Here is a 459,887-nt window from a genome sequence, read left to right on the forward strand (position 1 = left end):
TATCCATTTCCATCTATTGCTGTTGAAAGGAACACTCAGCGGAACGAGGACGAGGACGACGACGACGACGACGACCATCCCAGGCTGGCGTATCAATCAGGATTTAACAAGCAAATTTATGCACTTGAGATACACGAGCGGACGGGCGGGCCCTGGGCCCCCGGGGGCTATGCTGCTATGTGTGTGCTGCTCTTCATTTTGCATTGTGTTTTGCATATTTGAATAGTTTTTATTTACTTGAACTCACAATTGCACTTTTGCCATTACTTTGGCTATTATACTGACGCTTTTACCATGTGAGCCGTCAGCAGCAAACATTGCAGTCCCGTACACTCCCATCTGCATTGGTGTGTGTGTGTGTGCGAGTATCTGTGTGCTTTCATTATTTATGCATAGGTACTGTGCTGGGCTCTCGACTGCTGGCTGTTGGTTGTTGGCTGTTGGCTGTATCTTAGCTCGGCTCAGATACTCTCAGATGCTTTACTCCTCCACTGTCTTATGGGTGCTCTCCTTTGCTTTGCATATTTTAAGGGACAACACTGTATCGCTGAGTGGGTGGGCGTGGGCTCTCACCTGTCTGAGTGGGTGTGTTAGTGCGTATTATCCTTGATGTCATTTATCCCTTTTTTACATACTAAAACAAAGGGGACCCTTCGAGTTTGAGCCATTTAAGTATTTTGTATCCCTTTTCGGTTTCTCATGTCTTCAATTGTGCAACATAGTTTCGAAAGTAGCGTAATTCCTGCACCTTCTATGGACGCCATAAAATATACAATTCTGAAATACCAGTACACTGCATAAGCTTTTATTTCAGGACAAGAAAGCCTAAGGTGGACCAAGATAACACTTCCGCTCAGAGAGAAGATCAACGGCATTAGAAATATGTTCCTTAGATGGGACGGGTTTCTTTGCTTGAACGCCGTGTGGCCTGTGTGGCATTCTTCTGATTCTTCCGCAGAAGCTGCTTGGCTGCCGTGGACTTCGGCTTGGCCTTAGACTTCGGTTTGGCCTTCGACTTCGGTTTGGCCTTGGACTTCGGTTTGGCCATGATCTTGTCCTCGTCGACCATTTCTATTTCGCTCAGCTGAGCTACCAACATACCGGTAGCAAAAGCCAAGACCGATGACCCTCCTCCAGCGAGGCGAGCCGGCACATAATTATCCTGTGGGGGCAATACTTAGATAAAGGTAGGCCCCACCAAAAGGCAGCTCTTAACAAACCTCCTCGAACAGCGACTTCTCCTCGGGGCTGAGAGCCTGCCAGGCATTGGAGGCTTCGTTGACCAATTCCATAGCAGGGACGTCTTTGTCGGCGCAGCCATTCCGGTACTCTCTCAGAAAGTTCAAATGGGTGCAACGGGTTACGAACATGGTGCCGCCAGAACCCAAATTGAATGCGAAGGTGCCGAAGTGATCAAAATAAACGAATCGAAAACTATCTATGTATAAAAATCTGGTTATTTGTATATTAATTTTGCCTTTTGTTGTGTAGGTTGTGTTTGATTTTGTTTATGAAAAGTTTTGGTTCCAACTAACAGAACGATTCGAATGGCATTGATACATGGCCTACTTCCATCGGTAAACGGAGGCAGGTAATGCAAAGGTGCTTAACAAATGTCTGCTGTATCTGCGAACGATTGAAATTGGAGCAAATGTAGATAAATTTTGCATTATGTGGTTGCACAATATTGTCGCAATTAAAAATGTCTCCCCAGTGGAATCTATTAAATTTCTATAAGCATTTACTTAAACCTTACACTACTCTCATAACTCAGGAGGAGACGCTCCGTGCGACAGCACCCGTTCCGTTGCCCCCGCTAATTGCATCCAGCTAGAACTTTTTTAATTAAAAGAAGCAGCATCAGTAGCAGCAGCCAGAGCCCCTGACAAACGCCTCGCTAAAGCGCCAACAAATCTTGGTTAATGTCGGCCAGCTCGTGTCCTGGACTGAGGCTGAGACTGAGGCCACAGACCGCCATGACAAATACACAAACCATTTTGCTTTACACTTTACATTTTCTAAGCAATTTATACAACGTACCTTACCGTACGGATAGGTATGTGGGAGTGGGAGTGGGAGTGGGTGCTGCTGCACTTGACTGTTATCTTCCTTAATTGCGATTCTCGCCCGAGCCCAGGCGAAAGGTGGAAAAAAATTGTTTATTGTTGCAACGGTAGCGGCAGCAGCAGAAGCAGCAATGGCAAAAAGTTAATTGAGTTTACTTTGCCCCCGAGGCAAAAACGTTGACAAAGTTGTAGAAAATACAGCCCACTGTAGCCGGCTGAAGAGCAAAACTCGGTTCATTTATATGACAAAGCGATTACGACAAAAAACAACAAAAAAACAGGGGAGAACCGCTGCAGCGCAAATTGCAGGTTGGGCCCAGAGCCTAATGATATTGGAAATTACATTTGCCGTCGATTGTTCGATACGGTTAAGGGCAGCTGCCAATTAATTCGATTGTTGCAATCCCAGTCCCCGCACCAACATTCGCGTAACACTTGACGTCTCGTTTGAGCAAACACATTGCTTGCACTCTTTCCTCATCGCCCCCTAATTGGCAAATATGTATGTATGTATGTACTTGTTTCCAGCATGTTCACTTTTATTCTGGCTGTAATTTTAACTTTGACTGCATTGGGGGCTCCCCTTTTTTGGGCAGTCAATAAGCGGAAGCTAAAAGGCAAACTATTCGATTTGGCTGAGGGTGGAAAGATAACTTTCAAGTGGTTTTTATTGGGCAAAATGCTACCAAAAGGAAAATTTGAATACCAAATCGATTTGATTTTATTTCAAACAAAACGTGTAATCCGGGCATAGGCTTGGCTGATGCTTGGATATAATTTCTCTAATATTTTTTGGTAAATATTCATGGAATCCCACTGATTGGCTGGTAATGAAAGTTTATTAAAAAACTTGGTCCTCCCTTGCCTCGAATATGCTGTTAGCCCGTACCTATCGAGGGCGCCATTTCTGATTTCGATGGTAGGCAAAGAAAAATGTATAAAACGCAATTGATTGCAGCTTTCCTAAGGTATTCCAGTCGAAGGAATTTGCCCAGAAAATATATGAAATATGCATTCTAATGAAGCCTCTGCCGGGGACTGCCTGCCGGTGTCGACGGCTAAAATGAAGTCAACTTTGTAAAAAGGCAGCACCCAGGATACCATCCTGTGGTGTCTGCGGGGTTCGGTTCGATGGCGATGATGTGGGCCAAGTGGGGGTGGGCAGCGAAAGGGGCGCAGTTACTGCATATGGTCAAATTGGTTTCGATTCAATCGATTCGGTCAATGAAACAGCTTGAGAAATTCAATTAGTTGTGTGCTTCAACGGTCATGGCTATGACGTACGTCCCCCCCACTGTATTTTCCCCACCTGCCCTTCTATGTGGAATTTATTTGCTTGATACTCAGGAAAATCAGCAGAACAACAAATTTATACGGAACAACATTCCCTGCAGGAATCGTTTAGGATTTTTTCATATCTACTACTAATTCCATGCGTTTACCCTAATTAGTAAAAATATTTGTGTAATTTTGAATGCATGTTTAGCTTTTTTAAACAGTTTTCAATCAGTACGCGATCGGTTCGGCGGTACGCGTCGATCGTAATGCGGCAGCGCCCCTCGGTTGGTTGTGCGGTGGGAGGGCTGCGTTTCTAGCTGGGATCCACGCATAACAGGCTTCATCTTCATGCAACAAGCATGGGCCATTTGATGGTGAACTCATTCCATAACAATGTCTAATGTAGCAAACAAAATTTACAGACCAATGACCTATGTCTCAACACAAACACAAGCAAAACAGTTACAGTGATTTTAAAATCTGTTGCGGTCCCTGCTTAAAATTATATTATCCCGCAGTACCCAACGCATGAGGCAAGGCATAAACCATGTTTGCATATGTATTAGTAGCGAAAGTTCTTCAAAATCACAGCCCAAACAATGGCTTAGGCAACGGATAAAGAACAAGAAACAAAACACAACTCCGATGCCGATGACTACGAGAGCAACAGTCTTGTCAAGTAAATCCACTAAACCGCTAGCCGTCTCTGTCTCTCTATCTCTGGCCTCCTCTATCTCTCTCTCACTCACTCTAGTTCAATCTGTCGTACTCCCGTCTTCATCTTACATTGTGTTTATCTTGCTCCTAGTCCTACACCTCCTTTATTTTCCAGCTAGATTGCTATTATTGTGGGTACTCGTACTTTTACTTTTTGGGGATTTGCCCGATGGGCGCTGCCGGCTACGGATACAACATTTTATTGTTTTTATATGCTGTAACGGTATTGCTCAAGAAGCCATGGAGTAATTTATGTAGCGAGAAGCACTACTGACACTTGGACGACACTCAGCTGAGATAAAGAGGATAACAAATTGCGCTCATGCAACAGATTTCCATGCAAAGGGACAGGCGCCCACTACTACCACACACACACACACACACACACACGCACACACTCCACAGATGACAGCTGAGCGAAAGAGAGAGTGAGTGGTAGTGGCAGTAAGCATGAGAAATTTGAGCGAGAGCTTGCGCAAGTTTTGGTCTTGAGTGAGTTAGAGGCAGTGCCCACTGAGGAAAGGATATTTCATCCAAAAAACATTATGAGACATAAATAAACTCTTGGAATTGCCTTATATTTCATATCAGTCACATAGCTTATAGTCTCAGTTTTTCAGCTTTTTCCCAGCCGCTCAGCGTTGATTATTTGAAATGCCGCCATTCCCCGAACAGCTGTGCGCAAGCTCTACCCAAAAAAAATGCTAACCCACCACACAACGGCGCTCCAGAGACTGAGACACAGAGCGAGCTAGGGAGAGAGCGAAAGCAACGAGTGATTGTGCTGGCTGTGTGGGCCAGGACTCTGCCGCTCTCTCGTGACAGCCAGCCAGCTGTGGTGAACTCTCACCGTGTGTGTGTTGGGTTCAGTAGCGAATGGCCAAGGTGCGAACAAATCAACACGGTTTGCACACTCCACGCTGTGTGGCATCAAAATAAATCGCAAAAAATTACCAAATCGCGGCTTAAATGTGTGAAATCTGGCCAGACAACAGCCCGAGACTGTAGCCCAATCAAGGGAATCGAACAAAAGTCGAGAGTCCTTGAGAATACCGCGTGTTCCGCGTGTTTGTGCATAGAAAATTACGGCATCAGGACATACGCCAAAAATCGCGTCCTACGTTACGCTTTGCTTAGGTGTGTGTGTGCACATGAACGAACATCTGTGTGTCTGTGTCGCTGCGTGTGTGTCTGTGTGCGTGAGTTTTGAGTGAGAGCGTAGCGCGTGGAGGAGAGTTGTGTGAGCGAGATTTTTGTGTGGGTGCAACGTGCTCGTGTGGCGCGTAGCCAAATAAATTCAATTTCTATAACCGCAAAACCAAGCAAATCATAGCAAATCGAATAAACATCGGGCAGAAATGAATCAGTAGAAGGCCGTTGAATACAAAATTGTCTAAAAAGTACCCGCTCGCACTCGAACTGAAACTCGCACTCAAATTCGGACTCGGACTCAACCGCCGCGGCCGCGCAGCTGTCAGAATGTTAGCATGTGGCGTCGACGCCGTCGTCGACGTTGACTAACGTTCGTTTAGTGGCACTATCCACGTGACATGTCTGGTGCATGCATAATTTAAGCGGCGTTTCAGTGGGACGCCCAGAAGCAGGCTATGAAATATGCCCACACCACCCAGCCCCAGCCACAGCCATAGCCACAGCCAGCAAGAAGGCCAACTTAATTACTTAACTTAATTTCGTGTAAACGTGGCCAAACCAGTACCAGCAACAACAACAACAATCTGAAGCCAGAGCAAGGCGCACACTTTCGCTAGAAACTGCTCGAGTGCTTCAATGGGTCGTCGTCATCGTCGTCCTTCCCGCCGCTGTCTTGTTTCATTGTTTCAAGGCTGTAACTGTAAACGCGTCGCGACCAGCAGGTTATCTCTCTCTGCAAGACCCCCCCATTACACTGTGTGAAGAGAATTCATGCTAACAATCGTGGCAAGTGGCACTTGGCTGGCAGCGCGCACGTGCAACGCCACGTGGAAAGTGAAAACACTCGAAAGTGACTTTTGAGCACATCAAGCTGACTACTGAAGCGTTGGCAACGAAGACTGTAACTACGACTGACTGCGATATCCTCACACGGCCAACGTGTCAGTCCTGCCCAACCCCACCTGGCCACCCACCACCCACCACCCACCACCCACCTAGCCACCCACTCATCACCTACAAAGCACACAATCCTCTAGCTGAGCCACCACCGCCCACCCAACCACCAAACCAAACGAACGAGCACCCACCTGACCTAACCGCTAACTGGCACCTGCACACGTGCGGGCCCCAACGCGCTACAATAGTACGAGTATCTGTACCCACAGCAGCAGCAGCAGGAGCGGATAGTGCGACAAACAAAGAGGTGAGTCGACAGACAGTCAGCTGTTCACACAGCCAGCATATCGATATAAATCGTAAGGGGTGGGGGGGGGATCCGGTTTGGCTGGAGTGTCTCTAGAGACTTGTGTATCTAAAACACAGTGGGATTGAGAATTAATAGCATAATAATACAAGCAGGATAGCGGATAGCGGATATTCGATATTCATTCAGACATAAAGGTATCCATCCGCTTACTTTTGTACACTAAGGAAATGCATATCTGATCAAATTCCATCTTATGCCCCAGAAATTCCTATGATAGCCAAGAGTCTTGAAGTTGATGTAATCGTTTTGGAATCATCAAATAATATGTTGAAAATTATGAAATAATGTCAGTTGGCCCATATATATGTCTTTCCAGACAAACCTCTCGACAAAAAACAGAAATCTACTTGCATTTCCCCTGGCCTGGTCACGGTTTTTATGGTCCCACTGTGTTTACCCGACAGAGACACCGGACAGACCAGAATTGCACGCTTTAAAATACCAAATATATGACAGAGTCATATGCACGATGGCATATTTTATGGCCAACCAGCAATGGGACGTGGTCGGGGACGGGGACGGGGACGGGGACCGTGGGAATGGGAACATGGGAACAGACCTCCCCAGTGCCATGCGGTGGTCCGTGTGGGATGGCTGTGGCTTTTGGGTTGTGGGTGTCCTGCTATTCATTTCCGCTTCCGAGTGCTACGTCCGCTTCCCATTGTTATGCTAGTCGTCGCCCAGGCCCAGGCCGAGCTCCAGCAAAAGCAACAGCCACCAGTTCCTGTCCGTGTCCCTGTCCCTGTCCCAGTCAAGATCCATCTTCATTATATGAGCGGGCGCGGGCGCAGTTTTTCTCCGTTTTTTTGTTCCCTCCCCCCCCCCAACTGCTCCAAGGATGGATGCTTGCGGTTGCCTGCACTTGCCAGCGGCAGCAGAACGAGACTCTGTCGAGTTGAGATGAGATGAGCTGAGACATCTGCGTCATCAGTTGGGGCATCCGTTGTGGATCCCTGACTGCCGGCTGCTGGCTGCTGGGATCCAGCACTCGTGGCATTTCTTCAGCTTCACTTCACTCGAGCTGCTGCGTCTTGGTGGGTTCTCTGGCTCTCGGGCTACACCACACCACACCACTCTCTCTGACTCTGCCACTGCCTCAGCCTCTGCCGACCCGAAATGTCATGTCTTGCTGTCAAATCAAATCAACTGTCGTGGCTGGGGCTGTCTGCCTCGCTGGTTTGCCATTCAACGACCACTTGTTAGTCCGTAATTTTCGCTCATACCCAAACACATACACATCTCAACTTCCCCCCTCACACACACACACACAGATGTACTAAACACATATGTATGCGCGTCAAACACAGAATCAGCCACAGAGACAGAAAACGCTTACGCTTCTTGCTTGACTGGGCCTGTGCCTGGGCCTGGGCCTGGGCCTGGGCCCCTCCTCAGCATTTGAAGCTGTCCCTGAAGCAGCTTCTAACCTCGCTTGCCACATCCCATCCACCCGCCAACCCCCCCGCCAACCCACTATGCTGTCTGTCCACCCCCTTCCTGCTGCTGTCGAGGTTCTGTTGCTTGTCGTGGCTTTTGTCATTTGTTGAATCTTCGCGAACTTTGCCTTAGTCATTCAGGGCATTCGTTTCTATACCCACGGCATTCGTAGACTTCAAGGGTATATGGTTTTTGTGCACATCCTGAAACTGTGATTTATACGATCAAGAGGTAAAGGCATCTGCCGGAATGTTTCGATTGATCTCAGATCAAAACGATTTGGGCTGCAGCTTTCTTGTCAAAAGTTTTAGGTATCGTTTAGTCGGAATCTAATTTGGTTTTTCCTTGTCTATTTTTTGTCGAGTGCCCATGTATTTGTCTGTTTTTTCCCCCGTGCATTTTTGTTTTTGGTTGGTATTTTTCAACGAGTTTTTCCAAGCTCAGCCGACTCATGGTTTTCTTTGTTTTGATGTGGATTCGCTCTCTCTCGTCTCCGTGCTCAACATTTGCCTTTTACTTTCCCACCGTGTCCGTATCCGTATCCGTGTCCGTGCCCTAGTGTCTGTGTGTGTTCGTGTGTGTGCGGGTGTATCTGTGTGCGTGGGCCCTTTAGGAAACTCACCACAGTTCACAGCTGAAGCTCCGGCTCGACTCATCCCGTCCCGTGTGGTGCATGCATGGTAAATTGAATTCTGATTTCTTGCTTAAGCATTTCGCTCTGTTTGCAACTCGATAATGTGACATGCAGCTGCTGACCCGGCTAATGTCCTTCCCGGACGACACCCTTCAACTCGCCGATCCGATCCCGATCCCTGTCGAGTCGAGTCGAGTCCAGGTCCTTTTTGCACTCGAACAGTGTGATTAGTGTGTCATTCGGTGCACGTGACTGGAATTCAATTTGCATGCTCTTACTTTTTTGCTGGCAGAGCAGCTCATTTGCAAACAATTCCAATGACAGTTTTATGCATAAATTTTCATCATCGTCATCTCGGGAGAGCGACTCGAAATGTATGCCCCCTGGCATGGAGGAGCTCAACAATTGACGTGACGACAGGGCCGTCGGGTGGGGGGCGCAGTGAGCGGACGTATCGAATGAATGCATTCGTGCCAGTGGCGATAGGAACGTGTGCGGGGGCGGGGGCGGGCGGCGTTGTCTCTGTCGTTGTCTGTCGCCAGTCAGCCAGTCAGCCAGTCAGCCAGCCGCCTTTTTGCGCCTACAAAAGGCTTACAAATATTGTCAGGCGCCTGGTATCTGTATTGTCTCTGGCTGTATCCACCCGCCTGCCTTTCTGCTTGTGTGCGTGTGTGTGTGTGTGTGTGTGTGTGGCGTCTCCTGTTGCGCGATGTTCCCAGTATCCGCTTGGGTGCCTCCATCCAGACTGCTGGCAGCTCAATGCAACAAGCGATTCAAGCGATTGTTCCTCTGCCTCTCACAGTCTGCCTTCAGCCGGAGTTCAGTGTCGGTTCGAATTGAATTTTATGTGGGTCACCTTCTTCCTTCTCCCATCTGCCATAGACCGAAAAAGTTTTCGCTGCGTTTGCCCAACCGACCCCGACATTTCAATTGCGGTTTCATATCAATTCGATTTTGATGGCACCCACACACACACACACACTGCCAAGACGTTGTCATCGTTGCCACAATAGTGATAGTTCCACCCCCCGCCCAGAAGCAGAAGCAGAACCAGAACCAGCAACGACACCAGCAACAACCACAAACAACAACAAAAAGAAAAGTAATAACAATATGCTGGTGTCGTTGGTAATATGGCAGCAATTTTCCCGGACTGCACTTGGTGGCAACAACGACGCCGACATTGACGATGGCTTAACCATGCCCTGGCAAAAGGTATAACGATTGCTAAACGATGTTTGCCACATAGTTAGGAAAGCTTACTTCTATTCCATACTTCTTAATCGGAAATAAGTCTTTTATCTGTAAAACCATCCGGTCAGAACTTGGCACAGATTCTTCCTTTTCCCTTAACGTGTATGGGAAGAGTTATTAAGAGTATATTTCCCTTCGATCTCCAAAATCTAGCCTGTCTTTCTTGTTGCAAATTGAGTTAAGTGCCAGGCCACATGCAATGTGGGGCTGGCAAATGGCCTGAGCTTCATATTTGAGTTGTTGCCGTTGCGGCCTGACTCTGACTCCCTGTAAGTGGGTCATATTATTATTTAGACTCTTTTTCTATTTTTTTTTTTTTTTTGGGTGTTGGCGGCACTTGAGTCTAGGCTGACAGGCCAGGCTGTCGCTCACAATTGCCTGACAGCTGGGCATGGGACTTGATGGCAGCGATTCGCTCTGCAAATACTCGTACTCGTATCAATAGAAATCGTTTGCAGAAGACCAGTAACTAGACCCCCCTGCTGACGTCATTGCACACTGTTAATTAACTCGCATTGAATGTGGGCAAAAGTGTTGATAAATGGAACACACAGGCACATACTATACATGTGTGGATGTGTATAAAGAACCATTTACTGAGCGACATTACCTGCCAATGGGGGGGCCATTGAGAGCCCCACAATGGGACACATGCATCTTTGATGGGGTAAAAATTGAGAGCAGTACAAAATTATACAGCATTTAAGCGATCCATTCTGTTATCCCATACAAGAAATGCAGCAGGAAAATATTTAAATTATTAAAGCACAATTATACGATAATTGCTCGCAATTTTTATATAAGTATTATAGAGTATATTGATCAAACAGCAGTGCTTCGAAAATGTGAGATTACAGAACTGTTTGCAACCGTAGAGCGCTGCTCATGAAGGAATTTTCCAACATTTGTCATGCTAGTTTTTGAATGAGTGTTAATCTTCATCTTCATCTCATTCAATAATTGGAAGAGGATCGACTTTTTCTGAACCAATCTTCCATATTTTGATTCGAGTTTTCAAATATTGTTCATATCAATAAAAACTGTAGACTAATTGCCTTGGGTGTCACATTTTTGTGGCATTTTATACGGCTTTGACCGATTAGCGATACTGGAACTAAAAGATATCGCCTGGATATTGATTGCACAGTGCCTTAATCAACTTGCTCGTCATCTTTCGACTATCTTAGGCCGCCACTAGTTCATAAAGACTGTATAAATAAACAGCTCTGCTCGAAAAGAAACGAAATTTACATTTTTATGCCATTTCTTTTGTGGCTCGCTCCATTGTGCGGGGTCTCATAATGCGCTCCTCACGGATACCCTTCTATTCCCCCGGGGTTCCCCCAACCCCGCCTGCTGCCAATGATGAGGCGCCCGCTGCGTTTTAGCATTTTGGCGCAACTTTTTGTTGCCCAGCTTCCCATTCAGCGGCGTCCCAGTGGGGCAACGACGACGCCAGCCGTATCAGCCAGCAACAGCCTTCGCAGCTCATTATACGGCGGCATGCTGCAGCTTCGCCTTCGTCTCGGTTGCCCCCTCAGAGAGACAGAGAGGGAGGCAGAGTGGAGAGTGGCATTTTCCCAGTTGCCAGTTTGGAGCTCCCCGGCTCTAGCTTCCCGGCTCAGTGTGTTTTGTGAACCGATGCTGCAAAGTATGCAACAAATTTGGTTAACTTTTTGCTAGTGTTAACTTTTTAAACGCTTCCGAGGGCTTCGCTTCTCCTGTCATCATTGTCGAAAGTTGAACTTATGTTTTGCATAACAATTTGGCTCTCGAGGTAAGTTTTCCACGGGGTGCTGAGTGCGGGGACTGCGTGTCACTTGGATCAATCATCAGGAACACTACGATCCACTTGTGGGGGATCCACTTGTTCTTGTTGTGGGACTTTTGTGTAATGGACTCGTCAAGTACCCCGAGGCAGTGCAAACAAACAAGCAAACAACTCAAAGGCGGGGGAATCACGCAACGGCTTTTCATCGCTAATCAGTTGCAGTGCGTGCGGTGGTCATGACCCCTGAACCCGGCCTGCCCCAGACGCCTGTCAAAACAATCTAACCGCTGGCTTGTCAATTTGGTTTTGGTTTTTCGGAAATTTTACTTGTTTCAGCCGCCCCAGGCATGGATTTCGAAAAGTTTCTCCCTTTCGCCCCCCACACACTCTTTCTGGTGGCTCCGCCGTCCCGCGTTGCCCCCCCCTGGCTCCACGTCGGGGGTCATTTCGCTTAACAATAGGATATTGCGAACAATTTCCGTTGCGCGGCCGGATGTAATGGTAATCAATTGATTGTTTTATTGTAAATTAATTGTGGGCATGCACATGAGCAACATTCATTGTTGTTGTTGCTGTTGTTGTTGTTGTTCCTCCCGTTGATATGGTTGCTATTATGGCTTCGTCCTTGTATTCATTGTTTATTGTTTTTACGCAATTGTTTGGCAGTTGTTGGCCCCAACCTGTCCCCTTCCCAATTTCCCATTTTCGAGCTCCTGTTTTGCTGCCGCTCCTGCCGCTGTTGATTTAAAACAACCAAAATGCGAAATGAGTTTTGCGAAACGGAAATTGTATTTTTGGTTAGCAAGCGAAACGCTTTTGTTATTTGGTCTCTCGGTTTTCGCTTGATTCAAGTTTTTGTTTAGAGAGGTAGCCCCCAGCTAGATTACTTTTCTGTGAGTTTATCGGGAATTGTACGGACGGACAGTGGCGGTCTGATAAACAGCCCATCAATTGAAATCATAGATGGAGGCAGTGCGAGGAGCAGGGAGGAAAGCTAGAGAGAGCGAGAGTGAGAGTGAGAGTGAGTGAAGTGAAAGTGAAAGTCACTCAAGGATGAGACCATGAGATATGAAAAGCATAAAGAAATGAGGAACAACTTCGGTAAGAGATGGTCAATGAATGAAAGAGGTTCCATTGTACATTCACGCCTGACTGCCAATCCGTTTGGGGGAAACTCTTTGGAAAGAGCTAATATTTTTGTTCCATTACAAAAATTGTGCCCTCGACTGTACGCTGTGTAAACATCTGATCTGCCACATTTATCTTAATTATGAGCAAATCATTCCTTGGCCACTCCCACAACCCTTTCACTCGCCTTTCACTTTCACTTCAAGTGCGCCGGCTGATTAACAAGCCGCATCTTAGCCAAGTTAATGAGTGCACGACTTAGTGGGCTCATCTCTCAGACAGTTAATAGGCCAAAAGAGAAAAGTTATTGAAAAACTTTACTCTACTTGACTTCATTTCTGGCAGCCTCTCGTCTGGGGCCGGGTGCAAGTGCGTGCGTGTGTGTGCTCAAGACAAATGACAGAGACGTTGCCAAAAACTTTGGCCATAAAACAGACATTGAGCCGCCCTGGCTGTCTGTCTGGCTGTCTGCTTGTCTGCCTCACGTTGCTGGTGACAATCTGTTTGGATTTTTTCTGCCGCTGTTGCGGCATCGCCTCATCATCATTAACTCATCAATGTCAAAGTTGATCAAAGAGGCTGCGGCTGGGCTGAGACCAAACCAGATTTAGCGTAAAATTAACACAATCTAACGTGCGCTGATGGGAGCTCCTGCTGATTCTTACTACTGCTCTCCCACTTTCCTCTCTTGCTGCTTATTGGAAAATCAATTTTCTGCCTGCCAGTCAGTGGGTCCTGTCACGGGGGCTGCTGACTGACGACATTGATGCTGTCTCTTCGCCGTGTACCGTCCTGGGGATTGTCCCAGACTGTGTCTGTGACTGTGTCACGGCTGAATCAATTATATGCCTGGCTTCTCTCTCCGCCCAAACTCCGATATTTGCTGCCCTTGATTGTTAATTAAATGAAGCGATTTATTGCATTTTGTTTGCCTGCCTAATGCTGCATGCCATCGATAATTTCGCGATTACATTCGGGGCTTAGCGCCATTATTCGTTTAGCTATTTTTATGGCAGACACTGTTTGGACAGCTCTATCCACAGGTACTCTGCCCCACGAACAGACATATGTATGTACTCTGTACTCGTATATTCCTGAATAGTTTAGTTCAGTTTTTGCCACAGTTGCAGCTGCACTAGTCGGGTGTCGGGAGTCGGATGGCCGCCGCAATGTTTGTCATTGCTCTTGTTGTGTTTATTTTTCAGCTGGATTTACACGGTATACATTTAGATATATATATTTCGAATAGATACAGTGAGGATCAAAATATTAATCGAATTACGCATGCCCCCCCTTGCTATTCTGAGTTTTGATTTGTGTATCTATGACAGGCTCACACGCACATGTTCGTTATTTTGTTGGATTGGTTAGTCTTTTCTTTTTTCTCTACTTTTCGGCATGATTCTATCGACAGCCAAATGGCATTGTGCATTATTCGACACACATTTCTACTCCACTTACAGTTTTGTCACGCACTGCCTGGCCATATGGTATATTTTTGCACGCAACTGCATCGCTTTGCCAATGCATAATATTTGCCATCGATTTTTTAGCTTTATTGTTTTACTTGTCAGACAGAAAAAGCCACACAGACAGTAACAATAGAAGCAAAGCAGCAACAGAATGTTGCAACAACTTCACTTGCCATGCAGGCGGCGTTTTGTGTTTGCATTCCCCATCGAAATCGGGGTATTCTGTGTGCATTTGAGTGTAACCCGAACATTTTGATTGCTCTTTTGGGCTCGGCGGTGGGAGGGGAGGGCGATCCTCCACTGACTGGAGTGTTCTTTCCTCGGATGTGTCAATATTTTGCCATTGTATTTAATTGGTATTGAAGAGCCTTAAGCAAAATTCGATGCGGGCCAATTGCCCAAAAATGTCACTGCTAGTCTTTGTTGTACAGCAAAAAGAGTAATTTTTAATCCGATCTGCTCGTAGAATACATGGGCATTTATTTATTAAAATAATTAACTTGTCATTTATTGCCGTTGAGCAAATAATTCTCATGTCTTTGAGGCATTGCATTGCGTTGCGGGAAGCCAGAAAGCAAATGCACAAAAGCAATCATTTTTCATTCGCATTTGCTTTTGTGACAACAGTTGCGTTTTACATAAAGTGAGAATATTTAAAAAGAGTCATTGAAGATTAAATGTGGCTTAAACCATGAGGGAAGCCTTATCGCATCTCAGAAGCTGGCAGTCCTTTGAGATATTTGACATGCGGTAAATTACAGAATTAAATGTGTACCATCGAAATATTATTTCTACAACGGTTTTATTGTATTGTTACAAGGCCTTGCCTTCCAAGACAGGCTCTCATCTGTCCCATCCGTAATTAATCCAAAACGCATGCCCCACTTGAGCCGATCAACTCTCGAATCGAATTGAATTTGTTATTACAAATGCAAATGCTACACATCAATTTTTAATTAAAAACTAAACAGCCAGAAAATCTCCTTTTGCTAATTGCGGTCTGTATGTGCCTCTGTATTAGTTATGGATATCCGCTTAGCTGTTTCTATGTACAGACGAACGTCATTAGCAGCCTCTGCCCCAAGACGACGACGATGATGACGATGACGATGATGCCCAATAATATACGTCATAATGAGTTGGAATATCGAGCTGCTTAAGCCATGGGGCCGCAAATTGGTCGAGTGAGGACGCTGCCACAACAGCTGGCAGCTGGCCATGTCTGCTGATTAGTGCCCCATGATGGCAGTCAGTCATCAGCTGCCCCGGCAACGGAGGCTGGTCGTCGTTCCCCTCCTGTTTTTGGCGCAATTGACGTCAGCTTTGTTTTAATGCTAATTAATTAAATTCATTCAAATTAACAGGGGGAATGGCATGAAGGGGACTCCCTCTCGCTCGCTCGCTCTCTATCTCTCTCTCTCTCTCTCTCTCTCTCTCTCTGGTTTTGGCCAAGGCATTAATTACCAATTTTTGTGCTTTGTTGTGTTTTGCGATTTGCGCTTTGGGGTCTGGGTTCTGGAGTCCGTTCTGCTCTCAGTGCTGGCTGGCAGTGGAATAGAAAAAAAGTGATTAACATTTGGCGTTCGAGCTGCTTAATGAGGGGCAACAGTTGGGGCCAGCAACAGTAGCAACAGCAGCGGAAGGGACTCATATTTCGCTGGTAATTCATTTAAATGAAATGCACTCAACCTGAAATGCAGCAAAAGTGGAAAGGAAAGGAAAGGAAGCCGATTAGCGGTTGAACTGAAATGCGTTCGTAATTGGTCAGAAAGGAGTCCTGGTCGAGGCGGGGCCCTGATGGGATTTTGTGGTCATTAAACTTTAGTTGAAGTTTAGCACTTTGGAGAGTAGTGCATCCCCCGGCCTGCCCCACCACTGCCCAACCCCTGCCCCACCATTGGCATTCAGTCAGTTGTGTTCATCTGTTAGGTGGCAAAGTTAATGAGATTAGGATGCGCTGGCTGACTGGCTGACTGGCTGGAAGACCTAGCCGAGCGCCTCTCAACGGTTTTGAGGTCTGTCCGGGACTGGCCACAAGCCCAAAGAAGGAGCACGGGTTGGGCAACCCCTTAATCATCATCAGTGCATAAATCAATTGTATTAATAAATTAACAGACGTTGCCTGTTCGGGGTCCACGGCTCAACGAGTAGCATGCGGTGAGGAGGCTCCTGGCTACTGGCTCCATCTTGCCTCAATGGCCCCCGGCAACGGTTCGCTTGTAATATCTCAATTAATTATTTGTATGCGGTCAATGTGTCTGTGTGTGTGTGTGTGTGTGCAAGAGAGAGTATTCGTGTAGAAGCGGATATGCGGCCATGCTGCCATAATGTTGCCTGCCACATTTTAATTACTCATTAATGTGTGCACACCGCCTGCCTGCCCCAAAAAGTTGTAACGAACTAACGTTTTGTTCTCTGCGGTTTTACAAATGTGATAACATCAACTGTAAACAAAACAAAAACAAATTAAACAGATGCAAAACCTGTGAAAAGTGCGAAAACGAATTGGAGGTACCCTGCTTCTGAGGTGGAATACCTATGGAGAAGCTTGTAAGAGCCTCTCAAGTATTTAATGGAATATCAAGTTAAGTAAGATATTTCCCCATAGGGAAATCTTTCCACTAGAATCGAAGGTAAATGCCGATTTGGCCCCATAGAGTATCCCATTAGATCGAAACCTCAAACGGGGAAGCATTCAAATTTAACCCATTCAAACCTTTAGCCGGAAAGCGAATATATTTTGCAAAAAATAAACATTAAGCCAATGACCAAACCGGCCAGAGGCTATATCAAACCTAGGCCGCAATGCCCGAGGGTATAATACTATTTAAATATGTTTTTAACTTTTACTGCCACTCTGGGGCTGGCCAACAACAACTGATGTTAAGCAAATATACGCCAAAAAGAAATTACAATAAATTAAATAATTAATGTAACTCGTTGTTGGACATTTTAAGGGCTGGGGTCAGGGCAGGGCCAGGGAATGGAGGTGTTATGTGAACTGCATGTTAATTAATAGTGACAGGAGAACACAATGCGAACAACGACATGGAAACTAATTAAAATTTATACACCAATAAAGCAATTTGATCAATAAAGACACCGCAATGCCGCACACACAGCATAACAATGGGCAAATACATATTTGTATCCTGTGGTCAAGGACTCTGCTCTCGCCTGCTCTGGCTCTCCTCAATGGAATGTCGAATGCGCTAAGGCTAATGCATGGCAAGCATTTCAAGTATTCCATCTGTGAGTGTGCGGCGGCGGCGGCGTCCAGAATTATGCAAAGGCAAACAAGTTGAGAGGGAAATGGAGTGGGGAATGGGGAGTGGGGAATGAGGAGTGCTCCTCCTACGGGCAACATATCCTCCGTGTATTCGATGTACTGTACACATGCCCGGGACTGCCAAGGCACTTCATTATTTTTTAACACACTTTTTTAATGATTTTTCATTTTCCGTTGCCGTGGCCAGACACAAATAGTTTGTGGCTCGGGTGCAAAATGTACGAGTATGTACGTGTATATGAGTATTCTCTTTTTTATACATTTTTTTTTTTTGGTTTTTTGCTGTTAAGTTTTGGAGCCCGACCGCTCGAACCGCCACTGTTTGTTTGCATTGGTAATGAGTTTACTTTGGCTGTAAGTTGCGCAAACAGACCGCCGGCTCACCTCGGCCTGGCTCTGGGACCGCACCCACAGAGAGCACGAGAGAGAGAGAGAAAGCCCCAAAAATGGCTATGGGGCATACGGACGGACTTTCGAGGGGGATGTGGAGGGCGGCCCAGAACTTGTGCATTAAACTTTCGTTTTATTGTAAACTTCTGTCAACAAAAATCTTTTGCGCCCGCACAAATACTCGTACTCCGGCACGCAAATTCGTGTGTGTGTGTGTGTGTGTGTGTGTGCCACATGTGTTTTTAGTTATTTGGTTGTTCCTGCAAATTGCTTTGCGGTGTGTGCAGCTCTCTTTCTCCCTCTCTAACTTTGATAAATATAAAAATTTTAATTAGTACTAAAAAATAAAAAGTCCAATGTTCAAACATGAAGCAAAACTCGTGTCCTGTCCTGTCCCATCCCGTAAAGTCCTTTGCAGGCTCCGTAGTTTCCGTTTCAGGGGTATATTGGACAAGTTCAGGTGCAAAAATAAATAAATTAAATAAAAACCAAGTATTACCATGTATTTCGGACTCACTTTTGGAGGATTATTGGGTTGCTTCTGCAGTACGGGGTATCTTCTAGTCCCGTGTTTCTGTTTCGCATTTAATGACCGCTCGTGTGAGTCAGCGAAATTTCCGCTATGGCTCGCGGCCCTTTAAAGTGGGCTTTAAAAAATAAAGGTGAAATAAATCAGGGCAGCACGGTTGATGTTGTTTGGCTTATCAAACAAAAAAAAGGTGAAACACAGAACATCGTGATGTGGCATGGTCAGGTCCGCGCCATCTCGATAAGCCTCGGGCGCCGGAACATAAATCACTTTACAAAGGAGAGCCGGCAATCTGCATCTATTTGATGCTCGAGACGTCCCTGATGCGGATATCAATTCATTAAATGATGCGAAACTCAATGAAATTAGCGAGTGGTGGCTTTGGCCCGGCGGAGAGTCGGTGTTGACAAGCCATCGCTAAGTAGACCATTACCAGGACACTCCAGGACGCTCAAAGGACTTCAAACAGTGCTCGGCCATAATGCCGGCCCACAGAGGGTCGGCCGAGGTCGGTTCGGGGCAAAGGCGACTATGAAAACAAAATCCGCCACTAAGTAGCGGGTACTTATGACATAATAGCTTTCTCCCAAACAGTGGTTCAAAAGCGAAACTTTTTCGTTGAATGGCAACATTTGTCGTTCTATAAATAACTTTTTCTTTGGAAAAAATCAATTTTTTATTGACAAAAAAAAAGGAACTGTGAATTGGCAAGGGAAAATGATATATTCTATAATTAACATATGATTTACATCTGAATATTAATTTGTTTGCTAATTGGCCAGATGGTCAATAGACGAAGAAAAAACTACAGACAAATAACTAAAGCCAACAAAGAATGATATATTGATGGATTGTTTTAATTGGCAGTCAGTGCAGAGGAGGAACTAAGCCGCTTTGAATTATATTTTATGATTATTTAATTGTTTCTCACTTTAGAGGGAATAATGCTCAGACGATGCTACAGATAGAATACAGATGTTATTCCTGTAGATTCTTTCCTTAGATTAATCCCATGGGAATAGGACAAGGACTAATGCAATTCTTAGAATAGAATCCATTCCGGTCTATTATTCAGTGTGGAAGGTGATGGTTGACGATGGTCTGCCCACCACTGTGCCCGTCAAGACACGTTTCAAGTGAATGCCGGGCCATGTCATCATTCACCTCACCTGTGCGCCTGCTTCCTTGTGTTGTTTTTCCTTTTAGCCATATTAATGTATAGTATGTGCTTCTGTGTGTGATTTGGAACATTTTAGGTAAATTAAAAAATAACATTATTATTATTTTGATAGCACGCTTTTTGGGGAGGGCGGATGTGGCAGCGGCTCTTTGCTTGGCCGAAACAAGAATAATAACCTTAAACGATTCTTGTGAATTGAAAATTATTTAGAGTCGCTAATTTTGCTAAAAGCAAAGACCACCTACGAGCCCAAGGCCACAGAACTTCACAGGAGGAAAGGGCCAAACACTTGGCCCTGTTTGATCTGCGTTAGCGTGTCCATGTGTCTGAATATTTCCAATCAGAGTCCGGCCATATATCATCATCAATTGTAGTCGAGAGGCTTGAGAGGCTTGAGAGGCTGGCTGGTGGTCTTGGTCATTGACTTTGATGCCCTTTCGCCCCCAGAATGCTGTTAACCCCAGACCCCGTCTGTAAATCCGGGGCGTTGAGCTGACAGTGACAAAGCAAATGTCAAATTAATTTGATGCCTTACTTAAGGCCCAACACCTACTCCTCTATCTCCATCACCATCTCCATCACCACCTCCATCTCCACCTTCATCCGGCATGGAGCATGCAGACAGGTGCCGGACACAATTCACGGCACACGAGGGGGAAAGTGTAACTTCAAAAGGCACAAAGTGTCAAGCTATTTAACACGAAGTCGGAGAAGGAAACGTGGCTCACATCCAGAGACAGAAGCAGAGACAGTCGTCATCCAGGCTGCTGGTCACCTGGAATGCTGACTGTCAATTTCATTTACGTTTTCAATCGATTTATTGTGCCCGACCACAGTCCGGCCGGGAACACGCCCCACATACACACACACACACACACACACACACACACACACACACACCACACTGGACTCGGCAGCAGACACTCAAAGGCAATATTGGTCAGATTTTTGACAGCTCAAATTGAATTTGCCTTTTGCTGCTGCCTTTTTGGCTGCGCCAGGAGTCAGGAAAAAAAAAACAGAGAATTGTTGTTTGCCTCCACCACCTCCAAAAGGGGCAGGCACCGCACGAGGGTGTGGCCGGCTGTCAAGGTGTGAACACATTTGGCTTTTGTTTGCCGCCTGCCACACGACGCAGCAACGATTTGTCTCGCTTTTTTGATCGATTGTTTATCTCGCCACCCGGTCCCTGGGGGGAGGTGTCCTGGAGTCCCGGCAATCGCCTGACCGCACACATATTTGTCATACTTTTATTGTGCCTCCGTGGGGGAGGACTTGTTTGCTTCTCAAGAAATCTGAAAATCAAGAAAAACTCGACACGCATATTCCCATATGCCCTTGCACCTGGGACGGGTATTACTTATAGACGGCATATTCTAGCAGAAATTCACTATTTATTTACTTAATTAATTAAAAAGTATCTGCTTATAATGGACCAAGACAGGAGGGGGGAACGAAATAAGGCAGTGTTTAAAAATTTAATAATTGCCATATTTTCAAGGGATATCTGGGGGGATATGGTGTGGCAGAGGGAATTTTAGTAGTAGTAGTAGGAGGGACAGATTTTTATTTATTTATTTATTTATTACTATATGATTTCTTCTTTATTTTTTTTATATTGTAAACTTGCATTATTTTATTATCCGTTCTTCCTTCTTGATTGTCATCTTCTTGTCTAGGGCAAGTATCGATATATCGAGTACAGTGGAGTTTCTTATAATACAATCGATAAGTAAATCTTAAACTATTATTCATATCTTACAATATAAATATCAATATATACTTGATTCTCAATATATCCTGAATCGATTTATTCGATCTTTAAAAAAAAATTGAATTAAATAGAAAGAAAACACATAATTTTTCATATTTTACTGCTGAGGAATCTCTGATTACTGCTGTCAAATATTAGCTTAGTTTTTTAAAAATTAAAAAACACTCGGACTCCGTGGAGCAGGCAGGAACACATCAAAACACTGTTGGCAATTTTTGTCTTCATACAAGAAGAGAAAGTCGGCTGCTTGTGACTTTTCCAAGCAAATATATAATCTAAAAGTTTGCCACAATAAAACATCGATTCGCAAGAAATATAATTATTCGTAAGAATCGATTATTACGATACAGACATCGATTACACAGATTAAACTTACATCAAATTCGTAATCAGCGACCCCAAAAACTACCGAGTATCGAGTTTCAAGCAACTCTGAAAAATTTGTTCAAACAAGTTTCCACCATATTTCGACCATGTTGGGTTTTTAAGGTTAGAAAAAAAAACCAGACGTGATGGAACAAATCTGACCTTGGATTCGTGCAAAATACATAGATATATGATACTACTCGGCGAATGTTTGCCCTCGCTTGTTTTTACTTTGCGATCTCCTTTCATGGTTGGGAATTCTCCAGGGTTCGATCGTGTTTGCTTTTTCTAGGGATCGCACACACGATTTCCCTTTGGAACTCCTGAGGTCTCATTCCCGACACTTGACAAAACATTAAAAAACTCATATTTCATGGCTATTTATTTATTTAGCTATGTTTCAATGCGATTATGTTGTCTGCCACATAGCAGGGTATATACGATGTTCAATGTTTATTGAGATTAGATTCGATTATTGGCCGCTTTGAGTTCCTTTGTTGTCAGCAGCGCCAGCTTGGCGAGGCATAAATTCCATGGTGTAGCGCAGGTAGACCTCGGATAGATGGATGAACTCGGACCAGAAGTCGTCCTTGGTGTACGGCAGCTCGAAGCAGGCGATGAAGCCAGCCATTAGCTTGTTGGCCTGGCTCTTGACCATAATGGCGGCATCCCGGTTGACAGTGTCGGCCTCCATACTCGCTGCGAAGCGGCACAGCAGGCGAATGCAGTCCACGGCCTGGACGTTGCGCAGCAGCAGGAGCTTGCTGACGGGCATCTTGAGGAGCTGCTCGAAGGCCGCAAGCGCCTCGTCGTAGTTCTTGTAGCCGATGGTCAGGCATTTGATCAGCTTGTTGATTTCGCCCACAAACTGCCTCTCCACCCGCAGGGAGCTGCCCTCATGGTGCACCTTACGCATGTAGGCCAGTTCGATTTCCCTCAGAGTGGTCGCTGGAGCGGCGACGGCAGCGGCGGCTCCGCTGGTGGAAGGAGCAGTAGATGGGGCCGTGGCCGTGGCCGTGGCCGGAGCTGTGGCCGGGGCCGGGGCCGGGGCCACCGCCTGTGATGTATTTTCGGCGCCTGGATGCATCACCTGCCAGACATAGTTGATAATGTCAGTGTCGTTGCCGCCCACGAGCCGCTCGGTCATTAATATTGCCAAGCGAAAATCCTCGTAGTCCAGGGCTTCCTTGGTGACATATTTTTTCTTTTGTTCATCGTCGTAGGGCCAGATCTTGCGATAGCTAATTTTCTTGCAATCGTTGGTGCAAATAAACATGACGACTGCAATCTGCTCGTCCTTCCTAATGAGCCTGCCCGGCCATGGCATGTATCCGCGGTATTCCGCAAACACAATGTCTTCCACCTCGAATTTACCTGCCAAGAGAGCGTCATCCATCTTTGTAAGTGCCAACTGAACGAATGAATGCCACCAAAATCGTACAAACTGCACTTGACTAGTAGCAGAAAATGAATCAAGGACTGTGTTGGTGTGGTGGCCGATTAGAATGAGATGAAACCAGTGCCTGTCTAGTGATGCTACGTACCTCAATAGAAAACGATGTTTAAAAGCAAAAGAAACCTCGAGAGTTTTAATTTTTTCAAATCGGACAAAAAAAAACACCAAGAACATAAGCGTCACTGCAACTTTTTTTTTCCTCTTGATACGAACATTTGCAACACTATTTTTTCGATGAACCAAACCGATTTTTCTAATCGAAACTTTTTTCCTCTTGCTACGAACATTTGCAACACTATTTTTTCGATGAACCAAACCGACTTTTCTAATCGATTTGGAACTTTACAAATTTTTAATGAATTATGTCTATTTTTTTGGACAAGGTTTTCCTTCAAGGCTCAGAAAAAGTCAGAGAAAAAATAATTTCCTGTTTTTCATAATTATTGCATTAATTAGGCGTCGTTTAAGGTTCAGTCTATGGATAAACAGCCAAGGTAAACATCCTAAAATCGAAGCTTATAATTATTGTATTGTTCGGTACCTCTGGACCAGTGTTGGTTTTACTCTCCTCGGAATACGTTCCCTTTTTTTTTACAAAAATACCAAAATTGTCACCGAACGATATACCGATAAGAAATATCGACGAAAATGCACATCACTAGTGGCTAATGAACGGCACTGCCATTGTGGCTTTTCCACCAGCAAAAGAGCACAGCTATAGAGGCCTTGTGCAAGCCCGCACAGGTTAGAGGGAGTCCAAGCTAATGTCTGAAGGAATGCCAATTACGAATGTCAATTTCATGCACATGCAAATAAATTTTGCGTAAGCCTTTTCGCTTATGTGGGAGTGGGTGTGGGTGTGGCTGTGGCTGTTTGTGTGTGGAGCATGCGTTTTTTTATTTTATTTGTTTTTGGTTGCCATGGTTACGGCATGGGGGATGCGAATCATCTGAAGATACAAACAGTCCGTGGAATCTGCATTCAACAAGGTACAAAATGCGCATAGAAATCTTCAATCAGTCTGTGCCTGGAAGCGGCAAGTGGCATGACGCAAACGCCAGCGGCAATCTGAGAGCCGAAGAGTCCTAGCATTTAAGCTAGAATTAGCCTAAGAATTTATAAACTGCACCCTATATGACGCCTAATTAATGCACCTAGATATACGAATTTTTCAGAGTTTTTAATGTCTTAATTTCAATAAAAATACCAAAATTTATAGCAAAAAATTACCAATTTTAAATTTTCATTTGACGAGGTGTAGCATATTTAAATTATACGAAAAAACGCAAGCTTACCTCCGAAAAAATCATTCAAAAAATACCTATTTTTCTTCGCACAAAAATACATAATTCATTAAAAAATGTGGGAACCCCAAATCTATCGGAAAAAGTGGATCTGGTGTGGGATAGCTGATATAAACGTTGATTTTTCCCTAATTTCCTTCTATTAATTCTCTTAATTTTATTTCAGCTTAAAGACAACTTCCTTGAATGCTGATTTGGTAAGTCTCGCAACTCATTTGAATAGCGTTTCAAGTTTTTTATGGCCTTAAGTACACGCCACAGAAGTCCCTCCATAAATCTGTACTTTTATGTAAAATTTTAAATGTCATTATTCCCCGTTCGGAGAGGAGTGCTAGGCGGCAGGGGAAATGTCTTTTTAGTGGACTCTTTGTTTGTGCTATAAATGCCGGCGTTTTAATGTGGTGGTCGCGTCCTAGCTGCTGGCCGCCATAATGGGGCACACACATTGGGCAAATGGCCATGCAACATGTGGTGGCGTCGGCTACTTGTGGCATCTTCCTGTCCCTCTTCTAATTTGATTTATATTTATAAAGTTGAAATCATTTACTTTCGATTGCCGGGGTAATAATAAAGCGTCGTTACATTTAAATAATGACCAAGTCGAGCGTCGGTTAATGGTTATGAAAATTCAATTATAACCCCAGCCGCAGGATGATGGTCGTCTCCTTAATTCGCAACATCTTTCCCCACTCACCACTCGCCACTTGGCAGTGTGCCCCTAGACCGCCTCCCACCCCACTCAAGGAGGCACGGCACATAAAACACGTGGCAAGATTAATTGTAGCCGGCTGTCGTACATTACAATGCGTATACGCGCTGTTGTACATGTGTAAATAAGGGACAAGAGAACCACCACAGCAGTAGCACTGTTCCTTGCCGACTGCCCTGCTCTGACTACTGGGTGTCCTTGCGGCACTGGCGACTGCTTTTTTGGTCATCATATTTAATTCAAGCATAAATTTTTGCACGCATATAAAAAAGGAGCCCGGGACAGAAGGAAGTAAAAAAGAATTAATACGTTTCGTTTAATTTATGTGGCCAGAGGGTGGGCCCTGTCCTGCCCTGCCAGGGGTAGGCATGAAAAATAACCCGAGCTGGACGCAAACCAATGAGCCACAAACGACCGTGACAGAACGGGCCGGCAGTGTTGCGACGAGGACGATGGGGATGAGGATGAGGATGAGGACGATGATGATGATGATAGCCACTGCTGTTTTCTCGTCACCCTTTTTGCCCTGGTCCTGGTCCTGGCTCTGTTGCTGGCCCTGGCCCTAGTCCTGTCTCCGACTCTGTGCTGCTCCTGACCCTGTCCCTCCGGGCACCATTTGGCTGCCTTTTGTTATTCCAGTGTTCGGGGTAATTACCAATGTATGCGAGGCGGGGGACAGGTGTCCGCGCAGCCTCGGCGCCGCTTTTAATTTGTCATAATTTTGCCATAGACTATCGCACACCGTACACCGCTACCGACTAATTAGCTAGGCCAGACCACCCACCAAAACCGAGCTATTAAACACTCACCAGCCTCGGCGTTCTCCATGGCGCAGCGCTCAAGTCTTGACGAACAACTGATCGGCCGACTTGTAGTCGCGGCTGTCGATACTGCAAGTGGAATATAACTCCTGCTTATAGTTTAAAAAACAATTGCGTTTTCTCAGAAACATAATAGAGGGGGACTTTGTTTACTTACTTGGGTTTCAATCGGTTGAATGCGATCCGAAGGAGGGGGCATGAGCTGTTGCTGACTGTTGACGACTGCCGGCGTCAGCAGTCTCTTGTTTAATCATCACTACCCAAAACCGACGACATAAACCATAATCTCGATGATAAACTCAACACTGAGCGAAAACCACTTAATTTTTCAGCCAATAAACCCAAAACACCGACAGCTCCAACAGCTCCAGCAGCAACACCAAACAGAGACGCCGCAGAGCAACTCTCAGCAGAAATGGAACGAGCAACTTGCCTCCACATTCACATCATCAACTGCTGCAACCGTAGAACCGAAACCACATAAATCAATGTCTGAGGGCGGGCTGGTGGCCAGAATTTCTAGGGACTGGCACCCAACTCTCTACGGATTCCGAGCCATTTCCTTTGGCTGTGACAGAAATTGCAAAATATTTGATTTGTTCTTATTTAATTTGAGCATTTTCGGGGGCCGCACGCACGCATTTGCCAAAGGCAGACGAGAGCAGAGTCCCCAAAAACCGCAGCCCACACACATAGGTAGATGGATACATGTGGATACATGTGGATACTCCTCCATTGATTGGCATAAGATTGCCAGCAGAGGACAGGCCGGAGGGCAGAGGCAAGCCATAGTCAAAGCCCCCTCCAACCGTAGCCACATCCGAGTGCGTTGTGCAGTTTTCGAGTGATGTCAGGCCTACCCTTAGACGTCATCATTGATGCCTGATGAATGGGGGCCGGTCGGCGGGAAGGGGCGGCCGAGGCGAGGGATAGAGGCTGCTGCTTTTGGCCATCAACGAAGCTCTGGCCATGTTCATGTTCAATTAGTGCAACGGCACTGCACTTTGTCCATATAAAATGCCTGCGAGTCTAATTAATTACTACACGAGTCAGATACAGATACAGATACAGATACATTGGGGGAGAGAGAGAGAGTAAAGGGAAGGGATCTGTCGGGCCAGACCGCAGCCTGTCATCCATCTGTCTATCCTTGTATCCTCTGACTGATTTCAATGGACCCCAACAGCAGCAGCATTATTAGGCCATGTCCATGTCCGGCATTGGTTTCTGTCGCCCCCGCCCACAGCTAATAGCGAAATAGTATCCACAAGGCCCCCTAAAATGTAGAGCGGATCAAATTTTGTATTTTGACTAGCGGCTAAATATTTGCCATTGTATTTTATGTGTATTGTACATGTCGTTGGCTGCGATTATAATCAAGCGGCTGCTGTGGGGCTGCTGTGGGGCTGCTGCCCGGACTGGCAGCTGTTGAAAAGGAAATGCATACCCTGCCATCACAGCCGTGATGCATGCCTCTTCCCAATCAATTTCAGTGGCACCAAACGGGGAGAGGCGTACCGAAAGCCCGGATACTCTCTGGCAGATCGTTCGTCGCACCGGCACTGGAGTCTGCGGCCAAAAGATATACCCTTTTGCAGAGTTACAGAGTAGATAAAGTAGAAAATTGTTGCAGCCAATTTGCATATTGAATTACATTCATTGTTGATGCTTGCGTGCGTTTAATCCGGCAGTACCTCTGGCAGTACCCCTAGGAACCTTCGGAAAAGGGCTTGAAGGGGGGGGGGGGGGGGGGGGGGGCGGTGGGAGGGCCTTTCATGTCAAACAAAAACCGCCGTCATATGGGGGGGGGGGGGGGGGGGGGGGGGGTGTGTGTGTGGAAGGCTGCGACTGGGTGCTGGCAAAGAGTTGTCATTGTCCCCTTTAGTTATTTATATTTTTACAACATTTTCTCCCCCGTGTTATATTTTTTTTGACGCTTCTGAGTGACGCTGACAATGCTGGCAATTGGCAGCCGCCACATGCCACATGCCACATGCCAAGGCAGCGGCCATAAAATATTCAGTTATGGCAACAAAGGACTACAAAATACGAGTACTCTCCTGCCCTCTGGAATATTACTCATCTCTCGTCAGACCGATGTACTCTCCCACGCAAAAATGTTGCCCCTTCTACTTCTGGCCTCAATTTGGCATGCAAATAAATTGGCTGAAAATGCAAGTAACTATTGTTGGAGTAAGTCGCTGGGTGGCTGGGTGTTGGGTTTCCCCCGGGAATTTTTGATGCTTACTGCACTGAGTAGAATTAAATGAAAGGGCGTTGGGGTTGCCGGAGGGGGGGCGCCAGAGCCCTATTAAAACCTGGAAAATATTACCAAAATATATGGAATCGCTCTCGTAATTGGGCTCTATAGAAATTGGGTCTTACATTAGTGGCGGATCATTATTTGTATTGTTATGGAGGACTCTTGTTATTTCTGGCAATTTTTGGTATTTGTGAAAAATTCAGGGAAATATAGTTTAAAATTTACTGGAAAATAAATACTTTCCGTTTGAAATAGTCGAGAAATTAATAATAAATAAAATCAAATAATAAAGTAATGATCACCTTTTTCCAGTTTATTATTTAATTAGGAACTTGGGACCCTGTGAATCCGAAGAATATACCAAATTGTCTTCCGTTCTCCTAATCCTTTTAGTCCCTGATTTATAGCCGCACCTAATTCCATTGCATAGAGTACTTATCCCATGAGCATTGCTCCACATATCCATTAAAAAGGCCAAACTTTGGCAGCACGAAGCGAAATCTTTCGACTGCAAATGGAATTACATCAAGTTGTTGGCTGGGCCCAACTTTTGCTCGGGTGATAATCAAGCCAATTTGCCAATGAGCAGAATGCTAAAACAATTAAGATTCAATTTGGAAGTTCTTCAAGCTGCACATTTCCTGGCGCTCCTCCGCTCGCCGGCCGGAGTGACAATTTGAGCCCGGGCCAAGAAGCAGGGTCGATTCGGGTTAAGACCATTTGGCCAAAAAAAGGCATTACAAGGATTTAATTTAAAAGTTTGCAACACTTGGCCGGCCAGGGGGAGGCCAGGGAGAGGTGCTTTGTGTGGCAGATGGGGCAATTAAAGCATGGGGCATGCAGCAAATGAAATTTTTAACTTAATATAGAAAACGATTCGGTGAATGAATTGCCTTTTTGGCCAGCCATATTTCTTCTCATTTTTTGTTCCGTTTTGTAATTTGAGTTGCAGCAAAGAGAGGAGTGCTGCTGCCACTGCCACTGCCACTGCCACTGCCACTGCCACTGCCACTTCTGCTGAGAAAAGTTAGTTTTTCGGGGATGAAGCACATTAATTAGAAGCTGCCACGCTCGGCAGACACGCGTCCAGGTGCCTAAAAAGTTGCCCAACGTGCAACATGCTTCGTGGAAAGAGCAAAACTTTCTCGGTTTGTGTTGCGTTTGAGTTTGACTTGAAGTTGAAGTTGAAGTTGATTTTTCTATATATACATATGTACCTACTTATGCTACCTGCTGCATCCCACACACACATACGATATCCGTACGCTTTTTGTTGTTGTGGAATTGCCTGGGAGAGGTTGCTTTTAATTAGGGCCCGCCGTCATGCGCCATGCACTTAAGTCCTTCGAAGGAGTACGAGTATCGGGAGCAGTGGCAGTGGCAGTGGCAGTGGCAGTGGCAGGAGTGGCAGTGCCCTCAGTATCAGCCAGCATCATTAGCAGTCGCTGCCTGACTGCCGACAAGGTGTTAACTTTTAAACGTAACATTTAATTTTCGCTAAAAGCGCAGAAATAAAACATATGCACACACAGGGGTGGCTCCCATTTGTAGGGGAGGTGGTAGTGGGGGGGGGGCAGCCCTGTTATAAATAACGTAATCTTCACGCACGTAATTCAAATGTGGCGGATGGGCGTGTCTGGCCGTCGTTGCGTCTCATTTAGCGCACGTAACCAAATAATGACCCCAAATGATGCTCCTGCCTGATGACCCACGCGGCGTATACATAACGCTCGCAGAGGGGCCGAAACCGGAGCAGGTCTCCCCTTACGACTAGCAGATACCCCCTGAATGGGTTCAGTGTTTCTGGTGCAATCTGTCGATCGCATATTCCAGCTGTTGTCTAAAAATCCTCCCACAATAAGTCGCAGGGGAAAATGGTTTACTTTGTTCTTCTTTTAATGACGATCTGAGAACTATTATTCTTGGCTTATAAGAAGTTTAAGGTACCTCTAGATTGGAGTTCTATACGCTTAAAATTGTGTTTACCTAAAGATTACTATCTAAAGACTTGAAGTTTTGTAAAAAGGCAATGGTTTCACTTAAATTTTGACATTAATATGCTATAATTTGATATAAAAATCTCTCGATTGTAGCGAGTGTGCAAGGGGGCTTGCCGCCTTAAAAATTCAATATATTTCATATTTGAATGAAATTTCCTCCTGATTTTCTACCAAATAAATTGTTTTATATTTAGCCTTATTAAAAATAATTTTTTTTTAAATTTATTCTTCCTAATTTGGTATTTTAAACCAGAATTTTTGATTTAAATATGGTTGTTTTTCTCTGAGTGTAGTCTCGAGTTCTATATATTTAAAACTATGATTATTTTTGCGTTGGCTTAGCTTCCAGATATTCCTATTTTTCAAGGCCTGTCCCATACCTGTCCTCAAACACAGCATACCCCTTTGGAGCCCCTTCGGATACCCTGTACAAAAAAGTAAACTGCGTGCGTATTGTAAATAAAATAAAATGTAACGAAACGAAGCGAAATGTTTTATCAACGTGCCGGAGCGCACTAAACACAGTACCCCCGTCCCCCGCCGGACTCACACCACCCAGGAGCATCCTGGAGCCAGAGCAGAGCTGTCCATCTGACAGATGGTTGCGCTGACCAGAGTGGAGGCTTGCGGTAGCCCCCCCCCCCCCCCACCCCTCTATCAGAGGCCTTTGTCTCTCTCCCTGTTGCTGATTATCGCTTCTCGTTCATGTGATATTTGTTGTTGTAATTGTTTTGGGAGAGGGAAGGACGGAACGGCGCGTTAGATACTCGCACTCGGACAGCAGAGGAACAGGAAGATAGATTGCAATTGCCACAGGCCATTACCGAATGCGGGCGAAGGGCGGCGGGGAGTGGGGAGTGGGGAGCAGAAAATTTCTTGTCATTAAATTAAAAATAAACGACAATATTTTATGCGCCTATAAATATGCAGCACGGCACACACAAAACGCCTGTCTCGTAACAGGGAAAGCGAGCAGCTGTTGGAATTTATTTATGCGATTTCTTGCCGTAGTAGTTACTACGTTTTAATGTGGGGGGGAAGTACCCCCCTCTGCTACACAGGTGTCTGTGTGTGTGGAAGGAGTTTACACGGGCTCGAGAGTGGGATAGAAAAGATAGAAAGATGCCTAAGCCGATGTAAGAAGAATTTATATCTGCTAGATGCATCCAAGGATACGCTCTCGGGCACGGCCCAGGCTCTGGAGTCGTAAATTATGATTAGGCAATTGGCAGAAGGCTTAGCAAATTGACATTTTGCAATTGCATCTCAAAGATACACACATGCACGTGCGCTTCCCGCAGATTATTTTGTACATAAACCTTTTAAATATTAAAATATGTTTTCTCTGCACATTACACTGGTGTTCATCTATGATTTAATTCGACTTAGATACTTTTGTATCTCAAAGATATTTTTGTATACAAAAGTCCTTTTCTCTGCAGAAAATGTCGTTCATTGCTGTAACTTTTTCGTCTCAAATATGATTGCATCTCTAAGATACTTTTTTGTGTTATGATTAGCCCCAAAGATACATTCAAATAGTATACCTGCAGAACAGTAGATATATTTTTAGATTGTAGATACTTTTACATCTAGACAATACGTTCGCATTCGTATCTTGCAGATACATTTCTTTGCCTGAATAATTTTGAATACCATCGATGGCTGAAAAGTATCTCCACATATTATATACATATTTGTGTATTTTTCTCATCTGAGTATCTTACAGATACTTACTAACCTAGTCACTGCTTGGCTTGCAAGATACTCGCTTAAATCCTACAGTCTGCATCTCCATCTTCCATTTTCGTAGATATTTTTGCAAGACTTCTCTGCATCCGACAGATACACCACAAACTTACATCGCACAGATACACATGTGCGAGTGTGCTGGCCTGCAGATACTTTTGCGGGCTTCTGCCGCTCCGCCCATTGATAAAATCCAATAAATAAAGCTCAAAAGTAAAATAAATCTTCTCATGGGTCTTTACAATGCAATCCTAATCCTACGCCTCCGCCTCCATCTGCTCCTCCCCCTGCTCCTGGTATCTCCAGTCGGGCATTCTTGAAGGGTTTCAGCTCCTCGTCCGGCAGCTGCAGCTGCTGCTGCTCCCGCGGCTCGTTCCACGGCTGGGTCACGGCTGTGCCCCAAATCAAATAGATCACATTGCCGGCGAAGAGGACGCCGGCCGCCAGGCTGAAGACCAGCTGCCACTCGCTGCGCTGCGTGGCGTCCGTCACCAGCACGCCGACGACGAGGGGCGTGCAGAGGGCCACCAGGTTGGTGAAGGTGCTCAGGATGCCGGCGAGGATGCCGGCATGGTTGGGCGACAGGTCAATCGTGTTCAGCTCGCTGCCGATGGTCGCCGCACTGCTGACGCCCACGCTCAGCGTGACGAGGAGCAGGGCCAGCGACTTCTGGTCCACGCCCACGAACCCCAGGGCCAGCATTATGGAGGCGGGCGCCCACAGGGCGATGCTGTTGTACGTCTTTCGCAGGGCCGTCAGGCTGAGGCACTTGTACTGCAGCAGGGTGTCCGCCACGATCAGGTACACGTAGCACATGGCCCACATCAGCAGGAAGGGCAGGGCCGAGAACACAGCATTGCTCTGCATCTCGAGGCGCAGGACCCCGCTGAGGTAGGCCGGCAGCTCGGCCTGCATGGTGGCCAGGCCCCAGGTGTCGGCGCAGCGGGCACACAGGAGCGCGTAGAACGGCGCCGAGGTGAAGATGCCCCGCCAGGGAATGGCGCGCCGTCGCTCTCTCTTCTTGGAGCTCATCTGCATCTGCAGATCACCCATGATGTACTCCTTCTCGGCCTGGCCAATGAAGCGGGTCTCGCTGGCCCGGTTGGCGCCCAGCAGCAGCCACAGCAGGCACCAGCAGAGGGCCAGGCCCGAGGAGGCATAGCTGATGCCCGGCCAGCCCAGCGGCGAGCTGGCTATCGTCCCGGCCGCGTACATGGCCAGGACATTGCCGCAGTCGAAGCCCGTGTAGGCGAAGGCCCCCAGCCGCGTCCGCTCCGCCTCCGGCGCCCAGTTGGCCAGATGCTGGTGGATGCAGGGCCACGTCACCTGGCACAGGCCCTGGAGCAGCCGGATCAGGCAGAACGCCTGCCACCCCGCCGCATAGATGCTGTGCGGCGTGGCGGCACTGAGCAGCGCCGAGCCCAGGGTGCCCCACAAGAGCACGGCCTTCGAGCCGAACCGCTTGCACAGGTAGCCGGCGGGGAACTGGGCCAGCGTGGAGCCCCAGTAGAAGCTCGACAGGATGTAGGACTTCTCGGACTCCGTCCAGTTGTAGTGCTGCAAGAGGGAGACCGCACTGTGAGGGGGCTGTCAACGGTGGCTGCTTCGCTTACCCACGGGCGTGTCCTCATTGATCGATGTGGCATTGGTCATGGCCACCACGGTGACGCCCACATTCAGCTGAAGGATTGTGTTGGCCGCCAGTCCGATGAAGAGCAGCGCGGCCTGCAGATGCCGCAGTCCAAGGCGTGGCACTGTCCACGGGATGAACGATTAATAAAGGGGATTCACTGGACTCTCTCCCTCTCTCTCTCTCTCTCTCTCTGTCACTCACCCTTTTCGAGATCCTCCTCCATGGCAGTTCCTGATTTAAATGTGATTCTGATTCTTATTCTGTTGGCAGTTCTTTGGCATTTGGCTAGCCCTTTGGAAGCTGAAAAGGTACAGAGCTATGAGATTTGGTGGCTTATCTGCAGTTGGGGCTTAAACGGCAATTATTTCTGGGATTGAGATCATTTTTATGGCCCATTACGATAGCTGGGAATATCATATATGGGTAATGGCAAATATTAAAGGTAATAAAAACCGATTTACATATACTTTCATTACGATATTGTTTGCTAAAATATACAGTAGAATTCGGTTATACCGATTCTGCTTATAGCGACGAAAGTTCGATGATTTGGTTGGTTTCCATACAAACTTATATGAAAGGTACTCCAAAAAAATTCAGCAAAAAAATTGTCCCGGCAAGAGTTCTGAAAAATCAGCTACCGATTTCAAAAGAAGAACTATCTAAATATTTTCTTATTCACAAAAGTGTGGCGATTAGGGAGGAACCTTCCGAAGACAACATTGTTAAAAATATATTAGATGACGGACAGGACTTTATACAACTTTTTATGAAAAAAAACATGTTATTGAAATCAATTTAGAAAAAAAAAAATTTTGTTGACTAAAAAATTAATTTGTTTTATTTTAAAACCTCTTACAAACTTAGCAAACATAAAATAAATTTAAAAAAAATTAATTTTTTTGCTTCTTTTGGTTAGAGCGTCTTCCGGGTATAAGTCGGTCCCTTGATTGTCCATTATAAACGGATTCTACTGTAATTTCATTGTCAGAGAGAAAGAATTGTCCATAGAAAAACTCTCTTTTGTTGAATCAATTTTAGAGCTCTATTTAAACGGATTTTACAGATCCAAACTTGAGCTTTCTTGAGGTTTAAAATCAAAAAAATACACCAAAAATATAATATTGGTATTTTATGGTCATATTTTCCCTTATTATTATCTGCTATAAGAAAGCTGATTCAATATCATAGCTCTTCCACAAAGTCTCTCCTACATATTCAATTGTCTTAAAATAAACCCCGAAAAATTAAACAAAATCGGCTAATGTTATATTTTTTAACTTTTGCTAACCCAAGAAAATTTTCCTAATTTTTAAGCATTAAATTAGAAAAACTATCAATATTTTTTGGTTTAAATCAAAACCATTTTTAAGAGTTATCAATGCATAATATTTAAAAATTAATCACATTCAAATATTGCCTCAGGTTATGCTGGAATCGGCTTTTCAATGTTTGGCCGGGAAAACCTTTTATTTTTTGTCACATGGGAATAAATTGGTTTTTTTTTTTGCATTATCTAGGATTAGAATTGGGATAAATAGGACTTAAAAGTTAGGTATATTTTCAGAAGAGAAAAGCCGCTTTATTTTGTAATTTTTTCACTTTAAATTTGTACGATTTTGGAGTGCCACATTATGGAAATTCCCATGGAAAAGTTTTGGTTTCCACTATGAGATGTGGTGAGAGAATTTTCCATAGAAATACTCTCATCGAATCGTTTTTGGAACCATTTGAAGCTATTTCTATATGGATTTGCAAGATCAAAACTGTTTCTTGAGGTTTTCAACTCATTTGAATGCGATTTAAGGCATTATATCTATCAGAAAAAGATTCAATCTTGTGTTCAAGTGGATACTTTTACTGAGGACACAATTCTCCTTCGTTCTGTTCGTTCTCGATCAACAAATCAATTGAAGTTCCCGTTTATTGAAGTCATGACCCAAACAAAGTTCGTACAAATCGTGAATGGCGATCACTTAAGATTCTGGAGTCATCAGTTCTTGTGAACAAAGTATGAATATTTCTCCACTTAAAAACTGCTGAAGTGGACAATTTTTGTCGAGAAACAATGCCACATTCCAGTGCAACAATAAACCCTGCATCTGGTTGGTTTATGAAAAAAACTCCCACAATTTTTTGTTGATCTAAACATATTCCATGTTCTATGGGGGAGCTTGGCAGGGGGTTTGCTGGAGCGGAACATTGTCGAAGGCCGAGCGATTTAATGAACATTTCTGGGCTCAGTTGAGGTCATCCGTGGGGACAGACATATCCTAATCAGACTGACGATGGCGGAGGCAGCCGTCCGTATTTGCACATTTTTTGCTGGCACAAAAATTCCACTGCAGAACTGGGGAGGAGATTTTCGATGTTGCACAAGGACACAAAAACAGACAATGGGAGGAGCCCTTCCTTCGGATATTACTGCCATGAAAATTATCTTGTTTGTTTGTTATTTTTTTTTTTGTTGGATATGTTTTTGGGTTTGGTATTTCCAGAAATTTTTGGTTCTGTTTGCCCCAGCAGGCCTGGGCTCTGAATCTGGCTTTGACTCTGGCTTTGGGTCCCGTCTGGGGCTCTGTTCCGTTCGGTTCCTCCTCCTCGATAATACGCAACGCAGCAGCAACAAAAAAATACAGAGAGGAGGAATAAACCAAACGGGAGAGAGCGGGAGAGAGCGGGAGACCAGGAGAGAGTGAATCTGAATACAAATCTCGGCATTTACAATTGTATCTGTGCGGCTAACAAGATACTTTTCAGTTCGAGAGTGCACACACGCCCACCCATCCGCCCACTCTTTTTCAATTGTTCTAATAGTTGGCAACGTGTGGAGGCGCCCCAAAAGGAGGGGAGTGGGCGCTTCATTTGTCCACCTTTGACGAAAATAGTAACAGATTCGAGCGACTAGCGACTAGCGACTACCGACTGGCAGAATGATCTATATTCTGATTGAAATTCGAACAGAAAAAGATAAAGATACAACCGACAGAACTTTTATTTCCAGGCCTCGATGGTTGCCAAAGTATTTTATCGCCAGAGACATTATCGCTTTTGCTTTAGTTTTGAAGTATTTTTTTTTTCTTATCTCGATGGAAATTGTTTAATAGATAAACCATAAAATACATGTATATTGAGGAGTCTGTGAAAGTTGAAGACTTTGTGGATGGTTTGGACTTGGGAATAACCTGCCAAGGAAGACAGAAATTAAGGAACTGAAAGCTCTTAGTCCTCAAATATTCCCTATTATAAAATGGGTTTGATATATTCCTAATTATGTCTTTGGCAAAAGCCATTAAAGATATAACGTCTTAGAACCAGACTTTTTCTTACACAAAATATTTTACAAAAATAACTAAAAACGGTAAAAAACTTTAACTTTATCTTGGTATATCTCCACTTATAGCCTTTGTTTGGTCACAAATTAAAAATCTTATGAAAGGCCAGACATTTCCCTTTGAAAATCATCAATTTTTGTGGATTTTAGAGCTGCAGATTCCCAGTGAAAATTATGAGATACCACAAGGCGGTGTTTTGAATGTTTTTGGGTTAAGTTTCCAGATTCAAAGTATCTACAATCTAATTTTTGGTGTGGTGCCAACTGCAATCCGAAAGATACATTTAATTGCCTTGTGTAATTATTTTGTATTTAATTTTTATAAATAAATGATGACAATTTTGTGTCATTCTGAGCATTACCCTGTTCTAATCTCAATGGAATTTCATGGACACATGGACAAGGGGTATATTTATGACTGTATAAAATTTGAATGGAATATCTCGAGCCAAGCTATATATAGCCTTACGAAAGCCCAAGAAAACGGCAAAAAAAGGTTGACTAACAGACTCCGATCTGTGGCTTTTCCTCTGGCAATGACGAATGCAGCATACCCCTAACACCTGTTGAATACCCTGTAGAAAAAACAATCAATTCAATGGCTTGTGTCCTTGGTTGTGTGCGTGTGTGTGTGCGTGTGTGTGTGTGGGGGTTTTATGAGTAAAAGGCCCATTCTTTTTGGGTGCCCATTGTGCAAATATTTGCACATTCGAATAGTTTTGTTTGCATTTTAGTTCACATTTTGCAAATTACTCTCAGCCCGAAAACCCCTCCCCACCCCCCTTCTTTTGGCCAAAAGCAGAGTGGGTTTGGGGGTGGGGGGAGGGGAGGGGAGGGCAGATCCCCAACGATCTTTGAGGGCTCTTACATATGTACGAGTATTTTGTTGAGTATTTTGTACGAAATTTATTAAAAACAAATCGGATACAATGCCATTGAGATTTAGATATTTTGTTTCTTGGTTTCGTTTTAAATCAGAAAATAAATTTCGGCACACGCACACACACACACAGAGAGATACTCCGACAACATTGTTGATTAAGTTATAAATAAATTGTATTCAGATTCAGATTCACTTGTTTCCCATAGTTAAAAGATTCAGAATCAGATTCATAAATTCACAGAACATTCGTTCCACTGTTTGCAGCACCACGTTGTACGTACACTTTGTTATTTCGATACAATGTAGAGGTGTATTACAATGTTTTGTTGTTTTTTTTTTATTTTCTATTAATAACGATTTTTAATTTAGTTTTACTTTGCCTCTGGCTGGCGCGCTGCTCGCGATCGCACGTTCTGTTTGTGTTTGCGCGCTTCGGGCGAATGTGAGTGTGCGAATGGATTCAGTTCTACCACCCGTAATTGCCAGCGAATCAATTCGAGTCGCCGTCGTGAGGCGCGTCACGCGTGAGGCCCTACAAAAGCAAGATAAAATTGTCTGCTTTGGGCTTAAACGGTTTCTCTTATCGCAAATTACTGTCTTATGTTGGGACTATATGTTTTCTTAACCTTAAAATGTGGTAAACTTTTCACAAAATGCCGCATTTTCTCGATTTGTTTTTGATACTGAAGAAATTTAAATTCAAAACAAACCGCCATATACATTCCTCACTGACACAAGATCACTGCTATACCACTCGCACAACAGATGATCACGAGAGCGTGATGTAGCGTGAGAGAGCATGTCTCTCGCAAAACTCATCCAACGACACGCAAAGCTGAGCGCCCACTCAAAAAACAGCCATAACATCAATAATATATTGTTTTTTTAAATATTTGATATTTTTCCAACAAAAACATCGATATTAAAAGATATTTAGCTCTCACTCGGTGACGCTCTCTGCCACCTTTCAATGTAAGTTTTAGGTAAAGCACATAGGGTATAGAAACTTCCATACTCAATACCCTGCAACCGGCAAATATAAAGTTTCTACTCAAAGAGAGCAATTGATCGAAACTCACAATTGACACGTAAAAATGAGGAGAGAGCGTCTTCAACATTTTGAAGCTCCAGCAACATTTCGACGGCCTTGCCGCCCGCCCCGAAAATCGTGATCGTGAATGAAACATCGGCCGCGAGCAATGAAACAACAAAATACTGTCGATTGCTATTCTGAATTCAGAAAAGTGCGTTAATATACCCCACAAAAAGAAACAACGTGATCGTGAATGAAACATCGGCCCCGCTATCGATATATCCCCACAACAACAACGAGCGGCGTTTTTGACGGTTGAGTTTCTGGTGTGTGTGCGTGTTTCCGTGGAAAACAAAAACAAAACAGCCGCGAAAAGTGTTCAATTGGATTGAAATTGATTTCATTTTCATTTGAAAATCCCCGTAAACGCATGTGCCCGCTAAACCCGCGACAGCCGTGAAAGATCAGCCAAAAGGGCAAAAATTACTTAGTAGTTGATAGATCGCGAAACGCAAAAGCGCGTCAACAATTACAGTTAAACTAGAAGGGTCGCGTCGTCGTCGCCGCCGCCACTCTGCCCCGCCGCCGCCAACAAAACGACGTCATTTTATCATATTTGTGTGAGTGCTTAAATTGTTTAAACAAACACACAAGCAACAAAAGCCGCTGGGCAATAATTCCTCGTGCGTGTTCAACTCTGAAATTGAAATTTAAATACGTATGAAAGAAGGCAGTTATAAAAAAGGGCAACAGCAACAAATTAAATAAAGCTGTGTGTGAAATCGTGTGCAAAGGAAAGAAGTGTGAAAGGAAGAAGAGATCGTGTGAGGAGCGAAAGAGGCAAGATTGGCAAAGAATACGGCATAAGGAAGAAAAGGAAGAGTGCGATAGGAAGCGTGCTCGGTGAATTTTGGTCTAAGGGTTGGTCTGAGAGGGGAACAGTGCGAAAGGAAGCCATAGCGGGGCAGGGTGTAAAAAAAGGAAATTAGAATGAACGCCACATAAGGAGCTAGGGAGAACAAAGCTGCCATCGATAAGAAAGCAGTGTTAGGGAAGATTTCTGCCATAAGCTTCAAGCAGTGCAAAACGAGTCCGGGTGTGGGAAGGGTACCAAGGAAAGCAGTGTGAACACCGAAAGTAAGAAATAAAGGAAAAGAATATAACAAAAAGTGCGTTGGATACAAAAATGTGCTCATAGCCCAGAAGTGATCTCAAAGAATTTGAAAGAATCCCATAAAAAAGCCACAAAAACAGAGAGCACAAAAACTTTTTACCGCCAAATGCAGGCCGTGCGCTCATAAAAAAACTCAATTATAATTTAATAACAGTTCAATTTGAGTTTTACGTCAGTGCAGTGAGTGTCGAGTCCCCCTTGCACACGCACGACGCCCCTGTGCAATTTATGTCATTTCGGCAACATTTCCTTGTCGGTCGCTTTTCGGTAGGTTTTTTTCCGTGTGTCCACTGGTATTTTTCGCGGCGTATTGTCTCTGGTAAAAAGTTGCACGCTGTGGTGCGGATAGCAGTGGGGTGTTGTGCTGGTCACCTGGTCAGGAAGTCCGCCTTTTAGTGGAACACGCGCTATCCATCGCATTGTCCAAGGAAAATGGAAAGAGACTGCCAGTGTGTGGCGTTATTCGTTTTTTTGTATTTCTAATTGTACTCGTTTTAGAGGGAATGTGTGCTCCTTGATACCCTGCATGCACTTTGGTTTTACATCCCTTGCCACGCCTCCTATTGCTGCCTCAACTTGCGAAGAACATGTGGGGAAAGATCTACCAATAAGCCACACGAACTGCAAAGCCCTTTGTGCCATTCATTCATAGAGAAAATGATGAAGAAATAAAAGAATCTGAATAGCAGGGTATCCCAAAGTCCGCGCGTGTTTGTGTTAAAGTGTGTTCTAGCCAAAATATCATTTTTCGCCCCTCTTTCAGTCCCCACATTGTGAAGCGTCTTTTTATGAACGTGTCCCCAAATATCGAAAGTGAATGAAATACAAAAATATCAAAAGAAAACAAAAAACCAACAACTCGGATCTTTACAACTGAACGGCGGAGTGCACGGATTTAACCCGCTCCCCAGAGCCATAACAGCAATCAATTTGTAAGTTTTATATTTATCTTTTCATTTTAAACTGCTTTTGTTTTCGGAATACTCATTTGTATTTATCATAACTGCTCTTTTGCCTGCTTCCCTTTTTGGTTTTTGCCTGTTGTTTACCTGTTGCCTGTACTCCTATTTTTATACCCCTCCCCCTCTGGCACACACACACACACGCACATCATCTTACGCTCTCCTCGCTCTGTTTCTGTATCTGTCTCTCTTCCACTCTGTCTGCAGCTCCTGCTCTCATTGTTGAACGGTTATTTCATGCATTGCGCTTTGTGTTGTTGTTTTTAACATTTATTTTGTTTTCGGTTTCGTCTGCCCCGTACACACACATGCACCCACACACTCATGGCATTTACTTTATGTTGTTGTTTTTTTTTCTTATTGTGCAATTCTACATTGGATTTACCTTAGCCCTCGGATCATCATCTTGAACCGAAGGCGTGTTTGTATAGGGTGAGATTTTTCCGCTCTCTCGAGTCGCCGCTCTCATTATCGAACACTCGGGCATGACAATGCATGGGACTATCGGCACGAAGGCTTCACCTTGTAAAAATACACCGCGTTGCGGGCCCTGAATCCTCTCTCACTCTTGCTCTTCCCTCTTTTCCTCTGTGTTTTTTTTTTTCGTTTTTCGTTTTCGTTTGTTCCACTTTTATTGCCGTCGCTTCCTTTTTGCATAATTTCGCTGACTCATTGGCATGCTCAGTGTAATTTTCATATTTTTTCGGTTACTGCGCGATCTCCTCTCTCCCTCGTTCTCTCACTCACTCTATGAACTGCTTTGCTTTGGTTTTGTGGTTTCGACCACACACGCACGCACACACGTGCAGGCCACACCACACACACACCTGACTCTGACTTTTTGTGGCTGTGCTTTTCCGTGTAGGTTTTTCATTTTGTTGACATTTTGCCTGTGGCTTTGGACCCGGCTCTCGGGGCTCTCGGCACCGCAGCAGAACGGCACCTGCTCAGGCCTTTTCAGGGTCAACTGGGAGCTGGGAGCACGGAGGCCGACCCAACCCGAGCAACCCCAGAGAATTCTGTTTAATATTGTGTTGGTGGCTGCTAATGAGTGCACTGTGTGTGTGTGTAGTTCAATTAGGGAAATGAGGAGTGGAAATGTTGCAAGTGGCAAGTACTGAAAGATTTATTGGCTCTCGCTTTAAGGGAATTTATTTAGCCTTACCCTTTCTTTGTGCTGCACTCCCCACCCTCGCTTCCAGGAACCTCCGCCCCTGCTCATGCACACAAATGGCACTCATTTGGAGGTACTTCAATCCTCGTGTTCGCCTTTTCTTCATAATAAAAGTAACTAGATTTAAGCACTTGTGTGTGTGTGTGTGTGTGTGTGGGTGTCGTACAACAAGCGCCGTTATTTTAGATACAAAACGACTCATTTAGAGGGAGTGAAAGAGAGAGAGAGGGAGAGCTGTGGATGAGGTGGCGTTTTGCAGGGCGACGCATCGTCGGGGCCAGACGTAATTTGCAAACAAAAAGCCATTAAAATATCAAATTAGCGTCTGGCTTCAGGGGGCCTCTCCGTATACGGATTTAGTTGAAGTCTCCAATTGTCGTTGACGCCGCCGGTTGCTCTCAGCCGCCGTCCCCCTACAGCCTCCCGCAGTAGGCCCGCCTACTGCTCCTCCCCCTTCCCGTTATTGTGCAAAATCGAAAGTAAATGAAATGTGGCACCCACCCGCATGTGTGTTCCGATTCTGTCATCAATTTGTTGATTAACAGTTGTTAGTGTCCCCTGCCTGGCCGTGCCCCCCTTCAAGCCCCCCAAGTCCATCAACTGAGATTCTGATAAAAGTCGCGTGCACATCGTAGTTATCAGTGCGCTCTGCTCTGCAGTTCCCGTTCCCTTTAGTTTCGCTTATCAGCCATTAAGTGAAATTGTTTCTGGTCCGCGAGCAAAACTTTCGTATCCTATAAGTGAGGGGAGTAGTGGGGGGTATATGCGGTGATCGGCAGATCAATAGGGTTATGTTCTAGCGAAAAAAAACCAAAACCAAACTAAAAAACCAAAGGTTATACAAAACTCTAAAGATCTCTTGAAAATGATCGAGATAAGATGATTTTTGCTAGAGATCAGAAATAAGAGGTATGAGCCTGTAACAGAAACAGAATGCTATCACTTTTTTGTACAAAAAAAATGGTTTAATAACATTAATTTTTGATTTGTATGATATAAATTTAAAATAAAAATGAATTTTTAATATTTTATATATAAATAAAAATTTAAGAGCTATTTCTGATATTAGTAAAAATAAATATGATCTCTTTGATATTAATAAGAAAAAAAAATAAATATTATTTCTGATATTAATAAAAATAAAAAAATAATATTGTTTCTGATATTAGTAAAAATCAAAAATAAATATTGTTTCTGATATTAATAAAAATAATATAAATAATATTATTTCTGAAATTAGTACAAATAAAAAATAAATGTTATATCTGATATAAATATAATTATTTGAAATTAAATTGTATATCATAATTTTGATTATACAAATAATACGACTTCCTACGGTCCCTTTAACAGTTCTGACTGCAACGGTACCGATTTTAACCGATTACAGGGTATCTTCGAGTAGAGACTATCAAATGCAAAAGCTTCTAGTGGCTTGCTACAGTGCGTTGTTGCTGCTGCTCTTGATAACTGAATTTACATGCCGCATATCATTCCATTTGTTTCACTGTCAAGGCTGTGTGCAATAAGCTGAAATTTGAAACACGTTTTACCTGAAAATAAAACCAAAAACTGAGTCACTGGGTTGAAAGAACTTCGTCGTCGTCGATGCCGTCGTCGGTTCCAGTTGTTGGGGATGATGATGATGATGCGAGTACAAAATGGTTACCCGCCGAATGCAAACGAGGCCCGGCAATCAAATCATTAAAAGCAAATTTATGACGGTCGTCGCACACACACGAAAACCCCTTGCAAACTGTTCTAAAAGTAAAGCTTGACTGCTACCGCCGCTGCTGCGGCTGCGGAGTTATCGCGATCAATGGATCTTTTGGAGTAGCAGAAAAAAAAAACACGCACACGCAGGCAGAACAGAGAGACAGACAAACAGACAGATAGAGCGGGAGAGAGAGACGCATATCGTGCTCCATATTTGGATAAGCCCTCTGTTCTCTGTTCGCTCTCTTGTTCTCCCTCTCTTTCGTTCTTCCTTTTGCCGACTGATCTGGAGCCACGCTTGCGGATCGGCCTGTGTGCTGTTTGTGGTGTAGCCTTCCCCTTCCTTCGCTAGTTATACCAATTAAACAACTGCGGTAGCGGATTGTGTTTTTAAAAAGTTTTTATTTTACTTCGAACTTCACTGATATAGATTTAAGTAGAGGGTCACAAAGGAATTCCGGGCCAAGGGATTGCGCGATCTTAATATTTAGCTAGACTTTGCGGTGTCGCTGCTGGATCAAGACTGATTTGAACTTTCTGATCTTTGCATCGTTGATCCCTTTCGGGAATCGTTTTTCTATAAACATTTCAATTGATTTCGCCATCCCGAGTATTAGATTTCGTCATCCAAAGAGAGAACTGTAAAAGGCCTAAAGTGCAGGATCTGCAGAAAGCCGGGAGTGAGATTGTTTATGAGAAGCCGGGTGTGGGCAAACATTGGTTTTCCATTTAGGCGAGTGTCAAAGAATGGGATTGCGGCGGGGGCGCTTGAGATTGTACATCTTAGAAATCAATTAGGCGGAGGCCCAAGATTGAAATTGTTTTCGTTTTGGAAAACCAAAGATTGTTTACAACTCGTATAAGAGCTCAATGGAATTGGGTACGTTAACTCCCCCCATTCTTAAATGTTTCGTCCCGATACATTTTGAAGTTCTGATAGAGCTCTAATTTCTTCTGACAGTATTTGAATGTTGCTTTCCACTATTTCTTCTGACGGTATTCTTATTGATTTAATAAGTACAAATTTGGTTAATTTATAGCAGAAGTAAAATAACATTAACAATATCAAAATGATTAAAAATAATGTTGTTAATGGTAAGGCCGTATTACCTAATGTTATAAGGGGATTTAAAATATTAACATTATCAAAAGAAAATTGCTTATCATTTGATTGTATATAATCAACTAATTCAAAATCGCTATATCTATGATGCGATATATATTTTAGAATTTTACCCTTATCATTTATGTGGCTTATATTATTTATTACAATTGTGTTGTTGAATATAAGGAGATACGATCCTAACAAAGTAGTATTGTCTACGATATTTTTGCCTGAAACTAATATGGCACCATCCTGAATGATGTCTATTTCTTTGTTTTTTTTCCCTTTTTTTAGTGCAGTTGGCTTTAAAGCCATTAAGTAAATTGGTGAAACAGGTACTCTTTAAATTTATTTGTGCGTAATTGTTAAAAGTTTCACTTTTAAAATTATTCATTAAATAGTATTTCTCCTTACATTCACAAACTTTTTCACTTATAACTAACATTCCATCATTTTGTGAGATGGCTCTTGCATGGTAAAACTTGCAAATATCTTTAATTTGAGGATATTTTATGTAAATGATTATTAAATCTGCATTTCGAATTATTTTAACCGTTGCAATGTCCAACAGATCAGACAGTTCAACATTATGTTTTTCATGCTTATAAATGTCCTCTATTTCGTTTTTATTTAAAATTTTTGTATTGAAAATGTTTACTTTTAAGAGGGTTATGGTATCAACTAAATTTAGTAGGTCAAAAGTTATTAATTTTAAACGATGCTTTCTCAGTATCGTTTCTTCATTGAAGATGACATTCTTTAATGAATTTGATAGCAATTCAATTTCTTTGAAAAATTTGGAATTTATTACAAATTGTTTATTATTATTTTCAGTTAATTCATTTACTTTATTTTGTATTTTCAAAAAGTCGTCATGATCAGGGCTGCCTGCTATCCATTTCCAAATGGTACCTAATTCATTTATTCCCCTTTCTTTCCGTTTTGGAACTAATTCTGAAATCATTAATTTTAATAGACTTAAGTCCATTGATATTTCCCACTCATCGTCTGAATTAATTGATTTGTTGACATATTTGGATTCTTTATCAATTATCTCTCTATAAAAACTCAAATTAGTAATATGGAAAAGTTCAGCGTATGTTTCATAAGTGTAAACGTCTCTGTCGTCTTTGAGCAATAGATAGTCACTATGCGTATAGTCAATTACTTCCGCAGTCGTCAATATAACAAAAGTCAGTATTAGTATATTCGCATACATTTTCTGGAAAAAATATTTAATATTTGATGTTATCTTTATGTATAATTCTGTTTCTATTGTTGATTATAATTTTATTCGGTCGATTTTCCTTAACTACCTGCTTTTTGTATCGGGATTGAAGTTTATTTCTTTCCCCGAATTTCTTTTCATAGACTACTTCTCCTATTTTATAATCTTTTTCTCTTCTATCTTTGTTATGTATCTTAAGCATTTTGGTCTGAGCTTCCTTAAGTAATATTGGATTATGTTTGTGTTCTATTTTGTTATACAATATGTCATATGGCATTTGATTGGTCGTTGAATGTATCGTCAGGTTATATTTCAGTGCCGCCCTTATTATTATTTCTGAATAATCTGTTAGATTTAGTTCATCCTTGATGCACCGCGCTATTTCTGTTAGTGTGGAATGTACCCTTTCTACCTGACCATTTGAGGTGCTGTGTCTGGGATCAGCATAATAAATAGTTAAGTTACTTCTTTGTATGAATGATCTAAATTGTGCTGAAGTAAAGCTTGGTTCGTTGTCAGTCATTAATGATGTTGCTAACGGAAAGTGTTGTAAAATTTCCATTACCTTATTTTCAATGTTTAATTTACTTTGAATTTCCTTGACCACCAAGTATTTGGAATAAGAATCTATACAAGTTATGAATGTTAGGTTTTGGGCATAGTATATGTCTAAGTGTAATTGATCTCCTTCTTTTGCTGGAATGGGAGCTTCCCCAATTGGAATTTTTACAGGGTGTCTCCGATATTTGTTTTTGTTACAGATCTCACAATTTTTTATATATTCTTTTAATTTTTTGTGCAGGTTTGGCCAATAATACAGCTTAGTTATTTGTTTGTAATTTTCGTCTAGTCCTCTATGGGCTCTGCAATGTGTTTCTTCTATAATTATAGCTTTATCTTCTGAATTTACTACATCTTGGAGGAACTTTCTTGTGAAGAGAAATTTATTTATGAAGTTTTCCTTTAGCTTATTTTGGATAAGGTATAAATCTTCTAAAGTGCAGTGTATTCCTGTGGTTAAGTGAGGCTGAATAAATTCTTTTAAAATGATTAGCAGATTGTCAACCGTATCAAATTCAATAATATGTCGGGTATTTTCATAAACTCTTACTAACTCATGAACTGTGAATCTCCCTTGCGCTAATAGTAGCTGCTGTTTAAATTGGTTTAGAGGCTTGCTAGTCTCTTGAATGACGTTTTCGAAACTACTCTCTGCTGAATGCTGAGTATTTATGTCTGATTCTGATTCTGTCTGGTCGACATCACTATCTGTCATATGATTTATTTTAATCCGAGATAACGCGTCCGCTACTACGTTAGTTGAGCCTGGCTTATAAATGATTTTTGGTGTGAAACTTTCTATGAAGTAATACCAACGTTTCATTTCAACATTTGGATTTTTTTGCGACATTGCAAAGGACAAAGGTTGGTGATCTGTATGTATTTCAATTCCACTCACTCCGTATAAATAATTTCGCAAATTTTTTAATGCCCATACAATAGCTAATAATTCTTTTTTATTAGTAGCATATAATTGCTCGGTTTTACTTAAAGTTTTAGAAATAAATGTTATGGGATTCCCATCTTGCGACAAAACTGCACCTATTGCTATGTCCGATGCATCTGTGGTTAATGTGAATTTTTTATTGTAATCTGGTTGTACTAATTCAATATGTGCTATTAAACTGTCCTTTAAATTATTAAATGCTCCAATTGCTGGTTCATCCAGCTGTATTAATGCTTTCTTGGATGCCCTTCGTGAAACTTTCCCATTTACTCCGCTCAGATATTTTGTTAAAGGTTTGGCAATTGTGGCATAATTTCGGACAAATTTTCTGTAATACCCTGTTAGTCCTAAGAAGCTACGTAGCTCTCTGATATTTTTAGGAATTGGATAGTTTTGTATTGTGGAGATTTTGTCTGGATCTGTTTTAATGATATTTTGGGAAACAATGTATCCCAGAAATTTGGTTTCCAATTGAAAGAATTTAGACTTTTCAAGTGAAATTTTCATGTTAGCGTTTTGCAATATCTGAATTATATGAATTAGATCTTTATAATGTTGTTCTATAGTTTTTGAAAATATTATTATATCGTCCATATAAACGTGACAAGTTTTCCCAACTTGTTCTCTAAGTATATCGTCCATTGCCCTTTGGAAAATTCTGGGAGCGTTCGTCAATCCCATAGGCATTCTTAGAAATTCATATTTGCCGTTATTTATGGAAAAAGATGTTTTTTCAATATCTGATTCCCTCATTAAAATCTGATAGAAACCTGACTCTAAGTCAATGGCCGAGAAATATTTCGCTTTACCTAAATTGGCAAGGATTACTGAAGGATCTTGCATAGGGTATCTATCCGGTATAGTGTTTTCATTAAGTTTCTTAAAGTCTATTACTAATCTATGCTTAGGAGTTCCGTCCTCATTTACTCCCTTCTTTGGTACTACTATTACCGGTGAATTATATGGGCTTTTACTAGGTCTGATTATACCTTCATCTAACATTTTACTTATTTCGTTATTAACGAAATCGTTAACCGAATAAGCGTATGGATACTGCTTGCCATATACCGGTCTATCGTGTTCAGTGTTAATCTCTCCTTTTATATCCGTTCTGAACGGTAACTGTAAATTTATATTGGCATGGTCTTCTTCGATGATAGATACCATTTTCTCTCTGAGATTTTCTAAATTGTCCTCTTTGTAGGTTATTGTGTTATACAATTTCATTTTTTTCAATTCAGAATTTGCATAATTTTGAATGTCGGATATTTCTACGACGGCGCGTTCAGGATTTTTGCATCCCAAACTTTTAAATTGTTTATTGTCGGATAATTCAACGACGGCGTGTTCAGGATTCTTTAATCCCAAACTATTCGAACTTTTAGTGTCGGATAATTCAACGACGGCGTGCTCAGGATATTTTAATCCCAAACTATTAAAACTTTGGATGTCGGATAATTCAACGACGGCGGGCTCAGGATATTTGAATCCCAAACTATTGACGGATAATTCTTCGTCGGCGTGCTCAGGATTTTTTGATCCCAAGCTATATAAACTTCCTTCTACCTTTACTGAATCGCTTTTCATTTCTTTTTCTTCTTCAAAATATTTTTTTATTATATATTCCTTCAACGGAAGGATGGTTTTTCCTTCTATAAAGGTTAATTTGTTTAAAGAAAGGACCTCGTCATATATTAGTTTCTCCTCATTGTCTTTATAACTTAAAGTCCCCTTTCCTGTATCAATAACCGCTCCGATTTTCTTTAATAGGTTAAATCCTATTAGTAAATCTGCCTCCATTCCATCTATTTCATAAAACACTTGCTTTGTGTTGAAAATTGTTATATTATGGAAATATTTAATTATTGAAAACCCATTCACTGTAGCAACTTTCTTATAGATTGGTAATTCATTTTTATTGTCGTAAATTCCTTTTTTTATATAACAGGAAGTTGCTCCCGTATCTATCAAAACTTTTAATTCTCTGTTTATTTTTTTGTCTACTCTTTTTAGGTAGGGCAGACCTACTTCGGGGGCTGATCTAAAAAATGATCCTCCTCAATGTTATTTATCCTCATTGCTTTATTAGCCGGTTGTTCCGACATTTCGTTTAGTTTTCGTTTCTGCGCTGGATTGTCGTTAGACTGATTATTCGGGACTACGTTTGCCCTAAAATGCTGGGCTTGGCTATAATTGTTATTATTTCTCCTAAAATAACCGTTAGTATTCTCCCGATAATTTCTATTGTTATTATTTCCCCTGAATTGATTGCTGTTCTGTCGGTTCCGGATTTGTATAGATTCGTCTACCTCCATTGGTTCTGGGGCCTGATTTTGTTGTCTATTACCCAAGAAATAGGGTTGTCCCCAAGACATGTTATTCCTCTGCAAATCCCTTTTTTGGTCGAATGGTGAACTGTTAGTCCTAGGTTGTCGTTGGTTGAATCTTAAGGTATTAAAATTATTATTCCCTGAATTTCTGGGACCGCTGAATTGGTAGGCAAATTGGGCCCGAATGTTATTAGATTGCAATTCCTGTACCTTTGCTAAGGCATTCGGTAAATCTGGGGGATTCAATGAAAATAGGATTTCAGCAATGCCGCCGTTTAGGCCAGTGACAAAAATGCGTAAGGCATTGTCTCTAATTTTTTTATTTGATTCCTTGGTGATCTCACTGTCCTTTCCGTGAGTCATTATTGTCTTATTTATTAACAAGGTCATTTTCTTGTTAACCTCGTTATAGAAATCTATAATTGAAAGGTTCCCTTGTCGGAGAACGCTTAATTCCTGTTCTATTATGTAAATAGGTCTCTTGTCACTGTAAACAAAGTCAAGCCGTGAAAGTATGGCATCAAAATTTAGAACTGTCCCGTGGTTGGTCAGTGCGTCATGTGCTGGTCCTGTTATTTTGTTTCTCAAAATTGTTAATGCAATATAATATTGCTTACTTCCTTTCTTATATAACTTCACTGCAGTTTCTGCAGCTTCCCTCCATCCTACATATTGGTTTAATCCACCATTAAAAATTGGTAGGGATTCTATTACCTTCAATGTGGTGTCGTCTCTTATTGTCTCGTCTATTGTTTCTGCCTGATAATCCGATACCTGATCGGATTTAGTTTCTATTTGTTGTTTTAAATTTACAATTTGCTCTTGTACTTGTGAAATTTGAAGTGCTATCAATTGTTTGACCAGATCTGCTGTGAGATCGGTCCTTGCTTGAGAGTTAATCATTTTTAGTTTTTCAAAATCTAAAGTTAGCTGATCCACTTTTAATTTTTCTTATATGTTAGTTTTTATAATCTTATATATCCTAATTGAACTTATATATTTATTAATACAACTCTTGCTCACGAAATATCCGGTAGGGGTCGTCCTTCTTAGTTTGGCAGATCTTCGAACGGGTCTTCCTTCTTAAATTTCTTTGCTCAGCTGGGTCTTCTGGGGGTCTTCCTTCTTTGGCTTCGCTGATCGTTTCACTTTCTTTGTATTTTGGTTTTGTCGGTTTTGTTGGTTTTGTTTTTTTAAAAACTTTGGGTTTCTTTGGTTTTTTTTGTATTTACGAATTGCCTTGATTAGCTTTTTGTTTTATTTGTATTTTGCGTTGTATTTGTATTTGTATTTGTATTTGTATTTGTATTTGTATTTGTATTTGTTTTTGCACACCCTAAGCTCCGGTTTGTTTCCTTTTTATCTCACTTTTTTTTATCTATATCACACAGTCACTCCGCGTTTTTAATTTTGAAGGATTTATTCCATTAATTAATTGTCCTTCGGGTTTCGGCACGACGCAACACTTTTATCATTCGGTGCTTTTTAGACAACGTCGCCCCACGTTGGGCGCCAATTAAACAACTGCGGTAGCGGATTGTGTTTTTAAAAAGTTTTTATTTTACTTCGAACTTCACTGATATAGATTTAAGTAGAGGGTCACAAAGGAATTCCGGGCCAAGGGATTGCGCGATCTTAATATTTAGCTAGACTTTGCGGTGTCGCTGCTGGATCAAGACTGATTTGAACTTTCTGATCTTTGCATCGTTGATCCCTTTCGGGAATCGTTTTTCTATAAACATTTCAATTGATTTCGCCATCCCGAGTATTAGATTTCGTCATCCAAAGAGAGAACTGTAAAAGGCCTAAAGTGCAGGATCTGCAGAAAGCCGGGAGTGAGATTGTTTATGAGAAGCCGGGTGTGGGCAAACATTGGTTTTCCATTTAGGCGAGTGTCAAAGAATGGGATTGCGGCGGGGGCGCTTGAGATTGTACATCTTAGAAATCAATTAGGCGGAGGCCCAAGATTGAAATTGTTTTCGTTTTGGAAAACCAAAGATTGTTTACAACTCGTATAAGAGCTCAATGGAATTGGGTACGTTAACTTACCCGCGAAACGCGTTTCATAAATTATCAAGTTGAATGCCCAGTTTCGAAAATTCAACCGGGCCCGCCTGACCTTGAGCGCACAATTTTCGGTGTTTTTGCTTTTGCTTTTGCTTTTGTGGTGTGTATCTACAGATATGTACATGTTCACACATACAGTCGAGCTTCGCTAATTGCGACTACCATTTGTCGCTTAACAAATTCGGAGAATTTTAAACACCACATTTCACACTTGATTTGAAATGTTTTACTTTTTAGGAAGCCAGCAGTGGAAAAACACGCCACCAAACCGAGGTCTATGCGATAGGAAAGCCATAGAAAAAGAAAATTGCCTTAGAAAACTGAGAGAACACGCTATAGAAAGAGTTACATATAATATCTAAAAAAAAAAAGATTATACTTTCATGCATTACCGAGAGATCTATCTATCTATATCTCTTCTAGAGTTATGCCTGTTCTAATGCCTCAAATTTCTACTCAATTCCATCCCCTACAAGGCTTCACTGTACTCGTCTGATGTTTGATTGCTTTGAGCTTCGTTTTGTTCTCTTCTGGTTTCTTCATTTTCCTTCCACGCTCTGTGCTTCGAGGCCTGGCAACTATCTCGATCTCCCTCGCTCTCTCTCTCGCCTATGGCCAATGCCAGGGGTAGGGGACTTGGCATCCAAAAAACAACAAAAAGACCTTTAGGCACAAGTGCGCAAAGTCTTTTCGCTTTGGTTAATTAACGCAGCCATACAAATTAACTAACGCACATGCGTAACCCAACGACAAACTACAATTTGGCGCTCCATGGCTGGCGGAGATTGTCCGCTTCCATAATGATTAATGATGATGCTCCCCCCGCTCCATTATGGCTTTACTCTTTGAACTTGGCTCTAACGAAAAGTGCGTGTTGGGTAAATGAAACCGGTTCGGGCCCTTGAATTTGGCAATCCAAAATAAATGAAGGAAAAATGAGCATACCTCTAGTCAAAAAAAACCACAAAAAAACGGTGGGAAAGGGAAGGTCAAGTTGATTAGGATTGATGGTAGATGTACCTCTAACCAAACTACATCTGTATCTGTATCTATAGCGTGTGGGAAACACTGTGGGAAGACAAGTTATGGAATTCTCTTTCCAGAAGAGAAGACAAGAAATTAATTTTGTAATTTCTTGGAATTACGTTTTGAAAATACTACAGTATAAAGTACTATTTTTATTGTAAGAAATAATGCAATAGATTCACGTTTATACAAATTGTCCAATCTTATAGAAAATTTATTAATTTATCGGATACAATTATTTTTCGTTTAAAAAACGCGGAAAAAGCTCTTGAAACAGCTGTAAACTGTACATCATACACATATCTCCCTGAAGACGATTTTTTTAAACAAAATTTTAAAATTTCAAAAAAAATTTTTAAATATTTTTTTATTAACATTTGTATTACTTTTTATTAACATATATTTTTGTTATTGTATATTTTAAAGCGGGTTTGAATCGGTTTTAAATCGAGTGCAAATTGGTGTTAATGGGTTTTCAAAAATTAAAATGTTAATGAAAAAAAGTTTTTACTAAAGATAATTTTTTGTTCGTTTTTGTTTTTATTTTTTTAAATTTTCTTATATTTCATAAGAGATTACGAAGCAGTTATTAATCGGATATGAATAGGGTGTAAAATGGGTGTTAATGGTTAAAAAAAATAATAATTTTGCGAGAAAAAACTCAATATATTATCTAAATTTTAGAATGATGCCCCCTCCCTAAGATTTCACACTCTCTCCTAATGTTTATAAAGTTTTCCAATTAATTTCGACCTGCTATATATTCTAACTCAATTTCACAGCAGAAACTTTTCCATTATATTGAGAAAAACAATTTTTATTGATTTTTCCGCTGTGGAAAATCGTAAAACATGAAAGCTAATCAATATACGCCCGCACTGCTAAAAATGGAATAAAAATCATATAGGAAAATACCCAGACAGAGAGCGGGAGAGAGAGAGAGAGAGAGAGTGAAGCATCATCATTATCTGCCTCATTTGGGGGATTGGTGGAGGGTACGCATTCCCCCTAAATATTTATTGATATTCGGACATGATCGATCAGTTTTTGTTTGGGTTTCGTGTGCGCTCGCTTTTGTGGGAGAGTGTAAAATTGAGGCAATTTGTTAAGGTGTTGATGGGTGCATGCAAATGAACTGCTGCCACACGAGGATGATGATGATTGGGGCCTGTCACATTATGAGGCCTTGTGTGTGTGTGTGGCATGCCCCCACATGCCATAGAGAAGATTTGCCGCATAATAGACCGCTCAAATGGCCCACAAAATGATGGACACATCAATTGAGTCTCACCCGCTATGCTATGAGGCGATCTTTGTGTCCCACCCACCCCCTACCCCCTTCCACCATGGCGGGATTCACTCTTTAAATTGTATTTATTATTTTTTATCAGACTGCACGTATATGTCAAACATAAGCTTTGACAACTTAAATACCGCACGAGACACACAGATACATAGATACAAAGATACAATGCGCTGTGTGTACGTGTCTGTGTTTGCCGTTTGATTGATAAGAAAGTGAGGCAGTGACAGCTGTTCCGAGGACACGGCTGCCGCCGCATGGCAATGCTTCCACTTCTTTTTTTCTTCGGCGGCCAAACGAGTCGTGAGGAAGGGTTGAACTCTCATGTGTGTGCGTGTGTGTGTGTGTGTGTGTGTGTGTGTGTGTGTGTCTGTGTGTTGTGTACGCAATTAGGGTTGCATTTGCCGGTTTAACCGGGCCCTGGGACGGGTGTCAATGTCAAGGGGCGACTGCCAGGGGCAGGAGAAGAAGTGTCAAGAGTCCGTGTGAGATATGGAGGACCTTTGGGAATAAAGTATCCTTTATGCATTCAAACGCATCGTGGAGTCTTCGCAATAAAAACCCAAAACTCTCTGGCGGGATTTGGGTTTTTTGTGGCATTTGCAACAGATTGTCCAAATAATCCCTAAGCAAATGGATACATCGGTTAAAGAAAAGGAAATGAAATCACAAAAGTATATTTATTTTTGGGCTATAATGTCTATAAATGGGAATTTTACATTATTATAGGTAAAACGAACAAGAACAAGCATTAATACGATTTTCGAGAGGAATTACAGTCCCTTATGGTGTGGAGTTTTCGAAAAAACATGTTTTATTATTTTAGCACTAGCTTAAAGTACAGTTTTAGATTTTTAAATCGAGTTTTAGTCGTGTTTTTTTAGATGCGGCTCGCAGATGAGATCTCATAGAGGTCTCGGAAGTAGCAGTTTTGGTTCGGTTTTTTATGTTTTTGCCATAATTTGACCCGTTCTTTGTGAAATCACTCAGAACACACATAGTTTTACCAATTTTATGACATATTTCATTATTAATGGACCCACTTCCTTCGAGGATTTTATTGTCGACTTTTCATTCTTTGAAAAGGACTAACCACAACCCAAACTTTTCAAATTCACTGTTTTCTTTGGCTTGTGCCGGAAATATTGGTGCCTAAAGTGCACATTTTAGTGTGTCGTATTCAAGTGTCGGGGAGTGTATTTATGTATACGTGTTAGAGAAGGACAGCAGACTCTGGCGGCTCCTGTTCTTGCGCTTTTTGTTTATTGCAATTGTCTTATCTCTTGATCTTCGTTTCATCAACGAAGCATATTGCTCCTCTCACGCACTAAAAGCCCACGCAATGGCTTCGTTCTTTTGTTCTCTCAGCAGCAGCAACAACAACCATGCGAACGCAGAGGAGTTTCACTTTGTTGTTGCTGTTTTCTGTCACCCGATCGTCGTTTCAGGAGCTTCGGCTGCTGCTCGCATGCATTTGCTTGCCATTCAATCGCTCTCGAAGCAACAAAAACAACTGCCTGACGCGACTCTCGCTGCCAAGCTTCGCTCTCAGCAGAAAACGAACCAAGGAAGACTGGAACACAACGGGACTCTGCTTTAACGCGTGTTTTTTGTCTTTATTTGGATATTCGACACTGCGTGGATTGTGGGAATTACCTAAAATAATCATTAAATTGAAGCCAAAGCACTTGGATATCTTAAAGCACTTTCATCTGAAAATATATGTATGCAAGGAGCGCTCTATCGGGCAATCGATTTGATTACACTCTCAGGGACCCCTCGCGCCCCGCCTCTAATCAACTCTTTTGTGCACACATCCATCAGTATAATAATCAAACAAAACAAAAACAAAAACAAAAACAACTTTGGATAAACAAATGGAAATCATTCGATAAATAAACACTAAAATGCATTCTCCTGTTCAAACACGATATCCCCCTTCTGTACATACAAATAATACATATAAAAGTACATATATATATGTATATAGTATATAGAATATTTATTCTATTTTATGCGCTTGCTGTTGTTGTGGCTGTGTTCTACATTCTTTTTTATTCCTTTTTTTGGTTCGTTTATTATTTCATTTATTTATTTTCCTCCCACCATATAACGTATGTATGTATGTATTCGTTTCGTACTACTTTTGACTCTCTCTATCCCACTACCCCACTATTGTTGCTGTCTCTGTCTACTGCATATCTCTGTCTCTGTCTCTGTCCTCCTCAGTCTGTTGTTTGTTTTTGCACCCTGTCTCTGGGCCGTCTGCCGTCCTGCCTGGCAGTCTGTGCGCTATTTCGAAATGTTTTCTAAACATTTATACAATAATTTTTAATGCCATTTTTCACAATCAAAAATATTTTCTATAAATATATGCACTAAAGCACACACGGAGACTCTATAAATATCTGCGCTGCTGCCGCACTGCTGCTTGGATAAACTTTTATTTTATGGATATTTTTCCCACTTTCCATTTTTCCCCATTTTCCCCATTAAAGTGCATTTTTCACCTAATTTTCCTGTGGCGGCGGCGGCGGCGGCGGCTCGTGTCACACACACACACACACAAACACACAAACACGCAGTTTTCCTAAACAAAAACTTTTCCCATAAAAAGTCAAAGTCTTTTCCTGTTTCTGTCTGTCTATCTATCAATCCCCTGTTTCTCTCTCTATCTATCCCCCTGTTTCTATCTCTATCTTCTGTCTGTTGCTAGCTTTGCCATGATCATGCCTGGCATTATCAATATATACTATATATATAGTACGTGTATGTGTATATATATATAACCCCGATCTATCCCGAAGATATATTGATATAAACAATAACCTGTTGTCTCATATCGGAATTGTTTTTCTGTTCTCTTTCTCGACTCTTGCAGGCACCACCCCCGCAACCACAGCACCGCCGCCACCGCCGCGTACGTGGGTCGTGTGCAGTGCGAAAGAAAGTCTCTCTCTATTTAGTAGCCTCTTCGACAGCGCCTAAGATATACAGAAGATACAGATATACGTATCCGTAGTGTTTGTGTAGTATTTGTATTTGAGAAATAATCAAAAAGATATAAAGTCTTATTTGTTGAGACCGAATGTGACACCCGAGAGAAATCTTAATCCCCGAGCCTTTGGGCGAATGTCAAATGCAAATTTATTAGAGTGCAATCTCCCCTCGACTCTCCCGCTCTCCCTGACCGGCGAAATTAATATCTTTGTAGGCTATAAATTTCACATAAATAACACCCGAATCGAAAGGAAAACGGAAATCCAGAATACATCTATAAATAAACCCATTCGGACCAGAGTGTTTTCTATTTTAAGTTGTTTCCTAATTTCCATTTGTGTGTCCGTGCCCGTGCCCGTACCCGTACCCGTACCCGTACCCGTACCCGTACCCGTACCCGTACCCGTGCTCTTGTGCTTCGATTTTCCGGTAGTAGAGTAATCGTTTATCGTTTATCGTTGTTATCGAGCAGCAACAATCGTTTATCGCGGCAGCGCCAGCGCTGAAAGCGGCCCCACATGCGTGGGCTCCTCTAAATTGGGTGAGTAAATCATCTCTGGCAAAAGTCTTATCACATAAAACGCTATACACAACACACACTCGTGTTCACGGATATATCGGATGTTCCCTTTTATTTTAAGGGGGGTGGGGTGGGTTATGGGGGCCTAAATCGTCTCATAAATTCATCCATGCATTTCCTAGAGCTTCCTTTCAGCCACTGCTTTGTGGCAGTTATTAAAAAATATTTCTTGTTTGCTCAGCGCATACAGTGCCGATCGGAGTTGTAAGGCAGTTGAGCGTAGGAAACGCAAATAAATATGCATAAATATTTCAATTAAAACTGGAAACAGAGTGAGGCGTGAGGACTACAGTGAGGCGTCCTTTTGCAAGATAGTTATCTCTGAAGATAGCTACGAAAATCAGTGCACCTTTCATCGATTCTCTTTTTGTACTCTTTCGTTGTGAGATATATATATTATTATATATTATTATTATATATATTATTACTTTTTATTATCTCATTTTTTAATTTGTTTCAAATTAAGTTTTTAATTATAAAATAATTATCCACTTAATTAACTTTTTTTTTTAAACTAAAAATGTAATTTCGATTTTTTTTTTGTAATTTATTTGAAATTAATATTGGTATCATTTAATTTATTCGAAATTAAATTTTGTCTTCTTAAACTTATCCTTAATTACATTTTGTATTTATTTATTTTTTTCATTTTTAATTTTTTTTATATTTATTTTAAGTTAATTATTTTTTTAAATTTAATCTAAAATAAATTTTTTATTTATTTTTAATTTTATTCAAAATTAAATTAATTTTTAAAAATTTTTCTAAATTTATTCATTTTAATTTTCTTTAAAATTAATTTGAAAATTTTTTTGGAACAATTTTTTTTCCACATTTTTTGTTTTGAATATTATTTTTCCTTATTATTTCCACATTTTTTTAGAATAATTTTATTATTTTAAAAAATGTTTACTTATTAAATTAAAATTTTTCGTTATGTTAAATTATTTTAATTTAAAATTTGTAATAACAAATTTTGTTTTGTATTCTCTAGTCTATTATACTTTTTTAATATATAATTTACCTAATTAACACATTTTTTAATATCATTTTATTAGGTATGCTTTATTCCCATTCCCATTCTGTCTGTATTTTTGTCGTAAGTGAATAATGGACTAGATCTGATTGAACACTGACTCAAGTAGATATCTATCCACTCCTATAGCCATGAAACGCAGTTTAGAATTCAAAAGTTTCGCCTTCGTTGGCCATGCAAAAGTGCGTTGACGTTCACTTGGCTTCCTCCACTCGACTCTTTATATGCTCGTATTTTGTTCCATCTTTTTTCATTTGATTCCTGCACTGCATATCATTTATACGCAGACGTCAGACCGACAGACAGTTCGACCTCCTTTGCATGCTAAGCAGAGGTTGTCTGCTGCCTGCTTCTGGAATTTAAAGAGGTGGTTCGTTCCGTGCAAGCTGCTTGCTTAGCGACACCCACATCGTTATTACCACTCTCCAAGAGGCCCTCTCTCTGTCTCTGGCCCTGTCCTTGTCCCTTGTCTATGGCCATGGAATGGGGCAACAGCTGCTGGCTGCACTTGAAGTTTGTCTTACAATTGCAATTTCAATTGCATTTCGGTGGTTGCGTGAGCTCCCTGTCAAAATGTGCTTGTAATTGACTTTGTGGGGAGGCAACGCAATGTTGCAGCGACTGGGAGTACAAGTAAATGGAGATTCCTTTCCTTTAAAAGATAAAGAGTTGAAAGATGACCCAGGAAATGGAAACTTGGGAGAGTTTTGAATAGGGAATTGGTAGGGAATTAGGGAAAAAGAGGCAGAATGAATCTCAAATAAACGGAAACATGACAATGGAGATTGTTTACTCCTAAGAGAGTTCTTCTTTAACTACTTTTAACTATATGATCTGTTTAATAGTGTTCTATAGCTCTTCTATAGGCCATCCCGGGACACTGGCGGATTGCCAGTCACGTCTCAGGACTGTCAATCCCTCACAATAACTTCTGCAGGAGCTGTCGTGATAAATAAAAGAGGAGGAATCGGTCCTCCATTTCTTCTGGCACTGCCCGACCCTGGAAAATCCTAGACTTCGGCTTCTGGGAGCCCCTTTTCTCACCGACAAACCAGGGATCTTGCCGAAATTCATTCAAGTCTCCGCTTGGGACTGTCCTTAATCTGCACTAGTTGGCTCTCCCCGGTCTAGGCAGTGAGAAGGGGCACCACAATGGACCTTTAACAGGTGCGAGAGGGCTAGCTGGAGGTTCATCCCCTCTCCCCAGCTACCGCCATAATCAATCCCAGGTTTCCTTGATTATTCCAGGGAAATGTTAAGTTTATTCTTTGTTTTTTTTCTGCGGAACTATTTATGGAAATTCTATAAGCTTTTCCGAGTAGTAATTGATTGAAACATACTCTTGGATCGATTAAAGTCAGGTCTTAAATTAATTTTAGGAAATGTGTATTATCTATGCTTCCTGGAATCTTTTTAGCTGTGAAAACTCCAGAGCTCCAACTGCTTCATAGGAATAAATATCCAGTTGATTGTTTAGCTTGAAATTAAACAAAAATTCATGATGCATAATTCTCTGACATAATCATAAAATGCCACTCAATCATCCGTCCACTTCGCGATGCAGCAAACGTTTCAAATTTCATTTCAGTGGAAATTTTAGCTGCAAAACAGTTCCCCCCCCCCCCCCCCCCCATAAAAAAACGCAGATCTCTATGTATATGTATCTATATGCTCATGTATCTTGTAGCTTGATACCATTTTTATGTATTTATTTATTTGTTTTTGCTTTCAAATGCACTTCAACGCAAACGCAAAAAAAAACCCCCGAGGCGGAACCCGAAGAAAAAAAACCAACAACAACAACAGAAACCACAAGAATTTTGTCGCTCTGTCAACAAAGTTTTTGTTGTGTTTTTTGGTTTTTTATTTTTTGTTTTTTGTTTTTTGTGGCCACTGTGGCTTTTGGTTTGTTGTTTTTGCTGCTTTTCTGGCTAAAAATCTGACGCGATATTTATATGTATTTATTTTTCTGGAGCAACAGAAAAACTTTAGTCGAATGAATTTTTGGCGAGTTTTGCTGCAACAGCAGCATCTCATGGATCGGATCTGTGCTCCCACGCGGCTCCCGTTTCCCCATTGCGATGGCACTACTTGGAACAGCCCTCTCGAGTGTGGCACAGGGACTGGAACTAGAGCCATGGGAAATGTGTGGAGTCGAGGGGCAGGGAAGGAGTTTCGGGGCACTAGAACTATGGAAATGTGTGGGGAAAGGGGAAGGGGCAGGGGGGGGGGGGGTCTGTCAGCGGTTCTAAGTGCATTTGGACATTAGCCCCCAAAACGAGACGAAAATCTCACTCGGACTGGCTTTTGCTCTGCCTTTTTCCTAGGCAATTTGCCTTAAAATTTATTTCAATTGCTCTTAAACGAAATAAACTGTTGTACTGCTCCGCCGCTCCACACGTTGTGGGTGTCAGCGACAACGAGACGACATCATCACCTTAGAACAAGTCATTAGAAATGCGGTGGTTGCCGGCCCGCCCACGCACGCACCAGGCCAAGCATTGGGCCAATTTGCCCCCAGAGTTTATATGAATATGAAATATTAATGTACACACGAGTGCGGCATGCAGACATGCAACGAGTGAAGCGCTTACATAGGGAATAAGGAAACACTCAAAGCCTCTCCCGAGCACAAAATATTACATTGATTTATGGTCTAGGGGATGGAAGAACTACTAGCACCACGGTTTTGTCTACATTCGCAGATGATTCTCGGTTTTACCTTTGGGATACTGCTAAAAAATATATAGCTGATTTAATATTTTCAAGCGTATTTATTGATATATTCAAATATTTTCCATATCTTTTTTGGTGTAGAAATCAAACGCAGGTTTCTAAATCGATAAAATTTTGTTTCTAAGCGAATTTGAAAGCAGTTTAAATGATAAATTATCGATACAAAGCTATAAAATTGCATTAAAATCGATTTATTATCGATAAAATCAATAACCGTTAATCTATAACATCGATAAAATATTAATTACTTTATAAAAATTAGTTGAAGTTAATTTAAAAATAATCGAAACGATAAATTATCGATAAAAAGGTACAAATTTCGATACAAATCGCGTAATTATCGATAACAGCTATAATTGGAGTTTTGCGTTATTTAAATTTTACGAATTTAAACAAAACTTTAAGTAGGAACGAATCGTGTAAGTTTGGTAGACAATTTGGTCGATACTTATCGAAAAATTCGATATTAAAAAATTCGATTATAAATCGATTAATTTTCGATAATTATTTCAATTAACGCATCATTCCACCCTGCACTTTTTGTATAAAATAAAATAAACTAATGTTCCAGGCCACTTGGCTGGTTGGTTCCACCAAATGCGGCACCACTGTGCACTTATGTAAGTGCTAATGCCACTTGGCAGCTGCTGCTCCCAAAAAACTATCGGCAATAAAATCAGTAAACTTTTATGCAACAAATTAGCAGAACAGCCGCTGTCCCTCCGTCCCCACGGCCTGCTGCAAAGAGTGCGGCCACGGCCACCTGTTGGGTGGCGTCTCCTTGGTCCAACACTTGGCCCGTAAGGATATCATTAAATTTCACTTAAGCCGTTCCTCGAGTAGGAGCCCCCGAAAAACTCCACAGACAACGACAACAGCGCGACGACAAGGAGCTTCAGCAGCAGTTGGCGCTGCGGTGGGGGGGGGGAACGGAGGCTGTGGCAACGAGGCAACGTCCAAGTTGCAAAATCTCCAGATGGAGCGTCGAGCAAGTGCCAAAAAAGTGGTTTGGTTTTCGTCTTTGTTTCGCTTTTGCCTCCTGCCTGCACCCGTGCCCCACCCCGCCGTCCCCCGCCCCCCTCTCTCCGTGTGCCTCGCGTCTGTGTCTGGGTGCCTCCTTGTGCTGCGTGCGAGTTGTTGCACTTTGCGCTTTCGACCCACATTTGTCTTTGGTTTGCATTTTTGTCGAGGATTGGCATCCATCCGCCTGCCTCCATCTGCCCCGCCGTCTGGCGTGTCTCCGTCCCCTCGCAGTGTGTGTGTGTGTCTGTGTGTGTGTTTGTTGCGCATTTCCTTGTACAATTTTCCTTCTTGTTGTTTTTGTTGTGGCATGGAATTTGGCTCTTTTATGCATTGCATTCAATCTTGGTGCTGTGTTAGCCGCTTCTTCATGGGATGTGTTGCATGCGGCATGCTGCTGCTGCTGCTGCTGCTGCTGCTGTTGTTGTGGTTGCTGCATCTTGGAGTCGCTTGTGTACTGTTGCATCTCCTCGAGGAGCTATATTACGGCTGTTGTTGCTTGTGGGGCGCCTCTCTGGCCCTGGCTTGAATATTTCTGTTCTGCGGTTGCTCCTGGCCATAAACTGATGCTCATGTTGCCTCATCCACTGCTCTTGTTGCTGCTGTCTGCCTGCCTGCCTGCCTGCCTGCCTGCCTGTCCTTCCTGTGTGGCAGGCAGGACTCTCTACTCTACTCAGTGGCACTTTTAAATGAAGTTTAAGCTCTTTCTTCTTCTCTTTCTTTCCATAATGCACTGCCTTTCGGTCAAGGAGTCTGTGCCACTGTGTGTGTTGCATGTGGGGGGCTAAAAGTGTTGCCGGAAAATGCCAAAAATCTCATCCCAAATATTCCTGACATGTTTAAACCAAAATCCTTAGATTGTGGAATAGTTTGCCGTTCTTTAAGCTCCGGCTATAAGGGAATTTTTCCTCGATATTTGATATATTTCCTTTCTTCATTGCAACATTTTGTTGCATCTGGCATTTATTTGGTATTTTTTTTTTGATTTTTTACTTTTAATTAAATTTATTTCATTTTATTTAAATTTTTTTTTTTTTTTTTTTGCAAATAAATGAAATTTCTAGCGACGGGCCGACGGGTTTTTTCTCAGAGAGATCATTTCTTGGTCTGCTGACAAGATTTCAATTTGACTTATGGCCGCCCGTCGCCTAACACGATGGAAACCGTGTCCCCTCCGCCCCTCCTTCCCTCCGTCCGTCCCTCCGTCCGTCCGTCCTCTCGTCGTCTGTCGTCGCATTTCCCTACGAGAGCTATCGTATCTGACGGATTGCCTAGCATGCAGGCGATGGCACAGCTAACACATGTTTTAGCTAAATAATTGAGATTGTTGGCATTGCATGCGCCCCAAGACCCAGTCCGCAGTCTCCAATCCCCAATCCCCAATCCCCACCAAGTATCTTTCGATTATCTGGCATTCTTCTCATCCTCTCGGATGTCATCCAAAATTGGGCATCATGCCAGCCAGCCAGCCAGCCAGCCAGCAGCCAGGCGCAGGGCCACTTTCTTCACTTTCTTTCTCCTTCCCTGCTGTCTCCTTGCACTCTACTGCGGTTTCTTCCATGACGAAGCGAGAGATGTGTACGAAATCAAATATGTTCATAATTTGTTCAAATAAACAGCAAAATTCATAGTACGATAAATATTTACACGCACAAACAGACGACAGAAGGCGGGCTACTGTTGGAAGTGGCTTCGGTTTGGTTGTGTCTTTGGATACCCTTGCAGAGGAGGGCACTATTATTTGAAGGAGAAGCTGGAAATTCGTAAAAAAGTCAGTTTGTTGCCCTGTAAACTATGGAGCAGTGGAAAAGTCACCTTGGCTGATGGGTTATTTGTGGTTTCTGATTTTGTAGGACTCTCAATGCTCTGGTCTTGAAATCGAAGTCCTTCTCCCCCTTTCTTTTTCGATTTCCTTCTCCGTTGTTATCCTTAAAAAATAAATAATAAATAAATAAATAATAAATAAATAAATAATAAATAAATAATAAATAAATAATAAATAATAAATAAATAAATAATAAATAAATAAATAATAAATAAATAATAAATAAATAATAGATAAATAATAAATAAAAATAATTAAAATAAATAGTAAATAAAATAACAAATAAAATAACTAAATAACAAATAAAATAAATAAATAACAAATAAAATAAATAAATAACAAATAAAATAAATAAATAACAAATAAAATAAATAAATAACAAATAAAATAAATAATAAATAAAATAAATAATAAATAAAATAAATAATAAATAAAATAAATAATAAATAAAATAAATAATAAATAAAATAAATAATAAATAAATAATTAATGAATAAATAAAATAAATAAAGTACGATTGTTAGCGTATAGAATATTCGCTTCAAACCTACATAGATTCTTGGAACCTATCGGTATTTTTTTTCTCTGATTTTTTTTTGTTTAGTTGTGGGTTGAAGTTTTTTCTATGTTTATCTCTGTCTCTGCACTTAAGCAGACAATGAACCGGCGCTAAGAAGGCATCAGAATGATGATGACATCAGCTGTCCGTCGGTCACCCACGTAGCATATGCTGTCCCTCTCTCTCCCTCTAGCCAGTGGCTTTCCCTGTCACACCCGTAATCGTAGGACAGATTTTTATCAATTTCATAAATTATGATTCCAGGCAACTTTGTTGCCCCGCTCATTAGGTCGTAAAAATCAATAAAACATCAGGCGCACAGATTTTAAGTGTGCCATTTAGCAGCGAAAGATTGAAGTGAAAGAGAGTGAGAAAGATATAGCGAATGTTTTAGATAAAGATGGTTATACTATGTGCATGTGTGCGTGTGTGTGTGTTGCATGGTCTTTTTGTTTGCTGTTTGGCCCACAACAAGCGGGGCTAAGGTGAATAACAACAAATTAGATAAGCGATTTATTAGCCAGAGCGAGAGATACGAGATACGAGGCACAGAACCAGACACACGATTACAGAACTAGCAGATACATTTGTATCTATGGGTGTGTGTGCTATGCAAATTACCTTTTGCCGACATACAGAGATTTCTGTTTGCCGAGAGTTTTGTAATTTACTGTAAAGAGTCGTGTGAATAAATTTGTTGCTTTTGCTCGTTTGATTATGTTTTCGTGAATCATCTTATCGGAGCAGCCATGAATGGACGGTTGGAGGCCATGTGAATGGGAATCTATTTTTGGGCATAGATACTGCAGGGAAAGCACTTGGGGAAGGAATCACTAAAAAAGGCAGATTATAATGGGAACGGAATGGGCCAACATAATTAATTTATAATTATTATAATTAATTTATAATTTATAATGACTCTATAAAATAGAACCCCAGGAATTTTCTTGGATTTATTGTGAGATTTTAATACAAATTATTTGTATTAGCATTGTGTTGACGTTTATTTATTTCTTAAAGTTTTTAATTGTGTTTGGGCCTAAGAATTTGTCCATCATTTCTTTTTATATCCACTTTAAACTGGTTTAAAGTCTTTAAAACATTTTAATGATCGTAACGGGAGTGTAGGGACTATAATTTGTATAGTAAAAAATTATGAAATACAAATTTTATTTATGATTTGTATTTTTAATATCAGAAATAATTCATAGTTTTATTTATTAAATTTTTATATTAAAAACTGAAATATGTTTTTATTTTCAAATTTAAAAAAACGATTTTAATATAAAAATTAAATAGTACAGCCGAACTTTTCTATTACGAAATTCCATACAACGAAGTTTTCTATATATTGAATTTATTTCCAGAACACTGCAATGTTCTATGTTCCTGCAAACAATTCTATACTAAGAGTTTTCGGTATTACGTTTCGGTTTTCGGTATTACGTTTCGGTTTTCGGTATTACGTTTCGGTTTTCGGTATTACGTTTCCCCTTGAGATTCGTTGTATGGAAGTTAGACTGCAGTTATAAGACCATTTATTAAAAAAAAAAAAATGCTTTTATTATTGGTTTATCTTGCTCTGGGATACCTCTTGTAAAAATAGGTCACTTTTTTTTCCTTGATTTTTTTTCTTATATTTTTTATTTCTGATTTGCGACTTTGAATTGGATTGGAATAGCTTGAAATTGTATTGTAAAATTCTTGGAACCTACATAATATATGATTCAAATATGACTTAAATATACTAGATGATGATGGTTTCTTTTTTTAATCTCCCGAAAAGTACTTAAAAATACACGCATGTATCTTTTAATCCAATCAATCGATTCTGCTTACTTATTTACATTCCTGCTTTAATTTATTTAGTCTGAATTTTTTTTTCTCATCAGTTTCTCTTTTATCACATTAATTTGTGCTGTGTTGTGTTTGCTTTCGCTTAAAAAAGAATGTTTCAGCCTCCAACTTTTGTATATTTACACGTTTCGAATAAGGAGAGAGAGATAGAGAGAGATAGAGAGAGAGAGAGAGGGAATCGAGTACAAGACCGAATGAACAAAGGAAAATAAACAGTGCTGTGTAAATAAGGTCAGAAAATGTACAAAAAGTTTGCCAATTGCTGATGCTGCTGCCGCTGGAAGCGGAAGTATCTCTGATCTCTCTCGGGTTCTGTCTGCCTCTGCCCGCTCTATTTCTGTCCCTTTCTTCTCTTTCCTTAAACCATAAAGTACTTAGTTTTATAAAATAGTTTTAGGATATCCTTTATTTGTGCCCGTATCCAAAAAAAAAAAACCATCAAAAAACATTGTTCTCCTTTGCTCTTATTATTTTTCGTTTTAGGTAAATTTTGTTCTTGTTTTGTGGTTGGTCTAGGGCCCCCACCCCAGACACACTTGTTAGCATGAATATGAGTCAAGCTGTAAGTCCATACAAAATTCTCATATTTATTATTGTAACTATTGTAGAACAAGAAAAGCCTATAAAATGAACAACAGTTGAAAACACATCTGCATACACATGTATAATTTCTGGAAAATATGTCTAGTGAAGGGTATCTGAAAGTCGTTAAGTCAGAAATTCGCAGGGAATATCCAAACAAAGACAGAAACTATGCAGCAAAGCGGAGTCCCGTTGCGTTCCGTTCTTCCTTGGTTCGTTTTCTGCTGAGAGCGAAGCTTGGCAGCGAGAGTCGCGTCAGGCAGTTGTTTTTGTTGCTGAGCGAGCGATTGAATGGCAAGCAAAGGCATGCGAGCAGCAGCCGAAGCTGAAGTACAGAAAGCAGCACCAACAAAGTGAAACTCCGCTGCGCTCGCATGGTTGTTGCTGCTGCTGCTGCTGCTGAGAGAGCGATGCAAGAAATTGCCGAGAGAGCAAGAGAACGAAGCCATTGCGAGGGCTTTTAGTGCGTGAGAGGAGCAATGCTTGCTGATGAAACGAAGATCAAGAGATAAGACTGCACGGCGCGGAGCAGCCTTTTGCTTTTAGAATTATGCAAAAAGAGAGGGGAAGATGCTGGAAAAGAGTAAAGCAGACAGCGTGCCGCCGTGTTCTAAGGCGTCAAACGAATGCAGATTTTCCGTGTACAGCCTTTTAGTTCCTTTTAGTGCTACTCCTGTGTAGATTTAAGAGCCGTCCGAAACTCGAGTGTCAATGCAAACAATTTTACAAATGCACAAAAATGTACAAATAGTTTTAAACATTTGTTTGGCAGACAAAACAGAACAAAACAACAAAAAAAAATGGGTATATAAATGTTATTGGTTCCGTCTGGGTAGCCGTCTGTTCGCTTTTCCCCTAAAATGTCCGAATGATTTTCATGGCAAAAGTCTCGTCAAATGTTGGCTGCTGCCAGCCTCGGAGCGAGAGAGAGAGAGAGAGAGAGAGGTAGAGATATGCTAGAGATATTTGTATTTTATTTCGATTTGATTTTGCTTTCCCTGTTGTTGCTGCCTCTGCTCCTGCCTGCCTGCTGCTGCAATTGAATTGCAAATATTTGCGCTACAATTTCTCAGCGTGCCATAGATAAATAAATGAATTTTCGATTGTATTTTATTAACAGTAAATAAAGTTTCAATTTCTCACACACCAGCGCACACACCAGCAGACTCTCTGTGTTCATTAGATGAAATGCGCCTGCCGAAAACCCAAAAGAATTCCCTGTATTTTCTGGCTATATCTTTTGTGCATTCCCCAAAAACTAAAGAAACTAACGAATCTCCCTTGGAATCTTTGACTTGAAAAGTTCTTCTGGCTAAAAATACAACATACATACATATTTACGATTTGATTTCATTTTCATGTTTCTCTCGGGACAACATTTTTAGGGTGCCCCCCCCCCCCCCCCCCCCCCCCCCCCCCCCCCCCCCCCTGTCGGTCATAAGTCAATAGTTGGCGACGTTTTAATGGGGCTCCTTGATCGTCGTGTAAGTCCATTTTCAGCGCTAATGAAATATTATGAATGATGTAGACGCCGCCCCCCGCCCGATCTCCCTAGAAATTAAATCAAAATATATATAATTCATGTGGGGTTTACGACTTGTCCGGCATGTCCCTATGCCTCCTCCGAATAATTGGTGTTGCATTTGCACGTTTTATGACCCTCCTCACATTTTTAATGTACAAACAACTTTTATGGTCGCTGGTCCGTCCGGTAATGTTTTATTAATTGAATTTAGAGAACAGGGTCCCGCAATTCCACATAGATTCATCACGAAATAAAGAAATGAAAGAAAGTTTTTCAAGTTGTGAATCATTCTATGAATGATGCCACTTTATGGCACGATATCGTGACATCAATCTTGTGGCACGCGGCATGCTGTCTCTGTCTCGGTCTCTGTTTCCGTCTGCTTTTCTATTTCCCATCTCCCTCACTTCATGTGTTCTTAATCAAGTATGAAGCAAAGAGTCTTAGATGAATGCATTTCCACGGAAAAGATGGAATCATTCACTCGTGAGCGATACCACCGGTCCACTAGCAACACATTCGCCTTTCGCTTAGGGGAAATATTTAGGGAAAATTCACATCCCGAAAATGTATTTCAAATGCTTTCTATCTTACAAAAACAATTTAATAAATAAATTAATAAAAAAAAACATAATTAAGAAAATGTAATACATAAAATTTAAAATTAACAAAATGTTATAAAAAAAATTTAAATTAATATAATGTTATAAAAAAATTAAAACACACAGGAAAAAGCAAAAATTGAAACAGTTCAAATGAAAAAACTAAAAATGTCACCAAAATATTTAATAATAATAAAATAAAATATTAATTAAATAAAAAAAGTAATATATTATTAATTAAATAAAATAAAATATTAATTTAAAAAAAATAATAATACAAAAAATTAAAATTAGACAAAATTAATAAATGGGAATATAAATTCACACATTAATTAATTTTGTATTAAAAATAAATGCAAATTGGAATGTGGGACTCCATTTAGTGGAAGTTTTTGCATGGAAAATACACAAAAATCTGCTCAAAGAAGCGGAAACAGAAATGAATTTTGCTCATGTTACGAATTTGTTGATGAAGATAAATGTTTTCCGCTAAGATCTAAGATCACGCACGAAATAAATGTCACTTTGAGGCCATTATAAATTTGTCTCTTAATCAAAACTATTTCCCACCTACTTAAATGGACCCGAAGATGAATTTTGGGGTGCCCGAAAGGTGCCTGAATAAAGATTTTGATTTCGATTTGAATGGGTTTTTATTTTTGCAAATCACCGGAAACGGCAGGCGAATTTATGGCTCTTCTTGTGGCATGTAGCATGTAGCTGTTGGGTGTCGGTGGTTTTGTGTGGCGTGTATAAACAATGCAACAACTTGTATATTTTTAGTGGCATAATTATGGCCCAGATTTATGGCCAAGAGCCGACAGCCATACTCTGCTGGGGGGAATGGAAAACCATAATATTTTGGCTAATCTGAACGGGATGGCAAGATTAATGTGGCTAACACAAAGTGGCTAATGTCTGGCTGGGGATGGCTTTTTTTTTATTTTAATTTTTTCATTTTTGAACCCATTTAACAAATCAAAGAGGCGCCGCTTGAAATACAAATAATAATATGCCATATGTTTTATGAGATGTGGGAAATTGGCATGGAGATGGTACAGTGCGGTTGATAGCGAGAAGATAGAGAAGGTCGTATATATTTAAAAAATATATTGGTTTATATGTATTCCCAATTGGGTCTTATTCGATATGTTGTCATTATCAGAACTAAATAAAGCTATAAGAGCGTAAGCTACAGCGAATAGTGTACAGCGATTAAGATACATCGAGTAAGATACAGCGATAAAGATACAGCGAGTAGGATACAGCGAGCTAGATGTAGAGTATAAGCGTATAAGATACACGTTTTGCACAGAAAAGTAGACACAGCTACAGCGATTGATGCAGATAAAGCGATTAAGTAACGAGTAATATACAGCGAGTAAGCTACAAAAAGTAATATACCCGAATACGCTAAAAATAAGTTCTCCACAACGAATTTTCTACAACGAGTTCTCTACAACGAGTTCTCTACAACGAGTTCTCTACAACGAGTTCTCTACAACGAGTTCTCTACAACGAGTTCTCTACAACGAGTTCTCTACAACGAGTTCTCTACAACGAGTTCTCTGCAACGAGTTATCTACAACGAGTTCTCTACAACGAGTTCTCTACAATGAGGTCTCTACAATGAGTTCTCTACAACGAGTTCTCTACAACGAGTTCTCTACAACGAGTAAATAACTTTGAGTAAGCTACAGCGTTTACCCTAGAGCGAGTAAGCGAAAGAGACTAAACTTAACCCACAGCAAGGAAATTACGGGCGATTACAACGATTACTGCAGCGAGTAAGCAACAAGGCGTAGGTGACAACGGCGAGTAAACTACAGCGATTACTCTGCAACGAGTGACCTACAACGAATACACTACAACGAGTACTCTACGGGGTAACTATTTCACTGATCGGTTGTTAACCTTTTTATGGAATAAAGCTACTATAATACGATATAGAATCGGTCAATCATCCTGGTCAATCCTAAAATACAATTATTCCTTCCTATAAAATCCTATCCGTTGCTAAGGAAACGTATCTCTTCATCCGTATATATGTACATGCATATTTTAGGAACGCACTGTAAAGATACACATCAAGATACAACAAGATGCAGACACCGCATCATAGATACAATAAAATATATTTAATACTTAATATTTTAGTCGCATGTTATTTGTCCACTTGATCTCTCTCACACTTGTTGCTCATAAAAAATGCCTTTTAAATAGCTCTCACGGATATCTAAACATTTCGTTTGTGCCACCCCCACCCCCTTGCTTGCCACCGCTCGGGGCAGGCAGCCTTCTGGTCCGTTCTTTTTGTTCTTTTCTTGCGTGGGCCGAGTGTTGGGGCTGTTCGCTTCGGTTGGAGCGTGGCCAAGTTATGCACTTCTTGACGCCGAAAAACCAAAAATAAATCTTGCGCCGTAAAAACGGAAACAAAACAAAGCAAAAATCGAGAATAGAGAATCGAGCATGGGATAGAGATACTGTATCTGGAAAGAGCTTAATTAATTTACGTGAAATTTTGATGATGTATTAAACGGCGTGGAACCGTGTATTCGGATGCATGTCTGGGCCATCAATTAGCCAATATTTTGAGCGGCAAATAATTCAAGATATTTTCTGACAGGCGGAATGAGGCCCCAGAATGAGGCGCCACTCCCTCCCTCTCTGGGCATGAAGCCTTGTCCATTTAGCCTTTGAAAGGCTCACGTTTGACCCACTGCAGGGGGTGTCTCCCCCCCCTCTCTGTGTCTGTCTGTGTGGCAATTTGTATGCAAGACTTGTGTGCCTGCCTCCTTTTACTGCAGCACGTTGGAGTCTTGCTGGCTAAACGATTGCTGCTCTCGAGTGCAATCTGTTTAAAGAGCGAGAGAGAGAGACAGAGAGAGAGAGAGAGAGAGATCTGTCTTTGGGCGTCCTGGGGGTGTCCTAGTGCGGCTGCTAATTGTGTTTGCGGCAGCCACAATTAGCCCTCGAATGTATGCTACGCCAAAAACTAATTTCCACATCAATGCATTTTTAATCAAAAAGCTCTCACTCACTCTCGCGTTGCAAGTGGCACGCTCCACACTCCACACTCCACTCGCCTGAAAGAGTTGCAAAAATAAAAATGTAATGCTATTAGCTCCACTCCCCTCTCTGGCCACCGCCCGCCGCCCGCCGCCCTCCTGCCACAAGAATAAGCAAGTTTCGGGGGCAAGGGAATCGCGTGTAAATATTTTCGCACAACTGCAGTCGGAGCGTGTAATGTATTTAGCTGCTGCTACGTGCCACAACTGCCACAAGTCGAGTTAGTTTTCGCCCTCGCCCCCCCACAGCCACACAGCCACACAGCCACACAGCCAGCAATCGCAATTTGAAGTTATAATTTATTTAAGCATCCATTAAGGAGCACATATTGATGATCCCCCACAGACGACGGTGGGGGAGGCGCCTCCTTTCTCCTCCTTTCTCCTCCTTTGAGGCGAAAGCTGAGTGCAATTCGACAAACGCCCGGGCAATTACTTTTGAGTTATTTGGCTTAATAGAAATTCAGCGAGCGTGCGGTGTTTGTCTTGTTCCAGCCATTACCTGTGGCCTGTGCCACATGCCCCATGCCCCATGCCACATGCCCCATGCCGGAGTGGCATCCACTTTGATTTTCATAAGTAAATGTTGGACTCTGTGCCGCTTTGCCTAGTCCTGAGACCCAACCAACTTGTCTCCAGAGCAAACTCGCAGAGAGCGGCAGGGGGGCCTCTCGGGAGGGGACTCCAAAGAACGAGCGACAGTCTGGGGACCTTTGGGGATCGATTATGAATTATTTGAGTTGGCCAGAAACAGAAAATGACTTATGAGGCACCCGCACAATGGACGGTGCCACAATGGCCGCCACGACACACGTTATCAATTGTTGCACACCGGGTTACGGGGGGGTGGCGGAGGAGCAGGAGTATCCTTTTGACACTAATAAATTGTAGCCGCAGGACAACAACAACAGCAGCAGCAGCAGCAGAAGAAAGCGAAGAAAAACCCCATGAAAATTAATTTTCTTCGCATTCTTTTGGGCCGTGATTTATTTCCACAATTTCCTTGATGGTTTTTCAATTTCAAAAAACCTCTATTCATATTTTTTTGTATAATTTATGTGCGACAAAAAATAAAATAAAACCCAATTTAACCTTTAACCTTTTTGTGTTTTGTATCTTTTTGCAGGTAAGTTTCCACTACGACGAAAAAGAAAACGTAAGTTCCATAATTTATTTATTAATTACCTCTCAAGGGGGGTTCGGTTAGGGGGGGGGGAACCTTTTAAATAATTAATAAATTCGCTACGTAATCGATTTTCATATAAATTGAGATTTATTTACGAGAGAAATTGCTAATCCCCAGTTGAGCATTTTTATGCCCGCCACAAAGGCCACTCATGAGCAAGGGGAGGGGAGAGAGGGGAAGGGGGAGGGGGTGGTCATGATGGGAACACAAGGACCCCGTCTTCCCTCCCTCCCTCCCTCTGCAGACCAACTATTTAGACAGTTGATTAATCGACAAACGCCATTATGTTTCCTAATGTCTTTTCCTTGAGAGAACTCCTCCTCCTCCACCTCCACCACCTCCTCCTCCTCCTGCTGGTGGTCTACGTGTGTGTCTGCCTCCTTTTGTTGCGTTGTTTTTGTGCGGTCGAGAGGGCAACCGATGCCCAATTAGGTCGTTGCTCAAAGTGTCATCAATAGGCCGCACAAATTGCAAATTGCAAATTAATTGCCACACAAATTTCTGGAGCGCCTCTTTCTCTGCCACAAAAGGGGATAAACAAAGAGGATCGATGGCCCATTGGATATCCTTACTCTTTGAGGGGCTGCAACACCGGTATCTCCTAATTATCTGCCACTAATTGTTGCCATTCTTTTGGGCACCACTTCAAAGCGTTTTCCATTGTGATTTAAGCAGAGTTGCATGCCTGTCATAAATCTCTCTTTCGCCCCCTCTTTTGGCAGCGACAAAGGCAGAGGCCTGGGGCAGGGGCGGGGGCAGGCGATGGGGCAGGGGCAGGGGCAGGGACTGGGTGTTGTGCTCAATCAACGCGTCACGGCGTGGCAGCGATCATAGCAGGAGACACACTCTATCCGACGTATACGTATCGTACGAGTATGATTGCTGATAATTTAAATGACACTCGAGAGGGTGGATGGAGGAGTTTTTTTTTTTGCATGTGCCACATGTGGTATTCCACCGGGAATTCGATAGAAATGTGGGCCATTCGATGGGGGGAAATTCAATTTTGGTGGCCATAGAATAATGCACTTTTCATTCTTAGGTCTGTGTGGAACAGGGGAACCAGAACATTGGTAATGGAACAGACATACTCGTATTATGGAAAAAAGATATGAGCCTCAGGGGAGCAGTGATAATGAGTCAGTATAGATGGGGCACCTTCAATATTGCACCACAATTGCGAGTGTTCCATTTCCATTGTACGCTGTTTCCAATATATTATTCCACTATAAGAAATGCAGAGCAGTGGTACCGGAACATGGGTAATGGAACAGAAATACTATGGAAAAAAGATATGTGTGTTGGACCCTAATGAACGCTCTTCAGTTTTTCACTACAATTGCAAATGTTCCATTTCCATTCCCATTCCGTCTGCAGTGAGTCAATATTTTAGCCATTCTAAGAATAGTGGAACAGTTTGGAAATGGAACATGCATAGCTGAACAGACACAGTGGAACATATTGTATTATGGAACGAAGAGAATGTACCAGAGTACCAGTGGATCGATCATAATGGATCAGTATTAATGGAGGAGCCTCCTCAATGTAGCACTACAAATGGGGATGTTCCATTCCCAGCCTACCATTTTTTACAGCGAGTCATTATTTCCATTATTTGTATCAATGTTGAACGGTGGAATGGGAACACGTGTAATAAAACAGCTTTATAGAGCAGACAATAGGCCATATATTATGGAACAAAGATAATGCACGAGTGTCAGTGGATTAGTACGAATGGCCATCTTTCAATGTTCCACTACCATTGCAAATGTTCCATTTCCCTTTGGAACAGTTTCAATAATGGTACAATTTCTACAGCGAGTCAATATCTACATTATTTGAACAGTGTGGAACGTTGGAATTGAAACACTCGTAATGGAACAGCTATAATTAAACAGACAGCAGACAACAGAGCAGAGCAATGTAATAGTGTTAGTGGAACGGTGAGACTTGGTCAGTATCCATGGAACAGTGAAATGTAACATTCACGGGTAAACAATGGAAGGAGGCCACTCAAGGGCTTCCTTTTTAATTGGAACATTGGAAGTGGAACATTAAAAAATCTGCAAACTTGTTGCAAAAATGTAAAAAACATAAATTTGCATTTTCAAGTACCAAATTTTGTTCCTTTCTTGTTTTTTTTTTTGGGTTACTCACCTGGCAACCCTCTTCAGTGGTCACCCACCCCACCCCCCGCTGCAACCCTCTCTCTTCCCGCTATCCATTGCAATCTCCTCGTCGCCTTTCCCTGCCACTTTCTTACGCTCTCCGCTGCCATTCCGCTGCTGCTCATCTCTTCTCCGTCTTGCACTCAATTATGAAAAGAAATTATTAAGTGCGAGCTGCGCTAAATTAGCGCGCAATTGAGTGTGGCCAGGGTTGACAGGGTGCTTTCCCAGGGGGAGCGCGAGAGGGAGGCAGGGGGGTGGTGCAGCCTCGACTCTTGGCGGGTGCAACGGCAACGTCTTCTTTGTGGTCTGCCAGCCTGTGGCCTGCTGCCTGTTGCCTCATAATTTCTGCCACATTTCTAGGCAGCATGCCTCCCTGCCTGCCTGCCTGCCTGCCACACGTTCTACAAAGTATGAGACAGGGCATGCCTGGGGGTCGGGGCGGTCGGAGGGGACTCTTGGGGCATGTTATAAATGGCGCATATTTTGTGCATTTCATTTGCGTGATTTGCCAGCCCGAAATGTGTAGCATTTTCCATGCAAGACAGAGAAAACAGAGAGGGATAGAGACACGTTCTATCTCGGATGAAGGGAAGATGGACTGCCTGACTGCCAGGCAACAACAGGTTGCATGGTGGCCGCATAGCTGCTTAGTTTGTGGATGCCGCCTGCCTGGACGCCTGCCAAAAGGCCTGCAACCTCATCGCTGCTGCCCTTTTTTTTTTTTGTCGGTTATCAGAGCGCGCCAAGATGGATGTTTAATTGACCGCAAATAGAAACTATAAATTATGGCAGCGTTGCTAATCAGAAAATTGCTTTAATGAGCTACGAGATTCTGAGGCGAGTCTCGGGCGAGTGCCACGCCTTTTGGGGCACTCATTAGTCACTCGGCGACTGGGGCAGGGCCAGAGCCAGCCACTCTGTAGATGTGTTTTCTCCTCCCACCAGCAGAACGAAACATCGAAAGTCGCTGAGCAAATAAACAAAAGCCAGACGCAGACGGAAATCCATCAGGCCTGCCTGCCCATCCATCCAGAGATCTCACGCGATGGCGAGGGGTCCTCTACCCTCTCCCGAATGCAAACATCAGCTAAATATTTATGCACGGAGCGGAGCAAAAGATCAGCCCGCCAACCGCTGGCAGATCATCCGATCATCCGATATTCAGATTCCACAGATCTTTCGGATTGTCTATAAGATATTCGACTGTTGTTTTGGTAACCTTTGAATGTTGTTCTGTTCTTGGGGGCAAACCGAATTGAGATTGGGATTTGGTTTTTATTATTTTTGGGGGGCTTTCTCTCTCTCTCTCTCTCTTGCCCTCTTTCCATTCCATTCCGTTCCGTGGCTGTGTTCCGTGTGTGTTCATTATGCGAATCAGCAGACCAAATCACTGACAAATCTGAACGCCAGCAGCACAACATCATCATCGAAACAGAGCACAGAAATAGTACTAGTCGATCGAATCAAAGAAAAAGCAATACTACGGTGGGGACTTATTTTCTTTCAGAGAAAAATATAGGAGGAAAATTCCAGGTAGAAGGTTGTGATTGCTCTCGATGGAAGCAGAAATATGATCTAATCAATGGTCTTAGAGATCAGGAGACACCTTTGAGCCGCCCCTTAGAGATTCCCTAAGCTAAGCCACTCTGTGAAGGAGAGATTGATCCCCCCTGAGGGGCAGGGACTCCTTCTTAAGCCAGTAAACGCTTTATTCTTAGAGTTTTCTGTGCGAGATGGAGCAAAATTAAGGACAGCCACGGCGATCCCTTCAAGCTTTCATTAAAACTCTTTGTGCCTTTCGAAACGAATAAATCCGTTCGATTATGGGTAATTTCCACAGCGTGTCAACGTTTCAATCAATTAAGGTCTTGGGAACAGTGAAATGAAACGAGAGAACAGTGGAAAAAGAGCATAAGGGGTGTTTTATTAGGTTTTAACTGTAGTTGCCACAGATAACCGACTAGTGAAACAGTGGAATTGGATCATAACTGTGTTTTATTAGGTTGCGTGTGTAATTTCCACAGAAAACCGACTAGTGGAACAGTGGAAATGGTTCATGAGTGTTGTTTTTATATTGTAGGTGTAATTTCCACAGAAAACCGACTAGTGGAACAGTGGAAATGGATCATGAGTGTTGTTTTTATATTGTAGGTGTAATTTCCACAGATAACCAACCTATGAAACAGTGGAAATGGGACAACAAAAGGCGGAACGGTGGAACTGGAACACCAAAATCAGATTTCCTTACCTTCCTTGTTGTGGGCGGGACCGTGGAAATGAAACGTCTCCGATTGCCTTTCCCAAATGACATTGTTTATTCTTTTTTTTTTGCGGCCTTCTTAGATGGCTTTCCCTCGCCGTCGATCGCGTGTTGCAAGTGCCACTGGTGCCGCACTAGTGCAGCGTCGCACTAACCCACAAAGGCAGTCACTCAAAAGTGACACGGATACGCGCTAAGTGCCTCCAATTGCTGTCGATCGTCGGTCGAGTCAGTGATCTCAATTCATAGCCGTCACGGACAGAGTATTCGCTGGCTCTGCCCTTCCTCCGCCGGAATTGAATTATGAGAAATTTGTGTGTCCCCGTCCGGGTGGAGGCGTGTTAATTACGTTCCGTGTCGCATGCAGGCGGACAGGACAAGTTTAAAGCGTTCAACCTGTGCTCCACAGATGCGGGATCTCTAGCCCCAACTTTCAGAACTTTTCCTGCGTGGGGCCTCTACTCGTGTGTGTGTGTGTGGCGTGAGTTTTTCACATTGTTTGGCATTTTATGAGCGTGAAATTAAATTAATTAAAACTACACGACGCGACGTCTCGTCTCGACACACACCCTGCCACACCATGCCACACCATGTTCTGGTGGGAGGACGGAGAGGATGAGCTGCTTCTGCTGCTGTCGGAGGCGTGTCAGACGTTGCAGCAAGCGAGAGATTGTTTGTGTTTGTGCCCCGTGTCCTGATTTTCTCCATTATTGTGTGCGTGCGTCGAGGAGTGGCAGCAGCCAGTCAGGGATTGCAGTATCCACTTACCTGCTGCTGTAGACCAGGCTAATACCTGCATTAGGCAAGTGCCTTTCGTTCTCTCGAAAATGTGGATTTATATATTGAAAAACGGGGGGGAAAAAAAACCACGCGGTTCTGACTCTATGAAATTGGATTTCGCAATCAATTCGCTCGCTCGCTGTTGCCATAAACTAATTTCCAGCTAACTGAGTCCCCCCACACCTTTTAATACCGAAAAGCTGGCTTTATTCATTTCATGGATATTCTCATATTTCCCATATTTCCCATGCAGCCCAGAGCCCAGACAAGCGAAAGCGCTTTCAACTGCAAATGAACCGGATTAGATTTCAGCTTAAAACCAGAAAAATAAAGAAAAGAAACGAGCAAAGGACAGCAGAGTCGGCCAGAGGATACCCTCTAATAAAAATGCCACTGTTCCATTAGCAGAACATTCGTGTGTGCGAATTGGAACGGGGGGAATAATGGAACATACTGGATTTAGCTGTTTTCAAATAGTTTTTGCGTCGAAAAATGTTGGCATTGAATCTGCGAAGGAGATTCTTTGCTGCTAAGCTACTCTGTGAGAGAAAAAGAGGAAGAATGAGAGGGAGAGAGAGCGTACGAGTCATGGGGGACTATGACATAGGTGGAAAGAATAACACGTGTGGATTATAAGAAGGTTGCAACAGTACAGAGCAGATTATTCATTTCAATGCAATAAATTATATATATATATATCCGGGGTATTCCGTATTTAGTTGTCCATCCCAGAATATTCCAATCTCTTCTTTTATTTGGAACAAAATTTGTATTTCTTTGTGAATTTTATTCGTTTATAATGAATTTCTTTGAGTTGGTAGAGAATATCCTTAACTATCCATACCCCAAAGCTGAGTTTTCAGTCTAGAAAAATAAAGATGGTAAATGGTTTTCCAGATGAACAATTTTTAAAAGTTTCAGCCACTAGATCGGCCATAATTTCGATACTTCTATAGGTTTTCATCATAGAAAATCCCCCGAATCGTTTGAGGCCGTTCGTTTAAGGGAAATTTGTACACCCCGTTCCCGCATGGTTATTACAGGGTATAAAAACATATGTGGCCAGCCATTCAGCTAATTGCAGGCATCCCAAGCACCGGAGTGATATCTGTGAGATCTGTGTGGATGTAAGGACTTAGCTGGTTGGCTTTTCGGGTCACAGCCAGACAGACGCTTACACCTTACACCAACACACACACGCATGCACGGATACACGGATACACGGATACACAGATACACAGATACACCGATGCAGATACAGATGCATGCATGTCAAAGGTGCAACAGCTAAAACATTGACCATTCAACATGTTAGCAGCGGCTTAACTTGTTGCACGGAGAGAGAACATCAGAGCAGAGCAGAGCAGCAGCTAATCTCGTCTGTCCGTCTCTGTCTCTGTCTGTCTCTGTCTGTGGATGCAACTGTTACGAGCAGGCGGCGCACACCTGCATTTGACCATTTGACTTGTGGCTTATGGGATAGACCGACCGCCGACCTTATGTCTGGGCGGATGACAGGAACAAAAAAAGAACTTAAAGCTTGCTCATAATTTATGTAGCACCTGAATGTGCAGCACGTTAAACACGTTTTCTGTCAATTTAATTTGTAATTAGTCACGGCTCTCATTTAAAAGCCTCACCTCTGGGCCTGGCCCAAAGAGAGTTTTCGCTTCTTGGCCTCGTAATTGAAATTGGCAGCTGGTAAAACCAGCAAGACCCGAGACCCGGGTGGAAGCTCCGCCGGCTACTTGCACGTGATTTCATTGCTAATTATTTTGTGTGTGGTGTGCGGTGTGCGGCTTGGTCGACCAACCGAAAAGTGTCATCATCCATCTAGCCCCATGGCCCTGATGGGACAGACCGAATCCTACGTGCCTCACAAATTCACTTAGAGCTGTCTCCGGCTCTTCGGCTCCTATTAATAGCCGCATGCTAATCAGACATTAAACATCCAATCCCAATCCCAATACTCCCCCTTCTCTTAGACAACAAATTTACATTTGACGGCAGGTAAATGCATAATTTCCTTATTTGCTTACATCTTCTTAAGAAAGAGATGACTCAAGCCTCAGTGCTGTTCTACCACTCTCGCTCTCTCTTTGATCAGAGCCTAAGCTTAGGCTTTGATTAATTATGGGAAAAACCCTGAGAAACGATCGAAAAAGGCATCGCGTCAGCATTATACGACCTTGGTAGACCTTAAGTTTCCTTTCCTTCCTTCCATTTGATCGTTTGTTTGTGATTTTAACACGAAAATATTCCCAGTGTTTGATCGTGTGTTGAGAGAGGATCATACTCGTCCGTGCGAGGCGATAAAAGCTCTTCTTCTTGATGTCAACCACGCGAGAGAGACAGAGAGGTTTATGTCTGTTCATCCTTGTCATTTGCTCATTTTTGCGCTCAGAGAGGAGGCAAAGGTGTGGGTGTCTTGTCCAACGTGAATTTAGTAATTAGGTGGCGACGCGTCGTCACCACATTATCTCTCTGCCTGCAGACGAGCAGAACGCAGAACGTTTGCCATCTCCTTCTAGCGCTTGTCTCTCTGACAGCCGATTGGTTGGACCCTCCCCATGTCATCCTGCTCGTGCCTGCTTGGTGAGAGAGTGCCTACTGGGAGAGGAAGCTTACGCTCAGAGAGGATCGTAAACAAAAGCTGTGGCCGAACGACGAGTGCGAGGGCGAGTGAGAGGGAGATGTTTGCCCACGAATTGCGTTGTGTTAACAAATTTGCTAAGGAAAAAGGCTGCACAGGGGATTGGAAGTCACCAAGAAATTGTTTGTTTGCTTTTATTTGGTTGGTTTAGAGGAAATCCGACAGAAACCCGACAATTTCCAACAAAAACATTAATTTCTTTGAAGGTATCGGACTTAGATTCATTAATGTTTTTGAATGTAATCTTTATTTACATTATTTGGTGTGACAAAATTTGTTTCTCCAAGAAAATGTCGACCACTATTAAAATGTTATGTTTTCTTTGAAGAAACCTCCCAGACATGTCTCTTTTTTGGGGTTTTTTTACGGCTGTTTTGACCCCCACAAAAAGCAGAAGCCCATAAATTTGCACATGTTTAAGATGTGAGCAAAAATTCCCATGAATAAAAAGAAAAACTTTAAAAAAGACTTTGTATATTATATAATTTCATTCAGGCTTAGTGGCCCCGTAGTGGCAGTAGTTGCATGCAAGTGTGTGTGCTTGTGGTTGGGTTTGCCGGCCGGCAGTCGATAGCCGACAGCCGACAGCCGGTTAAGCTGTCCGACAAGTTTTTCCACTCGCCATTTCAGGCATGGGCTCATCATTACCATCTGTAAGCCCTCCGATCAGCTGTGTGCCGTTCGCTTGGGGTCTCCACTGGAACACTGGAATCTCTACAAAACAGTTTTATGGCGGGAGACACACGTTTCGCGGCCGGGGTGGGGTGGGGGGGGGGGGGGCTTATGCGGCTAAAGGGGACCAGTCAGTCAGTCCCAGTGCCCAATGAGAGACGTTTTTGAAGTCATTAATTTGACGATGCTAAATGAGAATTTATGTGTCTACTGCAGGCCTGGGCCAAGGCAATTTCTCATGCACAAACATTTTTCAACGCCTGACAGACAGAGCCAAAACAGCAGACCGAAAGACAAGACCAAAACTCGTTCTTCTCTGCCCCCCTCTCTCTCTCTCTCTCTGTCTCTGTCTCCTTCGGTGGCACAGATGTCATTAACACACGCTGCCCGGCATGACCAAAAAAACCACAAAAAATTAAACAAGAGAACCAAAAACAGAGGCAAATGAGAGGCTGGGGGCCGAGAGACCCTCATTACCCGGGCTTAGCAAATTTATTAATAACCGAGTCCGAGTTTGTTGCTCGCTCGTCTACTACGTAAAAGGATTTCTCAAATCCCCCTCCCAAAAATGGTGTATCTTAAAGATGTACCAAAGTACAGTGCGTGCCAGAGTTGTAGAGTCGAACATTTCTATAACGAAGTTTTCTATATGACAAATTTATTTCCAGAACACTGCCATTCTACATTCTACAAAAAAGGAATATTCGAAAACGAATACTGCGAATTTTCCATAAAACGAACTCGTTAATATCTATCAGGTAAAGCCCCAACGATAGTTCGGATCTATGTACTACATCTTGCTGAATGTATACGGATTATCACCGCAATATTCCAATAATCAGTAAATATAATTCCATTTCGAAGATGAATAATTTTCGAGAAATATTTATCGCTTTTCAAGCTCTTAGATCCGATAGTCTTATAGTTTTGTCATGTACTTTAGTTGCGTACCACACGGCGAACGATTTATGTGTGTTCGAATGCCTTAAACAGTTTTCGTTATTCATTTCTAGAACAATTCGCTGCTGGATGAAATCCCAATTTGGCAGAGTTTGAAGAGCACTTGATCCGATCATTCCATTCCTTACAATTTGCTGCTGCGATTGTTTTACCGACGGCTGCTATTCTTTGTGGCTGCGCATTCAATTTCACACCGAAATGAAGCTCATTTATTGACAGTCAAGGCATGAAATAACAGAGCGAGAGAGAGCAAGAAAAAACAACGAAAACAACAAAAAGGCTTCAATTCAATTCTTGGGCTTTGTTTGCGATTCTTGATGGTGCGCGAACGCGCCTCTTGGGCTGCCTTTTGTTTTTGCTTTTTCCATGGGACTTTTTTCGTCCGTCGTCTTTGTCTTCGACTGCGGCTTCACTTCGGCTTTGGGCTGCGGCTGCGTCTTCACTTCGGCTTTGGGCTGCGGCTGCGTCTTCACTTCGGCTTTGGGCTGCGACTGCGGCTTCACTTCGGCTTTGGGCTGCGACTGCGGCTTCAGTTCGGCTTTTGGCTGCGACTGCGGCTTCAGTTCGGCTTTTGGCTGCGTCTTCGCTTTAGCTTCGATGTCTTCGGTTTTTTGCTTTTGCTCTCGCCTTTTGGGTTGACAGACAGCTTCAATCTTCGGCTACGGCTTCGTCTTCATTTTTTTCCTTTGCCTTTTTTTTTTTTCTTTGTCTCTCATTGTATTTGCTGGTTTCTTTTGCCTTTTGGGTTGACAGCTCAATTGCTTTGGTCTGGTGCGCAGTCGTAGCCGCAGTTCAAGGCCGCCCCTTGCACACTCTTTTTTTTGCGTGTAAAAATAGGGAGGGGTGTTCTCTGGAGGAGGGGCAGGAGGAAAAAACAGAAAAAGTTTCATCTGAATGGAGAGAACGTGTGTGTGTGTGTGTGTGTGTGTGTGGTGGCCATTTGTTTAGCTCCCATTTTTGCTTTTGTTTGCCATCTGTTCGGGTTTTTTTTGTTTAGAGTGGCACAATATTTATTCGTGTACCCTTTACAGAGAGGGTATTCCATAAAAGCAACCATAGGAGCATGCCATGTTCTTCCACCCATCGAATAAATGTATCTGCAGGCAGCACGGCACAACTTGCCACCAAAAGTGGAAGGAATCCATCAGGCAGCAGCCAGCCAGAGAGGGCGAGGGTGGCAAGGGGGGGGAGAGGGCCTTGTTGAAAGAAGAGTCGGAAGAAGTTATTACTCCAAATATCATCAGGTGTTTTCATTTAATTTGCGAAAAATGTTTGTCTGCCGTCAGTCAGTCGTTGCTACGAATGGGGCTGCACCCAGCAGCCAGCACACAGAGTGCCACATGTGGCAGATAAAAGTGATTGAAAGTGCTGCCCAGACAGCAGCAGAAGGAGGAGGGAGGAGCCAAAGGAGCTGCCGCAGCTGCTGGGGAAAAAAGGTGAAATCACATCAAAACGAAGGATAGTTTTTCCCCTCCCCGTGCTCCACCCTGCTACCCCCCTGCTCCCCCCCTGCTCCTAGTATTATTCATAAGCCAAATTAAGAGTCGCTTCCAGGTGGAAAACCAGGCTTAACGTTGCAATTGTTCCAACGGATGGTGCCACATCCAAGGCGGCAGTCATTGGATCTTTGTGCTGCATGCAACCTGATTGGAAAATCTGTTGTGCGTTGACATTTTTAATTACAACAGCCACGTGTTTGGGGGGGGGGGGGGGGGGGGGGGGAGGGGCTGCCACTCGGTCGCTAAATGATGAATGGATGGTGGGCGCTGCAGCATGGCTTTGAATTTCGTATGCAGCATGCACCAAGCACCATTGCTGGAGGAGGCTTTGCCCCAAAGCTAGGCGAAAGTAGCAGCATTACACGCCCACTGGCACTCCCCCCTTCCCCCCCTTGCGCTTGGATCAGAATGCTGAAAGGCAAAAACCGTCGAGAAAGAGCGGGAGAGAAGGGCACGCACACACAGAGCGAAAGAGGCTTTTCTCGCCCAGCCCCCCCCACCCGCCCCACGGAAGGGGCACCCTGATGCATCTTCGGATTCGGGGGAGCGGCTTTCTGGGCGGCTTTTCTGCTTTTGTGCTGCTTTCAACACTAATGCAATTTGATGCGGCACAAAACCACACGCATGCACACTTGCAACACTTGCAACACATGCAACACATGCTAGACTCTCAACAAAGCCGCCACCACATCCTCGTGGGGCAAATCCTTAACAGAAAAGGATTTTCCACACACTTGCTCGGCACTGTGCGGCGTGTTGCATAGTTTTAGGCGTTGCAGGGGCACCCGGCAACATGGCAGCTCTGAGCCCCGCTCTAGCCCGGGGCGGTCTCTGTTCTTATCATTCTTATCATTCATCCGTTCAATAGATCCCTGCCGAACGTTTGCCACCGTCAACACAAAATTTATGCAAATGCCGAGCATTTCGCTTTTCAATTTCTGTCGACACCTCCCACAGGGCCGCGTCTTCCTTCTGTGTGTTGCAACAAGTCCTGCCCCTGCCCCTGCCTCTGCCCCTGCCTCTGCCCCTGCCTCTGCCCCTGCCTCTGCCCCTGCCCCTGCAACTTCTTGGCGTGTTTTCCCAGCGCATTAAGAGCCATCCGCCAGCCAGAGTTCTTCCTTTTTTCCTTTTTTTTTGTGATTGAAATATGGGGCGTCCTGACCCCTGGCCCCACTCTCTATTTACTTTCACTTGTCATGCACAAATCTGCACAATTTCTTGGCTGGATTTCGTTATTGTTGCCCCTTGCCCCTTGCCCTCTGGCCGTGCCTCTTCTTGGTGTCGCAAATCTAAACGATTTGAGCTTTTTAATGCGATTTGCGTCTGTGTACGATGCAGTCTTCCTCCTCCCCGGAGTCCTTGGAGCCCCCACAGATACTTGATAAAAAAGATAGAACGAAGGAAATGGCTGCTGGATATACATTCTGTATGTGTAGTTTGTCTGTGGCCAATCGATCGATGGGACTGTGGCAAATCTGTTGACTGTGCCCCATCCATATCTGCATTCGAGAAAACTTGAACTTCTTATTGGCCAAATATTTGGCCCAAGAGTTTTGCTGGTGGACGAAACGCCCAGGGGAATGCTTGCAACAGACGGGGGGGAAATGTTTCCGAGATCTCAAAGACTTTAACAGCTAGATTAAACGGTTTTTTGGGGACAGACTTGTGTGATTTGCCATTCTATGGCAGCCACAATTTTGAGGGTACAGGAAAACAGCAAATTGAGAATCATAGAGAATGAGCACATCCACTAGATTGCCAAATCTGATCCAAATCGGTTCAATATTACAGACAGACTGAGGAAAGGACCTGCCGTTTGGCTATTTGAACACCTGGCTTTCGCGCAATATTAATGCCAGAGCAACGCATCGTTCAATAATCAGATCAAGTTTCTATATATAATTCCCTGCTCTGTTTATATTTAAAATTGAGTTCTGCGTGCTCCGGTTTTCGCCACTTTTTGCTATCGTTAGTGTTTTATTCCTAAATTGTTGTCCGATGTTTAATTTGATCAAAAATTATACGATACAAAAAAGAAGACGAAAAATTCGCGACCATCCGCCATCCATTTCGGGGATGGTCCGTAAGGAATTGCCGTTCCGAATATTTCCCAGTTAGTCCACCAGCCATTTTGGATGTTCCTAAACCACACGTTTCGATGCGATAGGCATCAACTGTTTTTCACGGATGGTGGATGGTGCCAGTGTTAATCGGAGTTTCACATCTGTCAAAAAAATCCCACCATTCCCCCTATCTGCCACCTATTGCCAACTATTGATATCGATAATTTATCTGTCATCGGAAATTCGCAATTTGTTGTTCTTTAAATTTTATTAAATATATTTACAATATATTTGAAACATTTACAAATGTGTTTATATTTTGTTAATTTATTCATTTATTATGTGGCGCAATAAATAAATTTCACGAGGAACATACGAGAGACACTTTCCTAGAGAGAATTTGTTAAAGAAAGTCTGAGGCAGAGGAGGAACATCGATAGGGCAAATACGCAGGGTTGCTGGGGATCGATAACTGATTATCGCGGCAGTCACTTTGAATATATTTTTACTCCCGTATGTATTTATGCCCAAAGTTCAATTCCTTTTTGTAATCAGAAGCTCATTGGCAACTGGGTTGAAATCGTAAGAATCTTACGATTTGCCAAAACCGGAGCACGCACTTTTTGCGTTTTTGCGTTTTGCGATAACCAGAGCAGGGCTAATAGATTAGTATCACATAATAAGGTGTGGGAGGGGTGCGGTGTGGTTGAGGGAGGTGTTGGTAATTGGGAGAAGGGATTGATGATGGAGGGGTGGTAGCGACTGCCTTATACCTGGTGGAATATGTGAGCCGCAATTCAGAACATTTCACCTGGTTTAGTATTTGTTTAAGTAGCTTTTTTTTTTTTTTTTTAATATTTAATACTGTTTCAAGATTTTGCCACAAGGCGGACCGAGCGGATGTTCCTTTCTGGTTGAAGGATGGTAGAACGATTAATCTTCTCTTAGTCTACCCTGCCGATCGAGATGGGATCCAAGTATCGACAGGCCGGGTCAAGGGCTAAAAGGGGGCTAAACTTTAATAACGACACGCTATGGATAGATATGGAATGTATCTATGGAAAGAGGCGCCGTCGGGACATCTGGGTCTTACCATCTGGCAGTTCCGTCCCCGAGGGACATGGAAATGTTTTCCATTCTCGAATGAAACAAAAGTTTGCTTAATTAATCATTGAATTACAAAAGATTGAATGATTGAGTGAGTGACTGATTTATTGTTTTGAAAGATGCCATCGATTATGCAAATTTTGATTGATTGATTGATTGAATGAATGATAATTGCACTCATGACCAGGGGTTCAATGCTCCAGCCGCCCAGCCGAATGCAAGTGAGTGACTCAGCGGCAGAGGCAGCCACCTGCTCATTAACTTGCCACCTCATTGTATCTGGGAGTCTGTGCCGTATCTGTATCTGTATCTGTATCTGTATCTGTATCTGTGTATATGTGATATCAGTGCCAGGGGCGCATCAGGGGATAAATGTTCGCTTGATTTGCTTCACGATTGCCGTCACAGCTGTTGCAGTTGCAGTTGCAGTGCCAGTGGCAGTGCCAGTGGCTGTGGCAGTGGCAGTTGCACTGCCTGCAGGTGTGCACAGATGCCGCGCATGCCCAGTGAAGCGACGACGGCGGCGGCGACAAATGCCATGAACTTGTTGCAGTTGCGGCTGGCTGTTGCAACAGCCTCATTAATCATTGTTTTTGGGCCGCCCCCTGGGGCCTAATTGTGCATGCAACAGCAGTGCAGCGGCCGTTGTGGCAGCAACAGTCTCGCTCTCATTCGCTCCCATATTACATTTATTATCCTGCTCGAATGCTGTGCGCTGCATGCCACAAAGCTGGACAAATTAACGCGTGGGCGGGTGGCAGGGCACCTCAAGCGAGACGAGGTCATGCCTCAATGTGGCAAGTGAGAGAGAGAGAGAGAGAGCTCGGACATTTATTACAAGTGTAGTTGCCAATGTTCATGTGGCTGCCACATGTGTGTGGCATTACGCCATTCGCCATTCCATTCTTTTCTCCTTTTCCAATCGCCCATTCCTTTTTGGTCCGTGTGTCGCGTGTCGGCATTAAAAAGGCGGCAACATTGTTGAATGTTGAATGTTGCATGCCTGAAACGTCAGGGGCAACGTCAATTTCCGTTTGTTGTCGTCATTAAAACGCAAGCCCCAACGCACGCTCCGCTGCACTTTGCCGCTACTTTTGTGATAATGATGATGACGTCCAAGACGAAGACGACGACGGCGATGGCGACAACTGGTTGCAACAACGAGAGCGGCAATGCCAGCAGCGACCAAGGAAACGAGGCACATGGTTTATATAGCCTTGAAAACCCATCGTCGAGGGCAAGGATATATGAGATTTGGTCAAATTTAGACCGATTTTGAGACGGATATATTGTTTATTCTATGATCTAGGCACAGGCCAACAACAACAACAAAAAAACCCCTCATCAACGAAGGGCGATTCGAGCATTTGATGCGGTCATGCACACGACATGTATATTGTTTTTTTTTTTGTTTTTTTCTATTCCCGAGCATTCTCTTTTCAAGGATTCCCTTGTGCATATCAATCCGAACCCGTTGGAAACAAGGACATGCCCATGGACGTGCATTTTCTGACTTTGACTTTGAACTACAAACGAATCTATTTTATTTTATATCATTATCCTATAATATAATAATGTTTATTTTATTGAAAACGAATATTTAAGGAATAATTGAGAACTAATTTTAAGTTTAAAATATTGAATAAAACCGTTTTCTGTTATGTTAAAGTGTACTTATTATTATGATCAAATGTGTATAAAGCCTGATTAATACCCTGGGCTTTACCCGGCTAAATCGGAAATAATTCTATGGCAAAAATGTTTGGTACTTATTTAGATATAGATGTAGAACAGTTTCTTCTCGCCTTTACATATTTTTATCTTAGGGGTGCTTCATTTGCTGCTTTTTTAATAAATATATCTAAGGGAAAAAGTATAGAAGAAGAAGAATTATGGGAGAAGAATTATATAAGAAGAATCTTTAAAGAGAAAAATCTATGTGAAGAATGGCATCCTAGACGAAGAATCACAGTAGAAGATTTCTGGTGGAAGAAATATAGAAGAAGAAAAATAAAAGAAGAAATGTGGGGCATTATTTTAGAAAAAGAAATGTACATGAAATGCTATTGGTAGAATGGAAAATGGAAATGGAGTAGAATAGTTGTAGAAGAAGAATTGTAGAAGAAGAAATGAAATCGAGAAATTGTTGGAAAATAAATGTAGTTAAAGAAATTGAGAAAAATCTTTGAAAAGGAATCTATAAGAAGAATTGTAGAGCAGTATTTAAAAAAAAAAGAATCATAGAAGATTTGTGGTGGAGGGAATTTTACATAAGAGAAGTGAAAGAATAAATGTAGGGAATAATTTTATAGGAAGAAGAATTGTTTTAGAAGAATTTCTGTTGTTGAAATGGAGTAAAATAGTTGTAGAGAAATAACTGAAGAGGAGGAATTGTTAAAGAAGTGTTGTAAAAGGACAAATGGAGAAGAAGAACTACAGAATAAAGATTGCAGAAATGTTGAAGAATTAATATTTAATTTATTTAATTAACATCTGCTAATAATGGAACTTAGTTACAAAAGGAGGAAAGGAGGATTTTAGGTGATTATAAATATTACATGCTATTAGCTTAAGGAATACTTCAGGGGATAAGATATATAGACAATTGAATGAAGAAGAACTACAGAATAAAGATTGCAGAAATGTTGAAGAATTAATATTTAATTTATTTAATTAACATCTGCTAATAATGGAACTTAGTTACAAAAGGAGGAAAGGAGGATTTTAGGTGATTATAAATATTACATGCTATTAGCTTAAGGAATACTTCAGGGGATAAGATATATAGACAATGAATTGTAGAAAAATCTTCTCCACAATTTAAAAGAAGAAATCTACTCCGAAATTAAGAAAGAAATAAATCTAGTCAGAATGTTCGCCCAATGGCAATTCTTTTGTACTTATTTCCCTTCTCTAGTCTAGATCTATCTTTAAAAAACAATTTTAATACCCTCTGTCAGTCGTAGACAGACACGACAACGTCTAGAACATGAGCAGCAAATACCAAAGGCTACATGCAACATGCAACGTGCAACAACTTGAGAGCGGAAAGTGAACATAATTCTGAAATGGTGTATTCTATTAATTAGTTTGGCCAGTGCTTGGGGTTGGGCCTGGGCCTGGGCCGCATGTAAATGACACTTTGGTAGCACTTAAAGCAATTTGCTGTGAAATGCGTAAACAAACTGACAGATGGATATCTGACAGGCGGAAGAGGGGGGGAGAAGCGGGGAAACCGAACGGGAGTGGACAGAAATATAAATACTTTGGTTATGAATTCTTTAAGAGGTGCCCGACGGATGCTTCGCGGCTGGTAATCGATGCCCCATTGACAGGTGGAAAATAGGTGCCACAGACCACCCACAGAGTGAGAGAGAGAGAGGGGTGGGGGGGGGGGGGGGGGGGGGGTGTGTAATGCGATAGGAAATTTGTTTGCTTTTAAATGTTTTTAACAAATGGCGGAGAATGAAGGGAAACCAAGGAGGAGGAAGGGGCTTCTCTGGTTGAAGGAAATCAAGGCCGGAAATTGAAATATTATTATGTGTCTCTGCCTCTGTGTGTGTGTGTGTGTGTTTGTGTGGCATGCAACTACTTTTATGACATGCACTCCTCCCTCTTCCGACACAATGTTGCATGCAGTCCTTTGGCTGGAAAATGCCAAAGTTTTGACAACATTTGCCACTTTGTCATGCCATTTTAATTTTCAACCTTTTCCGCTCTGTCTCCCTTTTTATCGCTCTCCTTTTCTTGCCCCATCTTTCTATATGTCTTTCTTGGCTGATTTTTCGGATTCAACTTTGTATTTGTTGTTGCTTTTATTCGGTATTTTGTGGAATCAAAGGGTGATATGGTATTCGTGCCACAGATCCCTGAATTTTAAGATAGGATAGGATATCCACTTTGCTAGGATTTAAACTGGAAAAATTATGCATCTTTTAAACAAAATATGATAGGGATGATCTATGGAATACTGATTATGCACAAAAATCGAGATCCATTTCAAGATCTTCGCTTTGGCATGATTAAATGGTGGCATTACAAAAAAAATCCCTTTTTTAAATTTAAATTTTAAAATTTCTTGTTTATTATTAATTAAAAAAAAAATAAAAAATTTGGTTTTTATTTTTTATATTATTTTTATTTTTAATTTGTTATTATTTTTTAATTTTTTAAATTTGTTTTATATATTTTAAAATATATTTTTTTTTATTTTGTTTTTCATATGATTAAAAGTAAAATAAAGGTTTTAATAATACAAATCAGAAACAAATTTTAATTTTTTTTTAACTAATCCTTACAAACAATAAACAAAATTTAGTTGTTAAAAATAAAAAATGTTCTACTTACTAAAAGACGGTAAAAAGTGAAATTGATTTAATGGCAACCAAAACTAAGATTTAAATGAAAATTATTTTTTTTTTTAAATCAAATTAAATTTATTAAATACCAACATTTTTTCAAATATAAACTTAAATTTAAATAAATTAAAAAAACCCTTTTCAAAGTGATATTTTTGTGGTCATCGACACATCCAGATTGAGAAGGAAAATCCCCCAAGGAAAGCAAATTTATTACCGCTTAAAAGATAAATATTTAACAGGGTATCTTTCAGTCGGTTCTAGGGGACCTAGCATGCCCTCTGGTGTTTTTTTTTGTGCTCGTATTATGACAAAGTCGAAAAGTTTTTATTGCTTGGGAAAAGCGCGAAGGCAGAGAGAAATAGTAGAGAGAGAGAGAGTGAGAGAGGGGGAGAGGGGGAGAGGATGTGCAGTGAGTGGACTGAGCGGAAGAGAGTGGCATAGTGAAGTGGTAGACAGCGGAAGAGGGAGAGGCGGAGGGAGGGCGGGTGCAGGGGCGTGGGTGGGGCTAGGCTATGATTTATTTGGCGCCCCAAAACGAAACGAAACGAAATGCAGCGCGCAACGAAATGAAGCCATCAAAAACGTTGACATCGTTACGCAAAAGCGGAAATGACAATGATGATGGGCGCCAAATGAAACGATGGCCTTGCCACGCCTGGGCTCCATGCTCCACCCCCAGCCCCCTCGAGCAGGACGAGCAGGGCATTTTGCTTCAATGAAATGCAATGCGGTCGTGATTTGTATGGAGAGGGTCCGCGTCTGGGTCTGGGCCTGGGTCCGTGTCCGGGTGCACGGAGAGGATGTGCAGGCAAACGATTCCTGTGTTGGCTGCCATTAAAACGCGTGAAATTGAAAAGGCGAAAAATTGCAATGCCAACAGTAAAACGGGCGGAAGGGGGGAGTGGGGGAAAATGTGGGCCAAATGTCAGTGCAGGTTGCATGGCAAATGGTGTGAAACGGAGAAGGGGAGGGGGCACAAAGGAGAAGGGATATCATCAGCAGCAGCAGCAGCTGTTGCATTGATTTGGTTATCAGCCCGGGCGCCATCTTATTGTTGCAAGTCAGAAAAGAATGTTGCCACAACGAAGGACGGGTGGGGGGAGTGGAGAGTGGAGAGTGGAAGTGTAAATGTGTGCTTGCTTGAGCGGACATACATTGTTCAGGGATTTGTGTGCGATTAAAGGGAAAATGTCCGCTAAAAAGAGCATTAAAGTAGGCTAGAACCTAAAGGGTTCTCTCTGGATTAAGTTTTTTTTCTATGTTTATTCTTATTCTATTATTCCACTGCATTCAAATGGGCAATGTTGATGGAAAATCAATGGCATGTCCCTCTTCAGAGTGAACGAAAATCACTCAAGCAGTGACTTAGTCTCCTTATTTGTTTTTGTATTTGTTTTTTGCAAATACTTCGGTCGATCACAGTCAGCCAAAGCTCTTTCGTGTTCGTGCCCGAGAGATCATCTGACGCAGTCAAAAGCTCGGCTTCTTGTCTCTCTATCTCTCTCATCTGCATACAACTTTGTTTGTGTTGCTATTGCGGCTCAACCGAAAACAAAGAGAACACACCCAAAGAGAACAAAGAAGTTCGGCTGATTGAGAGATCGGTTGTGCTCGTTTTTCTTCCGTGTTCTAACAGTGAGAGACAGTGAGCAGTTACGCCCGATTCTGTTAGGCCCGATTCTGTTAAGCCTTTGCCAATGTTAATTCTCTGTTAAACCACTTACCATGCAGTATATACTGCACTGGGTTGTGGTGTTAATCGAATGTTAAAATGTTAGAAGTCTGTCTGCCTGCTATATTCTGTTACTTGAATGCCTCTTTCCTTATATGTATGTTATCTTCTGCTTCTTACTCTTCTGCTCTTCTCCTCTTATCCTCTTGATCTATTAACATTATTCTCTATCCTTAACCTAACCTATCATACTTCTCTACACACACACACACACACACATTCTATATACACACATAATCCGTATCGAAGAAGAAAAAAAAAAAAAACAACACTAACCTCTATGTGCATTCTCTCTGTTTATCTATTTACACAGGTAGCGACCATGATGTCCTGCCCCCTTCCTATGCAATTACCGATACCGATTCCTTCACTACACAAAACAGAATTTGCATCGGTTCATATTGGAGTTAAGGTAAGTCTCTATCATGTCACACCCCCCCTCCCTTCGCTTCCCTTCCTTCCCTTTCCTAACTCTTACTCTGAAATCTATCATCCTGTGATCCTTTATTCGAACTCTTTTTCTGTTTGCTCGCTCGATTATTAAATAGTAAATTAAGCGAAAACAAATGCGAAAATCATGCAAATGGCAAAAAGTCAACAAGTGGGGGGGGGCGTGGGTGATGGGGCACAAATGCTAAATGTAAATGTTGCCAGCAACAAACTGGGGCACAAACACACACACACACACACCGAGAAGGATGCTGTTGAGAAACCGGGGGGTTTTCGCCACATCCGTCCATTGTTGACATTATTTCAAAACATCTACACATAGACCCATGGACCGATGGACTCCTTACCCCCGCCCCCACACCCGCACCCGCACCCGCCCCCGCCCCCGCAGGCGACACAGCACAAGCCAGCAGATATTTACGTAAAATAATGTGTGCCACTAAATCAAATTGTCCGCCCCTTCGCAGCCCCTTCGTCCTCCCCCTCATTTGACTACAACTTTAATACGAAGTGATCACATTTTAATGATACCAAAATGCACTCTTGAAGGAATAATGATGTCAAGATGGTCGTGGGTTCAACAAGAAAACAAAAAAAACGAAAAGGAAAAATGGAAAAGGGAACAACGGACGTACAAAACATTTCTACGGATTGTGTCACGTTTCTTTTTTTTGATAAATTCCACAGCATACACGTATATATCATGATTTTGGTTCGTTTTTTGTTGGGAGTCCTGTTTAAATGCCAGGACATAAATCTATTTTTGAATGAAAGCCACTCGCTGGCAGGATGCGTGTGGGCCATGGCGTATGCGCAATATTTTCCAAGGGATATTTTTGGGAGTGCTCTGTTCCGTTGTTTTGTTATCTGTGAAGGAAACTGTGCTTATTGTTTGCATAATGGACGCTCGTTAGCGGGAGGGTGTGTGTGTGTGTGTGTGTGTGTGTGTGTGTGTGCATCCTGAGAGGGTAGCTCTTTCTCCAATACCGTGAAGGGGGGCTATTTTTGCAATTGAATAAAGAATTACTCGCAGAGCCCCCCTTGAACACAGCAAAGGGACGCAGAGAAGGCTTAACCAATATAAATGCGCTTTTAATATGGGGCATACGGAATGTCCCCCCGACTGCTGTCGCCGCCTGCTGCTCCTTTTTGTCACTTGGGCGTTTTAATAAATGATATCCTGCAGCGGCCCTTTGTGCCAAGGATGCTCCTCCTGCATTCAGGGATAATTGAAATTTCTGTTCCCTTCACACAGAAATCGGAGTTTGCAATTTTTGCTTTGTGGGTGGCCTGACAGACGTTAACTTATTGCACTCACTGTGAAAGAACTTTTCTGCGAACCACCCAACCCGCCCCCCTGCCGCCCACCGCGGAAATGCCGTCGGCATTTGTCGCAACATTTCAATGAAGAATGCAAACAAATTTCCAAATAATTAAGGTCGGAATGCGGCCGCAGAAGCGAGAGACAAACAAATTCAACAAACAATTAATTCCGACTCATCGAACGGCAATTAAAATGATTTTTCGCAAATTTTATTATCCATCCAGTTGAAGGGTTAATGAGCGGCCAATAAATTGTGATTTATGTCGGGCGACAAAAAAATGACACTGCCACTGCCACAGCCACTGCCACTGTGAGAGCTTAAGCGCCTCTCTGCCTCCCTCCCTCCGCACCGCCCACTCTCAATTGTGAATCCAACCCCCATCGGTCCGGGGGAATATCCGTGATCTGCCGACGCGACTAATTAACGCAAATCACAGCACGCAAAGCAGTCAACGGGCCGGAGTCCTGCTGCTGCCATGGAAAGTGATAACCAGTTCATAAAAAAGCAGCAAAAAACAGAGAAAAAAGAAGAAGCCGGGCTGGAGGGTGGGAAAAGTATATTTAATAATAAAAACGGAAGACAACAAAAAATGGCCTGAAATTAAACGAGCTGCCAGGAAGGAGCCCCCCCTGACTGCTGTTAAACCCAATTTCCTGCCCCCGAAAGGTAGAACCCCTTACACTTGACCGCGCGGCATAAATCATGGGGCAGTGGCACGGCTGCCATAGGGGGAGGGGGGGACACTGTCTTCGTAGGCCATAAAAAAAACGGCGCTTAAAAATTGACCGTGCTCAGGTGAGGCGGCAGAAAAATATTTAATAACAAAGGAAATATAGAAGACAATGAAAAAAAAAATCGACATTTTATGGGGGTAGCCAGTCTTCGTGGGGTTGTGTTGGGTGATGGAATATTTAAGAATTTAATTTTGTTTAGACAGCCACAATTTGTCGATAAATGTTTTACAGGTGTAAAAAACAAACACCTAAAATGTACTGGAAAAGTATTTTGTGAGAATTATGCACCTCTAATGCTCCTGTTCTAGCGTTTTTGTTGCTGCATTTCGCTGCGAGAGCAGTGCAGTCGCCTCAACTAGCCTCGATTCTCTCACGCAACAAAATTCTCTTGCAATTGCTTGGCAGCCTTTGCTTGTATCGCTTCTCTCAGCAGAAACAACAACAACAATGCGAGCTCAGGCGAGATTAACTTTTGGTTGCTGTTGTTTTCTGTACCCCGATCGTCACTTCACGAGCCTCGGCTGCTGCTCGCACGCATTGCATACTCGTAAATTTACACTTTTCAGCAAGAACAACAGCTATGCAAGCGCAGGCAAGGTAAACTTATTGTTGTTTTCCGATCGTCATTTCAATTTACGAGCCGAGCCTCTCGCACGAGCCTACTCGCACGCATTCCATCCACCTATCCCTCCATCTGCAAAAACAGAAACAACTGGGAGAGCAGGCAAGGTGAATTTTTTTTGTCGTTTTTGTCATTTCAATTCACGAGCCTCTCGCATTGACCATTCCATGCAGCTAAGGCTCTCTCAGCAACAACACCAACAATGGGAGAGCAGGCAAGGTGAATTTTTTTGTTGTTTTCTGCACCTCGATCGTCATTTTACGAGCCTCGGCTGCTGCTCGCACGCATTGCATACTCGTACATACTCCGTCCAGCTGTGGCTCTCTCGGCAACAAAAATCAATCTCGCCCTCAGGCCTCGCTCCCAGCTGAAAGCAAATACGAACCAATGAATAAAGGAACGGGACTCTATTCTGCTGCGTAGTTTCTGTCTTTGTTTTGAAACTCTCGTCTGCAATCTGCAATATTCATGATTTGTTCTTTTAATGCACTGCAAACACTTTGAACCCAAGCGCTTTAATCATGTTCGTGCGTGTCCACCTGCGCTCTTCATTTGATCATAACACAGTAATCAATGTTTCTATCAATACTTGGCAACCTCTTCAATCGCCTTTCAATCTGCTTTACCTACTTGCACCTATTTACAGTGTATGATGCAGCAAACTCCTCTTTATTTACAGTTCCGTCACCGACAAATAAGAATTTGATTTAGATTCCATGGTAATCCGTTTCATTCCATGGATTTGCTTGTAGTTTTACAGCGGGAAAAACAACGCTTGACGTCCAACGGGACATGGACTCGGTTCAAAGGCCTTCGAGCTTAAGGACTTCCGCCATCCGCCTGTCCAGCAGGCCACTCAGCGTGTGCTCTACTATTCTCTTTGCCGGATGGGAAGGGCGATGATGAGGTCGCCACCACACCAATCCCCATGGCAACAGCAACAGCAGCAGCAGCAGCAGCACTGTACCGTGCATTGCACCCCTCCGTCTGTGGTCAGGGGCAGGGGGGAGAGATAGAGAGAGCTGTGCTTCCGTTTCAGCCATCTCAGAGGATGATTCTTTGCCTTGGACTGTCTTTAGCCTGCTGGACTACCTTTATCTGCTTCTCCTCAGACCTCTTCTTGGAATACCTTTATCCCGCCCCCGTCCTTCTCCTCAGACATTTTCCTGGAGCTGAAGCTGAAGCTCCTGCGCATACATTCGCATTTGTTTTTCTCATGCTACTTATTAATAATTTAAGCTGCGCCTCACTCCGGGCCAAGAGACAGAGGACAGCACAGCACGACGGAACGCATTGTTTGCCCAGAAATGTTTGTCTGTCTGAGGATGCTGTGTATCCTCTTTTCACAAAGGATTGCGCTTCAGTTACATTCGGGCGTTTTTCGGGCGTTGTGTTAAGCGCTCATATCTTCCCCTTTCCCCCCACAGGTTGTTGTTTTTTTTTTTTTACTTTTTTTTTATTTCCACTCAAATTGTTTTATTTGCAACGCACACACACACACACAGATACAGATACAAACACCCCCAGACGTCTTGGCTTTATTACGGTGATTTTTCTTGAACGCATTTCGTGCTGCGAAAGGATCTCCGGGCATTTCCACCTTTTGTAATTTTTATGATATTATTTCGCTGCCGTCGCCGTCGCCGTCGCCGTTGCTTTACCTCAACTTTTGATATGCGTTCGTTCTTTCGCTTTTCCTCCATTCTTTATTATTGTAATTCATATTAAAAGAGCAAAAAAAAAACAAGCGAGAAAGAGAACCAAGTAGTTATTCGTCTCGTCTCGTGTTCGTCTCATTCCACTCAATGTTTGCCTTTGTGGAAAGACCAAGAGGGAGGGGGAGAGAGAGAGAGAGAACGAAACCTTTTCAAGGAATTAAAAGAAAAGAAAAGAAAAGCATATAAAAGCCAGCGCGGATCGGATCCATGACCGAATATCCGTGCCGCCGCAATGCACATTAAGCACACAACAGAGCACCACGCACCACGCACCGAAACCCCACAGCAAGGACATTCAGATTCAGGACCTTTTGTTGTGTCCCCTCGACTCCTGATTTGATTCCTGGCTTTGTTCGGGCTGGCTCCCTAACAAGCGTTAAAAATTATAGTTATTAAGTGGGATTGTGTGTGTGTGTGTGTGTGTGTGTGTGTGTGTGTGTGGCTCGTAAGACGCGTATGGGTAATTTGCTGAAGGCTACCAAAGGACTTTTGCCACTCTTGCCACACACATTAGGCACACGCATCTCTTCTTTTAAAATCAAAATTGCGTCGAGCCATTAGGAGGCAACTGAAACAGCAACAGCAACAACAACAGCAACAACAAAGGACCGGGCCAACAGAGGCTAATTATTCCCCCGTTTACGGCCGCCGGCGAACACAAAACAATCGTTAAACGAGAAATATTATACGAGTGTGTACTATGTGGCATACAACATAGCATGCTTTTGTGCGTGTCCAAACTACTGCGGCACGCAACCCAAAAAAGAGAGAAGAAAAGGCTGGCTTTTTTCGAGCGAAACCTATGCAACAGATACCCTAGGATTTATACGAATTATAATCGAATGGAATGACACTTATAGAAAAAAAGAAACATTTAAGAAATATTGTAAAATAAATAATCGGGATTTAAATAAAAAAATATATAAATTAAATAAAAAAATATATCAAATAACTATTATAATTATTTGAACTATTTTTTTTATTTAATAAAGCAATAAAATAATATAATAATAAAACATAAAACCTTAATAAATAATAAATAAAATACATTAATAATAAAACAAATAACAAAATAAATACGGCTCATATTTAATCCAATTATAACACACCTAAAAACGTAAAGTAATGTATTAAAGTTGTAGGAAATATTAAATGAATAATATTATTTAATACTATTAATATATTTTATTATGATTTTTAATATGAAATATATTTTATTATTATTTGTAATATGAAATATATTTTATTCTTATTTTTAATATAAAATATATTTTATCATTATTTTTAATATGAAATATATTTTGTTATTATTATTATTTTTATTTTTAATATGAAATATATTCAATTTTAATACATGAAAAATATTCAAATTAAAAATCAAAAAATGTTTCAATAATCTGTCAATAAAAAATAAATAGTTTTGCCGTTGGAAACCTCACAAAAATGAAGGATACTTGCATTCTCGGCATTGCCCAACATTTCTCATCTCCCATTCAAAGTATCCCCTCTTCAATGGGGCGAAAACTGAAGAAGAAAAGCTGGCCAAGAGCGGGCCAAATACAAACAGTTAACAAGCTGCTTGTTGCTTCTTGGCATAAGTCAATTCTGGTGGGGAGGGTGGGGTGTCAGCAGGGAACACGGCAAGGGGCAAGGGGCAAGGACAACGAGGAAAACTATCCGCAACAGACAGACGGACAGCGGAACAAGAGTCCTGTGTAGAAATCGAAAAGGGATACACATTAATTTCAATTAAGGCATTGCGGAACGCCCCAACGCTACTTGAAGGACTATCTCCTAGTATTTGTTGTCCTGCTGCGTCCTTGTCGCTTGTTCCTTGTTGCTTGTTCCTTGAATGCTTTACATTTGCTTTACTATTTTCGTCGTGGACGTGGGACGTCCGATATGTGTGTTTGAGACACAGAAAGAGCAGCGACCATTATTTATTATAGTTGGGCACAAAAGGACAACAAGGATACAGCACAATGGACTGTTGCTCTCTCTCGTATGTCGTGTGTCGCAGAAACGCAAGAAATTACACGAAATGATGCAATTCCCAGGTGTCTCGTTAAAATTTCACAAGATGAAAGAAAAACGAAACGAAACCCACGAGGAAACTGATTTGCGAGCAACCCCACTACGGGGGGGTGGAAAACTACTTGAAAAAGCCGCGAGCACTGCTTATGAAAGGAATAGAGTCTTTCATTAATATTTGTCGGAACCCTTAGCGTTCGTTTCTTCTAGAACATCTGAAACGCTGGAAATTCCTTCCGGCAGGCAATCCCTTAAATTGCCTTTCCAATTAGATAGTTTTTCAAGTTTGCAGAACTTAGGAAAACTTTTATTGTGTATGACAATTTTTCACAGCACAGAATTCTCACAAAAAAAAAAAAAGAAAAAAATAAAACTAAGGGAAAGTGGAAAACTTTTCGCTGATTAGTTGGGAACTTGCTCTACTTTAAAAATTACAATTTAGATTAAAGTATTTCCACCATTCAGCTGGTTCCCATGCAGAATGCAGTGCCCCATAAATGGTTCCCGTATCTCCAACGTATCGAAACTTTTAGGACTAAAAAATATTAAAAAAAAAACAAGTAGCTAAATGCAAAATAAATAAACTGAATAAGACAAAAAACGATAATACATAAAAAAATATAAATATAACTAAAAATTAAAAAATAAGAATAAATATAAAATAAAATTTTTAAGTAAGAAAATAAATTTTAAAAAATGAAATAAACATACAAAACAAAATTAAAAAAATATAAATGTAAATGATAGAAATACAAAATATTTTTAAATAAAAAATATATAAAAATAAAAAATATATATATATGTATATGTATATGTATATATATATATATATATATATATAAAATGAAAAATATATAGTAAAACAAAAATAAAATATAAAAATAGCCAAAATAAAAATGTAAAATACAAAATTAAATAAAAAAAGTAATGAAATAAATAAAACATAAAAAAAGAAAATAAGTTTTAAAAATAGTAAAAAAAAAATAAAAGCAATATATATCTATAAAAATATGTATCGAAAAAATTTAAAAAATATACATATGAAAGAAAACTTTTCTTAGAAAAGTGATAACAGAAATAAGTAAATGAATATAAATTCGAAAAATGTGAGAAATTCGTCAGTGAGAAATGCAGCCTTGATTAAAGATTAGACCCCTTGGAAGATGGAAAATCTAGCGATTATTATCGTGAATTCTGTATTGCTTGTTGATGCCAAAAGAAAACTTTAAGCTGCAGTGCAAACAAGCCAATTATTGTGGTCTTAAAAGGTAAAGAAAGTGGGAGTAAAAGTGAGGGAAAGTGGAGGGGGAGGAGGAGCGTCACAGCTGCGGGCACTGGAGAGCAAATCGGCTTTAACCCTAACAACAGGGCCCCGAAGATGGCTACCAAGACAACGGCCGCACACATCCTTTGGGGGGGGGGGGGGGGGGGCAAAACAACATTTTGTTGTTGACTTTGGCTTTACAGTTCAATATTTATTCTCGCGATTTTCACGCCGTGTGCGGCAGAAAGATTGCTTTCCCTGGTGCTCCGGTGGCAACCCTGGCAACGAACAAGAAGCGGAAGAAAGGAGAGCCCATGTGGACAGAGCAAACAAAGCGGACACATGCATTAGTCGGACTTAAATGTTGTCAGTGGGGGGATGGGGATGGGCATGGGGATCCTTCCATACTCTCCAAATATCTGCCACTTTCTGTCTATCTGTCTGTCTGTGTGTGTGTGCCTTTGTTGGCGATGCGAGAGTTTGGTGCTTGTCGTCAGGTGTGTGCGCGACACGCCAAAAAACGAAGGAAAACTTGTTGACCAAACTGGAAGATAAACACACAGACACACAGACAGGCAGAAAGACAAACACACGGGGCAGTGGCACAAGGAGGTGGCAGGGGGAACTGAAACTTTTGGCAAGCAAAAGTGTTGGGCCAGGACAAACACATCTGTCCGTCTGTCCGTCTGCCCGTCTGTCGTGTCCGCCCGACTGCCCAAATAAGCATTATGAAATTTGCAAAAACTTTCCAATTGAAAGCGAAACTAAAGGAAGTGACGGGAAAACCCAACCAGAGCGTTGAGTGGGAAAGTTTTTTGGCTGCACCTCCCCCAGCCCTGCCTCCACGAAGGTGTGTGTGTGTGCGGCACCTTGAGACAAAAAGCCGCTCCGGTGGCGCTCTGGCTTTCGGGCTCTGCGATTTATTTGCATGTGTGCCTATAAATTTGTAATAAAAACTGCAAACGACCGCAAGGGCTGTCTGCGGGCATCCCTAATACAGTCATCAGCGCGACAAAAGGGGTGCCGCGCCGCCCAGAATCGACCCTGGTCCTGTCTTCGGCTGGCTTTTGTTGTAACTCATTTGACATTATTATGTGAACTTTTTATGGCCTCTAAGGCTCGACACGAGCACTCGCCTTCAAGTGGTGTGCGTGTGCGTGGAGATAGAGCCCCTTCCTAGGCATATGCGCCGTGGAGAGCCGCACATCAATAAATTTCCATGTGTTGCTCGGCTCTTTTTTTGGGGGGGGAGGACTCTTCCTGTCAGGGACCCGGCACAAAGCTTTGGGTAATTATTATTTTGGTTTATGTGTGGCGTCGTCTTTAGAATTCTCTTTATTACGCATCGAAGGTGTCTCTCCCCCCCTCCCACCTCCCACCTCCCACCTCCCCCCCGTCGCTGCAACATAAAATGTTTACTCGAGATACGTGCCGTGGGAGGATATCCCTCTGGTGGAGTGCCACCGGCACAGGCCTCGAGAGTAGGCCAAGGAATCATAATTTTTATGGCGCGACGAATAGTTAATGCGCTTCTCATGTCTCCAGGACTCTCTCTCTCCCGATCTCTCTCTCTCTCTCTGTGGTTATGGCCATTCCCAGGCGCTGATTGGACTAGTTATCCTTACGAGTGTCCCCTGCCGCTGGAGTAAGCCAGGCCGCAAATCTAATCTTGTGGCGAATAAAGGCTTAAAGGTCGCCAACGAAGGAGTGGCCGGGAGTGGGAGTGGGAGTGGCACTGGTTGATGGCTAACTGACATCAAAGTGTGGCCACCACAATAAAACGAATAGCGAAAGTCATAATGCAGTGTAGCATGGTGCAACCAGGTGGGTGTGGCGCACCGTGGATGTCATGGGGTGGACTGAGAAATATACATATAAATACTTTATAGGGAGGAAATATGCTTAAAAGCATATAATTCCGTTCCAAATTATGTGGATCGCATTCGAAATTATGTGGATTCCATTGGTCATATTGTGGATCCTATTCTGCATTTCATGGATCTCGTTTCAAATGAGATGGATACGATTTTAGAGTATGTGGATGCCATTGGGCATATTGTGGATCCTATTCTGAATTTCATGGATCTCGTTTCAAATGAGGTGGATACGATTTTAGAGTATGTGGATGCCATTGGGCATATTGTGGATCCTATTCTGAATTTCATGGGTGGGTTACTATTTTAAAGCATGTGGTTCCCATTCTAAATTATGTGTATTCTGTATGCCGATTCTGTGGATGCAGTTCCAATTAATGTGAATCTGGCAGTGTATTCGGTTCCCCATTCTGTGGATCCCGCACGAACTGCTGTAGATTCCATTCAAAATGAGGAGTATCATATTCCCCATTCCTTTGGATCCCATTTAAATATATGTGGATAAATTCTCTGGAGAAAATGGAACAAAATATCTTTTAAAATATTAGAAATATCTACACACAAGCGCTTTTCAGTCAGTCGTCTCTCATCCACAGGCAATGCTGTGTAGGAAACGTAGGAAAGGAATCGAAGCACACGTGCCTCGACACCAAGATACTCGTATGCAGCTCTTCATGTGGATAATATCTATGAGAAAAGCCTCCCTATGATAGAGTCCCACGAGCTAATGGACAAGGGGTAGTGCGCTCTCCTTGTGCACTAATTGCCAGGCATGAAAACCCACCCTTTTATTGCTAAGCTAATCCGTGTGAGAGAAAGGGAGGGAAAGAGTGAATCAATCTTTAGTTCCAAGAGAAAGATTATTCAAATCGACAGAATGAATCGTGGAACTGGAAGAACATCTTATTCCTTAAATTATTTCCAATTTTTTGGCATACAAAATATCATTGTTCCAATAAAAAGCCCCCCTCGAAATCGAGCCCAATCCGTGGAACTCTTTTTTAGGCTTTTCATCCCACTGTACCCCTACCCTTTGCCCTACCCCCTCCCGCTCCCATTTGGGGCTTACAATCCGCGGTAATACGAAACATAAAACTCAAAATCATAAAAAACGCAAAAGCAAGGACAATAAGAGCCTGGCCCCATCCAGGACTCCAGGATTCGCATTCGCATAGAAAGCAAATACAAATATTGACATTGGATATGCGATTGGTTGGGCTTTGAGCGGCGGCTTGGCGGTGGGGGCAGGTGCCCCATCATGTGGTTGCCGAAGGGCTTCTCGTAATGCCGTAAATGTGTGCGTGTGTGTGTGTGTGCGTGTGTGTGTGTGTGCACTTAAGGAAGTTGGCGGCTGGCGCCCAAAGGATTTTTGTACCTTTACGATGCCAATATAAATTTGTATTTACATTGCAATAATACTCGTAAAATGGGAGGAACTCAGAGGACATCCCCCCAGCCCCCCAGCCCCCCAACCCCATGGCTACTTGCAACAGCGCGGCACAATTTCTGATTTATGACACTAAAAGTGCACTCAAAGTAGCAGCAAAGGCAAGGGGCAAGGGGCAAGGGGCAAGAGGCAGGCAGCATCTCGTTCTGGCAGCAATATGGGCGACGTTTTTTAATTCCACAGATAACAAAGCACTTGTGGCCTAAAGCCGGCTACGCCCTCGACCTCGCCCACGCCCACGCCCACGCCATCGAGATAGCAGCGGATAGAAAATGGAGCAATAAGCCAGGCGGCAGGGCTTCTAAGCACAAAGAGGCGCCACCCCCAGGGGCAGATAAAAATCAAAACTTAAGCGCCATGGATCGATGCAGCAGCCGCACAGAGAGTGCAGCAAAGGCAGCAGCAGCAGCCGGAGTGGCCGTGGCAGCAACAGGCGCTGCTGCGATAACAATTTCTAATAAAACCGCATGACAGCCATTTGCCACACACACACACACACACACACATGTGGCAGAGAGAGCGAGAGCGAGAGAGAGGGAGAGGGAGAGGGGATTATTGCAGCATTGAGAGTTTTCCTATTTGGCCATAAAGTGGCATTATGCATGGCTCTGGCGGCTCTCCGTGGGCCCCATCGATAGACCCCCTTAGAAATTGGCAAATATTTACGGCCTTCCAGCCGCACAGTCGCAGCGGCACACATGGCGTATACTTGATGTGGCGCAACGATTATATAATTGCTTAATTACTCAAAACTCTTGTAAAAAAAAAAGTTGTGCCGCCTCTCGAGTGCTTGCAGCCGCAGAAAATTAACCATAATATTCAAAAGAAAATAACTTTTCCCTCGAGCAACTTTCTCTCTCTCTCTCTCTCTCTGGCTGTCTCTGCCAGAAATCGGAATGGGGATAGGGTTTTCCTTTTTCCTTATTTATTTTTCGTTTTTTGCTTTTTTTCTGTGAAAAATCAGTGCCAGAAATCGGCGTGAAATACTTGACGGGCCCTCAAGAGGGCAGGGAAAAAATTGGAGTTTTCTCCGGAAACTTTTCACGGCAGAAGGAGTCTCGCGAAAAGGGGGAAAAATGGAAAAATCTCTGGCATCATTCTTATTGCTTATTGTATATGAACTTTGTTGAATGGCAATAGGAAATGAGTGGGCCAGGGGGGCGGGGCAAGGATATTACGAGTATCTGCACGGGCCACGACCCACGACCCACTTTTTTTTTTTGCCTATTTTCCAACTCTTTGTTGCGGGCCCCCGTTTGCAATTTGTCTTAAGTGGCCGCCCACCACCGAAACCAACCCCCAACCCCACCCCCACCCCCACCCCCGGCTCGCGGGGCACCCTCGGGGCCCGCGTTGCGTGTGCCTCAAGAAAAAGTGTGAAAAAAGCGTAGGCAAATGCCATAAAGTATGCAAAGCATTTGCATTTAGCATTCAACAAGAGACAACACACAAAATGAAGTGCGAAGCGGTCGAAGCCGCGACAAATTTTCCAACAAAAAAACCAGAGAAAGGAAAGCCGAAGGACTGAAAAAAAAAAAAAGTGGAAAAAGGGTTGCTTTTTCGGGCTTTTGCTCTTCCGTTGGCTTTTGTGCTGACAAATTCAGGCGTGATAAGTTTTATGTGCGCTTATTTGACTGTTTTTAAATAGACCCAGGACGCGACAGGACCCCAGCAGGAGGGTGGGGGGGGGGGGGGGGGGGGGGGGGGGGGGGGGGCAAGGAGTTCGTGTTTAGGCCTCGACCAAAAGTTAAATAATTGATGTTGACAATCAACAAAGCAAATAAAGTAAAATAAGTAGAAGGCGTCGCGGAGGCAGGCCACGGCCACCCTATTATCCCGGAGTGTCCTCACTTCTGTGAGAATTAATAAAGGCATTTTCAAGTTAAATTTAATTAAATTTATTTATGACAAGCATCGCCGAATCCAACCACCGAAAAAAGTGCAGAGATTCCCAAAGCCCCACAACCAGAGAAAAAAAAGCAATGAAATTTTTATATTTAATTTCAAAAATAATACTATTGAAAATATGTAAAAAAAAATATATTTCGTGCCTAAAAAATCAATATATTTCTTTTTTATATAAATGAATTTCATATTTAAAGTAATGATTTCCATATTTTGATTTAATATATTTCATATATAAATTGTAATTTTTATATTTATTTTTATATTATATTTTTATTGTAATTAAGTTATTTCATATTTTGATTAAATATATTTCATATTTAAAGCAATAAATATATTTTGTTTATAAATTAAACATTTTATTACAAATTTTTATATTTTGTATTAAAATTAAATATTTTGATTAAATTTTGTTTATTTTTTTATTTAAAAAGTTTCCATATTTAGATTAAATATATTTTATATTTACCTTAATATTCCCTACAAATGTAATATATTTTATTTATTTTAAAATGTTTAAACATGCGTTTAAAATTTTTTTTAACTTCAATATTTTTTTTAATTCCTTATTTATTTGATTATGTGTTTATTTAAGTATGATTGAGTTGGGTTTTTTTTAGTATGCCTATTTTCTCCTAGTGTACAGCCACATAAATATTAAAATCTTATTAACCGGGCCCTCCACGTATCTGCAACAGGAGCGAAGGATACAAAGATACAAAGATACAAATACAAATCCAAAGCAGGGGGAAAAACGTATAAGATAAAAATGTGTCAATTGGGAAATCTATTTTGCGGATTTGGGCCAGAGCCGCACCACTCAATCAAAGGCTGAGACACGGCCTGAAATCACACATGGCCGGGGTGGGGGCACAGGACACACCTGAGCAGATGCCTGCCCGAGGAGGCAGCTCCCGGCTCCTCTGCCTCCACGCATATTTAAGTAAAAGTTTGCCGCCAACGTCCTCGTCGTCGCCGTCGTCGTCGCTGTTGTCCACATATAAATAAAACATTTGCGGCCTGCGGACCGAGAACCAAGCATCGAGGATGAAATGGGAGATGGATGACCCATTGGCGCAAGATGACAGGCGGCAGTCGGCAGTCGGCAAGAGTAAGCCAAGGGGCAGCAACGGCAGCAGCAGGCCGGATGCAAGATACAGGAAAATCCCTTTACGATCCCCGAACGGAAGTGCGTACAAAATGTTACAACGTTCCCCGTCCCACCCCCAGAGACTCCTTGCAGACCTGCGGAGGTGTGGAGTGGGGCGATGTCCTGCTCTCTCCTGCTCCTGGCCCTGTCTCTGTGTGCGCTTGGTCAAGCAGATATTCCACGGCATCGAAATCTCCGCCTCAAACGCTTTTAAGACAACAGCCAAAGAAGGCCCGCCCAGGCCAGGCCAGGCCAAGGCTAAAGCTATAGTTAAGGCTAAGACGGGTGTCCCCCTTCGCCCCCGTCGCTCCCCTGTTCGATGCTCCAAGGACATGGACCGATTCGGCCGTGCAGCGGGCAAATTGAAATTGAAATTGGAAGAAGCGAAACGAAATGAATTCTGGTGGCGCTAACTGGCCATCCAGCTGATGGCTTCCTGCTGGGGCTGGAACCTGTCCCTCCTGCTCTCCTGGCCGCGGAACGGTGGAACGGGGTGGCGTGGGTCCCGGCTCCCGGCTCCCGGCTCCCGGACGAACGCATTTGCTGGTGGCATAATTGGCGCTTATTTCCTGGACAGATGACGACCTCGACGTCTCTCTCTCTCTCTCTCTCTCTCTCTGTCTTCTGTTGCGCCTGTCGCTTTTATTGGTCACTGGAGGATGAAAGGCTCTGCCCCGTCCCCGTCCCCCATAGAGGGGGGGGGGGGGGGGGGGGGGGGGGGGGGGTCGGTTCGCTGCACTGTGATTGACAGCTGGCACAAAAGTTTGCTTTGCTCTGGGAACAGATTATGTATAAATCTCAATAAATTTCAATAACCAACAAAAGTTGTTCTGTACCGTTCCTGCCTTTGGCTTTGGCTTTGAAAACTTTTTATTTTCCAGTACGAATTCTCCTTCCTGCTCCTCTGGCCTTTGTATTGATGTTTTTATACCCTTTCCAGAGGAGAGGTGCAAGTGCTAGGCTTTGAAAGAAGCTAAAAAGAAGAGGTTTTTGGGTTTTGGCTTCCTTCTTTTCCAAGGGACACTGCCCCACAAATTGCATTCACATTCGGTAGATACGAGAAAATCGAAAATGCAGAGCTATAAGGCATGATTATATCTATAGGATGCCAGAATCTGGCTGCGATCGGTTGAATATTATGGCCAGAATAGCCAGAAGAAAACACTTGTGAAAACCTTCGCTCACTTTTGATACCAGAACAACGCGATTTCGAGCGCCTACTTTGGTATGGATTCAAGCAGACATAAACTGCAGAGAACCCCTATCAGTCAGTACGGTAGCCTCATTGTGACCCCTTTATCAGTCAATACCGCATCCCTAGCTTATATTAATAATCCCTGAATGCACGGTCACACTAGAAAAACACCGAATATACGGCCACTTGAGAAGAGCATGGAGATCGGGGATCCTGAATGGCGCTTCATCAAAGAACGGAAGTCCTGCCCGTAGAAATAAGCCTACAAAACATCTAAGAAGTAACTTTGTTTCACTCTCACAGTTTTTCACATATTTTTGTTGAATTTTTCTTGCAGTGTAGCCAAGTCTTCGGCTCGCAAAAGCCTTCATCGGGTTCTTTTTTCTCTCTTTATTTTTTATGTCCCACAAAGTTGTTCTTTCTCCTTTTAATGCCTCTATTGATGCACTCAGGTCTTAGTCCCCATTTCACTCTCTCTTTCTCCCTTTCTCTCCCTTTTTTTCTCTCTCTCTCTCTGCGTGTGTGTGTGTGTGTGTGTAACTTTATCAAATGAAGCGTATTAGGGCTAAAACTTTTAATTGGTCAAATGGCTGACATATTGTGCGCTTAAGTGACTTACACACACACACACACACACGCACGCAGGCAGCTCCTTATGGGTGCACGTGTGTGTGTGTGTGTGTGTGTGTGTGGGGCCAAAGTTGACTTTTGACGAGTCAAACAAACTAGTTTTAAGCGGATTTTCGAGATGTTATGACAGGCAGCTCCTCAAAGTATGCAGCACTTTTTCGACCGGCAAAAAGGATTACAATTTTTGCTTTATATCGTTAAATCTACAAATAATCATCCCATTGAGTCCCGAAATTAGTGAAGGAATGTGACGAGTTTTTCCCGCCCACTGAGCGTAAAATATATGCAAGGACAAGAAGGAGTGTTTTTATTTTTTGATAAAATATGCTTAAAATGAGATAAGCAGCAGCGGCAGCGGCATCAGAAATCCCATTGGTGACTACAGGACCATCCACACGGAGAAGGAGACAAATGCACGAACGCACACACATACACAGAGGGACACACACACACACACACACACACACACACTCGCGTAGATAAACAAACACGAGAGGAGGAATGGCGGGACTCGTGTTGGTCCAGCATGCCAGGGATTCAATTTCTCAAAAGGAATTTTTAAGCAAGGAGAGAACCAAAGCCAGAGCCAGAGCCATGGCACAGTGTGGCAGACAACAGAACAGATTTGTCTGGAGGGCGGTGGCGGTGGCGGTGGCGGGGCAGAGACACAGATAGAGAGGCAGTGGCAGTGGCAGTGGCAGTGGCAATGCCAAGAAGCGAAAACTCAAGTTGAAAGGCAGGGAAAAGGTTGCTGGGAGCAAATGCAAGTAAATTACAATTTAAGTGAATTTTTCATGGTGTCGAAAGCAGAAGTGTTAGCCCTTTTTCTCCGAGCCACAGAGAGCCAGAGCAAAGATAAAGGCCAAAAACCAAGTTGAAACAGAGACGAAAGATACCTCGGCTGAGAGAGAGCCAAAAGATTTGTTTGGTGCAAATTGAATGAAAGTGGCAGAAAAAATGTTGCTAAATTATGCAGCAGCGTGGCAGCAGCAGCAGCGGTGGCAGCGGTGGCAGTGGCAGCAGCAGCATCCTTGATGGATCAGATAAGTTAATTTGCTCGCATAAAAGGCAAAGGCAAAAGGGCGACGCGTAGATGCTGTCAACTTTAAGCAGAAATGCGATAGTTTTCCGCAAGAATCCACAAAGTTTTCCCTTACTTTTCAAGGGTATGTGTGGCAGGCAGGGCATGTGTGTGTGGCAACAACGTTGTCTGTGCGCTTTAAAGCTAATAGCAGCCACTTCATTTGTGTCACTCGATGGCACTTCACACGTGACAACAGCAGCCGAAGCAACCGAAGCAGCCGAAGCAGACACTGCAGCAAAAAGACGCACGCACAAGTGCCTCAAGTGGCATCGGATAACGCTCGGCAGCAGGAGACGGAGGTATGCCACATAGTGGGGTCGACAAGTTTACAAAAATCTTCAAAATAAATACAGCCACGTGGGATTTGCATTAGCAGCTCCTGTTGCTGCCGCTCCTGTGGCGCGTCTCCTTCTAATGCCATCAACATATGCAAAAAAGTAACAAATTATATGGCACATTTAACCTTCGTGCCGTTAGGGGACTGACTGTACACGGACTGTGAATGTGCTGGCTGGATGGCTGGCTGGCTGGCTGGATGGCAGTCACGCCCTCTCGTGGCTGTGCCAGATGGAGAGCTTGTTGGGAGACCTGACACTGTATTTGATCTAATCTCTGATGCACACGAGTAATTGAGCATGCTAAGCTCTCTGGGAGAGGGACTTGTTAAGATTTACGAAATTCTGATAGATATTCTGGCCAAGAAGTGGTCCGAAGAGAGAGAATAGAAGGACCCGAAGGTGCACTCGTAGACGGATCGAACTTTGGTGATTGGCTGCATAAATTTCCCCTAACCGAATGGACACATGACACGAATAAACGGCCATTAACCAACAAAGATTCCAGAGATGTTTGACAATGAAATCACAAATATAAATCCACATTTTAAAAATCTTCAAATTTTTTCAATGCGATTGGAATAATACGAAGTGATGTAACACATTCAAAATTATTCGAAAAGTTGTATTCCAAAGATACAAAATTATTGAAATGTCTAAAAATGATTCGAAATCTTCTAGAAGCTAAAAATTCGAAATGATTCGAGGTATGAAAAATGATTTGAGGAGAAAAAGATACTGAGAACTGTAGCGTGGTACATACGGAATGAAAATATTCCTAAAGTCTTTAAAGTACGATCTGTTAAAGATGAAATCTCCAGAGTGAAAGCAAAGGATCGGGTCAAACTCCTGGATCATAGACCCATTGATTCGTCGGATTCAAAACGATTCGTATAATTTCAATGATTTGAAGTATCCAAAAGTATTGAAAGAGTTCGAAATGACTCGAAAGATCAAAATGATTCGAAGGAGGACAAATAATTTGAAATAACTCGAATGATTACAATTATTCCAAGAAAAATAATTCATGGAAATATTTATGTTCAAAAATGATTCGAAATAATTAAAAATGGCGAAAATTCGAAATGAATCAAAAATGTTTAAAGGAAAAAATGATTAAAATGATTCCAATTAATTTGAAGAATAACAAAAAAAGTTCGAATGAATCGAAATGATTGTAAGATGCAAAAATATTCGAATAATTTCCGTAATTTGAAGTATCCAAATATTAAAAAAATTCGAAGTGATTCGAAGGATGAACAATAATTCGAAATGAGTCGAATGATTCGAAGGTTCGAAAATGCTAAAGTATCATAGTTCAACGCTTTTGAATTCCAACACCTCCTGCTAGCCAGATTATTGACTAATGATAATAATTTTAAAGTCGGATGGAAATATATTTGCTTTGTTTAAAATGCTTCAAAGGTATCGGAAATGCTTCCGTATCAAATTTGCAGGTTTCTTTTGCAATGCAAACTCCTGTCAATCAGCTCTCCCGATTATTGATTAATGTTCGTTTGTTTAATTTGAATGCCGGGCCACGATTTAGAGCCGCTTTAGCCGTGGTAATTGGCCAATCAATGCCCAAAACGACGTCCAGTCAAACGCTATCGAGCTGTCAATTACTCAAAGTATTTCTCATTGGCAGGGCGATAATTTTGGATGACATTCGAATCGCGGGATTTATGATGATATTATATATATATGTGTGTGTGTGTGTGTGTGTGTTTTGCCATGTAAAAACCAATTGGTTGTTGCATGCAACAGCGGGTGTCAGTCTGTAATTTGTTTAAACGAAATTCGCTTTAAATGCAGACCGGGAAAAGTGTGGCCCCAGGGCTGGGACGGCGAGGGGGAGGGGGGAGGGGGGGTGGGGTGGGGCAGTGTCATGAAATTAACACTTCTCGACCTAATTTGATATTCATGCATTTCTCATGAGAGAGCGAGCGAGAGAGCCAGCGATGATGACGCTGTCGGATCGAGTCAAAAGAAAAACTTTATCCCTGGAAGTGTGGAGGAAACTTGCTCGCTGGCTGGCTGGCTGCAACGAAAAGTGTGAAAATTCCCCAGTTCCCTTTGGTAATGCTCCGTCGTATCCTTGGGTATCCTTTGGCCACCTCCCACCTCCCACAGTTAATTTTTTGTTGTTTTTTGACTCAAGTCTCTTTAATGATAAAAGCCAACAAAGGCCCGACGCTACTGTGGGGCTTAGACCCGGGGTCCCCGGCCGAGACGTAGGCCTGCCGCCTCGTGTTCCCGTTGTAAGCCTTTTCACGGCCTCTCGTTCAACATTTCCTTTGCATATAATTAAGAGCCCAGTGCAAAAGTTGCTTCCCGCCTGCCAATTTTTGTTTGAGTTCTCTCTCTTTTTTTTTGCACACAGGAAAAGTCTGTTGTAATTTCAGGCCACAACATATTACGGGGGTGGTGGGGTGGGGCTTTAAGCTGTTTTAATGCCCATCATTGGCTCTTGGCTGCCGCAGCAGTCGGGATGCATTGCGTGTAAGCCTTTTAAGCCTCACTTCTGGCTGTGTCCTTGGGCCTAAGCCTCCGCCTGCGCCTCCGCCTGCGCCTCCGCCTGCGCCTCCGCCTCCCTTTGACCATTTCAATTGTTTTTCAATAATTTATGCTCACAAATCTCTCGCCCCCCTACCCCCCCTCTCGATTTTCCTTCAATTTGTATGGCATTTTCTCATGAGATTTTCCAATTTTCATGGATAAATGGGTGGGGAGTGGCGAGTGGGGAGTGGGGAGTGGAGGGCCTTCCGCCTTCAGGGCTATTAGTGGTAATTCTTTATGCATGTGTGTGCGTGTGTGCTTTGTTCTACCCTCCTTTTGTGCTTCTTCATTTTAATTTGCATTCTCTGGAAGGAGGGGGTGGAGAGGGAGGGGTGGAGGGATGAGAAGTTTGTCACGATTCAATCAGTGGGCTGTTTTTCCCCTGTTTTTCCTTTCTTTAATAAATAAATACAAGTACAAAATTACATTTGGGATCCCCCCGAGGGGCCCAGGCGAAATCCACTCAATAAACCAACTCTCACCTTTCCCCTCGCCCTCGCCCCTCTCACAAGGATTCAAGGATGCTCATACGAGCATGTGCAAAAGGAAAATGAGAGTTGAAAAAATGTGATTTGAATTTTGTTGGCCTTCTCTTCCTTGGAGGCTTTTGCTTTTCTCTTGATTTTTGGCCAATTTGCAAATTTGCACAAAGGGGTGGTAAGTGCCACAAAGAGAGGCAAACAGAGGGATAGAGAGTGCCTGACAAGCGGCAAAGCAAATAAACAGTTAATGCTTTTATGCAAATTTATGCCATTAACACAAATAAGCAGCCCCCCCATCCCAGGCCACTCCCATTTCGAAATTTGAAAACAATTTGTCACTCAAAAGTCACCACCACACCCCCCCACCCTGCCACACACACACACGTGTCCATGTGTCCTGAGACAAACAAAAGGCAAAAAATCAAAGCCCAAAAAAATGACAAGTGCAGAAGTAAAACGAAAAACGAAAAACGAAAAAGTCAGAGAGCCACAAGAAGGTATATCACTGAAACCCCAATGATAATGAAGATGCCTAGTCAGAGGCAGAGACAGTGGCAGAGACAGGGGGAGGGGGAGGGGGAGGTGGAGGGGATGCCCAGCAGCAACATTGCCAAAAATCAAAGTCACTGAAAATTAAAAGTAATTTGTTTGCTAAAACACCCAAGACATTAGGCTGCTGCAGGGGTTGTATGGCGGGGGAGGGGGAGGGGGAGGGGGAGGGTGAACCCCAAATTGAAATGTGAAACTCATGCCAAGTGGCAAGTGGCAAGTGGCAAGTGGCGGCAAGAGACAGCGACGAATCAACCAAGTGTGGCAGTTATAAATAGAGACCGTGGCGTAGTGGCAGAAACAGAAAATAAATTGAAAATAATGCTCGAATACAATGTGGGGGCAGGTGAATAGGCACGAAGGAAGCAGGCCCTGTCCTTGAGGACAACTTTGGCAAGTTTGAGATCTAAAGAAGGAGATCGGTTTGGGGATGTTGATGGTGAGAGGATGAGAAGCGCAGATTGAGAGCACTTAAAGCATTTAAAGAGCACGAAAGACTTTCCATGTGTATATGGAGATGGCAGAGTCCATAAATGAGACTGGGCTTGATCTGGGATGGTCCTTCTGCCTGTCGAAAATGGGCTGTGGAAATGTCCAATGATAGACAGCCTTAAGTTATACATTTTTGCCTAGAAAAATGTGCTAGAAAAGAACTAGAAAGTTTAACCAGCCTTCAATTCCGCAGTTGGGATCCAATTATTCCTTGGATGAACCTTCTACCCGGCTCTTTCAAGGGACGATTGCTGAAGGCTGTGTTTTTGCACTCTCTGCCCCCAAGATTCAGTTGCGATCTCCGCTTTTTGAAATGAAAGCTGCTCTAAACCGTGTTTCCTTCTGCTTTGTAGATCTAATTATTCCGTAAATGAAGCCTTTGGGTTCAGAATGGACTACAACTCCCTGTAACACATTGTATACAGTGTTGATTCCCATTCATATGTTTAAATATCGTGTGTCTTGCAGCTGCGCCCCTCGGTTGGTTGGGAGGTTCATGATTTGGGAACAAAGGCACTTGCTGTCGTTTGGGCCAGTCATTGCCCTTCTTAGACCTAAATACTATATATTTTGCCCCATTAGTACAATCAAAGGTCATTCTGCATAAATACATAAATGCCAATATTCTTAGCAGTTTTTGAGGAATTCAAAATGAATATAAAGTGATTTTATTTCTCTTTGTTTCCGCTTTAAAAGTGTCCCCCAAATGTTGTTGCTAAACAAATGCCCGTGACTGTGTGGCCGACTGCAAAGCACAGTGGCATCCTCTCTCTCTTTCTGTCTCGCAATCTCCTGCTCGTCTGTGTGTGTGTGTGTTTGTGTGTGCGTGTTGGAGAGATGATTTCTCGCTGCCAGCCCAAAAGTATGCAATGAACAAAAACGCATTAATAATTGAGGAGCTTTGGGGTGCTGCCACTTGGCTGTTTGCCACTTGTGCCCCCCCCTCACCCTCACCTTCACCCTCCCCCTGCCCCACATACACAAACATATATATATATGCGAAAATTACATTTAAATAACATTTTGATCTTTTATTTAAAGATTTAAAGATGGTGATTAAATTTTGTTTGTTTTTCCATTTGTTTTTCCAGGTGAGTTCTGCTTTCGGATATTCATTCATGTGCCCCACATATTTGTAAGTACCATATATGCAGATACATATAGTAGATATAGATATAGATATAGATGGAGTTTTTGTTGGAGTATAAATCAGAAGCGAAAAATTATGATAAATTATTATTTATGATTGTGAAAGCAGCGAAAATGGAGAGTGAAAAATATTGAAATATGAAATCTATTTTCATTAGGCGCCGCTGAAGGCCTGGCGCTGTGGCCCAAAAATTTCACTTCCCCTTATTTATTTATTATGCTAAAAACTTTCCCTGATTTCTCCGCCGGCGGAAACTTTTTCGGAGGAGTATGCCGTGCAACTTTATTATTAGCATGTCAGAAGACAACAGAACCAAAGGCTGGCGGGGGGCGCCCCCTCGCCCGTTTCCCCGTTCCCCCGATATGCGATTAAATTTGAATACTTGGGGCAAAAATTCTTTCTCTCGGTCGTTTGGTGGCTCCTCGGACTAAGAAGCATTTCAATTAAAATTCCCAAAATGGCAAAAGCTGCTGAACGGAGGACGACACAAATTGCATATCGACCACAGAACAAACGAACAAACAGAATCGGACTCCAAGCCCGAGACACCGACACGGTAGGACTTTTGGTTAAATGCTTTTGTGGCTACCCCCAAGAGGAGTCAAGAGGCAAGAACTCAAAAATGCAGTCCCCAAACTGGTTTATATTGCAACCGCAATAGCAGCAGCAGCAACAGCTTGTGGCAGGGGCAGCAGCATACCTTTCGGATTGGCAAAGACAGACCAGACCAGACCAGACCAGGCCAGGCCTCATCCTCCTCCTCCTCCTCCTCCTCCCTTTTTGCTGACTTGTTTCTGGCCAAGTCTCGAGTCTGAACTTGGCCAAAAGCTGCCAACGTGTTGCGTCGGCGCAGCGCTTGTTTTTGCTCATTGTTTGACTTTGAAATTTGAATGCGCCCCGCCGGAACACAGTGACCGTCGACTGTTTAGCCACACAGCCAGCTAGCCAGCTAGCCAGCCCAGAATGCCTGGGCTGCCTGGGCTGCCTGGGAGAATTCTGCTGCTGTCGCTGCTTCATTAGGGTCAATAAACCAACTGCAAATGCAGCTGCAGCCGCGGCAGCACTGTCTATAAGATACATATATACAGTATATACAGTATCTTTGTCTATGACTGTTGTGTGGCCATGATCGTGACGTTGATTTCCGCACAATGGCAGTTGTGTGCTGCATGCCCCAGCCAACGACTCAACGACTCAACGACTCAGCGACTTCAAACGAGAATTTATTTACGATGATGAAAAGTTTCATGTGCGAGAATCAAATTAAGATGGGACCTTGTTTTATGGGCTTGCTCCCTCGACATGAAATATTAATTGAAAATTAAAGAGATTTTGAAAGATTTCTCGTGTCTTTCGCTTCATTAATTCCGAGTACATTTGTGCCACATTGCAATGGGAATTGTGCTCTGGGATCTCTCGGTTTTAAGTCTAGAATAATTCAACAGTCCTGTTCTTCTGGAGGACTTTATGGGGATTTTTCCTACTATTATTGCCCCTCTCTGCCTCGATCTTCTGCGGAGAAGCTTTTGAGACAGAAATCTATTTAAATTATTGCTTCCCATCGCTCCCACATCTCCCACAGGCCGCATTGATGCTCGACTCGACTCGAGAGTATCTACGAGATTTGCTTAAACAATATTCATGTCGTGTGCCTGATGTAGCAGATTGATGCTCTACTTGACTCTTGCCAATACCGTATATACTGTTTTATTTATATTTTTTTCTTTTATTTATTTATTATATTTTTTTTAACTATTTATTTTTTATAAATTTATTTTTTTATATATTTTAGTTATTTATTTTTTATTTATTTAATTTGTATATTTATTTTTTTTATTTAGTTTTTATTTTTGTCAAATTTTCATACGTTTATTTTTTATTTATTTATTTTGTACTTATCTAATTTTTATATATTTATTTTTTATTTATATTTTATTTATTTGTTTTTTTTTTATTATTATTGATATCAAACAATATTATGGATAGTATTCAATATATTCCTTATTGATGCATGCTGTTAAAAACTCGAGAATCTATTCCGCTGTAAATGTAAAGAAATATAAAGCCCATTTCCATTTCTGAGCCATTTCTGAGGCATTTCCTCTTAGATTAGAGAGCATTTTCACGGCTTATTCCACGCCCGAAACTAACAAGTGAAAACCCATGGCCTTTGCGGCTTTTAAAACCTGGAAAACTCGATGATTTTTTCCCCTCAGTCACCGCCCCTCCGCCCGCCAGAGAGGCTCCCACCAGACAAGACACATCAGACGCCGTCGATGATGGTGACGCCCGTCTAACCAGTCGGCCACTCCACTGCTGCTGGTCTGCTTTTTGTCAGACATTGTCTGATTTTTGTTACAAATTTAGTTGCAATTCATGGGAAATGTTACGCGACGGCAAAGACAACCAACCAGCGGACGTGGAACGACAAGTGTTGTAATTTTTTCTCATGCCCAGCCCCATGGCATGCATCGGCAAAAAGCGGATCAGTCATCAGCGGCAGACAGTGGCCAAAATGGTCAATGTACTCGTGAGGCTGGTTTGACTTGTCTGGCGAGGAGGAGTCACTGCCGGCACTGCACCCAGAGTGCGTTAGAATCTGCATTCCTGTGAGGCCATTCAAATGCTGTGGCAGCCAGCAAGTCTGCGCATCAGTCGCTGGTTTCTTGGCTGCTGCGCTGATTTGCCGCCGGAAGTTCGTGCCATTTGCTGTGGCACCTCCACCTCCACCGCCAGGCCAGTGCCCCATCCCGCAACCACTGGATGCCACTCTTCTACGCCTCCTCAACTCTCCTACGGGGCTGTTGGCTAACAGCCGAGGGAAAGCTTTACAGCGCTAACAGTGCCGCCTGCCCCAGCCCGGTAGGGGCACGCATCCTTCTTTCGAAGACTGTTGCGGCGGGAGCTTTTTGCCCCCGCCTCGTATAACAGTTTGTGGCGTCTCTCGGCGGCGTCGGTGGCAGCAGCGTGTTTCCTAAAACCGGTTTCTTCTCGCACACACCAGTTGCGCATTTATTATGCATGAAGGAGGAACCGCTGCTCTGTGGCATGCCACCACTGCCACTCGGCTCCTTCTTCCTGTTGCTTCTTTCGCTCTCGCCCTCTCTCGCTCTCTCGCTCTGTCGCTTGTTGTTGTTTCTTTGGTGTGTGCCAAGTCTCGTCTGTGGTCTCTTTCTGGCTTCGATTGCGATCAGTTTCTGTTTCTGTTTTTGTCTCAGGCTCTGACGCTGGTCTCTGGCTCTGACGCTGGTCTCTGGCTCTGACGCTGGTCTCTGACGCTGGTCTGTGGCTCTTCTGGCTGTTGCTTGGCTCGTTAAACCTTGGCCTTGAGGCCCTTAAATGGCGCGCTATCATCGACGAAACAAAAAAAAAAGCCAAAGGAGAATTATTGCAGTTGCCAGTTGCCAGAACAGGCTTTTGGCCTGGCTCCTCATTATCTGCACTCCGTTTCTGGCATGAAACCAAAAATCTTGGCCTGGCCTTCGCTTTCATTGTCCGTGTCTGGCTTTTGCACTTTTCTGCCTCTGCCTCTGCCTCGGCTGCTGCCACTTCTAGCCTCTCTCTCGCTTTTGATTTCATTCAAATTCAGAAAGTTTCGGCCCTCGAAACATTGCCGGCTCATTAGCCGTTAGTTTCGTTTTAAGCCAAACAAAAAGCAAACGTACACCGTCGCTGTAAAACTCAATTTGCGGCGGGGGGGGCTTGTTGCAAGCCCTATAAATCACAATTTAAGCAGTTGCAAGCCGCAAGGAGGCAGCCAGCATCCGTCCTCCGTCTGGGCCATATAATTCCTTCCAATCAGCCAGCAGCAGTCGAGGAGCAGCTACGCCGAAGGTCGCCAAAGGTAAACCACGGCTACAGCGCAGAGCGTCTTATTATCTTCGTCCATTGTTGCCGTGCTTGCCTTTGTTGCATGCCCCTGCCCCTGCCCCTGCCACCCGCCCGCTCTTGTTTGCTGTTGCCAAATCATATTCTACAACGACTTTCGGCTGAGAGTACATTTTTGGGCTTCTTTTGTGGCTCGTCGGGATGTTGCTTTCCTCCAAATTGAAATTAAAATCTGTTAAAACCCTTTTTGGCCCCAAGGATTGGAGCCTTTGTTCTAGGCAGCCAAATCCCCCAGGAAGTTGCACTTGGCATTTGTTCTTGCCACAATTGTGTTGTTGTGCTGCTGCCTTGGGGGCCAGGCGCCACTCCATTTGCTTTGATTATAACTGGTAATCGAGGGCGCTACGAGGATATCAAAGATTACACCCAGACAAAAAATATTTAGAATTTGTTTAAAAAAAATGTATAAAAATTTTAATTTGTGATTAAATGATTTTACTTAAATGCATAGGGGAGTACAATTTTTTTAAATGATTTATTAAATAAATATAAAAAAATGTTATGAAAAAAACAAAATATTATTTTTGAGCTTAAAAATAAATATATTTTATATTAACATTAATATATTAGGCTCCAGATTTAATAGAAAAGTTAAAACTTAAATAAAATATAAATTAATTCCCAATTTTCGTATACGAAAATTTAATTTTTAAAAATTAAATACAAAAATTTAAGAAGGTACTTATTCGGCTTTTAAAAGAAGAAAAACCATTCTAAAAAATTAATTTCAAGGATTTTATAATTTAGATGAAATATGGTCCGTATTTATTTTTATATTTTATTGTATTCTCCTATGTTTATTTTATTTATTACTTATTTATTTAATTTATTACTGATTTATTTATTTTATTACTTATTTATTTATTTTATTACTTATTTATTTAATTTATTACTTATTTATTTATTTTATTACTTATTTATTTATTTTATTACTTATTTATTTAATTTATTACTTATTTATATACTTTTTTTTAAATCAAAGCTAATTTAATTTATTTTCTCTATTTTTTTATATTTTTTAACCGTTAATTTAACTTTAAGATGGGTTTTTTTTTACCATGCCCTTTTTTGCCGAGTGTAGTGTTCCTCGAAGGAACTGAATTCTTAGAGGATTCCCACAAAACCACAAAAGAACGGAACGTACGTTTTTGGGGACATTAAATCGCACATGTATCCCCGTATGCCGGTATCCCCGTGCCCCGGTATCCCCGTGTCCCGGTATCCCCGTATCAGTGGCATCTGCCTGAAGGACATCTCTTCAAAGGTTAATCCTCCTAAACGAAATGTGCTGTGCTTAGGCATTCGACTCCATTCAAGCTGCACTGGCTCTGCCCCCCCCACCCCCCACCCTCTCTCTGCTGGCTCAAATTAGGCATATAACAAGTTTCCTTTTGATGGCCAGGGCTCTTCAAGAAGGACTTCCTCTGCCAAAAAAAAAAAAAGAAGAAGAAAAAATCCCTAAGAAGTGGAACGAACGAACGAACGGAGCCCAAAAGAATGGAATGGAATGGAATGGCATGGAATACTTCTGTCAAGTGGCAAACATAATGCTTTCTGGCCAAATCACGCTAATGAAAAGCTCAGGGCGACATCAATAGGTGGGTCAGGACAGGGCCCAGCAAGGACTCCTCGTAGCAGGCGAGTGGCGAGGTAAATAAACTTAAAAAGTGCCACTCGATAAGGGGGTGGATGGGCGGGTCAGTCAGTCAGTGTGCCAGGATATGCCAAGTAGTTGTCGCCTGGCCGGAGTCCTTTTCAGGATTGCGTGCTGTGACCCAATCCGCTTAGCGAGCATTTCTGGGCATGGCTGTTGCTGTTGCTGTTGTTGCCTGCCGTTGTTGCCTGCTCTCCTTATTGGTTGTAAGTGGTTACAACGTGATTATGCTTCATTACGCGACAACGTCCAGGGACGTCTCCTGTGACTCCTCGACTCCTTGACTCTCGATCCCCGTCTCGGACTGGTGGCAATCATAACGAGCTTTATGCGCCCCATTAGCGTCGCGCTTGCCGGCGATAATAGCAAAAGCACTTCCACCTAATGGACGACGTGCCCTGCCTGCCATTGCCTGCCATGGCCTGCCATTGCCTGATGCCTCGATTGATGCAATTGTGGAATATATTTCCCCACCGCACACCCCACAGCCCCCTTGGTTTTTCTTTTATTCTGCTGCATATGGCCGCACCCGCAACGCACACACAGATACTTGCAGTCGATTCTCTCTCTATCTCTCTCTCGGTGGCAATGGCAGCACCGATACGACGGCGGAATCTCAAAAATGCAGACCTCAGACTCTTGAAATTCTGCATCCTCTGGCAGTGCCCCATGGCAGTGTGGCAGTGGCAGTGGCAGGCTGTGGCTCAGACGGCTGCTGCTGCTGCTGATGATGAAGCTGTTGTGGTCGCTGCAGTGCCTCATCTCCTGTTGCTGCTTCTGCTCTCTCTCTCTCTTTCGATGCCACAAAATGCCTGTCGCTGGGCAAAGTTGCCAAACTTGTTTCATTTGCGGTCCAAATATAATTGCGACGGCGTCGGGACTCCGATTCACGTTTTATTTTTTCTTCCAGCCCCAGCCCCACAGCCCCCCACGCACCCCCTGGCTCTCCCTTGCTCCCTTTTGGCTCCCTTTTCCGCTTGGATGTTGGCTGCCCTTTTTGGCTGGAATTTCGTTATTGAAAATGTTTCATGAGATTGGATTGAATTTGGGTTTGGGCTTCGCTGGGAATCGAAATCGAAATCAGAGCACCTGAAATGCAATGCACTGGGTCAAGGGTGGCGGTGGCAAGCAGCCAAATGAGGCATCAATGAGGCAGCAGCCAAAACAAAAATGTCAAGGGTGCGGAGGGGGTCTCCTCCACCGCCAAAAGAATAACGTTCAGACAGCGCGGGGGTTCATGGTCAACTGAATGCATGGCGTTGCATCTTCATGTTGCATGCTCCAGTGAACTGTAGCACAAGATTAGCGGCGCTGTGCAATTATCTTGTTGAAGATGCCATGACACGATCGGGGTAGAATCTATGCAGATCGTCGGGCAGATCGTCGGGCAGATGATGGGTTCTCAAGGGAAAAGTGCATTTGCCTCCGCCCCCCATTCGGTGGGGCAATAAATTCCAGTTAAAATACACCGAAAGACAGGCCCCGGCACTCGCTATAATTCTATTGCCATGTGTCTTGTGGGGTTTGGGACTGGGACTGGGACTGGGGGCCAAGGCGACAAATTCCAGCCGCGACTTATGGCCAGAAGCAGCAGCAGCAGCAGGCGAAAGGAATGCCACGAGGAGCGGCGAGGGGCAGCCAGTCAGCCAAGTTAAGCTCAAGACAAAGTCATGGCCCGAAGAAGACCTGAAGATGGTAGAAGGCACCAGCACAGACCCTGGTCAGAGGCTTGCAACTTGCATCCATCTTTGTGTGTGTGTGTGTGTGTGTGTGTGCGGAGTTGCATGCAATTTTGCCGTTTATGCCATTTGCAATAAGAACAAGCGACGGCGGGAACCAACGACCAAGAGAGGCAGATAAAAATAGCTAGAAAATAAGGCAAAAACTTCCACTAAGAAGAAGGTTCGAGTCTCAAAATAATCAGACTAAAAGATACCCTGGAAAAGTGATTGCAACCTCTCGCTCGCTTGTGCTCTCTCTCTCTCTCTCTCTCGCTCTCTCTCTCTGTCCCAGTGTGGCTTAGCAGTAAAGTTTGTGGGAAATAAATTTACAAATTAAAAAAAAAAAAAAATAATTAACAAAATTTTAGAATAAAATATAAAAAAATATACACTAATATTTAAAAAAAAATATAAAATGAATATAAAAATTTTACAAATTTTTAAAAAAAATATACAAATATTACAAAAATCAAATAAAAATAAAAATACATAATTTCAAAAAAATCAAATAATGCACTTTTTTATGTCGTTTATTATCCCGCGTTTATTATTATTATACCGTAACTATTAAAACTATTTAATTATTAAAATGTTTTATTAAATTTGTAATAATTTGGTACCAATAATAATAATAAATCTAATTAAAATATAAACAAATAAATGAAATTAAAAAATATTCCAAATCTAATAATAAAGAAATGAAAACAAAACTTATAAAAACAAAGAGAAAATACAATTAAAATTAAAAAATATAATTAAAAAATTAAAAAATATAATTAAAAAATTAAAAAATATAATTAAAAAATAAAAAAATATAATTAAAAAATTAAAAAAAAAAAAAATTATAGTAAGAAGGAACCTTTGTATTTAGCTTATTCTGTGTGTCATAATTGAATGCAATTTTGATGCGATTGCTGTTAATTTTTTGAAGAAAGATAGACCATAGACCATAGCCAGCTTTATTTGTGGCATTTATATCTGAAGTATCTTGTATGATATATCCATCCCCTATCCCTTAAGTGCCTTCGATCTGTGAAACGTGGCAGACTCCTCTTTAAAATGGGAATACCCTTTACTTGCTGCTGCCTCAGCCTCTGCCTCAGCCTCTGTTGCTGCTGTTGCCGAAGAAATATTCGAGTGAATTAAAATGTGGCAAGTTGACTGTTTCGTGCTTTGTGTTGTTGCTTCGTTGGCTCCCTCTCCATCGCCCTCGCCCTCTCCCTGTCCCTGTCCCTCCTGGTCCGTTCTTTCGTTCATTCGTTGGTGGGTCGCCAGATTCGCTTGGCTTGGCTCTTGGCTCTCGACTTGGACTTGGAGTCGCGACTCCGACTCCGACTGCGACTGCGACTAGTAAATGCTGTTACCGCATATTTCTCTCCTAAAAAACATTGCAAGTTGAAGTTGAATGTCGTCTGCGGCACCATGGCGGGGTTGTTGCTTGTTGCTTGTTGCACTTGAATTGCCAAAGTCAACGGCACTGCGAGATGGGGGAGGGGGAGAGAGGGACTGGCTCTGTGGATCCACTGTCTCGCTGCTGCTGGGTCCAGGTCCAGAGCCAGCGACAACGTAGCCGAGATTGAGATTCATTGCCTGTTGCATGCCTGAGCCGTTCGACTAACTGCCGCTGTTGCTGCCCCACAACGCTGCCTCTCACGTTGGCTAGCAAAATTATGCGCACATGCACATAAAGATACAATACTTATATACAGATATATGTGCTTATAGATACAGACATATATATATATACATATATATATATAGGTACTTCTCCGTCTGTGTCTGGAGTGGCATGAAAACTGCATTCTGCTGCTTGCTTGTGTGTGGCTGTACTTGGTCAACTTGTTGCCGGCAACATTGTTGCCATCCAGTATTTTGGAGCCCATCCTATGCCCCTCCTCGATCCCGGGACCAGAATTATCAGATTGCATAGCCAATTGAACAGAGTTTTATATGCACTTTGGCCATTTTTGGCCAACATTTTTTCTTTTTACAGCTTAATCAATATTTAGGCCTCCTGCTCTGAGTTTTTATGCTTTTTAGGCGTTTTTTATGCTCTTTGCAGGTAAGCTGCGTTTTACATTTCTTTTATGTGGCTGTTGTTGTTGTTGTTGCTTCCACTACCAACAACAAAAACAAAGGCAAAGAGATCGGTAGGGCGGGGGGTGCGGGGGGCACAGAACAAACGGAAAATCATTTAACGAGCCAGGATTAGATTGGAACGGAGGCGCATATTGTTTTATATATCGAACCTCGAACCCTAACAGCCCCATGCCACATGCCCCATGCCCCGTGCCCCCGTGCCCCCGTGGAAAGTTGCCAACAAATTGCGCGTAAATCCCATAAACCGTTTACAACTACAACAGCTCGTCGGCGTCATCGATGACGATGCCATAGCTTTGGAGCTCTCTCATGTTGATGCAACAATAACAAAGCGATTTTTATGCACAGACTCGCTCTGTCTCTCTCTCTCTCTCTCTCGCGACAGTTTTAATGCTACTAAAAAGCGAGAATGGTGGCGTGGAGGGGGGTGGGGGGGGGGGGGGGAGGCTGACAAAGCTAAAACCATACCGTACCGTACCTCACGGTTTACGGACTAAACTCAAGGATAAAGGTTCTTAAAAACACAACAACAACAAAAGCGGGATAAACAGAAATTGCCGCTAAATGAAATTTATTTTTATTAGTGAAAAACTCATGGCCCCCGCTCTCTAACCGATTTGCATGGCGAAGTGCATTTAGGGGATTTTTTTTTCCACGTGAGCGAGTGTTTTTTTATGTCAATCCTGATTGTGAGCTTTAATTTCAAGTGGAGGATATGCCCCAAAAAATAGTAATTTTATCATTTAATATTTTATCAACTAAATGGTAGATAAAACAGGATAGGTTTATGCCTATAAAAAGGGATTTTTGCATATTATCATTAATAAATATTACTACCGCTTCCTGCGACTGTTCTCCTCATTACCAAAAATATCAAGATGTGCTCGAGTCTCTTCAAAAACAATCTTTGGGGGACCCCTCTAGACATTGGGGGTGGAGACTGCGTCTCATGAAGATTTACTCTCCTGAAAACCGTAGGATTTGCCCAGGAAAGCCTCTTTTTCTCCTCAAACTTCATTCTGGTCTCTCAGTCTTATTAGTACTAGGCATTACTTTCTCCCTCTTCGTTTTCGACTCTGTATTTTCAACTACCTCTGAACATAATTTTTGCCCTTATTACAATACATATTTTATTTGTTTTCCTTTGACACTTGTGCTTCAATCTTAAATGTGGAGACTATTGGCTTTTCTCTGACCTAAATTTGGCCATGGCAGCTATTTGAGACTATAATCTCTCCCACTGTGTCAGAGTAAATGCCTCAGTCAGTTCGAGTACTTATTTAACATGTAATTTTTACTTTAAATTTGAACTGAACTTTGTTAAACTTTAAACAATAAACGATACAAACCAGTAGGAATTTGTTTCATAAAGATTAACGTGCCTCAACACTACGATATCCGGCAAACATTTTTTTAATTTAATTTAATTTGTTTATTTTATTTAAATATCGCCCATTTCTATTTTTTATTTCTTTTACTGGAAGATTGAAAGTCTACGGATATTATAGGAGTATTTGGGATAAAATACTAACACTGTAGTTGTACATACAAATATGTTAGTTATTTAGCACGTTGTTTAATGTAGAAGCTAGTGTTCCTAGTGTTAGATTTGAATTAAATAGAAGCGACACACTTGAAACCAAATATTGAGGTTTTGGCGCAAATTTTGGCCATGAAAAGAAACTATTCTTGGTTATAGTTTAACGGTGTTTTTTTTTCTTTCTGTTATGTCAAAAATATTAGCTGTGTTGTGAAACGGTTTTGTGGAAAAAATAATATAGTTTAAAAAAAATATATAGATTTTTCAAAATTTTTTTAATGAGCGTATATTTAAAAATTGTTTTGTATTTTTAAAAAATAGGTTTCGTATATTTCAAATTTTTTAATTAGTGCACATATATTTTATTTAATTTCATAATTTCTTTAAAAGGTGTATACCGTAATGTGTGCTGAAAAGAACTAAATATATTATTTTAGAATTACATATTATTAATTGGGAGTGCGGTTTCTCTACCTTTGTTTTAGAAGTCTTTTGTAGGACTCTTTAGAAATTAAATGAAAGCATATTTACCTTAAGTGGTTAAAAAACTATGTATTATATATCCATTAATACCACTATTAACAATCAAAATCGGGAATCTTTTGAATAAAATCTTGTTTTTCAGCAGAAAAATCTCTGGTTTTTGGTAACTGCCCTTTAATATATCAGTAGAAATGGTCTAGAAAACCTTCAGTCATAAAAAGTCTCCTTTTTTTTCCCTAAAAGAAAGTAAAATCATAAATCGTAAATGTTTACCCTTAGCTTTATTGCCATTAAAATCCACCCAAGCGAACCGGCGAATATTCCCGGTCTCAACTCCAGCCGCAAGCGACCGTCAAAGTTTCATTAACATGTTTATTCCCATTTGATTAGTTCAATTAAAGCTTCGAGCGAGAACTTTGACGACACAAGTTGTGGGCTGTGGGTTCTAGAAGGGAGTTCTCGGGGGGAGTTCTGGAGCTGATTATGGGGCCCATCAAGTCCTAGCGGAACAACAAGTTGATAATGTCTTAACTGTTGCTCCTTCCACGCGTCCTGTGAGGCTTAACAGAAAGCTCTAGCCGAAGGAGCTTTCGCTTAACAGCCACTGTAAAAAAAACTACCCCTCTTAGCATACGGAGCGTACTACCCCTTACAACAAAGTTCTGCTACAGCTGTTGTATACACCCCTCCGTGAGGGGGTGGGTGGGCCACCCACTCGCACACTCGCACACACCCACAGACACACTCATAGACAATGGCCATTCGCATACCTACGCACAAATTTGCACCTTGGCGTCATGCGCGCTGCCCGCATTCGGAGTCTCGTGTTTCGCCGACCATCGGCACTCGGCCCAGTGACGTTCGGCAGCAGGGCGCCCTCGTGCTCGTGGCTGGTGGCTGGTGGCTGGTGGCTCGTGCGTTTTCCGTACTTCGGCATTTGGGCAGCGGGCTGCTGCCTCTGCCGCTGTTGCTGCTGCGACCGCCTCTATTGGGGATTGGGGGTGGTGGCCACGATGATGCTCACCTGAAAGCAGCCGACGAAGCTCTCGTTCCTTGTCGTGTGTTTCGTGTGTGTGTGTGTGCGTGTGCCACCCCATTTCCACCCCCCTGGCGCGCATTTCCGAAGCAGGTGTAACAATTATTATTTTCTCGTTGATTTTGCCATCGCTGCCCGCCTGACGTCGTCGTCGTCGTCGTTTTGCCTTTTTTCGCTTTTCCAACCCCTGCGCCTCCACTTTTTGTGGCCCCTTGCTACCTCCCCCCCTCCCCCTTCCCCTCCCCCGCCTAGCGCTTTCGCTCTTTCTCTCTCTCTCATTCTCTGTCCCTCAATCTCTTGCTCTTGTGCACCCTTAGCGGGCAGCGGACTCGCTCGCACCACCTGGAGGAGGGGGCGCGCACGCATGGCGCATGCATTTGCTATCTCACATGGGGGAGCCCACCTATGTGTGTGTCCGAGTGTATCTGTGGGTGTGTGTGTGTGTGTGTGTGTGTGTGTGTGCCAGTAATGTTACTGCAACAATAGCCATTACAACAGCAGCAGGAACAGAAGCAGAAGCAGCAGCAGCACAGGTTGTGTGTCCTCTCGTGTGATTTGGCACGAAGGTGAAAGCATAAGCATCCATGCCGCCCCCCACTCAAGCCACGATCCTCGAAAGTCTTATACTCTAATACTTATACGAGTATAACAGCGCTATAGGAAACTCGTTGAATACGAATCATCCATGAACATTCTGAGAATAATGACCGAAAGGCAATTGATAATTGCGCGCACCTGAGGAAGAGGGAAAGGGGGAGAGAGAGACCAAGATCAAGATCAAGCCAGGCCTAAAACCAACCAAGAATGTGTCCGAAGCGAAACAGCAGAGAAGAAGAATCAAAGAAGAGGCAACACTGAAATCAGAAACCGGCAGGTAACCAAACAACAGCTGAGAGCGAGAGCCAGTGCGAGAGCGAGAGCGGCAGAGGGAGTGAGAGCCAAAGGCAGGGGCACAGTGTTCTACGTGCTGCTCCGAAGGCATTCCTCCGCTTTTCGGAGTCGCTGCCCGCAGGAGAAATGCTGCCGATGCCGATGTCGATGTCGATGCCGATGCCGAAGTCGAAGCCGACGCCACGGGGCCGAGAGCATCCCCGGGTGGGTTCGGGGCGGACGACGACTCGGTTTGGTCGGTTCTTCGGTCGGTCGGTCGGTCGGTCGGTGTCGTTGTCGTTGTCGGTCGGGCGTCCGGTTCTCTGGGCCTTTCCACTGTTGCTTTATTTTGGTTAACACGCGTCGCTGCCGCTGCTGCTGCCTCGGCTGGCGTCGACGCAACAGATTCAATCTGACGGAGGCAGCGACGTTGCGCTGCTGCCGCTGCCGCTACCGCTGCTGCTGCTGCTGCTGCTCTTGCTGCTGCTGCTGACGACGACTCCGAAACAAAAAGGTATATTACCTTAGAATGCCAGTCGTTCTTACTTCAGTCTTCGTACAGTCTTTGCTTTAACCCGTTCCAACTCTGTCCGCCGTTCGTTCGTACGCTCTCGCTAGCAGCAGGCCCCGTTGTGCGCTCCATAGGAACTCACACACCATACACTACAGTAGAACAGCAACAGCAGCAGCAGCAGCGGTCGCTTCTTCGTCTGTGTTCCACCACCACCACCACCACCACACCATCATCATCATCATTATTATCATCATCAGCAGCAGTAGCCGGGAGTCGAAGTAGCCGTAACCGTAGCCGTATCTCCTCTGTTGCCGTCGCAGTCGCCGTCGTCGTCGTCGCAGCCAGCGCATCCACTACTACATTCACATTCATAACATCACAAACCAACCACCACCTCCGCTACCGTTGACGTTGCCGCCGCTGCCACCATCATCATCTCTTCTACTTCTACCACCACCACCACCACCGCTGCCGCCGCCGCCGCCGCCGTCGCCGCCGACGACAAGAACAAGAACAACAGTAACAGCAGTAGCAGCAGCAGCAGCACCCACTCACACGCACGCACACAATCGGGCGCACGGGAGTCTCTCCTCTCCACTCACTCACGAAAATTTCAATATCCAAATCAAAGTCGAGTTCAAATCGAAAACAGCCGCAACACCAGCAACAACGTACATCGCACACAGCACGCGGATAATGATAAAAAGAAAATAGCGAACGCCGCCGATACGCCGATACGCCAAGACCCAAAAAAAAAACACCTCCAAGTCCAAATCCAAATCCAAATCCAAGTCTAAGACCAGCACCCAGTCGACGATATCCGGATCAGTCAGTAGTAGCATCCCCAACGAAATAGTCAGCCAATTTAAACCCCGGAAACGAAACGCGTAACTCTCGAACAAGACGCTCAACTCGATGCTAAAAAGCTAAAACAATCAGTTTCAACAATTTAAACAATTATTAAAACAGTTCTTGCCGGTCTTCAATCTTTCGCTCGCCTCTCGCCCTCCTCTCGTTCCGTGGAGTAGTTTTCACTTTTTTGCGCGTGTGACTTAAAACTTTCAACCAAAATTAAAACACAAAAAAAAACTCTTCGTATCTGAAATCTGAATCTTCAGTGTATATTCTCGCACCTCGCTCTACTACACTACACAACAACAACAAATGTAAGCAAAAAAGAAAAAACAAAAAACAAAAAACAAAAAAACAAAAAATGAGTAAAGAAAAAACCAAAATTATTAAAAAGAAATATTTTGTGCTCACAAACACACACACACACACACACGCACACACTCGTAAAGAAGAAATGTTGAAAATAACAATAAAACGAAACCAGAAAGAATAAAAAGCCAAAGCCAAAGCCAAAGCCAAAGAATTGCCAAGCAAAAGTTCGTTGCTCGAGACTGTCTTGCTCTCTCCCTCTCACCTCGAGTCCGATCCCCATTAATGATATTCTCATCATTTCTTATACGCCACTCACTCCTCCTCTCTTTCTCTCTCTGCTTCTGCTTCTGCTTCTCTGTTGGTCTGGCAATAGGCCCGACTGAGCATATAGCCGGCAAAACACACACGGCAGGGCCCAGAGCCAGGGCCAACAAAGAAACACGTTTTCGGTGAACGAAGAGAACGTGAAGCAAAACACGATAACGAAACAAAACCACAAAAAAGAAACAAAAATACACAAAAAACAGGCAAAAAACAAAAAAAAAAAAAGAGCACACGTAGCGCGTCGTCGGGGGCGCTCTTCCTTGAGAGCCCAGAGCCCAGAGGCCAGAACCCGATGCCATAAAACCTTATGGGCCAACGTTCCAATAGGCCGCACAGAGCCAGAGCCACTGACTCTCTCGGCCACTTGTCGCTGGCTCTTTTGGCTTTGCCTCTAAGTACGCTTCCGAATAATTCCCGTAGTTTATTTTTATTGTTGTAATTACACGTCTCTCCACGGGTCGCTCCGCTGGGGAGAGCGCGCGGGGGCAGTGGGGGGGTGGGGGGGCAAGGAGCCCAAGAATTTCAGCCCACGCGGCATTTCTCGCACGGCGAAACTCTTCTTTCTGGCCGCTTGGCAACGCCGCTGTCTGTCTGCCTGCCCCCGGAGTTGCTTCTATTTTTTTTTTTGCGCCAGCCAAAAGTGTGACTCAATTACAACAGCAACAAAAATACAAAAAAAAAAATATATGGAAACCGGTAAAGGTAAAGAAATTTTTGTGCGTGTGTTAATCAAAGAGAAAGAGAAACAGGAGAGAGAGGGAAAGAGAACGCTGTGCTGTGCTCTAATCTGTTCAATTCTTTCACAAAAACAAAAAAACAAAAAAAAAAACGTGTTTTATTCCCCAAAATAAAAAATAAAATCACCCAAAAACACTTGAAGCTCACACATAAAAAAAACACACTCACACACACACACACAAGAGCCAGGGCACAAAATATTCCAAAACGCGAAATATTGCAACCTTTTTGTTTTGCTTTTGTTCCAGAGCCATAATTACAAGATCCGCCACAACAACAACAACAACAAACAACAACAATAAACAGCATAACAATCTCCAATAACAGATAAACGAATAAATACAAAAAAATCGCCAAGCAAATCAAAATAAATATAAAAAAAAAACCGCAACAAAAAACTCGAAAACTGAAAAAAGAAAAATTTAACAAACCATCACTTCATCTCCTACTTGAACGACTCTCTGACTCGACACTCGATTGGTAATAAGAGCAAATTATTATTAAATATTCATGCCCATTGTGTCTCCCCCTCCCCCCCCCCCCCCCGTTTTGTGTTTTGTTTCTTATTTTGTGCATTTTATAATTGTTCGTTATTTAATTGTTGCCCATTTTACTTTTTTTTTTTGTTTTTTGTTTGTGAGTCATTTTGGGTTTTTTGAATTGGCAAAAATAAAAGGAAAAACACTCGAAAATTCGGGGCATAAATTGGATCAAAATTGATTTGGACAGCTTTTCATTTCGAAATGGAGTTCATTTAATTTATATTTGTTAAACGTATTTCCTCGCATCAAATTTAATCACACTTTAAAAAATTTCTGTCGTTTCTTTGGCCGGAAGCAGAAATAGAAAACAGAAAACTGACAAACAGCCAAAGGAAATAAATCAGCTTAAAGAAAAGTAAAAGGCCCAAAAGCGAAAAGAATCTCTTGGTATTTTTCTAAAAGCCCCAAAGTACCCCTTCCCGAACCCCCGACCCCCGACCCATCGCTACCCCACCATCAAAGCATTACAGAACAAAAAAAAAAAAATAAATAACGGCACAAAATAAGAAACAAAACGCAAGAGAGAAAAAAGTGGCAAATTGTTGCTAGAATCAGAAGAATTTCCCATAAAAACCAGAGAGAGAGAGCAGTATTTAAAAAAAGTATATAAAAAATTGAAGATTTGCAAAAGATATTTACAAAAAAAAAAACAAAAACAAAAAGATCCTGTTGAGACAAACAAAAAAATAATTGTGAATTTTATATAAATTTATATATCCATATATCTATATAAATATATATATTTACGTGTGTGTTTGGTTGTTAATTTTGAGCGTAATTTAAAAGTGGTGCCAGGGGGGAAAATCAATTAGGAAAAGGTGATAAGCAGGTCAAAGGGTAAACAGAACAGAGAGAGGCCACCCGCTCCCCCCAAGGAAAGGTTGTTGAATTGAAAATTAAGTATAGATGTATTTACAAGAAGCGAAATAGCGACATATCAGCATCAAAGAAAGCTAAACGAAAGGAAAACCAAGGGAAAAGGAAAAGCAATCGGCAAGCAAAAGATGAGGAGAATCAAACAGAGGAAGTAGAAATCAAAAGAAATAGCTAAATAAATATTGATATTACAGAAATAGCAGCCCCAGAAGACCCCAATCCCCCCCCCGCCTGCAGAACATAAGTGTCTAAGGGATAAAGGATACAAGACAGTCAATTTGTAAACCATAAGCAAGCAGCGTCAATCAGAGAACTCTCACAGCACCAGAGGGAGAGTACCAAGCAATCAATCAAACAATCAAATCAAATCAAATCACAAGAAGAGATTTTTATCCTAGAATTCCTAGCATATTTAAGGGTTAAGGGTTAAGGGCTAAGAGGGGGTAAGTTTTAAAGGGATCGCCGGGTCAAATCAAATGCCTCGATCGACAAGAGTACGCGTTTTGACAATCACACGAAATTAGCGTATTTCATATATACACATCGGATCGGATATATGTACCCCATATATATGATCAATATATATATATATCTATATCTATATACATTTTCTACAACTGTATCTGTAGGATACTATATTTATAAAGAACTTTTATGCTAGCTTTAGCACAATCTAATCAAATCGAATCGATCTAACGATCCAACCTCGTGCGAAACCTTTTACTATATACTACGACAATCTCTCTCCCTCAAACAATCAATCTAACAATCAATCTTAACAATCTCCGAAGAACGGTTTTCATAACTTTATAGATCTCTAAAACCCCACACAAACAAATAATCGAAACCTCCTCCAGTAGTGATATACGATATAGGAAAACACACACACACCCACACACACACACACACACAAACAATTTGTACTAGAAGATACATACGCTTAAGATACGCTCAAAATCCAATCGAAAACCGTAGATGCATAGCAAAAGTTGTTAGCGTTTATTTCTCTGGTGTGTCCTGTTGTCCGGCACGGGGATTCTCTCACTCGAATCGTAGCAACAATTTGCGTAAGGCTTTAGGAAACCAATTGGCATTCAAATAAAAACCAAATATATATCAAATATATACAATATATACAATATATATATATATCTAATCATATTTAAACAGAAACAAAAAAGTAACACCAGAGCTCATATCCAATCCCTACACATCCTGTGCTAAGAGTCCTGTCCCAAAAGCCTCAAGAAATTACCAAAAAAAAAAATAAACACAACAACAAATCATCAAAAAAACTAATCGAAACGGGCCAAGAAAATTAATTAAACAAACAAACAAACAAACAACAACAACAAAGAAAAGTGCACAAAAAACCAAAAAAACAGAATCAGCCGAGATATTTTTTAATCAAGATTTGTTGCCAATAAAATCTGTCATCATTGCCGCGTTAACAGAAACCACGGCGTCAGCAGCGATTGCAGCGCTAAGTATCAGCAGCAGCTCTCAAGCATCGCTAGCCGTTAACGCCTCCACGACCACGCCCCTAGCGAACGCACCGCCGGTGGCACCTCCATCAGCGACTGCGTCAGCGTCTCCAGCAGCAGCAGCAGCGGCAGTTGGAGTCCCTGCCACCACACCGGCAGCAGCAGCAGCAGCAGCAGCAGTGTCGCCGCTAACGGTAAAGAGCGAAATCGCCACATCCGATTCAGCAGCCGAGTCCGAGTCCTCCCCTATACAAGATTTAATCATGGTAAGCGCCGCCCAAAATCAAATCCAAATCAAAATCAAAATCAAGAATCCAAGAAACAAATCCGAAAGAATACCAAAAGAATACCGCAAAATTAATACCAAGAAAAAGAAAAAAAAATACCAATATAGAAAGTGAAAATCTCTGAGAGACGCAAGACGTTTTGAGTTTGTCCTTAAAGCCATACCATACCATGCCCCATGCACCACATGGGATTTGCTCAGTCTATGAATAACTAAATATACTATATATAACCATCCATCCATCCATATATAAAGATACCACTGCAAAATACTGCAAAATTAATAATACCGAATTGTACAGTTTATGCAAAAAGCCAACTACTTGCTATATTCCTCTAGTCTTAACCAAGTTTTTCTTTTTTTGGTTGGTTACATCTCTCACTCTCTCTATCTCTCTCTCACTCTGCTGATGTCTTTACTATAATCTCTCTCCCTCTCTCTGTTCCTCTTCGAAAGACGGTGTCAATGGTTTTGGGATCTTAATTTTAAGTTTTGAATATTGTAAAATACTTGCTTTTGATTGGTTTTTTTTGTGGGTCGTGGGTTTAAGAACTAGTTTAAGTTTTGTTTTAATGATCTCTCTCTCTCTCTCTTTCGTGCCTTTCTTCTGTAAATAGTTTTTAGTTTTATGTTCTGTTGCCAGCCCAAAAGCCATTGACATTCAAACGATGCTAAAAGCTGAAACTTTCTCGACTTCTACTCAAGAATTCTTACAGTCTCTCTCTCTCTCTCTCTCTCCCTGTCTCTCTTTATGTCTATCTCTCACTACTGTTCTACTGTTCCAATTGTAGATTTATCTATCCACTCGTAGCGCTCGCTAAACTCGCTATCCACTGCCAAACCTCGAATCACTTCCTGTAGTCTCTCTCTCTCTCTCTCTCTCTCTCTCTCCCCTTCTCTCTTACTCGCTCTCTCTTGTTACCCCCTCCCTGCCCACAGAAACCATTTATAATTTTAACAGAAATCTTAGGTAACCTCCGACCTCGTTCGCGCCACCAAACCACAGAAAATACTAAAAAAATACTGACTGAAACGAGGAACAAATATTTTCAGTTCATTTTTTGTGTTTTTTGTAGAAATGAAATTTTGTTTGCTTTTGAGTCCATGAATTTTTTGTGTTTTTGCCAATTCAAAAAATAAAAACTGAAAACCAGAAAAATACCAAACAAAAATACCAAACAAAAAATACCACAAATAATCTGAATAGAGCAAAAACCCTTCACACCACGCACAGCAAATGCAATTGTTGCACGCACCGCCGTCCACGCATCCGCATCCACATCCGCATCTGCAGCATCCGGCGGCAGCCGCGACTGCAGCAGCCACCTATCAGGCCTACCCCACGCCGGCCATGCAGACCAGCATCGTTGCCGTCCACCAGCAGCACCAACAGCAGCAGCAGCAGCACCAGCAGCAGCAGCACCAGCAGCAGGCGGCCGTCTTCCATCAGCAGGTGGCGGTGGCCCAGGCCCAGGCCCAAGCCCAAGCCCAAGCCCAAGCCCAAGCGCAGCATCAACAGCAGCTCCAGCAGCAGTACCACTACCAGGCACAGGCCCAAGCCCAGGCACAGGCACAGGCACAGGCCATGCTGCAGACGTACATGCAACTGCAGGTGAACAACGTGAGTGTGGCCGCTGCACCGGCCACGCCCACCAAGTACCAGGCCGGGACCCAGGCTGTGGGGGCGGCAGCGGCAGCGGCAGCGCCACAGTTCTTTGCGGCGCCGAGCACGCCGCTCACGATCATACCGGCTGGGGCGGCGGCAGTGGCCGCCTCGGCGATGTTTGCCACGGCCGCCACGCCCACGTCCGCAGCAACGACACCGACCAACAATGTAAATAATACAGTTAATCTATCAGCCGTAACTAGAACTACTACCACTACTACTAAGCAGCCGCCTGCGGCTGCGGCTGCTGGCATCTGGGGCGCCGGCCTCGGCCTTGGCCCCGGCCCCGGCCGCGGCGGTGGTGCGCCCGTGCCCGTGCCCGTGCCCGTGCCCCTGCCCCTGCTCTCGCTGCTGGGGCCGGGACCACTGCAGGCATCGCCATCGGCGGGCGGGGCCGTGGGCCGTGGCGCCACGGGATGCAGCAGCGCCAGCAGCGCCAGCAGCGGCTGCAGTTCTGCATCTTCTGATTGTTCTATGCCATCGCCAACTTCACTACACTTATCTTCTCCTAAAAAGGTTTGTGTGTTCACTAAAAAAAAAACCAAAACTAAGAAAAGAAAATGATCTCTCACTCCCTCTCTTTGGGAGTCTTTTTTTTCCCGCCAGTCATTTTCGTATCAAAGAAAAAGTAGCATTACTCTCTCTCTCTCTGTCTCTCTTTCCCTCACTCTGTATCTGTATCTATATCTATATCTATTTCTTACTATATCTTGTATCTTTCTATCTGGAACTGAAGCTTTTGCCTGCCATCCATATTTGTTGTAAATGCTGTAGATACATTTCTTCCATCATTCCATCCGTAGATACATTGCTGTTGTTCTTGCTGTTGTTGTTGTTGTAATTTGTTGTACATTTCTCTCGCCCCTGCCACACCCCCCGCCCCTTTTTGTTAATTACTGATATCCGAGACGTATCTTTAAGTGCGGATACCGTTAAGCTAGTGTCTAAGATATACGCCACTTACCAGTAGATTTTATAATTATATATTTATTCATCACATAATAAATGCCACACCCATCCCATTCGTCCTCCTCGAAGGAGGAGTCGATTAAACGCCAATTAAATGAAATTATATATGAATATTCGAATACCGTGGATCCTTCTTCAGGCTGGATTCCTTCTTTCTGGCCCCACGCGCCACGTCCTTCGGGTTCAATGGCTCGTAGTAAAATATTGTGCAACCTCGTGGCATACCAATGAGTCTTTGCCTCTGCCTCTGCCTCTGTCTCTGTCTCTGCCTCTGCTTGTGCCTCCCTTTTTTGTATCGGGCCTGTACGTATTCTGAGGGATTTTGAGGGTCTAAAAGCAGGACTTTGTTGCACCAAAAACGTACTGCGGGGTTTATTATGCCGCATTTTATCAGTCATAACTATCGCGCGTTCCAGGGGGCGAGCATTAACCGCCATTGTTTGGCTAGCACTTACGCTTTGTCCTGCCCGAGGACTCCTCCATGCCTCCTACTGCTGCTGCTCCTGCTGCTCCTGCTGCTGGCCACATGTGTCGGACCATATTGATTAGTTGGCGTTGAAAATGTCACTGCAATTTGTTGGCCGTCGACCAGAGACCAAAGAGAGACAGAGAGGAGAGCGGGAGAACTGCAGGCGCCAGAAGGCGAGCAAAAAGTGTGGCAGCTCCTGCCTTGTTTTTTTTTTTTCCTGTTTCTGGCCCCGACTCGGAGTCGTAGTCGTAGTCGGACTAGTTTTTAGTTGTATTTCCCCAGTTGTGTGGTCGCGGCGGTGTCCTCCACGTGTGATGTATTGTGCCCCCAAACCCCCCCCCCCACCACGTATATCCTGTGTTTCATGTGTCCTGCGCGTGTGTGTGTGGGGGTTTCTGCTTTGTTTGTGGAACGCAATCGGACGGGCGGCCACATTTAGTATCGATTTATCCGCTGCCCCAGACAGCTGCACGAGTGTTAGACGCTGCAATTACCCCCCGTATTAATGTTTAAACTGTACTTAAATGACTCTATTATGGCCCTGCCACACACTCCTTCCCCCCTCCACCCCACCATTGACGTTAAATTATCTGTAATTGATTTTGTTTAACATACGCCCCGCCGCGCCTACATTTGGCACCCCCGCCCATGGCACATCCATTAGCCCCGATTTGCCTCAGTAAAATGTTGATTTTTGCATTATTTTTGTGGAATATTTCTGCCATCCATTAAATGCATTCGGACATGGAAATATTCCCACATTTCTGTGTGTAATTATAATTGTTATTGAGGTATTTCCTTGTTTGCTTCAACAAAATACCACAGACACAAAAATTGCAATTGTAATGCGCTGTGAAAAATCATATTTAAATTTATTAATAAAACAGCAGCAGGTGGTGGCGTGGGGGGGGGGGGGGGGGGCGCTCCCTTTCCGGAACATGTGTATTTTTTGTCAACAGGCAACTGCCTAAGCAAATACCGGATGAAATAGAGCCTCCCACACTCCGGTGGATCCTTGGGGGGGGGGATACAAACAACCGCCAAAGGTGCTAATAAAGCCCCCGCAAAACCGCAGATAAATAAGGATATTGACAGAGCCACAGAGTGAGACATAAAAGATTCAACGCGGAGCGCGGAGGGTAAATAGAAAATGTTTTCAAATTAGGAAAATCTGCGTCGAGGAAAAAGCAATTCAAATAAACATATTAGCGGTGGCGGTGGCGGTGGTGGGGCATTGGGGGACGGGGCGTCCGCCTTTGAAGTGTCGTCTGCGTGGGGCACAGAGTGGGAGTTCTAATAAGCCGGGATTCTCCGCTCTCGGGCCAACTTACAGGCGCACAAATAAATAAAGTTTTTAAATTTGAAAAAATTCATCAAACTTTCAAGCCAGCGTCCAAGTCAAACAAACAAGCGCCACTAGAAACCGAGGGGGTCAGGGGTCAACAAAATAATAATATAAAAAATATTACATTAATCCGTAATCGAAAAACTTGAACACGGATACGGATACGGATACGGACCGGGACCGGGACCGGACCCGGACATGGGGAGCCAACACGGCGGCAAAGTTTTGCCCCTTCGCGCCCTGGAAATTTTTTTGTTTTTGTATATTAAGCGATTTACAAAAAAAAAAAAAAGAAAGTGTTTTCCTTGCACAGAATTTTCAATTATTTTCGGGGTCCGGCAATAAAACAATTTGAAATTTAAATGCAGGCCGGAGACCTGCCAGGAGGAAAAAGTATGTCAAGAAATGGGACAAGCAATATGTTGTCCCCCCCCCTCAAAAAAAGAACAAGAGCAGGGGTGTAGAGGGGTGTAGAGGGGGGTGGCAGCGGGGGAGAGCTGCCATCAAACTGAGATGAGAAAATAAAATTCAATAAACTCTTGTTAAGCACGGAGCAGAAGCGACAGCAGGGACAGCAGGGTAGGTGGGTGTTGGGGGGCAGCAGGACACAGCAAGGACAACGTTTTAAATATTGACAGCTCCCAAAAGGAGCCTTCCTGCCACTCGATGACGAGGCTGTCGAGTAAATAGATAAATCAACCCTAGAGACATGTACACCGAGCACACATTTTTGCATTGATCAAATGATGCTTTCGATGGGGGACCAGGCATTGTGATGGTCGCAGTCTTACCCTGCTTCAGAGAAATATGCCCCATTCGCAGACCTTCTCTCGGAGGCATAAATCTCGCAGCCATCCAGGCAGTCGATGGACCTGCTAGTGTATGCAATGCTTCGCCTTTTACCGGCTCGATGGGTCCTTGTCTTGGGGATTATGAATTTGCTTCATTCTTTTCGAATCGATTTCCATAGCATACTTTTTGGGGCCACAGAAGTCTGTCCCTCTGTAGGTCTGGGGCTCTCACAATTGCGCTAATCAGACAGGACTTGGATCTCCGATTTCCTTGGCTTGCGTTTCGATGAGGATGTGGTGACTCAACCCCAGCCCCCCCCCCCCCCAGCCCCCGCCACCCCCCGCGGTGTCTGCCTGTCGCTGACAAACAAATTAAAAAGTTATGACTAAAAACGTTTCTCGCCCGCTGCCCGGCAAATGAAATGAAATGCTGTACGTGCACCCTCCACCCCGCTCCGCTCCACCCCGCTCCGGCGCGGCGGCTCCGCTCTGCTTTCTGTTCTGTGCTCGAGAAAATGCCGTTGGCTAAATTTAAATTGCTTTTGTTGCGCTTTTGTAGTTGGCTGCACTTGCGATGTTCCTTCAGAGGCTTTCCATCTCCTGCTCCCCCCGCCTCCCCCTCCTGTTGCTGCCGCTGATGATGATTTTCCTTTTTGCGCGCAAGTTTTCTTTGTTGTTTGCACAAATAGTTTTTTGTCGCCTGCCCGCCTGCCCGCCCGCCCGCTGGACGATTTTCCTTTTTGAATAGCAGGCGGCGCGTGAACAGAAAAAAAAAAACAAAATGGAAGAAGATTTTCCAAAACTAAATCACAGCAAAAGAAGCAAAAGAAATGCACGGAGTACTCGTAAGTTTTTGCAGTTAAACGTCCGGGGCTAAGCGCATTAAATCCGAAAGTTCCGCCTCCTCCTCCGCCTCCTCCTCCGCCTCCGCCTCCTCCTCCTTTTTTTTTCGCGGACAGAACTTTGGAAATCATTAAAAGCTTAAACGAGAGTGAGAGAACCACCGAGAGCCAGAGCTCAGGAGTATGAATATGAATATGAATATGAATATGAATATTGAATGTGTGGCTGACGGCAGGAAGGACTCCCTGACTGACTGACTGGCAAGCCATTAAAACCAAACACGCTGTGCGGCTAGGGCACCCCCTTCAGCCCCCCTTCCCCCCCTGAGCCAACTTATGGGGTTGTAACTTTGGCTTTTACGAGCACACAAAATGTTTGCCCTCCAGTGCACTAATCCGGCATGAGCACACGTGGAGTCCTGGGCGGGCACTCACTCAAACTCAAACTAGAAACGACAGAAAACTAACTTATTAATATGCAATGCACACTTTGTTGCTGTATTAATTGCAATATTAAATTTCCACTAATACTCGCTTAGCAGAAGGTCTAGTCGTGCCACACACAATCCACTCTGCCACTGCCACTGCCACTGCCACACTCTGCCGTCTACCCCGTAACAAAAAAGTTGTGCCGCAACTTTTGGCGGAGTAAAAGTGAGTTGAAAAACACCTAGAAACCAAGTAATTATTACATGTTTACGTGCGCCAGGGTCCGTCGTACACCCATGCCCCATGCCCCATGCCCCATGCCCCGTACCGTGTCCTGTCTGTGTGTCTGTGCTTCATTCGGCATGCGGCACGAGTGCGCTGAAAAGCGATACTAATGTGAAGTTTCGCCTGCTGCCTGCTGCCTGCTGGCTGCCACGAAATGAACTCAATTTGCTACGTTTTGCATTACCAACCCCCACTCCCTCCGCCCGCACCACTGCCGCAAAAGCTGGCGCGCGGACATCATTTCCATATGCGGCAGGTCCTCCCGTGCAGCGTTTCGGTTTCGCTTGCCCGCAGCTTGATGTGTGTGGCGGAGGAAAATGCTGCGTCTGGCAGCTGGAAATTGCACTGAACAAATGCACCCACCAAAAAAAAAGGAAGCATATAAATAAATGCTTAAAAGGTGTGCATCAGTGAGCCGCAGGAGCAAACGAGAGTCAGAGCCAGAAACAGAACCAGAGCCAGAGCCAGTGCCAGTGCCTGCCATCGATGCCACACATAATGTGGGCGCGAGTTTTGAAGTTAACCAAAAACGCACACACACTCCCCCCTCCCTGCCCGCCACACTCTTTGGGAGGAAAAGCACTGAAATTTAAATATTTCGACTTGGATTTAAGGACTTTATGGAATTTGCTGCGCGAGGCGAAAAAGTGAAAAGAAACGTTTTTTCACTTCGATTTTTTAGAAGTATTTTTCGCTTTGAAAATAAACATATTTTATTTCCCAAATAAATATATTTTATATTTAATTATTCAAATGATTACATTTATTCTATATTTAAATTAAAGATACATATTTTATATTCAAAATAAATATATTTTTTTTATATTAAATAATTATTTTTATATATAAATTAAATAATTTGATAGAAATATATTTGGTGGATTAATTTCATACATAAAATAAATATATTTGATTTTTCAATGATTCAAAATTCAATTATAAATATGAATATAATCTATATAGAAATAAAATATTTTCTATATTTGAAAGAAATATTTTCTAAATTTAAATGAAGTATTTTCTATATTTCAATTAAATATTTTCTATATTTATATAAAATATTTTCTTATTTAAATAGAATATTTCATATTTAAAATGAATATATTTATTATTTTATCAAAATATATTTATATCTAAATTAAATATATTTCATATTTAAATCATATATATTTCATTGTTCAATAATTAAATATTTGATTATTAAAATGAATATATTTTATATTTTGATTAAATATATTTTATACTTAAACGAAATATTTTTTTGCATAAAATTAATAAATACATTATCTTAAATTAAAAATTTCTGCATCGGAATTAAATCATTTTATACATTTATTTTAATTTTAATATATGTATTTCCCACAAATTGAATATGTTATATTTATTTTAAGGTGTTTTATATTAAGATTAAATCTTGTTTAATACATTTATGTTTGAATCAAAGTGACTGCCATTTAATTCCACTATTTCTGATTCAAATCTAAATATGGATGTGCCTCATTTTTCCCTCAGTGCACAGACACTGCCACTGCCACTGGCACTGCCACTGGCACTCGCACTCGCTCTGTGGCAAGCAATCTGTGCGGCCGGGAGTCGAGTGGAGTGGAGTCGAGTGCAGGTGATTTCATTAACTAGAGTTTGAGCAAATAGCGAGCAGGAGGCATCCTTTTTTGGGCGAGTGGTAAAATTAATTTGTTGAAAATAAGTTTGTGGCGGGTGAAAAGTTTCCATCTTTCATGCGTTGGCCGGGCGAAGGATGATGAAGGACGACGATGGGAGTCCTTGTTCTGCCTTGAAGGCTGATTAATATCTGCACAGACACAGACACAGGCAGAGGCAGAGGCAGAGAGACACCCCTTTCTGTCCCTCGCTCTCTTGTCTAATTATTATTATAAGAGGCGACTGACGACTGAAGACAGAATATGTGTGTCGCGGTGCCTGAATTATGCAGAAACTTTTATGCACTCCTCCTCGTTCCTTGCCGCTGGGCCTCTGAGAGGCATAGAATATTTTATGGGCAGCATAAACACATGCTAATCACTAATTTGTGGCAACACTCTGATGAGGCAGGCAGGCACCGGCTCTTGATTAAATGCAGGCCCCAACAATTGTCACCTTTTTGTCGGGGGAATCAACATGGAATTTTCCGCTAAATGCAAATGCCGGAGAGACGCAGACTTTTGATGAGTTGTGCAATTTCCAGCAGGAAAATAGAAAACAAAAAAAATGCCAAAAGCCATTGTCGCCTTTTTGCCTTTTAAGCGATTTTCCCCTCCCCCTGACCGACTGCGGAAAAGCCAAGGACTGCTCTTGATTGTCTGTGTAAATGCGGTGCCAATTTTTTATGCTCATAAATGCAGACATCAGGCCAGAGAGAAGGACGCCCAGGACGCCCGGGCGCCACTTTCAAGTCAAGTTCATTGTATTTGCAAGGACCTGCCCCCTGCCCCCGGCCCCCGGCCCCCCTCCTGGCATATTTTCTTGCTGTTTCATCATTTTCATCAACAGACATTTGCCTCATACGTTCGTGCCACGTTCCGTTTGCTCCTTTATTCATTCGTTTCGTCACTCGACGAAAAAAAACCTTTGGCCCGAGTTCACTCCACGCTCTCTGTGTCCTTTTGTCCAGGTTCTCCTGCCTCAAAAACGTTAACAGTATTTTCCAGCAGCATTTTCGAGACAGTTTGTCATAATTCCAGGGAATCTCCTACGAAGCTTCCTGCTGCTCCTCCTCCTCCGCCTCCTCCTCCCCCTCCGCCTCCTCCTGCTGCTTTTTTCTTGGACTTTTCAGTCGACGTTCTCTGACGTTTTATTGTGTCAACATGACAAATCGTCAAGTGTCAGCAGGGGGGCAGGGCGGGACAGTGCCAGGGGTCTTTCTTTATTTAATTTCTTAGGACTTTAATGGGTTAAATGGCCATACCCCTGACTCTCAATTTATGACGTGCACCTTTTATTTATTTACATTTTTTTTTTCTATCCCAAAATTGTTTCAGTTCCGATCAGCCCGGGCCATAAATTCCCTACTTTTTGTGGCTATGCAAATTTATGAGTATTCTCATTTCGATCAATTTACTTGCTGCCCTTGCAGTAGGCCGGCATCTGCCCCATTCCATCCATCAGATATGTATATGTGACTGGACTTGTATTTATGCCCTTTACAGACAGAGAGAGAGAAATAAGGAGAGCTTCGAAAAATTTATTCATTGAAGTTTTTACAGTCAACTAGACACACCTCCTCAATGCGGTTAGCTCGGGCCATCATCTCTCTCTAGGTCTCTCTCTTTCTCTTTCTCTTTCTCTGTCTCTGTAATCATTCATACTTCATCAAGTTGAACCCCGGACTATGGTTCTATGGCTCCTCCATTCAGCATTCAGCAGCATTCGGAATACAGCTTTTCTGGTCTCCTTGTGCTGTGCGCCTTTTGGCTTCATTGCTATGCAAACTGCTCCCAATGGCCACGTTTAATGGTCAAGTGTGTAAAATTGCATAGCAAATCGTTGCCCCCAGGATGGGGGGGGGGGGGGGGAAACGCCCCCTCGTAGATAAACATCTTTGCCATCTGTTTTTTTTCTTTCGGTTTTTTGTTCCTGTGGTTCCTTGCTTGAAGTGATTTACCACTTGGGCGACGAATACGGATAGTGTATCTGTTTTGGGGTCCACAAATTAGCTGGCAAATTGTTTCTGGGCTCTCGATCAAGGCCATAAATGTTGGATATGGAATATTGAGACATTCGGAACCAGAAACTGTGCCATCAATCAATTTGGCCGGGGCTCTCTCTTATGGTTGATTTCATTATAATTTCGATTTGCATAGCCGAGAGTCCCCTGCCACACTGGTCGCCGGGGACTACTCTGCTCTCTGCTCTCCGTCTCGGGAGTGTATCAATTTTGGACCCAGAACCTCCTCGCATTTCATTAGCCTGTCAACATTTGTGTTGGCTCTGCAGCTGCCCAAAGTCTTTGACACTTCAGCCTGCGGCGTTTGCCCCCCAGAATTGTAGTTGCCATAGATGCCACACCACCACCCTCCTCCTCCTCCTCCTCCTCCAATTGTTGCTTTTGTATGCCTTAAATAGTTTAACTGCTTAGCGGGGTGGCTGGGCGGGGGGTGGGGAGTCCTGGTTGCTATGCAAATCAATTCTCTGCCACTCTGTCTGTGCCTTGTATTTGCCCGCTGCTCGTCTCGTCCTCTCTCTATGGGAAACACAAGTTCATTAGGCGACTCATCAACGGCAGCAGCCATCCATCCATCTGGCTGCTGTTTAGCCAACTTTATGCTTAGGCCCAGGCCCAGGCCTAGGCCCAGGCGGCTTTTGAACTTTGATACCCCTCCTCTGCAGGAGAGGGGGGGGGAGCGGTCCTTTGTTGTTGTGTTGTGCCTGTCGCTCGGTTAATTTGTTTTAATTGCCATAAACTGCTGCTGGAGTTGCTGCCGCCTTCTGATTTGATATTCATGTAAATTTTAAAGGCGCTTAAAGCACACACAATGGCAGGTCCTGGCCCCCTTCCAGGTAGCACATCCTTTTTCTGAACAAAAGAAAATAAAGGGAAATCATAAATTTTGCCCAGCAGCCATAAAAATGTAGAAAAACCCAAAAGCAAATATGCAATACGTATAGGATTTTTTTTTTCTGTTTTTTGTGCTTTTGCTATCGATATGGCCAAAATCTAAAGCCAAGGAGGAGGTGGAGGAGTCCTAGACAAAAGGGAACACAAGAATCCAAGGCACGTGGTGCACAAACGGGCGAACATATAGACTTATCTGCAAAAATGTTATTAAGGGGACATGCAACAGATTTTTTTTGTTGGTCGGTGCCCCAGGGCCAGACAACAGCCAACAACAGGCAGCCAATTAGGCCAATACCAAAATCGGTGGGGACCCCCGCTCTTTCGGTGTATCTGTGGCGGGAAAACTGGTTAACTGTTGCTGCCACTTGGCAGGCAGCCAGCCAGCCAGACATGGCCTTTATGGCAGTTTAATAGGCAGCTAGCTAGAAGGGGGGGTGCTGTGAGGAGGGTGCTGTGAGGGGGGGTGATAGATAGGCAAACGCATTAAGCAAATCGTAAATGTTCCAAGTTTCTTCTATTTTTTTTTTTCGGCGCATTGCTTTCTCGAACACCACTTAACGCAAATTATGTTGATATAGCCAAGGACCCACCAAAGAGAGAGAGGGAGAGAGGGATATAGAGAGGGTGTGTGGGTGTGGAGGAGTGCAAGGAACTTTCTTTCTTGCCAAAACCCCAAAGAAAAGCACACACTCGCACACTGGCAGACACTTTTCCATAACTTGTTGTTGTTCTTTCCTCCACCCCCTCCACCCCCTCCACTGCCCAACGCAAAGTCGTTGAGCGTTAAAAGCAAACCCCGAAAATGTTGTGCAACTTTTTGTGGCACAGTGCGTTGTGTGTTGTTAGAACAAGTTAATGTAAAAGTATTTTTATGCTTTGAAAAACATTTGCCAAGCCAAAAATTATAAAGAAAATAATGAACGAAGAAGAAGCTCGAAGGAGAGGGAGAAAGGAAAACAAAACAGAACAAAAAAAAAAGGGAAAGTAGAAAATAGGCAAAGAAATCTTGCGGCTGTGTTGTTGTTGCATAAATAAAATCAAACAAAAAAAAAAAAAAAAGATGAAGCAAGAACAAACCCACTCTCTGTTCCACCCTCTCTGCCACCCCCTCCCGCTCTCTCCTGATCCACATCATCAATGTCAGCGAAATGCTGCGTGGGGGTCGGGGGTCGGTGGTCGGGGGTCGGGGGTCATCATCGTCATGGATCAGGCCCGCCGTCGCAGTCTCCTGTAATTTTGTTATAGGCACCAACGGCACGGCACGTGTATGTGTGCGCCGCAACCTGCGCTGTGTCGTTGCCACAAGATAAATGTCTATTTAAATTGTCCCATGCTTCGGCGGCAGATACCCTGCGTCTGCCGTCTGCCGTCTGCCGTGTCCTTTGTATCGACGATTCCAATGCGGCACAGGGGATGGGATGTCAATGGCAATGCCACTTGACGGTCTATCCATGCCCCACCACTCTCCACCCTCCACTCTCCACTCTCCACTCTCTCTCTCTCTAGTTAAATCTTTATTGTTATCATAATTTGCTTTTATCCGTGCTCGAAGCTTGTCGCTTGGGCAGGTTGCCGTTACCTAACCCAAGAGGCTGGTGGGAGGGTGGGGAGGGGAGGGGAGAACAGAAACGGAGACCCACATTTTTATCGTAATTGTTTTTCATGAACATTTTTCTCTCTGTCCGCCCGAAAGAAACGGAAAGCGTGCAAAAGCCGGACAGAAATGGAGAATGGAGCTGTGCGGAGGCTTGTTTACCATTTTCTGTTGTTGTTGTTGTTTTCCCTGCTTTTCTCTCTGCTTTTCTCACTGGTTTTCCGCTTGCTATGCAAATCAATAAAGCTGATAATTGAGATTTCTTTGACAAGATTTCGGGTGTCACAATGACAGACAATAATGAAGGAGAACGAGGGCTCCTGTTGATACAGGATACAGGGCTACCGTGGCACTGGGGAATTATTAAAAATTATCAGAAACCCCGACGCCATTTCTAGCGACATTCAATTTATAATTAGATTGGCAAATTGAGGACCGAGGACCGAGGACCCAGGACCTTGAAAAGTGATATGCCATTGGGGGGGGGAGGGGTGGGGAGGGCAGGCAATTTCCTGCCATCATTAAAAGATTTTCAAAATGTAAATCTATATCATAGAATAATTATATTGCTCATTAAATGATTTTTATTACAATTATAAATATTTTGTCTAGATTTATTTTTATTATATTTTGTTTGTGTATACCTCCCTCTCTCTCTGTCTGTCTCTCTCTCTCTCTCTAATTAGTAATTGTCGTATGAGATTTGATATGTGTGTGCCTCTCTAGATATTCCCCCAGAGATTGTTGTACTTGTAAACGTAATTCCATTGTCTATTGTCGAAATGTCTAGAGATCTAAGCCCCGTTTCCGTGGCATTGAGAACCGCAATAAAATGTCTAACCGATTTCTTTCGTTTCCATTTTATTTGCAGGTAAGGATCGATGAACAATTTATATATAAGCTGAACTATTTGGTAAGCGTTTTATAGCACACACACACACACACACACACACACAGAAATTTCAATTCAATTCCAATTTGTCACGAGAAAGAAAACCCATCTCGCAGGACCCTTTTTTATAGAGTGGAGTGGGATCCCTGGGTTCATAAAAAAATCTCACTTCATTTGGCATTTGCGACGGACGGTGGGAGGCAGCAACAATTGTGTGCCATAATTGAATTTTAAATAAACCTGCCACACAGAGCGGGTAGAGTGTGGCACGCACACGTAGCGGCAGCGGCAACGGCACCGGAGTCGTGTCTGGGTATCCTATTTTCCTTTGGCACTTGTCTACGTTTTTTAACTGTAAATAAATTTCATCGAATTGTAGCTTCAACGACAGCCAGACAGGACCAGACAGGACTCCTTCTTGGGTGGTTGGGTTGGGTGACTCCTCCTCCTCCTCCTCGTCGTGTGGGTAGTGTTTGCCGCATCCGGCGCCGTAAAGTATGCAATTTTATTTCTATGCGACTGGCACTTACCTGGCTGCTCTGCCGCTCTGCTGCCATAAAATATTTAAGTTTACCAAACGGAGGCTCCTCCTAAGATGATCCTGGAGTCTGGCTTTGACCACACACACCGAGTCCTGGCAGTCCTTACGTGTCTGGGCAGTTTAATATTTGCTTTGCCATTGTCAGAGACCTCGGACCTCGGCCCTGCATCTGTGGTATTTGTCCAGCCCTTGACTCTGGCAACCTACTCCAGGGCTCTGATTACCCCTCTCTCTCTCTCCCTCTCTCTCCCTCCCTCCCTCCCTCTCTCAGCAAATATAATTAAGTCAACAAACATCCATCGAAGAGTATCTTTCTATCTTTTATAGCCAGAGAGAGATGCATATGCATTTTATTTAAGAGTTCAATAAGCAAACCCTGACAGCCATTAGGTAATTAATTTAACACTTGGCCACTAATTGGCTTCCAATTACCAATCGAATCAAATAAAACAAAGAAGCAGAGACCAGAGACTGCCACAGAGAGTGAAAAAGTGAGAATATCAGTGAAGCAATCCGACAGATACTATTACGAATCGATTGGATAGGAGTCAAAGAGTCATTAGAGCCATTTGTGGCACATTCAGGGGGCAGCCATGGCAATAGTTCAGTTGCTGCTTGCCTCAAAATCGCTTCAATGAACTGGTCAAATGTGGAAAAAGGTCCTGACAGCAGCGGCAGCGGCAGCGGCAGCAGGAGAAAGGACTGCCCAGTGAACCAGCTCGAAATTAATGTGCCACGTAAAAAGGGTAATTTCTGAGGCCACGTCAAAGGTCCCCCCGTCCTGACTTGTTGCGTGCCCTCTTGACCCCACTCCCCCCACTCCACCCTTCAAAGTGAAGTCAAGTGCAAAGGAAAGTAAAATATTTTCTTAATAAAAACTGACGAAAAAGTCTTGAAAAAAGATAAAGGAAACTTCAGATACTCTAGGCCCCTGCCACCCCTATATCTACGTGTCCTTTGGGTTGGCCAGTCCTTCCGTGAGAATCAAGGTAGCCGCCCTGCAAAAGGGTATCCCAGAGAAACTTCTGCAAACCTCCTCATTAGCGGGAAGGGGGCGGGGGGCGATGGGGATGTCCCGGCCTGGGCCGTAAAGGATAGCTGGCTGGAGATGCGTTTGGCGCCCGCCTTTGGCATTAAACTCATTAACGGTAATTGCAACCTTTTCTTTCTTTCTTTCGTTCGCGACGCCTCGCGTCTCTCATTTTTAAAACGCAATTTTGTTAATTAATTTTCGCACATGCCGCCAACCGCCGCCCGCCGCCCGGCTGCTGTCTGCCAGCAGCAAGGATGTCTCCCTCTCGTTAGCACTAGCATTAGTCGATGATTTGGCTTTTGAATATGTTGTCAATCAGCGAGCGAGTGGAAGAGTGGAAGAGTGGAAGAGCCTTGGCCCCTCCCTCATCTATCCTCAGCCCCAGCCTCTGCCACACGCCACACGCCACTTGTAGCTGGCTTTTCGGCGCTTTTCAATTACAGCGGAAAAAACATTGAAGATGCGATGGGGTTCGTTGCGGCTGTGGGATAACGCGGAATCAAAAGGCAGCCCAGGAACAGCCAGGAACAGCCAGGAACAGCCAGGAATCCGCCTCCTGTTGCTGACACTGATGATGATTGTCGCCGGGAGGGAAAGACGGGGAGGGCGCAAGAGAGAGCACTCTCCTCTCACATTACCCACGACTGTCTGTGTGCCTGTGTGTGGGTGTGTGGGTGTATGTGGGTGTGTGCGGAGGCACACAATTTGTCTTGCGGCCAAATGTTCTATTATCAGTGGCAGAAGAGCCCCTGAAAAGCGAAAAATAATATCCTCACTTGCAGGGGAGCCCCCAGATGGAGATGGAGATGGAGATGGAGACGGAGACGGAGATAGCGAAAGAGCCCCTCAAGGCAGTTAACTGAATTTGAGTGAAAAACGAAAGGAAAAACTCTGTGCCAGAGCCAGAGCCACACCAGTAGGAGCAGCTTAAGGAGCTTCTGTGATTTATAAGCATGTGCTCTCGGGCTAACCTTTCACTGCCGCACGGCCGCACCCCTCCAGCGTGGTCAGGCGTGGCCAGCAGACCCCTTTTCATGGGTCATTGCAGTGCAGACACAGACACATAGACGCAGAGACACAGAGACGCAGAGACACATAGACACAGAGAATGCTGTCACTGTTGTTGTAATCAAGTTAATTGCAGGGAAAGGAGACAGAGGAGGCAGGGGGAGGCGCGTAAAAAAACAGAGAGCGAGTAATTATGAGTAATTGCTATTAATATAATAAAGCCAGGGAGACCCAGGGAGAGCCATGGAGACCCAGGGATAGCTAGCCAGAGGACGACATATTCATAGCGCCCAAAGGCACGCAACAGAAAATACCAAAAAAACAAAGCGAAAAAACAGGCAGGGGGAAAATGAAAAATTCTACTAAAAAAAAAAAAAAAAAATCTCATTCCTAGGGAAATTATCTAAAGGGAAAAATCTCTAAGCCAGATACCCTGTACTAGGCTTAGAGCGAGGAATACTTTTTTGTCATAATTTTAATTAATTTTTATTAGACATCAAATAAGTAATTATTTTTTTTTAATTTTTATAATTAAGAATTTGATTTAAAAATAATTTTTTCAGTTTGGTTACAAAAAAAATTGTAATAAGGATAAATCCTGTTTCAGGATTTTGTTTAAGATTTTTTAAGATCGTAAATTTGATTTGAGTCCTAAAAGTATGCTACGAAAAGCGCATTGCTCTCCCATTAATAGGTGTGCGAAGGCCAGGTGTTCCAAGAGCCAAATTTTGTTTGGTTTGCCTCTAAAAATGATCCAAACTCAATGGGGTTTTTGAAAGCAACAAGTTCTAGGCAAAAACTTAATTCTCGTTGTGGGATACAGACAATTTCGTTGCACAGAAAGATATAGATAGATCATTTGTACCCTTAAAAGGGCTGCAGTTTGTGGATATTTAAAATACATTTCATTAGAGACATTATACCCTGGTACTTGGGTATTAGCAGGTATGCCAGAAATAACAGAAAAAAAAGCAAGGAAAATTATTCACAGAACGGAACAAAATACATTTGATTATAATCTACGTCAACAGCAGCAGCAACAAGCAACAACAACGAGGGTTGTTAGCCATAGACAAAGCTCGAAAATTGATATTAATTTTTCCGCTTCTCCTGTTTTTTGTCCGTGCCTTGGAATGTCCATAAAAAAATGTACCTAGAACAAAAGGAGGCACAAAATGTTATGAGCCATTTGAGCGCCTTCTTATCGGTGAAACGCCTCTCGGCGTCCCAGAAACCGCAGCCGCAGCCCCAACGCGCCGCAATGTGTTGCCTTGGCATTAATTTTTGCTATTTAACAGGAGCGTAAGAGCAGGGAAGAGGAGCGGAGAGGAGGAGAAAAAAATATCAAATTAATTAGTGAAGCTTTTGTGGCGGGGCACAGGCAAAAACAATGGCTGTGGAGCGAACAATTTGGATAAATGAAAAACCTATTTTCGGACAGCTTAAAGCGACAGGCAAACAAGGGTCTAACAAGGAACGGACCAGTGCAGGCGGGAGCCGGCCAATGGGCCAAAACTAAATGGGCCATGACCAATTGGAGAGCAATTTGTTAGGGCCAAGAATGAGAGTGGTTTTTGTGTGTGGTCTACGAAGACTAAGAAGGGTAACTGCAATTCGATTTATGGTTTCGCCTGGCCCCAATCTCAGCCACATAATTATATGCAATAATTAAGCAGTCTATGGGCCTTCCATGCGGGAAAGAGAGAGGCCAACGAGATGCCATTTATCAATCTGACATTGATAGAGTCTTTCGGGGCTAGATTCGGGGATATATGGGCCCTGTTTTAGTCCTCGATGAAGCCCTAATGAGTGACAAATGCAAAATACAATAAATGTTGTGTCTGGAGGATACCCTTTCCAAAGGGAGGGGTCTCCTTGCAGCCTCCTTACAGGTGTTCAACGAGCCAAAAGGAGAGACCTCTTTGCCAAGACACTCATCAAATGCACAATACCCGCTGCGCCACGAAGGGCATCGCGCTGGCTGTCTCTCATTGGCCCCGAGGACATGTTGTGCCGCACAAAACAAACTTCATTTGTGGCCAGGACTCTGGCCAGACTTTTGTCCTTGCTGCTGCCGCTGCTGCTTGTTTCTGCTTGACTTTTGCTTAAACGCTTCAACGACTTAATTATATTCTGCGTAATTGTCTCTAAATCACAATACAACAACAGCAGTCGGTTGTCCTGCTGTCCACTGGCTGTGGCAGATATTCTCGTAATTAGATTGTGCCACAGCGCACAAAAGTATGCAACACATTAATACGCTTTGTTGCCAGAGCCATGGCTGGAGGGGCAGCGGAATATTATTTAACTGCTGCACGCGGCACGTTTATAAGCCAAAAGGGACAACTATTTCAGGGGAAACCAACTCCCCCCCCCCCCCCCCCCGCCCTCACAACCCAAAACAAGGCAAAGAACAAAACCAAAACCCAACCCAAAAAGAAAAGAAAAGAAAACGAAAGAAATGAACAGAACAGAACAGAAGAGAGGAGAAAGTGCTGCAGTCAAAGTTTTTAAGTGTTTATTTCAATTATTGTTTGGCTGCCCCCTTCCGTGGCCCCTTGTTGTTGTTTTTTTTTTTGGGTGGGGAGACAGAGACACGCGGGGGCAATTTCATTTGCCGCATTTTGTGCCGGGGCAGCAAGCGTAAGGGTAATGGCAAGGCTAAGGGAAAACAATAACAAAAACTAGTTAAGAAATGCAAAAGTTTTTAGCGTGAAAGTTCGCCAGTCTCGGTGCAACGCCCCCTCCCCCTCCCCCTCCCTTTCCCCTGAGTCCTCTCTGCCCCTCTCAATGTTGCAACGCAGCGGAGCGCAGAGCTTGGCTTTGTTTTCATTTTCATTCACGTGCAGTTACTCAATTTCGGTGCTTAACGACGAAAGAGTAGCGGAAAAACAGTTGGAGAACAATGCAACTGGGAAAAGCCGGGGAGCACACCCCCCGTCCCTCCAGCGATCCGGCGGAGCCAGGAGCAATACCCTCACTCCTCTTTGATTCACTGGCAATGCTCCTGGAGGTGCTTTGCCCTCTTTCTGTGGAGGTCCTGTGCCAAACGAAGCTCCTGCTGGAGCTGCTCGGCCGTACCCTGCTTTGCTCCGAGGCACTCCTCTCGCACATTGACGCCTTGCCATAATTTCATTTTACACTTTACCCTCCTCCCCCTGCCATTAGTTGGCAACTAAAACAAGAGGGGACAGGTATATGCTACGACTAAAAGGTACCCTCTACTCGGGAATTGTCTAAGAAAATCGGCCTTTCAATGGGAGAAACTAAGATTTTAATTAAAGGGGAACCTACAGCCCAGTGAAAAATGCCTGAAATTTGTAATATTTACATTTAGATTTATTTAATAAATTTAATTAAAATTTTAATTTAAATATGAAATATAAATTAAACATAATACATATATAAATTAAGTTTAATTTAAATATATTTCAATTACATTTTTTTGTTATTTATTATATTTTTATTTATGTTGCATTTATTTATTTTTTATTTTACTTATTATTTATATTTATTTTTGTTTATTATTTATTTATTTATTACGTATTCATTTTTTAAAATTTTATTTATTATTTATATTTATTTTAATTTATTATGTATTTATTTAAATTGAAAATAGGTGTATGTATTTTCCACAAATTAAATATATTATTTTTTTAAGTTTTAAATATTTCGATTAAAAATTAAATTTTATTTGTATATATTTTTATTGGTTTTCTTATATATTTTTTTTATTATTATAAATTGAATATTTTATTTATTTTATTGTATATTGAATATGTTATTTTATTTTTTATTATTTTTTTATAATATTTTTATTATTTTTATTATTTTTTTTTTAATCAAAATAAATTCTATTGAATTTAATTGAAATACTGTTGAGTTTTCCCTCTCCTACGACACTCCTCTCTGTGTGTGTTGCTCTTCTCAAACTCCTATACCCCCATGTTGCAACCAAGAATCAATGTATATACTTCCTCATTAAAAGAGTATACCCCCCTTAGCCCCCCACAGTTGCTCTTTGACGCGCTCGTGCGGGGCAGTTTCTAGCTCGTTGACAGTTTTTGCTACTTTTGGCTTTGGCAGCGGCAGCGTCAGCGTCAGCGGCAACATTGTTGCTGGCAACACTTTAAGAAGCAGCAAAAGCAAAAGTCTGTGCCCCATTTTGCCGCCTGCCTTGTGCCGCCTCTGCGGCATGTTTAGTGTTGCGTGTCGCCATATTGTTTGCTTTATGTCACACAGAAATGCTCGTGTACTGCGGGACGGTACCGTCCTCTGGTTTATTTGCTCCGTCCGACTGCCACACACATATATATTTTACTCTCAGGTAATTGCGGTTTTTATTTCACAAAAATAATAATAGCTGCACCTTTGGGGGTGGCTCCGGGGGCCTGGCTAAGGGATGGAAGGATGGATGGATGCCAGTGCTGCCTTGGTGGATGGACAGGCTGTCGGAAGTTGTCAGCCAGAGGGATCCAGAGCGCGCACTAAAGTGTGCTACAAGCCATTGTGCGGCCATCTTAAAGCCACACACACACACACACAGAGACAGAGGGAGAGGGAGAGAGGGAGAGAATACATGTGTATTCCGAAGCCACTTTAAAGCGCCACGTGAAGCATATGCTGCATGAGTGGCAAGTGAACGCTAATAAGACACACACACACACACAGCGAGAGAGAGGGAGGGAGAGGGAGAGGGAGAGCAGCGGCAAGAGGCAAGAGGCAGACAGCCTGGCTGTGTATGGGTGTGGGTGTGCAGCATAAACCCTGTTAACACACTTAACAACAAACAAAGCTACAAGCAACGCCTGAACGGACACACGCCCCAGACACGAGCGAGGCAGGCGAGGCATGCGAGGCATGCGAGGCATGGGGCATGGGGCATGCGAGGCTGAGGCTGAGGCAGAACTTTAATGCTCATTGCCTGGCCCGACGACTGGCTTTGGCTGCCCTGGCCTGGCACTATGCCAAATTTAAATGAACTGGGTCGACGCCACCGCCAAGGACTCCACTCCACTGCCGCCCCTCTCCTCTCCCCTCTCCCCACTGCACGCCCCCGCATTCCCAGTCGAATGCTGGGAAGGTTTGAGAATTTGCATGGATCTTAATTACATAATATCCGCCCGAAAGTGAAGCAAGAAATACACCGAATTCCCCCCAGAGGGAACTTCTCTCTGTCTGCTATCTGCCCGCAATATCCCGTTTTAGAAACAATAGTTCATTTGTGTGTGTGCCACACCCGCATGGCACCACCGATTGACCAGCGTTGTCTGTGGTCGGATGAGGTCTGTGTGTGGCAAGACGCGAGCAGGAGAGGCGGAGGGGGAAGAGACTCTCTGTAGGTGTGGAACGATCAACGCTTGGATGCGTAGTGCTGCTAAAAATGTTAATACAAATCATTGGGGAAATCAAAAATGGCGGCAGTACACGAACCCACCCACCCCCCTACCTCCCTCCCTGCCAGAGTGCAGGCAAAGATTTTTCATAGGCAAAAGGCAACCTTCCAGCTGCTGCCTGCTGCTGGCCGTGCAATTTGCAAGGGTTTCCCAAGTGGCCATCCCTTTCTCACCCCCCCCCCCCCCCCCCCCCCCCCCCCCCCTCTCTGTCTCTGTTTGTTGTCAGCCGCTTCCTATTGCAGTCGAAAGAAACGGCAGCCAAATCATTAGCATAAACGTGAAGCCCGAAGCCGGCGAAAAGTAGCAAATCCATTAAGCACCCGAGAAGAGGGAGGCTCTGCCCTCGGGCCGCCCAGCATTCAGGACTCGCTGCTTTTGGCAACTCTTTAAAGATTTATGAAGCGTCAAATATTTATTATGCTCGCTTTTGCAATATAAGGCAGACGAGCACGCAAGCCGCCTCTCTCATCTCTCGCGGCACGGAAGAAAATAGTCCAAGGCGCCGAGGAGGCATTCAACCCGGAGACCAAGGGAGAAGGACACTCCAGATCCAGCTCCAGCTCCAGCTCCAGCTCCTTCCCCGCTAAGCCTTTGCTCTCGTTGGGGCTGCTGGCTGGAACACTTTTTGAAATTGCAAAGCGGCGCAAATAAACAAAAAAACACATAAAAAGTAGGCAAACGCCGAGACGCGGGCCCCAAGAAAAACAGGGCCAAAAGCGGGCACACGGCACACAGTCGCAGCGTCATAATAAAAATAAAATAAAAACCCAGGACCCAGGACCCAGAGATGTGAAATGAAATGAATGGGGGGGGTGGTGGGTGGGTGGGTGTGTGGGTGGAGCAGGTTTGGGGGCCAACAGCAACAAATAGTCGGCGGAAAGGCCTGGTCCTGAGGAAAAAACAAAATCAATGCGAAAGCCAGCCGAGTTTTTCCTCTCTCTCTCTCTGGGAGCACTTTTACTTTTCTTGTGCACCCCCCCCCCGCCCCGCCACACACTTGGGGGAGGGGGGTGGGAGGGTGAGCACACACTTCAACCCTTTCAGCGAGTGGCGGTTGCTGCCCCACTCTGGAATGATGATATATGCGGCTTCAAATATGAAAAATCTTTGCCTCTGTTTATAGCAGAGGCACCTGTATGCCTGTGTGTATGTGTGTGTGTGCCCCGTCGTTTGTTTAAGTGTTGAAATATGTCAAACATCGGCGAAACCATTTAATTTGACTGCCGCCTCGCGGAGCGTCGCGTCTGTCGCCTTTGTGCCAAATGCTTGGCATATTTTTAGGCGCACACAACATTTCTGACTAATGATGGTAAGCGTGTGTCTGTGTGTGTGCCCCTCTCTGTGGCAACTAATGAGGCGCATAAATTCTACACACAAAAATCTCTCCCTTTTCTCCAGAAACAAATGTTGCAAATTTTATGAGCTCAGCAGATACACGCATACGCTCTAAGGGGGTGGGTGGGGGTTAAGGTGGGTTGGGGAAGGGGAAGGGGCCTGTGTCTAAGCCATTCAAGCAGTTAGAGACAATTTAATTAACGCATTTTAGCTGCCTCTTGTGCCATCCCAGTCGTCTGTCGTCTGTCGTCTGTTTGTCATTTGTCAACACTGGCACACAGTCGTAGCCAAAGCTAAAGCTGTACCGCAAGGACTTGGCTAGTTAAAGCTGGAAAACCCGAGTCGATATCTGTGGCACATCAAAGGAAAGCAGCGGAAGAGCAGAGGAGTCTTTCAGCTGGGCCCCCACAAGAGGGAGCAGAGGGGGGGAGGCACTGGGATTCCTCCAGCAGCGATCTATCGCGCATCAAAGGTGCACTGTCGAAATACAAGTCACGCTCCAATTTGCATGCCTCCGCCTCCTCGCCCGCAGATGGGGAGCCAGGCCAAAGGAAAACAGAAACTAGAAAATGGTGCGGCATGCCCCGGCCTAACCGCAATTTGGTCAGGTCCAACTCAATTTTCGTTACGAAAACTGCATCCATATGCCAGGAATTGTGGGCCGCCAGCCACCAGCCGCCAGCCGCCCCTTCCATTTGCTGTTAGACATAACTTTTTCGACGGTGGGCGGCCTCTCCTGCCGCAAAAAAGAAAAGAACAAAAAATGACCAAAAAAATAGCCTCGATGGCTCCGCTTCTCAGGCGCTTCAAATTTAATTAAACATGCACACGTGAGCAAATGCAAATAAATAAAAACTTGATGGCTTTTGGCCAGCACCAGAAGCAGAACGAGAACGAGGCGGGCAGTGGAGCTGTGGGGCATGGGGCATGGGGCATGGGGCATGCGTGCGTCTCAGCATTGAGCATTGAGCGTGGTGTTTGGTGGTCGGGAATTGCATGCAGATTGGTGGTGGCGGAACACAGGTGGAGAGTGGAGGCCATGGCGTGCTCATAAGTTTTAAATTCTAGCAAAGGCACAGCGGGCTGGGGGTGGCGGGGGGCTGGGGCTGGTGCCAAATAGAAATAAATAGAGAGCCCCCCGGAGTCTGGCCGAAACCTCTGTTTTTTTTTGTTTTTTTTCACCGGCTTTTCGGTTAGTTTTCTGCCGCCGTCGCTGCTGGGGCGCAACACGTTTTAAATTGAACGGCTTTTCTCGCTTTTCATTCTACTATTTGTATATGGTTTTTCCTGGTCTACTTTTTATGCCATGTGGAAGAATGATTTATGCAGTGGCGGATGGCTGATGCACTGCAACATCGTCATCGGGCGGCGCCAGTAAAACATTTTAATTGAAATGCACTTAAGGACTTAAGGACTCTCTCTCTCCCTCTCTCTCTCTCTCTCTCTCTCTCTCTGTGTCCTGTAAAACATATTTTAATTACTAGAACATCAAACGGTAGTGAGATTTGTTCACAAACAAATATTCCAGCAGATTTGCATATGAAATCCCCTCAAAAAACATCAGCGGCAGCGCTGATCCTCTGATGGAGGATCCTCCCCCCCACTGCAGGTCGCTGCTAAATTCTGAACAGAGACGAAATCATATGCAAGCATGCAACATGCAAAATTTATGACGAGCATAATAAAATAGAACCAAAAAACAATTTAACTTTTAGGACACACATGGAAAAGGGTCAGGCCATGTCCTGACCAAAGGCAGTCAGCCATGTAAATCCTGCCTGCCCGTCTGGCTGCTGCGGGATTTTTGTTAAAAACTGCATAATTCATTTGCAGAATGGCTTTCTTCTCCTCTGGAAGGAGCGGAGCGGAACAGGCGACAATCATAGCCAAAGCCACAGAAGAGCGATGGCTCCGGCTCCGGCTCCGACTCCGACCATGTCCTCTCGTATATGTATATTTCATTTAAAATTTACAAGTTAACAATATTAAATATTAACAGTTATTTATGCATTTTTCGGCACAAATCAAAAATTTACATACGGGGACGAAAAGTTGCTGCAGTTTCCATCTCTCGAGATGAATGCCATGCCCGTGCCCCACCGTCCCCCGCCCCACCGCCCCCTACCCCACCCCATTGTATTTGCCTTTTGCCACATTTTATTCGAGTTGCATGCCACACACACACACACACACACACACACACACGGCGATTGTTGATTTAAATAATTCGCTTTTGGCTTTTGTGAGAGGGAGAAAACATTTTTGGCATATTATGTGTGTGCTTTGTCCGGTTTTGTTCGCATTTTCAGCATTGTTTGACTATGAATTTTTGTTTATTTGTTAAACAATATAAACAATAGTCAAACAACAAATCAATTTTAATTTATGCAAAACTTGAGTTGACTTTTCTCCGATTCAGAGCGAAATTCCAAGCCACAACTCGCCACAAAATTATATTTTAACATTTTTTTGTTGCTGTTGTTTTCCTGCCTGCAAGCAGGACAGACGGAGGCATGCCTCTAATGCGCCCTCAAATATTTACTAATTTTAGCAGGGGTGGGGGGGGGGGGTAGAGGTGCCCAAAAGTTGCAGACAAATTTTCAATGTCTATAAAACAAAAACTTTTGCATTAGAGAGGAGCCAAAAGGAGGAGCCGCCGCCGCCGCCGCCGCTGCTCAAATATGCAAATGAGTTGAGATCTCCGCAAAACTTGCCCCTTGCCCCCTTGCCCCCCCCCGGCCCATGGCCCTGTAAAGTGCCCTCCCCCCTCCCCGCCGACAACAAAAGCATTAGCCTAAAAAGTGCATGGCAGGGACTCCTCTTCGGGCTCTGGTTGCGGCTTCTGCTGCGGCGGCAGGGCCTGGACCTGGGCTTGAGCCTGGCGTGAAACATTTGTTTGCCCAACCCCTCCCCCCCCACCCCCCTCTCCCCAGTCGAGGAGGAGTGAAGAATAAATGGAGTGTGTGACTGGCAAGTGGCTGGGCCCTGGGCCCTGGGTCCTGGCCAAACATCAGGATTACATTTACACAGCATCACAGAGGGTGGGGGGACGGATAGATCTAGCTTTTGGTAATACGACGATGGTGCCTCTCCTGGCTGCACTCCTGGCGGGTGTCCCTTCAGTCTGCTAGCCGCGAAAATGCCAACAAATCATTGCCAGGACAAGCAGCCTTGCAACAGCGAGGCAACGACGAGCCAGGCAGCTGGCCATCATCGGGGGCCGGCAGAGCCACCGACCGACCGACCGAACAACAACATCATCATCATTCAGTCCAGTCCAGTCCAGTCTGTGCCTAAGCCGCATTTTGTGGATTCAGATGTTGCACGGCCTGGGCCTGGGCCTGGACCTGGACCTCAACACTAACACAAGCGAACGCGCATGGAGCGCCGGTCGAGTGCGGCATGCAGCACAGCACGTCCGCTACCTGCAACAAACGAGGCGGTTGCCAGCAAAGTGATTTCTGGTTTAATGTTTTTTAATGTTGCTCATGTTGCAGGCACATCCAGAATGCGGCTCCTCCAGGGGCTACTCCAGCAGCTCCTGCAGGTCCTGCGGCTCCTGTGGCTCCTGCTGTTGACGCTGATGATATTGTTGCTGTCGACAGCAGCGGTTGCTTTGGTCAGGCTCTCTTTCCCTCTCCCGCTCTTCAGCGATGACCGCCCTGTCGTCAAGTCAAAAAAGGAGACAGGAGCCGGCAGGCAGGAGCCAGGGCGGAAGTGGGTGTCCGTTGCACCTCTGCAAAGACCATGGCTAATTTTTCGCTTTGTGTGTGTGTGTCTGTGTGTGTGAGAGAGAGTCCATTAGCATTTGACAAAGTTGTCCAGTGGTTGCCCCACTCCTTGCCACATTTCCGCTCTGTCTGTGTGCGTGCGTGTGTGTTGCGGCTGTGTTGCCGAATTTGACACAACATTTGTCAAACCACAAAATGGCTGCCGCAACTGCCGTTACTTTCATTATGCAAAAGGGGTCAGAGGTCGAAACAGACAGAAACAAACAATGTGCACGGCTGTCGGATGCCAAAACCTTTTAATGACATTTCGTGTGGATCCAAGCCAGGTTTTCTGTGAGCACATCATCATATCACAGCTCTCCCTCTCTCTGAAATTGTTTTCAGTCTCTCATTAGGAATCTATCAGGCATATTTCTGACTGCACTGATCCGATGCCCACGCGGCGTATGCGTAATATCGTTCTGCTTGCGGTTGACCAGGGCCAAAAATTGTATTTTCACGAAAATTGTTGCCAAATGCAATTGTCACAACGTGATTTGGCCCCCCCCCCCCCCCCCCCCCCCCCCCCCCCCTTCCCCCAGCAAACAGAAACTGATGACAGGAGGACAGGAAGAGGAAATCAATTAGTGGGAAACATATTTGGCAGGGCGCTAAAAGCCTTGACGGATGATGATCGATAAATTAGCGGAGGGCCCAGCAGCAGCAGCAGCCTGCGGCAGAGGAAATTATTTATTTATAAGTTAACGCTTGACCGAGCATCCCCCCCCCCCCGCTCCCCCCCCCCCCCCCGCTCTCTCTCTATCACTCTGCTTTCTGATAAATACTTAATGATTGTGATTTTATTTTAGCAACAATTAGCAGCTTATGGCATACGTGTTTTTATTGATTTCCATATGCATATGGATTAGTGAATGTTTTCCTTTTTGCATCCCGCTTTGTTTCAATATTTGCGCCGTAAAGTAGGCAATATTTCTATGCAAATTCGCGGGCATGTGTGTGTGTGTGTGTGTGAGGTCATAATTAATAATTTAATTGCTTCTGTTTATCTCTTAATTAAAAGGGATTTATTTGACCATTACACAAAACACACACACACAGACAGACACAAAGATTCGTACAAATCGCAAGCACTCTGCTTTTTATCGCTTTTGCTAATTAAGTTCCATAATTAATGGCATTTAATGCGGTTTTGTGTCCATCAAATACACGATACAATACGGCATATATTGACAATCAATTGAGACATTGCCCCCTGCCCCTTGCAACAAACTGCCTCTCTGCCTATTGACCACAGAAAGTGATTAGGGCTTGGCTTAATTAGATTTGATTGCTCAAAAGATTGAAAGACAAAAACACTGAGGATTCCAATAGAGCGGACAAATTCCGAAAATTCGAAATTCCACAATCCCAAAATCCCACAAACGAACTGCTAATCAAATTGTCTTACGATTTCGTTTTCTCGATTTATTTACAGGTGAGTTATCCGCCAGACGATGATGATGGCCAAATGCCGCTTCAATTAGTAAGTAGAAAGCGGCCTCGAAACGCACTTCACAGGCTCCTGTGTGTGTGTGTCCTGTGGGCCCTTAAGTATGCCGCACTAATTTAATTTCCCAGGCATATTTCTGCCCTGCCTTCGCGTGTCTTTTCTGCCCATTTGGCACAAAACTTAATTAGCCGCGAAAACAATGGCCCAGCCTGGTGGGGGGCCTGCTCTGCGCCTCTCTTTGGCTAATTTTCATAATTGTTATTATAGAAATTCAGGCAGCCATAAACAAAAGGTTAGTTACTCGCCTAATGACTTGAAGTGGACTACAGGGCTCCTCCAGCCCGCCGCCCCCTGCCCGCTGCCCGCTGATAAACATGTAAATGCGCTTATCATCCTGTGGGGGAACGGTGGTGGTGGTGGGGGGGGGGGGGGTAAAAGTTTTCCACCTCTCTATCAGAAACCGAGGCTCGCATTCATAACCCGAAAAACTCCACTCAATGCGAAAATGATAGCCAAACGCAAAAGTTCACAACTTTTCAACTATTTGCCAGAGCAACCCCCAAATGGGGGGCGTGGTTGGGGGGGTGGTGGTTGGGGCATGGCAAACAACCCAGCACTAATTACGCTGTGGCGTTGATTTTTATGTGCCCCGCCGCGGCCAGAGCCAAACACTAAACGCTTTCAAAGGCCCATCTTAAAGGGGCGCCTGTGTGTGTGTGTATGTGTGTGTGTGGCAACATCCTACGGCCTACAAAGTTGCACGTTGAACTTTACAACTTTTGCGATACTTCTTGGCCGTTGTTTCAGTTGTTGTTTGTTTGCTGGTCGCTGGCACACAACTTTCTGGAGCCCATGTCCTGTGTGTCCTCCAACCGGACGCCTTTCAATTATTAATGCCACTCTGCCACTGCCACTACCACTGCCACTGCTGCCACTGTGCAGTGTAGTTTAATTAATTAATTTGACAAAAGTTTTCAACTGAACTTGAGAGCTATTTTTCTGGCCAGAAAGCCGAGCAGGCTTTAAGGAAATCCGCCTTTAAATAGCTGAATGGAAAGCAGAGAAAAGGCAAATCAAAAATTAATTGTTATTTGGATTCGAGTATTTTTGATTCGAATTCTAGGGTTTCTTTTACGATTCCCGTCCTGGGCTTCATGTGGCATGTGGCGTGTGGCGTGTGTGTGTCTGGCATTTGTTTTGTGCAGCAGCCTTATGAATATTCCAGCAAATGAACTTTTCATTAAGTGCTGCTCTCTGCCTTTGAGACTGCAGAAACGTCAATTGCAGCAAACACAAAGCACCCAAAACACAAGGCATTTTGGACTATATTTTGCTCGAATTTCAGGCCTCGTTGTGAACGCATTCCTGATGGAAAAATTCCTTTGCCGATGGTCTCGAAGATTACGAATTTAATTAACAATCTCCAGGGCCGGGCCCACCTTTTGCTGGTCTCCGGTCTGGTCCCGAATCGAAGTTGCAGGAACAACAAAAGGGCCTGCCGCATGACCTCAAAAATGTGTTTATGCCACACTTCCGCCGCCTCTGTACGCGCATGAGTTGGCTATAATTAAAAATGCTATTACTGCCAACTTCATATAAATTTTTAATTAGTAATTTTTGCTATTTTGCTACTTTGTTGCCAGTGTGGCACGCCCACGCCCACGGCCACCCTTCCATCCATCCCCGTCCTTTGTTGCTGCCTGCTGGAACTTTTTAAATTAGCACTTTGTTAAACACCCTGACGAAAAAGGTAGCAGCATCCCACATAAATTGTTTTTTAAAAGGATTTTGTCCATTGCCCCCCCCCACAGTCCCTTTGGGTTTTTTTTTGTTTCTTTTGGTGGCAGAAACGCGTGCCACGGCAGCTGCTCGCACGCATTAAGCTCTGACGCGGCATCTGTCATAAATTTTTTAGATAACAACAAAAAGCAAGAGCCACAGAGAGAAACATGCAACAAGCAGCAGCAGCAGCAGCAGCAGGAGGAGGGGGGAGTCCTGGGCTCCTGGTAATTATTAGATTTTATGCAGCGCCACCGTGGCAGTGACTCTGCCTCTTGCGGCCATAAAGAGCGGCGCAAATATTGACAATTATGGCCTATAATTCTGACACCCATCGCAAGGACATCGGCCAAAGGGTGAACAATTTAAATTAAAATGTGTGGCACACACACACACGCACACACGTGTGGCACGAGTGTGTGTTGAGATACTTTATGATTCAGCAGATACTTTTTCTCGTTTTTCTGCATTTTAATTAAAATTAACTTCATTTTTATTACGCATCAAAGAGGAGGGGGGCGTGGCGGTTGGAGGGGGGGGGGGGGGGATGCCTAAGCAGGTGGGGTGTATTTTTCCTACAATTTTTACAATTAAATAAAGATTTTATTATCATATGCCCGTTGGCTTTTAATGTTTCCACATCTTTAGTATCCATGTGCCTCTGCTTTGTGCCTGTGCCTGTGTGTGTGTGCCTGTGTGCCTGTGTGTGCCTGTGTGTGTGTGTAAATATTTAAGCTGCAAGCAGATACAATTTACTGTAGGTGTCGCGTCGGCATATTTTAAAAGCTTTTTGTTACACGAACGCGTTTACTTAGCCGCACAAGCACAAAGAGGCAAGGCGGCAACGAGGCAAGGAGTAGGAGGCAAGGAGCAAGCGAGCGAGAGCATAGATAGACCCTTCATATACATATGCAAATTTATGTGACATTGTGGCAAGCACGCGCTCACACTGGCTCTGGCTTGAGGCTGTCTCTGTCTCTCCCGCCCCAAGGAATTTCCGGTGGCTTTTGTTTTCTAGCTGACGCTGCAGCTCCCCCTGCTCCTCCCCCCCCCACCCTTCTGGGGCCCACCAAAATGTATGCAAAGCTTTGTTTAAAGTGTCAGACATGTGCATATACACACACATGGCTGGGTGTGTGTGTGTGTGTGTGTGTGTGTTGGCAATTTAATGGCCCGCGACCTGCTCTCGAGCTGGAGCTGAAGCTGGAGCTGTGAGACCCCCACCGTTTATGCATATTTAATAGTTGCTATTTTTGCTAAGTGCTTGAAATTATCATCGGGACAGGTGCTGCCAGGAGCTGCCAGGAGCTGCCAGGAGCAGCCAGCCGTCGTCAAATCTGTTGGCTAAGCCTTAAAAGAACACTGAAGATTCCTTTGCCTTGCCGGGGATTCCGAAACGAGAACCGAACTAATTAAATGTCTGCCTCGACCTTTTGCTAGGTGTCAAGGCACAGCCCCGCCCCCCTCCCCCCCCGCTGCCCTTTCTAGGCGTCAAAAGGATGTGGCGGCTGATGGCGCTGCTGACTCCTGCCTGACAAGTTACACAATTAGCAGAGGAAAACCAGAAAGTTGCTCTCAAACATTTCAATGGATGCTCCGCCAAAAATTGTGCCCACAAAAACTTTTGTTGGCCAACAAAATTCGGCTGCTGTTAATGCTGGATCCCGGCATCCTGGGAGGATCTCTGGGAGGATGCTAATGAATTGCTCGCCTAGATTTATGCCATGAAAATTCAAAGGTAAATAGCCAGCCGTCGCTCCACTCCGCAAAACCCTCTCTGACAGGCAGCATAATAGAAGTCCTGACAGACGACGGCGGCGGGGGGCGTGGAAACTTTAATCAAGCGATCCTTTTGTTTGCCAGGAGCCACCGGGAGAGTGGAGAGTGGAGAGCGGAGAGTGGAGAGTGGAGAGCAGAGAGCGGAGCCTCCTCCCGCCGCGAGTTTGAATCAAGTTTGCATCAATTTCAATATTCCCACTGTTTTCATTTAATTTCAGCAACTTAAAACTTAATTGTGTGCTTCCTGCCGGCTGGCAGTCCTCCTCCACTCTGCCTCGCTGCCCCTCCTCCACTCCGCCCCTCTGCCTTTTATCAAACAGCCACCTCTGACTCTCTAGGCGTCCCGGCCCCGCCTCTTGCTGCGTTTAAATTTGCAAAAATTAAAGCAAGCAGCGCGTGGCAGGACCCCTCTCTGGCTCGCAACAGGTTGCCACACAAACTCAGAGATTGGATGCCACGTCTGCCAGTGGGCTCCCGGGTCTTGTAATTTCCCGCACAGTGGAACGACAACGGCAATGATAGTTTCTCCAGGCCCCTCTTCCCCCTCTGCCCCCTCCTTGCCGCCCGCCAGAACTTCAGTTATGAATGGCCATCGGAGGAGGTGATGGTGCTGCCGCCGCTGCTGTTTGGAAAAACATGGCAGGCGACCCCCAGCTTCATCATTTAAAAGCGCATTAAAAACTTTTTAGATTAATTTCCACCGCAGCCTTTTTTTCGCCTTTTACTTACTGTTTCCTGCCACTAATAATCCTGCCTGCTGCTGGTTTTGTTCCCGCTTAATGTGGCAGATTTTAATCCGAAAATTGCTGCAATTTAAAACGAACCACATGAAAATCTAGGAAATATGCTTCACAATTGCTCCTCCGGTGGCTAATACGTTTTTCGTGTACCCATTGTTGCTCCTGGCAGCAGCAGGCAGGACTCTGGATGGGTTAGGATTCGCCTCCGGGGCCATCCAGGCACTGCTTCGTGTTCGGATTCCCCATATATTCGGTTTATTCATGAGCTGACATGCAAAGCATGGAGCAAGGAGTACCACCCACAGATCCATATCCAGCTCCAGCTCCATCTCCAGCTGCTGCACTGGCAATTCAATAGCTTTTACCTTTTCAATACACATTTTGCCAAATCATCAATACATTTTTTTCTTTTTTTCCATCGAAAATGCATGCAGCTCCCAGGAGCAAAAGCAGAGAGATGATATACAAACAGCCCTTACCCCTCCCCCTCCCCCTCCCCCTCCCCCCGAACTATGGATAGAATGGGGTTCGAGGCGGACAATGTTTGCTCTACTCTGCTCTGTCCTTCCCCTGCCTCCTCCTGACGCTTTCACAAATCATTTTCAATAAATTTATCCGCAATTTTCAGAGCCTTTGGCTCCACCTTGTTGTCGCTCAAATTCGATTCCCAGCAGAATTCTTTTTTCATAATTTTCCCTTCCAAAGAATGCAGAAGGAGGTGGCTGACTGGCCTGGCCTGGCCTCTCCTGGCCTCTCCTGGCCTGGCTCTAATCCCGTCCACTGACTGGCAAGCCGTGTGTGATTTTATTTAAGCTCCACCTCGATTGCTTTTCAACGATTTCCCCTCTAAGACGATCGCGGGGAAGGGTGGAGGGGTGGTTATTCATTTCCTTGGCCTTGGCTGAAGGGGTTCCTTCCTGTCCGACCTTTCTGGCCACAAATTATACGCAATTAAGCAAATTTGTCTAGCCCGAAAAAAAAAATCAAAGCTTCCTTTTTGGTCACTGATTAAGAACCCGTTGGCCAGGAATCCTATGAAAACAAATTGCAAAGCAAAAGGAAAAAAAAAACAACATAAATAAAAACGAAAATCAAGAACAATAACAATGCAAGGGGCACGTGGGGCGGGGCACGGGGGGGCGTGGGGGAGCGTCATGTAAATAAATGCAAAAGATACGGAAAGACGACTAGGAAATGGCGTTGGGGGAGGGGTAGGGGGAGGGCTGTGGGTTCATTTAACTTACGGCGCGTTTCCGATTTACCGCAAATTTGAAAACCAACAAACAGCCAAAAATTCGCCCCCAAGGCAAAAACCCAAACAAGTAAATACGAATGAAAGACCGAAAAGGTAGAAAAAACAACAACGAGGAAAAACTGCGACGAAAATGTGAAAATCCCAGTCACTGGATAAATTGTAAAATTCAATTTTCGACCCCTTTTTTCGCTCTCTCTCTCACACTCTCTCTCTCTCTCTGTGGCTCTCCTCTGGTTAACACTTTTAACTTTGATTTATGCATAAATTTCCACTTCACTTTGCACATGGCCCAAAGTCCTCCCCCTTCGTCGCGTTTCGCCCTTTTGGTGCCTTGATTTGTTGATTTCTAACAAATATTTGTAAGCTTTTCCGATAAAAGTGAAGTGAAAATATGAAAGAAAGGGCGCGCAAGGGCGCGGAAGGGGGGGGGACAAGCGATGACTGTCACTCGACTGTCCGTCCATCCATCAATGAATCATTTCGTTGTACCTTTTCCTACTCGGTGTTCAATATTTTTGGTTTTCCGCCACGCCAGATCCTCGGCTTGTGTCATCCGTCACATCCATTCACAGCGTCCGACAAAAGTTATTGTCGACTCGCATTCGTTAGTGTCCAGGGGGGGGGAGGGGGGGAGGCAGCACTTCCGGTTCACTCCCCAGACAGGCAGGGATGAAAGTTTCTCCACTCTCACCATTCAGGGGCCATCCAGCGGTCCATCCATGGCTCCATCCATGGCTCCATTCATCGCTCCATCCATCGCTCTAGTTAAGCGATTATCGTTCTCGATTTAATATCAATTTAAGTTTTTCATAAATTTCATCATCGAATGCCAGGCTCTGGGAATTATTCATGACCCGTCTGTCAGCCTTTCACAAGCCCCGTCAACAGCCATCAACCATCAATGGCAGGGCTGTTGCTCCCACATTACCTCGTATTTTTAATGGCCATTATAAATAATAAACAGTGCGAGAGAACGATGTGTTTTTCTAGCCAAATGATATGTGATATGTGACGCAAGAAGAAGCCTTCCACTGCCACTGCCACTGCCACCAAAAAAAAAAAGAAAAGCAGACCTTTTCTGGCTCTCTTTATTTTGGTTTGGTTTTTGCGGGGGCGCGGCTTAAAAACATTAATAAACCGGAAGAGCAGCACAGCACGAGCTCAAAAGCGGAAATGGGGCAGCAAAAAAAGGAGGAAAAAGCAGGAAAAAAGAAAAAAACACATCCATATATCGTCCACTGTCCTGCTGCTCCTGCTGCCAGGTTGTCGCGGGAGTCGCGGGGAGTCGAGGGGCGTCGCGGGAGTTTTCTGTGTGTTTATCTGTGCGCGAAAATGCATTTTTGCATACAACATAACCGCAACAGATGCGGTCGCTTCAATATAAATGCAGTTACAAATGGCACAGTTCGTACTCCCCCCCCCCTACCGACCCCTCTGTGCCCCCCGTGCCCCTCCTTTCTCTGCCTTTATATGTGTGCGTGTGCTGCGGTCATTACAACGAATTGCGTTCACAATTTCAGAGCTCTATGGCAAAACCCCCGCCCCGCCCCGCCCCGCCCCGCCCCGCCCCGCACCGCCCCGCCCCGCCCATTTTTATGGGCCCATGTCTGCTCCCACCGTCTGTCTGTCTGTCTGTCTCTCTCGTTTTTTCTTTCCGACTTTTTGGCCTGGTCATTTCCGGTTTTTGTTTCTGTCGACCATTATGCGCCCTGTTGTCGCTCATCGGAAGGACAGAGGGGCCTATGGCAGGGACTAGCTGCTGCATTTATAAATGCATATGACAGAAGCCACCGCAAAGGCAGCAGAGGGGCCGCGGAGGGGCCGCGGAGGGGCAGGGGGGAGGGCACAGGATGCACTGATGGGCACACACAAATAACGCTAATTATGGGACTTATGCTGGCGAGGCACCTTTAAAGCGGATTTCTTGTTAAATGCATTTTAACCCCCCGCACCACGCCCCCCCCGCGCCACGCCCCGCCCAAAATTGAAAGCAGCTTTCCATCGCTCACACGCAGAGAGGGAATCCTGCCGATGAGGAGCAGCAGGACAAACACAATCAAAGTGTTTCATCCAGGCTAATGAAGAGCAAATGCAAATGGGTCTCTCCTCTCCGGCAGCAGCTCTTTCTCTCTGTCTGTCTGTCTTTCTGTGGCTCATTAATGCGCATAATCAAAGCGGCAGTGCAGCAGCAGGATGCAGCACGGAGGACTTGCACAGAGGCTGGAGCATATTTGTCACATGATTACCGTATCAAATAACACACACACATACAGACAGAGACAGAGAGAGAGCCACATAGTGGTCGCTGGCAGGATTACACGACACCGAGACATTTCTGGTTAAGCAGGGAGCACCGTCTGTCATGACGGAAAATCCGCGTACCATAACGTGGGAAGGAGGGCCACCACCTCCTCTGGCCACCACAAGCACCATAATTTGGCACTATCCCCACAGTCGACTGGCAGTGGCACCAAAAAGAAGCGTCCAACCATTCCATTCACTCATCCTCATGCATCCTGCCACACAGACGGCAGGCCAGGCGGGCAGGCAGGCAGGCAGGCAGGCAGGCAGGCAGGCAGAGAGGCAGCCAGTCCGAACAGGGACAAAGGCTGCCCGCAAGCGTGTGGCAATAGACAATGTCTATGCATATTTGTCATATGTGCAGCACCGAGCTCGTTGTGGCTCCTGCCTCCTGCCTCATGCCTCCTGCCTCATGCTGAAATTGAAACTGTTTAGTGCTGGATGCTGTTGCTGTTTCTGGCCTGCTGTCTCTGGCAGATAATTTGCTAGAAAACCCATTTTCCGCTTGCTTTTCTGTGTGGCAACCTTTGGGGCGCCTCGAGAGTGTGTCAAAGCAGCACTTGCTCCCTTCGCCGAGTATTGATAGGTTCAAGGCGAATGGATGCGAGAATCTTTGCTGTTTTGCTCCCGGTTTTAAGCTGTGCCGCACATGGTCGCTCTTTCTCCGTGTTTTCTGGTGATTTCGCGCTTTCAAAAACCTCTTAGGCCGAGTGCCACATCGAGAACATCCCAACATCCCAAAACAAGGCCCAAATGTGGCCAGCAACCAGAAGCGGCATCAATGGGAATACAGCACTTAACGGCATCGTTTCGACGGCTTAAGTAGTCGTAGTCGTAGTCCTAGGACTAGTCGGAGGGAAACACAGAAGGAGAGAAGAGAGAGAGAGAGAGAGGGAGGAGGAGAGCGGCTTAGTGGAGAGGCACAGTCACGGTCTGCCTGTGGCTGTGCCTGTGCCGTTTGCCATATTCCATATTCATAATTGCTAATGGAATATGCTGCGACAACCACGAGAAGGAGCGGCAGAAGGAGCGTCACGAGGGGCAGCAGGAGGAAAAGATGATGACTCTGACGCTGACGAAGAGTAGCAGACAGACAGAGAGGGAGAGAGAAAGAGAGAGAGAGAGAGAGAGAGAGAGTCTTAGCAGCATCATCATCATGATGATGGCGATTACGGCCGCCCACTACAAAGTGTAGCCCCCCCCTCCCCCCTCCCACACCCATCTGCCCAGCAGGCGCTCTGCGGAGATATTCCTGTGAGAAATTAATTTGCAACTTGCGAGACATTCGGCTCTGGCGTCTATTTACGTTGTATATATTACGTATACGCCACCGCCGCTTGGAGGCACAGCTGGCACCGCCCCCTGCCCCCTTGCCCCCTCGCTGCTATTCCTCTCTAAAAAAGAAAAACTGGGCTAATTTCTAGTCACCCGTCACCTGCAGCAATTTTCACTTTAGTTTTTGTTTTTTTTTTCCCTGCTGTGTTTTTTATTTTTTTTTTTTTTTGGTGGAGCTGCAAAGTTTTTGGTGTTCTAGGAAGCTCGCGCTCTTTGTTAATTGGTTCAGTCACCTGTCTCTTGATCTGCCAGTCAAGCGTGCACGACCCAGAGAGTCACACCATCAGCACCGAACCGAAGGCAAACCACCATTCAGGCCGGACGGACGGTCGGGCGGGGCAGGAAGGAAGGAAGGAAGGAAGCCAAGCCAGGGCCGGGCCGGGCCGGGCCGTGTCACCTGGGCACTCCAACAAAAAATGCCGTAGCCGCTTGCTCAATGAACGTTTTAGATTACAATAGGCCAGGCCCCAGGCACCGAGCCCCCAGTCCCCAGCCCAGGGTGGATCGGGGACCTCACATTAGCTTGGGGAGGAGGTGGGTTCTCGACCGCAAAGTTAGCGCTTCGCTCCGCTCCGCTCCGCTCCACTCCGTCCGTCGTTAACTTAATTGGCCATCACCACCCACTTTGCGGGTTTTTATGACGATGGCGATGGCGATGGCGACGGTGACCCGAACCCGAACTCGAGACCGAAAGCACAAGAACAACTTTTGCCTGTTGGCCCGGTGGTCCTTGGTGGTCCTTGGTGGTCCGTCCTGTCGACGCGCGTTTGCCTGTCACATTTTTTGACATTTTTATTCTATACTTTTTTCGTTGTTGTTGGTTGTTGCTTCTATTTTCTATTACGGGTTTTTTTTTCTCTCTCTCACTCTCTCTCTCTGTTGTGTTGCGGTTGTCACCTGGCCGGCCGCCACCTGTCCCCCCCCCCCCCCCCCCCTTTCCAGTGGTGCCCCCCTTCTGTATAATATTTGTGGCATTGCCTACTTTTTAGCGCCGTCTCATCGTTTATGACCGCTCTGGGACACGGGGACACGGACTAGACTTTGGACTTGGCATTCCGTTTGCGGGGGGGGGGGGGGGGGGGATGTCCTGTCGTTTACGCTCGGTTTGGCTCGGCTTTCTCTATATATTTTTTGTGTGATTAATAGGTGTGTTAATGGATGTCATTTTGATGTTTCCGCCAGACGCATATCTATCTCTCTCTCTCTCTCTCTCTCTCTCTCTCTCTCTTTGGCTACTTTGTTGGGCGGCGGGGGGGGGAGGGATTTTGTGTTTAATTTGAGCATTTCTGGCTAATTTTTAAGGCTCGTCATTAAATGTAGATAATTTTTTATGCTTTTCCTCCATTTGGCCATTTTGGGTGGCGGCCCCCATTCCCATTCATTTACCAATTCTATGCCTAGGTTTATGGAGCAGCAGCGTCGTAAAAGCGAGAATGTAACGAGCCAGCGTCACGACTGTTGCAAGGGTCACGGGCCACGGGGCACGGGGCACACGGACGAACGACCAGCGGAACCGATGGCCACGATGGTCATCGTTTCTGAAGGAAGAGACAGACGCCACCGAAGCGGTTGTTAAAGCCTTTTATTTGCTGTCGTAGACAAATCGTTTGGGCATGGCCTTGCTCTCTCTCTCTCTCTCTCTCTCTCTCTCTGTCTCTGTCTCTGTCTCTCTTTTTTTAATTAGAATTTTGTAAAGTGCTTTCAAAGCCTTGGAAAAAGAGTAGAAAATATTAAAGATACCCGCAAAAAGGGGATACACGGCATACCCTTGAGCACCCTCTATGGGGGTGGGGAGGGGGTTGGATGGGCATTAAAAAAAAGAGTGCTCTCTCCTTAAACAAAAAATATGTTCGGCGTTTGCTGAACACGGCATAAAATGCAACATGTTTCGCCTCCCATCTGCAACGCCCCCGAATGCTGTTTTTATGGCCACAAAGAGCGCGAGAGAGAGGGAGGGGGGAGGGGTGGGGGTATGTTGCAGCAGGCGGCGCAGTAATCGATATGTAAACATGCGAGCTTGCGTTTCCCCCACTCGCTGCCACGCTGCCTCGCTGCCCCAATGAATGTTGAATGGAGAAAGAAGTGGCGGCACGAGCGGTGACAGCAGAGTGGCGGCAGGGGCGTCAGGGGCGGCGGGGGCGGGGCTGTGTGTATAAATTTAGAAGCAAACACGACAACAAACCGAAAAAAAAAACAGAGACAGAGAGAGAGGGCGAGGGCGAGGGCGAGAGCCAGCAACAAGCTGCAATCGCTGCGTTGTGGCATGCAACATGTTTTTATATATAAATCAATTACTTACCAAACATGAAGCGCGCACCACGATGAATGGAGGAGGCATGCCATGGATTTATGGCCCTGAAGGAGGCCACTCCGTCCGTCCATCCATCCATGTGTGTGTGTGTGTGTGTGTGCGTGTGTGTGTGTGTGCGGCAGGCAGGTCCATTAAAGTTATTCAAATTGTTTTGCAATTTGATTAAATCCGAGTGCCGAGATTCCAGATTCCACAACTAACTTCGTTATGGGATTGCGCCCTTTGTCCCACATCCATCCGCCGCCCTTCCGCCGCCCTTTCATTGCCCACAAAGCCACAGTCCTTCCCTTAAGCCCCGTGCCGCATATCCCATCGATATGGCTGCGGCACAAATTTAACAACCAAAATCGAATTATCCCCGACGCGAATATTAATTGAGATTTGCGCCAGAAATTAGAAACAACAAAAAACAAAACACCAAAAGCAAAAACAGCAAAAGCAAAAGCAAGAAAATTAAAATTGACGCGATTTTGGGAGAATCCCAGAGAAAATCCCCTGGAAAAACCCTCCGCCACCAACCCAGCTTTCACGGCAGCAAATTTGTCAACGGGAAAATATTTTGGGCCAGGAATTGATATAAATGCCTGGCCCGGGGGGAGGAGCAGGTCCTGCGCAAATAATGCGCTAAATAAATTGCGAAAAATTACATAAAATATTTAAGCGCATTCAAGTGTAGCGCTATAAAAAATGGCGGGGCATTAAGAGATTTTTTTGTTTTGTTTTTTTGCTGGCAAATGGCTAAAGGGGGGGTGGAGTGACTCCAAGGTGGAGTGACGGCGTGTCAGACACGGCAATAGACAGCCCCCAACCCCCCATCCGCCGAAGGCTCGAATAGAACAAGGAGCCACGTGGCCGTGTGGCAGGAGCAACAAATTATGTGTGTGTATAAGCAAATAGCTGCTGAATATTAGACATTTGAGAATTGGCATAGCAAATGCTGGTCCTTCATTGACTTGCAACCCCTCAAGCAGCAGCAACAATGCTGCCCCGCCCGCCCGCCCGCCCGCCTGCCTGCCACCTGCCATGCAAATGTGAGACGCGTGTCCTGGGGGCAAGTCAAAACGAAATGGAACTTCCATTCTCCCCTTTTTTAAAGTCCAATGGCGGCAGACAAAACCGAAAATACTTGCTTCCGCCGCCTCTCAGACGCTTTTAATGCATTTTTTATTGGACTGCCGCGCACAAAACGACAAGCAAATAGAGAAGGCCATAAAAATAAATAAGGCACACAACATGTAGCCAGCCAGTGGGCGGGGACGGGGGGCAGGGGCTGGGGCTGGTCATATTAACAGCAGCAAAACGTATCCTCCGGCAGCAGGGACCCGGGGAAAGCGCGAGCGCAGCATATTTTTGCTATTGCCCAAGTGTCCAGCCGCCATAAATTTCAATGCTATTGAATTTTGTATGAACCCTCTCGGAGCCCAGGTCAAGCTGGCAGAAGGATCTATATGGTCCTCCCACTACGTGCTGTGTTGCTGGTGCTTTAAAAAGGTATAATTTATTTTAAAAGAACCCCTCAACACCCTCCAATCCAGTCCCAGTCCCAGTCCCAGTCCCAGGCCCAGTCCCTGTGCGCTCTCAGAATCAATATACCGGCAAGATTTATGCCGCCCGGTAATCGTTGCTAAGGTCAGGACCAGAATCTGACTTGGCTCATTAGAAATGCCAAACGGCAAATGCCTGTCATTTGCATATACAGACTCCTCCACTCTCAGCCAGCCAGGGTTGCCAGCCCCAACTCTTTAAGCGAGTATGTATTACAGGCGAGTGAATATCTTAATAGAGAGACTCTGGCTACGACTCCAGAGGTACGCCGCAGAGTCGCGTGGCACACAGGCAGCAAATAAAAAATTGCCAAAACTTTCGGCCGTGCGGAAAGTGAGACACATGAATGGGGGGTGGGGGGGGGAATCGGGGAAGGTGCTCCAAGGGCGGGGGGAAGGGGGGTAAAAAGAATATCAATGAAATTGTCATACACAAGTAAATGCCTCGAGATAAAAAACGTAGACAGACACTCCACGAAAGGGAAGGCCGGGCAGGACGATAATGGTTTGCGTATACTCTTGGATACCCTTGTCCTTGGACAGGCCCTTCCCCGGGCATAAATTGGATGAAAGGACTTTACAAAGGCCCTGCTTCAAACTGCTCCAATTGATCCAAGACTTATGCTTCGACCATTGCCAGCCAGAAAAAGTGGCAAAGAGAATCCCCGAGAATCCCAAAACAACATGCATGTCGTGTGCACTAATGTGGGTTTATTTTCCCGCTTTTGGATCCTTCCCGCTGTGGCTGCTTCTCCGAGACCTTCCCCGTTTTATGGCCCTGAAAGTTCCCTCTACATCTCGTTGTCAAATCCCTGTTCAATGCCTGCCATACCCACTTGCAGGGTGAAAACGTTTGCCTACCTTTTGAGCTTGTGGCACTTTTTCTACTGCATTTGCTGCTCAAGAACGTGGCAGGAGGGGGGGGGCAGTCGTAGTCAGAGACAGACACACAGATACAGATACGGATACTCGGGTGAACACATGTTTTGAATAATTTATGCGGGCGGAAGGGCGGTTGGTCGGTGGGGCGAGTGAAATGTGCCCGCCAGGAGTTCTACTGCTGCTCCATGGCTCTCTGCCACCCCGCCCCCCACTCGTGCCACTAGGCCAGGCAAAGTTTTTTGCACTCACACAGGCGGGAGTGTGTGTGTGTGTGTGTGTGTGTGTGTGTGTGGGAAAGAAAGAAGGCAGCAAAAAAAAAAAGGTGATAAATGCATAAGCAGGAAAAGTTTTGCGCCTCTTTTCGTCTTTGCCTTTCGATTTCGCTTTTGCACTGAGTGCCGTTTGCCGTTTGAGCAGACAAGGGGAGGAGAGAGGGGGGAGTGGGGGAGAGGGGTGGTGGGGGGGAGAGACAGAGAGAGTAGTACTAATAGCGAAATTGCTACAAATCGTTTTGGCCAAACTTGCGCAAGTTTGTCTTCCCCTTCCTCACACACACACACACACACACAGACTGGCACACACACACACGTGCCGCAAAGAGGAAGCAATTTTTTCTCGCCTTTCGACATTCTAATTTAGACTCGCTTCAAATATTTATGCAAACAAATTGAAATAAAAAGAGTTCCTCTCCGCCCCACTCCCCCCACACTACTCTCCCCCTCTCTTTGTCTCTTCGTGGAAGCAATAAAAGCCAGAGCCAGAGCCAGAGCCAGAGCCAGAGCGTAAATATTTAGTGGTATATGAAATAACCTCTGCTCCCCCGCCCACTCGAGATACTTAGAGAGTATCTCTATGTGTGTACCTCTAGATACATTTCATATTAAACTTGAGCTTCTCTCCGCTGCTGGTTGACTCTTTCTTGTTGCTGTGGTTTCTCTGGGGCTCCTTGATTGTGGCAGGAACCGCAGCTGTTACACTTTGGCGGCATTTTCATATAATTTATTGCCTTCAGCCTTCAGCCAGCAGCCAGCAGGTGGGTTGCCCGCCGCTTGAGTAGGGTTCGAGTGGGTGGGGGCCCATGTCTATGGCTGGTAGCGCGGCCGCAGCTACAAGTTGCGTTTATCAACTGACAACTAGCTAACAAATAGGGCGACTGGAGTGGAGTGGGGCGGGGCCCCTCTAATTTGAGCCTTCTAATTAGAATTTATTGGATTTTCTAGGACTCGAAATGCTTTAAAGACCCCCCCACCGGGGCGGACTTAAAGCCTTACTTCATCGGTGGAAATATCCAGCAGCAGCTGCTGAAATAATTGTTATTTCAAAAGGGGTGGTTGGGGGTGGGTGAGGCTGTTGTGGGGGGGAGCAACCGGAGATTGCCGCTTTGTTATGGCTGCAGTTTTCCGCTGTTGTTATTTTTACCTACATGTGCAATTTTTTGCACCAAGGATGATGCCATCATGCCACACAGAAGGCCCCCATCGTCAGCAGCAGGCAGGCAGGCAGGCAGGCAGGCAGGCAGGCAGGAGCATCGCATCATCATCAATGCTGGCAAGCGGCGGTGGAGGAGTGACGGAGGAGTGGTGCAGTGCAAGTGGAACGAGAGAGGACTCATCGACAGTCGATAGTCGTCGTCGACATCAATGAACCGATCCGATCCGGTGAACCAGCGGAAATATTGAGTCGTATCTGTGTCGCGAGCTGTACACACACACACACGTCACACACACACAGAGAGACAAAACGAAAAGCCTTTAATCGACAGCAACATATTCGATTTTAATATTCATATGCCGTCGTCATAAATTTCATGACAACGGCAAAGGCAAAGCGAGCAGAACAGAACAGAACAGAACAGAGAGCCGTGCAATATATGAGGGCATTGATAGGACTATCCACCGCCTGGTCTCCTCCCCCCCGCCTCCACCATCGACAGAGAGAGAGAGAGAGAGAGAGAGAGAGCCCCGTTCGTGGGTGAATTAAAGCTGGAGGATGACTCACACGCACAAATCACGAGCAACTCGTTACTTGAGCGACATATAATTTGGGTTTTGTTGTCCTTTTTTCCCCTAAGAAGGGAACGTGCTGTGGCCTTGTGTCCAGGCAACTCTCTGAGCTCTCGCTCTGTCTCGACTAAGCCTCTTTTTTTTGTAATAATACCCAAAGCCCTTTTTGACTTGATAATCACATGGGTTTGCATATCATTTGCCCTGGCTCTGTCCTCTGTCCCCTCTCAATTACGCACATATCTCGGTCTGTGGGTCTCTCGGTCTGTGGGTCTCTGGGATGCCTTTTAAAGCGTCTTCGAGGAGATGCCACATGCGGGGGAATTAAACAACAAACCACCCCAAAGAGAAGGCCAGAAGCAGCCGCAAGAGTGGGACATTTGCCCAGGGATGGATGGATGGACGGACGGGCGGGCGGGCGGCAGACTACGCATTGCTCATTACAACAGCAACAACAATCAAGGAGAAGTAGAAGTAGATGAAGGGCCAGAACCAGTACCGAACAGAGGTTCTCTTCTGGTTCTCTTCTGATGACGCCTGACACCCTTTGCTTCCGTCTCCGTCGCCGGGGCTCCGGGGCTCCGGGTCTCTCTGTGTCCGTGGCGCACTTCAAAAACTTAACCGTTAGGCATATGCGTGATTATCTTTCCACTGGCAGCAACAACAACAACAGCCAGTGGGAGAGTGAGAGGCAGCAGCAACCCTTAGTGTGGCAGAGGCACTGGCAGTGGGGGCATGGGGGTACCGGGGCCCTTCAACAATTGCGCGCTGACCCAGTTACCCGGCAACAAAGGCGGAAGCAAAAGGAAACGTGCTGAAAGCGAGAGACGAGAGGAGACAAGGCGCGGAGAGCAGGGTATGAAAAGGCACATGTCATCATAGAAATCAGTGAGTGCCGGCCAGCAGCTCTCCTCCTCTGTGGCACTGGCCAGGCCCTCGGCTATGGAACGTTGCTTATGAAAAAAAAAAAACAACGGAAAGGAAAGAAAGGGGGGGAAGGGGGCATACAGAGAAGTCAGAGACAGAGAAGGTGGGTGGTGGGTGGTGGGAAAATTCATTAAAATGGCACAGAGGCGAGACAACAATGAAACGGTCCACTTGGGTCCGCACCGGGCGGACAGTAGCCAGTGGCCCAGTGGCTTATCGGCCAGGCCAGACCAGGCCATATGTGCCACACACACACACCCACCCACCAAGAGAGAGGGAGAGAGAGAGAGAGAGGGATGGAGATGGGTGCGGATGGACATCCAGTTAGTAATCAAATATTTAGCATACTTTTTAGAAAGCATATTAAAATAACATTTCCGGCCAGCTTGGCAAAAAGGAAGGCAAATCGTCGCAAAGTCCCATCCGGCGAGGCAGCAGGAGAGGGCATTAGCCGGAGTCCATGAACCGTGTAATGCACACTCTCACACCCACACACACACCTACACAAGAGAGAGAGAGAGGCGAAATCCCAGTGGCATGTGGAACAGCCGGCACTTGGGGAGCGTTAATGTGCCATAACGAATGCATTAGAGACTTGTACTAAGTAAGCGCCGTTAGTTAGTTAGTTCCACTGAAAGGGTTGCCCCAGCGAGCCACGTGGCGGTGGGGCTGGGGAAGCAGGGTATTTAAAATTTAATTACCCACCACAGTAATCCAGCCAACCAGCCCACTGCTCCTCCTCCTCCTCGTCCTCCTCCTCCTCCTCCTCCTCCTCCTCTGGCCTCAAATGAAATCCAATATGCTGTCCAGAAGAAGGCACAGAAAAAATGTGCTCTGCTCTGAAGGGGAAAACATATGTTGCTGCCGCTGCCGCTTCTGCTACTGTTGTACAATGCCACACGGAACAACAATGAACAGCAGCTTCCCCACTGATATCATTACTCAGCCGCCCCCAAAACACACGCACACACACACACACACGCACACACACACACACTCGGAACACGGAGAGCTTCCTTTCTTCTTTTGGGCTATCGAGGTCTTTTTCCGTTGTTGTTGTGATATTATCAAGTGAAGTGCTCCTGCGGTTAACATATTTACTCTCCCTGTCTGGTTCTCCCTCTTTCTGAGGGATGGAGGGACCCTTGGCCCTCAGTTTTAAAGGTATTTTGGGGATGGAGTATCGAGTATCATATCCTTCTACCCATACCTGTCACTTTGGGTGATAATAAGAGCCTCGCAAGTAGCCCTCAACACGAATATATACCATGATCACTGATCAGCTGAAAACAGAATAAAAAGCCAAGCCCTACTGATCTCCCGATATGCCTCGCAGCTGATAGGCTCTACTGAACCCAAAGGATTCGTAATTATGATGATCAGAAGAAGAGTGAGAGTGAATTATTTAGGTTAGATGGTTGGTTTACTGTTCCGAACACGTCTTTAATCAACTGATGCGCCATTTAGAATGATCCATCCATGATCCATGATCCATCCATCCATGATCGATCTACATACTTTTTCATCTGGCCGTATCTTTGATATTTTCCTGGAGTGGCCGTACATTTATGCGTTCTTAATCTAAGCTATTGGCTGATATAGGTTGTAATGGGTGATGGGGGTTATCCTACCACATGATCCATTGACAGATCGATGAGAATAAGCAGAGTAAATCGAGTAATTACGACAATCACAGGAACATGATCTATGCTCTGCTGATCTGCTGATCTGCTGATCATGATGCCTGATAGAGGCATTCCATTCCATTCATAGAGGGGCAGAGCGTCTTTGGAGCAGAAAAGCACAATCGAATGCTTCCTCTTGTGTCAGCAATAATCTGTATTATTATTTAACGGCATTTGCTAGCTCTGGAAACCGCACGATAGCTGCCTCTGCCACAGGCAGGGTATCTGCCACATCTAGTATAATGCCTCGTGGCTCTCATATCTGTTGCTGTTGCTGCCTTTGTCTATTGCACACCCTCTCTTTCTATGCTTATTTCTGTGTGTGTGTGTGCCTTTTGGCTTTTCTTATTATTCCTATTACCACATTCTGTTGCTGTTGTTTTTGTATCTAAGCTAATTCCTTTATGTGCCGTGTGGCGTGTGGTTGTGTGGCGTGTGGCTGTGTATTTGCACAGGGGAGCATATAAAACGTGCAGCCACATAAAAATAAAACCCAAACAACAAACAACAAAACAACAAAAGCAAAAAGCAGCAGCAGCGTAAAGCAGAAAAAGCCAAAAGCGCGCAACGGATGATAAGCCAAGTGGCAAGAATTCAAGCGTAGTCAGCATTGATAGCTGATGGAGTGGAGCTGCCTCTAACTGGGGCGCGGGGCGCGGGGCGCGGGGGGGTGCGGCATAAAGGTGCCTACTTCACACAAAATTACCCTTTTCAATTTGTGTGTGCAGAAAGGGGGGGGAAAGTGGGGGAGAGAGCCAGAACTCGTTTATTGACTTTTTGTCATTGCCGCTAATGCATAGCAGGAGGAGGAGGAGGAGGGGGAGGAGGAACAGTACCAGGAACTGAACAAACAGACATATGTAGAGTCTCCTCCCTCTCAGCCAGACACATCCTGTGCTCAGTCCTGCCAGAGGATAATACAGTCAGAAGTAGCTGTGAGGGAGGGGGGAGCAGCTTTATTTTTATGGGACGCATTACGTTTAATGTTTGGCTTACTCTCTCTCTCTCTCTATCTCTATCTCTCTCTCTCGAAGCCACAGCCTCTGATTCCCAGACATTTCTATAGCTCCTGGCTGCCGGCTGCTCTTTCGGTGAGTGCCGTAATTAAGTGTCACATGTAATTACAATACACTCATGTGCTTTGTAATTAGAGTTTAGCGCAGCCAAAAAAGGACACCCCCCATGCGGAACTTTTTCGCAAAAAGCTAATTCCAATGAAAATGAATACATAGCCCTCCACATGCCGGTGCAGAATTTCGAATCGGGGACAAGGAGATTTAAGTTCGAGCGCAGCCTGGAACGGACGGATTCAGTGGACACTGAATGGCTAAGCAAACCGGAAACCGCGAAGCGGAATGATTCGGACCGACGATGATGGGGGGGATTATTATAACTATAATTTACTGCCACTGTCTGTTGACTCTCGACTGTTGACTCTCGACTGAAGCCCCAAGAACCGCAAGCCCCTAAAAAGCAAAGGCAATGCAAATGTCGCCCCCACTTGAGGGCGGTGGGGTTTGCGCTCTGTAATTTATTTAATCTGCGTAAATAGCCCTAATACAAATATTTATATTGTTCTCTCTCTCTTATTTTTCTCTTTTTATGTACGTATATAATGTATACCTTCATCTACTACAAAACTACAAAACTACAAAACTACAAAACTACACAACCACTACCAATAAAAAATAAAACCAACTGCCTACTGAACTGCTGTATAAAACCATCTGTAATCAATCTTGAAATCTGTGCCTCTGCCTGTGCCTCTGCCACCTGCCAACTGCCACCTGCCACCTGCCACCTTGCTCTTGCCACATCTGCCACATCTGCATCTGTATCCTCTACTCTACTGTTAACTGTCTCCACCGAAACGCAACGCGCAGCGCGGAAGCGACGAACTTTTGAGTCAAGCAGCAGTCATGGCGCCCGCTTCCGACAATAACAATCAGGACCTGGCCACAAAGAAGGCCAAGCTGGAACCGAGCACCGTGCTGGCCGGCGGAATTGGTAAGTCTTCGCTCTCTCTCTCTCTCTCTCTCTCTCTATCTTTCTTTTCCATAACTATCATACTTTGTATCTGTGTGCGCTCTCTCTCTCTCTCTATCTCCATCTCTGTCTTTGCTTAAGTGCGGCTATAGTTTTGTTGGCCTTAAACTTGGCCACAAAGTCGCCTGCTATTCGCCTGAAGGCACTTTGTGGCCTATGGCCAATTAACCTACTAATTAGCATGGAAAACAAGCCAACGTATGCTGTTGCCCAGCAAATTATTAAGGAGGGTGCGACGGTAAAAACAGAAAAAATAAAACGTGGAAGTGTACAGGACACCGATGACTGACCACGCCACGCACTGTGTTGTGTGTCGGCACATTAATTAGCCGCACACACACACACACACACACACACACACGAGTGCTAGGGGGTGTTACAACCCCTGGAAGCACTCTCTGCATATTGCCATACCGCAAAGTAATAAAGCTAATCAAAAACCGCACACCAAAACCCGGCCAAAACCGTAACCCAACGCGGGCCAAAGCGAAAGCAAAACCAGTAGAATGAACCACACATTAGGCAAATATTTGACAGGTTCCCACTCGCTCGCCCGCTCGCCCGCTCGCTCGCTCACTCGCTGGCTCACTCGCTCACCCGCTGAATGTCTCTCGCTGGTTCACTGGCTGAATGGTTTGTCGGTTCGTTGGCTGGGATGTTGCAAGGAAAAATCCGCTGAACCACAAAATGATTGCCACTGCAAACAAATCAATGGGCAACAATTTCCGGCTGAAATTCAAAAGTAATCGTCGACTCCCCCCGGTCCCCGCCCCCGCCCCCGCCTATCGATTGTTGTTGTTTTGTTGGAGGCGAATTTAATTAACGCCATAACGCAGTGCAGGAGATTCTTTTTGGAAAGGGGGGGGATTTTTGAAAATTCTTTTGAAATTTCGCTGTAATTAACGTGTGGCATGGCCCCGCCCCCGCCCCCGCCATCGCCCCACAAAGGCATCGGATCGACACAGCGGTCGTCAAAGGCCATAGAGAAGGTCCCGAGAATTAGCCATTAGCCGTATGGCACTTCTGGCTTTACCCCCCCCCCCCCCCCCCCCCCTCGTCAGACAGTCAAAGCTCACACACACACACACACGCAATGGAGTGGCAATGAGCGAAAGGAAAGGAGTGAAAATGGCAATCGACACTCGGGCGGGATGAAAAATAAACGCAGAAAGCAGAAGCATAATATTTATTTATTACTTTACAAAGGACTTTTCTATTAATTAAAAAGCAACAAGCAGACAGTCCCCCCCCCCCCCCCCCCATCCTTCACCCCATCACACACACAGCCATGGACAGAGGAGAGTTCACCTTTCACCCTTGTCGCCTCGTCCATTGTTCGATGTCCGCAGACGAGGCGGCTGGCGCTGACCCAACGGCATTTTGGTGGCCAGTTCATGCATACGCAGGCCCCCCCCCCACACGCTTGACACCAGCCACCTGCGGCCATTTTAATTTTCCACGCAAAGTTCTTGTGCAAACACACGCCCACCCACGCACCGAGAGAGCGAGACGGGGCGATTTCCGTCCTGCTCCATTAAAGTCGCGGCCAGCTTAAAGAGTGAGCCAGGCAGGGGCGGGGGCGGGGGCGGGGAACGAAGCATAAAGGCAGTGGAGAGCTGAAATCCCAATGAATTCATTCATGTGGTCGCTGCCTGTATGGAAACCACTTAAAGACCTGCTCCTTCCCGCTCCTTCCAGCTCCCTCGCTCTCCGCCCACTCTGCTTCGATGCCGAAAAAAATAACAAAAGGAATTGCTAAATAAATGTATAAGGACACTTTTATTGCACTGCAAGCGAGCCGATACATGTGGCAGGAGGCGAAGGAGATCCCAAGGAAAGGACGAGCGGGATAACAACAAAAGGCAGACAAGTAAATAGCAAAAATCCAAAGAGCAACAATGAGCATTGTTCTCTCTTTGTGGAGGCCTGTGCCTGGCCGGGTCCTTGGACAAACACACGCACAGGAATTGGCCCAAAACTGTCATGTCCCTGCCTATTGACTGCCCCCAGTGTCCTTTCGTGTGTGTGTGTGTGTGTGTGTGTGTGTGTGCCAATACATCGATACACCGCGAACACTCCACACTCCAAGGTACCTGCTACATGCCACATAGCGGCAGCAGGACATGCAACAAATTTTTCACGTAAATGTAATAAAAACACTTTGGCATGTGCAATGCGGGGCAGCCGAGGCGCCACGCCCACCCACTTCAAGCGGAGAGGAGTGGGGTCCTGGGCTGAAGCACACTTGTAGTAAGTGGAGCCCCTCACCCCCTCTTCCCCCACTTGGGCAAATGCAAAAGTGCGCCGTGGGATTTTCGGGGGTCGGCTAATAAATAGTTTCATTTGATTTATTTGATTTTTTATTATTTGGAATATTTTATGCAAGCCCTACGAGGCCCCAGGGAGTCGCAGCGGCAGCTAATTTGTGGCGCCCAAAGCCCTTCGAAGTCTAGACCTAGACCCCGGCTCCGACCCCGGCTCCGACCCCAGACCGACCCCAGGAGCCGTGGCATGGCCGGGTCGCGTGTCCATGCCATATGCAATACGCTCCGTGTCCTGCCGTTTCGTTTCGTGTCGTAGGTGAAAGCGTGGCCAGAGCCGTGTGTTTTTCCTTTGTTGTCGCCTCGCCCTGCGTGTGTGGTGGCGGCTATTGCTGTTTCAGTTGCTTGTTTATTGTTACAGCTCTCACACATGCATCGTCCTTCTCCGCCTCCCTCCTCTCCGGCGATCCTCCTCCTCCACTGTTTGTACAGTCCACCAACATTTGTTTGTTTATTGACCGATTTTGGGGGCTTAACGGTCAACACACACACACACACACACACCCATTGTTAAAGGCGGAGAAAGGAGCAAGAGAGAGTCCTACCGCTGCAGCTGTTGCCTGTCCGTGCGTGAGGATGGTACTGTATTTTTTCGGTTGATTTTAGCATTGCTAATTCCTCCGCCAGACAAACGGATAGACACGGCTCGGAAAATATGCTGAAAAAATAACTTAAAATTACTCTTAACCAGCCATCCATCCGGCTGCCGGAACTACTCCCTTAAGCCCTCAAATCCTGGCTCTTCAATCGATTTAAAGCTCAAGGACTCCGCTCGGAGGGACTCTGGGACTCTCCGGCTCCGGACTCTGTCATCTGTCATCGGCGGCCAATCCCCTTGGACTGGTCAAACACTTAAACGCTTTTATTGCCATAACCAATAAGGCTACAGTTTGGCAGACACCGAATCGGTGTCCTCCTGCCTTGTCTCGGATATCATTCGCACGTCTGCCGCTCCTGCTATGCGTTGCGTGTAAATATTTTCCCAGTCAATAAAATAATATTGTCATAATTTTTTTTTTGCTGCTCGTGGAACGACGCGGTCTGTATCAATATTGAGACAGCATTGAAAGGAGGATAAAAATCCGAACCAGACCGTGAGGCAAACAACAATTGTCCACTGCCGCCGGCCCCCCGGATTGTGGCCTTCCCGCATCCACGTGTGTGCTATTTATGGCCGCCACTGTACGTGAGTGCGGTTAGTTGAGAGAGAGAGAGAGTCCCTGGCTTGACTTTCGACTTGACTCCAAGACCTGATCCCGGATCCATGCCGGATACAGTGGATATTTGTGTGCACTTTAATTAAGCATACGCACCGTTGACGGCCCTCTCGCTCTCTCGCCATCCTTTGCCGAGTAATTATAATGCACAAATGGAGTGGAAAAGTTCTGCAAAGGCTAACAAAACTTAAGCACTTGCCAGAGTCGGGCCATGCTCCGAGTGTGTGCTCATAATTTATACAATTGATATACTTCATGGAGAGCCACTGCCACTGCCAGCTCTAGTTACAGACTCCTGCTCCGCCTCGGCAGCCTCCTTGCCCCAGTTACAGGCACAGACACAGTCGCAGTCGCAGTCTGCTGACATGGAGACTGCACGCTAAAAGGCAATGCAGCTGCCTGTCGAGTGCCCAAGACTCCTGTGGAAAGGAGCCCCCACCACCACCACCCCCTTATTTTCGTAATTGAAATGCAATTAAAATTTGTAAACGTCCCACTCTGCGTACATTGACTCTTGGCAAGGTCTCCCCCAAGCCCCCCCCCCCCCCCTTTCGTTCGGCCTACAAACATTTTTTAATGAATTACATTTCTTGCGGGTGTTAGACTCGAGCTGGGCCTGGGCCAAAGAAAATCGTTATTTTCAATTATGCCACAGGACCTGTCTGGCAGAAGAAAAAAAAGGAAGAACGAGGGAGAGGGGGGGGGGGGTGTAAAATGCAAAACACAAACACAGCCGCTGGCATTGAGTTACGAAAAAATTTGTGCCATGATTGATTATGTGTGGGCGGCAAATGTTGAAATTAAAGACAAGGAAGGACTCACCCCCCCTGCCAAAAGCAAATATCATTAAGTCCTTAAGCATACACAGACAGAGACAGAGACAGGGGGAGAGAGGGGGGGGGCACAGAGAGAAGTTTGTGGAACAATTTAAAATTTATGATGTGTGAGCCTGTAAAAATCTAATTTACTGTCGCATAATTAAAGACGCAAGGGGATGGCATGTATTTATTCAAATTATATATTCAACTGTTGACACACCCAAAAGGCAAAAGTTTCATCTGTCGTGGGGTGGGGAGGAGATGGTGGGGGGAGGGAAACACTGGCCTGGCGTCACGTCACGTCACGCGCGCGCTCTCTCTCTCTCTCTCTCTTTCCTTCTCTCTCATTAAATCATTAAATGCCGCCATGTAAGCATAAATTTAATTGTTATTAACAATCAGCACTTATTTTGACTCCTCCACACGGGAAGGCGGGAGGCGTGGCACTTTTCTTTCTGGCCTGGCCTTTTGTTCAACTCTACCGCTCTACCGCTCTCCCGCTCTCCCCTGTGTCTTTTCCATTCATTTTCATATACAAATTTGTACGTTTCGGGTTTCTGTTTGCTTTATGAATTTAAATTGTCATTAATTAACTTTTGTGCGCATCGAATGGGGCCTGAATGGGGGGCCGGGAGGTTGGAATTATTACACATACGCGTGGAGGTCATGGAGGTCCTGCCGACCATCCGTTATGGGCCCCAGCATCGTCCTGCGAACTCAATTACAGTTTGCAAACTTTTCAATTAGCTATAAATAGTTTATTTATGTGTATGTTTTTTTTTGTTTTTGTTTTCCTGCAACTCATGCAACACGAAGTGGCCGGTGTGTGTGTGTTTAATTGAAAAGTGCTGCCTCAAACGCTTTTCACTCTCACTCCCTGTCCGTCCGTCTGTCCGTCTGTGGGTGTGAGGCTCATTAATACTGTTGAGCCCAACCCCCCCCCCCCCCCCCACATCCTTGCAGCTCATTTCAACGCGCAGCGGAGCGGATGATTGCTATTCATGGCCCGATCATACCATATATCCAGGGTAGGGACATTGACAGGACAGCAAGCATCATTATCGCATGCAAATTTTTTCGTATCGCTCCTGCAGTTAATGTATCTTTTTGCTTGTTGATTTAGCAACATGCAACGCGCACGAGTCTGATAATTACTTTGATGTTAATTCATTGTCCAAGAAGCACCTGACCTTTACCCCCGCTCTCTCCCCAACCCCCGCTGGTTCCCTGTCCCTCGCACGTTTTTCTTTGGGTTTTTTAACTCGATGTTAATTAAAAAGCAGCAATGGCCATAACTGGCGTAACAAATCCAGCCGCAGGCCCAGCAGCCACCCACCAAAAACAGAACCAGAAACAGAATGATTCAAATTGCACTTTTTCGCCCTTTTTTTCCGCCTGTTTGTTTGTTAGACTGCAGCTTGCACGGGTGCCAGTGCCACTGGCTGTGGCAGGCACTGTGGCAGGGACTGTGGCAGGCAGTAGCTGTGTGCTCCGAGGGCTTGTTGGCTATGTTTCCGGCCGTCGTCAACTCGTCGCCATCTTCCTTTCCAATTATGCCCCTGCCGCCCGGCCGCTGTCTGCCTTTGTGGCAGTGCCCCAAGGCGTCTGCTGCGCTTTCTGCCCGGCACCGGGTTCACTGCAGTTCGAGTCCCGTTCTCTGTGTTCTCTCTCTCTGTTCGGTTGTCGATTTGCACAGACATTTCTTTTCTCGTTGTCACACCATCAAGCAGCGTTTGTTGCGATTTGAAACAAATCTACCAATGCCCCAGCAGCAGCGGCAGAAAATCATAAAAAATATAGGAAAGTGGTGGAAGGGGGGTGAGGGCGAGGGCGAGGGAGAGCCAAAAACCAAATTGAGTTGTTGATGGGCGAACGTCAAAAAATCCACAAATTCTGGCAGTTGTTGCTGTTTTTTTTTTTGTTTTTTTTCTGTTCCGTTACGTTACGTTCCGTGCCCGGCGACAACGTCATCATGAATGATAGATACTTTTACATATTTTCGCTGTCGATGGTTTTTCCGGCAAACTGCCCAACGGCACTTGATTTGTTGTTTGTCTTCTGCAGAACATTTCCGCCGTCCCCCCTCCCCCTGTAGGAGTGCACACTGTACAGGTTTATTTAGTTTTCGATTTTCGCCTGTTTTTTAGGGGTCCGTTATTTATGGCGGAGCCGCTTTCATCGCCCGTTTTTGCCTATTGATTTTTAATAAATTTTTGAGCTGCCGAAAGGACTCAAACGAGACCGCACGGGGGTGTGGGGGGTGGTGGGGGGGGATGGCCTGGATGGTTGCATAATTTCGTTTCAACTTCATTTCCGTTTCGAACTAATCAAAAAGTGTAATTTCCGATTAGTTGTATTCAAAGGCGGAGGCGAGTTCTGCGAGTGACCCGACGACCCGACGACCCGACCTGACCAGAGTGCAGGTCGATCCTCTCGAAAGTTGGCTCGACTTTTCCTCCAGCCTGCCGCAAAATGGCAGTGGGAGAGTCCTTTTCATTGGCCAACAGGTTCTGCTGTGGCCCGGTATAACAAATCGGAACATTGACCTGGCCTGGCCCCCGGCGTCTGTGATTGAAAGTGGAAGGGAATTGGCCGGATAATGACCCTTTTACTTTATGAGTTACGGCCGGACTTCGGGGGGCTCCGAGGGCTCCGGGGGCTCCGGGGGCTCCTCGATTTATCTCAATCCTCGGCATTCCTAGCATACTTATGCGGGCAAACGAGTCGCATTCAAGCACTCGATTGTCGTGCCTTAAATTGGGGAATAATTTCGGGGCAATTAAAACGGCAGATGGACCGGCACTCACCGCTATCTCGGCGTCCCCATGTGCTGGTGTTTTGGCTTGTTTAGCAAATATCCCAGAGAGAAAGCAGCGCAGAGGTGACTGCATTTCATTTGCATATAAACACCCCGAAAACGAGTCTGCAGGTGCATGCGGCGTTGCAGGTGCAGTTGCCACAACACACACAAAATAAAAAGCGAAATAACGAAACGAAACAAAACGAAACGAAACCAAACACATTAACAGGTGTTGACTAAGCGCCGCCCGAAACGAGACCCCCGCCAGAGCCAGAGGGACAGAAAGACGGACAGATTCCAGTCCGGTCCTGAGAGGGGGGAGGGGGAGGGGTAGGGGTAGGGGTAGGGGATGTGCTTTGGTGGCTTATAAAGAGTGCCAAAATTTGTTTGCTTTTGTTTATAAAAATTTAAGGCACTTTTGGACAGGTGCCTGCCGGGGATGCAGGATGCAGGGAAATCCCAGAAATGTTGCAGGGCCAAAAGGCAGCACCGGCAGCACCAGCAGCAGCAGCAGCCTAAAATCCCATTTGTGCCCCCAGTCGGGGGGCCTTGGTGTTGCTTTATTTATGCAAAAATAACAAACAAGCAAAAGAGAGGAGCAGCCAGAGAGAGAGAGCGAGAGAGAGAGAGAGAGAGACGGAGCGACAGCCGACAGAAGGGCCCAAATGGCGGGGCGAGTGGCTAAAAGCCTCAAACGTTGTCTGTGCTGCTGCCGGACATTGTCGCCGTGTTGCCTGCTGGATTATTCACAGCCGTTGAAAGTGTGCAATGAATGAATTTATGGGTTCTCCTTCTGCCACTCCCCTGCTCGCCCCTCGGAGGGGTTTAACTGTGCAACTGTGCAAAATGCATACAAATGTGGCAACGTTTGGGCATGTTATCAACATTTTTATTTGCATCTGCTGTGTCTCTTTGTTGCCACTGCGAAACCCCTCCCTCCCCTTCCTACCGAAAAACAAACAAAAAAAAATAAACAAATTAAGTGAAGCGCGGAAGCGGAAGCGGAAGTGCAGACAGCGATGGCCATTAAGTGAACCCAGAGAGCCAGCAGGGCAAAGGGAATTGCCAAGAGAGTGGAGTCTCTGGTCTGTGGCAGGGATTGTCAACTGTTTAATATTGCACTTTGCTTACAAAATGCTCACCTTTCGTTGTGTTCTTTTCCCTCTTTTTTTTCTTTGCAGCCAAGGCCTCGAAAGTCATCCACTTGCGGAACATTCCAAACGAGTCCGGCGAATCGGATGTGATCGCTCTGGGCGTACCGTTCGGTCGCGTCACAAACGTCCTCGTGCTGAAGGGCAAGAACCAGGCGTTCATCGAGATGGCCGACGAGATGGCCGCCACATCGATGGTGTCCTGCTACACAGTGAATCCTCCACAGATGCGTGGACGCATGGTCTACGTCCAGTTCTCCAATCATCGCGAGCTCAAAACGGATCAGAGTCACAATGTGAGTATCCCCTTGTGCTGGAGATCGACGATCCTCGATCCTCGATCCTCGATCCTTCCAAAAAAAACCTCTTACTTGTAGCTTTGTTTCACTCTCCCGCCTTCTAAATATCTGTTTGTATTTCGGTTCTATAGTTCTGCCGGTCTTAAGTGTTATTAATGTGGCAATTAAGTTTTGGGTCTAAAGAAATCTGCGATTTATATGCAAATTCTGAAACGGGACGGCACCGAATGTGATATGGGACCCGTGCCCGTGCCCGTGCCCGTGCCCTTGCCCGTGCCCGTGCGGTCGACCGAACCTCTCTGATTAATTACAGTTTCTGGGCAACTTAATTCCCATCCAGCCAGAAAGGAGAGCCCAGAGGATTCCCATCATAAATGCCCAGAGATCCACAGAACTACGGGTATCTGTGTATGTCTCTGTGACCCACTGTTTGTTTGTGTTTGTGTTTGTGGGTGGGGGAGGGGAATGGGGAGGGGGAGGGGGAGAGGATTCTAAACCAATTTCTAATTTTAATTTCGTAAGCCACAAAGTCACTGACTGAAGTTTAAAAAGCTTTCAAATAAATACACATGGCCGCACAAACACACACACAGATACATAGATACACAGATACAGAGATACAGACACACACACGTGCCTGACAAAAGCAGTAAAATGCATAGTTTTTGGGGTTTTTGTGGGCAAAACCCCCACCCCGCCCAACGCCCCCCGCCCGAATGGAAACCACACGCATACCAAAGCAAAGCGACAAACGAAACAGGACTCTCATACACGGACAGAGAGGATATGCCAGCCAGCTGCTTAGCTCAAAGTCAAAAGCATATTTTGATTACTTAAATGAAAGTGGGTGGGTGGGGGGGCCCAAAGCGGTGTTGTCACCTTTCGAGGGGGGGTAGTGGGGGGTAGTGGCACCAGGTGGCACCCCCCATCCTTTTGATGGCTTTGTTGGTGTGCCCGCAAAGCAAACTACTTAAAAAGAGATCGTCGGCCGAAAAAAAAAAAGGTTAAGAGGCTGCAGCAGCGTGTGGCAAGGCAGGCCGAGAGCCCCTGGAGAGCCTTAGGAGTAGGTGGCAGCCACAATGGGGCAGGCCTCGAACAACAGCTAGACCAACACAATACAGTTACATTTCACTGATTACCTTTTGGCTGTGGTCCCCCCTGTGTGTGTGAGTGGGCAGATTTCTCTCTCTTGTTAACTACTAATCCTAGTAAAAGGCCTTGTTACCCCAACCCCAAGCCCAGGGCAGCCCCCCGCCTCGCCACCTCCCCCGCAGACAAGTCAGACGAGTGGAAAAGTCAACGCCGCTTCCCATAGTGCTTGTTGTTGCTGCTGCTCTAGTGGAAAATCTCTTAAAATGCATGAGAGGGAGCACAGAGGTTTAATCTTGTGTGGCAAGAGCCTGTCGCTGTCGCTGTCGCTGCCTGCCAACATATTTATACAATTTCTCATTTCATTCAACTCCCCTCCATTGTGGAACATGTCTTGTGTCTTGTGTGCTGGTTTTTTCCCCCCCCCCGTGCTGATGGTGTAACAGATTCTTTCTTTTGCTTTCGGCCCTCTCTCGCATCTTAGCAACTGTCTTCATTGGCTCCCCCGCGCGCCACACCGCACCGCAGCGCACCGCCTGTCTTCTAGTTGTTGTCGTCGTGTGCCCCACCTGGTGGCAGGAGCATTCGCCCGATTGTTTGGCGACTCTTGACTGTTCCTTTATTTTGCCGCTTGCGTCATATTTCGCTGCTTGTCATTCGTTTGGTGTCTGCCGGTCTCCGGCTGCAATGTGCAGGGCTTCAGATAAGATGCTTGGAGAAATTGAAGAAAACTGTACGGCAAAGCGAACAACCTGGAGAGGCAATGCTTTTTAATTCGCTCGTTAGTTGTAGATTCCCGCCCAAAGATCCTAGATACCGCCCTTGGCCACAAGGATTTGCCTGCTTTAAATTTATGTAGCAGCAGGAGCAGTGGAAATGTTGTGCCTCCACACAGAGGGACACAGAGAGAGAGAGAGACAAATCCAATGCATGGCCTTAAGGGATTTTAACCCCAGCAGAAGAGCAAGGAGCACCGATGGGGGGGGGGGGGGGGGGGGGGAAACGAAACACGCACCTGAAGGCAAAGCTTCGACGACAGCAGCAACAGCAAATCAGCAATACAGGATTTCCAAATCATCTCCTTCCTTGCCACACGCACACACATAAACATAAACATAGATACACACACACACACAGACACACACACAGAGGGAGAGAGAGCATAGCACAGCACATGTGAGATTTCAACGGCTGAGTGATTGCACGGTATAGAAAATAAAACAAATGGGAACCGAGGACGGGATTGGAATTGGAATGGAAAACCAAGCAACAGGAATGAAAAATCCTGCAGCGCCTTGGCCCCCCCGCCCCCTCCCACTCACACACACACACACACTCTGACATTTATGTTGGCAATTTGGCAGTCAACCGGCAATGGTGGTGCTGCTGCTGCTGCCTGCCTGCCTGCCTGCCTGCCACTGTGGCAGCCACTTCTGCTGCTGCTGCGTAACAGGATTCTAATATGTCATGTCTTTGGGATGTCCTTTCACCTTTGCCACGACAGCAGTGGCAGTACTCCTCCTCGGTACTCCCACCTTGGGCTTTTCCTCTGTCTCTATTCTCCTTGATGTCTCTTTTCTGTGTGTAGCATCTTAGTCCGCCCTTCGCTGCTGCGGCGAACCTTGACTAAGATTCGCAGGAGCATGGCAGCGTGGCAGCGTGGCAGCGTGGCAGCATGGCAGTGTGGCAGCCCCGAAATGAAGATAAATGCACTGTGGCAAGTTCACGCGGCTACGACCACAACGAGCAACGAGCTGCCCGCAAAAACCCAAGAGCTACTCCGACCCCACAACCTCCAAACCCCAAACCCCAACCTCCGACCGACCCCAAAGGTCCGCCCCAGCGTTTCCTGTATCTGTATCTCTGTCTGGCTGTGTGTCTGTCTGTGTGTATTGTTTAGTGGGTTTCAAATTTGACATGTGATTGTTTTGTCCCTGTTGCTGTCTCTGGGCTCTGGTCTCTGGGCTCTGGGTGTGCTGCCACATCTGTTGCCGCCTTTTCCCTGGGTCTACGCGTGAGACGGGCCCAGGGATTGTTGGGTAATTTTGATAAATTAATTTTTGAGCTTCTGGCCTCTCTTTGAGGGAAAAAAGGGTTGACAGGCACTTGGGGAAATGGGACACCCAGAAGCCCAGATTGGGACACAGTATTAGATTGAAACAAAGTCCCGAGTCTCCTGTGCAACATTTGGCCTGCGCCTAAAAGGATTCATTAGATTTGCCCACAACTGATTAATCGTCCTTCGGCTGTCTCCCCGAATGGCCGTCGAATGCTGGAGCGCGCGTTCAAGTGCGAACAGTGAATGCAGGTAATCATCCTAATTGGCACTTGCCACAGTCCACTGCCACACGCACAATCTCCCAGAGAAGTGCAGTTCCCCAAAGGTGTGTCCTGTGCAGGCCCCAGTCCCGGCCGTGTCCTGGCTGTGGCAGCTGCTCGTTTCGCCCCTGGTTTTAGGGGGCTTGGGGCTTTGCCTTGTAATTAAATTAAATTGCCGGCTACAGAGTGCAGCATTTTACTGTGAAATTCTAGTGTTCAAACAGAACAGGAATAACATAAACAAATGGCGAATCGCAAATGAAAGGCGCCAAGAAAAAATCCAGTGATGGACATTCGGGTGCGACAGCAATTGTCAATTAATGGATGGCATATCCGATCCGACTACGAAGGGGCAAAATTAGGATGGAACACGTGGGTGGGATTAGTTTTCGCCACAATTGACATTTGTGGGTGGAAAAGGGAGGCGGAGGGGCCCGAGTTGGAGGCCAAACTAATACAAATGTCAAGCGATTAAGCCACAAAAGGGATCAAACTGATTAGCAAAGGCTTATCACAGCCACAGAGAGAGAGAGAGGGAGAGAGAGAACGAATGTCCTGTCTACACGAGTGTATGGGGAATATAGGATATTTAGTTGCAGGCGCCATTTGATTTGGTGTTAATAATATGAGCTCCCCCGATGGCTCAGGGCTCAGCGGAGACGGAGAAGGAGACGGAGACCTCAATGTTTTATTTAATTTGCTGCCTGCCTGCCTGCCTGCCTGTCGTCCTGACAGCCCGTCGTCGTCGTCGTTGTCGAAGCCGAAGCTGATACTGAGGCTTATAGGGACTTTTCCTTTTGGCCCGCTATTTGTCTAACTCTCAGGCGTGTGCAGTTAAAGGATTTCGACGGGGCAAATAACTTCACATATGCCAAAGCAGCTCGTATCTGTGTATCTGTGTATCTGTGTATCTGTGCGCTCGTTGTTTATTTTTCTATGCGTGGCTGGTGTTTTTCTTTGCTGTTTTCCCCATTTTATTTTCACGTTTACTTTTGCGCCTCCATCCTCAAAGGAGGCACTCGCAGCAGCAGCAGCAGGAGCAGCAGCAGTAGAAGTAAGCTAATCTTATTGTTTTCCCAACAACAGAAGGAGCAACAGCATTCCGCGTATGTGGCGGAGGCAGCCAGGCAGCCAGGCAGCCAGGCCTCCCCGCTGATCCTTTGAGTTATGCGGAGGATGCAGGAGCTGTATTTGCTTATACTTGTAGCTTGTAGCAGGCGAAAGCTTTTTGCCATTTTGATTGGTGACGTGTTGAAAATGGATTTAAATTACATTGTTTCACACACTCGCGTGTCGTGCCGCGGAGTACCTTGGAGTATCTTGGAGTATCTTGGAGTATCTTGGAGTATCTTGGAGTATCTTGGAGTACGTGAGCGGAGGGCCCGACAACTGTGTGGGAAATGGGTCCTCCCTCTCTCTCTCTCTGTGTGAGGCTTCATGCACGGACTTTTCCTACAGTTAGAATGTCAATGTTTTCATTGAATTGATTAGTTTTCTATTACGGTTTGCCCCAAAATGCATGTTTGCCTTTTTCCCGTTTCCCGTTTCCCTTTTCCTTTCTTTGTTTTTCTATGCCCCCCGTGTAGTAATATTTACTTTGTTTTTGGGCAAGGCAGCGGATTTTCCTGCTTTGCGTATTTATTTATGGACCTGGCTCTGGCTTTGGCTTTGGCTCTGAGTCCCTCTCGAAGCCAAAAAGGCTTTTAACACATTTTACGTGGTTTCTATTTTCGTTTGCCTTTTGCATAAATAAGACAAATATTGTTTTGTTTTCACTGTAACCGCTTCATGCACTTTGCACAAGTTTCAGCCAAGCTCCCTTCTGGCTTTGGTATCCTCTCCTCCGCCCGCCCTCCTCACCTCTCATCTCCTCCGCTTTTGACCATAAAAACCACGCAGCATCAGCAGAAAGGGGCAGAAGGGGGAAGGGGGAAGGGGGGAGGGACTGTTGGGGCAAGCAGATAAACGACTCGCTCTGTCGTTGGTGGGCAACCGCAGCAAAGTAATACATAATCCAGAGCTCAGCTTTAAAACTTAACTACAGAACAGAACCACCTCATAACTTGTCGGAGTACGAGTGTTGCCAAAAAAAGTTTACACTTTTGCAGCTTTACGCTCGTGGTTCTGGCCACGAAAAGGCCAGCAGCTCCTTGGCGAACTTGCCACGCATGCAGTGGCAGTGGCAGTGGCAGTGGCACTGCAGTGGTTGCAGCAGGAAGCTGTGGCTGCTTCACTTCTTAACTTGGCCCACAGCACTTAAGCCCGGCCAAGTGCTCGCTTGACTGAGAGGCGACGACGACGACGACGACGACGATACTTGTGCCCTCGCCCCCAAAAGGGCTCTGTGCTTCATGCAGTTTAAAGTGTGCCGCCGCCGACTCTGCCTCCTCTGCCTCCTCTCGAGGAGAGCCCAAGATGCTGAGGCGGCACTCAGTGTGACATTGCAATGAAAATAAACTTTGAGCCCCAAAAAAAAAAAGAAAAGGGGGGCGGGAAAAGGGGGAAACAAAAATATTTATGCAAAACTTCGGGCGAAAGGCACCTTCGATATTCTTTGGCGCCTGTCCTCCGCCGCCAAGCCATTCGCTGGCTTTATTTCTTATGCAAAAAAAAAAGGAAAGGCACCGTCGACAAAGTGTCACATCAGAATCGTAGAACAATTGCTGCGAAAAGTTTTGCTCTGCGAATATTTCGAATAGTCTTGGAGTTTTCTATATTTTGTTCGGGTTCGGATTGGTTGCCAATAGCTCTGCCACTCGGCGGGGGGGATGTGAATGTACCTCTGTAGTTTTCGGACGGACATACATATGTCTCCTTTGTGTGGATTTTCCCACCGGCAACGGGCTGCGATGCGATCGATAAATGTGCTTATCAGTTGCCTGATACTTTTAGCTTATCAAAGCATTTTGGTTTATCAAATGCCGCATTATCGCACGGAAGGATGGCGGCGGCGCGGCTTCTCGGTCATATTAAATTATAACAATGTGGTGGTGGTGTGTGTGTGCCTGTGTGGTTGCTTGTCCATGGGTATTGGTATTAGTTGGTGTTTGAATACATATCTAATCAATGCCACATTCCACGCACACTACGAACACCGACAATGCCAGGAGGAAACACACAATTGACTCATTAACAGGCAAAACCGCGACAAGCAAAGACCGACGCAAACACACAGATACATAATCATACTCCACACACGCACACACACACACACACACACACACACACACACACACACAGACGGGTACCGATTTGCTTTGTTTAATGATGTTGCTGGTTGTGGTTGCCACCAGCCCCCCCAGACCACCAACCCCCAGCCCTAGTCCTGTGCCTGTTTTGGACTCCAGTCCGCAAATGCTGTCAGATAATTAGAATACCTTCGACCAACACTACTCGTACACCCAGAGAAAACTGGGGCCGTGATAGTGAAATATTTAACATAGTTAAAAAAAATATATATTTCGCAAAAATTTATTTTAAATTTTTTTATACTTCTATTAAATGTTTTCCGTATTTTCTAATAAAATCCAAATTTTTGCATATAAAAACGGAATATTTTATTTGCAATATATGTTTGGTTGTACGGCCATTTTTCTCTGAGTGTATGCATGCCTCTGACTCGGATGGCGGTTATTATAAAGCCATAAATAGCTACAAACTGTCTGGAAGTTTGACCATTCTCCCAGCCCCAGGATGGGGGGGGGGGGGGCCAGCCCCAGTGCCAGTTCAAGTTCCATTCTCCGTCCTTTGGTGAATGTTGTGTTTGTCGTCAATGGAGGAAGGCTATGGCTATGCACAATTATCGGAGTACTTAAACGCCTGGCAATTGCCCACTTGACAGCTAGTTAATGTTAACCAAGTTTAAACCAAGGGCCAAAAGGAAAGCGCACACACAGACGAGTGGGAGTGGGAGTGCGAGTGGGAGTGGGTGATGGAAAGCAAGAAATAGATGGGCAAAACGCTTCTCAACAATTACATTACAATTTTTACACAATCAACGTCATCGTCATCATAATAATCAGGCAAAGTGAAGTATCAAATTACAGCAGCAGGAACGGCAGGAGCAGCGGCAGACTCCAACGCCAGCCCCGGGACTGACTGGTCTCCCACAGGCATCTCGAGGAGGAGGAAAGGCAATCGAAGATGAAGAAGCCGCATCATCGTTGCCTCAGGGGCAGAGGCAGGGGCAGGGGCAGGGGCTAGGGCTATACATTCCACATACGACACGATACAACGATACGGCGTGTCTAGCCACGCACACAGGGCAAAGAACATGCCACAGCACAGCGTACAGCACTCTGGCAATTCTAATCAATTTTTATTATTTTTACAAACTTTGGCAGGGCCATAGCCCACAGCCAGAAGCAGGCCCACACAGGCAGGGGCCACAGCCAGAGCCAGAGCTAGTCCTTGTCTTTTATCTAGGAGGATAGCAGCAACAAATAGCACGCCTGGGGAGGATTGACGATGGCAATGGCGACCAGAGAGGTTTCTCTCCACTTTCCGGGCTTTCCTCCTGTTGCTGCTGACAAACGCACAAAAAAAAACAAAAAAAAAAAAAAAACGCGTCGCAAAGGACGAACGATAAGGCTCGATGGGGTGGGTGGTTGGGCAGGTGGGCGGTCGAATGTGTTTACGTTATGATTTTCGGAATCAAAATTCAGCACGAATAGGAATAAATTTACTTCCGAATGTCATTAAATTGTTTTCCGATAGAACGTGTATATTTCCACGCAAGAAGTTTTTCTCTTTTGCTTCCTAAGAGCCTCGTCTGGCAGCCACCCATCACTGCGTCTCCTTCATCATCCTCGTCAGCGGCAGACTCCTGTCTCCACCTCCGTCCCCCCACAGAGCTTCCTTTTATTATTACGATACTTGATATTATTGATTTTGATTGAGATTTATGTGGGCTTGGGTCCCTCCTTCCTGTATGCTTCGCTCGCTTCCTTCAAACCATCGTTTAGCATATTCCTGGCTGTGTCCTGGCTGTGTCCTGGTTGTGTTCTTCCCTTCTACAAGTACAAGCCTTCAAAAAAAAAAAGAAAAAAAAGAGGAAAACTTGTCGGTTGCTGCATAAATTTTGTGCAATGCAAGTTCTCCTTCTGCTCTCTCCCTTTCGCTCCTTTGATTAATGCGCAAAATTTTTGGCGCCTTTAACTAATAAAAGTTTTCCGGGTAGTAAATTGACTCAACATCTTTATCATCTTGGTTCGTTGTTCTTCCTTCTGCTTTCAGAACTCGGTGGGGCAGAGCGACTACCGCATCCAGTCGCCGGCCGGCGGCTCTCCGCTGCCCCTGTGCGCGGCCAATGCCACCAGCAACAATGCCAACAACTCCGGCGACAGCAACAGCAGTGCCGTGGGCATCTTGCAGAACAACACCAGTGCGGTGAATGCCGGGAACAACACGAACGCGGCCAATGCCGCCGGCGGCCCCAACACCGTGCTCCGGGTGATTGTCGAGTCGCTGATGTATCCGGTCTCGCTGGACATATTGCATCAGATATTCCAGCGGTACGGCAAGGTGCTGAAGATCGTCACCTTCACCAAAAACAATTCATTCCAGGTGAGTGGTCCTCCCCCTCCAGAGGAGTTGCCGGGACTCACACGCCCTCCCTTACGTTCCCGTTTAGGCCCTCATCCAATATCCGGACGCCAACTCCGCCCAGCACGCCAAGTCCCTGCTGGACGGACAGAACATCTACAACGGGTGCTGCACGCTCCGCATCGACAACAGCAAGCTGACGGCCCTCAACGTGAAGTACAACAACGACAAGTCGCGCGACTTCACGAATCCGGCGCTGCCGCCGGGCGAGCCGGGCGTCGACCTGATGCCCACCGCTGGCGGCCTGATGAACACCAACGATCTGCTGCTGATCGCCGCCCGCCAGCGGCCCTCCCTAACAGGTGATAAAATAGGTAACACGAACGGAACATTTTCCCGATTTTCTATCATTTATGTTTTCCTAAGAGCTTCACACACACACACAGAAACACTGTATACACACACACACACACACACTAGATATCTATGCTTTGTTTCAGTCTTTTTTCTGGCTTTACACTCGCTATCGATTCGTCTCTAGACCGTAGCGCTTAAGTGGCATGCAACAACATTGCACAGCACAGCCTTGGACTACCCGTACTAACGGCCGATCTCTATCTTTGTCTTGCAGTCAATGGATTGGGTGCTCCTGGTGTCCTGCCACCGTTCGCCCTGGGCCTGGGCACACAGCTCACCGGCGGCTACAGCAACGCCCTGCCCAATCTGGCCGCCTTCTCGCTGGCCAACAGCGGGGCCCTGCAGACCACCGCACCGGCCATGCGCGGCTACTCGAATGTATTGCTCGTCTCGAATTTAAATGAGGAGGTGAGTCGCAACAGTCTGCGTTCTTTTCGATAGATCTAGTCTACCTTTAAGTAGTCCCGAACCGCTGCCAGGGCTCTCCTTTGGGTGCTCCCTTCCCCCCTACCCCCTACCCCCTACCCCCTCCCCCCTCCAACCTACTCTCTTTCACACTGAAATATGATATATTTATGCGTAAAGTCTTTCAATTAGTTTGCCTTTCATGTTTGCGTAAATACCATTCCTTTTTTTGTGTGTGTTTTTTTTTCTAGAATTTTTTCCAAATTTGTCGCATATTTTATTTGCATTTTAATTTTAAAATCCTTTGACATTTTTTCCGCGTCTTTTATCGGTTAAGCAAATACCAATAGTGCGCGGCAGAGTGCGTTTATTTGATTTCTCGCATTTCACACAAATTTTAATATTAACTTTTAAATAAATAAAAAATATATCAAATATATATTAAAATGTATGCAGTCCTGCTTTGGGCCAGAGAGACTCTTTTTCGGCTCTTTATTTTCGCTCTCTCTCTCTCTCTCTGGTCCAAGGCCTGATCTGATCTTGATTCATTCTGTAATCTGTATTTTGTCATTGATTTCTCTACTGTTTATCGTTTACTTTTGTTTGTATTTTTATTTGTAATACACCTAAAACGAATCTCTCGCTAACTGACGACAAAACTCTCTATTTTCTCTTTTTTCTCTGTAGATGGTCACGCCTGATGCTCTCTTTACCCTCTTTGGTACGTCTGCACATAAAAACAAAACAAAAAAACCAAAACCAAAAAAAAAAAAAAAGAACCGCAATACTTTATTAATTTTTATGTTTCCGCTGTCTTGTGGGCGCAGGGGGGCAGAGATGGATATACCTACATACGTACTCGTAGAACTCGCTCCAAAGTATCTCTTAGCTCTCTCTCTCACTCTATCTCTCTCTCCCTCTGCCTTTGTAGCCCTCTACCACCTCTGACTCTATCTCTAGCCGTACCAATATGCCTGCGCCAACACACAACGTGTCCCCCATATATTTACACTCCTTGAACAATTTATAAGTAGTTTACTTGATTATTCATTGAATTTACACTGTACTACGGACCGAGAGTCGAGTCTGCCCAAAGGCCAAAAAAAAAAAAGAAAACCAAAAATTCACAGTGGCTGCTGCTCTCCTGGTCTCTCTCTCTCTGTTTCCGCTTCCGTTTGGCATTTACGCCATTTACGTGCAATCAGCAAAAGTGCCATGAATTATTTATATGTGTGGGAGCATGGGAGGAGCAGGCGGATGAGCAGAAGGGAGGCTGGTGGTGGACAGGGGCAACAAAGCAATAGCTGACAAAAAAAAAGTGCGAAGAGCGGAACATGCAACGGTGGCACATAAAATGCATCTGCCAGCGGAGGTGTCCCCCGCATGCTTCTGCAGTACTCCCCCACCGCTCGTCTCAGAGAGCGATCGAAACAATCTAGGAATAGGGTTAGCCGAGAGCCAATAATCTCCCCCAGGAGTTGCACGATTGTGTTCCTCGATCAGGCCATAAAGCCCATTTGAGTGGGGTTTCGGGGGTGGGGCGGGTGCCTGCACTGTGCCAGTATTTATTGTATTGCCAAATGGAAAGCGACCGGCTAAAGCCACCAACAAATGGCTTTCTAATAGCTTTTTGCCAGCTGCAGGGGCCAGCAAATCCATCTGGCTCCAGCAGCTCGAAATTGAAATAGTTGTGGGTCCAGTTGGAAGTCCCTCTGACGTTTAGCCAGTCATAAGTTCTGCTTACATATTGTAAAACAATGAAAATACCATTCCGCTCCAACGTCATATACATATATTAAAAACGGAACAGTGAAAGGGGAATTCCGACCCATGCTTCTGGCAAAAGGCAACAAGTGAAACCGCACTCGGGGCTAGGAGCGGCACCCACTCGGGCTCCTTCTGCACCACTTGTGCATCCGCTTGTTGCTTCTACGACACACGCTCTTCCTCCTGGCTGTGTCTGTGTCTGTGTCCGTGCCTGTGCCTGTGTAAAATTACATGAATTAAGTGTGTGCTCGTGGCTTGGGCTCTCTCCGCTCTACGCTCGCCCCATTGTTGGGCTGCGGCCCAGGGGGCCCCGGGGCCCGAGTGTGGGCTAAAATGCATGCACAAAACACATGCTTTAACATGTGCTCATCCTGCCACACACACTGCCGCACTGCCGCACTGCCGCACTGGCAGCACAAAAGATTGAGTGCGGAAGTGCATAGCTATAAAAATGTCCATTTATTTAGTTATCATTGCGCTTGTTGCTGTCGCCATTGTAGCTCTGTGTCTCTCTCTGTGTGTGTGTGTGTGGTCTGTCCTGCTCTTCCTTCTACCTTCCACCTTCCACCTTCTCCTATATATACGTACATATATCCTCCTTTTATTCCACACACAATCGCAGTGTGTTGTAGTTTTTGCTGACTTTTACAATTGAAATAAAATTTACTTGTGAGTTTTCGTAGTCGGTTCGGCTGCTTCCTTGGCTGGCTACGAGTCGGAGGGTTCTGGGATTCTGGAGCTCCTCTGTCTCTTTGCTGGTTTTTGCCTCGTCTGTTGTCTGTTGTCTGTCGTCTGTCGTCTGTTTGCCAAATGAATTTAACTAACTTTGTAAAGTTAATGGGGTTTGCTGTTTGGATTGCTGTGTCCCTCCCTCCCTCGGTCTTGTGGGTGTGTGCGATGTGGCTGGTTTTATTATTTTACAGGATTTCCACTTGACTTTTCACTTGCGCCTGGCTCTGGCTCTGGCTGTGGCTCAGCATTCGTCCGTTATGTACTTGATTTAATTACCAAAATACATCGATTGTGCAAGTTTTTGTTGAATGTGTTCGTATCTGGGGGCCATCTCTCTCTCTCTCTGCAGCCGAGTGTGGCGCATAATTGCAGCATAATGGATTTTGTTGCCGCAACAGAAACAAGAACCCAACCTCCAGCCCTCGCACAATGCCACAGTTCTCTGGTGTATTTTTCGAGTGTGTGTGTGTGTGTGTGTGTGTATGCACAATGCCAGGACTCTCTGTGGAGGGGGAAGAAGCAGCAACAATGTTAAGTCTCTCCCTCTCCCTCTCCTTCTCTCTCTGGCTCTCTCTGTGACTACCTTTGTCTCTGGTGACACAAAACGGTTTGTTTGTGGCAACACACACACACACACACACACACACACATACACTCACCCATACAGAGACACACATGTGAATGCGGCTCTCATCCTTCGAGAGGAGCCTTTGTTTGCATGCAAATGCATTTAATTTGAGTTTAAATACCCAAATATAAACTTTTGCCAAACAAACGCAACCACACCGCATGAGTCCAGGAGGGCAGAAGGGTCAGGGGGCGGGTCAGTGGGGGCTGCAGCCAGGCACTGGCTCGGTCCAGGACTGGGGTGCAGTAATCGGTCGTTGGTTTAAGCCGATTGCCTTAACCTGGCCCTCGTTTGCCTTTGATTTATATTTACGACGCACAAATTGCATTGCATTCTGTCAGCAGCTTGGCAGGGGAGCCGAGGATGGGGCGGAGAGGGGGGCCTTATCGCTCGGAGTAAGCAAAAATTTGCCAAACGTATTAATTGCTTAAAAAGTGTCCGTTGTTTGTCGATTCGGGGGTTTGGGGTCTGGCGCAGACAGTCCTTGCGGGGCGGGACTTAGGGCAACTGAGCCACAGGAAAGCCGATCAGCAGACTGCTTAGTAGGGTGCAACAGCAGGGGCTCTCCAGCAGGAGCTCTCCAGCATCCTGTGGCAGCTGCCAGTGCACTGCTAATAAAGCTTAGATTGCTGATTAAACGCTCCAAAGGAGGAGGAGCAACAGCTCCAGCAACAGCTCCAGCAACAGCAGCAGAAAAAGAAGAAGCTAAAGTAAGATACATCATACGCACCGTTGCACAGCCAGAACGAGAGCGAGAAGAACGATAGAGGGCATGTCAGAGATGTCGATAAGTTGAACGTTAAGCGTATTATTATTGGCCTTCTTTCCAGCCAAGGCGAGAGCCAACGAAGTGCCAATAGATTTAGATAAACTTGTTCGCCAGCCAGCGTGTAATTGACGGCATCTGCCCCGGCCCCCAGACAGGAGTGGGCCAGGACTCGGGCAGGAGTCGGGCAATCAGCCAAATGGCAAGCTAAAATTTTATGTAATAACCTTTGAATTTCCAAGTAGCTAAGCAGACACGGGACAGACAGTGGCACAGACACTTAAGAGGCGGGTTGTACGACAAACAAGCGACTGGCAAGTGGAGAGCGGCAAGTGGCAAGCGGCATAGCGGCAAATGGCAAATGGCAAACGGCTGCTTTTGTTATGTTAATGGCAACACGCAGGAGGGACACGTAACAACAATTTCCACATGTGAGGCCGAGGCACGGCCAAGGCGGAGGTGGCAAATTTTGCACTTCAAACATGCCCCAAGCTCAAAGGCGCTAAGCATTATGGGGGAGGGGGGGGGGGCATGGGGCAGGGCCATTGTGCGGTTCGCTGCTTGCTCACCTGAAAGCTGTTTGCATGCCAAATAATAAGAGTGCCACGCACCGCCCGGGACAAACAAGGCACTTCAAACGGCAGCGCGTTTAGATTGATCTAGCCATCAGTGGCACACAACAAAAAAAAAAGGCACACACGGAAAACCCAGGAAAAGTTTGGCCCCGAAAACCCTTTCGGCAGACAGACATTTTATTAGTTTTGACAGCGCTTTGTTGCCTACGCAGGAGAGGACGGAGGACTCAATCGAGACCAGGCCCAGGTCCAGGCCCAGGCCCAGGACCCAGGGGCTCTCTGGGGCATGCTCTTTAGACACTTGACACATGCCGCTTAGGCTGTCAAGCATTCAATAAAGTCCCTTCCTCACTCAAGAACCACCCAAACACACACACACACACACACATCCATTCCGATTCGATCTGGAGATCTGGGAGGATGGGATTGGGTTGGATTTGGACTGGGGAGTCTCTCCAGTTTTTGCATAACAATAAAAGAAAACTTAATCAGTCTGGGAAACAGGGCACACAGCCACACAGCCATCGACATATGTTCTGGCTTCTGTAATCCGCTTACGTAATTGTAATGGCGTGATAAAAATTTATATGATTGCCGAAAATATGGCGGAAACGTGTTTAATTGAATTTTTATGCGTTTAGCGAGTGAGTCCTTGCTGCGTGATTTCCTGTGTGTGCGCCAAATAATTTCATCAAATTTTATGCGCTACATGTTGCGGCAGAAATGCAATTTGATAGAGTGCCCGCCCGACTGCCCGACCACCCGCCCGCCCGCCCTCCGGTACAAACGGAATATCAATGCTTTTCCCATCAGCCGGCAAATCGTTTTAGTTGCGAAAAGGTGACAAACAGCCGACGTGATTAAATGGAAGAAACCGCACGGAATTTAAATTTAATTTCTGCCATTAGATAGATAGATAGATAGATACGGGATACGGGATACGGGATAGATGCGAAGGATAAAGTGGGAGAGAGTAATCATATCCCCATCGATCTCTGGGCGGCCACAAAACTTTATAGACTCTCGGGCTAATGTGCCAGCACCAGCACCAGCCGCATATTTCTTCATCTAGAATATGCTCAAACACACGACTAATGGGCCATCTGGGAGTCGGCGTCGCTGTCTGCATACGTTAGTGTCGCGCAGCCGAAAAAAAACGCCCGAGAAGGAATAAAAAAACGGCAGAAACCTCGAGGCAGCCGCAATGCCAGTGCAAATATAGCCGATAATAAATTATTATCAAGTCTGTCGGATGCCGTTTGTGGCGCTCCTGCCGGCTCTGCTCTGCCGCCGGGTGGTTTCGGTTCGAGGCACTTTGCATGGCAACCGGCAGCTTCTCATACGCCCCGTTGGACGTCAAGTTATGCTGGTGACTGGTGCAGCAGCAGCAGCATCAACAGCGAGAGGAAATGGGGGAGAAGGAGAACGAAGACCTGGCATTCAATACGCTCCACTGCCAATACCTGCATATAGCACTAGGTCCCAGGTCTGGCCTGCCTTTCTTATTGCCAGCAATTGTTGCTATGAAATTTTCTGGCAAAACGAAATTTTTCGGTGTTTGGCATAAGTCAAGTTAGCAGTTTACGCTGCAGAGGATGCCCTGCCACAGGAGCTGTGAGTCAGGTAGCCAGTCGTCTGTATAAAATGGATTTACTGCCAACTGTTGAACTGTGTGTCCTGCTGCTCGCTGCTCGCTGCTGGCTCCTGCTCCTCCCGGGCACACTATTTACGAGTGCGAGTACTACCTGCATTTCCATTGCTACTTTTGTAACTTGTTAGCGCACCGCTCGCTTCGCTACGCTTCGACTGGCTGCCGGGCTGCCTGGCTGCCTGGCTGCCGGGCTGCCCCTCACTTTTATGGCCACATTGCTTCCCAAGTTTTAACTTCCTTCTTTTTTCATGTTTTCGTGTGGATCGGACTACTGCGAGTAGTTGAAAATTTACTTTGCGCATTATTCGATTTGTTGTCTTGGGCAGCGGCAGATGGATCGGGGGCAGGTCCTGCACTTTACATTGTTTGCTTTGGGGCTGCCCTTGCGACCCCTGGCCGAACCCTGGCAACTATTTTTTATGCTTGATGGCAATTTGCGCTCTGCTTCAAATTTGCCGCTGATTGGCTCCACATGGTTGAAGGGGCCCCAGAGGGTTGCGGAGCACCCAAGGGCCAATGGACCGACCTTCGGGCAGCTGTCAAAGCAAAAGTCCAATGACCAATCCCAGGAATAACAAGGGCCACCCACCACTGCCTCTGCCACTGCCTCTGCCTCTGCATCCCCAAATACTTAAATTCTTAAAGTACGTGTCCGACTCTTAATGGAGCTCCGACTCGGGGCTCCTGCCTCTCCGAGCTCCCCCGCATATTGCACAGTTTTGTGGCTTAAGTAAGGTCGTAAAATACAATTCAATAACGCGTTGGACTGCGCCGAAAAGGGGCAACTTCTTGTTGCATGCACACCTTTTGCCTGACAGCGCTGTAAAATCTGTGGCATGCAGCGGCCTTAAAACGGGATACGGGATACGGGCACTGGCACGGGCCGTGGAAGATGAAGCCGGAGACGATGGCTGAAACTGCAGCTCTCTGGCTGGGAGTCGGGAGTCGGTATTGAAGCTCGTAAAAAAGAGCGGAGCAAACTTATTGAGCTAGTTATGAGTTTCCTCGTACATGATACTAACGGCTTCGCCCACGGCAATAATGCGAGTGCTCCTGCCCGTCTGCCAGCCACAGACGCGGCGGAAGGAGCGGGAAGGAGGGGTGGGAAGGGGCCAGGGATAGTGCCAGCGGATATCTTCCTGTATATGTTATGGCTTTTTGGTGGCGTGTAAAACTTTTGCCGCGGCCGCAAGCTGTCCGAAAAAGCACTCCTTCCACAGCAGGAGGAGCCGTCTCCTTTCATTGTGGTGGGGGGCTGAAGGCAGTTTATGCGAGTAGGGGGGTCCCTCAGCAAGGACACTTGAATCATGATGTCAACCATAAAGAATTTGTCATTAGTTGTGTCCCCATCCAGCAGCAGCAGCTACAATCTCTCTCCACCTCTTGACATTCAAATACTGGCAAGACACTCGTTTAGTTTTAGCGGCAATGCAATGAAATTAGATCCGAGATCCGAGATCCGAGATCCGAGATACTTGTGTACCCAGCCAAGCTAATAATCATCCTGAAATGCTCTTCCGCAGGTGTATACGGCGATGTGCAACGTGTAAAGATTTTGTACAACAAAAAGGACTCGGCACTCATACAGATGGCGGAGCCCCAGCAAGCATACTTAGGTAAGTCCACACTCAAACACACACACACACACACACACACACCACCTCACAAAAAAGAACGAAATGAAAGTAATGAAAAATCTGAATCCGATTCTGAATCTGAATCTGAACCATCCTCGACCCAGAAGCTGTGGAAAAGGGTAGGGATGGTGGATGGTGGATGGTGCTGCTGGGAAAAGAGCAACTGCAATTTGCAGCTTGTTTAAAATGAAAATTCCAGCAACATGAAATTCCAAACGGGGGTGCATTCCTTTGGCAACCGTAACCGTTGGGGCTGATGATGATGCTGCTGCTGCTGCCATTTCCTGGAAATGCAGCAAACAAAATGTATTAATAATAAAAATTGTTAAAGCGAAAGAGCTGGCACAAGAGGATGCCCACAAAGAGCCGCAGCCAGAGTCAGAGCTGGAGTCGGAGCCGAAGCCGAAGCCGAAGCCGGAGCTGCCTCTGAAGCCACACGGCCATCGGCCATCGGCCATTGGAGGAGGACGAGAGCGATGGCTGGCCGGGCGCATAAATGAAATTTTATAAGCGCTTTATTACCAGCGTGCGCCTGTACGGTGGGCAACACCTGGTCCACATCCGCATCCAGGCCAGGAGCTGGACCCCATGGCGAGACCCCGAAGGCAACAAAGGATCTTCGCCTGTGTTCGGGCTGCTCGGCGAAACATGCCAATCATTTTATTGCATTTATTTGTGTGCACTTTGCCATTGTCAGGCGTCTGGCGGGTGGCTGCTGCTGGCTGGCCATTCTGTATTCGCATTAAGCGAAATGAAAGTCCTCCTCCTCTCGCATCGCGATGCGTTAAGAGCAACCAACCGACGTGCCAAATTCCACTTTATTACAAAAACAGAAGCAGCAGGAGCGGCAGGAGCGGCAGGAGCACCTAGGGGCAGTGGCAGTGGCAGTGGCAAGGCGATTGAAAGTGCCGGGCGATGACAGTGCGCTGACAGCGACACCTTTCTTTTTCAGTTTCGATTTGGTTTTATTCCATTTAACACGCCGCATCACCCTCTCGGTCTCTCTCCCCGCGACTCATTGTTCTTCTGTCTTTCGTTTGTTCGTTTGTTTTATTTATTCATTGGAAAAATAACTCAAAAGCCGTCAAAGTGCCCACTGGGGCCCCCACTTCGCTCTTTTGAATTGAAAATAACTGAGGCGGTTGGCCAGGACAACCAATCTTCGTTATCCCAGGCTGCTGTTGAGCACTTAAAGTGCTCTAATTAAGGCAATAATAAGGTGAAACAGGGCCAGTGTCGGCCGGCATTAGCTGCTTATGCTCGATGAAGGCTTATGAGCCAGGAGCAGGCTCAAACGGACAGACAGACGGACGGACAGAGAGCCATAAGCTGCTTTGGGCCCACAAAAGAATGCAATGTCAACTGCAGGACTCCCAATACGCCATACGCTCACTGGCATTAATCGCTCGCACACATGTAATTTATCAATGATATTTTCTGTCACGACTCGGATGTCGCTGCTGCCTGCCGCCTGCAACATGCAACCTGCTGCCTGCCGCCTCCTGCTGTTAATAAAGTTTAAATAAATTTAATCTTCTCAATAAATGCAATGCGCGATCGCAGCGACGGAAATTGCCAGCAAATTGCACGGCCAGAAAAACGTAAGCTACTGCATAATGAATGCCAACAACTGTTTATTGATTTAAATGGAAATAAAATAAGTGAATGGGCGGGCGGCTGTCAAGGGATCGAATCGGAGCATCCCAGCCAGCAACCGGATGCCACGGACACCGCCACAGGCAGCTACCCGGCGGCCCTTAGGGTACGGCATTCCTCGACCCACGAGAACCGCAAACTATTTTTGCCAGCTTGTCGCCAACTGCTCATCCCCCCATCCCCCCATCCACCATCCCCCATCCCCTTCTCCTCCTCCTCCTCCTCCTCTGCGTGCCGTGTATATTCAATGTTGCGTTAAAAATATGCTTTGTGCTGTACTCAATTAAATTTTTAATTATCATTATGCAAACATGCACATCCGACGCATATTCTGTGGCCCCCCCCCCCCCCCCCCACACCATGCCTCGCCCCTGCTCCGTCCCCATGCCTCCCTTGTGGCGCATTCCTTGGCTCACAGCTCAAACGCATTCCCCCCCCCTTTCAGGGTTTCTTTCTTAATTATTTGTGCATGAATTTTCAGAGGAATAGAGAGAGGGCTAATAAGCAGCAGGTCGCTTGAAAATGCATTGCAAAATGTGGGCTATTTCTGCCTTTGTGCTACTCGGCGTATGCGTAATGTTAATTAAATTTGTGTCAAAATTTGACGGAATGCAAAACCACATGCAACAGAATGCCACCGGCTGCCACTGATAAAACTACGAAGCAAGCAGAAAATTCCAGCAATGCCTGCGATGCCGGAAAAAATGTTTAGCGGCCAAAACCAGAGCCAGTCAACTGTTTGACCAAACAAGCAAATTATTGTACTAAACTAGGAGGAGGTCCCAGTCCACCCGTCCACCCGTCCACCCGTCCCCCAGGTCTGGAACACACACACACACGTGGAGAAATTGGAGCCCGAGGGCATGGGAAAATATTAATGGGTGTGCGGCAGCATATAGACTACTAATGTGGCCGCCAGGTCTGCCAAATGGCAAACACTTCCGCTCGGCTCTGCTGTGCCGTGCCGTGGCTCCTGGACACCAGGTAGCAGTCTGGAAGGGAACGGAGGATGGCGATGGGGGATGGAGAGTGCGCACTTATGCACTCATAAAATATTAACAAATTCATTCGTTACTTTGCCCAAAACTCTCGCCAACTCCAACAAACAAAGACGATTACCGACAGCCCAGGAAACGGGAGCTGGGGAGCAGGGAACTCGAGGCATGAGAATCAGGGAACAGCAGCTGTCCAGGGTCACCCGCCCACACCCACACCCACTCATGCATAGGAAAGTGTCTCGTAAGGTGCTGTGCGTTATGCCATGAGAAGTGTGTGCGGGGGGGGGGTTTGAGCCTGTCCTGGTTTCTGGGGTATGTGGCAGTCCAGTCCCCACAAAATACGGCTACAATTGCACACTCAGCATACGAATTACAGCGTAAAGGCGCAAAAAACTTTTTGTAAGTGAAGTCAACAGCAAAATGGGAGACGACAGGGGAGGAGAAATGGACAGGAGTGGAGGCCAGAACGATATGGAATGGACACGGAGACACAACTCGGCCGAAACAAAGTGCGACAGCAATCAGAAGGCAAAGACAGGGGCAAAAATAGACTAAAACACACAATGAAAAAACAATAAGCATGGGAAAGGACCAAGGACCAAGGACCAAGGACCTCATCTCCACACCGAAACCCAAGCCTCGACCAGTCTGAGGTGTGTGTGGGTGTGTACTGGGAATCGGACCTCAAATGAAAGTAGAGAAGGAAGCGGGCTGGTAAGGGAAGGGAGGGGAAGGGAGACCCCCTGAAATGGCTGCTGGGCGGGATTAAGTTTTTGCGCAACTTATTACAAACTATGTTCCATACGATAGACACAGTCGCCCACAAATTTATTGGCACACTCCCAGCAGCTGTCGTCTGGTGTCTGGTGTCTGCCTGCGTGATTCCATGATTCCATGCCTGTCTGTGCCTCCTGCCTACTGCCTGGATGGGCGCTTGCTCTTTCCATTCCGCTCTCGTATTGGGGAATTTTGCGTAAATAAATTTGCAGCTTCTGTTATTCCGTACAAATTACTACCAAATATTTTGCATAAGCGTACGCATAAAGGCATTTACAATAAAAGCAAACAAACACGCGCACACACACACGCACACCCATGCAGACATATGTTGGCAACATTCTATGGCCATATATATAATGGTCCATTACGCATACGCCATGTGGAATCTCGGGTGTCTGTCTGTCTGACTGGCTGGCTGGTTGGTTGCTGCCCTGGAAATACGAGTAGAGTTTTGTGAAAGTTTTGGCAGAACTCTGGGCCCTGGGCTCTGGGCCCTGGGCTCTGGGGCTGGAATCCTGTGTGGCGTGGCGCCCCCCTGCCTGTTTGACAATGCTAAGTGACTGTTTGAATGACTTGGCGCCCGGCACTCGTTCGGCTCGGTCGGTCGGTGCTCACAATTAATTACGGCGAGGGGAAACGACTCTGAGAGGATGTTTTGCATAGTTTACGAGCCAGAGATAATAAAGTGTCTGGCAAGTGCAGGGCTATAGATCATAGTCAAGACATTGCCGGACATTAATCGTTCAAATCATGAAAGTTACAATTGAGTTGTCTCCCAGACCAGGCACAAAGCAGCCGATAGCCGACAGCCGACAGCCCACAGCCGACAGGACACAGCCAGTTCCCCAACTCCCCGAACCGTAAAATCCTGCCTCACCTGAGCCGCCGCATTTGCCTCCGCCTCCTGCTTCCGGAGCAACTCCGTCGCCGACTCCTCGGGGTTGTCCCAAGTGTATGGATGCTTAAAAGTCTTAAACCAAGAACTTCATGCATAAACCAGAGCAGAGACCCTCTCCGAGCTCTCGCTCTCTCACTCCATTCACGAGTCATTTCACTTACTTTTTGGGGCCCATTGTGCTCGGAAGGGAGGGGGCACTGTGCTCAGCTGTGCGTGTGCACTCCTTTTGCTCCTTTGTTTTTGCAAGTTAATAATGGTTTGTTGTTGCTGTTGTTGTTGCTGCTGTTGCTGCTGGTCAGCCCCGTAATTAAAAGTTTAAGATACTTTTTGAGTTGGGCCCAGTTCCGGAACCCCCAGACCCAGACCCAGGCCCATCCAAAGCCAAAGCCAAAGCCAGCAGCAGCAGCAGCTGCAACACTTTGAGGCTCGTAGGCAAAGTTGCGGCGGCTCGTCTTTGCCCCCCCTCTTGGGGCAAGTGTCTCGCCTGCACATTAATCTTTATTACAAGTGTTTGTCATACAACGACAAGGACAACGGCAAAGGAAAAAGAGTGTTTAGGTCGCATATGAGGACCGGGGGGGCCCAGCCTTTGTCACTGCTGCTTCCGTCGCTCATTTTACAATTTATTATATTCCTGGGCCTTTTTTTTTGTAAAATCACTTAATCCATTAGGCGAACAATAAACGGCTGAGTAAGCATATTACTTTACAATAAAACAGAGGGCTGCCAACCCCATTACACCCACCCCCCCCCCTGCCCCACACCCCCCGTCTCGTGACAACTGCTCCTCGAATGATAAAATGCCATATAATTTATTAATATAATGCACTGAAAATGAAATTGAGAAAAAGAGATCGCCTTGGACACTTGCGTGGACAAAGCCCTTGCGTGATGCGGCACAAAACAGGGGAACAGAGCGGGTAGGGGCAGGGGTACGAGTGGGGGTGGGGGCAGGGGCAGGACAGAGTCTGAACAGAAATTAAATAAAAAAAAGTAATCGAAATTGAAATCGAAAACGGAATGGAAATGGAGATGGAAATTGAACTGTATTTAAGTACGGCTCTGGCCTCTGGCCTCTGGCCTCTGGCCTCTGGCTCTGGCATTGCACATGCAGTTGGTTCGGGGCCCCAGGTGTTATGAGAAAACAGTCCCCGGGTCCAACATCCGATGGGAGCTGGTGGCTGGTGGAAGATGGCGCACTGGCACTGCTCAAGCGAACTTTTTGTTTGGTAATACTTTTACGGCCAAACAAGCACATTACATTTCTGCTTGTATAAATCACCAAAGGCAGACGACAACGACATTGATAAAGTTGCAGTTACATTTCAGAACCCAGAACCCAGAACCGAGTACCCAGAACCAACTACGAATATGTAAATATTTGCCAGCACTTATTGCTGACTTTGTTCAGCTTCGACGAGTCTTCGGCGTCTGTATCCACCGGTGGGTGGTTGGGGGGAGGCGCCAGAAAACAATTTTATGGCTTGTGGCACAGCATATAAATTGCATTTGCAGGCACGGATACAGACACAGACACACAGTTGCAGATACAGATACACACTCCAATAATTTGACGAGCATATGGCCAGCAAAAAGAAAAATATAATACAACTTGAGCCCTAAACTTGTGTGCACTCATTTTAACGTGTTTTCTTTGTGTGCTCCTTTTGTTACAGCCATGTCTCACCTTGATAAATTACGTTTATGGGGCAGGCCGATACGTGTCATGGCCAGCAAACACCAGGCCGTGCAGCTGCCGAAGGAGGGACAGCCGGACGCTGGCTTGACACGTGACTACTCGCAGAATCCGCTGCACCGCTTCAAGAAGCCCGGCAGCAAGAACTACCAGAACATCTATCCGCCATCGGCGACACTGCATTTAAGTAACATTCCGTAAGTATCGCTCCGAATCGTTTAAAGATGCCCCACAGCTGGAGGTGCTGCCCGTTCGTTCCTTTTCGTTTCCGTCCTGCGGCATCGTCAATGAGGCGTTGGCAGGCGCTCTATGGCGCGGCACGACACTGCCTGATAGGATAACAGACACGGTGTGAGCCCGAACCCAAACCCGGACCCGGCCCGGGCACGACAAGGCAATTACAATTACCGCTATGAGCAACAGCCCGGGCTCTGGCTCGGGCTGGCGCCCCGCAACGCCTTGTCTGCCAAATATGACAAAGCGCCCTGCCAGGCCAGGCCATTGTGTGTGCCTCTGGTTGGGATGGGGATGGGTCCGCTCTCTCTTCTGCCAGAATTTATGAGGCAGCTTCAGCGGGGGGAACACCGCCTGCCGAGACGATATCAATGAACGGGCCGCACAGCAGGCAGGCCCATGCATGGGTGCTGCAAAAGGCTCATACATAAATCGATACCAGTTAATTTTAAACCGAATCTAACCTATCACTCCCGCTCCCCACAGCTCATCCTGCTCCGAGGATGACATCAAAGAAGCCTTCACCTCAAACACTTTCGAAGTCAAAGCATTCAAGTTTTTCCCGTAAGTAATTGTGATTGTAATTGGCATCGACTCCTGGCGACACGAGACTAACCCCCCCTACCCTCTGCGCTTACAGCAAGGACCGCAAAATGGCGCTGCTGCAGCTGTCGTCCGTGGAGGAGGCCGTCCTGGCACTAATCAAAATGCACAACCACCAGCTGTCCGAGTCCAACCATTTGCGCGTGAGCTTCTCCAAGTCGAACATCTAGAATCCGATTCGAGGTCAGGTTTACTGAACCTGACTGGGTGCCGGCAGCAGCTATGTGCACCACCAACACCACCAACACCACCACCACCACCACCACCAGCTACAAGTCTATTGGCAGCAACAGATACAATCTATTATTCGTAGTACAAGAAGGATGCACGCCCACTTCAACTGAGGATTAAGCACCGTACCCAATCCAATCCAATCCAATCCAAACCCAGCCCAGCCCAGCCCCGTGCACCCCGAACCCAGAACCCGGAACCCATTCGAATAGAATCAATCGAGCCCCATCCAACCCAACAAAACCCAACAAACCGATCAACCAGCGGCAACAATCGATGTATGAGCTATACCAACAGGAAACAGATGAGCATATACAATACTCTTAACTAGGATCTGTCCACTGTGTGTTCCGCAATCGTTACAATCGAATGGAATGGAATGGAATGGAATCGAATGAAGCAGGACGAAACCAAGAGTAATCTTAACTAAATTTCTAACGAAATCAAAATCAAAACACGAAGCATGAGAGCAAGAAAACAAGAAAACAAAATGCTAAACGTTAAATAAATAAAGTATAAACTGAAATTATATATGAGGATATAGCATTTCAACTTACGGCGCACGCAAACAAAGCAAACAACAAACAAACAACCCACTAAACAATCAGCAACATCGTATCTTAAGCTTAACTTTAAACTATAGTCCTTAAGTAAATTGCATTGCATAACAAAACGGATAAAACAAAACAAAACAAAGCAAACAAAAAAAAAAAGGAATAAAAAAGTGTATAACGAGAATAGAGGAAAAGTAAATTTAAATGAACGAGAGATGAGGATGATCGTAAATTAGAGATATTTTTAGTGCACTGTACTGTGTTTTGGTTTTAAAAAACGGCAGAAAGTCAGAACAAAAGAAGGAACGAAAGAAGGAAAGAACAAAACAAAACAAAACAAAACGAAACGAAACGAAAGTGAGAGGAGAAGAGAAATTATGTTAAAAATGAATTAAGGCAAAACTTTTTATTATGTATATGATGCTGTTATTATATTTTAAATGAATGCAACTTAACTTTAGTTTTTTATAAATATGCAAAAATCAATTGCAAGAATCGCATAGACGTAGCTCTTAAATGTTTTTCATTTTGTTAGACTTAGAGAAAGAGAGAGAGAGAGAGAGCGGAGAGAGCGGAGAGAGAGACGGTCCCGAATTGCACACCGAGTCCTAGGCATTGAAGCATTGAAGCGAACAGAAAAATCAAGAACAGAGTAGAGTTTATGGAAAACTGAGAGAAAAGAAATGTATTAAATTTGAATAAGTTGAAATAAATCGGCCACTTGGACAATCCGAAGATGTACATCCAAGTATATCCAAGAAGGCGCACTTAGCTTGTCTGTTTGTTTAGCATTACCGAATACCGATTACTGATTACTGATTACTGATTACGTGAGAATAATAATTTTAAACGGCAGTTAAATCAACGCAACGCGTACGTAAACCCTATGTGTGTATGTATATGTAAATGTTGTTAAGCTAGCGCAAATTATACACAAATCGATCAAATATATATACAATATACATCCGTATAAGTATGTATTGAACTACAACAAACCATGAAACAGGAAATTAAACAAATTTTAAGCTACGAAAAAACGAAAAAAAAGTATAATCTCAAAAAGAAAACAAAACAAATGAAATGAAATGATAGGAATGGAATGGTAATTATATTTAATCATAGGCATACTGGTAACAGAAAGACATATACGTGTTTTAGCAAACAAAACTGAATGATTTTTTGATAATTTTACAAGGACCCCACAACATGGACAACACACACATGCACACACACACAAACAGCACACATACAAGACACACAGAATCAGACAGATACACTCATATATGAAAGTTTATATATATTTAGAAAGTGAAATTATTTATACGTTGGCGCAAAAGAACAAACAAAACAAAACAAAAACAAAAAAAGAAAACCAATAAAAAGATGAAAAAAAAAACACACACACACAAAATGGTTAAAAAATCAACTAATTGTAACTTAATTGATATGGATTTAATTAGTAAGAATGAGTAGCAGTGATCGTAATTTAAAATTAACAAAGAAAAATACAAATAAAAATAAACCGAGACAGAAACAGAAACAGAAACTGAAACACAGGAGAAGCATACAAATCACAATACAAATTAAAGAAAAAAAAAATGGTAAAAATTAAATGAATAAATAAATATACATATTATATGTATATATATGAAACGTGTACGAAAAGCAACAGTAAAATATTGTAAAATGTAAATCGTATTGAAATATTATATTTACAGTTTACAGTCAGACAGAAAAGTCGCAAGCAGTGCAGAATGTGGTTGAAAGTGGCACAGAAAGAAAGAATGAAGAAGAAAACACAGGGGGAGTGTGGGGGGAGCTCACGAGAAAATAGTTGAACAAGCCTCTACCTACATTTTCCACGCAACACGCAACAGAATGCTTATAGTGCAGCAGGAACGTTTTGAGCCACCAACACTAGCGTTTCATATACAACATAATGCAACTTACTATCTAACACTTAACTTTAACCTTATACCTATTTATCATACTACATACATATGCTCTATGTCTATGTCTACTACTTATATACCGTATACACACTATATACATACATGTTTTGTTAGCGATGCATCGATGCAAGGTAAAGCGATATGATATGAGATATATATATACATACATACGTTGATATCAAAACCCACGACTGCTAGAATTTCAACTGAGAACTCTTGACAAATCAAAAATTTCATACAAGTATTTAGCGAACTTAATCTACAACTTCATACCCCCAGAAGCAACAACACACAGCCACACACTATGAAAACCTAATGCACACACACAGAACACAGAACACACCAACACACCAACACACCAACACACAGGCAATCCAAAATGGATATAGAGAACAGGGGAGCATGAACAGCATCCTGGGGCTGTCCTTTGGTATGCATTCAAAGCGTTCAAAGCGTAATTAAATATTTAGCCCAACGATAATATAGAATCAATTTGCGCTTCAGCGTGTAAATGTTGATAGTGAAGACGACACCGAGAAAGCAGCATGCGAATTAATAGAACTAATACAGAATCTACAGAATACAGTTTATAAATGGGAATACGAATATACGAACAGTAATGCAGATACCGCAACATTAAAATTAAAGAATACAAGTGAGCGAATGCAGAGTGCAGCTAATTGACAAAACAGTACACTAAAAGTATTACTTTACCAAGTAGAGAAAATCACAACTAAGAATTAATTTACAATTTAATTGAGGAGCCGAAAACTGAGAGCCTGCTAGGGAAAGGAGACGAAAGGAGCAAGGAAATAATCAACGTACATCCCAAACAATTGTTGCATTTGTCAAAGTCAAAGTGATCTCGTTCGACTGACATTGCTGGCGACGATCAAGGGATCCGCGGAGGGGTCCCGGAATTGCATTAGCCTAAAAGATCTAAACTAAAACCTAAAACATAAAACATAAAACATAAAACAGAAACAGAAAACAGAAGCCAACAGTTTTAAGTTGTACAGTACGAGCTGCAAGACGAGATTTTACCAAAATGCAAAGTGAAGCATACAAAATTGAAGACTAATCGTGGATTACATATATATAGATATATATATATATATATATATATGTGTGTGTGTACCAGTATATGAACAGGTTCATATGTTGTGAGACGGTGCATCGGTGGACGTGTGCGACATACTGCATGCATACTTACGTGCTACTTTTACAGTTAGAGAAACCAGATATAACATTATACGTGTATGTACTATATGTAATTGTAGCTATAACTATATATAAATGTATCGAGGAGGAGCAGCAAGTTATTAGAAACATAGCGATCAGTCAAATCGGAATGCAGTCAGAGGACGGAAACTATACACGAACCAAAAGTAAATCAAGTAGGAAAGTAGGAGATGGAAAAACAGGAACCGTTTTTGTTTTACCGAAACCACACACACGCAACATATACAACATGAACAGAAACATATCAGCATTGTTTGACATATGAGTAGTTAATTTTAATCAATCACCTTTTCTTACAGTCCAACCCTCAGACAACACCCGAAACCAGCACCCATATTTCAGTTCAGCTTAATTCAGTTCAGTATGTTCCACGTACACACCTGACACCAGACACCACACCGACACCAGACATCTGTACAGGAGGTACGAAGCTCCTGGGATTACGTATTTGAATACATTTACAAATCGTTAGTTTGGCAAAAGTCAGAAAAAGTAATAATTAAGGATCGATGGAGATGGAGATGGAGATGGAGCTGACCGAAGTGAAGTCGTAGATGAAGGCGTAGGGAATATGTTTGAAGTTTTGGCAGAAGACAAAACCAAGTGGGAATGCATATACTAATTTGTACAGTTATCAATTTATGTTGAATGTTTTTCGGAACGGAGATTCGTGGGGTTTTGTGCTCGGTATCCGGTATCCAGTATCCAGTATCCATTATCCAATATCCAATATCCATTATCTTTAGTAGCGGAAATTTTGTGTGTGATTTTTAGTGGAGACGAGAGGCGCCAATCAAAAATGTTGTTACGTTTATGGTTTTGTTCATTTGTTTTGTACAATTAGACAAACGTATACAACTAATATACAATATATACCTAAACATATGTTTATAGTTAGCGAAATCTGGATGTGTTTTTTGTGCTACACTACTTTTATACAGAACTGTTTTCTTTGCATTTGAATTGCGTTTCCGAGACAAACACACTCGAACAGACTCACATACCAAACATAGTACAGCAAACAGTCGACAACAGGCAGAAGTTCCTACTTTTAGTAAAACTGATAAATGATTAAAGCATAACTAACCGAGAAAACCGAGAAAAACCGATTAAAATTGCAGCAGTGAATTTAATACGAGTATGTACACATAACGACAAGTTTTGATTCGATTGCCTCACCAATCAATTGCCGCTTTCCTTTAAGACTCGCTTTTTGATTGAAGTTGGATTTCCTTGGTCTGTCTATCACTTGTGAATATCTGAATATCTGGTGCGGCTTTAACATTAGTCAGGCATTATTGCAAAATTTAAATAGGGTCCAAGTTTTAAATATTAAAAATACAGCTCAGAAGGAGGGATGGAACGAAGAGATACGATGAATGACTCGAATGAAGTGAGTGAAGTGGCGAATGGCCAGCCGTCTAATTGGTTATATTCTATTCTGGTCTATTCTATTCTATTTGGTACCCAGTCTTCAGGAAGTTTTTTATGGAGGAGAATAATGTCAGTCCAGTCACTCTCTCACCACAGCCACAGCCACACCCACACAGCCATCGGCTAACTATCTGTATATCGATCGTTGTAACTGAGAAAGAAAGCTTAGCAAATCTGCCCTAGATCTCGACTCTTAACCGCTTAACTAGCCCAACTGCGAGTAGACACACGCGAAACAATCAAAGTTGAAAACATCTATTGAATCAAATTTTTAATTATACACCAAGCAAACCACTTTGAAACTTTTGTGCTCTCTAATTGTACAACTTAAAGGTAATACAACAAGAATAATCATTTTACGCTCTTAACGAAAAAGTAAACAAAACGAAACGAATCGAAACAAAACAAAACAAAACGGCGATGTTTATGTAATGCAAGATTTTTCTCACCAAATTTTACTACAAATCTCTTATGTGTATTGTATATAAAAGAAAAAAAAAACAAAAACTAATGTGTATTGATATATTTAAATGTATTGCGATTGCAAGGAAGAAACTGCAACAACTGCAACAAACATAACCAGCGCATGAAACGTCAAACAAAATGAATTAACATCCAACAAACAGCAGCTACGCGACTCTTAATTAATTTTTAAACAAACTTAAGATACATTTTCATAATGCGATTGAATTTGACGGCACAAAGCGAAATGTACGAGCGAATTGAGCATTTTGCCGAGCTGAAGATACTTAGAACTAATGAGTAAACTGGCGACAGGAGGCAGGAGGCAGGACGTAACTAAGGAAGTGTGAGATCTGCAGATCTGCAGGCTGCGGCGCTGGTATTGAGACATTCAACTGGGCGCAGCGTTGAGATTGCAATGATATGAAATGAATATTTGTTATGTTACAAGCATTAATTAATTAATTATTATAATATTAATTATTATTGAAAATATTTGAGAAATAAATATAAAATAAAAATGATTCAAATCATTAAAAAACAATCTTTCTCTTCAACTTGGGCGCTGACAACAAGCATCTTCTTGAGCTGCCGGATACATTACATATTCTAGAATCTATAATTATTGTTATGTTTTACGAATTATATGTATGAGTATGTATGTAGTAGGTATATTTCTTGTGACATAAATAATACGAGAAAGTGAAAATCGAACTCAATCTTTTTACTATTAATTTATAATTAATTTTTGTATTCAGAATTGTATTTTTCTAAGGAGCTTCTTTTTTATTGCAAAATACAAAAATATAATTTAAAAAAAACAAGTCCGAATAAATCTTGATATCTTCATTCAATTAAAATCTTAATTTTATCAGCTCTTCAATGTGGTAAGCAAGAAGGGGTGAGTATCTCGGAGCGCTATACCTAGGACCTGCTTTTCCGGGCTCAGGATGATTGAGACTGTCGATCGGCATTAAATTTTCAGCTAAAAATATTAGGTAGATTTTTGGCAAGCTTTACGATTTAATGAATCATCACGTAGTCTGCCGACTACGCTAAGACAGATCGGCTCCAAAATAAGCGTACTTTATCATTTTAAGGTTCTATTCAATGGATTTTTTCAATGAAAATTTACTTACAGATTATATACCATCAAATGACCGTATTTCAAAAATATTCCCATTGCTATCGTTTTTATCTTAGGGCTTACAAAGATGCTTCTTTCGGGCAACTTATTGGTACTTATGCAATGTATTACTGTAAGGTATTTAGGCAAACGGCTTTTCAAAAACGATTTTGCAGAAATGTTCGGTTTCTTTGCGGTTTGAAAGTGATCAAAATTAATACCTTCAATATTCGCCGTTGCAACATTTAACTTTTTACATAATGTAACTTAGTAAACAAATAATTAAATGCATTATATTGCCTATCGAACTAGTTAAGGAACTTTATTTTGGATGGAACTGGCTTCCGAAACATTCCTGCTGTAGGTAGGAAACTGGCCGCAGTTTGGCTTCTAGACAATTTGTGCGGTATTGTCCTGATGAAGAAGTGTGTGATGTCGCCCTAGGCAGGTAAAGCAGTCGTATGGACTTGGGCAATCCCGAATTTCATGTCCTCATGCGAAGCAGTTCAAACAGAGCATTTTCTGCTTGATATAGCAAATCCTCTCATTTACGGTGATCTGTAGGAAACGACGACACTTTCGCACAGGATGATACTTCTTACAGCAAAGATCACACGTCCGTGACCTTTTGGATGCCTTGGCGTTGGCCTGCTTAGAGCTGCTGGGATTATAAAGCTCTATCATCTCGAGAGTGAGAGATCGGCGAAACAGGAATTCACTCATCGCCTCCCAGGACGGAATCTCAGTAGGGTCGGCTAAGGACTCTTCCCAGAGCATCAAGATCTCTCTGGGCAATTTTGTGGGGGTCAGGAAAACCATCCAGCAACCCAGCAATTCGGCTGCGGATACTTCGCATTGCTCCAGGGCGGTGACGCATCCATTGACAGTATTCAGGAGCTCTCTTAAATCAGTTGCAGATTCAGAATGTATGCTGGGTAAACTCCAAATGGTCCTGATCTGGCTGAAGACTGCCGATCTCCTGTTAAAACGCTCTTTGGGAACGTCTTGTGACGCCACTGTGATCTGGACGGACATTAAAGTAGTGGACTGGGTTGTTTAGCTGCAAGAAGCTTGTCCCGCGTTGCACTGCGGAATGACTTTTCGTTTTGGCAGCCTGTGACGTTCTACGAGAAGTAAGAGGATGGTTTAATTATTAAACGGATTATTTATAGCATTTCTCAACTTTACTGCGGTGTAAAACAAAAACGCGAGTATCCCGCCTAAAAGCCGGAGTACCTCGAGCACGGGTAATCGATCTTGTGTGCAATCGAAATGTAAAAGTAAAAGTAAACAAGCGAATAAATTATTAAATAAATTTTAAATTATTTGGAATATTGTGTCTGGTATAAGTGAACGATATTGTGTGTTTCCCGGAAAAGGCTGATCTCCAGATTTGTGTATATTGATAGTATAGAATGAAAATGTTATTGTAGGCCGGCCAATTGTGTATAGAAATTTAGACATATGAATAAATATGTACATATTGCTAATGACCGTATTCTTTTATATTGTTTTTTCCTTTACATTGTACATTGGAATGGAAATGGAAGCTTATCATATGCACATATCATACTTACATATCATACATACATACATAGATATGTATTTATGTACAAGGTAGAAAGTGCTTGGAAGAACGATAGGAATGTAGGAGGAAAAGGAATAGGGTAATAACTAATTTCTTCGACAGCTCAACTAACATTTATAAATATATGGATATGCAAATTGTCGCAGTACTAATTCTGGAAGTTTATACGGACGACGGGCGCCGAGTTGGGGAAAGGATGAACATACGTAGATAAACAATTTGTACTCTCCTGAATTATGGATCGCAAGAATTTTCCCGCTATACGAGCTCCAGGAACTATAATATATCCGGCTCGAAAGGCCAAGTGATGTGGTGGGCAGGTTTCCTGGTGATCCAATGAGTACGTACTTTCGATCTATTGTCGCGTGGTGAGACCTCTTTCCCCTTCAGTAGATGTGTGTGTTGATAATCGAATTGCTTTATTCTAGTGCCTATGCATTGTATGTTGGGGATGTGTTTTCATACACCTATTTGGCGCAGTCGATATTTAATGCACTAGAAGTTATGTTTTATAAGAATGCCCACAATGGAACGTGAACCCCGTGTGCTGACGGGACCAATAAAACAAAAATAATTGAAAAACAATCCAAATTGTTTTTAATTGTATCGAAAGTCACAAAGTGTACATTGAAAGAAATAAGAAAAGGAAAATTAATGTGTGGAACACCACATGATCCGATGCGACGAAATCATCCCCCGGAAGATACCAGCACCTATGTATCCTACATACGCACTGTACTCTTGTCCAGCCATCAGGAGCCTACGTCTCTCGTGAACGTATTTGCGCGCAGGGACTTCCGACCACGACACACATACTTGTAGTCACATGCGAATAATTTAGTAAATATAACAGCACAAGCCCGCGCTTCAGCAGGAGCGGAGCTGCTGCGTGAGCCTGTCCAATAGTCAGCAGGGACCAGCGATTCGCATTGCGAATCTACGTTCAGGTTGATTCGCGACAATCTTTGGCCCATTGCAAAAACTCATCCAACGCGCTAACGGCTAGATTGCGAGTCAGGGCCTTTACGCGCAAGTTGCGATCGGTGGTGATAAGTACCAGCTCCGTTTGAATGAAGCACTTGCCATCTGTAGCAAGATATGTTAGGATAGGTTAGGACTGTCCTGAAGATGGTTCTAGTGCAACCTTACCTTGACATTGTTCCGACTTGGTAGTCTTCGAAACAGCTATGGCCGTTGCCAGAATTTTGTCGTCGTTGGACAAATACTCTTCCTCAACCAATCCGAACACCGAGGCATTTACAAAAGATCCCTTTGTAGTTGCACACCTGAAATGGAGTCAATCACGGTAGAGAAACTCTTGAAAAGAATATAAATCAAATGTATGTCTTACTTCAAGTTGCTCTTGGCCGACTTGATGAACTCCAGGGACTTTTTGGCGCGCGTCGACACCTCGTCAAAGTGATGGATACGCTTCTGCGTCTGCCGCGAGTTGCGATACGAGTCCAACTTGACGCCTTTGGAAAGCCCGTCCAGCTCTTTGACGACTGTGAGAGGTATTATGAGCGTATAGCGCTTGTATTCCATGGACAATTTCTCAATGTCCTCCAGACAATCAATGAAGCAGTTGGTGTCCGGCAACAGGTATCGCGGACGCACCTCTATGTATATTTTTGTGTCAACCAATTTAAGAATTTCCTCCAACTTGCTGTTGCAGAACTTCTTGACCCTGGCCTTCTCCTCGAGCTCCTTCTTTAGCTTGCACAATTGCGAGACATCAAAGTCAGCCGAAGGGCAGACCGCACTTTTTTTATCCGACTTGGTCTGCTCCTCGCCTTTGCCCGTGGAAGCCGTATCCGAGGAAAGGCCACAACTTTCTGCATCAAAACAATTCAGAGCAACCTTCATATCGTCATTGAGATCCTCAATGGTGAAGCTGGAGTTTTGTGGCTGCTGCAAGGCATCCTGATGCAGCAAGAAGCAATCCTGAAACTGTGCTATCTTTCGCATGCGCACAAGGAACTGTATGCGCTCAGACCCACGCTGTCCGTTGACTCTGCTCGTCTCCTTACCCAACGGACTGAAACCGCTCAGGGCGATGTCTTCATTCAAAATGATTTTGGACAATTTTTCAACGTCCTTCTGGTCGAGCTTATACTTGCCGAGCAGCCATTCTATGTTTATGAAAAGGGTTGACAATTCAGCCCAGCAATCGATGAAGGAGTGCCTGTGGGAAATTAAAGGACTGATAAGTAGTGTTCTTGATGAAATGGAATGCAGTAGCACGTACTCCTCCGAGCGCACCGGCTCCCACAGATCCACATTGATGCTCAGCCAATGGACGTGGACGTTCACAAACTGCAGATAAGTGTTTACGGTGGTGTAACTAGAACGTGATAAAAACAAAGTCAAAAACCGAATTCCAAGGCTGATTTTGCATTTCATACTTGTCATCAGAAAGAGACTGAACGCTCGAAGATTCCTCTACAAAGTTAGCCAGCGTTTCGTTTGTTATTTTCAGAATGAGGCCAAACAATGAATTGGCAAAATTGAAGCTGTGATAACGCATCTCCCGACGTGCCACTATAAAATATATATGAGTGTACAGCGCATTAGTTTCAATTGTTATTGAGCTTATCTGCTATAATATGCTCGCACCTTTGCGCTTGTTGTGCTCCATGACGAACAGGTTAAGTGCCGCCATTTTCAGCAGTTTGGAACGTGACAAGAGGTTGATCTGCTTTAGAGCGACACTCAACTGAATTTGAAGCTTTCGAAGCAGCTGGTACAATGAGTCCACACTAAGAACGAGTCACATGAGGGTATATCTATAGTCAATGTACAAATATAGCCATGAGATATAACTCACTCAGTTCCATTGTAGAGCTTGCCGATCAAGTACAAGTAAAGGGACATAACGCGTGGCAACAGATCCACTGGTGACATTTCGTCGTAGCGGTTAACCTCGTCCATGGTGACCTTGTTTTTACCCTTTTTCTTTAGATCCGAACGATGCAAGCAGCGGATGCCATCCGGGTAGATCCAAACTTCCTTTCGCATGTGCTTGGACTTCTCGTTCTTAGTGATTGGCCCACAAGCGAAGGGAGATTTTTTCATTTCAGTCTCCTCGTACTTCCGGCGAATCTCGTCAAACAGATCCAGCAAGCTTTCTTTGGCTGTTTGAATTGCGTTTGAAGTCAACAAGCTGCGCACATAGTAGTATACAGCATCGAAGCGCTTATGCTGCATAAATTATATGCAATATTTAATAGTTACTCGAATAGATCACTGAATAGTGCGCAGTTAACTTACATGAAAAATAGCAACGATAGCCAGCTGGTTGTAGGGCGCACCGTTTCCGGGCACTAGCTCCTGAGCACGATGGTAATAGCGTGCAGCCTCCAGGTAGTCCGTGCCCTGTACATAATTAACCCGATAGCGGGACAGGTCACCCAGACAGATTAGAAGGCGTTGTGCAACCACCTTGACGGCGCTCTCGAAGCGTGATATATACTTTGCCATTAGTTGGTCAAAGACAGTATGGTAAAACTGGAACGCTTGTTCAATCAGCAGCAAGGAGTGGGAACGGGCCTGGTCGGTCTGCTGCCGCCTTAGATACTCGCGAACGTTGTAGAATAGCAGTTTCCAGAAGAAGGCATCAACTTTGTGCTCGCAGACAAAGCGCAGCTCCTCCAGCATCAGTGTTTTAAAGGCGTCCTGTAGCTTGTTTTGGATATAGCAAAAGTTCTTCCAGTTCTGCAAAGAGCAATGCACAATTTTTGGTGAAGCTGTACGGTCAGCCAGCAGAATTAGTCACAACTTACAACTAGTATTAGGTTCCTGTTCTGCAACACCAATAGTTGATCGTACAACTGTACAATTTCCTTTGCATTGGCCATAGACAGCATAGGCTCGAACCACTTGGGATGCTCGGTGGTCAGACGAGTCCGCTCCTGCGGCGAATGGGGAGTGTGCGCCTTATTACTCTTAGTCTGAGTGCGCCCACGTCGCCGTCCATAATGACAGGACTTAGCAGTAGCATCGTCAGACACTGTTGCCGTGACACGCAATAATCCTGGTATGCATACATCCCTCAGTTGCTTGTTGCTTGACCCGTTGGTATCCAAAACGGGAATTTTTTCATTACATTTTTCCTTTGCTGATGAATTGTTCAAAATCGTGACTGTGAATATGTCAAAGTGAAAAAACATGATGTGATGGTAAAAAACAACCGTGACGTATTTAAACTTACTTGGCCTTGGGCAACTCTTCTTTGTTGTTTTTGTCATCGCCATCGGGGGCTCCGAATTTTCAGCATCTTCTTCCAACGCTGTTGCTGTTGCGTGGCTACAGCTAGCAGCAATTTTGTTTTGCAGCCGCTTCGGTAGCGTCCCAATGATCAACGATACCTCATTTTGTTCTTTCGTTCCCTTTCGACTCATATTTCAAGCGATTCTTTTGCTGGTGCATTGATTTCACTTTAATTGAAATCCGCCTTTGTTGCAGAAAGTGGAAAATTTTGCTTGTATTTGATCACTTTTGGAATGAATTGAGTGTTCGCCAGACGATGTATCTGCAATGACCAGACGCTACAATAATACCAGCAGAGCTCAAGGCAAGGCTGGTTTTGTTGCAATAAAATTAATGTTACTATTGCTAATTTAATATTGTTTTATTTTGTGTGTGGTAAAAATTTACGATTTATCGATATATACCATAAGAAATATACCGAAAATACGTCACAGTTTCCAGATATAATGTAAATATACTGACGAATTATTTGTATTCATAATTTCATCATATTGCTTGATTTTGATATTCGGTTGAATATTACTAGTTAGCAAGCACCCTCCGCCCTGAGCACATAATTTTCGCCAACTGACGAATCTCTTTCCTACAAGACTTGCTAACTTAAGTTCTCATCTTAACTGAATTGCTTATAAAACACAAAATACATTTGTTCTACAAGATAACTACACAATGGCTACGTACTAACTACATTTTCATGTAGTTAAGAAAATGTGTACGTTTGGTCCATGGAAGCCAGTGTGAAAAAACTCCGTTATCGACTTTTAATATGCTTTTTCCGCATATAAAAAAGTGAGATTTTGATGGCAAACGATCAGGAATTCGGTTCTAATCATTAATTAGTATTCGATGCGGCCTGCGACATGGCGTTAAATGGCATTTTTACACGATTGCTACATTGGTGCAATGTACAAGAGGGTGAGTCCATGACGGCAAATTCTAGAAATTACTATGAAAAGTATACAAATATGCAAGGTGTGTGAGCTAGACATGGTGTCTAAGCTGGTAAGCAAATCAGTGTGACATGGGCAGAAATATAGCATCTAAGTTTCAAAATATACCGTAAATATATTTAGCCCACCTTATCTAAACAAGTGATCAACTCGAGCCAAAGCGCGGCAAAGAATACTGTTTTTGAATTCTTCTTTTAGACCCACCTTGTCCTGCCTCTTTACTTGCAAAAAAAAAAACACGATATCTTCCGCCTGAGCTGCGCTAAAATTATTCTAGATTTATCATGTTGGGAAATCATTTTCCTGCATTTTTTTGATGTTTGGCTTAATATTACCAGCCAGTTTAGGCCCTCAGCCATCAACGCATAGTTTTATTCGGGTTGTACTTTTAAGTACTCCTCTTTATTGGATTTTATCTAAAAAAAAAAGGATTAAACAAATAAGGTCAAATCATAAAACGTAAGAGGGCGTGAAATAAACCGTAAGTGAAATGGTACGTTCTTTTAATACTTTTTGCTTGTTTACCGATTTTTTTCTTGAATTAATATTAAAATTCTGTTTTCATAGCTGATTTGAAACATTACTAACAACTTTTTCTCAGATTGATGTATTTTGACCTATTCACACATTTATTTATCTACTCTAAGTCTCTGTAAGCTGCAACATTTCGTTGTGATAGCTTTAAAACAGAGACTAACTAATTTCTAATTAGTGCTGCCATTCCGCAGCACATGTTGCTGAAGTGAAGTATAGATTATCGTCTAGCGAAAGAGATGTGAACTTCGTATGGAATTTATAATTTATTAAGTAAAATCGTTGCGTTTTCAAATTTTGTAGCACTTGTAGCAGTGTGAAAATGTCTTCATACAAAATTTTGTTGCCCTAGTTTTTTGTACAATATCTAAGATCCAGGCGCTCATCAACACGAACAGAATTCTAATACACTATATCCCCATATTCTTTGAATTACAAAGTATACAAATATTTGATCAATTGGTTCGAATTTCCCAGACAGGTTGGCTCCTCCTTAGATTCCAATATCTACCACTCGTCGGACCTTGGAAAATGTTAATTAAATGCCCGGAGTAGTCTCCTCAGAAAACATATAAGGTTTCATTAAATTTTTGAAAATCTAATTGCAAATTCTCCTAAAATTAAAACGTTAAAACGACGACTATTTTTTCCTTTTATAATTGATTATTCTAATAACCATACTGTAAGTGAATCTGTAAGGGCAAGAATAAAAAACTTTTTAAATTCCATTGTGTTCAAACTAAAATAAACTTTCTACCGAGAATCGACCAAGGCGAATCCGGCCGGCCGAAGCCGGCTGATCCTAGAGGTCTACTCTATAATATAAACGGCATTGAGACATGCCAGGATTAAAGTGCGATTGGCATATAGGCCTCTTATCTTTTGTTTATACAAATTATTAGTTGATATCAATTCGGTTTCTGTTCCGAATATGTCACTGTATTTGGTGCCTAGTTCTGTGAGAATAGTTTTGAACTGTGGGGGAACATTTGTATTTAGTTTGTTTAAAATTTCGGTGTGTTTAGGATTGTTGCTGTTATTTACTATCATCTAATGACTCGAATTTTATGGCATCTAGTTTTATAATTGCATTTTTATTTGTTGTATTTAGGATTCGGACGAAGGTGTTTCGAGAATCTGAAATACAGTTTCCCATGTATACTCCATTTTGGATCTCTTGGTTTGGTATGACTATGTATTTGGTTGCTGTATTGCCGTTATGAATCTTTGTAAATGGAGTTTTTATCCATCAAATTCTGGCACTGCATGCGAAATTTCTTTTATATACGCCCTTTGGGCGGCTGATTCATCGGCCATGGTGCTGTTTTTGTTCAATTTTAGCAGATTCTGATTCTAAATTTGGTTCAGATTCTACTTCTGATAAGGTTTGGTCTTTTTATATACTTAGTTTGTGGCAAGAGTGATTGGTCAAAAACATCTAGTTTGGTGTAATCGTTTGGCAATATAAGTTATAAATTATGTATTTTATTAACGTTAAAAAGGTTACTTTTTGGACGTGCTGTTACATGATTGTTTAGATGAAGAGTTACTATGTCGTTGTACTTTTTAATGAGGATTTTAGTATGTTTTACTATTGTACGCGTTGTGATAAGCACACTTTTATTCAAGCATTTGTATGATTTGTCAAATTGGGTTCTATTGTTTGAAATTTTGTTTACTATCTCTTTCCATTCCATAGATATTCGGATCTACTTTAATATTATTTATTAGCATTTATTTTCTTTCAACAAAAATTTTCATTTCTATATTTTGGGTGTATCTTTTCTTAAGATGCTTGTTATGCATTGCATAAAGCTTAAGAACAAGCATTACCAAAATTAAAATTCGAAATTAACATAACGCGGTAATTTCAGAGGCAATTTCCGTCGTTACAATAACCACAAACTATAGAGGAAACAACCGTCAGAACGGTGCATCCTATAACGGTAATATTAGATTTGGATTTGGATGTATGGCTACAATTCTTCGTATACTGTCTTAAAAAAGAGAAAGATCCTTGTTGAAGCAAATTGACAAAAAAATAAAATAAGTAATGACAAAAACAGTTTAAATTTTAGTTAAAAATCGGAGATCAAGTTTTATTGAGAAATGAAACAGGTCATAAGATAGATTTCAATTATACTGGACCATATAAAGTAGATAGTATAGGAGATACTGATAATACAAACAAAAGAACAACAAAAAGTACATAAGGATAGATTACAACTTCTTCTGATATAATAATTTTATACATACACAAATAGTTAACCGGAAACTACTTTTAAATAATTGGCAAAAAATAAAAAATACAAAAAAATATAAATAACTTCATATGTAACACCCTGCTATATATATAAATTCATCTTAAGAGCGTATATATATGTAGTGACATAAGCAATTATTGTTTATGTTAAACATTTCTTTAGTATAGCAGCTTCTTGAGCACGGGTCAGCTAGCTGCCCAAACTGATGAGGCATTTTCCCAAAACTCACGCAGAACCCAAACGAGGGCAACCCAATTATACATTGCGTTGCTTCGTGTTTTTTTCTCCGCAGATAAGAGCATGAAATTTTTTTTTGTTGATTTTCACAATTTTCAAAATTACCTTCCAATTGAAATCTCGATATCGATAGCAAATTAGTGGCTGAACGGAAAACAGTGAATGCGTTATCGGTCACTTTTAAGGTATTTTATAAAATATGCTTGAACACTGGTCACTCTAATTCATGGTCACTCTAATTCATGAAAACAATCCGTGGTTGCCCAATATAAATTTGCAATTGTTTTTATTTGATATCCACGGTCTTCAACTGTTAAATGGCACAGGTGGCATTCCTCGATAACTTGCTGAGAGAATATCTCGTGTTTCGAGGCTTCTCCAGCACTTTAAAAGCGCTGGACTTGGAGCAGCGTACCGAGAGGGACCAGCACTTTCGGGCCGAGCGCATCCTGGAGCAGTTTACATATGCCGTGCAAACGTACGACCTGCACGGCCTACGGAGCCTATGGCTACACCTGGACAATAATCTGTTCACCAAGCTGGACCACACCTACGCCGTGGGTAAGCAGCCCACTACGAACCCGCCTATTGCTCCCAATCTAACAAACATACATTTTTGTGGGATTCATTGCATGCCCTTAGCCGTAAAGAAACTGGAGAACAGTCTGCTCAAGTACTATCTGGTGACGGCCTACAGCAACCACAAGTCGGAGAAGATATCAGAGTTCTTCAACAAGATGGCAGGCGAGCTGCAGCAGCAGAGCGAGTGGAAGGATTGGTTCTGTGGGTTGAGATTTGGAATCCCCTTGACATTCTTTGATTGGAGTTTTATTTGTTTGCAGATTTCCCCTTCTGCAAGAACGCAGAAGAGTCGCCCAGCTTTGCTCTTTACTTTACCAAACAGTGGCAGGACACGTCGCTGTTGTCGCTACGCAACTTCCTGACCACCGTCTATCAATGCTTGCCACAGCCCTCGTTTGTGCGTGCCGAGCAGGAAGCGGCCCATATGCAACGGCTCAGTGAGGACAATGTTGGCCTACGCTCTCGACTCCTACAAGCGCAGCAGGAGCTGCAACAGCAGGCGCAGCAACAGCCAGTCAGCGGTAGCTCGCACAACTTGAGCGGCGACGCTAACACGCGGCGGCGTAGTGTTTATCGGCATCAGCAGAGCCTAAACGATATCTTGCCCTTCGACATTAGTCCGCCGGGTCACATAGTCGACGACTTCTGCATCATTGCCTCCGAGGCGAACAGTGTGGGCCAGGCCAGTGATGCGCAGGCTCGTGGGCTCAAGCTACTTATACGCAATATCGGATCTGGAAGCTCTCCAGTTCTGGGACGGAAGGATCACGCCGCCGGCTCGGTCGGCGACAAGTCGACCAAGCGCAGATCCGGCAGCGTGGGCCGCAGTTGGATATAGACATGCAATAATCGTAGTAAATCAGTGATAGACGCATTCAAACATTCATATATTACTGCCTGGTCTCTGTGTGTTTTTCAATGTATTTATTGATTAGCAATTCTCCTTAGCTCGTAGACGTACAAAAGAAAGAGCAATGCGTGTAGCGTAATACATAATTGCAATAAATAATGTAAAATTACAAATAAATATAATGTATAGACGATTCGTATTTGCATTCGTATTCGTATATAAAATATCCGTTTATACAAGCAGCACAATTTTAAAAATACAGTTTATTGTATAAAGGTATTGTGTGTATATAGGTAATTGATATATGTATAAGTTTTGCATAAAGTAGCATCGGTTTTGACTCGTTCCATTTCGTCAATAAATGCAGGTTCAGCGTGTGGCTAGTGGGTAAGTGTAGGTGAAGCCTAAGGATTAGGATTGCTTGTCTCTCGATTATCCGATTGCTTCTTATGGAATATGTATCTATCCGAATCCACCCGTGCGAGTATGTGGGTGAGCGGTTTCGGGTCCTACTTCTGTGCCTCCTGCGAATGCAAAGGCGGGTTAGACCCGTTTGCATCGCCAAGTCTCTTAGAGGGCTGTCTCAAACGACGGCAGTGCAGTGGCCACTAGTGGAGCGTTCGCACATTTGTTGCTCTCTGCACTGGATCCTGCAGAGTTGCCTCCTTTGCCCGCGAAGGTGTGCTTAAACTCGCCGCGCATGAAGTTGTTCTGCTCGGTTTGCAGGAAAAAATTGCGCTTCAGATCGTAGCTGGAGGTGACAACAGGAGGGCTGATTGCTGTTTCTCCCGCCTCAGAGCTGGCACGTGATCCTCCGCTTGTGTTGGAGTGATCCTCCTCGCTGTTGGCCTCTGGTATTGTGGTGGACATAATGTCCGTTCGTGGTGCGGCAGATGCAGCGGCCACCACATTAACAGGACCACGGGCCTTTGGCACAAAGGTCTTGGATGGCGATCCGAACTGGCCCTGACGCAGCATCCTGCGGTTGGCAAACGTCTTTGGCGAGCCGCTCAGATCGAGCAGCTTGAGACTGGAGTTAATCGTGGCCTTGGCTGCTCCTGGCGCTGCAGTTCCCACTTTGGCAGCAGGTCCACTGGCCTTCGTCGTTGGTGCTGGGCCAGATGTTTGACCGCACGACTTCTTCAGCAGTTCCACGGCTGACATTTTCCGCTGTACGGGACTCGTCTTGGCTGACTTGGCCAGCAGCAGCTTCTTGAAGTCCATCAACGTCGTCTTGCTCTGACCAATGCGATCGGCGCAAGTGTTCAGTCGCTCCGGCGCATCATCGGACCAGTTTCGCGAGGGCTGCTTCATTGGCGGTACTTGGGCATTCTCTCCTGCCTTCTCCACCTCACCGCGAGTGGGCGTGGACGTGAGGAAGGCTCCGCCGCGAGTCCTTGGCACAATTGGCGATATGTTGCTTTTGCCATCTGGGTTGTCCACTGAGGGGCCAGCAGCTCCAGTGGCGGCCGCTGCCCGGGCCAGGCGATCGGCTCGCCGTATTGGCGTGGCGTACAGATCATCCCGGCAGGTAACGTTGCCACTAGGCTGTGCTTTCTGCTGGTTGCGGCGACTCTGCAGTGTCCAGTAGATGGGTGCGCTTCGCTGGAATGGCGTGGCTGAGTCATCTGTGGGCTGTGTGGTGGTCTGTGCAGGCTGCACTTGCTCATAGATGTTAGAGAAACGTTGATACCCTGGGGAGAAAAGATAAGTTCGATGCGAATTAGTCAACGGATACACAAGTCTGCCGATTTCATCATGGGTTTAGTAGGCAATTTCAAGTGCGGATGGTTAGGATAATCGACTAGAGAAGAAGCATTCAAAGCAAGCGGCGCCATACATACCTGGTAGTCTCGAATGAACGTATTCCCCTCAAATTTTATGCACGATTAATGTATATACATGGATCTGGTGAGCTGGTGCTTGGGTGCTATAATGTGAGGATGCTTTTGTATGCTTTGGGTGCATGTGGGGGTGGTGGATGGACGGTGGTATAAGTATGGGAGATCCTTTACCTCAATCAGCCTTGGGTATGGTATGGGTGCCATGATAATGTCAATGATTCAATGCCAAATTTTCGTTTCGTTTCTTTTCGTTTCGATTTATTTTTGTTGCAAAAACATTACTTACGATCGGTGGGGTGTTAGATGTTCTTTTGTGTGGAATGTGGTTTGGACTTAGGCGAGATCTTAAGGTTATGGCCATGAGCTAATTTTTCAAACTACGAGTACTACAGACTTGAGCACCTCCTCCTCCTTATGGGAGCAAGAGTATGTTATCGTTAGTTCTGGGAAAGTGTGCAAAAAACTACTACTACTACATTAACATAGACAAACACACATGCTGGCATGCTGGGATAAATGATGCAATAGAAGTCTTTTGCACGCTTTTGATATTACATAAATTTTGGATAAAAAATCATAAATAATTCGAGTAGTTTTACAAAAATTAGCATCATAGTCGTGGTAGAACATAAAAAACTTACGTATAAAACGTGAACGGTGCAAAAAACTTTACAAAATTTACAATAGACATGTGTTGTGTTGGAAAAGTTATTATTTATCATCTCTCAATCGATCATTTATTTTACATTTTTGTAACGGAATGATATAGATAATTGTGTTTGATCTACAGAACGATCGAAAGAACAAGAAGACCCAAGATTTTTATGTTAAGACTTTTGAATAAAATATATGCCGGATCTCATTGTTCTCAGTGTATTTTGGTCTGATTGCTGTCCTAGAATTCACTACGGGATTGTTCGTTGAACGTAATTGCCTTTTAGGGATGCTTTTTCAATGCTCTGGGAGTAGGTTCGTTTTGGAGTGTTCCGAATATTCGAATGAGAGCCCGACATATATTGAATACAAATTGCAAATGAGCAAAGGAAATGTTGACAAAAAATTAAGCGTGACGGACAACCAGTCCTGCGTCTTTCGAGCCGGCTATTGCTAAAACTATTCCACACAGGTACAACAACATGTTGGTTTATGTTAATTACAATTAGTTACAAACTTATAGTATTTTTTAGGGGTAAACGAACACAAATAACATTAATCTTAATCGCTATGGTTAAAACACACACAAACAAAAAGTTGGTTATTTAAACGGTTAAACGGGCCCAAAATTGGGAAAATAAATTAAAAAACAAAATATCAGGGTGTTCCCCTGTAGACTGCCGCAAGGGATAGTAGTATATCAAGCGTAGGAGCGCAGCAGCAGTGGCAGGGACATTGAACCCCAAGATACAGGACTCGAGACTCCACCAGGCAATTGAACACGCACACGAGCCTAGTGGCTGGCAAAGTGGAGGCAACATTAATGAGCGCCACCATGTGAAGATGCTGTGTGGTGCGGAGATTGTCAATTATTTTGCAGTGTTTGCTCAAGACGCCCTCCTTAAAGGCGCCTGGGACATGTGTGAAAAGGGTTGGGCATTGACAAAAGGTCAAACTACAGCCAGGGACAGGCTTTTACCAGATCTCCGTCACCTCGAACTTTTGCAAAATGCGCTGACGACGGACCCCGTTGTCGTCGTGGGGCAGAATGATTTTGAAAGGCCGCAGCAGCACGCTATCCACAAAGGACTTGTGGTACTTGGGGGCGGGCACGGGCGCTGTCAGCGCCTCCACATCGTCCTCCGAATCGGAGTCGGAGTCAGAGTCAGAGTTGCGTGCAGCAGTGTCTGTGTCTGGCTTTTGTTCGCTTTCTTGGGACTCATTGGCCAGGGCCAGAAGGGCTGGTGAGTCATCGAAATTTTCCAGCGATTTGTTCTTCAAATAGGAGGAATCGTTGCCGGAAGTGAGCGACAGGGAGAACTCATCGACGAGGCGCTCAAAGGATTTGGCTATCTTGCGCTCCCCGCTGGTGCTGGCAGGTGTGGCTGGCAGGTTGTTGAGGTTGCGCAGCCTAAGGGAACTTGTTGCATGCTGCATGGGGGGCAATGTACCCGAATTCGAGCCTGCGAGAGGGCCTCTCTCGGCACCGAACGAGAGCTGAAGTCCCTGGTTCTCCTTATTCATTTCCAGCTTCAGCTCGTCGTTGGCCAGCCTATAGCTGTTGTTGCGCTTGAGAGCGGCACGAGGCTTGCCGGGATTTGCATTTGCATTTGCATTCGCATTCGGATTCACATTCGGTAGGGAGAAGTGCACTGCAATTGGGTCAATCGATAAGGCAGGGGGTGGAGTTGGGGCTGGAGTCGTATTGTCATTTACTTTCGCCCTCGGCGGCAGCAGGGGTGGCAGCTGCTGCTGCTCCACCGCCTGCCCACCTTCATCCCCATCTTCAGCCCCACGGGGGTTAGTTTCCATTTCAGCAACCCTCACTTTCGACTCGCAATCTTTTGGACGCTGCTGCCGCTGTGGATGCTGCCCTACGCTTGATATGCTCGTGCCCATTGATGCGGATTTTGACTTGCTTTTGACTCCGAAATTGTAGTGTTTGTTAATGTTTGTTTCTGTTGCTGTTGCTGCTGCTTCTGTTGTGGCAGTGTTGCAAGGTAGCGTGTTATATACATTAGCAGAGGAGGAACAGGGTTTGGATTCGGTTTGGGGATTAGACTTAAGTGTAGGTGTAGGTGTATGTGTGGGTGGGCAAGCGAAATGGCAACTGTCTGCCGGCGGCTGGAGCACTAGCTTACCTTCTTCGCCGGAGTGGGCCGACGCCGTAGAGGAGGACGAATTGGTGGCCGTGGAGCCAGTCGATGAGTTGGAGTTGCCCGAGGGCGAAGGCATCATGTTGCCCGTTGCCGGGGCAGCGGCGGCGGCTGCAATTGTTTCGTAGAAGGGATTCGTGTGGTTGGCCAGCAACTGCTTCTGCTCCTGGTAGGTGCCTCCGCCGACTGTCGCTGACTGATACGCAGCCATGCTGCTGCTCTGAGGGATCTTGCTGAGCGGCGACTTGGCTACTATGGGACGCACATTGGCCACCTTGCGGTGGTTGCCAGCGATACCGCCGCTGCTCAATAGCAATAGCTTGGCGCTCTTTGTTGTCGCCGTCAGAGGGGATGTGGCCGTGGATTCTGCTTCTATAGATCCGGGTTCTCCTGCTGCTGCTGCTGCTGCTGATGTTGCACTTTCGCCCGTAGCGGCGTCTCGCGTTGCACTGAGCAGGGCACTTTCGGTTTCCTTTACGTAGGGCCCAGGTGCAAAAGTGGTGTGTGCACCCTTGCGCCGCTTCAAGCTGTCGGAATCGTATATGACTCTGCCCTCGGCCGTCGTGCGCACCCGACGCTGCTGCTGCTGCTGTTGCTGCTGCTGAGCGGCGACGAGCGATTTCTCCTCGCGCAGTTCGCTGATTTCCGCATACATCGGCACCCCGCAACCCTCGCTCCGGGTGGGTTGCTGCCTCTGCCGCTGCTGCTGCAGATGGGGTGGCGGGGTGGCCTTGCCAGCTGCTGCCGTCTCACCGGGCAGCAGCAGCTGTGCGCAGGCCCCGCTCTCGCTCAGCGGCAGCGGTAGGGCAGAGGGAGAGCCATGGGTTGCATGCCGACGCAAGTGCTGAGGCAGCTCGTTCAGCGACACGTACTCGGACGTAGCAGCAGCCGAAGCCGAGGCTCCGCGACGAACTATGTCATTGGAATAGTAGATGCCGAGGCTGGAGCCAGCGCCCGAGGGCGTAATCTTTGCCCTGTGATTGTTGTTGTTGTTGCTGATATCCGCAATGGTGACGTACTCGCCCGCCAGGTCGTAAAGCTCGTCGTCATTGACGGCACTGGCGGAGGCGGGCTTAGGCTTTGGCTTAACCGGAGAGCTTTTTCCCGGCACAAGCTTCACCTTGAGCTTCTCAAACATTCCGCTCAAAGCTTTCGTTGGCGTCTGCTTCAGCTCGTTTAGGTTGTGGTCTTTGCTACTCTCCGCATTCGCATTTGTTGGTGTCCTCTGTTCCGGCTCTGCGGCATCATCCTGGTCCACATCCACGTCCACGGAGAGATTGGTGAGGGTTCGATCGGCCTGCGAGTGGTGCTCGTCATCGTCGCTGGTCGTGGGCGTGATGATGCACATCGAGGGAATCCGCTTCGAGGTGATGGCCGTCTTCTGCTTGATCCGCTCGATGCGCTCCACTCCCTCCAGATCCGAGCTCTCCGAGAACTCCAGCTCCGTTGCCCCGCCCGGTAGAGGCATGGCCGAACGCTGCTGCTGCTGATCCTCCTGCTTGGCAGCATCCTCAGCATTGGGCGCCATCTTCACGTTCCTCTTGATGGTTCCCGTCCGTTCCAGTGTGCTGCCGATGGTGCTGCTGCTGTAGCTCCGCTCCAGGGTGCTGCTGCTGGCACTGTTGCTGTTGCTCTGACTGTGGCTCTGGCTCTGGCCAGAGCTGTGCTTGCCCAGCGAGCTGGTCCGCTCCGGCACATCCGGCCCGGAGATGGCTCCGTTCAGGAGCGTGGTGCAGACAGTGCCCGCCGAACTGGTCGTGGTCGAGGTGGAACCCCGGCCGTACAGCTCGTACTCGTTCTCCGCGTTGAGCACCGTCTGGTTCGACTGGCTGCCGAAGGAGTAGGAGCTGGTGTGCAGGCTCTGCTGCAGCGGGGTCATCGGTGGCTCCTCCTCCTTGAGCGTGCGCAGGCCGCTGTCCATGTGGAAAGAGGTGTAGTAGCCCTCGGTGTCGCAGCTGTACGCGGAGCTGGTCTCGTCGTCCAGATGGTTGGGATACGCCCCAGCCTCCGTCTGCAGCTCCGGCGTAGCTGTGCCCTCGCTGGTCACGCTGCTCGAGGCGGAGGTGTTCAGGAATCGCCGCCGGCTCATCATTGAGGAGGGCGGTCCACTGCTGTTGCACGGCTGGAAGCTGGACACATTCAGCGAGGTGTTGGAGGCACTAGACTTGGGCTGCATGGTGATCTCACTGCCGATGGAGGCGCGTCCCGACTCGGAGCTGGCGCTCCAGTTGCCGCTAGAAGAGTGCGGCTGCTCATCCTTGCCGGCCAGGCCGTGCAGTCCGTTCCGCCGCTGTCTGTTCAGCGTGGCCGTCTCCCGCATCTTCACGTTGGCCGCCGCCAGCGTGGAGGAGAGCTGGAGCTTGCCCCTCAGCTGGCCGCTGCTCGACACGCTCATGCTCTTCTCCGAGGAGGAATACGAGGGTTTTCGTTCGTGCGAAAACCGAGATTCACTCTTCTGGGCGATCAGATCGTGCACCACACACTCTTCGTCAATGTCGCGCTTGGGTTTCGCGCTGGCCTTGGACTTGCCACCACCCCGCTCCACGCTCGAGGAGCCGAGGCCCGGCGGCGATCCATGGCTGCTGCTGTCCGGCTTCTCGGCGGAACTGTTCTGGGAGCTGCATCCGCTGGTGTCCAGCTGGCTGCTCTCCCCAAGGCCGTTCAGCTCTCCCGCCCGGTGCATGAACTTGAACCGGTTGCGGCCCCACTGCTTCAGGGAGTTGAGGCGGGTCAGGGTGCTCTTGCCTTTGTCGTAGGGCAAGGCAACAGATTCCTTTTTTAAGATGTCGCTGGACTTGCTGCGTCCGAACTTCTTCGACTTCTTGGCGCCCTCCGGCGTGTCCGCACTGGCCGCAGCCGGTGCCGGCGATGTGGCACTCGATGAGGCATTCTGCTTCGAGGAGGACTCTCCATTTCTGCTTACGTGTGTGGGAATTCGGGTTTTGCATAAATTGTGCAACAGAACACACACATTTTTTGTTGGGTTAGGAGGGAACATAAAAGAGAAAATATATGTTTGGTATTTGGTTAGCATATTTGTAATGATTGATGGAAGATGTCATATGGAAGATGGAAGATGGAAGGAAGGGCATGGAAGACAGCCTCGTAGGACAGAGCCACACAGAGAGAAGGAGAGAGATGGTACGAGTATAGCAGAGAGTATAGCAGAGACAGAGATATTCCTATGTAATGTGATTATTGTGAGAAGTTTTTCAGTCAAGATTTGCTTTTAGACGAACGATCTATTAGACACACAGATGCACACGCACACACAACAGACATGGGAATAGATGGGAATCTAGAATTGTTGAGTCTAGAATCTAAATTAATTAATGGCACAGTTCAGAGGTTAATTTTCCCGAATACATTTGTATTTTTCTCATTTCGTTTCTCATTTTTCATTTCCCATTTTCTTGCTGTTCCCGCCGCCGCCTCATCTGTTGATTATTAGAGACGATTACAACATCTACATTTTAGTTTCGAGTGGAGCAGATCATCCATCCCGCCACTCTATGAGGCATCTATGTGGCATGCAAAGTGCTAGCGAGTGGCAGAGAGAGACGGGGCAGGCGCAGGGAGATAAGAATTCGACTCATTTCGATTCTGGGGCAAGAACGGCCTGAATTAGGGGATTCATCGGGCTGGAGGCTGGTGGGGAGGGGCCCCAAAGTGCAGTCATTGCTAAAAGATTTTCATTGAATTTCAATGTATGCATACTCGAATGAGCACAAACAAAATCAAATACGAAAGAAATGCCAGCTTTTGGGTTGGTCGATGTTTTGGATACCCTTTGCAGGAAAATCAGTCTAACAAAAGAGAACCCCCTTAACGTGCAGCATTAATGTGCCGCATAATGCAAAGGGCATTTATTTTTTCCTCCGTTCTACCTAAATGCTGAGTCTTTGCCTTGCAAACATAACTGTTAAATGAAGACTACCCCTTTTTGTGTGAGAGTAACAAAGAATCACGGAATGAATGCACTTACAGTTTTGCAAGAACTGGCCATCGGGGCGTTAGCTTTTTCGCTGGTTTCAGCATTTTTCGACTGCTGATCGCACAGCATACAATATTGAACAGCATTGACATAATGTGGCACACAAACTTGTAGTCTTTCTTGTGTGTGTGTGGGTGTGTGTGTGTGTAGGGTCTCTCATGTTGCACATATAGAACGCAGTCAAATGGAATGACGCCGTCTCTGGGCTGTCGCTGGGACTTGGAGCCAAAAGTCCATGGCTTTTGTGGGCAGACGCCCAACAAAACAAAATAAGATTTATGAAACTTTTAGCAAAAGGCGTCGCGTCGTGTCGTTTCGTGTGCGCCGTGGCATTTGAAAAGCACAGGAAAGGCTGAGAGTCTGAAGTAAAGTAAAAACTTGTGCAAAATCCTACAGAGGAGTTTGCCTCTCGCATGATTTATGCTGATGATGCGGCGGACAGCGGCGTGCAGCGGAGGAGTTGCAGGAGAGAGAAGCTTGAAAGAGTGGGTCGACTGACTGACGACTGACGACTGACTAGATCCCAGCTATAGGTCCAAGGAGGAGTGCATGTGGGTGTTCGAGGCTCGTGGCCTGGCCAAGAATGCATGGGTGCCCCACATGACGGTGGCTGTGGCTGTGGCGGGGGCGGGAAAAGGGCGAATGTCTGGTGTGGATCATGATATGTACGTGTATGGATGTATATGACTGTTCGTATTCATGTGGGTACTCTGTATCTGTATTAAATATTTTTCGTTGAATTTGTTAGGCTGTTGTTTTTTTTGCATTGAATCAAAAAATGTTTATCCAAAGTTGCATTGTTTCGTAATGTTTCCATTGTCGAATTCGTAAAAGGAATGCGGCTGAAATTCAATTGTAATTTGGAATGCAACAGCAAGTATCTAATTACACGTACATTAAGCTAAAAACACAATTTATTTACAATTTTATTTGTATTTCTTTGTACAACATTCAAATTTTGTTAAGCAATTTTCGTAATTTGTAATAATTTCATGCATTTTGTGCGGCTAATTCGGCAAACAATATATATAGTATTCGATATAATATGTAGTTAATGGCACAGGAATCTGCTTTGTTTTGTACAATCATAAGAAAGAAAAATCAACAAAAACAAAGAAAACTAAACAGCATAACAAATTGTTCAGCTACAAATTTGGCTGTTCACAATAATCTCATAGGAAAATGCAGTTGAGAATAAATGGGGGATACGATGGGTACGATTCTTCTGAGATATGATTCTTCAGATATGTACACATATACGATGTTTAGTATGGGACTTATGTACAGTTCTGATAGGCAGTGTGAGAGTTCTAGGAACTGCTCGGCGTTTGAAAGAGAAGTAAGAGATAGGTATCCGTCTACACGGATATCCATAGATAGATATATAAGAGAGCTAGAGATACATACCCATTGGCTGCGTCTTGGATCTCCTTCTGGTCGATGCCGGCTATCGTGTTCCTCCGCTTGCCGCGCACCTTGCGGGACCGCGACCTCCGGCTAACCGTCTGCACGTTGTCGTCCAGGTTGTTGGCCTCCGTCTGTCCGTTTTCGGGACTGGCGCTGCTCGAGGAGGCCGCCGGGGTGGTGCCACCGGCAAAGCATCCTGCCGTGGACTTGCGGGCCGCACACATTCGCTGGAAATTCTTTCCAGAAATGTTCACCGAAATCACTTCGGCGGGGTATCTGTGGAAACCGGAGAAGAGGGGGCCATGGTTAGTTCTCCTTTGGAAATCGATCTCCTGCTGTTGGGGCACAGTTTGAAGTGCGCTTTTTGTGGTTACCCAAACTATAATTCGTTTGCCCGAACCACAGCACTTTTGTGCCCCCAATCAGTGGAGCATGAACACGGCTCCGTCTGATGGCAGCGGCAGCGGCAGCGGCTGTGGCTGCTGCTCCATTTGGGAGCCTAACAAATGAGCCATGGCCGGAACGGGGCGTGGCCCAAAGGGAGGGGGGCTCGACACTTGCATAATTGTGCGGTCACCGCACTGTAAATATTCATACGATACGTAATTCAATTAATTTATTTAAGCTTTTTTATCCGAGCGATACGCGCGATGCGCTCTCTGAACAAACATACGACTGAAACAGTCGAAACACGGATGGAAAAAATGTGGAAAATGTGGACGGAAAAACAACAGTTTTTGTGGAAAATGTGGACAGAAAAACAACAGTTTTTTTGTGGCTGGAAAAACAAAAGCAAACACGTGAAATTTGCATAAAAAACCTATTAAAATTGTGTATTTAAAGTTCAACAAATTAACACTACACAGTACATTTGAAACTGTAATATGGAAACGGTAGATGTCAAACTTTTAGCTTAGCACAATAGCTCGCAAACTGTAAGGTAGGATTTCCATTTGAAGGCTAAACTTTGAGTATTTTGTGATTGGATGGGTAAATTTTGACCCTTGGATACTCACTTTAAGGCAATCTGTTTGGTCTGCTCCTCGGGTGAAGGCAGTCGATGATTCAAAGGCACATCTTTATTGATATCGTTCGGCAGCAATGCCTGATTGTGATGATGGGATGGATGATGATGATGGTGGGAGCTGCTGTCCGCCGCCTGGCTAAGGTTCTGGGCGTACAGGGCGTCGGCGGCATCGGCGGACAGCACGGACGGAGAGAGGGCGGGCGTGTGGACGCCACTGTCGCCGATGACCATGGAGGTGCTTATCGAGGTGTCCACATGGTGCATGCAATCGGGCGTGACGGTGACATCACCCAGCGCCTCGCTGGAGGTCCACTTCCGCAGATCCTCGATGGCAGCGGGCTGAAAGAAAGAGACAGATGGAATAGCAAAGGGTTAGGGATAAAGGTTGAAAAATGTGTCCATTTGGCATGCAAAATATTGTATGTTGCTTTATGTCCTGCCGGACAGCTCCCTAATTAGTCGCTGGAGGAGTCACGCAGAAGGCCTGAAAAATGTGTCTGCCTCCTGGCATTTGTGTTTGCGCAAACATTCTTTATGCTTTCCGCAAATTGGGGCAAGTCACGCCATTTACAAATCCCTCCCCAACCCCCTTCCCAAAAAAAAAGAGCAGCAACACGCGTTTTGTGCTTTCAAAGTGAAATTCAATCAGTCTAATTAAAAACAATAGAAGAACACGTGGGCCAGGGATACCCTTCCAAGGGCAGACTACAGTTTGGGACCCCAACAAAATGGTTTCCTCGTTCTTCACAATTTTCTGCGACTCTTCCCCATGCAGTGTAGCTATACACTCGGAGAAAAATGGCAGAGTGAAAAGAAACACAACCATAAATATTCGGTTTTAAAATACAAAAAAAGTGTAATTAAATGGAGTGTACTTTGATTCAAGCATAAATTAATCAAAAATTATACTATGGCCCATAGTTAATATATGTATTTAATACAAATAGGAAACACTTTGTCTTTAAATATGAATTACGTTTAATTAAAAAGCGGCTTTTTCCGCGGCTCACCACGTTCCCCCTCGTTTTTCTCTGGGTGTATAGAAAACATTCCCTAGATTCGAATTGTTTTCAATTCCTAAGTGAATTACTCTCTTAAAAAAGCAAAAACGCAATCGTTTCATTTGATTTTCGGTTCGACTGCTGTCGGTATCAATTGTAACAATGGAAAATCATGTGCGGAGTGAGGAGTGGGGAATGGGTAGTGGGGACTTCGGAATCGGGGAAACCCTCACCCCCAGAAAAATCTACATAAAAAGGCACTTGAGCTAGATTTCCAAATGGCCAAAGTCAGCAGCGGCTCGGCTCTCTCTGACCATAAAGAAAGACGGCTACGGCTACGGCTACGGTTACGTCTACGGGTATCCCACATCGGAGTCTGAGTCGCATTTTGAGTCTGCCAAAAACTCTTTCAGCGAGAGGGTGCCGGGGTTTCCGTCTTTCTTGTCAATGGATGAATGGGGCGGCCCAGTGGCCCAGGCGGCCCAGGCGGCTGAGCAACTTTTAACGATAAAATATTCGCACATAAATGTCGAGTGCCGTATATAATAATGCAATTTAAGTGCCGTCAAGTAAACAACAATAACAGCAACCCCTCCATGCCATTCCTTATGCCTTTGAATGCCTTTCCATGCCCCTCCATGCCTTTCGTTGCCATCTTGAAGATAGTTGCTGCCGTAACCAATAAACCGCAGAGCGCTAATGGGTCTCGTCTCGAAAGTCTGGGCTCCAGGTTCGGGTTCTTTTTCTCTTTGGGTTATCTGGGGAGTACGCAGTGCCAGGCCGAGCGGAACGTTGCGGCCAACTAGCGTCAAACGCAATGCGAAAAGGATTAAAAGTCATTTTATTAAGCAGCAGACGACAGAAACAGAACGGAGGAGATACAGGGAGAGATGTGTGGCTGGGGGACTGGCGACAGGCGACAGGCGACTGGGATTGACAACCCAACCGGCGCTGTTTTGGCCAAAAACAAGTTTGGCAACCTATCGAACAGCGATCCAAATTGTCGTCGTCGTCGCCGTCGTCGTGGCTGAGTCTGTGGCTGTCTTTGCCAATGGCATCGTCTATTGGCCATTGGCTGTTTGTCTTTTGGAGCTTATCTAATGGCCTGGCCAGCAGATAAACTGGAGACGACACAAAGACGACAACAACAACGAAGTGGGCCAACTGCAAATGCGCGTTAGCTCAAATTAACTGCAATTTTCTGATATGTTCTCAAAGAATTTGCGACAGCGAACAAAGACGGAATAAATTGGAAAGAAAAACTCAGCTGAAGATGCGATCTCCTATGTAGTTTTGTATATAAATAATATTTTATAGTGAAAAATCCTCAAATAGAGGCAATAAATTCAAAAATTGCATGAGCTTCAGCCATAAACAAAGGAATTTTCAAGATACTTGAACGTTGAATGAGCAAAGAATGGAATGGAATTCATCTGGAAGCAACTGAAGCACACAGATATATATCTTCTCTAGAAATATAAATGATTTTAAGGTTGAGATTCTCTAGGAGATACTTAAGATGTGGATGGAGTGGGACTGCAAATGGAAACTGTCAAAATTCAACAAATAAATGATGATTCCCAAAAAATTTGAAAAAATAAATATGAGAAATATTCAAAATGGAAAATGATTCAAAAAAATACAATAAAAATTTAATTTATGGGAGCGTATTCTGTTAATGCTACCTATGAGGATTCCCTTTCTGAATCCTATCTTAGACACAAATATTTGGAGACATAATCTCTGGAGGAAACAATCCCTCAAGGATACAATCTCTGAACGAAACAGTCAGTCCTTTAGAGAAACATATCTTAGAGAAATCATCTTTTGTATCCGTAATCTCTGAGAACACAATTTTAGAGAGTACACAGCTGCTGGTAGATACATATATCTAGAGCCGCAATATCTCCTCAACTAAGGAACGCTCTCCCATAAAATGTTCCTTAAGAAGACTCTTCAAATCCAGTCCAATCAATTTATAAGCCATCACAAGACTTAAGCCACAACCGAAAGGAGGGAAATCCCTGTCGCCGGCCTCTCTTCCGCCCCACCAGCTTGGAAAAGACATAGTGGCGTGGGACGACACTTGAGCAATTAAAACGGAGTCAACTAACTCGAATGATTTGATGGAGTCTTAGCCTGTCCCGCCCCCCGATTGATGGAGCTGCAGCGCCTCCTCGTTAGATGTTGGCCATTAGGCGGAGCTGCAGCTGGAGCTGCTGCAAGATGTGTGGTCCCTCCTCGTTCGATGTTGCAGGCTCTTCTGTGTGTGTGGGGGCTATGTGGAGCACACGGACGGACGGGACAGAGAGAGAGAGATGGAGGAGAGTCTGGTCTATGGCTTTTAGAGGCGACACAGCTGGCAGATAGCAGGAAGCCACAGCCACAGCCACAGCATCAGCCACTGGGACCACACACATGAGGTCGTTATGGGGTTCGCTTCGTTTCGTTTTGGTTTTGCCTTTGGTTTGGGGACCTGGTCTGGTCTGTCCAGGTCTCCGGACTCTATGCGTGCTCCGGCCACTAAACATATTATTTATGCATGTGGCATTAACTTTTGCGAGTACCTGTGCCTGGACATGAAAACGGGCCATCGCCTAACGGAGCAGCCCGGGAAAACCCGTTTAAAACTCACCAAACGTATCTCGATCTCGGCATCGATGCGCGTGCGCAGCTTGCGATTGGCATTGCCAAAGTCGGACACGCAGATCAAATAGTCCTCGGAGTCCTCGGAGACTCCGCCTCCGTTCGTTAGGACATCGTGACCATTGTGGTAGGCCCCCGTCGTTCCGTCCCCGTTGAAGGAAATGGAACGCGGCGGAGTGGTGCCCGTGGCCGTGGCATTGGACTGGGCCAGAGCCGCGAGGGCTCCTGCGGTGGCCGCTCCAACGGGCCGGTCCTTGCCGGCCTCCGTGTACAGCTGGCGAACGCTAAGCGGCCGCGTGTCGCCGGTGAAGAGCTCCTGCTGGAATGACTTGTCCGTCTCGTAGTGCTCCTTGCGCTGTGCAAAGGTGAGGAGGTCGCTTTCAGCTGGAAGAAACACACAAAAAGAGGAGCCATTAGCGCTTATTTTCTTGGAAATTAGTTCTAGAGTACACTACAGGGGGTGTTCGAGCAAACACAAAAGATTTGTATACACAAAGAAATGATCCACAAAGCGAGAGAGAGATCTAAAGTGGCATCCACCAGATAGATACAACCTAGCACTGCCCCATCTATATATGGCACTATCGTCGTATCATTATCATCGCCAGCAAGTACTCAAAAGTGCTTTATGTGTAATCTAATTGAAAGCGGCCTGTCCCTGTCCCTGTCGCTGTCGCTGTCCCGCCCTGCTGCGTGTCTGCGTGTGGCGTGCCCCCGTTTCCTGCCACACATTAATTGGCAGCTCCCATCGATCGCTGCTCTCGAGAGATCCGCAAACAATGGCAGGCCGGCCGCAAATAAATCAAAGCGAAAATTAATAGAGTGGAAAAATCGCCAGAGACCAAGGACACAGGCAACAGAAAAAAAAGAAGAAGAAAATAATCAAAATAAACGAATGCCATGAAAAATTGTAATTAACTTTAATAACACTGGCTGCCACATGCCACCGGGCGTCTCCTCCGGCAGTTGCATATTTAATTCTCACAGCAGTCCCGTGGCCGGCAGTCGGTCGTCCCTTTGGAGGGAGGGATAGATAGATGGAGTGGGGAGTACGGACCATGGCCGCCGTTTGTCTTTCTGGCTGTCTGCACATTTTGCATTTAATAGGCCGCCATGTGGACTTGGTCGGTAATGAAAACAAAGCCCGAGGAGTCCGAGGAGTCCGATGAGTAGCGGCAGCAACTACCAGGAAGCAGCACCCAACAGCTACAACAAGATGGAGCAGAAGCAGCCACTCGTAGATTAACAAGCCCAGAGCAAAGACACTTGACACAGCAGCAGCAGCCAGAGACAGAGATGGAGACGGAGACAGAGCTGGACCGCTGCCAGGCACTGCAACTGCAACAGAAGCTGCCCGCCCAATGAGGAGTGGCAGGAGGCAGGAGGCACTGAACGAACCTAGCGCTAAATTCAGGCAATTTTATGGCACTCGGGCCACGTTTTGACGTTCAGTTGCGCCACTGAAAGATGCATGGGTCTGTAGCCAGCAGCCAGAAGCCACCAGCCACCAGATTCTTTGCCATTTCGCCAGCAATTTCAAGTGCGTAGACACTGGCACACGTACTCCGGCACGGGCACCGGCACGGGCACCGGGAATGACCCCCATATACAAGATACAAAAATACATTTCCATGCCGTTCCTTTTTTTTGGCCAAATGTGAAATTCAATTAGGCATGCTCTCAGGTGCAAGGCTACTGCTGCCTTGGTGCTCTGCTCGGTGGCAAGCGGAAGCTGGCAGACAGCAGACCGACCAGCAGGAAATGGCAAATTATCGAGGCAAAAATTATTTTTCCCTAAAACTTTATGGGGCTGGGGAGGTTGAAAGACCCTGCCCCTGGGCTTTGGGGGCAGGGACAGAGGAGGCGTCGTCACGTCTGGGTGACGGCCATGGCCACATAATTTATGACTCATGTACAGCTCGCACAAGAATGTCTCTTATGTACATATAGTACTCCTATGTACACACAGAACCGCCGCTGCGAAACACATATTCAAATATACAGCGAATAAAGACGCAAATTGCAATCGTTCTTGGTCTGAGTTATTCGCTGAGATTGCGACAAATCGTGTCTGTCGTTCTGTCGTTTGATTACGAGTGCGCTTCAACATTGTCAGAGGCAGAGGAAGGGGCGGAGACAGAGGCCGCACCATGTCCATAACAATATCCATATATACTGGTACAGCCACAGGCACAGCCACAGCCATGGCAACATCAGGGACAAGGCCTAATAAGGCTGTAATCCACTTTTATGGCTTTTTAGCCGTTATCCAACCACTAAAGGAGTGATATATGCAGCATATTTATGGACAAGGAAAGAGATAGATAGATAGATTGTAAGATACGACATGCAATACTCTTTCTTGTAAGGATACCACATCCCTATAATCTTTGAATACCGAGAATGCAAAAACAAAGTACACACCTTGCGTGGGAGCGAGACTGATCCTGGGGGTAGGGAGAACCGAATCTCTGGACCAAGAACTGATATTTATTTGTTATTATTACAAGGATTGATGAGAACACATTTTAAGCCAAATCTTGGGTTACAAAATAGTCTAAAGAAGCTTCAGCTGACATTAATGCATTATTATCTCTTAACAGGAGATAAAAGAAAATTATTTGCAAGTCTTAATCAAACCCCTAACTTCGGGTCTCATTCAAAAAGCGTGCCTAGTGTCTCCCTGGAAGATGAAGGGATTTATTAGCACTTCCTGGAAGAATTACAGGGTACAAATTACCCATAAGCGAACAAACTCTATACAAATGACAGCTCGTATTTCTCGTAAAATCTCTGCTAAAAGCTGAACTTGTCTAGCATCCCAATCTGCCTAAACAAATTTACATGCCCAAATGGAAAAAGCGATCTGCATTTGAGAGCATCAAGCATTCTATTGCCGGTAGGGATGGGCGGTGCAGAAGTTGTCGCCTGGCTTCTGTTGACATTTCTCGATTGTCATGTCAGAGGCGATGAAATTTATAGAAGGGAGCATCGCAAACACAGATACGAGAACGGATGATGCCACGCCAGATGGAAGACCATGGAGAACCAATAGCCCCGGAGCCAATATATCAAAAGTGCATTTGCCACGGCACTCGGTGGCACATTGACACGTATGTGGCAGATACGAATACGAATACGAATACGAGTACGAGTGTGTGGTGTCTGGCAAAGCCGCAAATAAATGAGATTTGCACAAGATGTTGGCCAACCGAGCGGACCGGCTCAAACACCGAATCGAACAACCGAATCCCCAGCCCGATGCAGACACTTTTTAGAATTTACTCGGGCCATAAAGTGACACCGCACTACGACGGGAAGGGAAGGGGTACCAGGGGGCCAGAGGTACGTGCAACATGAAAGCAGCAGCAGCAGCAGCAGCAGCAGCAGCATCGGCTGTGCTATGCTGTATCTAGCAGATACAATCTGTCATAGACTAACGCGTTCTGTAGCAAAAGTTGCAGGCAAACGAAACGAGTTTCCACTGGGGGTGTAGAAGGGGGCAGGCTACGTGCTCCCTGGCGATAATGTCTCGGCAATAAATGATTTATAAGCAATCCATGGCGATGGCTGTTGCTGCCTTAATTACGCTGATTGCACCAGGTTAGGGATCAATGCCCGCAAAGCTCAGCCACACACAAAAACAAAAAACATAATTGCAACGAGTGGCAGAGGCAGTGGCAGTGGCAGTGGCAGACAACGAGGAGGCCTCCCTTCAATCAGTAGAATGTCCACTTTAATTTAATTATTTAAAGCGAAAAACAATTGAAGGCAAAGCCAAGTTAAAGACTGAAGACAGGCGGGCAGACAGACAGTTACTGCCCTTGGCCCTCAGCCAGGCTTCCAGATTGCTGTGGACATCGCCGGTTACCCCATCCATCTGTATCTGTATCTGTGTCTGTGTCTGTGTCTGTACGGGGCCTGCTGTGCGTAAGTGTCGTAATAGCATTTAAAGCAATTACGGGTCGCATTTGGGTCTGCCTCTGGCTCTGCCTCTGGCATCCGCCACGGGAAATGAAGGTCCTGTGACATCCGATGCGATAAAAATGAAAGCCAAGTGATAAATTAATTATGAGGCAAAAAATGCACAAGAAGCAAGGCGGCGCAAGCATTTCGATTCAAAGTCGAAGCTGAAATACTCTCTAGTGTATTTCTAAAGATTTTTAAAAGCACGAATATATCCCCTTCTTTCATGGTAGTTTTTGTAAACTTTTAGTTTAGTTTGAGCTTTCAACAAAATCCCCATTAAATCGTAGAAGTGTCTTCCTTCATTCTAAGCTTCTGCAATAAATCTCAGGGCTCCAACATTTTCGAGCGCCAACCATTAGTCTAGGCTTTATCGTTTGGCACTCCCGAACTCCACGATGCCGGCTTGAGCCGCCTAAGACTGACAAACATCTTGGCCAAGTTAACATGGCTCTTGGGTGTTCGTGGCCTGGCTGTGATTACCATGAGAGCAACACTTGTTATAAACGATGAGAGCCCAAAACCTGTCCATGTACCAGGCGCTTATCACCGAACAATGTCTGCATTCAGCTCTCGGATGATTTATGGGCAGGGATTATGGGGCGCAGGGGCACCGAGGGCGAGGGAGGGAGGTGTGAGCTTAAAGTGTCAAATGTTGTTGCACAAAAACTGCAAAATATAATCAAATACATCAGATACATCCACAAGTACACATACACTCGTGTGTGCCGACATACAGATATGGAAATGCTGATGTGGTAGTCACATGTGCTTTATGGCCAAAAGTTTTTGCGTTTTGGCTGGGCTTTGGGTCTGGTCTGGGGGGGGGTTGCTGGTTTAGCAAATTTTCGCCAAGCCAACAAAAGAGCCGCACCACATTTGGGGCGCCACAAGCGCATAAATTGTAAAGCAACAACAACAACAATAGCTAGACAAATTTATGCAATGCCGTGGGGAGGCATGAGGGAACTTAGTGGTGGGGCAGCAGTGGCAGCAGTGGCAGCAGCCGCTACCCCAAACAATCAACGAGCAAATGTTGCACGTAATGCGACAGTAAAAATGTGGCCAAAACAAAAGCGCAAAAGAAATGTTGACAGCGGCTACCAAAACAGAAAACAGAAAATAGACAAAAAAAAACGCACAGGGAAAGAGAGCTACAGAAATGGCAAATAAAATTGGTCTCGCTTTCTGGCGAAAAATCTCATTAAAGACAAGTCCCCATATGCGTCTCTGGCCCCTGCATCCGGAGTCAGGAGTCGCGGGAGTCGGGAGTCGCGAGTCACACAGTCCGTCAGGAGACAATCGAATCAGCTGCCTCCCAGCTGCACTATTAAAACTGATTTATGCTCTGCCCCGAAGACACACCCACGCATTGGCATTGGCGGTAAACGCACTGCCAATTCTCGTATAAATGGGCAAGTCACGTGATAGTCGGTTGTGATTCTGATTTGCCAAGCCCTCAGGCCCTCAGGCCCACAGGCCCATAAAAGGTCAATGTGGCTGACGATACCAGGGGCATACAGGGGTGCAGAGAGGGAGGAGAAGGGAGAGAGTGAGTAAGCAGGCCTGGCCAGGACCTAATGATCTGAATTATGTGTTTTCCGGGGGGTTGGGTGGGAGAACTCTTTTCATTAGGTCTCACGATGACAGATAATGCACGATTCATTGATTTGAAAAGAGGATTAGAGTGAACAGAAATTAAGTTGAGGCATGCCCCATACGGGTGTGCCCTGCCCCAAAGATACTTTTACTTTCAGCAACCTTTTCCTTCGGGGGAAATTGTTGACTAATTCTGTGAATAATTGAATAAAAATCCCACTGATTATAAATAGTGTACTAAAAAAATTCTTTGATGAAAAAAAACTAAACAAAAATCCGAAAATCCCCTGAAGAAGAAAAAACTATTATTTCTGGGGAATTTATTAGAAAATTTCTAAGAATAAGATTTCTATATATTCTAGAAGATGTAATTTGGTTCAGTTTCGAACAACAAAATCATTATTTAATTTATTTTAAAGAAAATATTGAACTGATAAAGTACATTACTATTTTCTACATTTTATCTACTCATTACTAAGAGCTTCAGGAATTTAATCAATCATTTCTATGCAAACCCATTTCCAAGAAAACAGCAGAAAACACATGTGAAAACCACTACAATCTTCACCCGATACGATGCGTATTCGAAAAGAATAAACAATAGTTTGCCTTAAAAGTAGAGGAATGATTCAGTTTACACTTCCCCAAGGAATGATATATAAACTATGTATTTGTCGAATCATAAGATTTGTCTCAATGCTGGCTGTGTATACTCTTTTTCTGATGTGTTTTTCCTTCGCTAGTCTGCTGGCCGTTACTCTTGTCATTTTCCTGTTCTTTTGCTGTATTCCTGAGAGACTTCCTGCGAGAGACTCACTCAGAGAGTCATTTCCTATTCTATTTCCATACTCGTTTTGATGGAAAGAGTGCTAATTGAGAGAGAAGAATGTAGGGTATTGCAATCCATTGGAATAGAAAAGAAGCCATCACAGCCTTTACTTTTCGCGTACTTTTCATGGAAACCCCATCGATGACAACCGTCCAACCGCCCACAATTTGAATGAAGTTCATTTTCTTTGGCTCTTATTCGAATGATGGCCCGACGACAAGTTGGCTTTTATTTAAATTAATTGACCCCCAGGCAGTTGTCGTGATAGCAATTAGCGTCGTATTTTCCTCCATCTGCAGCTCGTGTTTTGCGCTCCAATTAATGGGACACTGAGTGGAGCTCGGCTTTTGGTTGATTGAGTAAGACTTTGACTTCCGCCATGTCTGATTAATAGGATGGATCATGGATCTTGGGATGGATGACTGGATGACTGGATCGTTCACAGAGGGAGGGCCTTTTCATGACTCTACGTGTACAGCCCATGTAAGCTAATTAAAAGAAGACTGTAAAATTTGCTGCTAAACATTTTAGTGTCCCTCCTTTCGATGACGCCCCCGCAGTCGTGCTTCTGTCTTTGGTTCTTGTTTCTTCGTTCTCCGTTGCCGCCCCGCCTCTATCAATCGATTTTACAGCCCCCAGACGAACATAAAATCAACTGAAAATTGAATGAAAAATGCATCTCACAAGGCCCAGCGGCATGCAACGGCAACTGCTGTTCGGCTGTTGGGTTTTCCTCCGAGCAGTTGGGTTTTCCACTCCACTGTTGCTGTTGCTGTTGCCTCTGCTGTTGCGGCCAATAAATTTAAGTGACATGCGTTTTTCGGCGAGTACCCGCGGGATAACTTTGCTCTCAGACATTCCAGAAAAGCAGCTACGGGCTCTGCAGGGAGACACAGAGACAGAGACAGAGAGAGAGAGAGAGAGAGACCCGAGACCCCGACGATCACGCGAGACTGATATCATTAAAAGCGACATCCTCATCCTCACTTCCAGGGGTTTCCTTTTCCACCCTCTGCGGAAGTGTTTTCTCTGCTCTGCGGCGTAAAAATAACTCCGGCCAGCAGCAGCAGAAATTTTATTGAATTTTGTGTCTAAAATTAAATTGAATGCCCCGAAAAATTGTTCCGAGGTTTTCACGTCCCTTTCGCCAGATGTGTGCTGAGAAGATTTACTCCATGCAACAGTCGGGGGCAACCACTTTAGTCGATCCCCCCATTCACAGGGCCATTCCCTTTCCCATCCTTTGTTTCTCGGCGACATTTTCCGGCTTTCCACCCGCTATTTCGGCATTAGGCTCCCTTTATTTTTAACAGCTCATTTGCCCCTGGCACCTTTTGTGTGTGTGTGTGTGTTTTCAGATCAGAGCAGAGGAGAGTTGAGTGGCGCAGTGCGGTGTGGCAGGGTGTGTGGAGTTTTGCCTTTTGTGGTTTATTCAAATATTACGGATGGACGCATAAAAAGTGAGGCAGCAGCAGCGGCAGCTGAGGCGTTGAGATTATGGCAAATGTTTGACTTGAACTTGAAAAGACTGGGGAAAAAGACAGGGGAAAATACACGACACTGGAGTGAGATGCAGAGATCCAGAGGAAGTGAAAGCAGAGAGAGATATGTGCCATATCCGGCTCAGGGGATCCTGGACCTATCCCATTCCCATGGACTGTGGACCATGGACCATCGACCATCGACCATCGACCGTAAAGACCTTAAGTAAGTCGTTTTCTTTTTTGTCTCTGGCTGTCTCTCGACTTTTTTTGGAATCACTGCCTGCCACTCAGAGATCTACAAATTGCCCTCCCCCTCAGAGCCAGTCCATGAGAAGAGGCTCTTCAATTGGCCCTGCCTCGTTGGACGGTATGGAAATGGTTAGCCCTGGGCCAAAGCGACCAATTGAGTTGGCATTGAATACAATTGAAAGACACTCTGTACCGAGTACCGAGTACGAAGTACTGGCTCTGAGACCCAAAACGGGTTTTGCCATTTCGTGGAAGAAGTGCCTCTCCTACCCCATGAGTGCCCCCCGTTGTGGCATATGTTGTTGCCGGTGGGTTCGGGTTCGCATCGATCAGTGCTAGTACACGGCTGGCTCAGAGATGGATGGCTTCGTTTCTTATTTACTATTCATTGGAACTCCATCGTTGTAAAACGAACCGAAAGGGAGAGACATTTACATGCGAGTATTGGCTGGTCAATGGTAACTGGCTGGCAGCCTTGAACTATGGCTCTGGAGATTTGTGTTTCTATGCCTGAGAAAATACACACATATATTCTTCAAAATTATGACCCAATCAGTGTTGGCTAATGTATGCTGCTAGGCTGCCGTCCAACGCGTCTCCGCTGTAAACACTTTTTCCCGACATTCAGGCCGCGTACTTGAGCTCTTTCATGGCTTCCATATAATGTTTATTATCCATAAACCCATGGCCAGGGGGAACCACAGCTTCCTGGATGCAAGGCCCACGCCCGTAGAGTGCCTCAAGTGTCGCTAATTGGCACTCCGGACGGGGAGGAGACCTGTCCGTCACTCATCAAATCAAAGTCAGGACAGGGCTTAGACGTGCAATTGAAACATAATTCGCATTTGCATTTGCATTTGCATTTGCATTTCAATTTGCATTTAAAGTTATGCCGACTGCAGCTCCTCTATAAACACTAATTAAATGCTTAGCCATCCGTCCCGAGGCACGATGTTCCACGATTGTCTGGCAGTGCACCAGGAGGAGCACTTGGCCAGGAGTCTGTCCCTTGTCTAGCCTGGGACAGGGACTGGGACTGGGACTGGGAGTGGGGCTCCTGGGTTCCACGGGTTCAAGCAGCAGCGGCGTAATGCATTTTGCATTAACATTTTTTTTTATTTCCCAGCCAGGCGACAGCCGGGGAACAATGCCGAGCGAGGGCCTACAGGGACACTTTACTCCACACCACTCCCCATTCTCCCCCCCCCCCGTTCGCCATATGGGAGGGTGCCAGTCAGTCTCGACTTTGGACGGGGAGTGCAGAGGGGAGGCTTAAGTAGGGGCTGGATAGTCTCGCTGGATGGGTATTAAATTTACTCGGGGGCTTCTCTCTCGCAGTTTATTCTGTTCCGAAAAAGTTCAGGTTTTCTTGCCTTTGACACGTGCTAAAAGTTCGGGGAAGAAAACTTTTGCCGTGCAGCAGACGACAGAGTAGACAGCAGGAAATGCTGCAGAAACATTTGGCAACACTTTGCCTGATGAGGAGGACAGAGAGAGATCTCCTCTCTCTCTCTCTCTCTCTCTCGGGGGGAGAACAGTAAGGGATGGAAGGTTGCTGAGGGGCAAACAAACAAACAAACAACAGGGAGGGCAGAAGAAAGAATTCCCCTAAAAGACAAAGCGGCCAAAAGACGGGAAATATTTCCCAGGCAGGTACACGAGACACAGGATAGGGCTGGAGGGGACGCGAGGGGAACAGGAACAGGCAGGCAAGGAAGCGGCACGAAGTCCTTTGGCTACCCCTAAGGCAGTCCCTGCCTGGGAACGGGAACGGGAACGTGCATTCCTGTGAATGAAACTCAAGGCATTTGCACTTATCATTCATTTCTCATGTATGAGGCCTCTGGCTCCTTTGCTCTCTGGCACTCTGCCACTCACTCATCGCCTGCCGATTTCTATGGTTTCCTGTGCCGCCGCACAGGACCCCTTCTTCAAGACGTTACGTTACGTTACGTTTAAGGAGCAGCAGCGGCAGCGGCAGAGAAGCCCTTCGGCGGACCGATTGAATTACATTTTGCCCCTCGGAAGGAGAGGCGCATCCTTACAGAGTCTTGCGTCAATGTCAACCCTTGAATGGAATTGAATAAATATTTGCATTACTACTGCTTACCCCCCGGCAGACACATATGTAGATACACACACTCGTAGATACCAGAGTATACCAGGGTATCCGTATCTGTAGGTGATAATCATGGCTACTGTCTGCCGCCACATGGGCCACATGGGCCACATGGCTAATTGGTAAGACAAAGATTGCTCTTTGCTTTGCTTTTTAGAAAGTCTCCAACTGGTTCCGTTTCTCCATCCCCATCCCCATCCCCATCTCCATTGAACTTATGAACTCCTCTGCGGCCAGGCTAGATATGATTCCGTCCCCCCGCATCCACACCATCCGCACCATCCATACCCTCCATATCCGATATCTTGCGGCCACTCAGGTGACAATTGGCAAGCGCTAAAACGCAGCTCCAATCTAAGCGAATGAGGTTGGTCATGTCGGAGCATCTAACGGGGAAACCGCAGAGGATCTAGTTACAATTTACCCCTCGAGCCCCCCTAGAGCCCCCTCCCCCGGGTGCGGCAATGTGCCACTTTATTTTCGTTGGAGACGCCTGCAGCTGCCGCTGTTGCTGTTGCGGTTAATTAAAGCCAGAGACAATCAAACGAAACGAAACGAAACGAAATGAAAGCAAAGCGCGACAACATCGACAACAATTTGTATGTTGGAAAGTTGCACGTCCGAGGAAGAGGGGCAGAGTCGAAAGGACACCAAAGTGCTGTGCTGCAATCGGATATGAAATGATCTGGGTTTATAGGTTCTTGACGGTAGTTTTATCTGTTGGCTTTAATCGGCTAATGAAAGACCAGCTATTGGGCAACGAAGCTTAAGATACCCTCTTCAGATCTATTGTTGCTATTGCGATAAGGATCAAGGAATAAGTCGTACTCCGAGGAAAGTTAGGACGACACTGAGGAAGAACGATACCTAAAACTATGCCTTATAATCGTGCCTGCACGAATAAATTATAACACAATAAGAACCCAATTTATTTCGATTAAAAATACAACAAAAATGTCAATAATCATAACTTATACAACAAATTTTAAAACCCGAAGTCTGTACGAAAAATTCGGTTTGTTGAAGGTTACAAAAAATTGGATTTTATCGACTAGTGGATCCTGGGGGTTCCGACCTTCATATCATAATGTATTCTACAGAAGTGCCACTTCCTTGTCTTTTTTTGGCAATCTCCCGCGCAAGAGCTATACCCTGATACCGTCTAAAAATCCATTTTAAAAGGAAGCTCTAATGCGAATCATAAAGAAAAAACATTTTTAGGTGAGGTATTAATCTCTTTTTATTCCTAGTTTATTCTCTAAAACAGCTTAAAGAGTATCATCATTTCCCAGCTCTTTAATCGCTTCTTTTAATCTTTGGTTTAAATCGTTTTTTGACTGTCTGTTGAGTAATGGGAACCAATTTTTAACATCGCTTCTTTCGGGTACTGAAATCCCCCCGCTTTCGGGGAGGAGGAGGAATGGCAAAGAATTTCCGAAAGTTGTTTTTCCACATCTGCAGCGAAAAGGCTTTCCCGTTTAGAATAATGTCAAGACTCCTCCGCCGATGTACAGGCGACGATTAGTCGTGCTGCCGCATGTGGCAAGGTGTTGGCTGCTCTGCCTCTGGGCTCTCTGCCTCTGCCTCTGCCTCTGGCAGAGTGAAAGGCAAAAATGCTGCTGCACGGTTTTAGCCCCAAGAGCATGTTGTGTGTTTTTTGTCCTTTTTTTCAGGGTTCAAATTGTGTCAACTTTCCCAAAAATTTGTCCAGAATGCGGCATTTGATTTGCATGGGATTCAAAGCCAGACCCGGGCTGGGGCCGTGCCGCAAATGGAGTCTATCTTTAGCCATTAAATGCAGACAAAAATGTTAAGATAATCAGCAGAGAGCAGACAGCAGACAGCAGACAGCAGACAGAAGGGGGAAGAGTTGCAGTTGCAGTGGCAGCCAGGAAGCGGCAACAACTTCAGCGAATGTCTTGGGTTCTTTGCTCTGGTGGAGAGCTTATCAAGTGCTAAGAAATCTGCAATTTTGAGGTGTCTGCTTAGGTGCGTTGACAGGCGAGAGATGCGAAAGAGTTGGAGTCCCTCCGTTTAGCGCTAATCTCTGCTTCTATCCCGACGCCTGACTGCTGCTCGAGTGTCGGGTCCTTGAGACAGCATCATCAACACTCTCTGGACTGAAGATGCAAGACGCAGAGACAGACACACAGTCTCTGGCACTCTCTGGCTGTCTCTGGCTGTCTCTGGCTGCGGCTCTGCGGCTTTGTCTTTCACCGAGCGCTATCTCAAACATAATTATTGCCTCATTATGCGACAATGATGGGGTGTTGTTAATGCCTTTGACAAACATCCCATCGAATGGGAAGGCAAACATTAAACAGCAAACAAACAGCGCACAAACCTTAATAATGAAATGGTAAATAAATTGTAAACGTTTTCGACGCTGCTGCTGCGCCCAAAAGCAAATATTGGTACGCCTCATTACATTGTATCTGTATCTCCTTCTCTCTGCCTCTCGCTATGGCTGTATCTGTAGCTGTATCTCTCTGCATTTGTGTCTGTGTTCATGTAATCTTTGGCTTTTCCACAAATATATTTTCAATTTTACGAGTATTTCTCAGTGTTTTTTCCCTTTGGCTGTCAACACTTTGAAGATTTTTCCTTTTTCCCAGAGCACTCGAGAGGCCAGGAAACAAACAACAAGAGCCCAGAGCCAGAAACTGATAAAAAAAAAAAAAAAACAAAACGAATATTGGAAAAGTTTTTCAAAATTAACCCGAAAACATTTTAATGGCTTTTCAAATACTAAAAATCAAAAGATAAGACTAGTTTTTATTTGATGACTGCATTAGACACGGTCGTGACGATTATTAGACGTTTCGGGGGATCGTAAAAAAGCCAAAACCCGATACCCGTTTAACACCCAAAACGAAACCGAAAACCAGTTAGTGGTTTCCACATTTCATTATCACCTGTTATCAGCCCCAGACCACACACACACTCATGGGTTCTCTCTGTCTATAGGAAAGGTCACACATACGTAATCTAGAAAATATATTGCAGATTTCCAAAGCAAATACAAGACTCTTTCCCGCCCTCCTGCTTCAGAGTGTACAAATTCCCCAATGATATGTTCTTTCAATAAATAAATTCATTTTGATTTATTGTCTACCAGCATGGGTGCTTATTTGGGGAGGTAAATGAATAGTTTCCTCAATTTTCTTTGCCATAAAAAGAACAGAACATAACAGAAACAGTTGCATTTCCCCTGTCACCCCAGCACTATGGTCAAAGATTCGATTTTCTGGGCACAAATTTGTTCTTTTCTATGGTTAAGAATTTATTTTTAATTAAATATACAATAGAGAGCTTTACTAGTATTTTACAGCACTTTTTACGGACTTCCCTTAATACTTTTTTATCGGTAAAAATTCAATAATTGAGCATGAATATTTCTGATTAAAAGAGGCTGAATTATTCAAAGAAAATACTAACCAAATTAATTGAATTAAATTCGCGATTTTTTTCATTTTCCGACATATTTATATAAAATCTTTAAATATATGGCATGGATCCTTTCTGATGAGAAGTTTAAAAATAAATATTACAGGTAGACCTAAAGAAATCAAATCAAAATCAAACACCAAAGCAAAACCTACTTAAAAAATTAAAATTGTATTAAAAATAATATATTGTTGGAAAGTTTGAATTCTCCATCTATAAAACTGAAATAAATGTTCAAAGAAATCTAATTTTTTCCCATAGTGCGGTGTCGCACCCTTATGGGTTGTTCATTTCAATTAATTATTTGTTGCATTGCCTTTTCATTGGATATTATGACGTTTTTATGTCCCCACACGGAGGGGGAGGAGGAGGAGGAGTCGTACGACTTATTGAAACATAAATTAGGCAACACATGTCCATAAAACATTTCGTAGTCACTTGTCATATCAGCGAAATGTTCCAGATTTACAATTTACGACTTCTACAATGGGACTCACTCTCTCTCTCCCCCTCTCTCTCAGTCACACGGACAGGATGCGGATTGAAATGTGAGAGTGCGTCTGGACCACTCTCCTGATAAGGATGCTCTAGACACCAGACTCTATACTCTATACTCCCGACTGTGTGGCCCTTAATGGCTTTTCGGCCCATGCCAAATCAATTTTCCAGAGCATAAATCAGCCGAGATTGAGAAACCCCAGTGGAGAGTGGAAAGCGGAGCGGAGAGACCACAATGAAAAGCGGCAGATAAAATTAACAATCTATTAAGGGGAATCAATAAAAGAAACATTAGCAGACTGGACCATAAATTGGGGAATTGGGGATGGAAACCCGAAATAGAAAATGAAAATTAATACGAAACGATAATTGAGAGGAACAGACTTTGGAGCCAATAAATGGCCAAGGCATCGGAAGATATTGTATCTAGAGGTTAAAGAAAATCTCCGTAGAGATCAATTGGTCGAGATTTTCTCATATTAAAGGGTTTTATCATAAAATCAAGCAACTTTAAGCACATTTCAGACCGTAATAGACCATAAATTATTCAGAAAATCTTTAAATATACATTCCAAGGCAATAAAAATCATCGTTAAGATCAATGGGCAGTAATTAAAATATTAAAACTAACTTTTTCCTCAGTAGCTCCCACTGCAAGGATTCAACCTACAGTTTTTATATTAAATGAACCATCTTTAAGCACATTCTAACGCGAAAAAGACCATAATTATTCTGAAAATCCATAAATATATTCCCCAAGTTAATAAATGTTATCCTATAGATCAATTATGTGTATTTATTTGATGGAAACCAAGTTTTTCTATTCATATAGTCAATATTTCTCTAGTAGAACCCATTGAAAGGCACCTTCAGACAGTTCTGCCATGAAACAAGACAACTTTAGGCCACAGACTACACAGAAAATCCCAAAAATATCTTCCAGGGGTCACTGTAAAGCACTATTTGGGTCAATTGCCGGCAATTATATGCTTAAAAACTAAGTCTGACCATTCGTTAAGTGTCGAAATTGCCCAAGTAATTCCCTCAACGAGCAATCATAAGAAAAAGTCTCAAATTTCTTGTCTTGTTCACACGTTGCTCGGTGAAAATCCACCGAAATCCATCATTTACCATTGTGCAGACGGACGGACGGACGGGAGGGACCATCAAAGCCAAAGACAGCACACAACACACATTTTCCCAGGGCGTTAGATAACTCAAGAAACTAATTTCCAACATTTTTTTTCCACTCCTCTCGCTCTTCCATTTTCTTCACAATTTTTGCCGCCACATAAAAGCAAATCATGCTGCTCCAAGACGCGAGAGGCGAGAGGCGAGAGGAGAGAGAGATGGAGCGAAAAGCCTTTGGGGTGCCACTTTTTTGAAAATTTCGACTGTAAATCAATGCCAACGAATCTCGCAGATACTCGGCTGCTGCTGCTGCTGCTGCTGCTGCTCCACAAAAGTCCCCATAATAATTAAGAACAAATTCATTTACACTTTCAAATGCCGCCTCCAGATCTTTCCCTTTCTTTTCGGGTTTTTTTGACAATGTTTTGAGCGTTGGGGAGTTTATTTATTTATTTGTTGTGAATGTGAAATGCATTTTGTGTAAAAAACAAAGCGACAAACAAGCAGAGCAGGCGGAGCCCAGATTGCTCTTCTGTGAGGCGCAACGACAGCTGCCTGGGCCCGGGGAGGGGGAGTATTTCAGATGCGCGGCAAGTTTATTGAACTCCCCATCTGGATGCCTCCCTGTCGGACTTTGCCCTCTCTCTGGCAATTGCAAAACAATGCAGAAGCTGTCCTCCCCTCGAGCCACACCACATATCGCATATCGTAGGAATTGGGTCAGTGTGCTCATTAAAGCCGGAGCCGTGAACTTTTTGCTGATCTTTGGCGCTCTGCCTAGCCCCTACCCGGCCGAACGTTTTATGATTTCATTAATGCAACGCACGCACAATGTGTGTGCCCCGCCCCGCCCCGCCCCGCCCAGCCCCGACTCGCCTTTGAAGTACCCATTTTCTCTTTCTGTCTAGCCCCTAAATGGAGGCTAAACTGCCTCATTAAAATGGCATTGTCGACGGTTCGAATTGGAATTCAAACGCCAGGTTGCATTTCCGGTTGTGTGACAGTTGCCACAAAGGCTGCTGCAAGCGCCACTCGTCACCCGCCACTCGCCGGATGTTCGAAAAGAAATCGGGGGGAAATGCCATCAAACAATATTCAATGTTCGATGCCTAACAACAGAATTAGGGCCCAAAAGCACTTGAGCCCTCGAGCCATCCAGCGAGGGTTGTACAACGCTGATTATTGTGTTTTGTTGCATTGTTAAACAATTATGCGGCATTTCCTCCCGATGCGAATCCATTTGATGACACTTTAAGTACCGGTTGCAGCCATCCACCACCCAAAAGGCCGCATAGCCACACAGCTGCTCCCGTGACCCAGTGCTCGTCGAGTAAAACAGGGAAAGGAGAGCAATTGCATTTGTTTCCGCATTCGCATTCGCGTCCGCATCCGCGTCACGGCTCATTGACTACTGGAGAAATATTAAACAAAAGGGGAATCAGAGTTTGACCCAATTGATGGATGGCATGCCCAAGGGGTTCCGGTTTGGGTTCCCGTTTCGGGGTTGCGGGGTTGCGGGATTTCGGGTTGGAGGTAAACAAAGAGAGCAACAGCTTCAAATTCTGTGCAGACTTTCGTAGAGGATCTTTTGTGATGCTCTGTGGAGCATTTTACCTAAAAGATTCAACAGAATGTTGATCCAGCAGGGAAGAGAGAAGGAAAGAGCTCAAAAATGCCAAAACAAAATACATGCCGTGTGCATAACGAGGAGTATAACTTGAAGTTCAGCCTAGGAAGCACCACGACTTCTTTTAGCTTTTAGCTTTTAGCTCCCAACTACTCAGAAAATGTACTAGTAATACATGTCCTGTGCATGACCAGGATTACATCATAATGTTCAGGTTAAAGTTCGTACATCTAGATTCTTTAAAATGAGATAATATAGTGGAATGCGAGGGCTATAATTGAATGGAACAAAAGAGAATTAACTATCCCTTCCTTTAGGGCATAAAACATTCGAATATCTCCTCAAAAAGTATCCTTTCTTATTGTATATACAACTTGTACAGCTCCAAAAATAAAAAAGAAACAGCAAAAGTCTTTTACATAAACAATCTTTCACATTCCGATTGCTCGCTTGAGGTTCCCGTCCCCTCAGAGACTATCTCTCAGCGCCATATCCGTCGCCGGTTTGGATTATAACATAATTTACGTCTCTTCCGCTTGGGCGGCATTGTAATCATGGCTCCCCCTCCGCCCTCCGCCCACCGACTCCGGCTCCGGCTACGGCTACGATTCCCTATTCTGCGCGGAGTCTGGGCTTGGCTAAGCGTCACAAAAATGCGGCTAACCGACTCCTATCTGGCTCTGGCTGTGGCTCTGACTCTGACTCTCTCTCTCTCTGTCGAACTCTATCCGGCCCCCGCCTCGGTTGCCTGCCCCTTTTCGATTTGCCCTAATGTCAGGGCATTGTAATTGCATTTCGTGCTGAACTTCTGGTCCTACACCGCAGACGAGAGTCAAGGCAGAGGCAGAGACAGCGACAGAGGCAGAGATCTGTGGCATCCCAAAAAAAAAACACGATTTCAACTCTGGAGTTATAGCTGGAGCTTTTTTCTGTGGCTTTCAACTGCGTGATGGGATTGTATCTGTGTATCTGTGTATCTGTGGGCCGCACAATGTAGCCAATATCTGAGAGTCGGCATCTTTGGTGGCCCGACGCCATCATCGTTGTGGAGTCAGAGACAGAGCGGCAAAGCGGTAGAGCGGCAGAGAGCGAGAAACCAGAGCCAGATCTCGTTTGGTTTGCCATTTGTCTATAGATTCCAATCTGGCAGAGCTTTCGGGTTTTTAATCGCTTTGGGATTGGGTTCTCTTGAACTTTTGTGGAACCTTTACCTTGGAATTAGCTGGAATTGTGGCAGAAACCGCAACATATGCCCTCCACTACACAAAAACTGTATCAAAAGAGATCTCATCTCTCGATTCTCTCCCGCTCTGGGCACATCTGTCAGGCCTACTGCCACGTGTGGTACGTGGTACTCGGGCAAGTATCTATGTTTTTCGTAGCTCAGCTCGGCCTGTTTTTATATCCGTATCTCTATCTGGTTTTCGGCTTAAGCGTATTAAAGCGACTCTAAAAACACATTCAGTTCCTACCCCTAATGGACGGACCGTACCGCACCGCACGCCCCTAAGCCCTAAGTGAGCCTCCAGCTGCTGCTCCTGCGACTGCTGGGTTCTGTTTCCTATTCCATCTCAAGTGGCCGACTGGATTTTCGGGGCATAGACAATCTAATTACCGCTTTCAGTGTGCGTTTAGCGTAAATGATAGCGCACAGGGCCAGGGGCATGCCTCACAAACGCACACATGTGCGTAATAAATATACGGGAGGGGGCATGCCACGGCTGAGCGGGTTCCACCAGCTTCCGTGCCCACACCCACACCCCCAGCCCCCAGCCCACAGCCCACAGCCCGCAGCTACGCGTTCACCTGCCGTCTGGCAACTCTTTCTTCCACTTTTTATTCGGCTGCCCTTTTTTTGGGGGAAGGCTTACCATTAAGTCGCACTGCGTGGCCTCCCACTCCTGACTCCCGATCCAGCTCCCAATGGGGCCAGCCATGACGGAGAGAGAGAGCTACCCACGCACTCTGCCACCACACCACCCATATGGCGGGCTCCATGCCCCGCTTAAGCTGATCAAAATGCAACATCTATGGACTCCTACTGGTTGGGATGGCATGGCCTGACTGGATGACTGGATGACTGAATGACTGAATGACTCTCTGGGTTGACTGACTGGTTGACGGCATGACGCGGCTTAATTGGCCATTACGAGGCGGAGGCGAAGACGACGGCGGCTGCGTCTGGGGCTGCATAAGAGGCTCTTGTCTTGCGCAAGTTCCAGGCTTCCAACCGCCAGAAACAGAAACAGAGCCATGGGGAGAGTGAGAAAGAGAGAGATTCTCTCTGGTTGTCTTTCAGGTTTTTCTCGGATAATGGAAAATGATATTGTACCGTTGCAGCGCAGTGCTTTGTCTATATGCAAATCAAGTGAAAGCAGGCAGAGCCCTCCGAGGCTTTAGAAGCAACAAGTTGTCCAAAAACTCCAATATTCTATCCCAGAAATGGGTCAAAGTGCGGGCTAATCGGCAGAGGGATATGTGTTCCCCTTTTTTATTCATTTTCCTGCAAACTAAATTAGGAAAAATCCTAAATCTTGACCTGAAGTCCAGAGATTATTCCTACGGCAAAGGATTTAGTTAGTGCCGTGCCCCATGTGCCGCATGTGCTACAGTTGTTCAACACGCAGAGATAAACATCCAAAAATGATGTCACTCAAGCTGCCTCTGCCTCTGTCTCCACCTCCACCTCCCCAAAAAAAACATGCTCCACAGAATCATGTAAAAAAATTGAGAAAGAGACAAAAGCCCTGGGAAGAAAGAACAAAAAGAGTATCTGAAAAGAGCACACAGCCGGCAGGGAGGAAGGGGAGGGGCAATCAGAGCAACGTGTTTTGTATCTAATGAATTGCGAGGCGGGAACTTGTGCTGCTGCTGCTGCCGCTTCTGTTGCATCGTTTAGTCAGGGTAAATGCCGCAACTTCAGTTATAATTACGACAAACAATGAATAAAAGATACGAGCTCTATTCGTGAAGAGATCACGCGATTGTTGGGTGCGTTTCGTCGTCTGTTAGGGATAGAAGACAGAAGAATGCGATGGATTGAAGCCAGGTGGTGCCGATTGGGGTAGGGGAACACAAGCAAGGGGTGAAGGGTTTATGTATTGAGGAGAGGTGGCAACATATGTAACAGGAGTCACCCCCTAAGGGAAGGGAATGTGTTAATGCGATACAAAAGTACCTCCTTCCTTGTTCTCTTCCCTTCCCCGCGATTTATTCTTCGATGCACAAGCGAAAAAGTGCAACAACAAAATACATGTAGTGTGCATGACAAGAAAATAAATAAATCCTCAACTGGAGAGTCGCTATTGGTGTGTTCAACGGCTTCCAAATTGAAAAAGCGTGCCCATCGCTGATCCCTAAGATCGCTTTAAGTTCCCCCCATTTAGTGTATTCGTTCGGAGCCCCCTACTAGTGCCAGGTATTGCCACACTCACCCCACAAACACACCTTGGAATCCCTATCAGAAGGCGGGGCGGTGTAAACATGTGATACGAGTACGTACTCGCTTGATAAGATATCTAAAAACGAAAGCCTAGACCATTATATCATAAATAGTAGACCATCAAATCTAGTTTCTGAACGGCATTGGCAAGGTTGCGCCTACCGTCTATTGCCTATCGCCAGAGGCAGCTGCTGCTGCTGCTGGTCCCTGTCTTCGAATCGATTCGGGGATTAATTCCCATGCAAGTACGGCCTGTGCCACACCCCGGGATCCCCGGGGTAGAGCGTACAGGGTACAGGGGCCTTTGTGATTAATTTGCATGTGACATGAGCTACGAGATATGATCAGAGCGCATCAGCTGTGCCTCTCGGTGCCTCCCAGGGCCTCCCCTCGTGACACCAGCGGGGGGACCATATTTTGGTAAGGGAAAACTTGTTTTTATGCCACAAACAAAGCAATTTTCGCACTGACGCGTCCTCCATCCAGGTGAGACCCTCCTCGACAGGGGTAAATTATGAATGCAGCGCGCTAGGGGTTGAACGGGTTGCTTGCAACATAGAGCGGCGTACATTTTGGCAGCACCATTTACAGTGTCTGTCTCTCTGCGGTTTACAATGGCCGGAACGAATACTTTACCTGGGAGACGAGGCAGGACGAGGGATAAGGGACAGGGTCAGGAGCGAGCGAGGCGAGGCGAGTCTCTTGGCTCATCTGTCGCCCGGCATTGCGTGATGTTTGCCTGATGAATGAGAGTGAAAAATGAAACACAAGTTGCCGGTGCTGCTGTTGCAATCAGTCGTCCGGAAATCAGCACAGACAGGCAGTAAAAGAGACAGAGAGAAGGGGAGGAAGGAAGGTACATAGGAAGAGGACTTCCAGGTGAGACAGTCAGACGAAGGGACATTAAGACTGCATTATGAAACGCCGCAGTGGGGCGACAAAGTGTTTCCATTTGGGATTTCTCCTGTGCCGTGCCTCATGTGTGCCGTGCGTTTATGTAATGCCTCTTCCTCTTGGCCTCCCGAGAAGCCTTAAAGCTTCCCCAAAACGAAGAGCCAACAACGAAACGGGGGAAAAGCACTTGAAGTTCTCTCTGGGCAGCAGAGAATTCCCAGAAACAAGTTCGAACCCGAGACGGAGACGGAGATCTCGCGGCAGGAGAGGCTGAAAATTCTGTGAGAAATTCCAATGGTAATGCAAGGTAATGGTCGCTGGTTGCTGGTCGCTGGTCTCTGGCTTCCCAGGCTGTTTCCTCGCTGATGATGCTGCCGCTGCTCCGCCCTGCCCCTGGGTTCGCGTAGCTTGCTTGATTAGTGACGCTGTTTACCTGCGGCATGATGCTGTGTGTTGTACGTGTGGTACAGGTTTGTGGAACGAATCTATAAACTGAAATAGCATGCTGCCCCGGCCAGACAGATACGAGGCTGTGTCTGTGTTTTACTGTAGTTTTACCAATGGAAATTCCAACGCACAATTTTCGCAGTGCTTTCCCTAAACGCCCACGTGTTGTGCTCTACCTTTGGAACCGTCTGCAATTTCCTCCTCTCTGCCCGTTGTCCTGTGTCTCCTGCTGCTCCCAGCCTTTGGGTTATTTACAAAACACGTTTCGTCAGCATTTAATTGAAATGCCATTAAATTTCCACTGGCCCTGGGGCAGCACATTCTCTTTCTCGCTGCCGCATTCTCATGCAAATAGAAGCGTAGAAACAGATTAGAAAGTCCAGCGGGATGCCACAAGTGGCTGCTTGGTTGCGTGGCCTCTTGGAGAGGCTCTTAAATGGTTAATGCGGGTGCAGCGTCTCCAAGAGGTGTTTACGACAGGCTCTTAGGCAGTGCCTAGAGAACCCCTCAATGGCCTGGAAGTGCCATTAATCAAGGCAGCACGAATCGGATCCCATGCGACACTATCAAACGGTTCCCCCCTCCCTTACCAGTGCGGCAGGGGCAGCTTGAAAGGTAAACAGACAAAAGCCATCGACAGACAGACAGACAGACAGACAGATAGACAGCCAGACAGACACATCAATTTTAAAGTTCTCTCATTCTTTATTCTTCGGTTTACGAAATGGAAAAGCGCAGCGCATGAAATCCGAACGAAACAGCAGCGCGATCGAATCGTTCTGTCTTCGATCTCCCAACCTATCGATGGGGCTGCCTCTCTGTGAATGGTGGAGAGGTGGAGTGGAGTGGGGCGGGGTGGGGAGTGGAGTAGGGGGACGCATAGCTTAAAGTTCAATGACTGAAAAGGTGCGTTGTTCTGACTGCGGTTGTCGTTCTTCTTGTTGCTGCTTCTCCTGCTGCTGCGGTTGCCTAGAAATCCATCAAAGCCCCGGCGATGCGGGCCACTTTGACTTGGACTCCATTTATATTGGCCATTTGGTTTTGGTTCTCTGCGCCCGGCTAGCGAAAACGTGCAAAAATGCGGCCTGAGCTGCAGCCCGACCACGATCGGCAATCAATCTGCAGATTCCAGTCGCGAGGAGCGGCACGCAACAAGCAATCTTCTCCTCTCCTCCCCCTCTCCCTCTCCCTCGCCTTCTGCTCCGTTGCCGTTGAACTTGTGGCCTTAAGTGGCTGCTGCTGCTGCTGCTGCTGCAAGTGTAGCACCAAGTTGGGTAAACACCAGCCTCAGTGGAGGAAAACAAGCTGCCTCAAAAGTACGTATTATCTAAAAGGCAGAGATACACAGAGAGTTACAGAGTAAATATTGTATAAGCAAGAGCTCGGTTTAGGTTTGGCTGTGCAACTGCGGATGTGGCAAGTAGTTTCCATAAGAAGACTGAGAGACTGTCTATCATTAGTTAATCCTGCAGTTCCATCAACAGCACATTGGTACTCGAATTTAATCCCAAAATGCTAGTGCCGAATGGTTCTCTGTTCGTGGATATTCGAAAGAAATGTAGCCGTTCGCTTATGGGCAACTTATACAATAAATTACACGAATAATTTCCTATTGGAAGAGGCAAGAAGTTTTCCTAGCATTTCCTTCTCTTGAAATAGGGCTTAAGCCCTTCCTCCGCTTAAGCTCTCAGATTCCAAGCCTGTACCAGGACCAGGACCGGTATCCGTTCTCCTCCTTGGTTGTTTACGCCCAGACGATGACAGACGCGTCTATTTATCTGCATCTCTGTATCTGGCGGGTCTTTTGCTTGGTTGGTTTACAATTTGGTTTTGCGCTTCAAGTGAGAGAAAAATGTTGGGAAAATAAACAAAACAACAACAAAAAAGCCAGCAAGAATTCCAGTCAGAGGATGAGCGCACCGCCGCATCGTACCGATCCCATCTGAACCGAACCGAACCGAACCGAGATGAACTGAAGTGGATTGGCCCCAAAACCAAAAACAACAAAAAAAAAGGGGTGGGGGGGGGGCCCTGGGCAAACTTTGGGCTGCAACAATCAAATGCTCATCAGCGCACTTGAAAAATAATGCGTTTAAGACAAAAAGAGAGACCCAGAGATACAAACACAGGCACAGGCACAGGCGCAGACACAGATAGAGTCAGGCAGTATCTAGATACAGATACGGATACGGACCGGCAGACAGAAAACGCACTCTGTATCTGTATCTGTATCTGTTTCTTTTCTGGTATCCATGTACATATGTATGTATCTTTCTTTTTTTGGCCGGGCATTTTCATTGCTGGTTTTATTTTTCGTTGGCTTGTTTGTTTAGTTTTGTGGCAGCACACACACACGCAACGGCAGCTAAATGTTGCAGGTGGGAACAGGTTTTCGTGGTTGTTGTCTGCTCGGTGTTCGGTGTTCGGTGTTCGGATGCGGGCCATATCTCTTTTGGTCTTTCGGTCTCTCCCTCTCTCTCCATCTTTTGTACGGCGCGCGTTATTTATGCCCCACTGTGGCTGTAATTACAAATTTTTGTTTCCTGCAAAGCCTTTGAGCATGTGTGAGTGTTTGTATCTTTCGGATGATGATGCCCACGCTCACATGTGGCAGACACAAACGCGTACTACTGTTTCGAAGTATCTGTATTCTAAGTACAACAGGAGAGGCGGCGGCCCTTTTCAAAGTGCTGTGCCAAAAGCGCCCGCTGCGCCTAAGCATTCGCTGTTGCTTGATCAGTCCAGGCACGTAGCATATAGTAGCAGATAGCTGCCACTGCAACATGTTGCCGGGGCAATATGGCAGATCGATTGATGGCTAGTTAGGTAGAGAGGCAGCCAACGGGAACAGCCAGCGCTTTCTGCGGTAAGAATTGCAGGAGCCACCGACCGACCGGCTGTGTCTCACGCACGGCTGCTCTCCTGCCACAGGCACAGCCACAACCACTGGCAGCCCCCTTTTTCGGAGCGGCAGTTGCATGGTGGTAGTGGAGTGGTAGTTAACATTTGCCACAAATGGCGCGATGTAATGGCATTTCTAATATGGGCACATTAATGACTAGAGCACACAGGTGGGATGGAAAGGAGGGGGGATGGAACCATTGTGTGCCATTGCCGTTTGCAAAATTAACAACCTCCGATGTAGCCAGCCCCTCTTTGTGTTCTTGTTCTTTATCGAGCTTCAATACCTGAGCAATTAGTGCGACATTTTGTGGCACACAGTCAGAGTCAGAGCCAAAGGCAGAGGCAGCTGTCCCTGTGTCTTGAGCAGCTGACAAGCACCCAGAGGGCTATGGAGAGGGGCGGGGGAAGAGTAAGCAAAGTGAGCTCTTGCAAAATGACAGCTGACAATGGATGGGCCAACGGCACACCACGCCACTCCTCATGCAACAACAACAACAACAAAATACAAAAGGAATATTGCTGCAGTCAGCGTCGGGCCAGTCGGGCGTCGAGATTTTCATGAAATTATTGAAAATTTTCAAGCGAAAAAATACATTTTTTGGATTTGCCAGCGAAAAACGATAAAGTGCTGTGCCCACACAAAAATGGAGAACAGAAATTGGGTTCACAGCACAGTTTGACAGCCACTGCATAACCTGTTGCTGTTGTGCCACACGAATCACTATGAAGGGGGGGGGGGGGGGGGCGGTGGCACAGAGAGTGGGGTAAGCACCTGCCCCATAAACGGCCATTCGTGTTGGCCACAATTTAACACAAGGTCGCGAAAACAATAAGCCAAACGACTCGAGACTCCGCTTATCTCTGCTCTGCTCGGCTCCGCTGTAATTGTAGAAGTCGGAGCTGGTCGAAGGAACTAATTGTGTGAGCAGAGACCATGGAGGGAGACCAGAGCCGGGCAGAGCCCCATCTCTATCCGCACCCGCACCCGCACCCACAAATGGGGGAACAAAGCGAAAGCGGAGGAGGCGACAAAATAAACAAGGTGTTAATTTCCACGTAAACCGCCTGTACTCCCTAGAGGCCTCTTTTAGGTGTACCCTTTGGGTGGAAGGGTATTCCGAATAGGAGTTTGAACTAGACTTTATTTTCCTCAGAGTATGAAATAGCCATATGTACTCTTACAGAATAAGAACACATATTTAATATTTAATTAAGAATCACACTTTATATATGCCTCATACGGGTACATACTCCTCTCTTAGGGGTATTATGTAGGGTAATTAAAGCTTCGCCTTTGTCTCATCTTTCCTTTTCGTTCTCTCTTCTCTTCTCTTCTCGCGTCTTCTTTGTGCCTGTGTGCAAATTGAATTCCCGATTCCCGTGACTGTGTTTTTGCGAAAGCAGATAAGATTTCAGCACGTTTCATGCTGCCGCCGCCTGGCCGCCTGGCCGCCACCCACACACAGAAGCCGCAGCACCGTCGCGCATACAGAGCGCATGCAGAGGGGAGGCAGAGAGAGAGAGAGAGAGAGCGAGAGATGACAAAAGATAAGCACGCCTTTGATAACGCACTTGACTTTGCCATTCCCCCCCGAGCCCTGCTCCTCCCCTGCTCAATCATCAAAGCAATGAATGAGAATGTGGGCATTCACACATTGTATTCGTTTAATTAAAGGATACACTTAGAGGTTCATTGGATCATTCAAAGATACTTACGAACTGTGACCATTTTCGGATCGTAGGCACACACGCGCCGCTCCACGGCCGCTATCTTGCGCTGGACCCGCCCGGCCCGCTCGCCCACCGACTGCAGGTCCCGCTGCAGATCGTCGAAGATGTCGCTGGCGATGAGCACCAGGCTGGCCAGCTGCCGCAGGGCATTGCTCAGGGTGATGTTGCTGATGGAGTCGAACTCGTGGCCGGAGACGACTTTCGAGGAGCCGGCGGTGGGTGAATGTGGGGCGCTGGCGTTCCGCGCCATCGTCGGACGCTGCTGGCTGGGGTGCCGCGAATTGGGCAACGACTGGGAGGCACGACTCGGGCCGTGCGTCGGCGAGGTCGAGAGGAATTCGACGTGCTGCTTCAGCTTCTTCATGGGAAGGGCCGCTGGTGGGTGGGGCTGACCGGCTCCGTCCTCTCCATCCCCGTTCACATGCACCAGGACTCTGGTCAGCGAGGGCGAGGTGGGCGAGGTGGCCCGGCAGTCGGCGACATCCGTTCCCGCCTCTGGCGACTGCTTGTTGATGCAGTTGTTGTTTTTGCACTTGCCGGGCGCACAGTGGAAGCGGGTGGAGGCATGTCCAAGGCTGGCGGCCGTCGCCTGGGCCACATTTACGGGTTGCACCACGCGCTGTACAAAGGGCATCTCTTGGCTGCTTGGATGCTGGCTTCACTAGCTGCTGCTCCTCCTCCTCATTGACTTGGGGCACTGCTCACGTACGGATCGGGCACTAGATTCATACCACACAAACACTATCTCTGCGTCTGCCTTTTAGCCAAAAAACAAAGAGCGAGAGAGACACAAACTCACACTGGTACAGACAGAGAAACTGGTCAAACAACTTCTGGGCTTGAATCCTCTGCAGCTTCAGATTCCGTCTCCTGCTTTACCTATTGTTGTCTGTTTTCGGCTCTCGGCCGCCGCATAAATTCCTTTGCTTTTGGCCGTTTTCTGTGGCTGCTGGCTGCACACACGCACACAAACTAGTTGGTCGCTTGGGGCGACGCTGCTGCTGCTGCTGCCTGGCACTGGTTTAATTGAAAGCAAGCCGGGACCGGCGTTTGGGGCGACACTGTGAACTGGTTTATGCTCTGCACTTTACACCGCATTATGCATTAACGTGGCCTGAACCGACAAAACCCGACACCAACACCAACCAATTTACACGCCGAACACGATTTTGTAATAATTACTCTTTTATGGCTCTACTCTGTTTTGCTGCCGCCGCTTTTATTGCCGGTACGCGTGTTCCCCGCTCATTCGCAGCTTTCAAAAGGTGTGGACGAAATCAAGAACGATAACAAACCGCGCGCACGTCTTGCTCGTTTGCCGGGTCAAAAAAAACAGCCGATTAGCGATGAGCCAGGATGGTGCTAGAGCTACACTACCCTCGATATTACTATCGACGCATAGACATTTTCCGATGGTAGTTTACTATCGACCCTCAGAAATATACCATAATATACCGTCTCATTTTAAAAATATACCGTAAATATACTGTCGAATTCAAGTTATATTTTACATATTCCTCGTTTTTTATATTCCGTGGAATATTACTAGCTATATAGAACATTTAGCCATGCCCAAGTAATTTTATCCGATTAGTGAATCTAATTTCCAATTGACTGGTTTAAAATAACACTTGCTTTTATTGCATTTTGCGTATAAAGAGGTTTTAGCGAAAATGGTCAAACAAGTAAAACGAAAGAGGATAGTCGTTCCTATTGATCAATTTTTATATTCCGTCGAATATTATTAGCTAGATAAAACAATTCACCATGCCCACATAATTTTATACGATTTATGAATCAATTTTGTACTTAACTGGTTTATTCTAAATACTTGCTTATATTGGTCAATAGGTCAAACAAAAAAGGTTTTAGCGAAATAGGTCGAACAAAAAAGGTTTTAGCGAAATAGGTAAAAACAAAAACACGAAAGAGGATAGTCGTTCCTATTGATCAATTTAAAGATTCCGTTGAATAATGCCGGCTAGCTAAAATCCTTAGTTCTGCCCACGTCATTTTAGGCCGTTGATGAATAAATTTTAAATTTGAAATTGAACATTTCAAGACTGGCTAGTTTGTTGTCCTTGCTTTTATTGTATTTTGGCTGAACAAAAAAGTTCAACAAAAAAACAATCGCACTGTTGCTGGTATTTGAAGACATGATGCGTGTATAGGCCTTTGTAATTAAAGTATGCACATAATCTAAAATTATGGAATGGGACTCATTGTTTCTACCGATTCATACCCGATTCAAAGAGTGCAAAAAAGAGATTTGAAGACAGCAAAAAGAGCCAATAAACGATTTAAAGAAAGCAGTTCGGCCATCGATACTATCGAAATATAAATTCTTTAAAGGTGAATGAGCGAAAATGATTTAAATGCAATCCATTGGAATAAATGATGCACGTGAGTACGATTTGAGTGCGAAAATTAAACATTTTCAATTGTGGTTCACTATCAATGGAAGCACTGCGCAATCAACGAAGAGGAATTATTGAACAAAACAGCAAACACATAACATTCGGCTCATTTCAAATCAAAAAACGTATAAAAAACCTTTCGACTCTGGTAGATCGTTAGGATTTTCTTAGTTTCACATTCTTTTACATTTTTGCTTTATTAAATTTAAAATAAAACGGCCAGGAAGGTGATTATACAGTAGATCAGAATTACCCGATATTTTTGGGGCAGTGTAACCACACGAATTTAATTTACACCTTCTATCGATAGCTTCGTTTTTGACAACCCTGACCACGTACGGTCACACTTTTAAAATTTAGAAATAAATAAAGCATTTTCCCTGTAAAATAGAATAAACCAAAGAAAAAATTGGTTTGCAAACTAAGCAGCAGCATGCCAAAGTACTACTGCGACTATTGTGACACCTACCTGACGCACGACTCGCCCTCGGTGCGCAAAACACACTGCACGGGCCGCAAGCATCGCGACAATGTGAAGTTCTACTACCAGAAGTGGATGGAGGAGCAGGCCCAGCATCTGATTGATGCCACCACGGCGGCATTCAAGGCCGGCAAGATAACGAACAATCCTTTTGCTGGCGGACCCTCATCGGCGCCGCCCAAGCCGTCTGGCGTGTCCATCCCGCCGCCCAACATGGGTGCGCCGCCGCGTCCTGGTATGCCTGGCATGCCGTTTATGCCGCCTATGATGAACCCCATGATGACTGGAATGCGTCCGCCGCCCATTATGAATCCCATGGCCATGATGGGACCGCCACCGCCGCTGGGCACCATCCCGGGTGTCCGTCCGCCCATCATGAATGGACCAAAGTGACAAAAACACGACCTGCCAGAGAACAATCAAGATCATCGGCATTAATTAAGAGCTAGAGCATAAGTAACCTCAATTGCAAATAAAAAATAAATACATATTTAAATGTACTTTTATACGAAACATAAACCGTGTAATTTTGCCACAGATCGAAAGACATATACGCTTTTATTACACTTTTGGACTTACATATGTGCTATAGTAGAAGATTAGAATATAATGTGATTATAATTGTTATTGTAGGTGTTTATCATAGGATGCAAGTGTTCTATTAAGTTATATTGGGGATTTCCCCTCCATTGCCTGACAACATCGTCATTACTAAAGTAAAAATCACCGATCAGATCATTGGTTATCTGGACATTCGTTGGCGTTTGCTGGGCGAGACTAGTACTTGAGGCGGCTGATGCGTGCCCGAGATAGCATCGAATATACTCGACTCCGAACGCTGGTACTCGCTGCTAATGTTCTCCAGAGTCAAGTCGGCGTCCAGCACCAACACCTGAAACATCAAAAATACAGCTTAATTTGAGGAACTCGTGTGCATCTCTGGAGACGATCGAGTACTAACCTTGCAGGCCTGATTCCGGCGGTTATGTATGAGCCAATCCTCGTGCAGTTCGTGCAGCTCCTGGAGATACTTGAGCGGCACACAGCTCTCTTCGGAGCGGGCACGTTGTCGAATGCGTTCATGCGCCACTTCCGGGGACGTTCGCAAGTAGATAATGAGATCGGCCTGAACATGTATGGACTCTTCAATGAACTTGTACCATTCCTGCAGAGTGTTGTACATGCCCGTCTCCAGCGAACCATTGCGGTGCATGTTCTCCACAAAGCAGTACCTAATTGTAGAATGTTAAAACCGGATTCTGAACAGAGTAGGAAGGGGGTGGGGCCTTACCGGGAGCTAAAAATGGAGCGCTCCATTATTTTTAGCTTCTTGTCGGTGGGCGCTGTGTGTGCCTGCAGCATGGTTAGCGTGACATAAGACTGAAAGGGCATTGCCCACTTCTTGGGTTCCTTGTACATCCGCTCTAGCAGATTCACACCGTTTACGTTGCGCCACTTCTCCACAGGCTCAGTGAGCAGGCAGATCTCGTCCCTGTACTTCTCAAAGTGGTTCAAATACGTGGTCTTGCCGCTGCCGATGTTGCCCTCGATCAGTACCGTGAAGGGCTGCGTGCCCTCGGCGTACTTTTTGCCCTGCCTCGAGCTGGCTGCTGCTACGGACATCATGGCAGATAAACAGCGATCTGGACGTGAAAAACAGTCGGGAATGTAGTCAAATGTGATGGTTTCTTTTGTATTCTGACTAGCGCCAAGAAAGAGCACTGTACTGTAGGGCTGGTCGAGTAAAACTAACCACCAACACAGATGATCTCGTCATTTGCCGCCGAAGAAAAGCGCGGGAAAAAAACATTGTATTCTTTGTTTTCGTTGCCATCAACAGCTGGGCTGGTTAAAGGTGGAAAAGGGGTAGGGGTATGTGTGGGTCGTGGTCTAAAATAAATCTTAGCCTAAGGAATTGATTTACAGGCTAGTTTTAATTACCAATATACTGAATAATTTTCATCTCATGTAATGGGATATAAGTAGGGAATGGCAATGATGTACATATGATCTCCTACATCCGATGACTGGATACAGAAGCATCTATATAATGCAGATACTTAAATGCCAGCAGCATGAGGAAAACTCGTTTTTTATTTTAAAAGGACACGGTATTTCACAATAAATGCATTTGCGAATGGAGACTTTATTGAAAAAAGAACAGCTGACTTATCGATACACAACTTTGAACTATTGGTTCAAATTCCGATTACTTACAGCTGTTTGGCCGGCGAAATTATCGCCCGCAATTGTCATCTCGAAGACGCATTTTTGTCAATATTTTCAGAAAATTGTAAATAAATAAGAAAAAGAGATTTTAAGCGTACTTCTTTCCTTCAACAGCATGTCTATAGAAATCGAATCAGCCGAGTGAGTACATAAAAGGTGCCCCAGCGTGTCCTGCATGTGTAATTTTCCTTCCATCCACCCCCTCAACAGCGTGATTCGGCTTATCCAGCAGTACCTGAAGGAGTCAAATCTTATGAAGACGCTGCAGACCCTGCAAGTGAGTCCAACCGCCCTCCTCAGACAAATTTAAGAAATCTAGTTTCCCCACCACAGGAGGAAACGGGTGTCTCCCTAAACACAGTGGACAGCGTCGATGGTTTCGTCCAGGACATCTCCAATGGCCACTGGGACACGGTGCTGAAGGTGACGCAATCCCTGAAGCTGCCCGACAAGAAACTGCTCAATCTCTATGAGCAAATCGTGCTGGAGCTGATAGAACTGCGGGAGCTGGGCGCAGCCCGTTCCCTGTTGCGGCAAACGGATCCCATGAGCATGTTGAAGCAGCAAGAGCCCGAGCGGTACATTCATTTAGGTATTGTATTGGATTCGGGCTCCTTGGATAAACGTTCAAGTGTGGATCTTTCGCAGAAAACATGTTGCAGCGTGCATACTTCGATCCCCGTGAAGCGTATGCGGAAGGCAGCAGCAAGGAGAAGCGCCGCACAGCCATCTCACAAGAGCTGAGCGGTGAGGTGCATGTGGTGCCCTCGTCCAGGCTCTTGGCCTTGCTGGGTCAAGCCCTAAAATGGCAACAGCATCAGGGACTTCTTCCTCCTGGTACCACGATCGATTTGTTCCGCGGCAAGGCGGCCATGAAAGATCAGGAGGAGGAAATGTATCCCACACAGCTGTTCCGGCAGATCAAGTTCGGACAAAAGTCGCACGTGGAGTGCGCTCAGTTCTCGCCAGATGGGCAGTACTTGATAACCGGAAGTGTCGACGGATTCCTGGAGGTGTGGAACTTCACGACTGGCAAAGTGCGAAAGGATTTGAAGTACCAGGCGCAGGACCAGTTCATGATGATGGAGCAGGCGGTTCTAGCCCTGAATTTCTCGCGCGATTCTGAAATGGTGGCCTCTGGTGCCCAGGATGGCCAGATCAAAGTGTGGCGCATCATCACCGGCCAATGCCTGCGAAAATTTGAGAAGGCCCACACCAAGGGCATTACCTGCCTGCAGTTCTCCCGCGATAACAGCCAAGTGCTGAGTGCCTCCTTTGACTACACGGTGCGACTGCACGGCCTGAAGTCAGGCAAGATGCTCAAAGAGTTCAAAGGCCACTCATCCTTTGTCAACGAGGCCACATTCACGCCTGACGGCCACAGCGTACTCAGCGCTTCCTCCGATGGCACGGTCAAGGTGTGGTCCCTCAAAACCACAGAGTGCGTCGCCACCTACAAACCGCTGGGCAATGAGCTGGCGGTCAACACTGTCCTCATCCTGCCCAAGAATCCCGAGCACTTCATTGTCTGCAACAGATCGAACACGGTGGTAATCATGAACATGCAGGGCCAGATTGTGCGATCATTCTCGTCGGGTAAGCGCGAGGGTGGAGCCTTTATCTCGGCTACTCTTTCACCGCGCGGCGAGTTCATCTACTGTGCTGGCGAGGATCAGGTGCTCTACTGTTTCTCCGTCTCCTCGGGTAAACTGGAACGTACTTTGAATGTGAGTTTTTACTGACATTACACTCGTTGCTGGTCCCTTGTAAATACTTTTATTTAACAGGTTCATGAAAAAGATGTCATTGGCCTGTCCCATCATCCGCACCAGAATCTTCTGGCCAGCTACAGCGAGGATGGACTGCTGAAGCTTTGGAAGCCATAGATCACCTAAGCGTTTGCCAATTGACTTTCGTACCTAGTTTTAGTTCCAGAAATACACCTACTGCCCCCGATTACGATTACTTTAAGTTTCGAGGTGTTTTCTTGGATTTTCTCTTGCCCTGCCCTTTCCCCACATCAATATCTTCAATCGTGTCTCCATATGAAACAAATTGACTTTAATTAAGCATTATGCAAAGCGACAACGTGCGCAGCCGTCTCCCAGGGCCCTAATCCGCAGAGCACAGAGCTTGCTTCAATTGCTGGCTCAGCGCTTAAATTAGTCGAGCAACCACACTCAACGGGTTCACTTGACAGCCCCAGTCCCAGACCCAGTCAGCATGAAGAGCGACGAGATCATTGACAAAATACGCAACAAGCTGAAGGAGTCGGACCCTGGCCGCCGCACTGTGGTCAACACGTTTCAGTTCAACTTCACCGATGCCGACGGCAAGCTAATCAAGAGCATGGGTGAGTGAGTGCTGGACCATTGGCCAGACCACCGATGACCGTCTCACTGTAGTCTTTGATTTCAAAGCATTGAACATCTACGAGGGCAGTGCAGCCAGTGCCGATGGACAGGTTACTATATCCGATGAGGATTTCTATCTGGTCGGCACCAAACAGAAGACTTTCCAGGAGATTTTACAGCAGGACAAGGCAAAAATCGAGGGCGATGAAGAGGCAATCAACAAAATGTTGCAGAAATTTCGTATAAATTCCCAGAACTGAAGTATATCTGATAAACGTACACCTACAATCACATATATGTAGATATATAAATGCGTTTTTGTATTCATTTAAAAATAATCGTAGCACTGTTCCGGCCGCCAAGGATTGTAACAAAATAAATAACTGCAAAATAAACATTTTCTTTTGAATGAAAGATTAACCCTGTTAACCCTCCACCCATCTCAGTAATTGTAAAAATTGTTTCAACGTTTTGAAATTCAATTGGTTTTATTATTCATTTATTTAATTACCTTTATTTATATTTAATGTTAACATGGAATTGTTTTTGTAGGTGTTTCCTTTTAATTTGAAATTTTTGGTTTCTTTGGCGTATTATTATTATTTTTCAACTATTTTTTCTGTTATTTGGCACGACGCAACGTTTTGGTGCCAATGAGTGCGTCTGAGATTCTGAATTTGATTTCTGACTGCTGTTTTTGTTTCTGGTCTCGGATTCGGATTTGAATTCTTTTTGGATTCATCTGTGTGCTCCTGGCCTGCCTGGCTTCTTGCTTACTTTTAGATTTAATTGTAAATTTAACATTTGCTCTTTTGGGGTGTTTTATTTTAACTTTTAGTGTTACCTTAGTAAACGCTTTTTAGTTTAAAACATCTCTTCTTGGGGGAGGTTTCATTGGGGCTTGCTTTCTCGAACATTTTATTTGCGTTTTTCATTAGTTTTCTGCTTTAGTACTATTTCCTTTTTAATTTATTTTTAATTTTTATTGCTAAAACACAAATTCCGATTTTGTTTATTAACTAATTGAATTGTTTGTTTCTGGGTTTCTTCCTCCTTTTTTTTTAATATTTGGTTTTATGCAATACAACAACAAAATTTGTACACTTAAACTAAAGTTTTTTTATACGAATTATTTCTTAGGATTTACTTGATCATTATGCGCTTTTAATGCAACAATTTAACAACGTTTTACTTCCTCAAGGTAATTGTATTTACTTTCTGTTTTACTCATTACTTATTTATTTTTGTTTTATTAATTTAGCATTTGTAACACCTACATACGTTTATTATAAATGGTTTTTACGTTAAACGGTTTATGTTTCCTTCGCTGATTTAAGCCATTTTCTTTAATTTCGAATGCTTTCTGCTGCAAAACGTACGTGCGCTATGAAACCAATACTTATTCATTTGACTTTACGAAACATTAGGGAATTTACTATCGATTGAGAGCTCCAAAACGGAGGAAACTGACTGAACGAAACCTTAAAATATACACATAAATATAAAAATAATTACAATACAATAAATGAACACTATAATATAATAATAGTTGGATGTAAACGATTGCCAAATCTTGGTTTGGCGAAAAGGAAATTAAATTGAAATTGATTTCTCGATTTGTATTTGTATTTGTATTTGTGTTTAGTTCATTTTAGTTTAGTTTCTTGTATAATTTATTTTATTATTATCGTTCCCTTTAGCGTATACATTTTTATAAATATTTTGTTCGCCTTAAATGTTTATAAAAATGTGCTTAAATAGACAAAAATCTTTGAATTTATCCCGTTTTATCTCCAACCCATTTCCGTTTCTCGAATCCATTTACCATTAAATATTTACCATTTTTGGGGCCGCTAATGAATGCTTTATTTAATTTCCTTCGCTTATAAACTCCTCGATCTAGCATTATTTAACTCTGCGCTTTTACTCTTTGCTGGAAGATACAGTTTTGATAGTCACTAATTCTTTTATTTATGCATTTTTCCACCTCTCGCCACTGCGGTTTTTGTTCTTGTTTTTTGTTTGTTGTATGTTTGATTTTTGTGTAGCTTCAAGTGTCGAAGATTTGTTGTATTGTACGTACAAAATGTGTAAATAAGGAGTCATGTCATGCGCATATGATTAGGTAGTTAAATATTATTGTTTTATGCCCTTTAGTGTGTTGCTGCTGCCTCTATTCTGTATTGGTTTTATCTATCGATTTTGGTTCGCGAGAATGTGTATTCATTTATTGGCGCTAACGCTCATCGTCTCGCTTTTTGTATAATTAATTCAATTTATGCTTCACCTAAATATTACTCGTATCAAATATAAAAATCAACAACTTTATTTTTTTGTTTTTTGTTTGGTTTTCCCCTTGTCTGCGGTCTCTTGTGGCTATGAAAATGATCGTACTTCCGGCACTTCCTCTTCTTCTACTTCTCGCTTTTTACACATCTGTCCTTCTGTCGCCCTGCGCTCTCTCCATGCGCCATACGTATTTCGCTATGTGTATAATGTAGTATATTTAAATGTAGCTATTATTTGTTTGTTGCTTCCTATCCTTCCTATACTTTCCATCCTTCGATTTCTTCTGCTATTGAAACGCGCGCCTCGCTAATCGTGTTAATCGCAACTACAATATGATCGCCCTACTGTACTTATTTAGCGTCATCGTTTTCCTCATCCTCTAATACCTACTACCTCTATAGATCCTCCGCTCGCTCATTAAATATATGTCTTAATCAATTCGCATTTTTGCATAATTTCTTGTCTTTTAGGTATTGTTAACTTTTGAATTACTGTTTCTGCTTCTGTTCTGTTCTGTTCTGTTCTGTTCTGTCCAGTTTATCTGTCGTTTATCTTGTCTCCTTGCCTCGACCACGTGTCCGAGTGTATCTGTGTTCGCCACGTGTATCTGTGTACTATATGTAAAACTACTTCACTTGCTCTGCAAAGTTGCTCTGTTCGCCATTTACCTAGTTAGCCTTAGTCTAAATGCGTCTTAAAACCGAAACTGAAAGTCACGATAAAAATGCCTAAAAATGCTCTAAACCATCGTTAAACGTTCGCCATTTGGTTGACATGATCGATGTTGTCCTCATCGAAATGCACATCGTTGATGAATATGTCCGCGACCAGATCGTCCTCGTCCAAGTCCAGATCATCATCGTCGTCATCCTCTCCGTTGGACATCAGGCCGTGTCCCATGTCCACACCGGCAATGCATATGTGGGGCGGCGGTGGCACGCTCGTCGGCGGCAATGGGGCTGGTGGTATGATCAGGTTACCGCTGTTGATGCCATGCAAACTGCCCGCTATACTAGCCCCGCCACTCTGCAAATGCCTCCGACTGGAGCTGAGACCCGCTGGAAAGCAAATGGGAACTGTTATAGCCGTGGAGGAGTGGAGAGGAGTGGAGAGTTTTAAAATCAAATAAATTACCTGGAAACTAAAAAGACTATAAAGAAAACCAAAATCAAAGAAAACCTTAGAAGAGCACAGAACAAATCAAAAATATATATGGATTATCCCAGGGATCCCTTAGCTTACCCGTTGCACTGGTCTGTGAGTCGTAGTGCGCATTCCGATGCAGGCCCAATTGGCGCACATGGTTCCTACGGTTTCTTCTGGAGTGACAGAGTGTGCATAGGAGACAGATTAGGGACAAGACGACGATTAGTGTTATTATAATTAGAACGTCGTGATCCGCCTCGGCCGCTTCCGTGGTACCTGTTCGCATTTATTGAGGGTGGGAGGGAGGTGAATAGAATAGATCATTTGTTAATCGATATTCGGAATACCTGAACGATTTAATATTAATATTGGGAACGTGTATGTGTGTGTCTGGATTTCTAGTTAGAGGAGGAGTTTTTGTGTGTGTTTCATGTGGGTGGGTGGGTTGGTGGTTGGTTGAGTTGGTGTTCTTGTTCTGTTGTGTTGTGTGGATGTGTCTGTGCAGTGGATTCCTTTAGACATTCCTTTAGATTTAGGGTTACTCAGTTCAGTTTATCATAGGCACCAGGAAGATACGATATACATATACATATACATATACATACATACTGCTGTGATATGCAGTGCGGTACTGAGCGGAAAGGTGCAGAACATAAAGAAGCCAGAACGAAACAGGGAACGAAAACTACATGCCGTGAATAAAATCTCTCACAATGCGATCGAAATGGGAACTGAAAGATGCAACAAAAGAGTAACTCGGATGATCTCTGCAAGGGTTGGAGTTCCGTCTAGTTCTAGGGTGAAGTGAAATTTTACTTTGGATTTTTGAGAATATTGTGCATGTCATGAGCGTTTGCGTGTGGGCTTTGTGGGCTTTGTGGGCGTGTCGTGGCGTGGTTTGAACGTGGACGTGTTTAACGATTGATTGTAGACAAGCTTTATGCAGAACTCACGTGTTAAATGTGACCAGAGAGAGTATTTCTTTAAACTTAGGTATAGATTAGAGTTAATATTTGGTTTTGGTTCGCTTCGTTTTTTGTTAGAAAAATGAGTAAAAATTCTTGCTAGCAGAATGTTTCGTTTATGTTTAGGTTTTTGCTTTTTTTTCTTCTTTGTTATCATATTAATGTTCATTGTTTTTGATTCTCGTGGCAATTCCAATTCCGATTTGGAAATTTTGATTTTCTTACTGATTCTCAGGGTTTCTTCTGTTTGTTTTTGTCTTTGTTCTGATTCTGAATCTTTAGTTGTACGTATTTAACACTAATGCCATAATTGCTAAAACAAGTGTCTGTCGAAATGTGGGCAGATGCGTGGAATTGGCGTTACCTGTGCCAGGGGGTTTTGGGTGGTTTCGGTTCGAGGGATTTATATTGTTTTAAAGTAGAGTTTTTTTTTGGTTTTAGTTTATTGGTTTTGTTTGTTAGTGAAGACAAAAGAAAGAACAGAGAGAAATATAGGTAGAATTAGACAAGTAGGAGAGAGAGAGAAAAAGAGAGAAAGTGAAAGTTTTAGTGTGGGACTTTCACTGCGACTGAAAGTGTTGGATGCCGTACGAGTGGTGTTGAGTGTGGAAGGAGTGTTCGAATACTGCTACGAGGTGGAAGAGATTGAGATATTGAGCGTGAGAGATGTATGCATGGGGGGCGGGGAGGCTTGATGGATGGGGTAGGGGATCGTGGAGGACCCTAATCTATCCAGGAAGTATGTACAAAAGTCTGGCCATTGAAATGAATAAAACAAAAAAACAGCTAGTAAACAGATTTAGTACTTAGGTGCAAATATTTATACTTAGAGAGAGTTAGAGAGTTAGAGAGACAGAGAGATAGAGAGAAGTTGGACTTGGCCTCAATATATATGTATTTTTAGTTGGTATTTGGTATTTTAGGTTAGTATATTATGGATTATCATAGCTTTGGTATATTTAGTGGATAACGTTTTGCAAGTGTTTCGTCGGGTTCAAGTTTTCTTCGCTTATCAAAACGAAAAAGTGTAATGAAAGTATATGGTACATAAGGATTGCTCAAGGACATGATCCATCCAGTCCATGATAATCAAACCGAAACGAAACGAAATGAGATAGATACAATAAAGGTCCCATAGAGTGGGAGTCTCACTGGAAACACAAACACGAATAACGAATAATAACGTAACGGATACAATACATTACGGAAACGGAAACGTAAACCTAGTCAAAGGAGGCAAATAAAAAATTGAACTGAACCGTTCGACTCACTCACGACTCACAGTGCAATTCGTCACTATCGTCGCCGGGACCGCAGTTCTTGACGCCGTCGCAGCGCAGCTTGTCCGAGATGCAGTAGCCAGCGCCGCACTGGAAGTGGTAGGTGGACTCGCAGTGCAGGCCCACGGATGGCGGGCCCGGGCCCGAGTCCTGTATCTCAGTCCACACAATGCGGAAGCCCTACAGCGAGACACAGAGAGAGAGGGGGATCGTAACTTCGTATTGACTTTTCAAGGTGTATCTTCATGGCTCACCTGTGCACCTACGGTCTTGTCGCTGGTTGTGAAACTAATGCGTGCCGTCTGGCCCGTGGAGGTGTAGTGCCAGTATTCGATGGGCGGCTTCTCGCCGCACAATTCCATGGGCGGTTGGTCAGAGTCGACATTCATCCACAGCCTCAGCACAGCCGCAGGACAGCCGCGATCTGGGCCGAAATCCAATAAGAAACTTGTACGGATCAGGATTGTGTTGATACTCACTTGCTGGATCCCCTTCGAGGCCGAACTGCTCAAAGTGAATGGACAACTTGTAGCCGGGTCGGGCGGTCATCACCCAATTGCAGGCATTGGAGGCCAGGCCGCGACCGGGCGCCTTGTAGCCCGCCGGCCAGTTGGGGGAGGTGATGATGCCCGAGTCCTCGTTGCTGAAGTTGCCGCCGCAGTCGCCGGCATCCGACTTGGCCGACTCGAAGAAATAGCGCGCCTTGAAGCCGCTGGCCACGCTCTCCTGGTCCGTGTGCAGTGTGATGCGCAGCCCCACAGCACCCCGGGGGCTCTCGACGGGTCCGGGTGCTGTCAGACCACAGTAGCGGCCCAGCAGGCGATCGTTGTTGTCCCGATAGACGACATACATCTCCAGCCAATCCTCAAAGCAGGCGCCCGACCTGCAAGCCCAAGGGGACCCCCAGTTAGATGCTATTTCTCAAGGACTTCTCATTGAGGATGCTTACCCATATGCACCGGCCGTGGCGTTCGCGTTGTTGTCCGCCTTGATCTTGAAGTGATCGAATACAATGGTCACCTGCTCGTTGGCCTCGGCCAGGAACAGGTACGAGCAGTTCGTGTCCGACGGATAGTTCGAGGGATAGCGCGGACTGTTCAGCTCGCCGCGCTTCTTCGAGCTGCTCACGTACGTGAAGCTGCAGGTGCCGTCCGGAGCCGCAGTGCCGGGTATCTTGTACTCCGTCTCGAAGGTGTACTTGCCCTTGAAGCCACGCCCCTGCAGCTCCCCCGAGCTGAAGACCATGGCCAGGCGCGGCCCCTCGCTGATCACGCGCTGCGTCTCGTTGCCACAGAGCTCGTAGTCGAACTTGTCGTAGGCGTCGGCCGTCTCCTGGCCCTTCAGATAGATCTTCAGATAGCCATCCGTGCAGTTGGATCTGTTAGAAGATTGCAGACATTGGAATGGGAAAATTCTTGGGGATCTGTGAACCTGCTGTGAAATGCTTACTCGCTCTTGTCCTTGTGCATTACTTGGGGTATGTTGAAAGTACTGGTAAACTCGAGGCGCACACGCTCCAGATGCTGGGCATCCTGCATGCCATAGATGAAATATCTAAGGGATGATAGTTCCATTGAACTTTCTCTGTTCTAAGCATTCTGTAGATCTGTAGGACTACTCACCTACATACAGTTTTTGGTATATAGGGATAGGGATAGTTGGGGGAGAGCACAAAGCCAGTCGACTCCTTCTTCGATAAAATCTTTTGATCACATTCTGAGCCACGTATGTGAATGCCATCATTTTCACCTGATGTACATGGTATGATGTATGTCATTCATAAAAATTTGTTGTTGCATTTTTTTTTCGTATTTTTTTGTAAGTTTGTTAGTAGAGCAGTTTTTTGAAAGAGCAGTCGGATCAGGTCAGATCAGGTCAGATTATAGCAGAGCAGAGTACATCAGATAGCGTAGAGAGAGAGAGAGATTCGTTTTGAAGTAGAAAGAAAGTTGTTGGGGAAGGTTAAAAATTTGATGAGAGTGTTGTTTCAATCGGTTGGAAAATAATAATAAAAATGCAGCAAAAATGAACAAAGCCAGTGGAAAGGTTGGTACCAAGCACATACAAATAGCTGTTAAATGCTTTACGCTGTGGCAACCATTTTGTGTGGCGCCCAAAAAGCTATGCTACACTTTCGGACCGGACCGCGCAAAATGGTTGCCGTGGGAGGGGGCGGGGGTCGGGGGGCAGAGAGCGCACAACTGAAATGATTGATAAAACAATTGCAGTTAGATGGTGGATATAGGTACTTACGTATAAAATCTAATTTAACAAAACCCTCGCTAAATTCATAAAATCCTTTAAAGCCACGATTCTGGGTATTTGCGGTGCGCGGTAACGTATAAAAATGAACAAAAAGGCTCGACTCGCTCGAATACAAAACTAAGTTTCTTTGCTGTCCGCAATATGTACCGATTAATGCTGACGAATTATCTGGACCATCGTACACTTTCACATAGTCAAATGGGCAGCTGTTGTTGTGGTTTTCATGTTGTTGTAGGTTGATTTTTTTGTAAATATTTCAGAGATTTGATAGCAAATTGGATAGAGAAGAATGGTTTTTTAGAGATACTTGTAGTCGAATGAGAGTAAATTTGTTTATGGATTTATGGATAGATCACAGATTAAGAGTGTTTCGAGGGATGTGTGTCTTGGATGTGGGCTGCAATCAAAGCAACCTCTGACCTGGGCCAAGAACTTGCTTCGATCTTGACTTGTAAGCGGTGTTGTGTGTGCGTGTGTGTGTGTGTGTGTGTGTGTGTGTGTGTGTGGGTTTTGTGCAGCATTAGAGGTACTCACTGTGGTCCACCAAAAAATAGATCAAAATCACGAAACTCTAATCTAACTCTCTGATTCGATTCACCAAGAAACTGATATGTGCACGACATATCCTTCGGATAGGCACCTGGATAGGTTGGCGATATGAGCGTGCCGGTCTTATTCACACTCATGCTCGGCGTTATCGTGTAGGAACATGGCGATCCCGCAATGGGTATGCCAATTTCATATTCCGCTTTTCGAGGGATTCACAAGAGGTTAAGTCATGTTATCGGCTGTTCATCGGGTGCTTTTACAAAGTCTGGTCTACTCACATGCATTTATAAACCTAAACGTGCCCTCGAACAGATCGGTGGACACGTTCTTGTTGCTAAAAAACGAAATGGCAACGGCGCGGTACATTGAAATGCGACGACGCGGCGGTATGGCGCCACAGTACCGACCACCGAATGGGGAATTGATAAGCTCCGCAGGCTCCGACGATTGCACCTCCGAGTAAATATCCATGTACTCATGAACACAGCTGCAAAGAAGACAAACCGAACTGTTCGACTGATTTTATCTATGAAAATATGTGAGATGATTACCTTGGTAATTCACCGACGGCCGAACCGCTAAATAAATTGAAGAAATTTATATTAAAAATATTATGAATTGTGTATCATTAGGTCTCAATCATTAGGACTTACTCTGGTGGACTTCCTCTTAAACTAAACGATTTAAAAACTACTTCGACGCGCTGGCCAGGTCCTGCTAGGAAAGTGTAGAGGCATTGGCGCGAATGATTGCGATGGTTGTGCAGCAGCGGGGCCGAGAAGGTGCCATTCTGTGGCCCACCAATCCGCGACACAAATGTCTGATCACACTCTGCAGCAAGCGGGAGAGATGGGGAGAAACAAATGGGAAAGTTTGCAGGCGTTTCGGCCATTGATAAGTTGGGATTGTTCAAGGTTCTGTTGCAAGTCGGTTAGACATGGACACTCACACACAGCAATACAAAACACATACATATACAGAACGAAGCGGCAGAACAAGTGTAACGTTGGGTGTGTGTCTGTATCTGTATCTGTATTTGCAATTTACAACTATAGCAAGCGGTTGGGTTCGTCTACAAAGATAACTTTCAACTACGGGTAGACAGACACCAAAATTTAACTGCTAACTACGGGCGCGACTCGCACGCACTCAAACACAAGCGCACACACAACCCAACACACGTACACGCACACAAAGATACACATCGAGAGCAGGAGAGAGTGAGAGAGACAGAGTGAGAGAGAGAGAGAGAGAGAGAGAGTGAGACAAGGCGCCACCTACTTGGCGATTTCGTGGGTCGCGACGACACCTCCAAATATGTCACTACGGGCTGCATCCAAGGCTCGCCATCAGCGCCGGACGACTCTAAGTGAGCAATGCCTGCCCCTGTAGGGAGTTGGGTGGGAGCGGGTGGTAGAGGGTGGTAGAGGGCGGTAGAGGGTGGTAGAGGGTGGTAGGTGGGAGACAAATAAACATACACAGTGTTAATGATTTCGATTTGCATGAGAGTTGCGCTGAATTATGATTTATTTAGCTGGGGGATTGGGACTGTGCGTGGGGCTCCGTGGGAGGGTCTGCTCTAGTTAAGTCCACACTTGATGCTTAACAAGGAAATGCGCTTCCCGACGTCATGACAAGCTGTCCTACTGCTCGTTTGTTTGTCTATATATCATAAATGGTTGGGGTGTGGGTTGTGGGTGTGGGTGTGGGTTTGGGGCAACATGATAACATGTTATTATCAACTGATAATGCAACTTAAAAAGGAAATTCGTGTAATCTCCGTGTAATCTCGGCGGAACAGCTTATGGGAGAGAGTGTGTGGGTTTGTGCTCCTAAGCCAGCGGAAATTATGATGAGCTTTTCTGCACACAGATACTCGCTCTGCTGCAGCAGCGGCAACACACTTCCATCAACTTTTAAAGCCTCAAAGCCTTATTCTCTATCCGGTTTCAGCGTACTTTATGGACTATCTTTTGATTGACATTAAATGAAATTTAAATGTGAAATGTTCTACAAATGCTTTGCGGGCACTCGCTTCCAATTAAATTCAGTTTCGGGCACATAATAAATGAGCGGGCGAGGATTTATTCTGGCTTTTGTGGCTTTTCCACCAGCTGGTGCCTCTGTTGCCTCTGTTGCCTCGGGTGCCCTGCCTTGTAGTTGCGGTTCTCTAACAGTTTTAGTTTTCGGATGAAACTGTTGCCAACAGCGATAAATGTATCCGGATAAACGGTTTCGTTCTCTATTGATTTTGTGATTCCCAGTCAACATGGTTTGTAGCCAAAGCCCCCGCTAAGCCACTGATACAATTTCCAGCTAATTATTTACGCAACCGAATGGCAAGCCCTTTTGGCAAGCGATCTAGGTGATTATCACCCTGCCCATAGCTCTTTAAATTAATTTTGCAAAAGGATATTTGTGCCTGGAATGCAGTTTGCAAAACAGCAAAATAAACGACGCTCGATGTAAAAGTTTGCTCATTAAAATGAGAGCGTATTTGTGTGGCAAACACAAACACACACACACACACAGATACGTAAACACTAGGATAACACACATGGACAGGGGGACACGGTGCGTGCAGCGTTCCAAGGCCTGAATAGCACTCTGGGGCGGGGCCAGGGCGTAACAATGACAACCGCAGCACAAAATCGTGGTAACCGGAAGCTGGCAGAGCCAAATCCAAACCCCCTCCGCACCCCTCTCGAATGACAATGCGCAGTAAAGTGTCAATAAATTTTATGCAGACGCCATTTGCATTGCCATAAATATTTTTGTTGTGTTCCGCTGCGCTCTGCCGAGTTCCCCGGTGTAGCCACCCCGTTCCACTACCACCCCACTCCCCCTGTCATTATGTTAATGTACACCTTTTGTGAGGCACCGACTCGGTTTCAATGCCACCAGCCGCTTGAACAATGCATAAAAAATGCAACCAGCTTTTAATTGCGTATTGTAAAAATGAAAAACTAACTGAGAAGCCGCCAAATGGCGGCAGCACTTCGTGTTTCAATTGTGTTTGTTAAATGTATTTACCGCCAGACTAAGCAGATGTAATCGGGGGGAAGGAGGGATCCGAATGGAGACGAGGCTTGGTTAGCCGCAACTTTGGTGTTTAGCACAAATTGCGCCCAAAGGATGGGTGGGTGCCAGTAAACGTTCTGGGAGCCGCACAGGCATAATGATGGCCATGACGGAGATGTTACACAGCGTGAAGCAGGGACAGGGGGCCAGAGTGGGCGCGTGTCTCCAAGGGAGCTCTTAATATCAGACACACCTACGAAAGCTTTACCACATGCTGATGCTGCCAGGCGACAAAGGAGAAGAGATATCCCGAGATATCTCGGGAATCCCAGTCCAGAGAAGTTTTGCAAAATAATAATTCTCTGGGTAATTATAGGAAGTAGAATTCTCAAGTGAATGGAATGAACTTTCTCTGTAGCTGTGCGAATATTCATAATTACAGTCCAAATGATCCCCCTACTTAAATGATCCCATAATTAATGGCGTAATATCAAGTAACCTTTGGGCCAACAAAACTTGGACTCTTTTCAGAGAAAATCAACTTTTGCGTTGCACTTTTGAAACTTTTGAAACAATGCCCTGGCATTGCTTTGAGCCAACTAAAATCAAGAGCTTGCTCTGATTTAAAGTTTTCCAGACTGAATTTTGCTGCAGAAAAAACAGTGCAATTTTTCTTCAGTTCCTGCTGGAGCTGCTTCAGCTCCTGGGGGGTTTTTCCAGCCGGGCTTAAATCACTTTTTTGTTGTGGTCTGTTTCGTTTCTGCTTTGCATTCAGAGGTGACACTTTTGTCGCCTTCTGCACATATAATCTTTAGTGGGTCTGTCTGTCTACGGCAGCCTCCTTAGGCCCATTCCCATTCCCATTCGCAGCAACTGTCTGCCGGGGTCTCCTGCTCGAGTACACACTTCTTGAAAATTTAATGGCTGCCACTGCTGTTGGCACTTACACGGTGGCCCGCTGAGCCCCCATGCCCAAACCGCAGCCATTCTCATTCCCCAGCCTCGGTCTCAGGCTCCCCTCTGACACCTCAGCCGAAGAGCTCATGTTACAGACAATTTGCGTTAAATTTACAAGTACACCATTCGCCAAATGCCAGACCAGAGCCACAAACAGGACCAGAAGCAGAAGCAGAAGCAGAACCAGAGATGGCACAGTGCCTTATGTTGTTTTATTTGCAATGGCGTGCCGCTCAGGTACATCCAGAGATCTCATTTTCGCTACTTTTACCACAGCCCCATGGAACGATGGCAGCGGCACCGGCAGCGGCAACAGCAATTAAAGTGGATTTTCATGAAAATGAGTTTTCCTAATAGTTTATTTTAGCCCAAGAATAAAATCATGGCGATAAAATGCGTTGATTAAGCCAGACGAGGAGGGAAGGTGAGAGGCAGAGGCAGAGGCACAGGCAACATTCTGCCATGAGGATGATGGGTCCCGACTAGGATAAACATCTTAGACACAGCTGCTGTCAGGGCTTTGGTTTCGGTTTTTGGTCGGTGAAAGTGGAGGTGGCAGTGGCAGGCGGGCATAATTATGCATATTATGTTGCAGGGACTTAAGTGCATATTTGTGTTAGCTATCAGGTAAATTGGGTCTAATTTATTGCCAATTAGTTGGGTGATTAAGTTCGAGTGATTATGGCATGGCTCGGCTCCTTAATGGGGCTTGGCGAATGGGTTAAATTATTAATTAAAATCACGCATACGCGCGAGTAACTCGCCATTCTTAAGTGAATTTGTCTATAGGGCAACACGAAACTGGGAACTGGGAGACTTAAGTAACGATATTCTTTAGCGATATAAAATCATATATGTATCAGATGAGCGTGTACTGGGCGAATAGGTCATTGAATATCACGCATACGCCTCATGGGATTCCACATTCTCTTCACTCTAGAGAAATTGTGGTCGGTCTAACATTTGGTCAGCTCTCGAACCTAAACTTTATACTTAATTTGAAATGTTTTTTGCCTGCCCATTGAAGGTGGTTTTTCGGTATCAAAATTTGGTAACTGCAATTGGGGAGCACTTCAGCTCCCTGAACTGAACTTTGACTACGTTGAAGCAAACTTTTGCCGATAAGTGGAAATAATAATAATAAAATTGGCTCTGGAAACTACTCACGCTTTTGAATGGCTCTTGCGTACGTACCTGCAACGAGAGAGAATGAACGGGAATCGTAAGTCAATATGGAATTAATACGCAGATATGTGCGAATATACATATACTTATTTCACTGAAAGTTAATGAAAGTACTTGCTGGCCCGTTGCACGGGGAATGCAGCAAACAAAGAGGACTGCTGGGGTCAACAAGGCGATGCAATTAAAACAGAATGAAGAGAGAAATTGACATAATGGATATGGAGGTAATCAAAGAGATTGAGGGGAGGCACTGCCACTCGTGCAGCCTTCAATGTCGCTTCATTCAGAGGCGATTCCACAGATACAATGCAACATTGCATTAAAGGGCAGACACTGCTCCTGGCTTTCGCTGTGTGGCTGTGGCCATGGCATGGAAAGGATAGGAAAGGAAAGGACTCGATTCAATAAGCGTCATATTATGCTGTCTAGTCGGGTTTCAGCTGAAGCACCTCGTGTTGCATGCTGCTAATCAATCATGGCGTGCAATGTCAGAACAGAGCGGGGCGGGGCAGGGCAGGCCAGTGCGGACGGGGCTCTTCCAGCAGCTGCCTTCAATGGGCAATTATTGATTGATGCCAAGTGCACATCGCCGGATGGAAAGAGGCATGTGGCATGTAGCAGCCCGTACAACGGGTTGCACCATCTCTTTCTGAAGTGGCCCACAACCCTGATCCAGTGCCCCTTTTTCCTCTCTTCTATTACATCTTGTGTGGCTGCCGCAGCAACTGCCGCATCCTGCCGTCAATGTTAAGTTTTTCGACATTGAAATTATTCTTTTGAGGTGCCGCACAGCTTAAAGTTGTACCATAATTTGTTGTTTCCATGCAGCATTTCATGGTTTTCCCTCCTCTCCTTGTGTGTGTGTGTCCTTGAGGTTTCTGTGGTCCTGTCAACAGTTTCAGTTTCCTTCTCGTCTGTATTACTTTTGAGAAAGTTTTCGCAGGGCATCCGCGTGTGCATTTAGCAGATATTTCTCATAATTGTATGCGAATGTTTTTGCGACCCCGAACAAAATATATTTTCTGTGATTTTTCTCTAATTTCGTTTTGGTTGTGACGGAGAGAAACGTGTTTGGCATTCTCAAAGCGCAGAAACCAAACAAATTATTTAAATGACTCGGGAAAATTAAGTGGAAATGTGTGTGAGCGGTGGGTGGGAAATGAGGGAAATACGCGAGATGTAGATAAGTCGAAGCGAGGCAAATTTTAATGCCGCTCCAGAAAACCTTAGACAAATAAAACTATAAAGAAAGAGACCTCCCCGAACCCTGGAGCGGGCTGTGGTCGATGGGTCTAGGCCTAGGCGGAACCTATTTACATAAGTGCCCTCCCCCTTTGTGGAGGCGCACGTGTTTGATATTTCTTTTAGTTTTATGTCAGAAAATACACACACACACACACACGCAGACACGGGCACATCCGCCCGTTGATAATTCAATAAACTAAACAAGATTCTGTTGGAGATTTATGGGTTTGCTGAACTCGCTCTAGCAGCCAGTTTGACATTCAGCAATTTCGACTGCCTTAAGGAGGTGCGGTGCGGTTTATAAATCTTCATTTCAACGCACACAGATACACAGATACACACACGAGCATAACGACATTCCGCTCTTAGCCACTTATTAAAATGCCATTTTAGAGTGGGCGGGCAGCAGGGGCAGGAGGAGCAGCAGCAGCAGCGGTAGCGGTAGCGGCTGGTTCATAAATTGCCAACACTTATGCCCAATAAATGGCCATAAATCTGGGCAGCCGACTCGTTGGCGGCATTAAAATGCGCAACGACACGGCCACAGCCCAGGCTTGACAAAAACAAACCCCAGCCGAAAACTAGGCAACAGACAAATGCCACGAATAAAGGAAATACAAACGGGGAGGAGTCGAGGCTTTGGATACCCTTGAAGATCTGTTGTTTCAATGCTAGCTATAGATTATCGTCTAGGCTAGTAATGGCTATAGAAAATTGGCTAAGCTATGATATGGAACTACAGTTTGCATAGCTTCATTGAATTATTTCCTTCTTGTAAAAGGTGTCTACCCAAAGTCTTCTCATGGAATAGAGATTATAGGGAACACATTGTTGGTGAGAGGGTGGGAAATGCTACCTTCTCTGCGTCCAAATTCAAAGCAGCCTCTGCAAATTCCCAAGTACTCGTTATATTACGAGACAAATGCCACAAATAATAAGTACTAAGCATTAAGTACTCCCAGTGTTACGAGACAAATGCCACAAATAATAAAAAATATGTCCTGCTGATGGTGTGTGTGGGTGTGGGTGACTGGGACAAATCTCTGTTTGTTGTCGAATCATTCTCCACGGCTTAGCAGCCAAGCACAATGTAATTTGGTTTTAAAAATGCGAACATTTGCTATGCCAACTGGCCCGAGGTGCTGCTCTTAACGGGCGGACATTACACTGATGTCGCTGCCAGAGGACAGAATGGACTGGAAGGCAGTCCAAATTGATTAATTGACAGTTGACTCGTCATCGTTTTCGAGGGTCACTCTGGCTGGCAATCCTCCTCCGCCTTTTCGGCCAACATTGTGTGTCAATAATGGACATGACGTGCCGTAATAAATCCTTGGTCAGCCAATTTCACAAAACTGCATTAGATTTCGAGCCATTAGGCAGCATTTCGCCCTCCTGGCTACTCGTACTATCTATTCCTATTGGCAACATTGCCTGGACATGGACTTGGATCTGAACTTCGACTATCTACAGTTTACACATCGCTGAATGCAATTCTCGACGCTATCTCTTAGCCATTGTGAAATGTTCATCATGCAAATAAAAAAATGAATGAGCAAAAAGTGCTGCCCTACTTATGCCATCACCGAGAGAGAGAGAGTGAGTGAGAGAAGGAGAATTAGAAGCAGATTTATACTCGTACATATAGGAATATCCTTCCCTGTAGCTCTGGGCGTTGCTCCATTTCCAACCATTTCGTAGCTGTGTGGGTTTTAGTGTTTTTTTTCTCGATTTCCACTCCTAATTGAGCAATTTCCTTTGGTTAATTGCTTTGCGCGCTGACGGATTTGGACTTGGATTCAGATTCCGATTCCGATTCACTTAGAGGCAGAGACAATCTCCTCTTTGGGGAGCAGTGTCGCGCCCACTAATACTCGCGACAATCTGCTCTTCCTCGGTCAATTAATGCGCCATAACCAATTCATAGACAAGCGAATTGAAATTGAAAAGCGGTGAAAAAGGCGATAAAGGACACCTCTCGAGCAACGGATACAGCATTCGTTCATATGCAAATGCAGTCATAAAACGTGACACTTGCCGTCAACTTCAATTTGGCCAAGGCATTGACTACTGGCCATAAATACGTGTGGCGGATGACGTGCGTGTGTGTGCCAGCTACCTTTTTCTCTGGCACAAAAAGGTAGCAAATACTCAAAATGAAGCGTAATTTGCATATGGCTTTGGGGTCTGGATGGGGAAACATTGAGGATGTGTGCTTGGGGGCGGCTTTTATGCACACTCAAACAAACGCACACACACACGAGTATATGTATGTATGTGTGTGAATACCGAGAATCAAGTAGGTAAAGGTAAAAGTAAAGCCAAAAGCCCCAGCCCCAGCCACAGTCCCAGCCCCAGCAACTTGGCCTAATCTGCATAATAATAAACCACACAAACATAAAACTGGAACACCTACTCCTACTACTCCCACTACTCCTACTCGCACATAAGGGTGTACTAGCCACATTTGCAACCTCCCCGTTGGCCCGTTTTTCCATGCTTAATATTGTGTAAATTGAATTTCCATCACTTTATGATTACTTGATGCGAACTCGGATGGAAATATTCATCAAGTTGACTTTTGCCAGAATCCGCCATCCAGCATGGAGCCCCAGGGGTCTCTGGTACCCCTGGACCTCTGACTGCAACCAAAGTAGCCGGGCATATCCATTTTAATCAAATTGACAGCCGTCTGCAGCAATATAACTTTATTAGCAGGAGGAAATGTGCATCTGTCGATGCTCGGAGCACAGCTTAAGCCCGTCTCTGGGACCCCCATGCAGCGATGCAAGTGGGAAAGTGCCATGCGCCAAAGGACTTGTACATGCTTCAAGCTCTCCGTCCTCGAGAGATACTTGAGTATTCAAATTGAACTTGACTTTTGATTTTTTCTTCGCAGGCATTCATGGGTGTAGGAGTATTTTCTTGCACCGTCAAGGAAAAACCCACCGTTTCGATGCATTTTAAAGACTTAAATATTTGGCTTACCTTTCTCTGTGGGCTGTTCGTGGGGGCGGGGTATTGACAGTTTGCAAATGGTGTTGACACTCGTATTTAATTGATAAGTTAATTAATGCAGTTTGCTGGTGTGTTCCATTCGCTGATTTTGGCGTTTTCAATGAGGATTAAAAAATGTAATTCCAGGAAAATTCGTATTGGTTGCAGCGCTCGTACGTTTCTGCATTGATTTCCGTTTACATACATTATGCACTCCATTATGTTTGTGATCCATAAATAGGGGTTATCCGATTGTATAGTCATAGTTATAGTTTTTAGTTGATAATATCGCAGATGCATAGATCTGTACTGTTGCTTCTTGTTGTAAACATCAAAGAGTTGGTTGGCTACTTCTAGGTACACATATACATAGATACACGTAAAACTTATCCAAAAGTTGTTTGTTTGATATATAAAATGCATATCTTCTCTATATAATTCATATCTCTAACATGTATGCTCCGTCCGCAGTGTCTGTCTGAGTTCCCTTCCGTTTGCTGAGCCATTAACAAGTGCGATTGCTGACATCTTTCCGATTTGATATGATCTTATGCTAAACAATTGAGCTCTCTGGTTGCTTTCTCTATTGTCTCTCCTTTGCTCCATATCTCTTTGTCTTCCTCTGCGGTCTCTCTACTTTTCCATCAATTTTTGACATCGCTGGACATTAATGTAAACTTATTTCACTTTCGTGTACGTAGGTATATGTATATCAACAGCAATAAAACATCAATAAAAATCGGTTTTTGTTAACAACACTTTTATAAAAACGAACGCAACGTTACGACGGTTGGGTTACACATAAGTATATATATATATATATATATTTATATCTATATAGTATGTACGTATTTATGTTTATATATTTTATCGTATAGTTATCTTTATCTTTATATATTGTGTGTGAGTGTGTGTATAGATAGAACTGCTTGCTCGTATATACATTATTTATATTATTCAACACTTAAAACACACAGAGATTTACTATAACATGAAGATGTGCGGGTTAGTTCGAGTATTTATTACGATGCGGAATGTTCCAAAAATTTTGTTGTTGATTTCTCGATTGATTTTTGCTTCACAAATTCTAAAAATTTCACATCACAGCCAATGGATACTGACGATGGGACGCATTTTCCTTTCCTTCTCCTCCTGATCTCCTCCTGCTACCATTTCCGCTTCTTGGTTTTTTCCTGGTTCCGATGATGATACTGTTGATGATGGTGCTAATGCCGATGCCGATGCGGGTGCGAATGCTGACTGACTAACAATTGAAGGGCCTCTGTTATCCATCTGGGAAGTTGCCGGGTCCCAGCTGGAGCATGTCTCATTTGGGCTCCTCGATGGTCTGGCCGACCACAATGATGATCACGATGAACACCGCCAGCAGGACGAGGATGCAGCAGATGGCCACAGCCACCATCGCGCTGTTACTCATACCAGGGCTCTTTAGTACTCCCGGTTCACTCTCGAAATGGAATCGAGTCGAGCTAACTCACTCACTCGATGATGTCTGATTGATTCGAATCGATGGCACGATACTCGGCTATCTCTCTGTCACTGCAGTTGTACGCTGTATCGAAAAGAGAGAGATGTCGGGGGCATTTGCATATTTCCAGGGACTGACAGTGCGACTGGGGACTGCCTTGTCTGTGCACAGTTGAGATTATCGGACCATTCACTGGGCAATCACTTGTCATAAGTTCCTCCCCTACCGCCCTTCCGCCTGGCTCCTGGCACTGACAAATACCCATCCATCCAAACACCCATACAAAAACCCGGAGAAACAAATTGCCTGCCATAAATCGAGAGGGCGGCCTATCAGACGCTTGACTGGGCATGAAATGCCTGCCCGACCAGAGGACCCTGACAGCCTGTGGACAGCCAAAAACTTGTCGCCTTTTTGTGCTCCGTGCGTGAGTGGAGGGGCTCACAAGTGGGAATTCGCCCAACAAAAATCACAGCCCATAAGCCCGACCCAAGCTGTTCGGGGTTCGGTTCCTTTTGTCTCTAATCTGAGGCCCTGTGTGCCACTGACAGAGGATTAATGTTGGCCCGTGCTGCACTTCCTGCCAGCCAAATGCAATATCCAGTATCGATAGCTAGTGTCCTGTCTAATAGCTATAATGTCAAAGCATTAAACTGGATGACAAGGCTGCAGCCTGGCCTACAGCACGTATACTTAATTGTAAGTTGAGCACGGTCCGGGCCCGGAGGGGCAAAAAAATTCAATTACATCGAAACAAAACTCGACAGGCCCTCGATGTGATTCAATGTAAAAAAAATTGAAAAAACTACACAGTATGAAAATAATGAAAAGTAATAAAGGAGGGTTCGCTTTTTCCAGGTCGAGGCGATGTATACACTTTAAACTCGTACAACTATGTATGTGTTGGCCTTCATAATGGATCACTTTGAAAACTGATTGGTGCTCGAACCACTTCCGTTTCTGATTAAAGCATCCACAAGTGGACATACCCTTTTGAAGGGTACAAAAACCATCAATGTAATGTTTGTTTTCATTTCTCTTTCAGCACAACAGCGAAAATGGCTCTGGGCGATGACATTTCGCAGGAACCAGACAAGCAATAACAACACCAACAGCTTTTGCTACCAACTTTTGATAAGTTTTCGCAATGCCAAATGGCAGGTGAACGGAATGGAATACACTCGTAAAAAACTAATGCAGCCCGTACCGTACTGTTACTGGGGCACGAATTCAATTCAGTGGGAAAAAGCCTCGACTAGACCTTTAATACGAAGTTAAGGCGATGGGCCCGCCCTAAGCTAGGGGCGTATTATTTATGTACTCGGAGACCACTTGCGGTGCGTGTGATGTCCAGAGGTTCGGCCGTCTATTAGGCAGACTTTTAATTATGCCGCTCACGCAAAATAATTTGCCTTCTCCGGCTGCGTGGACTCGTCATTTGCAGGCCCTTCAATGTTTGTGGCAGTTTCTATTTTGGCCCTTTGTCCGTTTGATTTCGGCCGCAGAGCCGGGACTGTTGCGACTTTTAAAGGCTGTGGGCTATTTAATATATACTTGTATATTTTCCTTTTTATTTAAGCTCATTTGTCGTCTGGTCAGTGTCGCCCTTTTAGGTTCAGTAAGCCACTGCCACTAACTGAGTTTCGTACCTTTCGTGCCCATTTCTTTGCACTCGGCTCTGTCCCATTGAATCGGTCAATTAATATTAATGAAATGCCTTCCTTCCGCCAACCCACCACCATCACCACCACCACCACCACAGTGCATACATTATGCCTTCCTGTCTGCCTTTTTCCATGTATGTGTACCTACATATGTGTACGCTGCTTGTGTGCATAATTTCCACACAAAAACCGTAAAAAAAATATTTAAAATTCACCTCTGTTAGGGTCGGGACTTCCTCAACCGAATTAAGTTGTAATAAGTCAATTTATCAGGGTTTTTTAAGCTTATACTTGTAAGCCCCCGGGCATATCAATCAATCAAATTATGTTCGCGGAGTAGGAGGCGTAATATGAAATGAAAATGCAGCTGCCTCTGCCGCACCGCACCGCACCGCACCGTCCAACGTGCCGTATGCGCAATGTGGCCAAATGCTTGTGGTTTATGGCTGGGCGATAAAAGGCCGCAAAGATATTTTATTTTTGTTTACTGTCTGGCAGAGGGGGAGGAAACCGGTGAACACTCGAAAAGATTTACAACACATTGCACTGACACATATTGTGCGGCCGTCAGAGTTCTTCCCGTCTTTGAGTCTTAATTAAATTAGCGCCCCCATAGAAGAGGCAGCAGGCGCCGAGCCACAGATAGAGACAAAGACAAGATGACAGCACAACAAAACTGCCACCGAAAATGCCAGCACAAAGGAAACACCATGTCACTGGCTAGATATGGGCTCATACACAATGCCTATTGGTGTACAAATGCGAGTATGTCTGTCTTTGTTGTGAAATAAAATAAAAATAAATTTTTGCAATTTCGTAAGTTTTATGCGCACATTTGCGAAATTTGTTTATGCTGTCGAATAAAGACTTGGGCGTGGATATGCGTGGTTAGAGTGGGAGAGATCATAGAACAAATGGCCCATGACGCAGAGGGAAAGCCTCCAGGACACAGATGGGTACAGATGCGTACATGGAAACGGGGTAGAGGCTGACTATGGGATAGGTTAGAGGTTAGGCAAATGGCACCCCAGGGTGCGTGGGCATCCCAGTGCCAGGGCCAGTGACGTTGGCAACATTCTTTTGCCCTGTTCTCTCTCGTCTCGTGTGCGCTGAAACATAAATTCAATTTGTTTCGCCCCCACAAAGAACCGTTGAAGGGTTAACTTAACCCTTGCCAAAGTGAAAATTATGGAAAATTGCATTGCCCAGAACGCCAGGGAACGACAGGGGGAGAGAGCGAAAACCGTTTGCGAAATGAAATTGCATGCAAAATTAAAGCAAAGCCGAACCTTTTGTCAAGTTCAACTGCAGGGATGGATGACCTTGGCAGTCGCCGCTGAAGAAGTCCTCTCCGCCAAGTACCGTTGACTGTTGGAAGTGTGTGTTTGTGTGTCAAAACAATGACTAAAATGCTTGAACAGAGCTTTAAGGTCTTGTCTTGCAATGTCAAAAGTCAAAAGTGCATTAAAATAATTGCACTTGCAGGCAACGAACGGCTCTGATTTATAAACGCGCACCAATACACATACCTCTTCCTGTAATGCCCCTCTTGTTCAGCTATTTCTGTGCATCTATGTGGGGGGCCAGCACATTTCCGCCTTCAACTACACTTAAACTTGATTTTTGTAGTATATCTTTTGTCTTAGTTCTTTAGACAAGCGAGGGTCTCAGGGCTCACATTGTGGCCCCACATGAATGGAGGGCCTATGAGTGTGTGAGTCTCGTATCTATGTGTGAGTCAGCCTCGAGACGGTGGTCCCTTAGCCTTGTCATGGCCCGCTGCTTCCTGACCCCAGCTTGTTGCATGTTTCACGTTTGCTTTTATGTAGGAGATTTTTAAAGCATTTTTCCTCTACAAAAGACAGATTTTTGTTTTTTGTGAAATGCCCTGGGAGCGTGCGACAAAGATTAATTAAATTCCCAACTTAAAGTCTTCCTGGGAAAACGTCTAAAATTTAAGCAAAAAATCAATCGAAAGCATGTGGCATGAAATTTCCCGGAATTATGTGGAATATTCAAATCGAGTTTTGTTTGCCATTTGCATTGGAAATGCCTGTGGCTGTGGCCACCTGACGACTCTCCGTTTCAGCCTTGTTTATTTATAAATTCGATTGGCAATGTGTATTTGGACCGAAAAGTTCATTAGGATGAATCGCCACCTCATCGCATTTTATGGTTATCTCTGCGGTTTGTTTATCTGTCTGCCCTAATTATCATTGTATATCATTCATGGCTAATGGCTCGGAATGGTTCAGCCCCTCCTCGTTAAGAGTCCCGATAGTGATTTTTATTGAAATCGGCATAGTTTTCGCTTGGTTTCCTTTTTGGCTCTCCCTTGGCTCATACAATCATAATGAAGAAAGGGAAAGTTTCGCCCCTGTCCCGATTGATTAGTAGTTTGATTGAAACGAGCTCAAGTTTGAGAGCTAATTGATTAACTGAACTGACTTGGGGTTCTAGTGAGAGTGAAATTTGAAGAATCTCGAATAAACAATTATTATTAAAGCCACTTAGTGCAGGTGGCACATCAAAGGGCGGGACTGGACGAGACTCTTAATTTTTAATCAGCAAACTCATTAGCAGCATCCCGCCGTTAACTAAATATAAATTAAAGAAGGGGCCATCCGCAGCTTACATCCTGCCTTTCTATGCCCCCTTCCCCCCCTTCCCTACCCTTTCCCTTGTCCTTGTTCTTGGCCCCACTGCTGCTGCTGGTCCTGCTGGTGCTGCTGCTTGGTGAAAAGTTTTCACTTGGCAGCCGTCAAGTTGATGTAATGAAAAAGTTGCCGCATTTTTCTAGCAATATTTCTCATATCACATGACACGGACACGCGGCGCGACTGCGGAGAGCCTTCGAAACAACAAGGACTGTGCACCGGGCGCTGCTAATTAGCTTCGAGTGGGGATTCAAATACAAACAAATGTTGCCCATACGCAACAATGGGTTTATTCATGGGAAATTTGAAAAAATTCCTTGAAAAATAGTACAAAAAATAGCACTACAAAACGACAAAGGAAAAACGAAAAGAAATCTTTGTGCACATGTCAGAAATAAATAAACTTTTTCCACGGAAACACAGCAAAACGGCAGGGGGGGTGGTCATTGTGTATAAAAAGGAAATCCACTCGAAGCCGACGGGAAAACCATATGAGTAGCGAGGAATGTCGCCCCGAGATGAAGTCAGTCTGCAGCTGATTATGAAATAGCCCAAGTAAAAAACCTCATTTTTCGATTCGAGGGCGGGTCCCAGCACCTGCCAGTGGTAGCTTTGAGGGAAGCCCAAAAGGAAATTTTAATGATGCATATAAAAAACCCGGCGACGTCAAATGAATAAATAATTTATGCGTAAAGGTCCTAAACAAACGAGTGGCTGCCACATTATTTGGCAAGGTTTCTCCTCAATTTTTTTTGCCCACTTTCCACACGTAGCAAATTTTATCTCTCTATTACCTGATGGCCATACCAGTGGCAGTGGTGGGGCCTGATTTAGTGTCAGAGTTTCACCCCCGAAAAAGGGAAAGGGTTGTGATCCCTCTGACTGTGTGCTCTCGTGCATTCCTCCACTAGCTGTTCTGTTCTGTTTGCTTATCACCTGGTGGTTGGCTAGTCAAACAAGCTGCCTGCTCCACTATTTGCCTAGAACGGGGCCACGTTTCAATATTTCAGAGATTTGCCGCATGCCACGTTAACTGCATGCAAATTGCAGGAGTCGGAGTCGGAGTCGGAGTATCTTTTCCTTCTTTGGGGCCCACTGAGGCTCAAGCTTTATTTGCTCCCAGCTCTCACACGCATTCGATTAGTTTTGAGCTGGGGTCTTAGCATGAACTACTACGAAACGATGAAAGTGGGAGCTGGGAGCTGGGAGCTGGTAGCTGGTAGGTCCTTGAGGCCAAAGGGCGACCGTTCTCAAAGTTGTCAGTCGCCAGGGAGAGCCGTTGCAATCTACTTTCATCCCCAAGGACGGAAATTGAATGTTCCCAATGACATTGGCTCCAATTAGACAGCCCGGGTCCACAGCTGGACCAGGACCCATCATAACTTCTGTTAAGGACACATTTCCATCACAATTCTCGCATTATATTATATTTTTGCATTCAACATATGTATTGTGCGTGTGTGTATGCATATGTCCGTGTATCTTTTATTGTAGCAGTCCAAACAATTGCAGAGTTGTAAATCCCCCAACAATTGCCTTCATCGGAATCGTTTTGTAACCTTTCATTGCACAGAATGCTATCATTTGTTGTCCTGTGAAAGGACGTGCCAAGGAAATCAAGATTCCCAGTCCAGGGTTAACAATAAGCATGTGACTGTGCGCAAGGGTGTATTTGTAGATATGTATGGGCTTTGAATAGACAATATATGTGAATATATATGTGGGGGGGAGTACATTTATCTGACATTCATTCATTTATTCAATGTAACTCAGGAGCAAAGCAGAGACTGCTTTTAGTCGGGGATTAGCCCGCTGGAGAGTAGATTGAGTACTTCCATAATAACGTGGTGACTCGCAGACTCCCGTCTGATCAACTTGAAAGCCCCCAAATGGCTCAGGGACATTTATCTCATAATTACTGATTGAGGAAGGAGTATTTAAGTAATGGTCAATCCATGTCCTATCCCTTATAAATTTCCACTTAATTCCTTTAGAAAAAAAAGAGTACTCTCTAATGTGGTCATTGAGTAAAATACCACCTTCCAGCCAAAAACTGATCCCACGTAACCTCCGATTGCCCTGGATCAGACCCGTATCTCAAGTGTGCACCACAGACAAGGCAATTCAAAAGAATATGTATGTAAATTATTCTCAAGTTCCATTTGAATATTTACGGTTCCGAGCTAAAAGCTTTTCAAATTGATTTGTAATTCACTTTTGTCTTTCAAAGTTTTGGGTTCTTATCGTTGGGAATTAGTTTGCCGCAGCAGCAGTTCACGTTGATAACCGATTTTTGGGAGGGAACCGATTGGATTGGATTGGTTAAATCAGCATAAATATGCAAACCAAAAAGCACCAAAGCGGCCCAAGCGATAAAGCGCGAAACGAAACAAAACGCAACGCAACGGAGGACTGCAATCAGTGTGGGGAAAAATTTTAAAGTGCGCGCGAGACCGGACTTTGGGGCCTTTCGCACGATGCGATTAATGTCGTCGGCTGCTGCTGGCTGGTCTCCTGTGGCGGCTGCTGATTGTGAGGCTGAAGCTGTAGGCTGAAGCGAACAGTGTACGGTGTGTGTGGCACGGCCGACAGAAATCGACTGAGCCGATTCGGCTGCTGGCACGGCATTTAAAAGCACTCGACGAACGACAGCCACGGAGCGCGTGAGAGCGAGGACTCCAGTGATGACACACACTCGGAAAGAGAAAGCTTTTTCTTTGGCCACATTTGAATCTCGGGGCGGTCTAGCAGTCAGTCCCCAACCAATAGAACTTGAATAAATCAAATTGAATTTATGATTTCATTTCTTGCTTAGGTCTGCCCCACACCCACATCCCCATCCCCATCCCCATTCCCATCCACATCCTGCAGCCTCCGTCGCCTCGTCACGGAGCTGGGCGCCTGGATCTGGATCTGGATCTGGATGTGGATCTGGAGAGGGTGCTTAAAGTTGTTTGCCTCGAGATTTCATTTCGATTGAAGTGCTGTGGCTCAATGAGTCGTTGATTTTATTTGTTCGAGTGGCCAGGACGCCGCTTTAATCGCTCGCCAAAAAGCCTCCACTTGACACCCCGTGGCAGGTGGCAGGTAGCAGCTGCCAGATGGTGCCCGAAATCTGACAGGTGAGAATCTTGTTTGACTTTGGCTTCCGCTCATTATGCCGCCTTTGCTGCTGAGAATTTGTTTGCTCCTTTGTGTGGATAATTGCTGACTCAAGGAGACGCCTCCGCGCCCCCGCGCCTCCTAGTCGCTGTCTGCCTATGCTGCCTCTTTGGGCTAATTTAAATTGGCTGCAAAGTTGCGTCGCTTAATTCTCGATCCGATTTAATTTGCCGAAATCTCATTAGACCGAAGCAGACAGCGACGACAACATCGACGACTCTGTCTCTGTAAGATAAATGTGAATGTCTTTTTCTCCTTTGGCAGGGCTGCTGCTGGTTTGACCTGTGCCTGGGGCCGGGGCCTGGTCTGGTCTTTGACTTTCTTTCTTTCTTCTCCCGGCGCGCCATTATTGGTGGTTCTGGCCGCCAAGTCAGCGATTTATTTGAGCCAAACAAAAGGCCGTGTAACCCAGCAAACATTTGCCCAATCTCCGGGGCAGTGATAAGAGCAGGAGAGCCGTTTCCTCTTAGCCGGATGATAGCATGGGAGTCCCCCCACTGCGCATACGCGAGCTTTCAGAGAGAACGAAGCCGAGAGAGCAGGTTGGGTTCTTTGGCTTAAACTGATAAGAAGGAAGACAGAAGCAAAGTCCTCCTGGTGCCTGCATCTGTGCCCCGGCAGCGGCTGCTTCAATTGTCTTTAATCGCTGCTCAATGTCGATGATGATGGGGCCAAACGACGGCGAGAGGATTGGGGAGGGGGGAGTGGGGAGTGGGGATGGAGGGTACGTTTAACGAATTGTCATTGATTTCTTTTGAAATGGCGCCGCTTTTGTTTGCCTTTGCCTTCTGCCACATTAGGCAGCTGAGCTGCCTCCCAGAACCAATATTCTGGCACCCTGTTTATCGGGGGAATGATCACAAATTTAATCTTCTCTGGCACCGGCTCTGGCACTGGCAGCTTGTCCTAAATAATTATGTTCACATTTAATTAATAAGTTTATAGCATTAACAAAAGCCAGCCGCAGCGACTTTGCCCCGAAAAAGGTCTGCGGCGCTGTGGCATGCAATTAAGAAGGTCCGAGCCGCTCGCCACATTGTCTTCCAAGCAAACCCTCAACGCTTGACCCCAAACTTTGTAAAAATTTCGCTGTTGTTCGGGCTTTGAGAAATGAGCAAAAAAACCGAACGATGAAAAAATGTCACACAAAAAGATTTAAAGGGAAAAAAACCCCAGCTGCCCAGCCAGCACCATCCCCATCCCCAGTGGGATGGATCCTTTCCTTCCTGCCGGCAACGCACACATTTGTAGGTCATTAAATTTTTTGTCCGCCTTTGGCCGTAGGCAGTCGATACATATTCCATTCGGTACATAAATAATGAGCTCTGGTTGTCCTGTTTAGCCAGACTTTCAAATGTTGCCACATGCCATGCCACTACAGTGGGCAGTGGGCAGTGGCGGAGCGGAGCGGACACTTGACACTGACATTGTCTCAATTAGTGGTGCCACAAGTAAAGTATAGAGTGGTTTGAGTGCGTCACTTACCTGCATAGAACAAGGGCAGCAGATTGAAGATGATAACAAGCGGAAATATAGAGCGTGCAAACTTCTGCATATCCATGAAGATGCTGACTGGGGCAGGAGGACTGTGAGTGTCCGCCTTCTCGCCAGGGCTGGTGCTGTTCGAGGCCCCATCTTGATGGAGGAGCTTTCGTTGTGGTTTCGTAGAGTCTTGACTGGCATTGGAAGATAAGCGTGATAGGCGAGGACCGGTCGTGTTGCTGCTGAGGCCAGCCTGCTTAGAAGTCCCTGTAGAGGCGGCCACAGCAGCCAGAGCCAGGCATGGCTGCTGTTTAGCTGCAGTAGCAGCAGTAGCAGGAGTGGTAGCAGCGTCCTCATGTGTCCTGCCGCCGAATGCCAGAGGATATGGCTGTCCTTGCCGGCGGCCAGCTGCGGACAGCATTCCGTGATTGTGGCTTGTGGCAGCGATCTCAGGTGTGGTCCATTGCCAGGCTGATGCACCTTTATGACTTTCCCACGCTCGTGCATCATCTGTTGCAGCTCCCCCGGCCTCTGCTGCTGCTGCTGCTGCTGCTGCTTTTGTTGCTGCTCCTTTTCCTGTTTGTGCTGGCTGGCATAATGTTGCGGTTGTTGCTGTTGCTGCTGCCTCCGGTTCTCTTTGTGTTTTTGTGTGGTATAAAAAGGTTTCGCTTTGAAATTGCTTCCGTTTGTTCCTGTTGCAGTTGTTCGTGTGCTGCTGCTGCTGCAGTGTTTGTTGTAAGAGTTGTCGTGTCGTTGTTGTTGAAGAAATTGTTGTTGGTGTGTTATAGAAATGTCGTATCTGTGCTGAGGCCATGTTGTGCCCTGAAACGGTATTAAAGAAGAAGAATGGACCATTAGAGATGCTCGTTCGTATGTTACAAAAAAGTGTATGCACTTCCATCTGAAAAGGACTAAGGGCAAAAGCGGGTTGACCGATGTACACTTTTGATAATTCCAATCGCTTTGATTATCGATTCCTTGTACACCCGGGCCAGGATTACATGCCACAGCAGCAGAGCGAGAGAGTTGCCTGATGGACAGCAGCAACAACAAAAAGTTTGGGGTTCTTGTCTTTTTAATCAATTTCCACTGGCACGCCCCCTATTCGACCAGACGCTGCCGGGCAATCCTTTTGCTTCCACGAGCCCCATTCCTACCAAAGGGTTTTCGAATGAGGGTCCTTACTTCCTATTTCGTTGGCTGTTTGCCATCCTTTTACGAGTTTTATTTGCATTTAAACTGGGCTTAAACCGCTGTGATGCGAAATTGAAATATCGTCATCATCATCAATAGTGACCAGCCATACTATATATTTCATTCAAAGTTCGAGATGCGAAACTTGTTGCAGCATCTTTGACTAGATAGTACTCCCCTACACTGTGCAACAATTGTATTTTGCACGAGACAAAAATATGGTTGTGGGCCTGGATGAGTTTTTGGATCCCAGCATTACACTTAGAATTTGCAATACACCCCCAAAATCTTTTTTACCAATTACAGACACGTGATTTGCGACTTAACTCGACATTTTCTGCGCCGAAGTCCTAAGGAAATGAGTGGAAATGAATTTTATTACCTGTCGAAGGGTTTTTTACTCGTGTCGATACAATGGCTGTACTTTAAGTTATCAAATATTGGATAATTATTTTCCAGCGAATATCAAGTGTTCGTTGTATGGCAGAACACTTGCATTATGGCACTTTGCCCAAGAGCTTTCGCTTACACAATGTAAAAGTTGTAAAGCAGTGCAAAGCTTTGATGGAAAACATATCCCAAGCGCTTTAACCAAGTAACGTAGATGTAATGTAAAATTACACAAGCTTTTGGATGGGACTGTAAGCGCAAAACTTCAGCTGTTATTTGACAGTAGCCGATGGAGCTTTTGGTAGACCCATGTACACACAGAAGGAGCGACTCTCGTAACAGGAAAATACTCGTATGTATGGGAAACGTGGAGAACTCTAGCGAAATTTCGGAATAAAAATGATGAAACCCTTTAGACATTCTTCCGTAGAGATCCCCCTGACTACGCCCCTGCTCAGGACAGGACATTCCTCATTTGCCTGCCATTAAAATATGCGGAATAATCATAAATAATCTGCCAGAACACTAGATAAACCATTCGCCCGATGCCACGCCCAGTGGGTCAGTCCGGACATTTATCATATTTCTGGCCCACTCGAAATGTTTTTGGCAACAATAACAGACGCCGCAGCAAGTTCCCCCCTCCTGCCATTGGTGAAGGGTAGGGGACAGGATAGGCTATGGTGATTACAGACGTTGATAATAAAGTAAAAATTGCAACAATGAACGCATAGACATTATGTCCAAGGTAGTCAGCAAGGCAGGGCAAAGCAACGACGCCCACACGTAGCAGAGGGCCATAAAAGGCTCGTAATCAACGTGAAACTGCGACGCACACGCACCCATCTACGACTCCTTTCGTCCTTCCTTCCTCAGATGGTGTGCGAGTGTCCTCTGCCGGACATCGCTGCTCTGGTGCTTTGGTGCTCCTGTGGCTTTCCCATTTTTGGCAAAACGAAAATTGTCTGCAATGCTGCACTAATGTCATCAGGGCGTATGCGTAACTATGTGAGGTGAGGAGGCGAATGGCGAATGGCGAGTGTCCAGTGTCGAGTGTCGAGTGGGTTCAAGGCAGTCGAGCAGGCAGCTGGGGCTTAGGGTTGTGCTGAGTGGTGTTTTCTGTTACGTTTCAACTGTATCCATTAATTCCGGGCAGCTGGCAGAAAGGATGTGTGTGCTCATGTGTGTGTATCCTGCTGAATAATTAAAGAAGCTGTCAGGCAGCTAAAACTTCGCCGTGTCCTGTCCTGTTCCTGTCCCTGTCCCTGTTTTTGTCCCTGTTCTGCCCCGCCTTTGATGTGGCTGCCACATAATTGGAAAATATTTGCTGCACTCCTGCACACAGCGACACAGACACACACAGACTCGCAATTATGAAATTCCAACTGCAGTAACAGACAGGACAGCGAAAACAGAGAACAAAATGTGGGAAATGGGACTGAAAATGGAAGTGGGAAATGCGGTCCATGAATTGCAATTTGTTTTGGGCAAATGTTTATTCAAATGTTTTTGCTCTTTTCGGTGCTTTCTGCTGTTTACGATACCACCTGCAATTGTTGTTCTTGCGGCTGACCTGTTTTGCTGTTTCATTTGCTGCGGCTGTGGCAATTATTTTGCTCCTCGCTGTTGCAGTTGGTAATACTTTGACCCGAGCTAACTGTGCGTTTGCCCCAGCATTTTAATGAGTGAAACTTGAATAGCTTGCCCCTTCTACTGCTGCTGCTGCTGCTGCTGCGACTGTTGGGGCAGACAAACGCGGATAATGAGAAAATAATAAAGACGGGGGAAAAAAGTTAAAAGCCAGCCAGAGCCAATTAGAAGACACTAAAGCCGGGAACCACGTCAAAGCGGGCACAAAGTGAGGGAAAAAGTGGCAGCAACAGCTCTAGCAACCGCTGCACGATGCCCTTTCAGACTTGATGGATGGTCTTCGAGGATATTATGTGCTTTATTAGTATTTGGAGAGCATCTACCACTCTAGGAGTAACACAAGCGTGATGTTGCATCGAAATTGTAGTTTAATGCAGTCTCAGCACAATGCCACTCTCTAAGCGTGGCGAACACTCCAAAATAGTTATTAAACTCTCAGCAGAGGGTCCAAGAAAAACCCAGCAAATGGTTGCCTGCAACAAATGGGGCTGGTTGCCATCCCATCCGCAGCGGCGCCGCCATCATCATCAGTTGCACAAAAAGATAGAGCACTCCACACTTTACTTCCACGCCGCGAGTTGTGGCATAAATTTAGCCATCTCCAGAGCAGACAACTGGCTGGCTGGATGGCTTTTCCCGCGACTGCAGATGCATTTGTATCTGCATCTGTTGTGCGCTTTAACACTGCCATTTGCTATTGCTGTGGTGGCAGCAAAATGCCTTTCATTCGACTGATTAACATTCTGCTTAAACTATGTCATTAAAGTTCTTTAGTTGTACCAACAACGGGCACAGCTCGTTATGGAATGCCTTTGCCTGGCTGCAACGATGCCAGAACCAAAGAACCTCATCATCATCGTGTTGCAGCAGCTGCAGCTGCAGCACCATGGAAATTAGCGACAGCCCCAGCCCCAGCCCCAGCCCAAAAGGCAGGCTTGTGCAACGCCAGAGTGTGCCACCGCAACACAGAGACAAATTGCAATTTAAATTTGGCTTTTGTTGACGCACCGAGAGCTTCAAGTGTGTGTGTTTGTTGGCTGTGTACGTGTGTGTTTGTGTGCTCATTATGAGTCACAATTATTTGTAGTTTTTAATTAGAAAACTTGTCCTGCGTGTCTCTCTCACTCTCTCTTTGTGACTGCAGCTATCCCCTCTTCTGGTTGTGCAATGTGCACTTCAAAACATCAAAATACTTTCATGAATATGCAATGCGCTTGTTAATAGTCCTGGGCACATGCGGCGTATGCGTAATGCATGATTTATGTGCATGTTTATGATGTCTGTCTCCCCCGCCAGTCGCTGGCAGTCTCGGGGAAGGTTGCATTTAAAATTAATCAACAGGAAGCTCTACTTGTTGATGTGCACTTTAGATGGAATCAAATCACTCACCATATCGTCTGCATTTAGAGCGTTAGGGTACAACACGTCCTAATCACGGAATCCTTTCAGTTTCTGCAACGATATAGAAGTGTAAAGACCTTGTTATAGTTTAGTTTTGTATTGCCTTTGGTTTTTGTTTTTGTTTCTGTCTTTGTTTTTGTTTTTGTTTTTGTTAAGGATCTGCATCGCTGGTAGAACAGAACCAGCTAACAGCTGGAAGCACTTAAGTAAAAGTTACGGACAAAACACAACAGAACGCAACTGCAACATTAATGCGACTTTCGTAGCAAGTTGTAAAACTTTTCGGCAAGGCGCGAGCGTGTCAAAAAGATTGTAAAGTACGGTATCTCAAATGGAAATATAAATAGAAAAGGGGCAACGAAACTTTCCGAGCGAATCAATTCCGGAGCTTCCAAACTAAATTAAACAACGACAAGCAAAGCAAGCTGCCAAATACTCGTAGATAAAAATGCCAGCCACACGTGCCACAAGCGACACGACAGGGGGGAAGCCGCAAACAAATTGTAAAAATGGTGCAAGAGAATAGGGAAGCAGAAGCAACATTGGCACTGGCTCTGGCACTGCCACTGCCACTGGCAGCGTCTTGAGCCGAGTCCCAGAGCAATTTATCATCTCTATGTTTAAAATTTATTACATTTATTTTATGTTGTTGTGCCTCTTTTTTCCGGGCTGCCACTGTTTACTTTTAACTGTTTTTCCTTTGCCTTTTCCCCCGCCTTTGCATTGTGCGTGTCCCTATCTGCTGGGCCTCTGCCTGAGTCTGTGCCTGTGCCTGTGTCTGGTGGCTCTCTCTAACAATTCCCAGGCAACACTTTAAGGGCCCAGTCGAGTGGATAAAGTGGTGGAGACGGAGACGGAGGTGGAGGCGGGCGGCGGGCGGCGGGCGGCAAAGAGTTCTCAGCCGCTGCTGTCAGTTGAGTTATAGCGCTCGACTTGGCTTGACTCGACTCAGCCCCGGCTCTTGTAATTGAATTTATCGCTGTAGCAATATTCATCAACGTCAGGAGCTGGAGGCACGGCTTGGAGGCAGCATTTGAGCCCCTAGAAAGCTTCTGCTGTGCTGTCGAAGGCCTTACAAATACCGGGCGATCAAATTGAAGTGTCAAAGATTATGATTCCTTTTTCCGTTGCGCATACGCAGCGTAGTACAGGAGGAAGAGACTCCAATTCAATGCCATTTGACCAGACCCCAACCTCAAACCACCACCCCACCCGCATTGACAGCGTTGCCAAATTGCTTTTGATATCAATTTCCTGGCAGCAGCAGCTTTCGTTGCCCGCCAGCTCTGGCCGCAGCTGCAACAAAATCCGATTAGAACGAATGCACTCCGCCCCTGCCCCTGCCACACCGAGTGTGCGTCAAAATCGAATTGTTTACGATACTGCCTGTTGTTTTGGGGTAAACACAAGCACCAACACAAACACAGGCAGGAGGCACGGCACAGGAAAAGGGGGAAAGCGGAAAAAGACAAATCCATTGGATTGCCAAAATCAATGGAGCAGCAGCAGCAGGCACACAGGAAGAGGTACCGGAATTTGCCATGGAATAGTCATGATAGACTACATGAAATATGCATATGCTGCAGTGGCCATCCACGACCCAAACTCGATTTACCCAAAGGGCTATGGAACTACGAGTACCACCCTTCGACGAGGCTAATGAAAGCCACAGCCAAGTCAGCAAATTGAATCAGCTTCCTGCGGGGGATCTAACAAATTCAACATTTATCAAATCGCATTCGATGCAAAACCTTGGCAAAGTGCAGCGCTGGCACAAAGCGAAATCCTTTCAATGCGGACTTTAATTAATCGAAATTAAATCTGATGGCTGCGTAATGGTTTCCATGGTTTGTGTTCAATGCTGAATGCTGACTTAATTGTCTGCATATGGAAGGGCTGATTGGGCGGAAGGACCGAATTGAGTTTTGGGACTTGGCTGCAAATTGTAAATCAAATTTCAAAAGCTAACACGCATGCATATACGATCGCATCTGTCAGTGGCAGGTGGCAGTGCCAAGTGGGCACATGACACATGACACACGGCACATGGCATGTGGCTGGCATGTGGCAACTGGCCGATGATGAATGAATCCTTAATTAGTGATATTAAGCTGCGTCGCTTGCATTGACCATCAATTTGTGTGGTTCCCTGCGTCGATGATACCCTTCAATCGGACTTATGGCAACGCCTGTCCAGCCTCCTTGGACAGCTGTCGAACCGTGTGACAGGAGATAAGCCATTGAAGGGGAAACGGAAGCCCGAGGCCCTAGAAGACGAGTGCCCGTCGGTGTGTCCTTGACAGACGGCATAATCAATCCCCATTCGCCTGACACCATGTCCTTTGTGTTGCGCATTCGCGGAAATTGAAAAAAAAAATTCACTCTGCACTCTGCAGGCGGCGGCTGACAATGACAGCACGGGATGGTAACCAGGGGGGATGGGCGGCATAGCACGGAACGGCAAGGCAAGGCACGGCACGGCACGGCAGATGTGATATATGTTTATGACTACCGGCGCCGGGTTGCATACAACATAAATTATCAAAGTGCAAGTTGCAAATTGCTTGGCCTTCAGCCTGCGGCACGAAATGTGCACATAATTTCAAATTTATTACGAACCTACGTGCCACACGATATGAAAGGGAGCCCGTGCCACGACTAGCCCAGGATGCACTCTCAGAAAGGAGATGACTTTTGGCTGCACCCCCGAACATACAAAGTTGCAAGTACACTGAGGGAATAAATGGAGTTTCGTTTTTCAATCAATGTGGGTTAGTAATTGAACCAAGAAATTCTAATCCATAAGCCATAAGCATCGAGGGTATGACCTATGTATATATTGACTTACTAGGGGGTACTTCATCTCACTTGCTCCGACCACGACGACCCAAAAGTTTTCTATATAATTGGCAGATTCCTATTCCTAACGCTCTGCTCTTCCCAAGCATTCCTTTCTTAAGTTTTTAGAGGAACTCTCATGATATTCAATGTCCCCCAGGATGTTTGTTTCTTCGTCTGTTGAGTCCCGGACATTTACATAGAATATTTTCTGATTTTTTCAGAGCTGCCTTTTATGAAATCTCTGGAGAATAACTTCTGGAAACCTCGTGAAGTTTATTATTTGTTAGAGACTATTTGCTCGGACTATGTTCATTCCATTTGAGGCAAAAACTATTTGGTATTCTCCGATTTGCTTTTGATTACTCTGAAGATATGTCATGGCGATTGGTTTTCCCAGTGTAGTACCAGTTCTATGCACCTTGGCGGCGCCTCTTTTGGATATCAGGTATCGCTGGCACGTTGGGGGCGTGTGTCACATGCAAATAAGGTACCACACACACACACATGCTCACACTTTTCCCGGACTCGTTACCCGCTTAAGACAAGCCAACGCCTGCTTTTGTGTCAACTTTCGCCTGGGCCACGCCCAGGTTTGCCGCCCACTCGTTTGCCGCTGCTTAGCCGCCCCGCACCTCGTTTCGATTTAATGCATAATTTCCCCGCATTTCAAATGCAGAAGCCACAACCGCAGCGCCAGCCCCAGCCCCCGCTCCAGCCAACAGGCCACCTAGATGGATCTGAAAGGATCCACAGGAGGCAAAGCAAACCGCAGTCACCATGCCCCATGCCCCATGCAGCATGCCGCATGTCTCCTCTGGCCAACACGATGCCCAGCGGGCATCGTCCTCCATCTCCATCCGCCCTCGAAAGAATGTTGTGCATTTGTGTTTGCCTTTGTGCCACTGCTCGGTGGCATCGTCCTGGATCCAGCTGTGTCCTCCGCCATGCTAACAATCTTGTACTTTGGAGCCCCGCTTGAGTTTAACTATGGACCTTGTTGGTGTTCCTCCTGCCACTGCCTCTGCCACTGCTGCTGCCACTGCTGCTGCTACTGCTGTCGTTGCTGTCAGAGCCATTTTGCCGTTGTCCTCGGTAATGTTACACGGCTTTTTATACTCCTTGGAGGCAATGGCAACGGCAACGGCAACGGCAACGGCAAACGGCAATACCAACAGCAATGGCAACGACAACAATAAAGCAGGTGAAGGATTCACATAAAAGTTGTAAAACTGATTTAGCCAGCCAGGACTCACAGGCGCACAGATAGAGGGACTAGGTGAGAGATTCGGGACAGGACCCGGGACAGGGACCAGGCATGACGATATTAAAAATCAAATCAAATTTCAGCTTAACTGTATAACGTGATAAGAGATGGCGGGACAGCACCTGTACTATCCTCAGCCTGACCTGGATCATCTAACCGAGTGCCAAAATTGCTGAAGCTGGCTGAAAACTCGCTTTGATCTGCCCTGATTGAGGGTAAACGCCATTCCGTTGATGATTAGGCGGCTTACACAAGTTGCTCAAATAGCTGGGGCCCGTTTCTCAATCAGTTATTGCCAGACTAGGACTAAGACCTCTGTAAATCAATCTGCTGCTGGCACTTGGATCGATGCACCGCCACCCCCACAATCAAATTACTATTTTTGGGGCCAGGCAAACATGGATTCTTCTCTAGTGCCAAGAATCAATGTGCTGGCAATTCAATAAGCTGGAGTTTCAGCCAGAGACAGGCAGGCCAGGCCCTCTGGCTATTTGGCAAGCCCGAGCTGAGCTGCATTTCATATCAGTTGATTAGTGTTGGACGGAGAGCGAGAGCTCTCACAATGGGGCTGGGGCTGGGGCTGGGACTGGGTATGGGTGTGGGTCTGGTGCCAAGGAGAAATTTTAATAATGGGCTACCCCGACAAGGCGAATGAAATGCGAGACGCCAAATTAGTGCCGAGCAATTAGATGGCAGCAGCCAAATTGAAAGCAAATGAAATGCTCCGGCACTCACAAAAGCACCGACTCAGGCTCAGGCTCAGGCTCTAGCTCTGGCTTCGCATTCAGCAGCAGCCTGAGACTCGCAGGCAATTAGCAGCGACACTCCACTCCCCCCTTGGCCCCTTCATTTCACTCTACAATATACTCACATTTATGCTAGTTGCATCGCATGGCATTTGGTGTTCCAGTTGGGCCATGTTCTTGCCACTGCTACATTTTCAGTTAATTGCTTCAGTTTGGGCGAAGAAAGGAAATTCTTTGCTCTGGGCTGCAATGGAAATGGAAAGAGAAAATGAGAAAAGTGAAAGATTGTCATTGCAGGAGGCAGGAGCCAGATGCTCTGCCTTCTGATGCAGATACTGCGCTAAATCATCAGGGTCTATATGTAAATGGGTTAAGGAAACAGTTCCGAGATTATTTTAAGGCTCTTTTATGAAAGGGAATCTAGTTGGTGAAACAAAGAAACTGTTTTCCCTTCAGGAAGTGGCACTTTGGCTATTTCTAGAGGATTTAAATTACTTATTCGTGTGTAAAAGATTACAGAGAAATGTAGGTAAAGTGCCACTCCTTCAACAGAAGCTTCCGAGTGGCTATAATATGTGTTTCTACATTTCATTTGCCCAGCACGCACTGCAGCCGGCGATGCGATGCAGTAATCCCCTATAGAACATTATGCGACTCACGTAGTACATGTCTGAGCATAGATATTATTAAAGGATGTATTCCCGGGCCCATAATTGGCCATGACTATGCAAATTTCCAGAGCAGCCGCAAAGTATGCCACACAAATAGTTCAGCCGCAAATGGCATTAAAATAAAACACGCATCAACGAAAGTTAATTGGAAATCTAGAGAGGAAACGAAAACGAAACGAAACGAACCCAAAAGGCAAACAAACAAAGCCTCTCTGCCACAAGCTCCGTATCAATCACAACAAAGCATACACACACACACAGAGACACATCGAGTGTGAGTGGGGGGGGGCGATAGGGGATAGACAATAGGCAGGCGGCAACTAAATTACAACCAATTTTTATTGCTGTGAAAACAAAAGGCGCAGCATATTATCACAAAATGGCGCTAGCAGACAGGCGGTGGGCGGTGGAGTGCGATGTCGGTGTCGGTGCGTTGCCGCTGACTTTGGGGCGTGGCAGGGCTATATCTGTCTGCCAAGCGCACGTTTTCACACACAAAAGGACACACAATAAATGATAACACATAAATTCGCACATAAGTTTAGTCCTGTTAGAGTGTTTCTCTTTCGCTCTCCCTCTCTGTGTGAGTGCGAGTGCGAGTGAGTGTTGTGTGTCCGTGTGTGTGTGTGCCTGTGTGTGATATCGTTAAAAGTCAATTGTAAACTTTCGCGCGCCTAAAGGCAGCAAAAAGTTACAACTATACCAACGCACAATGTGTCTAAGGCAGATCGAATTGTAATGCAAAGAGCAACCTTCCCCTAGTGCTCCACTCCCCCGCTTCACCCCCCTCCGCTGGCAGAAGCGCGTAGTGCCTCCTTATCAGTGGCAGTCAAATCAGAGCATAAACACACGAGCACCATCGCATAGAGGGTCAGGTCGGATCGGATCGGGTCGGGCTCTGCAGCAGAGGGGAAAGGAAACAAACCCACTGGAGCGGCAGCTGGATAACAGTTACATTGACATTGCCCATCCACAGAGAACCATCCTTTGTGTCTCTCTGTGCCTTTTTTTGTGTGTGCCTGTGTGTGTCTGTGTGTGTGGGTGAGAGAGAGCACGCCTGCGCTGCCCAGCTTACACCAACGAATAAGAGTCACATGGATAGACACGCAGAGAGCCATCCACCATTCAGCCATCCTCTGCTGCCGTCGCCCTTTTGATTTTGCCTCAGACAGCGACAGCGACAGAGGCAATGGCAAAAGGCAAAAGGAAAAACGTTGCTTTGTTTTTGCTTCGGTTTTCCCTGGGTTTTCCCTTTGCCTTTGCCTTTCCCTTTCTTCCTTTCTTCCTTTCTTGCTTTCCCCATGTCCCATGTACCATTCCCATTCCCCATTCGGGGGGCTTGTTTACGCTTTGCCGCATATGTCGCTGCCAATGTATTTAATTGTGAGATGCGCACAAAAGTAGGCACCGATTATTTCAGCCTCCTTCAGCATTTGCGGATCTGTGCGTTTTGTGTGTGTGCGTGAGTGCGACTGTTCCGCGTGTGTGTGTGTGGGTGCGCTTGTGTGATTGTCTTTTATTTATTTATTTCGTTTGCCCATGCCTTTTACTGGCAGTCACTTAATGACGTAACAATTATCTTTGGACGCATGCTTATGGCACTCACGGGTGCGCTTACTGCAGCCTGAGGTTGCGAATTGAAATTGCCAGGACACACAGAGAGACGACCCCCACGCTTGGATGTCACCGCTTCCGGGTGTGTGCCCCATATTCGGATTGAAAACTTTTTCAATTATGAAAATGCCCCTTAACGTACTTCCCATGCATCATTTCATTAGCCAGAAAACGGGGTTTTAACCCGCTCCTCCGGAGCTCCTCTAATTGACCGCCCGATGGGCGCTGCAGGGGAGGTGTGTATAGAGCCTGGGTAAACGTTTTGCAAATAAACTATTTCTTATTCATAAACAGAACTTGGCGCACTCTGAACGACCACTTAAGTGTGTTCCCCCAACAACAATAACGTTGGGCAGCAACAACGATGTGGCAAATATGCAAGTCCTTCCCCCCAGTCCTTCACCCCATTCCCATTCCCACTCCCACACCCACACCCACACCCACTCCCATATCCGGCAACGTTGTCGTTGTCGTTGTCGTCCTCGTCCAGTGCTGCACAAGCAGAGTGGAGCGCATGAATGGATGAGTGAATGGATGCTGAATCGCCAGTGGCAACCAGACAAGCGGGCATGTGTGGGGCGTGGCCAGCGTTGTCCCCATTGTTGATGCTGTGGCAGTAGCCCCTGTCCCTGCCCCAACTGTGGATGCTGCTCCTGTCGTGCTGTGGTGCCGTCGTTTTCCTCTAAGTGCACGGCAAGAGCGCTCCAAAAAGTTCTTTCTTGCTGCGAGTACGAGTACATCTATATTTGTGTGTCTCTCTGTTGTTGCATGATTATTTTTGCATGCCACTGTGAGCGAGTGGAGGACCTCGAATATAAATGCCGCATCTTGGGCCCCACCATTGTTGGCAGCAGGCTCCTGCTCATGACTAAGAGATGTCAGCGTGGCCTTTTGTCTATACATACATATAAGCACGAGACTCCATGTGGGTCTGTGCCATTTTCAGGCAATTTGTAAAGAGTGCGGTTTTAGGAAAAATGTTTTCTGAATACTTCTGTTTGGTTTATCTCCAAGACAAAAAAAACACCTTGGAACACCCTTCGAAGGAGTAAAACGTGATTGGGCACAAAATTAACCCTGAACTGTCGATGCAAAAGCACATTTGACACCCATCGATTGATAGAACAGGAGACCCAAAGCCTCAGCATCAGCCTCGGGGACGGAATGTGCCCCAGCACATTTGTAATTAAGAAAGTTTTTAGCTGAAAGGCACTTAAATGAAATTTTAATTTATTTCTAAAATGCTGCCATACCCAGGGACAAAAAACAATAGTCAAGGGGGACAAAAACAATGGGAAGGAAGAGTCAAAACTTTTCCCAAAGCCAAGTGTTGTCGCAGCATTGACAGAGACAAACAGACAGAAACTCTCGGCTGACTGACAGACAGATAGACAGAGAGAAAGACAGTTGTCGCTAGAGACACAGAGAGAGAGAGAGAGAGAGAAAGCAGGAGGAGCTGGAAACCCTATTAAATATTTAACCTTATCGCAGCCATTGCTTTGGCCATTGCAGGAGGTCTCAATGTGGCTAGGAGACCATTGCCGGAGACCGCACAACAATGGAAACATTTTAAAAAGTGCCTCAAGGACACACCGCTGGCGCTCCTTTGGCGCTGCCACATTATGGCGCCTCATGAAACGCTTAAGCTATCAACACGATATTCGGTAATTAACCCGGCTAAATACGATACGACAGGCAAATTATGCCAAGACCAAGACCAAAGCCAGTCCAGAACCAGACGAAAGCCAGTTCCGAAGAAGCCAGAACGTGTACTCCCTTAATGTCGCCCTGTGCTAGGGGCGGGGCAAAGCCATCCCCCTGTGTTGTGTGTGTTTGTGTTCGTGTGCTTCCTGTTTGTATTTCGTATCTGTCTCCCGCATTATCCTGATTAAAATGCTGCAATTTTTAGGCAAGTCAGGACTCGCACCATCAGCGGCAACATTTAACGGCCGTGCAGCTTTGTTATCAGAGGCAGGATGCATGAAGCACCTCACCACCCAACCACCCACCCACACACACAGACACCACACAGTCCTCCCCCAACAATAAGAGAGAAGGAAGGCCGAAGAGAGACCGAACCGCGTTGAAAGAGACAAAAGAGAAAGCAACCACTGCTCGTGGTCGCCGTTTGTGTGTGTTGGTGTGTGTGTGTGTGTGAATTGTGGTGTTGGTGAATTACCACAAAAATGAGAGACGGTAAACAACTTTTGCCAGACTCTTGGCCGAGACGAAGAGCGGCTGCCAAAAATCGCCCATTATCCATTTTTATTTTATCATCAATTTTATTACACACCGACCGACTGGAGAGTGGAGAGTGGAGAAAGGAGAAAGGAGAAAGAAGCACCAAGTTGATATACGAAACCATCAACATCAATGAAAAATGCCAACAAAAAGAGTAACCAGAGAGGAAGCAGCGCCACTCACCCACTCATCCACACATACACACACACACGTTAGCACACTCGCACACTCGCACACTCGCAAAGACTTTCAGAGAGAGGATAAAACACACGCCCTTTTGGCAAAAAAAACCTGTGATATGCCATAGTCCTAGTCCTAGTCCTAGTCCTAGTCCTAGCATTTAGCCTTCCCCCTAGTTGGGTGCTGTGTTTGGTTTTTGGTTAATTGTTGTCTGACTTATACGCACCTACAGTGGGGACTGCATTGGAGTGCAGTCTGTGGCTCCTTGGGCCCCGATCCTTTTGTGGGTGCGATGTTTGCTGCTGAACACTTTTCGTTTTGTTTGCACTTTGGCTCTGGCCTGATTCGCTTTGTTTCTTAAAATATCATTTCGCACTCGAGTCACTTTCACGGAAAATCCTTTTTGTGTTCGGAGAGAAAGAGAGGGATAGATGAAAGGATTAGCACTGCTCAACAGAGTCTGTTTTCGGGTAATCGTCTATGGGCTTGAACACGGGTCGTCCTCACGCACTGGTTGCTGTTTAGCAACTGAAACTAGATCTGACAAGTGCCAAATCACCTCATCCTCAACGTCAGCGTCAACGTCCAAGCCAGCACAGCACATACATCATCTTTCGAGCTCATAATCTTCCGAGCCAATCACCTAAGCAAATCTTATCCAATTGACCGAACAATAAACCCAATTTGCATTGAGAGAGTGCATCTGTGTGTTCGTGTTGATTGAATCAACAGCCGACAAGTAAACAGATTAAGATTCGGACACTTTAACTAGGCTCGGCACAATGGACACCCATTCACCCACTCACCCATTCGGACTAACTATCCCCATCCATGTGTGGAGCTCTGCTCTACTCGAATTTCGCACTTATTCAATTGAGACATTTGGTGAAAATTCTACCCCAGAGCTGGGCACAGCCGGGGGTGCCGTCGTCTTCTAATAATTAGCCCAGAGTTCTTACAGAGCCCAACTAATGACAAAGACCTTCAGACCTAAGCCAAAGTAGGTCGGGCCACTACCACTACCGACACGCCCACCAACTCTGCTCATATAATATATATTTAATATCATAAACCCAATGCTTTTTAAAGCATCTTTATGTGCCGATTTCGATTCTTCTCAATGCTACTACTCTTTCTTTTAATTTCTTTGTCTGTTGTTGTGGTTGCTCTCCCCCTCGTTTCCTGTTCCCCCCGTTCCCATTGCCCCGTGGCCATGCTCTGCCCTGCTCTGCCCTGCTCTGGTTGTTGTGGATAAATTCGGGATTTTTTGGGAGCGGCCATTTGATTTTCTCTTAACATTTTCTGCCTGTCAGTCTTTCTCGTGTGTTGTGTCGGGGGCTGGCTAAAGGTTTTGTCTGTGGAATATTTCGAAACAAATACTGTGTCTGCAATGGCGTAAAAAGTAAAATTTCTATTCGGCTTGGAGGTTGACGGTTTTTCGTTTTTCTTCTTGCGAAAGACAAAATAAAAAAAAAACACTCCCACGTCTGGTGTGGCGCTGTCTGCGCTGTGCGACCGGGGGATTGATTTTTCTGCTGAGGGCTGTATGGCGGCGGCAGCGGCAGGGCATGCCATACCATACTCGTTCTTCTGGGGGTTGGGTTGCGGTGCGGCTGTTGCCACTGATGACGCTGGCTTAACGAATATGGACCGACAGCACCATCAGTAACAAAAGAAGCACACGCAGACGGTTTGGTTTTCCAAATGCACACACGATTCCAATTTTCCGATTTTCCGCCGTAGTCTTTTCGTCATAGTCTGGTCTACCGCACTGGGAATATGACACACACTGACCACACACACACACAACATACACAGACACTAGTGGGGATTACATGGTAGGAGAAGCAGCGACGGCGACAGCGACAGCGGCAGGCATGACCATTCCCATTTCCACTTCCACGCTGCTCTGCTTTGCCTATCCTCTTGCCTGTGTTGGTGCTGCTGACACTGCCACTGCCACTGCCACTGTTGTGGATGCCGCCGCCTCTGTGTGTTTCGCCTGGACTATTTACCGAGCCTTGTTCCGTTAGCCGCCGTCGTGCCGTCACTCTCGAGTTGCAAATTCACTCTGAAACAGAGTTCCGAATGCGAATCCGCTTCTGCTGCGAATGCTTCGGGGACCCAAGGACTCGGCGGCGCAGAATGTGTGTCGCACGGCGCACCAGCTCGCGCCGCCCCAAATCTCTTTTGATGGCCGTAAAGAGCGAAAGAGCGGAAGCGCGTGGTGGATTAAACACTTGAAGCTGCGAATCATACCGAAACAGGAACCGGAACCGGAACGGGAACCGTTAACCGAAATAAACCGATTTAAACTCTCTATTACCAAAACCGATATTTGAATTATTATTAATAACCGGTAGCCGTTGCTGGCTGCTATGAAACTATACGGTAACTACCCAGAAATTATGACTAGCTGCTAGATATAAAGGGATGCTGTGACTTAATCTTGGCTGCTATAAAACAAAAATATGGATGCTGTGAAACTTATCAGTCTGGCTGCTGTGAAACTATAGTAGCTGACTGCTGCAAAAATATATGTATATAGCTAGTTATATTTGATGGAAGATGGAAGATATACAAAGGTCTATACACGCATCATGTCTTCAAACACCAGCAACATTTCGACTGTTTTTTTTTGTTGAACTATTTAGTCTAAAACTTGTTTTAGCCAAAATACAATAAAAGCAAGGACAAAAAACTAGCCAATCTTGTAGAAAATGTATTCATCAACGACCTAAAATAATGTGGGCAGAACTAAGGGGTTTAGTTAGCCATAATTATTCAACGGTATCAATAAAATGGGGAAAATGAACGACTATCCTCTTTCGTTTTTTTTATTTTGAACTATTTCGCTAAAACCTTTTTTTAGACAAGATCCAATAAAACTTAGTATTAAGAATACGCCAGTTAAGTAAAAATTGTTTCATGAATCGTATAAAATTATGTGGGCATGGCAAATTGTTTTATCTAGCTAATAATATTCGACGGAATATCAAAATTGAACAATAGGAACGACTATAGTCTTTCCCTATTTGTTTTTTGTTTGACTTATTTCGCTAAAACCTCTTTTCACGCAAAATGAAATAAAAGCGAGTATTAAGAATACTTCAGTTAATTAGAAAATTGATTCATCAATCGTATAAAATTATGACGGCATGGCTAAATATTCTATATAGCTAGTAATATTCGACGGAATATCAAAAACGAGGAATATGTAAAATAGAACTTGAATTCGTCAGTATATTTACGGTATATTTTAAAAGTGAGGCGGTATGTTTCGGTATATTTCTGAGGGTCGTCTGAGGGTATCGATAGGTCCGCGGTCACACTGTTTGACACATCTGCTCTGAAATTTGTGTTGTTGTGGTTTGTTGTTTTTTCGTTTCGAAAATTTATATAACTTTTAAATAGTGTCTGGGCCTGAACACATCAACAAACCGAATTTTAGACATCGAAACATTAAAATTTTAGTTATCCGGAAAACTCTGCCCGCCACCCATAGAGCAAAATTTCTGGTCTTTTGGATCAAGGCCTGCCAGCGAGAACGAGAACATCAACAACCTGTAAGACCCTGAGGAACATTTTATAGTTTCCAGGCGAGAGACAATCTAATCGGTATTTTACCATCCAGTTGAACCAACCATCTAATCAACTTATTCGGCTGTATTTGGATTATCCCGTACCCGAGTAAAAGCATCATGTCCATCAGACGCGGAATGGCCACAACGGCCAGCAAGGAATGGAGGGACTACTTTATGAGGTGCGTTTGAAGGTCCCCTTGGGTTCTAGAATTCGTAATTGATTGCTGCTATCTTTGCTCATCAATAGCACCCACTTCTGGGGACCCGTGGCCAATTGGGGCATTCCGCTGGCCGCACTCGCCGATACACAAAAGAGCCCCAAGTTCATATCGGGCAAAATGACACTCGGTAAGATGTGGATTTGATCAGCAAACCAGTTTTGACGCTACACGCGTGTTCAGCATCGAAAGTTTCCGTCGCAGATTTCCTAATCAGAACGAGTACTATTTTATATGATAGGGCTATGTGCAAATCACTACTGGTCTGGCTCTCTGATAAGCGAAAAACGCGTCGAGTCTTTCGAAGGGGCTGCCTGATAAGGCTGGCGTTAATTGAATCCCACATACTAGATTACATTACTGATCACAAAACGTTTCCCTTCCAGCTCTGACGCTCTACTCGTGTATCTTCATGCGCTTCGCCTACAAGGTGCAGCCCCGGAATTGGCTTCTGTTCGCCTGCCATGCCACCAATGCCACGGCCCAGTCTGTGCAGGGCCTGCGCTTCCTCCACTATAACTATGGCGAAAAGGATCAGTCGGAGTAAGCGATGCTCTCCCTCCACCAGCCTGACCCTCCACAAGCCCCGAATCACAAACGCGCGATGCCTCTTCAAATATTTACCCAACAGCAGCTACAACAATTTACTGGCGACACGCAACGCACATGCAAATTGTACTGCCCATCAGGCACCAGTGGTGCAGTAATTGCCGCGTTCAACACCACACAGCTGGCTGAATCTCATCACTGGACAAACTGAAGTTGTCATGCCACTGCGGTTGACCTTTGACTGTATTCGTTTAATGGCGCTTTGGAGAGCTCATCGCGCGACGCAGCCGCACCCCGCACAATACCGATTCCAATTCCAGATTAGTCTAATGCAAATGAGCACATTTTTTGTTTGTAAATTGTTGGCTACACCAATACCATACGTTCGGCGGTTGTTCAAATTTTCAATACGGTGCAAAGTAGTCAAATTTAGTGGAATTAAGGAATATAATTTTTATACGATTGGCCTTCATGTAGTATGGTTTAAAATTGAATAAAATCAATTGAAAATACAATCAAAAACATATATATATATATTTTTTTTTTTTGATTTTGTCATGCTCTTTCTAACATGCACTTTATTCAAACGATTACGTATATATATTGTATATAATATAAGTGAATTGTTCTTAACAATATGACATATATATTTTTTTGTTGTGTTTTTTAACATTTTTTGTTCATCAATGAGGTTAAAACAATACATTTTGTAATCTCTACCCATAAAGAGGTATTTTTTTTTTGTGTGATTTTGTGTTTTTGAGATTACACTTAGGATCAAAACATTATACGTGGATACAAAAAACATGGTGGTAGAATTTTAAAGTTCTTGCAAACATAATAAAAAGTACGTTTTAAAAATAATCACACCTCGCGCTCTGTGGCGCCTCTATTCATAATATGTTGGTAATTATGGTTTAGGTTTTACATCAGTTCAATGTCATGACACATGATGTTCTCCCCAGCTTCGGGCGGGGATGTGTAATGGATATTGGACTTTCTCTTCTCAACTACAACAACAACTTAACTAGACAATGGATGACAGGGGATCTCTCTCGACTTAAGGCGATTCACCGCAATATGCGATATCAGTAGGTAACGACAGTTCTATGTATTTATGGCTACGAGAATTTAAGGCTGGCCTGGCTGCTAGTGCTCCTTTTTGACAAAGGTGCTGTTGTTCCGCTGGCGGACCATCAGGTAGTTCTTGAACAGGGTCTCCTTGTGGTCCACCCGCTGTGACTGGGTCAACAGGCTTTCGTTCTCGGCCACCAGCTCCTCCTCCAACTGCTTCTCGAGCTCATCGCGACTCTTCGTCTTCCGGCGCGATACGCGGCTGGCCTCGTTGTTCTTGATGCGGTCTATGTATGCCTTGCGCTTCTCGTCGTCCATGCGGGACATCACCTCCGGGTCTGGTCCGTCCGCGTGCTCTTTGGCGGGACGGCCGCGCTTTCGCTTGGGGGCGTTGCCGTTCGTCGAGGTGGTGGCACTGAACTGGGAGGTACTGGCGACTGAGTAGGCGGGGGAGGCTGGAGCAGTGAGGAAGCCGCCGAACCCTGACTGGCAGGTTGGGGCTACGCTGGAGGAGCACGCCGAGTAGTAGCTGTGCGGTGTGTTCGGAGCTGAGAAATCGGTGGTGGTTTCCTCCTCGGCGCTCCGCAGATCCTCGATGATTCCGGCATGTGATGTGATGATGGTGGTGTTGGCGGCCTCGGGCTGTTTGTGGGAGAGAGCGGGCCGGTTAGGAATCATTCTAAGAATGGGTACGTGGATTTTGCAAACACTTACCCTCTCAAAATTCAAGACCTGCTCAATGATGGCGGGTGTGCTTATTTCTTCTGATTGGCTGAATGCAGGCGGCGACTGGCTGTTGATCTTGAGCATCAGCTTGCTCCGCTTCTGCGCCTGTGTCTCGCCCGCAGGGGCGAGCACTGCCGCCGAGGCCGTGCGCTTTAGTCCAACCAGAGGGTTGGACAGGGTGTGTCGGATGGCCACGGAGACGCTGCTGCCGCCAACTTCCGGATCGGTAGCTGGCTTGACATCGTCCACCTGGCCGAAGCCCAACGATTCCTGACTACAGACGTACATGCTGCCGCCGTAGCTGTTCTCGTCGGCCAGCAGCGGTTCTTCGCTGAAGCATTTGGTGTTGGTGGAGGTCTGTGAGAATGTTGAGAGCATGGGGTCCTGGGATCCGGTTAGTATGTCGTTAAGGTCTATGAAATTATTGGGTTGATTGAAGTTGATGCCGCACATGGGGGCCATGTCGAGTGTCTCCTCCTCTCCAGTCAGTTGCTGGAAATCGTAGTCATCCATTTGAAGTTTATAGTCGTCGAGGTTGTCGTTGTTGATGTCATCCATAACCAGATTGCACCGATCCATTTTCTTGGGCTCAAGCTCAATGTGATCCTCGGCAATCAAGTTTATATCAAAGTCAAAGTCAAGAATATCCGTTTCAGTAAAAATCTCCTTTCCGCTTTCGCTGCTACACGAGGACGTTGCTTCTATGTCTTGCAGGTATTCTACGATAAAAAACAAAATATTATTAGAATCATTTGTCAAAAACTTCAGTTCAATGAAATGTCATTATGTGTGCTAGTGTGTGTAAGCTTCTTTTAAGAACCTATTATGGAATTTAACGGATCAGATCATCTGAAGAAGATCCAAAAATATTTTTTACTCTAGTTCGAAATTCATATCCCAATAAAATTTTAAATTAATAAATAATAAAAAGTGAAAATACATGACATCTACATGGCTGGTACTGACATGGCTCAGTGGCGCTGAGTGTGATTGAACATACTACTACGCAATATTGTTAAAATGTGGCATTTCTTGTTTAAAATTGGTTAAACTCCTCTGTGTTCTCTACATACATTCTACACGCTCACTTAATTACATCCAAATACATAAAAGTGGCGCCAGCAGACTTAACGATGTAGTTTCTTTTTGGAACTATTAGAAGTAAAGAGTAGCGAAACTTGTCGCACAATATTTGTCTCTCTTGCACTTTGTTGTGAAATTAAAATCAACGAATAAATGAAGTTTGGAAAACAGGAACAAATCGGGATAAACATTTATAAAATTGTTCGAATTCAATTGAAAAGGAAAATATAAGGAATAATCTTTTAAAAATTTCAAGATTTAAATTGTTCGGCTTGAAATGTTTAAATTAAAAACTTATAGTCCAATTTGCAAATGTTTTTAGTTTTCTTTCCTCCATATCAGAAAAAAAAAAAATATTTCTTTGTCCCCCCCGCAAATAACAAAAAATGCAATTCACAATTACAAAGAAGGGAAATGTAGAGAGAGAGAGAGAGAATACCGCCTGAGCCATTTTTCAGACGGAGAGCGAGAGCGCACTCACACATTGAAAAGGTACTCATGACGCAGAGTACCACTAGGCGGCACAACAACCACACAGAAATTGAACACGATCGATCATGTCTCGATCCGTGCGATCGGACTGACTGCGGGCAAATGCCCTACACTGATGTGGAGATTTTTACTGGGAATTACATTTTCTTAATTCGTAAACGCAGAAAAACCAAGTTATTGTTACGAGTACTATTATTACAGAAACAAAATATGTGCAAAAAACATCTAGAAATTGTAGAGCAAAAAATGAAACAGAATAAACGGTTAATAACTTCTGAGACTGACTTCTGTGACTTCGTTCTGCCCAAGATCATAAAATAAAAGGGAAAAGAAATATCTCAAGGGAAATATTTCGAATGGGTCGCAATATTAAATTCCAATAGATATTCACCTAAGTATATTTCGAATTGCCGGTGGATCTCGCGCTGAGTGCTGTTTTATCCGCTTACGAACTTAACGGTTGCAACGACTTTTTACGAATGGAGCCTGGTCTCCACTAGTGGCAATATCAATGCGAGCCTCAAAACAAACCCGTGCAAAGGTACATACATATGTATCTGTGTGTCGCCGGTCAGAGAGAGAGCGCTAACCAATACAAGCCATCGGTCCTACACCAACAGCTGACGTCGCGCAACAAGTACGATTTCTATTGTCGTCCCACTCTGACCGAACACATGCTTGTATTACGGTTGCGGAAAAAGAGAGAGAGAGTGAGACGTTCACCGGCGACCGTCTCTCTGCCGAAGTGTGTGGTTCGTGTTTGCTCGGATTTATTCTTCTGCCAATTACATACATAGATACTTGACAGTCATAGGCTGTCCAAAAAGAAGTTAGCCGTTTTGGAATGCACTAATACATTTGCCGCTTGAATTTCACCAGAGCCACCCAGGGTTACTACTTGTTCTGTACCAGATAAGGGCAATACTTAAAAGGGAGTGTCTTAAAACAATGGGACAAACGATCGGTTAATTGACCTAACACTATTCAATTTTTCACATTTTCAAAGATCAAATTGTGTAAGAAATCTCACTAAATCAAAGAAATGTAGTTGATTAACATCATTTAATTAGCATTAACCGGCAACGGCTCGTATACGCAATGCATTTTGGCAGACAAATATTCAATTTGTGTATGTGTGTGATACACTAACCTGTTGCCGGTCATCTCATGTATGTGTATACATATGTAAGTATAGCTATCTCTGTCGCTCAGAGAGAGGGATGCATGTATTGACAATAAGAGGGTGAATGAGACTGGAGCACACGAACACTACTCCCACTACTGGATCTCGCTCTCCACGCATGTGTTTATGCGCTCTCTCGCAAGACTATCTGGTGGTGGTCGCGTTCTCCTTCTCTCTCAGTGTTTCTGCAGATCATTCTTTTTGAATTTCACAACAAACAAGTGACCCTGAAAAGGGTCGCGGGGTAATTTAAAACGAGCCCCGAAAATCGGATTGTTTCAATCAAAATGTATGTATGCTTAACATTCATATAAGGAACTCAAATGTTTATGTACTTGCATGAGTACTAACCTGATAAGTATTTATACTATATATTGGCATTTGCCGGCTAGAAAAACGTGCTCGCAAAAATTTGGGTCATTTGGACATTTGGCTGTCTACAATGCACTTGATTTTCATCGCTTGTGACATCACAAAAGTCGGTGGCAAAAATAGATAATCTGCCGAAAATACCTTAACCTCTAATCTATAAAACCGCCCGATAAGATAGAAGAGCGGAGCAAGACCATGTATGGTCAAACTTACGTATCTCTTATATAAGGAAGCTATCACCGGAACAAGGAAAGAGTGAAAAGGTGTTACCGACATCAATAAAAATGTCGATTGCAATATATGCATACATATGTAAAAGACCGGGGGACACCCAATGGAAATAAAACAGCTCATCGAGGTGGTGACTTCGGACACATATACCGGACAACAAGCTGTACTATATGATTCAATAGGCTACGTGTGCTACGTAATGTAACGCCTGCATTGCTTTTTACATATATATATACATATGTACAATAAATACGAAATATTACTAAATTGAATTACATCGCTATTCTGAAACCTAATTATCACTTCCAAATATAATAAACTATGTATTTAGATTTACATACAGATTAATTTGGAAAGATATTTTTGCATTTTTCCCCCCCCTTGTTCTTCATTAGAATAAGCAAAATTACTAGTACATAAACATATGGATAGATTTTGCGTACATACATATATAATGTAGTCATTTAAAACTGCGTCGTTTCGATAGATGGAACAATCAAATGATTCACCCCAGACAACCCGTGTCGTCAAATAGCAGATAAGAGTAACGTGTAAGAAAAATGAAGAGAAAAAAGGGGACAACATTTCCGTTTAGTAAACATAATCTTTGGGAATCGAATCATTCTTTGCTATGCTATATCGAACAATACTTTTAAAAATGTAAGAAAAAGTAGGACAATTTTCTACACTATATTATCGAAAATATACATATGTATGTATATCAGGACAGACATTATATGGAATATGGCAGGTTTTTCTCCAGAAGGTTTCGTATTATTGTTATATGAAAAAGTGATGCGATTCTGCCAGCAAAAATGATCGCCAATACAGTGTTTTACTAGGATAACCACAAAACTCATTGAAAGGTTTGCCAAAAAAACGGACAGACAGATCTCTGTAAACTTTAAAAGTCAGAGACGGACATGGCAATATGTATGTTCGAAAATCTTTCATGCTTTCCTTAAAAATCTAGAGAAGAATTTTTGTTTTTGAGTGTGACTTATAGTTTGTGAGTATGTAAAGGAAATATATAAAAAAGTATGGCACTTTAGTTGGATAAAAAGAAATAAATCTTTTGGGTGTTTTCTGTTTTTTTCTGTAGTTTTCTGGCAGAAAGATAAAATAGGTCGAACAAAAGACATGCTGTAAAACTTCGATAAATGGGGGGGGTTGAATATCTATAGGATATATACAAAATATGGAATATTGAATTCCATTTACCGACAGATCAGGCTTCGGACTAGGCGAGCCGGGACCTGGCCCGCCCTGTCTCCGTTGCCGTATTCCATCTGGAGCTAGGCCATGGCCATCAGCTCGTTTCTTCAATGGGTCATTGCACTGTGATCTTCTTCATCGCCATCTAAGTGGTGAAAGTACCTCGATGTCCTTGGCAGAGAAGCACCTGTCCCCCCACCCGGCTGGGCGGGGGAGCTGGGCAAAGCTCGTGCCTGCTATCTGACTCTTTCTCTAACTGATTGTTGTTAAGTTTTTCGATTTCGATTTTTTGGCAACGTATCGCAACAGTAATGAGAGAGTTCTTGGTACATATTTAACACACACAAAACACAGTACTCACCATCAATGAACACCGGAACATCTATCTCTTCAACTGTAGCAGTAGGCATTGCTCCACTCATATCCTGGCGGGACGGCTGCAAGTCTGCACCTGTCAGCTGGATACCAGCCATTGACGCCAGGGTCTGTGACTGGGGCGTGCTCGAAACCGGGACCGTTTGCGTCACCATCTCCATAGTCCGTGTACCGACTACTGTCGCCTGCTCGTGGTGCAGCGTTCTTGGCGCCTGTGCCGAGCTGTGTTCTAGTTGGTATGTTGCAGTCCCAGTCGCTGGATACGTTGCGATAGGGGCTTCCGTCGCCGAATTCTTCAAGTTTACTAGAGGGAGCACCGTAGGCAAAGCCCGTTTCACTGGCGGACGCGTTGGTACCGACCCTGGTAAAAAGGGTATTCTGATAATGCGAGTTCGAGGCGCGCTGCACTCTGTCCCGCTGCTCCTGCTGTTGTTGCAGCTGTTCTTGCTGCTGTTGCTGTTGCTTGTCTCGTGCGTCTGCGCCTGCGTTGGCACCCTGATCAGTATGATTCTTGGGTTTGGTTTCGTATTTATCACGATCGGTATGGTTGTGCTGCTCATCGACGTGCACGTAACCGAAGCCTTCGTAGGCACTGTTTGCGTTGTTCTCCTGTGAGAGCAGCAGCAGTTGGGCGATGAGTTTCTCTCGCCAGAGGGTATCGTTACTGTTACGATCTGCGGATCCTGGGACCGTGCGTGGGCGTGCTCGCTTGCCTGTTCCGGTGCCTGGTTGTTGCTGGGTGGTGCCCTCGCCTCGTATGTTGTTGCCTGTACTCGTGCTGGCTCCTGGATCATCAATATTATATCTCTGAGATTTTCGGGTTTCTCTCTCGTTGCTGTTAGAGTTGGTCTCGGTGACAATACAATCGGACTGGTGGTTCTGGGAGCTTTGGCTGCTGGTGCTGCTGTTGAAGAAGGTCTTGGTCTGCTCGTGGATGGTTGTGTTGTTGGTTTCGCTCTTGGGCCTGGCTTGGCTGGTTTGGGATTCGACAGAGAATGCCATTTTGAACGGGGCTGTTTTTGTATAAAATTTCAGCATATTTCGTTTCATTTCATATGGTTTTTGGTGCACGGTTCGTTTCGGTTCGGCAGGATTTCAAAAATATATATAAATTTGCACAATTTATACAATTTGTTTTTGATCGATTCAGACAGGATTTGTTGATGAGTGGAGCAAGCGCAGTTAAGAGTTTTCGGTATTTTTGTTTTTGTTTTTATGTGAAAGAAAATAGACAAAAGAAAAAGATTTTGTTATTACACAGATCGACGACGTTGGGGAAGCACGATCCTTTGTAGGGCTCGCGCCTCAAAATCTTGTGGTTTTGGGTGGGTGGGTTAGCAATGTACAATGCCTGCCGCCGGCCGCCGGCCGCCTGCCGCCTTCCGCCCATGGATCCTGTGGGGACCATGGGCACTCACGGTCGGTCAATGTCTCAGAGATATCGGATGCGGGATATCCCTGATCATTGATTTGTCAGGCGTTGGGTCTTTTCTTTTTTGGCGATCTCGAAGAGCTTGTATGTGTGATGCGTTTGTTTTAGATGGTGGGTGGTGGGATGTCTGCTTGGTTGGGTGTGTGCTTGGTGTTCTTTTGCAGGCCTTGTTTTGTTAGTTGCATTTCCTTTTTTCTCTTTTGGCGTGTTTTTTTCTTTTCCATACTATTCCCATATTTTTTCTGTATGTTTGTTAGAGTTAATTCCTTTTTTCCTTTATTTATTTATTTTTTGTTTTGGATTGTATCCTTTTTTGTATGGAATTGCTCCTTTTTTTTTTGAATGGAAGTGCTCCTTTTTTAAAATGGAATTACTCCTTTTTTCAATGGAATTGCTCCTTTTTTCAATGGAATTACTCCTTTTTTCAATGGAATTACTCCTTTTTTCAATGGATTGAATCCTTTTTTCTTTTCTTTTCTTTTCTTTTTGTCTTTTTTCTTTTTTCATAAAACATTCTTACAAACTAAAGGTGCAAGGACGATCTCAACCAAGCGCAATCATGAGAGACAGAGTCGTATGTTTATGATATGATCAGGACTTTGAATACTCACTTTTAATTGACCGTTAGAAAGAAACAATGAAATTGTTAGGATCCCTCTAAACAAGCTCTAAAAAGAGTCGTCGACACAAGTTCCCCTTAGGCTGTAAATTAAAGAATAAAGAAGAGAAGGCGCATTACTTATAGGGCCCACAACATGGAGATCGCAGTGATAAGATTCGATAATAGCTCTAGATTTGATTTTTAGTCCTCTTCAATTGTAATTACAGATAATAGTAGAGTTGTTTTCGCCAAAAATTATAGTTCCTTGTTCGATAGGGCTGGGCTGGGCGCCTTTCAAACGTCTGATAAGCCCACGGCGCCCCCCTAAAAGCTTTTGCCACGCAAAACGCAAAATGAATTTCACCAGAGGCATGGGCATGGGCATGGGCATGGCCGACCATGGGCATGGTCAACAGGTATCTACAGCCAGAGGGGGCGTGGGCTAAGCTAATCAGCAGTTGGCAACGTCCCTCAATTCGGGCACCCTTCCCTCCCTTCCACAATTGTCACTTAGATAATTGTGCTACAGAATACAGAACACATTATCTCACTCGAATATCAGAAATTGTCGTGTGCTGGCCGGTGCATAAAACAACACCAAAAAGCAATTATCAAGCGATGGAAAATTTCCCCCCAAAAGCACACGCGAGCTTTGTCTAATGGCACACTAATACCGGCACGGCTCGGCACGGCACACGTATTGCTTTATAATTACTATTGTCTCGCATATCAAAAGAAAAATCCCCCAAGCCCCCGTGTAAATTTGATCAAAATTGTTGCTTGCTTGCATGTCTAATTCGCTCTGACGTCACTCGCTCACTTAAGCAATTCAATATGGTGGTCTTTTCACTCAATATATACTATAGATCTTACACACACTTATACACACTATATATATAATAAATATACATACATATATGCATATTGTCATCTGGATTACTTACATTTACTTAGTAAAACTGTGTCTTCAAGCGCGGTTGTCCGGTTGTCGAAAACCCGACCGAAAAATTCACTTGGGATTTTTGCTGCGCAATTATTTATTGGGTGGTTCCTGGCACCACCACTTGGATATTTGGTCGCCTGTGGCCGTTTCTACGATTTTATGAAACTACTCTGTTCCGACGATTGTCTGGTTGTTGCTCCACGTAGAACAACAACGAATGATATTTGTTCACACTGTGGTTCCTTTCTGCAGGAACTGAACTGTCTGTTTGACTTGTATGAATTCCACTGAACTTGTAGAAGAACTTTTCTATTCACTTTATTTGAGTTGAACGACGGGACTGGTAATGTGTGAGTCAACTGACTGCTTGAGCAATTCACTGCGGATTGAATCGACCGTACGTTGCTCGTTCGGTACAAGTCGGAGAAAACGGAGACTCTGTTGGGCCTCCACCAGTTGTCTGAATTTAGATTTGTTGTGAAATTCAAAAAGCTCAGCGCAAACCAGTTTGCCATGCACAGATACTTTAAGTGTGCATGTGTGCGTGCGCCAGCTTTCACACGAACGCACACGAACAGGCGCACACAAAAGATCCAAGTGTGCGAGCGAGAGAACGCTAAAATTTCCCCAAGTGCCAGCTGTCGAATGAATTTCCCTTCGTCCCCTTTGCTTGTGGTCCTACAGATACAATAGAATCTCAGGCCGGCCGGCAAGACAACAATACAATAACTAAGAGTACATTCATATGTATACTATCCATAAGGATGTGTGTATAAATGTTTTTGTAAATAATTCATTTAAATGTACTTTTTTTACTAACGAGACGAAGCTGTACATAGTATACATACATACATATGTATGATTCATTAGTCAATTCGATTTCTATATATGCATGAATCTGAAATGCCGGTCAACTGACCTAGCGCAAAGGTATGTACATACATAATGGTATAATGAATGCATTGAATAGATAGAAAAGATTGCTATATTTTCTAAACTTGAGCATCGGAATGGAACAAAGAAAATTCATTCCATTGTGCATTCTATTTGATAGAAGTATCTACTATTATACCCCTCAATTTATTTGGATAAGAAGAATAAGCAATAATATTTCTATGAATAGCAGGTATCCCGATGTAGAGTATGTATATAAAATCTACACATGCATATTCCACGTATCTCCCATTTTTGTACCAATTTCCATGTTAAAACACCTTGCAAGGTTTCGATCTTTGAGGTCACTGACAATGCAAAAAACGTTGCGATTCAAATATGGGAAATTTTTGTATATAGTCCGTCTCGCTTTTATAAAGCTACATTCCCATACAGTCAAACAAAAAGCTTTCATGCAATAGTGTTTGTAGGCAGTCGGTTGATTGTGTGCGCAGATAAAAGCTGGCTGAATTCTCAGAATTGAGCAGCTTTCATCTTTCGACAACAATCATACATACATATGTACATATGTACGTACAGAGCTTTCGCCGATAATTAAAGAAATTCATGAGTCACGCTGAAAAACAGAAAACACCAAAGCGATGAAGCTCCCAGCCGTTCGTTGGCAAAAAGAGTGTCATCATGTGATATTTGTAATGCGACTGCGAGCACTAATCGCGTGGGGTTTAGGTTTGGGCCACGTATTTACAATACACATGTACGGACAGCTTAATTATAGGTCTGCCCGAATAAGTGTGCAGAATTCGTGGAAATTTTTACCTAAAAAGTCTCCTCCAACAACACAGACAAGGTGAATTTCGAATGCTAATCTGGCACTGGCACCGACTGGCACGAGATCTCTCTTGGAATCGAAAACAAGCAACAACAATGGCCACACATTGTTGGCGAACTGCCAAAAGAAGAGACCCCTTAGGCCGTCTCACGATGATTTGGCTAATTTCTAGCACAAGGGTTTTTTGTGGCTTGCTAGATTGTAGAGTACGAAGACGATTGCTTCCCTGTTCGATTTCCATATCTTATCTATCATGTATTTCTAATCAATTCTGTTTATCTGATACATGAACTTAAACTGTAGAAGCGTGGTTCGAGTATACATACATATGTATATGTATGTGTACCTATGACTAATACTGAATGTATTTGAAATGATCAAATCTGAGGTATCTCCTAAATTGTCTTGCTGTTGAACGGGATCTAAATTGGTTAAATGTTCATATTTCCACAAATTATGGGCGGAGTCTACATACAATATGCCCCGATTGTAGGGTAGAATCACCATTTGAGGTGAAGGGCTCAAATTGAGTGATAAATAAATCTCGTGAATACCCTTACAAAGCTCGTTGGGATTGAGCATGATCAAAAAAAGTAACACTATTTGTATAGTCTAGCTACCGTGGAGATACACCTTTGCCCTACTACTGTTATATTATAATAGCCCTACATGAGCTATAAAACGTATGTACCTCCCACTATCGAGTACATTTGTCCGTTGTTGTGTGTGTTTCCCGTATCTCATGTAAGTTTACAATAGGCCTAAGTGGGAGGGCTCGTCAGTGTAGTTTTTAGGGCCGATGTCATTGACATTTGCCGGCAACAATGTGTCTAGAGAATGTTGTGGGTTTAGTAAATGTGGCAAACTTACCGTCCATCATGTTGCTGCCGGGGCAAGCAAGTTCCGATGACGACACAAAAGGTGGTTCCTTGTGGTTTCAGGATCAGTGTATGTATGGTGGGCTGGACTGGGCTGTGCTGGAGTGGGATTTTCTTGCTGCTGATGATTGGTGCCTCAAAAGCGAATAAAACAGCCACAGCGAATGTTGCCCCGAATAGTGACGTTCCGCTTCTTTCGTAGCAACTTCTTAAGAGTGTTCTTAGTACAGGTACCGGTGCCACACGTGGTGGTATTTACGTGCTTGTTGCAGTGATTAATGTTTTTGTTATTATGCCAGCCACGCATACGCATACACATGAAATTGTTTAGCATGGGAACTTGCTGCTGCGAATGTTGCACACACATGAGGACAACGACAGGCGAGTGTTGCATGACGTTGAAGCTCAGCTTGGGGTTAGACTTCTTCTGGTTGCTCACTATCGCTTCTGTTGTTGTTGTTGTTGTTGTTGATGAGGCAGCAACGGTAGACACAGCGAACATAGTATTGGGGCACTAAGCCAATATAAAGATAAGGACTATAGGCAGATCTCTAGCTATAGTTGAACCGATTCAGATAAGGGGTTTTTCGAAATTAATTTTTTTCGCACACGGTTACCTAATTAGCATCTAGATACAACTCTTATCTGAGATACCATAAGTATGTAAAGTATATATAAATTGTTTTTGCTTTCTGCACTGGACTTTGCACTTAGGTTGAGTGTTTCTTGAATATATTCACACAAAGGAAATTACTGTGATATGAACAAGAAATCTCTATAACGATGTTCAGCGCTTGATGCCATTAAGAATCGCAATTTGATAAACTTGTATCGGAATTGAATCGAAAATTTCACAAATTTCACACTGATTTGCTCACAAAAGCTTGTGTTTTTTTTTTTAGCTGACTCTCTCAAGAGGTAGTTCTGTTCACGACGGCCGAAGTTTTGTTACTAACCCGTCACTCCGTCGGCGCTGGACGATTGCTGTCCGGGGTTGATAAAAGTATTTTTGCTGACGTACTTCCCCGCTCTCTCTCTCTCTGCTATATTGTTGTGGTACATATAAGCCTCTAGATGTGGCTCTCTCAGCTGTGGTCGTGCCCCCAAAATCATCTATGCTGACATCTCGCTGTGATGCCACAAGCTATAGGGGATAAAAGATGACTATTAGGGCCTCTCGCTTTGAGAAGTAGATATGGATGGATTAAATTCAGTAGATTTTACCGCCAAAAAGTAGTTCGATCTGGAAATGATATGGGTAGAAAGGTTTAAATAATTATTTGCTTGCTTTTCAATTACAACCTATCATGCAATATATTCAGTCTAGTGCGAAAATCGAAATCTATTCATAGCCTAAATCATGCTCCGGCTCCTGCCCATACAAAAATGGCTTAGATAATGCTCTGGTCGTATAAACTGCTGCTTATCAAGTACCGCCCAAATGGTGCTGATAATAGATGGCTAAGAGATAAGAGATACAGCATAGATAATTTCTGTTCTGTATATACATATCTGTAATTCTTCATGATTTCGCAAAAGGTTATTAAACTGAAATATTGATTTCTTAATTGAAACGCATGCTGTAGATGGGAATCGCTTTATGTGTGCCTGCTATGTCTGTTTTGTTGAGTGTAGGAGAACCTGTTTGGCGGACTGCCGAGGCAACAACAGCATGCAGCATGCGTAGCTCATTCTCTCTCAGAGCAACACGAACTCTGTGCGGCTCTCTCTGGTAGGTCAGATTGGCTGATGCAACACTTGCCACGCATTTCAACAGATGGTTGGAACCACAGCTGATTTGATTGCTGTTTTGGACTGTTTGGCTTGCTGCCAAACTGCCAACAACATGTTGCCAGGCTGCAGAGCACGTGCTGCGGAAAATTCAAAATGTTGACAAACATTTTGCATCGAAAGTTCTGGGAAAAGGTTACGGCTTCCCCGCGCCACTCGAATGGTTGGCCAAAGGGGGTTGTTGGCTAAGAACGTAACCTGTCTAAAATTAAGCTAGTGGCAAATGATTCATTTCATGTTGAAGGGTGGCTTCTTATGTAACACACAAGAACTGCAAACGCTGTCGACGCTGAGGAAATTTGAGCATTTATTCCGCCTGGTGATATAATATATCATATAATATAATATAATATAATATGTGCATCATCATGTGGGGGACTTGTGTTGGAAGAGCTGACAACTGACGTGTTTCCAATTGGGTGTTTTGTATCTGGTTTATCAAATTGGGTTCGAATACGTGGTGATTCCCCAATGGACTAATAATTATTATAACGTACATATATATGTATATACGTGCATATGTATGGAATGAAACCATTTTTAAATGTCAATGAGGAAAATTTTTCATCGACTATATTTGTTTGTACCTAAATAATCGTATATCTATTTTCTATTCTATTTTTTATATATTTTTTAATAACATTAAAATAATAATTATATTTGTATATAATCTATTATTTATTGCACATATGTATGTACATACATATGTATTTCGTTTCATTTATACAATTTTTTTCTCCCTAGTTTAACTATTTAAGTTCTTTTTGGCAGATGTTTGTTAATTAAACAAATAAATAAATAAAGGTAATCTGTTTCGATGAAAAAAAAACCCAAAAGATAACTTCTGTTATTTTAAGTTAGTTTCTTCTGAAAAATAGCCCTTTCAAAATTTGATTTAACAATTTTTAATACTTGTTTAATAATGTTAAGGATCATTTGGAGCTGAGAAGAGGCTAACACACTAAACAAATTTAGAGTTACAAAAATAAATAAACCTTCCAAATATGTGGCAATCTTTTTTTATATTAAAAATTAAAAATAAATTTAATTATCATTATTTTGCAGTTCTATATTCTTTGCTTAAAAATAGTTCTTATTAATAATATATAATACAAAATAACAAAATAATTATTAACACCAAAAAATATCAGTAAAACGTAAATTTTGCACAATTTGGTGAAGATATGTATGTATATATATTTTTGATGATTTTTCGCTTAAAAATACAAATTAATTATTATTAACGGTCCCTGGGTTGTATCTATCAAAATACATTCCAAAAGTATGTAGAAATTATTAAGTTTAGGTAAGTTTAAGAAATTATTATGTTCACCTTCTGAAAAGTTTCACAGGCAGTAGTTTGTAAAGGGTGTGCACTGTAGTCAAACCGCTCTGAAAGAAAGTCGAACAAAGTGAATGTACACACCTAGACAACTGTATTAGTAAGCCGTGCCATGCTCCCGCTGAGCCCGTGCTGTGAGAGGGCGAAAGATTAAAACTGGAATTGAATGCGATTGGAACTGGAAGTGAGCGAGCCGGAGAAATGTGAGAACATACAAACAGGCAAAGATTTTGCTGAGAATGCATAAAAGGTATTGGAATCATTTGGGCCTGGCCTCAGTGCGGTGACGACGTCCATAGGATTGCCTAGTGGTCTTCAATTTGCTGAGATTCGAGTTCGGAATTGGAAAATTTGTCATGAGGCTGTTCATCGCAGTGTTGGTGATCCTAGTGATAGGTGGAACCTATTCCCAGGCGGCAGAACCGAAGAATGTCCTGCTTTTGCTGGCTGATGACGCTGGCTTCGAGATGGGGGCCTACCTGAACAAGTTCTGCCAGACGCCCAATCTGGATGCCCTGGCCCGACGCGGTCTGCTATTTAACAACGCCTTCACATCGGTGAGCAGCTGCAGTCCCAGCCGTGCCCAGCTACTGACTGGACAGGCCAGCCACGCGAGTGGCATGTACGGACTCCATCAGGGAGTGCACAACTTCAATGTGCTGCCCGAGGTTGGGTCGCTGCCCAACGTGCTGCGGGAGCAGAGCAACGGTCGCATCCTCAGCGGCATAATTGGAAAGAAGCATGTGGGAGCCGCCGCCAACTTCCACTTCGACTTCGAGCAGACGGAGGAGCAGCACTCGATCAACCAGATTGGACGGAACATCACCAAGATCAAGGGATATGCGCGGGATTTCCTCACACAGGCCAAGGATGAGAAGAGGCCCTTCTTCCTGATGGTCGGGTTCCACGATCCACATCGTTGTGGCCACATAACTCCGCAGTTTGGGGAGTTTTGCGAGCGCTGGGGTAGCGGGGAGGAGGGAATGGGCAGCATTCCCGACTGGAAGCCCATCTACTACGACTGGCGCAATCTGGAGGTGCCCGCCTGGCTTCCGGACACGGACGTTGTGCGTAAGGAGCTGGCCGCCCAGTACATGACCATCTCGAGATTGGATCAAGGCGTGGGCCTGCTGCTCCGCGAGCTGGAGGCTTCGGGCCTTGCCGACCAAACGCTGATCATCTACACCTCTGACAATGGACCACCTTTCCCCGGAGGACGGACCAATCTCTACGAGCATGGCATACGATCGCCGCTGATCCTCAGTTCGCCACAGAAGGATGATCGCCATCATGAGACAACGGCTGCCATGGCTAGTCTCTTGGACATATATCCCAGTGTGCTGGACGCCCTCCAGCTGCCGGCACCAAATGGTACCAAGTTCAGCGGAAAATCCCTACTGCCTGTCCTGAAGGAGGAGCCGTCAGCGAAGGAGAGCGATTCGGTCTTCGGGAGCCAGAGCTACCACGAGGTCACCATGGCCTACCCCATGAGAATGGTGCGCAACAGGCGCTACAAGCTGATCCACAACCTCAACTACTGGGCGGACTTCCCCATCGACCAGGACTTTTACACCTCGCCCACATTCCAGCAGATCCTGAACGCCACAATCAACAAACAGCCCCTCCCCTGGTATCGCTCCCTTCTGCAGTATTACCAGCGACCCGAGTGGGAGCTCTACGACATCAAAGTAGATGCCTTGGAACGGAACAACCTGGTGGACAAGCCCAAGTACAGTGGCATCCTCAAGCAGCTGCGCCAGCAGCTCTACCAGTGGCAGGTGGACACCAAGGATCCCTGGCGCTGTGCCCCACATGCTGTGCTGCAGGAGCAGGGCGTCTTCAAGGAGGATCCCGTCTGCCTCACCCTGGGACACGAGGCGTTGCAGAGGTCCAGGCGGAGGGTCCTAACTCAATATGAGGAGTATGTTGTTGTCTAGCCACTCCAGCCAACCCCTTAGTCGGCTGGTAGCTTGTTCATTTGCTAAAGTATTTTACAAAATGTACAGTCTTATCGCACAGTCAATGAAGGAGCAATTCAAAGTGCTGATAACATTGAGAACTGAACTTTATGGTGTTACTCACTCTTCGAGATACACTGCTCGACAAAAATATAGAACAATAGAAACTATAACTGTCTCATCCGGGTATCAATTCAACCAATACTGAAGCTCGTGCGAGCCAAATCTTCAAAGCCGATCATTTGTATGGTATTTACATATCTCTTACAATATTAACATATTATTGTATTTTTTTGTGTGAAATAAAATAATATTGCCAGATTATATAGCTATGTTTGAGTTTAACAAAGACCTAAATTAAAAAAAAAAAAAACAGTACTGCCCGTCCGTCCGATAGACATGGTTGTATCACCTTGGCTATTGATGCTGATCCAGAATATATATACTTTATGGGGTCGAAAACTCTTCCTTCTGGCTGTTACACAAAACTAATATATCCCTTAACCATGCGGGTAAGTTACGGAAGGTATTGGTGTTGATCTATGCGGCCGGAAATACTTTGGCAAAATTATAATACCCACTTCAAAAGGGTATAAAAATCCAAAGTTCTGACAGCAAGAACGACTTGCCTTTTGTTGATCATTTCCCAAGTGTCTACACTGCCCCACAAAAATGTAGTCTATGTGTTACTATAACAAATGGTTTCGAAATGAAAGCCGTCCCAGGCCAATGATTCAAAGGTTGCGTTGCAGCATCCTACAAGCACTCGGCACAGACTGACAAATGTTCCTGGCAGCATGACCTCAGCCACTTTGGGGGTGTCAAGAAGGGATGACTTTCGGGGTGGTATGCGTCACGTTTCAATGTCATGCCCATTGTGGGGCAGGCAGGCTGGGGGATGGATGCCTTTGGGGGTTGGAGTGGGTCGAGCTTCGCTCGCCTTTGTGTCTCGCTGTCTGTGTGTGGAAAATCGAAAATTTCAATGCTTCTCTGGTTTATTGGTGGCGCCGCTGCCAGAGCCCCTTCCCATTTGCCGTGCAGCATCCGAGTCAGTGTTACACAACATGCACAGACCTCATGGCAGAGCCAAGGCTGCCACTGGGGGTCGGGGCTGGTCTGGGCTGGGCTGGGGTGGAATGGGGGCAGGACAGAAGCGGAAGCGCCTTCGCCTCGCATTCGTTTTAAGGTCAACATGGAAATACCAAAGAGTAAACTGTGTTGTGCGTTTTTCTCATTTATGACTTTGAACGAAAGACACATTAAAAATTAAATTTTATTAATTTGGTTTTGCATAAATTAGGTTCTTCAGTTTAGCGTAATTATTATATGTGTATATTTTATATTGTATATTATTTAAGTTTCCGCCCACACAAATGCACGATTACAATTATTATTGTTGCTCTTCTGCCATCAATAAAATACATATTTGTTCCGATACTGGGAGGGGGCACCACAGACGGATCCACCTCCCTGGAAATTATCGGGCCTGACTGCCTGTCTATTTGCGGGGCGAGTGCTTCATGTTCGCTCGCCATATAATTTTTGTTAAATCTTTTTTGTTGCCTTTTAACTAATTTATTATCAACACAAGTTGCATGGATTCTTTAATTCAATTTCGCTTTATACGTAAATATATTATTGTATATATATGTATTTTGCATTCACATATACAATAAATATGTATGTACATTCGTGTGTGTATAGATCGCATAGCTTGTTCATACATATGCCAACATGAGACTATTTTAATAATTTTTAATTTGTTTGTGGTTTGTTTGTTTGTTCGTTCTGTTCTGGGTTCCATCTTTCAATTCAATTTAAATACATATATTCTATGCATATATTGATCTATATCTGCGGTTATTAAACGCGTTTAGTTAGTAGGTTTTTTTGTAAGTGTTGCTATGCTTCGATTGACTTGACTGGTTTCGCTTACGTGTACGTTTACGTTTACAGAGTTATTATCAACATCAACATCCTTCTGGAAATCGTTTAACTAGTTATATAATATATATATATATCTATAATCCGTATATGTATGCATGGTTGGTATTGTTTAGGAGGATTCTGTTACATTTACTTTGCTTCTAGTTTAGTTTATCATCTCGTTAATTGTTTTATATTGTATTACGTTGCTGCTCAGTATAATTTATAATAAATACATAATAATAAATATACATGTAGATAATACGCTTAATAAATATTGATTTCATTTATATATATAATAGTTATGTATATAAATAACAAAAAAACAACACACATAAAAAGGAGCAAAAGTTAGGATACAAACTTGTTTTGATTTATCCTTGAATCTTGAATTTTTCTTACAATTTTACAACGAACATCGAGAACGGTATTGGTATTGGTATTCCGTAGGCCATTTAGAATAGAATATAATTGAATAGAATAGAATAGTGTTGGGGGAGTATTGTTTTCGCACAAATATGGGTATAGTTAGGTATTTGGGTAGTATCCAATAAATATGCTTGGGTATATGATGTGGATAGGTAGCGTTAGCTTAAAATGTAAAGGGATTCCCCCGCATAGAGAGCGTATGGATAGAGAGTTTTACAACGAACGATGGGCTTGGTTAAGAGTTGGAAGAAAGAGGGAGACAAACTGGAAACAATATCATCGGGACTGCCTCTGAAAGCACTATGAGTATGGGTAACTAATTAATTCATTAACAAGAGTGCTTACTGTCCGTAATGTTCTACGGAGTACCTGTTTGTGGAGTAGAACATCGCAGATACGCCTGCATCTATTGTGGATCCTAGCATTAGGAGCTCGAATTGAGTTGGAACAACATTGCTGACATCGAAGAATAAAATGGAAAACGTAAGGAAATCGCCTTTCGCTTGTAACACTTGTAAATTTAGTTTGTTATACGTACAATATTAATTTAACTTGTAATTCATTTGAGTTTTTGTAATTATTGTGTTGCCAACTGGTAAGATTTTCGCAATTTGAAATTTTGTTTCTTTTATATGATAATCGTATATGGTTTATATGGTCTGCCTGCATGCAAATGTCGTTTATGGCCACGTGAATGTGCTGAATGCTAGCTAGCTAAGCCGTAAACATATCCGTATAATCGTATCGTAACCGTAGTAACCCGCATCTAATCAACTATATGTATGTGTGCTGCCAAACTTTGCGCCTCTAATGGCGAAACCAACATTAAGGTTATTGTTCTCCACCATGATCTACGACTTCAGCCAATTTGATAGGGTTGAGGGAGGAAGTCGGCTTTAGTTGCCATTGGGCAGGGGGACCTGCACCTGTACATAGGATTGCGGGAAGTAGCCGGTGCGACCATTGACGGCACCTTCATACCAATTGTCGTCGACGCGATTGAGCAGCGTGATTATGTCGTTCTCCTTGAAGCCCAGCTCTCCGGGATTTTCTGGGTCGAAGTCGTAGAGGGCTTGGCAGCAGGGCTGCTGCTGGCGTGATGGTGTTACGGCCATCGACTTTGCGGGCGAGCGCATCGGCGAGGGCAACGGCGAGGCGCTCGAGCTAATGTGGGACGGCGTGCCGTCATCAATGAGGCCGCCGCCACCGCCGTCCAAGTTCAGATCGAGCAGCGTCTTGGGGACAAACTCATTGCGTGGCCGGCTCTCAGCCTCGGATCGTTTCTCCTGCAGCGTCTCCTGCAGGCCACGTAGCACATCGGCACACTGAGAGTGAAAATCGTATAGTGCCTCAGCAAAAGTCACCAATTGTGAGACATGTTCAGTATCGTTTTCCAACAGATTGAACATGCCTACCTGTGCCAATTGCAATGATTCGGCGAACTTATCCTCGGCACCACGAATTTCATCATCTTTGGCCTGACGGCGACGCTTGCAGTCGAAGTCGAGGCGCCGGCCCTGCAGCTTCTTGCGATGGTGCATAACCTCCTTGAGGTCTTTCATCTGCATATGATGCAGGGGCTCCAAAAAGTTCTGCTTGATATTGTCGTCCAGCGAGTACTTGACGTCGGCCATCTGTTTCAGCGACTCGCCAAACTCGACGAGCGCCTGCGCAAACACGCTGTTGTCCTCGCCGAGCTTCTTACCATAAGTCAGCATACATTCGGCCAGCAGTCCCTCGGGCTGTGGATACGTGTTCGATTTGGCCTGTCCCGACAGCTTCGAGATGCCCTTGACTGCGGCCATCTTCGCCCGTGCCGTCGGATTAGGCTGCAGGAACTCCTTCGTCTTGAGCTGCAGCTCCTCCACCAGCTCCACGGTCACGTCCGTCTTCCGCTCCATATCCATGAAGTCCATGTCCAGCTTGGTGCCTTCGGCGCCACCCATCTTCTCCGTCATGTACTGGTTCGCCTTGTTGATCTGCTTCTTTAGTCCAGCGAAAGCCATGTTGATGCTTTTCTCTCTCCCCGCCTCTTGTCGCTAATGGAAATGTGGATCGGACCTGGGTTGTCCGCCTGCTACTTCTGCTGCTGCTTTTGCGCGCCGCTCTGCTCTGCTGTGCTGTGCTTCAACGACGACGCGGTTGCTGTGAACGGGTTGGTTGAGTTAGTTGACTTGCCTGCTTTTACCGAGAGACTCAATTTCAATGTCGATATCAATTGATAATTTGAGGCGTTTGCTATGTTAGCTGCGCGTTTCTATTTTTAACGTTTGGAAGACTTACGCGGCGTGCACTTTTCGTCACTTTATGCTTTGACTGGGTAGCGTTGCTGCTGGTCTCCGCAGTCGCAGTCGCGGTTGCTGTGGCTGTGGCTCTGCCTTTGCTGGTGCTACTGCTGTGGGGGTGCTTCCGTGGGGGTGCTTCTTCGACTGCGCGCGTGTGTGAGTACGTGGGGGTGTGTGTGGTTGGAGGCTGTGTCACAAACGTCAAAGGCAAGAGAATATTAATTCGAATTCTAATTTTTCTCCAGCACTTTCACTCGCTTAGCCTGCACTGCACGTTCTAGCTGCTCTGCTCTGCTCTGCGCTTCTGAATGCGATTCACCTAGCTTCGATTTTTTGCAGAACCTTGGGCTGCGTAATTTTTGAAGGACTGTCGTTACTACTATTTCTCCCTCTGTCTTTTTGGGGACTGGGGGGGCTCGCGTTTTCCTCTCCGCACCAAAGCAAAATCAATATCTTAACCGTGTACATGAATAAAACGAACTTAGCCCACTTAAGCCCCCTCTATTTAAAACCGCGAAATATATTACTGTTTGAAAATTCTTCTTGTGGATCCATCCTATCCTATCCTTCCCCTTTACAATTACAAACATATTACCACGATATCTTTTACCTGAATTACGCTAAAATTGTTAAAGATTCATAATGTTCGTGGAGAATATTCAACACTGGTCAACAATGGGTTAATTGCTCTCTTTCACAAATTATAATATAACTTGAATTCGTCAGTATATGTACGGTATATTTGTAAAAAGAGACATAAATTCTGAAATCAATAAAAAAAATTAGAAATTATTGAACGAAATAAGTTTATTTACTTTTGAATGAAGAATTCAATTCAATCTCATCGATAAAATATGCCAAAATATCCAGATTATACATTGCAACACATGTCAACTACATATCTATGTAGTTACGTTACGTAGTTTCATAGTTGAACAACACTGACAATAACAGATTCGAAAGTTGCGCCAAAGTGGTGTTTTTTTTTAAGTGAGCTTTGAGTTATTTTTAAATGCTATTCAGTTAACATTTCCGTATAATAACCTTTGCCCACAGAGCACACCTAGTAGAAAGGGTACGAATTTTTGAATGATGTGTTTACAATAACAACGTTTCTACCTTATGTTAGCAATTTCACTATTTAAAATGAATTAACTGCCGAAAAACTACATATACGCATATATGTATGTACAATATAGCTCTGTTAGGAAATTGGTTTGGCCTTGGCTGCTCCCTTGGTTTTCTGCTGCTTCTTTTGGGCTCAATTTGGTGTATCGTTGGCTGTCCTACGAAAATAAAAGTCTAACCTTAAGTACTAATCCACACTAGTAGAGAGATGCAGCGTCGTCCATGACAGGCTATTAAAACCGCGAAAAAAAATAAAATTAGATTACCAAGTATCCTTTGATTTCCCCATCAATTTTTTATGTTTAATTTTTCATTTATTCTAAGTTGCTCAGTTTCTAAGGGCACCTCCTAAAATCAACATCGAATACAAAAAATTCTACAAATGTATCTTAGATTTTAGGATATAATTTTGTTTGATCCGCCTATTTTTGATCATGGAAAAAACAATCGAATCCAATTACTGCACTTGCGGCGACGTGTTCATTACTCGTTATGCTCCATTCAATTTCCTGCGGGAGTTCCGGCACGCCTGCATTGACTATGATTGGACTCCTCAGGAGCTGGTAAATAATGCCCTCGAGACCTGGCAGACCCTCACTTCTCTCGAGAAGTCACGGTTCGAGCAGGTAATACCCTTCGAGAACAGCCAGCTTTGGCTTCGGCCAGCTTTTCATGTATCTTCCCACAGGATCAGTACTTGCCGTATTTCATCGCTGAGACGGTTGAACATTTGTTGGAGGCCCAGGAGCAGAACGAGTCCAAGGAAAACGCCAAGGAGCCAAGACAGAAGCGTTGCCCAAATAGGAAGCCCCACCAAAAATGATTTCAGGAATATAATATGTATCCCAATAACATAACTTTTATATTCAAATATTGGCGGTATCTCCAGCAGACTGTTAATGGAAAACTGTTAACTTATTAACAGAGCCTGTAACATTGATCAATGTAACATTTTCCCGCGCAAATCCTTAACAGAAACTAATTGAAAAATGCAATTAAATTAAAGATATTTATCTAAGTTAATATTAATAAAAGCCATGACGTCATCGCATGAGGCGGCACTTTTACAACATTCTTGTTTCCCACTTTTTATCTATGAAGATAACCCCCGTATGGGGGGCTCAACCAAACAAACAATGAACATGTAAATCAGTTCAATCGCGGTAGCCACGTAGATATGGTAGAGATACGACTATCGCATCTTGTTTTTAATTGTGTATAAAAGCCCCTTCCACAGTCCACTGAAGCATTAGTCTCTCCGAAACCCAAACGACTGAGCCCCCACTCAGAAGAAAATGAAATTCGCAATTGTTCTACTTTTGGCCAGCATTGCCTGCGCTAACAGCCAGGTGAGGATTGGACTTACGGGAGATAATTCCGATTCCGGCGGATAATTTAACAACAATACTTTCCTCCTACTTACATAGGCTGCACCATCTGGCGGCGGCGGCATTGCCATCAATCCCTTCGCGGCAGCCAATCCCTATGCGGCCGCCTTCAATCCATTTCTGAACGGACTTTTCGGTGGTGCAGGTGCAGGTGCAGGAGGAGCTGGAGCTCCAGTTGCTCCAACTCCGCCCTTTGGTGGTGCCTCCATCTCATCGTTCTTCCAGTCTGTGGTGCTGCAGCGGGAGGCCGAGCGTCTGCTCAGCCAGCCGAACTTCCCCACCGATCTGGCCGAGCGTGTCCAGGATGTGGTGGCCAACTCCCAGGAGACGATCGCCGGCTGCAGCACCACTGCCACCCTGCCCTGGCTGCAGATCCGTTGCGTCAAGCCCCTGCTGACCAGCGCTAAGAACGAGCTCAAGCTGATCGATGACGAGTGGCAGGCCCGCCAAACGGCCGCCGCCAGCCCTGCTGCACCAGCCACAGCCTAGGAGCCAACTGCACTTCTATTCCAGTATTTAATACCTTATTTAATCTATAGACGAGGGCAATCGACCAACATAGTTGCAATAACATTCAAATAAGCTCAATGCTGGAATTCTTTCTCTTAGTTCTTGGGTTATGGGAGGATGGGAAGAGGCAGTGGCAGGGGCAGTGGCGCTCTTGACCTAGACCAGGAGATGCTTTGATGTGGCCGGTCGGACTTGGCATTCTTCGCTTTATTAAATTTCCATTCAGGAATTACAAAACTTGATGCTGCTTTCCCGTTTGCCTTCGAATCGACTTGCCTTCTCGCGTCACAATAAGTTGTCGACGACCTCGACTCCGATGGTTCTGCTCCTTGCCCCATGACCCATTCCCCATGATTGGCGCCCTCGGGGCTGTTAATGCTGTGGCGCATACTTGAGTCGCCAAGTTTGGGTCTTTGGGTTTGGGCCATTGAGCAGGCAGCGCAAGAACTTGACGCATTTTGGTCAAATATTTGAATTCCGTTGCCGTCGCCGTCGCCGTCGCCGTCCTCCGCCTTTGCCTCCGTTTTATTTTCCATCCTTTGTGCGGCTTTTGATGCTCCGTCTTCCACTTTTTGCCCCAATGGCGTGGTACAGTGACAGCCCTTTTCTGCATTTATCAATTTGCGCTAGACTTTGGCCTGCCAAATTGTTTCCAGTGCATGATTTGGCTATGAATCGGCCCATAGAGAGACCACAGAGTCGAGAGCTGATTTATGCGGCAGGCAGTGCTGCCTCAATTATCATTGCCCAATTGTTGTTCCTGCTTGGTCCCCAACCGAATCGCCTTTCGCTCCCCAGCCCAACCGTACTCGATTCAATTCGATTTGTTATGGCATTTGCATATGAATTCCAGGACCTCGACGACCCACCAGGGCTCCGGCTCCTAAATGGCTTGGCTTAACGAGCCAAAGACTGGCCGCAAATGACCGGCCAACTGGCAGGATGCAGGAAGATCGATAAGCCGAAAGAGAATGGACAAAACCCGCAGTGGACAGCAGCCAAAAGACAGAGGTTGGAGGGATTTAATTTCAAATTCAAATATGTAATTAAATGTAAATTTCAAACAAGCCCCGCTAGCCGCTGCCTGTGGATGCCACATACACAACACAGGACTGACAGCGATGGCAGGGCGCATTAGTAGGGGATCTGGGGCGAGTGCAAAGTTTTGGGCCACTTAATTGAAATATTTCTAGATTGAAACTTGAGTCTTTCTTGCTGTTGTCATTACAGCAACAGCAACAGAAACAGAAACAGAAGCACGAACAGCCACCGAACTCTGCAAAGTTTCGTGTAGTGTTGGCCGCGAGACCCCGCCCTTTAGCATCCCTGCACCACTCCCAACTTCCAATCTCCCAAAAACTGAAACTCAAAACTGAACCCATCCCAGTGCCAACCCGGTTTGGTAATGCTAAAGTTGTGGCATTTGAAATTCACGCAGCAGTAAAAAAATGAAAATCCAGAGTACAAAATAAAATCCAGCCGCATTCGGGCTGCCCAACTAAATATATATGCCAAAATCGGTTACCAAAAACAGAAGGGGCTGGGAGGGGAACAGAACACTCTAAAAGTGCATATATGTAAATTTGTTATGGGCTTGTGGCTTTTGTTTTGATGCAAAAGTTGGACGACCGACCGACCGACCGACCGACCCCCCCAAATAGGCGAACAATTTTTTGCGGCTGTGGCTTCTGTCAGAGTTCGTTAGTTCGGCGGGAACGGGTGTAATTTGGGATAGAAATTTAGGAAATACTTTCGACTACACCGAAATCGAATAATGAATCATCCCCCAAAGGTCCGTCCTGTATTTGCTGTTCGCACTCTATGCCACACTTGCTACTGTTGTTTGATCCCCGAGTGCCACTTCCGTTGGCTGCAGATAAGCAACAGTTATCTGATCTCCTCCCAAGAAATATGGTTAGCATAAAACATAATGAGGTTGAGGCTATCAGTAGTGGTTGCGATGCGGCCCACAGATAATGGAGGCTGTAAACACTATCAAGGCAAACACACAATAAGCTGAGATACCAACGGAATCACGGAGAATGTGGCTCAGTTGGCCAGCGAAGGTTTACGGAAAATGTCGAGTGCATCGCTGATCGTGTTCTGCTTCTTGGCGCTCCTGGTACGTTTTAATAATACAATTCGAATTCCACATTGAGTTTCCTGAGCCCGATTCTTTCCATCGCAGTTGGGACAGACTCTTGGCCAAGATCCAGCTATAAACTATTCCCTTCAATGGGCCAAAGATACGGGCATAAATATACGGATGATTATTGAGGAGAAGCTTCCAAATACTGCTTCGGCCCAGGCTGAGGGCAGGGAAGTGGCGGACACGTTCGACCTGGGATTGACTCACTGCAATGCCGAGCTGTTAGCCAGCCGGAATATTGCCCAACACAAGGTCTGTGTCAATGCCTTGGCAGCAGGTGCTTACGCCTCGTTGGATCGCGTGGCTGGACAACAATGGGCCATCTATGGCGCCAGCTCTGGGGCATCGCGTATCGGTTTGTTCTGGTAACATAAATCCAGAAGATTTTCACGATTTAATATTCAATAAAGATCAATATAATTGATATGTAGTATATATTAATATCCGATATGGGCATCTAGTGTTTGGAATAGAAGTCTTTGGTTGCATACTGGTATGTGTACTCAGGTGTATTCTTGAATGGTTTTCGAGAATGGTTTTTCCCCTCCACTTTGGATAATCTGTCAAAGAAGATGAACTTTGGCCAAATCGCTGACTGGCTGGTAGTTGGCCTTATTGGTGTGTGCTGCTGTGCTGGCTTAAATGTAGAGTGCAGTGCCTGTCTGCCTCTGTGTTTCTAGTGCTCATTAGGCAAATAAGCGGGATGGGGGGCTAATGGGTAGCAGGGATATTGGAATGGGTGTGGCAGCTGTTTCGTAATTATAATCATTAGATACGAGACAAAGCCCGCACCTAGCAAAGGCGACATTTGGCTGCAAATGTGTGTCAATGAAGATGAATCTGCAGGAGAGCCCTGGGACTGGGAATGGTACTGGGAGTGGGAATGGGGAGTGGTATGGCTTGATAGATGCATATACCGGAATGGTGTGCTGGTCTGTCCTTGACATGAGCGTAATGAGCGACGACACACAGATGAGGCGACTGCTGCTGACATGGGAATCCTCTGTCTCATAAAGTTCAATATTCCGTCAGGTTTAGTGCCATTCTTTTTTTTTTTACATTTTTTACATCATTTTTATGATGGTTGCATTTAATGTTTTTTTTTTTTGATATTTTTGTGCCTCTTGAAGGCAATTGCGTAGATACGAATATATTCCCCCAGCTCAAGCCTTTGACTCTGCCTCGGATGTGGTTTCCGTATCGGATGGGGGCGCATCCGGCTTGGGCTCATCCGTGCTGCCGCACACACACATGGGACACTGGCAGACGAAGAAGATGCGCTTAAAGAGATTGAATACACTCGCAGTTGATGGCGACTTACCTTCTCCTTGAGCACCAGGCGGTACTTGGGGTGACTGAGGGCGAATTAAAAACTGCATTAGACTGGCCCCGACATGGGCACACTGACGCAGCTCACCTGATGCCATACACGATGGGGTTGTAGACGGCGCTCGTCTTGGCAAAGGTGGCACCCCAGATGGTGGTGAGGGGGGTTAGACCATCGATTTTGAAGAGTCCAAAATAGCAGATGATGAGGTAGGGGGTCCAAGCCATAAACCACAGCGATATGGTCGTCAGGGCAACCTTGGCCAGCTTGTTTTCGGCGCTCTTGTCGCAGTCCTCGGAGCTGCGCAGCGACTTGACATTCATCTTCTTCGCCTGATCCCGCATGGCCTTCTCGTGGGCGGCCACGGTGGCGATGATGAACCAGTAGGAGTAGCAGATCATGAAGAGCGGCGTGTAGTAGACGAACAAGGAGTAGGTGATGAGGTAGGAGCGCGGATTCCACTGTCGCGTCATGTAGTCGATGCTGCAGGCAGTCAGGTTGCCCTCGGGCACATAGCTGCTCCAGCCGATTAGCGGCATGATCGTCCAGAACACAGCCATCATCCAAATGAACGCAATCTTCATAATGGACGTCTTGATGGTCATGGGCGTGCCGTTGATGCCCTTCACGATCACGTTGTAGCGATCGAAGGCGATCATGCACATGGACCAGATGGACACACAGCCGAACAGGGAGCCGCAGGCCGCATAAATGTCGCACCACAGTGGCCCCAGCACCCACGTCTCGTAGTAAAAATTGATGATCATCACCGGCGACTGCGAAGCCATCATGCAGAAGTCGGAGAAGGCCAGGTTGAGGACGAGCAGGTTGGCCGGCGTGCGCAGCGACTTGGTGCCGCCAAAGATGTAGACCACCACGCCATTGCCGCAGCAGGAGATGATTAGAATGACGAGCGTGAACAGGCCGAGGATCTTGCTCATTGTGGGATCCATGGGGGCGAAGCGACTCCAGTACGGATTGACCAGAGGCGCCATGTCGGGCAGTACCTGCGAGCCATGAATTGCGATTAGCACATATCCCTTCCCTAATCCTTGGCCCCCCCCCTACTTACGTTGTCCAGCACGGAACGATTGCCTCCTGTTTGGGCCTCGAACCTGGGCCCCAAGAGTGCCGTGGCCAACGGCGGCTCTGGCAACAGACTGCGCTCCATGCTCCGTCACCCGATTCCGATGCGCATCGAACTGTAGCTGAGCCACGGCTGGGCCGGGGAACCTTTATAGCTGGTTTCTAAGCCAATTAGCTAGCTATCAAATGGGGTCTTAATGCTAATAAATGCTGTCCAACTGACAGATAAAAGTCATTTTTATTTTACAAGGTCTCGGCATCGATTTGGGGTGGAATAAAATCAATGTTTCAATCATGTTCTAGAGCGAGTCCAAGAATTTCTTTCCGCATTGGAGGCACAGTTTCCTTTGGCGGCAGTTGGATGTGTGTTCGTGGTACTTGGGCGCTGGCGTGGCTAAGACCTTTGTATAAACTCCTGACAAGAAGGCGTTTGTGGCCAGGTCCAGGGTATCCGACATCAAATTCTGGTCTGACTTAATCGGATCCGGCTTAGGGTTCTTCCGAGTCTTTTTCTCAGTGCTAGGTTGCCCTGTTTCCATAGTCTTCTCGGGCTCGGCTTCTGAGTAGTCGTAGTCCTCCTCTGAGCTGGGCAGCTGGTACCGCACTATGCTTATCTTTTGGCTGAGTATGAAATACTTGCAGCAATCCTTGATCTGGTAGTAGGCGGCCCGAAAGCTCCTCAGCTTGTACGTCTGGAAATGGAGGAGAAACCGCAATTAGGATTCAGTTGAAGTGACCCGTCAAGGACGGACCCACCGGTGACAGTTCATTGATGGCGGTCGGCTGGCCATCCGGCCCGAAGGAGCTCAGCCGAAGCACCAAGCAATCCTTGGTCGAGCGATAGAGATTGGACCAGAGCAGCAGCTCCTTATACACAGCGTCGTCCATGGCCACAATGTAGTCGAAGTAACGAAAGTCCTGGACGGTGAACTGGCGACAGAAGTGATCTGATCGGAGTCCGTGCTCGCGCAGAGTTCGCAGGCAGCGCGCGTGGGGCCGGCGCCCAATGTTCCAGGACCGCAGTCCGGCACTGTCCACCTCCCAGTAGATGCTCGTCTTGACCATCAGGCTCTGCATGATCGCCTCGGCCATGGGCGAGCTGCATATGTTGCCTAGCCATTCCACAGGATTAGGGGGCAATCGTAAAAATGTATGGTGATGATGATGGACGATGCTTACCCATACATACAAACAGTATTTTCTTGTGTGACATATTTACTACTCCGCTGAGAATTTAATTCAATTAATTCACACTAAAATTTATATTTTTACTGTTCCTAGATTACAATTTTTACTAACTGAAATTTGATTTTCCACATCCAAATATCTGTAGCCCGAACGGCGTACATTTAAATGCTGTCTACTAGGTTGGCATGGATTTATCGACATGACCAGAGCATGCTCAGAGGTTAACCCCAACGAACTATGAACTCCAACATCAACCTCAACCCAACCCAAATTATAGTGAATGACTGGCCACTTCCTTAGATTATCTACAAATGCACTTTTCCCGCATCATTTGTGTCCTCCAGCTGGATTCAAGAGGGACTTGTGTGTGGCACGGCACGCCCACAAAGGCATTAAGCATGTTGCAGCTGCATGTGCCACAGGGGAAAAGGGTTCATTTGTTCAACTAGATAGTGTCAAGTGGCTGTCAAGTGGTGTGGTGGCCACGTCCACGTCGCGAATTGCATTCGAAATTAGTTAACAAGTTCAGCGAACCCCGCCGAGTGGAAGTGGCCTACATAGCCGTATGGCACATGGCATCCACCCCCCCACACCACCCACCACACGCCATAATCTGATGTCATGTTATGAAGGTACACAATGCTTTTGGAATTCATTTTATTTGAGTGTCAATTATGCGAGAGTTCCGTCGGAACGGAGGGCCGTCTGTCCGAGTTTATGCACTTTTTGTTTCCATTTGCATTAAACGTATTCCCATGTCTGTCGCACTCTTTCGGTCCGCAGAGGAGTTGGCTGGCTTGTTACTTGGCCATTGGCAATATCCAATTGGAATTGCATTGAACGACTAAATTGAAAATTCAGCTGAAAAAGCATATTTCACTTATCACTTTTCACACAAAGCACACACAAGCAACACACAAGCAAAAGGCGAAAACAAAGCTCCGCCGGCCAGAGGGCAGATGCCAGAGATGGCAGAGGGCAGCAGGCAGGGGGTAGAGAAAAAGAGAAAAAGAGAAAAAGAGAAAGAAACAACACATGGTCGGAGGGAAAGAGAGACCAACAAAATGAAATTGTAAGCGCAAAAGCACAGCCACAGCAGAAACAACAGCAACAAGTCAGTCAGCCAGGGAAATAATATGTGTACGTATGCATGTGTGTGTGCCCGGCTGGTGGAAGAGGGGAGTGGCGGGACAGGTTAGAGCGGACGACCGGACGGACGGAAGTGTGGCACTGGCATTGCATTGTTGTTTTAATTAAAAACAAACCTCCCCTCCCCTTCCGAGTTTATGCAGCAACAAAAAACATGGAAATAAAACCAAAGTGAGCAACCTGAGAGGAAAAACTAAGTGAGAAAGAGGAAAAGAAACAGCTATAGCAGAGAGAGAGAAAAAGAGTGAGAAAAGAGATAGATAGAGAAGGATGTGTGTGAGATAGAAGAAAGTGTTGAATATTTAGTCCAAAAAACATATAAAACAATCGGACCAGCAAGTGTCAAGAACTCAAGGATCGCCTAAAAGATACCGACCATATAATGAACACTTTCAGGAAAAGTGTAAAAGAAAAGTCAAAGTCAAAGCATAGAAATTGTATACATTTGAGCTGTAATATTTCTATGATTTATAAATCTAATGAAAACCTCGTGTAACGGTTGATTGTGGTAGAACTCCACGTGCGAAAGAGCTCTACCGATTTTTAAGAAATTTTTGTTGTATACAAGGTATGCGAATGGGTACGAACCAAATATTAAATATTCCGCTCATCAGAAAGTGCTGATTGGTGCTATTGCCTGAGAATGTCCCCATTTTAGCCCCCATTTCTATTCCTGAAGTCCATTCGCACATTCGATAAGTACTTTCAAATGACATCGTGCGGAGACAGCCACTTTCTTATTCTGGCATCAGAATCACGAATAAAATATACCCTCCTAGTCTACAAGTAATGGGTAGAAAAGCTGCACAAAAATTGTTGAAAAATGTTAGTACAAGAAGATGACACAACCGGAAATGAGAGACTATCTGCTCCTACATATGTATGTGGTGCTGCCAGTGTGGGTATGTGTGTAGGTGTTTCTGCTTCGGCTAATGGCAACCGTAATGCTGTGGCAGTCCCTAAATTAAAGGATGAGCCGGCATGGACACACCACGCCAGAAAAGCAAAACCACACCTAATGGCAATTTAAATGAACAGAAACACAGAACGAAAATCGAAGTGGAAAAAAGTAAACATGGAGCTGGAAAAGAAACAAATAAAGCCGAGGCCCTACTCGGCCATTGTTGTAGCCTGGCAAATGCTTTTTGTTGACCACAAATGCAATTTACAGCACAACAATCAGTGGCGGACGGTACGCAGAATTCAGCAGCAGCGAAAGCAGCCAGAGCTCCAGCACCAGAAGAAACTAATAAAACACAAACTTTGTTGCTTTGTGTTGCAGTCGGGCCACGGCACTGCATTAACTGACCAACGGACAGGCAGCCAGCGAACCCACAACCAGGTTGAATGGGTTGCAGCAGACCGAGAGAGGTGCAACAGGAGCACCAACATGCACAATACAAGAAAGAGGGCTATTAAGTATTTGGGAGTCGGGTCTTTAAATACCCTTTTGCATCAATCGATCCTATGATAGCTATGATATAGGGATCAGGTTTCCATACTATTTATTTGTATCCTATTGTTTAGTATATTTTGTGTGGTTCCGAAACGATTCAGTTGCAAACATCTGAGTAAAAGAATAGTAATAATAATAAGGGTATAAACATCATCAGCATACTCACAGTTTTGGCCACACAAGGCACATACAATTAGATATACAGCTCGTTGAGGTTGCATGGGGCAGACCAGAGGCAGGTGTGGTGCGGCGCGGTGCAGGTTCTGTGGGACTACAGACTGGCGACTGGTGCAGCTTTTCCCCGCCGTGTTTGCGGTCATTTCCCGCTGATTCAGGTTCAGAGCATGTATTTTTGGGTTTGCTTTTTAAAATTAAATTTGCCGTAAGCACACGTATACGTATCTGTGTGTGTGCGTGTGTGCTTGGCCCCACTCTTTACATTGCTAAATAAACGCCCCTACAACTACTTTGTGCGAGGTTTTTGTGTGTTCGTTCAGGTGTGATAAATAAATTAAAATGCATATGAGCGGATGAAAAGGGTGTGGTGTGGTGTGGTTCTTTGGCAGCTAATTTCCCACTCAGTGCGGTACTTATAATTGTTGGCGAGTGTTTCCAGCTGGAATATTATGGTTTAATTAGTCAGAAAGTGAGATGCAGGTACAATAGTCATATTGATTAATCGTTATCTAATCATTTTTGGTAATTGACGTCTTAGAATCGTGCGTGATCTTATCTCCTTTTCATTTTGTATCAATTGTGGAAAGATGAAATTCCATCATTTTTCGTTGCCTGCTTTCAGGCGCCAGCCTCTTTTGAGTAATGTCTTCGGTCATACTAAAAAATTACAAGGAAACAAGTTCAAGTCACGAGAGAGGAAGAGAGATCCCTCATACAGCCAACCCAAACAAACGAAGGCTCATTAAAAAAAGCCAAAGGCAAATATGGCCGGGCCGTCTGGGCCTTAAACTCGACCCCATCAATAGCCGAGTCGGTTGGCAGACAACAAGCTGGAAAGTCTTCTGTCTGGCCGAGATTTTTTGTGGCCGATAATGCGGCACGTAACGGCAATTCGGTAAATGATGCACTAGATGGGACCCGGAGACGGGGCACGTTCCACACGGGCCAAGTCAATCGTCTCGGCAGCGGCAGCGACAGCGGCATCTTCATCTTTCTGCTGGAGCTCGTAAGTCATTTAACATTTTGAGGTATTTAATGAGCCAAAAACTTTTGGCCGCACATAAATTAAAAGTCGACTAGTACGGGACCCGGCCTGACCGATGTTTCCCAACGGACTCGGGGTCAGGGTCAGGTGTGCCGGCTGACCAGGCAATGGCTCTATTAGCATGCCCATTAAAATTAGACAAATGGTTGCCATTGCCGTTCGCCGTTTGCCGTCTGCCGTTTCCCATATCCGCAACTTTGGCCCAGCCCACCAGCCCAGATTTATGGGCATCTAGGAGGGGCTTGGACGGAAGAGCATGGGTCCGGTGCTGGGACCGGTCAGAAGTCTGACACGACTTTTGGCGCAATCACATACGCCACTTGAGAGAAATGTGCTGCGGCCATTTTATATGATAAATGATTTTGTTGCCCGTCCACCAAATGCATATGTATATGCGGAAGTGCGGAAGTGAATCTGTGTGTGGGTGTGTGAAGGTCAGTGAAAGTCATTTAGCCTTCAGCTTAAAACCCTCTCCAAACAGCAATCGACACTTTCTTCAATTGCGTTTTGCGCATAGAACGAAGCCCTTTTGTGTGGGTATGCCTAAGCCGCTTCTATTCGGCCTCAAGCCACCAGCAAATTTAACCCTTCACTTCATTAAACGTACTTTCCGATACCCCACGGGGCACACAAATCACTCTGGCCGCAGATACAAAGGCTGACGAAGCAGTGGATTGGGTGTGGCCTTAGAAATTCGACATATACCCAAACAAAGGCCTAATCGTGCAGCTGCCTCTCCCGCTCCTACTCACCTTGGCCACGCCTTACAATGGCTCCAGGAACTGGTGCTGCCGCCTTTTGGTTGTAATCCATCAAGCGGCTTTGGTTTTGATTCGGGGGCCACTGGCACAACAAATACAGCAGCAAACAAGGCAAACAAGGCAAACGAAGGCGGAGGATTGGATTAGGAAAAGCATTGGAAAAGTGGATGCCACAAAGAGCCCAAAATGTAGCCAGCAAATTGTTTTCCATTCTCTGGGCTCGGAGATGCCTCCTGCCTGTTGTTGCGTGTCCTGGCTCTGGTTCTGGTGCCTGTCCTTGTTTCCGTTTGCTGTTTTGGGTATTTAGGCATTTAGTCAGTCGGCTGAGCCCCTTTCACTGCCGGAGTCGATCAGTCATTTTAGTTGTCATTTCATCTAGGAGTAGTTTTTTCTGCCCACTTCGTGCAATATTCCACATGAAATGAATTGAATGTAGCAACATATGACAAATTAAGCCCCCAAGCTGGCGCTGCGCTGGCGCTGGCGAATATTGTTTCAGTTGTTGGTGCTGCTGCTGCTGCTGCTGACAGCCTTGTGGCAAGAGGAATTGCTTAATTGATATGCTTTCAATTTGGGCCCTGTGCTGGCCAATGCAAGCCGCACAATTTTGTGGATTTCTTTGACAGATTCCAGTCGATGGTTTGCTCGAGTTTTGGCCACATCCCTGAACCCGATCTGATGAGATGCATTCGGTTCTTTAACATCCTTCCCTTTGACTGTTGCAGCTGATGCTGTTGTTGGTTGATGGTGGTCTTTCTCAATGCCTCACGCACATGACTTGGCCGCAAACTTTGTTATTTTCCCATGACTGTCAGGCCGTCCACAGTCCGGGGCAGCTGGGGCAAAAGTTTTTCTCCAGTTTTCGGAACTTGCAACTTTTCTCATTTGTGCGTGTGCATTGGTAAGTTCCCATCCCCTAATCTCTCTTTCTCTCTCTGTCGCTGGCTCCCTCTGTTGCAGCTTGCAGTTCTCCCTTAGAAATGATGTCCAACTGTGCTGCTTGCCTCTGCTTCTAATAGGACAAGCACGAAACTAATCCGCAACATGACGACAAGAAAATTGAATTCTAGCAACTGTCAAATTGAATCTTCCCTGCCCCCAGTTCTCGTCTGCTCTCTCTCTCTAGACTCTGTCTGAGTCAGCAATCATGGAATCAAAGCATCAACTTTTTAGGGTAAAAGAGAACCACCTCTGCTTCCGCTTTTTGTTTTCGGGAGGCAGTGCACGTGACAGGGCCAACAGCGTCTAGGCGTCAAAAACTAAACGGACAACCCGGCTGGCCCATCACCCATCCGCAGCACCCAGCACCCTAGCACCCATCTCATAAGCTTTTCTTTTTCTGACTTTTTGGCATTGTAAATTTCATTTATTGACTCTCCCTGACACCAGCGACGAGCGACGGGCGACGGGCTCGTGATAATGACAGACTTCATCGATTACGCGATTATCGCAATGTCACTTTAGAATTTTTCGCCAAAAATGTTCCTCGTTTCAGGCGGGAAAAGCTTTTAGCTTCCGCCCCGCTCTCCATTCCCCACTGCCCCACCACCATTTGGCGGATGAAATTGCTGCGCTTCAAGTGTAATATCACTTAAGCTCTTAAGCAGTCAACACAGAACACAAAAAAGAACCCAAACCAGGCGAACGAACGCTTCAATTGCCGCACTTTTAGCCGCTTGCCCTGCCATGCCCTGCCATGCCCTGGCCCCTTGAACCGCCTCCTTCGCCATGGCTTGGCCCGCCCACATACACGAGTGGGAGTGCTCTCCCAACTGTCTCATCCAGATCGAGTACGAAAATAAAACGTCTCCTAATGTGTTGAACTGTTTAGCGCTAAAAGGATTTTGCAGTTTGAAATGCAGCCAGCGGCGGCATGAGGGCGACAATAATTGAACAATGGCACCACAAAAACATTCTGTTTGCCATTAAATTTGCATTGCCACACCGCGGAAATGAACCAGAAAAGGAAAAGCACTTGAGCAGACAGGTGAATACAATTTTATTTCAACGATTTGCACGGTAATTGCAATGAGGCAATCAGCAACAGCAGCAACAGCAGCAACAACATCGAATTAGTCAGCTGCTCTTACAGTGCAATAGAAGTGTTTTTTCCGGAAATGTGTGCCAACAGCACAGGGGAAAGGAAATGAAAGGAAAGGAAAGGAAAGGAAAGGCGAGAAGAGTAGCGGAAATTTATGCTGCAAATGCAGGCAAACAATAAAATAACGAGTTGTCTGTGCAAGCAAATTGCATCACAAGGTGGGGCAGAGACAACAAGCTGGCATCGTTTGTTGCACGTGCCAAAGTCGAGGAGGCAAATGTCTTACGCTTCCATAGCTCGCCTAACAAACGTGGCAGCGACAACACTTCAGCCCAGACCCAGACCCAGACCCAACCCCGCACACCCAGTTCCAGTTCCACCAGTTTCAGTTCCCAGACAACAAGGCTAACAAGGGACAAATGGCACCCAAGTGGCAGCAGCAACTTCGAGGCAAGCTAAATTCGGTGCATGTTTGCATATTTGTGCTCCTGTTTGTCAGAACAAAGAAAAGTCTTGGGAGCGGAGCGGAGTCGTCGAAAGGTACCATGTGTAAAAATACCGGGCAAGCAATGCAAATATATAAAACTTTCTTTGACATTTTAAAAGTACCAGCAAAGGCCAGCAATCAGAGTAGGATAAATGCACCAATGCATCGGCTTGCAAAGAACCCTAAAAAGTGGGAGCTCTTCCGTCGATTATATATTTTCGATATGTATCTTGTATTATCTCTATTGTATATTAGGGACGTTGCCCGACATTTTATTCAAAAGCATAGGCCCTAGTTAGATTGTATACTAGCTGACCCGGCAAGCCATTTGCTGCTGTATTGCCAACTATTTATGTGTTTCCAGCGATATCATATGGATACGCATGATATTGGGCACATTTTTGTACATATGTAGCACCAATCAGTACTTTCGGATGAGCGGAATATTCAATATTTGGCTCGTTCTCAAATGTGACGCAGAGAAACCATGTTGATGTACCTACATTGGCGTTGTCTGCCATTTTCTCTATGAGTGTCGATTACGTACCAGCGCGCTTGTCTCCGTTCCGATTGTTTTTGTTGACTTCGCTCATTAAATGCCTGTTTAAATTGAAATTTGCGCAATTGCGACATGCTCACACGCACATTTTCGTTATCTTGTTGTCCAACTGGACTCCCTTGCGTTCAATTAACAAAAAATGTATAGAAAGAACTAAAGAAGAACCACTGAAGGGGAGAACATTGCATGTGTGACGGGCGATCTACTCGCATTTCACAGAGTTGTCGGGAATAAAATCAACATTGATCTGATTCCAGCAATTTAATTACCGCGCTGTCCACAATTCTTTGCAGCCTTCTCTGTGTTGTTCAAAAAACATTTCCACATACACTGACATGGCCACAAAATTTTACATATCCACTCCCACCCAATGTCCAACAGGGCCGGGCCTCATTAGGCAAATCCTCAGTCCCAGTGGCCGGAGCGGAGAGCTGGGACTGCACATGTTTAATTTAAAGCTTAAATCGAAATGCTGCGTGACTTAATTAAATTGCAATGTTATCGAAAGGGAAACCATCATTTGGCCCCAGGCAGTGCCCGGGGCAATAACAATTTAGATAAACAATGGATGCGGCATGTGGCGCGTGATATGCAAACGTGCGTAATTAACCTTTTGAAATAGATACCCAGGTGTCGTTGCCCTGCCTCCCAACCCACTAATAAGTGTACATATCTACGAGTATACGTATATCCTCTGGCTAATCACGAAATGCAGCTGATGAGTCGGGCCCAAATGTTGCACGTTCGCAATCAAATTGCCGCCGCTGATGGGGCCAATTTAAGGGCTACGCCCCCCCACAATGGACTCCGATGAGGCATTACAAACTGGTACGGGGCATAATTATCAGTTGAATGCAACTATCGAAGCCAAATGCCCTTCCCCTTGACACAAGACTGCGGTTTCTTAGCCAAATGTCTTCATTGTCGGGCCATCAAAGAGACTTGCAAATGGCATTTCCAATGACATTTGAGCTCTGCTTCTGCCCCAGTCCCTGCCACACATGCTATGTAGGGCAGGGATAAAGGATAACGCGCTGGGAGTGTGACTAATGCGGACTTGATGATGATTAAGTTGTTGTCCCCAGACCCATTGCGTGCGTGTTGATTGAGGGCAGATGTGGGCGTGCCTGCGTCATGACGCACAACTATTGAGAAAAGAGAGATGGCAATCGAGTCTCAAGTCTTCCAGCTTCAGCTTTAGTCCCATTCCCAGTCCCCGAAGAACGTGATTCAATTAGTTGGGAAAAATACTCGTACTCGTACCGCACAAAATAAAATGAAATATTCTTAAATACTTTCTGCCAATAATCAGTCAGGGGACCCTCCCGGTACAGTCACGGCACCTTTTAATTATGTTGATAATTAGTTGGTGACGTGACGGCTTTGAAGCGTGAGCCACCTCCTCTGGAGCATTGATCTTCCCCAAAAAAACTCTCCAATTCACAGAGAAGGACCTCCTCAGGTCGATATTCAAGCTGGCAGTAAAGCAGAAAAATTGTCGAGATACGAAACAAGGTTGCATGTTGGACATTCGTTCTTGGGATAAGCCCCGAACCTGAACTGCCAATCATGCAGGACTGGGGCTCCTGTTCGGGCTCGTGTAGACAGAGGAGATAACAAGATGTCCCTCCAGCAGGCAGAAGCAGAAGCAGAAGCAGGAAGCACACGCAGCTGAGGCTCCAGCTGGAGTTGGACCAACAGTGCGGCTAGAATGGAGTGACAAACACAAACTGTGAGATAAATTTAGCTTGGGAACGTTCTCATTCCTATCTGACAGCAGCAATTTCAGTTTGGGATTCTTGTTGGCAATGGGATTGAATCAGGACCTGCTGGTCCTGGTGCTCGTTCTCGTTCTCCCAGATGCATGTCCACCTCCTGCCACCGCATTGTCTGTCGCACGTGTCAATGCGTATTTGAATGCTCAATTAAATTTCGGACTGATTCAGTTTAGCCCTTATCCCAGTGTCCCCCCTTTGGCCAATGGCAATATTGGATTGTAATTGGGATTTTTGCATTCGCCTTTCTCCACTCGACTAACGCCATTCGCGCTTAGTCCCTAGTCCCTTAGCTACCTCGTTGGCTCATGAATTATTCACTTCTAGCGCTTCCTGCTCCTATTACGGTTGCTGTTGCAATTCGATTGTCGGCCAGGACGGACAATATATTGATATGTCTAGCAGGAGGTGGAGCACGAGCTGGAGCAGGAGCAGGAGCAGGACCAGGAGCACCGTATTCAAGCGAAGTTATTGGCAACCCATTTCTATAAGTCATGTTTACAAAACACTTACAAGTCGCAATGACGAATGAAGTTAATGAAAGTTTATTGGGCACACGGGATTGATTCAGCCATTGACGGATTGAGTGTGTGTGATAGAGTGCCGCGCCTAATGAATTTTCTCAGTTGAGCGGAAACGGAAATATAGCGCCAATACGAGTACACTGCGATGTCTGTTTTGTGCGGGTGTGTTTCTAGCGAAGCAACGAATGGAATGGAAGGGTTTTCCACGAGCCAATTGGCAAGTTTTCAATTGTTAATGAAACTCTTTGAGGGCTTCCTTTTTTGTCTCAGCTATTAGGCGTCTTTTATCTTTCTCTGCCACTTCCCATTTCCCATCTCCTGCTCCCCTTTCTGCCTTTCCCAACTCCAACTTTCGCTCCTCAACTTAATCATTTGACTTTTGTCTAAAGTTTTCCTTTTTGTTCCGCTTTTCTTTGTGTTTTTTGCTGCTATTTGTATTTGTATTACATTTGTGATCTTAACAACAAATTTACATGCAAATAACTTTTTCAACTTTCCCACTTCACACACACACGCACACACACGCGTGTCATCTCAATTGCCACTTATCAGCTCATCGATGAGGTTGGCCAAAGTTTTTGTTTTTTTTTTGTACTTTTTCTTGGCCTGAAGGCAAAACTTTTGCAGTTGTTATTCCATCTCATCTCTGTTTGTGTTTTGTGTTTGGTGTATTCGTATTTTATTGAAATCGTTAAGGATCCGTGAAACAAATCGCACGAATCGACGTCTCCGGCCGGCATTAATCTGTGATTTTAATGCGGCCACATTAATTCCAGCCTAAGCCGGAGTCCTTTAATAGCCGTAAAGTGTTGACGACCCCGCATAAATGTGTCCTCCCAGAGCCCATGACGACATCGGGGGGAATTGGACTGAGGCTGGGGCTGGGGCTGGAGGTGCTTATAATCATAAATTACGACCAGGACCACATGCGGTCGCCTGTTTGGACTCGCAAAGGATATGATGGGGCGGGGGGGGGGCACGGATTGCAGGACGAATGGGGATCCTTTGATGCACTACTAGGGCTTAACGTGAATTATTTGCATTGCGGTCGGGTGACCACCAGCCTCAGCGGCAGTACGCAGAACGCAGCCTCTCCAGGTGCGGAGTAAGCCATGCATTGACCTTTGGCCCGCAGGCAGCTGCACCTGCACCATCATCGCCATCCACACCTGACACTCCACCCTCCTTTTGCGTACAGTTTATAATTGAATTGCTCGGCCGGTCAAATGTACGCACAGCTGCCCCAGTGCAGCTGCAGCTGGACTGCATCTGGCGGTGGGTAATTAAAATGCATTTCGCTGCAGGATTTAATTGTGCATTTTGTCCACCCCCCGACACACGACCTCTATTAGGTGGTGGAGGCAGACGCCTGACCGATTCCTGCCGCACCTTTTGCCATTTAAAATGCATGACATGCTTCAAAATGCTGGCATTCCGGAAAGGGGTAGCCGGAACAGCTAAACTGACTAAACAGCAGGAGGCTGCGTGGGGGCCCCACACTCTGAATAAAGCGTAGTGTGGCACAGAAAATCCCTGCGATGCAGCTCCACTGGCTGGCTGGCTATCCTGATTGAGCGGCGAAGTTTAATTTTCATTTTCGCCGGGCTTTAACTCGAGCTTAAGCAATCAATTTCCGGTCCTGTCCGCATGCCGCCATAGAGATAGAGCCATTGCTAAATTGATTGCTATAGTGGTTCTCTTAGCTGCTTCTAAAGTTTTCGAACAGTTATTCTTTTTATATCTGGATCTGTTCTGGTGTCTATATTAGTTTCTATCCTTAATCCTATACTGGTAGCATTTTCCATAGATGTTCCTACATTTGTTTCTGTGGTTTTTCTGTAGTTGTTTCTACAGTGGTTTCTAAAGAGGTTTCTATAGAGGTTTCTATGGAGGTTATAGTTGTGCCTAAAGTTGTTCCTTCAGTTGTTCCTGCTGCTGTATTCCGCCCATTGGTTTTGGTTTTTGGTTATTTGAATACCCTGCCTTCTATATCTTTTCCACAAGCTAAATCGGAATGGAACCCTGCTCTCCCCTCCTTTGGATCGAATTTGAATTCGCAAATGACGCTCCGCCCCTCGCTGTTTGCCAACCAATTTCGCTCGGTCTCGCTTTTTTGCCAAGTAAATATGCGTTTAAGCAAATATTTTAGCTTGTTGAGAGTTTGGCTTTTTGTTGTTTCACTCTCTTTTTTTCTGTTATGTTTCGCTTTCAGCTCGCCCTCTGTTTTTTGTAATTTCGTTGGTGGCAAAATATTTGCTTTTAATTCCGGTTACTTTCAATCTGCCATTATAAGAACGCTACCAAAATGGCGGGGGGAGGACGGGTCACATCCGGTTGCGGATGTTGTCATAGCGACAATAATGCTGCTGGCCAAGTGATCGAATATTTTTCCAACATGAGAAACCTCCCGGAAAAGGTTTTCTGCTTCGGATTCCGTGGTCAGAATAAAATATGGGTAATACTGTAGAAAGTATCAATATCTTATGAGGAATTTAATTAATTAAGGAGTTCTGTCATTTAAAATCAAGTAAATACTTTGTTAACCAACATTGAACCAACATTGTTCCGCTTAAGCCCAATATTTAATTATAAATAATTCAAAAGATTGTGACCAGAAATCTGCGGATTTGGCATGGCCGCATTAATGTGTTGTGACAACTTGACAATGGAATTCTCATTTAAATGTTAAAGCGGGTTTTACCAATATAAATTTTGCTTTAATAATTAATGCGATAACATTACAAAGTGCTTCCCACATACGAGTATGAACAAGTGTGTACGAGAATGTGTATGGAAGCCTGTGTGTGATGTCCGTCAGGCAGAGTGCGTGAAAAGCGGAAGTAGCAAACCGGAAGCCGCAATGACAGGCAACCTCATGAATTAATGCGGCTTGTCCTGTCGTTCTCTGTCCTGTCTGTTCTGTTCGGTTGTGCTCTGATCTGTTCTGCCGTGTAGTGTGGAATGTTGTGTGCGCTGGTGATATGTTATTATTCAATTTACGTATTGTTGAAAAGCTTCCCCTGCATTCCGCTGTATTGGTTTCCGCCTTTTGTAATCCTCTCATGCAATGGATACTCATACCTGCAGCCAAAGTAGCAATCATTACCAATTAATAAACAATACAAAAAAATACGATCCAATCGTCAGTTTAATTTTTGTTTTCCCGATTAACTGATTGGAAACAGTAAAAAGCATTTTTAATGCTGGTTTAAAGACGATTATCAAGCAGTGGAATGATGCTCTTTGCACATTGACTAACGAGGTATTCTTCGCGTTTTTATGTGGCTCGTTTTTTAATATTTCGCTGTTGACATCACTCAGACTGTCTCTCCACAGGCTCCCTTCATATTTCACTCGCTGTTGGTTGTTAAATTTTATTAAAATTTGCGCCCATTTGCCATAATTTGTATTATTTCATTCCACCCACATGCCGAATGACAGCAAAGACCCTCGAGTGCTGCTCGTGGGCTTGGGGCCGCAGATGAGTTTGACAAGCAAATAAGATATAGAGGCAAAGGCAGAGGCACAGGCAGATGGAAAGGGAGTAGCTGTGGCATTGGCAGTGGAGGCAAAAATAAATGAACACAAAGAGGAGACGTCTGGCTGAATGGCGTGGCATACACATATGTGGAGGAACGCCATACCTCCCTATAGCACCATTTGTTGCAATCAAATGAAATGCCAGGCAGCAGGCGAATTGACAGGCACCCAGGCACCCCCCCACCCCAGCCATATCCGTATTTTCATTTCCCATTTTTCGGCAGGCGACGAGTGCAGCGCTTTATGAAAAAGCATTTTTAATTTCCATCGGTCGTCGCTGACTTTGGTCTGTTAAGCGGGTAATCCATTTACAGGTAAATGCATTTATTTTCACTTTGGTTACATTTATTTTGTATCGAGTGTTTGCCAAATGAAATAACAACAAGCACTCGATTCAATCAGGACGAGGAGCTCTTTATGCCATATCGCTCATACCCATAATGTACGCTGACATTTGATTTGCTTTGCATGATAAATAAGGAGCGACACAACGGGAAAAGGCAATCATTCAAGAGCGAGACTGCCATCATTTATTAATGCTAATGCATTTCGCATGAATCCCAAGCTATGGCTATGGCTATGGCTATGGCTCCGACTCCGACTCCCAAAAAGCAAGCTAATGGGTAAATGCAATCCAAGGAATGAAAATAAATTGCTGAAAATTAGTTAAAACGCATTTGATGCTTTCTAAGTTCAGCTTTCCCCTGCTGACATCCACGTGCCCAGAAGACGTAAGGGGCAGGGTAAACGGGTACTGGCAACATTAATAGTTATACAACAGCTGACATATTGATAAATGAGCGCTGAAGCAGCAGCCGTGGAAACAGCGGCAGGAGAGCTGGAACTATTTCCCTCGAAAAATGGCTCAAGGCTAAGTTTTCGGCGGGGGGGGGGGGGGGGCGTGAAACCAGGAGAGAAATGGCTCCAGCGTGAGAATTTTCCGAGCTCCAACATACACGCATTCCCCACACAAACACATACAGGGGTGCAAAACAAATGCGTGTACATATTTCTGCAGCTGTGATTCCTTTTCCAGCAAGCAGAGCGAAGCAAAAGCACAACCATTCGACTTCGAATGCTTTGCAATGAGTCAATTTTTTAACATTTATTTGACAGAAATTTTCATTTATTTTCGGCTTTTGCCGACTGGTTGACTGAATGACTACTGGAGTAGAAAAATTTAATTAAATTGAAATTAATTTGACAGGATATTGCAGGCGCCACCAGAACTATTAATAATGCCCCATGTGGTAAGGGTAATGGCAGTGGCAGTGGCAGTGGCCGTCGGAGTGGGTGTTTGAGCCTCGGTGCATGTGAGTGAGCGTTTCGGGACAAGACAAATGTGAGCCAAATAAATTCTCATGTTGCGCTTTTGACTCGCTCGCTTTTCCCGTCAAAATTGCACAAAGAAAAGCGGAAAACAGCGGAACATAGCGGCACAGAAAACAGACAAAATAGCGAAACCTACAGACTTCCAACCACCCCCCCTTCGCACACTCTAGGCTCGTGTGAGCCTCAATAAATCATTGCATACATTCGAAGCTGAGGAAAATACGCAATTTTCCAGCCAGCGGCACATAATTAATTAAATTTAACTTTTAAGCACTCAGCCATACCCCAGCAATATCACTCATACGCACAGTTGTTGCCGCTCTGGCCTGGCGCCGCCGACACTTGGCATTGACATACGCACAAATAAATAGACGCTATAAATTCAATTCCCATTCTCGTGGTCGAACTCGTACGGATTCGCACTCCCAGTCCCAGTGCCAGTCCCAGTCCCATTCTCATTTGCCATTTCCCTATTTGCTTTCTCATTGAGCAAACTTGCCCGAAATATTTTCCCCTTACAATGCAAAAACTTTCGTTTAGGTGTGCTATAAATCGCGTGCTCTTTCAGTTTTGGTGCCGCTCGAATGCTGACAGCTCTACAGCTGTAAAGCTGAGACTCTTCCGAGTTGTGGGCGTGGCACATCATTTTAAGGTTCAGCGGGAAAAGAAGAAGGACATCGCGGAGGAGGAAAGGACAGAAAATGCCAGTTCACGCAGGAAAACGTGCTAAAGTCAAATAAATAACAAAACATTGGCGGACAGCGAATGAATTTATGGCCAAGGCAAAGGCAGAAAAAGTGAAAAATTTTCAAGCAATTGGATTAGGAAAAGGCGAATGCTTGATAGAGTGGAAACAGAAGTCGGCTCGGTCTTCTCTGGATATCTCATTCCCAGACTGGCCAGAAATGAGATTAATGATTTTTTAAATGTCTTGCAAAGCAGCAGCACAGTGCCCAAAACTGCCCCTTCAGACAACCCAGTGGATGAACTGGGGAATCCACTCCAAGTGACTGACAACTGACGGCGACAATGATGGAGCAGAGATCCGCAGAGTCCTGTTGAACCGAGTCGCTTCGGTGTCGAGTGCCCTGTGCACATCATTGGGCATTAGGTATGCATGCCGTAGTGCCTGGGCCTCGCACTCGGAAAGATGTTGAGCAATGCGACCAGAGACAATGACAACGAACGACAACGGGAGCTCCAGGACCAGCAGCAGCAGGAGCCGGAGCAGGAGCAGAAGCAGAAGCATAAGGAAAATGGTAGCCGGGTTCGATAATGAAGTTAAAAATTCCATACATACAAATACAAACAGACAGGCAGGGCAGGGAGAAAGAGAGCCCAGGCCGCACGAGTGTCTGAAAAAGAGGAAGATAGTGTCAGAGACAAGGATGCAGTTGTTGTTGCTGCTGTTGCTGCTGTGCGGCATTTGCCTTTGGTATTTATGAGTACGTTGTCCTTGATATGCCTGCGGAATTACTAAATGTCTCTCACTTGACACTAACTCACACGCACACAGACATGCAAAGATCATCAGCCATTCACTCATTCATTCACTCTCTGACTCTGACTCTGACTCTGACTGTCTTTGACTAGGCCCGAACCGGATCCATAGCTGTTGCTTAACACTGTCCGCAATATGTTTATTGCCACGCCCCAAAGTTGCACACGTACACCTTCTTCCCCCCCCCCTACTACTTATACTATTACGGGTACATATATATATATATTTTTATCTTTTACGTGCAGCTATGAGCTCAAGGCGAAATTTAAATAGAAATAGCATGTTGATGTTATTTGGAGTAGGTTCATATTTAATTTAATATGCGAGACGCCTTCTCCTTTCATCTCTCTTTCTCCCTCGCTCTCTTTAGTTTCAGCATGTGTGTGTGTGTGTGTGTGTCTGTGCGTGTGTCTGTGTGTTATAAATATTTTAATTTATTTTGTCGAGAACTCGCAAGGATGGATGTGCACTGCTCTCTTTAATCCACCATAGACGACGGCTGCAGTCGAGAGCTGTTCGAGCGAATCCCCCGATGCTGGATGTAAGCTCTGCCAAGACGAGCGACAATCCCAATGCATTTTGGGGAATGCCAGTCCCAGTGCCACCCCTAAGAATGCTGCAGTTCCGCCTTCTTGTTTGCCCTTGTCACACACACTTCGATTGCGTGTGTACGCTGTCGGAGAACAAAAACTTCACGATTCCGTCTAGATAAATAAAAGTGCGCCGCCTGGGGGACTGTACAAAGCAGGAGGAGGTGCGGGTTGCAGGGTGCATGGCACAGGGCCCAGGGCTTAGGGATGATGGGACCACGCCCTTACCCAGAATCAGAAACTCAAGTGGCAACAAGTGTAAGTGGGCTGATCGACCAAGTGCAGATAACCAGTGAAGTGGTCTGAGAGACCTACATAAGCAGGTTCCAGGCAGGGCAACTGAAGGAACTCGTCTCCAGATTGTGTATGAAATCAGGCAGAATGAGAAACCAATTTGTGTGGAAAATACAAAGGCAACAGCAACAACAACAACAACAGCAGCAACGAAATTAAATTGGCCGAAGGGTTTAAGTTTTTCCTTTGCTCCACGCGACTCCACTTCCCTCTTCCAAATGTCTTTCCAATTCTCCCAACCGCTTCGCGAATTTTGAAGGTGAAGTCGGTCGAAAACATTGCTGAAAGCAAAACTTTTCCCAAGTCGCTGCTAAAGTCGATGGCAATAAATATTATTGGTAACTTTTTCGTTTTCATTCGGCCAGGGAAGGAATTTTAATTCAATGCGAGCCAGCGAAAACCTCAGAAAAGGTTAGAGCCGGAAACATAACCAAGACTTAGCCGCAAAGAAGCCAACTCTGAATTATTTAAACAGAAAAATAGTTAAAGTTCAACAGCAGAAAGTCCGTACAGTACACTGTGCGTGTGTGCCTGGTTAACCGGGTCGGGGCCCAGCATTACGGGATCATTTTCCGCCCTCCTCCTACACAAATGAAGCCCCAAAGCCACTGGCGGAGTGTGTGTGCGTTGGGGGAAAACTGGATGGCCACTAAACGTGGGCCCAGTGTGCGACGCAGTGGAAATGCACTCGAATAAACACAAAATTTATATGAACACTGGAAAGACAGATTAGGGCGGGCAGATTGGGGGTGCTCGGGGGTGCTCGGGTGTGCCTGCTTTGTGTACTTTTTGCGGGAGCAAACAAAAGCAATTTTTGCGTTTTATAAATTCCTTTGGTTCCTGCCTTTAGCCTGCTTTATGGCACATTTCCATTTGTGCCACAGAAGAACCCACAAACGAACAAACGAAAGAGACATTGCTGTTTCCCATCTAAGCAAACCATTTAGCATAGCATACTTTTGAGAGCATTGTCAAAGTTCTGGTCGTCCTGGGCAAAACTTTTTTGATCGACCCAAAGTACGGCATCAGCTTTGTGGAGTTGCAGCAGCTTTGCAGCAGGGGGCACCTGTTCCCGTCGACAAATGCTTTCCGCTCTGTGGCCGTAATGGAGCCCCAGCACAGACATCAGAGCTCCGGGCCCATCCTCGTTTCTGACTTTTGGTCACATAAAACTCAATTGAGTCGTTAAAAATACAAAAATGTGATAAATAATCAAATTACATGTACTTGATGCTTGCCCAGCCCAGATTCAGGGCTTCAATATTTTTATGACGTCGACATTTTTTTTGTGTAAATTTTCATATATTCCTGATTTCACATTATTTTTGGCAAAATCGTTGATGATTTGGCTTTCGCCTAATGCCGCGTGGATTTGCCATTTTTCATTATAGCCACAGCATAGGCCCGGGAAGGCCTTTGCCGTACGTATTCCATGCCATGCGTACGTTTTAAATTTCCAATTAGATCGGAAAGCAAACTAATTTCATGCAAATTGCTGGCACAACAAAAATATCTTTCACTGCGAATCTTCGTTGCGAAATTCTGTCAAAACTGTGCGTTGATCAGTTGAGCTTTTCGTTTTACATTTTTCACTTTTCGTTTGTTTTATTTGACGGCCAAAATTGCCCGCATTGAAACCGAAGTTTTAGCACATGACTCGGATGAGTTTCGGAACGGCATCGGCATCGGCATCGCATTCCTCTGAGCTCTGAGTGCTGTCATTTAAACAGATTAATGTGCTGCCATCAATGGCATGTCATGTTCCATGACGCGTCGCTTCGATGCTATTATGCATTTGATTGGCATTTGTTTGTGCACAGCAATCAGGCACTATACTACACTCTTCCACTGTCCTGGCTACAGCACCAGCACAAGCCTGTCAAAACCGACAGATGTGGGAGAGCGCCTACTATTAATGAGCACACAGTCAGACCACTGAATCTGTCAACAGGTAAATGGTAAATGTAATTTTCGTGTGGAGCATTTTAATTAGCCGTAAGTCGATAGTCGCAAAAAAGGGCAAACGCTGACAGCTCTTTGATGTGCCCCTGACACTATCCGGCTGGTGGATGTTGCCCCCTGACACTGTCCAGCATCATCAGGGACCAGAGTACGTCAGCAGTACGGACGTCCGCGGACGTTAATGGGTAGAATTCACAGTCTTGGCGACACTGTCAGACACCCGTGTCAGGGGGCCATTTGATATGCCCCTGACAGTTAGCACATTTGGCGCATTTTTTCCTGGCTCAGTTTCTCTTTTTTCCCCCCTTTTTATACAGTGCCCTGACAGACCGGACCAGAGTGCCGATCCACCGCTGACAGCTTACAACATTTGACTGGCTATTTTTGGGGCGGCATTTAGTCATTTTAGCGAGTCCGTTTGATCAAAGGTAAAACACTTAAGCACATAGCGGCTGCTCGGACTCGGACGCCTGCGATCCGATCTCTATTTGCTCTGAATGCTTAGCCTAAACATACAAACTTATCGTCTAAGGTGATATAGGGGGACATAGGGACTATATTCCTGGTCAATCGTCGCCGCAGCGCACGTCGCAGCTCTCCTGGGTGCAGAAGCGGTTCCGGTTGCCGTTGCAGCCCTTGTAGGTGAAGGATCGGCAGATGCCCTTGTCGTAATACCACCGGGTGACCGCCTTGGTCTGGTCCTTGCTGTTGCAGAAGTTTCCCTCGTTACGGCCCACATAGCAGTTGACATTGTCTGAAAGGCAAAAATTCACTTGTTAATTGTTTCCGGGAAATGGTCTGTCGCGATGCGCTCCAGTGCCGCTCGTTTGGCCTCATTTGGTGCAATTAAATGCTTTTGTTTATATGGGACACAAGGCAAACGGCAGAATATTTCATAATTCCCTGGCCACGTTGCAGTCATAAGCGAAAAAATAGAACAATTTCGTGGCCAGAATTGACTGACGGGCAGAACTTGGCAAGACCCAGAACACTGCAACCATTAAAATGTACACAGTACGAGTAGAAATGATATATAGCATTAAGTTCTGTCGATAATCAAGTAATATTACGACATCGGTCTTTACTTTGTAGAGCTTTTACGCATCGATCATTATTCAAGGGAATATAAGATGCTGCTATACGATGCCGTCGTCTGATCATTCCTCTACGATGACAATGCTCTCATCTTGTCAGTCCTCTGCGAGACCATGTGGCGTCTGAGTCATTCGAACTATTTCTAATTATTGTCCAGAGCGGTAATTTAGCAGTTTTACGAGCCAGATTTTGTTGCTTGCCCCAGTACTTACTCAGCTCCTTGCATACCGCATCAGTGCCAGCGCTCGATGCCTCAATTTGTGCGGTGTGTGTCAATAGAATGATGGACAAGAGGCCGACTAGTGTCGCCCAGAGGAACGTCAAATTGATTTTCAATTTCATGTTTTTCACGCGGCGAACAACGAAGGGGAATGAAGCGGCACCAGCTGCGTCTGCGGCTCTTGGCTATAGAGGTGTTCTCGTGTGTGGTTGGACAGAAACTGGCAGAAGAGCACAACGGAATGGCAGACCACAGCAGACCAGGCCGGGCCAGGGGCTGTTCCAATATTTTCGTTTCTGGTATTTTTAAGTAATTTGCGCTACTTTCGAGTACAAAACGTGCGAGTCGATACGATCCGATCCGAAGTAGACTGAATAGAGAACTCACAGTCTGTGGGCATTTTCAGTTTATATACGAAATGCCGGAAATTGTTCGTACAGTTTTCGTACGACCCATACCTAATCCCATTCGCCAGATACTTGGGCAGGTTCTGCTTCGGCTGCTGCTTCGGAAATTCGAAATATAAGTATTTCGAGCATTGAGAGCTTGACAGCTTTCTGGTATGCTCAATACGCATCTCCAACAATATAACAATTCAACAATCCAACAGTCCATGCATCTGTCCATCCATTCATCCAACCCGTGGCCCGCCCGTGTCCATCAGCGCTAAGTAGGAGAAGATATTTTCGGTCAACAAAAGTCTCGTTGGTCCCACCGTTGCGCCGCGTCGCACGGGCCAAATTGCACTTAGTTTTATCTTGGGGCGTTTACTTTGCGCTCGTTTGCATAATTTCCAACTTATTGAATATTTTCCACATAATTAATTTTAATTATTTGTGTTTCTTTCGGGCGTTTGAATTAATTTAGATAAGAGGCGGTGCGGCGTGCTGGGGTCGGAAAAGGGCCAAAAGGGTCGCGCACTGCAGTCACTGGGGATCTCTCTGCCATTGTCTCTAATTACAATGGGCAGCATTTGTTTTGGGCATTTTTTTTTTTGGTCTGTGCCTCTGCTTTATTTCTTTTTTGGTTTCTTGGCAAGTGGCTCTGGCATCGGTTCGCGCGTTCTTCTCTCCCAGTTCTCCCATTTTATATTTTCCGCACTGTTGTTGCTCCTATTTCGGCGAGAAAAAAGAAAAAATCAATCTTCATTTAAAATTCAATTTAATGCGCTGCGTGCATAAAGGAAGTTCCACAGCGTCTTGGCCCCTTGTCCTGGGCCTTCGCCATCGGTCATCAAGAGTATTGGGTTCGTCGGGAGAAAATTAAAACAAAAGAAAAAGAATTGTATATATTTTGGACTCGCTGACGCATCAAAGAGAATTTTCTCGATGGTGTCGCGTGTCGCGAATGCCGCACAGAGGCATTAGGCAGCCTCCATTGCCTCCATCTCACAGAATGAAAGGGGAATGCAGGAGAAGTCCCCATTGAAAAATGCCAAAAGTCAAGTCGTGGGCGAGAACTAATGAATATTTCACCATCTTACCGTCTTGACCGTTTGCTAAAATTTAAAAAAGCATGGAAAGAATTCTGATAAATGTATACTTGAAAGGCCACAAGACTCACACGTTACAGTCCACGTGTCGTAGGAGTAATGCATAAGGAAACGCATCAATTTGTTCAAAAGGAACTCTTCCACTGATAGGAAAATCATCGAAATTACACAAAACGGAAGACTAAAAATCCAAAGAGGATGTTCTTCGAACACAGAACGGAAGTCTTGACTAAAGTCGGTTCCAGGTATACAAAACCCACTCAAGTGGAAGAGCTGATGGAGAGCCAGCCAACAGTGGAAGAGCAGCCAGTGGCACTGAATGAGAAGATATGTCGAGATGTGGAGATGTGGAGATGGGGCAACGAGGCGTGTACGTGATGTATCAGCGCTACTAAATCAATATCCAAATATGGCGTCTAATCAATCGGGATCGGAAAAAAAACTCATACTCGTATAAAAAGTGGACGCCCATCAAGTTCATCCTCTCGGCCACGTTTCTGTTGAGGCCACAATTTGTGACTTTCCACTTGTTTTGACCAATTTGGCGATTTGGTGATTTGTCGCCTTTAATTCCCCCAACATTTTTGGACGCACTCAGGCAAAAGTTATTTAATGGCTGCACTTGAACGTGCCGAAGGAAAGAACCAGCTGAAAGAAATGGAGAGATTACAGAGAACGAGATAGCGAGTGAGTAATGGAGAGAGAGATGGGGAGAGACTGGAGAGTGAGCGATTTAGTAGTTGGAAATTGAGTGAAAAGCATTGAGGTCGGTCTCTCGCATTTTGAGGATATTCCTTGCATATATTTCACCTTTTGTTGATGCACCTTCCATGCCCATTCCCACTTCCATCCTTCCATTTTGCATTTGATTTCTTTTTCACTACTGGGGAATTATTCTTTCAATCCCTTTTCATGCGCTTTGAGATTTTCCCTCAGTTTCCTCAAATTGAGGAAATGAAACATTTCAATGATTTGCTTCCGGCCTTACTGTCCATCGGAGCGATTCATAAACAGACCAGAGAGAAAGAGTTTTGTTTATTACCTTTAAGGCGCTTTCGCCGCAAGACCTCGATAAATTATTCAAATTACAGCTTTGATCTGTCCTTTGAGCACGGACTCTGGGTTTCATTCTTCTAAGGGAAAAAGGCCAAGCAGATATTATTGATTACAATGGCACGAGAAGACATTTCTTACACAACATTGCCACAGCAGCAACAGTGACACTGAAAATGTTTCGCCATTTGCCCCACAATGATGGACCGACCGACCATTGCAGGCACCAGGGCCGAGCGTTGTGTTTTTAGTTAAAATTTCGCAATTTGCAATAAAAATTCCATTTTTTGGAATTCAGTTTGTGCGCACGCCCCAGCCCCAGACCCTCGCTCCGGCCACGGCCCCGGCCACGGCTCCGGCCCCGGCCACGGCTCCGGCCCCGGCCACGGCTCCGGCTCCTGCTTCATCTCCAGAAAAGCTTCGTCTTGTGGCCTTGCGGATAGGCAAGGCAACGAAGAGCGTCAGCAAAAGGATACGCAGCATCCAACGAGGCTATCCGGGGCTATCAACCGGCAATTATTATGCGTCCCGAACTGCACGTGCCCCATACAATGTGTGTGTATGTGTGTAAACTGCTCTGCGTTTGTGGGAGTGTGGGTGTAAGTGTCAGTGTGCTTGTGTGGTGGCAGCTGGGGCGTACCGACAATAATTTAATATCAAAACATATTTTACTTGCATGCCGAAGAAGCTGAGGAATGCGCTCAAAAGCTTAAGGGAGTAGAAGCCAGCGAAGCAAGTCGAATAAGGAGGCGATGAAGCGTTCATCTTGTCCTTACGTCCTCACTCGCCCTTTCTTCATCTCCTTGTGTATCGTAATTATTTTAAAGCCCCTGGAGGCGCCTCAAAAAAATCCACAGCCTGGACCACAAAAATGCGTCGCCTGATGTGGAGTTATGGCTGCAGCTGTCTGTTGTTTAGGTGGGGTGGGGTGGGCGGCAGGGATGAGGAGACTGAAAGCCAACTCCATTGTGTATTTTCCTCATTTCCGACTCAAATGGATTTTGATTGTCTGCCTTGGCCTCGCTACGTGTCTGCCATTTGTCTGCGCCCGTTTTGGGCATCTTCGAGCCAGCTCCGGTGGCAGCCAAATGACTTTCTTTGCTTGGCCATTGCCTCGTTTGGCTGTTGCTTCGGGCCCATTTAGTTTTATTGTAATGATTTCTATTACCACACTGCCTCGCTTTCACTCTCAGTCCCCACGTAGTTTGCTGCAACATTGCAGTTGACCAGCTTCCAGCTTCCAGCTTCCAACTCCCAACGCCCATATCCTCAATGGACTGTTGGCAGTTTACGTGGCCATCGCGCCTAATGAGTAGTTATTTCCGCTTCTATTTCTTGATCAAGTCGTGCATGGTGCGACATTTGCGGTAGTTAAGGCTTATGCCGGGACACGTCTCCCTATTAATTGCCGACAATTTCTGCCGCTGTTCTGCTGATGGCTTAACTTCATGAATGGTCTGCTCTGTTGGATGGTCTCTTGCTCTAATTGAATTTATGTCATATTTTTTGTATCGATATATTTATGTGATACGAGTACAGTGCTTTCCTGTGTGTGTGCCCAGCACAAAGCTTTGATATTTATGAATTTAATTTGGAAGCTGTCACAACAATAGATAATAAAGCGAGTGAAAAGTAGTCTTTTAAAAAAAAGATGAGACTGGGAACAAAAAATTTTAATATTCGCGCCGTCTTCTGTGCTCTCGCTCGCTGTTGCAATGAATGGGGAAAAGCATAATTAATTTTAATGCGCTTTTCCGCTGTTTTGTTTTCCAGAGCTATCATTTCCATCACGGAATAGCTTTAATTATTCAGCTCTATCAAAGGCGGGGCTTTCCTGTGGCAATGCCATCACGGGTTGTCCCCGTCCGCTCACTCAATTTGTCAGTGAGGAGGAGCCCTGCTCAAAGGAAGAGATTTTCGAGCCCCCCCCTCGCATATTGGTTCCACGAATTTGATCCGTTTTTTCCCAGCACTCCATTGACACCGACGTACACTCAAACCAATACAAACCGAACCAAACCAATCCACATGCTGATGATTATCAATTTGCGAGATTCGTTTTGGCGTAGAAAATTGTTTACCCGTTTGGCAAGCAAAATGAGAATGAGGGAGCCCCAACCACTGAACCAGTGTACCACTCAACCACCACCCACCGTTCACAGCCACGGACCATTTTCCACGCCCTATGCGGTGGGGAAATTGAAAATGCAAACAAACAAACAAACACACATGGAAATTGAAGTCGTTTGTGTGGGGAATCGCTGGCTTCCGGCTACGGAGTAGATGGCGTCACGTCTCGCCTGCCTGACTGCCTGACTGGCTGCCTTCCTTGCAGGATTAATGGTGGTGTAATTTATTGAAGTTTGCCAATAAAACCGGGGTGGCACAATTCAAATTAAACTCGTCTTCCCCTTGACTTTCTTAATGGCAAGTGCATTTCCCCAGATTTCCACAGATTTCCGCAAACATTTGTTGCTTGTCAGCGGCGAAGGGATCGTGCTTCTACCAGGGAAAATGCAGAACACTCTGCTGGCGGCTGTGTGTGCGGGCGTTGTCTTGCTTTCCATAAAGTTGGGTAAAACTAGCAAATGCTATAAAAAGTTGCTCAAGTTTTAAATGCAAACTGTGTGCGAGTGCCCTGCATTGTGCCGCAGCAACAGTGGAAAGTTATGCAAATTTGTTGCAACAAAGTAGCGTTTTTGTTTCTCTTTGCCTGCTAGTGATTTATGTGGCCAAGACCGTGACCGCGTCCATTCACTGAGCATAATGCGCTACTTAATGTCCCTCAGTAACAAGCAATGAATGAATGCAATACAGTGGCAGGCACAGCCACAACAGCAGATACCCACAGTCCATAAAGGATGCTCCATACACCCACAAAAAAAAGCCCTGAGAATCGGATATTTACATTTATATATATGTATATATATATATATATATACCTTTGTGGTTGCACAAATAACAAATGAGAAAAAATGGAGGATTATATTTTGACTTTGAAACGGATCTCCGACTATAATAATTGCATTTTCGCCTACAACAGCAATGATTAAAACCAACAAAAAAATCGAAAAATATTCTGAGCCAAGTCGGCCCAGCCGTGCTCTTTTGATGAGGATTTCATACATTTTTTACTCAATTTAATTATTTTTATATAAAGGTGATATGTTTCTTATTTAATTTAAATTTAAAATACATTTTTCAATTAAATATATTCCATAATTGATTTAAACACAATTAATGTTTGTGGAAAATATATTTCATATTCAAATTAAGTATTTTCATAAATGTATGTTGATTAAATGGAATATATCATATTTATTTTAAAGTGCTTTATATTTAGATTAAATATGGGCCATATTAAGAAGGCCAATTTCCAAGAAGAGCACTTGTATTCCGAGTGGCTTTCGATTAGGATCAGCAGATTCTGCCTTTCCCAAGCGGAACCTGAGGGTACATACGTTTATGCGGACCAGTTGCCGTGAAAGTTTAAATCGAATTGGGCGCCAAAATGGTGGAAAAGTGTTCTAACAAATGGCCATAAATGGCCGAGCCAAACTTATGCGCATGTCTTATTGTGAGATGGCAGGACGCCCACAGCCCGGAAGCAGCCATCTCCGCTCTTGTTCTATGTGAGATATGCAAATATCTGAAACTTGTTAATATTTGATAGGATACAAGTTTGGCAAACTGCAATAAACGCTACCACACACAACAGGGAGGGGGATTCAATGGGGGGCGGGTACCCCGGGAGAGTGAAATGTTTGACTAGCTTCTCGAAATTGAGCTGCTTACGCTTACGTTTGGGGAGGGTTTTGCCTGGGCTCCTCCATCCATTCTCCATTCTATGATCCAGGGGTCTGCCAGGGGTTGGCCCGACCACAGGTTTGCTGCCTTGCGGTGGCCAGAAATTAATTAAAAAAACTTTAAACACCGATGCAATAGTACGTGGTGTCGCTTGCAGATTGGGCGATCCCCTAAGGAATCCACTGTGAAGCAAGCTTAATGTGTTGTTTGTAAAATTGTTTACACGTAATTCGCTTAATAATGCAGCGGGAAGGAAACTCACTTAGCAGAAAATCAATTTCCAGTACAATCCCTGACAGACGTTCGCTCACTCGGTCGCTACCTTGTGATTTTCATGGAAACTGTCGAGCTGTGAAGCTGTCGTCCAGCAACAACGCTATTAACATAACACCTCTGAATGTTTGAGCCAAAGAAGTGTGAGAGTGTGTGTGTGCGAGTGCATGTGCATGCTGTATGAAAATGATGTTTTTCGCTTAAAAGGGAAAATTCTCATTTTACATGCGCTGCAATTTCTCGCTCACTTCAATTATGCAAATTGTGTGTATGTCGAAACCAATTCGCATTGCCAGGCGCCACCTCCCCCACAGCCCATATGTGTGTGTCGGCTGGGTGGGTGCAAAAGAAAAGCACATCAGCTCCTGCCCGAGCTCAAGCTCGGGCATCAGGGTTGTACATGCAATTAACATCATGGCGACAGCTCAACAGACGACAGATATCCGACAGACAGATAGACAACCTACGTGGCAATGGCAATGGCAATGGCAATGGCAGCGGCATTGGTAGTGGGAGTGGGAACGACACCAAGCCGAAGCCGAAGAGGAAGCCCCGTCCGAAAACTTGATGCATGCCAGCCAGAAAGAACTCATTATAATTTTCTTCATTTCAATTTTCCATTCGTCATTCAATCCACAGAAGCGGATGTCCTTCCTGCTCTCCGTCTCTGCTTGTAATTTAATTTACATGAGCTGTGTGCTACATCAAAATTATCTTACGTAAAAAGTTTTCGGCCATCACATCCTATATCCTCCTCCTGCCCCGGCTTTATTAATTACTAATGTGAAAGTTTCTGGTGTCCCTTTTCATCGCTCCATCTTCATCCACATCTACATCTTCGTCTGAATGCCCATCTCCGGGGCCAGACGAAGCCCCAGCCCCTGCCTTCGGTCGAGCAATTATGAGTTTATTTTGTAGCTGTCCGATTTCTTGGCTTATATCCAGACCTAGAGCATCCGCCGAGGGAAATCCCACAGCCGCACATCCGAGCTGAGCAGGATCCAAGTTGGCAAGCAAAGTACAAGCCAATTTTGCAACTTGGCCAAGAAGTGTTAACTCAATCAATGTGTGCAAATATTGATGGCCAGGAAAGATGGAGGAAGACTGAAAGGGCCATTACAAAATGCGGGGCCCAATTAATTTAAGTTTAATTTGACTCTGAACTAACACCAAGGCAAATGCATGGCATATTGGCTTAGTATTTTGCCAGTCCAGTCCCAGTCGGGTGGGCTTGCTCTAATTGGTTTCTCCCCATCCCGGCTACAGTCTAGCCTTAATCAGGACACACTGTCTGGAAGGCTTTGGTTTAATCAGCTCATTTTTAATGCCGCCTCAGTCTCTCTGACTTGTTCACAGCTGGCCAGAGCAGGAGATTGGCCAGGAAGCGGATATCTTTGACTGGCCAATTTGGGCATTCTGGCCATTAAGTGGGTCCTACATGTGATCCGCTCGAGTGCATACAAAGTGCATGGCTCAGTTGGCTCTAACCCAGAGTAAACACTCGGGTCGGGGTGGGTGGTAGGACGGGGCCGTAAAATCTAAACGTGGTCTACATTTTTCAGCTTCAATGGAGCGCACGTACGACTAAACTTAAATGTTGCATTAAAAAGTTTGCAGCGCAGCGGAAAGCAGAAAGCAATTCAATTTAATTATAGTACATTTGGCTGGCACAAAACAGCGAAAGCAAAGCCCGAAACTGAGAACGAAACTAAGACCCGTTTTATGTGCCAATTTTATGGCGTCCGTTGGCATCTTATCCCTACACTCGTACCCATTCCAAATGCCCATCCCCATGCAGCTCTGTAGCAGCCGCAGCATATGGCCAACTCATGGCATATTTGCGATTGTGGTAAAAGAAAATGCGCATCAATGGAAAAGGAAAGCTTGAGGCCGGGCAGCTACTTGAATGGAAATCAGGTTTGGGGCCAGAGCAAATTTGATGGATCACCACTCTACCTCATCGCCTCATCTCTCGTAGCTTTCCATTTCCAAGATAGAAAAGGAATCTTGCCTTCGGGTAATATTTCATATTTCTTATTTTTAAACTGCCAGCTTACAATTCCTCCCCATCGATTCGATGATGGACCTGGGCATGATTTTTGTTTTGCCAGCTCATTATTTGTATTTCAATTTGGTGCGTTGCCATTTCCATTTCCATCCTCGCCCACACCCCGGCGGTGGGCCGCCTTTCACCTGATATGCCTTTTACTTTACGGATTTTGTGGTTGGGCTGCCACTTTGAATAACAATTCTGTGGAAAAAGTTTTTCTGCGGTGGCTTTCATATATATGTATATGAAGACGCAATAAAAAAGCTACTTTATTCCAAGTCTACGTGTGCCCAGAGCTCTCTCACTCTCACTCTCTCTCTGGCTCTGTCTCTCTGTTTGGAGCGGGTGAGTGTGGGTTAAGTGCGTCTTTTTGCGGTTGGGAAAATGTAGATTTACGTACCATCGCATCGCATCGCATCGACTCGCCTGCCAGCTATAGACGGCTGGGCCGCTGCTGCTCCTGCTTGTGGATTGCATGTTGGTCTGACATTGGCAGCAGGTCTCGTAAAAGCCACTCACAGACACATCGACCTGCGAATGCAAATAGAAAGCTCTATAGACACACAATCGTTTATCAGCATCGGGACCTGTCCCCCCGAGTCAGAGTTCAAGCAATGGATTCTTTCCCTAAAAGACTAGTAGCTTCAAGAAAAGTGACCAAGGCGACCAAGGCGACCAAAAAGAGCGCAGCTTAAAGCCCTGATTAGGCCAGCTGTATCTTTAAGATACGGCTAAGGAAAGAAAACAAAAGGAAAGGGAATGGTACGCCCAGGTGTAATTTTTGCATTTAGCCAACAATTTGTTGCTGTCTTCCAACTGGCATGCTGTCTGCCGGGTTCGGCCCGGCACGGCCCGGCCCGGCATGGCATGGCATGGCATATCCTGGCTGGTTAGCATCTTAAATTTTTATTGCAAGGGAAGCGGAATCTTTAGTAATTGCTCTCTGGGCGCACATAAAAAAATGTGTAGCCAGGTAAGCAGAAGAAGTTGTTCGAGCCGACAGCCCGGCACGCAAAATACTCCAACACAAAACTATTACAAGCCTGTCTAATGCCTTCTCTCACACAGATACACACACACCCGTGCATAGGCAAATATCACGGCTACGGCTACGTATGGCTTTGTGGGTGTATCTATGTGCGAAGAGTGTGTTTGAAGAGGCCCTCGAGAGTTTGCTGCGCACTTGGCTGCTGCTGGCAGGCTCAGAGCCAGAGCCAGAGCCAGAGCCAGAGCCAGGCAATCTGTGCCAGCTCCTCGACGGCCTCCACAGACATGGACCCACTCCTTCACACACTGCCTTCCGGACGGACACTACAGGTGTTAACTGGCGGCCAGTGCACGGGAACACACCACTTCTTCACATTGCCGAGGATAGAAGAAAGAGTGCTCTGACTGGGTACTGGAGAGTGCCCCTCCAGATGGAGGAAAAGTTTTGCGCCTAATTGCCAAATGTCTTTGAGCGGCTTTCCCGTAAATGTAAAGTGTGAGAAACGAAAACAGCTCTCAGCTCTGGCGCGTAGTTCATAATTCAGGCGCCAACTGTTGGCAACAATTGCAAATAGACAAGCTTATTAATCGCCTAATCGGCCTGAAAAAGTTAATGTAAGTCTTTCGCATAAGCTGCGCTTTGTTTTCAGTCTCGAATGGGCGTCTCGAACGGTTATGGAACCATGGGAGTGCTGGGAGTTGGGGCAGGAAACTTTCTGGCCTGGGGAAAAACTTTTTGATAATTGCGCTCGAATGGTCTCGGTCTCTAAAAGGGTTGCTGGCCCCTGATTGAACCGCCAGCGAAAAACCAACTCAAAACTTTCTGCCCTTGTTGGTTGGCTGGCAACTGTGCGTATGATTAATATGTACGCACAGAAATATAGAGAGCAGAACTCTGCTTTGTTTCGACGTGCTCAGTTCTGTTTAGCTTTGGGCTTAGCTTTAATGAGCACTGAGCCAGCACTGACGCTGGGGCTCGGCAAAAACGCTTAATGACTCGAACATATCACTCTGTCTGTGGGTCTGGCTTATCTGCCCCGAGGGCCATGAACTAAGCCCCATCCTTGTCGCGCTCCTTCAGTGCTCAAATCTTGCCAATCGCTTTGCATTTCACAATCACATAAATAGGAATAAAACCAACGCTAAATGGCACATTGAATGGGATGCGGTATTGGACTGGGGCCTCGGTCGGGTCGGGGTCTTTGGGGTTGCCCATTCCCCATTCCCCATTCTCAATCAGCAGCTTGCATATTGCAGTCACCAGCAAAGCAGGGAACTGCTGGGAAGAGGAAAGTGGTGGAAAAGCATTGCCCATTTCCCATTTTCCACTTTCCGTTTTCCATTTCTCGTTTTGTCTTTGTTCTTTGTGTCCGCGCTGGACCAACTTATTGTTGTGTAGGTGTGGCCAGAGTCGTTACTGGTTTAGTTTTCACTTAAACTCCCCTTCTTACAGCCACTGTAAGCCATAAAACCAAGACCGAAAGAAGTGTCTTAGGGACTGAAGCAGGAAGTACTCTAAAAGACCACAGTACTTGATTTTGATCAATTTATAAGCATAGTTTTTAAAAAGATATCTTCAAATCGATGGTATATTCATCAAATAAATCAAGAAAACACTTATTCGTTACCAAATTACTTGGAAAAATGTAAACACTCTGTGTCAGGGTATACCGACAGCAAAAAAAACGAAACGAATAACAACACTCAGGTCCTTTTTTATAAATTTATAAGACTACCGCCCAAGTTGACATTCGTTAGATTGGATTTTTGGGCTAGCTTATGGCGCCTGTTCAGGGCTCTCCGATCTATTCAATTAGAGCACTTGTTGCCAGTTATTTCATACTCTGAGTTATGTAAATCCTTCCGCTGGCATTGTCCATCGCCGGCCTGTGACGGCTTACGATTTCTAATCAAAACTCAATCAAAACTTAGCCCGCCATTCAAAACACGTTTTTGATTTTATTGTTCTTTTGTTCTCGTCCATCGATTGCCATTTCCAATTCGAAGTTCCGACTCACCGAGCGTAGTTATTAAATTTATTTTGTTGTTTTAAATTTTTCTCTAAGCCCTCACTGTTCTGTTGCGAAAACAATCCAATACGAGGAGCGTATGAGCGTAAGTTTCCCGTTGTGTTCTGGCAACTTTGAAGTTGCTGCTGTCCACCGCTCAGCTCACCTAAAATAATTTCGGGGAAACTTTTGCCACACTGTTTGTTATGCATTCCCTTTGGCTGTGTCCAGTCCTTTCCTGCTGGCCGAGGCAGGGCCTCATCTGGCAGTGGACCATTTTTTGCTGTCAAGACTGGGTGTCGGTGTCGGTCTTCGGTCCCGGTGCCGGTGCCACATGCCGGGGGCTGATGAGGTGTCGCTTAGTTTTTAATATTGTTTGTGGAACAACATCCGCTTCCAAAACCATTTTTGTTGTAAGCGAACTTCGCATTTCACGTCCTTGCTTCCAGGAGTTCGTTGGGGGAGACGTCATTGATTTTCTCTAAAATTTATGGGTATTTAAATATTTGTAGATTGCTTTAAGTAAAAAATGTGTCCATATTTGATGGTTTTTATTTTTTTTTAAGCCCGTACAAATGCAGTAATCGTTGTAGTCGTGGAGTGTGAATTTAATAATTGAATTTATTTTCAGAAAAATAATGGATATTTGACTGAGCTAATCGAGCTATATATTAATACCTATAACTGCGGTTTCTTTCATTCTCATTAAAAAAAAAACCCTTGAAAAAAGGACAGAACATTCCACGGGAACTGTTCGTGAAAGTCCATTATAATGGACCTCCCATCGGAACATTTTTCGCTAATCAACTCGATTATGGGTACTGAATGCTTTGCGTTTTCGATTAGGGGAATTTCGTGCGTGAACATGGCATAATATGCTAATAGTCAGTCGGAAGTGTTCTAAAAACATATGAACATTCCCGCAGACCCACACACACAGAGCGAGGGCCGGATGTGTGAACAAATATTTGCTCGGCCACAAAATTATTGTGCAAATATGGAAACTATGTAAGTGAACAGAGGCTCGGGGAAAGAGGGTTCAAAGAATCGCAATTATCCCAGAGCACTCGTACTTCCGCTGTTGAGTGAAAAATTTAAATTGTAAAATTTATATCTGTAATCAAACAGGAATCCCCCTTCGGATCAGCACAGTACTGTTGAGCCTTTGAGAACATTTTTTCATAAGCCTTCGAAAACAATATATACAAATGGCAAAATACATAAACGCGCCGCGGATACAGATGGAATGGGAGGAGTCGGGAAATACCAACAATTTGGATTTGCATATTTGTAGACCAGAGACCACAAACCCACCTGCCTGCAACCTGTTCGTATTTATATTTATATAGACTATTCATTTGTATTGTGTTTTTAAGCTCCAACAGCAACAGTGAAAAAGTTCAAAATTTCATTTGCTTTTACCCAACTAGCTAAGAGGATCATCTCCATTAGAATTATGCTCTTTGTGGGCTAGATGAGTGCGGAATTGACTGCACTTATACGACAGTTTTTAGGATGCCTTCAGACACTATCTGCTATCCAAGGGACCCTTCAGACAAAACGAAACGTGACCGAAAACATATTTAAATAAACTATTTGGCATGGGCATGGGCATGGAACTTTAATTAAAAGCCTGTCCTGTCGCCTTCCATCTGATGCGCCACAAACCAAAGCCGTTAGTGAGAAATCTGCCTCATTACGCGGGGACACCTTTGGCTTAAGTGTGATTAATGTGGGACATGCTGTAAAGATTGATACCTGGCGCACGCCCCCGCAGCAGGCAAACTGATTTCGCATTTCGTTCGCATCAACCTCTTGGAGGGTTCCTTAATAGTTTTGTGAACCGCCGCAGACCGAAGCAATCAAAAGTCTCAAGTCCTTTTTGGGGACCGAAAAAGGGTTTCAATTTGATTTAATGATGATGCCAGGACAAATTCAACGCCACGCAATCGCGACTCGACTCCTCTCTGGGACACAAAAGTCAATTCCATCAAGTTCCGGATGCTGCATTGAATATCAACTAGTTTGGCCCAGAATCAGAATCTGAATCCGCTTCGGTCCCAGCCGGAGCCGGAGCCGGAGCCAAAGCCGGAGCTGCAGCCGCAGCCCACTTAAACTTCTGAGGTGAACGACTGGGGGCGGATGAGTGCGAGGAATGGGGCGACCAGGACGGATGTTGCGTTATAGAGGGATGCCAGTGGCGAGGTTTTCATGTCAGCGTAAATTTCCGTTTCACTGCCACAAGGCGGCGCGTGTACATATCGAGTATACGTGTGTATATGTGTGTGGCTATGAGTGTGCGGTGTGTGTCCTGCAGGTGCTAGCCTGCCTATGACTTCATGCATAATAATGAGGCTCTTGTCCTGCTCAATACCCACTCAGCCGGCCGCCCAAAAACCCGAGCCGCACTCCGGCGATGTTCTGCCCCTGCCCTGGGGCAAGTCGGTGTTTGATTTTTGCACGACACAGCCGTAGCCATTGCTCGACTTGAATGGCTCTTGTTGTGTATTTCAGTTCTGGATTTATTGTACGATATTGCTTGTTGAACGAACACTGGGACACAGGGACAAGACTCAAATATTGGCCCAGGCAATTGTCGGAGTTGTTCGTGCTGTTTGTTTAGCATTTTGTGGTTCTAGTTTCTACTATTTTTTGACATTTTCCTAACCCAGTCCCCCACATGCCACATCGCATATCGCACATCTCCTTCTTGCCTCTAGAGTATTTGCTTTAGTTGCAGTATTTTGTTTGGACTGTGGAAGTTTTGCATTTATTTGCTGCCGCCTCTTTTTCTATTGTCATAAACACAATTTATCAACATAAATGTCACAGATTCACTCTGCTGCTGCTATATATTTCAATTAAAATGCGAAATATCTATGCTTCTGTCTGTGTATGCGAGGCAATCAGATAAATCCAAATAGAATTCCATTATGCATTGCCAATTTCCGAATAAAATCTTGTGCCTGGCGGCTATGCAAGGCAAAACTTTTCATATGAGAACTTGGCTTATTCAATTGAAAGGCCAACATCTTTGGTTATGAATTCCCAATTAATACATGACTTCAATAAATACTTGACTTTCGACAGGCTGTGGCCAAACATCGGCTCTGGCCAAGGCAAATTGCCGGACAATTGGAATTAATGAGGACTTTAATCAAATTTTCTACGCCAAAGCACGTTCATTAATTTCGAACGCAATTATTACTGGGGCAAAGCCATCGCCATCGCCTATTCCAACCGAATTAAGTCCACAAACAAAATACGCACAATCAAGCGAATATAGCGCAAATTACTTTTCATTACAAGTGTACAAGCAACGGCTGACCGGCATGGCAAATGCCGGACCCCCAGACTCCAGGATCCATCCCCATGTTCACCAAAATCCCAATTCCAAGTGCCAAATGCCACCGCAGCATCCGGATCTGGCTGGGCATTTAAGGACAACTTCATCATCATTAGTACCACAATGGCATAGCGGAAAACAACTAAGATTGTTTTTGTAGATCTTCCGACTATTGGATACCTGTTGCTTACATAATTTTGCTTGATCTACTAAGTACAATGAAATCTACTAACAGAATGGGAAAATGGATGATCCTTCCTTCTTTATTCTGGTAATCTTGTCAAGGAGAGGGGGAAGTTGTGCTGCCATCCATTTATAAACCCATCGGGATACTATATACCCCTGTGGCTTAAGAGTGGTAAAGGGTATACAGGAGAATAACATGACGGGCATATACATAATGCTGATTATGGCATATAAACACAGACACACACCCGCACACATACACTGCTGTGCCGCAAAATCATATTGAGTGCGGATTAAATGGCGGCACGTCGACCTCTCCTTCATGTTGGGCGCATAAAAATCCATTAGAAGCGAAAATCTTCACTGTGAAAGAGAAAGGGATCCGGGCCCCAGCAGAAGGAGTACTACTGCCCCCAATAGGCTGGTTAGTGTGGCGGCTCGACTTGGTTTAGTAATTATCACAGTTGCAAACGCTTCGATAGGCCCCCAACTGTGCCAGGAGTGTGTGCGTTTGTCTGAGAGCACTTAGCAAAACGTTCACGTTTAATTTAGCCTTGACTCCAATACGCCCTCATCTGCTCCCGCACTTCTGTTTCGCACTCATGTATGTGGTATGTGTTTAACCCAATTTTTGTTAATTTCCCCACTAACACAGTGTGAAGATTGTAAGCGGCGTGTTATCGCCACTCAGCCACTTGGGCAAACACAGTCAGCCACGGATTCGACATACTCCTCCGACTCGTAATTAGAATCGCACTGCCTTACTATTTGCCCTGACAAGTGCTTGAACCGATTTCTTTGAAATATCTTTTTGTGACCCATCACATATGTACATATGTCTCAAGCGGGCGTGTGTCTGAAGATGACATTCATTTCTTGTACAAACAGACAAGAACGCAGCAACTTCAGCCATCAAAGGGGTAAGCTCCTGCATGTGCCTCAAGAGATAAGACGCACATGTGCTTCCCGGAGGCTGGAGGTCCTGTCACAAGTGAAACTTTTGTACAAACTGCAAGTCTCGGCCTCGAGGACCTCGACGGAGCCGTTGTCGATGGGTGCAAAGTTTCAACGAGAGCTGGAGAGAAGACATTTCGCACTGACGACAAATAACTTTGAAAATTTGTATGAGCTTGCAATAGGGCTTGTCAATTATGTTATTTTCGCTGTCCCGCCTGTCACAGAGTGACACACTGGCAGACTGCGCTTTTCCCGGGAAATGCCTGTTTTTTTCGCTGTCACAAACTTTTGCCTAGCAAAATTACGATTCACCTTTAAGAGTGTCGGCAAAAAGTTCCACGAGTGACGGCTCTGCAAGTGCAGTTGAATATTTAACCAATGACACGCTGCGTTGGATTGACCTAAATGCCAGTGGGACTGGGACGAGGGATTAGGTTAATGGAGTCTCTCGCTGTTTCCCCACACAATGTGATACGTTGCGCATACGCCGCGTGTGTCGGGGAAGCAATAACTCAAAATCTTAGACTCTTAAGCCAATTTTCGTTGATTTGGTTTATCTCTAGTGCCACAACATCATCAATACAAATGCCTCTGCGTCACTGATTCCCATTTGACTACTCGCCCGACTTTGATTTCATTTGTTGGCGGCTTCCCTCCGAAGTCCCGACTGGGTTTGGTCTTGGGCTTTGGTTTGGGTTTGGTTCGGTTGGCAGACAATTTGATTTATTGGCACAAATTGCGTTACATTACGTTATCGCTTTGAGTTCGACTATTTGCGTGGATGTATACGTACTCGTATAAATGTGTTTTTTGTGAGTGTTTGTCCTGAAACTGGAGTGCCAGCAAATGCTGCTTAATCCGATGGAGGTGTACCTTAAGCCCAGTGCCTCACTTTCCCCTTGACAGTGCACTTTTCAATTACCTGATGGTCAGATGTCGCCCTTTGGCCGGGCAATCCCACTTAATGGATTTGTCTAATTTGGCCATTTGACCGGCGACATCCTATAGGACGGACCCTGGCTACAAATCTAGATGCGAAACTGATAAGTGGCAATAAATAAAGTGCAAAAGGTTGGAATAATTGCTGGGATATGTAAAACAGATTTCGGTTTAGTGTATCAGGGGAATCCGCCTGTGCCAACCTCTGGCCTTTGGCCAATCTGATTGCAGGAATTGCGACAGGTGTCCGATTGGCTAGATGCGCTTGAGTTGGGTTTCGCCAAAACGAACCCCTATAGCGTTGTTTTTTTTTTTTGAGCGCAATCGTGCGCATTTTTGTCAGATTTAATTGAAATTCAAGCTCGGATTCCAAATCCAATTCGCAGTTTGAGTGCCGCTAATTAAGTTGTCTATGCATTAATTCGAATGTTTCGAATGCAATCGCAATGAATTTAATTAAATCTGCCATAAAAGGACGATTCTGCAGGTGTTGTCGGGCAGAAGCGGCGTAGATGGAAAAAGAGAGATGGAGATATTTGCCCCTGGCCCCAGCAGTACGTGCAACATGCCAGAGATCCTACCGGAAAATGTGGAAACAGAGAAGCAGGGAATACTTTTGTGCGTTTTGGGCACAAAGTGAATTTGTAAGCAATTTGGCGCACTTAAACTGGCGAGAGAGTGGAACTGGCTATTTGTGGCTGCCACCTGCCACAGCACAACCTCTGGAGCCCACTCTGCAGGCAGGCATTTTGCCATTTTCGTGCCGGAAAATGGAAAAACTTTTACCTGCCACACACTTTTGCGTAATAGTCTGTTTCGGGACCCTCTGTCGACTGTGGCTGCAACTCATTTGGGCAGACTCCATCTCCATTGAGCTGGAAAGTCGCAGCCTCTCCTTTTCTCTTCTTCTGTCTTCATTAATTAAATGCGGCTTGCGGCCTGCAGCTGCAGCGACCGTGGCTTTCAGCGATGCCATAATGAAGGCCAATAAACAGTACATTATGTTGCTCCATCCAGAACTAGCTCATAAAAGAACGCCCACTTGACGAGCCGTGCCGTCCCTCAATTAAGTTTCATCACGTTTTCCCTGTACGCCAAAGAAAAGTTTTCCCTTTTCGGCCAGCCCGCCAAACGAAGCGAAAGTCAAACTGGGTTCTGGCCGAATCAAAAGCTACCACCCCCCATGGGGAGGGAGTAGGACTCTTGGGGTCCCGTCAGGAAAGGTTAATCGACAGCAGGAAGTTCATTAGATCAGGTCTCGCACTGGAAGGTTCCTATTGATAACGATGTGCGGCGGAAACCGGTATTGGATTTGGCCACAAAATTTACAAGATTGATCACTGTTGGGTCTGATTTTTACCAAAAATGCATTCGAACTGAAACCGAAATGATACAAACGGTTGCATAGTTGGCCAAAGTTGAGCAAATGCAATTAATTTCCACTTTGATTGCATTTTTGTTTGGATTTGATTTGGATTTGCAGGCTGGTTGGCAGCAAATCTCGATTGCGAGTCTCTCTCGTCAAACATTGCAGTTATTTAGAAAATTCAATTTGCGTTGCGATTCTGCCACACAGCCACAAAGGGAGAAGTGAGGGGATGTGTATGCTGCACACCACACACAACAAATAATTTTCAATGTTCGTAATGTGGCGAGGCATTTGTTCAAGTGCAACTGGAGCAACAGCAGCAATTGAATTTTGTGGCCCTTCAGCTCCACCCAACTCTAATACCTGCCACATACCAGATGCTACTGCCATTCCTTTTGCCCCACAGAGAAAGCTGCCGCCTAAAAGCCTTTCCAGCTGATTAAAGTGACCTGGGCCAAATGAGGCTTGAGTGCCCTGAGTGAAGAACCAGGGGCCCCCATCAAGGTCAGAGCTGATTGAAAATCAATTGCCAGCAATGACGATGCATCCATCCACTAATCTCGAGCCAGACCAGCAGCGAGGATTGCCTGCTTTATGAGCGTGTCTAATGGTCATGCTGATAAGTTTAGTCCACCACTCCCATCCCATTCGTACACCATATATTTGCCCCACTCCAGAGAGAGAGAGAGAGAGAGAGAGAGACATCTGAACATGTTGCATTTAATGTTGCCTCGTGTAATTCCGCATGTTTTACACTGCGCTCACACACACACTCCTGCAATGGATTTTGGACATTTGTTATGCAACGAAGAGCAAAAAACGATATGCAAATAGTTGGTGGGGGGCGTCGTTTCAGGGCAGCGGCTGGTCATGCCAAAAACTCTCACAGATGTCAGTTTATGTAAATGGATTCGAAATTAGTTTCAGTTTTGTTGTCCCCCCCCCGCGCGCCACCATAAAGGAGAAAGCCAAGCATGCTCTTTGTGTCCAGCTCGGCAGCATATGCGGATACAGAATTGATGTCGAAGAGGGGATACCACGACGTGAGAGGGAAAAACTGGCCCAGCGACTTACTTCAGCGTTGAGCGTGGTATCAAAGGATTCAAATACTAATAGTTTATGAATTTGACACGGTTTTCAAGGCAAAATTCAGAACTAGAAGGATAGAAGGAGCCTAATGCTGAATATATCATACTTGGTGGTCGTCGAGTACCGAAACTATCATCATGATTCTAGATATGTATTGGATAAGTCATTAGTGATTTGTGCCTATGTTCTACGAAACTAATCGTCAATATTTGAGTGTTAATTTTTCGATTCATCGGTCCGTTTCACACTAAAGAATGACTGCGAGAAGTTGTTACCTTTCAAAATGAATTTCGTATGTCAGCGCTGCGTCAGAACGCTCTTCAGGCGGCCGAGGCCGCAAGTGTGCTGTGCGCCTAGCTGCTGTTATGCGCTGGCAACATTAGTGGCAACACAGCATTCTAATTAAGTCAGGGGGTTTTGTATTTCCTACCACGCCGCGGGCTCTTTGTGTAGCAAATTTTTGTGCAAGCTTCCAAAAATTGTACACAAAACAAGAGCAAAAATGCCAGAGAGGAAGAACTATAAAATGGGCCAAAGGGAAACGCAGCGCAGCGTGGCGCCACTGTTCATGACCGAGTTGGATGGCGGCACACGGGGTGGTGTCAGGAGGCAGGGCCTCGAGGCAAAAGGCATTACTGTAGCAGGAGTCTCTCAACCAGCGAGTCCTTCTTCGTTGCGTCTCCTTTCGTTTCCCGTTTCAACGTTTGCTTTATTTGCAAGTCCAAGCGTGTTCATGGCTCTCGGTGCGTTTTCCCGAACAAAAAGGAAGGGCCTACCGTTGACTCACCCACTACCCGTCAGCACCGCCTGACTACCACACCACAACTTTTTGAACCATTCTGCCGATCTGCTTTTGTTTGTAACTTTTTGTTTTGTTGTCGGCGCGGGAGCTAATTAAAAGAATGTTGAAAACGTGTAATATGTAAGCAAATTTCAGACGAGCCACATAAATAATCCCGATTATTTTACCTGAGCGCCCCTTTTTCCAGTTGGTCTCTTTGTTGTGTCCCGCCATTGGTCAGTCGAGTCGGTTTGCGCAAAATTTTAGATGAATATTCAAGACCTAACGGCTGCAGGTCTGTTTGTTAACCAGGAATGGGTCATTGGCCAAGGGAATATGAACATCAGAAAGGTAGAGCCAGAAGCCAGAAGGGAAAACGGAGCGAGAGGGTGGCAGAAAGGCAGTCAAGTGACCCTGACTGGAGGCTAGACCTATGGAAATGGCGCAATTAGCTGCACAACTTGGCTGGCAAAAGATTAATGACAGCGCTTTCCTTTTTGCCAGGTCTTTTGAGTTGTCGCTGGCTTATTGACTCGAGGGCTCAAACTCAAACTGAAATTCGGAGCCAGACGAGGGCGCGGAGCCAATCGGTTGTCGTGTCAATAAAACGTTTTCTGTGTACATAAAAATAATAAATGATGTCAAGAGTTGGCCAAGAGAACGACACACAAAAAATGCAAGTAATTAGACACATAAATTTAATATCAACTTGCCTTTAATAAACCTAAGAAACGTCGGCCTTGCCGTGTGCCCCCAAACGTGAAAGATTTGTGTCCCATTCCGAGGCGACCCCATCTTAACCAGGCCCCCTCTCCACTATGCACTTCCTGGGCCCCATGTTTCAATGTGTTGGACGAACTGAGGCGCATATAACATGGTAGGCCATGTCGGATAGGGCAAGGGACTACTCTGTTCGGGAGGCATTGTCGGCACATGTTACCCCGCTCTTGTTGGTTAATTGCTGGACCCAGCAGCCAGGCCATTCGACGAAATGTTTCAGGAGGTTAAAACTTTAAATTGTTTGGCAATAAAGGCGAGAGTGGTCGCCCGGCTGCAAGGGCTCGCAATTAATTTAATTTTGTAGCCTATTTAACGCCGGCCGATTGCCATTTCATTTAACGCGAAATGCGGATTGATCAAGCACACTAATTTCTGCGCTGTTGTCCGCTATTGTTGATAAAATTTCAATAATATTCACTGCTCTTGCCGGCAGCTCCGAGTGGGGTATAAATAATTGGCGCTGACAGCTTGATAAATGGGCTTTCAGCCGGGCTAATGAAACTAAAACACGGCCATCGAGCTGCCTGCCCCTGCTTGCCTGTACACTGTACTATGTACACTGTTGCTGCTCTCCACGGAGATGATGCCAGCGAGTTTTTAAATTAAGATAATGCAGCAGACGAGGCTGGGCCACGGTGCGTATGAGTGGCACAATTTCCTGCCTCGCTGCCAGAAGCTTCTGCCATTTACCATTTACAATCCCTCTTTTAGCAACAATTTTGCCAGCTAATGCGAATGATAAGCGCACATAATATATTTTCTGCCATTAGCGCGTTGCATTTAGGAACCTTTCTGAATTACGGGGCATTATCAGTCCTGCAGCAGGAAAAAAAACATTTTTTTGGACCTTTCTGGTTTCGGCCATGGCCCATTTCGGTACTTGTACTTTTTGCTGGAGAGAGTGCTGAGTGCTCGATTTATGGGTCCTGGATATGCAACGCCAGGACCTCTGTTCTTTACATTATTTTTCACCCAAAGACAGCCACACCCCATTCCCATTCAGCACTCGCTATTCGCGTGCGCCCACAAATCCGATTTCATTATGGAAAACGTGCGGCGAATTAAAAGTAGATTTAGCATGGCTTGCAACAAAAGACGGAATGCAATTCCGTTCCATTCAGAGTTGCGGCACCCATTAGCAGGGCTGACAGAGTGCGTGCTTGGTGCTGCATGCAACAGTCTATACACTCGCTTCGTGATGTATGTGCATATAATTTAATGTATGCGCATTCGAGATTTGCGTCTTATCTGTGACTGCCTTGGCAACCGAAATGGAGAGGAAAATCCAAGCAGCGGGAAGAGTAAGCGGACCCGGGCTGGGACCCGAGGAGGGGAATCGCTTGTGATTCGATTACTCCGGGGAAATTGTTACTTGCTGCATTTTATTTTCAATATACGAGTAGTTTCTATTGGAAAAATGAACAGTGGAAAAGCCAGGAAGTCAGGAGGAGAGTCATCCATCAGGCCCCAACCGCCTGGCATCCCATAGCACGGCTATAACTGAGGAAACCTCAAACCCCATAGATTGTCTTTTAAGTACTTAAGACTTAATTGATCAGAAACTTACGTTCCGGTAAGCATTATTGAGTCGCTTCTATGCTGGTTTAAGAACACATTCAGACTTGTCTTCATTTATTGTCTTCGCAGAACGCTACTCGGCGAAACCTGTCAAAAACCTGTATGAAAGTGCCCCTGTCCGTTCATAAGATTTGACAGTCCAGAACTGGGTTGTATCTTTCCCATTCTCGGAATCGCAGGTCTTATCTTCTCATCTCTGGCAGTCCATGCATACCTGGTCGCAATCGCAATCTGGCACACACCTTCGTAGGCAGTTAATATAATCAGAGCCTGACAAGCAATCTTCTGCCATGCATTGACGATGAGTGCCCGCTGTTTTTGTTGCTGTTGCCGTTGCTGTTGCCGCTGTTTCTACTGCTGTCGCTTGTTGTTTCCGGCATTTGTCACTCCACTGTGCAGGCGTATGTGTGTGCATGTGTGAGTATCCGTATGACGGTTTCGGGGTCGGTCTTGGCTTGTTTGTCAGGCGACGGCCTTTTCGAATTTATTATGTTGATGCTCTCGCGAAGGCTGAACTGATGTGTGCTGCGTGTAATTTGAAATTATGCGCGGCAGCGCCAAGACGTATGCTTAACATAATCAAATAACTCATACGCCCCGTCTCCACACTTGATGAACAACATGTCAGTTCATAAAAAAAAGCAAGGAAGGTGAGAGCTGCCTTCCACTTCCACTTCGCTTTTTCATTATCATAATTTCTAGCTGATTTCATTGCTCCATCAGCAGAAACAACGGCAACAGCAACAACAACAGAAGCAACGGCAATAGCAACCTGTACGATTGATACGCTCAAGTTCGTTTTTCAATTATGTGCCCAACAGACGTGACTATCGCGTACAATGTGCCCGATATGTTGGCTTTTGTGTTTCCCATCTGAGATGAGGAGCAAACTCCTTGCCGAAGATGCCTTCCTTTTCGTTTTCAATGCGCCCGCACGCCTCTCGCGGATGGATAGCTTCATTACGCTTTTATTGGGCCGGGCCGGGCCGGGCCGGGCCGGGTCCGGGTCCGGGGCCTTAACAGGCGTGAGAAGTATTTAAAGGCGAGCATGACCAACATTTACCGTGGAAACAAAGGCCCGTATGTGGGTTAAAACGAAAATGTACACAAAAGGTAGCATCGCACACATGGTCGCAGCGCAGTTCCTTGGCCAGCAGCAGTCCTCAACAAACATATGAAACGGGCACCAGGAGGAGAGCCCTGCGCCACCCCCTCCCGGCCATCCGAAATAAAAAAAGTGAAAAGTGCTGCCACAAAAATAAGTTTTGGTTTTTGGTTTAGGGCACTGGGACAAAGGCAAACAAAGCACAACAGAGCGCAACACTGTGCGGCGAAACGTGCGGCAAATGGAACAGAGAAAAAGTCCCTCGCTGAGAGAGGCGCAAAATTTCCCGTTTGCCGCGTGAACTTGTGGAACCTGGTGTACACTTTTGGGAACGAACGGCAAGCGGGAGAACGAATGTGGAAAGCGATATCCAAATTGAATTGTTTAATTGAAATTTAAGAGCCCTCAAGTACGGGGATTACTGCCCTGCCATTGCAGTAATGCACATTAAGTACTATTTTGCTTTAGTTATTATTATCCCTCTTTAGTTATTAATAATCATCAAATCTTATAATAAATGTTTTACCTAATAGTACTTTCTTCCCCACGGAGGACTCCCCTTTCGATTGGGTTCGGAAACCAAATCAAACTTCAGTTGCAGATTTATTATATTTATTGGGTATATATTTGTTATATAAATTATTATGTTGTATATTTTTCTTCATTCATTGAAAATTGCGATGAAATCTTGTTATGGCGTAGTCTGTTTATGAGATGAGATTATTATGATTACTGTGGGATTTGCGATTTTCGATTATTAAACCAAATATTGGTACACCTTTTGTTTATTAAAGATACCAAACAATTTGCCCCACAAGTGCGATCTACGGACAACGATTCAGAGTGCAACAATCACAAATATGGAAACGTAAACAATCGAAAGCAATGCATAAATGAGAATCCCGAAATGGGAAATACTTATACGGCAACTGTCCCCACAATGGGGCTTTAGAGACACAGCTAAAGTGAGAGAGAATTTCCCTCGGAACGATGCGCACGACGACACGCAACGAACGACCGAAGGCAGCCCGTCGCCCCATGCCCCATGCGGCGTGTGTGGATGCCATGTTTTGGTAGCAAGTCCGTCAGTGGCAGCGCCAGCGGATGGCGTTCAGTTAGGATGTGCAGTTCCAGCGGTGCGAACGTGTCCCGGGCGCGCCAATTGGCCAAGTAGCCGAGAAAGCCAAGAGCCAAGTCCAAGCAGCCGCCACACGGCAACTGTTCTCCATAGCCATAGCGCCAGCATCGAGCGGGAAAACGCCTGATAGAGAGTGAAATTCGCGGGTCGCGCGCTGTGTGTAAATAAACTGAAAAAGCGAGAAAAATCAGGCAAATCGAGTGAAAGAAAAACAGACCCCAACGGATCGTCCATCATCGGCGATCCGCACTATTTATTTCGACTTTCGAAGCGATTTACCGCCTGGTTGCAGTGAGTGCGCCAAAAACATTCGGCCCTAAATTATTAAATTTCAAGTATTGCCCTGAGGTGAACTCGAGCCGGAGCTAGTGTCTGACGGATGCCTCGGCGGCAGCCTGCGCAATGTGAAGAGAGCGAAGAAGGGCAGAGGAGCCAATCAATTGGATCGATGGGATCGCGTCCAGGCAGAGGCAGAAGAACTCCAGCGAGGATGCCCCCTTTTTGTACATAGCCAGCTTTTTCTACTCGTCTCTGTCATGTGTGTCTGTGTCCGTAACCGTAACCGTAATCGTATCCGTACCCGTATCTGTGTAACTGTATATACTGTATATGTGCTGTAGACTATAATTGATTAAAGGAAAAACCACAACTTAAACCAAAAACAAAACCAAAAGAACAGGGCGCGTTCTACCGTCTCATAGATCCCTCACAAATGAGCGGAAAACGCGCCACACACGAGTTTCGGTGCAAAAACGGGTATTAAAAATCGAAATAATCGAAATATTGCTAATGCTAGAGCTATGCTAGGAGTTAAATAAATTATTAGGGTTAATTGGGTGTTGTAGCGGCGGAACAAGAGAGCAGCCGATCACCGCATACGAGAAACCACTTGAATTGGAATTTCGCGCGTAAGCAAATTTAATTATAAATACGAGCCGGATGGACGGCAGCATGGGACCAATCAGACTATAGAGCTAGCCGTACACACACCTAGAGTTAGCCAGCTACACACTACAAAGTTAGAGAAGATCGCACAGAAGAGCGAAGCAGCACCATGGACTACAGCAGGCTGAATGCCAACATCAACACGGGCAACATCAGCACCGACGACTTTCTGGCCGTGTTCACGACCAGCTCCACAGCCGCCACTGGCGGGCCGCCCAATGGCACGCGATACCCGGAGAGTGCCACCCTCAATCCCCCGCTCCTAACCGTCGACGGCCAGCTGACGGTGCCGGGCCTTCTCGACCAGTCCCCAACGGGGTCGGGAGCAGGCTATATCAATGTGAACGACACGATATATCTGCTGAATGGGAGTTTCTACAATAGCACCCTACAGCTGGCGGGGAGCTACTACAACCAGAGCGGCGGAGCGGGAAACCTGAGTGGGGGATATGGACTCATGGGTAACGGCAGCAATATCACGGAAGTGCACTGGGACGGACGCTATCCGAGCGGGTACACGCTCACCCACATAGTGATTGCCTCGATCATTGTGACCATCCTGATGATCATCATCGTGGTGGGCAACATGCTGGTAATCATCGCCATTGCGACGGAGAAGTCGCTGAAGAACATCCAGAACTGGTTCATCGCCTCGCTGGCCGTGGCCGACTTCTTTCTGGGCCTCATCATAATGCCCTTCTCGCTGGCAAACGAGCTGATGGGCTACTGGATCTTCGGAAGCTGGTGGTGCGACATTCACTCGGCCATGGACGTCCTGCTCTGCACCGCCTCGATCATGAACCTCTGCCTCATCTCGCTGGATCGCTACTGGAGCATCACCAAGGCCGTCGACTATCTGAAGTCGCGGACGCCGGCCCGTGCCGCTGTCATGATTACGGCGGTGTGGATTATGTCGGCACTCATCTGCATCCCCCCGCTGCTGGGGTGGAAGGTAAAGATGCCCGAGGGACCGCTGCCCAAGTGCGAGGTAAGTGAAGTCATATTCTATGGGATATTGAGGCCAATTGATGGCAATTGACTGGCACTGGCGCTGGCACTGGTACTGGTACTGGGAGGTGGGGAATGAACACTTGTATTTGCAAACAATAAAGCGTAGGGGGATAAACGCATAGCTCAAATGTAGCTGAACGGCGGATAGAAATATGCAAAGCACAGAAATTGCGGCCTCTTTCTATGCAAATTTCGAACAATTGTCAGATCGTTCGGTGCCGGGCTTGGGTCGTTGGCGAAAGTCACGCAGAGAATAAAGGCTGAGATATTTATGCATATGAGTGGCGGGTAAATTCCAAGTGTGTCTAATTCTGCGCCCCCAACGTTTCCCCTGCTACCCTAATGGAGTGAGAGCTAGCTCCAAGCCCAAGCCTACCCCAAAAAGTAGGCCATAATCCATAGAAATATGCGCATTATCATGCGGGTCTGCCAGTTGTTGAATTTGAATTTGAATATGGGGGATTGTGGGTAGGCCACCACGAAACACAGACCACGAGACAAAAAGATACATGCATGGGCTTGTGGCAGGGGCAAAAGAGTAACAAACTAGCTGGCAAATTCACAAGAGAAATTCCTTGGCAAGGGGCACACAACATCCACATCCACATCCACATCACATCAGTAGCTGCCACAAACTGCCGCACGCCTGTCTTGCCAGCATTCAGCTTGGAGCCATTTTGGCGGTGCTCTGTTTTTTGGAAAATTCTTTAAATTGTGCCACAAATTGAAAACGTCCTTCAAACGAATCGATGCAGTCAGTCAGTCAGTCAGGCAGGAGACAGGCAAACATTCAATCAGAGTGACTGACCCTCCGTCCCCGCCCCGAGAAATTCAGTTTACAGCCAGACCACTTTTGACAGCGAAATTCAACCAGCTTTAAGAGTTTAAACGGCAACTTTCGTAGCACAAAAAAGTACGTAGAAATAAAATAAAATATTTCACCCCGTCCCCTGGTCAGTGGTTGGTTAAACCACAATATTATTTATTGCAATCATGATAAATGCGTAGAGACAGAGAGAAGGAGAGCTGACCAGCAAAATGGAAAATGCAAATGTCCCGGGGCATTCCCCCCCGGAGTATCCGTATCTGTATCCGAATCTCGCCTGTCTCCAGAAATTTTGATTAATTTTTTTGTTGGTTGTTGCTGCTGTTACACTGTCATTGGACAGTGAATAAAGCAGAAAAGTATCTGTAGAGAACCAAAAATAATAATAGAGTGGAGAAGCAAAAAATAAAGTATCTTTATATAGAAGAATGCTTACGTAAAGTTTGCCATTCAAATTAACCTTGAGACAATAAAATGCCGAGCTGCGGGAGCGGACGGGGGAGAATGTTGAATGTTTTTATTTACGGCCAGATATGGGACAGGACTGGACTATGGCCTGGTCTCTGGGCATCCCAGCCGGCCCGCAAATGCCGGCACATTAATCAAGCCTAAGTGGCCCGGATAAAGTTCCATTGCGGGAGTGAGATGGAGCCCAGCTTGTTGGCAGCCTCGAGGCGTAATGAACAGCCGTGTTTTTGGACAATTTTTGGGCAAAGCCAAACAACCATCCGAATGACAATTTATAATGTCGATGGCCAACTTTGCATATAAACTGAAATTAGTCTGTGTTTGACCAGCGCCCAAAGGGATTGATTACCTGGCACCTCGAACCCCCATTCCAATCATTTATCTCATTTAGCGGCAGAGGAGCAATTAGCTGGACGGCCCTTCACCCAACAGATGTCGGGACAACCGAACAAACCGCCAAAACCAATCAGCTAACTAGCCATATCGACACGGATACGGATATCTCTCTTGGCCCCGTCGCTCGACCAATCATTAAAAATGTCTCCCAGCCAACAGAAAAGCAAACGGGGATTTCGGGAAAGGAAATGCCTGTCGGCATTGCCCTTGTTCACGGCTGCTACCAAAAACCTCCAATTTACAGCCGAATCGAATAGCCTATCAGGGGTGGGGTCGGGGTCGGGGTCGGGGACAGGGGCGTTCGTCCGGGAGGAGAGTGGCATGGCCTGGTGAACATTTTAATTATGACACCATGTTGACATGTACAAAATTGTTGTAGGTCGTCGTCGTCGTCGTCGCCGTCGACGTCGCGCGGCGGCACATTGAACCGCAATACAAGCCGCACACCAGCAAATAGTAGGGGAAAACTGCCAGAAAGGTCGAAGCATTAGATACTCTTTCAAATTGAACGATGCTGTGGATGTTTATTTATGATTGGATTTATCTCAATGCCAACAGTACAGCTTGTTGCTCGATGGAAGGATAGGAAACATACTGCTTCTATGGTCTGCAAACATCATTGAAGACCATCATTACAGTGGGTATGTGAGGGTATAAAAAAGTTTCTGGTGTCATGTGAAGAGGCAGGCGACTGTGGGCGGTAGTGGTGCACAGCCGCTGATTTGACACTTGCCTGCTCGATTTAATTAATAAAAGAACATTTTAGAGAGCGATGACGCTGATTTTGCTCAACCAAGAGAAAGGAGAGGGAGAGCCCCTCGACGTTGTCTAGCCGTTGAACTAGTTTCGGGGATGAAGAGGAAAGTGGAAAAACGAAGGGGTGGCTTTCCATATGTTGGTATGTGCTATGTGTGTGTGCAAATATTTTGACAGGCGCATTTAATTGACATCAGCTGCCGCCCGCAGGGAAAGCAGTGAAAGTTTTCGCTCCCTGATTAATGCGCGGCCTAATGAGGTGTCTCTAATTATGTGTGGGGGCGGTGGCTGTAGCACGAATGCCACGCCACTGCGAGTGCGTGTTATTTTTGGACTCCTAATAAAGCCTGCGGTGAGGCCCCCGGGCATCATGTAAATCAGCCCCCATTGTTCGTCCGGCTCCGAAATGAGTGCAATTTGGCACAGAGAAATGCCCCATTTTGGGTACCAGTACTCCTCATATATATAAAAAGACTGCTTTAGAGTGGAGCCGGACTCATCTAATTCCTGGTAACTACATTATTCAATGCCCTGATTCCATTGGCTCACAATGCAAACAAAACTCAAGCTGTTCGGCACGTCCCATTGTGCCGCAATGTGGTCTTTTGTGGTCGGCGCCAAAGGGTCGGTCGGACAAGCACGGCCACAATGGACCTTATTATTATAATCCGTAAAGGGGCAAACACTTTATTGAAATATTAATCGAATATTATATGCCATTTTCCGGAAGGCGGACAAAAGGCAGACCTCACAATGGAGCAACAATCGGCCTTTGCCCCGAATAACTTTCATCAAATCCGAAAGTTTTGCCCAAATCAAAGTAGTTAAAACAAAACCAAAGATTCTCCGGGGCGATGCCATGAAGGAGGTGGGATTTTGTGGCATAGTCAAGGCAATTAGGGTCTTGTGGCAGTTTCGTCGGCAGCTCAAATTGCTTCTCACAAAAGAGTGTAGCATATACAACGGTGCGTATGTGTAATGTAATGTCATGATATGCCACACGCCCAGCCATCCGACCGCCCTTTCCACTACAACGACTTAAGTCATTGCTTAAGTAGCTCATTAGCGTCAGTTTTTGCCGCGCACTTTAAAGGAAATTAAGAGAAAAACTGCAGAGTGGCAAGGAGAGCAGAAAGAGAAACCATCTCGACCCTGTCACAGTCACCCTTCGACGGTGGTCCTCTAGCAGTCTTCTAGTCCCCCTCCTATGCGTATGTTCATCCTTAATGTCCTGGCCAGCGGCACGACTGCCAGAGAGCTTTAAGTTGACATTGAGCTCGGGCGAGTCCAAAGTGTGCGTGAGCCTGGGCACTTTTGATATTTTCTCATTATTTCGTACATGTGCATGAGCTCTGAATTGCTGTGTGTGTTGTGTGTCGGTGCGTGTGTGTGTGTGTGTGAGAGGCTGTAATTCTCGTTAGGTCTTTGTTACATTTCATACACTTGACTTGCTCTGCCTTCAGTCTGGTTGTTCTTGTTGCTTCTGTACTTACATTTGCCTTCCTTCGTAGATGTGCATGCTTATGTTCTGTGTGTAACTATGTGTGTGTGTGTGTGTGTGTGTGTGCAGCCCTTTACGTTAGCTAAAGTATTTTACATTTTTTTGGTGGCATTTTCAAGCAAAAGAAGGCAAAGAAATGCCAAAGTCCCAAAGAGTCCCAAACGAAACGAAATAAGAGCCGGGTCGGGTATTCCGACATAGCGATACCCAGTAAAGGGGTTAAATGAAGAAACATAGGAGCAGATAGCATAGAAGATACTCATATATAACGGATACCCCATTGGGTATTTGATCTTTTATTTTTTATAAATAGTGTATAAAATAGTTTTTTCCCCTTAACGTAAACGTATGCCCTGTTGGCTACAGGCGCGGCTTTCCAGGAATGCAATATACCCTTTTTCCCTTCCATTACCGGGTAGAAAAAAGGTTCAACAACAGTGGGCTAATGGGCTTAGTCCTTGTAGATTCCTTTGCTTATGTGGGTCTATGTGTGTATCTAGTCCGTGTCCATGTGCTGTGCACTATGCGAGTGTGTGTGGCTCCACATCGTTTGAAAAGTTCACTTTTTTTCGGCCATTACGGTCTTTGATGGCTCTTAAGATCATAATCAGTGGCATTTATTTTCAAGCAGCTGGAAGCGGGCTGAGCAGACGGCAACATTAACGCATTGAACTGCGTTATTACATCCTTGATTTGTTTATAACAGGAAATTATTAAAGAAAATATATGCCAGGCAGCGAGAGAAAATCAACAGAAAATCAAATAACAAGCATACGCCCCCGCTTACATTCATTCAATCCCGTTTTTTTTTCCTCGCCGCGGCGCTCCTTTGACTGTGTCTGTGGGCGCTCAAATCGTTTGCTAATTTCCGCTTGCCGCGCACTCATCGCTGCTGACATTACAGATAGGATGTGGCAAGAAAAAGAAGAGGGTGTGTGCTTCAAGAGAATCTGCTGGAGCGGGATCTCCAAACAACTGGCGGCAGAAAAAGCAGAGCACATTCCTTTGAATGTCCGCTTGCCCGGCTGTAGCAGGGGCAGTGGCGGTGGCACAGTGCCTCCGAGAAGGCATATGCCTTGGCATTTTATGCGTGGCATAGGCAAATATTGACATTTTAGCTTATGGCGCACGCACCACTAACTGGCGCCTGCCCCAGCCACAGCCACAGACACTGCCATGGACTTGTCCTTGGTTAAATTAAATTACAGAGCAATTCTTTCCGGCTGCTTTTTGGGCCCGTTTTTCGTTCCCGTTATTGTCAGTGCTGCACGTATACCATTTGCGGTCCCTCAATGCTCCAGCCATGTGCAGTACAGCAGCCTCATTGGCATTTGTCATGCCTCCTCCTCCTCAGTCGAAACTTAAAGTTGGGGCCACAACTCGAACTTCATTTGAAGTTATATACATGGACATACCCATGCCACATGGGCCCCGATGGGACTGGAACTGGGAATGGGACTGGGACTGGGACTGGGCTTATCCCCCTCGTTCATGATTTTATCGTGCCTGTCGCGTATTCCACGAACGGCAGGAATGGCTTCCGTTCATTCTCTGGCCGCATTCCAGGGCCTAGCCTCAGGGCCTCTTTTGTTTGGAGAACTTTTCGTGCTGCTCGCTCTGTCGGTTTGATTAAAATAAAGCCAAGTTTCTAAGCCCGGATTAGTGTCCGAATTATTATTATTTTTCCTTTTCCCTCGTTTTTTTTGGGTGCAAAGGAACGCGTTCTCAGTCAATTGTTTGGCTTTCATTGGCTGTGTGGCTTCTTAGGCCAGTCAGCTGGCGTTTATTTATTTATTTTATTTTGGTTGTTCGTTGGATTTTGCTCCGTTGGTAACTGTTTCTTAAAGACTGCTCGCCTCTGGCTTACAGAATTTGCATTGCACACTGGCTGGGGGGCTGTCTGAAAAGTTTTTTATTGCATTCCATAAACTGCAGAAGATGGCAGATTCCATACCTACCCCTATCCCCACTCTCATCCTCACCTCCATCCTTGCCTCGGGCAGAGAGATAGACACAGAGAGAGAGAGAGACAGAGTGTAGGGGCCGTTACTCACATTTGTTGTTGTGCTTTCTTATCGCATAAAGTACTCTCCCCCAAAAGTTTCAGCTCCAGATATGAGACGCTCACATGCGTAGGAATGCAACTCTGTGTGTGTACGAGATGTCATCTCGTATGAAATATAATTCCTTTGCTGAAGTTTGATATCATTATTTTGGTTGCCGCTGGCTGTGGCTCTGTTCTGGCCCCTCCTTCTCGGGCCCCGTGCGAAAAGCGCTTCAAGATTTCGCACGCGTATTAACTTTCACTTGCCGGGAAACATAAACAAGCTTTAAGCCAGGCCAACAGGCAACCGCAGGGTCGGAATCGGAGCTGTGTGGCCAGAGCCAATGGAAATTAAAACAGATTTGGTATTTATGATCCTGCCACAACCCTGGCTGCAAATAAATTGAACAAAAAGTAACTTGGGGAAGAAAGAGTGAGGCACCAAGAAAAACTCTTTTACAATTGACTGGAGTTCCGCTGATTGTAATTGAATTAAGAGCCTTCACGAAGAGAACCCAATGTGCACGATGACAACCATTTCCGTTGGCTTTCTGAAAGGGTCAAAGTTAATTTATTGCCAGAGTCTGCTTCTTCGATGGAATTGAGTAAATTCCGCACAAGTCTTGGACTTTCGCGGACTCTTGGACGAATCGTAACGTCAAATGGCGCCTAATTGGCAAAACAAGCGGAAAATCGCAAATTAAAACGGAATCTTTCCAAAGTCAAAGCTGGAAATAAACTTGTCTTTCCTCACTCTACCCCTCTCCATTCCCATTTTCGTTGCTTTAAGACAAATGAAACAAATTGCGCATACGCCTCCTCCAGGCGCTTTAGCCGCATTTCTTGCCCTGTGATTTGCCGTTAAAGGAAATGAAATGAAATACTGGCTCCTCTTCGTTTTCTACGCATTCTTACCCTTGGCCTGGCGCCAATAGGGCAGGCAGGCAGGCAGGCAGGCAATTTCCTATGTGATTTACTTGGCCAGCTGCCAGCTGAAAGCCCTATCATCAACACCAGTCACAGGGGGTTGCCCATAATTAAAGGGTATTGGGGCTGCAGTTAATTTCATACGCTCGTGCCACAAGCAATCGCCGGATCGTTCGATAATATCGTATTTCTTTAGCAAAATTCCGCAAAAAGCGCTTGACATTTATGACAACATTTGCGCACACATGAACACCATAAATTAACTTCACGCAAAAACTTTCCCGGTTCCGGCAAATGGTCTGGTCTGGGGGCATAGGTCGGTGACGGTGCTGGTGACGCTGCCGGTGTCGGTGGCGGGACTGACTGTCATAACAATGTCAAAACTTAAATATTGACAATGCCATTGACAGGGACATCGACAGGGACATCGGTATCGAGGCTGCCGTGCACTGCTCTGTTTAGCCGCGCTCAGCTTTTATGGCCACGCATAATTTTTCCATATTTTCGGCTGTGTCAAAGTCACAGATTTTCACCAGAACAGAACCCTTTCACTCGGCTTTTGGCTTTTGGCTTTAGCTTTCGGCTTTTATGTGCAAATTGCGCGCAGTAAATAAAAATAAATGAGTATGAAAATTTTTTACTCCTATCAGCAGTATTTTTTTATTCGACTCGTTGGCACACATGTCGTGTGTGTAGCCGTAGCGCCTCTATCCTCCGTGGTACCTCCTTCATAATAATCGTAATGAATGGCTTATCACGCCAGCTGGCGTTGTCACCATCGTCAGGGCCATTGCCATTGCCATCGCTATCGCCGTAGTCTGGCGCCTCCTTTGTTGGTTCGATACACGGCCTGGGATTGGGAGTGGTCTGGGAGGACCAGTATGGGCCACGCAGGAAGTGGTTAATAAACGAAAGAGTTATGCAGTTGGCACAGGAATCTCTTTCAGCAATCGACACTCCACAGTCGACACTCGACTCGACTCGACTCGAAGCGACTCAACCACTCGCACGCCTCGACAATAAAATGAAATTTAGCAATTCAATTTAATGCGTTATTTGTCGTAAACTTCCACCGTGCCGGGCATATTGATTTACACTTCCACTTAAGTGAAAAAAAATAAATAAACTGGAAAACACTGAAAAAGTGAGATAATTGCCAGTTGAGTCAGCAGCACACATGGGATCCGAACCCGGTGGCCGTATGAAGATTTATGGCCACGACGGAATCAAATACCAATTTCGCCATTCATTAAATTCAACTTTTGAGCGGCCGCTTTAAGGTTTTTGGGCCTTCGGCTTTATCGGCTCGAGCCAGGAGCGAGATTCGGATCCGGATTCGGGACCGGATCGGGTCCTTGGCACTTTGTCGCATAAACATAAACACTTAAAAATTCAGCGGCGAAAAATAACAACACCAGCGAAGAAAATGGTGCTGAATTATTTTCATGTTGTTCTCTTTTTCGGCGAGCAGGCGGCATAATCCATTTTGAATAAAATTCCGAATGAACAGACACGGCAAAGGAGCCCCGAAGGAGGCAGAGACAGGGACAGAGTCAGACAGGGACAAAATCCTGCCGCATTCTTTGTTCTGTCGCCCGGCTTTTGCCTTTTTTCCCGGGCTCTCGTCGAAGATGGAGAGACACAAACACACTTAAAACATGAGCACGAAAAACATTTACATAAAATCGTCTTAAAGTATTTGCGCGCCTCATCGTCGCGGCAAAGAAAAAGAGGAGGAAAAAAACAAGGACTCGGATGCGCCCGTAGGCCAAATAAATTACACAAAATGTCGTCGACCCACCCTTGCCCGTTTTGTGGGCCATTTTATGCTATTAACCATAAAGTGAAGTGGGCCGTGCCACTGGAAAAGGTCCAGTCCAGCGAGAAATTATAGAAATTGCATTTATTTGCCCGAAACATGAATAAGTTTTAATTTGCTTTTCGCTCTTGATGCAGTGCCCCATAATCGCGCACTAAATGCGAACATAATTACCCCAGAGCTAGAATAAACTCTCGTTTGTGCAATCCAATTGAATTTACCAGCTGAAATTGCATTGCGTAAATGAATTTGTAGTTTTAATTCGCCGGGTCTCCTCCGACAGAGGCCGGAATGGGCCTGGAACTGGGTCTGCAGCTAGGGGAAAACTTTCAAATCAACTTTATCACCCGGCAGCGCACATGTCGCTGGGGAGCAGCACTCGGCCGCCAGAGAAATCAAAAAAGTTTAAAATTAAATGAGACAGACACAAAGGGAGACAGAGCACACAGACGGAGCAGGGGGACCATTGACAGGACTTTATCATAATAGTAGTACACGACCAGTACATCTCTGGCTCCGGCTTCGGCCGACTCTCAAGTATCATTGGCTCAATGGGGGGCAAATTTAATTTCGCATACATGAGTTTAATTCTCAACATTCATAAATCCCGGCCAAAGCCCGAGATGATTCATGTACTCGTAGACTCGGACCGGCAGGGGCACTGACTGGTGCTGGCGCTCTGCATCCCCCTCTGCTAATTATGCAAAAGTTTTTGCTGTTTCAGTCTCGTACTTTTTATTGCCGGGCCGGGGCTACTCCCTTGGGTCAATTTTAATTACGCTCATTTGGAGCCTTTTAATGGAAATGAAAAAAAAAAAACAGCAACGTGGGGGAAAAGAACAGAAGAGAACAAAACATAAATATGGCCAAAAATGGAATTGAAGAAATTTTAAATTAAAAACAACAAGCCGTAAAGCAGGGCGTGTCAAATTTGACAGCGGCAACGAAGTGAAAATTGCCGGAGCATAATTGAGACGGCAAAGGGAGTGGCAGCCGCAGACCCTTTCCGCAATTTTTGACTTTTGTGCATAATTAAAAGTATGCACATCGACATTTGCGGAAAGGCCATGTTATAAATATTTATTCTCTGGCTTTTTAGCATTTTCAAAAATTCCGTCAGCACTTCTTTCTGTGACTCTGGTTAAGCCTTCGAGTTGTGCATCTCATATCATCTCATTTGGAATGCCACCAGCCAAAACACTCTCTTCTGCAGGATGCCATCTAATTTTGCATTCCAAAGGGAAAGGGAAAGTCTTTGGTGCTCTCCTCTGATCCATCTCTGGCTCTTATTTTTCCAGAGTGTATAATCGTCAATCATCATAATTCTGGCACTTTGCCGCACACGTTACGCATACGCCCCCATGTCGATGGCTCATTTTTCCAAATGAAGCGCATTTTACAGTTCCCTTTAATGTGTGCCATAAAAGCACGAGTCAGGGAACCGCCATTGCCTTTGCCTTTGCCTTTGTGTTTCATTAACACGCAGACAATGAAGACGGATGACAGTGTGAAGAGGGTTAAGGAGAACAGAAAGCAGCGGCTGTCGAGAGGATGAAAGTGGAGTCAGAAAAGAAGAAAGAGTCTGAGACGAAAATGGAGTCTGAGCAAAAGATGGCGAATGAAATATAAAATTGAGTCTGAGACAAAGATGGTGGTGGCTCAGCTTCAGCCCGCCGCCTTGCACTCATTTGCGCTCTGTGTGCTGCCGGCTCTGTCTGCGCCGAGGTTTTATTGAGTTATTGTTCCCATTGTGTGCTCTGGCTGTGTTTCCTCTCTGTCTGTCCCCTCTCTTTAACAACCGGATACGGTTGCTCACTTCCTCTTGGCTGCTCACTGAAGTTTAAAACTTCATTCAAAAAGTGTGTGATTCTTGCCCAAAAAAAAAATTGAAGAGAAACCTAAAAAGAAAATCCAGTGTGCCGCCGCCCTTCTGACCACACGTTGAGAGACCACGATAAATCCTGTGCAGCTTCGTCTCTCCTCCTTTCGATTCGCTCGGTTCCACACTGCTGCCATTTTTATTTTATTTGGCATTATGAAATTAGTAAATGCCAGGCCATTGTTCCTGCTGCAAGGAATTCCAGGCCATCAAGAAAAAGGCAGGCAGCCCACAGACAGGCCCTGCTGCTTTGTTGTTGGGAAAAAACGTAAAAATATGATTTGGTATTATGACCAGGGCATGCCGCATGTAGCTTTCCCATTTGTTATCCTTGTTATGGATGCGAGCGTGCCATGAAAGGGACTGTGCAGAAAATTAAGTGCGTCCCATCAATGGAATTTTGATTGCAAATAACAAAATGTTGGTGACGAATCCTATCTTACGACTCTGATCGATGGCAACAAGTGGTTAGATCGTAGATCGACTTCTAATACCGCAGCAAACGCGAAATCCCAACAGCTCGGAAATGAGTCTCATGTTGAATGATTGCCAAATGAAATCTAGCGACCATCTGTGGCAGCCACTCTGATGCTGTGATTGTATCCGCATTGCCGGCATCGGCATATGCTATGCGTCAGGCCCATGCTGATCATAAACTTGCCACACGCTTACACAACTCCTCACAGAAGCAAATAAATAAGGCAATAAGAGAACCAAAGAAAAAGAAGCAAAGTCAACCCAACCTAACCCAATCCTCTTTGCAGCACCTACTCGTGCAACCTATGCTTGCCACTCTTTCGAGTCTGCCAGGCAGCAGGCAGCAGGCACCAGGCAAGAGAAGGAGAAGAAGCAGGAGGCACAGCACACATATCATTTGTCTGTCTGTCTGACTGCCTCTCCATGTGTCCTTGTGTCCTTGTGGGTCTTTCTCTCATTGCTGCTGTAGTTGTTGCTGTTGTAGTTGTTGATTGTAGTTTGTTGCCGCCTCCGTTGTCGTGTTTGTGGTTACACTTTGCGTGCTGTGCACTTCCCCTGAACCCACACGGCGTATACGTTTTTTCCAGACCTTTGCATGCGGTCGACCCTTGCCGTGTCTGCCAGAGCTCCTCTGTGTGTGTCTCTCTCTGTGTGCGTTGGCCTATTGTGCTAATAGGCAACACTATCGTATTTTAACAGCTTTTATTTACATGTGTGCTCGCACACGAATAAAGAAAAACAGAAGTAAAACGATTGCTTCGGAAGCCGAAGCTTTAAATACCCTAGCAAATTGATTTTTTAGCAGCTAATATTGAATCAAATTTAATAATTCCCTATCTGACACAACCAATCATTTCCGCCCATTGTGAACTATTTCTGTTGCTCCGAACGATGGCATTTGGAAGCATGAGTAGTATGTGCGAATGAAACTCAGGAAATGGTTTGAGTCTGGATTCGTGCCGATTAGCAATCTGTTCAAAGGTTCCGGTGGTGTTTCAATGTCAGGTATCATACTATCTGACTCATGTTTGAATTTGAGCGCATGCCAATGGCACCAAGCAGCACTTTCGGATGAGCGGAATATTCAAAATTTGGCTCGTACTCGATGGCGAGACGTAGGTACGAAGCGGATGCAAATATACTTGTTGGCATTGTCGGCTGTTTGCAACTGTCGTTGCTGATTCCGTTCATCTCGTGCCTCTTGCAATTGGTATGGTATGCGAGAAGGTATGCCAAGTTGTCACAGTTCCGAAACACGATTAAAAAATAATGTGCGTGCTGGTAGAAAGGTGAAAAATAGTTAGTAACCTATTTGCAAAAGTTGGTAAATATACATTCGTATTGATCTGCAGTTATTAACATCAGCACTTGTTCGTAGAAGTTCTTCAATTATTATGGCTAGCAAAAGGATGGGTCTCTGACGTTGGAAGGGTATACAAATTATTTGTGTGGTAAACTCCTTTTTAAGCTGCAGTTGCAGTCGCCTTTAAGCGGATGAAGTTCACTTTATGAATTATAAGGGACCCGTCTGTCGTCTGTCAGCCAGTCAGTCATTCCAGTCACCCACTTATCCACATGTCAGGGGGGGGAAGGCAGGGCAGGGCCTCTGCTCTGGCTCTGGTCTGGTCCTGCTCCCTGCATGATTGGCATTTTCGAGCATCGCACGACCCCTTGCCCTCTCTCCCTGTCAGCAGCGTCCTTTGTTAACACATTTCCTTCGTTTTTCGATCCTTATTTTGTGCACACACTGATAAAAATGGTGAAATGACAGGTTTCATAATTGGCGATAAAATGCCATTAACAAGGGACATTGTAAGTCCTGTCTGGTGATGGTCCGGGATGTCCGGGATGGTCACGTGTGGGGTCCGCCACCTGCACGGCAAATTTTAAATGGCATGCCAGCATAACACTCGATCTCAAAGAATCCACATCGGCTGCAGCTGCTCCTGCCTCTTAAAGCGCGGTGCTGTGCCTTAAATTTCCCATTTGTATGACAAGGTCGAATAAAATGATGAGTAATAAATTTCGTTTTCGGGCTGTTAAGCATGTGAAGTCAATAAAATTTTTAATAGCCAGCACACAGCACTTGACTCGCAGCTACCCCTTAATAACTGCGAGTGGAAGTTGTGACCGTTTCCGCTCGAGAACGAGTGAGTGATTTTCCTAGACGTAGCGCGCAAGTTTCCGTTTGATACGGATGGAGGATGGCGGAGTATACATTCGCAGAGGCGCCCCGGTGGAAATGGCAAGTAACGGAGCTTCCTGCGAACGGAACGGGCGCTAGTAAACTGTAATAAGCACTAAAACGTAAAATGCCGTTGCACTGACTCAGCTTGCCCCCCTGGCCATCCCTTTGCCTTGGCCATTTGACTGACAAATGTGGCCAAGGAAATGGCAAGGAAATTAAAACAAATATAAAATGCTAGCAACTAGGCAGACGCTTCCCCCCGCCACCCGCTCAGAACAGGACGACTGTGGACAAACTTGCGCGGCAAATGAAAATAAATATGAGGCTAACTTTCTCCACGCTCCATGCTGCATGCTAGATGGAGGATGGAGGGAGGGATTCTCAGCGCCCGGGTGGACGTGGACTCTGCTCTGTTGCGCCAGTCATTTGCCATAAAAGTCAACCACTTTTCCTGGCGCAACGCTGATAAAGGCCAGCCCCAGCCCCTGACAGCAGGGCTTCCTCTGCTCCTTCCTGCCCCCCATTTATTTCGATTGAATTACGCGTAATCGCTGCCAGTGCTTAAAAATTAAATTACAATTTTATTTACTTGAGCAGGGAGCAGGCTTGGAAACACCTTCAAATTATCTGAGCCATTCCAGGGGGAATAATGTACCGCAGCAGTGATAAGAAATCGATTTGTCTCCGAGACGTGCGGCACCAATTGGCACATAAACAGAGGCCCCAAGCCGCGAGGGCATAAATCAGGTAACGACTCACACACATGCAAAACAGGAGAGACAATCACCTGCCTTTCTGTGTGGGTGCATGTGTGGATGGGTGTCGCATTTAAGTGTATTACAGCTTTTCCTCCTGTGAGTTGTTTCGAATTAAATCCGCAACAAAATACTCAAAGCCTTTGTTTCAAATGTGCGGAGCTCTGATTTGGTTTTAGTCGAAAGACAGCTAAGTAATTGAAACGAGTTTCGACAAGAAGAAGCCTACCTCGGGCAAAAGAATTAACAGCACTCGGGGTCGGGTCTTCCCGACCATAACATACCCCCAAAACTAAGTAATTATATATGAACTATTTGAGGCAGAGAAGAAAAGCAAAGGTAATTCCATCAAAGCGATTTTGTCCTCACAAAAATATTTACAGTTTATTCATAGATTATCCGACATCCAGGTTAAATACGTACATTTCTACAAGTACAATATACCCTTGCACCCTACGAATACAACAACGAATATTGAAATCCATTGTCAGGCCCAACTAAGAGCGTACTGTTTATTCGTACCCCAAAGCGAGGCAGAATAATGTTGCAGGTGTGTATGCGCTGTTGATTTATTCACCATTTACAAGTAAATCCCCGGCTGAAATATAATTTTCGTGTGTTTATTTTGGAACGAATTTAACGGAATCGATTGAGCGATGACAACAGCAGACGCGAGATCTGTCTTTATTTGGTTCTTGGGAACCAGACCCGTTTCCCAACGAAATCCCACTGTCTTTTAGTCAGAGGAAAGCAATGATGAATGCTCTGCCTGACTGCCTTTTCGTGTGTATGCTTTTCCAGTCGTTGCCGGATTTTCTATAGCTTTGTCTGCGCTTTCCCCAGAAGGTTCTCCTATTCCTCCATCTGGTCTGGGGTCTCTACGGCAATGTTTTCGCTTCAGTTGCAAGTCGAATATTTTCAGCGATTGCCTCAGAAGCCGCAGAGTAAACAAGCGCTTTCACATTAACTTTCACTCATTCTGTGTGTGTGTGTGTCAGTGTGCTTGGAAGAGTACTCTCTCTCTCTCTCTCTCTCTCTCGCTTGGCTGTGGCACACACACATACAGACACACACAACTTTAACGCTTCATTTCACTTTATTTCGACTGCGATTTCAATTTAAATTCCATGATTTTCCATTTTCCCTTAGCCGGCTGCCCACAGCCTGCTGCTGCTACTTGAATATCTTTTACTTTGACTTCGCTGTGGCTTTTCTGATTTTCCTCTGCCTCTGTATCCTCTTGTGGATCTGCCTCATAATAAACGCTCATGAAAATGAGTGGATTTTGGTGATTTTAATTTTTAATTTAGGATTTTGGGCTTTCAATTGATTAGGACAAGTTTCGCATCGGTTCCCTATCCTCTGCACTCGCTCTTTCATTAATTAAAAATGCAACAGAAAATGGCAGGAAAACCGCCAATTAAAAGGCTTACAAGATGACTTTAAAATTTATGGGAATTATGCTGGGTGCGGTGACCTTTCCTTTTCAGATGGGTATTCTACGCGTATATTCTTCGCTGCGAAATCGTCGAAGGAGAGACCCAAGCAAGGGAATGTTTTAATTAACTTTTGTTTGCCTTTGCCTAAAAGTTTCCAACGAAATATTTTGAATTTTCCCCCACAGAATATACTTAAAGCGGCCCCAACAATGCTGTTCCCAATGCAAGACGTGCCTCCATCTGGAGCTGAGACTGGGATTGGGTCTGAGGCGGATGCAGGTCCTGATTTTTGGTTGCCTTGCATTGTACAGGGCCTCTGCCAACACCACGCATTAAAATAGATTGCTGTTTACTTTCAATTTAGTTGCCCGCCATCTCAATCTGAATCCTTTGCAGTCGTCGGGGATGTTGCAGATGCCTAGTGCGTCCCTCGACAAATATTTGGCTTTTATTAAAATTTTCTGTGCCACTTCGCGGTGTGGCACACACCAACAGTGGCAAGGAAAGTGGCAGGAGCAAGAGCGGTGCCAGGACCAGTGGCTGCCTGATGACTCGACTCAGTGTCGACTGATGCGATTGCATACCTGTCACCGAAGAGCGACTTGGCTGGGGGAAAAAAATATTAACTGACATATTTCACTGGCATGCGAGTCAAATAACTAAAGCTGTCAGTGGGTATCCCCGGGCTCCGACCTCCCCGGGCTCCGGCCTCTTGCAAATTCCCCAAGGCTGCACGAAAAAAATGCATAAAAAGAAGCAGCAAAGCGCATTGTTTCGCACAAGAGCGGGGGAATGTCAGTCGGGGTTCGGGGACCAGGAGCAGGAGCAAGAGCAGGAGCAGCGCCAGAACGATGGCGATGACAGTGAGTCCCACTGCCAACTATGCGAGTGGAAGTTTGACATTTTTTTTGTGCTTCCTTCTGTTGGAATTTTTTTATTCGGAATTTATTTCATTAGCTTAATGCCCAAAGTGGAATTTCAGAGCTTTGGCAAAGCTGTGCCATAGTTAATGAGGAGCATAGAGCGCGGCTGGCCATCATCATCATCATCACAATCATCATCACAATCATCAGCATCGTCGAAGCGGATGAGTGTCAGGCTTGGGGCTTGACCAGGTGAAAAGTTCACCTCTCTAATGTACTAACTTGGCTTGCTTTCTAGTCGTTGGTGCTGGTTCTTGTCCTTCTATACGTACAGTCCTCCCTGCCTGCACATTCTCGAGCAATCAAATTCATTACGCTGCGGAAATACGCAAAGTTGGCAGCGCGTGAGAGAGCAAGAAGTGGAAGTGGAAGCCGTACCACTACCACTATGCTGGGGTATTAGTGGTTGCTCCTGGCGTTGAGAGGCCATTATCGCAGCAGCAACGCGACGGGATGGGACGAAACGACAGCCCCATAAAGAGATGCGGCCAGCATGCGACCATAAATGGCTTTTGGTTGGGGCTTGAGTCTGGGTCTGGGTCGGGGTTTCGGTTTGAGTCTGAGTTTGTCTGCAAACAACATGACAGTGACAAGCTGTTCCAGCTCCTGCAGAATCTCCTGCTCCTGTCGCTGCTCCCGCTCCTGCTCGCGCTCCTGCAGCAGCTCCAGTTGGTGCCACACTGTGGCAGCCACAACATAGATAAACAATCGTCTGTTGCTGCTGCTGTCATAACCGCATATATCGCTCATAAACGCAGCCATAAAAGTGACTCAAACAAACAGCCCCAAACAAATATGTGATAAAAACGGCCCAGAAACTACAGCCAGTTTAATACTCTATTGGATTTGACTAAGTAAAAACTTTCGTCACTGCCAAACATACTCGTAAAACGACGGCAACTCTCCCTTAATATAGTGTCTTACATGTTTTATTTATTTGCCCGGAGACAACTTATTTCAAAATCCATTTTTTGTATTTTTTTATCGACAAAAACAGAAAGAGAAACAGAAACATACAATAGAAGCAACTATGTATCTTGTGGTGGGTTCACGTGTCGTATGCATATTCGTAGGGCAAGTTTGCTGTGCTGTTGCCACAGTTTGTCGGTGCTTTGGGCCTGGTCTAATTCTCGACGCTTCCGCTAATTAAACGCAGCAGAAGCAGCCAAACCGAGCAGATTATTGCATTTGTTGCTCTGCCATCCGTTTTGTAGTGCTCTCTCTCTGTCCTGTCCGCTCTGTGTGTCCGTTGATAAACGTTTAGCGTCATTAAAAAGGCAACAACAAGGACAACGAACGGAACAAGGACCAAAACGGGATCCCCATCGATGTTGGCCCACTGAGACGAAGGCAGAGACAGATAGAGAAAGAGGCAGAGAAAGAGATGCCGCCGGCACTTCTCGTGCATTTCACTTGTGTCTCTCTTCCTTTTGGGCCCCGGCCAGGCCAGATGAAAAGAGTCCTGCCGGCCTGCAGCAACTTTCGCCAAGTTGCAAGTTGCCAGTGCCATTCTCCCAGCTCTCACGCAGGATGCACGCTTTTTGTTCTAGTTATAGCTGTTGTTGCTGCTTCTGCTTTTGCTGCTGCTTCTGGCTACCATTGTTATCACAGCCCCGTTGAAGGACCAGCAACAACAGAGGAACATATCAGCAGAACAGCCGAAGAAACTAGGCTACGTCGTCGCTGGGTCCTGTTCAAATTAAACTCAAAATCCTGTCCTGGCGTCTTGTCTCGCCGGGTCTGTATCCTATCCCCTGCCCATTGGCCTTTCCTTCAGTTGTCAAACAAGGTTTTGAGTCCAAGTGGCAGCACTTTTTCTAGCACAGTCCCCCAAACCATCCGAGCCATCCCTGCCATCCCTTCCATCCCCAACATCCCTACCCTCACCATTTTTTAGGCCATCTCAGCCCATTGCTTGTCTGCAAATGTTGTAATTAAACTTAAAGAATTCTGCTGTGGGTAAAGTTTGGTAGCTGTTTCCCAGCTGGGGAGGAAAGAATGAAATAAAAATATTAAAAATACATCTCGAAGCCATAGATACCCCTTAACAGCTATTCGATGTACTATGATACCAGTTTGCATTCTACTGAAATGGTCATGGCCCCAAGACTACAAGAAACCGGCACGCAGTCCAATCTTGGAGATCAGCTTTTATTACTATCAATGAAACTTGAAAGACCTGCTGTATCCTGCGTTGATCTTTCAGTCAGTCCAGGCCTCGAATCTGGAGTGGCTGTTCTGTTTATCAGTTTTTTCTCGCAGGGTATCCCTGCCAGGGTATACAAATACTCGTAAACAAAAGCCCCGAACAGGGAGCGGGGGAGCACAGAGCTGGCGGGCCAATCGATAGCTCTTTAACTTTGGCACTGATGGGTTAAGCTTGCGCCTAATGGCCGCCTAAGTTGACACAGCCAGTCCGGAATAATGGCATCAGAAGAAAAAAAAATGCTACGAAGAAGCAGGCAAAAGTTTTATGTTGATTTATTAAATTAATTGCTACCTCATGGCTTGATGAAAGAGGAGTACGCGTGTGGGTTAACTTTTATTTGTGTTTAATTTAATTTATACGGAATGTGCTGGAGCTCTTCCTCCCGACCTACCGACCTACCGACAGACCCAAAGACCGACAGACCTTTATGTCTGCGAGAGGCGAGTGGATAAGTAAATCTGAGTCGGTTGAAGCACTAGAGAAATAATATTAAAACGTAAACTACATATACTCGTATAAAATTATATTTCCCCATAAACGCATTCCATTTCTATCGGGGCATATGCTGGAATATGAAGATGGAAAACATGATTTATGCACAGACTGCACGCCATGCTGAAAAGATGAGCATCCGAGCTGGGGCAGGACGAAATGAATAGAAGTGCTACGTGTTGCTGTTCCACACAATTTCCGGGACAACAGCCACAGCCCACCCCCAGGTGCTCCTTTTTCCTTGGATTCTCCCCCTTGACAGCGCACACTTTATCACTCAGCCAGGAGCAGAGCATCGCATCACATTTCGCAGACATTTTGCAGTTGATTTAATGTCACCCGCAGGCAGGAGTGCGGCCTAGAAGTTTTCTCAGCTTTTCCCAGCTCCCAGCTCCTAGTTCCCAGTCGCCAGTTCTCTTTCCAGCCACCCGTTGCGGGTTCGATTTGTTGCGTTTCCCAATTTTCCTGCAGCTAATGGCGTTACAATTTGCCATTGTTATTCTAGGTGTTGTGCGCGGTGATCTCCCCCTTCCGCGAGGGTCGAGGAAAAATGGCTCCACAAAACCCCACGGTGCAAAATGCTCATTTATTTCCCGAAAGGGGGGACGGTAGCCTCTTAGGGGGAACTTAACTGCTGCTGATGTTGCTGCCGGAATATGTTGCACGTTAAGCGTTCGCCTCGGAATTTATTGCTGGGCGGCGGCGTGGTTGACTGTCAACCCATAAAAACTTCGACTCCCCCCTTTTCCCGGTTCAGCTTGGGTGGGAATGTTCTTGCAGAGGGGTTGGGAGTTGCTGAAGAGTTGGTATCCTTTGCTATGCGCAGAGGAGTTCTGGGGCTGGGGTCTGCGGTTCTTGGGTCTGGTCGTTTATTGCATTTACAGTTACTAAATTCTTTTGCATGAACTTGCCACAAACTCCCCCTCTTTGTTGCAGGTGAGTGAGCTCTGGAGATTTTTGTTGTGTCACCTGGGTGAAGTGTAGGCCAGCCAGGCAGCCAGCCAGCCAGCCAGTCAGGTGGTAAAAACATTTTGATCGTTCCAAACTTTTTGAACGACTTTAAATGGCGTTCGCAAATTACAGCTCAGCATTTTTGGCAGCATATTGTTGGTGCCTTTACTGTCGTGGATGTGGATGCCACCGCCGTCGATGTTGCGCTTTGATTGTATTTTGAGTGACGGGTACCGCAAAAAAGCTTTTAAGTCATTAATTTCATTTTGAGAGCCAGCCATCCAGCCGTTCTCAAAGGATTTTCAAGTGTACACTTTTTGGGTTGGCTGATTGAAGGGAGGAGGTGGCCCATTAGCAGAGCTTACAGTCGGCTAGGAAAGTGTGTGTACCAAACGACACACAAATGTTCACCCATTACAGCCAACAGCCAACAGCCAGCAGCAACAGAAACGAAATGAAGTTGCTCGAGGGTGCGTGAAAATGTCGGGCGAATATAAATACACTAATAACAGAGATTTATGCATGGGACCTCAAATGAAAAGCAAACATTTAAAACGGGGAAAACGCTTTCCACAGTAGTCCACATACATGTATAAGAAGCGGGGAGTGCTGTGTGGCTGTGTGTGGGCGCGGTAATCAGAAAACAAAATCTGCATTCAAATGAATCAAATAAATTAGTTTGGCCACTTTTTGAGGCCAGAAACCAAATGGCAACAGCACTGCGAATGGGGAATTTTTGTATGACACACTCAAAAAGGGCATGGGGCCGCGCGGGAGGGAGGAACTGTTGCTTTTCCTCTGCATTACTTGATTAAAATAATTTCCACTTAAATTCTTACTCTACTCAATCTTTGGGCTCCTACGGATGTCTCTTTTTGGTTTTTATCACTGAGCCAGCAGCAAAGGTCACAAAAAGGCAATGTAATTAAGAGAGAGCCCACACACACACACACATATGCCTCTAGAACTATCCCAGAAATTAGTGGGGATTATAAGAAGAAGAAAAGAAAAGTCAAAGCCCGAGTGGAAGCTAAAGAAGTACATGAAAGAAGATTACTACCCACGGGATCCGAATTGTTGAATACCCTTACTGGGAAAGACTTGTTCTTCGGCCGATCGTTTCTATAGTGATACTTACTTACAGTCGTCTCTATTTCTTAATATTTTTCGTTGCAAAAATAATAATACCCTTTGCAAGAGTATAAGGAGCATATACCTACAGCATACAGGACGCCCAACATGAATGACTTTTGGCATAAATTGTTAGCATTGATTGTCGCTCTGTGTGGATGTGGATGGCACTGTGTTGCGAGAGGGTGTGTGTGTGCTTGTGTGTGTGTATGTGTGTGGGGGGCGCGTGAAAAATATGCCAAAGGAGATTCTCCGGCATTCGCCCTACACTCCAAATGAAGTGGCCCCAGTGTCTGGGTCTCTGGGTCTCTGTTCTGACAGTAAGATTTACAATGTGGCCACGCAGGCACGCATGTGTACGACAGAGATCGCAAGAGTGTGAGCGAAAGAGACGGATGACTGGTAACAGAAAGAGATAGAAGCAGGTTATAAATGTCTAGGTGGCGCCATTTGGCTGTGAGCTAAGCAAACTGGAAATAAGGTTACAGCAACCAGAAAGTGGAAGGAATCGTTGGGATGGTTAGGACAGCTGGGGATTGGCCATGGGGGTGGGGGTGTGGGGCAACGGAAATGAAACAAGGGTTCGCAAATTGTATTGTTTTTGTGTAAATTAGTTCACTTTGTGCGTGTATGAGTGTACGAGTGTATGCGTGTATGAGTGTGTGAGTGTATGTGTGGTGCAGCAACTAGAGCTCACTCGTAGGACGACGACGTGTTTGGACCTTTTAATTTGCATGTTTTATGTTCACTTCATGAGATTTTAGCTGGAGTTTTGGGGCAGGGTCGGTGTCGGGCCTGGCGGTCCTGCGGTTAGGGTTTTAGCATAAAATATTCAACCGGCCACATGTGTCTGAGTGTTTCTGCCTCTATATGTATATATGTACATATGTATGTATTTGTGTGCCATAAAGTTTAGCTGTGATCATAATTTATCGTTGTGCTTGTGTGTGGAACCGGAACCAGAACCAAAACCGAGTTTCAATTTGACTTTTGCCTACGGCAAAATCCAACAACCTCAATTCTCTTAACATTTTCTTTTCCCTTTGTTGGTGTGGTTATTTATTCACATGGCTCAGTGAAACCACTCTAATCAGCCCGCAGCCGCTCATCTGGCCTGGAAATTAAGTTCTCCCCGCCCCCTGCTGATGGCACATAAGCCGGAGTCCGAGCCCCGCCCGGGCTCATTTCCGTGTAAGCCAAATGGCAGTAGTTATAAGCCGGCAACACGCACGCGCTTAATGACGAGCCAGCCAGTCCGTTGGTCAGTGAGTCGATTTTATTTATGGACACATTTTATGACACTTTCAGCGTGGGCCAATGGGGGCTAACGGGGCGCCGGCATGCAAAGCCAATGGGCCTAAAGGCTTTAAGTACGGGGGATTCTATTTGTTCCAACAGTTTCCCGTCATGGATCACGTCCTGGCCGGGCTCCAACGTCTAGTAATTACAAAATCGTCAACACAAGAATTTGAATCTCGCAGCAGCCACAAACACATCAATTATTTAGCTGCAGGACAGAACAGAGAGATATATTCCAATTGTAGTTATACAATATTGTGTACGTGCTGCCGCATGAAAAGAAATACATATGCGTTGTGGCAGGACAGGAGCGCAGGCAAGCACATGTTAAACTCTTTACACGGACATAAACAGCGAGCGGGAATACGTGCGTGGAATCCATACGCCGCGGCGGACGAGTAATGGAAGCCACAAATACGGACACGGAGAGCAGAACTCTTTTGGGAGAATTGATGAAAGCATAAAGACGGATCTGTCGATAGTACTCGTGTCACATACCCCAGACGAGCATATTACTTATGTACACTGTACGTATGTGGCCCTGGCTTTTGTCCGTGTTTGTCAGCGAGGCAGAGAGCGGTTCAGATTCAACGTCTTGTTTGCCCTAGGAGAGTTCCCCCCATGGATTGTGGCAAGCAATCACATGGAAAATGCAGCAGCATTCCCCACATCTCCTTGACATTTTGCGCGAGTGCAACTGAAGCTGAACCGTGAACCAACCAAAGCAGAACCAACAGCCAAGAACAAGAGAGTATGCTAAAAAAAGAATGGAGAGGAGATAGAGAAGAATAGCAGGGACAGGACATGGCTGGAGAAGAAAAGATGATACCGTCTCTTGGCTGACTCTTGGCTTCAACGACTGTCAGCGGAAATTGCTGTCATTGTGCCAGAGACAGAGACAGAGACAGGGACAGGAATGGGGACGCGGAGGGGGACGGGGACAGCTACACGAGCACCGACTGGGATGGATGGATGGACACTTACAATTCCCGCCATAAATCTGGAAATGAAATAAGTGTGTACTGTTGTATATTTGACATTTGGTCACTCACAATCGCCCCGACGCTGAACGAGTGTCGGTGTCGGTGTCGGCGTCTGTCTCTTTTCGGTTTGTTCTGTTGTTTGTTTGTTTGCGTACGTGGTCAGCACACACATACATACGCCCAAGGACTTTGCGGCCAACACATACATAGAGTGGTGGAGACAATCTCATCCTCTCTACTACATAGCCATTCAGCCATGACCGAAGTGCGGGCAGACGTACGAGTACGAGTATGTATGAGTAAGACAGACACGACCAAAATGGGAATAAATGAGATATTACCAATTTGTATTGAATGCCTTAAACGACATAATGGAGTGGCTTACAAGGAACCCATCCCCTCTCCCTTTTCTGCCCCACACCCTCACGATGGCTGGGCAAACACATTTGGGAAACCGAAGCCAGTGGAGCAAATACTCGCCAGTCATTTACCGTGTCAAAGGCGTTGCCAAATGCCAAAGCAATTATCAAGCATATGCCGTGTGGGAATGCCAATGCCATCAGCGACGTGTAGGACCAAAGCAAAGCAAACCAAACCAAAGCGAAAGCGAAACGAAATACTCGTAATAAAAAAGCGAGCAACACCCAGCGGATCAGCCAGGGGACACATAAACGGGAAAAATATGTCAAAACAACGTTTTCCATTTCCACATCCACATCGCCCGAAAATGGACAAAGCATGTGCACCCTGCCAGTCAGGTCCTTTATGGCACGAATTAAATGGACTACAAAACAACAAAAGACCAAGGAAAAGGCAGAATCAGAGACAGAAGGAAAAACAAAGCAACGCGCGGAAAATCGTTGCCCATGCGGCGGAGGAGTAGGAGTGCACAAATTCGTACACAAATTGTAAAGAAATAAAATTTTAGTATGCGCATATTGATTTTATGATCAGACATAGCTACGCATAGGACTAGGGGGCATAGGACTAAGATCCAGCGGAAAGGGATCCCCAGCCACCCAGGGCAGATACATTTATAAAACTGCAAAGCAATCACGAGTGTGCCAGGCACCAAGAAAATAAAACCCAGGACCTAGTCCCCAGTCTGAGGCCGCAGTCGGCACCCAACTCTGGCCATGGCCAACAGCAGTAAAGTATCTTCTGGCCATACGTTTCGAAATTTCCGTAATAAATTTCAGTGCTGGCGGAACGCATTGCTATCGCTGGTTTTTGCTCTGGTTCGGCCTTTGTATTTGTGAAATTATGTCGAAACATTTGGTCTGATTTTCATCGGTAGTGTCTCTGTAAATATGTTCGCTTTTTCCTTTGAAATGTTCTGCCTAATGCAAAATTGATTGGAGCCGAAAAAATGTGTACCATAAATATTTATGCTTACGCTTGATTGCATTTTTGAAGTGTCAGCCAACTGACCAGAGCAGACCAGACCACACCAGGCTCTTCCTGAGGCGTTTGTGTGACTGGACTTGTCAGTCCATAAAGAGGAGCCTCTAGCAGCCAGCGAAACTTTTAATCTCATTTGCTCATTTTTCACATTATACGCTTCGCAAAGATATTCTGCTTAAAGCCGCTAAACCTGCTAAACCTTCTGATTCCGCTCTTCCTTCTGGCAGCAAGGCAAAGCAAAGTTCAGCCAGGGAGAAAGCCAAACAAACGAGCAACAATGAAACAAATACTTCAGACCAGACACACACACACAGCAGGCCCAATAAAAAGAACACCAAATAGCCGTCCCCTGGAAAGTAGGCAACGTCTGTAACCGAAACCGAAATCGAGATGAGCCGCAGAGCAGAAGATGCCACAGAAGATGCCAATATATAGAGCAAAAAGCAGCAGCTTTCTCTTACCCCTGCGTCTAAAGCGGCTGCGGCGGCTGTCCCAAATGTATGCCACAAAATATTGTTTACAAATCTCTTCAGCAACGCCCACAAATTTGTATGCGGGGCATTGTTATCCCTGTTGTTCGTCTGTCATGCGGGTCAGAGGTTGTAGATTTCAATATTTACTCATGGCCGACCCCCCCTTAGAAAACTTTCTGCTGAGCCTGCTGCCTGAAGATGCCTTAAAGTTTCCTCATCTCTTGATTAAATTAGATGCCGCAAGAGGGTGGGCACTGGCTCTTGGTTTTTTTTCTGCTGACATGCGAGTACAATTAATGAAAACTTTCTGACCAGCCACACCCCGCACATAAATCGCCGGACCTCTCGTCCCCAGTCGGGGCACAAGACCAGGACTGCCATAAACTAAAGTAGAAACCAAGCAGGAAGATGACGCCTCGGAGCCATGGCACTTGTTCAGCGGGGCACTTTGGGGACGCACACGCACACACACACACACACACACACACACACACACACACAAAGATCCGCTTAAGTCTCAGCTTCCGTATCCGCATCCGCTTTCTCTATAAATCTGTGTATGTCTTTGTGTGTGTGTGAGTGCGTGCGTGTGCTAAGAGAGCAATAATTATGTCACATTTTGAGTAAATCGATGCCAAGATCCACAGCTGACGCAGATTGTCACAGTAACTTGAACTTTAACTCGACTTTAAATGCGGCGCCAGGCGCAAAAGGGGACAAAAAAAGAGAGAACTTTTCGCTTGACTTAAGCAGCAACAACGACCGCCATTATTGTCCTTTAAATGACATTTGCCATAGCTGCAGCCGACGTCGACAGATGCCGAACGTTTCCTCTCTGCCCCGACACGGAAGAACAAGGAAAAAACACAGCGAAGGAAAAGCTTTGCGGAAAAGTGTCAAATAAGAAACTAAATCGCATGTCGTCTGCTGTTGTCTGCTATCTGCCGTCCGCTCTGGACCCTTTGTCGGTCAAAGCATTGGGAAATTTAAAGCTTTTCCGTCCAATGTGTGGTGGCAAAGGGAGCTGTGGAAAATGGTACGGAAAATGGTGTCTGGTGGCTGACGATTCCATCCGGGGTCGCAGAGCTGCTGCCTGCCCCAGGGTAGCATTTAATTACGCTCGTGTTGCTTGTAATGAGGCAAATTGCTTTTTGCTGTCAATTAAAGTAAAGTTTTAGCCAGGGCCTCCGACTCCCTATTCCGCCTGCCGAATTGGCCCTCATTTTGGGCCAATCAAATGCGTTGTGATTCGCTTTTGTATCCTTTTGGGGGTGTACACACATTTAGCACACAAAAAAAGAAGTATCTCCGACCTCAAAAGCATATATACAGCTTGATATAATTTACCGAAGACTTTTCATCTGTTTCTTGAAAATGTACTGTCCGACTTAAAACCGATTGGGCTCGAATATTGTAGGCGCTGATAGAAAGGCCCTGACAAAGACAGACCTTAAAAGATTCCAGTCGAGATGAGAGGGTATATAGGGTTCGACACGCCGTAATTACGTCCTCACGCATTATTTTTCACCAGTTTTTTGGTGGTAATATCTGTTGTAAAATGAAGTCTGGAGTACGGGCCAAATTAGAGGCCATCTTTTGCCTCCCTAAGTATGCTTATTCTATACTCCACCCCTGTCTCTCACGTACCTTCTCACTTTTCTGCTGGCACACTTCCGTTTCCGCCTCGAAGCAGTTGTTGCTTCCGCGGCTTCCATCGTTCTAGTTTCGCCCGTGCAAAAACTGACAGCGAATGCGTGTAGCGATGTTTCTGTATCAGTGTCAGTGGGGGTGTACGAGGGAGGTGTTGGTGTGTGCAGTGTCTTAGAGCACGTTTGTAAACATCTTAAATGTGCTTTTAATGGGCAGCTTCCCAGGCAAAGGCAAAGGCAGACGGAGACTGAGACGGAGTCAAGGCAGCCAGCTGACAGCTGCCACGGTCCCGCAGCTCCTCGCTGTGTGTGTGGCACTGTCTACCCTTGTGGCACACTCATTTCTATTGCCTTACCGGCGATGCTGATGACGTCGTTGTCGTATTTTAATAACGCTAATTAGTGCTCTAATTAGTTGTAGCTTTAGTTCGCCTGTATAGGTGGGCATGTGTGTATGTGAACATGTTTAACGATTTTAAAACACGCACACCCATGTCGGAAAAGCACACCATGAGAGGAGGAGGCCCCTTGTGCAATCGTTTAATATTAAGTGCCTCTCAGTCAGCCAATGCACTGAATATGCATTTTCGAGCGCACGTGCTCATGCGCCTGCTCCTGCTCCTGCTCCTGCTCGTGTAAAAGAGCAATGCTTAAAAATTAATGAAAATTAAAACAAAATTATTACCGGAATTTTACATAGCAAAACGAAGGGGCGGCGGAGGCGTCAGCCGCTTCCTGCCTTCGTGTCTGACTTGTGGCAGCTGCCTCATTTTGGCTTGCGTGCATTGAACACATTTTGTTGCACTACAAAAAGGTTGGCAGCGTCAACAGACCGCGAAATAAAGTTGCAATTAATTAGCCATTAATGAAATTGCACTCGAACACAGATCCAGAAAGGCAGACAGACACCAGCAGACGTTGCCTGCCCCGCGGTCGGATAATGAAAATGAATACTGCCAATACTGATGCTTTTAGCGGTCGTAAATGCTGACCAATCTGGGCACTGGCTGAATCAGCCAAATGGAAGCAATGAAATTAAGCTTATGGGATGATTTAAAATTTAATTCAAGCGGATATTAATCAAATAGAAGTGAAACAAATATTTTGCAATTGCACTTGTCTTCAATTTGCTCTTGAATATTTTTCTTTGCTTTTTAAGCTGCAGAAAATCTGAGGTTTATACCTACGTAATTTTACTCTTGGTATGTTTTAACACAATAATTTATTGACAATAATGCAAAGCGTTGGCGGCTTTGATATTGTCATACGGCATGGTAAAATTTTCATTGTTGGCATCTGTTTGTTTGCATGGGAATGAGAATAGTCATTTCCAATTTAACATAATAGTATTTTTTATTTGTTTATTGGAGCGGTTAGTCGACATGTGGCCAAAGTTCTCTGCGGTAAAATATTGAAAACCAAAATAATGCCAAAAAACATATTAAAATCGTTTGATTGCAGGGGTTCAATGTAGAACAAATTTACATACTTGTATTTAAAAAACATTCCCAGTTTTTCGCAAAATTCGTTGGTGAACAGAATCGTGACACATCAGTTTTGCAAAAACCGAGGACTAAAATCAATATTTTCTAGTGTAATTCATTTATTTTCTGCATTTCTACATGGTACATGGTACATGGTACATGGATATAGAACGAGGCTAGAGAGACTACGACGAAGTTGCTTCATTGCGTATACGCATCGTTGGCGCATTGAAATGCAATAATGCCTGCAGCACGCACACATGCCAGCACATTTTTATAAGTATTTAAAACCATAAATAACAGCTGTAGTCCCTCTCTATAGATCGGGAGACAGTAAACGGGGGAAAACAAACAACCCGAAAGAACAGAAACAACAACACGAATGAAAATTGCGTGATATGTGGAAAACTGTTTTGCTTGTTGAGTGCCAGGCGTTCTTGTAGTTTGTGCTTGTTATCGTTCTGGCCGTGCGGCCTGGTCCTGGTCATGGGGTTGCGGTCGAGTCCCACTCCTTTTGTGGGTCACATCTCCTATCCTCTGCCATACGGCAACTTGTCCATGGCAGCAGCAGCAGTTGTCCCATTCCTATCCTTACGGGTAGGTCCTCCTACACTCCTCTGCCCTGCAGCCCGAATCTCTCTCTTCCCTGTTGGTCTGTTTGTGTGTCAATAACCATTAAGCGTTAAAATTTGTGCAACATTCTTGTTGTAGTTCCGGTTGTTGCTGTTGCTGCTGCGTGTCGCCTGCTGCCACAAGTGTGTGCGTGCCAGGACAAAACCAGTACGAGCAAGATTTGCTCGGCAGGCAAAACACAGTAATTATTTTTGCCCAATCGTTCAGGCCGGTTGGAAATTTGGTCAGCCATTGAACATAAATACGTTGTAGATGGCATTTGATAGAGGTTTGAGTGCAGCACCGAAACAATACTAAAAAAGTCTTTGAAATCAAGACAATCCTTAAGACAACAAAATAGATATCATATATAAAAACTATGACACGTTTAAATAAAAAAATACGATCATGAGAGCTCTTCTTAAGTTATGGGATTATAAGATTGTAAAGACCTTAAGGGATGCATCTAAAGTGTGCTGTTTTTCAAAACTCCCGGAAAGAACTATTATCATACGGTATGACCTAGAATTTTATCCAACAGATGCGAAACAAAAGTTAAACGTATATATGTAAATATTCTGTAATAGCTCAGTTAAATTCAGCAAAACAGATATAATTAACTAAGGCATTGTTAGGAACTTGCATTTTGTAATTTTATTTTAAAGTAGGGCTTTGTTTAGGAACAAAGTTTCATGCTAAGTTGCTTTTTAATATTCTTAATTATTTCGATATTCGTACTGAGAACCCCTTTTAGCATTCGGAGCTTTGACTGTCAGCTCTGAAAAAGGTGATATTAAAAATTACGAACAATTTTATAATCCTCTTATCTGAAGGTCATTTAGTCTTCAGGCCGCTGGTACTGACCATGAATAGAAATAGGTTTTAGTCTTCCACAAAGCATTCTATATTCTGTTAAATACCTCATAGGACATAATTTTAAAACTTTATACTAGGGTCTGGGGTTTTTCCCTCAGTGATACTGCTCTTGCATATATCATTTTAAATTCGCAATTGGCCTGCCGGGCTCACTCACTCACAAACACAAGCACAGGAACAAGTACAAACATTAATACATACATAGACACTCGGAATACGGACAGCTATCGTATGGCTCTGTCCTATGCCAGACTGCCTGTTTCGGCTTGAAGCACGGTTCAGTGGCAGCTTCCGGCCGGTGCTGGTGCTGGTGCTGGTCTCTGCTTTGGGGCCCAGTCCTAGAAGGCATGTATTTAATTTACTGTTAAAATTAACGAGACCGTTGCCACTTTGGGCCTGAGCCTGGTTCTGTTTCTGTTTCTGGGTCTGGGTCTGGTTCTGGTCGTCGTGCCACTTGTGTACAAGTTTGCGGAGTCCCAAACAACCGTTTGGCAACAATTTGTTACAACCGGCAACTGCAAATGATTAACAATGCATGCGACATTGTGGTTAAAGGCATAATATTAGCATACATTTAGGCCTTTCCCCTGCCACACACACGCGCTCCCACACACACGCAGGCAGACACCCTTAGCCCCTTGGCACAGAGAAACCCCCCAGCCACAAATGAAAATTAATTTTCTGCTATTTTACGCTACATCCTGTTCCGATCCAGCTTGACATCGGCTTATTGTGCTATTTATGTGCCTGCCATTATTCTCGTAACAAGACAAAAGCCCGTATTAATTACACAACTCATTTGTTCTTCGGAAGACTATAACCAATGACACAAAATCAATAGCTAAACGGGGCACTCCACGCCCCTATCAGCCTGGTGGATAGAGTCATCAAAGGGGAGGGGCCTGGTTGTTGGGCGGTCGGGCCTGGTCCGGCCACACAATGAGCCCGCAACGCAACCGGTAATCAAATAAAACGCAAGTCAAATCGTGTTGCATAATTACAGTCATCTAACGGCAAACATCAGTCACAATTTCAGGCGGGCTGCAAAAAAATACTGCACGAACTTTGGCACGTCGAAGTCTATATACCCTTACTGCTCGAAATCTATTCGTACACCATGGAATAGTATGAGAATAGTAGAAGAGTAGAACGATAAATGGTGTCCTTGTTATTTAACAGTCGATATAATAGAGTTTAGAATAATAAGTCAAGAATCAGTTAATTCAAAGTCAAATTTAACTGTTGATTAATGTTCATTCTTAAAACACAAACCACCTGTTTCTGCCTGAATCATCGAAGACGTCTTCAAATCCACACCCCAACGATTCCAATAATAATAATTATAATATAATTGTTACTTTTTTGTATGTTTTAAATTTCATTGCGATAATATTTGCAAGAAGAAACAAAATTTCACTAGATACTATCTGCAGATCTCAAACCTCATAGACTCATGCATACTATTTATCAGTATCTTGCATAACAAACATCCAAACGGAATTGGAATACCCCCTTTTAAGGGTATGAAACAGTGGAAAACGACTGGAAATTTACCAAGGCGGCAAACTGAGAAAACAAATCGGCGTAGACCAGGTCAGGAAAGGCCCCGAACCGATACACCCGGTATGCGGCGGGGGCTGTCTGCGTGTCAACAAGTAATTTCCGCAGCCGAGGATTCATAAAAACAACAACGAATCTACGGCGCGACAACAACAGGAACAACCATAGAGCAACAGTTGTTGGGCGGGCTCTTTTGTTGATATTTTATTTTTATTTTTACGATAATATTAAGCCGAACCGGCTGGGAACGGCTGGCAATCAGCATAAAGTGGTTGCTATTAAAAATATCAGGCCGCATAATAAAATGGTCGTTTCGCAGCGGATATACCGCGCATAGCCAGGCATTCATTCCGGGAAGGACCTCCGACTGCGGGGCTTGAGCCTGACCATTGTTATTGTGACTCCATCTCCTGCTCCTATCGCTATCCCTATCCCTGTCCTGGCTGAGAATCCATGAAATCAAATAATAAAACCATAAAACTGGCCGCAGCAATTAAAAAGCCTCCAGCATAATTCCGTCCACAGTTTTTTCCTTGTACTCGTATTTGTTGCCTATTTTTTTAGTGGAGTCCGTGGACCGTGACTGAGCTGCATTTCCAGGGCTCAGAGCCTGAAAAATTGCAATTTAATGAAGCATGCCGTTAGCCGCAATTAAGCGGTAATAACAAATAAGCCATGCTGCTGGCTTAACAGGCCCGCGAGGGGCGTCTGGGAGATTTTTGCCATCGAATTTATTAAACAAATTGAAATGCAAATAATTCTTTCGTTATTTTACAACAAAGCCACAACACAAAGGGGATCGGATCGCATCTATTTTCACTTCATTTGGAGGGTACAATAAACTCAACAAAAAAGAGAATATACAAAATATATAATAGAATAGAAAAGAATACATTTTGTAATTTAATTAACTAACGAATGCTTGTATTTTTCTAAAAAAATACCATTTTGTAGAGTGCAGAGCCGAAAAGAATATCCGGGGAATCGTGAATGTCTCATTGTCTTTCGTTTTTAATTGTTACAAAATTCGCGGTCAGTGGCTCTTGGTGGACATTGTCATTGTCCCGGGCTAAATGGCGCGAGGAGATGAATGGATGGCTGGATGGAGCCCTTATATACTCCTCGAAGAAGAAAAATAAGAATTCACTTGATTTACATTTATGGCATGTGCGGGCAAGCGTTAATTTGTGGAAATGCGAAAAGGCAACGGCAATGGTAAAGGCAAAGGCAAATAAAGTCAGCGGGCGATGACTAATAGAAAATAAGGAAAAGCTATGGGAAATGGGAAATGCCAATGCGGAATGCAGTCAAGTGAAGTGCAAGAGAACCAAGCGGATGTTAAAGACGGAGTTGAGGGCAAAGAAATACTACCGCTACTGCCATGCAAATTGGCTATGCAAACTGTACAAAATGGCTGCTGCTTCAGAAGGCAGCGACAAACGAGAGACACCAGAGGAGCAGTCTGGGGCGGTATATTGGACCGACCCCTTCAAGTATTGACAACACTGTCAAAAGGGAACAAAACGAGGGTCAAAAAGGCGTCTTCGCCTGTAGTTGCACTTTAGATTTATTGATTGTCTCAGTGCGTTCTTGTCCTTGGCGTGTCCGAATGGGTAGTCCTGTAGTCCCCTGGTCCTTTGTAGTCCCCGCAGCCTGCGGTGCAGTTCTCCTGCAGTCCTCGCTGCAGTCCCTGCAGTCCAACGTCAAGACTTGGCTTACTGCTGTTGGAAAAACTTGCTGGAGCAGCAACAAACACCCAACCAGGACAATAATGCTGATGATGACAGCAGCTCCTCCTCCAGCTCTTGGTGTCCAGGGAAAAGAACGCTTTTCTTATATGTATGTATGTGTGCATTTGTATATGTAGTATATGTACAAATACACACACTCTCTATTTGTACATTTCCGTGCTTGGCTCTGGCTCGACTTTTTGTTCAGACCCATTTTTATTCCACATTTTTTTCTGCGTGCAAACTTTGTGCAATGCCGCGCTATTCGGATTGAAATTCTTTTGTGTTGACAACGGAATTTCTTCACTATTTTACTTCATTTCGTATTATTTGCGATGGCTGGTAGCAGTTGGTGGCCATAAACTCCACAGGGTCTTGCGGCCAGTTGATTTACCTGTAAGTTTTTTATCTTCAAATATCCCTCGCACGTGGCACGTGCCGTTTGCAGCCGAGCGGACTTTAATATTTTTAATTACGCTCATTTCCGCTTGCTTTTCCATGTTTACATTTCAATAAATTTCCACTCGGAGTGTGCTCCGGGCCCATGCTCATCCAGCCCTTTCATCAACCCTCTGTTACTCTGTTTTTCTCTCATTTTGCTCTGTTTTCCCTGGTTTTTCTCTATCATCCTTCTCGGGCACTTGTCATCATCAACACTTGCTCCTGCTCCTGTTGCCACTCTCCTCCTAACGAATTTGGTGGCGCATAATGAGTTTTTGTTTCCGTCAGCTTAAGTTCCTTGATGCAGGACCCTGGACCCAGGACCCAGGAGCGGCAGCAACAACAATTACCATTGCCATTTAATTAAAAATTGCAGAATAATTATTTTTCTTTTTCGCATCGTATTCTTCCCTTCGCTCTTCTCCCCGCTTTTCTCGCTTTTCTTCGGTGTACGCTTGCAAAAAACTTTTCAATAAACAAAAGCGCCCTCTGCAATTTGAAAATCTGCAAATTAGCACAAATGCAGCTTGTGGATAGACGGATGAGGGGACGGATTGAGGGATGGCTCAAAGGATGGCTATAGCACAGCGGAAAAGCACTATATCTTTTCCACCGACAAGCAATTCAAATTAAACATTAAAATCGGGTTCGTCCATTAGACAATTCTTAGGACAAAACAAGGAATATCATTTTTATACAGTTTTGGGACATTTTTAAGATCTTGCTGAATGCTGGTGAAACAAAAAACGAAAAATGTTTAGTATTTTTTGCAGGAATTTTGGTGTAACTGCAAAGCTGAATTAATTCGATGAAACCAGTTCGAAAAGAGCGTCGGTAGAAAACGTGTCGTATGCAAGCATCATCAGAGATGCCTAGAGAGGATTGGCAGTAGGTAAATGAGTTAGCCAGGAAAACGGCAAACGGAAAACAGGCTACAGGCACCGGTAGGACAGGACAAATGCAGCAGCAAAATGTAGCTTTCAATTACATTAAATCCGTTGAGAAAAAGTTAACGTCACGCACACAGTTGACAATTTATTTGTTCGTCCAGTAGTTTCCGGCCCCAATAGCACGCTCCTGGCCCCAAAGCAGGTGTGTAGCCCCAGGCCAGTGACAGCCAGCTTAGTTTTTTCTCTGGTACAAATGTCAGTTTAAGAGCTTTGTTCAAATACGTTAATAAAATATACGAGTTTGTCCTCCGCCCCCTGGCCCGACATCATTATCAGTGTGGAAAAGTTGGCACGTTGTTGCTACAGGTGTTTCCCGGGCCGAGGTACGTGTGTGCGTAACTTTTGGGCCTACACAGAAAGTTTTTGGCCAACTTCTGCCCCCAGCTTCAGCTTCAGTTTTGGCTTTAATGCAACCGGCTCTCACTTCTGGTTGGGAAGCGATTTCAGTTCGTTTTGCTGACAAATGCTGTCAATATATCAACAGTAAACCGTAAATGATGAGACGATTTGTTACGCTGCTGCTCCTGCAAAAGCAACAGCACCCGTAACCATAACCGAAGCAGCAACAAAAACAAAAACACTAACCGAGTTGGTGCAACTGCAGCTTCTCGTTTGCCTGTGTGGCAGGCAGGCAATAAGTTGAAAACCGAGACAGCCAGGCAGAGGCAGAGGCAGAGGCAGACAGCGACGTCAGCATTCAAGAATCCTGCTTAAGTAGCTGTTGGTGGCTTCTCCAAGCTCGTCTCAACCTGCCACTTGATGTATATTTCGGCAACATTATACTCAACGCTTAATACTTTATGCTTATTTTGTTGCCGCAACTGAGTCCTGAGTCCGTCCCGGAGGAGCTGCAGCAGCAACAGCAGCAGCATCGGAGGGAAATTTATTTTCTGCTTTGGCAGCAGGATAAAGTTGTCTAGCTCAGCCTGTCCTGTACCCCTGCCCCTGCCCCTGCCCCTGCAGCAACTTCGCCTGCGGCTTATGATAAACTGGGCTGCACTTAAGCTGGCTCTGCCCCTGCCACATGCGAGTGCAACTATGTGCTCTTATTTACTGTTAGCTCTGCTGAAATTCAATTTGTGTGTGTGTAAGAGTGTGTGGGAGGAGCACCAGTACTCGTACGAGTATGAGGGTTGTAAGCAGCTTAAAACTTAAATAAATTTCGTTTGTGACCAGACTCCTTTTTTCACAATTTTTATAAATCGCCTGTCGATTTCTTTGCTCTGTTGCCTGCAACCAAGCGGCAAGCAGGAGCTCAAGTTGTGGCCAGCTGATGCCCGGCAAAGGCACAGGCACAGGCACAGGGCACTCCATTACCCCGTACCCTCCATACCACTCTACTCCACTCCACTTCCAAACCCATCTACTGAGGTGGCTTAAACAAAGGAGGGCCCTTCGCCGAGAGTTATGCGTGGCTTGGGGAAGGACTGAGGGGTCGTCTGAGCTATGTATAGAAGCAGCATCAGCCAGTAGCCAGAACACCAGCAACAAGAGCGGGACAAAGGCTTTTCATTATGCACGCCACTCGCCGGCGAACAACACGAACAACAACTGCAACAAAGCGGGACTCAAAAGGCCATGCCCTGCTCCTGCTCCTGCTCCTGCTGCTGCTCCTTCTACCGATCCGCCTCTTGGCTGCCATTCACTTCAAGTGCACTTTCTGTACCCTTGCCGAGGGTGCTATGATTCCGAGCAGATTTTTGTAGGAAAATGAAAGACTTCCGACCATCGAAGACATACTTTTTTGATAGTCATTTAATAGCTACGAGCAACGAGCCAGTTTATAACATATCTTACTGAAAGTTTGCATAGACTTGCCACAGACAGGATTTGAGTCGAATCATTTAATCAAAATGGGATCATCACTACATATATCACTCTACATACTACGAGGGTATTTTAATCTTCGGCACACCCGAATTTAGCCTTTCTTTCTTTTTATTCTATGCCTTTCATCCAAAACACTTAATTTGCATAATTTTTGTAAAGTGAGAGCAACAGCCAGCAGCAACAGCGGCCACTATAAGCGTTTTAATTCCGCCAGCTTTAAATAAACGAAATGCAAGTGCCACAAAATGTGGTACATAATTCTTCCTTAATATTTCCCAGCAAAAATTTTGGGCGTTGGCAGGTGGAGGCTCTTTTGTGGCTGGAAATCTAATACTCTTACTTCATTTAGTCTTATGAAATTTCATGCTCTTTTGCATTTTTCACGTAAATGCTCAGTGATGGAGAAGACAGCAGCAGACAAAGGCATTTTTCGGCAGTGAAAATGTATTTTCCAGTAAATCAGCCTAATGCACTCAACGGCCCCCCCCCCCACTATCAGCCCGAAAAAATGGCCCAAAGCATATTCAGCTTCTGAATAGGTAAGAGGATAAAAAGTCAAGCAGAGATAGAGAGAAAGAGGATGGCGGCGGTTGTGCATCAAATTTAATCTAGCCACCGATAGTTGAGTTAACTTTGTAAAGAGCACAAGTACGAGCACGAGTACGAGCACGAGTACGAGTAATGTGTGCCATAAGCTGGAGCAAAGGGAATAAGCCAAGGCAGAGAAAATTACACTTGAATTAAATCATTCTGCTCAATTCGCCAACTAATAATCTCCTTAAACATTATCCATATCTATTCCAGTTGAGCGAGGACATCGGCTATGTGCTGTACTCGGCCCTGGGCTCCTTCTATATCCCCAGCTGCATCATGGTCTTTGTGTACATACGAATTTACTTTGCCGCCAAGGCGCGGGCGCGGCGAGGCATCAAAAAGCATCCGCGCAAAACAAACAACGAACAGGTGAGTGTGTACCCCGCTATTGTGTTTCCACTCCATGTTCATGGAAGTCGGTGCGGACTGACCCTCAGTCCTTGGGTGTGGGTTCCTAATGAACTTTGATGCAAGCCCATTTGAGGGAATGCCATATCTGAGGTACTAATGCGTTTGCCCACAAAATGTCCTTCATGCGAAATGCAGGGGATGGAAAATTTTTACATTTCACTGAGCAAATGTAATTTCCATTGCTCTCCCTTCGCTCGGGCGAATCGCTATGGCATATGCGGCGTATGCTCAATATTTGCCCACCTTTCACCTGCTTAAAGTAATTGTGCATTACCAGGAAACTCCGAATTGAGAGCACACACACACATATGCTTAGCCTCAATTTTCCATCAACTTGGAGGATACGTGGGGGATTTCGGTTTGGTTGGTTTGGGTTGCGGATTGTGTGCCAACGCTGCAATTTGGCCGCTGCAGCTGTTGGCCACGTCTGCAGCAAACAGGGCCATTCTATTGAATGGCTTCTGCTGACTCTCTCTCTCTCTCTCTCTTTCCCTTGGCCTTGGTTCCTGGGTGTGAGCCTCTCCTTTGTCGTGTTTTAGCGCAGCTTTTGTTGAAAATTATCGGAACGCCACCTAATCCACTGATGGAGTGAAAAGTCTCTAATGATCGACGTGGACTGCGTCAATTACCTGCAATGCCAGCGATGGTGCGAGTCCATTGCCAGTCCACCATCCAATTCATACACAATTTGCATTTTCAATTAACTGAACGGACGGAACACACACAGATACACACACAGACAGAACACATGGAAAGAAAAGTGCGGAAAACAGGAACTGGCCAGGACTGGCTATATGAACGACACTTGCCGGCCATTTCATGCAAACAAATGCAGGAGCAGCGGCCCAAACGAGCGATTAACGGAAAATGGACAGACACAGAGAGAGAGAGAGAGAGAGAGAACCACACAGAGCGCGACGGTGTAAACAGGGAGGGACAAAGGGACACACATATGTATGCTGACATTACGCTTTATTCTGTGCATTGTAATGCGCTGTACTTATATAATGTGAGGGTATTTCCGACAGTTCTTTGACCTTGAATACAGATCCTCATATCCTCGTATCCTCCTTATACAGAAGATGGGGGACAATAAAGCCCAATAGACTCCGATTATGGGGTATAGCTTAGTCGCCAACAGTCGACTCTAGCACTCGTACCAGTTTTATTCTCGTGTTCAGTTTGGACGCTGTCTGTGTCTCTGTTAATTGCTCTTGGTAATTGTTGCTGCTTTTCGCGCATTGAATATGCACAGCCAGCCCTCTCCATTGCAGCAGACACTCACAGCCCTGACAGGCCCCCAGCAACAGATCCCACCCGTGTTTTTGTAAACCGCACGCACTGACCCGTCTCTCCTGCCAGTCCCGCCAGTTGCCTTAAACGGGATTTTCGAAATGGAAAACTGTTGTTGCAAGTGTTTGGCCATCTGTATCTGTATCTGCATCTGTCCCCGTCTCCGTCGCATGCAGATGCGAGTGCGAACGTGAATCTGAAACCCAATTTGCAATGCCTTAACGGGGGCAAATGGGGGGTCCAGAAGGTAGAAGCCGAGCTTGGGATTGAACTACCTTGAGATATGATATGTGTTTGTGTCAGATAGCCTAATTATTGTTTTCCTCTATTTGTTCCGAAACTACCCTCAGGTAACGAGCTTCACCACCGCCAACAAGAAAGGAACAATACCGATGCCATCCTCCAGCGCCGCCTCCGCGCTGCAGCTGCACCAGCAGCGACAGATAGCCACCATTGAGACACCACCGAACAGTGCCACGCTACCGATGCAAATACCAACGGTAACCATGGATCTGGCCTCGGACATATCCACCTCCGAGGCGGGGGAGCTGGAGGCTGTTGCAGCACAGACAGTGCTCGCCTACTCGGCCAATCCCAATTGTGGCGCGAATGCGAATGCGGTCACCGTGTCAGCTGGCCAGCTATGCTCCCCCAGCTCGCCGAAGGAGACGCTTCAGGTCAGCACCATAGCCACGGGCCGCGTTGGCCTCAATGTGCCCGTGCCCCCGTCCATGGGCAGCAACAACTCCATCAATGCCCTCAACAACAACAATGGAAGTGTGGAGGCTGCCAACAACGCGGGTGGCGGCGTGGGCGGGGCCAGTGGAGCCGCATTGGGGACCACAGTGACGTCCAGCAACGAGCTGAGAGTGTCGCCGATCGGCGGACGCTGTCGGGCGCTATCCGTGGGCGTTGACACGGACATGGTGAGTGAATTCGATCCTTCCAGCTCGGACTCGGGCGTGGTCAGTCGCTGTGCCGTGGTCAAGCCGCTCAAGTTTCGCCTTTGCCAGCCGATCTTTGGACGCAAATCGAACCAGCAGCGGCGCAACGAATCGAAGGCAGCTGCCGCCGCGGCGTCAGCCAAAAGTCCCACCCCTTCTGCCGCGGCGGTAGCCAAAAACCAGCAGCAGCAGCAGGTGGTCAAGGCCGAGCTTGAGCCAGCCATTCCCAAGACGCCGAAGCCGCGGGATCCCGAAAAGGAGAAGCGACGGATCGCCCGCAAGAAGGAGAAGCGGGCCACACTCATCCTGGGCCTGATCATGGGCAGCTTCATTGCCTGTTGGCTGCCCTTCTTCTTCTTGTACATCCTGGTGCCGGCCTGTAGTAGCCACTGCAACATCCCCGAGTCAGCGTTCGCCATCGCTTTCTGGCTGGGCTACATGAACTCGGCCCTCAATCCGGCCATTTACACCATCTTCAACAAGGACTTCCGGCGCGCCTTCAGGCGCATCCTGTTCAAGTGATGTTTGGCCTACGTGTGCTGTTACAGGTGCGTTTATGCGAGCATCGAGAAGGCTACCGAACGTGCCATGGGCAGCACACCCATGGGCTATGGACATGGCTCGTATCAGCATTACAGGCGTTAGATTTGCTTCGGTTTGGTAATATCTCAGTCCCGATCCATTAACCCCAATTTCCCGATGCGTGGGTATATTTTTTTTTTTAAAAGTAACGAACATTGTAGCTCATTTCAAAAGCAATGAACGGCTGTGAATTTGATGGAATCTCTCAATTTCAATTTACGCATTTTTGGTTTCGTTTCGTTTCTCGAGTATCCTTGAACCCAGCTCCCAGTCCTTCCCCACAAGAGAAGCAGCCCGCAACCCGAATACCGAACTCGAACCCAAACACTTTTCACACTCGAAGAGCTCATAGCAATGCATGAGCAGGGCAAACAAGAATTTCAGCTAAGCAAACATCTATTATGCGGCCTCAATGGATGTCGACTGCGGCGTCTATGGCCATTCAACTTGAAATAATTTCGCAAATTTCCATTTGTGGCTGCATTGGGAATGGCACAAGTCCCAGCCAGGTCGGTTTGCAGGCTTCAAGTCCGTGATGGACAGCGGCGCAATCTGCAAACGTGCTAACAGGCAGGTAACCCAAATCCAATGGCCTGCAGACCACCATTGTGTTGGGTGCCAATCCTGGCTGAGGTCAACAAGTTAGGTCAATGGGATTGCTATGATGATGATGATAATGATGATGGTTGCAACAAATTAATTTGATTTCTATTTAATATTTTGGCAAAGGCCTCTGGCTCCTCACGCTGGCTCTCTCTCACTCTCTCTCTCTCTGTGATTCATGTCGAAATGCAATTCTAATGCCGCAGTTTGGCTGGCGGCCAGATCAATAATTCCATATGCACATAAATTTAAAGTACTCGTGCGAGTACGAGTACGAGTACGAGTATAGTCCTGCGCAGCCGGCACATAATTTGTTGTAACAAAGTGAGCGCACACACCGATACTGGAACACACACGAGTTCAGAGACACCGACATCGACATCGGTGCGGAGATAGATTCCACAAGGCAGCTGCAGTTTTAGTCATGCACTCAAAGATATATCACTTGGAGAAAAATAAACGAAATATATGGAACCGCCCCCAATGCCTAATGGGCACACACAGATGCAAATGTAGCAATCCCACTACTCACCATTTTCCCATCCATTTCCTACTTTAGCTCTTGGCCAAGGCATCAGAAAATGCATGTGACCGTCCGAGTGGAATAGACAGCCCGTCATCCAGTCGGATGGGCGGACGGACAGACGGAGAGGGAGACCCATCGTCAAACGAAACACTACAATGACACGGAGACAGAACCAGGGAAAGAGGCAGTCAGTCAGTCAGTCCGACAGACAGACACCGTTTTTGGCATATGGCCCAAAACGGTTCTCCACTTCGTTTGGCTTGTTTTCCCTGCCAAAGCCAAAGCCAAAAACTGGAATGGAATATCTACAAAACGAGCCAAAATCCTCCACAGATATTCCATGCATAAATTTTATCTACAATTTATTTTACTTTCTCTGTGATGTCTTTATCGCTCATATTTCTTGGACACTTTGTGGCAAGGTGCGACTAAATCTTTGCGGGATCGCCCAGGCAATCGTCAATCCCCGCTACAAGTCTGTAATCACCGTGTTCTGTGACCATCAAATTTATGGCCGCTTTTAGCATCTCTTCTCACTTCACAGCTTATTGGCCCTTTCAACACATGCCGGCATGCCTGATAGATCAAATTTATAGCCTCGGCCTCGGCCTCGGCCATAGGCTAAGTGCTGGCGGTTTCCTTAGACCTTTTAAAATTGTTTAAGAGGGCATAAATAATAGCTACGACCGAAATCTGTCAGCCAGCTGGAGAATGTGCATGTGTTTCATTTGAATAAATGGAAATCGAAGCAAGAACTTTGATGGTGTTGAAAGACAAACACATTGAAAGCTCTTGGTCTGGGGCCGGGTGCATGCTTTTTTATGGATCACGTTCTTCCTGCCGCCCTCTCTGTCTGTACTTTTTGGCATTGTCAGCAATGTGTGTACAACAACTGCACTCAAATGACAATTTGAACAACGACAGCCAGTCCAACAATGCGAGTAACAGCTACAACAACCAACTAAATGGTAGAACAAAAACAAAAACGAAAAAAAGGGAGCGTCGGGCACAAGGCGAAATCGAAAACAATTGAAATCGACGGCAAGGCAAGCCAGGCAGGACCTGCCACTGGGGGAGGCACATTAAAATGCGCGACACACACATGCTCAACACACTCTTACAGAGCAACACACTCTTACACTCCCACACACCTATACATACACAGCACTTAACTGCACTTAGGTGCGACAGCCAGATGAGTGTCGAGCAGCATTGCACGGACGGCATTGTTTTGCTCGTCGCACGGAAAGTCATTTTCACTTAGAGTGTAAAAATGAACGATAGCTCTCTGTGACTTGGCCGAAGTCTAGATACCCTTGCAATGAAATTTTGACTAAAATACTTGGCGATTGGATTACATTCAAATTCATGGATTTTTTGTACAAATATTTGTTTTTTTCAGCTAACAAAATACTTTTCTGATAAAGAAATCGGATTTGGTATTGTTTTCTAAAGTTGTATAAATTTATATTAAAGTATTGCCTATTATATTTCCCTACTTCGCCTCTGGTATGTCCAGATTAGTAGGTCAGACATTTATGCGCTACAAGAATCTTACCTAAATTATTATAGCCTCTGCAAGGGTGTATATAACATCGTGCCGAGCATTTTCTGTTTTAGGCCACATGGCGAATACGCAACGTTGTCAATGTCCTTTGTCTTTGCCTCTACTTTTCGGTTGGTTTTTGCGGCCAGAGTTGAATGGACATTCATAAAATTGCAATTAATGTCACAATTAGCAATCACCATAAATTAAATGCTCCACAACCGTTTACAATTTATTATTTCAAGGAATGACAAAAAAAAACAAAGTCACACAAAAAATGTGAAAAACGGTTTGAATAATGCATAATCATTTGCATTAATGCCCATAATTGAATTATACGATTTGGAATGCAAATTATTCCTCTTCATAATTTGGTTTGTTGCTTTAATTGAAACTCGGCGATTGTTTTTATTTTTTTTTTTATAAAAAGATCTTCCCAAATGCGTGTAAATAATGAAATGAAGTGTAAAATACTTACAATAATTATATAAAAATATTTTCACTTTATTTTCGGACTTTTTTTTGTGAAAATCGAAATTCCTAAACGCCAGAAGCCACAAATCCGACTGCAAAATGAAATTTATTTTGGCATCAAATGCGTAAATTAGAATTTGCATTTTCATTTCTGTCAACATATATTTGAACACCAGTCCGGGCACCATCCATATGCAATAAGCCAATTTAATGCCTGATTAACTTGGTATATTGCAGCACAAACTGGGGAGCATGGTTGCCCAGGGATTTTGAGAAGTTTAGAGAGAGAATGGCGTGGGGTTTTGGTTTTTAATTGAAATTTGGTTGCGGTGTTGGTGACGGTGGTGGTGGTGGCGTTGGTTTTGGCTGTATCGGCTAGTTCAAAGTATTGAAACAGTTGATAAATATTTGATTGTGTTGTTGTCGGAATTTGCTTGCGCGAATGCAAAACAAATGTTAAATTATGCGTAACTTTTCGCCATTGCCCGCCAGTCATAATTAGTGATTTATACGCTTGAATAGCAATTGGATTGTACTTCAAGTGAATATTCGATCAGAGCAATCGCTTAACGACCCAACTACACATGATAAACACGTGGAAACTGTAAACAGAGAGCCGCATTTTCCATTTTCCCTCAATCGAAAAATCGCTTTTAGTGGGGGATTTCCAATTGAGCTCGATGCTTCGGAGGGTTCTTTTTGGAGGGTCTCTAAGTATTTGTGGAATGCTCTCTCGAAGCAATTAACGTGGCCATTAGTCTGCAGGCGAATGAATCATAAGAATGCCTCTCGTCGTCGGTCCGCCTATTAATTAATAAAGTAAAAAGGCCATAAATGTAAAACTCATAACAACAAATGCTGGCCCATAAATATGCACTTAGGTATTTATGCGCATTGACAGCATGAATATTTATGAGGATGGTGGCTTGGCTGTTAAAATGCGTCGTCCCCCACTTCCCTCACCGTGTTGATTAATTGGAAAAGTTGTGTTGCCGGTTCGGTTCAACGGATCAACAGCTCAACGGGTCCTCTGCTTGATGATGGTGCTGTTTACCCATTCCTGTTCCCCTTCCTGTTACTCGTCCTGTTCCGCTTCCTGTTTTGCGTGCCAGATTCTGTGGTTAGCAATACCGCCCAAAACTAAGCAAATCCAATGCCTGTGCAAAGTGAAATTCAAAGAAATAATTAAGGAATTTACTTACTACGAGTATTTGCCATTAGATAGACCCAGCGACCATCTATTCAAGTTCAAGAAGTTCTTAGGGCTTGTCTCTCAGAACGGAACCCAAAAGGATAACAATGACTGAAATGCTTAAATGAAATTATTTCATTATAAAATAAAAGGAAAACCAAAAGAAATTGCAAGTAACTTAACGTATTTCAATATTTAAACTTAAACTTAAACTTTTTTGCTAACCTAGAGACAAATATTTATAACTGATAAAATAATACATATGTAGGTTAAAGTATATATGAAAGTTGAATTTTGAATTTAGACAAAAGTAAAACTATATAATTAGCATAATTTCCAGTTACCAATAGTTATAGAGAGACGTTTAATCATTTAACAACATATGCATAGCAACAATTTTAACTCGTATTCTCATATGTATGTATGTGTCTGTTCCACCTATGTATGTAGTTGTGCGTAAATCCAACACACAGAAGCAAATAACTCAAAATAGCAACATTTATGGTGAGTTGTGAGTAGACGAGTATATCAAAGCCAGCGGAAAATGAGAATCAAATGAATGGAAAATATATAGATAAATCAAAGCAAAAACATGCATACATATGTAAGTAACTATATATGTATATTGTTGTTAAGCTACCTACATTTTAAGCGGAAGTCTTCCACTACAATTACGCTCACTCCATTTTGTTTGCGTTCTCAGAGCCCTCTCTCATTCAGGCCGTTTTCCAGACCGTTGCTGTTCCGAGAAGGCAGGCTATGTAACTAAATGTATGAGTATGTATGATATTAAATAAGTGTGTGTATTTCAAAAGGTTTCTTCCCATACAAAATAAAAACTTAAACTTGGAAAAATGCTGCACAAATTCGCATAGTAGTCCTCTTAGTAAGTAGAATGTAAGTTATGCTAAAACAAACTGTAGTTAACAAAGGGTATAATATACGAGATATGTATATTCCATAGATAAGTTAAGTAATAAACTATGTTTACAACTTGCCATTGCTGTTGATGCTTGTGTTATAGAGGAGAGGATTCTCATTCGGTTATTTATACATATTGTACTTGTTCCACATGGCTATGGCTAACAACGAAGTAACATGGTGCTATGAGTTACGATTCTCCTCGGTTCATCTCGCACTATTCAGATTCAGGGTGGTCAAAACGTTAAAAACTGAGCCCCTTTTAACGTCTTGAATGCGCCACCATCTCTCATCTACATATACATACATACATACATATGTACATCTGTATACAGACACAAAAACTCACTCACACTCACACAGAACTAGAATCAAAGTTAGTTAAGGGATTAAAGAGCATTTCAAAGTTACTTAGACAATTAAGCCCTGTAAATACCTATAAATTATACTACGCTATACATAAATATACATATATATACTCGTATCTATATGATATGATAACGATACAAAAGAAAAAATGTAAATTGAGCAACAAGAAATTGCAAATTGAAGCCACCAAAGAATTGAATTTTCGCATGTAAGTCGAACAAGAAAACTAATAAGTATTTAATTATACCAAAGCTAAGACTAAGTGTAAAGAAAACAGCAGAGCAGACCCACCCATCCGAGACACCACTATTGTCCAGCAAGAACACCCATACTTACATAAGAACTCTTAGCATTTAGGCAATCATAAATCATAGTTAAACCAAACGAAACGAAACTAAACAGCAGCATCAGAATAGGAATGAAATTAAAGGAAATTCCTCACACAGAGCAAACCAGCAACTAAAAACGCATTTAAAAACTTTTAAGTTTTGTCCATTCTCCTCCCCACTGTCCCCAACGTGGACACTAGGTACACCCCCACACACAACACACCAGTTGAGTTTGACAAACATTTACATACAAGTTGTTTTCCTAAGATCTTCTAGTATAAGTGAAACTCGATATAAATACAACTAAAATAACAAAACTATTAGATAAGCGAATACATATGTCCACTAGGAAGGACAATAAAGATTTAATTGAAAATTATACCATACGATTACAATTACATACAAAATAAAAACGTCAAGCCGAAGAATATCCCGAGAGGCTCCAACTCAAACTCATTAAAAATAAAAAACAAGAAAGCTAAAGCTACCAAAACATAAGTAACGTACTATACGTATAAAACCTTTTAAAACTTACTTTCGTTAAGCGAATCAGCGAACCAGCGAACCAGTGCGTAAACCCAACAAATAATAACTGAATAATTAAAACCGAAAGTATTCTTAAATTCTTTAAAATGCTGTGTCTGTGTCTTTCTTTCATTCCACTGGGGCAGCTTTGCACAGCTTGACAACCCTGCTTTCACTCCAAGGTGAATGCCAATGTCGGGGACAAATAAAAATTCCAACGGAAGGCGAAATGTGTCACGAAAAAGAAGGAACGGAGCGCAAAAAGACAAACAAACGTTGCAGTAATAAAGACAAAAATTCGCAATAAATTTTGCAGCATTTCTTGGCTTGTGTAAGTGTTTGTGTGTGTTCGTTTGGAGTGTTCGGCGTGGTAGAAGGCGATGCGGCGTATTAAATGGCTTTTTAATTTCCTGTATGCGCAGACGCCGCTCAGCCATTTTGTGCTCCTTCGCTCTTATTGATTTTGCCAGCAGCCTTGACTTTGCAGAGTTGTCAAAGCCGCGAAATACGTTCAAAATGTGAGTATTGCCGACTTTTGGGGCTACCGATCGTAAGGTGAGTGCAGTCAAATTGCTTAGCATACTTTTAGGCACTTCGATGAATCACTGTAAATTTATGACAAGGGGAAATGAGCTTTCGGCATCGCTCGGACTAAAGAATTATAGTAGAATGTATTTTTATGATTGCTGATCACGAGTTTTATAAAAGAAGAAAACACATTTGCCCCGCTATTAAACATTGGGAACCACCAGAGGCCATTCCCGAAACAGGCACAATTAAGCTATGAGTCAATTCCGAGTGGATCCCACAAAATATTTGATTTGCCCAAATTAAAGGTACAATTTAGGTAACCCCCGGCTGGGGGCATTATAGTTTTTCCAAGAAGAATCTGCTCCATCAGCATCTCTCGAGTCTCCCCTGACAGCCGGAAATAATTTTCATTACTGTGCAGATAATATTTTAGTGAATATTAACAGAACTGTTAGAAGATGGAATAGTTATTTTCTATAGGCATCGAGATGACGGAATATTCAAAGCTTTTGGCATTCAAAAAATACTAATGATCTTTCTATTATACATTTACCGAATAAATTGATGATCTTCTAACTACTTAGATACAAATATAATTAAGTCAATGGATTCTGCTAATAAATAATTTGAAGATATGTGCACACATACATTAAATTTGACACTGTCAAAAAATGGGATCCGCGTAATCAATTTCTATATTTCGTCTATAATTTGCCCCTCACCTGTTCAGCTCGCATTAAGCAGCCTTTTTTTGAGCTCCATTAAATAATTAGAGCCAAACATGCGCTTTTAATGCCACCGGCCGCAACAGACTCATTAATCAGAGTCGACAGAGACAACAGTACCTCCCTATACATACGTAGGTATACCGGTATACCGGTATACCCGTACGCATACAGAGAACAGTCGAGCAGCCGAGCAGCATGCAAAGTTTGTCAAGTCAGTTTATTTGCCCGTCTAAGAGTCGCGAGTCTGCGAGTCTGCCAGGTGCTAATTACACACGTGACGCCGGGCGACGAGCTGCAAAAACTGGGCTAGGTAAAAGTTGCATGCAACAAATAAGGAAGGAAGGGAGCTTCGCTACTCAGAAAACCTGCGGGCTAAATCTAAATGCAAGGCAGTGTGTTAATTGTTTCAGTTGTTGCCTCTGCTGCTGCTGCCGCGCAGTGGCCCAAAGTTGTGCAACGTTTATCAACCAGGTCAGAGTAGACGAGTCGGAGGTGGAGGTGGAGGCGGAATAAAAAATTATTAAAAGCACCCGCGTATAATTGTCATGGAGAATAGAATCCGAGCGGCAGGGAGAGGGGGCTGCAAGAGTTGTGCAAGTTTTAATTAGTTAATTTAACGCCTGGCGCCACCAGGAGTCCCGTTGCAAGCTGCTGCGTATGAGTAATGAGACTCCTCACATACCCATGACATCTATATGGGGTATATTTATAAGCCATCTAGAGCTACGCTTACCCCCAATGCAGTGCGAGGATTTTCTTGAAGCTGTCAACATTTTGCCAACGTTTGAACTTTCGCCCTAAACCAGGGCAGAGGCAAAGGGAGTCAGGAGGCGAGAGATTTTTGCGGTCGGCTGTGCTAAGTAATTTCCCCTTGCGGATGCAACTAATTACTAAACATTTCGCATAAAATTCTCAACTTGACAGCCGCCTCTAACTGCATGGCTAAGGACGCGGGCCTAAAGCCCCACCCCCCGCACAAGACAACTACTTGTATGCGTCTGTGTCTATGTCTACGTGTGTGTGTGTGTGGAGGGTGGCAAGCTTTTATGGGGATATACGAGTGTTTGTTTGTGTTGGGAGGGTGCCAGGATGTTGGGGTGGCATGTTATCAACAAATCTAACATGCGGCTTGTGCTAATTCACTCGCAGAACCAAGCCAACCGCCAAACAGTCGACCACCGCCCTGCTTAGTGGTCATAAAGTAAACGCCAAGCACCAGAGAAGTGCGGAAAGAGAAGGGAAGATAGATGCGGGGTGATAGCGCAAGGGAAGATGGAGGGAAGAAGATAGGCAACACTTCCGCTGATGATGATTATGCGGACTCCACCCACACTCACGCTCTAGACCAGAC

At 44.9% G+C, this 459,887-nt stretch overlaps 24 protein-coding genes and 1 long non-coding RNA gene across 34 annotated transcripts; 12 read left to right on the top strand and 13 right to left on the bottom strand.

The window, feature by feature from the left end:
* Positions 1 to 783: 783 nt before the first annotated feature.
* Positions 784 to 20,167, bottom strand: LOC6588024. Its single transcript, XM_002013325.2, has 3 exons — positions 20,118 to 20,167; positions 1,221 to 1,452; positions 784 to 1,162 (listed from the first exon to the last, which is right to left on the bottom strand). Exons 1-3 carry the CDS (start codon positions 20,165 to 20,167, stop codon positions 890 to 892), a joined length of 555 nt encoding a protein of 184 aa, XP_002013361.2. The 3' UTR covers positions 784 to 889.
* A 1,936-nt stretch (positions 20,168 to 22,103) lies between these two features.
* LOC113567382 lies at positions 22,104 to 23,262 on the bottom strand. Its single transcript, XM_026995071.1, has 2 exons — positions 23,249 to 23,262; positions 22,104 to 23,078 (listed from the first exon to the last, which is right to left on the bottom strand). The coding sequence occupies exon 2, from the start codon at positions 23,029 to 23,031 to the stop codon at positions 22,177 to 22,179; it is 855 nt and encodes a 284-aa protein (XP_026850872.1). The 5' UTR covers positions 23,032 to 23,078; positions 23,249 to 23,262; the 3' UTR covers positions 22,104 to 22,176.
* An 8,945-nt stretch (positions 23,263 to 32,207) lies between these two features.
* Positions 32,208 to 38,263, bottom strand: LOC113566236 (putative inorganic phosphate cotransporter). Of its 2 annotated transcripts, none has more exons than XM_026991011.1 (4): positions 38,232 to 38,263; positions 33,841 to 33,939; positions 33,624 to 33,760; positions 32,208 to 33,563 (listed from the first exon to the last, which is right to left on the bottom strand). In XM_026991011.1, exons 2-4 carry the CDS (start codon positions 33,860 to 33,862, stop codon positions 32,235 to 32,237), a joined length of 1,488 nt encoding a protein of 495 aa, XP_026846812.1. In that variant the 5' UTR covers positions 33,863 to 33,939; positions 38,232 to 38,263; the 3' UTR covers positions 32,208 to 32,234. The 2 variants fall into 2 exon arrangements, with proteins under 2 accessions (XP_026846812.1, XP_026846806.1); XM_026991005.1 differs by having other exon boundaries at positions 38,138 to 38,262.
* Positions 38,264 to 67,577: 29,314 nt separating this feature from the next.
* Positions 67,578 to 218,738, top strand: LOC6588054 (polypyrimidine tract-binding protein 1). The gene is made up of 16 exons (XM_026990999.1): positions 67,578 to 67,656; positions 73,998 to 74,027; positions 94,629 to 94,727; positions 137,766 to 138,553; positions 138,623 to 138,713; positions 150,366 to 150,407; positions 185,344 to 185,467; positions 193,844 to 194,109; positions 202,756 to 203,085; positions 203,153 to 203,426; positions 203,696 to 203,889; positions 204,574 to 204,607; positions 211,529 to 211,621; positions 217,651 to 217,867; positions 218,391 to 218,468; positions 218,545 to 218,738. The coding sequence occupies exons 1-16, from the start codon at positions 67,639 to 67,641 to the stop codon at positions 218,675 to 218,677; spliced, it is 2,811 nt and encodes a 936-aa protein (XP_026846800.1). The 5' UTR covers positions 67,578 to 67,638; the 3' UTR covers positions 218,678 to 218,738.
* Positions 218,739 to 227,123: 8,385 nt separating this feature from the next.
* Positions 227,124 to 227,623, top strand: LOC113566385. The gene is made up of 3 exons (XR_003409070.1): positions 227,124 to 227,175; positions 227,243 to 227,464; positions 227,525 to 227,623. It is a non-coding gene; the product is annotated as an uncharacterized LOC113566385 (long non-coding RNA).
* A 47-nt stretch (positions 227,624 to 227,670) lies between these two features.
* Positions 227,671 to 231,679, bottom strand: LOC6588089 (telomerase-binding protein EST1A). The gene is made up of 10 exons (XM_002013329.2): positions 231,307 to 231,679; positions 230,879 to 231,237; positions 230,367 to 230,810; positions 229,924 to 230,297; positions 229,713 to 229,855; positions 229,502 to 229,637; positions 229,345 to 229,440; positions 228,448 to 229,281; positions 228,246 to 228,382; positions 227,671 to 228,182 (listed from the first exon to the last, which is right to left on the bottom strand). The coding sequence occupies exons 1-10, from the start codon at positions 231,494 to 231,496 to the stop codon at positions 228,040 to 228,042; spliced, it is 2,856 nt and encodes a 951-aa protein (XP_002013365.1). The 5' UTR covers positions 231,497 to 231,679; the 3' UTR covers positions 227,671 to 228,039.
* Positions 231,680 to 235,667: 3,988 nt separating this feature from the next.
* LOC6588096 (WD repeat-containing protein 91) lies at positions 235,668 to 236,961 on the top strand. Its single transcript, XM_002013330.2, has 3 exons — positions 235,668 to 235,911; positions 235,993 to 236,133; positions 236,193 to 236,961. Exons 1-3 carry the CDS (start codon positions 235,668 to 235,670, stop codon positions 236,768 to 236,770), a joined length of 963 nt encoding a protein of 320 aa, XP_002013366.1. The 3' UTR covers positions 236,771 to 236,961.
* A 324-nt stretch (positions 236,962 to 237,285) lies between these two features.
* On the bottom strand, positions 237,286 to 279,187 carry LOC6588101. 4 transcript variants are annotated; one of them, XM_026986953.1, is made up of 6 exons: positions 277,864 to 279,187; positions 251,501 to 251,895; positions 247,854 to 248,203; positions 246,838 to 247,113; positions 241,422 to 244,351; positions 237,286 to 238,476 (listed from the first exon to the last, which is right to left on the bottom strand). In XM_026986953.1, the coding sequence occupies exons 1-6, from the start codon at positions 278,510 to 278,512 to the stop codon at positions 237,353 to 237,355; spliced, it is 5,724 nt and encodes a 1,907-aa protein (XP_026842754.1). In that variant the 5' UTR covers positions 278,513 to 279,187; the 3' UTR covers positions 237,286 to 237,352. The 4 variants fall into 4 exon arrangements, with proteins under 4 accessions (XP_026842754.1, XP_026842748.1, XP_026842759.1 ...); XM_026986947.1 differs by having other exon boundaries at positions 241,422 to 244,354; XM_026986958.1 differs by lacking the exon at positions 241,422 to 244,351 and having other exon boundaries at positions 238,399 to 238,476.
* A 1,501-nt stretch (positions 279,188 to 280,688) lies between these two features.
* LOC6588110 (U1 small nuclear ribonucleoprotein C) lies at positions 280,689 to 281,321 on the top strand. The gene has a single exon (XM_002013332.2). It carries the CDS (start codon positions 280,729 to 280,731, stop codon positions 281,167 to 281,169), a length of 441 nt encoding a protein of 146 aa, XP_002013368.1. The 5' UTR covers positions 280,689 to 280,728; the 3' UTR covers positions 281,170 to 281,321.
* Positions 281,301 to 282,802, bottom strand: LOC6588091 (deoxynucleoside kinase). Its single transcript, XM_002013333.2, has 4 exons — positions 282,718 to 282,802; positions 282,068 to 282,419; positions 281,738 to 282,008; positions 281,301 to 281,668 (listed from the first exon to the last, which is right to left on the bottom strand). The coding sequence occupies exons 1-4, from the start codon at positions 282,737 to 282,739 to the stop codon at positions 281,519 to 281,521; spliced, it is 795 nt and encodes a 264-aa protein (XP_002013369.2). The 5' UTR covers positions 282,740 to 282,802; the 3' UTR covers positions 281,301 to 281,518.
* Positions 282,803 to 283,101: 299 nt separating this feature from the next.
* Positions 283,102 to 284,976, top strand: LOC6588129 (WD40 repeat-containing protein SMU1). Its single transcript, XM_002013334.2, has 5 exons — positions 283,102 to 283,146; positions 283,216 to 283,282; positions 283,339 to 283,597; positions 283,654 to 284,732; positions 284,793 to 284,976. The coding sequence occupies exons 1-5, from the start codon at positions 283,121 to 283,123 to the stop codon at positions 284,889 to 284,891; spliced, it is 1,530 nt and encodes a 509-aa protein (XP_002013370.1). The 5' UTR covers positions 283,102 to 283,120; the 3' UTR covers positions 284,892 to 284,976.
* Positions 284,977 to 285,052: 76 nt separating this feature from the next.
* LOC6588136 lies at positions 285,053 to 285,664 on the top strand. 2 transcript variants are annotated; one of them, XM_026988473.1, is made up of 2 exons: positions 285,053 to 285,358; positions 285,411 to 285,664. In XM_026988473.1, exons 1-2 carry the CDS (start codon positions 285,229 to 285,231, stop codon positions 285,617 to 285,619), a joined length of 339 nt encoding a protein of 112 aa, XP_026844274.1. In that variant the 5' UTR covers positions 285,053 to 285,228; the 3' UTR covers positions 285,620 to 285,664. The 2 variants fall into 2 exon arrangements, with proteins under 2 accessions (XP_026844274.1, XP_002013371.1); XM_002013335.2 differs by having other exon boundaries at positions 285,426 to 285,664.
* Positions 285,665 to 285,836: 172 nt separating this feature from the next.
* LOC6588153 (cubilin) lies at positions 285,837 to 328,407 on the bottom strand. Of its 3 annotated transcripts, XM_026984298.1 has the most exons (17): positions 328,131 to 328,407; positions 323,324 to 323,442; positions 318,336 to 318,398; positions 313,716 to 314,534; positions 294,507 to 294,684; positions 294,405 to 294,431; positions 294,132 to 294,340; positions 293,839 to 294,052; positions 293,293 to 293,510; positions 292,662 to 292,788; positions 292,489 to 292,593; positions 291,989 to 292,417; positions 291,519 to 291,922; positions 291,294 to 291,463; positions 291,042 to 291,219; positions 288,891 to 289,070; positions 285,837 to 288,706 (listed from the first exon to the last, which is right to left on the bottom strand). In XM_026984298.1, the coding sequence occupies exons 4-17, from the start codon at positions 314,524 to 314,526 to the stop codon at positions 288,399 to 288,401; spliced, it is 3,558 nt and encodes a 1,185-aa protein (XP_026840099.1). In that variant the 5' UTR covers positions 314,527 to 314,534; positions 318,336 to 318,398; positions 323,324 to 323,442; positions 328,131 to 328,407; the 3' UTR covers positions 285,837 to 288,398. The 3 variants fall into 3 exon arrangements, with proteins under 3 accessions (XP_026840099.1, XP_026840086.1, XP_026840095.1); XM_026984285.1 differs by lacking the exons at positions 293,293 to 293,510; positions 293,839 to 294,052; positions 294,132 to 294,340; ... (4 more) ...; positions 323,324 to 323,442; positions 328,131 to 328,407 and adding an exon at positions 288,783 to 288,798 and having other exon boundaries at positions 288,595 to 288,706; positions 292,662 to 292,831; XM_026984294.1 differs by lacking the exons at positions 285,837 to 288,706; positions 293,293 to 293,510; positions 293,839 to 294,052; ... (5 more) ...; positions 323,324 to 323,442; positions 328,131 to 328,407 and adding an exon at positions 288,797 to 288,827 and having other exon boundaries at positions 292,662 to 292,831.
* Positions 304,180 to 311,657, bottom strand: LOC113564915. 2 transcript variants are annotated; one of them, XM_026984309.1, is made up of 2 exons: positions 311,284 to 311,657; positions 304,180 to 304,831 (listed from the first exon to the last, which is right to left on the bottom strand). In XM_026984309.1, exon 2 carries the CDS (start codon positions 304,694 to 304,696, stop codon positions 304,586 to 304,588), a length of 111 nt encoding a protein of 36 aa, XP_026840110.1. In that variant the 5' UTR covers positions 304,697 to 304,831; positions 311,284 to 311,657; the 3' UTR covers positions 304,180 to 304,585. The 2 variants fall into 2 exon arrangements, with proteins under 2 accessions (XP_026840110.1, XP_026840106.1); XM_026984305.1 differs by having other exon boundaries at positions 311,243 to 311,657.
* A 2,924-nt stretch (positions 328,408 to 331,331) lies between the features above and the next one.
* Positions 331,332 to 332,656, top strand: LOC6588161 (mitochondrial pyruvate carrier 1). Its single transcript, XM_002013338.2, has 4 exons — positions 331,332 to 331,470; positions 331,539 to 331,667; positions 331,736 to 331,836; positions 332,093 to 332,656. Exons 2-4 carry the CDS (start codon positions 331,606 to 331,608, stop codon positions 332,251 to 332,253), a joined length of 324 nt encoding a protein of 107 aa, XP_002013374.1. The 5' UTR covers positions 331,332 to 331,470; positions 331,539 to 331,605; the 3' UTR covers positions 332,254 to 332,656.
* Positions 332,657 to 333,107: 451 nt separating this feature from the next.
* Positions 333,108 to 339,869, bottom strand: LOC113564886. The gene is made up of 3 exons (XM_026984101.1): positions 338,993 to 339,869; positions 334,044 to 334,774; positions 333,108 to 333,971 (listed from the first exon to the last, which is right to left on the bottom strand). The coding sequence occupies exons 1-3, from the start codon at positions 339,798 to 339,800 to the stop codon at positions 333,405 to 333,407; spliced, it is 2,106 nt and encodes a 701-aa protein (XP_026839902.1). The 5' UTR covers positions 339,801 to 339,869; the 3' UTR covers positions 333,108 to 333,404.
* A 7,905-nt stretch (positions 339,870 to 347,774) lies between these two features.
* LOC113565741 (N-sulphoglucosamine sulphohydrolase) lies at positions 347,775 to 349,847 on the top strand. The gene has a single exon (XM_026988766.1). The coding sequence runs from the start codon at positions 348,076 to 348,078 to the stop codon at positions 349,654 to 349,656; it is 1,581 nt and encodes a 526-aa protein (XP_026844567.1). The 5' UTR covers positions 347,775 to 348,075; the 3' UTR covers positions 349,657 to 349,847.
* A 2,072-nt stretch (positions 349,848 to 351,919) lies between these two features.
* Positions 351,920 to 354,733, bottom strand: LOC113564931 (endophilin-A). Of its 2 annotated transcripts, XM_026984425.1 has the most exons (3): positions 354,637 to 354,733; positions 354,316 to 354,504; positions 351,920 to 354,177 (listed from the first exon to the last, which is right to left on the bottom strand). In XM_026984425.1, exon 3 carries the CDS (start codon positions 354,036 to 354,038, stop codon positions 352,929 to 352,931), a length of 1,110 nt encoding a protein of 369 aa, XP_026840226.1. In that variant the 5' UTR covers positions 354,039 to 354,177; positions 354,316 to 354,504; positions 354,637 to 354,733; the 3' UTR covers positions 351,920 to 352,928. The 2 variants fall into 2 exon arrangements, with proteins under 2 accessions (XP_026840226.1, XP_026840225.1); XM_026984424.1 differs by having other exon boundaries at positions 354,316 to 354,733.
* A 1,115-nt stretch (positions 354,734 to 355,848) lies between these two features.
* LOC6588099 lies at positions 355,849 to 356,482 on the top strand. Its single transcript, XM_002013342.2, has 2 exons — positions 355,849 to 356,071; positions 356,134 to 356,482. The coding sequence occupies exons 1-2, from the start codon at positions 355,880 to 355,882 to the stop codon at positions 356,266 to 356,268; spliced, it is 327 nt and encodes a 108-aa protein (XP_002013378.1). The 5' UTR covers positions 355,849 to 355,879; the 3' UTR covers positions 356,269 to 356,482.
* A 229-nt stretch (positions 356,483 to 356,711) lies between these two features.
* On the top strand, positions 356,712 to 357,429 carry LOC6588214. The gene is made up of 2 exons (XM_002013343.2): positions 356,712 to 356,794; positions 356,873 to 357,429. The coding sequence occupies exons 1-2, from the start codon at positions 356,741 to 356,743 to the stop codon at positions 357,320 to 357,322; spliced, it is 504 nt and encodes a 167-aa protein (XP_002013379.1). The 5' UTR covers positions 356,712 to 356,740; the 3' UTR covers positions 357,323 to 357,429.
* A 1,890-nt stretch (positions 357,430 to 359,319) lies between these two features.
* Positions 359,320 to 359,933, top strand: LOC6588195. Its single transcript, XM_002013344.2, has 3 exons — positions 359,320 to 359,328; positions 359,385 to 359,465; positions 359,532 to 359,933. Exons 1-3 carry the CDS (start codon positions 359,320 to 359,322, stop codon positions 359,859 to 359,861), a joined length of 420 nt encoding a protein of 139 aa, XP_002013380.2. The 3' UTR covers positions 359,862 to 359,933.
* Positions 359,934 to 360,503: 570 nt separating this feature from the next.
* Positions 360,504 to 362,005, bottom strand: LOC6588211 (opsin Rh2). The gene is made up of 4 exons (XM_002013345.2): positions 361,892 to 362,005; positions 360,910 to 361,826; positions 360,814 to 360,847; positions 360,504 to 360,751 (listed from the first exon to the last, which is right to left on the bottom strand). The coding sequence occupies exons 1-4, from the start codon at positions 361,988 to 361,990 to the stop codon at positions 360,656 to 360,658; spliced, it is 1,146 nt and encodes a 381-aa protein (XP_002013381.1). The 5' UTR covers positions 361,991 to 362,005; the 3' UTR covers positions 360,504 to 360,655.
* A 119-nt stretch (positions 362,006 to 362,124) lies between these two features.
* LOC6588229 (low molecular weight phosphotyrosine protein phosphatase) lies at positions 362,125 to 363,148 on the bottom strand. Its single transcript, XM_002013346.2, has 3 exons — positions 363,085 to 363,148; positions 362,662 to 363,017; positions 362,125 to 362,597 (listed from the first exon to the last, which is right to left on the bottom strand). The coding sequence occupies exons 1-3, from the start codon at positions 363,116 to 363,118 to the stop codon at positions 362,205 to 362,207; spliced, it is 783 nt and encodes a 260-aa protein (XP_002013382.1). The 5' UTR covers positions 363,119 to 363,148; the 3' UTR covers positions 362,125 to 362,204.
* A 19,584-nt stretch (positions 363,149 to 382,732) lies between these two features.
* LOC6588234 (kunitz-type serine protease inhibitor Hg1) lies at positions 382,733 to 383,952 on the bottom strand. Its single transcript, XM_002013347.2, has 2 exons — positions 383,594 to 383,952; positions 382,733 to 383,040 (listed from the first exon to the last, which is right to left on the bottom strand). Exons 1-2 carry the CDS (start codon positions 383,721 to 383,723, stop codon positions 382,853 to 382,855), a joined length of 318 nt encoding a protein of 105 aa, XP_002013383.2. The 5' UTR covers positions 383,724 to 383,952; the 3' UTR covers positions 382,733 to 382,852.
* A 25,451-nt stretch (positions 383,953 to 409,403) lies between these two features.
* Positions 409,404 to 450,734, top strand: LOC6588162 (alpha-2 adrenergic receptor). The gene is made up of 3 exons (XM_026984247.1): positions 409,404 to 410,473; positions 447,773 to 447,931; positions 449,617 to 450,734. Exons 1-3 carry the CDS (start codon positions 409,595 to 409,597, stop codon positions 450,730 to 450,732), a joined length of 2,154 nt encoding a protein of 717 aa, XP_026840048.1. The 5' UTR covers positions 409,404 to 409,594; the 3' UTR covers positions 450,733 to 450,734.
* The last annotated feature ends 9,153 nt before the right edge of the window (positions 450,735 to 459,887 follow it).

The sequence above is a fragment of the Drosophila persimilis genome, unplaced genomic scaffold (genome assembly GCF_003286085.1).
Source record: "Drosophila persimilis strain 14011-0111.01,24,50 unplaced genomic scaffold, DperRS2 tig00000000-arrow-pilon, whole genome shotgun sequence".
Lineage (NCBI taxonomy): Eukaryota > Metazoa > Arthropoda > Insecta > Diptera > Drosophilidae > Drosophila > Drosophila persimilis.

What these genes read in the sequence shown, in the direction of transcription:
- LOC6588024 (XM_002013325.2), bottom strand. Translation starts at nt 20,167, where the DNA reads ATGAAGGTGGAGATGGAGGTGGTGATGGAGATGGTGATGGAGATAGAG. An exon ending in ATGGTGATGGAGATAGAGGA is followed by an intron (nt 1,453 to 20,117) that starts GTAGGTGTTGGG and finishes ACAAATAACCAG; the next exon opens with ATTTTTATACATAGATAGTT. An exon ending in AGAAGTCGCTGTTCGAGGAG is followed by an intron (nt 1,163 to 1,220) that starts GTTTGTTAAGAG and finishes TTGCCCCCACAG; the next exon opens with GATAATTATGTGCCGGCTCG.
- LOC113567382 (XM_026995071.1), bottom strand. Translation starts at nt 23,031, where the DNA reads ATGCCATGGCCGGGCAGGCTCATTAGGAAGGACGAGCAGATTGCAGTC.
- LOC113566236 (XM_026991011.1), bottom strand. Translation starts at nt 33,862, where the DNA reads ATGGAGGAGGATCTCGAAAAGG. An exon ending in GGAGGAGGATCTCGAAAAGG is followed by an intron (nt 33,761 to 33,840) that starts GTGAGTGACAGA and finishes TCCCGTGGACAG; the next exon opens with TGCCACGCCTTGGACTGCGG. An exon ending in CGATCAATGAGGACACGCCC is followed by an intron (nt 33,564 to 33,623) that starts GTGGGTAAGCGA and finishes TCCCTCTTGCAG; the next exon opens with CACTACAACTGGACGGAGTC.
- LOC6588054 (XM_026990999.1), top strand. An exon ending in TCTCGAATTTAAATGAGGAG is followed by an intron (nt 203,890 to 204,573) that starts GTGAGTCGCAAC and finishes TTTTCTCTGTAG; the next exon opens with ATGGTCACGCCTGATGCTCT. An exon ending in AAAGCATTCAAGTTTTTCCC is followed by an intron (nt 218,469 to 218,544) that starts GTAAGTAATTGT and finishes CTGCGCTTACAG; the next exon opens with CAAGGACCGCAAAATGGCGC.
- LOC6588089 (XM_002013329.2), bottom strand. Translation starts at nt 231,496, where the DNA reads ATGAGTCGAAAGGGAACGAAAGAACAAAATGAGGTATCGTTGATCATT. An exon ending in CTATCGTTGCTATTTTTCAT is followed by an intron (nt 230,298 to 230,366) that starts GTAAGTTAACTG and finishes TAATTTATGCAG; the next exon opens with CATAAGCGCTTCGATGCTGT. An exon ending in CAGTCTCTTTCTGATGACAA is followed by an intron (nt 229,441 to 229,501) that starts GTATGAAATGCA and finishes ATCACGTTCTAG; the next exon opens with TTACACCACCGTAAACACTT.
- LOC6588096 (XM_002013330.2), top strand. Translation starts at nt 235,668, where the DNA reads ATGGCACAGGTGGCATTCCTCGATAACTTGCTGAGAGAATATCTCGTG. An exon ending in GGACCACACCTACGCCGTGG is followed by an intron (nt 235,912 to 235,992) that starts GTAAGCAGCCCA and finishes GCATGCCCTTAG; the next exon opens with CCGTAAAGAAACTGGAGAAC. An exon ending in CGAGTGGAAGGATTGGTTCT is followed by an intron (nt 236,134 to 236,192) that starts GTGGGTTGAGAT and finishes ATTTGTTTGCAG; the next exon opens with ATTTCCCCTTCTGCAAGAAC.
- LOC6588101 (XM_026986938.1), bottom strand. Translation starts at nt 278,512, where the DNA reads ATGCCCTTTGTACAGCGCGTGGTGCAACCCGTAAATGTGGCCCAGGCG. An exon ending in ACCAAACAGATTGCCTTAAA is followed by an intron (nt 247,114 to 247,853) that starts GTGAGTATCCAA and finishes CGGTTTCCACAG; the next exon opens with ATACCCCGCCGAAGTGATTT. An exon ending in ATCCAAGACGCAGCCAATGG is followed by an intron (nt 244,352 to 246,837) that starts GTATGTATCTCT and finishes ACACGTAAGCAG; the next exon opens with AAATGGAGAGTCCTCCTCGA.
- LOC6588110 (XM_002013332.2), top strand. Translation starts at nt 280,729, where the DNA reads ATGCCAAAGTACTACTGCGACTATTGTGACACCTACCTGACGCACGAC.
- LOC6588091 (XM_002013333.2), bottom strand. Translation starts at nt 282,739, where the DNA reads ATGAAAATTATTCAGTATATTG. An exon ending in CGCTCCATTTTTAGCTCCCG is followed by an intron (nt 282,009 to 282,067) that starts GTAAGGCCCCAC and finishes TTCTACAATTAG; the next exon opens with GTACTGCTTTGTGGAGAACA. An exon ending in GCCGGAATCAGGCCTGCAAG is followed by an intron (nt 281,669 to 281,737) that starts GTTAGTACTCGA and finishes TTGATGTTTCAG; the next exon opens with GTGTTGGTGCTGGACGCCGA.
- LOC6588129 (XM_002013334.2), top strand. Translation starts at nt 283,121, where the DNA reads ATGTCTATAGAAATCGAATCAGCCGA. An exon ending in ATAGAAATCGAATCAGCCGA is followed by an intron (nt 283,147 to 283,215) that starts GTGAGTACATAA and finishes CCCCCTCAACAG; the next exon opens with CGTGATTCGGCTTATCCAGC. An exon ending in CGAGCGGTACATTCATTTAG is followed by an intron (nt 283,598 to 283,653) that starts GTATTGTATTGG and finishes GATCTTTCGCAG; the next exon opens with AAAACATGTTGCAGCGTGCA.
- LOC6588136 (XM_026988473.1), top strand. Translation starts at nt 285,229, where the DNA reads ATGAAGAGCGACGAGATCATTGACAAAATACGCAACAAGCTGAAGGAG. An exon ending in CAAGCTAATCAAGAGCATGG is followed by an intron (nt 285,359 to 285,410) that starts GTGAGTGAGTGC and finishes GTCTCACTGTAG; the next exon opens with TCTTTGATTTCAAAGCATTG.
- LOC113564915 (XM_026984309.1), bottom strand. Translation starts at nt 304,696, where the DNA reads ATGAGTAACAGCGCGATGGTGGCTGTGGCCATCTGCTGCATCCTCGTC.
- LOC6588153 (XM_026984298.1), bottom strand. Translation starts at nt 314,526, where the DNA reads ATGGCCTCAGCACAGATACGACATTTCTATAACACACCAACAACAATT. An exon ending in GTTTAGGTTTATAAATGCAT is followed by an intron (nt 294,053 to 294,131) that starts GTGAGTAGACCA and finishes TCCCTCGAAAAG; the next exon opens with CGGAATATGAAATTGGCATA. An exon ending in ATGCACAAGGACAAGAGCGA is followed by an intron (nt 292,418 to 292,488) that starts GTAAGCATTTCA and finishes ATCTTCTAACAG; the next exon opens with ATCCAACTGCACGGATGGCT.
- LOC6588161 (XM_002013338.2), top strand. Translation starts at nt 331,606, where the DNA reads ATGTCCATCAGACGCGGAATGGCCACAACGGCCAGCAAGGAATGGAGG. An exon ending in TGGAGGGACTACTTTATGAG is followed by an intron (nt 331,668 to 331,735) that starts GTGCGTTTGAAG and finishes GCTCATCAATAG; the next exon opens with CACCCACTTCTGGGGACCCG. An exon ending in ATCGGGCAAAATGACACTCG is followed by an intron (nt 331,837 to 332,092) that starts GTAAGATGTGGA and finishes TTTCCCTTCCAG; the next exon opens with CTCTGACGCTCTACTCGTGT.
- LOC113564886 (XM_026984101.1), bottom strand. Translation starts at nt 339,800, where the DNA reads ATGATCCAGGAGCCAGCACGAGTACAGGCAACAACATACGAGGCGAGG. An exon ending in TGTTCCGGTGTTCATTGATG is followed by an intron (nt 334,775 to 338,992) that starts GTGAGTACTGTG and finishes TTTTTATCGTAG; the next exon opens with AATACCTGCAAGACATAGAA. An exon ending in AGGTCTTGAATTTTGAGAGG is followed by an intron (nt 333,972 to 334,043) that starts GTAAGTGTTTGC and finishes TCCCACAAACAG; the next exon opens with CCCGAGGCCGCCAACACCAC.
- LOC113565741 (XM_026988766.1), top strand. Translation starts at nt 348,076, where the DNA reads ATGAGGCTGTTCATCGCAGTGTTGGTGATCCTAGTGATAGGTGGAACC.
- LOC113564931 (XM_026984425.1), bottom strand. Translation starts at nt 354,038, where the DNA reads ATGGCTTTCGCTGGACTAAAGAAGCAGATCAACAAGGCGAACCAGTAC.
- LOC6588099 (XM_002013342.2), top strand. Translation starts at nt 355,880, where the DNA reads ATGGAAAAAACAATCGAATCCAATTACTGCACTTGCGGCGACGTGTTC. An exon ending in AGAAGTCACGGTTCGAGCAG is followed by an intron (nt 356,072 to 356,133) that starts GTAATACCCTTC and finishes ATCTTCCCACAG; the next exon opens with GATCAGTACTTGCCGTATTT.
- LOC6588214 (XM_002013343.2), top strand. Translation starts at nt 356,741, where the DNA reads ATGAAATTCGCAATTGTTCTACTTTTGGCCAGCATTGCCTGCGCTAAC. An exon ending in TTGCCTGCGCTAACAGCCAG is followed by an intron (nt 356,795 to 356,872) that starts GTGAGGATTGGA and finishes CTACTTACATAG; the next exon opens with GCTGCACCATCTGGCGGCGG.
- LOC6588195 (XM_002013344.2), top strand. An exon ending in TCTGCTTCTTGGCGCTCCTG is followed by an intron (nt 359,466 to 359,531) that starts GTACGTTTTAAT and finishes TTTCCATCGCAG; the next exon opens with TTGGGACAGACTCTTGGCCA.
- LOC6588211 (XM_002013345.2), bottom strand. Translation starts at nt 361,990, where the DNA reads ATGGAGCGCAGTCTGTTGCCAGAGCCGCCGTTGGCCACGGCACTCTTG. An exon ending in CCCATCGTGTATGGCATCAG is followed by an intron (nt 360,848 to 360,909) that starts GTGAGCTGCGTC and finishes ATTCGCCCTCAG; the next exon opens with TCACCCCAAGTACCGCCTGG. An exon ending in GCCTGGTGCTCAAGGAGAAG is followed by an intron (nt 360,752 to 360,813) that starts GTAAGTCGCCAT and finishes TTCGTCTGCCAG; the next exon opens with TGTCCCATGTGTGTGTGCGG.
- LOC6588229 (XM_002013346.2), bottom strand. Translation starts at nt 363,118, where the DNA reads ATGTCACACAAGAAAATACTGTTTGTATGTATGG. An exon ending in AATACTGTTTGTATGTATGG is followed by an intron (nt 363,018 to 363,084) that starts GTAAGCATCGTC and finishes TGGAATGGCTAG; the next exon opens with GCAACATATGCAGCTCGCCC. An exon ending in CCATCAATGAACTGTCACCG is followed by an intron (nt 362,598 to 362,661) that starts GTGGGTCCGTCC and finishes CTCCATTTCCAG; the next exon opens with ACGTACAAGCTGAGGAGCTT.
- LOC6588234 (XM_002013347.2), bottom strand. Translation starts at nt 383,723, where the DNA reads ATGAAATTGAAAATCAATTTGACGTTCCTCTGGGCGACACTAGTCGGC. An exon ending in TGCGGTATGCAAGGAGCTGA is followed by an intron (nt 383,041 to 383,593) that starts GTAAGTACTGGG and finishes TTTGCCTTTCAG; the next exon opens with ACAATGTCAACTGCTATGTG.
- LOC6588162 (XM_026984247.1), top strand. Translation starts at nt 409,595, where the DNA reads ATGGACTACAGCAGGCTGAATGCCAACATCAACACGGGCAACATCAGC. An exon ending in GACCGCTGCCCAAGTGCGAG is followed by an intron (nt 410,474 to 447,772) that starts GTAAGTGAAGTC and finishes TATCTATTCCAG; the next exon opens with TTGAGCGAGGACATCGGCTA. An exon ending in GCAAAACAAACAACGAACAG is followed by an intron (nt 447,932 to 449,616) that starts GTGAGTGTGTAC and finishes AACTACCCTCAG; the next exon opens with GTAACGAGCTTCACCACCGC.